Raw genomic sequence first — 576,716 nt, 5'->3', positions numbered from 1 at the left:
AATCAATGGTCCTTAAGTGTTGTGAGGTCAGGGATTTTCCCTAAGAATCTGTTCATACCTAGGCTAGACTCTTTCCCAGAAAAATGCACACAAAAGTTTGCGTATAATACATGGGGTTCATTGAATCATCCTTGTTAAGTCAGTGTGTATGTGTGTGTGTGTGTGTCTGTTAGAGATGGAGGTCGGGGTGGCTGAAACATTATTTCCTTGGCAGAAAATAAGGAAGTGTTCAATGAATGATGAAGACTTGTCAAAAGGAACCAGCTTGAAGGGACTCCCATGGTCAAAAGAGGAACAATTTGAACATCAAAAATAAATAGTGGCTGAGGGCTAGGTATGGTGACTCATGCCTGTAATCCTAGCACTTTTGGAGGCCAAGGCAGGAGGATAACTTGAGGGCAGGAGTTCAAGACCAGCCTGGCCAACATGGCAAAACCCCATCTCTACGAAAAATTTAAAAATTAGCCAGGTGTGTTTGACACGTCTATGGTACCAGCTACTCAGGAGGCTGTGGTGCAGATCACTTGAGCCCAGGAGGTCGAGGCTTCAGTGAGCTGAGACTGTGCTACTGCACTCCAGGCTGGGCAGCAGAGAAGGATCCTGTCTCAGCCAATCAATCAATCAATCAACCAATGCCAAAGCAGGAGGATCACTTGAGGCCAGGAGTTCAAGACCTGTGTGGGCAACATAGTGAGTATCCATCTATACAAAAACTTTAAAAATTAGCCAGAAACAGTGGCACATGCGTATAGTCCCTTGAGAGGCTGAGATAGGAGGATCACTTGAGCCCAGGAGTTCAAGGCTACAGCCGTGAGCTAGGATAGGGCCACTGAACTCCAACCTGGGTAACAGAGTAAGACCCTATCTCAAAAAATAAATATTAATCAAGTACAATTCACTAAATGAGTTCATGCTGGTGTGAATAAATGAATCAATGAGAGGGTAGGAAAAGTTCTTCCTTACAAGAGAATGCCAATCAATAAATATGGAGGAACTCACAGAAATAGAGAATCAACACTGGACAACCACTATGGAGGTGACTGATTCATGTGGGAACTGTCGATGAATACTAAGCTAGTTGATGAAAGTGTGACAAAGAACAGGATATTGGCATAATATTGGAATACCTCTCCTGACCACCAATACTAATCAATTACAAAGGTGAAATTAAGGTAGATAAACCCAACAGTCACCAACATGACTAGATGATTAAGGTCAACATCACCAATGGTAGAACAAGCCCATTCCTGGTGTGAAGCACTGAGAGGAGCACAGTGCCATCTCTGTGATGTTCCTGCCATGAGTAAGCGAACATCAGATGGACCTGAGTTGAGGGTTGTCCTACAGAATGTAAGGCCCGCATGCTTAAAACCATCAAGGAAATGAAATACAGGGAAAGGGTGATGACAAACTGTTTCAGATTGAAGAAGTTTGAAAACACATGACAGGCTGGGCCCAGTGGCTCACACATGTAATCCCAGCACTTTGGGAGGACGAGGCGGGAGGATCACTTGAGGCCAGGAGTTCAAGACCAGTCTGGGCAACATGGTTAAAGCCCGTCTCTATTAAAAATACAAAAATTAGCAAGGCATGGTGGTGCTCGCCTATAATCCCAGCTATCGGGAGGCTGAGACACAAAAATTGCTTGAACCTGGGAGATGGAGGCTGCAGTGACCTGAGATCGCACCACTGGACTGCTCCCTGGACAACAGAGTGAGACTGTATCTCAAAAAATAAAAGTAAATAAATAAAAATTCAGAAACAGGCCAAGGGTGGTGGCTCACGCCTATAATCCCAGCACTTTGGGAGGCCAGGAGTTTGAGAGTAGTCTGGGCAATATAGTGAGACTCTCTGTCTCTAATATTTTATTATAATTTTAAAAAAAGATAAAAATTCCCAAGCAACTTATGATAATTAGTACTTATTTACAGAGAGAGGGCAAAGGAGAAAAGAAGTAAAATGAACAATTAGGGAATGTGGGTAAACGCGAGATAGTTCTCTGTACTGTTCTGGCAACTTTAGTGTAAGTTTGAAATTATTTAAAAATATATGATTTTGAAACGAAGAATGACACCTCACACACAAAGGACTTACAGTAGATCATTTGCCAATGGGGCCACAATTTCTCCCATTTTGGATGCTTCTTTGCAATGTTACTTTGTGGCCTTTCCCATGAAGAGGAAAAGCCTATTGTCCTGCCTTTTGAATTTAGGTAGCTTTGTCACTTGCTTTGACCAAAAGAAGGCAGACATTATGTGACTCCTGAGCCTTGGTCTTTTTTTGTTGTTTTTTGTTTTTTTTTTGAGATGGAGTCTCACACTGTCGCCCAGGCTGGAGTGCAGTGACGTGATATTGGCTCACTGCAAGCTCCACCTCCAGGGTTCATGCCATTCTCCTGCCTCAGTCTCCCAAGTAGTTGAGACTATAGGCACCCGTCACCATGCCCAGCTAATTTTTTGTATTTTAGTAGAGATGGGGTTTCACCATGTTAGCCAGGATGGTCTCGATCTCCTGACCTCATGATCCACCCACCTCAGCCTCCCAAAGTGCTGGGATTACAGGCGTGAGCCACCACGCCCGGCCAAGCCTTGGTCTTTAAAGGCCTTGCAGCCTTCCTTCTTGCCCTCCTGCTACTCTAAGATCATTGTGGAAAGAAGTCCAGACCTCCTTGAGGAGGAATGACCACATATAGAGAGAGGGCCAACCGTGAGCCATGTAAGATAGACCATCTTGGACCATGCAGCCATTCCAGCTGTATTCTGTCACTGGAGACATGAGCCCGGGGGACACAAGCCAATGGACCACTAGTTAACACACAGACTTGGGAGGAAACATAAATCATTGTTGTAAATTTTGGGGTAGGTTGTTACACAACATTAAATAATCTTCTATGTTACTATAATTAAAGATTTAATCAACATATTAAATATATTGCTTCGAATTTTTCTACATACCTGGACTATAGTTGTATTTTCTCTGCAAAGCTATCTCAAACTTCCATTAGAGAATTTGTTTGCACATGGGTTCATAGTGATAACAGCTCTTTATAGAGCTCTTCTATTTATGTAACCTAATTTCACTTTTACCACAACCCTATGAGACAGAATGGGTGTTCTACTTAACCTGACAAATGAGGAAATAGGTTCAGAGAGGTCATGTCACTTGCCAAGGAAACACAGCCCTTAAGGGGGTAATATCAGGACTGGAACCCAGGTCCTTTCTACTTTGTCAAGGTTTATCTATAGTCATGAGCTTTCTGGAGAGAACACTTTGCCCTCCCTTCAGATGTCAAACCAGAAATATATCAGGAAATGTTCTGAATCAACCTCAGTTGCTGTGAATATGAATGGGGGTGAATGAGAATTCCCCAATCAACCAGGACCCCAAATGCACTTTATTCCACCTGTCCCTCATTTTATTGTGTGGATACTGAGCTGTATAACAACTATAGGTCTCAAACAAGAAGAGCTCACGGGGAGACTTCATGTCAATCTTAAAATATGCTTGATTATGACTGAAGGTTGTCTAGTCATTTGAATGTGGTCGGCACTGAGCCTCAGAGCAGAGACAGGAAACAGATGTTGGGATGAAAAGTAATTAAAAGTCATTGAACAACAAAAATTCTCTATTTTTCTTTTTAGCCATTATCCTTAAGCTTCCTATAAGCAATCAGTAACTATTTGCTGATAGATGAATGGACAGACAGATGGAGGAAGCCCAAATGAATGACATAATGGAGGCTTAGAGCACAGGTTTTGCAACAAGATGTGGTTTACTACCATTTACCTGTGTGATGCTTCTCAGTTTCCTCAACTCAGTAAGCCTCAGTTTCCTCAACTTTAAAATGGAAGTGAAATATAATACATGGCCTGTAGGATGGTTGTGAAGATCAGATGGGAATAGTATTTACAAGGACTAGGCTTGGTGCAGTGGCTCATGCCCATAATCCTAGCACTTTGAAAACCCGAGGTGGGAGGATCACTTGAGCTTGGGAACTCGAGACCAGCCTAGACAACACAGTGAGACCTTGTCTCTACAAAAAAAAAAAAAAAGAAATCTTAAAAATTAGCCGGACATGGTGGTGCATGCCTGTGGTCCCAGCTACTCAGGAAGCTGAGGTGGAGGATCACTTAAGCCCAGGAGGTGGAGGCCGCAGTGAGCTGTGACCGTGCCACCTGCACTACAGCCTGAGTAACAGAGTGAGAGACCCTGTTTCAAACAAAAGTTCGGGGGAATGGGGCACAGTGGCTCACACCTGTAATCCCAACACTTTGGGAAGCCGTGATGGGAAGATCACTTGAGCCCAGGAGTTCAGGCCCAGGAGTTTGAGACCAGCCTGGGCAACATAACAAGACCCTACAAAAAAATTTTAAAAAATTCACCAGGCATGGTGGCATGCACCTGTAGTCCCAGCTACTTGGGAGGCTGAGGTGGGAGAAGTGCTTGAGCCTGGGAAATTAAAGCTGCAGTGAGCATGACTGCAGCACTGAACTCCAGCCTGAGCAACAGAAAAAGACCCTGTCTCAAAAATAAAAACAAAATAGTAATTAAAAAAATAAAGGACTAGCCTGCCTTATAATAGGCCCTCAGGAAATGTTACCTGGGAGAGAATATTTAATATTTAATACTTAATATTTAAATGGGAGAATCTGTGTTTGGTGGTCTTTTAAGAAAGAACAGATAGGCTTCCGTCCTGCACAGTTTAACCCTTATGTCTCTAAAATTCCCAGGATCAGATGAGGCCATTTCCCAAGGCCCGCTCTAGTCCTATGACTCTGAGATAGGATTCCTCCTTCAGAGACTTTTTCTCATGGTCAGGGAAATGAGAAACAACTTCAGGAATGGCCCCCTCAAGGCCCGCTCTGTGGGCAGAAACCGGTTTGGAGAGTTTTCTCATCCGGACACACTTCCCTCTGCAGCATCTGAGGTTTCATTTCGGCCACGGTTCATGACAGTGAGTAACCCAACATGAAAAGGCCCCTGACAGTTCTTCACCAAAGGACGCAGCTAAAAAGCTAGGAAAGGATTAAAAAAAAAACAATCTCACCACCCAGAGAGCCTGTGAGTAAAACACACATACACAACTTAGCAACAATAATCAAAGAGCTGGAGACAGTGCTATGGTTTCATGGTCCAATAAAGAAAATATAAAGCCCCTTCCGTCCGTCTGCCCTCTCCCAGCAGCCTGTCTGTCTTGAGGTGGAGATGAAAGAGCTGGCAATGGTTGACAGAAGGGTCAAAAGAGCTCGCCTAGGGGAACAGTCTGCCTTTATAGTGATCACTGTGAGAAGGATTCTGCGGGTCAACATTGCTATCAAAAGTTTCTTTCCTAGGGTGAAAAATTGGATTGTTAACCATTTTTGGAGATGATGACGATAACTTTGAAAGCTTTGAAGAAAACCTTTGTCTAGACAGAAACAGCTCAGAAAGCTTCTGGCGTGCACACCCATCTGAAACCTCTTGACTGGTTATAGCTGGAGAATGCTGACACAGCCTAGAGATGTTTTCCCCAGCCTGATTCAACTTGGCCCTCAAGTTCAGTTTAAGGCTTTGTGACAGTCCCTTTGGACTGCTATAGCAAAGTACTGTAGACTGGGCAGCTTAAACAACCATTTATTTCTCACAGTTCTGGAGGCTGGAAGTCCAAGATTAGGATGCCAAGATGATGGCTGGATTCTGGTGAGGGGCCTCCTCTGGGTTGCAGACTGCTGACATTTTGTTGTATCCTTAGATGTCACAAAGAGGATGAGAGAACTCTCTAGGGGTCCCTTTTAAGGGCACTAATCCTACTCATGAGGGCTCCAGCCCCATGACCTCATGACCCAATCGCCTCCCAAAGGCCCCATCACATTGGGGGTCAGGATTTCAACATATGAATTTGCAGTGGAGGAGGAACATACAGTCCATTGCAGGCTTATAGCACCTGGAGTCAGGAGGACAGGAATTAAGTCCCAAGGTCCAAGATTGAAGTTCTGTTGTCCACAGATCCAAAATTGCTCTGTGAAAGGCACAGACCCCATATCTTCAGATCTAGATGACTGAAGGGCATCTCAATTCGACTCTCCTCCAAACCCTATTCTTCTTTGAAAGGTTTTTATTCTTCTTCCCCTGTTCCCAGAAATTCCACAAAGGAAAGAAAGAAAGGTACTATTTATTTCTCTCTAGCCCTTACTCTATTGCATTACTCTGTATTGGCTTCTTTGTTGATGTTTTTGTACATAAGCAGTGTATTTTTTTACCCCAGAAGCCACAGACAAAAGGAAATGAATGAATTATTGAGCACTTATTATTTGCTGCCAGATTCTTGCACAATGTATGTGGCATGAATTATCATTGTCTCATATAATAAACACTAGGCCAGGCGCGGTGGCTCACACCTGTAATCCCAGCACATTGGAAGGCCGAAGCAGGCGGATCACTAGAGATCAAGAGTTGGAGACCAGCCTGGCTAACAAAGCGAAACCCCCATCTCTATCAAAATACAAAAATTAGCTCAGTGTAGTGGTGGGCGCCTGTAGTCCCAGCTACTCAGGAGGCTGAAGTGGGAGAATTGCTGGAATCCAGGAGGTGGAGGTTGCAGTGAGCCGAGATCGCGCCACTGCACTCCAGCCTGGGTGACAGAGTGAGACTCCATCTCGAAAATAAATAAATGAATAAATAAATAAACACTGCAGAACTTTCTGGAGATATTTATGGTTACAAAACCTTATACTATTAAATAAATATGAATATCATTTAAAATGTGCCATTACAGAGAAGATCTGTGTCATTTTTTTTAACCAAGTCATTAAAAACTGATAACTCAATGCTTTTGAAACTAGTTACCACCAAGGAACAATATTAAACCCACGCAGGTGTACTTTTCATACAACCCTCATCTCATTTTCATCTCCACTGTCTGCAAATGGCAGAACCAGCTCCATCTTCTTCAATGACTTAAAAACCTACCTTAGTTTTAGTGCATTACCTTCCAACCCTCTGCCCTCCCAGTTATTTAATCTCTCCAATTCCTAGGACCTTCACCTCCACCTGATTTCAGACTCCTTGAAGCCTTGTCACCTCTGAGCCTCTGAATCAGCTAGACCTGTTTACCTGTAAGACCTCAGGCTCAGAACTATCTTTGGTATCCCATCCTTTCCTCCACTTGGGTCACACCAGCCCAGCTCTCTTTCTCCCTTTACTGTGAAGTATCTAGAAAGGGCAGTCTTCAAGTTGACTTCTACTTCTCATTTCGTCAATCCACTGTGCTATTTCTGCTCTTACAGAGGTCTCTAGCAATAGAGAGTGCTGAAGTCAGGACAGCAATCTAGGCCCTGCCTCACGCAGCACATTGCAGAGAAACTGGGGCCAGAGTGAAGGGCTCAACCCAGTGAGTTCCCCTCATACTTAAACCACCTGACCCCTCTGATTCATAGGATGCTGTCACCCACTCCCTCTTTCTTATATAATTATATCCTCATTTAATTGCCACAATTTCATACCAGCTTGATTCTTTTTCCAACTTCTCTGGCTCCTATTTCTCAGCTCTCTTCAAAGACATTTCTTCTTCTGAATGCAGGCCTCTCCCTGCTTTCTTCTCTTTATTTATTTATTTATATATATTTTTTGAGACACAGTGCCACTCTGTTGCCCAGGCTGGAATGTAGTGGTGCGATCATGGCTATTGCAGCCTCAACCTCCTGGGCTCAGGTGATCCTCCCACCTCAGCCTCCCGAGTAGCTAGGACCACAGGCATGCACCACCACGCCTGGCTAATTTTTAATTTTTTCTGTAGACATGGGGGAGTCGCCCTGTGTTTCACAGGCTGGTCTTGAACTCCTGGCTCAAGCGATCCTCCTACCTCGGCCTCCCAAAGTGCTGGGATTCCCAGTGTGAGCCACCATGCCCAACTCTTCTCCTTTTCTCATCAACATTCCCCTGTGGAGATCACACCTACTTCTACTACTCCCCATAAGTGTGTGGCTCTTAAAGAAACAGCTATGCTTGACTTTTCTCTTGACTTCAACATCAGCATTTTCAGTTGCTTGTGGGCAGGAGTAGCCTACCAGTATTTTACATTCAGCATCTCCAAAACAAGACTCTTAGATTTTAAATCCACTTCTCTTTCTGTGCTCTCAATTTCAACCACAGTTGTCTTTAACTTCGCCCTCTTCCTCATCCCATCCCCCTCCTCTGAGTTGCCAAGACCTATCAGTTCCACTTGCCAATCCATCCCTCCCTTCCCATTCCCAATGACACTGCCAGAGTTCAGGCCCCCACCTCATTTCCTCTCCCTTAATTATGGCAATACCCTATTGGTCCGCTGCTTCCTACCAATGGGGTACCATGATCCTCAACCACATACCTTCTCCAAAACCATCCCTCAATTTTTTTTTCGATAGTTCCCCATTGGTTAAAAAAACAACTCCAAGCTGTTTTAGCTTGGCTGTCAATGTCCCTAGAGTCTTGCCTCAGCCACCGTGTGTAGTCTCCTATTACTCAGCCTCTCTGGGCTCTCCAAACAGTTCCTGTCTTTTCAGCAACTTTGTTCCTCTTGTTCCCTCTACCTGGAGTTCTCATTCCATTCTTACCTACTAAACGCTGCATCCACCAAAGCCTTTCCTTCTTGTTCCCTACTCACTTGAGGCTGGACCAAATCCCTCTTTTCTTTGGCTCCTCGTAGCATATCTTCCATTTTGGATATCAGTTATACCATGTATACCTTTTTCCTCATATTGAGGTAAAATGGGTCTATTTCCCCACCAGCTTGTAAAGAGTCTTCAAGTTCCATTCCATAAAAAAATTATAAAGCTTTCGGTGATTTTTTTGTGTTGTTTTGTTTTAATTGGGAATGGTAACAGCAACTAGGAGTCCAAAAAAAAAAAAAAAAAAAAGGTAGGCCACAGCCTCAGGGCTGGATCTTTCTACTGGGAAGAGGGAAATATAGGAACAGAAAGCACCATGCTGTGTGGCAGGAAGTGGGCATGCCTTATTACATTCGCTTCCCCCAGCTGGGATTTGCACAGGTTGGATGCATGACGTTTTCCAGCTGGAAGAGTCTAAAAGATAATGTGATCCACTCTTCATGTGTCCTAGCATAGGAAACTGAGAACACAACAGTTAGGGACTTGCTCAAAGTCACGAAGTCAATGAGTGGCAAGAGCTGGATCCAGTCTCAGGGCCAGGGCACGCTCTGCCACATCCCAACACAGCCCCTCCCACTTTGCACGCTCCGGGTAGGGCAGGGTGGGGTGTCCCAGTGCAATCAAGTGCAATCAAGGGATATGTCTGGGCTGAGTTGGAAAAATTAAAAAAAGGAAGATGTTGAAGGACATGAAAATCTTTCTCCTTTTATGAAAGCTTCATTGCCATAAAACTCCCCTCCACTCTTGCTTCCACAAAATTCACTGGAAATTTATTGTGTTCTTTTTGAAAGTCAAATTGTTCTAGGGTTAATGAAATGATCACTCACAGAAAAAGAGGTCAAACCTTTTTAAAGGCTTCATTCCCCGATTGGTGCTCCTCCTGTAAGTTACGAGAAAGGTCCCAGAAAAACTGCATGATTTTTTCTTTTAAAAAGTTACATGATTGCAAAAGGCTTTCATTTAATTATTATTATTATTTTAAATAGGAGTCTTACTCTGTGGCCCAGGCTGGAGCGCGGGCAGACACACGGTCATGGCTCACTGCGGCCTGGAACACCTGAGTGCAAGCAAACCTCCAACCTCGGCCTCCTGAGTAGTTGGGACTATAGAGGCACGTCACCAACCCTAGATACATTTTTTTAATTTTTGTAGTGACAAGGTTTATATATGTTGCCAAGGGCTGGTCTCATGCTCCGGGCCTCAAGTGATCTTCCTGCCTTGGCCTCCCAAAGTGCCGGGACTACAGGCATGAGCCAGCACACCCAGCTGAGAGAGGGTTTTATTTTTATTTTTCCAAAAGGTTTCTCAAAATCATTGCCTTATTCTCAACAGGGCTTCAAATAAAACCACATTAAGGTTTCCAGTACCAGGGTTGGTCTCAAACTCCTGAGCTCAAGTGATCCGTCTACATTTGCCTCCCAATGTGCTGGGATTACAGGGTGAACCACTGCACCCAGCCAATGATATGTTTTAACATGGATTTAGCGTTCAAAGCATGTATCCCAGAACCTTACCAAAGGAGGTAAGAGAGTGTGGTCACTCTGTCCCTCTTGAAACACTGAAGAAATCACACCAACTCCACCTGGAGATTTTATTCTTAATCAGGCTTTACTCTCCATAAACTGAGAAATAGTATTTCCCCCCAAATAATAAAACTACTAATTTATCATTGGTTAGTGCCTTGCAGATTACCAAGGTCGTTCACATACACTTCCGTAAACATTTCTGTACAGGTAAGAAAACTGAGTTGCAGCAACATTTGCTCTGCTAGTAAATGACAGAGCAAGAGACAGCACAGTAAGGGAGAAAGAAATCCTCGGGCTTTGGGTTCAGGCTCAGGACTTGATCTCAGCTCAAGGAATCCTAGCAACACTAAACTGGTCAAGGTGTGTAACCTCTTTGAGCTTCATATTTCTTTTAATAACAAAATATTTGTCATACCCACCCCACAAATGTATGAAGCTAAATAGGACAAAATGTAAAAAGTCACAACAAAATTCCTAGCACATAAAAGATGTCCATTGAATATTTAGCCTGCCTTAGTTGCTACACCTGTAAAAGGGGATAATAAAATCTAAGTAAAATCCACCTGGAGGATGCACTGCCACTGTTAGTTCTCTTTGTCCATTTCCATCTCCCCTTCCTCTTCCCCCACAAACCAAAGCTGCCTCCATGGAAAGGACAATTCGGCATATTAGAAAACAACCTTAGGGATCTTTTCACACATCAGCAAGCATTTAACTTATCTACCAAACTCAAAATTGTTTCTCAGAAAAAAAAAATGACCCAAATTAAATATTTTAAAAAGGTTTTTAACATGGCCATATATCATTTCCATATACTGTACCTGGAAGCTCCCATGGTGATAAAAATATTTGAGAATGTACCAACTTCAATCCATCCCTTTTGTCCCACATCTTTCCCCCATCCGGCTCAACCCTCAAAAAGGACTTCCAAGTAGATCTCTTTTTTATTTTTAAAGTCACAGTGCCACTTTAGTTTATCCAAAACTTAGATGGAGAGCTATAGGTCGGCGGGCGGGGGGGCGGTGCGGAATGCAGAGAAAAGGAAAATGAAGAAAACAGTGAACAAAACAATTGAGAGGAAAAACAAGTTTTCATACAAATCTGGGCTCTCTTCCAAAGAGATCATTAATTCTAAGATATTTTACTATCTGCTCAATGCTACGAAGCTTCCACGTGGCCACTGGATGAAACAGTGTGTACCAAGCCATGGCTTCCCTGGTACCATCATTCACACAGTCAACAGCACATGCTGGCAAATTCGTTCTCAAGTAGCAGCTTACAGTCTCCTTCACCCAAAGCAGGAGGTCAACAATTGTTTTCAATTACATTTCGAATACAATTTCCAAAGGAAAGAATGCAAGAAAATGTTCCTCACTTTTAAGGTCTGTTTTTGGCTGTTTGGGGTTGTTTCTGTTTTGGTGGCAGTAAAGTTCTTCTTTGGTTAAGGTTTAATATTTATGTATACAATTTACCCACACCACGGAAGGTGGGAAATTCCAGTTGTTCTCGCCCTTTGAGTTTTTAGAATAATCGTATTTACAACGAGGCGCTCAGAATCTGGAACAGTTTGCATTTTAGAAGTATAGGAAAAGAGCCTCTTTAATAAGCACCTATAAGTTGCAGGCACGTAACCAATAAGGGCAGGGGAGAAATTCCCAAAGGTAAAAACACCTCCCCCATCCCCCAAACCCCAGTACGCATTTCTTTTTCCTAAGATTTAGGCCTGGAGAAGATACCAGATTAAGAATGTAAACCACCTTCGAAGAGGACCTTAGGCTGAGCGCCCAGCTGCGCGCTATGTGGCGGGCGCAGCGATCCTGGCCGGCCAGGCGCTCGCTAGCTGCCCCCCTCCTCGGGCTCGCTGCTGGGCGAAGGCGCCGAAGAGGCCTTGGACTCCCCGTCGCTGTTGCATTCCGCCCTGCGCCGGGGGACGGCGCCGGCCGCGCCCTCGGGACCCCGGGCCTGGCGCTCCAGCAGCTCCTGCAGGTGCTTGATGTAGCCGATGGCGGCGCGGAGCGTCTCCACTTTGCTGAGGCGCTTGTCAGCCAGCTCCCGGGGCAGGTGGTCTCGGAGGCGCGCATAGCCCTCGTTCACGTAGCGCACCCGCTGCCGCTCGCGCTCGTTGCGCTTGCGGAGGCAAGCGGGCTCGAAGGCGCCGTCCAGCGGCAGGGGCAGGTACTGCCGTTTCCGTGAGCAGCCGCTGCGCGCCCACTCCCAGCACGCGGCGTCCAGACGCAGGGCGACCCTTAGGGGTTCCCTCCGCGGGAGTCCGGCCAGGGTCCCCGGCACGCCCAGGGGCGCGGCGCGCATCGAGTATGGCAAGGCCAGCAGTCCCGCCGGTTTACGCGTCTCCATCATTTGCTGGAAAGCACACAAATCACCCAAGAGGTCAATCTCTCAATAGAAGAAGACGAAACAGAATCTTAGAAGCAGAGGTGCTGGTGCAGACTGCCTGGCTCAGCGGGTCTGTCTTTGGAGAAGTTTCTGGGTCCAGAAGTTAGGTTCCTGGACAGGCTTCAAGGAAGCGGTGCATGATTTCTGAAGTTCATTGCACTCCTCGATCTTTTTATGAAGATTTAGCAGAGGTGGTAGGCAAAGACGTAGGACCTCCTAATCCACACTTCAAACCCCGTCTTCCCCGCTGATCTTCTTTCAAAAGATAACAAGGGGGTTCCTCTGCCTGGTCCCCCAGCCTGGTAAGGTGAGCTCACACCAGAGTCATCTTCCAAAGCCACCAAAAGCTTTTCAATGCCTGTAATCCACCACTCTAGGTCTTCAAGAGATGAGTCGTTCGCCAAGAGCCTAGCAATCTTCAGGATTTGAGAAGAGCTCCTCCCAGGAACCTGCAGACCTCCTGGCGGCGGAGGGAAAGGGGACCAGAGGCTTTCTCCTTGAAAATCACTTGACTGTCCTTTGTGGTTTCCCGCGACCAGGTCTAATGGAAGGAGCTTTTAGAGTGTTTGCAAACTTACACTTGCTCTTTCATTTCTGGGGTCTTAGCCTCATCAAAGGAAAAACTGCTCTCTTGCGGTTATCAAATGTGTCAAGTCAAGGAAGACCCGGGGCGAGGCTTGAGGTTTTTCTCCTTCCAAGTGGAATCTTTTAAAAACCCAATGAGGCATGTTTGAAGGGTACAGGAAAAATACAGACTGTAGCAAAGAATATAAGGGTCTGCATATTATGTTCCAGCTTATGTTTGACTCAGAGTGTTTTACGGATATATGCGACTGTTTAAGAGCACATCAAAAGACTGAACAATAACAAACGCGCTTAGCCGGTAATTTCTCACAGTGCTTACTGTAAACACATCTTAAATACTGCTTCCCAACCTCCTCTTCTCATCTCACCCAGGATATAAGGACATCATCTTTCCATAGTGCAAAGAGTATTTTTCCATTGGATTCTTCTTCTTTTAAAAAATGCCATTTATTTTCTCGCTTGAGGGCAGGAAAGCAACATTTGAAAGGTGGAGACCCCCAATTCCAAGGAGAAAGGATGACATCTTTGAAGACTTGTCTTTTTAACACACAGCCCCCCAAAAATGAATAATTAATCCATCCGTGTTGGTAAATCCTTTGAAGATGAAAGTGTCATTAAAAATCCAACTGTACTGGTTAATGTCAAAGAATATGTTATCACACTGAAAATCAGATTTCCTCTTCTGCAAACCAGTACATTAAAGGCGCCTTCTACTTTAAAAGTCCGACTTAAAAACAAGAGAAGCAAAAACCCCCTACATTAATGATGAGACCTTCTGCCTACCTCAGCAGACAAGGTGCTGCCCTAACATGTTTTTCTTTTTAGTTCGGCAAGTCCTGTGCTTCCCTGTTTGTTCTAAATGATCTGCCTGAAGCAACTCAAAAAGCAAGGCAAATAAAATAGAAATAATTATTCCTTTCAGGTATAAGTCAGTCACATTTTAAAAGGTGTAGCTTGGCTGGGTGCAGTGGCTCAAGGTTGTAATCCCAGCACTTTGGGAGGCCAAGGCGGGAGGATTGCTTGAGGCCAAGAGTTCAAGACCAACCTGGCCAATGTAGCAAGACCCCCATCTTTTAAAAAGAAGAAAGAAAAATTAACAGTTGTAGCTCCCAATGAGGTTTGTACTGGCAAACAGCCTAATATATCATCACAATTTCTCAGTAGAATTGAGAAAGCCCTTTCTATTAGGAGAAAAGTCCACCACACAGGCAGGTAGGCTGTCATACCACAAGGTGCTTTTTGGCCATGTCAAATATTTTAACCTTTGAGAGTGACAGGAAGATAATGAAATATTTTAAGCAGGGAGGTGACATTTGAAGATCTGTGTTTCAAAAAAGATAACTATATCTGCAGATTGGGGACTAGACTGGAAGAGAGCAAAAGGAAGAACAGTTGAGGTGCCATTTCTCCTTCTTAGATTGGCAAAACTTTAAAAGATTGCTAACATTCAGGGCAGGCAAGGATTAGAGGAAAGGGTGGGAGCATAAATTGCTTCAAGAAACTATTAAAATTATTATTATTTTGAGACAGGTCTCACTCTGTCACCCAGGCTGGAGGGCAGTGATGCAATCTCTGCTCACTGCAACCTCCGCCTCCCAGGCTCAAGGGATCCTCCTCCCTCAACCTCCTGAGTAGCTGGGACTACAGGCTTGTGACTCCACATCCCAGCTGAAGAAACTGTTAAAATTAATAGTGCACATCACATCCTTTGATTTAGATATCTGTCCTGTTTTGTCCTACCAAAATAAATGTAGCAATACCTATTTATGTGTACAATAATCTTTATTGTAACATTTGTAGTGATTTTAAAAAAAGAAGAGTCCAGGTGAGGTGGCTCATGCCTATAATCCCAGCACTTTGGGAGGCCAAAATGGGTGGATCACTTGAGGTCAGGAGTTCAAGACCAGCCTCACCCCCAGGGTGAAACCCCATCTCTACTAAAAATCCTAAAAATTAGCCAGGAAGGTGGCATGTGCCTGTAGTCCCAGCTACTCAGGAGGCCGAGGCAAGAGAATTGCTTGAACTCGGCAGGTGGAGGTTGAAGTGAGCTGAGATAGGCTGAGCGACAAAGCAAGACTGTCAGAAGAAGAAGGAGGAGGAGGAGGAGGAGGAGGAGAAAAGGGGAACAGCCTGAACAGCCTGAATGTCCATCAATAGGAAAAGAGTTAAAAATCTTAGAATATTATGCTATTATTAAAAATAATGAGTAAAATCTATATGTAAGAACTTGCAGACATATCCACAATGTGTTAAGTGAAAAAAGCAAATTGCAGAGTAACATATGCAGCGGGAACATAAAAACAATTCTACATGATGTGTATGTCCTTTATATGTGTTTCTGTGAGCATAGAGAATGAAATAGAAAGACAGACACTAAATAGTTTTTTGCATTGGTTGCCTAAAAAGAAAGGGTGGCATTGGGGAGTAAGGGGGAATGTTCATTTTTCTTTATAAATCTTTCTACTGTTTAACTTGTTAATAACAGCACTATTACTTATTTTTATAACTCAGTGAAACTTAATAAGAGAAAATGTGTAGAAAGTTCAAACAACACACCCTGATCTGGCCCAAACCAACAGATTTATCATTAGAAATTAGAATTCTTGGATCAGGGTTTCTGGCTCCTTATAAATTCTGTCTCTAAGGAAGAAGTAGCTACAAGACTTTTTCTCTCTCTCTCTCTCCTAATACCACAATCAAAATTGGTCAAGGCCAGGCGTGGTGGCTCATGTCTTAATCCCAGCACTTTGGCAGGCAGATCGCCTGAGGTCAGTAGTTCGAGACCAGCCTGACCAACATGGAGAAATCCCATTTCTACTAAAAATATAAAATTAGCCAGGTGTGGTGCGCATGCCTGTAATCCCAGCTACTTGGGAGGCTGAGGCAGGAAAATCACTTGAATCCAGGAGGCGGAGGTTGTGGTGAGCTGAGATCGCGCCATTGCACTCCAGCCTGGGCAACAAGAGTGAAACTCCGTCTAAAAATCTAGTCAAATCCTGATCCTACAGTGGTCTTTTTATAGGATCCAAGTAATATAATGACCTAACTGCATGGTCACAAAGAATGCTGACAGAGCATTCTTTCCTAAAGGACAAAAGCATTGAAAATAAGTGACTTTTCCAGTAGCAACAGGACTGTTTTACTCACATGATGTGCAGGGTATGGGGGTGGGGGCTACCTTCTTTACGTAAGAGATCAAAAGAAGAAGTTTTGACTCCTGGTTACTCTCCAGTCAGTTTTGACCCAGATAAACATTCTCTCCAACCTAAAGCTGTCCTAAGGCTGGCTAGATCAAGTAACACATATGCTAACCTGCCAAGAGCAACTGAGGCTGGGCTTGTGTAGTCTTATTTAGGTCTGCTCATGAAAGGGGGCAGATGGGCAAGTATATCTTAATCCTTTCCTTCTAGCTTTCGTCTGTTCTTCCTTGTTTAAGGCTACCTTCTCCTACCGCAAATTTTACAGGGCCTCCTCTTGTCTATATAACACCCTGGTGTGAATTATGAAGAGGCACCAAACTCAAGGCTTGGAGAATGAATGGCGAATGGCTGACTCTAAAATTCATCTGGAAGAACTTTTGGGCAAGGATTGCCCAAATTCGGAAAAGAAGACCAAAAAACGCAACGTGCACTTTTAATATTGATGAGGAAAAAACCACCACTTGCGATTCTAATTGAGGCTGTGTTAAATAGAAAGATTAAATTGGGTCAGGTGCAGTGGCTCACACCTGCAATTCCAACACTTTGGGAAGCTTACACAGGCACATCACTTGAGCCCGGGAGTTTGAGGCCAGCCAGGGCAACATGGGGAGACCCCATCAATGCAAAAAAATGCAGAAAGTAGTCAGGCATGGTGGCATGCGCCTGAGGTCGCAGCTACTCAGGAGGCTAAGGTGGGTGGATTGATTGAGCCCAGGAGATCGAGGCTGCAGTGAGCTGTGATTATGCCACAGCACTGCAACCTGGGCAACAGAGCAAGACCCTGTCTCCATTAAAAAGATTAATTTGGAGAGAATCACCTTTTGTTTAAAAACGTTGCATTTCTCCATATATGCACATAATAGAACTCATTTCTTCAGGTCTTCTTTTTTGCTCATTAGTAAATTTTGGCCAGGTGCAGTGGCTCACGCCTGTAATCCCAGCACTTTGGGAGGCGAAGGCGGGCAGATCACGAGGTCAAGAGATCGAGACCATCCTGGCCAACATGGTGAAAGCCCGTCTCTACTAAAAATACAAAAATTAGCTGGGCGTAGTGGCACGTGCCTGTAGTCCCAGCTACTCGGGAGGCTGAGGCAGGAGAATCGCTTCAATCCAGGAGGCAAACGTTGCAGTGAGCCATGATTGCGCCGCTGCACTCCAGACTGGCCAGAGAGCAAGATTCCATCTCAAAAAATAAAAATAAATTAATTAATTTCAAAGGTTTTTACATGTAGGTCTTGAACATATTTTATTATGCTTATTTCAAGATGTTTTATAGGTTTTGTTGCTATAGCGAGTAAGTTTTTTTTTCTGTTATTCAAAGTTACTGATTACTTCATATTAATCTTTAATACAGTCATTTCACTAAACTCTCTTATTAGTTCTAATGGTTTTTAATCATGATAAGATCTACATACAATTAAATGCACGGATGTTAAATATACAATTTAATGAGCTTTGAATAAATTTATACACTTGTGAAATAACACCCACTCAAGATGGTTTTTTTTTTTTTTTTTTGAGAGATGGGGTCTCACTCTGTCACCCAGGCTGGAATGGACCGGCACAATCTCTGCTCACTGCACCGTCTGCCTCCCAGGCTCAAGCCATCCTCCCATCTCAGCCTCCCGAGTAGCTGGGACTACAGGCATGCACCACCACGCCCAGCTAATTTTTGTATTTTTAGTAGAGACAGGGTTTTAGCATGTTGGCCAGGAAGGTCTCAATCTCTTGACCTCGTGATTCACCCGCCTGGGCCTCCCAAGTGGGTGGCCCAAAGTGCTGGGATTACAGGTATGAGCCATCACGCCCAGCCCATCCTGGTATTTCAATAAGAAAGCTTCTGATGTTTCACTATCTAGTAGATATTCTTTACCTAGTTGAGGAAATTTGTTTGTTATTATCAGGAATGGCTATTAAATTTTATCAAATGCTTTTTAACATCTATAATCATGTATTTTCTTTTTTTATTTGTTATTTTAGTGAATTGCTATGATAGATTTTCCAACATTGAGCCATCTTACATTCTTAGAATAAAATCCTATGAAGGCATAATTCTTTTATACACTGCTGGATTCAATTTGTTAATATCTTATTTAGAAATTTTTTTCTTATAGTCCCAAGTTATATTGGCTCATAGTTTCATTTTCTTGTGCTCTCCTTTTTTGGTATCAGCATTATTTCAAACTCTTAAAAATAAGTTGAGTGGCTTTCCATCTGTTTCTAGGTGTTGGAACCATTTGTAAAATATGAAAATTATCTGTTCCTTGGAGAGTTGCTAAAACAAAAAACACATGTTTTTTTGTTTTGTTTTGTTTTTTGTTTTTTTTTTTTTTGTTTTGAGACAGAGTCTTGCTCTGTTGCCCAGGCTGGGGTGCAGTGGCACGATCCTGGCTCACCAAAGCCCCAACCTCCTGGGCTCAATCGACCAGCCTCCCGAGTAGCTGGGACCACCGCAATGTGCCATCACACCCAACTAATTTTTATATTTTTGTGTGGAGATATGGTTTCAACATGTTGCTCAGGCTAGTCTCGAATTCCTGAGCTCAGATGATCCACCTGCCACAGCCTCCCAAGTGTTGGGATAACAAGCATGAGCCACTGTGCCCGGCTATGGACCTTCTTTGGAGGTAAATTTTCAGTTACTTTTTCATTTACTTTATCATTGCTGTTGGAATTTTAGGAGGCCATTAACAAAGACAGTGATCTTGTCTTTCTCTCTTGAATTTCCAGCTTCCTTCAATGGCAACTACTGCTCCTTTGTTTATCATCTTAGATTCACGGACAGGCAGTTCAGTTTTTGCCCCTTAAACTTCTAAAATGAATCAGAACAGTACATCAGTTAAATTAACCCCAAAATATGGTGGACCCCAGGTCAAAAACTCATTCCTGATTTTATTTGCTATTTCTAATGAAGGCCATTCCAGTATAGCTGGCCAGAGGTTATGCAGTCAAATAAATTACCCACAGAATAATCCTTCAAATTTAAAAAAAATCCTCATTATCAAATTGCTAGGCATAAATTAAAACCCAAAGCTTAAATAAACCTTATCCTTTTAGGTTAAAATTCAGAGATATCAACATTAAAATTTCTTTGGCTAAACTCCTAAAATCATTTCCCCTCTGTGATATTATGATATATTGGGTTTTGTCCACAGTTCCTGGCTTATAACTCCCTAAACTCTTGTTATAGTCTTTTGTTATAATGTTAGGGCACTCAGAAGCAGGCCTCAGAAAACAGAATCTCTCTCTGAACTTGCCCTGCCCTTCTTTCACCAGCCCACAGCAGAACTCTTATCTTCCACCACCTTTATAATCGCAGGTCATGAGACCCTCAATTCAGGAGTCCTGCCCCATCCCCTGGAGGAAGGAACGCTGCACGGAGGAGACTAGGAAGAATGTGAACAGACAGGCCTTGCTGGGTTTCCCCACTCAGTCTACTAGTATTGGATCACACCCTTTTTGTCCAGTTACATTTCTGCATGGTAGTCACTCATGTCTATCCAATAATGTCTCCATTAAAGGCCCAAGAGGACAGGGTTTGGAGAGCTTCTGGATAGCTGAACCCCTGGGGGTTCCCGGAGGGTGGCACGCCCAGGGAGGGCATGGAAGCTCTGCACCCCCTCCCTGTGCCATGCTCTGTGCATCTCTTCATCTGTATCCTTTGTAATATCTTTTGTAATAAACCAGTAAACCTAAGTTAAGTGTCTTCTCGAGTTATGTAAGCCACTCTATCAAATTAATGGGACCCAAAGAGGGAGTCATGGAATCCCCAATTTGAAGCCGGTTGGTCAGAAGTTCCAGAGGCCCGGACTTGTGACTGGTGTCTGATGAGGAAGGGTCAGGGGGAAGTCTGATGGGACTGAGCCCTCAACCTGTGGGATCTGACGCTATCTCCAGGTAGATAATGTTGGAATTAAATTGGAGGGCACCCAGTTGGTGTGCGTTGCAGAATTGACTGCTTGCTTGGTGTGTGGGGAAAACCACCCCACATTTGGTCACAGAAGCCCTCTGTGTCGTGGTGTTGATGATGATGTGTTTTTTGTTTGCTTTTTTTTTTTTTTTTGCTCACTCTTTGATTCCTTATTCTGCTCAATCTAGTTAGAGGGGTGTTGTTTGAAAGACTGAGTAGAGTCTGGATTCATTCATCGTGCATAACCCTCACAGAAATTAGTACAGTTCATTCAGATCTGAGAAACTGAATTAGTTTGAAACCATATGTGTTCAGCCTTTAAAGTCCTAAGACTTGGCCGGGTATGGTTGTTCATGCCTGTAATACTAGCACTTTGGGAGGCCAAGGCAGAAGTATCACTCAAGACCAGCCTGGGCAACATGGTAAAACCCCGTCTCTACAAAACATACAAAAATTAGCTGGGTATGGTAGTGCATGCCTGTAATCCCTGCTGCTCGGGAGGCTGAGGTTGGAAGATTGCTTGAGCCCAGGAGACAGAGGTTGCAGTGAGCTGAAATCATGCGATCTGCACTCCAGCCTAGGTGACAGAGCAAGACTCTGTCTCAAAAAAAAAAAAAGAAAAAGAAAAAGAAATTCCTAAGAGTTAACAGAACACACAAGATTACCCCAGTTCTACTGCCACATATATTGCGTTTAGAAAACAAGTAATTCTATAGCTTTTAGAGGAGTTGAACAAGTACTGAGGACATTAATCTAAGAGAAATATTGTTCTAAGTACTAGCGCTTAATCCTCTATACCCATGTGTCAGTTTCCTAAGATCAGAGCAGAGACTCAGTGGTAGCCAAGATAAGGGGGACAGCCTCCTCAGAATGCTGTCAATAAAACACTAAGCACATATTTAGCTCTTGAGCCCGAGGATCAGTGATTTGGCCTGACCTCAGCTCAGTTCAAGCATATGTCCCACATGGCAAACTCAGAATCAAGGGGCAGAAAAATAGACTCCATTTTTAGCCGAGAGAAAAAAGGTTGGTTACCGAGAGGAGTAAAGAATTGGGGCTATTGACAAAAATCTCTCTATTTTACTCCCCACTCTAAAATAATTGCACAGTGTAAACTAGGCGCATGTCAGGGGCTCCATAGCCACAGGTGGGCAGCAGCTATCATGCTAGGCAGTACAGTTCTAGAGTCACTGGTGTCCTTGCAATTTCTCAAATCCACCGGGCAGTCTCCTGACTCAGAGCGTTTGCTCTTGACCTTCTTTCTGACTGAGACATTCTCCCTCTAGACGTCTGCATGGATCACTCTCTCCTCCCCTTTGGTTTAAATGTCACCTTTTGAGTGATGACTTCTCTGTCTACCCTATTAAAATCGCAGGCCCATCCCCAGGCATTTTCTGTCCATTTTCTCAGCCATTCTTTTTTTTATGTTATTTATTGCTATCTGGAATATTGTGTATTTTAATTATTTATTTCTTTATTACCTATCTTCTTCCATTATAATGTAAGCTCCAGAGGAACTGGTATTTTTTGCCTGTTTTGTTTACTACATACCCCCAGTTCCTAGAGCAATGCCTGGCACATAGTAGACACTCAACAAACATTTGTAGAATAAACTCTATGCCTCTCTGCAAATATTAAATAAATAAGGAGGTCAGTTATATTATAATTGTATCAAACTTATGGTAGGAATCCCAAGAATGCCAAAGAACAGGTTTACCCACATAAAAGGTCTTTATTTGTAGATCCTCCTTACCATAAGGAATAGGAAGCAAGATTTTAAACCTTAATTAGGGTCTGTTAAAAGTAAGATATCCTGATCAGCTAAATCTGGGGCCAAATTTACCCATTACTGTCCTTGTCTTTAGTGCTAGGAGATAATGTTTAAAGGTAATTTGCCCTCTGTGTCTATCTCTGATGTCCAGGAAAAATCTTAGTGGTTGTTATCTGGTTGTCTTCATTGATATTATCTCTAAGGTCTACCCTTGATTTTACTCTCCATCATTATTTCACAATCATGCTAATGCAGTCCTGTGCCACACAATGATGTTTTGGTCAACGACAGACTGGATATACAAGAGTGGTCCCATAAGATTATAATGAAACTGCCCCAGACAGGCATACCATTTTTTCATCTTTTGTCCATATTTTTACTGTACTTTTTCTATGCTTAGATATGTTTAGATACACAAACACCATGATGTTACAATTGTCTGGAGTATTCCGTACAGTAACATGCTATGCAGGTTTGTAACCTAGGAGCCATAGGCCATACCATCTAGCCTAGGGGTATAGTAGGTTAAACCATCTAGGTATGTGTAAGTGCACTCTATGATGTTTGCACAACCACAAAATTGCCTAAGGATGCATTCCTCAGAACGTATCCTCCTTGCTCTGCCACGCCAAAGCTCTTCATTTCTACTTGTGTGATTGGCCAGTTTCTCCCATTTTTGTTGTTGTTGTTTGAGGCAGTGTCTTGCCCTGTTGCCCAGGCCAGAGTGCAGTGGCAGTGGCCTGATCACAGCTTACTGCACTGTCAACCTCCCAGGCTCAAAGGATCCTCCTACCTCAGCCTCCCAAGTAGCTGGGACCACAGGCATGTACCATCACACCGGGCTAATTTTTGTAATTTTTGTAAAGACAGAGTTTCACCATGTTGCTCAGCTGATCCTGAACTTCTGGACTCAAGCAATCCACCAGCCTTGGCTGCCCAAAGTGCTAGGATTACAGGTATGAGCCACTGTATCTGGCCTTTCCATTGTTTTTATTGTCTTAACAACACCGTGGAGTCTCCTTAAAGGGGTAAGTCACCCCAAATCAGCAGTTAAGGCAATCTTTGAGCAACCATTTGCTGTACATCTCCAAGTAAATAGATATGTGAGTCAATATGTGTGGCTTCAAATTATGCCAGTTCGACTTTCCCTCATGCATCAGAAATTTATTGAATATCTAATATATGCCAGGTATAGTGCTATGTTGTATAGCATTAAATAAGATAGACATGAATCTTCTCCCCAAAATTTAAAATCTATTTGGCAAAATAGAAAATTAAACAATTAATTACAATAAACATCGGTAGTATGAGAGAGCATACAGTGGGCTTAGTCTGGGGAGTAGAGTCAGAACACTTCAATTTTTGACATAATTTTTTAATTGACTTTTTGAGGTATTTTTACATACAATAAAATTCACCAATGTCAAGCTTACTATTCAATTAATTTGGACAGATGTATACAGTTGTATAACCTCTACCACAATCAAGACCATTTTCGTCACTTCTAAAAGTTCTTTTATGCCCCCACTGTAGGCAATCTCATCCCCCAACCCATTCCCAACTTCTGACAATCACTTCTCTGCTTTCTATTACTACAATTTTGCCTTTTCTAGAATTTCATATACCTGGACTCATAATATGGAGTCTATTGTGTCTGATTTCTTTCACTTAGCATAATATGGCTTTGAGATCCATCCATGTATCAACAGCTTGTTCCTTTTTATTTCTGAGCAGAATTCCACTGTATAGATACTGTACACTGTCATTATTCATTTACCAGTTGATGGACATTTGGGTCATTTCCTGTTCTGGCCTATTATGATAAAGCAGCTATGGACATTGGTGTTCAAGTCTTTGTACATATGTTTTTATTTTTCTTTGGTAAATACCTAAGGAGTATGGAGAATTGTATGGTATAAGAAGTATAAGAAATTGCCGGCCAGGCATGGTGGCTCATGCCTGTAATCCCAGCACTTTGGGAGGCTAAGGCAGGTAGATCACTTGAGGTCAGGAGTTTGCAACGGGCTTGGCCAACATGGTGAAACCCCATCTTTACTAAAAATACAAAAATTCGCCAGGCATGCTGGTGAGCACCTGTAATTCCAGCTACTGGGGAAGCTGAGGCAGGAGAATCACTTGAACCCAGGAGGCAGAGACTGCAGTGAGCCAAGACCACAGCACAGCACTCCAGCCTGGGTGACAGTGAGACTCTGTCTAAAAAAAAAAAAAAAGAGAGACAGAGAGAAAAGAAATTGCCATTCTAAAATGGCTGTGACATTTTTTTTGCATTCCCACCAACAAAATGTGAGGGTACCAGTTGCTCCATATTTGCACCAACACTTGTTATAGTTGGTCTTTTTAATTTTAGCCATTCTAGTAAGTGTGCAATATGACTTCATTGTGCTTTGATTTGCATTTCTTTGATACCTAATGATGCTGCACATATTTTTGTGTGCTTAATCGCCATCTATATATCTTCTTTGGTGAAATGGCTGTTGAGATTTTTGCCTAAGTTTTTAAAATTTGTCTTCTTATTATTGTATTTAAAGGGTTCTTTATAATTCAAGATACAAATCATTTTTCAGATATTTGTTTTGAAAATATTTTCTCCCAGTCTCTCGCTTGACTCATTTTGTTGACAGTATCTTTTCAAGATCAACCATTTTAATTTTGATGAAGTTCAATTTGTCTTTTTTTTTTTTTTTTTTTTTGAGATAAGGTCTCTGTCACCTAAGCTGGAGTGCAGTGGCAAAATCTTAGCTCATTGCAACCTCACACTCCTGGGCACAGTAGCTGGGGCTACATGTGCATACCACCATGCTCAGCTAATTTTTTTATTTTTTGTAGAGACAGGGTCTCACTTTGTTGCCCAGGATTGTCTCAAACACCTGGGCTCAATCGATCCTCCTACCTCAGCTTCCTAAAGTGCTGAGGCGAGAGCCACTGCACCTGGTCCAATTTTTTAATAGTTTGTGATTTTTGTGTCCTATCAAGGTCACAAAGATTTTTGTCTCTATTTTCTTAAGTATTATGGTTTTAGTTCTTACATTATGTGACCTGATTTTTATGTTCACCTCTCAACTTAATAAAATTGTTCCAAAAGAATAGACATCCAAACCCAAACCTAGTGAAAGTATTTGGCTGTAATAAGATGCATCATCATTCTCTAGGCTCCAGATTTGAAGTCGCATTTCAAAGAATACTGACTCTCAGTTGGGATGATGGCCTTCTTGATTTAGACTTCTATTTGTTGTCAACAGAGAGCAAAACCAATGTGATCTGCCTGCCAATGTTCAGTGAGGTTTCCTCATCTGGAATGTGCTTTCTCCCCATGAGAAGTAAAGGAAGGGAAACATTTTGGGGGTTGACATCCCACCCAACTCTCGTCCAAAACGTTGCATGTGCCTCTACCTTTTCATATTAGATTGAATTTTCAAAATTCATCAGTCCCCACTAGACTGCAGGCAGGTGAAGTTCAGGGCTTGTGCCTTGCTGTGTATCCCTAGGTTTGAGATCTAATTTAACAAACGCTTTGTGAATGAGAGGAAGAATCCCTGGATCTGCTGTTTTGCTGGTGTAAGGGAGCCACCAGGCAGTGTGGTGTAGTTTCAAGGTCTACTGCTCAGGAGCTTGGGACCATTTTCCTTTAAAGCCATCTCGGTACTCCGAGCTTTAGGCACAGTGCCTGGCGCGCAGTAGAGAACTAAGGGCAGAGAAAAGGGGAAGGAAATTTGTTTAAAATCCCAAACCCCAGCATTTACGACGGGAAGCAGGCAAACTGGACAGCCTTCAGGCGTAGCAGACGGCGAAAAATATTCAGGATAGAATCTCAATTCCTCCTGGGCAGCAGAGGCAACTCTTGAGGCCAAATCCCGTACTTCGAATTTTGGGGACTTTGTGTGGACCCATGCTTCTCTAGTAGGGGAATGTCATGAAGACTGAAATCTTGAGTCTGCGGGATTCAGGGGATTCAAAACTCACTCCCTGCAGGTATAGCAACCCTGGTCGCCTAGCAACTATAGGTCGATCGCTCGGCGCTCGATTCTAGCCGGCCGGATGGAGACGCAGAGCTCACGGCGGAGCCTCTCGCGGCCAGCGCATCTGCCGCGCGCACGCGCGGAGAGGCCTGGGCTGGGAGAGGGGCGAGGCGGTGCGCGGGCGCCGCTTGCGGGCCGCGGTGGGGAGGGCGCACGCACGGGGGGCGGAGCGGCGGGTGCCGAGAGTGGCTGAGGAGCCGGAAACGCGCCGCGGAGGGTGCGGCCCTGAGGAAGCAGCGGGCTGGGAAGGGCCGGGCCGGGCGGGAAACGTTAGGGCAACGGCCCCCGGGGTGAGGGGGCCGAGGGGACGGGCAGGGCCCCGAGGCGAACTCTGCCCGGATGAGGAACAAAGCAGTGGGGCAGGCGCGCGCGCCCCCAGCGCAGCTGTCAGGTGGGCTGCGCGCGGGCCCAGCCGGAGCGGGGCGGGGAGAGGCGGCCCGGCCTGCGGGCTAATCCGCAGCCCTTGGGAGGCAGTGTCGGCAGCGCTTGGGGCTCTCAGGTGGCTAGAAGATGGGAGCTGCGACCTCGTTGTGGTTTTGGTGACCGCTCTTGTCCCACTCCCCCAGGTTGGGCAGCCCCCCTCCCGAAGCTTCTGGACGGAAGGCCCCGGGTGTTCCCCGACATGCCCCAACCCGTGACGGGGTGCACGGCCACCGGCCGTCGGGAGAAGTTGGGCGGCCCCGGGCGACCCCGGGGACGAGTGGCCGCGTCGGTGCAGCGGTTGTGAGCAAGATGCGGTAGCACGTGACCGTGGAACGCAAACCCTGATGCCTGTTCCCCACCACCCGAGCGCTCCTTTCTCTGACATTTGGCCCCAAGCTGATGCATCACAGGTGAGTAGGGAGGTGGGCTTCAGCACTGGTGACATCTTTGGAAACTATCTAGCAAGTGAGTGTCCAGGGTCAGTGCCGTTGTTTTTGGTGCCATTAAGAAGGTTACAGGTGTGATTTGCAAAGGGGACAAGAAATCCAGAAACAAGTATTGGATGGAATGTAATCTCGTGCATCCTAATTTACTCCACATGTGAAAAGTTGTTCCCAATAGTCACACGTTTATTGTTGGCTTGTTGACACCTTTTTCCTGTGTCTTTCAGTTATTTGAGCGTTTAATATATTTTTCTGGATTCCACCGTATATTATTATCTCATTATGCTTCACCTTGAGTTTTGCTGGTATGGCAGGGACGATAGAGTGAGGGAATTAAGTTCTTAATTCTGCAAGCTTCGTGCTGATGTTTAAAGTACTTTTAAGTACAGAAGCAGGCCAAAGAAATTGTTGTATTTGGCTGTTTTTTCAAGACCCTTTCAAAGGCCGTATGTTTAGAATGAGGAAGATAAGGCACAAATTCATTGAAATTATTGAAGCCCCACTTTGCAAAGTGGCTGCATTTCAGTTAGTTTCTTATATTTTATGCGAAGAGGTGTAAAATCAGCACCTGGCAGATGGTTGCATAGGTCAATTAGAAACACACACATAAAGTGCAGAACTGTGTAGGATAAAATTATTATCCTGTGTAATTATCCTGTGTAGGGTTAAAATTATTATCCTGTGTAGGGTAAAATTATTATCCTGTGTAGGGTAAAATTATTTTACCCTAAATGAGTAGGTAAGATAGAGCTTAGTATCTTGATTCTTGCCATCTTCCGGGATTGCTTCTTAGAATCTCATAGGAGAAAGAAAATGAGAATAGAATTGCATTTTAGAATGAGAAAGTCTTATGAGGATCATATTGTACATTCCCTTCATCTGCCTTCTCTCTGTGGGATACTCATTACCTTTGGTTTATGGCTGCTGAGGTCATCACGTTTTAGTGACTCACAACAAAGCAGAAATCTGCTGAGCCTCTCGCATTAAACTCTGGTTTGAGAAGGCCTAGGACTCAACCTAGAAACACCATGCTGATTTTTATCTTGAGATTAAATAAATATTCAGGAATTTTCAGAATGAGAGTTGAAGGTGCAGACCTGTAGTTGTACTTTTAAAAAATATTGTAACCAATTTGTTAAGTAGGCTGTTATGGCTGTAGTGATTGTAGTGTTTTAATTATGGTTGTAGCTATAAAGAGTTATGGGAAAAGTCTGTTTTAAATCAACTCAAGCCCAGCAGCTTTCAAAATTAAGGAGATATGTTTTCTTTAGGCTACAGGGATTGTTTGCTTTTTTTTTTTGTTTTTAAGACACAGTCTCACTCTGTCACCCAGGTTGGAGTGTAGAGGTGCAAGCGGAGCTCACTGCAACCCCGACCTCCCCACTTCAGTCTCCCCTGTAGCTGGAACCACAAGCACGAACCACCATGCCTGGCTAAGTTTAAAAAAAAAATGTTTAGTAGAGACAAGGGTCTCACTGTGTTGCCTAGGGAGGTCTCCAACTCCTGGACTCAAGCGATCCTTCTGTCTTGGCCTCCCAAAGTGCTGGGATTACAGGTGTAAATCACCACGCCTGGCCTGCTTTATAGTCTAATAAAAACTGTTATTAGCATGCTGTTCTTCATAAGGTGTACCTCATTTGCCAGGTGCTTCTAGCTGTCTTTCTGATAAGGATGATGAGTTAGCATTGCTCCATCCAATTAGAAAAAAAAATTCAGAATGTCTGTTCTATACAAGGTACTACGTTGGCCTTTTACATTTTATTGATGTCTTAGAGCTTAGTTTTATGGGATACATGGCCAGGGATAAGGGTGAAACTTATGGGTGTATCATAATGCAGGAAACAGGTCTATGTGGAACTTTAAATATACGCCACAATATAAGTAGATAGGCCCTAATGTATTGCAACTGTGTGAAAGGCAATATAGTTCCTTTGTTGTAATGTCTTTCTTACTATAGTTAAGAGCTTTGGTTTCTTAAATTAGATCTGAATTTAAATCCCAACTCTCCTTACTGGTTATGTGATTCTGGGTTAAGTTTCTTAGCATCACTGAATTTTAAGTTTCCTCATCTTTAAAGTGGGATTAAGAATAATACCGACCTCCAGCCTGGGCAACATAGGGAGACCCCATCTCTTCAAAATAAAAACAAATTAGCCAGGCATGGTGGCACATGCCTGTGGTTCCAGCTACTTGGGGGGCTGAAGTGGGAGGATCTCATGAGCCTAGAAGGTAGAGACTGCAGTCAGCTGTGATCATGCCACTGCATTCCAGCTTGCAGCGACTGAGCAAGACCCTGTCTCAAAAACGAAAACAAAAACAAAAGGATTAAGAGAGATAGTTACATGTAAATTACTTAGCCCAATACGTAGCACATGGTAAGGGAGCCATAAATTTTAGCTATTATTATTTTCAGGTTGATTGATAAAATGGCGTTGCCGTTTTTCAGAATTAAAAACCTATTTAGATTTGATTTCACTGCTGAGGAATATGTAACCTCATTTGATTCCTCTTCTCTGCTTCCCATACGCAGAGAATAATTCATTATTATGATGCTCAGTGTAAGGACTGGAGGTCATTAGAGAGCCCCTTTTGGATAACCTGTTGGCTAGCCTAGTGGTTCTATAATGTTTGTAATATGGCAGTCTCTGAATTCTGATAAAAGAACTAATACTTTTTGATAATAGCCTTCAGTGCTGTTTTATTCAAATCAGTATTACTCTTATTCGAAAGACATTTGTAATGGCAGTGCAAGATGGATTGCATAGAAAAGGTGATTCCTAGATTCTTCACCTTGCCAAAAATAGTCTGTAGTTAAAAAAAAGTTTGGTGCAATGAAAAACTTTTTGGCAGTGTTTTGCAGTTTAATCTGTGTTCTTTCACTTAACAGCTATGTGATTTGGGGCATATGACATGGCCTCTTTGAGCCGTAATTCCCTCATCTATCTTACGTTGCAGTATTGGTGTGAGGATTTGAAGTCATTTTAAATGAAGTGGTAGCAAAGCTTGCATAGTGACCCTCAATATATGGAGGACATTAATATTAGGACATTAAAAACTGATACAGAATCTTAGTAAACTGTTGCTGAATGGGGAAAATATGGTGCTTTTCACATCATTGATAATTTGAATCTTTAACTCCTATTGGAAATGATTAGTAAAATTTATTTGAGTAAGTTAAAATGCACTGCCTAAAAAACTACTGGTTTGAAATAATAAGCCATTTGGAGAAAAATAAATATTGTAAAAGACGAAGCTTGAGTGATGTAAAAAAAACAAACTGTCATTGCCATGTGCTCTAAGGATTGCAAACCTTGCTTTAGATGGTGTGCCTAGAGTTTCGAGCAAGGCGGAATTCAAATCCTATTTCTGCTATGTGACATTGAATTGAGTTTTTTTTTTTTTTTTTGAGACGGAGTCTCGCTCTGTCACCCAGGCTGGAGTACAGTGGCCGGATCTCAGCTCACTGCAAGCTCCGACTGCAAGCTCCGCCTCCCGGGTTTACGCCATTCTCCTGCCTCAGCCTCCCGAGTAGCTGGGACTACAGGCGCCCGCCACCGCGCCCGGCTAATTTTTTGTATTTTTAGTAGAGACGGGGTTTCACCGTGTTAGCCCGCACTTTGAATTGAGTTTTTTAATGTCTCAATCTCAGTTTTCTTATCAGTAGAAAGAATATGGCACTAGCTGTCTAAGAGAATTGTTGAGTGTAAAAGTGAATAGTTGGCTAAGTCCCATTTCCCCATCCCCACTCTTTCAGTTTCTTCAGTATCTTAATACAGAGTCATCAGAGTAAATTTTTGCATAACTAGTTGTGTGTGTTCTTTTCTAGAATGAATGAAATGAACCTGAGCCCAGTGGGGATGGAGCAGCTGACTTCATCCTCTGTGAGCAATGCCTTGCCAGTCTCAGGAAGTCACCTGGGATTGGCTGCCTCACCCACTCACAGTGCCATCCCTGCCCCAGGTGAGTGGTAAGGGAGACCTACTGCTTTCAACACTTAACTGTGTTATCAATTCTAAATGGAGTCTAGAAGAGATCAGAGCCCCTTTAAGGGTAGAAGGGAGAAGGTAAGCAGGCCTGAATGGTGGTTCGACATGTGATAGGTAATGGAAAAGAAGGTTTTTGTAGAGGTAGAATATTAGAGTTCTAGTGGATAGTAGTAGCAGTTTTTTTCTGATAGTCCTCTTCTAAGTTGGTAGCTTTTTGTCTAGAGCTGTAATTAACTTGGCATTTTATTTAGGGTTGCCCATTCATCTGGTTCACACTTTAGTACTCTGTCCCTGGGTTAATAGAAGAGAATCAGTTAAAGTTACTCTAATAACTCTTCCCAGAGAGCATGGGGAATTGGGCTTTATATTCCACTGGGTTTGAAATTAAATGGCAATAACTGCAGATGCACCAGGTCTAAAATTATGTGGAAAGCAGTATGATACTTTTACATGGGGCTTTTACATGGAACGCCTCATGAGCCTCCATACGCAAAATAGTATAGGAAAAATTCACTCTTCCTATCACTGTACTTTTTTTTTTCTTTTTTAAAACAGAATGTCGCTCTGTCATCCAGGCTGGAGTGCAGGGGCACGATCTCAGCTGACGGCAACCTTTGCTTCCCAGGTTCAAATGATTCTCCTGCTTTGGCCTCCGGAGTAGCTGGGATTATAGGCACGTGCCACTACACCTGGCTAATTTTCTTTCTTTCTTTCTTTTTTTTTTTTTTTTTTTTTTGAGATGGAGTTTCGCTCTTATTGCCCAAGCTGGAGTGCAGTGGTGCGATCTCGCCTCACTGCAACCTCCACCTCCCGGGTTGAAGCAATTCTCCTGCCTCAGCATCCCGAGTAGCTGGGACTATAGGCACGTGCCACCACGCTCGACTAATTTTTTGTATTTTTAGTAGAAACAGGGTTTCACCATATTAGCCAGGCTGGTCTTAAACTCCTGACCTCAGGCAATCTGCCCTCCTTGGCCTCCCAGAGTGCTGGGATTACAGGCGTGAGCTACCATGCCAGCCATCACTGTACTTTTAAAACCTTTTTTCTACCTAGCTTCATTTTCTTATTCCATTGAAATGGAATATAAATGGAATAAATATTCTATTGATTATTACAATGATAAGCTGTCAGTTCTTTAGGATCAATGACATTGTAATGTATTGGACTTTCTTTGTCAAAGTAGGAGTTAGTGTAAATAAATCTATATCTTGTTTAAATAGTTCTCTAAAGAGAATTACTTGCTTAATTAATAAAATGCAGCAGTTAAATAAGATTCATCGAAACTAGGGTCTCTTCACATTTAAGTGTCCACAAAAGAAATTTTTAAAAATTATTAGTGGTTAACCCATTTGATTGTTTTGTAGGCATTCCTTTTAGTGGGCACTCTTGTTAAGGAGGAAAACTTATTAAAAAATATTGCCAACCAGGCACAGTGGCTCACGCCTGTAATCCCTGCACTTCGAGAAGCCAAGACAGGAGGATCACTTGAGCCCAGGAGTTCAAGATCAGCCTGGGTAACATAAGGAGACCCCATCCCTGCAAAGAAAAAAATAAAAATTAGCTGGGCATGGTAGCACACGCCTGTAGTCCCAGCTATGTAGGAGCTACGTAGGAGGCTGAGATGGGAGGGCCACTTGAGCCCGGAAAGCTGAGGCTGCGTGACCCATGATCATGCTGCTGTGCTCCAGCCTGGGCAACAGAGCAAAACCTTGTCTCAAAAAAAAAAAAAATATTGCCCCTAGCAAAAATATGCCAATCAGCCCTGACCTAGTTGATGGGTATTTATTATGATACTTAAGCACAGTAAAAGTCACTTCACTTTGGAAGTACATATAACTCAAAGTAGATACAATCTCACATTTAAAGTTTTTTTTAATCACAAAGTATAGCATATATACAAAAGATTGTATGAAAATGTACATGTACAGTTTTACATCTAACTAAATTACGTTATTTTCCGAGTAGAAATGAAATATTCTCACCATATAAAATGGTAAATATAATAAAGTTTAAAAAATACCAAAACAATTTCATACTATCGCTACCTAGGGACCACTCCTGTGAATATTTTATGTTTCCATTTTTTTCTGTGTATAATTTGTTTTCTTGTGTTTAAACTCGGTTTTTAATTCTAAATTAAATATTTTAGCTGGGCACGGTGGCAGTCCCAGCACTCTGGGAGGCTGAGGTGGGTGGATCACTCGAGGCCAGAAGTTCGAGACCAGCCTGGCCAACATGGTGAAACCCTGTCTCTAGCAAAAATACAAAAATTAGCCGAGTGTGGTGATGTGTGCCTGTAATCCCAGCTACTCAGGAGGTTGAGGTAGGAGAATCGCTTGAACCCTACCTCAAGGCGGAGATTGCAGTGAGCCGAGATCACACCACTGCACTCCAGCCTGGGCAACAAAGCAAGACTCCGTCTCAAATCAATCGATAATTAATTAATTATTTTGGTATTTAAGCACAATACAGACAATTGGAGTATTAACTTGCCAGTTTAGAAGTAACTTAAAAACTATCTTTGGGACTACGACTACTTTGTTTAGGACTATTTGTGGATATTTGCACATCGTCTATCTAAGGATGAAAAGGGGTACTAGGTGAGATTTTTGCCCATATGTAAAAACCTTTCTAAGAATTTAGCCAGTGGTTGTCGTGAGAACTTTTAGTTACCTATTTTCTTTTAACTGAGAAAAAAAATTTTGTTTTGTAGGCCTCCCAGTGGCAATTCCAAACCTGGGTCCCTCCCTGAGCTCTCTGCCTTCTGCTCTGTCTCTAATGCTCCCAATGGGTATTGGAGATCGAGGGGTGATGTGTGGGTTACCTGAAAGAAACTACACCCTACCTCCACCACCTTACCCTCACCTGGAGAGCAGTTATTTCAGAACCATTCTACCTGGTAAGTGTTATAGTTATTTGGGATGTTAGAAAAAAAGAATGGCGCCAGCTTTTAAGCTTAGTTCCTGAAGATCTGAATAACACTTTTTTCTGTTTGTCACTATTAGATATTAATCTCTAGGCAGGAAAAATGTCTTTGTTTATATTTATGTACTTTTCCTCTTAAAGTGTGCGTATAACACATTATTAATACAGTTTGACTAAGCTGAATTTCTTAATTGCACTTAATTTTTCTTCTTTTTCTTCCAGTATCTCTTTCATTCAGTCTTTATAATTCTGCAGCTATAATTCCAGTCAAGCAGTACAGAGAGAGTCTCTCTCTCTCTCTCTCTCTCTCTTTCTCTCTTTCTCTCGGAGACGGGGTCTCACTATGTTGCCCAGGCTGGACTGGAACTCCTGAGCTCAAGTGATCCTCTCACCTCAGGCTCTTGAGTAGCTGGGACTACAGGCACATGCCTGCCTTGAGACCATACCATACTCTTTCTTTTTTATAAGTAACTCTTTTTAAAAAAAGAGATGGGGTTTTGGCATGTTGCCCAGGCTGGTCTCGAACTCCTGCACTGAAGCCATATGCCCACTACAGCATCCCAAAGTGCTGGGATTACAGGCATGAGCCACTGTGCCTGGCCCAAGACCATACTTTCTGTACAATTGTTTATCTTTACTTTTTTCACTTTATCTTTTTGTCTGCTGTTACGTGGGTATTTTCCTTTGCTGCTACGTGGTTTTCATAATTATCCTTTTTAATGATGCATTACTTTCTACTGAATGGGTATTTGATGGTTTATTATCTTTATTGTTGGACAGTTTGGTTTTTCCAGCTTTTATTACCATTGTAACGCTCTTATGAATGTCTTTATGTATAATATTTACAAAATGGATTTAGAGAAGATTACCATAAGTGGAATTTCTTGTACAAGAGGGTATTAACATTTTTGAGGTTCTTAATATATATACTTCACAAAGAAGTTTTAGCAGTTTACATTCCCACTGGCAGTTTAGTGTCATTTCACCACATCCTCCCAAGCACAAGTGTTAATTTGTTTTGTTTTAATAAAACAGGTACAATTGTGACTTGTATTAAATAGTTTGTGTTATGATAGTTTAATTATATTAAATTGTATTTAATTAAGTTTTATTTTTCACGTAGAAGATCTGTTCTTAAATCATTTTACCTTTTAATAATTAGTAGAGCAAATTTTACGCCTTAGGACTCAGGAATTGCAGCCATATGTATATTAAAGGTAGTGTTTTCGTTAGTGATTCCCAGTTAGCTTCAAAGGAACATAGTTAACTTTTTAAGGATTTTTGAGTTTTACAGAAAAAACTCAATTATGGTATATGTATGTTGCTATTTGTAAAATGATGTGTATCGATTAAATTAAAGAAGCAGGAGATTATTTGAACCTAGTAATATTTGTAAGGAAATAGCTTCTAGTGCTTGGAATTCTTCAATGATGTACTAAAAGTCTCTGATATCTTATCTTTTCCTTTTCTCAGGCATTTTATCTTATTTAGCTGACAGACCACCTCCTCAGTACATCCACCCCAACTCTATAAATGTTGATGGTAATACAGCATTATCTATCACCAATAACCCTTCAGCACTAGATCCCTATCAGTCCAATGGAAATGTTGGATTAGAACCAGGCATTGTTTCAATAGATTCTCGCTCTGTGAACACACATGGTGCCCAAAGTCTTCATCCCAGTGATGGCCATGAGGTGGCCTTGGACACGGCAATCACTATGGAGAACGTTTCTAGGGTTACCAGCCCAATTTCGACAGATGGAATGGCAGAGGAGCTTACAATGGACGGTGTTGCAGGCGACCATTCCCAAATCCCAAATGGCTCCAGAAGTCATGAACCTTTGTCTGTGGATTCTGTGAGCAACAACCTTGCAGCAGACGCTGTAGGACATGGTGGTGTGATACCCATGCATGGGAATGGCCTGGAGCTCCCTGTGGTCATGGAGACAGACCACATTGCAAGTCGGGTCAATGGCATGTCTGACAGTGCCCTCAGTGACTCCATCCACACTGTGGCCATGAGCACCAACTCTGTAAGCGTGGCACTCTCTACCTCACACAACCTTGCCTCCCTAGAATCTGTTTCCCTCCATGAAGTTGGCCTCAGCCTAGAACCTGTGGCTGTCTCCTCCATCACCCAGGAGGTTGCTATGGGGACAGGTCATGTAGATGTATCTTCAGACAGTCTTTCTTTTGTACCACCTTCACTGCAAATGGAAGACTCCAATTCAAACAAGGAAAACATGGCAACCTTGTTTACAATTTGTGAGTGTGCTTAGCCTTTCTTTTTTGGAAATATTTGTAAAAAGGGCCACCATCCCTAACCAGTTAAGTCACAGTTTGGCATTAAGGGAGTATAGAAAGTAACTAGACCTTGGAACTTTTCTTTGCCTTGGTATTGTCCTTTATATTAATGTGGTGCTTTTTCTTCAAGTAAGCCAAATGATATACATACATTTAGTTGGTTCTTACAGCATCCTCCTGAAGAAATTAAATGTGAAGTAGTCATTTTTGTATTTTGCAGATAAGCTTAGCACGTGCGGTAGTGTGTGCCTGTAGTCCCAGCTATTCTGGAGGCAGGGGCAGGAGGGTTGCTTGAGCCCAGGAGTTTCAGGCTATACTGTGCTACGATCACACCTGTGAATAGTCCCAGCTATTCTGGAGGCAGGGGCAGGGGGTTGCTTGAGCCCAGGAGTTTCAGGCTATAGTGGGCTATGATCACACCTGTGAATAGTACTGCACTCCATCCTGGGCAACAAAGTGAGACCCTGTCTCTGAAAAACAATCATAATGATAATACAGTATTTTTTTTTAAAAGGTCAGTTTAGCCCAGTAATAGTTAAGGTATTTCCCAAGATTTCACAAATAGAGAGTTATAGGGGTAAATTCAATAAAGTTGTTTGTGACATGCCTTATGAAAATTATTAGGTCACTTTTATAACCCTATGGAAAAATGTAGGTGAATGTAAATGCATTTTTTTCTTTGCTCAGAGTGCATATAAATTATTATTCTTGGGCATGTAAAAGTTTTTCTTACTGGGCAACAACAAAAAACAATATAAAAACAGTTGATTTACTGGTGTCACTACGTTTCATTCACGCAGGAAACATGTTGAGTGCTTATTTTATTTTATTGATAGGGTTTCTCTGTCGCCCAGGCTAGGGTGCAGTGGTGTGATCACGTCTCACTGCAGCCTCAACCTCCTGGGCTCAAGCAATCCTCTCACTTTAGCCTCCTGAGTAACTGGGACTGCAAGTGTGTACCACCACACCTGGCTACTTTTTAAATTTTTTGTAGAGATGGGGGTCTTACTTTGTTGCCTTGGCTGGTCTTGAACTTGACTCAAGTATTCCTCGTGCCTCAGCTTCCCAGAGTGCTAGGATTAGAGATGTGAGCCATCATGCCGGGCTCTTTAGTGCTTACTATGTGGCAGCCTCTGCTAGATGCTAGGGATAGAACGATCTACCAAGAGACGGTGTGTGTACATACCTTTAAGGAGCTTACAGTCTGGTAGGAAGCATAGGAGACTGTTACAGTACAGTGTAATAATAAGTGTGAAGATGGGATTAAGTGCGTGGTACTAAAGTAGCCTGAAGGGGAGCAACTAGCCAGGCCATGGAAGGGTCAGGGAAGACTTAACCAAGGGAAGTAACATACATGTTAGCACAGACCTTAAGGACAAGAAAGGTGTGGGCAGTTGAGAGTCAGGAAGATAGGAGTTGGCACCTGTAAGTGCCTAGAACCAAAAGAATCATGAGTGTTTCAGAATTGCTGAAGCATACAATGAGGGTGAAGAGAGGGGTCATGTGGTGAGAGAGAAGTAGGAGCCAGAACACAAAGGCTCTTTTAAGACCAGGTCAAGAGTTTTAGGGAGTAAGGGTTGGGGTAGGGCTTTTGCTGCAATGTGAGAATAAATTTGTTGAGAGGCAAGGAGGTGTGGAAGATACTGTAATTTATGGGAAAGGTGATGATCGTCTAATCTAGAGTAGAGGTAATTAGGATACAGAAGAGTAGAGGACATTTTCAGAGAGCCCAGTTGAGCTTATTGATTGGATAAAGTTGGAGGAGGGAAAGATTAAGGAGAAAACCCTGGTTTTTGGCTTTGGAAACTGGGTACGTAGAGAAGGCCATGCGTTGGCTCACACCTATAATCCCATCACTTGGGAGGCTGAGACAGAAAGATCATTTGAGACTAGGAGTTCAAGATCAGCCTGGGCAACATAGTAAGACCCTGTCTCTGGAAAAACAAACAGAAACTAAGTAGGTAGGGTAGTAGTAAAAGGCAGAGGAGAATTCGATTTTGATTTTTATTATTTTGGGAGGAGTGACGATTAGTCAAGTTTTAGACATGTTGATTTCAGTGTCTGTAAGACACCCAGTAGAGATGTCTAATGAAAAGTTGTGTGTGGAGCTGAGAGAGATCTGTCTGGAAATATTTAAGAATTATCAACATTAAGATGTTATTTGTGTCTGTAGAAGTGGAACGGAATTATCTAGTAAGCGTATGGAATGAGAAGAGGGCTAGGGATATCAAGATACAGCAGCAGAAGAGGAGCTTCCAAATCGACTCAACGGGAGCGCCAAAAATAGGAAGCCCAGAACCATTCAGTGCCACAAAATCCAGGCGATGGGGAGACTGGTTTTAACCTTTTAAAGTCTCAAATTTAGAATTTTAAAATGTTTTAATCGAAGAATGTAATGAATGTAAGGCTCATTAATTTAGCAGAAGGTAAGAGGTGGCCTAAATAAGCTTACTGATATTTTTCCTAAGGGGGCAAATGGAACCGCTTCTAAGTGTTTGTGTGTTACAATGAGATATAATTTATGTATACATTTTAAATGTGCAATTTAGTGGTTTTTTGGTATATTTACAAGGCTGTGCAACCACCACCACTGTCTCCTTCCAAAACATTTTGGTCAACCTATAAAGAAACTTCATAACCATTAGTCACTTCCCATTCCCTCCTTCTGCCTATTCTCAAGTTTTTGTATGAACATATGTTCTTGGATATTTAGGAGTGAAATTGCTGTGTGTTTAACTTTTTGAGGGACTGCCAGACTGTTTTCCAAAGTGGCTGTGCCATGTTACCATCTTAGCAGCAGTGGATGAGGGTTCTAATTTCTCTACATTTTTGCCAACAGTTAATTAATTTATTTTTATTTTTTTGAGACAGAGTCTGGCTCTGTCACCCAGGCTGGTGTGCAGTAGCGCAATTTCAGCTCACTGCAACCTCCACCTCCCGGGCTCAAGCCATCCTTCCACCTCAGCCTCCCCGGTAGCTGGGACTACAAGTGCTCGCCACCATGCCCGGCTGATTTTTTGTATTTTTGGTAGAGATAATTTGCCATGTTGTTATCTGGTCTCATGCATTCGAGACCAGCCTAGGCAACATGGCGAAACCCTGTCTCTACCAAAAGTATTAAAAAATCAGCCAGATGTGGTGGTGCATGCCTGTGGTCCCAGCTACTCAGGAGGCTGAAGCGGGAACGCCGCTGCACTCCATCCTGGGTGACAGATCGGGACCCCATCTTAGAAAAAAAAAAAAGAGAAAATAAGATAGATGACTGTGGTTCTAAGGTTTATGTATTCCAGCTATTTTGTGAGTGGTTTTGGAGTTTGAACGTAATGGTTGAATAATAGTATTGTAAATACTGTTCTTCAGCGGAGTGGAAAGTGTAAAGAATAGAGCAAAAATGGAGGAGGACACTCATAAACTTGTGAAAATGAAGTTGTAGTTAGAATAGAGAACAATATATAAAGGCAGCATCCTCTCTGCCAATGCAGAAAGAAAGACCATATGAAAAATAAGAAACTAAGAATTTTAAGCAAATAATGTCTGCAAGAATACAATTCTGTCTGCCCTTTGAAAGAGCAGGCTGCAGATTGTTTTTGTCTTAAGAGTGTGTCATCAAAACTTGGTTGACCATCTTATTTATAGTGAAGCTGTGCAGTGGTGCAGCTGCTCTGACCCCAGTGGCCTATGTTCATAGCACAGTCAGAGCATAGGCACTGAGGTCAGAGCCAGCTGTACCACTGTGGCCATATTTTGGCTCTGCATAACAGCATTTCAACTCAGTTTCCTCTTACAGTTCAAAATTGGAATCTTTTGGACTCTAGGGCATCATACCTAAATGTATTATCTACTTAATGTAAGGGATAATGTACTTGATTGTTGAAGTAATATAGTGCTATTTTTTCTTTTATTATTATTTTTAACTTTTTTTTAAACAGACGGAATTTCGCTATGTTACCCCAGACTGGTCTTGAACTCCTGGGCTCAAGTGGTCCTTCCGCCTCAGCCTCCAAACTGCTGGGTTTACTGGCGTGAACCACCATACCCAGCCAATATTTTGATCAATGTTTCTCTTATGCACTGAATAGGAAACTTGTCCTGTTGGATCAAAAGAAAAAAATCAGATCTTATTGAAGTCTGAAGAGTGGTCTAAGAGTGGATATATATGTTAGTGTAAGGAAGTGAGTCTTTGATCAGCATATCTCTGTTAGAACCATGCTTCTTACTGGATACATTTTAGTAATTAACATTTACATTAAAACCTGGGGCTGGGCACGGTGGCTTACACCTGTAATCCCAGCATTTTGGGAGGCTGAGGCGGGTGGATCATCTGAGGTCAGGAGTTCCAGACGAGCCTGGCCAACATGAGGAAAACCCGTCTCTATTAAAAATAGAAAAATTAGCCAGGTGTGGTAGCACATACCTGTAGTCACAGCTACATGGGAGGCTCAGACAGGAGAATCACCTGAACCTGGGAGGCAGAGGTTGCAGTGAGCCAAGATCGCGCCATTGCCCTCCAGCCTGGGTGACAGAGCAAGACTCCGTCTCAAAAAACAAAAAACAAGAAACAAAAAAAGCCTGGTGGTAATTTAGCCTCCTTGAACTAAACCCATTTGTATTGCTCAAATTTGCCATCTACAGGGTGCACTCTCTGTGACCGTGCCTATCCCTCAGACTGTCCCGAACATGGACCAGTGACTTTTGTTCCTGACACTCCAATAGAGAGCAGAGCAAGGCTTTCTCTCCCAAAGCAGCTTGTTCTCCGTCAGTCAATTGTGGGAGCAGAAGTTGGTAAGAACCTTGGAACTGTAAAACACTATTACATCTCTTCTTCCTTTGTAGGGTACAGTTGTAAAAGTGGATTTGTATAATTTAGTAATTATTTGGACCAGAAGTCAATTTATGGCTTAAGGTTTATGCTTTTATGGAATATTAGTCTTGTCCACTGATGATAGCAATAAATCAAGTCAAAAACTTTATTGGGAAACCTTTCCTTTGTTAGAATCAGTATTGAGTAAAGCAAAAAGTCCTAGACTGAGTCTTTGAAGATTTTTATTCTCAGCTGTCCCATCCACTAATAATTATTCTAACAACCCATTTCTTAAAACTTAGTTTCTTTTATAGAAACATGGAAAATTCACCACTGATAACCTTGACACAGATTTAGATCAAATGTTTGTAAATTGTATAATGCTCCTTAGAAAAAAGGAATAAAGAATGTAGATTGCCAGACTTTACCAATATTTGAATTTAGCATGGCTTCTGAGTACTGTGACATTTCTTTGGAAATATAAAATTAGGTTCATTATTCTTTTAGCTGCAGTTTGGGTGTGAGTCATTTGAAAGCATCAGACAGTTTAGGTAAAATACAGCAGTGCTTTAAGCACAAAAGATTTTAGAAGTTTGATTTATTTCTATAGTAATTGCTTTATATTTTTACAATAGAATAATGTTTTCTGTTATTTTTAATTAATTTATTTATTTTTAAGAGACGGGGTCTCACTCTGTTGCCCAGGCTGGAGTGTGTTGGCCTGACATCTGGAGTGCAGTAACTTGAGTGCAGCCTGGACCTCCTGGGCTCAAGCAATCTTCCTGCCTCAGCCTTCCAAGTAGCTGGGACTACAGGCATGTGCAGTCACGCCCAGCTAATTTAAAAAAAAATTTTTTTTATAGAGACAGCATCTCACTATGTTGCCGAGGCTGGTTTCGAACTCCTGGCCTCAAGCAGTCCTGCCTTGGCCTCCCAGAGTGTTGGCTCATTATACATATGAGCTATCATGCCCAAACTTTTTTATATTTAACTCCAAAATAATGTATTTGGAGAGACATGGTAAGATTCCCTGTGGATAAAACTAGGTTCAGGAATTTCTGATACTGCTTCTTACTCAGCATTTATTGTGAGCCCTGTGTTATCTGTTCATTACATTTTATATACTTACAGGCTGGGACCCACAAGGCTTAGCCACTTCTGAGGAGTGCTAGCATATTGGTGTTTTTTTTTTTTTTTTGAGATGGAGTCTTGCTTTGTTGCCCAGGTTAGAGTGCATTGGCCCGATCTCCACTCACTGCAGCCTCCGCCTCCCGGGTTCAAGCAATTCTCCAGCCTCAGCCTCCCAAGTAGCTGGGACTACAGGCGTGCACCACCATGCCTAGCTAATTTTTGTATTTTTAGTAGAGATGGGGTTTCACCCTGTTGGCAAAGCTGATCTCGAACTCCTGACCTCAGGTGATCCACCCACCTCGGCCTCCCAAAGTGCTGGGATTACAGGCATGAACCACCATGCCCAGCCTACATATTGGTTCTTAAGTTCACTGAAAATAAGATTCATTGCATGGGTGAAGCACCTCTGTCTTCTATATCCTGCTATTTAAATCCTTGATTGTGTAGTTGGTGTCCTTCCACTGATAGGTGTATGGACTGGAGAAACCATTCCTGTGCGAACTTGCTTTGGGCCTCTAATTGGCCAGCAGAGTCACTCCATGGAAGTAGCAGAATGGACAGACAAGGCAGTTAACCATATCTGGAAGGTCAGTCCTGATGAAACTTTTCTGTGGCTTCTGGCTGTTTTTCTTAGTAAGAGGTAGTTAAAAAGTTATGATAAAGTCAAAATCAGCCAGAACTGATACAGTGCCATTCACTGGTCATCATTTATTTAATGTACTTTTTTTTTTTTTTTTTTTTGAGACAGAGTCTTGCTCGTCGCCCAGGCTGGAGTACAGTGGTGCAATCTGGGCTCACTGCAAGCTCTGCATCCCGGGCTCACGCCATTCTCCTGCCTCAGCCTCCGGAGTAGCTGGGACTACAGGCACCTGCCACCACACCCGGCTAATTTTTTGTATTTTTAGTAGAGAGAGGGTTTCACCGTGTTAGCCAGGTTGGTCTTGATCTCCTGACCTTGTGATCTGCCCACCTCGGCCTCCCAAAGTGCATTCATCATTCTTGGTAGCCAAGTTATAATATACAGCAAAACACCAGCTACTGGAAAGAGAGGACAAACTGTTTTTGTCTCCATTTTGTGAGTTAATCCAATTATTTTAACCATTTAATGCATTTGAATTACTTGTGGCAGCTGAGACCATGGACTTTGTTTATATGATAAAAGTCTCATTTTATAATTAACTAAAACATTCCTCAAATATTTACCTTAGGAAATAATTCTGGAATAAGAAGCTAAGATTATTTTTCTAGTTTTCTTTTTTTTTTTTTTTTTCCTTGAGGCAGAGTCTTGCTCTGTTGCCCAGGCTGGAATGCAATGGTGCCATCTTGGCTCACTGCCACCTCTGCCTCCTGGGCTCAAGCGACTCTCCCACCTCAGCCTCCCAAGTAGCTGAGTTTACAGGCACCTGCCATCATGCCCAGCTAATTTTTGTATTTTTGTAGAGATAGAGTTTCCCCATGTTGGCCAGACTGGTCTTGAACTCCTGACTTCAAGTGATCCACCCTCCTCAACCTCCCAAAGTGCTGGGATTACAGGCGTGAGCCACTGCACCTGGCCTATTTTTCTAGTTTTCTAATGAAAGGGGTTAAAAATGCAAGATTTTCACATGGATATCTATTGGGAATGATGCTTGCAAATTTGAAGTAAGGGGAAAATGGGTCTTGTGATCATTGGAAAGGTAAGGTACCACTGTCATTGGGAACTTTAAATTTGGAATGCTAGGCCCATGTGGGAAAATCGTGAGAAGGGATGATCCTCTGCCCTTAATGGACATTCTGTCATTCAGTGCCTACTGTGTGATAGGTGATGAAGACAGGTGAACAGGTAGACTGGTTTTTTGTCTTTTCCAGGCAAAGTTTGAATAATCAAAAACAAAGTCTCTTCACTGAGCACTAACTGTAGGTCTCTGTTGGTCTTTACTGTATTGCTGGAAATAGGGAGAATGTTGAAATGATAGCATGTTGGAGAAGGTAGGAATATATTTTGACACCAAGAAAGCTGGGACCTACTGCAAATGAGTAAATGAGATGATTGCTGGCCTAAGTGTAATGTAGTACTTTATTGCATGTCAGTGCATTTGACATGTGTGCTTGCTTTCTGTTGGCAGATATACCACAATGGTGTCCTAGAATTCTGCATCATTACAACTGACGAAAATGAATGTAATTGGATGATGTTTGTACGCAAAGCCAGGTATGAGTAGTCTCAGATGAGAAAAATAGTTACAATTTAGATGTTTTTCGATAGGAAACTTTGCATAAAAGAGAAAAGAGTTATAATCCAAATTACACCAACACCTGGACATACTTAAAGCCCAAGGCAGCCTGGCATGGTGGCTCACACCTTTAATTCCAGCACTTGGGTTGGCTGAGGTGGGAGAATTGCTTTGGGCCAGGAGTTCGAGACCAGCCTGGGCAACATAGCAAGACCCTCATCTCTAAAACAATTTTTTTCAAATTAGCTGGGTGTTGTGGTATACACGTGTAGTCCCAGCTATTGGGAGGATCACTTGAGCTGAAGAGTTCGAGCTGTGATCATACTATGGTGGTGCTGTTGCATTCCAGTCTGGGTGACAAAGTGAGATCCTGTCTCAAAAAAAAAAAAAAAACTTACTAAAGAACAATATAGTTCTGATACACATGTTAGCTGCACTGAATTTGCAAGTGGGTGCCTTTTCTTTATATTGGCTGTTAGTCCACCCCTGAGTTACTGGAGTTAATCCTTGTTTAGCTAGCTATCTCCATGTCTTTATCATAATGTTTTTTAAGGATTTCATTTTATTTACTTTGTTTGCTTCCAATAAGAGACTCTAGTATTTTTGACTACAAAAGGTCATCAGCTAATATGCTGAAGTAAGAATTCCGTTTCTCTACAGCTGCTTCCTCATAGATAGGATGGGAAATTACAAAAACATTCCAGAGGAAATAGTTCTGCCTGAGCTTTCATATAGGATTTTGCAATGGGGGGAATGTTGTGCTTAGTATGCATTTCACAATTAATGTGCTTCATCTATTAAATGTGATAACTCAGGAACCGGGAAGAGCAGAATTTGGTGGCTTATCCTCATGATGGAAAAATCTTTTTCTGCACCTCACAAGATATCCCTCCTGAAAATGAACTGCTTTTTTATTATAGCCGAGATTATGCTCAGCAGATTGGTAAGTTAATATATGTTTATCATGAATCTAGCATAGTAAAAATACCAAAGACCAGGATTGAAGTTTTGGTAATGATATACATGTTAGCCGAAGCAAATCATATACCTTTGTTTGTATAAAAGCAAACTATTACTTCTGTATTTGAGGTGTTAAAATCTGTGAGGTTCTTCACAAGCCGAATGTTATTGACCAAGCAATAATTCATATGACATGGTCTTTCATGGTAGGACTTTGGTTTGGGGCATTGAAGTTCCTAAGGCTACTTTTCGAGCTAGCACCATTGAGATGTAAACTCACGAAGGACAGCAAAGCCCCTCGGTTTGATTTAACCTGCATAGGCTTTCTTTTTGCTGTGCTGTTTCATGATGACAAGTGGTGTTTAAGAGTTTGTGTATGCTACAAAATCTAAATATTTTGCTTATAAAAGAGACCTTATAATCCAATATTTACCAAGTACTTTCTTGGTGCCTGGTACACTATTTTATTTTATGTATGTATGTGTGTATTTAGAGATAAGGTCTCACTCTGCCAGGCTGGAGTGTAGTGGTGCAATCATAGCCAACTATAACCTTGAACTCCTGGGCTCAAGCAGTCTTCCTGCTTCAGCCTCCTGATTAACTAGGATTATGGGTGTGCACCACCATGCCCAGCCAATGATTTTTAAGTTTTTTTTTTTTTTATGGGGTCTTGGCTGTGTTGCCCAGGCTGGTCTTAAACTCCTGGCCTCAAGTGATCCTCCCACTTTTGGCTCTCAAAGCACTAAGATTGTAGGCATGAGCCACTGTGCCTGGCCGTAAGTACATTATTTTAGATGCTGGGGATAGAGCACTGAATAAGACATTTGAGTTTTATAGGAAGTGGGCAAATTGGAAATTTGGGGAGAAAGGAGAACTGCAAGTGATCATTGTTAATGTCAAGAACAAGTTTTAAGATTCAAGTATCAGGAGATAATGAGTAATTTTTTATTTTAAAAGGTGTTCCTGAACACCCAGATGTGCACCTCTGTAACTGTGGCAAGGAGTGCAATTCTTACACAGAGTTCAAAGCCCATCTGACCAGCCACATCCATAACCATCTTCCTACCCAGGGCCATAGCGGCAGCCATGGGCCAAGTCACAGCAAAGAAAGGAAGTGGAAGTGCTCAATGTGCCCCCAAGCTTTTATCTCTCCTTCCAAACTTCATGTCCACTTTATGGGTCACATGGGTATGAAGCCCCACAAGTGTGATTTCTGTAGCAAGGCTTTTAGTGATCCCAGCAATCTGCGGACCCACCTCAAGATACATACAGGTAAGTTGTGTTGGCCCATCACAATGGAATTTTTGCAACAATTACAAAATGTGATAGTAAAGGCTTTGTAGAGGGACATTAGGCGGAGTTGAGATTTGATGTCAGAGAAAGAATTCAGGGTGGAAACCTTTGTGGTTTAACTGAGATTCCTTGGAGGCTGTCACTTCCAGTTATTAGGATGTTCTGCTTTCCAGGTCTCCCCACCATAGTTGGAAGGTGCCTGGGAAAATGCACTTAATAATCAGGAAGTCGATCAATGTGTTTGGACTTAAATAGAAGCTTCTGAGTCTGAGCCTCTCATTAGAGCTCACCTCAGTCACCAGCCAGAGCTAGTTTCTCTCCTTTAATATTATTTTTTTTTTAATTTATTTTTAATATTATTGCTCAATAAATATTGCCACAATTTATTTTTTGAGCTTCCATTTTCTAAATTCCATTCAAACCAACACCTTTCTTTTAGTACTTTTTAAGAAAAAAGTTTTTTTTGAGATAGGGCCTCACTCTGTTGCCCAGGCTGGAGTATAGTGACACCATCTTGGTTCACTATAACTTCTATCTCCAGGGCTCAGGTGATCCTCCCACCTCAGCCTCCTGAGTAGCATGGACTGCAGATGAGCGCCAGCACACCTGACTAATTTTTGTATTTTTAATATAGATGGGGTTTTGCCATGTTGCCAAGGCTGGTCTTGAACTCCTGGACTCAAGCAATCTGCCTACCTCAGCCTCCCAAAATGCTGGGATTATAGGCCTGAGCCACTGTGCCTGGCCACTAACTTTTTTTAGTACATACTACAAAATAACTGATGGTTTTAGCTTTCTTGTTTGGGTCATCTTTTCTCCAAATCTTCAAAAGTTTCTTCCTCATCCTTTTGCAACAGAGATCTTACGGCCCACAAAGCCTAAAATTCTATCTAGCCTTTAAGAGAAGTTTTGCTGACCCCTGACTTAGAGGAATCTTATTTTTGCACTCTTGGAAGGATTTTGTTTCATCCCTGGTTTATAAGGCAATATTACATGTTTTAAAAAGATAGAAAACTATGAAGTCTAGCTTGTAAAAATATGTTTCCCTATAGACAAGTCCTAGAATTCATGAGGTTGTTTTTTTCTTTTGTTTTTTTTTTTTTTTTTGCTTAATGTTTGTGTTAGGCAGGGCATTAGGATTATAACTCATTTTTTTCAAGTTTTATGTATCACCTGTACATTTTTAACAATACATATTTAGATCAGAGGTCCTAAAGGAGATCAGATTAATTTACTAGCTTTAGTTGCAGAATATAAACTCGGGGGCTCTGAGTGGTCCTGCATAGATGACCCTAGAAAGTCAAGTGCCGCTTACCAGTCAACTCTGTTTCGTTACTACCTCTGCTGCATGCCTATATGTGTGCCTGTTTGTCTTGGGGATGCCAGCAGTTGTTTTCTTCACAGTGTGATACTTTGGGCTGATTTGCAGGTCAGAAGAACTACAGGTGTACTTTGTGTGACAAGTCTTTCACCCAGAAGGCTCACCTGGAGTCCCACATGGTTATCCACACTGGGGAGAAGAATCTTAAGTGTGATTACTGTGACAAGTTGTTTATGCGGAGGCAGGACCTCAAGCAGCATGTGCTCATCCACACTCAGTAAGTTATCCTGCAGCCAAGATGTTGTTCCTCAGGTGGGGAGCCTTTGTGTGGCTGCAGCCTGCCTGCTGATTGAAGGGCTGAGGAGTCCTGGCTCATCATCTGTTTCCTGCCTTGGTACCATGGTAGAAGCCTTCTGTGTTCCATGTAGCCAAGCCAAGGTTGGAACATTGTTTTTGGTGTTATCCTGGAAGATTTCAGTTGTTGGCTTCTTTTTCTTATTTTTCACATGTACTCTTTTTTCACACCTACGAAAACATAGGGGCAAAAAGGACTATTGACTACAAGTGGTTGCTTATAGTTGTACAATAGTGTGCACGTAAGAGAGTGATGGAGTGAAAAGAGTAAGAGTCAGCAGCCACACCATGAAGAGCCTTTGGTCCTATTAAGAAAATTCTATTTCATTTTAGAAAATGGCGACACTGAAGGATCTGCTAGTCCCTGCCATTTCAGAACTATTCTGTGTGTGTGTGTGTCTGAATTGCAGTAAAAAAAAAAATCATCTTAACGCCCAGTTCAATAGTGTTAGTTATATTCACATTGTTGTGCAAACATTATAGGATTTTAAGGAAAGGAGTGTCATAGTGACATACCCATTCTGTTAATACAAAGATTACTCAGGCAGCTGAACAGAGGATGATTGAGGGTGGAGAAGCCTAAATATTGGAAGACCAATTAGGAATTTATTGCATGAATCCAAGTGTAATTAAATGTCTAGACTGCATTAGTCACAGTGGTCATAGAAAGAAGGAATGGATTTTGTTGTCCTTAGCTTTTAACAAGTGTTAGAAGAGGAAGAAAACATTCTCAGCTTATATTATGCAGATTCTCTTTAGAAATCTATCTTCACTGAAAACGTTATATTCTTAATGTAGAATTTGGATAGACTTGGCTTTGATATCAGTTCTTCTGTCTGCTTCCTCATCACAATGCAGCCTGAGATGCTAAACAGCCAAGGAGCCTGGATCTACATTCATAACTCTCAGAAGGACATTCTAAAACAAAGACTTCTTTAGTTTCATTGCTGGTGTGAAATTTTGTAAAATGAGACAGAAATTATCAAATATTACATCAAATTGTGCAATATTGGAGCCAAAAGAGATCCCTGGATCATCTAGTCTAACAGCCTGTCTAGGCAGCTCAGGTTGCGGTAATAAAATACTACAGATTTTGTGACTCAAACAATAGGGGAGAGACACAGTGAGAGAAGGCAGTCATGAGCAATCCTGGAAGAGGGCCCCTTGACTGGCACCCGGATCTCTGACTTCCAGCCTCCAGGACTGTGAGAAAATACATTTCTGTTGAGAGAATGAAAGAAAGAATATGAGAGCTCTGATCTCTTCTCATAAGGACACTAATGCCACATCATGGAGGCCCCACCCTCATGACCTCATCTAACCCTAATTGCCTTTCAAAGGCTCCACCTCACACTGGGTGTTAGGGCCTCAACATGTGAATTTGAGGTGAGGGGGACAAATATTTGTCCAGAAGACTGCCCATTATAATTTCCTTGGAAAATGTGAAAAACAACATTTGGTGCTAGGACCCCACCCAGGAATTCTAATTTACTTGTTCAGAGTTAGAGCCCTGGCCTTGGTATTTTAAAAAGCCCCCCGAGTGATTCTCATGCCCAGCCAGGGTTAAGGACTACTGACTTCATCCATGTGCAAGACTGATTTCCACAGTGTCTCTGGCAAGTGGATGTATTGTTTCTTAAATATCACACAGTTATAATTTGAGGAAAAGTTTTGCTTGAATCAAGCTGATATCAGCCTCTATCCTTTCATTTTACATTTGCTTAACAAATGTGGATCTGGACTTTATCAGGATGAGAAAATATGGTAAGCCTCTTTTCCAGACTTTCATGGGATAGAAAGAAGGTTTTGGACAGTCAAAACTTAAAACTGGTATAAGTCATTCATATAAGAAGCACTGTTCCCTCAAACTGTTTTTGAATAAGGCTTTAGGCTTCCTATGGAGATCATTGGTAAAATTTTCAGATGCTTATATTTTTACTTTGGGACATTTCAAAGTGGATATAGTAGTATTGGCGTCTTTTTATTTATCTACTTAAAAAGAAAACAGCTACAACCCTAATGCCAAATGCAAGAGGAGTTCTGCCCCGGTGTTCCCCCGAGAGTTGGAAGGGTTGTGACAGAACCTGACTTTGCTCATCCTGTAAGAAAGAGGAAGTGAGAGGAAGAGCAGTGATGTTTACTCCCCAGGTCATCTTGTCTCATGGCTTTAGATACCATCTTATGATTTATGTCTCCACCCTTGTACACCTCACCGTAACTCAGCAGCTCTGATGCTGGATGTTCACTAGGCAACTTAAATCTAATGTGTCCCAAACTCAACCCAATATTACCCCACGAGCTTGATTTCCTCCAGTACTGAGCAGCTCATTGAATGGCACCACCATTATTCACCTCACTGGTCAAGCCAAACACCTTGAAGTAATTCTCAATTCAGTTTTTCCTTCCTTCAATTATCACCTTGTCCAGACCACCAGCTTCTCTTCTATGGATGGCTTCAATAGCCTCCCAGTTGATCTCTCTGCTACTACTTCTGTTTCTCCTTATCTACTCCGCAACACAGATGAACACACACACACAGTTTTCTGTACACAGTGCCAGAGCAATCCATTTCAAATATAAGTCAGATTGTGCCTGTCTCCTCTCATAAGTCTCTGGTGGCTTTCCATCGTATTTGTGTTAAAAGCTTTTTACCATAGTCAGGAGGCCCTTTAGGTTATGGTAATAGTACTTGGCTACCTCTCCCATTCACCTTTATTACTTTTCATATTCTGCTTTGGCCACTCTGACCCTCCCCTTGCTACTCCTTGAGCATACTACGCACATCCATTCTCTCAGGGCCTCTGCCTTAGAAACGTCTCCCTCCAGATACCTGCGTGTCTTCTTCCCCCCATTCGGGTTTCTGCTCAAATGTTATCTCCTCAGGAGGGCCTTCCTTGACTATCTTATCTAAAATAGGACCCCTTCACTTTTACCTGGCTTCATATGTTTTCATAGTCTTTATTGCTATCTGATATGTTACACATTTGTTTATGGTATAATCTGTCCACTAGAACGTAAGCTTCAGGAAGGCAGGGACTTAGCTTACCTACATCCTATAGCCCTAGCATCTAGAGCAGTGCCTGGCATATATTAGACACAGTAAATATGTGTTGAATAAACCTCTAAAAACCATAAGACTAGAAGATTAAAAGTCAGACTTTTGATTGGGGTTTTGTTGTGGCCTTGGGCAAGTTCCTTAGTAGTTTTTATGCACATAATGTTCCCCATCTGCAGAATTAAGAGGCTAGATTAGATTGGTGGTTGTAAAACTGCTCCGGGGAATTCCAAGGATTCTTCAGTGCCATCTGTTGCTAGAAGAGGATGGGAGAAATGCTAAGGAAGCCAGGCTTCAGAACGCCCGACTGCACCCTCTCAGTCCTTCCAGGATTTCATTAATCACTTGCTTTAACTGTTTCATATTGGGCTTTCATAAAGACATGGGGTTCAGCTACTCAAAAAAAAAAAAAAAAAAAAAGTTAAAAAATTCCTGGTCTGTGTGATCTCTGAGGTTCTTTTCAGCCCTAAAGTGTTTAGGCCAGGGTTGCTCAAACCTTGACGACATTGACATTTTGACCCAGTTAATTTTTTGTTGTGGGGCTGCCCTGTGCATTATAGAATGGTTAGCAGCATTCTTGGCCTTTTCCGACTAGGTGCTAATTGTACCGCCTCTCCCCAGTATAACAATCAGAAAGGCCTCCAGGCGTTGCCAAATGCCCCTATAGAGGCAGTTGCCCCTACTTGAGAACCACTAGTCTAAGAAAAGGACAGAAAAATGGCAATTCCATAAAAGTGGCATTCAGGGAATACAAATAACAGCGTAATGAGAGACCATTAAGTACTGGCTAATTGGCAGACATTATCAAATTTGAGTCTTCCAGTTGTTGAGAATATGGGACAACCAGAACTGTCAATGATGGAAGTGTGTATTGAAACAACTGCGTTGGAAAACCGTTTGTCATTATCTTGTAAAGTTGAAGATGTGCATATTCTTTGACTTAGCTATGTAGCTCTTGGGTGTATACCCTAGAGAAACATATGTATTGCAGAGCACCGTACAAGTATAAAAATATTCAAATGCCAGGTGCAGTGGCATGCACGTATAGAGCCAGATACTTGGGAAGCTGAAGTGGACAGGTCACTTGAGCCCAGGAGTTCAAGGCTGTAGTGCACGATGATCACACCAGTGAATAGCCATTGCACTCCAGCCTGGGCAACATAGCGGGACCCTGTCTCTAAAAAATAATAATAATAATTTTAAAAAATTTAAAAACATAGCACTCTTGCTTGTGATGATAAAAAACTGGAAACCACCAAAATATTCATTAGCTAGAGACAAATCCAGTACCATAGATAAGTTGTGGTATATTTGTAAATAGTATACAGCAGTGGAAGGGAACAAACAACTGATACAGCAACTTGAATGAATTTTATAAGCGTCATATTGAGAGAATGCAGCAAGACAAAAGAAATACAAAGAGAATTTACATAGTATTCTAAAACAGGCAAAATCAGCCTACACTGTTTTCAACTACACTCGTTTTATGAGTCTTCTATATATCGCCTATGCAAAAGCCTGATTTGGAAGGATAGGGCTGCTCTGACAAAAGGCCTGCAGTTATGAAGAATAAGTGTTGCCTCAGTTGTTATTTGTAACCCCAAATCAAATGTTTTTTCTTGTGTTCCTCTTAGAGAACGCCAGATCAAGTGTCCCAAGTGTGATAAGCTGTTCTTGAGAACAAATCACTTAAAGAAGCATCTCAATTCTCATGAAGGAAAACGGGATTATGTCTGTGAAAAATGTACAAAGGCTTATCTAACCAAATACCATCTCACCCGCCACCTGAAAACCTGCAAAGGGCCCACCTCCAGTTCATCAGCACCAGAGGAGGAAGAAGAGGATGACTCAGAGGAGGAAGATCTAGCAGACTCTGTGGGGACAGAAGACTGTAGGATTAACAGTGCTGTATATTCAGCGGATGAGTCTCTCTCTGCACATAAATAAAAGGAAAAGAAACAAGCTATTTTGGATGAAAATGCAACTGGAAAAACATGCATAACGAGTTATCTACTATAATGGTTTTTATATAAAATGGTTCCTGATTTATTTTCAGCCAATAATCACAACAGACTGGGAATGAATAAAGCACTTACAGAAGAATATCCTAATGAAAATACTTTAAAACAAATTGGGAAAATTGAGCATGTGTCCTATTTTAAGTGATGGACTGGGAGGGAAGTGTCGACTTCTGAGGTCTGTTCTTTATTTACATGATAATCTGGGAGATGCATTTATGCCTGAATCAAAGCTGCCTTTTGCTCAAACAAACCAGATTTATTTCACATTCTTCCATTATTCCATTTTCCTGCTGGTCCTGTGACTTGGTAACATTGTAAACTTGGTCCTTGCCCCATAGCCATCCTGATTGCTGATTGTGTTTTATGCAAACTCCTGTGACTTATATTCACCACAGAATGGATTGGGACACAGCGGCATAAGTGTGCTACTTGGCAGCTAGTAAGTTTAAAGCAGCACCTGCCATAACTGCTCCTGGCTACTTGGGAGTTTAGGGTAGATCTTGCTTTCCAAAGTTTCAGCGGGTGCCTGGAGGGCAAATAAAAAAGCAGCAGTCAGTCAGTCAGTAGTCCAACGATGGAGAGAACAAGAGGAGAGATGCCTGGCCTCTGCCAAAGAAATTAGCTTTGATGGAAGCCTGCGTGAGTCACCTGGTTATTGTGACATGGAGGTCTTTGTAGGTTTAGACATGACTCTGTCTCCGGTAAGCTTCCAGCCATTCAGACAAAGGGGGCCTAGAGATATAGAGAGCCCAAATAATGCCTGCTGGATTGTCTCCTGACGAGTACATGTGGACTCAACTGAGGAAGGGAAGGAAGGGAATAATCTTTTATGTTTCATTTACCTTATGAAAAGTATTAAAACTTTGCCAACTCAAAACAACAAATTATTTAATGCATGTGCAAAGTTAGGTCTTTCCAGTTGTCTTGGTGCTGAGGAACCTCATCAGAGAAGCATGGAAGATGCCAAAGGATTTTTGGAAGGTAAAGAAGGCTGAATGGTCACCACATGGGCGTGTTTTCAGGGTCCCAGCTTAGTTAAGTCACCTGTGCCCCTGGTCATTGTGTCTCCCACGCATATCCAGCGTTTTTCAGAAGCAGACCCATCCTTAAGTTGACAGGGTTGATGGAACATGCTCTCCTGCTCAAGGCACAACCTCTGGGTTGGAGTAGAGGACTCTGGTGGGAAGGATTTGCTGCTAATGTATTTATGGAATGAATGTATTTCATTCAGATCTGTATTCCTCTAGGAAGGATTAAAATTAAACTTTTTTAAAATACAGGATTCCTCTGGTAGTCTCGTTTTTATGGAGGAAGGAGATGAGTGAGTCTTCTAGGGAAAGTCAAGTACAATTTGAATCTTTCTGAGGTTAGAAGGAGAGAGAGCATTTTTAGAGTATTACAGCTTTTGAGTTCATATTCTTATTGTTTCTGCTATTAGTACTTAAACTGCTTCTTGTGCTTCCAGCCCTCTTCTGCCCTCTTCCTGCCTAAGGTATGCCTTTACTCTTGTAGTAATGTGACAGGTCTGCAGTGGAGAGTTGGGGGATGTGTTGTGGATGGTTAGGGGTGGCTGCTGACACTGGGTCGTGACGCCTCCCTCAGGGCAGGTTTATACTCAGCCTTTTGCCAAAGGCATCCAGCTGGCAGGTTCCCCCTTTCTCAGGAAACCACTGGTACTGGAACTCTAAGCTCTCTTTCTTCCTTTATCTCAGTAGCACACACTGGGTTAATTTCCTTCATTCCCAAGACTGAAATGATGCCCAAGATCGTTATGCGTAGTGTCACAGAAACACAAACAGCCGAGGAAGCTTGGAAACCTTTTTAGTGAAAATGTAGCTGTTAGTGCTTAGTATTTACAACTGTCTCTCCATTTTTTTACCTCTTAGTTTTAAATTCTAAGTCATTTTCACAAGATGAATAAATGAGTAAGCGCCCTTTGACATGAATGTATTCAGCTTTTTCTGCCCATTTTGGGTGGCCTTATTGCTGCTGTTTAGTAAATGGTCACGGTGAGAGGCAGGATATGTATGTAGGCTCTAGAGCCCTGCAGAATGTTCTCTAGTGTGGGCTTTGCTGTTTGATGAAGGTTTGTAACCTTAGTCGAATTATGTAAGCTCTCTATGCCTCTTCCCTTAACTGTAAATGGAGAGTATTAAGAGCGCCTCTTCATTATACTGTTTAGATGTTAAGTTCATACATGTCAGTGGCTCCCACAGTGTTCAATGTAGAGTAAACAGTAGCTGATATTCTTTAGTTTCCCATTAGTCTACATTTTTCATTTTAACATAGGTTTCTACACAAAAAAAATTGAGGTGTAGAATACCCAAGAAGCCCTAGATTTTAGTAATATAAATAAGACTGGAATAATTTGAGTTTTCAAGGCCAAAGCCTATAAACTAGTTCAGAGTATTCTTGTAGCTCACTGTATGCTTGGCATTTCCTTCTCAAAAAGGTGAGTTGCTCATAATCCTGGCATTTTTGTTGTGCTGAGATTCTCAGAGGGCAAAGAGGTAACAGGAACTACAGTCTTTGTCAGCCTTTTCACGCTTGACCTGTGTCCCTGCTTTCTAGTAAACACTCCTTTACCTGTGTCCCGAGAAGCATAAACATGCCAGAAGCTGTCAGCCCCTCATCAAGTATGTAAACTTGATCTAATCACCAAACTGCATCTTGGAGGCACACACAAAGGAACGACATATCTCCATATACATAAGTGATTATGGTCTGTTATGGGCTGAACACACCGCCCACCACCAGATTCATATGGTGAAGTCCTAACCTCCAGTAATCTCAAAATGTGACTGTAGTTGGAGATATGGTCTTTAAAGAAGGCATTAAGTTAAAATGAAGTCCTTAAGTTAGGACCTAACCCAATATGACTGGTGTTCTTAGAAAAAGAAAATTTGGACAAAGCCTTATACAGAGGGAAGATGATGTGAAAACAGAGGGAGAAGACATCTACAAGCCCAAGGAAAGAGGCTTGGAACAGGTCCTTCTCAGCTCTCCGAACAACCCTGTCCTTGCTCAGATCTCAGACTTCCAGCCTCTAGAACTGTGAGACAAATTTCTGTTTAGTCGACCCAGTCCATGGCAATTTGTTGTGGCAGCCCTGGCACACTAAACAGTCTAATCAAATATATGCTCTTGATAATGATTGCTTAAAGAGGAGCAGCTTCCAGTATAGTGACTTCAGTTTAACCCCAGCTTTACAGATGAGCATGAGCAATATAAAGGCAGTCACCATTTCTAGCGGTGTATATTGCCGCCAGCAGATTTCCCTACTACTGAAAGGGATGAAATCACTCCTTAACAGCTTTTTTGCTCCTTAGTTTTTCTTGCATATGCACTGTTGAGGATCATTAGGCACTCAGGCCTGTGTAGTCCTCAGACAAGGAGAGCGTTCTTTTCAAAAACCCATTTATTAAGTGCTGGCACACTTTAAGGCATTGTAGGGGGAACAGAAAAATGACTAGGGCTCTGCTCCTGCCTTTGGATACTCAAAGTTTTGCAGTAGCTCTAAGACCTGTCCTCACATCAGGATTATCTAAGGAAATAAGAGACGTTTAAGTGTCCAGGTGAGCCCCAGCCCTACTGATGAGCTTCCAAGGCTCCCTAGGTGATTGTGAAGCAGTCCACAGGAGTCTTATGCTGGGAACCATGCAAGGTATAGATGGCAGATATCTATACCTAATGCAAGCCAGACTGTGGTCAGCCTTATAATAAAGGAACAGAATTTCTTAAGATCTAGGGGCAGGAGTGAAAAGTCACTCCTAAGAAGAGAAGTCTAAGAAAACTGGTAAAGTTTTAATTAGATGCACTCATGTGAGACTTAGATTCAGAACTGAATTAGGCAGGGAGAGAAGCAGGGCCTGAGGTATCTACTGTGCAGGCTTGGATATTACCAGTGAGGTGTGGTTTTAGAGCTGGTGGTGATGGTAGATGGAGGCTTTCTGACGTGGTAGGTGGCTTCTTGACCATAGAAGCAGCAGATGCACCTTGTGAGTTCATGTCTGTGGTATGGGATTAGGAGTCATTCCTAGAACTCAGCTTAGATTCCATTTTGTCAGCCTTTTCAGTGAGTGATTCCAAGAGTGATCTATATTGCTCAGTAAATTCTTTTTGCTTAAACTAGAGGAGTTGTCTGAAAATATTGCAGATAACAGATCCTTAAGGAAATGACATCTTGAACTACTTATCTGACCTGGCTGGTTTCAAGGCAGTAAAGATCCAGTTACTGTTAGAGGAGGGGAGACAGAATTGTACCTGGCATGCATGGGTGGGACATGGGTTAGATTATCACCCATGATCACCTGCAATTAAATGTATCCGTATCAATAAACACAGTTTAAACTGTGTTTCTCCTTCCCTGGTCTAGAATCTTCAGAATCTTGCTGACACATATTCCTTAAGATTTTGCCAATACATTAGGAAATTCTTGCAATTCTGTTAATATGTAAACTTTCTTTTCCAAGGTTTGACTTCGGAATTATAGAGAATTTGAGGGCTTCACCTTGTCGTAGGTCAGAAACAATAAGAGGTGGTAGGAGTGGTAAATGTAGATAATGGGGACTATTTTAGAAGATAACTACCTGAGGTGTCGTCTTGGATCTTGTATCTTGAATACAAGATAATTCAAGAAAATCAGAACCATTCTCATTAGATAGGGCAGGAGCTACTTCTGTTGGTACATCTTTGGGGTTTTGGGTACTTGGTCATTGTAATGTCAGATATCACCATTCTACTTTTTGGGTTTGCATTCTTTCTTCCAAAGTAATCTAATTGTTATTTAAGAAACCTGCTGAAGCAGTGAATTCAACTTACCTTGCATATCAGTAACCTGCAGGATCAGACTCTTTACTGGTTTTTCACTGTATAACTCTATGGATACAGAGAGAAGAAATTATTTCAGGGCAGTCACTGCTTCTTTGACCTAGCTAAACATGTCTATTGTATATGAATAAGAAGCATGCTTCAATATTCAAATTTTCTATTTCTTCTAGTACCGGTTTTCATAAGTTATGTTTTTCTAGGAATTTGTCTATTTAATATACATCTTCAAATTTAATCACAAAAATTGTTCATATCTTCTTACTGTTTAGTGTCTGTAGTGTTTGTAGTGATGTCTTCCTTTTCAAGTCTGAAGTTAATAATTTGTGTTATGTTCACTATTGCTATAGGTTTATCAACTTTCTTAGTATTGTAAATCCATTTTTTCTTTGATAATTTTCTATATTGTATTTGTTGTGTATCACATTTCTACTCTGTTATTTCCTTCTGTCCACATTTTTGGGTTTAAATTGCCGGTCTTTTTCTAACTTTTCTTTTTGGAGGGGAGCGGGGACAGGGTCTCCCTTTGTCACCCAGGCTGGAGTGCAGTGGCATGATCTTGGCTCACTGCAACCTCTGCCTCCTGGGTTAAAGCAGTTCTCCTGCCTCAGCCTCCCGAGTAGCTAGGACTACAGGCACATGCTACCATGCCGAGCTCATATTTGTGTTTTTGGTAGAAATGGGGTTTCACTATGTTGGCCAGGCTGGTCTTGAACTCCTGACCTCAGGTGATTGACTCATCTCAGCCTCCCAAAGTGCTGGGATTACAAGCATGAGCCATTGTGCCTGGCCTCCTTGCTTCTTTTGAATTAATCAAGTATTGTTCGCTTTCTCCCCTTTTGGCTTTTTTCAGTACTCTTGTAGTTTACCTAGAGATTACAACATGCATCCTTGATTTATTAGAGTGTAATAGTGATACTTTTATCCCTTCCAAAACAATGCTGAGATCTTAGAATACCTTAACTCTATTTATCTCCTTCTAGCCTTTTGTCAGGCATTTTAATCTTCCAGGTATTTTAAGCCCTATACAACATTATTATTACTGTTTTCTGTGGTAATATTCACTTAAATTTACCCATGTTGACCATTATTCCTTCTTGCATTTCTGTATTCCCATCTGGGATTGTTTTCGTTGTGCCTAAGTTTAGCGTAACTTTACTATTATTGTTGTTTGAGACAGGGTCTTACTCTGTTGCCCAGGCTGGAGTGCAATGGTGTGATCTTGGCTCACTGCACCCTCCACTTCCCATGCTCAAGCAGTCCTCCCACCTCAGCTTCTGAAGTAACTGGGACTACAGGTGAGCGCCACTGCACCCAGGTAATTTTTGGATTTTTTATAGAGATTTTTTATAGAGATGGGGTTTTGCCCAGGCTGGTCTGGAACTCCCAGGCTCAAATAATCTGCTTACTTTGGCCTCCCAAAATGCTGGAATTATAGGTGTGAGCCATCATGCTCAGCCAAAGTGTCTTCATCTTTTTAAAGAAAGTATTTTACTTACCATAAAATTCACCCATTTAAAGTGTACAATCCATTGGTTTTTAGGATATTCAAAATAGTGCAACTAGTGCAACCATCACCATAATCCTATTTTAAATCACTTCCACCACCCAAAAAGATCATTTTTGTTCATTTGTAGTCACACCCTATTCTCACTCCCAATCCCAGGAAATGACAAGGTACTGTCTGTATGGATTTGCCTTTTCCTCTGAAATTTCATATAAATGGAATTATATAATATATGGCCTCATGTCCAACTTCTCTCGTTTAGCATGTCTTAAAGGTTCATCTATGTTGCAATATGTATTAGTGCATTCCTTTTTATCACAGAACAGAAGTCCACTTTATGGCTATCCCACAATTTGTTTATTCATTCACCCACTGATGAACATTTGGATTGTTTCCACTTTGGGGCTGTTAAGAATGACACTGCTGCTGAACGTCTGCATATAAGTCTCTGTAAGGACATGTTTTGTTTCTCTTGGATATATACCAAGGAGTAGTTTCAGGTTCATAAACTTGTGTTTAACTTTTGCCATAATCTTTTTGGATATTGTTCTCCCTCATCCTATTCTGATTCCAGTTACATGTATGTTAGACTTTTGTACCATGCCTGATATGCATCTTATACTTTTTTATACTTTTTACTCTTTGTATTTTAGTGTGGATATTTCCCATTGACCTATCCTCACACTCACTAATCCTTCTTCAACTGTAATGTTGTTAGGCTCATATATAAAATTCTCTTAAGTTCTAGAGTTCTCATTTAATTCTTTATAGATTCCAATTCCTTGATGATATATTCTATCTTGTTTTTTCTTACATTTACCAATCCTGCCTATTTCAAAGTTCATGTCCAACATAAGTCCAATGTGTGAATTTATTATAGGTCTATTTTTCTCGTGGTGCTATTTCTTAGTATGCTTAGAAATTTTTGCTGGAATGCCAGAGATTGTGTATGAAAAACTCTAGAAGCTGTGGACGAAATTATCCTCTTCCAGGGAGGATTCACCCTGTCCTCTGTCAAACTAGAGCAGGGACACCTCAATCCAGTCAAAAGCTGAGCTTACTCAAGGCTGGGCTTCAGATTCCTAAAGTTAGCTCTACTGGTTTATCTAAACCTTTGGGGTATAGCCTTTGAGGGGTCACAATGAGAGAGCTTGGAGTGTTTTTAGAGAACTTCCTTTTTGAAATCAAGTTCAATTTTTGTCTTTGCTCTGCTCCTTTTTTCAGTTTTCTTACCTTGTACAACATAAAAATTGGTAAATGCTTAAGAAAGTCAGCATAGGCACATGGGGTTAATTCTCTGTACATCCCTTCTCCCAGGATCTTTGCCCTCAAGTCCTGGCTGCCTTAGAAGCACTTCAGTGCCTTCAAATAGATGTTGCATGCCTCTTGTTCAGCTTTTGTTTCGTGGAAGCTATACTGTCACATCTAGAAATGGAAGTATGAAACAAGTTGTTTTTGAAACAAAATCTGGCTATTTGTTCTGATAGGATGTTTTAAAAGTACTTATTTTGAAAAGACCTCCCTTGGCCGGGCATGGTGGCTCATGCCTGTAATCCCAGCACTCTGGGAGGCAAGGCAGGCAGATCACCTGAGGTCAGGAGTTTGAGACCAGTCTGGCCAACATGGTGAAACCCCATCTCCACTAAAAATACAAAAATTAGCTGGGCATGGTGGCAAATGCCTGTAATCCCAGCTACTCAGGAGGCTGAGGCAAGAGAATTGTTCAAACCTGGGAGGCGGAGGTTGCAGTGAGCCAAGACCACGCTACTGCACTCCAGCCTGGGTAACCGAGCAACACTCCATCTTAAAACAAACAAACAAAAAAACCTCCCTCCACCTAAAAGAGTATTAAGAGTATAGTATACATTTCATACACCACCTTTACTGAAAAGAGCTTTATAAGATGTAGTTTGGGTTGTCCTGAAAAATTGAGGCCTTTAAGTTCTACCTGTATAATGCTCATACAATATAGTATCATAGAAGTTGGTATTTCTACTTTATAAAACAATTGGTTTTGCAGAATTTGAACTCCCAGATATAATTAGCTGGCACCTGCCTACATCTGGATAATTTTTTTTTTTTTTTTTTGAGACGGAGTTTTGCTCCTGTTGCCCAGGCTGGAGTGCAATGCCATAGTCTCAGCTCACTGCAATCTCCGCCTCCCAGGTTCAAGTGATCCTCCTGCCTCAGCCTCCCAAGTAGCTGGGATTAATAGGCACCCACCACCACGCCCAGCTAATTTTTGTATTTTTAGTAGAGACGGGGTTTCACCATGTTGGCCAGGATGGTCTTGGACTCCTGACCTTGGGTGACCTGCCCACCACGGCCTCCCAGAGTGCTGGGATTACAGGCATGAGCCACCTGGGATTACAGGCATGCCCAGCCATCTGGGTAAAATTGTTTAATAGTATTGAGTTTTCACTTTGACAAATATGATTGGCTCCATGGCATTTCCACGTGCTATGTAATGAAAACACCAGTCACCAACAAACTACCAGTGGTGAAAATGTTACATGTTGTTCCCCCACTTTTTATGCCAGACAGGAATTCTAAGCCACATATCTTTGGGCTCAGATCTACCCACACTTAGGTGCAAAATGTACCCACAGTAGGAAGTGATGTGGTTACTGTTTCTTCAGTCAGTATGACACAATGGAGCCTCCTTTTACGTTTGTAATCTGGGCTTGGATTTTAATCCCCACGTTACCCAGTTCCCACAGCTTGACTACCCCTATTGCTTGTCTACTCAGATGTCTTACCCACTGCCTGCACTGGCTTTTAGCGGTAACTGCAGGTCCCGGCCAGCACTCTTCTGGTCCCAGGTGCTCAGATCTGCTCCAACCAGCTGCTTCAGAGGCACATTCTTTTGGCTCAGAAAACACCCCATGCATAGCATTCATCACACTAGCACTTTCAAGTTGGAAACAGCTGTCAACCTCATTTACCATTTGAAAATCTGGTATTTATTAAATACAAATTCTTATTTTAGGCAGATCTATATGACTACATAAAGCGGTGGAAGTTATTTTTCATATATAACCGGGTCTTTTCCTGAGAACTGAAAGTCCTGGGAAGATGCCTATTTTAGAGTTATTATTTATAGAAGAAAACATCAAATTTGAGAGAGAATTAATTGAGTTTAAATCTATTAGAGGACTCCCTCTGTTATTAATTTTTAGTGATCTGGGCCTTATTTTGATACCTAAAAGCCAAATCAAAAGAAAGAAACAGAATACTCTATCCTTTAATCTCTTTAATTCACACATCTGTCCTTTGTATAAAGAGGTGTTTTGGTGAACCCCAAGTTGTTACACCAATGACATTCCACAGTATTAACACTAGAATGATTGTGAAGTCACATTCATGAATTATACAGGAAATATCAAAGGTTCATGAACTGATTATTCTTCTGGCAAGTTAGGGTTGGGTCTCCTATTATCAAACTAATTTTTAATGCCTACTAAAATTCATGCTTAAGACAATCTACAATTAAAATTGTCCCTTGTTAGGTGGAGAGCAAAAACTTATTCACACTGAATCTCCCATGCCTTGTATAGCACTAGGCACAGAATGGCATTCAGTGTTTTGAGAATGAATGAATGGTCTGACTTTCGTCTTTGATAACAGTGAATATCATGCTAGGAAAACAGGGGCATGTAACTTTTACTTACCAAACTCTACAAGTTGCATTGAGCATATTTCTCAATCACGAGCATTAATTTGAGAACAGTTAGGAAGGAAAGTGGAGTCTGTAGGGCACTTGCCTCTGTCTGTGGCCTCCTGTGCAATCTTAGCCAAATAACAGCCTTTCCAGGCCTAGGTTTACCTTAATATTACAGGATTTTACGCTTTAAAAATTCTATAAATTACTATTTATTTACAAACCTAGATTAACTGTGACAGATTACGGTATGTTTAAGGAATTACTTTTTAAAAATCCTTTTTATTACTCTTTTTTAAGAAATGCAACAAGAGCCTTACAAACCATCCATTTGAAGAGCAAGCACAAAGACCAGCTCTGTTTGTGGTGCCACCACAGTTGCAGAAAGGAATGTCAGGCAGTCAGAAATGAATTGTGTGTCAGTCACTCTGCATGGTTGCTGCCACACATGGAACATTTTTAGGCCAACTTTTCAAAATTTCCAGTTAAGGTAAAGAGGAAATTAGATGATCTTCATTAAGACTCCATGGGTGTGTCTGAGCTCCTGCTGCCAAAAGGGCCACTAATAGATGAATTTCTTGCACTCCCGAGAACAAGTCTCTCTCGTCTTCCAAATGCTTCATTTACTAAAATACAAACAAACAGTTAAACTAACAGATCAGGAAATTAAGTCAGAATATAAAAAGACACTAAAATGCAGACTTGAGCAATGAGGTTCTCTATTCTGGGGCAAAAATTTTATGAAAATATACTTAATACTTTATAAATGGTAAAGTGAGTAACCAACTCAGAAGTCCAAGTTAATGTTCTGAATGAAGTGAATTATTTTTTTAAATGGTCCAATTTATTTTTGTACTTTACTTTCTTTGCCATGTCCTGGATTTATCTGATCCGCCTTGGTAACAGATGTCCCATTCCTTGTAAGTGACTCTCTCCTAGCCTTATTCTACTTCTGATTGCTTCCTACTTTTTCTTTCACTTTTCTCTGATCATAACCAGGACAAAACTTTTTGGACTTAGGACTCACATCAGAGTAACCCAGAGAAAAATCTCAGGATCCTTGTTTTGCATGGGAGGGAGGATGCAGGAATCACATAGTGGGGATATATATATATTATCTCTGTGTTTACAGAATGCACCAGACTACCTCAAAGTAATAAATAAGCAGCCAGGATCCCCTGAAGGGAGAAGAGTGGCCTCTTCCGGGAAGTTGGTTTTGTAGAATTTTATAGTTGAGCAAACGGTGGATTAATTGACATTGGTAACTGTGGGGAAGAGGGCTATTTGTTGAGACCATGCTATATTTCTTTCCAGCTTTCCCCAAATATCTTTCAATTTTAAGATATGTATTTGTTAAATGATGTACACACAAAGTGTGAAGACAAACTTATTTGTGAACATGAACATTACCAATTACATCTGATCTTGTCTCTTCCCTAAGAAGACTACACTACTTTTGCTATCTTCCTGATGTAGTCAGGTCACATATTCTGCACTTGGTCTTAGCCAAAATGCTGAGAAACAATTCGAGTCACACATTCTGTGTCAGTCCTTATAGAACTCATTCAGAAAAAGGAGAGGCCAGCATGATGGCTCACACCTGTAATCCCAGCTACACAGAAGGCTGAGGACCAAGGATTGCTTGAGGTCAGGAGTTTGAGACCAGCCTGGGCAACATAGTGAGACCCTGTCCTTTTTTTTTTTTTTTTTTAAAGGGGCGGGGGGAGATGTGCAGAGAACTAAAAATCCTTACCTGAAGAGACTGTGCTTATATCCCAGACCCGAAGCCCTTCTTTTTGACCTCCAAAGGCATAAATAAATGGCAAATCAGGGCAACATGAAGAACAGAAGAGAACTCCCTAGAGAGAGAACAGGAAGATGGTGATTTTAATCTCTTCAGAGAGCCCTAATATCTAGATCTTCACTCTTGTCTCTAAGAACCTATGGTTACTCAAAACCAACTTATGAGTATCACTTTCAAGCCTACTGCACAGGTAGCTCAGAGTCAAGTCAGAAGGGCTATTACAATATGAAGCCAGACAAGCACAGCACGCTGGTTCTTCCACGATGGTATGTGCCTGTTCTGACTACCCAGGCTGCTCATCTTCATTATCACTCTGTCTCTTAGGGATTTCCTAATAAACCTAACGTGTCATGTATTTCCAGAAACTTTAGCTCTCCTTTTAAACAATGACAATGATGCCAGTTTAAATCATTTTTAAACTTTAATGTTTTCTTTTTTACATTTTTATTAATAGGTAATATATATTTGTTACAGAAAATATGAACAAGAAAAATATATGAAAATCTCTCAGGGAGATAACCAGTTTATGTTCTGGGATATAATCTACTAGAGTTAAATGGAAGCATTTAGGCAATTATGCATTTAAAAATAAGCATGAGATAGTACTACAAAAATTGCTTCTGTAACCTGTTTTTCCATTATATTTACATATATTTATTTACACAATTTTGAACAGCTGTGCAGCGTTATTATGTCTGCAGTCTAACTTATATAACTCAGTGGTTGGCATACAGTAGATGCTCAGTGTTTCTTGAGTGAATCTGGTTATTTCTAAATTTTTCCTACTATACAGTAATTCATTTCAGTGTAGTCAAAACTAGTTATGCAAAGAGATAAAGATACATAAACTGACCCTAATAAATACAGTGCCCTGAGGTTCAAGATTTCTTGGGAATTTCTTGGGATGGTTTTGATTTCAGGGTGAAAAAAAAGTGGCCATTTCACTTGTGTCCTAGAAAAGCCTCTCCCCAGAGTCCTTGGTCTTACCAAGCAACTGTTAATCATGTGAGTTGGAAAAGAACCAGTCACTGAATTCCCCACAAAGTGTTCTAAGTCATAAAATCCCACCAAATTTGACTAAACTCAAAATTCATTTCCCCAACACATCCATATTAGTTAATGCAATGGTTCCAACAGAAAAACATGCAACACAAGTTCCAAAGAAAGACAAGGTCAGAAACAGAATAAACAGATACCCAGGGAGATTCTTACCATTTTCATGTCCCTAGAATGAACTAGACTTGGCCTATCTCCTAAGATGTCCCAGATCTTCACGTATTTGTCAGCTGAAGCAGTCACGAGACAGCCCTTGATTTGACTGCTAAGATCAAGACCTAAGGGAAGATTAGTTCAGACACTCTCACTTTGAAATACAGATTTACTTCATCATAAGTTAATAAAAATGAAAGAAGCATTACTCTTGCTCACCAGAGATTTCATCATTGTGTGCATTAAGTGTAAAAATTGGCTTATCTGAACGTGCATCCAAATTATACACAAAGCCATCATCTGTACTGGCCTAGAAAGAGTAAAAGATGGGCAAGGTCATGCTATGTCACAAAATTTAACAATGGGTAAAAAGTCTAAGTCATAGTGAAAATCAGCTATATGACTTACTGGTGGAGCTTATGAAAAATTAACATGGACAGAAGTCATTTACTTTTGGACGACCTGAGTTTGCACTCACATGGGCTAATTCAGTTGACATGTCTACTGGATATGAGTATGAAGCTGTGGTGAGTGGTCTGGAATGGGGCTAGAGAGGCAGAAGCAAAGAGGCCATAGTTACGTCCATGTGAACAGAGAACTGGTGAGCATGGCTACTCAAGTTGTAGGCTGAGGAGACATCCACAGAAGTGGGTCAGAGAGGGAAGAAGGGACAGGGAAGAGTGTCAAGGAACCAAGGTGTGACCAACAGTCTAATCGACCAGTGTGGCAGCAGAGAAATTCAATCAGATAAGGAACTTAGGACTGAAAGGCAGATTAGAGTGGGTTGTTACACTGTCAAGAAAGGAAGAAGAAATAAAGGAATTAAGAGACAGACACAGGCCGGGCGCGGTGGCTCAAGCCTGTAATCCCAGCACTTTGGGAGGCCGAGACGGGTGGATCACGAGGTCAGGAGATCGAGACCATCCTGGCTAACATGGTGAAACCCCGTCTCTACTAAAAAAATACAAAAAACTAGCCGGGCGAGGTGGCGGGCGCCTGTAGTCCCAGCTACTCGGGAGGCTGAGGCAGGAGAATGGCGTGAACCCGGGAGGCGGAGCTTGCAGTGAGCTGAGATCTGGCCACTGCACTCCAGCCTGGGCGACAGAGCGAGACTCTGTCTCAAAAAAAAAAAAAAAAAAAGAGACAGACACAGAGTCAAAAATGGGAGACAGAAACCTGAGCCTGTATACAGGTCAAGGGCAACAGCCAGTACAAGAAAAATGGATAAAGGACGGCTGAGGCAGTCTGAAGGCTGGGCCAGGGAAGAGAAGGCTTGGCTCTTATTTGAGATAAGAGGGAAGCAGGTGAACCATTTCATCTACTTTAACCTCCCACTTCCCTAAATATTTGGGATTTTAGTATCTATGACCATTTGTTAGCAAATAATCTCTAAGTTTCTGTGCCTGAAGAGTGAGAGCCGAAGTACAATACAACATTCAAGTAGAACTGGAACTTCATTCCTGATCATTGTAAAATGAGTCTGGCTTCAGGCTGCCTGGCTAGGAACAGCATGCACCTCTACTAATGGTGCAGAATTGAGATTAAGTATCTCAGAATCATTACTTCAGGAACCTTATTAAAACTGTCCACATCTTTTGAGAAAGCTGTTTTTAAAAAACTTTTTCCCACCTTTGCAACACACTACATATTTACTTTAGGAAAACTGGGCAACAGATTTAACTAATCTTCCCTCTGGATGAAAGCTGGGCTCTTCTTTTTACATGTACTGAAATGTCAGTGGAATCTTTGGATGCTATGTGGAAAATCATCGTCCTCCCTAGATAATAAGGGTATTTAGAGAGAGGTCTTATACTTTTTTTCCTATTTGGGAGATAGTGCTATAAATTAAACAGGTTAGCATTCTCATCACTAGAGCTCCATTTAAGCATGAGGATTTAAATAAAAGAATATCTTTTTGGACTGATTTAGCCATTAAAAAAAACAAAAAATACTAACTATGCTTAGTATTTCAAACAACACTACAATAAAATGATCAAAATCATTGAATAAAATGTGGCACACTTTGGAATGGCCGGCAACCAGCGAAATCATTTACATGTTCACTACTTTTAAAATAAGAGCCATTCTCTTATTAAAAAAACAAAACAAAAACCTTATGCTTTCAACCCTAAACCCAAATACTTCATTCTGTTAAAACAGAAAAGGCTTTTCAGATAATTCTCTCTACTATGGAATTTAAAAAGTCATTAGTAACCTAGAAAAGCAAAACAATAACATGCGTACTCTTACCAAAAAATGACAAGGTGAAAAGTGATTCCAAGTCACTCTCTCTATCTGCCCACTGAATCGCCACATTCGATGGCTTTCATCTGGACTTCGGCAGTCATACAAAGCCACTGACCTAGACACATTCAGGCAAAGTTAGGGTTTTAAGAGTTCAATTCTCCTATGTTTTATTTGTAATGAAATAGTAATAAAATAGCACTGTGAAATCAAGATTCATTTAAAGCCTGTTTTAAGGTTCTAAATAAAGGTAGAAAAAAATGAGCTGAGTTTCAGTAATTGATGGATTCTGATCTTAACACTTGAAGGCACTGATGGCTTTAATGTTACAGTGGTTTTGACCTTCTCCAGGTCAAATCTTCCACTCGCAAGAAGAATCCTCTCTATGTCCAAAAGCCCAGGACGATTTCTAATTTCCCCTTCTCTGGTTGAGCTCAGAGCCGGGTTACTTATGTCTTAGGCACACTTACTCTCCACAAGCAGGTTATTGTGTTGGGGGAAGCAAGGGATGCACTTTTGTAATTCTGCATGAATCACAAGAAATGTAAACATACCATGCTTCAAAAGGGTAAGAAATGAAAATAAAGACTGCAAAGCTGGTTTTGGCTTCTGCTATCTGTTTCTCCCACCCATAGACCCAATCTGTAAAAAGGAGCACTGATATGAGGTAGAAACCCCATGGTTGACCAGTGGCCCCAATTCTTCACATCTCTGTATATCCATGGCCTCTGTCATGTGGAATTCTTTATGGGAATTCTTCCCATAAAGGCAAAGTACAGCCTCTAAAAGCCAAAGAAGTTCCTAGTTCCTACAGTTATATTATTATGACAGAACCATGTTCCCTTGTAGCCTGAAAGGACCAGAGTTAAAAGGAAAAATAAGTAGTGCAAATAATTTAAACACAAAGGTGGCCTCAGGGATACATTCTGCCTGGGTATCAAGTGATACTTTTAAAATGACTTCTAGAGGATAAAAACAGAGCAGCAATCATTCCTGCTGTGCTTTCTTACTTATCATATGAGCCAGAAATCAGAGTCTGTGCTTCAAATGGATGAAACTGCAGCGTCTGGACCTAAAGGGAGGAAACATAAATGCAGAGATCTCTGTTTGTTTGCTTTTCGTAAAATTACCTAACATGTGGTAAGAATCTATTTGACAGTATTTCTATAAATGCTTCCCTTTGAAATAAACAAAAGAAACATAAATGTACTGCATAATCAAAGGGCAAACCATGCTCCCAAATAAAGACTGGGCACTTAAAGAAAATGTAGTTTCCCCAAACTGTTTGGCAGAATACTTAGGTCCCTCAAATGTTAGAAGATACTCAGAAGAAAAAGGGAAGTAGTCAAACCCATCTGGTGAATTCCCCATGCTCCAGAAGTCCCAAAACAATGTGCATTAGATCCCTGGGGAATAATGCAGTAATGGGTGTTAATTCTTTAATATCATTGTGACTGACAGCCCTCATCCTTTTTTAGGAGCCTCTATAAATATGTTACAGGGCACTAATGTTCCTAGTAACTGTACCTTTCTGTACCCAATTTTTCATCTCTAAGATGGGCATTATACCTACCACACAGGGCTTTGTGAAAATCCTAAGAGATAACAGGTGAAAGCATGCTACAAGCCAGATAAAATTATTTTCAAAGCCATATATAAACGTTTGAGATTATTTTTAGCCAATATTTGTGTCCGATTTTTAAGAACCGCTGATCAACTAAATCACCATACCTTGTCTGTGTGTACAGCGAGGCTAGCTGCTGGTTTCCCCAAGGACATATCCCACAGAATTACAGTGTTGTCCGCTGATGCACTTGCTAAAACATTTCTGAGAAAGGGAAGAATCCAATCAGGTAATCTTTTAAAAGTCAGGAGCATTAAATATGAGAAAAAGATTGCATTTACAATAGCATCAGAAAGATAAAATACTTAGGAATAAATTTAACAAAAGACTTACATAATGAAAACTACTGAAGATTATGAAAAGAAACAAGAGTATCTAAAGAAGTGGAAAGACACCCCATGTTCATGTATTAGAAGACTTAATAGTGTTAATATGGAAATACTACATCTACAGATGGAGCTATAAACTGATCTACAGATTCAACCAATCTCTTTCAAAATCCCTGATGACTTTTTTCTTTCTTTTTGCAGAAAGTGACAAGCTGATTCACAGCCAGGCACAGTGGCTCACACCTGTAATCCCAGCACTTTGGGAGGCTGAGGCATGTGGATCACTTGAGGTCAGGAGTTCAAGACCAGCCTGGCCAACATGGTGAAACCCCTTCTCTAAAAATACAAAAAATTAGTGAGGCATGGTGGCGCACACCTGCAATCCCAGTTACTCAGGAGTCTGAGGTAGGAGAATAGCTTGAACCCAAAAAGCAGAGGTCGCAGTGAAACGAGATCATGTCACTGGACTCCAGCCTGAGCGACAGAGTGAGACTCTGTCTCAAAACAAAACAAGATGTACTACTATTAGTATTAGCCTAATAATAATAAAACAAAAGTGACAAGCTGATTCCTAAAATGCAAGGAACCTAGAATAGCTAAAATAGTACTGAAAAAAAGAACAAAGTTGGCAAGCTCATACTTTCTGGCATCAAAACTTACTGAAAATCTACAGCAATCACAATGTGCTACTGGCATAATGACATACAGATTAATGGACTAAAACTAACAGTCCAGAAATAAACATTTATAGTCACTGGTTTTTGACAAGGGTACTGAGGTAATTAAATGTTCAATGGGGAAAAAAGTCTTATCAACAAATGGGGCTGGGCACGGTGGCTCATGCCTATAATCCCAGCACTTTGAGAGGCAGAGGCAGGCAGATCACTTGAGGTCCGGAGTTTGAGACAAGCCTGGCCTACGTGGTGAAACCCTGTCCCTATAAAAATACAAAAAATAGACAGGCATGGTGGCATGCACGTGTAATCCCAGCTACTCAGAAGGCTGAGGCAGAATCACTTGAACCCTGGAGGTCGGGAGGGTGCAGTGGGCTGAGATCACACCACTGCACTCCAGCCTGGGTGACAGAGTAAGACACTGTCTCAAACAAAACAAAACAAAACAAAAACAAATGGTTCAGGGACAAATGAATCATCTTCACGAAAAAGAATGAAGTTGGACCCCTACCTCACACCATACACACAAAAAAACTCAAAATGGATCATGGACTTCAATGTAAAAGCTAATGCTATAAAACTCTCAGAAGGAAACATACATGTAAACCTTCATGACCCTGATTGAGGCAATGGTTTCTCAGACACAACATCAAAAGCATAAACAACAAAAGAAATACACACCATCACATGAAAAACCCGTGCTGCAAATGATAGCACCAAGAAAGTGAAAAAACAACCCACAGAAAAGAAAATATTTGCAAATCATGTATTTGGTAGGAGTTAGGATTCAGAATATATGAGAACTCCAAAAATTCAACATCAAACACAAACAGGCAAAGGGAGGCCAGGCTTGGTGGCTCATGCCCATTATCCCAGCACTTTGGGAGGTTGAGGTGGGAGGATCACCTGAGCCCCAGGAAGTCAAGACTACTGTGAGCAATGATTGTGCCACTGCACTCCAGCCTGGGTAACAGAGTGAGACCCCTGTCTCAAAAAAAGTAAGCAAACGACTTGGAAAAACATTTCTCCCGAAGAAGATACACAAATGGCCAATAAGCGCAAAACAAAGATGCTCAACATCACTAATCGTTAAGAAATGCAGATTAAGCCAGGTGTGGTGGCAGCCCCTGTACTCCCAGTGACTTGGGAGGATGAGGCGGGGGGATTGCTTGAGCCCAAGAGTTTGAGACCAGCCTTAGCAACGTAGTTAGACCCCCATCTTACTTTAAAAAAAGCGGGGGAATGCAAATTAAAACCACAGTGAGATACCACTTCATACCCATTAGGATGGCTATTACGAAAAACAGAAAATAACAAATGTTGGAGATGCTAGAGCCCTTGTGTGCACTGTTGGTGAAAATGTAAAATGGTGCGGCTACTATGGAAAATAGTATGGTAGCTCCTCAGAAAATTAAAAATAGAATCACCGTAAGATCCAGTAATAACACTTCTGGGTACATACCCAAAATAATTGAAAGCAAGGACTTGAATATTTGTACACCCACATTCATAGGAGCATTATTCACAGTATCCAAAAGGCAGAAGCAACAATCCAGGTGACCACACATAAATGAACGGGTACCATACCTTACATACAATGGAATGTTATTTAGCCTTAAAAAGGAAGGAAACTCTGACACTTATTAGAACATGACTGAACCTGAAGACATTAAGTCAAATAAGCCAGTTGCAAAGAAGTAAGTCTGTATGATTCCATTCATATGAGGTGCTTAGTCAAATTAATGGAGACAGAAAGTGGAGTGGTGGTTGCCGAGGCTGGGGGTTGGGGAAATGGGGAGTCAGTGTTTAAACAGCAGAGCTACAGTGTGGAAAGATGAAAATGTTCTGGAGATGCATTGTGGTGATGGTTGCACAACTCTGTGAATGTACTGAAAGCCACTGAACTGCACACTTAAAAATGGTAAAAGTGGTGATATGATTTGGCTATGTCCCCACCCAAATCTCATCTTGAGTTGTAGCTCCCATAATTCCCACGTGTTGTGGGAGGGAGCAGGTGGAAGGTAATTGAATCATGGGGACAGGTCTTTCCTGTGATGTTCTTGTGATAGTGAATGGGTCTCATGAGATCTGACGGTTTTATAAAGGAGTTCCTCTGCACATGCCCTTTCTCCTGCCTGCCACTACGTAAGACATGGCTTTGCTCCTCATTTGCTTTCCGCCATGACTGTGAGGCCTCCCCAGCCATATGGAACTGAGTCAGTTAAACCTCTTTCCTTTACAAATTACCCAGCCTCGAGTATGTCTATATTAGCAGCATGAAAAGATTAATACAAGTGTTAACTTCTGTATTTTGCCATAACTTAAAGAAAAAATAAAAGAGTATATGGTAAGATGTGAAAATAGAGAAAAATGTCTCCTAGGAAGAAACAAAATCCTGTTGCACCATGGGCACTGCCAAACACCCTGTTTTTTCCCAGTGGTAGTGGAGAGAGGGCACTTGGGGCACCAAACATGTAATGAGCACCCACAGTGATGAGCTGGCAGGTGACCTGGAGGATGCAAAGAAACAGATGGCAGAGCTCCTGCCTGCAAGCAAAGCATCCTACAAGAAAGGAAGATAGACACAAAAGTCCATGGCACAAATAAAGAGATGAGTGTAGGCATGAGGTAAGATCACAATGGCTACAGTCTTTTACAGTCATTCAAATGTTATTTCTTTTTACCTGATTAGCTTATTCCATGAAAGGTCAAGGACAGCATCGGTATGCCCTTCTGCTGAGGAACTCTGTAATAATTGTTTTAATTATTTTTTGTATTAAAGTCTCCCCATAATAAAACTGAATATATTAATTTGCAAGATTCTTTAAACCTTAAGATTGTTTTGTTTTGAGATAGAGTCTCGCTCTGTTGTCCTGGCTAGAGTGCAGTTACATGATCTCAGCTCACTGCAACCTCCACCTCCTGGGTTCAAGCAATTCTCCTGCCTTAGCCTCTTAAGTAGCTGGGATTACAGGCATACGCCCCCATGCCCAGCTAATTTTTGTATTTTTTGTGGAGATGGGGTTTTGCCACATTGGCCAGGGTGGTCTGGAACTCCTGACCTCATGATCCACTCTCGGCCTCCCAAAGTGTTGGGAGTGTGAGCTACTGCACCCGACCTATTGTTTTGATATTATATAAACTTTTGAAGACTAAAAGAAATAAAACCTTGTCTCCCTGTTAGAGACGCATGATAAATTTCATTACAGGGGCTTGGCGTGGCAGCCCACACTGTAATCCCAGGACCTTGGGAAGCTAATGTGGGAACATCACTTAAGGCCAGGAGTTCGAGACCAGCCCAGCCAACATAGCAAAACTCTGCCTTTACAAAAAAGTCAAAACTTAGCCAGTCATGGCAGCATGAGCCTATAGTCTCAGCTACTTGGGAAGCTGAGGTAGGAGAATAGGAGGATCTCTTGAGCCCAGGAGTTTGAGGCTGCAGCGAATTATAATCGTGCCACTGCACTCCAGTCTTGGGAGACAGAGCAAGACCTTACCTCTTAAAAAAAAAAAAAAGAAAGAAAAAAATTTCTTTACAGGGAACAAGGAAGAAACTATAGTAATCTATTTTTTTAAGAGACAAAATATCGCTTTGTCACCCAGGTTGGAGTGCAGTGGCACACGATCATGGCTCACTGCAGCCTCGACCTCCTGGGCTCAAGCACTCCTCCCACCTAGGCCTCCCAAAGTGCTAGGACTATAGGCATGAGCTACTATGACTGGCCTAGCAGTTCTTTGTTTTCCTTGAGACAGTCTCGCTCCGTCACCCAGGCTGGAGTGCAGTGGTGCGATCTAAGCTCACTGCAACCTCTGCCTCCCAGGTTCAAGTGATTCTCCTGCCTCAGCCTCCCCAGTAGCTGGGATTACAGGCACACACCACCACACCCAGCTAATTTTTGTATTTTTAGTAGAGACAGTTTCACCATGTTGTCCAGGCTGGTCTCAAACTCCTGACCTCAGGTGATCCACCCACCTCAGCCTCCTAAAGTGCTGGGATTACAGGTGTGAGCCATGTGCATGGCCCAGCCTAGCAGTTCTTAATCTAGGTACTGTAATTATACAAATATCATTATGGCTCCCAACCCTCATAAAACCTAACAGTTTTAAAAGTTGCAGGAGTTAATACATGGATAATTAGAATTCAACACAATAACAATTTTTTTTAAAAGATTAGTATATCTGTATAAATAGCTACTGTATTTGAAGGAGGCTCATAATCCGAGAGTCCTTCATCTATGGTAGCTATTCGTATTAATATACTAGCTTTGAACTAGTTTTCTGTAAGAAAGAACAACATGACAATGGAGGTTTTATGCAATCAGAAATACGTTTTCTTTGGATGGGCTTTTCAAAACTAAAAATTACAATAATTTCATAACTACCTATCCCATCTCACCAAGAATACCTGATTGAAAAAGTGTGATTCTTACCCTTCACCCCTACTCCTGAGTAAACTTATCTCTGACATTAGAGTTTAAGTATTTATTAACTTCTTTACCTTCTTTCCTTTCTTTTTCTTCTTTTTTGAAAGTTTACTTCCGAGTGTGAAGACTGGCTCTAAAGAGTCCACTATATCAAGGTCCCACACTTCAATAACAGGGGTCATGTTTCCTACAGCAATGTAATTTCCTATGGGAGGAAACAATGCATGTATGATTACACAAAAAAAGACATACAGAACTTCTAATCAAATACATTACACTGTAGATCAACTGAAAAATGCTTTAGAGCAGTGCTTCTCAAACTTATATGCATATGCGGCATCTGAATATTACAAATGCAGATTGTATTTCAGGTGGTTCTGGGTGGGCAGTTCTAACTAGTTCACAGGTGATAACCATGCTGTGCTGCTGCTGGTCTTTGGGCCACAATTTGAGTAAGAAAGGCTCAATCTCTTGGCCCCAGTGTTTTCACTTACATAATGAGAATAACCCTCCTCCCTTCCTCCTTCATGGGGTGCTGCGGGGATGAAGATCAGATCAGATCAGATCATGAATCGTGAACAAGGTTTGCAAACAAGATGTAAGAGTATAATCAGTGTTTATTAAGCACTGACAGTATAATCAGTGTTTACCTTTATTAAAAAGTACGGACAGGGGCAACTAATAGTGTGCAGATGTGGTTACAAAGACTAACATGAGAACCTAATTACTTGTGACAAGCCTCTTCATTTTGGTTTTACCTTATGTTTTCTAAAACAGGTTATGCCACTGAAATCTAGCTGGTAATATCTCACACATCAGGCCATTTATACAGAGTCTGTATGGGACCTTTACAGTTCTACAGTCCAAAAGGCTTCAGGCCCCGTCCTTCAGCCTGTAGTAGAGCAGCTACCTCCTTACCTGTCTAAAGTCTGGGGATTTATGGACCCCAAACAATAAAGTGATGGTGTGTTAAGAACTCTAACTCCATAAAACAACAGTAGCTTCAGAAAATGTCAGCAACAATTCTGAAAACATTCAAGAGAATACATAATTTTTGGAGCTAGGAGAAAATACATAAGACTGGAAATCACTGAACAACCTTAAGTTTTCTAATTACCGGTAGAATCATCTGGGCTAGGATCAAAATTCAGCCATTCCACACTCAGAGGATATGCAGACAAGAGTATATCATGGTGTACATAAAAAGAGTCTTCTTCTTGATTATAAACTGAAAAGATTGGGAAAAGAGACTTTAATGCATCAGAACAAGTCATCAAAAATCACATCCCACTCAAAAAACCAAATTCTATTAAATGTATGTGAGCCATGTGCTTTAAAGTGAGACATCTGATATTATAAAGAGATTCCAGGCTGGGCACGGTGGCTCACGCCTGTAATCTCAATACTTTGGGAGGCCAAGGTGGGCAGATCACTTGAGGTCAGGAGTTCAAGACCAGCCTGGCCAATATGATGAAACCCCGTCTCTACTTAAAATACGAAATTAGCAAAAATTAGCAAAATTAGCAAAAATTTAAGTCTACTGAAAATACAAAAATTAGCTGGGTGTGGTGGTGCGCACCTGTAGTCCCAGCTACTAGGGAGGCTGAGGCAGGAGAATAGCTTGAACCCAGGAGGTGGAGGTTGCAGTGAGCTGAGATCGCACCACTGCACTCCAGCCTGGGCAACAGAGAGAGAGAGACTCCATCTCAAAAAAAAAAAAAAAAAGATTCCAATATCATGACTAGGCAAAAATTCTGCTTGTCTAATACAATCCCATCTTGTGGCATACCCCACAGGAGAAAATGAACACTGACATCTGATACTCCACCTGCATCCTTGTCAGATAAATGGTCCTGTCTTCTAGGTCATTCACAGAAAACAAATGTTCATAAGGTCTCCACAAGAAGTACTTATTTTATCTTTTAATGGTCTAGCTGCTTATAAGCCAAAAAGAACAAACAAAAAATAGCACGGGAGAGAAATAACTCATATTTGGAAATGTAAATGTTTATCAAAAATTATTCTTCTTTAATATTTTTTAAAAAGGTTTATGAAGATGAACAATAGAAACAAAGCTCCCGAGAACATCCTTTTGGAATATGGCAACTAACAGCTCCTTAACATTCACAGCTGTAATGTTAAGCAGCAAAAACACTGTAAAATCAACGACTAAGAAGTCTTTTTAAAATTTGAAACACTGATAAAACAGAATCCACTAATCAGAACCCCTCCCCATATGCTTTTATTAAGAAAGAGGTAAATATATAATAAGTTAAGGATTTTATTTTTAATTCCTCAGATCGCTGCTTCTGGAATTGATCCTGGGATTAGCAGATTTGTGTAATGTTCTATCATATCCCTATGATGAGAATTCACGTTCAAAATCATTAGACTGTGGTCCTACAAAAACCTCAACCATGTTTGATATACTCAGCTTACATTTTACATAAAATTGGTAATAATACTTTAAAACATACTCTTAACCACGTGAGATCAATATTCGGATCAGTTTTAGAATATAAATTTGAAGTTATTCTTATACAGACATACTGGGAATTTGGAAATTCCTTCCAAACCCAAATAATAAAGTATATCTATAATAACCTAACTTAGAAGGAAATGGAAATACAACAGCTTTAACTTCTTTCTCAGCTCCTCTTTGATCCTGAGTTCAAAGGAATGACTCTAAGTTCTCAGGAATGCATAAAAAAATCAATGATGACCAAAAAAACTGTAATAGGGTCTCAATTTTTTGAAATTAGAATTGGTCTTAAAAGCAAAGTAAACAAATGGTTTTCATTTGAAATATGTAAAAGTTCAAAGATATCAAGAGTTAGAAAGAATAACTTCACATTAAATTGCCTGCTATGCATAAATAGATCACAATGAGCCATGGGATAAAGTGGGCCTAATCTACAGGCTTCCCACGGACAGCCTTAAAGATTCTGAAGAGTTATAGAAATCCAAGCTAAACAATGGGCACTGTGATGAAGCAACCTAGAAGATGCCGATAAACATTAAGCCTAAGGGTTTTATTTTTTCAAGCTGTGCAACTGTGTTTCCTGTAACAAAAGGACTTATCAGCCTCATAATCTCTTTGAATCTTCAAAGTTTCAAGACGATCTGAAGACTGCTGGGGGAGGACAGTATCAGGCAAGGATGGACTTGTCTGAAGATATGAATGAGCACAGTGGAAGGGGCATGAAAAACAAAAGGGAGAATCTGTAGTCAGAGTGCTCCAGACATTGTGGAAGTCTACTTTTAGCATATAAAAAACAGATTTTACATTAAAAATACCAAAGTGAGGCAAGCCATTCAATTAATATTAAATCAAAAACAGCAACATTTAAAAATATAATTTAAAAATTCCTATTTTCATGCCTACTTCTGATTACTGCAAAGCTTTGGCTTCTGGCTTTGGTACAAATATTCCTTGAAGTGGGAAAGGTGATCAAGATGTTTTGGTTCCAAAAAAGAAATGTGGCCCTTTGTGTTGAATTATTATGAAGAAAATAAAATGTTTTGCAAAGGGGAAATATCTGAAATAACTATTTAAAAAACATGAGAAAAACCTGTCTTATCCAGTATAATCCACATAAAGAAAAAATAGCCAGAAAATAAATTAGGAGTAAAAATCCAAGGTGGCAAGTTATTAACTCAGGGGAATAGGATTATGCATTTTTATCTCCCTAAGAGATGGGGTCTTTCTTTGTCACCCAGGCTGGAGTACAGTGGCGCAAACACAGAATCATAGCTCACTGTAGCCTAGAACTCATGGGCTCAAGCGATCCTCCCGCCTTAGCCTCCCAAAGTGCTGGGATTACAAGTGTGAGGCACCGCACCCAGCCTTCTATTTTCATATACAGTTTTACTTCCATGTTTTTTATAGTGGGAGTAGGAGATGAGTGAAAAACAGGCAATCCTATTTGAATAAAAGATTAAAAACCTCTATGAGGCCAGGTGTGGTGGCTCACACCTATAATACAGCACCTAGCACTTTGGGAGGTCAAAGCAGGATTGCTTGAGCCCAGTTCAGGACAGCCTGGGCAACACAGTGAGACCCTATTTATATATAAAAACAAAAAAAGACACCCCTATGAAAAATTTCCAGGGGACTTATTTCCACAGAAAATTCAGATACCAAAGTGATGTACTGGACTACACATGTCCAGAACAATAACCAAGAAATTGGCCACCTGTGTAAAAGTTAACTATGTAACCAACTTAAGCAAGATACAGTAGGATTTGGCACCTAAAAATGAAATGGTAACTAATTCACTTATTATTTTACCATCACTTAGAAAATCTTTTAGTTAGGAATTTGTCACTTACCATGCACCTCTAAATTGCACTGGTCCTGTTCAGCTCGGCCACAAACTATGAGATTATCACTGGGCTTAATCAAGAAATCTTCACGTTCATATTGTTCCTAAGTAAAAGGAAAAACATGTCATTGGCTAGAAGCACAGAGCTAGTAAGGTTTTTCAAACACTTAACAGCAGAGTTAGAAAAACGATGTAAATATTTACTGTATCTTTCAGAGTAACGTAAGGATCTTGATCATTACTCCCGTAGACCGTAAGACCCAAGAGAGATTCACCAAGAGTCTCAGCATCTGTAAGAAAAATTGACAAACTAAAATAATAAAATCGTCATCTTGACAAAAACATTTTTTCTATGACATCCATTCTTGGACTTACATGCAACCATCTATTTTATAACTAACTCTGGATCATCTAGAGTTGGGAACGGAAACTACGTAAGGAGCAGCAGGAATTTATAAGCCATTTGTATTTGACCTTTGGAATGGATTTCAGACAGTCTTGGAATTCAGGATCTTCCAATGAAAGAATTGTATTAGGGAATTAGACCCTTTTAGAAAATATGAGACCTCTCTTGAGATTCTCTACTAGCTCCCTGCATTCATGACTGAAGGTGCTACAGAGAGGCAGCCTTGAGGACCTGCAAATAAAATGACCCTAAAACACTGAAATCAACACAATAAATAAGGGTTGCCTGGTCAAATAAAATTGAGAAATGACTAGTTTCAAAAAATTAACCAGGTTACTCTACTGCACATGTTCTGATATGCTAATATGCCTTATAAGCATATGAAAAATGAAATACTGTATGCTTTTTCCACTAAACTTACTTGAAAATGAAATTGTTCTTTTATGGCACATCTACAATAGTAACAAAGGATAACTCAGGAAAGGAAGATACACTGAATTGTTAGAGGAAGCCACTTTGAGGAGGCAGGGCTGATAGGTCTTAAACATCTGATAAGCAACAGAGAAAGCAATTTCTGCTGCATGAGAAAGAGATGATTCTGAATGCCATCTCTCCAGGCTTGGTTAGCTCTTTGTTTCTCTGTATATCTATGGCACTCTGTCCCTAACAAGGTTGGAGCCCATAACCCAGAGTCCGGTGGAAAAAACTATCCTCTACTGGACTGTATCTACAGAAAAGATGCAGTGAAAAGAATGAAGGCTTTAGAGCCAGAGAGTGGTCAAAACTCAGCACCATCTTTAACCAGCTGTGTGCCACCGGTAAATGGAGGTAATGATTCCTTTCTAAGTACTGTGGATAATGAAAAATGAAGTTAATAGTAATCCATAGGACAGCTAGCCAAGGGAACAAGGAAAAAGGAGGAATGAACATCTAGATGGAAAAATGGATAAATGACAATTCAATTCAATTCAGATGGAGTGAAGAAATCAGGGTTACTGTAATCCCAGCACTTTGGGAGGCCGAGATGGGCGGATCACGAGGTCAGGAGATCGAGACCATCCTGGCTAACACGGTGAAACCCCGTCTCTACTAAGAAATACAAAAAATAGCCGGGCGAGGTGGCAGCGCCTGTAGTCCCAGCTACTCGGGAGGCTGAGGCCGGAGAATGGCGTGAACCCGGGAGGCGGAGCTTGCAGTGAGCTGAGATCCGGCCACTGCACTCCAGCCTGGGCGACAGCGCGAGACTCCGTCTCAAAAAAAAAAAAAAAAAGAAATCAGGGTTACTTCTTGTCTGAAGGAAAAGAGGTACACCACCAATAATAAGACAGAAACTAGAGAGATCAATTCTGGAAGGATGCTGCAAAACTCCCAGCTACCTCTGCAATCCCTTTCTTCCATGTCCTCTCCTCCTCATTCCTAGTGCTCCAAGCCAGGCCCTCATTGCTTCTGGCCTAATTTGTCTTAAGTTTCTGCTCCTCTAAGAGATTCACCCTATCTCCCAACCTGTTCTCCACTGCTGCCAGAGTTAACTTCCTAAAGTGCATGTTCAATTATCATGTGTTCCATGCTCAAAAACCTTTAATGATTTCCTCCCGCACTGAGAACACACAGACTGCTAAGCCTGGTATCCTAAGTTTACTGGGACCCAGTAATTCTTTTTCCCAGACTTCCCAGCAACTCCCCGTCCACCTTCTCTGTGCTTCACTCATGCAGATCAACCTGCCAAGCATTTCCCCTTCTTTGGGTCTTTTTCCAGGCTGTTACCATCACACACATCAGGTCAAGCTCAACACTGCTCTGGCACTAAAGGCTTCCTATAGTTTGTCACATTCCACTAAATTTTCCTCTTACTTGGCTCAGTTCTACCTCCACAATGTTATCTACAGGGCTCAAACATGCCCCGCCTGAGGCATTCAGGCCAAGACAGCTAATTGACTTTGGTCAATCCCATCTCCATCCAGAACCTACTTCCTCATTTCTCATTGCATGTCCGTTGTTTACTGATCTTCCTGTGCCCAACACAGACCATGTCTCATGTCCTATTCTGCACGCACTCCAACCACACTGCTCTTCCAGGTACCCCACAGATTGGGTATCTGGAAGTGCTCACCATCAACCCGTATGTGTCTGATTTTTTTAAAACGTTCTATTATAGAAATTTTGAAAAATGAACATTAGTAGAGAGGGCATCATGAACCTTGTATTACCTTGCTTTAACAATTAACACTATTTCCTCAATGTCATTTTCGACCCTTCCTCTCCCCATCTCTGGAGTTTTTCAGGCCAAGGCGGGCAGATCGTGAGGTCAGGAGATCAAGACCATCCTGGCCAACATGGTGAAACCCGTCTCTACTAAAAATACAAAAATTAGTTGGGTGTGGTGGCGTGTGCCTGTAATCTCAGCACTCAGGAGGGTGAGGCAGGAGAATCGCTTGAACTAGGGATTGGGAGGCTGCAGTGAGCCGAGATCACGCCACAGCACTCTAGCCTGGGCAACAGAGCAAGATTCTGTCTCATACACACAAAAAGTATATTATTTTACTCAGCATTTCAATGATACTCTAACACGGATATTTTTAATTGCCTGATTATAATTGCTGTAAGACTCTTTAAAACTTTTTAAATTATTTAGACATGGTGTCTCACTGTCGTCCAGGATGGAGTGCAGTGTGATCTTAGTTCACTGCAGCCTTGAACTCCTGGGCTTGAGCGATCCTGCTGCCTTAGCCTCCCAAGTAGCTGGGATTACAGACATGAGCCACCATGCTCAGCTCTGCTGTGACTTTCTTACGTAGTATTTTAACCACCAATTTAACAGGTAGTTGCGATTTAACAGGTAGTTGTGATTTTACTTTGTCACAGATAACATTTGTATTAAGAGTTAATTTTTGTTTCAGATCATCTATATTTTGATTTTATAACTTGGAAGTAGCTGATTCTAGTTATCAGGATTCCAGGAGTCCCTTCAGCTCCCAAATATGCAGACTGAGATTTACAAGTTAAATAAATAACTTATTTAACCTGCTCAGTGTGCCAAATGCCTATTTCTCAAACCACTTAGGGTAGCACATTCCAAAAGAAACAAAGCGAGCTTACCCAGCTTTTGTCAGACCGTTTTCCATTTATCTTTATACTTACTTCCCTCAGAAAAGCAATATACATAGTTGTCATCTCAGCTCACTTTATTCCCCCGCAAGGCTTTCTATACAAACTTCTAATTCTAATCTGTCTTCTGCTCTATTTCCTTTTTCTCTTCCCACCCATGATTTTCTTTTGCTTTTTGAGATGGAGTTTCACTGTGTTACCCAGGCTGGAGTGCAGTGGTGCGATCTTGGCTCACTGCAGCCTCCGCCTCCCAGGTTCAAGCAATTCTCCTGCCTCAGCCTCCTGAGTAGCTGGGATTACAGGGGCCTGCCACCATGCCTGGCTAATTTTTGTATTTTTAGTAGAGACGGGGTTTCGCCACGTTGGCCAGGCTGGTCTTGAACTCCTGACCTCAAGTGATCCACCCGTCTTGGCCTCCCAAAGTGCCGAGATTACAGGGGTGAGTCACCGCACCTGGTCTCCTTTTCTAATTATCTCCAACAACAGCATCTCAAAATGCACACAGTAGTCCCCCCTTATCCACAGGGGATACATTCCAAGACGCTTAGTGGTGGTCTAAAACCGCAGATAGTACACAAACCTTATATACATTGTTTTTCCTATACGTACCTAGGAATCAAATAATTGTAATAATATACTGTAATAAAAGTTATATGAAAGTCATCTCTCTCAAAAAACTGTACTTTACTCACCTATTTTCAGACTGCAGTTGACTGTGGCTAACTGAAAGCAAAACCGTGGATAAGGGGGCACTACTGTATTCTGAGAAAACCGACTGCAGTTGAGGAAAAGGTATATGGATATAAGTTCAAGCACACCATAGCATTGTAACTACATACAAAAACTCACAAGTGGGTTACAAATGATTAAACCTGATATATGCAATAAAATACACCGTACTTTTTTTTTTAGATCCTAGATTTGTATCTTACATTAGTGAGTTAAAGTTTATCTTCTAAACTAGTTTAGGAATCATGCTGTCTGCCCAAGTCTTCAACCAGATTATCTTACTGATATCAAGAATAATAAAATCTAAGAGTAAAGCTTTGGAACACCACAAACATGATCCAACATATTAAGCTTATAATTACAAACCAGTAGAAGTGGATACACTCTAACCTGGGTCATCTTCCTCATCATATTTATCTAAGTCGTACTCAGCCAGCTCATCCTCATCGAGCGTCCTGTCATCCTCTGGGTCACCATCCTCCAGGGGCTCTCTTGGGCGTGCCTGGGTGCGTGCACTCTGCATGCCATCTTCTGAAGGACTGCCTGTCTCCTCTTCATCACTGCCACCACCTTCTTCTCTATGAGCACAGAAAGAAAAAGAGAATCACCCAAATGGCACCTTCCAATAACAAGACCACACCTAGTCATCATTTAAGATGCAGATTTCATCTGGTCCTAAACTTAACTGCAATTTCTCCTTTGCCTCAGCAATGAGACGTTTTACTTCTTCTTTACTCAGCTCTACCTGTAAGAGAGCAAAGATTTCATTACAATATGTGTAAGGAAATCATCAGAATTCTTTGAATTAAAAAGTAGTTTGCAAACACATGTAAAATGTAACGCCAAGCAATGTCATCAAGATAAGAATCAAACATCCAGACTCTACATTAAAAAAATATAGATTTCATAGATCCTTACAATTAAGATCTCTCCCCACCTGCAACTTCAAAATTCATGCTCATTCTACTCTACCTCTCAGTCTTAAAACCCCAAAGACTGGTTTTGGTAAAGTGGCTCTGTGGTACTCCTCTGGTTTTCTTCCAACTATCTCTGACTCTACCTAGGGCACCTCCCTCTCTTCCCTGGGGGCATTCCTTAACAAACCACCCTTAAATTAGTCCTCTGTTTTCTGGTTTTTTGTTTTTTTTTTGAGACAGAGTGTCACTGTGTCACCCAGGCTGGAGTGCAATGGCGCTATCTCGGCTCACTGCAACCTCCACCTCCCAGGTTCAAGCGATTCTCCTGCCTCAGCCTCCTGAGTAGCTGGGATTACAGGCACGTGCCACCATGCCCGGATAATTTTTGTATTTTTAGTAGAGACAGGGGTCTCACCATGTTGGTCAGGCTGATCTCGAACCCCTCACCTCGTGATCCACCCGCCTCGGCCTTCCAAAGTGCTGGGATTACAGGCGTGACCCACTGCACCTGGCCTAGTCCTCTGTTCTTTTCCCTATTATCACTGCCACATGGTCACTCATCAGGCTCATGTCCTTGCAAAGCTCATTCATTCTCAAGACTGAAACCACCACCTCTGAACTGATTACTCCAAACTTTCTTCTCTCTAATCTTGTATTCCATTTTCCATTTCTCCAACTGCCTACAAGACTTCCCACCTGAATATCCTTTAGCCTAATATTACCAGGTTCAAAGCTGAATTCAATCTCTCTACTTCACAACTGACATTCCCTCACCTAATCAGTGCTTCAGTACCTTTTAAAAACACCCCTATCACGGCTGAGTGCAGTGGCTCACGCCTGTAATCCCAGCACTTTGGAAGGCTGAGGTGGGAGGATTCCTTGAGCCCAGGAGTTTGAGACCAGCCTGGGGAACACTGGGAGATCCCCATCTCTACAGAAAATTAAAAAATTAGTCAGGCATGGTGGTACACACCTGTAGTCACTTCAAGAGACTGAGGTGGTTGGATTACTTGGAACCCAGGAGGTTGAGGCTGCAGTGAGCCATGAATGCACCACTGCACTCCAGCCTGGGTTATAGAGCAAGACTGTATCAAACAGAAACAAAAACACCCCTATTACAACTAAACTGTAAGCTCTCTGAAGACAGAAACTGGCTTGCCATTGTATACCTCAGCACGTAGTTCAGTGCCTGGCCAACGGTGATTGATGCTTAATGACTGATGAATAAATCAATCACCTAGTTTCCACTACAATGCCTCTAGTAATATGGAAATCCTCTTGAGAATTCCATTGTGGGATAGCTCCGGAAATTAGTTGCTTGATTAAAAGATGCTTATTTGTCCGGTTTATTTTTATTTTTAATTTTTTTTTTTTTTTGGGAGGGAGTCTTGCTTTGTCGCCTAGGCTGGAGTGCAGTGGTGTGATCTCGGCTCACTGCAGCCTCCGCCTCCCGGGTTCAAGTGAATCTCCCACCTCAGCCTCCCCAGTAGCTGGGATTACAGGCGCGCACCACCACGCCCGGCTAATTTTTGTATTTTAGTAGAGACGGGGTTTCACCATGTTGGCCAGGCTGGTCTGGAACTCCTGACCTCAAGTGATCCACCTGCCTCACCCTCCCAAAGTGCTGGGATTACAGGCGTGAGCCACCGCGCCTGGCTTGAATTTTAATTTTTAAGAGATGTGGCACGGTCACAGCTCTCTGCAGCTGTGAACTCCTGGGCTCATGCGATCCTCCCACCTCAGCTTCCTGAATGACTGGGATTACGGGCACGAGACACTGCAACTGGCTTGTCCAATTTCTCTTATTTGGTCCAAGTTTTCCGTTCTGGGATTTCCTAAAATAAATTCAACCTCTTTTTCCTATAAACTCCTCAAATATTGGTTCCCAGACTTGTCTGTACATTAGAATCACCTAGGGAATCTTAAATAATTTAGGCTACACTCCAGGCTAATTACAACACAATACTTGGGAGTGGGACATAAACATCAGTATTTTTTTAACCTCCCCAAGTGTGAGATTTTCAATGCGTAGACTCTCTTGGAAATCACTGTCTTCAAGTATTTGAAAGGCTATGTCTCTTTTTTAATAACTGTTTCCTCCAACAATTTTTTGTGAGATAATTTTCTGTCCCTATTCTATAAATATACACCGAGTGCCTACCATCAACCAAACCCTGGAGAAACCGTGGTAAATAAAACAGTCTGTGCCCAGGTGGAATTTACAACTACTGGGACTACTCCCATCCCTCATTCCTGTTAACTCCATGTCCAAGCCAATCACATTCCTATCACCATCATTATCTTGGTCAATTACATTCAAATCAAGCCCTTTTACTGTTTGGTTGCACTTACTCCCACTGACATACTATATGTGCACATGTCGACTCCATAAACGCAGGGACTTTTTCTGTTTTGTTTATGCCTATCCCAGGACCCTGAACAATGCCTGGCCTACAGAAAGCTCTTAGTATCCAATGAGTGAATTAAGTAATCTTCACCTCTGCTACAGTCTTAGTCTTCAACTCCTGTAGGTTTTTCACGTGTTACATTTACCTCTCATCCTCACTGCCACCATCAACATCTCACCTGGATTACTGCAAGAAATTCCCAATTCATCCCCCAGCCTCACGACATCTTAGTCTCCACACCTGTTTTTCTACACCACACTCATCCTCATTCCTTCAGACACGGAGCACAGGAATGGAAAGTGGAGTTTTCATGCTCTCTTCCCACTTATGCTTGAAAATGCATTTGGGTGCTAGTGAAGCTGCGGTGTGGTCAAAAAGCCTTTGGGGGTATTACCAAAACAGCAGCTCACCCCTTTCCGGCCCGCTAAGTCCACGTGCTTGCCAATTTGGGGATGGGGATGGGGCTGGGCTTGAGGGTGGGAACAGTGAGGAGGTGCGGCCCCTGACTCCCCAGGCTCAGGCGAACCAGACTCTCTGAACCGCAGCTCTAATCGCGACAATAGGGGCAAAGCCGCCCTCACCCCAGCCAGTCGCACCAGCCAACTCCCCATGTTCTGGGTCCACGTTCCCCTAGCCGGGCGGACCCGCAGTGCCGTAAAGACGCTGCTCCCCTTGTCTCCCAGCGACCAGGCCTCACCTTGTCTGGTGTCTCTTTGGCCACGCCGCAGCGGACCCAGGCCACGCACGTCACCTGGCGGCTGCGGTTCATGATCCTTAGGTCAAGGGCGTGTCAGGCAGGCTAGAAACCCGGCCGCAGCGGGCGGGACCACAGCCTCGCTGCGGCCCCACGCTCTGGTCTCCGCACAGGCTAGCTGCCAGGGCAGAGCGCATGCGCGGGCTCCTACTCGTTCAGCGTTGGCGCTCGTTTTGACGTCATTTTGAGGCGCCGAATGGGAAATGGGAGGGGACAGAATGGAAGCGGAAGCAGCCGGGCGAGGAATCCACGTGGGCTGGGCTGGGCTGGGCTGTGTTGAGTATCGAGAAAAGGCTTTTCAGTACTGCATGTGACGATGCCTACGGGCTTTGTAAAGGCCAAGAAAATATTTGGGACTGTAGGGGTCAGTCAGAAGCAAAGTTCCACCAGTCTTTATTTTGCTTGCAGTTCCGTAGACTTCAAGCTGACCAATTGCAGAGGTTTGTGGTTTGCGTTTTTTAAGGCTTTCTCCAAAATGAATTTGTCGTTTCATGGAGATCTCACCATTCCATTCGTAAATGTTACTTTCTCACTTTAAAACATTGAGCACCAATTATATACTAAGTATGCGGTAGTGATTTAGTATTGGCAAATACAAAGTGCTTGCTTATGTTGAGGTCGCAGTTTTGAGTGCGGTATATTCACGTGATTACTTACCCCTTTGTGGGAGGTCCTATTTCCCTTTTACACCTGGGAAAACAGGGAAAACAGCGATCCTTCCCAAGGTCACACTGCTAGTAAGTGGTGCAGCTGGGATATGAACCCAGGCAGTGTGACTCCCTTGTATTTATGTCACGCTTCTCAGCTAAGATCAGTCATCAGTTAGAACTTGTGAGTGGCTGGACGACTGTAGAATGGAAAATCTCAAACTAGCATCCCAGAAAACGCTGGGTTTTGATCTCTTTTTCTTGGCTATGTGTCTCTGTACTGGTCATTTACCCTCAATGCATCTACCTCTGAGAGAGGCAAGCAAAAGAAACAGGAAGGTGGCTGCTATGGGGAAACAGTGGCAAGGATAAACTGGCAGTACACATGATCTTCCCCCGTCGCATTGTCAAACGGGGGGTGTCCACCTGTGGGCTCTATTCGGGGACCTTTTTGCAACACATTTATCTTTAAATACAATATTTTACTTGGTTCTCACAACACTTTGTTTTAAAGATGAAGTTACAATCCCCAGTAGTCAAATACTTTCCTACTCAGATCACACACTCAGGAGCTGATACAACTACGAGTTCTGTCACCAGCTCTACTCAGCCTAGTGTCCTTGGCAATCTCCCAGCCTGAGGAGAGACCCTCCCAGGAGTAAATTGCTCATTGTTTGTGTAGGCAGATTTGTTCATTAAGGCTTCTCCCCCTGCTCTGTTTCTGTAAGATGATTCTTCTGTGGTTTCTTTGCTTTTAATCCATTTTAGAAAGATCATATGGCAGATAATATTTTTCAAGGATGGCTGCAACAATATAGTCCTTCACACATGTTTACCTGCAATGTGATCTTGATATTCCTGCATCAAAGCACACCCCCACCCCCAACTTGAATCTGGGTAGTTGTAGGTCTGCTTTGGCCAATAAAGTATGACAGAAATGACAGTTCCAAGGTTAAGTCATAAATGGGATGCAGGTTTTGCTTCTGCACCTCCACACCCACTTCTCCACCTCTACACTCCCCTTCCCCGCCACTGCCCACTGGTAGAACACTAATGTTTGGAGCCCTGAGCCACCATATAAAGTTTGGCTACTGTATTAGTCTGTTCTCACACTGCTAATAAAGACATACCCAAGACTTGGTAATTTATAAAGAAAAAGAGGTTTAACGGACTCACAGTTTCAGTTGGCTGGGGAAGCCTCACAACTATTACAGAAGGCAAAAGAGAAGAAAGGCATGTCTTACATGGCAGCAGGCAAGAAGAGAGCATGTGCAGGAGAACTCCCCTTTATAAAACCATCAGATCTCGGCTGGGTGCAGTGGCTCACGCCTGTAATCCCAGCACTTTGGGAGGCCGAGGCAGGTGGATCACAAGGTCAGGAGTTCAAGACCAGCCTGGCCAATATAGTGAAACCCTGTCTCTACTGAAAATACAAAAATTAGCCAGGCATGGTGGTGCATGCCTGTAGTCCCAGCTACTTGAGAGGCTGAGGCAGGAGAATTGCTTGAACCCAGGAGGCGGAGGTTGAGGTGAGCCAAGATCACACCACTGCACTCCAGCCCAGGCAACAGAGCAAGACTCTGTCTCAAAAAAAAATACTAAATATAAATAAATAGTTAATAAAACCATCAGATCTCTTGAGACTCATTATCATGAGAAAAGCACAGGAAAACCCTGCCCCCATGATTCAGTTGCCTCCCACTGGGTCCCTCTTACCACACGTGGGGATTATTACAATTCAAGGTAAGATTTGGATGGGGACACACAGCCAAATCATATCAGCTACCCTGAGCCCACTATGCTGTGAGGAAGCCAAACCACGTGGACAGACCACATGTGGTACTCCAGTAGACAGTTCTGGTTTTTGAGTTAACCCAGACCTGTAAATGAGAGTGCCTTTAGATGAATCCAGCTACCAGACATTGATTCACTCCCAGCCTTTGAGTTTGCTCAGCTGAGACTCAGCCATCATGGAACAGAGACAAGCCATCCCCACTGACCCCTGCCCAAAGTTCTGACCCCCAGAATCTGTGAGTTTAGTAAAAGATTGTTTCTAACCACTAACTTTAAAAAAAAAAAAATCCTTCCACAATTTCTTTTTTATTCTGATAAAATATACATAACGCAAAATTTGCCATTTTTAAAAAAAGACAGATTTAGGGTGGGCTCAGTGGCTCGGCCTAAATCTACTTGGCCCTCCTTTGAGAGGCCAGCACTTTGGGAGGCCAAGGCAGGAGGATGACTTGAGCCCAGGAGTTTGAGACTGGTCTGAGAAACATAGCAAAACCTTGTCTCCACAAATAAAAAAATTAGCTGGGCATGGAGGTGTGCACTTGTGGTCCCAGTGATGGCAGCAGCTGCTGCCATCATGCCGGCTACAGCAAGGAGGCACAGCTGGGACTGCATGCTCCATGGAGCCGGTGGGAGCCCTGCCCCTTCTGAGTTGGGGCGGGAGCTCCCCGGGTACTGCTGCAGTCACCCAAACTGCAGCTGCAGACCCAGGCCTCCTGCTTTATGGAGCAGGCAGCAGCCACCCAAACTGCAGCTGTGGATCTGAGCCTCCCTGTGCTCTTGGTGGTGGTGGTGGCGGGAGCAGGCAGGATCTGCCCTCCCAGGTGCAGCTGCAGCCGCCTGACCAGTGACTGCAGACCTGGGCCTCCTGCTCCATAGAGTAGGCAGGAGCTAGGGACAGGTGGGATCCCAGCCCCTCCCGAGTTGACGGGGTGGGAGCTTACAGGGTGCAGCCGTGGCTGCCCTCCTGGGCGCAGGACCAGGCCATCTATATAGCCTGTGGTCTCAGGGGCCCGGGAAGGGCCCCCAACCCTGTCACTCAGGGCTGTCTGCTTCTACTGCCTGACTTCTCTCCTCTCTTGGAACCTGCTCAGATCTTGGAGCGGGCTTGGGCATGAGCCCCAGGGCCATGAATGGCATCAGGAGGCAGACAGATTCCTGGGCTGTGGTTCCCCAGTAAGGCCTGATCTTCAGGCCAGGGAGAGCCTGAAGGCTGGGGGCCAGCTCCCAGTTCCGACGCCAGGAGTGGGGACTCATGGTGCCTCTTCTGGGCCACCAGGGGCCACCCCTCGACCAATGGGCATGTACTTCCTCCCCTCTGAGGTCCATAAAAGCCCGGGCTCAGCCAGCGCACGAGAGAGGATGGCCAGAGCAGGGCAGAGGACGCAGACTATGGGAGGACCAGCTGCAGAGAGCAGCTCTCCTCTACTGATAGCTGGAGATGACAATATGACTTGCCGGCAGAGAGGAGCCACCCTCTCCAGGGCCTCCTCTCTGCTGAGAGCTGAACGCTCGACTGGCCGACCTGCCTACAGAGAGGAGCTGCCCACTGTGGGTCTTCTCTGAGCTGTTTTAACACTGAATAAAGCTCATCTTCAGCATGTTCACCCGTCACTAGTCTGTGTTCCCCATTCTTCCTGGACTCAGGGTAAGAACTCGGGCAAAGGTGCCACCTGCCACAGAGGTTTCTGGCCAGAAAATCGACACCTCAAAGATCCCATAAGACCAGCTATTCGGGAGGCTGAGGTGGGAGGATTGCTTGAGACCAGGAGGTTGAGGCTGCCGTAAGCCATGATTGCACCCACTGCCTAGGTGACAGAGTGAGATCCTGTCTCAAAAACTAAAAAATAAAAAGGAAAAAAACAAAAAACAAAAACAAACCCTGAGTTGCAGGTTTGGTGCTCCCTTCTTGCAGAGTCCAATAACAAGAATGAGGTCTGGTATAAAAAAAGTGACTTGGCCGGGCACGGTGGCTAACGTCTGTAATCCCAGCACTTTGGGAGGCCAAGGCCGGTGGATCACCTGAAGTCAGGAGTTTGAGAGCAGCCTGGTCAACATGGTGAAACCCTGTCTCTACTAAATATACAAATATTAGCCAGGTGTGCTGGCACATGCCTGTAATCCCAGCTACTTTGGGAGGCTGAGGCAGGAGAATTGCTTGAACCGGAGAGGCAGAGGTTGCAGCGAGCCAAGATGGCACCATTGCACTCCAGCCTGGGTGAAGAAGCGAGACTCTGTCTCAAAAAAAAAAAAAAAAAAAAGTGACTTTTAATTCCAAAGCTAGCTTAAGGGAAGAAGTATAGGCTTCCTGCCTTAAGGGTAGGAAGTATAGGCTTCACTTCTGGGGCAGAAAGCTGGGGCTTTTAAAGGAGGATGTGGCATGAATGGCATGCATGGGAAAGGGCAGGCAAATAGGGGCCTATGTGACTTGCTTCAGTGCCTTATCTACCAGATGGTTGAGCTGGTGCCTTCATGGGCAGAATTAAGTTGTCAAAATGGCCCTTGTCTCCAGATACTCTCCAGGTGAGGGAGTGTTTTGTAGGAGACACCCCGTGGTTGTAAATTGACTGTTGTCTCTCGAGGCAATCTCCTGGTGGGAGAAATTTCCACTCTGGAGCTTTTAAGCACATAGTTAGATAAGCTTGCCCTGTAGAGTGTCTGGTGAAGGGAAGGTAAAAGGTTATAATTGCATTTCTAAAGAGCTAAGTAGGAAGTGGGGAACAGGGGAAAAGGAGAAAAGAGAAAAGAATAATGAAATTTAAAAAAAACTCATTCTCTTAAAAAATGGGGGTGCTTGGTTACAACTCTGTCATCCAAGCTGGAGTGCAGTGGCATGATCATAACTCATTGCAGCCTCGAACTTAACCATTTTTAAGAGTAGTTTAGTGGTAGTAAGTACTAATTCACTAAGTTTTGAGGTCATCTTTTAATGCAGCCATAATAAAGCAGGTGAGAACTGTGCTGTATTTAGAATAAAGCGCATGAACTGATTTCTTAGCAGAGGCTGATGTATTAACCCCTGGCTAGGCTTACATGGGCTTACCTGGTATACGGGACTGGGCTTAGGCTAGAGTATTTGACTCTAGGTCTTTTGCCCCCGTGGATTGCCCTCTCATGAGCCAGCTTCTGCTCCATGATAGCCCAGTCCCTGTCAGCTTTGCTGTCACACCCAGCACAGTGCCTGGTGCAGGGTGGGCTCTTGATAAATATTAACAGTTGTTAAATGAGTGAATAAGTTAAATAATAGAAGGTAAGCTAAGACTCCAGTTATTTTGGGCCTGCTCAACTCAGCTTCTTTTGCAGGACTTATTTCTGACATTCTGCCACTTCAGCCCAAGCTGTGAATTCCTTTTAAAAATGAAAATCCCATGGCACCAGGTATGATTAGTTCCTTATAATGAGAATTGAAAGAGATTGAGCTTAAGTAGCTCTGTTTCTGAGCCTTATTATTGGGAACTGATGAACATATTTAACTCGGAAAAGTCTCTTTGCCAGAGGCCAGAAAAAATGTCGTTGGTGGCACGCTGGCTATTCTTAGTTAAGGGTCCTAGAGGATCGAACCCTGGGCCATGCCAGGCTCTTGTTACACCCTCTAGTTCAGTGTCATCTGTACTTTGGCTCATAAACAATTTTTTCTAAATGGCATTGAGTGCTGGGAAGGAAAAGAAGGCTGTGGTACCCTCCTCCCCCATTGTACATTTTGTATATTCTGTTTCTTGCTCCTCCTCTAGCTGACCCTACAATATTAGCTGATAAGGAGTGGGAGGAATGATAGCTACCAGTTACCAAGTGCTAGAGACTTAGACCACAAATAGATTTGACAGTGACAAAATCAGGTGTACAAAAATGAAACTTGATTTTTCTAGAACTGAAGTTAATTGGCATTTTCACAAGGACGAGCGCCATGAGGGTCTTGTTACCAACAGTATTGCCAACACCTGGCAGAGTGCCTGGCACAGCAAATTTCAGTAAATATTCGTTGAATAAATGAATAATATTAGAGTTCTAAACTGAAGTTCAAATACATTAGGAAGGCTAGGCGTGGTGGCTCAATCCTATAACCCCAGCACGTTGGGAAGTCGAGGTAGGTAGATCACCTGAGTTCGAGACCAGCCTGGCCAATGAAACTTCGTCTCTACTAAAAATAACAAAATTAGCTGGGCATGGTGGCACACGCTTGTAGTCCCAGCTACTTGGGAAGCTGAGGCAGGAGAATCGCTTGAACCTGGAAGGCAGAGGTTGCAGTGAGCAGAGATCGATCGTGCCACTGTACTCCAGTCTGGGTGACAGAGCAAGACTCTGTCTCAAAAAAAAAAAAATTTTTTTCAGGAAACTTGCCCAGTGTCACAGAGTTAGTAATCGCAAGATACTACCCCGACTCCTGAGATAGGATCCTGTCTGTCATGTGACACACGTTTTCTAGTAGAGTTGCTCATCAATTCATTCATTCGTTCCTTGGTCTGTCAGGACTCTATTGAATGCAATTGACAGCTAACCAACTCCAATTGCCTTGGGCAAGAAAGAGAATTTACATGCTTGGTAGCTCAAGAACCTACTGACGTAAATAGTTTCCGACATAGCTGGATCTAGGGGCTGAAGCCACTGTCATCAGGATTGGACCTCTCTCCCATATTTTGTCTCTGTCTTCCAATCTGTTCACTTAACTTTAAGCCATCAGCAGCTTCGGGCTTGCTGCATCTTTACTACTTGCAACCTCAGCAGAAAAAGCACTTGCATTTCTTTCTACTTCTCTCTTTCTCATTTGCCTCTTTGGTTCTGGAATGATCACTAGTCACTGTGGTCAGGAGGAGGTAATGATCTGCTTAGCAAAGCCTGAGCCTCATGCCCAGCCCTGGAGCCAGAGACAGAATTAGGTGTACAGGGAACACAGACTGTGGCAGCAAGAATTCTCTGGAGGAAACCTGGGGTGCTGCTGCGAGGAGGCAAGAACTGTCACCCATGCCATGCAACAGTTGTTTTCTTTGCCATCTTTATGCAGGACAGTTTGGGAGGCAGGGAGCTACAAAAATGAACATGACACAGCCTTTCCCTCCAAGGACTTTGTACTCCAATGTAGGATCAGAGGTTTATGGTCGAGGGAAAATTAAATAAGACGTGCAAGCAGATGTGGTTGTGACAGTCTGATTGGTGACTACTTCATTCTGTTCACCATCCAGTTGCTGGGTGGCAGCTGAGGTTTCTGACCATCTACCCTTTACCAGAAACTGCATTCCCTCAGTCCCCTCCCCCTGGATGCCACCACCATCACCACCTGTCAGAAAAACTCCTTTCCATGGACTTGAGTAGTTTTCTGCCACCTCTAGCTTCTGTGTAACAACTCAATGTTAAAGTGAAACTTCAACCCTATACGCTTTCCAACTCAAGTTCTACCTTGGTTTTCTGCTCCAGTCTGTCTCCAGATGACCAGCTGTGTGGTACCAGGGTCACAATCCCAGAAGTGAGGCTGGAGCAGTGTGAACAAGGAGACAGAGAAGAGGGGTGACAGGGAGCCAGATGATGCGGTCTTGCTGTGGGTGGATAGGGAGGCACAGGGCTGTGGGTCGGGGTGTAGGATGATGAATGACACCATTTGACTTAGGTTTCAGGTCATTCCAGCTCCCGCATGTGGAATGCAGGGGTGGGGGTGGTGGGGTGGGCAGAGTGAATGTGGGGAGAACTATGAGGAGGTCATTGCAGTAATCAAGGGGCAGATTCCGATGACTTGGACACGTGTTGCCTGGCTGTGGGATCGAGGGGAGTAGAGAAAGATGCCATCTCCTGATGGGAAAGTCTGTCAAGAATTTGTGGCTACATTTAATCTACCACAGCTGGGAAGACTAACGAGAAGAAGGAGGTGACTGACCTAAGACCACACATCATATAAGTGTCAAGATGGGGGACAGAGCCTGGGTTTTCCGACTTTAGTCCTGTGTGATTCCTTCCATACCCATGCCACCTTTTTTGGAAGGAAAGACAGAAATGTGTGCCCAGGGAAATGTGAAAGGCTCCACCAAAGCCCTGGATATAATGAAATCAATCACATCCTTGCCATCTCAAACCCCACCTGATATGGTGTGGCTGTGTCCCCACCCAAATCTCACCTTGAATTGTAGCTCCCATGATTCCCATGTGCTGTGGGAGGGACCTGGTGGGAGATAATTGAATCATGGGGGTGGTTTCCCCCATACTGTTCTCATCATAGTGAATAAGTCTCATGAGATCTGATGATTTTATAAGGGGAAACCCCTTTGTCTTCATTCTCATTTTTGCCCTTGCCTGCTGCCCTGTAAAACACGGCTTTCACCTTCCGCCATGATTGTGAGGTCTCCCCAGCCACGTGGAATTGTGAGTCCATTAAACCTCTTTTTCTTTATAAATTACCCAGTCTTGGGTATGTCTTTATCAGCAGCATGATACCCCACTTATGTGGCACTCACAGAGATTTCTGAGAGGACAGGGAAATGGACCAGACTGTTCATGAGAAGCAGAGGAAGGATGGGCTGGGCAAACGTTTTGATCTCTCCCTTTGTGATGCCAGAGGAGAAAAGAGGATCTGAGCATGGTTACTGGGCCCCCCCAGCCAGGCTTTGGCAGGTGTCAGTCACCATGTAGGTCAGGCTGAGTGGACACCGGTCATATGTTTGTCTTCTCCACTAGATGATCTTATCCATCTTAGCATGCCCAGGGACTGGGAGAGAGTACACGCCAAATAAATACTCAAGGAATAAGTGGAAGGTGACTTCTCAGACCTTGTTAAGGATAGGATGGTGTACTTGTTGCATGGCTGTGAGATTCATCACAGAAGCAAATAATTTGTTGCTGGAAGATAATTACAGCTCCTAAGTACTGCATTTAGTGTTGGATTCCCATGCCTGGCACAGAGTGGGTGCTGAGTAAATATTGAATGAATGAATGGATGAGTGAAACTTAATCCCTCAAGTATGAGCCACATTCATGCTCTTCAATAGAAAAAAAATAATAATTAAATTCTTGGGAACCCAAGAATGCAGAAGTGTGGCTCCACCTAGTGGACACTCCAGGATTATGCCTGAGTCCAGGCATTTTCCTTTCTTTCTTTTGAGAGTTTAGCTCTTGTTGCCCAGGCTGGAGTGCAATGGTGGGATCTCAGCTCACTGCAACGTCTGCCTCCCGGGTTCAAGCGATTCTCCTGCCTCAGCCTCCTGAGTAGCTGGGATTACAGCCATGCGCCACCACACCTGGCTAATTTTGTATTTTTAGTAGAGACAGGATTTCTCCATGTTGGTCAGGCTGGTCTTGAACTCCTGACTTCAGGTGATCTGCCCGCCTCGGCCTCCCAAAGTGCTGGGATTACAGGCTTGAGCCACCATGCCCAGCCTTTTATTTTTTTTTTTAAGACAGGGTCTCGCTCTGTCATCCAGGCTGGAGTGCAGTAGTGTGATCTGTGCTCACTGCAACCCCTGCCTCCTGGGCTCAAGGGCTCCTCCCACCTCAGCCTTCCCAGTAGCTGGGACTACAGGTGCGCACCACCATACCTGACTAATTTTTGTATATTTTGTAGAGACGGATTTCTAACATGTTGCCCAGGCTAATCTTGAACTCCTGAGCTCAAGAAAATCTCCTGCCTCTGCCTTCCAAAGTGCTGGGATTACAGGCATGAGCCGCCACACCTAGCCTATGCCTGGACCTTGAACATTTTTTTTACCACTTGTTTTGTTCTGTGTCTTCCCCAGTTGTTCCTGCTTTACCCACTTTGGCACAGACTACCGAGCATGGCAGTGTGGCCCTGCAGGTGGGCAGAAGCCTATCTGGAGCCCTGAAATGGGCAAGAAGTTGTAGGGGGCAGAGTGGACTAGATGAGTTGGCTTAGAGCTGCCGATGCTATGCACAGGACAGTGGACCAGGTGTGCTGAGGACTGTCACTAGTTTGCTATGTGGCCCTGGGCAGCCCACTTTCTCTCTCTCAGCCTCATTTTTATTATCTAGCAAGGCAGAGGCTGAGATCAGACACAGCTGTGATGACTGAGCCCTTACCTTGTGCCCCCGGGGCTAGTTCTCAGATTCCAACGCAGCCTCGCTTGACTGGTGGGGATGATTAGGCTTTAGATTAAAGTAAGGAGCCCAAGGCCTCACAGCTAATAAGGGTCAAAGCCTGGAGTTGAACTTGGATCTGCTTGACTCCAATGCCTGAACCACTCTTTATAGACTTTCTGAAGCCTTTCTATGATTCTACACATCTTCTTGAGTCTGCCTCTCTCCTTATGAGAGGATGTATATGAAAATGGCTAAGGGTGGTGGCCTCTGGAGCAGAACTTTCTCAGTTTGAATCCTGATTCAACTTACATACCTACTCCTGAGGTGCGTGACCTTGGGCAGGTCACTCAGTCACTCTCCGTTTCGGTTTCCCCATCTGTAAAATAGGAAGATGACAACAAAATGTTGCCATAAAAGTTTACACATGGCACACACCTGTAATCCCAGCACTCTGGGAGGCTGAGGTGGGTGGGTCACCTGAGGTTGGGAGTATGAGACCAGCCTGGCCAACATGGTGAAACCCTGTCTCTACTAAAAATATAAAAATTAGCTGGGCGGGATGACAGGCACCTGTAATTCCAGCTACTTGGGAGGCTGAAGCAGGAGAATCGCTCGAACCCAGGAGGCGGGGGTTGCAGTGAGCTGAGATTGCACCACTGCACTCCAGACTGGGTGACAGAGTGAGACTCCATCTCAATAAATAAATAAATAAATAAAAAATAAAAGTTTGTACACACGCACGTCACTTAGAATGCTACCCAACATATCCAGTTTTTATGTTTTAACTATACATAGTTATACATATATGTGTATAAACATGTAAGTACTTGTATGTTTTAACTATTATTTTCTGCCTCTGAACTTTTGTTGCTCCTTATGATAAAGCCTCAAAGAGCTGTAAATTTTTATCTTTAATATATTTCTAAGTAAGTATATTTATAGTTACGGAGACACACTGACAGGACTGAGGAAAAGAAAGCTTCCTTCAGGTTGTACCCTACTGTAAGGCAATCCTATCTCTAGGGCACTGTGAGTTAATATATAACTTGTATAAATATTGCAATTATATTGTGAATAGTACAAGTACATTGCATTCCATTAGTGGGGGGTAATGGGGTAATTTCTTACATGCAAATATTTATATTTCTTATGTGCAAATATTTAAAATAAATAGAAATTTTTATAATTTTATTTTGGCCTCTTTTTGTACTTTTGTACTTTTTTTTGAGTAGATTCCGGTTTCACCATTTTGGCCAGGCTGGTCGTGAACTCCTGACCTCAAGTAATCCTCCTGCCTCGGCCTCCCAGAGTGCCAGGATTACAGATGTGGGCCACCACACCCAACCTCTTTTTGCTTTTACAATTGGAGCCTCCGAGGCAGTTCCAAGATGGCCAAATAGGAACAGCTCTAGTCTACAGCTCCCAGCGTGAGCAACACAGAAGATGGGTGATTTCTGCATTTCCAACTGAGGTACCGGGTTCATCTCACTGGGGCTTATAGGACAGTGGGTACAGGACAGTGGGTGCAGCCCACTGAGCATGAGCCGAAGCAGGGTGAGGCATTGGGAAGCACAAGGGGTCAGGGAATTCCCTTTCCTAGCCAAGGGAATCTGTGACAGACAGCACCTGGAAAATCGGGTTGCTCCCACCCTAATACTGTGCTTTTTCAACAGTCTTAGCAAACGGCACACCAGGAGATTATATCACACGCCTGGCTTGGAGGGTCCCACACCCACGGAGCCTTGCTCATTTGCTAGCACAGCAGTCTGAGATCGAACTGCAAGGTGGCAGCGAGACTGGGGGAGGGGTGCCTGCCATTGCTGAGGCTTAAGTAGGTAAACAAAGCTGCCGGGAAGCTTGAACTGGAGGGAGCCCCCAGCAGCTCAAGGAGGCCTGCCTACCTCTGTAGACTCCACCTCTGGGGGCAGAGTGTAGCCAAACAAAAGGCAGAAGAAACCTCTGCAGACTTAAATGTCCCTGTCTGACAGCTTTGAAGAGGGTAGGGGTTCCAGCATGGAGTTTGAGGTCTGAGAACAGACAGACTGCCTCCTCAAGTGGGTCCCTGGCCCCCGAGTAGCCTAACTGGGAGGCACCTCCCAGTAGGGGCAGACTGACACCCCACACGGCCGGGTACCCCTCTGAGACAAAGCTTCCAGAGGAATGATCTGGCAGCAACCTTTGCTGTTCAACAATATTTGCTGTTCTGCAGCCTCCGCTGCTGATACCCAGGCAAACAGGGTCTGGAGTGGACCTCAAGCAATCTCCAACAGACCTGCAGCTGAGGGTCCTGACTGTCAGAAGGAAAACTGACAAACAGAAAGGACATCCACACCAAAACCCCATCTGTATGTCACCATCATCAAAGACCAAAGGTAGATAAAACCACAAAGATGGGGAAAAACAGCAGAAAAGCTGAAAATTCTAAAAATCAGAGTGCCTCTCCCCCTCCAAACGGAACGCAGCTCCTTGCCAGCAACAGAACAAAGCTGGACAGAGAATGACTTTGACGAGTTGAGAGAAGAGGCTTCAGACAATCAAACTTCTCCGAGCTAAAGGAGGAAGTTTGAACCCATTGCAGAGAAGCTAAAATCCTTGAAAAAAGATTAGATGAATGGCTAACTAGAATAACCAGTGCAGAGAAGTCCTTAAATGACCTGATGGAGCTGAAAACCATGGAACGAGAACTACGTGACGAATGCAAAAGCTTCACTAGCCGATTCAATCAACTGGAAGAAAGGGTATCAGTGACTGAAGATCAAATGAATGAAATGAAGCAAGAAGAGAAGTTTACAGAAAAAAGAGTAAAAAGAAATGAACAAAGCCTCCAAGAAATATGGGACTATGTGAAAAGACCAAATCTACGTCTGATTGGTGTAACTGAAAGTGACAGGGAGAATGGAACCAAGTTGGAAAACACTCTGCAGGATATTATCGAGGAGAACTTCCCCAACCTAGCAAGGCAGGTCAACATTCAAATTCAGGAAATACAGAGAACACCACAAAGATACTCCTTGAGAAGAGCAACTCCAAGACACCTAATTGTCAGATTCACCAAAGTTGAAATGAAGGAAAAAATCTTAAGGGCAGCCAGAAAGAAAGGTTGGGTTACCCATAAAGGGAAGCCCATCAGACTAACAGCAGATCTCTAGGCAGAAACTCTACAAGCCGGAAGAGAGTGGGGGCCAATATTCAACATTCTTAAAGAAAAGAATTTTCAACCCAGAATTTCATATCCAGCCAAACTAAGCTTCATAAGTGAAGGAGAAATAAAATCCTTTACAGACAAGCAAATGCTGAGAGATTTTGTCACCACCAGGCCTGCCCTACAAGAGCTCCTGAAGGAAGCACTAAACATGGAAAGGAACAACCGGTACCAGCCACTGCAAAAACATACCAAATTGTAAAGACCATCAATGCTAGGAAGAAACTGCATCAACTAACGAGCAAAATAACCAGCTAACGTCATAATGACAGGACCAAATTCACACATAACAATACTAACCTTAAATGTAAATGGGCTAAGTGCTCCAATTAAAAGACACAGACAGGCAAATTGGATAAAGAGTCAAGACCCATCAGTGTGCTGTATTCAGGAGACCCATATCACGTGCAGAGACACACATAGGCTCGAAATAAAGGGATAGAGGAAGATCTACCAAGCAAATGGAAAACAAAAAAAGGCAGGGGTTGCAACCCTAGTCTCTGATAAAACAGACTTTAAACCAACAAAGATCAAAAGAGACAAAGAAGGCCATTACATAACGGTAAAGGGATCAATTCAACAAGAAGAGCTAACTATCCTAAATAGATATGCACCCAATACAGGAGCACCCCGATTCATAAGCAAGTCCTTAGAGACCTAAAAAGAGACTTAGACTCCCACACGATAATGGGAGACTTTAACACCCCACTGTCAACATTAGACAGATCAATGAGACAGAAAGTTAAAAAGGATATCCAGGAATTGAACTTAGCTCTGCACCAAGTGGACCTAATAGACATCTACAGAATGCTCCACCCCAAATCAACAGAATATACATTCTTCTCAGCACCATATCACACGTATTCCAAAAATGACCACATAGTTGGAAGTAAAACACTCCTCAGCAAATGTAAAAGAACAGAAATTATAACAAACTGTCTCTCAGACCACAGTGCAATCAAACTAGAACTCAGGATTAAGAAACTCACTCAAAACTGCTCAACTACATGGAAACTGAACAACCTGCTCCTGAATGGCTACTGAGTACATAACAAAATGAAGGCAGAAATAAAGATATTCTTTGAAACCAATGAGAACAAAGACACAACATACCAGAATCTCTGAGACACATTTAAAGCAGCGTGTAGAGGGAAATTTGTAGCACTAAATGCCCACAAGAGAAAGCAGGAAAGATCTAAAACGGACACCCTAACATCACAATTAAAAGAACTAGAGAAGCAAGAGCAACACATTCAAAAGCTAGCAGAAGGCAAGAAATAACTAAGATCAGAGCATAACTGAAGGAGATAGAGACACAAAGAACCCTTCAAAAAATCAATGAATCCAGGAACTGGTTTTTTGAAAAGATCAACAAAATTGATAGACCACTAGCAAGACTAATAAAGAAGAAAAGAGAGAAGAATCAAGTAGACACAATAAAAAATGATAAAGGGGATATCACCACTGATCCCACAGAAATACGAACTACCATCAGAGAATACTATAAACACCTCTACGCAAATAAACTAGAAAATCTAGAAGAAACGGATAAATTCCTGGACACATATATCCTCCCCAGACTAAACCAGGAAGAAGTTGAATTCCTGAATAGACCAATAACAGGCTCTGAAATTGAGGCAATAATTAATAGCCTACCAGCCAAAAAAGTCCAGGACCAGACCGATTCACAGCTGAATTCTACCAGAGGTACAAGGAGGAGCTGGTACCATTCCTTCTGAAACTATTCCAATCAATAGAAAAAGAGGGAATCCTCCCTAACTCATTTTATGAGGCCAGCATCATCCTGATACCAAAGCCTGGCAGAGACACAACAAAAAAAGAGAATTTTAGACCAATATCCCTGATGAACATCAATGCAAAAATCCTCAATAAAATACTGGCAAACCGAATCCAGCAGCACATCAAAAAGCTTATCCACCATGATCAAGTAGGCTTCATCCCTGGGATGCAAGGCTGGCTCAACATACACAAATCAATAAATGTAATCCAGCATATAAACAGAATCAAAGACAAAAACCACATGATTATCTCAATAGATGCAGAAAAGGCCTTTGACAAAATTCAACAGCCCTTCATGCTAAAAACTCTCAATAAATTAGGTACTGATGGGACATATCTCAAAATAATAAGAGCTATTTATCACAGACCCACAGCCAATATCATACTGGATGGGCAAAAACTGGAAGCATTCCCTTTGAAAACTGGCACAAGACAGGGATGCCCTCTCTCACCACTCCTATTCAACATAGTGTTGGAAGTTCTGGCCAGGGCAATCAGGCAGGAGAAAGAAATAAAGGATATTCAATTAGGAAAAGAGGAAGTAAAATTGTCCCTGTTTGCAGATGACTTGATTGTATATTTAGAAAACCCCATCATCTCAGCCCAAAATCTCCTTAAGCTGATAAGCAACTTCAGCAAAGTCTCAGGATACAAAATCAATGTGCAAAAATCACAAGCATTCTTATAAACCAATAACAGACAAACAGAGAGCCAAATCATGAGTGAACTCCCATTCACAATTGCTTCAAAGAGAATAAAGTACCTAGGAATCCAGCTTACATGGGATGTAAAGGACCTCTTCAAGGAGAACTACAAATCACTGCTCAATGAAATAAAAGAGGACACAAACACATGGAAGAACATTCCATGCTCATGGATAGGAAGAATCAATATTGTGAAAATGGCCACGCTGCCCAAGGTAATTTATAGATTCAATACCATCCCCATCAAGCTACCAATGACTTTCTTCACAGAATTGGAAAAAACTGCTTTAAAGTTCATATGGAACCAAAAAAGAGGCCGCATTGCCAAGACAATCCTAAGCCAAAAGAACAAAGCTGGAGGCATCATGCTACCTGACTTCAAACTATACTACAAGGTTACAGTAATCAAAACAGCATGGTACTGGTACCAAAACAGAGATATAGACCAATGGAACAGAACAGAGCCCTCAGAAATAATACCACACATTTACAAACATCTGATCTTTGACAAACCTGACAAAAACAAGAAATGGGGAAAGGATTCCCTATTTAATAAATGGTGCTGGGAAAACTGGCTAGCCATACGTAGAAAGCTGAAACTGGATCCCTTCCTTACACCTTATACAAAAATTAACTCAATATGGATTAAAGACTTAAATGTTAGACCTAAAACCATAAAATCCCTAGAAGAAAACCTAGGCAATACCATTCAGGACATAGGCATAGGCAAGGACTTCATGTCTAAAACACCAAAAGCAATGGCAACAAAAGCCAAAATTGAGAAATGGGATCTAATTAAATTAAAGAGCTTCTGCACAGCAAAAGAAACTACCATCACAGTGAACAAGCAACCTACAGAATGGGAGAAAATTTTTGCAATCTACTCATCTGAGAAAGGGCTAATATTCAGAATCTACAAAGGATTCAAACAAATTTATGAGAAAAAAAAACAACCCCATCAAAAAGTGGGTGAAGGATATGAACAGACACTTCTCAAAAGAAGACATTTATGCAGCCAACAGACACATGAAAAAAAGTGCTCATCATCACTGGCCATCAGAGAAATGCAAATTGAAACCACAATGAGATACCATCTCACACCAGTTAGAATGGCAACCAGATGCTGGAGAGGATGTGGAGAAATAGGAACACTTTTACACTGTTGGTGGGACTGGAAACTAGTTCGACCATTGTGGAAGACAGTGTGGCAATTCCTCAAGGATCTAGAATTGGAAATACCATTTGACCCAGCCATCCCATTACTGGGTATATACTCAAAGGATTATAAATCATGCTGCTATAAAGACACATGCACACGTATGTTTATTGTGGTACTATTCACAATAGCAAAGACTTGGAACCAACCCAATGTCCCTCAGTGATAGACTGGATTAAGAAAATGTGGCACATATACACCATGGAATACTATGCAGCCATATAAAAGGATGAGTTCATGTCCTTTGTAGGGACATGGATGAAGCTAGAAACCATCATTCTCAGCAAACTATCTCAAGGACAAAAAACCAAACACCGCATGTTCTCACTCATAGGTGGGAATTGAACAATGAGAACACTTGGACACAGGGTGGGGAACATCACACACCAGGGCCTGTCATGGGGTAGGGGGAGGGGGGAGGGATAACATTAGGAGATATACCTAATGTAAATGACGAGTTAATGGGTGCAGCACACCAACGTGGCACATGTATACATATGTAACAAACTTGCATATTGTGCACATATACCCTAGAACTTAAAGTATATAAAAAAAATAGACTGGATGAAGAAAATGTGGTGCATATACACCATGGAATACTATACAGTCATAACAAACAATGAGATCATGTCTTTTTCGGGAACATGGATGGAGTTGGAGGCCATTATCCTTCTCAAGATAATGCAGGAACAGAAAAACAAATATCGCATATTCTCACTTATAAGTAGGAGCTAAGTGATGAGAACACATGGACATATAGAGGAGAGCAACACACACTGAGGCCTATGGGAGGGTGGAAGGTAGGAGGAGGGAGAGGATCAGAAAAAATGGCTAATAGGTACTAGGCTGAATACCTGGGTGACGAAATAATCTGTACAACAAATATTCACGACCACAAGTTTATGTAACCAACCCGCACTTGTAGCCCTGAACTTAAAAGTTTTTTAAAAGGCTGCAAAAAAAAAAAAAAAAAAAAAAAAAAAAAGGAAAAGACACTTGTACTGTATTTCCACCATATGGAGGACACAATGAGAAGGGGCTGTCTACAAGCCAGGAAGAGAACCCTCACCAGCAACCAAACCAACCATGCTGGCACTCTGCTCTCAGACTTCCAGCCTGCCTCCAGAACTGAGAGAAAATAAATTTCTGTTGTTTAAGCAATAATAATAATAATAATAATAATAATAATAATAATAATAGGAGCCTCCAAAATGTATGTGACCTGGGTTTCTCTTGACCTCCCAGAAGCCGTAATCTAGGTCAGAGGACCAGGATTAGAAGAAGCTAAAAACCCTAGAAATCCCTCTGAAGGGCCGAAGTGTCAATACCTGAGCTCTGATGTCATAAAGCGCCCTGGGGTGACAAAACCGAATGGGACTGGACTTGGCTCTGGAATGCAGCACAATCTAGCTCATCCCAGAGGCTGTTGATGTTGCTTTTCCTGTGGTTGGAGAAACCATGGAGGAAGTGCTGGCCCCTATTCCTTCAATATTACTGTGAATATTCCTGTGCTTTGCAGTGAATGGAGGCTCAACCCCATCTCCCAGAATAGAGCTTCTTAACCTCAGCACTACTGACATTGGGACTGGAGAATTCTGGGTTGTAGGGGACTGTCCTGCACCGTGTAGGATGTTCAGCAGCATCCCTGGCCTCTGCCCACTAGTAGCACCCCATTGCCAGCTGTGACAACCGAACACATCTCTAGACATTGCCAAATCTTCCCCAGTACAGAGCCACTGCCCCAGAAGAAATAGAAAGACTCATGAGGCAGGTGGTTTGCTAAACTTTTTCCAAGTAATGTGACTAGTCTCCCCTGGTCTGATACTTTAGTGAAAGCCGTGATGATGTTGTATATAGTGGTAGTGGTGTCGGGGGCGGGGGAGAGGTTGGCCTTTTATTATCTGGATAATTGATCAGTCCTTCTTCATGCCATGTTGTAGACAGGACCATGGTCTCCTTTGGATGAAAAGAAACACTTTTTTTGTACTACTGAAAAAGTCATGTTTCATTAATAGGATGACAGGGACATAACCTAAAGGCTGAAATCTTAGGAGTTTGGGGCATTCTGTAAAACTCGATTTCTTATTATTACTTTTATATTCTCAGAGGACATTTCTAAGGAAGACATTTCAAATTGTGACTTTTGCCCCCTAGATGTACCATTCAGAAGTCCCCCTTTAAGCTGTCTTCATCCATCTGGGCTGCTCTCACAAAAATGCCATAGACGGAGTGGCTTAAACAACAATTTATTTGTCACGGTTCTGGAGCTGGGAAGTCCAACATCAAGGCACCAGCAGATGAAGTATCTGGGGAGAGCCTGCTTCCTGGTTCATAGACTGCTGTCTTCTCACTGTGTCCTTCCATGGCAGAAGGGGCGAGGGAGTTCTCTGGGGTCTCTTTTATAGGGGCACTAATCTAATTCTTGTGGACTCCACTCTCATGACCTAAGCATCTCCCAAACACCCCATCTCCTAATACCATCAAATTGATGATTATGAATTTTGGGGGGACACAGACAGTCTATAGCATAAGCCATACAAAAACTTCCTTCTCTTTAATCCCTTTCTCTGCTGTTTCCCCTTCGTGGCCCATCTGTCCTACTTTGGGCACAAGCTGGTTTTGGCAAACCTCACACATGTGTATGTGCTTTTAGAAAAAGCCCTTAACCTTCTGTGTCATCATTCTCCAGAATGGAATGGTTTTTGTCTAATGATTGGTAAAGAAGCTATTCATAAAGTTGTCAGCAGAAGCAGGTGGCTGGAAAGGGTGATTGCTTGCACAGTGCTCTAAAGCTTTTTCACAGCGTTCCCCTGGTGAGAGACAGCAGGGGAAAAAAACATCTAATGGGTAAGGTAATTTAACAGACATTCATAGTGGGCTTGAAAAACATCTCATACCTCTAGTCAGAGGGGAAATCATTGGCAATAGGTGGGTGCACAAATGACTTTCAGAAAATGCCTCAGAGAACATGGAGTTCTTAAAATGACTTATTACAGATAAATACAAAAACATTAAGGATCTTACCTGAGTCCTGACCATATATATAGATGATCTCTTTTTTTTTTTTTTTTTTTTTTTGAGAGTCTCGCTGTGTCATCCAGGCTGGGGTGCAGTGGTACGATCATGGCTCACTGCAGCCTCAACCTTCCAGGCCTAAGCAATCCCCCCACTTCTCCCACATCAGCTTCCCAAGTAGCTGGGACTACAGGTGTGCACCACCACACCCAGCTAATTTTTTATTCTTTTGTAGAGATGGGGTCTTACTATGTTATCCAGGCTTGTCCCAAACTCCTGGGTTCAAGCAATCTGCCTGCCTTGGTCTCTCAAAGTGCTAGGATTACAAGCATGAGGCACCACGCCTGTCCTAGATGGTCTTTTTTTTTTTTTTAGGTATTGTTTCAAGTATCCTCTGAGAGAGAGGAGCAGAAGAACCCGATACCATCGCAGTGACCTGGGAGAACAGAGCAGTCCTCCTCAGACCTCAGTGTGCTCAGCACTCGGCCTCTAGTTAAAATGCAGATTCCATGGTAGTAGGTCTGGAATCGAGGCTGAGATTCTGCATTCCCAACAAACTCGCAGTGATGCGGAAGCGACTGTCCGGCTCCACTTTGGAAAGCGAGGAAGTCGAGTACTTATTTGGGGAAAAGCCACAAATGCTCACAGGGATGGAGAAGCAGTGACCCAGCAGAGAAGTTACTTACCTTGCCCAAAGTTGCAAACAACAGTGAGAGTGAGCGAGATCTGTGGCTGGCGCTCCTGGTTCCTGAGCCCGTGTTCAAGTCTAGTTGATGCTGTTTCCCTCATTCCAAGTACAAGGAGTAGCTGCTGCACGGTAACCTCCCCATCGGACAATGAAAGGATTTTACGCCCCACTTCAAGCTGCATCCTACCCAAAACTACCTAAGGAGCCATTACCCTTCTTTAAAGGCAACTGCGTGACCACTTAGGAGTGAAATAACTCCACACAATGAGCCAGAACCATCCAACTCAAGGCTGGCATTCCTGAAGGCTTGCACTGGGAGGAGCCCACTCTGCCGCTCAGCCCTGAGTCCACAACCCCAGCTGCAAGTTGCTCAATGTCCTGACCTCCTGCTGCCTCGACATCAGAGCTATTTACCGATTTCCTCTCTTTACTGAAACAGCCACCACCACAACAACAAACTTCTGATGATCTGGGGTTTCCCAATCTGCCCTCGCACTTTTGCTCCCCAAGAATCCAGTGCTGTATGAACAGTGGGAAATGGAAACAATGGAAGCATGTTTCAGCTGAAACTGGCACAATTAGGAAAAAACCACCAACCACAAAAAAAACTAGAATGCCTACATTAGCTTGGGGATTTTTTGGTGCTTTATTCTTAAGACGCTTTTGAAAGGTTGCAGCTAAAAGTAAAATTTGTTTTGGTGGCATTCTCAGCAACAGAAAGCAAAGGAATGTCTTGTCCTCCCCACGGAAGTAAAAAGAAGGAGCCCAGTTGCTGCTCTGCAGAAAGTGGCCAGAGAATTTGCCTTCTCTGTCCTTAGAATGAAGAGCGTCAAGGCAGCCTTCATTTGCAGGCTTTGCAGGACTTTGCTGATATAAAAAGCCTTAGAAGCCGTTGAGTCTTTGAAGTCTTTCTTGACTCTAACAGGAGGCTAAAAGCCAAGTCTCTCGAATTCAGATTGTTCCCCGGGCCTGGAAAGAGACTGAAATCCAGCTTGGTGGTCACCCAACCACACGTGCTCCACCACACCCTGCGGGAACAGAGTGAGACCCGGAGGCCAGCAGACGGCCTTTTGGGGGTGTGTCCCTGGCAAGTGAGGTGCCTCACTGAGTGACTGTTTGGGGTGAAATCAGCCTTTAGGGAACATTTCTCAGATACTTTTCTTGCTTTACCAAATGAGGCTGAGCACCCAGATTGGTGGGACCTTGGCCCAATGAAAGCCAAAAGTCCGAGTTAGTGTATTAGTACAGAGAGAAACAAAGTAAGTATGAAGAAAAAAGTATTTTAAAAATCTGAGTTAGGAAAGGTGCAGACTCAGATAAAAGAAGCAAAATGGGTCAGTCACATCTCCTGTTGAACCCAGTGCCCAGCTGAGCTTGACCATGACAATCAGTAACCGTGGACCCACCTGCCAGAGGTGCCTGGCCATCCTGGGTGGTGGGTCCTCAGTGGCCGTCTGTCCCCACTCCTGCCCCCTCACTTCACATCAAAAGAGTTGGCTTGGCAGCAACTAAGCCCCCCAGGCTGTGTCTGTGTGTCAAGGAGCAGCTCGAGGGACCCCATCTTCCACACCTCTGTGTCCCCTCTGTGTCCTCAGTCCCATTAAACATTGATGTATCTACATTGAATCCTCATGCCACCTACTATCTCTTTCTCCCCCAAACAATAATCACCAAAAAAATGACATCCAGAACAAGTAGACCGGTCATTACAGTTCATCACAGATACACATGACTAACATTTGTCTTAGCCCAGAAAGCTCTTTCTTCCTCCTTCTCCTTTTTTCTTTTTTTTCTTAAAGACAGGGTCTCACTATGTTGCCCAGGCTGGCCTCGAACTCCTGGGCTGAAGTGAGTCTCTTACTTCAGCCTCCCAGTATGTTGGACTACAGGCACATGCCCCCACACCCAGCTGATCATATTTTTTATTATTATTGTTTTTTGAGACAGGGTCTCATTCTGTCACTCACCCTGGAGTGATCTTGGCTCACTGCAACCTCTACCTCCTGGGCTCAAGCCTCCTGAGTAGCTGGGCCTATAGGTACCCGCCACCATGCCCGGCCAATTTTTTTTTTTTAATTTTTTGGTAGAGATGGGGTGTCACTTTATTGCCTAGGTTGGTCTCAAGCTCTGGGCTCGAGCAATCTGCCTGCCTTGGCTTCCCAAAGTGCTGGGATTACAGATGTGAGTACTGTGCCTGCCTTGATCATATTTTTCAAAGCAGTGGAGAGGGGAGGCGCATCTTATTCACTCCCCTCTCTCTTTAGAGCAGGCATTGTAACTGAAGAGGCACCGCAAAGAGTTGGGCTTAGAGGTCAGGTCAGCCTAGGTCCACATTCCCTCTCGGCCACTTTTTAGCCTTGTTGCCTGCACCTCAGTTTCCCTATCTGTAAAAATGGGAATCAAAATTCTTACCATATAGGATTTATTATGAGAAGTAAGATAAAGGCATAAAGAGGAGCACAAAATATAAAGGAATGGAAAACAGCAGCCTCCCATGTACTGAAAATCGCCCATGATGTTTCAGCCACGTAGAGGCGTCTCCGACGCAGCACACAGAGGCACGGTGTTCAGGCATCGTTTCCATTGCCTCTGGGATGAAATGTGACAACTGGCTGACAGTCACATAGTCACATTCCCTCCCGAAGAGCTCAGAGCAGGAGATGAACAAAATGCTGGGGTCCTAGGGGACTCTGGGGAATGAGGCTGTCAAGAGAGTGCCGCGAATCAAACTGGAGCCTGGTGGATGAATCCTCATACTCCACAGTGGAGTAAGAGTACAGCCAGTAGGCTACCTCAGGCTGATGGCTTACAGAGCCACTGCTGGCCTTTGGGGACCTGAGGCTGCTGGGGAGGTGGAATTAACCAATCCATGATAAAATTGGAGGCGGCCATGTCCAGGGCACAGAAAATCCCTCTCTTGCCTCTTGCTTCTCCCTTCATTTTGACAGAGTTCTCCCTTCCACCATTGCTGCACAAGTGTCTCTCTGTCACCTGTCGTGTTAATGCAATGACATTCCCATTCTGCAGGAGGGGAGACTGAGGCTGACAGGAGACCTCACTCACCAGCCACTTGTGCCAAACTGATGCATGACTCATGGGTTTTCTTTGTTGAGTCTGGTTTAAAAAAATGCATATCAGACATGGTGGACGTGTGCAAATTCACATACCTGAATTTCATCCTACTCTCAAAAATGGCCTTTCCCCAACTTGACCATTTTACTGAAATGCATTTTTTTCTTTATAAAAAGAAGTCCTACTTTTCAGTGACCAAATTGCTTCTAGCTACTTTTTCTCTTCCCAGCTGGTAAGGTTTTGTGGACAATTTTTCTTGCTTCTGTATTAGATAAGTAAGAATAATGAATTGATCTGTTGCCTCACAACCTGATGAAGATAAATAGGGTGGTGTGCTGTAATAAAATGCAGCAGTGGCCAACAAATGAAGACTGGGAGGTCATTACAAATTCTACATAAGCTATATCAAGATTGATATCCATTTTCTGAGGCCAAATAGATGATGTGTATCAGAAGGAGGGAACTAATAATGACAACGCCCCTGAGTTGTAAGGAACCTGTAAATTCTACCCTCCCTTTATTGCTTGAATGTCTATCGAGGGGTTGGCTAGCATTTTCTGGAATGGCTCCTGTCATGGAGAACTCACTACTACCTCTTCATTCCATCTTTGGAAGGCATTGCTCTGACTGTTAAAAGTTCTTATTTATACTTAGGTGAAATCTAAATCCTTCAAGGGTCTGTCACTGGGACAGCTCTTATCTTTGTTATCATACTGAACAAGGTAGTTCCTTTTTCTTTTCTTTTCTTTTCGGTGGGGATCTCGCTCTATTGCCCAGGCTGGGGTGCAGTGGCATGATTGCTGCTGACTGCAGCCTCTACCTCCCAGGCTCAAGTGATCCTCCCACCTCAGCCTCCAGGGTAGCTGGGACTACAGGATGAACCGCTGCACCTGGCTAATGTTTTTAAAATTTTTTGTAGAGATGGGGTCATACTATGTTGTCCAGGCCAGTCTTGAACTCCTAGAAACAAGCAAACTTCCTGCCTCAGCCTCCCAAAGTGTTGGTATTACGGGCAGAAGCCACCACACTCAGCCTGATTCCTCTTATCTATAAGGCCTCTTCTGCTGTTTGAAGACAACTAAAATTAAGATGGTCACCCAAGTCTTTTCTCCTACAGGCCAAATATCCCAGTTCCTTTGGCTGTTCTTTTTTTTTTTTTTTTTTTTCTTTTTGAGTCTCGCTCTGTTACTCAGGCTGGAGTGCAGCAGCATGATCTTGGCTCACTGCGACCTCCGCCTCCTGGGTTCAAACGATTCTCATGCCTCAGCCTCCAAGTAGCTGGGATTCCAGGTGCCTGCCACCATACCTGGCTAATTTTTGTATTAGTATTTTGTATTTTTGTATTAGTAGAGATGAGGTTTCATCATGTTGGCCAGGCTGGTCTCAAACTCCTGGCCTCAAGTGATCCACCCACCTCGGCCTCCCAAAGTGCTGGGATTACAGGCATGAGCCACCATGTTCGGCCTCTTTGGCTGTTCTTTCACCTTTGGTTACTTCCTTCTGATGAGGCTGCAATTTCTCTGTGACTTTCATCAAGCACAGGGGACATTTGTCATGTTCATGGCTACCCATCATCTTTCTATATTTGTAGAAATCACACAGTACGTTTCCTATCTCCCTAACGTAGCGGCGAGAACTGAAACTGCCAGCCTCCCCGGCAGCTAAGGTGCAGGCATGTGACCTAGGTTCTGCCTGTCAGATGTGGATGTACCCAGTGAAATTTTGATACTAAAGGGCCAACATGAGGAGATGGGAGCTTCCATTATGTAGTGCAAGTGGAGGCAGAAGCACTGAGCTTTTTGGGGTAGGCCGAGTTCCTGATGTAGGAACGACATTGGTGCTTGTGGAAAGAGCAGTGACTGAAGCCAGGTTTCTGGGAACTACAGAAATACTGTTAGTGATTTCTGCTTCCATATCATTTGGTGGAAGCAGTGGCAGCAATGACCTCATCAGGCCAGTTCAGTGTCATGGTTTATAAGCTATTACAAAAGGTTCTGCCTTTAATGGTTTCTCCAGCCTTCCCGACAACTGTGTACATCTTCTAATAGTTTTGAATAAACCCTCTTTCTTGTTAAATGAACCAGAGTTGCTTGCTGCTAGAAACCTTGACTCATGCAGGATATGATCTGAGTGCATAATTCCAGCAGAAAGCCCTCCAGTGCACAGTGGAGCACCATCACCTCCATCATTCTAGCAATCTTGCTTCTATTAATGTAGCCCATAGCTAAATGAACTCTTCTAAGCAGCCACATTACACAGCTGACTTACATTAAACTCACTGGTCAACTGAAACCCTCACATTTTAGGGGCAAGGAATCATTCCTTGGCTCAAGGAATTTCTAGAAGAAACAGACTTCATTTACTTTCTCATGACTTATTCAACAGAAAACACCATCTGAGCTTTTCCCTTCCCCAAACAAAATATTTAATGTATGACAGCGAGTCCCTTCAAGTGCCGAAAATGCAGTCGTTCCTTTCACAAGTAAAGAAAATAATGAGTAATTATGGATAAGATCCTACCAGCTTTTCTTCCCCACCCCCTCATTCCCTATAGCATACAACTGAGAAGTGTCAGGGTCACCCAGCAGCCATTTTGAACCACATACTCCAGCGTCCCTCTCCACTATCAAAGTGTTGTGAAGTGGACAGGGAGGGGCAGCGTCTTTGATTCTTCCCTTGTTGATTCTCCTGGGTGTCCCTGCCACCCCAGGGGGGCTCTGTGAGTGCAGAGAGAAGCCTCAAAACATAGTCTGAAAATAAACAAGAGTCTTTTCTTTTCCTTCTGCCGCCAACCCCGAAGGAAACAGGACAAAGAAAAGGGGTGAGGTCACCTTTGGTTACCTTTGCTTAATGCCATTGCACAGAGGTGGGTCTCTTATATTAGGGCATCAGTAAATACCCGTGAAATAAATAAACTTGATTTAGATCAACAACAGACCAGGGAAAAGTAAGGCAGAGTGAGGTTATGAGTAATTCCTTTGCTTAATTCAGAATGTTAGAGCCCTCGACCTAGGAAGACAGAATTACATTTATTGATCTTTATAATTATACTTTAAGTTCTAGGGTACATGTGCAGAATGTGCAGGTTTGTTACATAGGTATACATGTGCCATGGTGGTTTGCTGCACCCATCAACCTGTCATCTAGGTTTTAAGCCCCGAATGCATTAGGTATTTATCCTAATGCTTTCCGTCCCCTTGCCCCCACCCCCCAACAGGCCCCGGTGTGTGATGTTCCCTTCGCTGTGTCCGTGTATTCTCATTGTTCAGCTGTCACTTATGAGTGAGAACATGTGGTGTTTGGTTTTGAAAGACAGAATTTCAATGATTTTTTTCGGATGTATTGTGAAAATATCTCCCCTGGGTCAGAAAGAAAGGCTCGAAATAACTCTCAAGGTTGAGACTCCAGAAAGGCCAGGTGACAGAACAGGTGTCACAGGTTGGTCTGGCAGCAGAAAGGGCTTGAGATGAATCTCTGACTTCCAGACTCCACACCTTTGCTACTCAAAGTGAGGCTCCTGGACCACCAGCAGCAGCAGCAGTGCTGGGATGCTTGTTAGAAACAATGAATTTCAAGCCCCACCCCAACCCCATAGAGTCACTTTAACAAATTTGGGAAGCACTGCCCTACACCATTAGTGAGATGTCTAGAAGTCATCAATTACAGAAAGACCTAGTTTGGGAGCAGCCTGGACAACATAGTATAACCTCATCTCTACAAAAAATGAAAAAATTAGCCAGGCGTGGAGACTCCCACCCGTGGCTACTCTGGAGGCTGAGGTTGGAGGATTGCTTGAGCCTGGGGAGGCTGAGGTTGCAGTGAGCCGTGACCACGCCACTGTACTCCAGCCTGGGTGACAGAGAAAGCCCCTGTCTCTCTCTCTGGTTAAAAGGTGATGGGATGCTGGGGAATGCTACTCAGCAATGAAAAGGAACAAACATTCCATATGTGCAGCCTCCTTGGATGGGTCTCTGAGGCATTCTGCTGAGTGCAAAAAGCCAGCCTCGCCGTTTGAGGTGCTAACACCTGTAATCCCAGAACTTTAGGAGGCTGAGGCAGACAGATTGCTTGAGCTCAGGAGTTTGAGAGCAGTCCTGGCAACGTGGCGAGACCCTGTCTCTAATAGAAAATTTTTGAAAAAGTGATCTGGTAGTGGTGTGCATGCCTGTGGTCCCACTACTCAGGATACTGAGGTGGGAGGATTGCTTGAGCCCAGAAATTCGACACCAGCCTGGGCAACATGGTAAAATCCCCATCTCTACCTAAATAAATAAATAAATCAATAAAAATTGGCTGGGCATGGTGGCTCATGTCTTTGGTTCCAGTTACTTGGGAGACTGAGTCAGGAGGATTCTTGAGCCTGGGAGGCAGAGGTTGCAGTAAGCTGAAATCGCACCACTGCACTCCAGCCTGCGTGACAGAACGAGACCCTGTGTCAATAATAATAATAATAAAAACACCAATCTCCAAAGGCCACTTACTATATGGTCTCATTGACATAACATTCTTGAAATAACAAAACTATAGAGATGGAAAACAGATTAGTGGTTGTCAGGGGTTTGGGATGAAGTTGGTGGAGGAAGGGCCAGAGTGATTCCAAAGGGGTAGCATGAGGGAGATCTTCGTAGTGAGAGAAGAGTGACCTTGGTGGTGGTTACATGAATCCACACCTGACAAGATGTCACAGAATGATACACACACATTGTAGCGATGTCAACTTCCTGGTTTGGATATTGTACTAGATTTATCTAAGATGTCACCATTTGGTTACTCTATATTATCTTTGCAACTTCCTGCGAATCTGTAATTGTTTCAAAATAAAAAGTGAAAAAAACAAAACAAAACCCAAAACCAAAAAGGAGATGGTAGTCATGTAGCAATGATCTAGAGAGATGCCATCTTCATGATAAGATAGCTGAAGCCTCATTCTAACGCTTTATCTGGTTTCCTGCTGGGAGCCTGTTTTACTAAAGGCATCATTGTGAAATGATGAAAAAGGTCCCTTTTGCTAAATCCTCCTGGTTGCAATCTAGAATGTTCTATTACACAAAATGATGTTCTCACAAGGCTCTAATATAGGAGCGTGGTAAGGAGAGTGTGACAGGTTCCGGTCTAGGCTCACAGGACATCAAGTTAGAAGGAGTTGAGGAAAGAGGTCCAGATGGAGAAGAGGCCTGAACAAGGTCACCCAGGTAGCAGATGACAGATTCAGGGTCAGGGGTGAGATGTGGTGCCCAGCACAGAGCCCCTCCATTGTACCAATCAGCCTCTTCCCTTTGTAGCTCTTCATCCCAGAGGTTTTCCACAGCATTAAAATTCAAAACTCATCTGAAGGTTAACTCTGAAAAGCAACATCCAGAGAACGCATCAGTGACATCAGGGCATCTCTTCTAATTGCCTATTCACACAGACAGATTGTCTTTTCAGATTCAGGGCTAAACTTGGAGATGTGTCCTTTCACAGGGCACTCGTTATCTGCCTGCCTCATCAGTGATGGGAACTAAAGCACGATGTGATTGCTGAGTATGAGTTCTATTTTTTTTCTGCCAAGCAGGAAGTTCAAAATCTGTTGAGTTATTTTTAAAGAGGGTGGAAAAAATAGGCATCATAGCAGCTTCTGCAGTGGCCCCAGCCAAAGGCACGTGCTGCTTTATTCAAGGCATTGGCCAGGCTGGAAGGAACGGAGGTGACGTGAAGTTCCACCAGGGAGGTTTCTTGGTGGAGTGGGGGCAGGGATGAGTGTCCACACACTCAAGTGGCAGCACAGGGCATATGGGCTTGCCTGCTAACTTGAGGAGGACAGCAGTCCCAGATTTTTCTGGAGGGATATCTAGCAGTTTGTTTCATTTGGGGTTTGTGGCTACCCTCTCCCTCTCGACAGAGTCGTGGTCCTCAAACCCTGGACTGAGAGTTGGCTCTGGTGGGTGTGGGCCCTGCTCAGCCATTTGTGGGGTCTTGGACCTTAGACACACACCATGGGAGTCTTGTGTCATCCAAGTCACACATGTGAATCTCACATTCCTGTGTATTCTCTTCCAAGGAATTTGGAAGAGTGAATCCCTGCAACTCTAATCTTTTGAAAATATCATGTTTATATGAAAGGAAATCCAGGTGTACTTGGCTTCTATTTGCAAACATTTCTTGATTACTTTGTGTGAAGCACTGTGCTAGGAACTAGAATCACAAAAGAGCTCAGTTGTGGGGGAATTCTCCTATACTCCTCAGAATAAGTAGCAAAACCCTAGAGAATCACAAATCACCATGGGAACCGCTCCTGTAGAAAGTTCTAGAAATGAAGGCATAGTCATTAGCCTTCCTTTCCTTGTATGAATCATCAATTTCCCCTTCCTTCTGCTCAGTCTTAGAAGTTTAGAAAAGCCTTTTGCCTGCTATTAACAGTGTGAGACTCATACAAACTATCTCCTTTAATCCTCCCAACAACACTATTCACTAGTTATAGTGGTTTTATTTTTTTTCTTTTTGAGACGGAGTCTCGCTCTGTTGCCCAGGCTGGAGTGCAGTGGCACAATCTTGATTCACTGCAACCTCTGCCTCCCAGGTTCAAGCGATTCTCCTGCCTCAGCCTCCCTGAGTAGCTGGGATTGCAGGTGCCCGCCACCAAGCCCCATTAATTTTTGTATTTTTAGTAGAGATGGGGTTGTGCCATGTTGGCCAGGCTGGTCTCGAACTCCTGATCTCAAGTGATCTGCCCACCTTGGCCTCCCAAAGTGTTGAGATTACAGGCGTGAGCCACAGCGGCCGGCCACTAGTTATAGTTAAACCCTTTTTTTTTTTTGAAAGAGGAAGGTGAATACTAGATAGAGTAAGCAACTTGTCCAAAGTCTCAAAGCTAGTCAGGGGTTGAATCCAGTCGGAACAGGGTTTTCAGGTCTGTGCTGGAGTCCAGGGCTCAGCAATCAGTGCTGCCAACAGAAGGTGCTCAATAGATGTCTCCCTGAGTGGAGAAACCCAGGAAACTGCTGGCCATGGAGGCTGTGTAGGGGCCAGGCAGAAAGAACTATAAGTGGGAGAATGTGAGCCCTTCTGTGACTATTCATTCATCTCTGACGCAAGGTGGGGGTGGAGGGAGGTGGACAGCGAATTCTGAAGCCAGAGGACTCAAGACTGGTGAAATAGATTTTCTCAAAGAACCCTTTATCCACACAGCCCGATGCTAGCAAAACACTGTGTGATAAAAGTCTTGGTATGACAACATGCAGTCGAATAGCACTTTTTGCCTGGGGCTTTACAGGAAGAAACAATGTGAGATCCAAAAGCAGAATCGCAGAATGGGGAACACAGAACAAAAGCAGAATCGCAGAATCTCAGGGTGGGGGAGGTCCCAGAGCTCCTCCTTCAACCCCGCCCCCATGCCTGACTGCATCGTCTTCCGGTTTCTGCCTGGGCATCTCCCTGATGGGAGTTCACATCCTGATCTTCATTTTCAGTGGATTCTCCTTCTTTTGAGGAGAATGAATGATATCCAGGTATGGTATATGTAAGACCAATGGCCATGGGGGTGGGCACAGAAACTAAGTCGGGTCCTTGTGTTTCTTGGGGGCGCCTGCACGAACACACTCCTTCCAGTGCCCCATTGCAAATGGAAGGGGCGGAGGGAACCTGTGGCAGGCAGCGCCCCCCCACCCCGCCCCGCCCCACGCTTTCCTCCACACCCTAAGATGCTAATGGGCCCCTGCATGGGCTTTGCTGAGGCCTGAATGTCAAAGCCACCTGTCAGACAAGTACAAGGCGAATGGGGTAGCATGCACTTTAGCATCCTAAAAGCAATAAGTCAAAAATGCCTACTCACCCTGAGGCCACACCGAGGGCGACACACAGTCAAAAATAAACCGACCTTCTGCTTTCCTGGCCTGACTCACAGTTCTGGCCCTGGCACTGGGTTGCTTCCTAGAGAAGGAACAGACCTGGATTGCTAAGCGGGCTTGAGCAGTCATTTCCGGGAGGTGGGGCGCTGTGAGCTCTCTACCGGGCCTCACTGGCCCAGGTCTCCCAGGGCTGGCTGGGCCTCTCCCCAGACCTGCTTGTAGGCTTTTGTGGATTGGCCAGGGCGATTCATCTGCCCACATGCCTGGGTTGGGCCCAGGCTGGGTCAGGAGACACAGCAGAGCCCCTGGGGACTTGTTTTGACCTCAGCAATGATGACACCCAGGAAGAGAGCTGCCTGTCCCTCTGTGACCCCCACCCCCATCCCATAATGCTGCCACCATACCCTAGCATCAGCTCATGCTGGCCCTTGGTGGGGACCCACCACGTGGAGATAACTTGTCTTTCTCATCCCCCCAGCCTCAAAAAGTGTCATCCAGGCACACGAGTGACAGCCAGAACTCTACCCTCTGCAGGCGAGTTCTCTGCCTTAGGCAGTGCTATGGCGGTGGCCCAGGTGGTGGCACCTGTAGCTTCTCTGCCTGATGTAAAAAAGATCACTAGGGCTTGGCTGCCACACCGCCAGCAACAGGAACATTTGTCTTTTATCTAGCGTCTTCATTTCCCTTGACTTTTTCTGCGGGACCACATTGTCCAATCTCTTCACCGAGTGAAGTTCTGAGGCTTGAACTGTTGGGATAAAGAGCTCACTCAAACCACACACATGGTGCACGGCCTGGGAAAATCATTTCTTTTAATGACAGAGAAAGCACACAAATGATAACAGAAGCCCCATTGGGAGTTGCCACTGTACAAATCAATGCCTGGAGGCCCTGAACTAGCATTAAGACATTCACAGGGAAGTCAGCTGAGGTTAAGGAAACATCCACGCAGCATCTCTGAGGATACAGAAGAGGGAGGAGGAAGGTGACAGCCGCGATGCACACGCTGTGTATCTGTAGCTTGGACTCTTCTTCAGGCAGTTCTTGTTTTCCTTCCACATTGGATGGTAGGGGCTGGGGGAGGTTTGCAAATGACCATGTGGAAGAGAGGCCTTGTGTATCAGCCTCGCAGAAGAGCCAATACTGTAGACAGATGTCACCCAGATGCTCCATGGGCCATGCCCATGAAGCGATGTTACGTTGGTCCTCTGAACAATGGTTCAGGGAGCTCGTACAACAGAAGAACAGTGGCTCCTTCACAATCTAGGGTCTGGCGCAACTTCCTGAAGGCATGCTAGGAAATAGGTTTATCAACAAAACTTGGCCGTCCCCAAGGGTAAAAGTCATTCTCCTAGTTTTTACTGCATGTATCTAGGTTTCAAATTAAAGAACGAGAAGAAAGGCCGCAACTGAAAAGTTATCTGGAATACTGTGGCACTTTACCAATCTCTTTTGCTTATAATATATGGCAGAGCCAACGAAACCCTGTTGATATAAACTTTCATTATAATAATCCTATACTGTACACTCTCAGAATACAGAAAGAATCCATCCTATCATACATGTTTCTTCTTTAAAAATAATCTAACATAGTCATACTCTCTGGCTAGTAACAAACTATTAACATCTTCTGAGAATACAGAGAAAACTCTGGGATTAATAGTAAATTCTCTGACGTGCTGCCCCCCTCCCCCCCATTCAGCATCATCTATGAACACATTTCTGCAAAAGCATCCCCAAATCATCCATAACTAGGAAAAGAAATGGATATGTTAGTTTCACCAAATGGAGTTTTAGCTAGAAATGATGGAACATTTTTACGTTGGCAAAAATGAAGCACAAACGTAACATTTCACAGGTTCGGACCCATGCAAATGCATGTTATGTGGGGTGTTTTCTTCTCACCCCGAAACCACGATTAGCATGCAGGTTGTTTTCAACTATTGAATTAGAGATACTTATTGGCAGTGCACCTCTTTTGTGTAATCATGATCACTAAGGCAAGATTATTTCGACTTGTTTAGAATATCAGCAGTATCTTATCAGATGCATGTTTACACAGTGTGGACCTGTGACTTACTATTTAAAAAAAAAAAAGAAAGAAAAATCTCAAAACACAGATCCCTAAACACAATTTAGTTGAAAACGAACTGTTAAGCTTTTAGAAATATATTTTAAACTACAAGACTGCCCTGTTTTTGTTTTTGTTTTTGTTTTTTTTAAATGAACATTTTAAAAAGTTCCCACCCCTAAAAATTTGCCAAATTATTTCCTCATTATGGGTCACAGCCTCACCAATTTGCTACCATGGTTGACGTTTGCTGAAGCACAGCTACCAAGGTCCTCAATGTGTAATACAATCTCTTCAGGATCGGTACGGTGAAGTCCTCCAACTGTCAACCTGGAACCTGAGTGACCTTTGAAAGGCCTCAATCCATTCATTCGACAGTGGTCCCCGGCAGTGGGTGTTCAAAGGTCCTAGGGGTGCTTTCGGTTGGGGTTAACTTGGTTGTCCAGTTGCCCATTAAGCTCTGGACCCAGCTGATCTGATCTGCAGACCGGTGGAAAGTCCTTTGTTTTTCAACAGGAACACGTGGGAGCAGTAGAGGCAGCTCCTTGGCCCAGCCAAAAACAGGTGCCAGGTGGAATTTGTCTGTGTTTGTGTAAAGCCAATGCGGCAGGAGAACTGGAAGGTTCCCGGGAAGCATTCGCTGCACTGGGCATTTCAAACCACGGAACCTTTGGAAGATGACAAGTGAATGGACTGAATTCTGATGGCCAACGTCCTCTGTAAGTCCTGGAGCACATCCTGGCCGGTCCCTTCACCATTTTTGTCATACAGGAGCTGCTTGAATGCTTCGTTTTCAATGAGGACCATCATGTTTTTGAGAAAGTAGCCTTCGCAATATGCTGAGAGCTCCGTGACGCCAAGAAACTGTGGAGAATGGAGAGGAAATGGGAGATGGTTATGCTTCTGAAAAGCACCTTTCAGATTATGCCTTCAGAGCTAATAATGGCGCACACCTGCTAAGGAAGACTGGCTGCAGAATGTCTCTGATTCCCCAGCACACACCCATGGGGTGTGACTTTGCAGCTCATCCTGTCAAAGGGCTGGAGTCCATTCCTCCATTCCTTGGCCTCGTGCCAATCAAATCACTTCTCTGGGCCTCAGTTTTCCAAGTTACAAAAGCAAGGGGTGGACTACAGGGGTATTGTGCTCTGCTGTGCCATTTAGGACAGGGATGCATGTAGTAATTCTGTGGTCTCCAAGAGGCTTATAAAGCTTGATGAAGTTTATCAGTGAGTGGACTAGTTATCCCACAAATGTCCATATAGATGCACAAATCCTGGAACTCTGGAACTGAGAGAGATCTTAGCAATCCTTTCATTCTTATTTTTTTGAGACAGAGTTTTACTCTGTTGCCCAGGCTGGAGTGCAGTGGCATGATCTTGGCTCACTGCAACCTCCACCTCCAGGGTTCAAGTGATTCTTCTGCCTCAGCCTCCAAGGCGGGCCTCCCAAAGTGTTGGGATTACAGGTGTGAGCCACTGCACCTGGCTTAGAAATCTTTTCATTCTTTCAACATGAATCCTGCTCTTAGAATCACAGAGTACAAGGCTTCCTGGTACAGGTGAGGGAACTGAGGCTCAGAGTTGCCAATCTGATTCTGAGGACACAGTGAGCACCCCCCACCAGCACACCGGGCACTTGCTTTGTAGATTAGTGTCATTCAGCACATGTTAGTGGAAAATAAAAGCATAATATATACCTATATTGATAATATTTGATAGTATTTATTGAATGGTGACTGTACATCAACCTCTGGACTATCTCCACACAACTAATTACTAACAGAACTGGGATTGGAGCTCTCATTCCCAAGACCAGTGGTTGGCAAACTATAGGCCTGAAGGCCAAATATGGCCCACCACCTGTTTTTATAAATAAAGTTTTATTGGAACACAGCCATACCATACTATTCATTTACATATTCTTTGGCTGCTTTTTGCAAAATTGAGTAGGTACAAAGCCAACTGTGTGGTCTGGAAAGTTGAAAATATTATCTGGCCCTTGTCCTAGACTCTAATTTTTTCAAGGGCAGAGACCATGTCTAATTTTTTTTTTTTTTTTTGTATGACTCAATTCCTGTGGCTCAGGCTGGAGTATGGTGGCGTGATCTCTGCTTACTGCAGCCTTGACCTCCAGGGCTCAGGTGATCCTCCTGCCTTCTGAGTAGCTGGGACTAGAGGTGCGCGCCAGCATGCCCAGCAATTTTTTTTTTGTATTTCTTTTTATAGAGATGGGGTTTCACTATGTTGCTCGGGCTGGTCTCAAACTCCTGGCCTTAAGTGATCCTCTCACCTCAGCCTTTCAAAGTGCTGGGATTACAGGCGTGAGCCACTGCGCCCGGCTCCTCTAATTTCATATTATATTCTGAATATTATATTATATTCAGAATATTGTATTATATTCTGATGAATACAGCTCCTAGGAAATACTGGCTACTCAATAAACACTAGCGAAAAAATCCTTTGGTTTCCAAACCTGTGTTCTTTCCATCATGATGCACTGTTGAGCTTAACCACAACAGCTGAAATTCAGTCTGATGAACCAGCTTGTTCTTTTTCTCAAGAGACACGCTGAAAGGGCCACAAGAAGCTCCAGGGCCTCTTTTCATAACTGAATAGTTTGGTACAGGTTTACTAGGAAAAAACAGATGGCTAAGCCATGCATTTGTGGAATGGGTTTCTCCTCTGTATAAAATTCTGCAGCTGTCTCAAGCGGTTAGATGTAATACAGAGGTAACGTTGTGGAGGTCGTCGTCGACATTTGGAACGTGGCTCTTAGCATCTAAACGCCTGTATTGCCTGGAGTTACAAATGCTAAGTGTTGGTTTCTCTCTTTATCACTCTTTTTCCTAAACTAGCCTCTATTTGCAGCACAATCTGCCAGTCATCGAATCCACATGGTGTGTGGCCGTAGCGGACTGCAGCATACACAGCACAGGGGAAGCAGTGCACAGAAAGGGCAGGGGGCGGCTGGCATTGCACTGCCCTCCAGGTGACTATCACGAAGGGCAGATATTTCTCTTGGAAACACTCCAGGTAGTGGCCTGGACGTCTGAGGCAGAGCTGGTGTCCGTAAAAGCCAAAGCCCTGTCTGCAAAGCATGTCTGTAGGTATATATATATATGTATATATGTATGTATGAAAGAGGCAGTTTCTCTGCCATAGGTGTTCTAAGCCTGTATTCCCAGCCGGGGCTCATATTGCATCAGGCGACATTATTAAATCACAAGATATGCTACAGAAGCTGCCTGCCAACAAACTTGAAAAGATTAAAATGGGATTGTGAAACAGGCCTCGCTGCCAAGGTGGTAGGCCACAGAAAAGCCACCGTGGATGTCAAGTTCATGGGGCAATTTGAGTGACCATGGTCAAGGAGGAGGGCAGAGGAGGGCAGAGGAGCACAAGGCTAATCAGGCTCTCTGCCTTGGTGCAGAGAAAGAGACCTCTCTTCTGCAAAGTAATCAGTTTAAGATTGAAAAAAAAAAGCTTGTGTCCTGAGAAACCAGATTTTGGTATAATCCTCATTTAACTAGAACCCAAGTGTGTGTGTGTGTGTACAATGTAGACTGACTGTACTTTTTGATTTACTGATAGCCAATCAGAAAATCTTGAGTATCAAGGATTATTGAAAATATTTCCAACATTTATTAAGCCAGACAGTAAACACAGGGTTAAGAACCTATGCTTTGGAGTGAGACAAATCTGGGTTCAAAAGTCTCAGTACTACACTTCTGGGGATATACCCCAAATAACTGAAAGCACAAATTTGAGGCCAGGCGCGGTGGCTCACGTCTGTAATCCCAGCACTTTGGGAGGCTGAGGCTGGTGGATCACCTGAGGTCAGGAGTTCAAGACCAGCTTGGCTAACATGGCAAGCATCTGTCCCTAATAAAAATACAAAAATTAGCCAGGCATGGTGGCGCATGCTTGTGGTCCCAGCTACTCAGGAGGCTGAGGCAGGAGAATCGCTTGAACCTGGGAGGCAAAGGTTACAGTGAGCCGAGATCATGTCACTGTACTCCAACCTGAGTGACAGAGTGAGACTCTGTGTCAAAAAAAAAAAAAAAAAAAGGCAGGGATTTGAACAGATATTTGTACACCCATGTTCACAGCAACACAATATTGTTCACAATAACCAAAAAGTGGAAGCAACCAAAGTGTCTATTGATAGATGAATAAACAAAATATGGCATGTACATACAGTGAAATATTATTCATCCTTAAAGAAGAAATTCTGACGCATGCTACAATATGGATGAACCTTGAGGACATTATGCTAAGTGAAATAAATCAGTCACAAAAAGACACATATTGTATGATTCCACTTATGTGACATCCCTTGAGTAGTCAAATTCATAGAGACAGGAAGTAGAATGGTGAATACCAGGGCCTGGGGGAGGGGAGGAATGAGGAATTGGCGTTGAAAGGGTATAGTATCAGTTTGGAAACATGAAAAAATTCTATAGATGAATGGTAGTGATGGTTGCACAACAATCAAATGTACCTAATACCACTGAACTGTATACTTAAAAATGGTTAAAGTGGCAAATTCTATGTTATGTACATTTTACCATAATACAGAAATCTCATGACTAGCTGTGTGACCTTAAGCAAGCTACTTCACCTCTCTGTGCTTCAGTCTCCTTATGATGACATGGGACTAGTGTAGCATTTACCTAAAAGGGTTGTAGTGAAGATTAAAAAACAAGATGCAACAAGGCTCTTAGCACAGGTGCCTGCACATTAAAAGGGCTCACTGAATGCTGTCTTAAGCAAGTAGCATCTCACATGCAATCTGATTTTTCGCAACAAGCAATAGGAGCGTCATTCACGTGCACTGTTACTGTCCAGAGCTGTGTGTGATATGGGAGTCATGTGTACTGGGCTCCAGTTACATAAAACAGGAAAATTTTGTTGTAAAGTCCTAAAATAACTCTTCATGGCTGGGTGCGGTGGCTAATGCCTGTAATCCCAGCTATTTGGGAGGCTGAGGCAGGAGAATTGCTTGAACCCAGGAGGAGGTTGCAGTGAGCCTAGATTGCACCATTGCACTTCAGCCTGGGCAACAAGAGTGAAACTCCATCTCATCAATCAATCAATCAATCAACCTAACTCCTCATCTTAACGGGTTTTATTGTTTCTTGCTGGAACTGTTAATGCCCCCTGTGCTCAGCACGTGGAACAAAATGCAGTGGTACCCGGACAAAGTATTTTACTTCTCTTGGGCCCAGTCTCCCCACTGATGAAGTGAATTGGATGAAATCAGTGGTTCCTGAAAACTGGAGTGAAGACTGGTTTGAGGGCTGATGTCACTCTAGCAGCTTGTTAAAAATAGAGATTTCTGGGGTCCCTGAGGGGATACTGCGGAGGTCGTCGGGGATGGGGGACTACACTGGCATTCCGAAAGCTCCCCCAGGTGATTCTAATTCATAGCCAGGTGTTGGGTCCGCCTGATTAAGCAGACGCCAAAGACTTCAGCAGTGCTTACAGCCTGTTCTCAATCTTGGCCACATCTGAGCATCACCTGGGAAGCTTTGAAAGCTGCCTTTCTCCAGGTTCCACTCCCAGAGGCTGACTGATTAGTCTGTGATGGGTCCCAGGCATAGGAAGTTTAAGTAGTCCCCAGGTGATTCTAACATGCAGCTGGCATTGAGAACAATTCTGGAAGGGCGGTTCTCACCCCTGAGCACGCATTAGAATCAGCTGGAGGGCATGCAAAGCCACAGGTGGCTGGGTCCCCCTCAAATTTCTGACTCAGTAGGTCTGGGGTATGGCCTGAAAATGTACCTTTCCGACAAGTTCCCTGGTGCTGCTGGATTGGAGAACCACTGTTCTAGAACCTTAGAAGGTGTCCCTTAGATCATCAGCAGAGACATCACCTGGGAGCTTGTCAGAAAAGCTGAACAGGCCCATCCCAGTCTATGGAACCGGAGTCTGTGACACGAGTCATGTGCACGCGAGAGTTTGCGAAGCACTGTTTAAGAACTCTGCCTTTGAAACTTCTGGGCTCCTCCCTTCCTTGTTCTGGGTGGGGAGGTGGAAGGCATCTTTTCTAGAGCAGGAAGCAGATCTTGGCAGAAGCCAGCGGCTTAGCCTTCAGAGAACTGGCCCAGCACCCGCTCTCTGCCCTGCCTCTGTGTTTGCCAAGGAAAAGCCTCCGCGGCTTCAGCGCTCCTGTGTGTGCACTGCGCAAGAATGAGATTGATTACCTTGGCATGGTTGTAAATATCCACACAGTTGTCGGTATTGATGCTTTTCGCACAGATGATCTCACAGTGTCGCTGCAAAGCCTCCAGCTGGAAAAACTTAGCAGCAGACAGAAGCTAAAAACAACAAAAAGAGTCTGTTAGAGGCTGGGAGGTGGATGGAAAGGCGGTAACAGTAAGGAACCGCAGTGGTAAGACAGTCTTATCCTCATCTTCCACAGCAGCGTCAAGGGTGGGGGACAGAAAATGATGCACAAAAACATTAGAGGAAGAGGACAAAGATAGGATTCCGTCGTGGGGGAAGATGGGGGAGGAGGGGAGGACTAAACAAACTCAATTCATACCCATCACAGCAGGAGGTCAACCCAAAATGCCCAAAATTGTTATGTCCAGAAACAAGGGTGAAAATCAGGGTATTATCAGCAAGCTGGATATCGAGGTGGCTCACTCCCTCTGTTGGCCGGGTCTCCACTCAGATGTCGCCTCCTCAGAGGAGCCTCCCTCTACCCCATCTATCCTCTTTTCCTCCTTGCCCTGTCTCACTCCTCACAGTCACAGCACACCAGGTGTGACGTCATGGCTGCCTCCCTCACTAGAGTCCAGGAGGGCAGGGATCTGTGTCAGTTTTCATCACTGCTGTAACCTGGCCCAGAGTACAGTGCCAGCCTAGGAGATGCTCAACAGATGTGTGTTGAGAGAATGACAGGCTTTGGGGAGGGGATGGAAGAGCTAAGAGCAAGAGTTCAAAGGACTGGTTTTGGGAACGGGGACTGGAGGGAGGGCAGGGTGGGCCCGGGCAGCTGCTTTGTATTCAAAACCCTTCTGTATGATTGAAATGATTTAAATGTATATTCCTTATTTTTAGTTAAAATTATTTTTATTCTTATTTTTGTTAAGGCTAGACAAATGAAGCAGTGGGAGTGGAGAAGGAACACAGAAATTCATAACTGGTTGTGATCAATTTGTTGTAAACAGCCGGGTGCAGTGGCTCACGCCTGTAATCCCAACACTTTGGGAGGCTGAGGTCAGGAGTTCGAGACCATCTGGCCAACATGGTGAAACCCCGTCTCTACTAAAAACACAAAAAATTATCTGGGCATGGTGGCAGGTGCCTGTAATCCCAGCTACTCGGGAGGCTGAGGCAGGAGAATGGCGTGAATCCAGGAGGCGGAGGTTGCAGTGAGCCAAAATTGCACCACTGCACTCCAGCCTGGGGGCAGAGTGAGACTCTGTTTAAAAAAAAAAAAATTAGTTGTAAACACCACCGCACTTTTGTTTACAAACGAGTCCATATCCTTGAGACTAAAACCATCAGAGGAGTAGTCCAGGGAGACAAGAGAGTCACTGTGTGTCCATGTGTGTCTGCATTTGTGCATGTTTGGGTGGGGAGAGAGTTACCACAGAAGGTTTCACAGAGTAAGAAGAAAGGACAAGTGGGCCTGCAGTGAATACATAGTCCTAATCACAATCACTATGTGCCAGGCATTGTTCTAAGCACCTTAACAATTTTTTAAGATCCTCTGAAAAACCCAATGAGGTAGATAGTTATCCCCATTTTACAGGCGAGGAAGCTGAGGATTTGAGGTTAAATAACTTGTCCACAGTCACACAGCTCAGAAGCTCTAAAGCCTGGATTTAGACAAGTCTGGCACAGCATCCGTGTTGTAACCACTGTGTGAGGTCTGCTCTTGAACAGTTGATTGTGTCCTGACATCTCTCGTCAGCCAGGCACCTGGATGTCAGCCAGGCACCCTGGACCTCAGACAACTGACCGTGATCCTGGCTCTTTTGCTGGGGATTAATTGGGGGTGATTTTTGGCTTCTGGTTCAAAGTTCCCAGTTTCGATTAGGAAAATGAACAAGATTTCCACTTTTGGCAAGGAACAGGAGAAAATCTTGGCTTTGGACAAAATCAGGCAGAAACAAGCCTCCTGGATAGGCGGGGCTAGAGCTGGTCGAATTACAAGAGGTGGACAGGGGGCGGGGGAGAGTGAAGGAAGCAGGTGTGAGCTGCCTGACTGTGGGATGCTCAGTCTGAGGAAAGCCCGGAGGAGACTGTAATCTGCCCTCCACTTCTGCATCTTGGAAGACAGTGTTGTGATGAGGGATGTTTTTAGGGGATATAATATTTTTATAAGTGACAAGGGAGAAGAAGTCATCTAGGATATTTCCTGATGATATCACTATTAGAGCCTCAGCTGTAGCCTCAGACTTTTCAGTCAAATTCCTTCCCTTCCCTGCCCCGCTACCACCAATGCCAGTTAAAATTGGGTTTCACTCAGTGGCTACTGAAAGCAGTCGGGCAAGCAAGTGCACTAGCACCCCAGCCTGCCAGGGAAGGTCTCTGATGAGAAGCCCTTCCTGTCTGGGAGGACTGAGGAGTCAGGACGGAACAAGAGCCCCAAGTCTTCATCCAAATGAAAACCCAACACGGGTCCTTCCAGACACTTCCTTGCACGCTGGCGACCTCTGGTGGTGCCACTCACCCAAGGGACTTGTGACAGCCACCACCACGATGGATCCCTTACCTCCATGATCTCATTGTTCTTAATGAGCAGTGACTCTGGGCCACCGTAGTAGAGATACTGCATAACCAGCTGGAAGAAAGCACAGAGAACAGTGTCAAGGGCAAAGACACATCATCTTAAAACCATTCGGTGGATGTCCCAGCTCAGGCTTAGTTCCTGAGACCTCTAGGACATCCATTCCAAATGGTTGCCCATTTCCATGTCACCAGTGACCAACAGCTCACTACTTTAAGGGGGAGAAGACTGTCCGTTTTGAACAGTTTCATCAGTCAGATAGTTTGATACCATGTTGAAACTTGCCTCCATATGGTTTCCTACCCCCAGTTCCATGCCCACCCCCAAGACCAAACTAAACAACCCTAAGCTACTGCCCCTCATGACAGTTTTTTCATGTATGCATGATAATCACGGGTTCCTCTCCCATCTCCCACCCCAGTTATGCTGCGCGGAACTGCTGCACACGTGGTGTGGCTTGAAGAGCCTGCACCAGAGGGTTGTTCCCTGCTAACATGGCCCAGTTTGACTCAAAGCCACCTGTTGAAGTCCCAGAAGGTGACTCTGGGATGCCACAGGGCCATCTGCTCCTTATTACAATGTGCCGAGCCCCAAGGCGAAGCCATGAGGGGTCCAGGGTTTCTGTGTATCACTGACGATGTCAATGACCCTAGCCCGGATGTTCTTTATTCATGTGACTCACGATACCCAAACAGCAGGCAAAGTTTCCAGAGCTTTGCAAACTGGTGTCCCTTGAATGGAATGGGGCCCATGGATGTATCTGACTTTGCTATCTTATCTCCTACGACAACTGGGTGTTAATTTTTTAGGTGGTTTGTCCCAGTCCCAGTCTCCTTCACTTCCTATTGTCTTTGCGTGTGTATGTTGGGGGTGGGGGGAGATGGAGTCTTGTTCTGTTGCCCAGGCTGGAGTGCAGTGGCGCAATCTTGGCTCACTGCAACCTCCAACTCCTGAGTTCAAGCAATTCTCCTGCCTCAGCCTCCCAAGTAGCTAGGACTACAGGCGCACGCCACCACGCCCGGCTAGTTTTCTGTATTTTAGTAGAGACCGGGTTTCACTCTGTTGCCCAGGCTGGTCTTGAACTACTGAGCTCAGGCAATCCACTCACCTCGGCCTCCCAAAGTGCTAGAATTACAGGTGTGAGCCACCACGCCTGGCCCCTATTGTCTTCTACCTGCATGCCTGACAAACTCACTTTACCTCCCTGGCTCTCAGGCAGCTGTGTGGGTGAAATCTAGACTGGTTTCCTCCCTTTTTGGGGTACTTGTAAAATGAGCCTAGACTAGGCTGTCCTCGATGGTCCCTTCAGGCTGACAGTCTGTGACCAATATAGGACACCGACTAAGTGCAATGAGCCTGGAGTTGGGCTGCCTCAGTTTCTGATCTGGCTCTGCCACTTAAAAGCTGCGGGACCTGAATTAAGTTAGGCTCTGTGTGTCTCAGTTTCCTATCTGTGGAGTGGGGATAATGTTACCTTCCTCATGGAATTGTGATGAAGACTAAACGAGTCACTGCACAGTACAGGCCTAGCAGGGGCCTGGCACACAGCAAGCCCTCTGCAAATGTCAGCTCTTTAATCTTCTCTGAGACTGAAACATCTTGTCCTTTGTTTCTGCTACATGCTGCCTTGTTCTCACCCAGGCCATCTGAAAGCCTTTGCGACTGGCCTCAGACTGCTTTTTGCATGTGTGTTTCAGTTATTTTTAAAATACTGTTTACAGCTTTATTGAAATTCTTATTTATCATTATTTTAGACAGAGTCTCATTCTGTTACTCAGGCTGGAGTGCAGAGGTGTGGTCACAGCTCACTGTAAGCTCAAACTTCTGCGCTCAAGCAATCCCCCCACCTCAGCCTCCCAAGTAGCTAGGACGACAGGCATGCACCACCGTGCCTGGCTAATATTTTAATTAATTTATTTTTAATTTGAGACAGGGTCTCACTCTGTCACCCAGGCTGGAGTGCAGTGGTGCGATCATAGCTCACTGCAACCTCTGCCTCCCAGGCTCAAGCGATCCTTCCACTTCAGCCTCCTGAGTAGCTGGGGCTACAGGTGTGCACCACCACACATGGCTAATTTTTGTATTTTTTGTAGAGACGGGATTTTGCTGTGTTGCCCAGGCTAGTCTTGAACTCTTGAGCTCAAGTGATCAACCTGCCTTGGGCCTTCCAAAGCACTGGGATTACATGTGTGAGTCACCATGCCCAGCCAAAAGTTGCCTTTTATGCTCGGACCACTCAACTGCTTGCCTGCATCAGAACCTCCCACCCTCTCTTCTAGTCCCGTGCTTTTGGCCACAGTGTTCCCTCTGCTAGGATGCCCTCCCCTTCTTCTGCCCACTGAGCTCTGCCCGCTCCTTCTGGATCTAGTCAGTGGTCATCTGCAGTGGAGCGGCTCCTCAGATCTCCACCCCACCGCAGGTCACATCAGGCAATCATGCATCATCCTCGATTGCAGTGTTGTTTCCCACTACAGTCTGAGGGCACAACCAGGTCTTGCCCATCGCTGTATCCTAGGGCCTGGCACACAGCAAGCAAACAGCCTGCAGTGTGCACACCCTGCCCATAAACACGAATCCTCGCCTCTCTGTGTTTGACTCTCCCACCTACCAACTTTGGGCTCTTGGGACCATCTGCTTGTCGCAGAGACGGTGGTGGCACCTGAGGATTTGTGAAATAACACAGCATTGTTTACTCTCCCCTCTCCCACCCTGATGGGTCATAAGCATTTAAAATACCAAGTCAGCAAATGTTGGAATTGGGCCTTATTAAAATCAATTTATTCACCTAGCAGTTTCCATTTATAAAGGCTAAACGAATAACAATAAGAGCCATAATAATGACCGCCCTGAACATTTACAGAGCATTTCTCTAGCACGCGGTCTCATGTAGTCCAGGTGGGGCTGCTGACTTGAAATACTGCTCCTTAGTGGACGGAGATCCCGGGGCCAATGCCATTTAAATTGGGCTGGCCCGGGCTCCTTCAAACTCTGCCGGCACAAGCCTTTCTGCAAGGGGGTGAAACGAACGCTTATTAGGCCGGCGGGCCTGTTCGTGGAGTTATTTTTCTTGGCAGTTGCCAACCTGCATGAAGCAGGGATTCAAATGGCACCCACAGCCTCGCGGAGGCCCCCACTTCCAGGTGCAGCCTCAGCTGCGTCCGGCCCCTGCCGCCGGCGTGTGATGTTAAACAGACTTGGGGGAGGAGACCCGAAGCAGGCTCATTTACTCAAATTCTTCTGTCAGCATGGACTGAAATGAGCCGGCCCCCTGGGAGCCTCCTGCTGGGTCGTATTCAGCCCTCCTTGGCCTATTTCAAGCCACAAATGAGGCTTTTCTTCTTTTATGGGGAAAGGGTGGGAACATGGAAAAGTCCCCGGGGCCTGTTAAATCTTCCCTTCCCATTACAGTAACGTGAGTCTAATGTGGCCAGGAAACCTTCCCCGGTCAAAAGCAATTACAGGCCCAGGGATTCCTCCAGGGACTGCCTTTTCCCATGGAGGTCTCGTTCGGTGAGGCTGCTTGGCAAACATTTATTGAGTGCCTACTATGAGCCAAATTCTTATTACAGGAACCTCCCCATTTAGTCCCAGGCTTCACAGTGTAAGCTCCCCCTTCATGAGCACTGGGGGAGCACACATTTTCCAGCTTCCAGCTCATGCTCCAGACGAATGGGCTGGAAGATTCTTTCCTCAGGGCTGGGTGAGTTTAGCGGGGGCCCCAGGTGCCCATAGAAGGGAGGAAGTTAAGAGAACAGGTCTGGGAGTCAGCCAGGCCTGGGTTTGAACCTCAGCTCTGCTAGAAGCAGCAGTGGGAACCTGGGCCGCTTACTCCGCCTCTCTGAGTGCGTGCCCTCATCTGTAAGGTGGGGATTATGGCTACCTCGCAGGGCAGCTGGAAGGATGAAATGAATGAGGGGCAGCAGTGGTTCTCAGAGACAGGTCCCAGAGCAGCAGCAGAAGCACTTGGGTTCATGTTAGAAATGTGAATTCTGGGCTGGGCGCAGTGGCTCACGCCTGTAATCCCAGCACTTTGGGAGGCTGAGGCGGGCGGATCACCTGAGGTCAGGAGTTCGAGACCAGCCTGGCCAACATGGAGAAACCCCATCTCTCCTAAAAATACAAAAAAGAATTAGTCAGGCGTGGTGGCAGGCGCTTGTTATCCTAGCTACTCAGGAGGCTGAGGCAGGAGAATCGCCTGAACCCGGGAGGTGGAGGTTGCAGTGAGCTGAGATCACGCCATTGCACTCCAGCCTGGGCAATAAGAGCAAAACTCTTCTCAAAAAAAAAAAAAAAAAAAAGTGAATCCTGACGTGGTGCATATGCACCATGGAATATTATGCAGCCATAAAGAATGAGATCATGTCCTTGGTGACAACATGGATGGAGCTGGAGACCTGAACTTATCCATCTCATGCCTGTAATCCAGCTTCATCCATGTACTGCATCCATGTTCTCACTTATAAGTGAGGGCCAAACATTGAGCACACATGGACACAAAGAAGGGAACAATAGCCACCCACCAGGGCCTGCTCAAAGGTAGAGGGTGGGAGGAAGGTGCTATACTTACTACCTGGGTGACAAAATGATCGGAACACCAAACCCCCATGACACACAATTTATCTAACGAACTTGCGCATGTGCCCCCGCAACTAAAGGTTAAAATGTGAATTTTCACGCCTGCAGAATCAGAAACTTTGTTTGGGGGTGGGGTCCAGGAATCTGCATTTTAAGACATTCTCTGTGTTTTAACAAGCACCCCACCCTTCTCCAGGTATTCTGAGAGCTGCTAATGTGTAAGAAATGCTGTAACCGAGAGCACAGGTTCTCCAACTTGGTTGCACTTTGGGATACTGGGAGGAGGTGAGGGAGACCTCAAAATGCTGATGCCTGAGCCCCACCCCTAGATTCTGATTTAATTGGTCTGATGTATGGCCTGGGCATTGGGAATTGTCAAAGCTCCCAGGGGATTCTAGTGTGCCTCTGAGGTTCAGAACCACTGGCTTCGAGACTTACACACAGTGCTCAAGACCTGAGAACTGTTCTTACTCTCAGCACATTCCCATTTAGAATGGGTATTCTAGAACAATGTCCCCATGCTTTGCTACCAGGCAGGCTGGGTTCAAATCCTGGCTCTATCTCTAACTAGAACTAAGACTTTGGGCACATCATTTAGCTTCTCTGGGCCTCAGTTTCTTCATCTATAAAAATGGGGATAATGCCACGCGCAGTAGCTCATGCTTGTAATCCTAGCACTTTGGGAGGCCAACCAAGGTGGGGGAATTGGTTGAGCTCAGGAGTTCGAGACCAGCCTGGGCAACATGGTAAAACCTCATCTCTATAAAAAGTACAAAAATTAGCTGGGTGTGATGAAATACTTCTGTAGTCCCAGCTACTCAGGAGGCTGAGGTGGGAGGATGGCTTGAACCCAGGAGGTAGAGGTTGCCATGAGCCAAGATTGTGCCACTACACACCAGCCTGGGCCACAGAGCCAGACCCTCTCTCTCCCTCTCAAAAAAAAAAAAAAAAAAAAAAAGATAACACATGTAAGCACAGATCAGTGCTTCAGTACTCATGGTTCCACAAACATTTCCTCATCACCCTCCAAAGCAAAGCCATGGCTGCATCGAACCCAGCTTTCCAACCCAACAGCTGCCATTCAGGAAAGGGCTGTGACCACTTTGCTCTCAGTAGAAAATGGTGCGGAGGGCCTAGGGTGAGGGGACATGGGCACTTGGATGTCTGGAGTATGCCAACTCCTCAGGCCCACCTTGGGGCTCCAGCCTCCTCACTACTCTCCTGACCTCAGAAGGACAGCTCACCCAGGCTTATCTTATCTTTGGAAACTTTTTTTTTTTTTTTTTTAGATAGGGTCTTGTTCTGTTGCTCAGGCTGGAGTGCAGTGGCACGATTATGGCTCTCTGTGCCTTGACCTCTCAGGCTCAAGTGATTCTCCAGCCTCAGCCTCCTGAGTAACTGGGAATACAGGTGTGTGTGTGACCACCCCCAGCTAATTTTTGTATTTTTAATAGACAGGGTTTTGCCATGTTGATCAGGCTGGTCTCGAACTCCTGGGCTTAAGTGATCCTCCCACCTCAGCCCACACTGGCCTCCCAAAATGCTTGGATTACAGGCATGAGCCACCGCACCTGGCCTGGAAATTTCTTTCATCCTTTCTCCAACTCCTAGTCCAAAGGAACCTATTCTATAGAGTCTTATGCTTAGTGGGGAAGTGGTTTATCGGTTATGGCTTAGAACTACAACGACCCACTTAAAAATTGCCATGATGCAGCAGATGTGAAGTTGAAGGTTTTCTCATGTTGTCCTACTTGGTCTCTGCAAGAACCTGGGACATGGAGGTGATAATGAATGGCATGAATTGTCTCATCGACCCTCTTAGAACTCAATGGCCAGCCTGAGTCTTACCCACTTGGTACTCTTTCCAGGGCTGTCCTTCCTGAATTGAACTGGAGGAGAAACAACTGCCTGTCAGCATTCTATAAACTCTATCCCCAGGTCACCCACATTGTCTTACAAACCCTGGAAGGTGGGAAGACAGCCTGGTGGGACCCAGGGGCCTACACAGCCTTCATGTGCCTGGAGGGTCTCGGAGCTGTAGAAATACAGCTGCAAAGCTGGCTGGGGAGTGAGTGAATTTCTCTTAGCTGCAAGAACATTGTTGCAGAGCAGGATTTATGAATCAGGCATAACTGAAGGAAGGTGGAAAAGAGGAAAAAGCTGCGGTGCCCCTCAGAAAAACCACATAAACCAAAACTCATTGTTCATGGCACGAACTCCCCCCAAACAGAAGGAGACATGCTCATGTCATCTGGCCTTGGACGAAGAAGCCTTCCTTTCCTAATTGGGGTAGATTTAGACTGATGCTAAAATGATACAAATTCCCTAAAAGCACAGCAGCTCCTGATGACGCTGGGCTCAACCAAAGTTTTGGGACTTTGCACATGCTGTTCTCTTTGCCTGGAATGTTCTAACCAGCTTTCTTGAGCCCTATCCTTCCTGTGGCTCACCAACTTCTCAGCCTTGGATGTTTTGACTCATAAGACCTCATCCAGAAGGTTGTCTTTATTTCCCTTGGTCTGAGTTGCTGCAGCACATTGTCTCACTTCTCTAGAGTACCCTACTGTATACTGTAATCGACGAATTACTCAGTCACTGCCCCCCCTCCCCAGACTCTGAGTCCCCAGGAGAGGACATCCTTTATCCTTGTGTCCCCAGCCCTTCGCACAGTGTCAGGCATAGCAGGCAGTTAATGCTGTGAAGATGAATGGATGGAAACGGAAGGGGCACTGTGAGGAGGGGCCAGGAGTTCAGGAGACTGACAGCTCATTCTAAGGACTTCTCCAAGTGGCCAATCCTCAGGCTGAGGATCTGAAGCAACCACCTGTGCCCCATGCCCACCAGCACAGAGTCCAGGCTGCACCAGGGCTCACCTGAAAGATGGAGTATTTCACATAACCGATCTCTATGCAGGTGCTGTCATTTGTTGGCTTGCTGGAGAGGAGCGCTTTGAACCTGAACAAGGACATAAAAAAGAGATAAAAAGGACTCACACACAAATCCATGGCTCGCACAAATAAAAAACAAAAACAAAAAACAAACAAACAAACAAAAAACTCAGCTCTCCTGACAATAGAAAGACTTTGTTTCTTCCCCTGCAACTCTGAAATATAGCAGTGTTATATCCTTACATTTCTTAATTTAAACCCTCCTATTATACCGTAATCTAATCTGAAGTTAAAACTCTAAAGTTAAAAAACAGTGTTTTGAACAATTACATTCATTCTCCAACTGGTGATGGGAAAAGAATGAGTGCCTGTTAAACCCCGTCCATCTTTCAGGGCCTGTCACGTGGCCGCCACCTTCATGGCATCTCTCCTAAGCCTAGGGCTATGGCTTCACTCCCCCCTCTCTGCTGCCCATGGAACACGCTGTGCTCCACGAGGGCAGGGACTTCAGTGGTTTCTGTCTCTGCTACATCCCCACATCCTGTCCCAGTATGAACCTGACACATCATAGATAATTAATCAATGTTTGTTGACTACCTAGTCATCCCCCTTATGGGTGACTTTCTGTCTTGGATTTTCAATGCACTTTCCTGCCCATCAACTAAACTAAAAGCTCTTTGTGGGTAGAGATCTTATCAATGGAACACACAGATAATATGTTTAATAATAAGCTGATACGTAACTGTTTTTTTAAACTCATTTTTGAAATTATAGATTTACAGAAGAGTTGCAAAGATAATATAGAGAGTCCCTGTTTACCCCTCACCCAGCTTTCCCTAATGTTAACAGCTTACACAGCCATGGTACCTTTGTCAAAACTAAGAATCTAACATTGGTACAATATTGATCTGGTTTGTCTACGGTGTCATGACTGAAAACTATGTAAGGGAAAACATATTTTTCTTGCGGTGGCAAAGCAGACATCTGGGGTTTGTGTTTGGTTTTGGTGGGCGGACTGGAGATTCCTGGATGCTTTTAGAAATGCAGGGAGTGCTAGTCACACACATTCTCTTAGCAAACTTCCTGGAAGGGAGTTCCATTTCTGGGTTCCCAGTGTCCTTACCCAACTCAGGTACCCCCTGCTCACCACCCAGCTGGGACTCTTGCTATTCTTCATTTTGGCATCATTCTCTCCTGCCGCCTCCTCATTTCAGCATCAATCTCTCCTCTGCCCCAGCCTCACTCCTCCCTGTTCAGGTCTCTGGACAATATGGTTCTAAACTGTCAACCCAATCTCTACTCAAAAGGAGAAGAAAGGCAGTTGCAGAGCTAGCAGAGAGGGTGAGCAGTTCTTCCTATTGCTACATGATACTACTGTCTGTTAACTCCACAGTTAGGGAAAAGTAAAGTCAGGACCTGTGTATTTCAGTGACTTATGCCAAAGTCTGTTCCCTGACATTTGGAGAGTGGCAGCCTCAAGGCTCCTGTGTGTGGGGTCTCAGGTTGTTCACTGCTCAAGGCCGCCTAGCCGAGGGAGCCAAAATCTAAATCCATGCTCTGCTCCCAAACTCGGCTCCCTCTGCCTCCTTTATTTGCCCAGAAGAGAAGGCACCTTGTTCTAGGCTGTTTATGCTAGCAGCTTCCCTGTACTCTTGAATTCTTTATTTTGTTAACATGATCTGCCAGTTTGGTGAAGAGACCACCAAAAATGACTTCAAAAAATAGTGATAGCAACAGCCAAAGTCATAATGCAGCTGCTTTCAAAACCGATGATACATACCTTGGAGAGGCTGTAAATAACAGCACTTTGTGAGCATAAAATGGTCTTCCTTCTACCAGAAAGGTAACATCAGACATTTCTTTATTGTTAAGAAAATGAGGATCTGGAATTGGAAAGGAAAAAAAGGTAGCTTTAGTGGAAAAAAGGATGAAGTTTAGATTTATCTTGTAGAAGGTGCAAATAAGAGTGAGCAAGGAAATCTTGGTGATAAAATACTCATTGACAAGACAGCAACCAAACAGCAGACAGGACTAATTAGAGGAACAGTCAAGCCACTGAAATTTAGTTTTTCATAGGAAATCCTTATAGCTTATTTGTGATTAAAAGTAGCATTTCCCCAGAGAAGATTCACCTATAGCTAGAGTGAACTTTTCAGGTGTGAAAGGTAATCACCCACCTACCCTGTCTCTAAGAATATGCCGCTCATCCCCACCTCTGCTGCTCTCTCTCAGGGCTCAGCACCCTCCCTGCCCAAAGGAAGTGGTTTAGAAGAGCTGTCCCCTGGCCACTGCATTCCAGGTGATTTAAGTCCAAGCCTTTCTCTCCCGGGGTCAGTGGCAAATGAGCCAGTCCCCTGCCCTCATTTTCTAGAATAAAGATTTGGCTTCTACTTACTGAGCACTTATGATATGCAACCTGGTTGCACATTATCCCCACTGTGCAGTTGAAGAAACTGAGGCACACAGAATTTACAGTGACTTGTTCAAGCTAGTGACTGGTGGAGAAGCTATGATTCGAACTCGGACATTCTGATTGGATGGCCTGCTTGGTTAAACACTAGGATCCTCCAATTTGCCTGTCATTTCAGCCCTTGAGACCCGAGGCTCCTGAAGGTGCCAGTCTGTCCTCAGCTCAGCACTTCTGTCTTGTTGAGAATATCCATCAACACCCCCTGTCCTACGTTTCTTGAATCTTCCATTTCCCTCCATTCCCTTTGATATTACCCTAGTTTGGGCCACATCCTCTATTCCTGGGAACTCACAGGAGCCTCTGTTGGTCTCTCCGCCTCCACTCTTGGCCCCCTCAATCTGACGGCCCACCTCACTGCAGGCGCCATCCTTCCTAAAGCTAGCTCTGATCATGCCACTCCCCTCCTCTGCTACAGATCATTCAATAACTCCCAAGTGCTCCCAGGATAGAGTCTAAACGTCTTAATGAGGTTACTTGTGACTGGGTTTCACTGCCTTCTCTGGCTTCTCCCTGTCAAACTGTGTGTGTGCTTGACCTATGGGTGGCTCTCAGTTCCCCATGGGTGCTATGTGCTCTCTCCCCTCTGGGGCTCTGCACTCATTGTTCCTTTACCTAAAACACCCTTCCAGCCCCTTCCAAACCTGGCTCATCCCTAGGTGGTCTTCAAGTTTCAGACATACTGATCAGATGCCCTTGGTCAGTAAGCCTTGCCAGATTCCCCCACTTTCCCCAGACCCAGTAGCCCCAGCTGAGTTCCCACAGCATATGCACCCCTGCTGTAGCCTCATCATGCTATGATGTATCCACGTCTGTCCATTTCAAACCCTTTCATCTGTGTCTAGTACAGAAAGGTGGTGAAGTGTAATAACAGTATGGATTCTGAGGCTAGAAATCTCAGCTGTGTAACCTTGGCAAGTTATTTATCCAACCCATGCCTCAGTTTCTCCTTCTGTAAAATGGAAATTGCAGTACCCATTATACTCCATCACAGAGTAGTGAGGAATAAACGAATGAGTGAATTTATGGAGAGCACTTAGCAAAGTGGCTGACAAATGAGTATCCCTCAATAGACATGACCATAATACTATTTGTAGAGGTTCAGTGGATGTTTTTTGAGTGAATGAAATAATGCCTTGACTCCTGTTGCAGAAACTTGTTCTAGGAGGCTGCCGAGGACCCGGGGGCCCTTCTTAGCCTGTAGGCCCCTTTGTTGTTGATGGGCCCTTCCCCAGGGTTGCAGGGGCTGTGCTGAAATGAAACCCCACTGCGTCCTCTGGCTGGATTTATGGGTTGTCCTAAACTATTGAGGGCAGGACCAAGCTCCTGTCTTCCTGGGGGATGTGAACACTCAGCTGTTGGACTCACCCTGTCTGTCTATACCTTGGGGCCCTGGCCTGGCTGCATTTTCCCCAGACTGCTGTAACTTGGACCCAGAATTTGCCTTCCAGATTGATTCTCTTCACTCAGACCCTGAACCCTGTGCTGCCCCAGATGGTGATCCTGGTGGTCCTCCACTCACCTTTCTCTGTCGGTACAGAGCTGCCTCACTTCTCATTTTTTTTTTTTAAAGGCTCTTACTTTAAAAATATCAGAAAAGCATAAACAGTAAAAATCACCTGTGTAATCCCACTTTCTTTAAACATTTTAATTAAAAAACTCCCCCCAGAACTTCTGAAATGATCCAGATAAAGGGAAAAGAGGCTGCAAGGGAAGGCCTGAGAGTTGATGAAAACTCATTTCTTTTTTTTTTTTTTTTTTTTTTGAGACGGAGTCTCCCTCTGTGGCCCAGGCTGGAGTGCAGTGGCCGGATCTCAGCTCACTGCAAGCTCCGCCTCCCGGGTTTACGCCATTCTCCTGCCTCAGCCTCCCGAGTAGCTGGGACTACAGGCGCCCGCCATCTCGCCCGGCTAGTTTTTTGTATTTTTTTTAGTAGAGACGGGGTTTCACCGGGTTAGCCAGGATGGTCTTGATCTCCTGACCTCGTGATCCACCCGTCTCGGCCTCCCAAAGTGCTGGGATTACAGGCTTGAGCCACCGCGCCCGGCCGAAAACTCATTTCTTCACTTGACTTTCTCTCTGCTCAGTAACCTGCCTCCCTCTGCTCACCTATCACACCCACTGTTCATCTCCAGCCAGTTCCCCATTCCTGCTTCCCAGACTATTAATATCCTCTACTTTCACTTTTAACACTCTCTCCCAGAATTCACTGGGAGGGCAAGAGGACACCATAACACACACACACACACACACCCCCACCAGTGCTCTCCGATTTGCCACAGTCCCCACTACTCCCTATTGTCTAGCGCTGAACCCATTTCACTCATTTATATCACCTGCCTAGTCCCACAGAGATGCTGGTTTGAGATCCTTGTCACTAATCATTCTTGTCTTTTCTTTAAAGCAGGTCCCTAAAGAACCACTATTTGGCAACCTTTAGTTATGCTAGCTTGAGCTGCTGGACTGAAGACACAAAATGTACCTGCTCTATATTCCATTCATTAATAATTACATGATGCTTTTTCTTTCATATCATGAGCTTTGAGCCTCTTAGGTCTGCCTTTTCTTTTCTTTTTGGTGCTAACCCTTGGAATTCTAATGCTTGGGCTGAAAACCAGGAACTTAAATTTTTTTAAAAAAATTTTTTGAGATGGAGTCTCACTCTGTTGCCCAGGCTGGAGTGCAGTGGCATAATCTTGGCTCACTGCAACTTCCACCTCCCAGGTTCAAGTGATTCTCCTGCCTCAGCCCCCTGAGTAGCTGGGACTATAGGCATGTGCCACTGCGCCCCGGTAATTTTTTGTATTTTTAGTAGAGACATGGTTTCACCATGTTGGCAAGGCTGGTCTTGAACTCCTGACCTTAAGAGTAGTGAGGAATAAATGAATGAATTTATGGAGCACACTTAGCAAAATGGCTGACACATGAGTATCCCTCAATAAACATGACCATTATAGTAGATGCTCAATGGATGTTGATGGTATTTGATCTGCCTGCCTTGGCCTCCCAAAGTACTGGGATTACAGGCATGAGCCACCATGTCCGGCCCCAAATCAGAAACTTTTAACTGCCAGTGAAAGAAACTTCAGCAAATTCAGGAGGAGAAAATGTTCCCTCCCAACCTGTAGCTAAGGGAAAGCAGATTTTATGCCACTGAAACTGACCTGGCAAAAGTTTGCTCTAAGGATGGTGTCTTACGAGGCACCGAGACATCAGAGATTGTTGCTGTGTCCTGGGAATGTACCCCTCACTCTCTAACGTTTGCTACACTCTCTAACGTTTGCTAACTTGACTGGTCTTTATAATGTATTGTCCTGATAACATTTTAATTAATACCTATTTCCTATAAGGGAGAAGTACTTGTGACTTGGGCACATCCCAGTTTTCCCCCACATGTGGTCAGAAAGATAGACAGCCTTTGACTCAGCTGCTAAAATTTTCCATTTCAGCAAAAAGTTGTGTCTCATTTAAATTAACAAGTTATTCAAGATGGGAACAAAAATAACTTTAAAATAGTCCCATGAATTCAGCCTTTTAATTAATCTAAACTGGCTCATCCCTTTCAAATTTTGCTAAAGAGTAGAAATTTCAGTCTTCTATTACTCAGATGTCCTTCAACTTTATTAGGAAAGGGAAACAGGAAGTAGGAAAGGTCCCCAACCTATCTAAGGAAAAGGAATCCTTTATCTTTAATATTTTATAACTCTCCAGGCAGCAGGCAGAGAGGCTCTTCCAACAGAAGGCTCATGTTTCAGGCCTCAAAGCAGCCTGATATTCCTTCTCCTTTCTGTAGGTTGATCAACCCGGTTGCAACAGCCCCAGGATCCTCTGAAAGAACCTCGTGCCTGATGGAAAGGTTTCTTCTGAAAAATCTCAGAAGCTGGGACTGCAGAATGACAAAATTACGGCTTCTGGGCACACCTGGGTTCAAGTTCCAGCTTCACCCCGTACTGATATTGCAGCCATAATGTAGGATCAGTCACAGTGCCTGCCTCTTGGGGTGGCCTGAAGATGACTTGAGATAGGGTAGGTCAAGTGCGTGGCTGGAGCCGGCACAGTGAGCGCCTCCCAGAAGAAGAGGTTATTGATACTGTCATGGGACTTCTGAGCATCCAGCCTCTGCAGCTCAGGTATGTCCCCTCATATTTTTATGGGTGTGTGTGTGTCGGGGGGCTTTGTTCTCCTTTTCTCTTATTTCCCTGTAGAAGGATCTCCACTAGAGGAACAGCCCTGGCTCCTCCTCACTGTCTCCCGCTCATTCCTTCTGAGTGAGGAAGAAGGACTTTTAGAGGGGGGAGTTTGGGGGACAGAGCTGCCATGTGCAGTGTGGCCTTCTTTCAGGAGCCACCTGTGCAGGGGTTGTGTATGGAATCAGGAGGTCTTCCGCAGCCCCTACTGTCTGTGTCTAGGGGAGAAAGTCCCTTTAATTGGCAAATCTCCTTGTCCACATTCCCAAGGTATGTTCTCCAGTGTCATCACACAATAAAGGAGAAATTCTGATTTCCCCTGGCCTGAATCCTGAACCGACCTTGTTTGCCCTTGAACCCCCTCCCTCCTTTTTTATGGCATTCTTTGGCTCCCCATCCTTAAATCACAAAGCAGCAGCCAACACAGGCCCGGGGGAATCACTCACCCAAGCGTGAGGTCTGTTTCCGTTTGATCTCCGTGAGCTTGGGGATGGGGTAGGGCCCGTAGCAGTGTGTGAAGATGACGCACAGCTGCTGGCTGATCACTTCGTTCTGCAGAAAAGAAAGAGGAGGTCATGATACCGGGGGCTGTGGCCAGCCTCAGCCAAGCTGTGCCCCAGGAATGCATCCCTCCAGGTGATTAGAGCTCACACATTTACTGCAGGCCACAGGAGAAATCCTCTGGGGTAGCACACAAGCCGTTTGCACCCACGAGTCCTGGATCTACTTGCTCTGTTTTGTCCACTGTCTATTTCTAGTGGGTTCACTGGTGAAGCTTAAGAAATTTGCAATTAAATTCTTCTCTCTGGCCCTCATGATTCGCTACCCACTGGAAAGCAGGTTTTTGTAGTTCATAGAGAAAGGAAAGTAAGGTTTTACCCCAAACCCACCTTTACCAGTACTCTAAAATTCTGGAAGCAATGAATTCTCCTGAAATTAGCAGGATTTCAGGAGAATTATCCTGAAATTAGCCCTTTTGATCCTGTGGCTGTGCTCTCCAGTAACGAGACAAATTCTCCTGATTCAGCTTTCGTGTGAACTTGATTCTGGTGCTGAGGCATTTCCGGACCCAGAAGTGCTCAACTGAATCATTGGCTCCAAACAAAAGGTGGGAAGGAGCTGGTTCCGCAACCCCAAACTACAGCTGCCCTTCACTGCTGGGGACATGGGAGCCTGCTTCTCCTTGACCCTCATCGTGCATTGATCTCTTCCCACTTTGCAGCCATTTCCTTTCATTAATCTCCCTCCAGTTGCAGGTGTATAGGAGGAAAAATGAAACACAGCATTTTGTTTCTATTTATTGGAGAAAGGGTGTTGAAACTAGGGGCTCAAAGGGGTCACATTGAAAAATATTTACAATAGATTAAGGAAGAAAAGTAGGTTACAACACAGTTTGTACCAGGTCTTTTGGAAATAAAACCCTCTACAAATATATTTGGATTGACAGATATGTATAGAAAAAGATCTTAAAAAAATAGAGTAGTTACCTTTGGGTGAGATGAGGATGTCTTTTCTTTTATTTATATTTTCTACAACAAACAAGCATTGCTTTTGTAATAAAAACAATAAATATTCTTTTGAATTTTAAAAGATGGGTTTGGGGCCACTAGTGATGTGAGTGGTTCAAGCTGTTCTTAAATCTACCCACTTCATTGTGTTCCCAAGGCAGAAGCATACAGCTTGGCATATAAAAGATAATCCAAACCCTTCAATTAAAGCGGGTAGATCACAGAAGGAACAGTGTCACCTCAGATGTGATTCACAGAGGCATAATCATAGTTGAAGGACAAAGAGACTCAACTTTCAAAGATGAGGCTTTATAACCAGAGGGCATTCAGTGCTCCCCTCACTTAATACTCCTAAAAATAACTGGCTACCAATGGGCTTAATGCAGTTCTTCTCGAAGTGTGGTCCCTGGACCAGCATCACCTGGGAGCTTATTAGAAATGCAAATTCTTGGGCCTTGCCCCAGACCTTCTGACTTAAAAACCCTGGGAGTGAGGCCCAGGAATCCACATATTAACAAATTTTCTGGTGATACTGACATTCTCTTAAGTTTGAGAACCACAGGTTCCATGCACTGAAATTCTCTCATGGGTCTGACCTGGGCTGTGGGCTATAAATTTGTTTCCTCTGGCCTAAAGCCCTGCCACCCAAAACGTACTCCATAGACCACGAGCAGCAGCATCCTCTGGGATCCTGTAGGAAACAGACACTCTCATTCAGGCCCACTGAATCAGAATGTGCATTTTTAACACACTCTGCAGCTGACTCCCATGCACATTCATGCTTGAGAAGCACTGTGTGGTAAGAAGAATTATGGCTTTCTAGAAGATTGCATGCCCTGATAACCCCTGGGACTGGGATTGTGAACACGTTACTTTACATGGCAAAAGCAACTTTGCAGGAGTAATCAAGGTTAGTGCTTTAGTCCGTTAGGGCTGCTAACAAAATACTCTAAACTGGGTGGCTTATAAAGTGCAGAAATTTATTTCTCACAGTTCTGGAGGCTGGGAAGTCTAAGATCAAGGTGCCAGAAGACTCGGTGTTTGGTGAGGGCCCACTTTCTCATAGATGGTGCCTTCTAGCTATGTCCTCACATGGTAGAAGGGGTGCTGAGGCCCCTCCGGGGTCTCTTTTGTGGACCTACTCACCTCCCAAATACACCACTTCCTAATATCATCACCTTGGGGGTTAGGACTTCAACATTTAAATTCTGGGGGGACAAACATTCAAGAGCATAGCAGTTCCTCATGAGTCAACCTTCAAATAGATTATCCTGGATTATCTGGGTGAGCTCAAAGTAATCACGTGAGCCCTTAAAAGTAGAGGCAGAGAAGGACTTCAGAAGGGAGAGGGGAGAACAAGATGACAGAGATCCCAGTCTGAGAAGGACTTGATGCTCTGTTGCTGGCTTGAAGATGGAGGGGCCACATGGCAAGCTTGTGAGGGGACTTAGGTAACCACACTAGGAGTTAAGTGTGACACCAACAGTCAGCAAGGAAGTGGGATCTCAGTCCTACAGCCACAAGGAACTGAATTCCACCCAAAACATCTGAATGAGCTTGGAAGCAATTCTTCCCCAAAGCCCCCAGAAAGGAACACAATCCTGCTGACTCCTTGATTTTGCCCTTGAGATCCTAGGCAGAGAACTGAGCTGGGTCACACTGCATCCAGATTTCCAACCCAGAGAAACTATGAAATAATAAATAGGTGTTGCCTTACGCCTCTAAATTATGGTCATTTGTTACTGCAGCAATAGAAAACTAACACATCTCATCTAAAGTTTACATCTATTGAACTATATTTCATCACCTCTGTAACCCAGAGTGCCAGACACATGGTGGACATTTGATAAGTACTGGCTGATCATAAAAAAGATAAGACTTGTTATCTGCAAAAATGCTTTGCACAGACTGTATTATGAATGTTAGGGATAAGTCTCACTCGTCTACACCAGGGTGTGTCTCATGATCTTGCTGGTGAATCAGCTCCCATCTAATTAACTCTGAGTAAAGTAATAAAAACCTGTTTCCTGGACTCTTGTGCCCTTCAGAGAGGCCTGTACAGTCTGTAGACTCTTTTGCACGTTTTTCTTTTTTGGCAGACAGTGGTGGTGGTTTGATTCGATTCAGGAGGTACTGATTAAACATGGAAGAGGTGTCCTGCAGTGTGAAAGGCACTCTTTTGGGGCCACAGAAGCAGGCAAGGCAAGACCCCTCCTCCGCTGGAACTCACAGTTGACCTCTCTTTCTAACTTTAATGTGTACTGTATCACCTGAGAACGGAAATATAAGGGCTGGCCGTACTTGTTCGGAATGGACAATCTTCAAATACGTAACAATGGTCAGGGGGAGGTGCAACTCCCTACTTTTTAGTTGAGGGCATTGCATGCTCACTGCATTCCAAAGAGGACAGTATGGAAAGAGGGGAAGAGAGGAAGATTACAGTAGAGAAACTTGACAAACACTGCCTCAGCCAGGTGGCCCAGGTCAACAATAGTGATAACTCACCTTGATGGAATGTGCCCTTGATAAGATGTCTTTCTCTCTGGGGTTTCCTTCTGAAAAATCCATAACCCCAGTCTAATCATGAGAAAAACGTCAGGCATATTCCACTAGAGGGGCAGCCTACACAATGCTTGACCAGTACTCCTCAAAACTTTCAAGGTCACCCCAAACAAGGAAAGTCCGAGGAACCGCCTCCATCAAGTGGAGCCTAAGAGAAATGACGATGAAGTGTAATGTGGTATTCTGGATGGGATCCAGTAGCAGAATAAGACACCAGGTACAAAGTAAGGAACTCTGGCTATTTCTCAAAGAACTACAAATAGAGCTACCATTCGACCCAGTAATCCCATTACTGGGCATATACCCAAAGGAAAATAAATCATTCTACCCAAAAGACACCTGCACTCACATGTTCATTGCAGCACTATTCATAATAGCAAAGACATGGAATCAACAAAAGTGCCCATCAATGGTGCACTGGATAAAGAAAACGTGCTATGTATACACCATGGACTACTATGCAGCCATGAAAATGAATGAAATCATGTCCTTTGCTGTAACATGGATGCAGCTGGAGGCTATTATCCTAAGTGAATGAAAGTAGAAACAGAAAACCAAATACCCCATGTTCTCACGTGTAAGTGGGAGCTAATCACTGCGTACACATGGATATAAAGTTGGGAACAAGAGACACTGGGGACTCCAAAAGAGTGGGGAGAGAGAGAGGGAAGGAGGCAAGGGCTGAAAAGCTACCCATTGGGCCCTATGTTCACTATTTGGGTGACGGATTCAATTGAAGCCCAAACCTCAGCATCATGTGGTATATCCATGTAACAAGCCCACACATAAACCCCGTGAATCTAAAACAAAAACAAAAACAAAACCCTAAGGAACTCTGAATAAGGTATGGATTTTAGCTCATAATAATGTATCAATATTGGTTCATTATTTATAACAAAGTACCTAGTAATATAGCCTATTAATCATAGGGAAAAGTGAGTGAAGGCGTATATGGGAACTCTCTGTACTATCTTCTCAATTTTTCTGTAGATCTAAAACTGGGCCTAAAAAAATAAAATCTATTTAAAAAGTGTGGTGGTGCATGCCTATAGTCCCAGCTGCTTGGGAGGCCAAGGATTGCTTGAGCCCAGGAGCTCCAGGCCAGCCTAGGCAACACTGCGAGACCCTGTCTTTAAATTATTTTTTTAAAAAATTGGCTGGGCGTGGTGGTGCATGACTGTGGTCCCAGCTATTCGGGAGGTTGAGGTGGGAGGATGGCTTGAGACCAGGAGTTTGAGGCCAGCCTAGGCAACATGGCAAAACCCCACCTCTAAAAATAAATTTTAAAAAACTTCCCACCATGGAAATATGATTATAATGAAAGCACTAGAAGTTCAGGAGAGCAAAGGAAAGAGGGAGAGTGGAAGCTTAAACTGGACATCAGGGGGCTCCCTACACTTTATCCAGTCATTCCCCAGAGGTTTAGGGAATGTTTCCCCATGCATTAAGCTATACATTCATTCATTCATTCATTCATTCATTCATTCATTCATTCTCCAAATATTTATTGAGCGTCTACTAAATACCATGCACTGGCTGGTCCCCGGGAGTTGGACATTGTGCAGAGGATTAGGGGGCTATGCCAAGTGTTGGCACCAAAGATGCTACCTTTTGCGAGGCTTTCTCGCTGCTTTCTAGCCACTTCTTTTTCAAGGAACAGAATCCTAAGAGAAAACTCCCTGCTGCATCCTTGAATCTGTTCATGTTTGTGGAGGTGTCTGCCCTGTGCCCTTCCCAGTGCTCCTCCTCCAGGCAGTGGAGCACCAGTGTCATTTGTCCTGATTACCTGGGACCCAAAACGATTGTGAACTCCAGGAGGACCCTCTGAGGGTGAGGGGTGGCGTCATTCCTATCAGGTGACTGCTGTCAGGGGGTGAGATCCATGGGTCAGGGGGGTCAGACTGGGATGAAAAGCTGGGTTATCCTATGGGTTTGGTAAGTCCTGGACCAAAACCCAAAGACAATAGAATGGAAGCAACCAAACTTGAGGCTCATTCCATTCTGGAGGTGGGAATGGGTGGTGGTTGTGCTGGGACAGATGCCTGAATTCTCTGAGCAGCACATTTAAGCACAGTGCTTTAGGCCAAAGGGATGACTGGCTGCAGTCTCAGGGCAGCAGGCCAGTTGGTCTTCACGTGCCGAGTCTGACCTGGGAGGCCGGGACGAGTCCAGGAGGATGGGTGGGTGGGGGTGGGGCCAGGCCTGAGGACACAGTCCCTGGTTAGTGCATGTTATTGGCATGCCGCTGGGTATACCTGCCATTCAAGTCTCTCACGGAAAATTCTAGATGTGCAGATGGAGTAAATTCAGGTCCTCTGGACTCAGAACTGTGTGGCCATATAAAAGAACTAAAGGGGAGTGAAGCAAAATTCTTTTTTTTTTTTTTTTTTTTTTTGAGACAGGGTCTCTCCCTGTTGTCCAGGCTGGAGTGCAGTGGTGCAACCGCAGCTCATTGCAACCTTGACCTCCTGGACTCAAGTGATCTTCCCACCTCAGCCTCCCAGGGAGCTGAGACTACAAGTGTGCGCCACTATGCCCAGATAATTGTGTGTGTGTTAGTGTGTGTGTGTAGACGAGGTCTCAGTATGTTGCCAGGCTGGTCTTGAACTCCTGGGCTCAAGAGATCCTCCTGCCTCAGTCTCTCAAAGTGCTGAGATTACAGACATGAGCCACCATGACCGACCTTGCAAAATTCCTAATAGCATGGTTGCCAGGAAACTCTCCTGAGATGGAGTCCTGTGGATTTGGGGGCTGACATCTTTCCTCTTCTCCTTTGACTCCATTCTTCTCCTAAAAAGATGTGGAAATACTTTCTTTTCTTCGGAAAGGAGTACTAAGATTAATCCCAAAGGTCCTTTATAGGTGGCTCAGGCTGGAATTCTATGTGTTGGTAAAAATATAAACAATGGGATGAGATGGCGTGGGTCCCAGTCCTGACCCTTCACTCACTAGCTCTGTGACCTTGGGAAAGTTACTCAGCTTCTCTGGGCCTTGGTGTTCTTTTCCAAAGAGGATTAAAAATACTTGCTTGATGAGGTTTCTATGAGGGCTAAAAGATAACGTATCACCATATGCTGTTAGGTTGAACCAAAATAAAGTGCCGCTATTTGATCATTTTTAATCCCTAAACAGCAATTTACCATAGTTGAACCTCATTCCTTTTTTTAAGATGTCATAAAATTCATGGCAGATTTTAAGAAAAGAAAAAAAAAAGCCCTCCTTATTAAACGTACACATCCATCTTTTTTTTTTTTTTTTTTTTTTTTTTTTTTTTTGAGACGGAGTCTCGCTCAGTCACCCAGGCTGGAGTGCAGTGGCGCGATCTCGGCTCACTGCAAGCTCCACCTCCCGGGTTCACGCCATTCTCCTGCCTCAGCCTCCCGAGTAGCTGGGACTACAGGCGCCCGCTGCCACGCCCAGCTAATTTTTTGCATTTTTAGTAGAGATGGGGTTTCACCGTGTTAGCCAGGATGGTCTCGATCTCCTGACCTCATGATCCGCCCGCCTCGGCCTCCCAAAGTGCTGGGATTACAGGCGTGAGCCACTGCGCCCAGCCATCCATCTTAAAACCTGTTTCAAATGGAGAAATGCTCAATTGTGAAAAAAGCTGTGTCTCAGAATCAAGAGAAAGTAGAATTACTGTTACTTCTGGGGACACTGACAGCAAGCTCTCTGTCTCAATCCACATCAAGGAACTCACTTTGGCTGGGTGCGGTGGCTTGCGCCTATAATCTCAGCACTTGAGGAGGCTGAGGCGGGTGGATCACCTGAGGTCAGGAGTTCAAGACCAGCCTGACCAACATGGTGAGACCCCGTCTCTGCTAAAAATACAAAAAATTATCCAGGCATCGTGGCAGGCGCCTGTTAATCTCAGCTACTCGGGAGGCTGAGACATGAGAATCTCTTGAACCTGGAAGGCAGAGGTTGTAGTGAGTCGAGATTGCCCCACTGCACTCCAGCCTGAGTGACAAGAGCAAAACTCCGTCTCCCCCCGCCCCTCCCCCCCAAAAAAAAGACCTACCTCTACAGACAGCTCCCTTGTAGAGCAGGCTAGGCTGCATTGTGAGGGGTGAGCACACCTGGAAAGGTGGAGGCAGGTGGAGAGTGGGCTACCAGCCCCAGAAGGATCCCAGCAAGATCCTCAGGCCCTGAGTGCAGCGCTCATCTTACTGCTATTGTGCAGTCACACATCTACTTTGATATGTCCCTTCCACTCATGGCAAGTGATGTGTAGAGTATCTACTTATGGTAGTAATATGTTTCAAACACATTTAAGAAAAAGATCAAGTAAATAATAAATTGCATCGATGGTATGCATGCTTCATGCTTTCTTTAAGTAGCACTTTTTCCAGGTCTGGAAAAGATTCTGACAGCAGGATTCAGATGACTGGGCTGGGAAAATCACTGGGCTAGATGATTTCCAAGGTTCCTCCCAATGCAGATGCTAGGGGCCCATGACTGCACCTGACTTGGGACCATCTTCCCACCAAAAGAAGTCACCATGGCTGCAGGCCATGTCTGCTTCTGCCCTTAAAGGGGATGAAGCTGTCATTCCACAGTGAGATGTGCACTGCAGGGAAAACCCTGAAAGGGAGCCGAGTGATAGGGTGACCTCACAGTTAAAAGCATGGGTTTTGTGTCTGGGTCAGGATCCTGGCTCTGCAGGGTGACCCACTCTTGGGCCATCATCACTAACATAGGAATAAAAATACAACTACCTGCTTCCCAGGAGCTGATGAGTAGAAAATGCCTAGAATGGCACCTGGTACAGTGATCAATTCCATTAGATCCGTGTCCAGGCTTGAGTGCCTGGGGCTGGCCACTTCCTAAGCACAGGTCCTGACCATAGAGAAAAGGGAGGCCAGAGGGATGGTGAAGAACTGAGTGAGGAGAGGGGAGGGAGTGAAGAAATGAAACAAGGAGGTGAGAAAGACAGGCCCAATCAGTTGCTAAACACAAACTTGTCCCTGGGGTCAACAAATTAAGAATTTTTAGCAAACTGTTTTACTAAATCTTATTTTAAAAGGTTTTGAGTACACACTGTGACTTTCCTCTCTTAGATGGTTGGACTGTAGTTTTGTGTAGAACTGGGAATGTCTCAGTTGACTTTCTTTTTTATAATTAATTTTTGTTTATTTGTTTGTTTTTGAGACGGAGTCTCGCTGTGTCACCCAGGCTGGAGTGCAGTGGCGCGATCTTGGCTCACTGCAAGTTCCACCTCCCAGGTTCACACCATTCTCCTCCCTCAGCCTCCCGAGTAGCTGGGACTACAGGTGCCCACCACCACGCCTGGCTTTTTTTTTTTTTTTTTTTGTATTTTTTAGTAGAGATGGGGTTTCACCATGTTAGCCAGGATGGTCTTGATCTCCTGACCTCGTGATCCACCTGCCTCTGCCTCCCAAAGTGCTGGGATTACAGGAGTGAGCCACTGTGCCTGGCCTTTTTTGAGATGGGGTCTTGTGATGTTGCCCAGGCTTTTCTCAAACTCCTGGACTCAAGTGATCCACCTGTCTTGGCCTCCCAAATCAGATGACTTCTTGAGCTGTTTGATACTTTTGGGATCTGATCCTATGTCTATTTGGTAGTTGTCATTTTGTTCATGGTTAATTATTAGAGAGGTAGAGGCACAAAGAGATTGGACCATTCCTTAGAGGCTTTATGGATCCCCTTTACTATTATTTTTTCTGCTTACATGGATGTTTTTGCTTTTGGTGACATGGACAGTCACTGTCCCACTGGGGGCTTTGCAAACAGACTCACTTCTTTGAGGGTGCCTGAGATCCCAGATGGGTTAAGAAGATGACAATAAAACCCAGCACTTTGGGAGGCCAAGGCAGGCAGATCACAAGATCAGGAGATCAAGACCATCCTGGCTAACACAGTGAAACCCCATCTCTACTAAAAATACAACAAAAAATCAGCCGGGCATGGTGGCGGGGACCTGTAGTCCCTGCTACTTAGGAGGCTGAGGCAGGAGAATGGTGTGAACTTGGGAGGCAGAGCTTGCAGTGAGCCGAGATCATGCCACTGCACTCCAGCCTGGGCGACAGAGGGAGACTCCGTCTCAAAAAAAAAAAAAAAAAGATGATGACAATAGTACACAGCAGTCAGATTGATCTTTTAAAAACACATGATTACTTCTCTTCAGGAAGATGTAATAGACCTACTTTTCCCTAATCCTTTTGCAAAGTGCAACTAAAAACCCTGGACATTATATATAAAAGAAACATAAGAAGACTTTAAAAGGTAGAGAGAAGATGGCAGACAACCTAGGGAGCTTAGGACTGGAGGAGCAGCACAGTGGTGGTTTCACTGGACTTCCTTTTTGCCTTATCATTCCATACTTGACATTGAAGAAGCTGCAACTGATGGCATAGACGGGGAAAAAACCACAACAAAAGCCTGTTCTCTGTAGCCAAAGGACCACTAAAGGGATAGCCTAGAAGGCAGAAAACTTTTAGACAATAGCTGCTCTACTCCAGCCAAACAGCACAGAAAACTTGTGGACTCACCTTGCCAGCAAAAGTCAAGTGGGAAGCCTAGACTTCTACCCTTGCCAGGCTGCAACAGAGCACCCCTGAAACTCCACCGAGATGGTGTCATTGAAGGTCAAGCAGGGAGCCAGGACCTTTATCCCCACCAGCCAGTAAAGAGATTTGGCCCAACCCCCTGACACCCAGGTGTCAGTGGAGACCCAGGGAGCCTGTGTTCCCCTCTCACCCAGCAGTAATGAGGCATCTCTCCCACTCCCTGCTGGGGTGGTGTCACAGGACACCACTGGAGAGTCAGACTCTCACCACTGCCCAGTAGTCATGGGGCCACCCCCACCACATGTCAGAGAAGACCACATGGGGGCCAGAACACTTACCTGCTCCCACCTACCCTGAATAACTAGCTCCTAACTTGGCGTACCAACAGAGGCCAAGTAGGGGAACCTGGATTTCTACATCCACCTGGCAATAATGAAGTGACAACCACTCTTCCCCTGTCAGAACAGTGTCAGAGAAGGTCAACTAAAGCAGAAGGTCTAAATAAGATCAAGAACCTCAGAAAACATCCAGATTTCAATCAAAGACCACTCATAATACCATGGACCAAGAAGATCTCCAAGTGAATGAATAAAAACAAATCAATGCCAGCATCAAGATAGCAGGATGAAAAGACAAGCTACAGAGTTGGAGAAAATATTTGCAAACCGCATATCTGACAAAGGACTAGTATCTACTATACATAAAGAACAATCAAAATTCAACAGTAGAAATGCAAACATTTAGAACACAAGCTTAAGCTTAAGACACAAAGAGACATTTCACTTGAAGAGAATATACAGATGGTGGACAAGCACATGAAAATATTAGACATTTAGGGAAATGCAAATTAAAACTACAATGAGATATCACTACATACCTATCGGAATGGCTAAAATAAAAAATAGTGACAACACCAAACAGTGAGGATATGGAGAAACTGAATTACTCAGTCTTTTCCAGTGGGAATGTAAAAGGGTACAGTCACTTTGAAAACAGTCTGGCAGTTTATTTAAAAACCAAACATGCAACTACCGTAAAACCAAGCAGTTGTACTCCTAGGCATTTATACCAGAGAAATGAAGATAGATTCACACAAAAACCTGTGCATAAATGTTTGTAACAGCTTTACTTGTGATAGCCTAAAACTGGAAACAACTCAGATGTCCTTCAACAGTTGTGTGCTTAAGCAAACTGGGGTACATCTATTCCATGGAATACTACGCAGAAATGAAAAGGAACAAGCTGTGGATACATGCAACATCCTGGATGATCTTCAGAGAATTATGATAAGTGCCAAAAGTCCAATCTCCAAAATTACATACTGTATGATTCCATTTAAATCACATTCTTTAAATGACAAAATTAGAGAAATGGAGGCTAGGTAGGGGCTGACGGGTGGAGGCAGGATGGAAGTGGGTGTGGTTCTAAAAGGGCAACATGAGGAATCCTTGTGGTGATGGGAATTTTCTGCTTGTTGACAATCATGTCACTATGTTGGTTGTGATATTTTACCATAGTTTTATATTGCTGTTGGGAGAAACTGAGATCCCCCTGTGTAAATGGTACACAGGAATCTCTCTGTATCACTTTTTACAACTGCATGAATCTATAATTATCTTAAAATAAAAAGTTTAAAAACAGAAACATTTTAAGTTCTGAGTTTTTCATCACAAAATGAAAATCTTAAAAACTTAAAAAAAAATTTTTAAAAACCCCCACAGATCACACTTTGCCCCAGTCTAAAACCTCTCTTGTCGTGTCCCATTCATTACACATAGAAGAAAACCCAAACTTTCCCTGGCCCAGTGCAATCTGATTTTTATCTCCTACACTTTTTCCTTTGAGCACACAAACATGTTCCTACTAGGAGCCTAATCACCTGCAGTTCTCTTATGCTTTTGCCCCAGATCTCTGCACGGCTGGAAGCTTTTCCTCACTTAGGTGGTTGTTCAAATGCCACTTTCTCAGGGAAAACTTCCTGACCATTTTGTCTAAGTTAGACCTCACCAGCCCCACCCCCAGAGACCATAATGGTCCAATTTCATTTGGTAAACACTGATCATGCTCTGACTCTGTTTTGTTGATTTATTTTCTTGCTCCCTATCAGTAAGCTCCAGGAGGATAAAGAACATGTCTGTCCCATCACCACAGTAGTGCCTGGAACCAAGTGGGCACTCCTGATTATCTCTTGATTATGCCTAGAGGAATTTTGTGTTAGAAAAACAAGTTAGAGGCCAGATGTGGTGGCTCATGCCTGTAATCCCAGCACTTTGGGAGGCCGAGGCAGGTAGGTCACCTGAGGTCAGGAGTTCGAGACCAGCCTGGTCAAAATGGTGAAACTCTGTCTCTACCAAAAATACAAAAAGTAGCCAGGCATGGTGGTGGGTGCCTGTAATCCCAGCTACTTAGGAGGCTGAGACACAAGAATAGCTTGAACCTGAGAGGCAGAGGTTGCAAGGTTGCAGTGAGCTGAGATCATACCACTACTCTCCAGCCTGGGCAACAGAGTGAGACTTTGTCTCAAAAAAAAAAAAAAAAAAAAAAAAGGCCAGACACAGTGGCTCACACCTGAAATCCAGCACTTTGGGAGGCCAAGGCAGGCAGATCAGGAGGTCAAGAGATTGAGGCCATCCTGGCCAATGTGGTAAAACCCCGTCTCTACTAAAAATACAAAAATTAGCTGGGAGTGGTGGCGTACACCTGTAGTTCCAGCATACTTGAGAGGCTGAGGCAGGAGAATTGCCTGAACCCAGGAGGCAGAGGTTGCAGTGAGCTGAGATTGTACCACCGCACTCCAACCTGGGCAACAGAGCAAGACTCCATCTTAAAAAAAAAAAAGAAAAAGAAGTTGGGAACTCTTTTTAAACAGATGTATTTTAAAAAATGCATATATTGTTCTGCTCCTGGGGAAGTCTGGAGATGCTGAATTCATTTGAAGTTCAAATTTAGAAGCAAGAACATAGAAGCAGATGTGCGGTCAGATTTCAAGTATGGTTTGAGTGAGCACAAACCAAGAATGGTGGCAGGAATATGCCTCACTTTACAGGACAGCTGTTTCTATAAATTGACCATAAAGTGGATTTATTGGCAATAATCTATTCACTACTCTGATAAAACAAGATGTTTGGCCAGAAGCAGTGGCTCACACCTGTAATCCCGCACTTGGGGAGGCTGAGATGGGAGGATTGCTTGAGATCAGGAGTTCGAGATCACCCTGGCCAACATGGTGAAACCCTGTTTCTACTAAGAATACAAAAATTAGCCAGGAATGGTGGTGCATGCCTGTAATCCCAGCCACTTGGGAGGCTGAGACACAAGAATGGCTTGAACCTGTGAGGCGGAGGTTGTAGTGAACCAAGATCATACTGCTGCACTCCAGTCTGGGCGACAGAGCGAGATTTTGTCTTTAAAAAAAAAAAAAGATATTTGTTTGGACAAACATTTGAACAGGAATCCTAGAGTGCAGGGAAAAGGAACAATGCCGGCTGGCTATGTGATGGATGGCCGCCCTATCGTCCAACAGGAGACTGTCTTCTCAACTTGGAATTTCTCTGCCATCATCTCTCTCCAGTTTTTCTTTTGACCATAAGAATGTCCGCTGTGCTTGGGGAATGGGTGACTTCACTCTGCAGGCTCGGGGAAACTGATTTCCTCTTTAACCTCCCCCCGGGCCCGTGGTCAGTTCATGTGATGTGTAAAGCCACATTTCACCAGTAGGGGATGCCATTGAACCCCCTGTAAAAGCAAAACACCCTTCACTGCCTCCCTCCTCTTGAGACACCACGATGCCCAGTTAATTTTTGTATTTTTTGTAGAGATGGAGTTTCATCATGTTGTCCAGGCTAATCTCGAACTCCTGGGCTGAAGCGATCCTCCCACCTCGACCTCCCAAAGTGCTGGGATTATGGGCATGAGTCCCCGTACCCAGTCAACCTGATTTTCAAATGACTGACTATTAAACGATGGGAGCACCCACCACTTCTGTGAATGGAGGGTAGTTTGTACGCTGCAGCCTGTAGATTCTTATAATCATGGGTTCAGGTTCTGAGAACTATTTCCTATCTAATGAGCTGTCCAAGTCAAACACACTGTGGCTCCAGGCAAAACAAAGTGTGGTGTTAGACATCGGGAGAGTGGCGGCCCTTTGGGGGATAGCAGCAGAGCAGGGCGTGAGGGGACCACTCGGGTACTAGTCATGTTCCATTTCTTGGTCTGGATGCGGATTGAACAGTTTGTCTATCTTATGAAAATTCATTTGGCTTTGTAGTTATGAGCTGGTTACTTTTCTGTACATATGCCATATTTCAAAGTAAAGTTTTAGAACTCACAGTTTAGGTTTACTTAATAAACAGAATGTCTCAATAAATTCTGGAATTCCCAGTATAGCCTGAAGAAAAGTTGAAAACAACAAACAGACAAAGAAAACCTCAAAAATGATTGAACACCAGACCCTGGGAACAGACCCAGCCATGTTTCTCATTAAGACAGTTTCTTAGGTGATTTCAGGTGAAAGCCTCTTTATTCATTTACCTATTTTTAAGTCGGGCAGGGAGTTTGGTTTTGAAATGCTTCCAGCAGGTTTTACTCCTCATGGACTCGCTGAAGCTTGTTATCCTAGGCCTGATGCACCTGCTCCCATTTGGGGTCCTGGTGGGTCTTGACCTTAAGCACAAATCCAGCCTGCAGATGGCCCTGGGACACCAGGCTAAGGACAGGCGCTAATGAGAACACCTAATGGGACTTGCTTTCCACCCAAGGCCCAGAGCTCCGAAATCAGAGATGCTGTGTTGCTGCCTCCTTACGGAAGGGCTGTCCCTGCTGTGTGGAGGAAGCAGCCCTATGTCCCCTCTAACGCCCCATGGACAGTCACGCAGCCCAGTTTGGCAGGGGGACCCACACTGCCCTTTGGTTCAGAGGCCAATTTCCACTGAGACTTCCCAGGCTCCGTGGTAGACCCGAGTTCCACAAAGGCTGTTCTGGGGCAAAGAGGTGAGAGGGCTGGTGCTGGGGTCCTGTGGGGACTGGAGTGTCTAGAGAGCATCACCAAACAACCCCAAAGAGATTTTTAAGAATTAATGTTGTAATAGTTGAAAGGCTGGACTGCTGTTAGGAAGAGGCTGCATTTCCCTGTTGCTGGGGATATAGGCGTCAGCAGGGGTAAATCCCAAGAGGTCAGAGCTAGGTTCATTTGACCCTCTCGACCTGAAAAGCCTTCTCCCAGGGCCTGGCTTTCCAGAAACCTCAGCAGGGTCTGTGTTCTATTTATCCAGAAAGCTGCACCCATTTCCCTCATCCTACCGATTTCTATCGTCCATCCTGACATGGTTTAGTCTCAGCACCTCAGGGGGGCCCACCCTCCCATTACTCCCTCCTGAACTCCCACACCTGTCCTAGCCTGCACCCCCACATTTAATACTGTCTTATCAACTGTCTCATAATGCTGTTGGGGCACACATGTTGGTATCATCTTTCTAGCTCTTCTGCAAGTTCCTTGAGTTAGAAGGTATCTAAGCTGTCCATGTGCCCATGTGCCCAAGTGCCTCAGCTCATGCAGATGCTCAGCAAGACAGCCGCCCCACAAATGAGTGCACAGGTAGCTTTCGTCTGCTGGGGTACATTCGCCACTGGGTGCTATGACCATAGTGATCCCACTCAAAGGGGAACACCAGGCTAAAATACCGTTCAGATCTGGGAACCTCCGGCTTTGTTCTCTGCCGATGACCACAACAGCCTCAAACCCCACATACCTTGCTGGCTTTCAGGATCTCAAACATCAGGGGCAGGCCTTGGGTCACGAGCTCCTCCGTGTACTCCTCCTCCTGAATGGTCTTAAACTCCTTTAACAAGCACTGGATGAGAGGCCTGCGGTGCTGCTGGAAGGCGATCCGCAAAGACTCCAGCCAGGTGTGTAGAGTCCACGGGACGCCTGGAGCGGGAAGAGGAGCCAGGGAAGGTGGCAGGGGAGGGGGAGAGAGAGGGGAAAGGCAGAAAACAACCAGAGGAGTAGGCGAGTTTTTATCTGGAAGTTGGCTTTTCCCCAGGACATTACTAAATGATGAGACCAAGGGATTGACTTTCAACGAATAGAACAAGTGTAGACTTTTCCCCAAAGACCTGCAAAAGTTGAAATTAAAGGTCATAATCCCTCAACTATGGGTGTCCATCTCTGCATGCTACTCATATGATTAGGGGCTGCATTTCACAAGATATAATCATCGTGTAGTATATTGGAATTATTATGCATGCTACTTATGCATATTCCATACTTCTGGATTCTGAGTGCATAGGCTCCGTCCCCTCTACTTACTGGGGAAAGAAGCTCAGTGGGGAGAAGAGTCTTGCCCAGGATTAAAGAGTGGATGTGCCCAAGGATCTGGAACACATCCATGCCCAGATAAGAGCTTAGAGCTGGTGAAACCCGTTGGTGGACTTCACCATTTACAGCTCTGGCTAAGACAGATATTCACACCCGAATAAGAAGACATGGGAGGATATTCCTGCCGCTCCTCTGTGCAAAACAAGATTTCCATCTGCAGGTACTTCATCAGGTCTTCCTCCTTTAACAGGAGCCTCTTCGGCAGCTGATTGCTGTAATTTGCCTCTCCCCTCTCATGCAGAGGCACAGACGGACGAGGAGTCTCGCTACTGTTTATAACAAGTAGCCCATTCAGAATCTCGAGCTTCACAATCATGCAAAATGGGCTCCCAGGGCAATAGCACAAATGTTTCACATACTAACCCCTCCCCACCTTCCCTGGAGAGGTCGGTCGTTTCCAGAACAGCATTAGGAGTCTTTCCTCAGCCCTCAGCCTGCCTTAATCTGCCACACCTTGTGTTTAGGGACCCATGGCTAGGTCCGGCTGTTTCCAAGCCAGAGCGAAAGCCACTAGGCTGGTGAAGGCTAGGCTAGCCTTGTTCCCCAGACACACGGAGGAGATGGCTCTGGGCTAGCTCACCCAAGGAAGAGCCAGCTCAACCTTCCTGAGAGTGGATTTGCCCTCAGAAGCTCAAGAGGAGTTGTAGTAAGAAAGGGGCGCCCTCACCCTAACAACTGCCCAGTGCTGCTTCGTGGACTTGGCTGCTCTAAAGGCAGTGATTCCTCAACCACTGGGAACCACCTGGGATGATTGTTAAATATAAAGATTTCCAGCCTTTATCCATCCAGACCCTCGACAGCAGAGCCTCTGGGTGTAGGGCCTGGCAATCGGTATTCAGACCAGTTCCCCAGGTGATTTGAATTCCTGCCCCAGGGTCCAGTGTTTGGGAATCATGGAAAGATGGTCTGAGGATGGGTCTTTGGGGCAGGCAGGACGCTGCTATCTATGGGGACGGTGTGGGTATCTTGGCCTGGAAGTGTTTCAACTGGTAAACGGGAGGCTCCCTGGGCCCCCTTGTGTGTGTGTGCATGTGCGTGTTTTGCATGTGTGTGTGTGCATGCATGCGTGCTCATGTGCATGTGGACCTAAAGCTGGCGGCACCATAGTGCCCGTGGTGGAGGGTGCCCAGACTGACCTATGCTCCTGATATCAATTGTGACATCCACGTAGCCATGCTCAGCGCTGTGATACATGGCCTCCCTCAGGGCCCTCAGTTTGGCCTTGCTGTTGCGGCTGGCGCACAGGGGGGACGGGGCTGTCTCTGCCAGGTCAGTCCCCTCAGCCAGAATCTCCTCCAGGGACAGGATATCACTCTTCTCCTTCTCTGGCTGGGCGAGCAGTTTGCGGAACACATTCCTGTCAATCATAAACCCAGAGAGGATGACACTCAGAGATGGAAGTGGCTTTGCCGGGGCAGGGCAAGGGCAGGCTGGGGAAGCAGGGGGCCACTAACTTGGGTGGGAGGATGACGAGAACAACGGGTGGCACTTTCAGAGGCCTAACAGTGGGTGTCACGTTTTGAGGATGGAGGAGATGATGGGGCATGACTGGCCTTGTTTCCTTGAGGCAACTTGGAGCTAAGTGATTTCCTCAAAAATCTAGAAGGCTCTAGAACTCTGCACTTGTCACCGTCAGCCTGCCCTCCCTCCACAGTGAATGTGCTTTGCTCGGGGTTATGTGTAATGAAAGCTGATGATCAGGGGGGAGATTCTGAAGGAGATGTAGAAGGGAAGTCACCAAACACAAAAGGTTTTATTATTTTTAAAATGGATTCTTATACTTCACAGCAGCTGACATGACGTGCTTGAGCAAAATCAACCAAGAGTGACGTCTCTCCGTGAGTTTAAAGCTGGCCAGGGGTGGGTAAAATAAGGCATTCTGAGTGGATGTGCACTGCATGGAGCTGGCTGTCAGCTGGCAGGCAGGGTCGCTCTGGCCAGGCCCGGGGCCTGGACCACCTCACACTGCCTCTGGGCCCCACATCCAGAGAGACAATGGGTCTGGGGTAGGCCTGGGAATCTGCATTTTTAACAAGCACCACTCGAGATCTCTGGCTCTGGCCCATCCTAGCCTACCTGTGTCCGTGGGCTGCAGCCTGGCTGAAAGAGTTCATATCACCCTGGGGGGTTGTAGAAATTCCATTCCTGTACATGGTTCCTATCAGGGGATCGGCACCACGCTCCAACAGCAAACTAACCAGCTCAAAATTTCCTGCAAGCCCAGAGAAGGGGGTTTTATAAGAGAATAAAGCAAAAATATAGTCACAGGCACTTCAAGGGCCAGGGTGTGCTGGAGCTCCCTGGCCAGGGTGAGAACTGGCAGCTCTTACCTACAGCAGCTGCCAGCTGGAGGGGCGTTTCCGAGTAGTTCTCCTCGCCGTGCTCCACCGAGCCTTCCACCTTGGCCCCAGCATCCAGAAGGAGCTGCGGAGGAAGAGCGGCCATCGAGACGGTGAGAGGAGATACACTGTGCACAGGCGTCAGGAAAGACTGCTGGGATCGGTGAGATGCCAGCGCTCCTTCCCTCCCTCTGGGTCGGTGACCGCGTGCACAGGCTGAAGGGCAACTGTACCTCAGAGGATGAATTGAGAGCCTCTCACTGCTGCTAGAACCCCAGACTACTCAGAGTGTGTTCCATGCACAACAGCATCAGCACCACCTGGGAGCTTGTGGGAAATGCTAACTCTCAGGCCCACCCAGGTCTACTGAATGAGAGTCTGCATTTTAACAAGATCTCCAGGGGATGTGTACATACATTAACATTTCTGGAAGCACTGGGCTAAAGGTCCTTGGCACACGAATGCTGGAAGATTCCCCTCTTGGGCTGGTTACACAAAGCCTCAGAGGGCACTAGGGTAGCCTCGTAGAACCACAGACTCTCAAGAGTTCTGAAGGACTTTGGGGGGCCCCCAGGGTCCCACCTGGATGGCCCTGAGGACAGTTTAGCAAATGCTAGGGATTCTGTTCATGCTGGATCTCATTCACAGTGAATGTGCTGTCAGCACTGCTGATGGCAGGAGATTCTGCTTCATGCTGGATCTCATTCACAGTGAATGTGCTGTCAGCACTGCTGATGGAAAATGGGGGAAAAATCTGCTATCTTTACTGCCTACTTAGGGCTCCCTGAGGGCACGGCCATGGGGGAGCCACCTACTTGGCACTCCGTGATCGCTGGCCCTGCGGCAGGGAGGTGGCCTGACTTCTGTGTGACTTTGCTTGGCTGCTCACTGTTCCCATTCCTGATTTAAAGGTCGAGAATGTCCTTGCATGTTAAAGAATGACATCTGTGTCCACCAGACCACCATCCGACCCCTTCTTTCTTAGTTTCCTCTACCAGGAGTGGACTGGGCATACTGTTCTATAGGCAGAAGCCAGCTCTCAGTGTGACACGTCACACTCTCAGCCTCCTGAAACATGACTTGGGATCTGTTCTAAGGATTCTCATGACCCAGGAAACAACAAAGGATTCCCATAAAATTCCAGCATTGCAGAGCTGTCCCTGCTCTGCATGGAATCAAGAGGCATAGACCACACAAAAGGAGGTGAGTTCCTGATGTGCCCAAAGCTCAGCACTCACTACGGGACCAGGTGTGGTCATGAACTCGGATGCTGATCTCTCTTTTCTGATGAAGTAAAGATCACGCTTATGATTTAGAATGTACTGTATGGCTGTTCACTGAACAGCAACTACAACAGCCAGAAAAAGTGCAAGCAATACACATTTATATGCCCAAAGGACCTCCAATGAGGACACGTCACTGTGCTTGGAGCTGTTTCAGAAGACACATAGCCAAGGCCCTACTCTAGACCTCCTGGATCTGATTCTCAAGAAGTGGGATCCAAGCAAGTGTCTTTTGGAAACACTCCCTTGGTGTCTTGGATGCTTCCTCCCACTGGCTGGAAACCACTGGATTCTACACAAACACCAGGGGTCACACCTAAGGGAAGGTTCTAAGGTATCAGTAGCAACCATGTTCATGTTGCAACAAGCAAAATGAACAAATCCATGAAAACAGCTGAAGCCCCACCCCAGAGCAACCAGGAAGAACTTCATGGGTCTGTCACTCTGTGTGTGAGGCTGTGTGTGGATACGTGATCATTTCATATTGGTTAAAGCCTGGCCATATAGATCACTACATCTAATATTTTTATTCACATGATATGAATATGCTATATTGAATTGCAGTTAACCAATATGAATGTCTTAGAGAATATGCATGCTGGGAGAGGTATAGATGTGTGTTATGGAAGAGGTAAAATCAAAGGTCAGATGTGGATAGGGAAATACGTTAATACCTGAACTACAGGAATATGTCCATGCAACACAGCAAAAGTCAGAGCCGTCCAATGGCGGGTCTCGGGGTGGACGGATGGATATTTATGAGGAGTACTGACAACCTATAAACAAATTGAAGTTATTTTCAAAATGTGACCTTCACAATACTTAGGCTAGCAAATTTGACCTATCTGTGGCTGGGCATATGGGCTAGAGATGGACAAAAAGACATCCTGGAGGATGCCTTGGGCAGAGCTGGCAATACAGGGCAGGGATTTTCCACTGCTGGATGCTCCAAACACCTCTCACCAAAGCCGTGGATCTGTCCTGTTTGTGTTTGTAAGAACAAAGACCAAAGCAATTCCCCAAAGCCAGGACACTGGAAGTCCGTGTTTTGGAGATTTTACCCTTGAAGGCAGTGAGAAAATGTCTCAGTGACTTTACGTCCTCTGTGCATAAGAAGGACTCCTTTGCTTCTTCTCTGAGAGGAAATAATGGATGATTCTGATCACCTCTAAGGTGCTTTGGAGAAGCTGTAATGGCGATTACAATGAGCCAGCTTTCTGGCCTGTCTCCTTCCTCTTTCTACCTAACAGAGGGTGGTGGTTCTGGGAGCTACAGGATGTCAGAGAGCATGAGATGCCACTACCATGCCATCCATACTTTTAAGAGAGATTCTCAGTGGTGGCAAACCCCAGGCAAGGGACGGTCTGCTTTCAGCTTTCAAGCCAGGGAAGTCCATCACTCGTCTGATGGAGGAACTTCACCGTCTGATCACAACTGGCCCTACCCTGTTCTCATTTCACTCTTCTGCTGGCTTCCTGGTTGACAAGGACCCTCTGGTGCTACCGCAATATGGGCATGAAGCTTTTCTAGGACACATCACGAATGAACAATCTGAGACTGGGCTTTCAGGATGGGGGCCTCAAAACACTGCAGGCCAAGAGAGAAGAGACAGGGCAGCTGAAGGCTAGGCTCTTGCAAGAGCAGCACCCACATGGAGCTTTTCTCCCAAACACTCCTGGGGTCATGTAACCTCAATGCCTGCTTCACTCAGAGCAGTTTGGTTCACTAAGCATCCACCGGAGGAAGGCCTGAGCTGAGATCCGTGGGATGGGCTAGAGAGGACCCGAGAATGCCCTAGAACCCAACGCTGAGGACCCCTTGCGCGGGTCTGCATGGTGCTTAAGGATTCACAGCAGGAGGGAAAATCCCCACAGATTCCAAAGTTATAGGATCCAAAATGATTCTGGATCCAAAACTATGTCTATTGTCTGCTTTTCTCAGATAAATATAAAACTCACATTTAAAAAAACACACACACTCAGTACTGAGACTGCAAGGGCATCTAATTTTGAACTGAAAAGGTTTCCCAGGGTTGCTGAATGATGATTTCAGCCCATCAATCTCTTTGCTGTCTGATACTGCCAATATCTTGCCGCCAGGGAGAGCAGGTCTTCAGGCAGCACAGAACATGGTAAAAAGGTGGTATTTCACCTATGACGAGGTTGGGGTGTGGGTGGAGGGACCAATATTAACTGAGTTCCAAACTTACTCTCTATATCCCTTCTGACAACTACATGAGATGGGTGCGATTATTCTCCCATTCTGCAGATTGGGAGAAAAAAGGTTAAGGTACTTGCCCAAGCACAAAAGCAAGTCACCAGGGCAGTGGTGGCATCCGAACTTGAACCCAAATCTGTCAGATTCTAAGGCCAGTGTTGCACGGGGGAAGGGAGGGCAGGGTTTTTGGGGGGACATGCTTTCCACCAGACCACATTGTCTCAGGGAAGCTCTGAGATTAGCTTTAAGATCTGTCAACTCAGCCAACAAGGTGAGCCAAACAGGGTTTGGAGGGGGAGCATGGAGGATCTGCAGGAGGGAGACTTCAGTGTAGGGATTGAGTCAGTGCCTCCTCTGCTGTGTGTTCAGTGGAAAGAGAGGGCTGATGGCTCAGGAGTGCTCTTTCTGCCCCATCCTAGAAGAAATGGATCAGCCGTGGGAATCGGGAACTCTGGAAATCGGGACGGCCGAGTCAAGGAAAAGCCAGCGCTCCTTGTGGTTATGTTGGTTGTTTTTAAACATAACATACATGCAGGCAGCTCCTTGGGGTTTGGTTGAGCTGGGGCCTCAGGATGGTGGTCTCACCAGGGCCACAGCAACTAAAAGGACACAGGAAGGATCTATGTGTTGCACTGTGCACCCTCAGCGGCAGCTCTTGGGAGAAATAGCCTCCCTTTCTTGCTCGCCTTCCCCTGGGGACTGCCGGCCGAGGGGCCCTGCAGGCCTCTGCACCCTCACCTCCACATTCAGGTCAGCTCCGGCATCCAGCAGCATCTGAACCATCGCCTCGTCCCCACGGACGCAGGCATACATCAGGGGAGTCATGCCCTGCGGTGAGTTAAAAACCAGAGAACAGAGAACGTTTACAAGGTGGCCGTGGTCAGTCGACGATAACAAATGAAAAATCTTACTTGTGTTTCGGAGACCATGCTTGTGCTCTGGCATGACAAAAATAAACGTGCAGCGCTGCGACTCGTAAGGTCACAACCCTCCATATGTGGAAACCAAATTAGAGGCGATGAGGTAGCCTCCACGGCCTTTTCAGCATTTATCTTTCCTTGCCTTGGAGGATTTTCGTTCCTTTGCCTGTCTCAGGGTGCAACAGACCTAAGGGTGTTTGTTAAACCCTTAAAGCTCTTAGGAACTTTCTAGATTGATTCTGCATTATCAGCCCTAAGCTACCTCATTGGTAAACACTGTTTATCTGACATTTTCTCTTTCACAATATAACAAGTGTCATCTTTGCTCTATAAAAGCTGCTGGTCAGCATCAAGGGAAATTGAGTGCCTCTGAGCATGTGGCGTTGCCCATCACTGCATCTGGTTTGACATGGTCATTTGCAAGCAAAAGGCAAGTGAATGAGGAATGGCCTTCAGGAATACCAGATTCACCAATGACCCTTGTTTCTGTAAACGAAGCATCACAACCAACAGAAGGAAAGGATGGATTTTCAACAAACAGTGTCATGAAGTTGGTTATTTGGGAAAACATCCAAATTAGAGACTTTTCTCACGCCACACATCAAAATCATTTCTAGTTTGATTAGAGATATACAGCAAAAATTAAAACCATAAAAGATACCTAACTGGTTTGTGGATCTCTTTCTAGGCACAAAAGGAATGGAAGAAATCACAAACGAAAATCATTACAGCATTGAGGACGTGTAATTGAAAACATTATAAGCAAAATCAAAAGGTAAACAAAGAATTGAGGCATATTTATCACATTATAACAAAGGAGTATGTCCCTAATACGTAAACAGCACTCCTGAATAAAGAAGAAAAACAGTAAAGCTCTAATGAAAAACAGGCGAAAGATAAGCAGAACAGTAATAGTGAACACACATATAGCTGGAGGGTGTGTAAAAGGAAACAAAAGTTCTGGGAAAGTAATTTAAGATTGAGAACCTTAAGAAAAGCGGTGCGTTTGAGCCACTATTTGCATTTTAAAAATTTTCCTAATGAAATAATCACAGATTTGAACAAAGACTTGTGTAAATATATTTAGCTTAGCATTATTAATAAAAATAATTTGAAACGACCTAAATTTCCAACAATTGAGGCCTGGTCAATGAATAAATAATAATGACCATTTTGTGTAGCCATTAAAAGTGATTTTAAAAAAAAGACACTGGGCCCAGTGGCTCATGCCTGTAATCCCAGCATTTTGGGAGGCCAAGGTGGGAGGATCCCTTGAGGCCAAGAGTTCGAGACCAGCCTGGGCAGTGTAGCGAGACCCTGTGTCTATAAAAAATATAAAAATAAGCTGGATGTGGTGGTGCACACCTGTAGTCCCAGCTTCTCAGGAGGCTGAGGCAGGAGGATCTCTTGAGCCTAAGAGTTCAAGGCCAGCCTGGACAACATAGTGGGATCTCATCTCTTAAAAAAAAAAAAGAATATTCAACAATATTGCAAAGGAACTTTAATATAAAATATTGAAAAAGGCAAAATGTAATAAATCACTGGGGTTTTAAAAAGAATATAAATATACATGTATGTCTGCGTTTGTGTTTGTGTGTATTAGAGCTCCTTGGTGTTGCTCAATAAAATTACTATAGCTCTAGTTAAATAAATAGTCCCTGTCATTCCCTCTCTGGAACTCACTGCATGAGCTGCCATGTGAGAAGCGGCCCCATCTGTCTCTTGTGACTTTCCATGTGAGACTTGCATTTATAACTGCTGTTTGTTTTCTCTGTCCATGACAGTTCACCACACAAGGTATCTCCCTGACTGGTGGGCCCACGTATCTCTCACTGTACCTCAGTTTCAGGAGTTAGGGGGGATAGCTGCCTATCTCTGAGGCACCTCCTAGGGTCCCCAGAATGACTTTTGTGCATCTTAAACATACTCTAAAAGTTTGATGAAATCTGTCTGGGCTTGTCCTGTGCAGGAACAGACAGACAAGCAGAGAACTAATTTTAACCACCCTGGAAGAAGGACTTGAAGGACAGATACTAAATATAAATGATGGTTACATGGTGATGGCATTATTTCCTTTCTGGAATGGGCCTATTTTTCCTCCCTTTTCCATTTCAGCTGCAATGATCATGTGCTACTTCTATAAAGATGAACCACAGTATTTTTCTAAGATATTTTAAAAACTGAAGAAAAACACAAGCAAGCAAGCAATCTAAACCGTCAGCAGGGGGAGCCTCTGCCCAACGCCTGCGGTGGGGATTCACCAGCTGTCTCTGTCTTGCCAGGGCTGGTGCACATGGAGGAGGTGGGGAGCGTTCAGACCCTTGGCCCCTGTACCTGTTCACTCATGGTATTGATCCCATCAGGCCCCAGCAGAGACACCGCCTGCTTCACCAAGTCTGTTCGTCCACAGTTCAGCATCCGGAAACCCAGGTCTTGCTTAAACTTGGCTTCGATGGCCACTGCATCCAGCTTCCGAGATGCACAAAAGCAGTCGTCAGCCCTAAGGAAGGGAAGAGACATCATGCGGGTGCAGCGGCTTCCCAGAGGGGCACAGGGACAAACTCTGCAGGAAGTACCCTGGAACACTGCATTTGTGTTTCATGTAAATTGCCTGTTCCTAGACTCCAATTAAAATGATTGCCTCCGGATGTCTCTTGATCCTTTGTCCTTTATGACTGCTGTGAATCTGTCTAGTCTCTTGTGTGCTCCCGTAGCATACTGAGCTAAGTCACATAACGACTAATACGTATTGAATATTTACTATGGACTAGGCACTCTTGCTAAGCTCTTTGCATGAATTAATTCATTGAATCCCCACATAGCCCAAGAGGTAAATCCTGTGACCTCTCTTTTACCCATGGGGAAATAGACGCAGATAAGGGCCCTGTCCAAGACTACACAGTGTGAAAGCAGTGGAGCTAGGATTTGAACCCAGGTGGTCTGTGTGGAGAGCTGGCCTGTTCATCTACCGTCCCCCTGTCCTGCAATCACAGGACCTAACTATTTGCCTGTTTATTTGTCTGACTGCCTGCTCTAGGCTGGGGACTTCTGAGATCAAGGGCCTTGTCTGGTGAGCCTCTCCATCCCAGGGCCCGAGAGGGCAAAGGACACAGAGGTTAATGGGAGCTGAATGAACACATACTGGGTGGATTCTCTGCATTCAAAACAGTCGCAAGACAGAGAACTGGCAAGATCAAACGGGAATGTAAATGGCAAGGTGCATGGGAAGTTGTCATCCAGCCAGCCCGGAGCATTGAGAAAGAGGTTAGGGAAGGGTGGGGAGGAGAATCAATGGAATCAAGAAGGTGCTACAAATTCTGCTTATAAAGGATGTTACTTCCTTCTCACAATGAACTGATCAATCAATTAATTATTAAATCAAATCACTAAGCATTTATTGAATACCTGTTTGTGCTAAGCTCTGTTCTAGGTGCTGAAAACACAAAGGTCAACATGTCACCATCCCTGCCCTTGGGGCCCCACTGCCTGGAAAAGGAGAGGACACAGGAATGGGTTGTTATAATTCAATGTGGCAAATGCAAGAATTGAGGGGTAAGAGGCATGCACTGTTACAGAACACATGTGCTGCGGGAGTGCAAGGAAGTGGCCAGGCAGAGACTAGGGGATCCAGCAAGGCTTCCTGAGGGAGATGACCATTGGGCTATCTGTGTCTTTTTATTTTATTTTATTTTTATTTTATTTTATTTATTTTAATTTTTGAGGCAGGGTCTTGCTCTGTTGCCCAGGCTAGAATGCAGTGGTGCGATCATAGTTCACTGCAGCCTCAGACCTCTGGGCTCAAGTGATCTTCCTGTCTTAGTTACTCCGGTAGCTGAGACTATGGGGATGCACCACCACACCCAGCTCATCAAAAATTTGTTTTTGTAAAGACAGGGTCTTGTTATGTTGCCCAGGCTGCTCTCGAACTCCTGGCCTCAAGCAATTCTCCTGCCTTGGCCTTTCAAAGTGCTGGAATTACAAGCATGAGCAACTGCATCTGGCTTGTGTCTTAACTCAGGAGATAGGAGAAGAGAGAGCAGAAAAGCTGTGAGCAGGACCAGTATGAGCAAAAGTATGGTGCCGAGACATGCAGGCTGTGTGAGGGTAACCACGGAGGTTTCAGTGTTTCTGGGGCATAAACTTCTAGGCAGAAGCTGAGGTAAGCAGGGCCTAGACCACAGAGGACATGTGACGTAGTCCTTAAGGCTTCAGACTTTATCCTTAAAAGCCGTGAGGGGAGTGATATGGTTGGATGGCCAACACTAGGAGAGGATGGAGGGTGGGCCTGAGCCAACCCTAGAGGCCGGGAGACGTGCTAGAGCCAACTGAACCAGCTGAGTGGACAGAAGCCACTGCCAAAGTGTGAAGTGATGAGGGGCTGAGTTGAGATGGTGGCTACTGGGATGGGGCAGAGGGCGTGGACTCTGTCTTCTCCATGTGTGCCTGCCCGCTTCTCAGATATGCACTGCCCCTACCCAGAGGCAGGTGTGTCAGCTGGAGTCAGAGCTGTCCCAGACCCCCTCACGCTCCCCCTGCTTGCTGACTCAGGGGGTGGAAACTAAGGGGAGGAGCCTGGTGTTTGAGATTCCTGGTTCTGTTCCTGCCTCTAATGAACCCACTTTGTGGTGGAAGTAAGGGCGAAGTTTGTGAGGAATGAGAGGGGGCCATTGTCCCAGGTTTATGGCGCTGAGACTCCTGAGCACCTGAGGAGTGAATGACCACAAGAGTCCCAATAAGTGAATGTGATGTGTGTGGCCCTGGCCTGTCCCTGGTTTCCTGACACATCACTCATCTCTGCGGAGGAGCCTTGGTCTGAAAACTATCCCGGAATGGGAACCCAGGGGTAGGAGATGCTTTGGCTCTAGATGCTAGACATGAAGCGTTTGCTTCTGGCCACCAGGGGGACCTGCTGGGATGCAGATGGACTCCAAGGACTGGAGCCAGAAGCCTGGTGTTGAGCTGGGGGGTCTGCTCTGCACACCTGTCTCAGGACCTAAGCGTCAGGCCAGGCCTCCAAGGGCCTATTTGTAGGAGAGTCCTGGGAGGGACAATGAAAGGTACTTAGGGGCCCGGAGTTGATCAGAATCTGGACTCCAGGATTAAGGGCTTTTCATGGCAGGTAGGAAAGTCAAGAACACCCAAACGCTGTTGAAAGGCTATCCAGGGAAGACAGAGGGTTACCCTGGTAGTGGCGGAGGACTGGCTGGAGGACCGGGGCCTGGCTTCAGTCTATGGCATCAGCATCCGAGACCTGAGCTTCTAGGGAACAGAACGTGGCTGAGCCATAGAACTTCTTGGCCCAGCTCATGGGGGCCTTGAACGTGGCTCTCCTACAGCTAGGGTTACCAGATTTAGCAAATAAAAATACTTGAGAAATATTTCATGGGACACACTTATACTTAAAACATTATTCATTGTTTATCTGAAACTGAAATATAACTGGGTGTCTTGACTTTTATCTGGGAGAGGGCAGAGACTAGGGGCCCAGAAAGAACACAAGGAGAAACCATGGATCCTTCCAGAATGTAAACACAGCATCTATCTCCAGGGGAGGAGGGGGGACCCTTGCTGCGACTGTGGGCTTCATCCAAGGGACCAACAATCCCTGAAAAATGGGTAAGGAAGGAGCTTCAGACAAAATGAACATGACAGAGGGAGGCAGGCCAGAGTAAGAGAGCAAGGTCCCAGAGCACACATCACAGAGGCTTCCGGGAGAGGTGTGCACAGGCCTGGATGTGCTGTACTGAAAATTCTGGACCCTCAATTGGGGTTGTGTGTGTGCAAATCCCAGGGAGGTATCAGATTTGACTCACTATAGAGAAAACCTTTCTCACAGACCACTATCCAATTCTAGAAGAGGCTCCTTTCTGAAAGCAAGAGCTCCATTCTTGGGAGCAAAGATGCTGTAAATTATTGTCACAGAAAGACACCCATTGGAGTTTCTTCTTTTTTGTCTAAGTTCCTTCTGATATCCTTCATGCTTGATGGATTCAATCAAATATGCATTTTTGCATGAAAAATATACATTCTTCATTCCATATGACTGGATAAACATTACTGGGCACCTACAGTGTGCTGGGCCCCACACTACGGGACTACAAAGGTGGGAGACACAGACCCGGTGTTCTCAGAGCTCACAGACTCGTAAATGAATAATTCGAAGAACATCAGGAGAAGTGTTTACCAGCTATCAAGGTACTTGATTCTAATTAGAAAGAGACAAATGGCAAGAAAATTACTGTAGCTAAGATGATGATAATTGTTATTACAGGAAGCTGACATTTACTGAATTCTCACTATTGAAATGTAAGCTCTTTCTGTGTACGAACTCAAACCATCACAACAAATCCTGATGTAGGTAGGAGCTGCCAGAAGCCCCACTCCACAGAGGAGGAAACTTTAAGAAAACTGTCAAAGTCACAGAGCTGGTAAGTGGTGGGCCAGATTTTGACCTGACCCCTCATCCTGCCCTCTTCAGTGGGACCTGGCCCTCTCCCTCCACCATGCCTATGACTCCACACATATAGCTGTCTCCTTGAGCTCAGCTCTGGGTGGCTCTCAGACCCTTAAATTTAGCAGGTCCCAAATGGAACTTTTCATTAACTCTCCTATCCCCTTCCTCCAAACTTGTCCCTCAGTCATCCCATCTCAGTAAACAGCACCACTGTCCACCCAGGTACTAAGGCCAGAACCTTTTCTCATGCCCATATCCATTCCATTAGCTGTTGGTTTTGCTAATGAAATCCCAAATCCATCCACTTCTCTCCACCTCGGCTGCCCTACCTGGGTCTCAAAGAACAGCCTCCATCTCTGAGGTATCCAGTTACTGCCACAGCCTCCTAGCTGGTCTTCCTGCTTTCATTCTCCCCATCCAAACCAGTCTCTTACACAAGGTCAGAGTGAGCTTAAAACATCAGTAGAACCATGCTATGCCCCTGCTTAAAACCTTCCACTGCCTTCCAGTGTACTGAGGATAAAGTCCAGCTCTCCAGGCAGGGTCTGCTGAGCTCTACAGGCTCTGGGCCCCACCCCCTTCCCGGCTTGTCTCCCTCCTTCACTCTGCAACAGCGACTCTCCTCTTTCTTCTGACCCTTCAGCAGGCAGTGGCCTTCCTGCCTAGAGGACTCAGCTCCTGCGGTTCCCTCTCCCTGGAAGGTCCTTCCCCTGGCTCTCTGCAGGACATTTCTGACACGTCCATCCAAGCCAGGGCTCTCCAGGCCAATTTTGTTTGTCTCCTTGTTAGCATTTTTCACAGTTTGTGACTATTTTATTTACTTTAAAAATATTTGTTTTTTCCAATAGCATGCCAGTCTCCAGGGGGCAGGACCACATCTACCTTGTTGTCTATTGTATACTCATCAGTGCCTGACACACACTGCACCAATGGATAGGTGAGACATGCATGATCTACCATTCATTCTTAAAAAAATCAATTACGTTTTAATTAACCATTAAGCATGGTATGTATTTATGATGCACCACATGAATACACTGTGGTATGGCCAAATCAGGCTAATTACCAAATGCATTACTTACTGCACATATTTATTTATGGCGAGATCATGTGGTGTTTGTCCTTTTGTGCCTGGCTTATTTCACTTAACATAACGTTCTCCAGGTTTATCGACTTTGTCACAAATGACAGGATTTCCTTCTTTTTTTTTTTAAGACTGAATAGTAATTCCACTGTGCATATATACCACATTTTCTTTATCCATTCATCTGTTGATAGGCAGGTTGATTCCATATTTTGGCAATTGTGAACAGTGCTGCAATAAACATAGGAGTGCGGAGATCTCTCTGATATACTGATTTCATTTCCTTTGGATATACAGCCAGTGATGGGATTCCTGGATCATATAGTAGTTCTATTTTTAATTTTTTGAGGAACTTCCACACCATTTTCCATAATGGCTGTAATAATTTACATTCCCACCAACAGTGTACAAGGGTTCCTTTTCTTGACACCCTTGCCAACACTTTTATATTTCATCTTTTGGGTAACCGCCATTCTAACAGGTGTGAAGCGATATCTCATTGTAGTTTTAATTTGCATTCCTTGATGATTAGCAATATTGAGCATTTTTTCATATACCTGTTGGCCATTTGTATGTCTTCTTTTGAGAAATGACATGTTTAGGACCTTTGCTCATTATTTTTATTCTCTCTGTTGTCCAGGTTGGAGTGCAGTAGTGCAATCTTAGCTCACTGCAGCCTCTGCCTCCTGGGTTCAAGCGACTCTCATGCCTCAGCCACCTGAGTAGCTGGGATTACAGGCATACACCAGCAAGCCCAGCTAACTTTTATATTTTTAGTAGAGACAGAAATTTCTCTATGTTGGCCAGGCTGATCTCGAACTCGAGCTCAAGTGATCTGCCTGCTTTGGCCTCCCAAAGTGCTAGGATTACAGGCGTGAGTCACTGTGCCCGGCCTTCACTCATTTTTTTGGAGACGGAGTCTCACTCTATCACCCAGGCTGGAGGGCAGTGGCGTGATCTCGGCTCACTGCAAGTTCCGTCTTCCTGGTTTACGCCATTCTCCTGCCTCAGCCTCCCAAGTAGCTGGGACTACAGGCGCCTGCCACCACACCTGGCTAATTTTTTGTATTTTTAGTAGAGATGGGGTTTCACTGTGTTAGCCAGGATGGTCTCGATCTCCTGACCTCATGATCCTCCTGCCTCAGCCTCCCAAAGCGCTGGGATTACAGACGTGAGCAACCGCACCTGGCCCTCACTCATGTTTTTAATCGGATAATTTCCTTGCTATTGAGTTGAGTTCCTGATATATTTTGGATATTAACCCCATATCAGATGTATGATTTGCAAGTATTTTCTCCCATTCCATAAGTTGTCTCTTCACCCTGTTGATTGTTTCCTTTGCTGTGCAGAAGCTCTTTAATGTGATGCAATCCCATTTGTCTATTTTTGCTGTTGTTGCCTGTGCTTTTGGAGTCATCACCAAAAAAATAATTGCCCAGGCCAATGTTATGGAAATTTCCACCTGTGTTTTCTAGTGGTTTTACAGTTTCAGGTCTTACATTTTGAGCTGATTTGTGTATAGGGATGACATAAGGGTTCAATTTCATTCTTCTGCATGTGGATATCCAGTGTCCCCAAAACCTTTTACTGAAGAGAGTGTCCTTTGACATTGTGTGGTCTTCATTCTTGAAAGGAGGCCCCAGAAGGCATCTGTTTATCAATAATCCCTTGGTCATCCAAAATAAATAATAAATAATGGCTGTGGTTACTGAATTTTACCAGGTAAGTCAGGCAAGTGAACTAGAGCAGGTAAGAAACATTTTCCATAAAAATCTATGACAACTGTGACTTTCTGTTCAACCCGATTTGTTGGAAATATTTAAGTCTGCAAAAAAAAAAAAAAAAAAAAGTTCCTGTAGCATGTCTGTAAATGTGGCTGAGAGCCCCATACAGTCTTTCCAGAAAGTTCCTGAAGGATCTCCACCACTGTAAACCAACATGTCCCTCCGCGGCCTGGACAAATAAGTGTGCCCTCCTGAGTGCCTGACTTATTTATGCAGAAATCTATTCAGCTGGTCACCTGGGGCATCACTAGAAGGCAACCAGCTTTATGGTTTTCCCTTCAAGAGGCTTTCAATGATGCAGTATAAAACCTGATCAATTTAAGTGAGAGGGCAACTACCGAGGTGGTCAATTTCTCTAATTTTCAAGTGCCCCAGCCCCGAGAGATAGGCTCAATATCTTCCACCACTTCAGGGACATAACTTTAGAAAGATGTTTTCCAGGAGGCTTGCAGGCCTGAGGACAGCAAGTGATGGTGTTGCTTTCTCTCTCTTGGGAAGGAGGTGGCACCGAGGCAGGGAGTTAATGCATTCTGCTGATCTCTGGGTGCTTTCTGAGTGCCAAATGCAAGCTGGTGAGGTCCTGGACATCTTTATGCATTTATTACGTTTTAAAGCTAGTATAGCAATTATGAGCATAAACTCTGGTATCTCAAATCCCAAATCTGCTACTTGGCAGTTGTGTGATCTCAGGGCCAGTTACATAACCACTTTGTTGCTCTGTTTTCTCACCTGTACAGTGAACTTAGTCATACCTTCTTTACAGGATTTTGGATATGAATGAAATAAGATAATTTGTGTATAGTGCTTAGCAGAGTACCACGCTCAGCACACAGCTCTCATTAAGTGTCAGAAATCTCCTGTGATAATCATTAAACAAATTACAAAGCAAAGTGCAGACTTTGGAAAGAATATACTGTATTTGGAAAAAGCAAATACAGAGACACAGAGACTACAGTCCAAGTGTGTTTTAAGGTCTCAAATTAGATATCATGTCTAACAAACACCACCAGAATCACAGTAGACCTTACCCAGTGGGGAAACCCTGGCCCCCGGGAAGGCTGCCAACCCTGTCCCGCATGGTTTTGTAAGTGATAGTAGAGGGTGGGGAGGGAGTCAGTGCTAGATGAACGCAGTTTCTGGAATAGTTCAGAGCCCCTTAGGGTGCTGTGGGCCTACCCTACCAGGCTCGTGGCCCTCCTTTTTCTCTCTGATTCCAAGGACCAATCCTGGCCTCACTATCTCTAGAAGGTAACCGGCTGCTCCCAGGTTCCCTGAGAGTTTTACTCCAGTGTAACTCTGTTAAGGCCACCCCCGAGGATCTGGGCTCAGAGGCCAGGCTGCCCCGGTTCATCCCTTGGCTGTACCCTCACTCACCAGGCAACCTGGCACGGCTTTAATTTCATTTTGTTTTCTCATATGTAAAATGGGAACACTAATCTTACTTAACATGCTTTATTAACAAATACACAGCACTTACTATTTGCCAGGCATAGTATAAACTTTTTATAAATACGAACTTGTTGAATCCTCATAATAACCCTATGATGAAGGCACTATTATTTTAAATTTATTTCACAGATAAGGAAAATGGGCACAGAGGGGTTAATCAACCTGCTCATTGTCACACAGCTGAGTAGGAGTCAGGATTTGAACCCAGCAGTCTGGCTCCATAGTCCATCCTGCTGATCACTCTGCATGGCCCAGTTCTTAGTGAGGTGCTGCCCAGCACTGGGCTGCTGTGGCTTGGAAGCGCAGGCTTCCAAAGGGATTCCTTATACTATGACTCTGAGATCCTGTAACGCGAAAGGCCCAAGCAGCCCCAATAACCATGATCACGCATACAAACACCACCCTTTATTACATGCTTATTGTGTTTCACACAGTGTGCTAAACAGCCAATTTTCACCACTTCAGTGGATCCTCTCTTGGGAGGAGATCATCATCATTATTCACATTCTATCAGCAAGGAAACTGAGGCGAAGGTCTGGTGTCTGAATCCAAAGCTTTGCCCTCACAGAGGCAGGAGAGGCTGGTGCCTAAGACCAAAATTCACATCCTAGCACCTACTTGCTAAGGCATCTTGGGCAGGTGAAAAAAACTCTCTAAGCCTCAGTCTCCCCCTCTGCAAAACAGGGACGATGGTAACAGTCCTCACTGTCTACATCTGCAATGAGGTTTAAAAGAGATAATACTTTTGAACCACTTAGCACGGTGTGTGATGATAATAATTGCCTAATACATGGAATGGGTAATTCATTGCTATGATTTTATAATTGCAGGTCCTCTCTCCAGGGATTTAATCAGGCCATCTGGACACTCCCCACCACCATCCTTCAGCCACACAGTCCTCCAATCCCAGGGCAGGTCCTTCCTTGCTGCCAAGGCCTTTTCCAATTGTTCTAGGGCCTGGACCCTCTGAGCCCAGCCCTCCTTGTGGCCTGTCACGTGCAGGGCCTCGTGAGAGCTCTGCCGTGTCTCTGGTGGCTTCTCGCTTCCCTGTCCATGTGTTTCTGTTCTCATTCATCTGGGTCTCACCAGCAGTTGGCAATCTGCAACAGAGCAACTTCCAAGGCTCCTCTCCAAGGCAGCAGCCATCTGCCTGGGGAGCTGCGTGAGAGGAAAAGTCACTTTTCCTTGCTCACATGGAAGATTCCTGAAGCCCACCACTGGACGGTGCAGGCTGAGGTGTTTGGCTGTTGTGGGGATAAATATGAGAGGATGCAGCCCCGTTCTGCTGCTTGGGCCCCTGGGAATTGTGGTTTGGGTTACACTATGGCTCCATCCAGCAGTCAGATTAGTTGTCTTGAAAGACAGCAAAGATAGTAACAATAACCAAAGGCACAGTAAACATTTACAAACAGCTTTCCTAACGCACTCTAGTTAATATCATAATGATGACTGGCATTTATAGACAGCTTTTCATTTGTTAAGTATTTCACATATAATAGCTCACTTAAATCTTCAAAATGACCTCATAAACTGTGGACTGCTCTGCTCGTCTTACAGAAGAAAAATTGTGGCATCGAGGTTGCATATCGGTTGCTCAAGGTCGCACAGCTTGTAGCTGATGGAGCTGGCACTCAACCCAGGCCTCCTGACTCCTCAGCCCACACCTGAATCTTGCTTAAACCCTCAGGAACCCCAAAAGGTAAGCTTTCATGTCCCCCTTTTACAGATGAGGAAACAGAGACTCAGAGGAGTTACATATCTGGCCCTAAAGTCACTCAGCTTCTTAGACTTCAATTTCAACCCAGATCTGTCTCATTCCAAAGTCCAGGCTCAAGTACGACCTGTGTTTGTGGGTGAATGCCCATACTCCATCCCAGCCTACTCCACAAAATTCAACATTACTGAATACCTACTCTGTGCCACACACTGGGGATCCACAGAGGCCAATAGGATGTGATTTCTGCTCTGGAGAACCTCAGAGTCTGAGGGAAATACCATCACTCATTCATTCATGCAGACTTTTTTTTTGGCCTTTATAATTATTTTTAATTGGCACATAATAATTCACACATGCATATTTATTGGGCTCCAGTACTGGCCAGGCACTGGATTAGGTGCTGTGATGAAGCAGCAAATGAGTCAGACGCGGCTCCAGCCTCACAAGGCTGTCGTGGAAAAGGAAGTTAAGTGAGCTGTTCGGTATGCAGGTAATGACATAAGTGAAAATGAAGGTAGCTGGTGGGGGGAGGGGAAATGAGAGTACAACACTAACTCAAAATAGTAATTAAGGACCAAGTCGCCAGCCTTTCATATGCCTCTGTGGGCATAACAGAGATGGATGGTATCCAGTAGACAATAATGCTGATTTCACTTGTCTGGATACTCAGGACATCATTGAAGGGCGGCAGGAAACTGCTGGAGTTGAAATGCATGCGGACACAGCACATGTCCTTGCTGTGTTACCTTCAGCAAACTATGCCATCTGTGGCTATGCTTCCACTTTCTCATCTATTAAATGGGGAGAACAGTCCATATGTGTTAAGATTTTGGTGAGGATGAAGTGAGATCATACACACGAATCTGTTTTTGTTAGGCTGGGGCGCTGTTTATGGACAGGCACCGAGAAAAGTGGGATGTGTAATACTCATATAGACTAGAAACATCTAGATGACCTGGACCTAGGCAGCCACCTGAAATGCAGCAGAAACACTCCAGGCAGTCAACACTCCAACACCTGTTCAGGATCTCTGGGGAATCTCATGGTGGCCTTGAAAGAACACCTAAACCAAGGATGGCAGACAGGGTTCAACTTGTGCATCAACTCTGATTCACTGCTATTGTTGACTGGAGGATGGTGTCAAGGGAGATTCTGAAGCCGTGTCCAGACTTAGCCAGGAAGGAGGAACACCCAAGCCCTTGAGAAAAGTTCTGAAAGCAACGGGTAATGCAGGAGCAGAGACACCATAAGGGCCCAGATGAATGTGGTTATATCATGACTGTATCACCCATTAGCTGTGTGACTTTGGACAAATCACATTTCTTCTAACAACTTTAGTTTCCTTGTCTGTAAAATGGGGATGTTAGGCTAGTCAAGCTCTTGGGTACCTCCCAGCATGGACATTCCCTGAGTTTATTACATGTCTTCTGGTACTCATGAACCATTCTTTACTGCATAATAGCTTTTCTCCTTTACTCTATCCCAGCATATTAGCTTCTCTGTTTTTGGTCTTATCTCATGCAAACATTTATTCCTGTGGCCAAGAAGATCACCTGGGAAAGAAATGTGTGGCAATGAGTTTTAACCATCCCCACCATTGTTCTCCACTTCTTCTTCATAGTAATATGGAATCACCTGTGTCACTGAGTTTTGGCTGGGTGCAGGGTCACTTAGTTAGGGAATACATTTTCCAGACTCTGTGGCTGGCTACAGCCATGTGATTAAGTTCTCACCAACAAAACGTGAGTAGAAGTGGCATGGGTAACATTTGTGTCCAGTGGTGAGCTGAAGCCAGATCTTGCTGGCTTGTGAAAGCCAACTGTGTGCATCTTCCCCATCCTGTGTTCAGTAACAACTCATTGCTAACTTGAAATCAGCCATACTGGGGGTATTTACACCATGGAAATTGGCAAACACTGCAAATCATGGCTCTCACCACCCTCCTGGGACAGAAGATTGTTAAACATTTACCAGCATGACACAATGTCATTTGATTAAATGGAAGCTCCTAGCTCTGACTTTCCCTTTGTCCCTTTCCCCAGCTGATAAGCAGACTTGCCAGTGTCCTAGCTTTGACTATGCAGGTAAGCCTAATGCTCCAGGGCCGACTTCTTCTTAAAAGGCAACACAGTCAATAATTTAGGCTTGTAGGCCGTATGGTCTCTGTTGTAATTAGTCAATTCTGCTGTTAGAGCTTGAAAACAGTAAACAAATAGGTGTGGCTGTGTTCCAATAAAACTTTATTTAAACAGAAGGCTGACCCAGGGGCCATAGTTTGCTGACTCATGCTTTCAAGGAACTGCAAAGCAACAAGATGAAAGGAACTTGGGTCCTCTAAATATCTTGTGGAGAAGTCACCCCACCAACCTGCAATGGCTGATATATTACATGACAGAGAAATATCATCTCTCTTAGTCAAGCCACTGTACTCTGGAATCACTCTGTTATGGAAGCTGGCCATCTATCTAATACATGAACTCAGAAAATACCTGCCTGCTGTAGTTTGAATGTCCCCACCAAAACTAATTGAAATGTAATTGCTATTGTGGTAGTGTTTTGAGGTGGGATCTTTGGAAGGTGATTGGGTGATGAGAGCTCTGCCCTCAAGAATGGGTTAGTGCTATTATCATGGGAGTGGGCTAGTTATTGCAGAGGTGAGGTCAGCTGCCATTCTCTCCGTATCGTGCATGCTCACTTGCCCTTCTGCCATGGGATGACTCTCACCAGATGCTGGTGCCACACTCTTGGACTTTCCAGACTCTAGAACTGTGAGCCAAATAAAGCTCCTTTCTTTATAAATGCCCATTCTGTGGTATTCTGTTATAGCAACAGAAAATGGACTAAGACAATGCCCATTATGGCTACTGTCTTAATAGGTAAGAATGGAAACATGTCTTTCCTGGAATTTACTGGGCCAGATCTGGCTGCTTTCTCCAATTTCCTAATTTCTGGAGCTGAAGATACGAATGTTGGAGTCTGCAGACTCAGAATATCTAGGAGAGTAGGGGTTTCATTTATGAGAGTCTGGTGATGCATTTATGGCCCACAGGGCTTTAAAAAAGCACAACAATGTGCCGTTGAGTTTGTCTGTGGTTACACTCCAGGCTGTCTGGTAGGACTCTAAGGGATGCACCAGGGTTGCAGGTGTCTGCTGTGTCCAGCTCTAGTTTCTAAGTTTACTGGACACCTGAATAAAGTCAGCCTGAGATGGGACAAGAGCAAGATTTGCTGTTTTATGCTTTTATTTAAAAGCAACACCAGCGATTCTCAAAGAGCCACAAGGAAAGCCACATTCTGTTCTTATTGTGAGGCAGGGAGGTGTGAGTGGAACAGAACTTAAGGAAGGGGGAAGGAAGGTGGAGGGGTAAGGCGAGTAGGGAGGGAAGGAGGGAGAGGCTCTTGGCCTGGATGCAGAGGGGGAAAACTCTAGGGCTTGTGGCCAGTGCAATCCTAAGACTCATGCTGTGTGCCAATACCGTGTTTGAAGACTATTTTGTTGTTGTTGTTTGAGATGGAGTCTTGCTCTGTCACCCAGGCTAGAGTACAGTAGTGTGATCTCAGCTCACTGAAACCTCCACCTGCCAAGTTCAAGTCATTCTCCTGCCTCAGCCTCCTGATTACAGCTGGGATTACAGTCATCCACCACCATGCCTGGCTAATTTTTGTATTTTTAGAAGAAACGGGGTTTCACCATGTTGGCCAGGCTGGTCTTGAACTCCTGACCTCAAGTGATCCACCCGCCTGGAACTCCCAAAGTGCTGGGATTACAGGCGTGAGCCACTGCACCAGGCCAAATTTGAAAACTTTTATATGGGACACACACTTGCTCAGTTCCCCCTGTTGCCCCACATTCAACTGGATCCACCCGTGTGTTTCCTGCCTGGCCCTGGTGGCATTTGCAATTGGACCCTTGACTGGAATAGGGTGCAATGTGATATGTTCTAGTATTACAGATGAATATTAAGGAACTAATATTTTAAGATATCTTCATTAATTCATTCTTGTCACCTGTTAAATGTCAAACAGTGTGCTAGGCATTCTTGAGTGCTTCCATACCTAGTATTTTACGATTCTCAAATAATACTTATAGTAAACACATAGCATTTATTATGTGCCAGGAACTATTCTAATTATATATACACACACAATATTTATAAATATATAAGTGAATATATGTATATATACACATATGCTTATATATATAAATATTACCTATCTATATGTGAATATAAATATGTGAAATAATATATGTGAATGCATATATATGTGTATAAATAAACATGCATACATATATACTCATTCACATATATCATCTTATCTAATCCTTACTTGAATCCCACAAAATTCATCTTAATTTTTTGGAAGAGAAAATGACAGCACAGAGAGGCTAAGAAACTTTCCCAAGGTCACACAGCTAGTCAGTGGTAGAACTGAGATTTGAAACCAGGAAGGCTATTGCTGGAGCCTATTCTTCCCGCCCAACTCCACTGCCCCTCTGTGCTATCAAAGGCCTTCCACATTCGCTTAGATTCTCTTCCAATGCTGCTGTCTGGGCAACTAACTACTAGATGCCAGGTACTGGATGAGGTGCCAAAGAAATATATATTCCCAATCATAGGCTTCAAGTTTAAGGTTGTGTTGCCATTGCTCCTCTGAGAAGTTCCCCACCTCTCAAGCATTTCTTTTTCCTCCCATTGCAGCCAACAAGGCCTGCTTCCCACTCTGAACACACATTTCCCTACTGCTTTCTTGCCTGTATGCATGGGGTGCTCCTCAGGTCAAATCTGCTCCCCTGTGGCTTGCTTTCCTTCAAATCATATTCTAGAAACAGATCCCATATACCAGCTTCTGACTTGCCGGGTTCCAGAATGTCAGTGCTGAAAGAGATTGCACAGCCCAACTCCTCACCTTCTTACGATCAGGAAACTGGGAACACCAGAAGGGCTGACTACTTTGTCTGAGTCACAGTCATATGTAGGAAAAAAATCCATCTTTTTTCCAAAGTCATTCAGCAAGTCTCTCCATGAACACATTTAGGTTTGCATAGGTTAGTGATTCTCAACCAGGGTCGATTTTTGTCACCCAGGGGACATTTGGAGACATTTTTGACTGTCACACAAGAGGTGCTGCTGGTATCTAGTAGGTAGAGTCGAGGGTGCTCTTAAACATCCCGCAATACACAGAGTGCCCCCCACCAACAATAGCCCCCAGCAACAAAGAATTATCCAGCCCTAAATGTCGTAGTGCTGAGGTTAAAAGACCCTGGTGTAGGGTAATACAATTTTTTTGCATCATCTTTTATATATCAAGCAGTTCCCATTACAGGATTTTGTAGATGTGACAATAAAACGGTGCCTTCAGAAATGAGTCGTGAAATGGCAAATCAGAGGACTACATGTCTGACTCGGATACTGGCCCCCTCCTCAACACACTTTCCCAAGAATGCTGTAGTCAAACTCCCTTTCATAGGCTTCCAGTCTCCTGGTTGATGATTTTTTCCCTTTTCTTTTGGGTAGCAAAAAGATGAACAAATTGAGAGTGCTTTGTGCTGAGGTAAGTCACACCAAGGTCTCTGAGCACCTTTCTAAGAAAGAAAGAAAAAAATTATATTATCTCAGCAAATGGAACATGTAATGCTTGCAAAAGTTCCTAGGAGGAATCTTTGTCCAAAAATCATGCCCACTTGCTATTTAATGCTGCTACTAAAGTACAGAAAATAACCAGCTCATTAAACCTGCATAGATAAGGTAAAGCAAGTGATTCCAAGTCCTCCTCCCTACCAATTCTTTCTGACTTGGGAGAGATACCAAAAGATAGAAATTCTGGGTCTGTCTGAATATGTTTAAAAATATTTATTTCAAAAGCAAGGGCTACAAACGCCCAGGAGAATGAAACTATGGTGCCCATGTCTGTATGTGTTGCCATGTGATTTTGAGTAGAAAATGATGAGGCAGCATTATCTTGCTTCAGCATCATGGCTTATATTCAAAGAGTCAAAAATGAGGGCCGCCTCCAGAGGAGTCACCTCTAATTAAGGATGTAAGCCCTTAATGCATCTTCTTTGGCAGAGACTGTTTGCTGTCTTTCAGACCTTACCTTTTTTATTTATTGCTGCAGGTCTTGAATTTTTAGCTGGACACATGGCTGCTCAAATAAAGACTACATTTCCCAGAGTCTCTTGCCGCTATATATGGGCATATGACCAAGTGCTGGTCAATAGAAAGTGAGGGGAAGTGACATGTGCAATCTCTAGGGGCATGCCTTGCCCTTCTATTTTCTCTTTTCCCACTGGATAGATGTAGTCCTGCTGGGTGGGGCCATGCAGAGGGAGGTATCACCCAAGGGATGGCAGAGCAACAAGAGGGAAAGTGGCTAGGTCCCCAACCTTGTGGAGTTGCCCAGGGTTGCTTATGTCTGGACTGTTATATGACGGAGATTTTAAAACTCTTATCTTATCCAAGCCACAGGTATTTTGAATGTCCATTATAACTAATGAATCTATATCCTAATTAATCCATTCCACAAATGGTTTTCAAGTTTAGATCAATTCAGTGAAGTACTTCAGGGAAGTGCTAAGTATATGCTAGCTAGTGGGCTCGGTGCTGGAGATTCAAGATGAAAGCACACACGCCATCCACCCTCCAAGGAATTCTAGAAAGAACTGACTGCCTTCTTCATAACAGTTTTCACCAATAAACAAACCAAATTCCTAAAGTGTTAGGGCAAATTTCTAGTTTTCCAATCCCCAAATGCACTCCTAGTAACACCAGTCCCACAAGATGCTCTATGATGGGTCCGCAATTTTTTTCTGCAAAGGGCCAGATAGTATGTTAGGTTTGAGGACCACATGTTCTCTATCATAACTACTCAACTCTGCCACTGTAGTGGGAAAGCAGCTGCAGAATACTAAATGAGTGGGAGGGGCTGTTTTCCTACACAACTTTACTTATAAAAATAGGTAGCAAACAGCTATAGTTTGCTCACCCCGCTCTATGGTAAAATATTTACACAGAATAACCTTCTTTTTGAGAGTTACAGGAAACATAGGATGTTAAAGCACTGAGAATTTTTTAAAGCTTATTTAATTTTAAGCTACTGTTCCTCAAATTTATTGAATCACTTAACGCTTCTTTATAATGCATATTCATATCCCAGAACTTGCTTTCTCAATGTGTTATTGCAAATACTGGCTAGGTAGATAACTTTCATTGTTAATGAATTATTTTCAGCACACATAAAATATAAAGTAACATAATGACCACCTACATGCTGACCATCCAACACAATTGAAATAATAAAGCCTTACAAGCACAAAGGCCCCTGCACCCTGCCTCTTGACTCCATCATCTTGTCTACCTTTCTGAGTACCCTATCTTCTGAATTTGACATTTGTCATTCCTATGCATGCTTTACTCTTTTTACTACATATATAAATTCCTAAAAATATACAGGATGTTTTGCATGTTGGTGAACTTTATAGAAGTGTTAGCATACTGCATAAATCCTTCTTCAACTTGCTTTTTTTGTATAATATTTGAGAGTTGGTCATGTAATAACAGGCTGATCTAGTTCATTTCTTTTCATCATTACTTGGTTTTCCATCGAATGAACACAACACAATATAATTTATGTATCCATTCTCTCTAGGCAGCTTGTTTTTTCCTCTCTTTTGCTATTACAAAATGCATTTATGAATATCCATGTACATGTCTCCTTATTTCTATATGGGAAGACTTTCTCTAGGGTATAGACCTAGAGTAGAATTGTATCTTTTCAAGTTTACTTTAAAGTAGATCCAGAGTCCCCTCCAGTGGTGTTTAAGAGTTTTCACTATTCTACATCTTTGCCTGAATTTGTTATTGTCTGATTTTATTTATTTATGTACTTTGGCCAATCTAACTGGTATGAAATACATACCTGAGTGTGAGCTTGAATTGCATTTCCAGGATTACTAGTGAGGTTGGGGGCTTTTCACATATTTCTTGGCTCTCTGATAGAGTATTTCAACGCTAAGGCTTCACAGGGAGTTCTGGCATTGGAAATGCTGATGACGCTAGATTGATGTAGTGCATCTGACTTCCTAAGAGGAACTGAGGCTGGAGGCTGAGCCTTTCAAGATGAACCCAAAGGCCTGGTGCAAAAGTGACTTTCACATTTCCCATTTATTCTTTGATTAGGGCTGCCTTTCTAGTGGAGAGAACGTAGCCTTTGGAATAAGACAGACCTGACTCAAATTCCATATGGGTCACATTCTCCATATAACCATGGGCAGGTTTCTTAACCCCTTGGAGTTCCAAGTTCCTCAGGTGTGGAGAAGAAAAGGAAGCTCCTTGTAGGGCTGAAGGAAACTGAATGGAGGTGGGCATGAGAAATGCCCAGAACTGGGTCTGGTCCATGCAGGCTCTTGATTGTTCCTGCCATCTTGTGGAGATATAAGAGAGGACATGAGCTGCAGTTATTCTTATTTCCTTTGCCCATGACATGCCTCAGTTTCCCCCACAGGTAACAGTGTCCCTGATGATGTGGTCTGGATATGTGTCCCTGCCCAAATTTTAATTCCCTGTGTTGGAGGAGGGGCCTGGTGAGAGGTGATTGGATATGGGGGTGGACTTCCCCCTTGCTGTTCTCATGATAGTGAGTGAGTTCTCATAAGATCTGGTTGTTTAAAAGTGTTTAACTCCTTCCTGTTTGCCCTTTTCCTCCTGCTTCAGCCATGTAAGACTGGCCTACTTCCCCTTCCACCATGATTGTAAGTTTCCTGAGGCTTCCCCAGCCATGCTTCCTGTACAGACTGTGGAACACTGAGTCAATTAAACCTCTTTTCTTCATAAATTACCCAGTCTCAGGTATTAATAGTTCTTTATAGCAATGTGAAAACAGACTATTTCCATGCCATTTTGCATATCTAACATCTGACCACAAAACTGAATAATTTTCAGAGCTAGAAAGCACTTTGGAGATCATTCAATCTGGTGGTTCTTAACCTTTTGCAGGGTGATTTAATGAAATGGCATGTATGCACTGAACGTTGTGATGTCTACAAGCTTTTTAAAGTATGGGACTGGTTCCTTGTTACCAAAAATACTTTTGTCCTGGTTTTGTGCTAAGCACTTTGTACTAAGCACGTGACTTTGTAGTAAGTACTGCTGGCCTGACTAATTGCTAAGGAAAGATAATGTCCTCATGTAATTAATATTTTAAACTAGAGTTTGGGAGCTTTGCTGGCCTGAGGAAATAAGCATCTTGGTTAGAAATTTAATAGACTCAAGAGTAGGCCAAAAATAAATAAATATATAATCAATAAATCCCTGTTTCCCAAGAAGCCAAATCCCACATGGCTAACTACATACCCTCAATACTGCCAGCCGGAATCTGAAGGCTTACTTTGGAAGCAAGCCTCAAATGCCATTTAAGATGCAGTTCCCTGTGTTGCTATAAGTACCAAATGTGTTTCTGTTTTGCTTTTAACACTTTGGAAGCTCAGAACTAATTCCAAGTGTTGGCAAACTGTCTGCTGCCTGCAGTCTGGTTTCCACCCACACCAGCCTGTTGGAACTGCTGTTGTAAAGGGCACTAATGAATTCCTCACTGCCAGCCCAGTGGCCTCCCTTCTCTGCTGATGTTGCAACCTTGGATTCTGGTGACCTCTTTCCATCTCAGTTTCCCTGGTCCCTGCTACTTCATTCTCTCTAGGCTCTTCTATGACTGCACCACTCTTCCTTGTCTCAGTGACTCCTCTTCATCAGTTGCTTCCAGAGGCAACGTCCTCCACACCCACAGCTTCAACATTCACCTATTTGCCAAGTGCCCACAAAGGCTTCCTTAGTTAAGGCCTCTCTTCTGAGTTCTACACCGAGTTCTCACCTGTCTATTAGTGTGTTTATGTAGAAGCCTTTTTGCATCTAAATTAATAAAGGAGGCTGGGCGCAGTGGCTCATGCCTGTAATCCCAGCACTCTGTGAGGCTGAGGCAGGCGGATCACTTGAGGTCAGGAGTTCCTGACCAGTCTGGCCAACATGGCGAAACCCTGTCTCTACTAAAAAAAAAAAAAAATACAAAAATTAGCCAGGCATGGTGGTGGGCGCCCATAATCCCAGCTACTTGGGAGGCTGAGGCAGGAGAATTGCTTGAACCCAGGAGGTGGAGGTTGCAGTGAGCTGAGATCACACCACTGTACTTCAGCCTGGGTGATAGAGTGAGACTCCATCTCAAAAAGAAAAAAAAATTAGTCCAGGAAAAGTCTCGGTCTTCTCACTTATAGCACCACGAACACACTTCCTATCAGCTCTGCATCCTTCATTCATTCAACAATTATTGATTGGGCCCCAACTATGTGCCAGGCCCCACAATCAAGGCAACTTATTTCTGCCCCAGCCCTAAAGAGAGGAGGAGGCCAGCTGTGAATACAAGTCCAGGCTGTGAACCTTTCTTCTGTAATAGTCCATGCTCCCTTGTGTCTCTCCTAGTCTCTGCTCATTCTGCTCACTTGGGACAAGGCCCAGCCAACCAGGGGCCATGTTTCCCATCTGCACAGATCCTCCTTCCCTTCTGCTATCTTTTCCCATTAGTGAGCCCCTCTCTGATTACAAATGCTAGATACAAATGATGGATGTTCAACTGCTTTGATTATGGTTTTGGATGCCAGCCAGTGATGGCTTTCCAAATCTCATATTTCAGAGGCAACAGAAAACCTGAGTCACACAGAGGAACACTGGAGTCACAGGTGGGGACAGTGACTCCCAAGCCAGACAGTCCCAGCTGATTTTCTTCCAGCAGTGGCAGAAGGTCCAAGACACACCAGACCTCAGTGAGAGTTACCAACCATATCCCAAATGATATACTGCCACATCTCTTCAAGGTATTTATTTCCCCTTCTTTTCAGAGGGCAATGAGGCTATTGTTTTTCACAACCAGAAAGAACTGACCTTCTTGGTCGAGAGGGGAGAAAATAAGCTAATATTTCATGTGCGTTTACTACGACACAAGTATTGTGCTAAATGGTTTGTATACATTATTTCATCTAATCCTCTCACAACCTTATGAGGTGGGTATAATTATTGTCCTCATTTTACAGATACAGAAATTGAGGCCCAGAGAGGTGAGTAACTTGCCTAAGGTCACACAGAGTAAGTGGTGCAGCCAGGATTTGAACCCAGGCAGTCAGGCTGCAAGTCCTGTGGTTCTAACCACAGTGCTCTGCTTTCTTTCTGAGCAGATGCTGGAGTGTGGACCTAATTCCCTGGTAAACTTGCTCCAATAAAGAGGCCTGATAAGGACTCTCTCACTTGGATGGACAACCAACATTTAAAAAATGGAACCCGGCTGGGTGGGGTGGCTCACGCCTGTAATCCCAGCACTTTGGGAGGCTGAGGCATGTGGATCACCCAAAGTCAGGAGTTCCAGACCAGCCTGGCTAACATGGCAAAATCCTGTCTCTACTAAAAATACAAAAATTAGCCGGGCATGGTGGCACATGCCTGTAATCCCAACTACTCAGAAGGCTGAGGCTAGAGAATCACTCGAACCTGGGAGGCGGAGGTTGAGGTTAGCTGAGATCATGCCACTGCACTCCAGCTTGGGGGATAGAACAAGAGTCCGTCTCAAACAAACAAACAAACACCACACACACACAAAATGGAACCCATTAGTACTTCTCCCACATTGTCCTGTGCCGCATTTGTTAAAACCTTCCCTAGCTACACACTCTCCCATGCCAGAAACTTCAGAGTCAACTTTTAATGTAAACATTTGGTGAGGGACCTACTAGGCAACACAGGCACATGCCACAAAACCCAAGATTCCAAGTCTGTTTCCCTCCTACCACTGCCTCCCAGTGTTACGGGTTGACCTGTGTTCCCCAAAAAGATACATTAAGTCCTGACTCCTTTTCCATGTGGGTATGACCTTATTTGGAAATAGGGTCTTTGCAGATATAATCAAGTTAAGATGAGGCTATTACAATGGGCCTTAATCTATTTTGACTACTGTCCTTACAACAAGATGGAAATTTGGACACAGACACAGAGGGAAGAGGGCCATGTGAAAATGGAAGCAAAGATTGGAGTGATGCTGCCACAAGCCAAGGAACGCCTGCAGCCACCAGAGGCTGAAAAAGTCAAGGAAGGATCCTTGACTTTAGAGGGAGGCTTTTGAAGGAGTATGGCCCGGCAGCACCTTGGTTTTGGATTTTTAGCCTCTAGAAAGGTGAGACAATAAATGTCTGTTGTTTGAAGCCAGCCAGTGTGTGGTACTTTGTAACTGCAGCCCTAGGAAACTGATACTCCCAGCTTCCCAATTCCCCTCTTTGGAGACATCTCTGGTTATCCGTTTCTTATCCATCCTTCCAGAGGCAGCCTAAGCATGTACAGCAAATACACGTGTGTGTATTTCACACAAGGCCAGTGCTGACACTGTATACCCTGCTATGTATAGATTATTTTTTATTTGAGAACACTCCAGGACCATTTTTTATATTGTGATAAAATAGACATAACATCAAATTTATCGCTTTAACCATCTTTAAGTGTACAGATCTGTGCATTAAGTATATTCACATTGTTTTGCAACCATCTATCTCCATCTGAAACTCTGAACGCATTAAACACTCACTCCCCCATTCCTGCTCCCCCTGCCACCAGGGCCACTTAGAATATTTATCACTCCCTCTTCTTGACATTCATCACCAAGTCCTGCTGCTTCTGTCTTCTCTGTTTCTGTTGCATCCTTCCCTGTTTCTCCATCCTCACTGCTCCTGCCTTCCTCCGGCTGTCAGCCTCTCACGTGGATCACTGACTCCAGACTCCCCTGCCTCTGCCCGCCTCAGCCCACTGTCTACAATGCCAACAGCCCGTCTTTCTAAAATATAGATCTGTTGTCATTTCCTTGTTTACAAATCTGCAACAGCTCCTGCCCCCTGCAGATACTGCCACAGTTCTTTTGCACAGCATAAAAGACCTTCCACGGTGAGTTTGGTCCTGCCTTCAGCTCTGTAACCAATGCCTGGTGCAGGGCCCATCCCACAGTGGGTGCTCCCTGTTTGTTGAGCCCTATGCTCTCTCTGTCTGAATTCCTTGTGTTTCTTCCAACAGTTTCCCACCTTGAGGCCTTTGCATATGTGGTTCCCTCTGTGTGGACTTATTTCTCTAATGCCTTCTCCCCTTCTTCCCCGTTTTCACCTTCTCCACCTGATACATTTCTTTATTCTTCAGGATTTCAATCACATGGCACCTCAGCAAGGAGGCCATTTCTTGCTTCCTCAAACCTAGATCTCTACTGACCTCCCTAGAGCAGTCACCACATTCTTCTGTAATTACGTCTGGGCCTCTCTGCCCACCTCCCACCCAGCCAAGCACAGAGCAGGCCAGCACACCGCAGGTGCTCCATACATGTTTGCTGAGTGCAAGGTACTAGCCTGGCTCCTCAGGCAGGTTCCAAGGCCTGTCCCTGACTCTGTTAAGCGAGGACAGCTGAACCCCAAAGCAACTCCCCAGGGATCAGGCAGAGGGCAGTTTTTCTGCTTTCTGGGAGGCGCTAATGCATTGACATCAGTTCGGGGGAGGCAGTGGCTCCAAATGGGTCACCACGGGGCCGTGGCGTGGAGTGTGATGTCTGCTGGAGGTGAAGAAGGGGTTGGCAGCCCAGCCGGAGAGTCTGTGGGGAGTTGCAGGATTTGTTCAGGGCCAGCTAAGGACAGGGCATTCAAGGAGAGAGGAGAGAGAAGTTTCTGACTCTGTGAGAGGCTGGGGAGTTTTCCAAGGCCTCACAGAGCCACGCGCTGGGCCCAGGTGCTCAGCCTCTGCAGGTGACCCGTGGAGGGAAAGATTGGGGAGGTCCGAGGTCTGAATTCAGGGGTCAACGTGTGGACATGACTGGGGGAAATGGCTGGTGCGGATGCAGCTCTAGATGGCTTTTGGAAAGCCATAAGCCCCTTGCCCCATAAGATACCAAGCCTTTCTTTAAAGCAGGAGCATGACCCTGCCCCTGCCCCTGCAAGGTCCTTAGGAGCTGTCCAAACCCCTGATGGATGTGTCCCTCCCTCCTCACTTCCTCTCTACCCCTCACCCTGTTTCGCTTTCTTTGTGGCACTCAGGCTCTATGAAATAATCTTGCTCATTGGTTCGCTATTGTTTACCATCCGTATCACCCCAGTGACATTTAAGTCCTGGGGACTCCATGTCTCCTGACCCCAGAAAAAGATCAGGTACCATACAGATCTCAGGAGGGAATGGATGGTAACTTTTGACACCAACGGTTGGAATTCCCCTTATCTGGATGATCTTCTTCTCAAAGGGCCACAGAGGTTGTCCTGTGTGGGCTGGGCAGGCCTCAGCACCCCATTCATCTTTGGTAAATGAACCTGAACTTCCAGCTGTCATTATAGAGTTGTATTTTAGGAAAAGTGCTGTTGAGGCCCAGCCTTCACCTTATAATCCAATCTGGCCCACACCAGACAAATAACAAAACCTGTCAGCCTCAAAAGGTGCCCAGGGGACCTGGGAAGGGTTGAAAGTAGCAGGTCATAGAGTGGTGCAATTCGTTAAATTCATCCCTGACCCCCGCCAAGTTTCCCCAGCTCACAAGGCAGCTGTTACTACCAGCTTTACAGAGGATGAACCAAGTCCTGTGAGATGGGGGAGGGGACTTGCCCAAGGTCACCTGCTGGAAAGCAGCAGACCTAGATGAGAGCATCTGTGTGGGGATTGGCACTTAGTAGGTGCTCAATAAATAGAGCAAAGTCAAGAATGTAATGACTCAGGTTTCCTGAGTCCCATTCTAATACTCTTTGCAGCTTACCACCCCTAAACTTTCCCATTCTGGAACAGCTCAAAATCTGGGTTACATGGCAGAAACACTCGCAAAATGAGTAACCATTTTCTGAAATAAACTCATGGTTCAAACAGCCCCCAAATCCTGTTGATAGGTACCATTTATCAGCTAAGAGAGGACTTAAGAACACCCCTGACTACCTTTATTTTAACACGGCCTTCACTCCAGAGCAGAAAAATGGCCTCTTACATGAGGAAAATGACAGTATTTACTCTGTATATTTCCGACAGTATTTACTCTGTATTTTTCAAAACCAGTAATTAAGAAAACATAAGAAACCCTGTCAAATGTATTAATTGCTCTTTTCTTCCCTTCCACTGCCCTCCCCACTCCTTCACCTTCCAAAGAACAAGAAAAAAGGCGGGGGTGGGGTGGCGGGAAGAATTCACAGGTTTGTATTATCTGATACTTTAATTAAGGAAGAATAAATGGGACACCACTGTGAGCTTAGAAACGCAGCCTCGTGGAATGGAATTCCTTTTTGAATAAACCTGATCACCATGGTGAGACTTTCCCTTAGCTGCATAAAGACAAAAGCAGAGCTCTGGCAGCTTTTGATCAAGGTCACTCTGCAAATCAATGGCAGTGCCAGCATCAGACCTGGGAATCCTTGACTCTGGTCTCTCTGTCCAGGCTGGTATCCAGGCTGCCTCCCACCAGGAAACCTCGGCCAGCTGGTAGGTAATTATATGTGCTAATAGTCACTGACACTCCAGTCGCCAATACCACGTCCCAAGTTCCCGCATTGTTAGAACACCAAACTGCCTTCCCCTTTCTAGGGCTGTTTATTTAGAAAGAAGGAGCTCAGCTCTGACTGACTCAGAACTAGAAGCCCACCCGGCAACTTCTAAAATGAATGTCTGGGAGGGGAGAGAGGCAAGGAGACTGTAGTTTTACATTATTTGCCAAGTCCTCCATTCTAGCCCTGCTCTGCCTCAGAGCAGCTGTGTGACCTTGGACAAGTCCCATAACCTCAGTGGGCCTCAGCCTTCTCATCTGTAAAATGGGATAATAAAGGCTGTCTTGCACAGTTGTTGGGGACAGCTATGTACACGCCACATGGACTGTAAGTGTAAGAAACAGGGTGGGTCCCTGGTATCTATCTGTTGGGTGTCTTGAAAGAACAAAACTTCTTTGATCCTGTTACCTGCAAAATGGAGACAGTAATTCCTACTTCATGTCACATTAAATGAGATTAGAAAATATACGTGTAGATATATCTGTATGTTGATTAGTCTGAAAAATGTGTGTTCTTTTTGAAAGAAATGGTTTATCCTTTCATGTCCTGAATTTTTTGTAGCTAATAGAACTTGTAAGTCCTTCACTTACTATTTAGGTAAGCTAACTCAATATTTTAGTTCTCTCTTTGAAGATGATTTCCAAATCAAATGAAAATTTAGCTCGAACAATCAATCAGTATATTTTCTGTACACAAATCATCATTCAGGAGACAAATGAGTCAAGAATGAAGACATAAATGATTAAAAAGAGCCCAGGGACTCAGAGGAACCAACTTCCTCTGTTCCTCTGTGCATTCTGGCCTGTGTGCACATCACATTCACATCCTGAAAGCCAGGGCTGAGGCTTCCAACTGGACAGATGCTGAAATTGAAATCCTTGGTGTGACTGTCAGAATGACACACAATTGGTTGCTGGACCATGCAGAAAGAACTCTGTGCTGGGGGAGGGGTGCAGAGATGGACAGTGGCCCCTGAGGCTCATGTTCAGTCTGCAAAATTGTGAAAAGGGACAGAGCTATCCAGAAGATAGCATCCTCCGAGAGGGCTTGTCTAGGTCTAGAGTGATGGAGCAGAAAAATGACACATAGTTGTATCAGTGGGTCTCTGGGTGTGATATATGGCTCCCAACTCTGTCACTTACCATCTGTGTGATGTTGGCAGAGTTACCTAATGTCACTAAGCCTTGATTCCCTCCTCTGCAAAATGGGGCAGCACTGCTTTTTTCTGGATACCAATGTTTGTTTTGAGGCTCTTATGAGAAAGTATTAAAGGTCTTCAAAAATTATAGAATAATACCTAAGTAGGAGCCGCCTCATTATTTCAGTGGTAGCAGAGGCTCGGGGAATTTAGTTAAAAATGACCGCTTTATAGGCACTTACTTCCTTTCAGGCATTGTTTGAGTGAATAATGCACATTCATTATCCCACTTCGTGCTCACACCAACCTCTAAGCAGAGCTGCTATTCACATTTCCACATTACTCATGGGAAAACTAAGGTCCAGAGAGGTTAACGAGCTTGCCCAGGTTTGCACAGTTGATTAACTCTGGTGGTGAGATCTGGACCCAGGCAATGGCATCCTGGAGCCCAGGCTCCTAACTTTTAAGTTGTGGGGTCTCCTGAAGGTATGACAAACAAGGAACGCTTTGTCAGTTAGCACTAAGAAAACATCTAACCTTTCCTGTCACCCAGCAGTCCCAGGCTTCCTGCAAGAGGAAAGCAGGAGCTGCAAAGACATCCAGGTTGGAGATCAGGGCAATGGGCAGGAGTGGTGGGAGTGAGAATGTCCCCCCCACCCCTGAAAACAGGAGGCAGGACAGTCTGGTGGCAGAGGCTGGACTTAGAATAGGACCACAAGAATTTCTTCCTTGGTACCTCTACCTACAAGCTGCTCTACCAATGGTTCCTAATCTGTAAAATGGGAAGATTATGCCAACCTCATGATGCCCCTTCAGGGATTAAAGGAAATAAATCTTTTGTTGCAATTGATAACTAGCACATAGTAGGTACTCAGTGAATGACCTCACCTCTCCCTGAGATGGGCTGTTATTGTAGGTGGCAAGGTACAAGGCATGGTGGCACAACCAGAAAATGCCTGGACAAAAATCTGAAGGCACGAAAGCTCAGTGGTTAGAACTATGATCCCAGGGCTCTGGGTTGCCTGAATTCATATCCTGACTCTATTATTTACTACTCTTGTGACTTTGAGCATGGTATTTAACCTATCTGTGCCTCAGTTTCCTTACCTTTGAAGTGAGCATAATCACAGTACCTACTTTACAGCGTTTGGGAAATATTCATCTGGGTAAAGCACTTTGAACAGTGCTCGGCATGTGGTAAACATCCAATAAATGCTAGCAATGATGACTTTGACTAGCTCTCTGCATGTTCTTGGGCTGAGGGACAGCTCTGGGCCTTCAGGGGGCTGTTTCATACCGCAGACCCACTATTTCCTTGCAGAACCCCAATCAGATCTGAAAGGGCAGAACTCTCCGCCCTTGGCCCAGTTGGATGAGCTGTGGAGGACAGGCAGTCTCCCATCAGTGGGTAGGAGGGGACTTGAAAATGATGACAATGACACTTGGGAAACAGCTGGGAGTGGGGGGAGTAAGGAAAGTGCATGCTCTTAGGTTTGTGCGTGTGCGTGCGCGTGAGCGTGCACACACACACACACGCCCCACTGGATTTATGTGCTTTTTGCATTTAAAGCCAGATTATGACTCACCTGAGTGAGTTCTTTTATTTCTCTTGCTTTGGCTCAAAATGAGCAGCCACGCAAGAGGCCCCTGAGTGACCCAGGAGTAATTCCCACCTTGATGGAGGAGAGCCCTGGATACAGGCCTGAGGAATGCAGAGAGGACCACTCCATCCTCACGCAAGTGAAAACGCAGAGGCGCTCTCTGACCCAGCCAGAAATTTCACTCTGCAAGGTTTGGTTAGAAAACTACAGGAAGACCGGATTTTACCGGGAGAGGAGAGAGAGAGGGAGAAGCTAGGCGCAGAGAGAATAGCCAGAGAGAAGCCACACCGACATCTGTAATCTAAGAATCGGGCCTCGCCGCGTTCTTTAATCCCGCAACTCCAGGGACCTGCTTATTGTTCAGCCCCCGCCTGCCACTTCAACCAGGGAGCCTCCACCCCAGCGCCGCCGAGGTGTGCGGGGCTCTAATTGGAGGGGTGGAGGTTGCGAGCCCGGAGCCCTCCCTCCCCTGCCGCCCCACGCCGGCCCCCGCGCCTACCTGAGCTGGCGCGGTTCGCAGTCCACACCGGGCAGCAGCAGCCGGGCCGCCTGGCGGACGTCGTCGCTGTCCATGGAGAAGCTGCGGCGGTGGCCGGCGTGCGCCACGGCCACCCGGATCCACTCCATCAGCGGCGGCAGCACGAGGAAGGGCCTGCGGCGGGAGGAGGGACCCAGAGATGCGCGTTAGGGCCTCCCTGGAGGCAGGGGCTGCCGGCTCGGCCCCACCCCCTGCTCGGGGGATTCCCCCCCCATCTCCCGACTCCCCAGCCCACTCCCCGCTTTCCCTGGAGACCCTGCCTCTGAATTCCAGAGTAGTGGGAGAGCCTTTGGAGACATCCGGACCGCACCGGTGACCCCGGGGCAGGCTCTCTGGAATCCTTGGGCCTCAGTTTCCTCATCTGTAACCTGGGGATAATGTGACTAGGAAAGGCTAGGAGGTAACTGATCTGGGAATATTATCCCTTTCGGCGATCATGTGAACATAAGGATGAGTCACTTGAAGCACCAAGCGCAGGGTCTGGAGCGGCGGAAAACCAATCAGCGCCCGGTGTTATTTCTATTTGGGGCTCCCTGATTGTGGGTCCAAGCCTAAGGTGTCCGCTAGCGCTTCCTTCCCATCTGCAGCCTGGTCCCTGTTGTCTTTCTGGAGCTCTTTCAGGCTTCAGCTCTGCCCAGGCAACATGCTGCCAAAAGGCTTTAGCACCTGGAAAAGGCTCTCTAAAGAGAGCCAGGTTAACAGGCAGCCTTCCCCCAGACCCAGCCAGGCTGGGCAGCCGCCCAGTGGCGCCAACAGTTTGAGGCCCCTTGGACGTTGGTCACACCCCTGAAACTCTGAGAGCCTCAAGTTCCCTGCCTGCTAATTGGATCATGGTAGGCTGTTGCAAGCTTGTTGCAAGCATTAACTGAGACAATGCCTACCACTGAAGGACAACTTTCTAAGTGCAATGCATTTGTGCCATCTTCCTATTTCTTCCAATGATGATAAACTCTGTCCTCACATTAGGATTACTGGAGAAGATTTTGAAAAAGTAATGACACTTGAGTCCTGTCCCAGGCATTCTGATTTAATTGGTATAGGGTGCAGATGGACACAGGTAGTTTTTAAAACCTCCCCATGTGAATTTAATGTGCATCAGAATTATCTGGAGAGTTTGTTAAAATACAGACTGCTGGGTCTCATTCCCAGAGTTTCTGATTCGATAGATCAGGAGAGGTACCCAGGAAATGCATTCCTAACTGGTTCCTGATACGGATGCTGCTGGTCTGAGGACCACATTCTCAAAGAACCCCTGCTCTAAAGTCATCGTGAGAGGGCCTGGGAATCATCTGGCTCTATATCCAGCGATGGTGATTGTGTTAGAGTCCAAGAACTTAATTTTAACAGGCAGCCCCTGCGATTCTGATTTAGGTGGCCCAAGGACCACACTTTGAGAAACGCACTATGTAGATCCAAAAGGTTTCCTGCCATTCAGCAAGGGTCAGACGAGCATGAAGCCAGTGGGGTTCCCCAGGTGCAAAACTGAAGGAGGCCAGGTTGTGCAAATATATTCTGGGCATGTTTCTTGCCGCCCCCCGCCCTGGGGCTGCCATTCAGTCCAGCATGACCACCATGGCATTGAGAAGAGGATGACAGGTAGATGGGGTTACAAGTCAGCCAGCCCCCTTGAGAAATGCAGATGTCATGAGCTTCCCAGAAAGTTTTTGGTGGCAGGTGCCAGTTTTCCTAACGTCAGATCTATTTATCCGATGTTAATAATATTCAGCAGCTCAGCCATTTACAGTCATTCATGGTCTCATCTGAATGCCTAGGACCAACCTCTGTGCTAGTTATGATTATGCCCATTTCATTGATCAGGAGCATGATGTTGATTCAGGTTAAGTATCATGCCCTGGACCACAAGACGAGCAAGAGCTGGGAGTCAGACCCAAGTTATTTGACTGCATATCCTGTGTGCAGAAACCCCATGTGATATCGACATTCTGTTGTCCAACTTGGTAGCATGCACTCTGTTACTCAGCATGCACCTGTCACCCCAGGGGATCTGATCAGGTCATGGACTCTTGCTGGTATGCAATGGGCTAATTCCTGTTCATGCAGCTCAGCCTCCTGTCTGTAAGGCTTGAAGCCCTTTAACCTTCAAACCACAGGCTAAATCCCATTTCTCCCTAGATGTTCCTCCTGACTTTATCCCACTTGAATCCCTCGCATTGTGGGCCTCACCCCAGAGGACTCCTCTGGCCTTACCCGCTGCTTCTGCAAATGCCCCATTAGAATGTAAACTCCACCAGGGCAGGGAATGGGGACTTCTTGGATCACCACTCCTGCTGCAGCCCCAGGACGCTGCCCGGCACACTGTAGGCATTTAATAAATATTTGCTCATGTCACAGACTAAGATTTACCAATTTCTTACTCGGTGAAACCAATAAAATTGCGTTTCTGGACCTGTGGACCTATCTGTGGGGCAGAGTCCCAAGGATTTTCTGCCTGAATCGGCCTGCTTCTTAGGCTGTCTCCCTCATTCTCCCATTCTCTCCATCACCTAAACTGAATCAGGCACTCAATAAACACACATTGACTTGAAATTGAATTGGATTCTACTGTCTCAGGTGAGCAGAACTTATTTTTGTCACAGTGTTTCCATCACTGTTGGAAACCAGCCCCAAGTGCTCAGAGAACTCCTCTCTGGATTAGGTTTCAGAGGCACCTCCCACCATCATTCTTTTGCTCAGTGGCCCCAAAGCACAGCCCACAACCCTGAGTCCCTGGGGGACTGTATCTCCATCACAGAACTGCCCTTGGGCTGCTGTCTTTCATGTTAGATGCCAAGCGAGGCCCAGGGCACACAGCCAATGCCTGGTGAATGCCAAAGAATAGGAAAAAAAAAAAAAAAGGCTCTGCTGCCTTCAAAATAACACCTTTACCAAGACAGCTCGCAAGCCCCAGAATAAGACACCTTGAACCGCAGGATTCCAGCCTCTCCTGGAATTTTCTATGTACCTATTCTCTCCTTTCAACATTGCCTTCTTTTTGTCACTCTGACCTTAATAGTTTATAAGCTCATGAATTCTTTGCCAGTAACTCATTTAAAAATCTTCTTATCTTGTCTACTCAGAGGGGAAAAATAGCATTATTTGTGATGTTTTCTTTGGAGGAATTGGAGATGGGAAAGAATTCGAGGGCCCTGAGTTGAGGAGAGGGTGGAGAATGCTGAAGAAAAAATCTTGCATTCTCTTTATACATTTTTTTTAAGAGAACAATGTTCCACTGGTTGTCTCTTTTATTCTGAAGTTGTTTGCAGTGACTAAAACCCAAAAGAAGCTTGAGGAGCTCATGGTTTAGTGAAGTGGTTCTTAGACTTCGTTGAACATCAGAATCACACGAAGAGCTTGTTAAAATGGCAACGGCCATGATTTTAAATCCAGAGTTTGGCTCCAATAGGTCTTGGGGTAGGGCCTGGGCATCTGCATTCTAAATAAGCTCCCCTGGAAATTCTGGAGCAAGGCAGGTTTGTTAATCCCTGACCGGGTGGCCTGAGATGAGCAGAGGAGGGAGATGGTCCACCCAAACAGGACAGTGGCCATCTACATCTTCACTGTGGTGTTAGGAGAGGTATATAGGGTGCAACTGGAGGCTCTGGAAGGAAAGAGAAAGCCGTGATAGGCTTCCTTGCAGGGTCAAGCCAGCACGTCAGCTCAGGATGGTTGTTGAGCCCAGATTCAAGTAGGAGATGGAGAACATACACGGACACAGCCTTTCTCTGAAATGGTGAAGAGAGAGCTGGTGATGAGGCTGACCATCCAGGATGGAAAAGGAGTTTGGCTGGGGAGTCTGGGTACTAGAAAGAATGTTACAGGATGTGGGGAAGGCCTGGTTTGGGATTCCGCAGAACTGAATCCCAGCCCTGGATCTGCCAGGAACTCACTGGAGGGCTCCTCTGGCCCATCAACGTTTTGGCTTTCAGTGTCTTCACCTATAAAATGGGGTGAGTTTGGATCAGATGGTCTATTTCAGGGCTCAGCAAACCTTTTCTGTAAAAAGCTAGCTAGTAAGTATGTTAGGCTTTATGGGCCATATGGTCAGTCTCTGTTGCTACTACTCAACTCTGCCATTGCAGCGAGAACAGCCACAGATGATACACAAATGAAGGAGCTTGGCTGTGTTCCAATAAAACTTTACTTACAAATGCAGATGGTAGGTCAGAGGTGGCTACCATTAGCCTGTTCACTTCTTTCCAATGCTAATATTCTTTGATTCTATTGGAAAAACCAGTTGCTGGGGCTTTAGGAAGTACCTAGTGTGTGGACTTGGGAAGATGGAGAGAAAACCATGGAAGTCCTAATGACAGACAGAAAGTTTTGGGGAGATCAGAAGATAGGACCCTCCCACAAAGAGGTCATGGTTGGATATGGGGAATATTGAGCCACAGGCATATCCAGAGGTAGTATATTAAAAGGTATTGAAAGGGTTGCTGAGGGTGAGGTTGGAGACGTGGTAAAGAATGTGGAGTAGACATGTAACCTAGGAGTGAGAACATCCATGGGGTCTGGAATTCATCGCACATGCTAAACTGCCTTGTTCTGGGGTTCAGAGAAAATACCTATTATTATGGGCTGAACTGTGTTCCCCCAAATTCCTATGTTACAGCCCTAGCCCCCAGTACTCAGAATGTGCCTGTATTTGGAGAGAGAGCCTTTGAAGAGGTAATAAAGTTAAAATGAGGCCAATAGAGTGGCCCTAATCTGGTCTGACTGGTGTCCTTAGAAGGAGAGGAGATTAGGACACGAGAGACACCAGGGTTGTGTGTGCACAGTGGGGCAAGAGGGTGGCCATGCACACCAAGGAGAGTGGCCTCAGAGGAAGACAACCCTGCCAGCAGCTTGATCTGGGGCTTCCAGCCCCTCCAGAGTGGGGAAGAAATCAATTTCTGTTGTTTAAGCCACCTGGTCCATGGCATTTTGTTATGGCAGCCCCAGCAAACCAATATACTTGAGGTTGGACATTTTGAAGAAAACTTGAGCAAAGGGTCCCCAAACCAAGAAATCCTATTTTGAGGTTTCAGTCTGCAGTAGAGGGGCTTCAACTGGAAGCTCAAACTCCTTAGAAAGCTGATGGTGTTTGGTTTGTTTCCTTTGACCTAGTGCAGTAGGGGATGGGGTCAAAGCATTTGAGGATTGTACAGTGCTGTGGTTAGGGGCACGGGCTCTGGAGAAAGACTGATTGGAACGGGATTCCAGCTCTACCTTCTAGCAGTGGGAACCTTGAACAAGATATTTCAATTGTCATGCCTCAGTTCTCTCACTGGGAAAATGGGGATAATAACAGCACCCACTTCAGAGGGTATGGTTGGCTGAAGAATGCCCCCACCCCTAACCCAAGATGTCCACATCCTAATCCCTATAACCTGTGAAAGCTGCCTTATCTGGCTAAATGGACTTTGCACGTGTGATTAAGTTCAGGATCCTCCAAGTGGGCCCTAAATGCAATGACAAGGGTCTTTATCAAAGGCAGGCAAGAAGGTCAAAGGAGAAAGGAAAAGAAGCAGTGGAAGAGGTTGGAGTAATGAGAGGAGGAGCCATGAGCCAGGTAATGCAGGCGGCCTCTAGAAGTTGGAGAAGGCAAGGAAATAGATTCTCTTCCAGAGCCTCCAGGAGGAACCAACCCTTCCTACACCTTGACTTTAGCCCAGTGAGGGTGATTTTAGACTTCTAGCTGCCAGAACTGTTAAGAGAAGAATTTTGTGTTGTTTTAAGCATCCATGTGTGTGGTAATTTTTTACAGCAGTCACAGGGAACAAATAAACAGGGTTATTGGAAGAATTGAATGGGATGATGTATGTAGCGTGGCGCCCAGTACCGAGAAAGTGCTCAATAAATGGGGGCTGTTATTATCATCACCACCAACATTGTTTTTAGCATCACTCACCTTCTCCCTGTCAGGTGCAGGAAAAGGCCTTGCTACACAGAGCGACATAGAGGGATGTTCCTGCCTTTTCTTTACAAATAGATGCAAACCTCTGCAGTTGCTATAGCCTTCCCTTTGTAAACTATGCGGCCCTGACTTTTCATCTTTGTTATTTGTTGAGTGTTTCTTAGACTGGAGAGGAATTTAGATATTTGTGGTTTAGGAAGCTCATAACTCCAGAGACACAGAGAGTGAAGGAAAAGCAGCTACATTGATAGTAGACCATATCCGGTGCTGGTTTCTATAGCAATACTCATTGTAACATCACTGCATCTGTGGGCACCAAAGTCAGGAAGATGGTAGAGGTAAGAGGTGGCCACGGCTGGTTACTATAGTGATAGCCCTACTGTGCGAGGCACGGTCCAACTGCCCACGAGGGTGGTTTCTGCAGATGTCCTGGAGTGGGGGAAGCCAAGGTAGTGTTCTAGGTCAGTGCTTCTTAAATGTTTCTGTGCCTTTGAGTCACTTGGGATCTTGTTAAAATGCAGATTCCGATTCAGAGGGTCTGGGGCAGAGCCTGAAATTCTGCATTTCTTTCATTTCTTTCTCTCTTTTTTTTTTAGATGGAGTCCTGCTGTGTCACGCAGTGATCTCGGCTCACTGCAACCTCTGCCTCCTGGGTTCAAGCAATTCTCATGCCTCAGCCTCCTAAGTAGCTGGGATCACAGGCATGCGCCACCACGCCCAGCTAATTTTGTATTTTTAGTAGAGACAGGGTTTCACTATGTTGGCCAGGCTGGTCTTGAACTCCTGACCTCAGGTGATCCACCTACCTTGGCCTCCCAAAGTGCTGGGATCAGAGGCATGAGCCACCGCACCCAGCTGAGACTCTGCATTTCTAATGAACTCGAGGTAATGATGCAGCTGCTGGTCTATGGAACATATTTTGAGTAACCATGACCCACAGAGAATCATGACTCAAGCCAGAAACCAGGGAAGATGAATTCTGTTATTAAGTGGGGGAGAAAAAGGGGTCACAGGTCTAGGAGACAATGGAATAGAAGGAGTTGAGCTGGTGCATCAGATTGACAGAGCCTGGTTCATGAGCCTTTGTCAAGCTGCAAGTGAGGTTGGGAAAAGTTAGTGCCTGGTGGCTTCAGTTTTTATCATAAAGGTGGATTCTGTCTCCACCTGGATTCTCATTTAGTCTTCCAACAACCCTATGAAGCACTTCAGTCTTGGGGAGTTTGTTCTGAACCAAGCATTGTCTGCAGACGATTTTGTATTCATAGCAGTATTTAGTATCATCCTGGGAATATAAGCACTTGAGAAAGACACCTTGTGATGTTAATTTTATGTGTCTACTTGGCTAGGTCACAGTATCCAGATATTTACTCAAACACTAGTCTGGACATTACTCTGAATTTTTAGATGAGATTAACATTTAAATCAGTAGGCTTTGAGTAAAGCAGATTATCTTCCATAATGTGGATGGGCCTCATCCAAACAGTTGGAGGCATTAAGAGAAAAAAAAGACTGATTTTTCCCCAAAGAGGGAATTCTGCCAGTCGACTTGAGCTGCAACCTCAACTCTTTTCTGGGTCTCCAGCCTGCTGACCTACCCTGCAGATTTTGAACTTGCCAGTATCCACAATCTTGTGAGCCAATTCCTTAAATCTGTGTGTATATATAAAGCATATTAGCCAGGGCTCTCCAGAGAAACAAAACCAGTAGGATATGTGTGTGTTGATCAATCTGTCTCTCTATCTGTCCACTCACCATCTATTCCTTCCATCTATCCATCCATCCATCCATCCATCCATCCATCCATCCATCCATCCATCCACCCACCCACCTACTCATCCATTCCATCCACACATCCATCCATTCATCCACCCAGCCACCCAGCCATCAATTTATCCAACCAGCCACCCATCCATTCATTCATCCACCTACACATCCACCCATACATCCAACCATCCATCCGTCCAATCTCCTTTCCACCAACATGTACACACATCCTGTGAGTTCTGTTCCTCTGGAGAAACCTGACACACTTCTGCAATGGGATTTAGTTGCCTGCAGGGACATAGCCTTCTCTTTCTACTGCTGATTCTGCCTTCCTCACCATCATACACAATTGGCTGAGGCAGGGAGGAAGCTCAGTGTGCTAGATCCCATGGAGGATGACTTCCCCACATCCTGACTATGCACAATACACCACTTGGCAACCATGAAACAGAGGCCTCGTGGAGAGAGTCAGTGCTTTTAGGGAAAAGTAAGCCATTTTGTACCAAAGTACAAGTCTTCTGCAGTGTGAAGGTCAGTGCCACTTATGAGTGATTACATAAATTGCCTGAAATGGGGCAAGTGGGCAAAGGGCACAGGTGAGGAGGTGATTTCTACGGATGCTGCCCAGACACATGCGACTGACCAAGGAAGCATCTCTGGCTTTCCAGCTGCACATCCTAAGAAAGGTGATTTAGAGGGCTGAGGGCTGCAAACAGCGCTGAGGACAGGCAGGTCTAGGCAGAGCGAGCAAAAATGATACATGAATAACAACAACCTCCACCCCCCCTGCAAACAGCTACACATCCCCTAGGCTTCATTTCCCTTCCCATCCCAGAGAAGGATTCCTTTTCTCTTCCCTGCTTCTGCTTCCCTGGGGACTTGGCTCAATCACTTATCTCCCTGCAGTCCCATGACTTCAACCTCCATCTCCTCTCTGTATGTTTCCCATCGGTATTTAGGCATTCAACATGCTCCAGGCTCTCACAATTTAAATAGGATGTGAGCAAAACTGTAAGAATTCATGGTCCTCCTGGAGCATTAGCCTGGATGCTCCATCTAGTTCTCCATCTTCAGGGAGTCTCCAGATCACCTGGGGAGTTGGTGAAAATGGATATTCCTGGGTCTGTACCCTTTTGCTTGGTGTGTTAGTTTCCTATGACTGCTGTAGCAAAATACCACAAACTTGGTGGCTTGAAACAACAATCTGGTGGCCATATGTTGGACTTCTGGCCTCTCACAGCTCTGGAGGCCAGAAGTCCAAAATCAAGGTGTTTGCAGGGCCTCCCCTCCCTCGTGGAGATCTAGGAGAGGGTCCATTCCTTGCCCCTGTCAGCTTTTGGTGGTAGCTAGCATTCCTTGGCTTGTGGCTAGTCACTCCAGTCTCTATCTGTGTCTTACATCACTTTCTCCTTCTTTGTGTCAAGCATCCCTCTCTCTTATAAGGATACTTGTGATGAGATGTAGGGCCCACTCAGATAATCTAGGAGAATCTCATGTCAACATTAACAGAATCACATTGGTAAAGACTGTGTTTCTTTATAAAGTAGCATTTTCTAGTTCTGTGCATTAGGACTTGATCATTTTGGAGCTATTTGTGATTTACCCTGCTGCACTTGGCATCTGCATCTTATCTCTTATTCTCTGTAGGTATTTTCTGATGCCGACCAAAGGCTGAGACCCTCAGGTCTAGAGAGTGCTAGCTGTGAACTGCAGGATGCTCAGCAAGCTCAGTGTCCATCACATACCACGTGGGGACCAGCCAGCCAGACTGTGCCTCTCTCCGCTAGGGGCTGCCTGTGCCACAGACCGGCCTGGTTTAGGAAGGCAGAGGCCTCTGGGGAGGAACCTGATCTCAAATGGGGTGGGATGATGATGGGGTCCAGGATATAAATGGCCCTGGGAGGGGAGCCACAGCCTCAGAAGTGGAGAAGCCACAGGCTCCGTGTGAGGCTGCCGCAGAACGCTCCTTGCAGGCTTGGGCACAAAAAATAAACATCCAGGAGGCAGCAGAGGCTGTACAGCTTCATATCCTGAGAGAGGTGGCTCTAGAAGCCTAAAAGGGCAGGGCCTGGCCTGGTCAGGGCCAAGAGGCAAAAGCCAGGGTGGGCTCCTAGGGGCCATGTGGGCCTGCTTCTGCCTCCAAAAAAAAAAAAAACAACCATAAAAATTAGCAAAAGGCAGCACACAGCCTTACAGATTACAGAGGAAACCCACTACACTTTCACATCTGGTGCTAATGTGGTAGAAAAGGTATGTACTCTGATGATGTTTGTGCCAGGCTTTATCATTTGCTAGCTGTGGGACCTTGGGCAAACTACTCACCATCTCTGTGCCTCAGTTTCCTCATATGTGAAACAGGGGAACTGTAAGGCCATACCTCAGGATTATTGTGAAGATTAAGGGAGAGAATGTCAGTAAGGTGCTTAGCACATAGTAAATGCTCAACAAACTTAGCTACTATTGAGGGCTTGTTGTATGTGAAGCAAGGCTCTGAGCATTTTTCTGATGTTGGCTCATTTGATAATGACAAGAGCCCTAAAGTAAGTGCTATTATTAGATAACAAAGTAGAGGCACAGAGAGATTACCTAACTTACCTAAGGACACACAGTTATAAGCAGCAGTGCCAGGATATACCACAGGCAGCTGGGCTCAGAGCCAGGCCTATTCGCCATGCATTATATCATTTCCAGGCAGAGGCGAACAGCATGTGTACAAAGGCCCAGAGGCAGCCTGGAGCCTGGTGCTTTGGGCCTCAGCTTGTTGTGACTGGGGCTGAGACACAGAGGGCAACGGAAGGAGAGGGACTGGTGGGAGGCAATGTTGGAGAGGGAGGCAGGGGGAGGGGCAGACAGGTAGGGCCTGCAACTTCTGGAATAAAACTGTACATTCCTAATATTTTTATTCTTCCTCAGATAGGATTGCAGTTGAAAAATACAAAATCAGAAATGTATTTGAAAAAAAAACCATCAAGAATGGATTGACATCCAATCCCACTGGAAACAAGAAAAAAAAAAAAAAAAAAAAAAGAATGGACTGACAAAAACCCCTCTAAGAAGGTAAAACTATAGATTAGCCATAACCCTTTATATAGAAAGTTAAAAAGAAGGGCCGGGCATGGTGGCGCATCCCTGAAATCCCAGCACTTTGGGAGGCCGAGGTGGGTGGGTCACCTGAGGTTAGGAGTTTGAGACCAGCCTAGCCAACATGGAGAAACCCCGACTCTACTAAAAATATAAAAAATTAGCTGGGTGTGGTGGCGCGTGCCTGCAGTCCCAGTACTTGGGAGGCTGAGGCACGAGAATCGCTTGAACCCGGGAGGTGGAGGTTGCAGTGAGCCGAGATCGTGCCACTGCACTCCAGCCTGGGCAACAGAGTGAGACTGTCCTGAAAAGAAAAAAATACAAGAAAGGTAACAACGAATATATTTACACTGGGGCAGAGGCTGCTGGTTTTCCCTCTATACGTGTTCTCCTCTTCTTCCTTAATAATGAAACTCAGAATCTTTAGTTGGGCTTATGACCATCCAGCATGAAGATTATATTTTTTAGCCTCCTTTGCACCTAGGAGACAAGTTCTTACAATGACGTCTAAGCAGTGGTTCCTTGTGAGACTTCCAGGAAGGGCCCTAAAGGGAAGAGGCCCAACCTTCTCTAGTCTTCCTTCTATAAGCAAGACTGTGGACATGATGGCTGGTGCACAAGCAGCCAAACTGGACCATGCGGTGGAAGCCACTTATTGATAAAGGCAGAGCAACAAGATAGAAGCAGCGCCTGGACTTCTGACCATTGCTTAAGTGGCCATACCTGCCCTGGATTTTTTACCTCCAGGCTTTGTTTGTATGATAAACTTCTATCTTGTTTAAACACCAGCTATTTGCGTTTTCTGACACTGGTGGCTGAATCTAAGTGACACGTATCAATTCCTATAACACTGAAGTTATATCTCTGTTTCTCCTATTGTGTCAACATGGATTCATGTTTCTTTCTGTTTAAAAAAAAGGACAAAGACCTTTCCTTTTAACAGATATCGTCTAAACACTATGAACTTGTTGTAAACTTGAGACTCTCTATTTGTTCTCAGAAACCACAGTTGTGAAAATATTTGTTGCAATGAATTGTTTTTGTTCATTTAAAGGTGTGAGCTATGTCACAGGAAGCTGAATTTGTTCAACCTTGTGAAAATTTACCAACCATGGCTTTGAACTTATCATGTTAACCCAATCAAGAAAAATAACAATATAGACAATCTAAGAGTCAGAAACACATCTCAAAGTCTTTATCCTTGCAAACATTGTCTTGCCAGTGAACATTTTAAATTTAAAATTAACAGATCAATTCTAAACACCAAGCAGAATTTCTTCCACAACCCAAACCAGAAAGGAATGTAAGGGAGAGGCTGAGCAGTCCAGATCTTCCCCCATGTCATCTTTGGTGTCCTTGCCACTGGGTGGTGGCTTTGAGAAGATGATATTCTAGTTCCCTTGTAATAAACTGCTTGGACTCACATCACCCTGCATGTGGCAGTATGACAGAATGGGTTAAATGTGTGCTTAAGCCCTAATCAATCAGAACCCTACTTAGGAAACCACAGGCTTAGCTGATTCCCTGGGTCTCCTGTGTCACTACAGAATAATTCGTGCACTGAGTCAGAAGCACGTTTGGACCAGCTCTGGTATTAACTAGCTGTGTGACTTGTGTATCTATCTGTTCCATCCCCTGGGCTTCAGTGTCTTCACAGGTAGAGTTAGGAGACCACAGAACCTTCTCTTCTAGCTTAAAATGACAGTACCATATTTTGAGAGAAAGAAATAACAAAAATATTAATATAAGGAAGCTAGGGGAAAAAGCCTGTGAGGGTAGCTTCCAATAGAACTTTCTGTCCAATAAAATTTTCTGCTCTGATGAAAAATGTTCTATGTCTGTGCTGTCCATTTTGGTAGCTACAAACCTCAGTGGCTGCTCAAGACTTCAAATGTGACTAGTGTGATTGAAAAACTAAAATTTTAACTAATTTAACTTTAAATAGCCACATGTGTCAGTGGCTATCCTCCTGGACAATGCAGCTCTAAGAGATGTCTTTTGGGTCAGTACAATTTCAGACCAGAATCCCAGCCAAGTAGGGTAGTGGAAAGGGGGCTATGGTAGATATTAGGCAACCTGGATTTTTGACTTTGTCTTTCCATTATCATGATCTACACACATCATCATCACTTTTACCATGATTTTATAGCCCCCACCATTTCTTAAGTGCCTATAATATTCCAGGCCCTGTGCAGAATGCTTAAATATATATAATATTCCTATCTTACAATGATGAACAAACTGTTACAAGGCTTGGCAAGATTCAGTAACCTGCACAGAATATCACAGTTATTGGGGGAGAGCTAGGGTTTAACCTCAAGTCTGCTAGAATCCAAAGTCCATATGTTTAGTCATTATTTTATTGCTTCTCCAAAGACCAGTGTGACATTGAGTCACTGAGCACTAAGATATAGTCACGTGTCACTTAGCAACCAGGATACATTCTGAGAAATCCTCTGTTAGGTGATTTCATCATTGTGTGGGCATCAGCACATCAATACATCAAGAATGTACATCAAGAGTCCACTTATACAAACCAAGATGATATAGCCCAACGGTCCCCAATCTTTTTGGCACCAGGGACTGGTTTCATGGAAGATAGTTTTTCCATGGACTGGGGGAAGAGGGGAATGGTTTCGGGATGAAACTGTTGCACTTCAGATCATCAGGCATTAGATTCTCATAAGGAGCACAACCTAAATCCTTTGCATGTGTAGTTCACAATAGGGTTTGTTCTCCTGTGAGAATCGAACGTGGCCTGTGATCTGACAGAAGGCAGAGTAATGTTCATTTGCCTGCTGCTCACCTCCTGCTGTGCGGCCTGGTTCCTAACAGGCCATGGAATGGTACTGGTCTGCGGGCCCGGGGTTGGGGATCCCTGGTGTAGCCTACTACACACCTAGACTCTAAAGGATAGGCTGTTGCTCCTAGACTGCAAGCCTGAATAGCATGTGACTGTACTGAATACCATAGGCAGCTGTAACACAGTGGGAAGTATTTGTGTAACTAAACATATTTAAATGTGGAAAAGGCACAGTAAAAATACGGTACCATAATCTCATGGGACCACCCTTATGTATGTGGTCCATTGTTGACTGAAACATTGTCCCATGGCACAGGACTGTACTTCAGTTCTTCATCTGTGAAGTGAGGAGACTGGGCCATATGAATCTAAGTTCCACTTGTAGAAAGGTCATGATTCCTATACCCACAAGGGCGACACTTTTGCATAATGAATGCTGTGGTTTACACTTGTCACCATGTTACTCAGAAAGACCCTGACTACTCTGAGCACAGGCCAATGATTTCCCTTCCCCTTGACTTGATTATGGATTTAATTGATTGATTGAGTCAGGGTCTTGGTCTGTCACTCAGGCTGAAGTGCAGTGGTGCAATCTCTCAGCTCACTGCAGCCTTGAACTCCTGGGCTCAGATGATCCTCCCACCTCAGCTTCCTGAGTAGCTGGGACCACAGGCAGTTGCCACCATGCCAAGCTAATTTTTTAAACCTTTGTAGAGATGAGAGCAGTCTCCCTCTGTTACCCAGGCTGGTCTCGAACTCCCGGGCTCAAGTGATCCTCCTGCCTTGGCCCCACACAGTGTTGGAATTACAGATGTGCTAGAATTACAGGTGTGAGTCACTGCCCCTGGCCTATAGAATGTTTTTAAAAGCTTCTGAGGTGATTCAGATCTCCAGAAAAGGCCTAAGAGTATCAGCCCTGGATTGAACCTGCTGCAGTCAGAGAAGATCTTTCATGAAGTGTGTTTTGGTAAAGATGGTGTGTGTGTGTGTGTGTGTGTGTGTGTGTGTGTGTTTAAATTAGATGATGAAAGCTACATCATACCTGTTTCCTGTTTTGCCTTGGTGGCTAAGAAACTCAATGCTAAATTTTGTGTTAAATTGCAGTAACAAACCTTCGGAGAGATTTTCTGCTACAGCAGTCTTCCTTACTCTTAGTGACATGTTTTTTACATTGCTATCTTTGTTTAGTAATTCTGTTATAACCAACTCATACTGTGAATCTGGCTCAAGTCCCTTTCAGAGTTAAATTGGTTATAAATGATGAATAAATAAACATCATTTGTCTCAGGTTGCACCAAAGCCCCAAGAATAACTGGGATAATAAGAATAAGAAATTAGAATGACACCATGTAGAAAGAGACGGTTCCTTCGAGGAGGTAGGGGATGGGAATGGGATAGAATTTTCTGGTAAAAAGAAAAATAAAAAAGGAACACAGAGAAAGGAAGGAAAGAAAAGAGAAATCTCTAGAAGAATTAAAAATCAAGGAAAAGATAAGAGCAGGAAAAGAGGTAATTTTTGGTGCCTGCACAAAACCACTATTTGGCCATTTAGCAGATTGATGGGATCTCTATGTGTGCAAGAAGAAAACATACATGCAATTTACTTCCCAGTCTAAATGTTACCCATTTTACATTTTGCTGAATCTGGAGGTGAGGGATGATAGAAACCAGGAAGGAAGCTTGTGATTTTAATAAAAGGAAAATCAAAAGGGCTACTTATTAAGCCGGACATTGGTGCTATATAGGGAAGGACTCTGAAAAGGTCAGGACTTCAGGGCCTCTCATTCCATGGACACTGGCAAAATATTCAGGGCTGAGTATCTGGTGAGATGGAAAGGGGACCACATGTGCCCCTGCCTGCCTACCTGTCTAATTCCTTCTCAGGAGAATCCTGAAGTCCCTCCCTCCAAGGAAAGGGGTTGATTTCTGGGGCCAGCTGTAAGGTGGCAGAGCAACTACCAACCAGGGGGTGAGTGTAAAGCCCACAACTGAGGAAGAACCAAAGCAGATCTCATCAAGAGATGGAGGCCCTGTGAGGTCAGGAGATGGAGGGGTGCAGGCTGGAAAGCGGGGGAGTGTTTGGATGTGGCTGGGGTACGGCAGCTGGCTCTGAATGGGAAATGGTGCAAGGTGCGTGGAGGAGGCACAGATGTCTCCTAACCCTTTGGTGCTTCTCTCCCCTAAAGAGTGAGAATAACAGAGGGGAAATGAAATAGGGGTGGAAGTGCAATTATATGGAAGATTTACATTCAGGCATCTTCATCTGCGTCCGGCATGCAGCACATATAGTCGGAATTGTCACAAATTTAAACATTAGATGAAGACAAACACAACATTAGATTCAGGGGGAAAAAAAAAAGTCAGAGAACAAAGATGCCAACAATGTCAGGGTTGGACCCATTTCCTTCAAGTCCTCCAGCCATAACTGTAGCATAGCAATACCACAAAGTGCCTAATGGGGGAGCTCCTGCATACGTGCTCAGTGCACAGGCTTGGTTCTGAAGGCTTTCCCATCAGTTCTTTACACCTGTTCTCCTGTTTCCAGCTTCCCAGCCTCTCTCGGTCTTGCTATATATTCCTCTTTGCTCATCACTGGGATGGGTCCAGGTTGAAGCTTTGCTTTGCTCAAATCTGGTTATATACACCAGTCACATGCTTTGCACCTTTCCAGGTACATCCCCCTCCTGTATCCTTCTAGCATACAGATCATTTTTCCTGGGTATGGACTCTGTGGAGATGGCTCCTGCATTGGGCTTGCCCCAGTGTAACAAGTAGGAAACCAGGCCTGTGCAATGGGCTAAACAGAAATCACTTTCGTCTTCCGGAATAGTGCAGGCCGCAAGCAAAGCCAAATAGACATTATTATAATGCTTGAGTGTGAACTCCACTGTCCAAATCTCCAGAGTGGGGATCCCTGGAATACGGTAACCATGCTTGCTCCTCACTGGCTTCACCCTGTTCTTTGATGCCCAGGACAGGAGATTTCACATCAGTCAGTGCTAAAGAAACGTTTGTTGAGTTAAACTGATAGTTGCTTCCAAGAGTGCAGGCTCTGGAGCTAGAGAGCTTTGGGTTTTAATCCTAGTGCTGCCAAATAATTGAGTCAATGACCAAATTTCAGCAAGTCACATGGCCAATGAGCCCAAGGTTCCAATCTGGAAATGGGGTGATACGTGCCCTGCAGGCATGCCTAGCGCACAGAGATGCTCAGGAAATTTCAGCTACTTTTAAATAATGCAAAGCTGCACCGAATTAGGGATTAGACTGGGTTTTTAAGCCTCAAGGAGCAAAAGTAGTACTGGTGGTAGCCCCAGGGAGCACATTTCTGTTCCACATGAGTGAGTCTTGGCTCTCTGAAGCTGGGATGGGAAGTCTCAAAGACTGGTGTCTTGGTTGGTTGATCCTTTGGGAAGGCTGTTGGAAAGGAGAGTCGAACATACAATGGGTGGCAGGACTAGATAACTTTCAGAGCCCCTCCCAACCCTAAGAGTCTAACACTCTCAATTTAACTGATTGGCCAAACACAGACACACACACACACACACACACACAGAGTGAGAGAGAGAGAGAGAGAGAGAGACTCATTTTAAGATCAGACCATTGTGTTATTTTCATAATAATTTCCTGATTCTAGTTTCTCTCTTCAATCCTTCACATTGCTGCCAGGATGAAAGCACTAACATGGAAATCTGGTCGTCCAATTATAGCACAGATTTTTCAGCCTGGCCGTTTATTAATTGGCCTCAACCTACATTCGCACCTGTCATGCTCCCATTCCATGCCTATCTAGCACCAATGTGCTGTGGTCACAGCAAATGACCAGGCATTTTGGGAATACACTGTGTTTGTTCATCTCTCCCTGTCTTGGCCCCTGCTCTTGTTTCCTTTCTCTTTCTACCCTTTCCATCCAGTACAGTCCTACTTATTTTTCAAGATGCTGATCCAATGTCACCTCTTCAAGTGTTCTCCAAGGGCCCCCCATAACCACAGTAGTAATTTGTTTCTCTCTTCCTCCATAGCACTCTGTGCACAATGCCCAATAACACATATTATACTTTTGTTATAACTTATGTCTTCACTGCCACCCCAACCACAGTGTAGGGGCATGAATTGTTCATCTTTGTATCCTCCAAACTTGCACATAGTAGCACTTGTCACTGCTCAAGATGACATTGTAGATGAGTTTCCTGGTTTGTTCAGTCTCCTCTGCTAGACTCTCCGCTTCCTGAGAGCAGGAGCTTACCATGTGTTCTGCTACCTCCCCAGAACTTCGAACAGTGCTGGTACTTTGTAGGTCCTCAATCACCTTTCTTTGAGTGAATAAATGATTGTTAAATGAATTAATGAATGTAAAATTGAGTTCTGTGAATTTGCTTAGCTTAAATTCTGGTGGTTTTCCCACTTTACTCCAGGGAATGGTTCACTGGAATGGTTTATAAAGACTAAGAAAAAAGATAAAAATAGCAAAGTGTGCCTTATTTTCAGTTGCATTAAGGGTAGGAATTTCACATAATTAAGATTTAATGAGAACCAGGTTTGGATAAAAACTATATTAAAAGCGGGCCCAGGATCCTGCCAAGGGCCCAGAATAAATCCCAGTGACCCTCAAAGACTTCAGAGTCTGGGAAAGACAGAAATGGAACAGAAATGTCAGACTGGCGTTAGGACCATACTCCTCTTGCGTTCAGATGTTCCCTGGTCCAGATCTGCCAACACAATGAAACTGGTCCACATAGGAAAGGCTGGCAAAAGTGTCACTGGCCAAAAGGCTTTGGGAACAATCACAAGGCTGTGCTAATTCCAGAACAGGCAAACTCACACAAGAATAGGTTTTCGAATTGCTAAATGGTACTGTTCCTAATGCTTTTGTGTTTGTAGGCAAGGAGAGCAGACTTAGGATACTGCGGGGTTCAAACAATGATTTAGAGCCTATACTACGACAATGCCCAATTTGTTTTAGTTCAACTCATCTCAAATAATTCAATCTGACAAAAATTTACTGAGCTTCTCGTCACATATGGAATAGAAATCAGATCCCTTTGCAGGCCCAAGAGGCCCTGTAGGATCTGACCCTGCCCGCCTTGGACTCGTCTCTGATTACACTCCCCATTCACTCACTCTGTTCCAGCCTCCTTGCTGGTCCTGGCACGTGCCAAGAATGTTTCTGCCCCAGGGCCTTTGCACTTACTGTTCTCTCTGTCTGGCAAGATCTTTCCTTAGTGGCTTGCTGCTTCACTTTCTTTAGCTCTCTGCTCCAATGCTATCTCCTTAGATAAAACTTCTCTGACCACTCTACCTAAAATAGCACTTTTTGGAAGTTGTCCTTGGTTTAAGTACCCAGTTTGATTTCTCTCTATGCCACTTCTCTGTGCCTGATGTTTGTATTATTTATGCATTTGTTCCTTTTCTGTCTCCTTTGGTAGAATGGAAGCTCCACAAAGGCAGACATTTTGCCTGCTGTATGGTAAATGCTCTATAAATATATGTTGAATGGATGAAAGAATAAGTAAGTACCTTCTGTGTACCTGGTTCTACACCTGGTGATACTGCAGAGGTCCCAGTACCCAATGAACTCAAGGTCTAATGTGAAAAGCATGAGAAAAGAAGCTATTATATCACTTTCCAAAAAGCTTCATGATAAAGGAATGCACAAAGTCTAATGAGAGAAGGAAATAGGAGCATCTAAATCAGCCACAGTTGAAGGGAGTGAGTGTGCTGGGAAATGTCGCCCGGAGCCTGGACCAGGGAGGCAGAAGTGTTTGGGAAAAGAATCCAGGCAGAGGGAATGAGGTGAAAAGATGTAGGGCAGTTTCAGGGGATTCTGTATGAATTGGAGTAGCTGAAGGAGTAAGTGGGTGAAGAAGTAAGATGAACCTGATAAATTAATAAATACATGAACGAATGGAAGAGCAGTTTATGGAGCAGACTGAGCACTTAACTGGTTCCCGATTTATTGACTGCCTCCTTGGAGCAAGGGTCTGTGCTGAGTTTTACGGAGGACACAAGGATTTAAAACCTGGTCTCTGTTGTTCAATGTAGCAAGGAGGTTTACTGTGACTATACATTCCTGACTTTCCAGGGCAGTCCCAATTGCATAAAGTCTGTTTGACTTTTAAAATTATAATTATACTCCTTAATTATACTTGTGTATCTGTTAGATCAGGACTTTTGACTGGTGGACGGGGGCATTAAGTGGCTATCAAGGAAAGAAAAGTAGATCACTCTCATGCAAGGCAGACCATGAGAAGTGCCTTGTGGGATGTTGCTGTGAAGTGCTCTGGAGTCTGAAGAGGGACAGTACTTCCAGGGAAGGATTTTAGAGGCAGTGGATGCTCAGTGTTTTCAACAAGTTAGTCCTTAGTTTCCTTTTACTAGTTTCCTTTCCTAATCACAAAAATATGCTTTCCCCACCTTGCTGCCCCAGGGTCTGGGGTGTGGCTGTGCAAGGAGAGGGTGGGATTCTATGTAAGGGACTAATACAGAGCAATGGGACAAAAGACTGCAAAAAGAGCTTGCTCCAGGAAGGGAGTTTGAACCTACCAGTGAGAAGAGAATGGAAGCCTGGGAACACATCCACCTTCTTCTGCCAGCACACTTGGCTTAAATTCCTGAGCAGGTCTGAACTTGACTGGCTAACACTTGACCGAATTCCTCACTCTAGTTTGAAAGAACTGAGAAAGCCATCACAGGTGATGCTTCTTATACACACAGAAAACATAAGATACAGCCACGTTTTAAAATCCAGAATTAGACACAAACAAACACAGCCACCAAACAAACATAAACCTCCTGGAACTGTGGCATCCTCCTCAACTATAGACTTGACCAAGTGTGCGTTCTATGAACTTTGTCCACAGAACAAGCTCAAAACTTGCTTTCTGATGAGGCTGCCGTGCTTCTTTCCATTCTAGAAGCAATCCAGAAAGAGCAGGAGGAGATTCCCAGGGATCCCCAGAGCAGCCCTCTGGTTTCGGTTTGGCCACTCACTGCATAACTTGGGGCAAATCTCATGACTTTTTTATAGTCAGTCTCTGGAGATGTGAAAAGCGATCTTTCCCGCTCCCAGTTTTGTTGTGAGAATAGAGGGAGCTCCTGAGTGTGGAAGTGCTCACTCCAAGAGATTCTGATCATTACTGTTGCTCTAGAAAGCTCGCAGGCCAGGTAGACGCCATTGTTCCCTACACTTCCCATAAGGCCTTGCTTCCTGGAAGAAAAGCAACAGCTGGGATTGGGCTGGGTGAGGCTCCCTCCCAGGGTTCTCCTTTTGCAGTTTCTTCCTCCTACAGGCCACTAGAGGTCCCGTGAATTAACCCCTCAGTTGCTCTACTCCAAGCTGACTACTCTTTTCATAACCATTTCCTCTCCATTGATGTTTTAGTCACACCACTGTGGGTAGTTTTAAAAGAACAGCAATTCGCACACTGGAAACAATTCAAATGGCCACGAACCCTAGAGCCATTAGGCAAATTACGGTACAGTCACACGATGGAATATTCTGCAGTCATTAAGAATGTTTATGCATGTTCTATAGTACAACCAGGAATATGCTGATGGTATGCTATTAAGTGAAATAAAAATAAGACATAAAATTATATATACACAGTGTAACTATGTTCAAAACCCTCCCTATTTGTGTTAAAAAAAGACAAGACAATAAACTAAATAATAATTTTGGCTACCTCAGGGTAGCAGAATTGTAAATAATTTTAATTTTCTTCCTTATATTTTCCTGTAGTTTCCAAAATTTAAAAAACAAGCATATATACCTTTTCAGTAAGAAATAATAATAATAATTGAATTTATAGCACCTTTTATTGTAGGTATAAAAAGATGTAGTCTGTGAGGAGAGCAAAATGGAGGGATGGGGAAAATGTAATTAAATCAATAAAAATCCAGGGAACTGTATACCTGTAGAGGATTTGTTTATGAAGTCAGACTTTGAAGAATGCACATTCAACTCAGATGCCATGTCTACTGGGCAAATGACCAAATTTACTGCCGGGGCTATTTCCCATAACATGTGAAAACCAGTTGTGTGCTAGCAGCTGTCAATATCACTATTTCTGAAAGGATAAAAAAAGAGTGGAAACTTGGAGCAGGGGCAGATGGTTCAAAAGTGGGATGAGCTCAGAGAGCGCTTTCTCTCTGCAGGCCCCTCTGCTCTCAGGCATTTGGGCTCCAGGCTTCCATTGGTTCCTGCCATGCTGGGCCAGCCCTCAGTTTGCACTGGGCAGTTTCAAGGGCTAATATTCGCTAATGTTGTTTTTTCCCCCTGAGTGTTGGCCCCAGACACACAGCATGCACGGGGCTGTCAGTTCCAGGCAAATGAGAGCAACCTGGGGAGGCCAATGTGGCTTGCCTTGGGACCACTCAGGAGAAAGGAGGAGGCCAACTGGTGATCTCTCTCTGGGAGACACTGAGGAGGGCACTCACTCAGCTACGGACTTGTCATCTCTCTTTGGGGCTCTTGCAGGAAGCATCCAGCTGGTCCTTACATCTCTCTCTGCTCCAGTCCCCTGGGGCCAGGTCCTAACTGATCCTTCTCTTCCCCACCCACTCTGTGCCAGTCCTTGTCTGGCTGTCAGAAAGTGAGACAAATGATCAAAGCCCCATCCCTGCTTGTGCAGAGCTCAAAGCCTGGCAGTGGAGACAGACATGGAAGCAAATAATGCCAGAGCAGTCATGGGGACCCACGGTGGGTGGGCAAGAGGATGCACGCTCTGGAACCACAGTGCTGGGGCCCAACCTCCAGCCCCGCCACATCCTAACTTAGCTGTGTGACCTTGGGCAAGCCCCAGAACGTCTGCTCACTCTTCTCATCTGTTAAATAGGCAAAATAACAGTAGCTGAGAGGGTGACTGTGAAATTTAAGTGGAATGCTCTGGAAAAGCTCTCATCACACGGCCTGGCATGAGCTGGCACTCAAGGACTGTTAAAATTATTCACTGAAGGGGTTGTGAACAGAGAAGACCTTCTGCCAAGGGCACAGGTCAGCAAAGCTTTCACGGGAGAGGTGGGGATGCAGCTGAGTCCTGAAGCATGAGCAGAGGCATTTGGATTTTGCTTATGTTTCTCCCCTGATCCAAACCTTCAACCCTAACCCTGCTGTCAAAGGAACAAAGCCACCCATGACACCTGCAGGACAAAACCCTCTCCCTGACACTTTCAACTCAGGATGATATTCTAAATATTTAACTACTGTGAAGGCTCAGGCACCGATCAACTCCTACAGCCTTAGTGCAGACAGGGCCTCCTGGAGCACCTGCAGGGCCAGATGCCAAGCTGTTGTTGCTGGATGGCAGGGACATCGTGGGGTTGGGAGCACTTGGGGCAGTGGCTTTTTGCCAACCCATAGAGAGAAGCATTTTAATAACTGGTTAAACAGCTGCACCTCTGCAAACCAGCTGATGGGCAGTAGAGCCCCTGTGCTAGTCTGTCTCAGTTGGTCTATGCGTCCCCCACTATCTCCGGATTTCCAGCCTGGAGCCTTTGACAGCTGCTCCTCTTGCCTAGAACACCTTCCCCACTTCCAATCATCAAATGGCTGGTTTTTTTCATCTTTCAAAGTCCGACTCAAATACCGCCTTGCCTGATCTGTCCCACTTCCAGTAGTTCCCTTCTGACACTACACTCTTTCTCCATTCTGGCTGTGCTGGACATGAGCCACGTGAGGCCTCCCGGAGTCCCCACTCCCTAGCAAAGGGCTGGACACACAGCAGCAAAGGTATGGTGGTAAAGGGAGCGGGTTCTGGAGCCAGCCTGCTGGGCCTGAATCCCTGTGCTACCACTTCCAGGCCCTGTGATCTTGGGCAAATTAGCTATCCTCAGCCTCACTTTGTCCATCTGTAAAACGGGGATGACAATAATAATACCTACCTCATGGAGTTATAATGGGGGATAAATGAGTTAATTCACGTAAAGTACTTAGAATGGTGCCTGGCACATACAGAATTCGATGAATATTATCTCTTACTATTATTGTGCTTATAGCTGGCACTTAATGCATGTTTATGGATTGACTAAATGAACGACTGACTGATAAAAGCTTAATAATATATAGAATCAACAATGAAAAACATTAAAATAAAATGAAAAATGAAAGCTCAAGTAATATTGAAGTAAAGATTTAAGAGGCAGCTTCTGAGTTTATTTATATATAATCACGTACTGCATGATAATGACATTCTGGTCAGTAACAAACCTCATATATGATCGTGGTCCCATAAGATTATAATACTGTATTTTTACTGAAGCTTTTCTAGGTTTAGATATGTTTAGATGCACAAATGCCACTATGTTACAATTTCCTACAGTATTCAGTAGAGTAACATGCTATACAGGTTTGTAGCCTGGGAGCCATAGGCTCCACCGTGTAGCTTAGGTGTGGAGGTGAGGCTACACTAGCTGGGTTCATGTAAGTACACTCTGCAATGTTCCCACAATGACAAAATCACCTAATGATGCATTTCTCAGAGTGTATCCTTATTGTTAAGCAACATATCACTGTATACAGCAATTTGTGTCAGAAGATTAACATGTTTCTCAAAGGCTGTCCAATCAAATGGAGTGATTTGATTATCATTATACCACTTTTTGTTTGTTTGTTTCTTTGAAACAGAGTTTTGCTCTGTTGCCCAGACTGAAGTGCAATGGCACAGTCTCGGCTCACTGCAACCTCAAACTCCCGGGTTCAAGTGATTCTTCTGCCTCAGCCTCCCAAGTACCTGGGTTTACAGGCACGTGTCACCATGCCCAGCTAATTATTGTATTTTTAGTAGAGATGGGGGTTTCACCATCTTGGTCAGACTGGTCTCAAACTCCTGACCTCAGGTGATCCACCCGCCTTGGACTCCCAAAGTGCTGAGATTACAGGCGTGAACCACCATGCCCGGCCCATTATTCCACTTTTATTAGCAATATTTGTTGTGCCTAAGCCAGGGACAAAACTAAAAGGAAAAAGGGAAGATGGAGGGCGATGTATATTAAGGCAAGAATGTTCTTGGCCTTAGATTTTCAGGCATTTCACCTTCACGTGGACTCCTCTGCCCTCTTTCTATACCCTGCATCCTTCTCATCTCATCCCACAGTGGGATGCAGTTGCGAGGGTGAACTCTGCACTCAAGCCTCCTGCCTTTGCATCCCAGTTCTGCTTGGTGATAGCTGTATGACCTGGGTAAGCTACGTAACCTCTCTGAGCCTGAAGTTCCTCATCATCAAGACAGATAGGGCAATCGTGTGGTGGCTCACGCCTGTAATCCCAGCACTTTGGGAGGCCGAGGTGGGTGGATCACCTGAGGTCGGGAGTTCGAGTCCAGCCTGACTAACATGGAAAAACCCCGTCTCTACTAAAAATATAAAAAATTAGCTGGGTGTGGTGGTGCATGCCCGTAATCCCAGCTACTCAGGAGACTAAGGTAGGAGAATTGCTTGAACCTGGGAGGCGGAGGTTGCGGGGAAGCGGAGGTTGCGGCGAGTCGAGATCGCACCATTGCACTCCAGCCTGGCAACAAGAGCGAAACTCTGGCTCAAAAAAAAAAAAAAAAAATTTGATGCTGACAGGCTCATAAGAGTCTTGTGAGAAATCAATGAGCTCATGCACTTAGAAGACAGCCTGACACACCATAAACACCTGGCAAAATGAGATGGTGATGATGATGATGGCTGCTTTAAGAAACTCAGCTCTAAGAGGATCAAAACACAGTCATGTGGCATACGTTTCAGTAGGTGAGTTGGTCCCTGGTCTCTACAATGAATCCTTCTCTGTCGCTCTGAGAGTGAGATTTTCAGTCTGTTTTTCTAGAAGGGGGATACTACCTGCATTAAGTCTCTAGTTCAGGGCTGTCCCATAGACGTTTCTGTGATGATGGGAATGTCCTATGCTGTGCAATATGGGAGCCACTGAGCCACATGTAGCTGTCAAGCATCTGAAATGAGGCACATGGTATTTTATTTAATTTGAATCCATTTAAATGTAAATAGCCACACATGGTTAGTGGTGACCATGCTGGCCAGTGCAGCTCTGGTTCCTTAGTCTTTGTGTCATAGAAGTCAGATTTTTTTTTCCCTTTTCCCATGAAATAAAGAGAAGCTGGTATTAGACTAAACTAGATTAATGTAGCAGCCAGTTTAGCGGGATTCCAAAAAGACCTGGACATTGAAATGAACAAGTGCAGCCTATCCATCTGATCAGACTAAACATGCATGTTCCCAGAGAGAGCTGTTTCTTAAACTTGAACCTCGCAGCTTGTCACCTATGGTCAGAAACAATTTCTCCCCCTCGGCTGAGAACTCCTGGGCAACCAAGTGGAAGCTGTTTGACAAGCCCTGAAGGCCGGAGGTGTTTAACAGGCCTGAAGCGGGTGAAGTTTAGGATTTGCCCTGGTGCTGTCCCCAGGGAGGACATCTGTCAAATCCTGCCTCGCCTTTCCCTGGTAAAGCTTGTCACTCATTTGCCATTCCTGAGCCACGTTAGAGGAGCTGGCTGCCTTGTTAGGCTGAGGATGACCGTTAAATTGGGATGCTAGAAGCTATCACTTGGCAGCTACTGCTCCAAAGCCTGAGAGTTCTGCAGGCTGGCCATGTCTGACCTTGGGGACCCATTCATGTCAGCAAACTGCAGAGGGATCCAGCCTCGCATGAGGGAAGGGGAGTCGAGGCCCTGCAAGGCTCACTCCAGTCCCCAAAGTCTGAGGAATATTTATAAGCACCTATGACAGGCTAAGCTCTACCAGGGAGACAAAAGTCACTACAAAAGCTGATTTCTTGCCTTTAGGTAACTTGTAAATGGAGGTTGGTTTCGGGTAAGGAACAGAGATAAGACACACGCACAAAAAATGACTATACCTTGTTATTCACAGTGTTGTCCCTGAGCCAGCAGCAACAGCCTCACCTGGGAGCTTGTTAGAAATGGAGAATCTCATGCCCCACCCCAGTCCTAATGAATAGGATCTCCATTTTAAGAAGATCCTAGGTGATTCAAATCATGAATGCTTGAAAGACTCTGCTGGAATATATATCCAAGCCGTAAACACCATGATGGTGAGAATAATAATGACCATTATCTATAAAAAGGCTAATGTGTGCTGAGTTTTAAGTGCTTAAAATATATTAACACAAAATTGCTTAATAACGGCCCTCTGAAGTAGATTCTATGATTATCTTCCATTTTACAGATAAGGAAACTGAGGCTCAGAGTGGCTAAGTAACTTATTTAAGGCCACACAGCTCATGAGTATTAGAGCTCTGATATTCACCTAGGTGTTCTGGCTCTAGAATTACAAAAAAAATCTAGAACCATTCTTCCTAAATGATGTACACATGTATTGAAATATCACACTGTACCCCATAAGCATATCAAATATTATTTATTAATTAAAAATAAAAAATGTTCTATGAAGATCCTTAGGTTTCAAATAACATTTTCCTACGAAGCAGCAATTTAGGATCAAAGACTTAATTTTATCATCTGCAGGTGAGGCATAACCTACTTCACAAGGCTGATGTGGGGGTTAAATTAAACTCTGTATGTAAAGTGTCTCACACAGTACATGACACATAGTAGACGCTCACCAAATGTTCAGTACTCTCCATTACCATCCCTTATGCTTCTATTGGGGTTTCAGACACAGTTCTGATCTCTTCCCTCCCTGCTCAGCATCCCTCTCTGAGCTCTTCTGAATTCCTCTTCTCTCTCTCTCTCTCTCTTTCTGTCTCACTCTCTCAAGACAGAGCCCTGCTCTGTCACCCAGGTTGGACTGCAGTGGCACAATCTTGGCTCACCGCTACCTCCACCTCCCGGGTTCAAGTGATTCTTGTGCCTCAGCCTCCCGAGTAGCTGGGACTACAGGCATGTGCCACCATGTCTAGTTAATTTTTTGTATTTTTAGTAGAGATGGGGTTTTGCCATGTTGGCCAGGATGGTCTCGCATTCCTGCCCTCAGGTGATCTCCCTGCTTTGGCCTCCCAAAGTGCTGGGATTACAGGTTTGAGCCACCACACCCAGTCTCTTCTGCATTCTTCACTGCCTAGAGGAGAACATCCTGCCGCCTTATCCAGTTTCTCAAACTTCCTTCCAGCTTGGTCTGGGGCTGCATCCGAAGCCTCTTCTGGACAAGGTCTCACTCTCTGTCCACTCACCTTCCTCCCCTGATGGTGCATATTCTGTTCCCTTAGCATGTAGCTCCTGTCCCTATAGTGACCCAGCACTCATTTGACATTTGTGATACTTACAGACTTTCCCCAATGTGCATGACTTTGGGCAAGTTACGCAACCGTGTTGCATCTCAGTTTCCTCATCCGTAAAATGGAAAGACGTAAGGCTATCTGCTCCTGACTCAAGGAGTATTGGGAGGACTGAATGAGTTAATACACATAAAGTATTTAGAGCAGGGCCTGCCACATTTGTAAGTGTTCATCAAAATCTCTTGCGATATCAAAGAAGAGATCAATCTGGATTAAGGGAGTAGAGAATAATCCCCACCATTTAAGGATCACCCGCCATGGTGTCAATGATCATGCGTGACACTTATGTAAGTTAGTTCATTTGTCACTGAAACAGCCCCATGAAGTAGAAATTATTATTTCTTGTTCACAGCTGAAGAAACTGAAGCCTTGAGGTCAGACAGCACTTGAATGCAAGAACCAGTACCAAACTGAGGACTGCCTGAGTTGATTCGGCAACATGGCTCTCTGGGCTGGAAGCAGGAATACCTAGGTTTCAGGCACAGCTCTGTTCAGTTCTGCAAGCATTTATTGAGCACTTACTATATGCTATGCACTGATCATTTAGTACAATCTGAAGTGGTAGGGAAGGGTTTCTGGAGGAGGTGATGCCTAAATTGGATCTTGAAGGATGAACTTGAGGTAGCTAGAGGATGGCACAGAGGGTAGGAAGCATTTCAAGAGGGCAAAATATAAGTAAAGGCATGGAGGCACTGCCTTGCAAAGCCTCTGGAAATGTGCTCGTGACTCCAGCCAAGTCCCTCATCACTCTGGGCTTCAGTTTCATTAACTTCGACATGAAAGAAGCGAATTTTCTCTGTTCTAAGATCTCCTTTGACTAAATTTCATGTCCAATGACAGAACAGCCCAATGAAAAGTCATCCTTTCAAAGGCTATCCAATGGAACAAATCAATAAAAGTAGGTGTAGTATCTGGATCCTATATTGTGAAACAAACAAAAACTTTTGTGTGTACGCAGAAAACTACACTAGAAGGAAATGCCTTATAGAGTCACAGTGCTTATCCCTGGATACAAAGACTAGGAGTCATTCAAAGTTCCTTCTTTATATTTTTTGGACTTTGTCACATTTTATTTAATAAGTGTATTCATTTTATACCCTGAAAATACTAATGAAGATTATGAAAAAAATTCTAGGGACTGGGGATGAGACTTTCAAACTTTGTTTCTTTAAAACCACTGCCCATGGAAGCAAAACAGGCTAACGGATAAGAACCCAGACCAGGGCTTAACTCCAAAGGTTCAAGTATTCCTTCTCCAACTTCAGATGTGACCTTGGGCAATAAATCAACTTCAGTTAGGTTAATAAAACCGGGGTAAAAACTACTCTGATTTTAAAAATTTAATTCTCTCTGATTTTTCTGAAAATGAAGATTATGGCCGGGCATGGTGGCTCACGCCTATAATCCTAGCACTTTGGGAAAATGAGGTGGGCGGATCACCTGATGTCAGGAGTTTGAGACCAGCCTGACTAACATGGCGAAACCATATCTCTACTAAAAATACAACATTAGCCGGGCACGGCGGTGCATGCCTGTAATCCCAGCTACTCGGGAGGCTGAGGCATGAGAATCGCTTGAACCTGGGAGGCAGAGGTCACAGTGAGCAGAGATTGTGCCATTGCACTCCAGCCTGGGCAATAAGAGCGAAACTCCGTCTCAAAAAAACAAAAAACAAAAAACAAAAAAACAGAAAAAAAAGAAGATTGCAACCCATATTAGAGGTCAGCAAACTTCTTCTGGGAACGGTCAAATAGTATTCTCAGCTTTCTGGACCCTAAAGTCTCTGTCATAACTAAGCAACTCTGTCACAGTGCAAAAGCAGCCACAAATAATATGTAAACAAATGAGTGTGGCTGTATTCCAATAAAACTTTATTTGTAAAAACAGACAGTGGGCCAGATTTACCAGCAGGGTGTTGTTAGCTAACCTCTAGCACATTGATGTAATGGCCCACTCATGGGCTGTAACCTGCAGTTTGAAACATAGTGGAACTACAGCAGTTTTTACCATGGACAGAGGAAATAAATTGCCACAATGCTCAAGTTACAAATGGATCATGTTTCAAAACTTTGCTTTTTGAGTCAATAATTTAGAATTCAACATGTATTTTTTTTTCTCCTTAAGAATCATTTATATGGTGGTTGAGATTCCAGGTCTACAGAAAACAGATCTAATATCTCCTGTTCTCGCTCTAGCACGTCCCCATTCATCCAGCAACTCTGAATTTCTCCAGAGCCATTAGCCCTGGGCTGGGCATTGTAGGGGACTGTAAAATGAGCCAGACATGATTGCTCCCTCAGGAAGATGAGGAAGTAGCATTCTTCCTCTGAGAATAGACCTTCTGAATCCCTGCTCAGGATACCAGGAATGGCTCTCCTCTCCTCCTTCTTGCTATTGAGGCTTCCAGGGTGTTAGACCAAGGAGTCCTTATATTGGGGTGGTATTTTGGTTCTCAACTGTGATGTGTAAGCCAGTCAGTTGTGACTTGTGTGGCTAATAATAGTAATAAGTGCTGGCCTGTGCAAATGATTCACTTGTGTGTTATTATTATTATTTTTTTAAAGTAAATTAGCAGAGACTGGGCACAATGGCTCACATCTGTAATCCCAGCACTTTGGGAGGCCGAGGCAGGCGGATCAGTTGAGGTCAGGAGTTTGAGACCAGTCCAGCCAAAATGGTGAAACCCTGTCTCTTCTAAAAATACAAAAAATATTAGTTGGGTGTGATAGCACACACCTGTAGTCCCAGCTATTTGGGAAGCTGAGGCGGGAGAATCGCTTGAACCTGGAAGGTGGAGGTTGCAGTGAGCCAAAATTAGAAGAATATAGTGGACTTTGTCAGTTTTTGTTGTTGTTGTTTTTCTTTTCTTTTTTTTTCTTTTAGCTTCCCAGAACCACTGATGATGTTACTTGGTGTTTGGAGAATTTTCCATATTATGAATCCATGGTTCTACCAGGTAGAAATTCACCTTCCCAGACTCCCTTGTTAGGGTCTAGGCAGGTCCTGTGACATGTAGGGTACGTGGAGCTGATGTGGGTGATGACAGAGACACTCAGCCTTTAGAGGCAACAATGACAGAGGTCCTGTTGGAGTGTTCAATGGCCAGCATCAGTAGTGTAAGGTCCAGTGTCTGTGCCTAGTACCAGTGGCTGTGAGATCTCTGCTAGAGCAGTCCTGGGGTACAATCCCAGGTTATGTAGCCTCAAAGCCTGGATCTCTGGCTTCAATGCCCACCAGAAGTCTTATTAAGATCCAGTAAACATTTAGATTCATGGGACTATTATAGGCCACCCTGGGCCCAGCAGGACAGTATCAGATATTCTTTCAGTGGGAGTCCTTGCAGCACTTTGCCCAGTCATCAGGAGCTTATCTCCTGTCCAGGTGACATGCAGGTGCAAGGAGCTGAGATCCACATGGGTGATTGTGGGAGCTGCCCTGCCCTGGTTTGCAAACCCCAATATCTCTTGTAACAACTCCATAGCAATAGCTTCCAAGGTCTCTTCAAAGGACACAGCTAGTTACAAGAGTCAATAAATTAAGGGAAGTCCAAAGCTCTGGGTCTTTATCAAATATTTCTGGTACCTCCAGGCCAGATGTAATTTGTCAATCTTGGATCATTCTGACCATAAGCAATGTTTCCCAGAAACATAGTTAACACTGCAATTTTTATAAGGTTTCCTCCAGGGGAACAGAGCTAGACAGTTAATTCAAGGTCAAATTTTCATGCAGAAGGGGAAAAGATTTGTTAATCTTCTACCCATACTGGGCCTCCCAGAGGTTTTCTTCCTGCTTTAGGTGTCATGAGAGGTTCAGCTTTTGCAACTAAGTATCCTGACTGGTAGTGCTGTTTGCATCAAGGATACCTCTACTCACTTGCATTCTGATTTACATTCCTTAGTGGAAAAGAACAGAGTAGAGCTATAACTAACACACTGGACTTATTGCGTAACTGCAGGTATGTCCATAGGAGTAAGTTGAAGTTTGAATCTCACTTGTCACATACATCACAGAGATAAAAAATGTTAAGATGCAATGTGTTGGGGTGAGCTTTTGGTAGCATGAGTATCATGGAGCATGTATTTGGTTGTCATTCACTGCTAATGTCTGCTATGTCTGCTTTATTAACTCTGTTTCTTCAAGTGTAAATTCTTCCATTTGCTAAGATTATTTTGTTTCACATTATTAGTTTTCCTCAAACAGTTGGTGATTGGTGATTGTATACTCATGTTTGTAGTTGAAAATAACCTGGCAGACATTTCCCTGATATAAATGTCTGTACATTCTGTTTGCAAAAGGAACAAGAGCTACCACTACCTAGAAATAAATTCTGGTTTGTTTTCAGTGAGACTGGAAGAAGGCAGAACTACTTAATTGTCTATTCTTCCAAGTGAAGCTGTGCACAGTTACCCCAGGCATTACCAGATAGCTACCTGAGGCAACAAAATACTCTCATTTATCCTACTATTTTTTTTTTATCTTGTGGTAATAAATTACTAAAATCATCCATGGCCAAAGACATCTAGGAATCACTGATATTTCCAGTAATGATACAGCTGAGGGAAACCTTAGTCTAGATTGAGGACGATTCTTTTTGAAAACAGTACCCTCACATGGCTCCTCCTATCAAAATTAAGGTGTTTTCACTTATCATTACTATTTGGAAAATAAATATCACCTAATTGTAAATATTACAAAATTTGTCTGAGTTTTTTAAAATAAAAATATCTGAGGTATCTGAATGATTTTAGAAGCTCAAGAAATAGGAGCCAAAGTTCTGGAAAAACTTAGACTACAGAAATCTCACACTGGCACTGAGCTTCTTCAAAATTCCACAATGAAAAACGAAACTATCCAAAACAAATGGAGCAACTCCAAAGCTGTGCCCACATGAAATGGCAAAATGGCGCATGCAGGCCTACTTCCAAATACTTCAGCCAAGAAAGGCTGTTCTCACAAGAAGGGATGGTTTGAGGCACAAAATAATCCATATTTCGCCAATATTTCCCAGGCTGTCTGTTGGGCACAGATGAAAACAAATAATATTCAGCCCCTGTTCTTGAAGAGCTTATAGTCTAGAGGAAAATCATATAAGCATCATGGCCCTACCTGACTTTGTCAGAATAAAGATAGTCAAGGAGATGATACTGTTTGATAGATTTGCAGAATAAAAAGGACGCACACACAGAGAAAGAGAGAGAGAGAGGAGAGAAAAATAACTCCAAATTAGAGTTCTAACTTCTACTGGAAATTCTCATTTGGAGGCTTTGGTACAGAGCTGGTGTAAATAAACACTTGACTGAAAACAGAGGGCCCCTCGCCTCTGAAGTTCTTCCGCTTGTGTTTTCTGGTGCTAAACACTAAAACCTATTCCATCAGGGAGCAGGAAGAAATAACGATCCCTCTGGAAAGAATCACAGGCAGGTTTTCTTTAAGGACAATGAAAACAGCATTTTAGAGCCCCCAAAATATAATATAAGTGACTGTTTTAGGGAGGAAGGGGGTTCCCCTCATGCCAGGCATGGCACCGGATGGATGTCTTAGCTACAATGTCTAATTCATTGCTTACATCAGTCTCATGAGGATGGCTGTGTTCTCACTTTACGAAGGACAAATGGAGTTTCAAAGAGGTGAAATAACAGAGCTACAAGAAGCTGAGCTGGGATCCAAATTTAAAGGACTATATGACTTCCAATCCACATGCTTCCCAGAGGATCACACTGAACAGAACATGGAAAATGCTAAGTTCCACTTTGTCTTTTGTGCTGACTCCTGAAAATTCAACCAAAGAGGCATGGAAAGAACGAGATAAATGGCTCTAACAAATTCTGGGACATGTTCTCATTGCTCTCCTTCCCTGCTTATGCCTCTTTAAAGCTTGTCCCAGAAGGTTTGGAAGCGTTAGAGGGTCCTTTTTGACTGCCAGCCACTCCAACTACACTCTCAGTCCAGAAGGAGATTCAAGAGGGAAAATGGACACTGTGTAATAGAAAGTATAATGGGAGCTGGGCAACTGTGCTGAGCAGGAGTGGGAGGATGTCACATCGTGAGACTTCCATTTTAGAAGTTTCGCTGTGAGGAAGATGGAGCTCGTCAGAGGGTGGTGGTGGTAGTTGTTGTTGTTGCTCTTCTTCTCTTTCTTTTTCTCCTCCTCCTCCTCCTCCTCGTGGTGGTGGTTGTTGTTGCTCTTCTTCTCTTTCTCCTCCTCCTCCTCCTTCTTCTTCTTCTTGCTGTTCTTCTCGTTGCTGTTCTTCTTCTTGTTGCTCTTCTTTTTCTTCTTCTTCTTCTTCTTCTTCTTCTTCTTCTTCTTCTTCTTCCTCTTCCTCTTCCTCTTCCTCTTCTTCTTCTTCTTCCTCCCCCTCCCCCTTCCCCCCTCCCCTCCCTTTCCCCCCTCCCCCTCCCTCTCCTTCTCCTTCTTATTCTTCTTCGAGACAAGGTCTTACTTTGTGACCCACGGTGGAGTACAGTAGCGCAATCTCAGCTCACTGCAGCCTTGACCTCCCAGGCTCAAGCAATCCTCCTGCTTCAGCCCCTTAAGTAGCTGGGACTACAGACAAGCACCACCACACCCAGCTAATTTTTATATTTTTCGTAGAGATAGGGTCTTGCTATGTTGCCCAGGCTGGTCGGTCTGGAACTCCTGATCTCAAGTCATCCACGTGCCTCAGCCTACCAAAGCGCTGGTGTTACAAGTGTGAGCCACTGTGCCCAGTCTTGGTCAGAGGATTTTAAAATTTAATTTAAATTTATTTTGGATGGAATCTCACTCTGTCACCCAGGCTGGAGTGCAGTAGCATGATCTTGGCTGACTGCTACCTCCACCTCCTGGGTTCAAATGATTCTCCTGCCTCAGCATCCTAAGTAGCTAAGACTACAGGTGTGTGCCACCATGTCCAGCTAATTTTTTGTATTTTTAGTAGAGACGGGGTTTCACCAAGTTGGCCAGGCTGGTCTCAAACTCCTGACCTCAGGTGATCCACCCACCTCAGCCTCCCAAGGTCAGAGGACTATTAAAGCTTACACGCAGGGAGACCATGTAGACATCAAAAGTAGAAACTGAAGTAGAAAAGATGGGGTCCTGAGCATACAGTGGCAGTGGTCTAGCGGGGAAGGAATAAAGAAATCTCACTGATGCAGCCTCAATAAGACCTGCTGACCAGCTGGAGATGGTGAGGGAGAGGAAGGAGTGCCAGTCAAGTCTCAGTTTTCTGACCAGGGCGATGAGGCCAATGGTGGTACCATTCTTAGAGCCTGGGGAGAAAGGAGGAATAGTGGGTTTTGGGGGAGAGATGAAGGCTGTAGTTTTGAAGTAGTCTGAGCTCTCCAGATGGAAATGTCCCATGGGCACTTAGATCAATAGGTTTGCTCATTCTTTGATTCTACAAATATTTGTGGACTTCCCATTCTGCTCCAGATGTTGAGTTTGGCATCAACTGAGGAGTGATGGCCAAAACAGATGTGTTCTCTGCCTTCATGAAGCTTTACAGGCAATAAATAAACACAGAAATACACACGTAGTTACAAATTACAGTAAGTGTGAGACAGAAAAGAATAAGGTGCTAGGAGAAGAAGAATCAGCCTGCAACTATGAGACCTGACAGTGGAAACTGGAAGTCGGCCGAGTGGGATGAGAAGGTTCTGGAGCTCAGAGGAGGCAGTGTCTAGCCGCAGCAGGGAGAGGGGCTCATCTGCATGGAGGTGGGAGCAGGAGATGACATGAGAGAGCTGAGCTGCTGGACAGCTGCACTACTGGACAGGCTGTCGGGGCTGGGGGTGAAGAGCTAGACACCCCATAGCTGAGGCCAATGGTTTCCATTCTCTCAACTCTTAGCATTTATACCCAGAGACAGCAAAGTTTCGGTGTGTCTGAACGATTATTTTTTGGCTATGGGCATCTTACCACTTCTCCATTTTGGGCATGTTTGCACGTGAAAATATGCACAAGGTACTGACTGATTTGTTGTGGATGGCGGGAGACCTGAGTAATTTAAGGAGTTAATTTCCTGATTAAGTTAACTCCAGACTGGATTGAAATATTGGTGTTAAATTGGGATTCTTAAAGAAAAAGAAGAAGTAGCCTGGCATGGTTGCTCACTCCTATCCCAGCACTTTGGGAGGCTGAGGCAGGAGGATTACTAGAGCCCAGGGTTTGGAACCAGCCTGGGCAACATGGTGAAACCCTGTCTCTACAAAAAAAATGCAAATATTAGCTGAGTGTGATGGGGCGTGACTGTAGTCCCAGCTACTTGGGGGGCTGAGGAATGAGAATCACTTGAGCCGGGAGGCAGAGGTTGCAGTGAGCAGAGATCATGCCACTGCACTCTATCTAGCCTGGGTGACAGAGTGAGACTCTGTCTCAGAAAAAAAAAAAAAGAAAAGAAAAAAAGAAACAGCAATCTCCATGTAGCCTATGTTCCATCCTTTTCCCTTAACTGAAAGCCAAGAGACATGGTTTTGTAAGAGAGCCCAATTCAGCCCCAATGCATCTGGCAGAAACAGAGCATCCAACGAGCTTTTCAAAACCACTTGGCACCAAGTAACAGAAAGGAAAACTGTAGGAGCCCAAGTTGGGAGTTGTTCAGCTACATGCAGAGCATATCTACAACAACAATAATAAAATTTAACATTTATTGAGCACCTACCATGTACTGGGCACTGTTCAATTTATTTAATTTTCAAACAACCCTATGTAGGATTTACTCTTTGTATCCTTATTTTGCAGATGCCTTTCCCAAGGATCCCCAGCTTTTAATTAGAAGAGCCTAGATTTGAACCTAGGCAGTCGGGATCACAGAGCCTGCTCTCTTAACCACTCTTTCTGATAAATGAGTCACACCTACAGTACTTAGAGTAAATGGGTCTATATGGAGGAGGGGCCTGATTCATCAGGCACTGTGGGGAGAGGATCTATGAACCCGTTGCTAAAGGAAGTGGGGAGGCAGAGAGGAGGCCACCAGGCAGTCTCCGGGTCCTCTCCCAGTTCCTTCCTTCCGCATGAGGATTCGGCTTCAAAGAACAGTCACACTGCCTCCCCCTGGGCAATCAAGCCCCTTGCACACCCGAGAGGCCCACTTCTGGCTGAATAGGTGCTTCTGGTTCTCCCGGGTCCCAGGGCAGCCAGGATGAAGGAAGATGAAGATAACTCCCATGCGAGGCGGTGGCGTCCTCCAAGACTGCCTTCATGAGGAAGCCACTTTCACTGCAGAGGCCCTTACCCCTCTGGAATTTGCAGACCCACTTATCTGACAGGCCAGTTTTATCCTAAACAGAACCAGCCCTGTAAAAACCCATTTCAAGGACCCCCACACAGGTCTAAGATACCCACTCAGGGTGCAAAGTTCCCACCGGACCACTCTGGCAAGTTTTAGGAAGTGAGTCCTTTCTACCCCCATCATCCTCCCCATTTGGACACTTGCCCCACCCTGGAGGCAGTACCCACCCACCACAAGGCAAGGCATTTCTTACCTTTCCACCTGGAGGTTGACTTTGGAAGGCTCCACATTGGGGTTTTCCCATTCCATTTGCGGGCAGTGCATGAAATAGCAAAGGGTGTACAGGGCCTCCGGCTCCCAGTACAGCGCCCCCTGCTTGTGGTGCAGGGGGGTGCCATTGCCGTGGTGCTTGGCATTGAGGGGCTGCAGGTGATGCATTGCACGGGACACCAGGTCACCTGTGGACAGAAGGAAGATTTCAGATTTCCAGGCAGCCAACACTGGCAGAGAAACTGTACCTGAAGATCTCTGTAGAGACTCTGGTCCTTGCAGTCCCTTACTTAAATGAAATAGTCCATGAGACCTTGAAGTTACATACCAAGCAGAGAGGAATGGATTCATTTATTTGGCATAGGAGGGTTTACTGAATCTGGGGTGCTGTTTCAAGCACAGAGGGCTGCTAAGATCATTTTAACCCTGCCTTTCTGGAACCCAATGTTTCTAACAAGGCGCAGGAAGCTCTTTGAGTCCCATTCCTGAGTACTGCCTCCCTCGCCTTGTGACACACCCTCTATGTTGTGGCCAACACTGCTTTAATGGTAGTCATAAGAATGGGCTATGCTCTCTCTTGCCCCTGAGCCTTGTGCATATGCTATTCCCTCTGCCCAGAACATTCTCTCCCTCTTCTTCTCCAGGCTAACTCCTACTGATCATCCAGGTATCTGCTTATAAATTAATTCCTCTAGGAAACCCCCTCTGGAGTCACCCCTGCCTTGACTTGGTTATCACACTGTACTTTTCTTTTTTTTTCCCTTTTTTTTTTTTTTTTTTTGAGATGGAGTCTCTGTTGCCCAGGCTGGAGTGCAGTGGCATGATCTCCACTCACTGTAACTTCTGCCTCCCGGGTTCAATCGATTCTCCTGCCACAGCCTCTTGAGTAGCTGGGACTACAGGTGCCTGCCACCACAACTGGTTCATTTTCGTAATTTTAGTAGAGATGGTGTTTCACCATGTTGGCCAGGCTGCTCTCGAACTCTTAACCTCAGGTGATCTGCTTGCCTCTGCCTCCCAAAGTGCTGGGATTACAGGCATGAGCCACCATGCTTGGCCCTATAAAAGTAAATTTGATGACAACAAAACAGTGTACAGTTCACCCTTGAACAACGCAGGCTGGAACTCCGTGGATCCACTTATATATGGATTTTCTTCCACCTCGGCCACCCATGATACAACAAGACCAACCCCTCCTCTTCCTTCTCCTCCTGGGCCTACTCAACATGAAGACGACAAGGATGATGACCTTTATGATGATCCACTTCCACTTCATTAATAGCAAATATATTTTCTCTTCCTTACGGTTTCCTTAATAATTTTTTCTTTTCTCAAGCTTACATATTGTAAGAATATCATATATAAGAATATAACATAAAATATATGTTAGTGGGCTGTTTATGTTATCAGTAAGGCTTCTGGTCAACAGTAGGATATTAGTAGTAAGTTTTTGGGGAGTCAAAAGTCACACAGAGAGTTTTGACTTCACGAGGGTTCAGTGCCCTTAAGTCCCACATTGTTCAAGGATCAAATGTAATTAATTTCTAGCTGAATTCTGGCCCTGTTTTCCTTTTTATAAATAACAGGTGTTAGAGAAGTGTTAAGGGCTCATATCAAATGGAGCCTTTCTTTTTAAAGTAATTAATATTCAAATGAATTTAAAATAATCACTCTATAATCAATATTATTTAATGCACTGGCCCTGTCCCACTTATAATCCTCTCATGCACATCAGAATCTGTTGCATACCTCAGGAGACAGTTGACTAAGATATCTGTGATGTTTAATTTTTTTTTTTTTTGAGACAGAGTCTCGCTCTGTTGCCCAGACTGGGGTGCAGTGGCGCGATCTCGGCTCACTGCAACCCCTGTCTCCTGAGTTCAAGCGATTCTCCTGCCTCAGTCTCCTGAGTAGCTGGAATTACAGGCATGCAACACCACTCCCGGCTAATTTTTTTGTATTTTTAGTAGAGATGAGGTTTCACCATGTTGGCCAGGCTGGCCTCGAACTCCAGACCTCAGGTGATCCACCTGCCTTGGCCTCCCAAAGTACTGGCATTACAGGCGTGAGCCACCAGCGCCTGGCCGGTGATGGTAAATTTTATGTGTCAACTTGGCCAGGTCATGGTACCCAGTTCTTTGATCAAACACTAGTCTAGATGTTGCTCTAAAGAAGCTTTTTTTCTCCTTTCCAACTTTTATTTTAGGTTCGGGGGTACACACGTAGGTTTGTAACATGAGTAAACTGCATGTCACAGGGGTGTGCAGATTATTTTGTCACCAGGTAAACAGCATAGTACCAGACAGGTAGTTTTTCAATTTTCATGCCCCCTCATCCCCTACCCTCAGGTAGGCCCTAGAGTCTATTGTTCCCTTATGAAGGTATTTTTTAGATGTGGTTAACATTTAAATCAATAGACTTTGAGAAAAGCAGATTACCTTCCACAATGTGGGTGGGCCTCATCCAACTAATTGAAGGCCTTAAGAGAAAAGACTGAAGTTCCCCGAAGGGGAAAGCATTCTGCCTCCAGACTGCAACATCTTCTACTAGAATCTCCAGCCTGCTGGCCTGCACTGCAAAATTTTGGACTTGCCAGCTCCCATAATCACATAAGCCAATTCCTTAAAATAAATGACTTTCTCAGTCTTTCTACAGAGAAAGAGAGAGAGAGAGAAATCCTGTTGGTTCTGTTTCTCTGGAGAATGCTGACTAATACAATATCTGACATGATGCTAGCCCCTGTTGGGGGGATGTGTCTTCCCCATCCCCTCTCATTGTTCAGCTGAAACCAGGCCTTTTTATCTCACCCCTTCTCCACCATCCTGCTGTACATTTCAACGTGACACATTTACCTAACATCCAAACTCGAGTAAGGGAGGCAAAGTGAGAGGCAGGAGTTGCTCTTCCAAAGGCTTAGGACTCATCTCCTGGCTTCCTGTTTCCTGCCTGAGGGAGGGGCCACTACTTCAAAAGATGACTGACAAGAGGACTGTTCACCAGCTTTAGGGGGGTTGACTATGGGAATGAGGTTCACAGAGCTCTTGATTGATTGACTACAGATGCAGCCTTAAAGTCCTTCTCAAGACAAGATTCCAAGCAGCTACTATTTTTTTCTCTTTTTTTTTAAGAGACAATCTGTTACCCAGGCTGGAGTACAGCAGGGTGACCATAGCTCACTGCAGCCTGAGCTCAAGTGATCCTCCCACCGAAGCCTCCCAAGTAGCTGGAACTACAGTCACAAGCCACCATGTCTGGCTATTTTTTAATTTTTAATTTTTAATTTTTTGTAGTGGAGATGGAGTCTTGCTTTTGTACCCAGCCTAGTCTTGAACTTCTGGCCTCAAGTGATCCTCCTGCCTCAGCCTCCCGAAGTACTGGGATTATAGGAGTGAGCCACAAGCAGCCCCTATTTCTAATAGGAGTTGTCGAAACAATGGAAAGCTCTATGTTATCTAAGTCCTAAGGCTTTGTTAGGACAGCCTAACTAGACTATAATCCACTGAGCTCAGTGCCTGGCCAACAGATCAGGGCCTTGAGCAGATGGCAGCAGAGGGTATGATGGTTAATTTTAGGAGTCAACTTGACTGGATTAAGGGATACCTAGATAGCTGGTAATACATTATTTCTGGGTGTGTCTGTGAGAGTGTTTTCAGAAGAAACTGGCATTTGAATCAGCGGGCTGAGTGAGGAAGACCTGGCCTCACCCAATGTGGGCAGGCACCATCCAAGTGGCCAAGACCTGGATAGAACAAAAAGGCACAGGAAAAGTAAATTTTTTTTTTTTTTCTCTCTCTCTCTCCTGGAGCTGGAACACTCTTCTCTTGCCCTTCCACCTCCTGCCATATGAGGACATGGCAACAAGCCACCGTCTTGGAGGCAAAGAGAGCCAGACCACTTGACCTTGACCTGGCTGGCATCTTGATCTTGAACTTCCCAGCCTCCAGAACTATAAGAAAATACATTTCTGTTCTTTATAAATCTTCCAGTCTCAGAAGTTTTGTTAGAGCAGCACGAATAGACTAACGCAGGGGGTTACATCCTTACATCTGTCTGCATCTTCACATACCCAGGCCTGAGCCTGCCTCTCCACTCTCCATTTCCCACAGCTGGAAAATTCATCCAAGAAAAATTTTAAAAGCATCAAGGAAGCACATTCTTTTTTAGAGGCAGATCACAGGGAAGACACAAGGGCAGCTGCAGATGGAAAACGTGGGGAACTACTGCTGAAAGTTAGGTAGGGGTCAGAGAAAAGAGTTCAAATCTCAGCTCTAGCCTGTGTAAACACAGGTGAGTCACTTAACCTCTCAGGTGAGGAATAATCTTCACCTCTCAGGTGGTTATGAGGGTTAAGTGCAAAATGTGCAAATGCCTGGCACACTTGGCATTGAATAAGCAGTTCTCCTGGGCTCATGGCCTGCCTGCTCTTCCTCCTTTCTGAGTGGTGAGACCAGGATGCTGGGTACATGGGACAGAGAGGGGCAGTCCTGCCAGCACCCTGAATCCTGAGCACCTGATATGCTGCTTCATGCTGGGATTGACTTTTTAGGACTCTACACTGCAAAGCTGCTCACCCCTGGGGGCCCTTTGGGCACTGAGATCCCAAGCTGCTACTGCTTCCTTTTTCTCTCCATTCTCATCTTTTAGAGATTGTACTCCCTGGGAGGAAGAGAAAAAAGGAAGTTAAGCTGGGTTGTAGACTAGTAAGGGGAAGCTCCAACCACTGGTCAGAATAAGAGCTGCCAATCAGTGAAAGTTGGGAAGGAATCTAGAAGAAAACTCATAGACAGAGGCCTGGGGTAGGATCAGGCACTGTGACAATGTTTTTGATTTTCCGATGAGGACAGTGACCTAGAGTAGAGGAAAAGGAGACAGCAGAGGTAGAAGCCCCAATAGGCTGAGCACCCACCACGTCTCCGGGCATTTAGACACGTTTTCTGATTTGATTTATGTAAGAGCCACACGAGGGGGGAATTATTATATCAATTTCAGAGATGGGAAAATTGAGGGGGGAGGCAACTAGCCCAGGCGTCACTCAGCAAGTGGCAGACTGTGACTCCAACCTGGAGTTGCACATACAATGTTGGCTTGTGTTGTCACTACAACACAGTGCCTCCAAAAAGCTACAAATCTAGAACCCACTTTTGGGTGGGGCCCTTAAAAATTCTGATGAAGAGTCTGAGGCTTAAATCCCAAAATTCTCCCAAAGTCGGTGCCATCACACACTCCAGAGTGGGGCCCACTTGGTGGAGTGGGGGCTCCGGAGATTGGTCGGCCTCTGCTGATGGAGCAGAGCTTCCAGCTTGGGGTTCTCAGAGTCTGTCCCATTGGTGTCTGTCTGGAGGACAGCGGGGTGGCAGATGGGTCAACCTGCATAAGTGACCAAGGAGGCTGTGAGAAATCACCGAGCAGGAAGAGCCTGGAGGGGTGGAAGAAGCAACTCAACAATGAGGGAGGCCCGGAAGGAAGCTGGTGCCGAAATCAACAGAAGCCTGGCTTCTCTGATCAGACTTCCTGCCTGGCCCCTGGCAGAGCTGAAAGAGCTGCTCCCTGAAAGCTGTGAAAAGGAGGAGGAGCTCAGGCAGCTGAGCTCTGGGGTCACCTGAGGAGGCTAAGGTGGATGACAGCAAACCAGCAGCTAGTGCTTCCTGTGTGCAGGATAATTCTCAGCACTGTATAACTGTTATACCGATTTAAGTGCCACATGATCCAATGGGGCAGGTCCTGCTAGCATATTCATCTCACAAATGAGGAGAGTGAGGCACAGAGAACTAATAAAAGTACACTGCCACTGAGTCCAAGAACTGGCCTGGAAGCTGCTGCCATCTGGCTCTCCCCTACACCACACTGCCCCGTGAAGGCAGAGGTCTTCATGCCCTGGGGGCAGCGCTGACACAGTGAGGCCTCCGGAGATCCCAAGCTGCTTCTGCATCCCCAGGGTTTTGGCAGAACAGCTCAGCATCCCTTCCACTGGTGTCTGTTGGTGGTGGCATTCTTGGTGGGCATAGAGTGGGGAAGAGCTGCATAGACCATGGAGGCAGGGTTGATGCCAGTAGCTTTGGAGAGGCCTGGAGACTTCCCAGTCCTGCCCTTGGCTGGGAGGTCAGGGTCCTCCAAGGCAGCCCCAGCCATAGGCTCATGCAGGTTCACAGGAGGCCAAGGCTGCAGGCTGTGGGCAGCCCCAAGCTGGGCCACAGCCTGGCAGGAAGAAGTGGTGGTTACACATCAGATGCCACCTGGGGACTCTGAAAAACTGCGGGGCGCAGAGGCTGGAATTCCTGTGAATCTGCATTTAGAGGGCAGAGTCTGAGAAGCTCTGAGGCTGGCCAGATCTGAGGTGGACCTGGCCTCCACTGCCCCCGGAGAGAAGCAGTTTGAAGGGTGTGGGCTGCCTGGTAGCTGAGCCATGTTGACACTCACTGTTCTCTGGGAGGAAGTTCTGTGCTGCAGACAGCCTGGAGTGAGCAAAGGAGGGCGGAGGGAAAGCCAAGGGGGAAGGCTGCCATCAGGAAGATGTGAGAAACAATTCTATTTCTTTTTCTTCCTTTTTAGTTGACACATAAGAATTGCACATATTTATGGAGTACACAGTGATATTTTGATACATATACATAATGTATGATGATCAAATCAGGGTAATTACCATACCCATCACCTCAAACATTTATCATGTCTTTGTGCTTGGAACATTCAAAATCCTCTCTTCTAGTTTTCTGAACATATACAATACATTATTGTTAACTATATTCACCCTACAGTGGCATAGAACATTAGAACTTGGTTCTTGATCTAGCTGTAATTTTGTATCTATAACCAACCTCTTCCTATCCTCTTATCCCAGCTACTCTTCCCGGCTTCTAATAACTATAATGTTAGTCTCTACTTCCATAGGCTCAATTTTTTTATGATTCCATATACGAAGAAGATCATGTGGCATTTATCTTTCTGTGCCTGACTTATTTTATTTAATATATCGTTCTCCAGTTTCATCCACGTCACCATGAAGGACAGGATTTCATTTTTAATGGTTGAGCGGTATTCCATTATGTATATATACACATTTTCTTTATCCATTCATCTGTTGATGAACTCATCATAGGTTGCTCCATATCTTGGTTTTATAAATAGTGTTACAATAAACATGAGGGTGCAGACGTATCTTGGATATACTAATTTTTGTTCCTTTGGATAAATGCCCAGTAGTGGAATTGTTGGATCATATGGCAGTTCTATTTTTAGTTTTTTGAGGCTCCTCCACACTGTTCTCCATAATGGCTGTATTAATTTACATTCCCACTAATAGTGTGTGAGGATTCCCTTTGCTCTACATCCTTGCCAGTATTCGTTATTTTTTCTTTTTGATAACAGCCATTCTAACTGGGGTGAGATATCTCAGTGTGGTTTTGATTTGCATTTCCTTGATGATTATTGATGTTAAGCATTTAAAAATATACTTGTTGGCTGTTTGTATGTCTTCTTTTGAGAAATGTCTATTTAGATCTTTTGCACATTTTAAAATCATATTTTTTTTTTTTTTTTTTTTTGCGGTTCAGTTCCTTGTCTATTCTGGACATTAGTCCTTTGTCAGGTGAATAGTTTGCAACTATTTTCTCCCACTCAAAAGGCTGTCTCTTCAATTTGTTAATTGTTTCCTTTGATGCACAGAAGCTTTTTCATTTGATATAGGCTCATTTATCTATTTTTGGTTCTGTTGCCTGTACTTTTGAAGTCTTACCTCTAAAATGTTTGCCTAGACCAATGTCCTGAAGCATCTCCCCTATGTTTTCTTCTAGGAGTTTTACATTTCAGGCCTTGCATTTAAGTCTTTATCCATTTTGAGTTGATTTTCATATATGGTGAGAGATAGGGATCTGGTTTCATTCTTCTGGATATGGATATCCAGTTTCCCCAGCACCATTTATTGAAAAGAGTGTCCTTTCCCTAATATACATTCTTGGTCCCTTTGTTGAAAAATCAGTTGGCTGGAAATACAGATTTATTTCTGGGTTCTCTATTCTGTTCCATTGGTCTATGTGTCTGTTTTTATACCAACACCATGCTGTTTTGGTTACTATTGCTTAGTATACTTTGAAGTCAAGTAGTATGACGCCTCCTCTTTTTGCTTAGGATTGCTTTGGCTGTTTAGGTTTTTTTGTGTTTCCATATAAACCTTAAGGTGTCTTTTTTCTATTTCTTTGAAGAATGTCATTGGTGTTTTGATAAGGATTGCACTGACTGTAGATTTCTTTGGGTAGGATGGTAATTTTCCAATATTAATTATTCCAAACCATAAGCATGGAATGTCTTTCCATTTTCCGTGTTCAATTCTTTCATCAGTGTTTTGTAGTTTTTATTGTAGAGATCTTTCACCTCCTTGGTTAAATTTATCCCTAGGTATTTTTTTTTTGTAGCTATTGTAAATGGGATTGCTTACTTGGTTTGTTTTTCAACTAGTTTGTTATTGGCATATAGAAACACTACTGATTTTTGTATGTTTTTTTTGTATGTTTTTTTTGTATCCTGCAACTTTACTGAATTTGTTACTCAGTTCTAACAGTTTTTTGGTGGAGTCTTTAGATTTTTCTAAATATAAGATCATGCCATTTGCAAAGAGGGGCCATTTTACTTCCTCTTTTTTGATGTGGATGCCATTTCTTTCTCTTGCCTAATTGCTTGTTAGGGCTTCCAGTACAATTCGAGTAAGAGTGGTGAAAGTGGGCATCATTGTTCCATTTCTTAGGGCAAAGCCTTTCAGATTTTTCCCCATTAAATATAATGTTATTTGTGGGTGTGTCATATATGGCCTTCACTGTGTTGAGGTTTGTTCCTTCTATGCCTAATTTGTTGACAGTTTAGGGATGTTGAATTTTGTCACATGCATTTTCTGCCTCTATTGAGATACTCACATGGCTTTTATTCTTTATTCTGCTGATGTGATGTGTGTGTTTATTGATTTGCATATGCTGAACTATCCTTGTATTTCTAGGATTCATCCAACTAGATTATGATGTATTATTTTGCCAATGTGCTGCTGAATTTGCTTTGCTAGTATTTTGTTGGGATTTTTGCATTTATGTTCACCGAGGATATTGATCTATAATTTTCTTTTTTGTTGTGATTTTGTGTGGTTTTAGTATTAGGATAATATTGGCATTGTAGAATGGGTTAGGAATAATTCACTTCTCTTCAAGTTTTTTTGGAATAGTTCGAGAAAAATTAGTGTTAATTCTTCTTTAAAAGTTTGGTAGAATTCAGCAGTAAAGCCATCCAGTCCTGGGCTTTTCTTTGTTAGGAGAATGTTTATTACTGAGTCAATCTCATTACTTGTTATTGTTATGTTCAGGTTTTCTATTTATTCATGGTCCAATCTTGGTAGGTGGTACGTGTCCAGGAATTTATCCATTTCCTCTAAGCTTTCCAATCTGTTGGTGTATAGTTGTTCATAATTGTCTCTAATGATCCTTCGTATTTCTGTCATATCAGTTGTAATGCCTCCTTTTTGTCCCTAATTTTATTTATTTGGGACTTCTCTGTTTATTTCTTAGTCTAGCTAAAGGTTTGTCAATTTTGTTTATCTTTTCAAAAAACTTTTAATTTTGTTGATCTTTTGTATTGTTTTTTAGTCTCTATTTCATTTATTTCTGCTCTGATCTTTATTATTATTTTTTCCTTCCACTAATTTTGGGTTTGCTTTCTTCTTGCTTTTCTAGTTCCTTAAAGCACATTGTTAGGCAGTTTATTAAAAATCTTTCTACTTATTTTGATGTAGGTGTTTATTGCTATAAACTTTTCTCTTGGCACTGATTTTGTGTATACTATAGATCTTGGTATGTTGTGTTTCCATTTTTATTTGTGTCAAGGAATTTCTTAATTTTTTTTTTTTTTTTTTTTTTGAGAGACAGGGTATTGCTATGTTGCCCAGGCTGGAATGAAGTGGCTATTCACAGTTGTGACCATAGAACACTATAGCCTCAAACCCCTTGGCTCTGGTGATCTTCCTGCCTCAGCCTCCTGAGTAGCTGGAGCTACAGATGCATGTCACTGTGGGTGGCTCTTTAATTTCTTTTTAAATTTCTTCATTGACCCATTGGTCATTTAGAAGCATGTTGTTTAATGTCCACGTATTTCCAAAGTTCCTCGTTATTTCTTTGTCATTCTAGTGTTATTCCTCTGTGGTCTGAAAAGATACTTGATATGATTTCAGTTTTTAAAAATTTGTCAAGACTTGTTTTGTGACCTAACATATGGTCTAAACTGGAGAATATTCCATGTGTTGTTGCGAAAAATGCGTATTCTATGGCTGTTGGGTAAAAAGTTGTATAATGTCTGTTAAATCCATTTGGCTTAAAGTGCAGTTTAACTCTGATGTTTCTTTGTTGATTTTTCTGTCTGTATTATCTGTCCATTACTGAAAGTGGGGTGTTGAAGTCCTCTACTATTATTGTATTTCAGTAAATCTCTCCCTTTACCTAATAATGTTTGTTTTATATATCTGGGTGCTCTGGTGTTGGGTACATATATATTTAAAACTGTTATATTCTCTTGCTGAAAGGATTCCTTTATCATTGTATAATGACCTTCTTTGTCTCTTTTTATGTTTTTTTTTTTTGACTTAAAGTCTATTTTTGTCTGAAATAAATACAGCTACTGTTGTAAGCTTTTGGTTTCTGTTTGTGTAGAACATCTTTTTCCATCCCTTCACTTTCAGTCTATGTGTGTCTCTACAGGTGAAGTGAGTTTCCTGTGGGCAGCACACAGCTGGGTCTTGCTTTTTTATTCTTTCAGCCAGTCTATACCTTTTAATTGGAGAATGTAAACTATTTACATTCAAGGTTGTTAATGATAGGTGAAAACTTACTCCTGTCATTTTGTTAATTGTTTTCTGATTGTTTTTTATACTGTATATTATATTGTATATATTTCTTCTTCTCTTATTGCTTAACTTTGCAGTTTGGTGGTTTTCTGTAGTAGTAATATTTGATCCTTTTCTGTTTCTCATTTGTGTATTTGCTTTATCAGTGAGTTTTATACATTCACGTATTTTTATGAGGGTAGATATTGTCCTTTTACTTTCAGATGTAGGGCTCCCTTGAGCATTTCTTGTAGGGCAGGCATAGAGGTGGTAAATTCCCTCAGTTTGTTGTTGTCCTGGGAAGACTATTTCTCCTTCATTTCTAAAGGATAGCGTTGCTGGATATAGTCTTCTTGGCTGGCAGGATGTTTTTTTTTTTTCCTTTTAGCACTTTGAGTATATCATCCCATTCTTTCCTGGCCTGTAAGGTTTCTGCTGAGAAATCTGTTGCTAGTTTGATGGGAATTCCCTTATATGTAGCTGGATCTGGATGCTTTTCTCTTGCTCTTTTAAATTTTTTCTGTGTCTTTGACATTTGACAGTTTGACTATAATGTTCCCCAGAGGGGATCTTTTTGGGTTTAATCTATTTGGAGATCTTTGAGCTACCTTATCTGAATGTCACCTATATCACTCACAGGACTTTTGAAGTTTTCAGCTATTATTTTATTAAATAGGCTTCCTATGCAGTTGCTTTTTCTAATTTTATGGAGTAGCTTTTGCAAGGAAAGACTTTTTGCTGTAGATGTATCTATAGTGTTAGTTGGGTAGGATTCTTTGGCTTTGATTCTGGGTGGGTCCAGCAGTGTAGCCTTTGTATGATTTCTTCCGCTGTAGTCAATGTCAGCAGTGTCTGCATGTTCCTCACTAGCTTAGACTGTAGTTGTTCGTGATGGATGTGGTATGGTTTTGCTGGGGACAAGGATGCTGGATGGGCCAGACCTTGGGCTCCTGGATAGCGCACAAAGGTGCATGGTGGTCCCACCACTGAAGAGGCAGGTTCACTGGACAGCAGTGGCAGTGGGCCCTGGTTGGGCCTGTCCTGGGGCCCTTGAATGGCACACACGGGTACTGGTGATGGCAGACCCTGGGTGAGTTGATCCTCAGACTCTTGGGTGCTGTGTTTGGGTACTGATGCTGGTAGTCTTGTCTTTAGGTCCCTGAGTGATGTGTGGGACCACTGGAGGGGGCAAATTTGCTATTGGTGGTGGCCCTGGGGCAGGAAGCTCTCAAGTACTGGGGAGTGTGTGCTTTGGCTTCCTATGTCCTGGAGGCAGCCTCCCTGATGTGCAAGACCACCTGTTCCCCATGGCGTAGGGCACTGACTGGGCTTAGGTGCTGAGGATGTGGCTGCACTGCTGGGTCCAGCTGGTGTTGCAATGCTGCAGACTTCTGAGTGGATGTGGGAGATGTTAGCTGAGTCCCAAGAGTATGGAGATGCAGGGGCTACTGGGTTCCAGGGCAGGATGTAGTCTAGTAATGACTACTCTCAAACTGGTGCTATGCTGCAGTGGCTTGGTTTTGCAGGAGTGGGGAGCAGGGAGGGACTATCCAAGAGTGAATCTCCTCTCCAGAATAATGCAGTTTCCTGGACTCTAGGCATCTCCCTATGCTAGGCTTGGGTCCTGTGAGGGCTGAGGGGTTTTCCTGTAACTAGCATTGCAGGTGTTCTAAATAGCAGGCCACTCTCTGACCTCTGGATTGAGAGGAACGGAGACATCGCTGGATGATTGGCCAAAGAATCAAAGAACCAGAGGCTCCTGGAGTTGGGACTGGCCTTTGAGCTAATCCAGTCTGTCCTCTCCAGAGTCCTTTCTGTAGCATCCAGCAGTGACAAACTATTATTACCACTATTACTAGTAACAATAGTAAAAGCTGTATCACGTGTTGTGAAAAGTATTTAATATACATTGTTTTTAATTCTAACAGTGCTCCATAAGGTATGTATTAATATCATCTCAATTTCACAGTAGTAATCCTCAAATGGGTTGCTTTTGCCTCCCAGGGAACATTTGGCAGTGTTTGGAGACATTTCGATGGTCACATCCAGGGGTTTGCTACTGGCATCTAGAGGTTAGAGATACTGCTAAACATACTACAATGCACAGGACAGTTCTCACAACAAATAATTTGGTCCAAAATGACAACAGTGCCAAAGTTAAGGAACAATGTTTTGCAGACAAGAAAACAGGCCCAAGGTTACAAGGTTAATAAGAGGCAGACAAGATTTCAACCCAGGTCTGTCTGACTCTAAGGTCTGTGCTCTTCACTCCAAATAATCGGAGTCCCTCTTTCAAAGGCAGCCCAATGAAGCCTTGGCCAGCTCTCGGTCCATCTTGAAGCAATTTAGCATTATGTGGCAAAGGTACTAACAACTACTCATAACTCCTGACTCAGTAATTCCATTTCTGGGAATCTGTCCCAATATTTGAATTCAAAATGTAGCAAAATCTTCATGCACAAGGATTTGCACCCAAATCTTACTTATGGGATCCAAATTTTGACAAACAAGTGTTTAAAAATAAAAAACATGATTAAATAAACTCTAGTACATCCACATGATAAAATAGTAAACTTATGCAGCCATTAGAAATGATTTTATAGAACTGCAATACCAAAAAAAGAATCCTCATATTAAAATGTGAAGTAGAAAAGAGCAAAATTCAAAATTGCATACAGTATAATCAGGATTATGTTATTAAAAACTATGTACTAAGTAAACACCAGGGAGAAAAAACCCCAAAGTGTTGACCAAGGACTTTTCTCCCTAGTGGGATTATCAGTGACATTCTGTCCAATTTTTCTGTAGTTTCTGAACTTTGAATTATGGCATGTGCTACTTGTATTACCAGAATAATAAGCTTACTGAGGTGGCATTTACTTTCTTGCACCTTCCATCTCGGTTGAGGGTGGAAGACACTTATCTTTCCCTCTGTCTCTCTCAAAAACTTCCATTAAAAAAGCTCAAAACAAGAAGATTCAAAAGGAAGTGGAGAAGAGAAGAGAATCATTTTCAGCCCCTACTCCACTCATTCACTTCCCCAAGGCACTGGGAAGCCTGATGGTCAGGTGCCTTTTGCCTTGGTTGAGCTAACCGTCTCACCATCTCCTCAGAGCACCTTTCAGCTTGCCCTGCATTTTCAGGCTCCCTTCTTCTGTTCTTGTTTTCCCACCTTTAATTGCCCTTTCCTGCATTCTCCTAACAATTGAAGACCTTCAAGGCTATGACCAAATACGACTTCTTCCATGAAGCCCCCCAGGATGTCCCTGATCAGAATCAAGTCCCTCTTTTCTCTATATACCTGCAAATCCTGCTTATAAAGTCTAACACATTACGTGTTTAATTCTGTTGCATTTCACAGTTAATTATCCACACATCTGCTTTCCCTACTGAGTCTCAAAAGCAGAGATCATGCCTCATCCATTGTCCTGTTCCGGGAAGGGGAGGCAGTGTGGCATGTGGTTAGGAACATGCTCTTGATACTCAGACTGAGAGCCTCCCACCTGCTACTAAATAGCTGAGCGACCTTAGGTGAGTTATTTAATGTCTCTGTAAGTGAGAATGATTATGACCTAATGAATTTGTTTTGTGAATTAAACAAACAATATACATAAACTACCTAACCTTCATTTCATCTGCAAAATTAGGGCAATAATAGTACCTACCTCATAGTATTAAATGAAGAAATGCATATAAAGCATTTAAAGCACTTGGAACAGAGTCTGGTACATTGTAAGCACTTAATAAGTATTCAGTACTATTATTCTTTGTATCACTACCATCATCATCTTCATCTTCACCTTCATCACCATCCCCACTACCATCATCATTACCATCATGTACATCATCATGATTATCATCTCAGTCATCATTACCATCACTGTCACATCATCACCATCGCCATCATGACCACCATCATCTCCATTATTATTGTCATCACCATCATCTCCATCATCGTCACCATCATCATCACCATCATTATCATCACCATCATCATCCTCCATCATCGTCCCTGCATCACCATCATCCATACCATCTCATCATCATCACCATCACCATCTCCGTACATCCACTATCACCATCCATCATCCCTCCATCATCATCACTCCACCATCATCATCCCTCATCTACATCATCATGTCCATCCACCATCATCATCACCATCACCATCACCATCACCACCATCTCCAATACATCACTATCCACCATCATCATCTCCATCATCATCATCACCATCATCATCACCATCACCACCATCTCCATTACATCATTATCACCACCATCATCTCAGACATCACCATCATTCATCACCAAAGTCATCTCTATCATCATCACCATCACTACCATCATCATCTCCATCATCATCACTATCACCATAATCATCATCATGACTATAACCATGATCATCACCATGACCGCCGTCATCATCTCATCACTGTCACCATCACTGCCGCCATCATCACCATCAGCGGCAGCAGTGGCAACAGCAGCAGCCTAGTCCCAAGGTCAGAGGTCCCAAAGATTTCTCTGAGGAGGGCTGGCCATGGGAGATGGAGTTGGCACAGGGATCCCTGAAGTCACTAGCTTCCTTTCAAACCCTGCTCTATAATATATGCTATCTGCTGCTTTCCTTGTCAGTGTCATGATCGCAAAACAACAAATCCAATAGTTACTAACTGAACTGAGTTTGGATAGTTGGAGTTTGATTTTAGAAGCCTACCTGAGAATCAGTCCACTAATAACTATGTTTCCCAAATATCAGCCATTTGGGAATCACCATCATGATGTGTCTCATATCTGTGTGCTGCTGATACAATTTATTTACTTAATATTTTTCTTTAAATTGGCTAATTATTTCACACATATAAATTCATTTTAAGAGAAAATTTCATATCAGTGCCATAAATGGAAAACTAATATTGTCCTAGTACTCATAAAAATATATTGCAATTTAAATTAGAAGGTGTTTTGTGCATCACCTACTATCATTTCCAGTGCCACCCTTGGGGAAATGCTACTCTAACCTACCTGACTCAGGATCATCTGTGGAGCCCCCAAGAAACCATTGTTCCTGCATGCCAGGTGTGACCATTCTAGGACAAAGAGTCACAGATTCCAATGGTGGGCTCCTTCTGCCCAAACCCATGCTGCTACAGCACCTTCACTGCCTTCCCTACTCTTCCTTCTGTCCATGCCAGCTACCACTTACTCTAGTACATTTCCCAAACCTCTGACAACCCTGGGAGAGGAGGTATTGTCACCCTTTTCTCACAGACAATAAAACCGGAAATCAGAGTGATCAAGTCACTTGCCCTAAGTCACACAGCACAGATGAGGAAACCAAGTCACTCCGCAGTATCATAAACTGCTGTTTAACTCGTCTGACTGAAACCCTTCTCCTTGAGGAAAAAATAAAGAAACAAGAAAAGAAAAAAAACCACATATAATCCAGGTCATTAGGTACAGAGTAATGAAAGATTTATTCTTATGGAGAAGGAGAGATGAAGGAACAGAGATGCAGCAAGAGAAGGCTGACCTCTGGATTCAGCTGGAAGCTTGCCATTCATTAACTCATTCAGCAAATATTATTGTGTCCTACTGTGTGCTGAACATTGTTTTAGGCATTGGGGATGCAGTGATATTAAAAAAAAAAAAAGTCTTGGCCACATGCAGTGGCTCACACCTGTAATCTCAGCACTTTGGGAGGCTGAGGCAGGCAGATTGCTTGAGCTCAAGAGTTCGAGATCAGCCTGGCCAACATGGTGAAACCCTGTCTCTACTAAAAATACAAAAATTAGCCGGGCGAGGTAGTGCATGCCTGTAATCCCAGCTACTCGGGAGGCTGAGGCACAAGAATTGCTTGCATCCAGGAGGCGGAGGCTGAAGTGAGCTGAGATAGCGCCATTGCCCTCCAGCCTGGGAGACAACAGTGAGACTCCGTCTCAAAAAAACAGTCTCAACTCTTATGGGATTTACAGTCTTGGTGGGGGAGACAGAAAAGAAACAAATATATACCATGTCAGGTGGTAACAAGTGCAAGAAGAAAATTAAGGCAGAAGAGGAAATAGGGAGTGATGTGGGGAGGGGTCAGTGGGTGGGGCAGTCATGGAGGGCATCTCTGAGGAGGTGACATTTTAGAAGAGGCTTGAATGAAGTGAGGGAGCTTTGAGAATATTAGGGGAAGAGATTTCAGGCACAAGGAGCAGCAGGTGCAAAGGCCTTGTGGTAGGGGCGTGGGTGGAATATTCAAGAAATATCAGTAGGCCAGTGGCCACTTTGCCACATGAGAAGATTACAGTTATACCCTAGGGGCTGGAGGTGGGGGACTCTCAGAAAAGAGCCCACTTACGTTTCAAACAAGGGGAAAGACAACTTTGTCCAAGCAAAAGGCGCTTTTTTTGTGGGGTTGCTTTTTCTTCTGGTGACACTGAGGAGAGACAGCCCAGAAAAGCTTTTTATGCGGTGGAAAGTAATTGCCCTGTTTTGATTGCCTAATTGCCTGGGGACAGCAAGTTCACAGTCTAGTGTGAAAAGACAACAGGAAGAGACATTTTGTGAAGAAGTCCTCATTTTTTTTTCTTTTAACAGAAAGCAAACATTATAATTAACGACTGTCAGCTGGGGGTTTAACTGGGAGCTTGGGGGCAAGGCTGAGTGACAGGCAGAAGAGCCAAGACAAGGTCTCAGAGGACACAAATACGGACTTAGATGGGACCAAAAGCAAATTGGTCCTAAAGGGAGAGAAGCCAGGGCCTCTGCTTCCCCACAGCCCTGTGGGGATTGGGTGGACCTACTTCCCCGAGCCCTACTCACTGGTTCGGGGAAGAAGACCTGGACCGCCCACCGGACTCTAAGTCGACTGTGATGTCCATCGCCCGGCAAATTTCCCAGAGCTCAGGATCAAAGACTTGCCAGCTGGTGTCAGTTTGGTGATTTTTGTGGCCTCTTGATTTAGCTTACCAAATATTTTAGAACCTGCATAGGTTCAGCTCTACATCCCTGAGTTCAAAATTCAGCTCAATAGAAAATTTATTGTCTGACTGGGTTTCATTAACAGTCCCACTCGCAGCATTTTCTTCTGTTTTTGTTTCTCAGACAAGTTCACTTTAGGTCATTCATTTATTCATTCGACATTCAAGGGACATTTCCTGAGCTGTGGGTGATGGTGTTAGGTGCTCACAATACAAAGCTGATTTGCACACAGCACAGCAGAGGGAAAAAGAAAAAATGGTTTTAATTATGACTGCCACTTACTAGATGAGTGGCCTTGGGCAAGACATTTATCCTTCCTAAGTCTCAGTTTGCTTATCTGCGAAAGGAGAAGAATACCTTAAAGGTATTCAAAGCAGCTGGTACACAGTAGGTGCTCCAGAAAGAGGGGATGTGTTTCTACCTCAAGCCATAACAGGCTGGACAAAGATAAGTGCTTTGGACATTTCGGGTGGTCAAGACAGTTCTAGATTTTAATATGAGGCCCCAAGGAAACAGGCAAGGGCTACCAGGAGGAGTCCCAGTCCGCAGAGGTGGTCCCCTGTCTAAATACAGCCCAGCATTGATTCACAACAGGGACAGGTTCTGAGAAATATGTCCTTAGACGATTTCATTGTTGGATGAACACCGTAGACTGCACTTACACAAACCCAGGGGTACAGCCTACTGCACACCTAGGCTGTAGCGTGTAGCCTATCACTCTCAGGCTACACACCTGTACAGTATGTGTCTGTCCTGATACTGTGGGCAATCGTAACACAATGGGAAGTACTTGTGTATCTAAACATACCTAAACATAAAAAAGGTACAGTAAAAAATGCAGCCATCTTTTTTCTTTTCTTTTCTTTCTCTCTCTCTCTCTCTCTCCCCTCTCTTTCTCTCTTTCTTTCTTTTCTTGAGACAGGATCTTGCTCTGTCGCCCAGGCTGGAGTGCAGAGGCGTGATCATGACTCACTGCAGTCTTGACCTCCAGTGCTCAAGGAATCCTCCCACTTCAGCCTTCCGAGTAGCTGGGACTACAGGTGCGTGCCACCATACCTGGCTAATTTTGTTTTGTTTTTTGTAGAGACAAAGTCTCACTATGTTGCCCAAGATGGTCTCAAACTCCTGGGCTCAAGCAATCCCCTCGCATCAGCCTCCCAAAGTGCTGGGATTACAGGTGTGAGTCACTGCACCTGGCCAGTATTATGATCTTATGGGACCACCATCATATATGTAGTCTGTCATTGACTGAAATGTCATCATGCAGCGCCTGCTGTATTTGGGGAGGTATTGTAAGCTTTGTGAATGTTCGCACCTCCAGTTTAGTTTACAGGAGAGTATCCACAGTGCACCCTACAGAGCAAATTGCAAATCTTCAGAGTGATTTGCAGGGAACGCAGACCCAACTGACACCCTGATGGTACAGAGGTGGAGAATCTCAGGTCTGAGTGGAAATATCTTCTGGACTTCCCTTGAGGGAGTGTAGTTTCGTGGTTAAGTATAAAAGCTTTGCCTTGAGAAGCCTGGATTCAATTTTGAGCCATTCAATTCACAGGTGTGGTTGATCTTGAACAAATTGTTTAACCTCCTCTTGCTTCCATTCCCGTATCATCGAATGAGGACAATAATAACATGTTGGAAGTAATTCCTGTAAACACTTAGCATAGTTCCCTGGCTCATTAAACATCAGCTGCTGCCATTATTATTGTTATTAGCTATTAAAATAGGGCTCCCCTCTTGACCCTAGCCAGACGTGTCCCTGTTTCAACAAGAGCAGGGATGACTGAGAACAAACTCTCCATCTCACCTCTGCTGCAAAAACAGTGGTTTCTACCATCCACATTGGCAGAGCAACCTTTGAATATGAAGAACAGCTCTCTATGTACACAGAGAGCAAGGCTGTATTGATTCAGACCACAGAGCAAGCCAGTCTAAATGACAGTCAGATCAGAAAAAAAGGCAATTTTATTCCTTTCAGCCGCTGACGTGACTTATCAAAGTGTTTCCTTGTGTGCACATTCTATGGGGCTGACTTAGTTAATGTACAAAACCCATTCGCAATTAGCAACACCCATTTGTGTGCCAACAACTCATATGCAAAAGTCAACATTCAATGAGGACAGCATTTAATTTACAGAGCAAATTGTCCTTAAAAACAATTTATGCGGCAAGCAGCTCCTGCAGGCTGCCTGTTAGGCAAAGAGCAGATTTGTTTAGCAAATCCTTTCTTGGAAGAGAGCGCTGGAATTATGCATAGCCCAATCCAGGTGCTGGAGGCCGCGGGAGGACTTTGAGACATCCCAGGACAAAGCTTTCAGACCCTAGGGACAGTGCGTGTGAGCCACATGGTATGAGGGCCTCTTCTGGGGTTGTCCCACAAAGCTATGTCCCAACTCGGTAGCCAGATCCTACATTTCTAGGGTCATGAGCATGTCCTGGAAAATACTGAAGTCCCAAATGTGTAGCACTTCTTCTTAGAGCAATGTTTCTCCAAGAATGCTGCTTGGACCTTCTGCCTCTGAATGCCCTAAGTACGTATTAAAATGCAGATATTTCCTTACCCCATTCCACTTGTAGCAGACATCTCAAAACAGCATTCACACATATTACCCCCAAATCATGGGGACATCTGACCTGCTGCTAGATCTTGTTATGTCACATGCTAATTAAAAAAAAAACAACAGAGAACTACTATACCACAATTGAGATTAAAAATATTATGATGATTGGATTTTAATGTAATCAGTTTCCTTTGTAATCATTTGCACATTATGCATTTAAAAATATTATTCTGAGACAGGGTCCACAGGTTTCGCCAGATTGCCAAAGGTGTTGTGGCACCCAAAAGTCTCAGAAGAATCACAGGACTGACCAGTAGCTAGGAGGCCCTGTGACAGGAGGCGTTTTGTAACTTCAGAGGTTTGAAGGGAATGGGAAGCTCAATTTCCAAATTCAGATGCCAGGAAAGTAGCTCTCTAGTGGCCATAAGCACCCCCTATAGCTTTGATCAGCTACTGACTCCCTTTCCAGGGTGCAGGCCGTAAGCTTAATGGAGGGTGCCTATCTGGGTGTCCAGGGAATTCCTCTGGGAAGAAGTGGAAGTTGCATTTTGGGTCTTAAATCCCTTCATAGTTTAGGATTTGCTGGAATTTCAATACCAACTCCCACTTTAACACATTCTAGCATTTCTGTGATCAATGCTTCAATTCCATCAGTAACTAATACTCAGCTAAATTTTTTGATAATCAATTGGATCATAAGTAAATACAGGATTATTTTCCTGTGGTTGGTCAGACTCAGAGAGCACAGTCCTGAATTTGGGGGTATATAAGCATGGTAAATTATTACTTAAACTTGGGATACCTCAACCTTGATTATCCCTTCCTTCTTTGCATCTTTCTACCTCTTTTCCCTCCCTCCCTCCTTCCTTTCCCTTCCCTTCCCTTCCCTTTCCCTTCCCTTCCCTTCTTTCCCTCCTTTTCCCATTTCCCAACCACTCTCTCTTTCTCTTCCTTCCTTCATGTTTCCTGAGGGCCTACTATATGCCAAGCAGTATTCCTGGTGCTAGGGTTACATCAGTGAGCAAATAAAATGTTTCTACTATGTTCTATATACTAGGGGGATAGAGAAATAATTAAAAAAAAAATACAGAGTGTGAGTGGGAGGGGAGGGGAGTAGTTGATGATGGGTACTGGGTTTCTCGTTGCGGTAATACAAATGTTCTAAAATTGATTATAGTCATGGTTGCATATCCTGGTAAATATACTAAAAACTGCTGAACTGTATGCTCTACAAAGGTAAATTGTATACGAACTATATCTCAATAAACCTATTATTAAAAAACAAAAATATAGAGTATATCTTAGGATGGTAACTTCTGGGGATAAAAGTAAAGCAATGAAGGGGAGAAGAGTTGCCATAGTCTGAAAGTTCATCACCCCAAATCCATATGTTGAAGCCCTGCCCTTCAATGTGATAGTATTTGGAGATAGAGCCTTTGGCAAATGATTAGGGTTAGGTGAGTCCATGAGGGTGGAACCTCATGATAGGGTTGGAGGACTTATAAGAAGAGGAATCCCTTCCCCCACCCCACCACCCTATGAGAACACAGGGAGAAGGTACCCATCTGCAAGCTAGGAAGTGAGACCTCACCAGGAACTGAATTGTCCTGCACCTCTATCTTGGACTTCCCAGCCCCCAGAACCATGAGGAATAAATGTCTGTGTTTTAAGTCACGCTGTCTATGGTATTTCATTATAGTGACCCAAGTTGACTAAGACAAGGGTCCTCAGAGTATTATGATTTTAAATACAATGGTCACGGAAAGCTTCATTGAGAAGGTAATATTTGGGTGAAATGTGAAGGTAGTGAGGGAGTGAGCCATGGGGATACCTGGAGGAAGAGCAGTTCAGGCAGAGGGAAAAGTAAGTGCAAAGGTCCTGTGCTATGCCTGCTGTGTTCAAGGAACAAGTAGGGGACAGAGGGAAGATGGAGGAGGGTGTCTGGGGAGGGTAGGGGATGGGGGGAGCTGGAAGTAATTCTGGGGCTTTGGCTTTTCCTGTGGGTCAGATGGGGAACCACTGAACCAGAGCCAGTGGAGGACTCTGAACAGAGGAAAGATGTGACCTGATATATGATTTAAGTGGATCTCACTGTGGAAATCAACAGTAGCCAGCCATTTATAGAGTATTTACCATGTGCCAGGCACCTTGGCAAACCCTCTTGTGAAAGCTGTCAGAATTAAAATGGAATCATTTGTGTTAAAATCCCTGATGAAGAGAGTCAGGGAAGGCCATGAAGGGAAGATTCTCATGCACAAATGCCTGATAACAAGAACTATCACAGAAAACCTCTGCAAAAATCACAGCCTTGCACAAAGGCCATGGTATCCTTATACACACACACACACACACACACACACACACTCTACTTATATGAAGACATGTGACCAGCAACTGCCAGTCCAATCTCAGACTGGTGCCACCCTTGTTATTTATTGATCCTTGTAGCCAAGGATAATTATCTCAAAAACAATTTTGTAATCCTCCTCCTCACTTTTCCATTAAGGACCATTGTCTTCCTTTAGCCCCCAAATACACACATAGTATTTCTCTGAGAATATACTCTGGCATGCATATTCTCATTGCAAGGCCTATTCCCAGATAAACATGATTTTCTTTTAGAGAATCTCCTTCTCTGCTTGTTATTTATGTTGACACCTTTATGGATGTGAGCTCATTGAATCACTGCAGCTACACTCTGGGTAGGCATTGGTATTTTCTCTATTTAATAGAAAAGGAAACTGAGGTTCAGAAAAGCTTAGGAACCTGACCCGATTTATGGTGGAACCAGGAAATGTACCAGCTTCAGAGCTCTTACCTTCCCCATGCTACTGGCATTGTTTAGTGTACACAGCAGGCACTCAATAAAAGGTGTCACCCCACTGATTACAAAGTAGTGCCCTGAGGGATTGGCATGAGGACACTGTGTCACTTCGGGCACAGACAGGATACGTCTTGAGGCATGAGAGCTGGAGAACCAACATCTACTTACTCAGTTCTGCGATGCTGCCTACGCGCGTGGCCAGCAAGGACTGCTCGATGGTCCTCAGCTCCGACTGGCTGAACATGGGCAGTTCTCCCGGCTTGTTTGACCGCTGTGGGTCTCTGTGAAGATTCAGGCTGTCTGGTAGGCACAGCACCCCTGCAGTCAGAAGGGAGACAGAGAATGAAAGGAAAACATATTGTTATTTTTCAGTTAACCGAGGCAGGGGTGCAACATTTCGCATAATCTCAAACCACACCAGAGCTGGTACTGCAAAGAAAGCCAGTGTAGGAACCAGTGCTCTGGACTCTTTTTAGAAATGGATGCCCAGCTATTTGCAAAGGTCTCTTAGAAGTCCTGACTACTGCTTTTAGCAAGCATGTGGGCATTCATCTGGACACACGCATTTCCAAAGGACACAAAACAGAATCCTCTCCTCATGCCTGGAAGGGTTGCTATCCACTCCTAGACGTGACTTCTTGTGACTCTGGTGGTCGCTCCCCTTGTTCTCCCCACAAAGGCAGTTGTGGTCCCTCAGTGCCCTGGGGGAACAGTCTTTGCCTAAAATTGCTTCTGAGGGCTCACTTTGTTTGCTCAACAACTCTAGCTCTGGATGGTCGGGCTGTTACCTGTTTGACAAGGCTTCCGGCTTTCTCTGTAGAGCTGTATGTCAGGAGGCAGAAGAGTCCCCATGGGCTTTTGTAACCTGTATGGTCAATACCCACGGGAAATCCCTGCAATCCAATTATTCTCTTCCCTTCCTTTCCATTCCATAAACATTCAGTGAGAAGCTGGGAACTTACTTGGGTGGATGATTCGGAAATATTCACTCTTTCCTTTGCCACCCCAAACTCCCTAAGTCGAGTGCATTTCCTTTCCTCTTGACTTTGGGCTTGACTACTTGATTTACTTCGGTCAAAGCTATGTTAACAAACACGATGGAGTCAAAAGCCTGAAGACTACTTGTAAAATCGAACTTGCTCTCTTGCGCCTCCTGCCTTGGTCATAAGAAAAACATGCCCTAGGCCTGGCATGGTGGCTCACGCCCATAATCCCAGCAATTTGGGAAGCCAAGGAAGGCAGATCACCTGAGGTCAGGAGTTCGAGACCAGCCTGGCCAACATGGTAAAACCCCGTCTCTATTAAAACTATAAAAATTAGCTGGGTGTGGGTGGCATGTATCTGTAGTCCCAGCTACTAGGGAGGCTGAGGCAGGAGAATTGCTTGAACCCGGGAGGTGGAGGCTGTGATGAACCAAGATCATGCCACTGCACTCCAGCCTAGGCAACAGAGCAAGACTGTCAAAAAAAAAAAAAAGAAAGAAAAAGAAAGAAAGAAAAAGAAAAAAGAAAAACATGCATTGTCTGCAAAACTGCAGATCTGAAGGTGGGAAAAGAGAAGAAAAACATGCTCTGGCTAGCCTGGCATGAGAGACACACAGAGCAGATCCAGAACTGGCCTGCAGCTTAGAGCTGCCCCGGCTGCCCGCAAAGACATATGCTTATTTGGTATGCCACTGAGATAGTGGGGATGTTAGTTACTCACCGTTACTGTGGTGAAAACTAACAGATACACCTACCAAGTATCCTACTGAGGATACAAGGAACAAGGCAGACATTGTGCTGTGTTTGGGGTTGAGGATATAGTGATGGAGAGAATACACATAATCCCATGCTCAGTGAACTCCCAGTGTAAGTGAAGAAGACAGGTTGTTACACACATAGCTGCAAAACCATTTCTTAAATGCTCTATGGTAGGAGAAGGTTAGGAATGAAGGGATGTCTTATCAGAGACCTAAAGAACAAGTATCTGTCAATACAGTGGAAGCACTTACTGAATACCTGCTGTGTTTCCAACCCTGCTCGGCATTTTGGAGATGCAAAAGAAGAGGACACATTCAAATCATTTAAAACTGAAGAGATGATACTGGCATGGACAAAATAGTCTGGAAATAAAATAGTACCAATAGACAAGTGCTAAATAATTTAAACCAACTAGCAGGTGAGGGGAGACAGAATGCCAAAGCCAGTAGTTAAAGTCCACTCCTCACCCTGCCTGAACCACATAGTCTCAGCAAAGGTGCCTCCTTTGAAGACGGGCACCTTCATACGGTGGGCCTGTCACACTCCTGCTTTCGTCCTCACTGCCTGATTGGTGGCTCCAGACACACGGAGCTACTCACTTTCTCCTAAATGTTTTACCTTCACATCTAACAGGGGGTGAGACAACAGGGTAGGGAACTCAAGTAGATGACTTTTTGGATAAATAAATAGTGAATAACGAATAACGGGGCCAGGGGTGGTGTCTCATGCCTGTAATCCCAGCACTTTGGGAGGTCGAGGTGGGTGGATCACCTGAGGTCAGGAATTCAAGACCAGCCTGGATAACATGGTGGAACCCTGCCTCTACTAACAATACAAAAAATTAGCCGGCTGTGGTGGCAGATGCCTGTAATCCCAGCTACTTGGGAGGCTGAGGCAGGAGAAACTCAGGAGGTGGAGGTTGCAGCGAGCTGAGATCATGCCACTGCACTCCAGCCTGGGTGACAGAGTGAGACTGTGTCTCCAAAAAAATAAAAAATAATGAATAATGGATGAATGATACAGATGACCATTACAGTTTAATGTTTCTATAATCAGGAAATTAGTCAAGGGATATTTTTCTAAGATTCTAATCCAATCTTGTTTTTTTCAAATATTTTTGACTGTGACTCAGAGTAAGAATATATTTTATATCACAGCTTGGTGTGCGCACACACCCACACCCACACGCACACTCTTCATGATTTCCATTAAAAAAATTAATGGGGAATAACAGTGACCCTTACTACAAGTGAGGCCTTCTCATTTGTTTTCCTTTTCACTTCTCTTCCATCTTAGTAATAAAAAATGCCGAAACAGCAGCAACAAAAGTGACATCATGATCCACTAATGGGTCGACACGGGCAGTTTGAAAACACTGTGGGCTGTGACACAGATTCACCATTTCCTGGGCACTACCTAGTGCTATACTTCAGAAATCCTCAGCTTTCAGGGAAGACAAGACCTTCCCAGAAATGCTCGCCATCCAAGCCCAGCCTCCTCCCTCTCCCTTGACAGCCATGTCATTCTCCTGTTCAGCCCAGGCAGGAACACACTGAGTCATCCTTGCTCCCTCTGGTTTGCCCACCTGCCAAGACATTAAGTCAGAGGCTAAGTCAAGTAGCTGTGCCATGGCAATGAATCGTGGGCCAATTCCTCATCTGATGCTCCTGGTGTCTCTGACTCTAATTCAGGAACTTACTACCCCTTAAAAAGTTCACTGCAAAAAGTACCAGATAATCATGACCCACTCCAACATGTGACCCAGTTTTCAGGGTAATGAGACCCTCTGCTTAGGGAAAGGGGATGATGGTCAGAGGGGACTTCACAGCAAAGGAGACTCGAGACCTGGGTCTTGAATGTTGGGGAGAAGGTTGCCTAATTAACAGTACAGATGACTCACATGTTCTCAACGGGATTGCTTTCTTGGTATTTGCATTATTTGCGGCAAGTCAACAACCCAGATCTGTGTTTTAAAACGTTGCCTCACATATTGGTTGAGGCCTGAGCAAATGGGACTTGGAGACTGGACCCCAGAGCTTCAGTCTTAGCTCTGCCACATCTCACTGTTTGACTTTGGGCAGGTCACAGAACCTCTCTGGACCTCAGTTTCCTCTGCTGTGAAATGAGGGTGATAGTAATGACTTTGTTTTCCACATTGGACTTCTGGGGATGGGAGTGAGGTGTAAGAGCGAAATGAGATCATGTGTATCAAAGTATTCTGCATGTGCTAAGCAAACAATAGGTTCTCAATGTATGTTAACTGAGAGCAAAGTCAGTTAATGTGCACTAACCCAGCTTTAGACTACTTTGTCCTTTATCATAAGAATCAACAATTTCCCTTGGAATTATTTCTCCTTCTTTTAGGGGTTATGAAATTTAAATATGGAAAGAAAATTATTCAAAGAAGCGTCGAGAGTTAGACTATAGAGATTAGAGAAATCTATAATTGATCTATTACACAAAGATTATATACCAGGGTTTAATTTTCTTTTTCCTCGTTGGAGACTATGTGGGGTATACACATAAACTGAAGTTATTTATTTATTTTTTGTGTAAAAATCTGCTTGGTCAGGGAGAAGGTGCGAGCATCATGTTTTAGTGTCAGATGCAGGCCTGAGTTTTGGACTACTTGTCTATTTCCAGGACAGCCATGGCCTGGTGATGAAGACCCAAGTTTAGAAACAGAGGGAACTGAGGTTCAAATATGAGTTTGAGTGGACCTAAAGGAAATAATTTCCCTGGAGAGCAAGTGAACATAAGCCAGGATCCACAGTGGGCTGGAGGGGTCACGGTCTCCCTGAAATTCTGTTACTTTGAGTGTGTTGTGCATTTGTCTAAGGGGAGAGTTCATCCAAGTTCTCCAAAGAGTTTATGGGTCCTAAAAGAGGGCAAACCAATGCCTTTGATTGTCCACATTCCCATTTATTCAAGGTTTCTCTTCTCTGGGAGTGGCCTGGTGGCAAGGTGGGGTAGAGCAAGGGAAACAAGATATCAGCACTGCCAGAGCTTGATACCATCCTGCAGCTGCCCTCTGTGCAACTGGGACAAAGAACTTCCTGCTCTCCAGCCAGCTTCTGCATCAGTGAAGAGGGGTTAAACTATCTATTTCATAGGTTTATTGCAGTGATTAAACAAGATAATATGCTTAAAGCCTCTGGCCTATAGAAAGTGCCTGATAAATACCCTGTTCCAGATGTGCTGTTCCATTTAGTTAATGTCTGGATTCAAATGGCCTTGCAGATCATCTTCTCACAATCTTGTGCAACTGGAGACAGACAACCATTTGGTGAGGTCATTTTGAACAAAAAATATGAGAGCTGCTGCTCTGGGCAAAACCCTGGGCCAACCATGTCTGGCACTGTGTCTCTGATAGAGGCCATCAGGGTACACTGCTGCCTCCCAATGTGCCTACCTTTCTAGATGTATAGGATGGCCCCTTGGCAAATATGATGCCCTGACATCCTTTCACTCTCCTCTGGGCTTTTCTCTGTGTCTATGTTTTTTTTTTTTTAATTGAACGCAGGGGACAGGGATGCTATATTAGTCCATTCTCACACTGCTATGAAGAAATACCCGAGACTGGGTAATTTAGAAAGGGAAGAGGTTTAATTGTCTCACAGTTCCACGTTGCTGGGGAGGCCTCAGGAAACTTACAATCATGGCAGAAGGCAAAGGAGAAGCAGGCACCTTCTTCACAGAGTGGCAGGAAGGAGTGACTGCAAGCAGGGGAAATGCCAGGCATTTACAAAACTATCAGATCTCGTGAGGACTCACTTACTTTCAGGATAACAGCATGGGGGAAACTGCCCCCATGATCCAATTATCTCCACCTGCTTCCACCCTTGACATGAGAGGATTATGGGGATTACAATTCAAGGTGAGATTTGGGTGGGGACACAGAGCCAAACCATATCAGATGCTACTTATCTACAAAGAGAAAACCAAGTAAGAGAACCATCAGCATTGATCCATCCAACCTTCAATGATAATGATGGTGGTGGTGATGAAGGAGGAGAAGGAGGAGAACAGCCAACTTTTATGGAGTACAAACTATGGGCCAAGCACTCTGCTTAGCATTTTACATGTTTAAATTCAGATTTATTTTAATCCTCTCAGCCACACTATATGGTAGGAAATCCAACATTTATTAGGAGACAGTATAAGGTAACTGTTAAGAGCAAAGACTCTGGGTTCACATTGCCTGGGTTTGAACCCTGATTGCTTTACTTACCACTTGTGTAGCTTTAGGCAAGTAAGTATAATCATTCTGTGCCTTGATTTTCCTATCTGTAAAACGGTAATATTAATAGTGACTACCTCACAGGGTTGTAGGAAGATTTTAAAAAGTTAATATGTATAAAACATTTAGAAAAGTACCTGGCATGGAGGAAGTGTTATAAAATATTTGCCATTATTATCTCTACTTTATAGGGAATGCAATAGAACTTAGAGACGTTTGGTAATTTGCCTAAGGTCACATAGATCCTAAAAATGGGGCTAGGAATTGAATACCAAGTCTTCTGATTCCAGAGCTCAATCTGTCACCCACTCAGCATACTGCTTCTTGTACTCAACACCTACTCTCTGGCAGGCACAACTAGGGAACATGGTCGTACACAGACAGCTGGATCCCTGCCCTCCTGGAGCTTACAGTATAACCATATGTGAGATGTTTTCCCTGGCATTATTACCCAGGAACTGACAGGCAAGTATACAGACTTCGTGGGTGCTGAAATACCATTAACTTCAAATGGAAAACCTTTACAATTTGTCCCCATGGGACAAAAGACAAAGTCTAGAGATACATAGCGTAGATGTGTTTCCTACTTTCAGTTCCTACTAGGAAGCTCACAGCCAAATTTGCAGCCCGTGTGTACATAAGGAAATGCATTTTTAATATTTTTGCCTTTTGTTGTCTATGGTACAATGTTGTACATATTTTTACAAGCTGCCTCAAAATCTGTTGGAAATAACAAATTAAGCACAAACAGTGAAATAACTCATTAGCTCTGTTTCTTTTGCTTCCTGGGGTTTCCATATATTTTGTAGTCATTTCTGGGGAGACTTAGGGGATCAAGGCTGGTGGATGAACAGAACCATGTAGATTTATTAAGTATGGAGTTAATTTTTCTTTACCAGTAGTTATTAAGTGAAAACCTCTGGGCTTGACGCAGGGTAATTTCTGGTCTTCAGGGCCCTCAAAGTCCTCTTGAACTTAATGGACATCCTTAAAACTCCGAGGCTGACGAGAGCTTAAAAAAGCTTTGTTGATGGGGCTTCCATCAGAATAGGTAAAATATTCCAGACTCCCCACTAAAACCTGGGGGCCAGAAGTTATAGTTCCTTGCTCCAGAATTAAGCAGTGTTATGCTTTCCAGTCTCTGATTCCTTATCTGTTCAGGTAGACTGACTGCAAAAATGGTCTCCATTTTTCACCCCTGTCCATATGCATGCATGATGATTTTGAAGTTCCTTCCATCAAGGGTCTATTTGCCCATCTGTTAAATCTTGGCCAGCCTGTGACTTGCTTTGGCCACCAGAATGTGATGGGAATATTAGGGTGCCAGTTCCAAGTGTAGGCTTCAAACGGTCTTGCCTGCTTCTTCTCTCTTAGAACCCTGCCACCACCAAGAGAAGAAGCCTGGCTAGCATGCTGGAGGATAAGAAGGACACATGGAGAAGAGCCAAGGCTCTCCTAGACTAATGGACAGTCAGCCAAATCCTAAAAATGCAAGAGAGTCTGGCCAAGATTAGCAGAGCTGCCTGTTCAACCTGTAACTGACCAGACTCATAAGTGAGCCTGGCCAAGATCACAGAACCACCCTGCTGACCCACAGAGAACTGAGCAATAGAAAATGGTTGATGTTTTAAGCCACTGAATTTAGAGGTAGTTTGTTATGGTGCATATGCACAATATCTAACTGGTACTTATCAGTTATGAAACTGAGAGTTGGTTAACTTACTGTCGTAAAATGCTTTTCACTTTTCCCCATGTTGCTGTGTAGAATCTATTTGTTCTAGGCAATTCCCAACTGCCAATTTCTTTTGCGCCTGGCCTTTGGAAGAATCTTCCTGTGCATAGGAAGGCAGGGATGGCACAGATGATAAAATGACTCTCTTGGGGGTTTCAGGCATAGCAAATACATTTTCATCTCAGGGCCCTTTCATTTGCTCTGCTCTCTTCTCGAACTCTCTTTTCTCGGGTAGATGCACAGCCTACTCCCTTACTCATTAGGGCTCTATTTGCTCAAATGTCACCTCCTCAAAAAGACTGTTCTTTTTCTTTTTCTTTGTTTGGAGACAACATTTGGCTGTATTGCCCAGGCTGGCGTGCAGTGGCCCGATGTTGGCTCACTGCAACCTCCACCTCCCAGGCTCAAGCCATCCTCCCACGTCAGCCTCTCAAGTAGCTGGGACTACAGGTGCACACCACCACGTCCAGCTAATTTTTGTATTTTTTGTAGAGAGGGGGTTTTGCCATGCTAGCCAGGCTGGTCTCAAACTCCTGAGCTCTAGTGATCCGCCCTCATCAGCCTCCCAAAGTGCTGGGATTACGTCCTTTCACAGGTGTGAGCCACTGTGCCCAGCCATCAGAGAAATCTTTCTGAGTACTTTACTAAAAAATAACACCCTGCATCGCTCTCCCATCCCCTCACTCTGTTTTATTTCTTCTTTATAGCACCTACTACTGTGTTATACTATATTATATATTATCAGTTAATGTGTTGTCTGTCTCCAGCATTAGAGTGTGAGCAACCAAAGGTTTACTTCCCAGTGTGGGGAGGGTTATGGAGTAGCACTGAGGAAGGAGCTACAAGCCCGAGATAATTGTATAAGGCTGTGCTGGGGAGGGGCTGACTGTGTAAGCCTTGGTACTCTGGACACAGGCTTGGGTGCTGCCTTGTCTGTCTCTGCAGTCAGCTGCAGGAGGAGAGCTGACTCTGCTAAGTCCTGCCTGACAAGCTAGGTTTGGTCTTCTGTTAAATGACCCCCAGAATGTAAAGGGGAGTGTCCTGGCGCCAGGTCTCAGCTTTAACAAAGGGGAAGGAAGCAGCTGGGGTGCAGCAGTGCGCCAGCCCTTGAACGGGCATCAGACGGACCTGGCCAGGTTCAGATTCCCACCTTACCGGCTTCCAGCTATGTGGCCAGGGCTCTTGACTTGGCTTCTCTGAGCGTATTTCTCCCTCTATAAAGTGTTTGATACTATCTACCCTCTAGCATGGCTGGGAGGCTGTAATGGGATAATAGACAGAGACAACCTGGCAGAGAGAAGGGGGTCGATAAATGTTTGCTAATAATCTAAGTGAAGGTCTCTGAAACTAAAGATTTAGGAATCCAATAACACAGACAATGCCAGAAGGCTTTCTTTTACTGTTAAATTTATTAGGAAACAAGACAGGAAATTATCAGATTAAGAAAAAATGTTTGTACACTAGCCTGGAAACCCCTTTTAAGAGACTTGGCAGTGGGAAACAGATTCAGGCTTGGTTTGTTGAAACCATTGCTTTGCGAGAGGCATGCCCCACTCCAATTCGGAAAAGCATCTGCATCTGCAGGTCCCGGCCCCAGTGATGAGCTCCTTTGGGAAGTGTCCCGAAGCTCCCAGGCTGACTTGGGGTCACCCTGCTGTGCTGCACAGTGGGACCCCATTCCTGCTATGAGCTGCTGTTTTTCTCACAGTATACTAGTGGGTAGGGGGTCTGTCTCCCCAGCCAACCTGAAGCCTGTGAGGGCAGGAACACATCCTATTGTCTTTGTGGTAGTCAGTGTTCATGGTTGAATTAATAAATGATCCACAAATCACAAATATCTTCGTGTTCTTTTCAGAAGGTCACCACCTTATTCTCCACGTGTACTTTACGCTCCGTTCTTGAACTCAATTCTGAAAATTCTCCATCTTTGTTTTCTACATCTTATTTCTTTTGGTGGTTTGGCTTCAGACTGCCTAAGAACCTTCCCTTTCAACGTAATCCAAACAAGATTGTTAGTTACCTCCTTTGCCATCCCTCCTTCTCTCCCAGAGGTCAGCCTTTCTTGCATTATCATTGCAACTTTCCCAAGAGTCCTGGGTGACATCCACCTCATAGGGGCTTAAGAGGAAACAGACTCATTCTCCCTGTTTCCTCATCTCTGTATCAAGAGCTCCTGGGGCCTGGCAGGACTTGAGAATACCTGCTTCAGTCCCCAACTCCTCCTAAAAGATCTAGGGCTCCATTTCAGAACTTCCAGGCATGGAATGGTATTTTAGACCTCCAGCTAAGTCTTGGGTAGCTATGGAAATGTCACAGGTCAGTCAGATTTTGGAGATCAACTGGCCCCCAGGAGCATGAACTGTGGCCTTTGAAAGTTCTCTGAAAAGCCTTTCCCTTGTCCCCTACACAGTAGTGACACTCATGGGCATAACGTCATGTGGTGTGACAAAACTCAGCTCTGGAGCATAACTGACAGGGAAATTGTGTGCTGGAGTTGTCTGAGTAAAGAAATGATAGGCGGGGCGCGGTGGCTCACACTTGTAATCCCAGCACTTTGGGAGGCCGAGGAGGGCGGATCATGAGGTCAGGAGATCGAGACCACGGTGAAACTCTGTCTCTACTAAAAATACAAAAAAAAAAAAAAAAAAATTAGCCGGGTGCGGTGGTGGGCGCCTGTAGTCCCAGCTACTCAGGAGGCTGAGGCAGGAGAATGGCGTGAACCCGGGAGGTGGAGCTTGCAGTGAGCCGAGGTCAAGATTGCGCCACTGCACTCCAGCCTGGGCTACAGAGCGAGACTCTGTCTCAAAAAAAAAAAAAAAAAAAAAAAAAGAAATGATCTTGGCTGGGTGTGGTGGCTCACACCTGTAATCCCAGCACTTTGGGAGGCTGATGGATCAAAAGGTCAGGAGATCAAGACCATCCTGGCTAACATGGTGAAACTCTGTATCTACTAAAAATGCAAAAAATTAGACAGGCGTGGTGGCACATGCCTGTAGTCCCAGCTACTCGGGATGCTGAAGCAGAAGAATTGCTTGAACCCCAGAGGTGGAGGTTGCAGTGAGCTGAGATTGTGCCATTGCACTCCAGCCTGGGTGACAGAGCGAGACTCTGTCTCAAAAGAAAAAAAAAAAAGATCTTTGAGATTTTAATTAACATCGTGGCAATGGACCAGGGTAAAATAATGAGGAGGCAGCTTTTTGGACAATGTCTACCTTGCTCTTCATCAAGGTGGCCATGCATACTTGCAATCAAAATTCATCCACCCATCCATCCACCCATCCATCCATCCATCCATCCATCCATCCATCCATCCATCCATCCGTCCATCCATCCAAACTTCTGTCCATATGTCTGATCATCCTTCAATTAACTAAACAATTTTTAAAGCATCTCCTATGTGCTGCTCATTGTGCTAAGCAATAGGAGATACAGGAGAAAACAAAGGAGCTTCTCTCTTGGAGCTTAACTTCCATTCATCTATCTATTCATCTATACATCTACTCATCCATCTATCTATCCATCCATTCATCTTTCTACCCTTCCGTCAATCTACTCAATATAATGTGCCAGATTAGGACTACAATGAAAATTAAGACATAGATCTTGCCCTTGAGAAACTCTCAATATAGTGGAATACATACACATGTTCATGAGTGTTACAGGTACTCTTAGAGAAGTCCATCCATGCTACACTGACGGCATAAACAGAAATTGGATATTCTGCCTGGGTGGCATGTCAGGAAAGCCTTCATTGATGAGCTGACCTAGGATGATTGAAAGATGAGCTGATGGTCATTAGGTGACCTGGCTAGGGGGTGGGGAAGAGGAGGGCATAGGGAAGCCCAAATTGGAGGAAGCAGCAAAAGCCAAGGCACAGAGGCAAGAAAACTCATAGTGCATTGTGGAGATTGTAAGAAGTTGGCCATGGCTGGCACACTGAGTTGAAGGGAATTCCCATGAGGTGGGCAGGGACCAGATCATGGAGGGGAGCATCGAGGGGCTCAAGTGCTTTGCTGAGGGGCCTGTATATCATTGGGAGGAGGCAGCTGAATCCCTTGGGAACCAGTTCTGGTACCTCTGTGAGGTCAGGATTCATTGCTGGTATTCTGGCCAGAATAACCATCAGAGGGAGGGAGTCAATGGGAGGGATGACAGAGGCAGAGAACGGCACTTTCTGCTCAGGTTGCCAGCAGACCCAGACCAGCGCATCTCCCCATATCATTCCTGGCCTCTCAGATCTCCTGGACTCAGAATGGTGCTTGTGGATCTTTTCTGGCTTGGCAGACATCTCAAACTTGACTTCTCCTGCTTCCCTGGACTCTCAACACCCACTTGTTTCTTCCTTATCTCTCCCTGTGCCTCTAGAGCTCAACCAGCTCCTTAGGGGTGGCTGAGCAGGACACTTGGCTGTATCCTCCTCTCCCCTCAGCACTCTCCTAAGAGCTTCCATTCCAGACTGACCCTCTGCTTCCCTATCAACATGTTGAGATAATGTGGTACATCAGAAGTTGGCCTCTTTACACCCTCCTTCACTGCCATCTTGAACATTCGTTTAAAAAATGTAAGCTAGTTTCAAAATATGAATCACAAAGTTATCTATGCCTATTTTTAAAACTTCAATAATAAGAAAGGGATAAAACAATAAACTGAAAGCAACCTCTTTTCCTCTCCTTGGACTTAATCCTACTCTCCAGAGGTAACCCCTATTATTAGTTTCTTGTGTAAGATTCCAGAACTTTCTATGTATTCTCATGCATCAATTCATTCATTCACTCAACAAATATTTATTAAGTCCAAACAATGTGCACGTTCTACAGGGGATAAAGGTACGAGAAAAACACCATACAAGCCCTAGCCTCACAGAGCTTAAAGTAGAGCTTGGAGGACAAACACACATCAAATAATCCCACAAAGAAATGTACAAACACAGCTGTGTAAACTGCCTTGAGAAAAGCACCTGTACATACACCATTCCCTAACCAATGTCAAAGTTGGAAAATGGTATCTAATTTAATTTGATTTCATGTAACTGTAAGAAAGACCTTTTTTTTTTTTTCATGGTTATTAACATCTGTTTTCCTTTGTGAATGGCTTTTGTATATCATTTGCCTAGTTTTCTATAGAAATATCAAATTCTTCTTATCAGTTTGTAAAAGTTCTTTTTATATTAAGGAAATAATCCCTTTGCCTGATGTGTGTCTTGCCCACATATTTTCCCAGTTTTTCATCTTCCTTTTGAGTGTGCTTATGGTATTTTTCTAAGTAGAAGTATTTTCATTCAAGGCAGGTAAAGTTATTGGTCTTTCTCTTTATGGGTTCTGAGTTTGGGTTTACATTCAGAAAGCCCTTCACCTATTCAAGATTATTAAAAACTTAACCATGGTTTCTTCTGGTAATTTTAGTTACACTTTTACTATTAAAACTTTGGGCTGCAGAATGCATATACACTATTGGTGGGAATGTAAATTAGTTCAATCATTGTGGAAGACAGTGTGGCGATTTCTCAAAGACCTAAAAATAGAAATACCATTCAACCCAGCAATCCCACTACTGTGTATACCCAAGGAATAGAAATCATTCTATTATAAAGACACATGCATGCATATGTCCATTGCAACACTATTCACAATAGCAAACACATGGAATCAACCTAAATGCCCATCAGTGGTAGAGCAGATAAAGAAAATGTGCTATATATGCACCATGGAATACTATGCAGCCATAAAAAGGAATGAGATCATGTCCTTTGCAGGAACATGGATGGAGCTGGAGGCCATTCTCCTTAACTAACACAGAAACAGAAAATTAAATATTACATTTTCTCACTTTATAAGTGGGGGCTAAGTGATGAGAACACATGGACACATAGAGGGCAACAACACACATTGGGGCCTACTGGAGAGTGGACAGTAGGAGGAAGGAGAGGATCAGGAAGAAGAACTAATGAATGCTAGGCTTAATACCTGGGTGATGAAATCATCTGTACTACAAAACACCAATTAAAAAAAAAAAAAACTTTGATCTGTCTAGCATGAGGTAGGAATCCAGTTTTTGTTTTTGTTTTCCCCAAGTAACTAACCAACAGAGCCAATATTTGCTGAATAATCCACCTTTTCCTCACTGATTTAACATAATTCCACTTCATCATGTGCTTTATCTCCAGATGTTATGAAGAACACTCAATATTTCCTATTTTATCCCACTGATCTAGTTTTTCTCAGTGTCAGAACCACATTGCTTAATTATTGTAGTTTCATAAATGCTTTAAAATTAGGTAGAGCTGGTCCTGATTCATTACGTCTTCTTTTTGAAAGATATTTTGAGGCTATGTTTTAGCTATTTATTTCCCAGATTAATTTTAATTCTGATCCATTAAATATCTGACTATGGTTCCAATGGTGAAGGTAGTCACATTAGAAAGGGAAGAGGAAGGTGATGGGCAGTTAGGGGTGAATGGAGGTATACATCCATTTAAGAAAACTTTTGGATTTTCTATTTGAGTATGCATTATGTTCCCTGAAATAAATTTAGCTGTACCTCTTCCTGTTACTAACTCTCCACTTCTGTGTCTCACTGACATTTGTTTAATAAACACAAGTTGAGTTAATGAATGAGTCCTGGGTAGAGATCTTGGTAAAAAATAAAGATTACTAAGTGTTAAAGAAAGGTGTTAATACCAAGTGAGCACCCCACTGAGGATTTCTCCCTGTTATAGAAATCAAAGGGGGCTGAAAGAAATGGAGAGATGTCCCACCAGCTGTCAGAAGCATTTTACGCCAAGGACAAACATTCACATTTGTCTTGTCCCAGGGATGTCTCGAAACCATTTCCAGGTAATAGCAAGGATACCCTCTATAGTGGAAGCTGGTGTACCTGGCACACTTCCAACTGAAAATCCCTTTCCAATGGAACTTCTGCAGAGTACCAGGATCATTTATATTCATAATGAAAGTCCCTAGGGCCTGGAAGATTCTGAGTCACCCAAGAAAGGAAAGATTAAATCATGTTCAACTAAGCCTTCGTGTTAAGTATATTTAATTGTATTCTAGGTCTTCAAAGACTGATTATCTTTAATTAAACAGCCTGGTGACTATAGACTTCTTATTTATTTGATATGATATAGTGAGGAACTATTCACTGGAATGTTTAATAAGTGGAAACACCCTGTGGCTGACCATATGCAATGACAGAGAGGGGTGTGTGTGTGTGTGTGTGTGTGTGTGTGTGTGTGTTTACGGGCACAGAAGAGATTAGGCCAAGGTTTTGAGAGCTGACTAAATGCTGCTGTTAACATAGTGTAGATGTTAATGGCACATAAAAGCATAAATCTGCCATTTGCAGCCATGCATGTGCATGCTGATACAAAGAACTAATAGGCCTTTCACAATCCATCGAAAATACAAAGATTACTAAATTGGCTTTTAAAAACATTAGAATCCCATTAGGCCAAATTCAGGAGCTGATTACAGAGTAAAATAAACCACAGGAGGACTCTAAATTCTCGTTTGTCATTGCTGTTAAAAGGTACTGCATTTTCCCCAGGCCAGGAGCCCTTGGGGAAGGGAGCACGCAGCACTTGCTGGGGAAGCGAGACCTATCCAGCCAAGGAGAAAGATGATAAGGATGCTTCTGGGGAGAGGCTTTCTCCTAGCCTAGTTCTGGGAGTTGCATCAAAAACTACATGAAAGTAGCCCAGATATAACTCAATGTTTCTCGACTTTTTATTATCGCCCCTTCCACCCCAAGAAGCCTTTTTGGACATTTTCTTCCCTACCCCTCCACTGCCACCCCACTGTATTAGCCAGGTCTCTTTTTCTCCTCCTTCTCCTTCTTCTTCTTCCTCTTCCTCTTTTTCCTCTTCTTCTTCTTCTTCTTCTTCTTTGAGATAGGGTCTTGCTCTGTCACCCAGGCTTGAGTGCCGTGGCGTAATCACAGCTCACTGCAGCCTCAACTTCCTGGGCTCAAGTGAGCCTCCCACCTCAGCCTCCTGAGTAGCTGGGACTGCAGGTGTGAACCACCACACCTGGCTAATGTTTGATTTTTTGTATAGACGAGGTCTCATCATGTTGTCCAGGCTGTTCTCAAACTCCTGGATCCTCCTACCTTGGCCTCCCAAAATGCTGGGATTACAGGTGTTAGCCACCTTGCCTGGCCTTATCCATGTCTTTTATTGTCTGTATTCTGATGCTTTGATATCTGGGGCTTTGCTGACCCTGGAAGGCAGTACCCAGGGTTGGCCCCACTGAAGGTTAGCCAATTCCTAGGGACAGTAAACAACCTGCCAGCAAGCACACTCTTCAAATGCAAACCAATCCATCCAAAGCCCACACCCCAGCCACCACATCTATGGGCCTGTCATACTCTAGGCCACTATCCAACTGCTCTAATCTCTCCAGGGCCAGGCATCAGGTAACTAGGGGCAGTCCCTATGCCTCAGAGCCTGCCGAAATTATTCTAATCAGCTAATCCTAAACCTGGATTCTCTGCCTCAGCCATTCCTTCCCTTGGAAATGATGATAAACGCTCTTGCCCAGGGTTTCCTTCTGCCCCCTGACCAACCCTGGTGCTTCCCTATGTGACCCTATAAGGCCTGGCATGTCCCCTCCACTTGGGAACTGTAAGTAACAAACTCTCTTTTCAATAGTAATTGTCTCCTGATCCATTGGCCTCACTGCACTTCAAATTTTCTATCAAGACACTATAATTTAAAACAGCGGTCCCCAACCTTTTTAGAACCAGGGACCAGTTTTGTGGAAGACAGTTTTTCTACTGACTGGTGGGTTGTGGGGCCAGGGCTGGTTTTGGGATGAAACTGTTCCACCTCAAATCATCAGGCATTAGATTCTCATAAGGATCATGCAAGCTAGATCCCTTGCGTGCACACTTCACAGTAGGTTTGTGCTTCTATGAGAATCTAATGCTGCCGCTGATCAGACAGGAGGCGGAGCCCAGGTGGTAACGCTCACCTTCTCCTATGTGGCTCAGTTTCTAACAGGCCACAGAACTGTACCAGTCCGTGGGCTGGGGTCTGGGGACCCCTGATTTAAAACATTCCACTTCATGACATTTTAATATTATAAATACACTGTATATATGTTTATGCACTGTGGCCCTTTTGAGGGTCACAAATCATTCTAACACCCACATTTTGTGGGGGTCTTAAGAACCAACTCTCACACTGGTGGTGCTATATTGCCTCACATCCCATTAAGGATGCATGAGAATAACGCGGGGAGTTTTAAAAAGTACCAATGCTGCAGGGCATGGTGGCTCACACCTTTAATCCTAGCACTTTGGGAGGCTGAGGTAGGCAGATCACTTTAGGTCAGGAGTTTGAGACCAGCCTGGCTAGCATGATGAAAACCCATCTCTACTAAAAAAATATACAAAAATCAGCCAGGCATGGTGGCACGCACCTGTAATCCCAGCTGTTCCAGAGTCTGAGGCACAAGAATCACTTGAACCCAGGAGGCGAAGGTTGCAGTAAGCTGAGATCGTGCCACTGCACTCCAGCCTGGGTGACAGAGCAAGACTCCATCTCCAAAAAAAGAAAGAAAGAAAGAAAGAAAGAAAGTACGAATGCCCAGTCCCACCGCAGACCAATTAAATGAGAATCTCTGGGGACATCACCTAGGCAGTGGCATTTTTTCAATGATCTCCACGGTAATTCCAGTGTACATCCAGGTTGAGCAGCTCTGAGTTGACTCAAATCACAGTTTCTGCCCCATCGCTGCCCCTCAGCAAGCCTGGCCCCAACCCACCACATTCGCATTACAGACCAGAAAAACCACAAGATAAAAACCAAATGATTCAGGGCTCCGTGGTGTTTCCCCACTTAAGGATGCTCCATCTCATTCGAGCCCAGACATGTGCCTGGACATTTTTTTTCCCCCCAGAACAGGCAAACTCACACTTGAACAGGTTGTCTTCCTTTTTTTTCATTTTTGAGATGGAGTCTCACTCTGTCACCCAGGCTGGAGTGCAGTGGTGTGATCTCAGCTCACTGCAATCTCCACCTCCCAGGTTCAAGTGATTCTCCCACTTCAGCCTCCCAAGTAGCTGGGACTACAGGCGCACATCACCACACTGGGCTAATTTTTCTATTTTTTTGTAGAGATGGAGTTTCACTATGTTAGCCAGGCAGGTTTTGAACTCCTGCCTCAAGCAATCCACTCGCCTTGGCCTCCCAAAGTGCTGGGATTACAAACGTGAGTCACTGCGCCCAGCCATCCTCCCTTGTGTTTTTTTTTTGGTTTTGTTTTTTTTTTTTTTTTTTTTTTTTTACTGGGAGCATCTCTACCTGTTCTTCAAGGTACAACTTGAATGTCACTTCCTCCGACAAGCTGCCACAAATGGCTGGGATCCCTACCTCTTCTCCCATAGCAGGTTGTCTTACGGAATGTCCACATCCATCCAGGGTTGCAGCAAGATAATAATAATACTGATGAAAAACCAGAGTTAAGAGCTTATATGGCATTTACTATGAGCCAAGTGCTATTCAATGTTAATGCTTTACATGCACTGAGTATTCTAATCCTTACAACATCCCTCTGCAGTTGCTGTTATTATTATTATTATTATTATCATTTTACAGATGATGAAACTGAGGCACAGAGAGGTTAGGTTACTCTCCTGAGGTCACTGGCAATAGGTAGAGCTGGGACTAGAACCTAGTCTGGCTTCAGAATTGTGCTGCAGAGAAAGGCGGGGACCAAGGCAGGAAAGGGCTCATAAGACGTGTTAAAAAGTCTAGATTTTATTCTAAGATTAATGAAGAGCCACTTAAAGGCTCTAACAGAGGCAAGAGAAATAATCTGGGCAGAGACTGAACAAGGCTGGGCTGGAGTCCTCTGTGTGGCAAAAGACGGTAGCTGGGCCGGGTGGGAGCACAGCTTCTAGGAGTGGGGTCTGCTTGTTGTCTGCAGTAGAATCATTATTGGGTGCTTGTTTTTAAAAAAAGGTGGATTCTCATGTGCAGCCATGAGATGGAGGACCCCTGGTTTACACAGCTGTGGCCTGAGCAGGGCAGGGAGGCAACTCTGGTATAAGGCAGGGGTGCAGAGTGGGGGGTAACTGGCTCAGAGCCGTTAGTGACTTGTCCAAGGTCACACTGCTGATACATGTGTCAGCTAGGGCTTGAACAGACTTTGTAACCCAAGTGAGGCACAGAGTTAATAATGAGCAGCAGTCAGGCTAATGGAGAGACTGCTCAGGAGAGAACCAAAGGACAGCAGCCTATCTTGGTTGCCTGGAAGCACCCTGGAGACTAGATGGTTGAAAGCGGATGAGGGCAACCTGGGGGTGTGCATGGGGAAGCACAATCCAGACAACGAAGAGGTCATGAGGGGCCAGGGAGAGGGCAGCAGGGTATCTGCCACCCCAGTCCTGGGGAGTGGGAGCAGGCTCCTCCCTCACCGGTGGTCACTCTCAGCAGAGGAGCCAGGCCTCAGCAGCGGCAGGATCCACAACAAATAAATAGCCCTTGTCCTACCAAGGTGATATGGTTTGGCTCCGTGTCCCCAACAAATCTCATCTCAAATTGTAATCGCCGCATGTCAGGGGAGGGACCTGGTGGGAAGTGATTTCCCTCATGGCTGTTTCCCCCATGCTGTTCTCATGATAGTGAGTGGGCTCTCATGAAATCCGATGGTTTAAAAGTGTTTGGCAGCCTGGCACAGTGGTCCATGTCTGTAATCCTAGCACTTTGGGAGGACAAGGCAGGTAGATCACTTGAGGACAAGAGTTCGAGACCAGCCTGCCAACATAGCGAAATGCTGTCTCTATTAAAAATATAAAAATTAGCTGAGCATGGTGGTGCGTGCCTGTAGTCCCAGCTACTTGGGAGGCTGAGGCAGGAGAATCGCTTGAACCTGGGAGATGGAGGTTGTAGTGAGCAAGATCATGCCACTGCACTCCAGCCTGGGCGACAGAGTAGGATTCTATCTCAAAAAAAAAGAAAAAAAGAAAAAAAAGAAAAAGTGTATGGCTATCCCCCTGCCCGCTCTTGCTGCCATGTGAAGGCCTTCACCTTCCAGCATGATTGCACTGAGACCCAGGGCCTGGGTGCTTGTGTAAGGCACAATGAGAAGCTGCCAGGAACGAGGTGGACCTCACCATACCCCAAGAGGCTATACCAGCTGTAGATACAGATTTCCCTGAAGTTCAGGGGGTATTCATAGAGGGCAGGCCCTGAGAGGTGGTTGTAGGGTTTGGCTGTGACTTGGAGGTGGGCATGGAAGCGGCAGCTAGTCCTAGCCTCTCTTATGCCCCTCTGGCCCCTGTCAGAGATGGAGTCTGAGGATGGCTATACTGGTTCTAATCATACCCAATCCAGGGCCTATCAACAGCACACAGTGGCAGCTAGGAGCCCCCTCTGCAGGCCTCCCTCCAGCTGGGACTGGCCTGCCGGGCCATCCCCCCCTGGAGTATGGGGGACAATCTGGCTCGAGCCCTACTGCTGCCTGCCTCAAGTCTGTTCTGCCTGCAGAGCACACGAACGCGGGAACACCAGAGCGTGGCTGAGCCCATGCAGGTAGGCCTGGCTTCCCCCAACAGGCTGGACACTGGCTAAGTGGCCTGGCAGGAGGCAATGCCTAAGGCCAAATGTAACGACTCCAACTGCATGTCATGTCTTCTTTCTACTCCCCGTTCCCCACGACCAAGGGAGAGGGCATGGCGTTCCTGAGGATACTGTGGGGGCGGATGAGCCTCAGTCTGCAAGCACTGGAGAGGACTCCTTGAGCGCTGGGCGTCCTGGCCACCCCCTACCTTCCCCTGGTTCCTGAGAAGCAACAGCCACTTCTCCCTATCCCTGCATTTCCCTGGTTCTGTTAGCGACAGCTCCCCTGCGTCCCCTGCAGTCCCGTGGTAGGAAATAGAGCTTAAAAGCCTGTTTTGCAGGCTCCAGGGGAACTGCAATGCCATCTTGCTGTGCTTTGATTAAGAATGATCCTCGGGGCCCTGTGGTAAGAGGATGAGCTCCCCTAACAGTGTGGAAACAGGGGAGGGAGAACAGGTGGCTGCAGGGCAGAGCCCTCAGTAGGAAAGGGAGGTGTCGCCTGGGGAAACTGCTGAGGCCCAAGGGAGGTGGTGAGGGCTACAGAAGGTCTGTTGGGAATAATCTGGTATTCCAGAGCAGTGGAGGAGATGCCCAGGCTCCGAAAGTTCCCTGAAGAAGAACATTAAAGAGAGCCAGAGGCAGGATTGCTCGGCTTTTATAGAAACTCCAGTGACCTTTTGGCTCCTGGCACCTGTGAGGCTGAGTCTTATCGGTGGGCCACTTGGCTCCCTGGCCATACCCGGTCCAGGCTGGGAGAGGCCTTCTACCCCGGGCCATATGCAAAACAGCCCTGGTCTTTGGTCAGCTCATGAAGGGAGTCCCTTTGATTCCTGACCAGCTCCTACCTCCTTGTTCCTGCCTTCCCAGATCCCTGACCAGCAGACTCAGCCCAGGATCATCTGGGAAGGTCCCAGCTCTTCTGTCGGAGCCCATTTTACCATGGGAGGGGTGAGGGTCTCGGCAGGCTCATTTCATAGGCCCAAATCCCAGCTTGCCAACTGCTAACCTCAGAGCACCACAGTGCTTCTCAGATCTCCTTGACTTCAAACCGACTCAGGATCCAATGCTCATGTGATTTCTTCACTCTCCATGAGCCTGGAGAGCTGAACAAAGCTGGGCTCTTACCCATGTTCTTTTCTCACTTGCCATCTCTGAGCTCAATTCCTATTTTTGTAAAGTGAGGATCCTAATACCTCCCCGTGTAGTGCTGTTAGGTCTAAGAAGGTAATATGCTGCATTAGCTTCCAAGCACTGTCATAACAAAGTTCCACACTTACTGGCTTAAACAAGAGACATTTCTTGTCTCCTAGTTCTGGAAGCCAGACACCACACTCAAGGTGCTGCAGAGTTGGCTCCTCCTAGGGACTGTGAGAAGGAATCTGCTCCAGGCTTCTCTGCCAGTTCCTAGGGGTCTGCTGGCAATGCTTGGCATTCCCTGGTTGTATTGTAGAAGGATCCTCCCCATCTCCGCTTTCATGTTCATGGTATTCTTGAGTGTGTTTCGGTGTCCAGATTTTACCTTTTCCATGAGGACATCAGTCCGGTTGGATTAGGGGCCCACACTATCCGAGATGACCTCTTCTTCGCTAGTTGTATCCACTATGAACCTAGCTCCAAACAAGGTCACTTTCTTGGGTACTGGGGGTTAGGACCTCACCATATGAATTTTGGCAGGTACACAATTCAAACAATAGCACCTACATAAAGATACCAAGTACAAAATGAATCCTCCATAAATGCCAGGCCCCTTTCTTTCCCATGAAAGAGGAGTTGGCCTCAGAGGCTGAGAGAAGGTTCTAGCACATGGGGCTGCTTTGTGGACGGATGCAAGCTCTGCTTGCTGGGAAAACATTGCCTGCAAGTGCTATCAGAGGGTCTGTCTTCATGCTTGGGCCTGACTTTCGCAGAAGGGATGTCCTGCACCTCCACATTGCACATCAAAGCGGTCCTCTGCTGCTCCTCTGGCCCATGACAGTGAAAGGACAGGGGCAGAGCTTGCTTGGCAGAAAGAAGCTTACCTACCCTTGGCTTTTCTTGCCCATGCTTCCCTGCAAGGACCCTGAGTGGGGAGGCCCCCCAAGTGCTCCCTCGGTCCCCAGGTGATACCTTTGGGCTTTCATTTGGTCTTCTGCCCTCTATTTTCTATCAAGGAAGAGACTTTTTTTTTCTCTCTCTCTCTCTGTGGCTTGGCCCTGGGGAAGCTTCGTTCTGCTCTTCTGCACCGGAGGTTAATGCGCTTCCTGTTTTCCTAGTGTCATTCTGGTCCTAACAGCAGCACCAATACCTACTAAACACTGAGGCTGGTGGCACTGCTAATACAAAGTTCTTCCCTGCCCTCAGCTCATCCGGCACCAGCAGCTGCAGGGCAAGTCAGTTTATCTCTGGGAAGGTTAGTGGCTGCCCAAGGGCACAAAGCTCAAACAGGCAGAGAAGTCAGCACTAGGTTTTTCCCTGCGGCTGTCCCCAAAACATGTCGGCTTTTACTGAGACACTGTTTTCTTTGGTTGGGTTAAATGTGGTTGATTTGGCCTCCTCTGGAAGGACAGGGCAGACCTCCCACAGCGGCTGTTAACTCATTCTGCAGGGGAGACAGAAGTGTCTATGAAGGAGGCTGCAGAGATGACAATGAGGTGAAGGGGACACAGAAGCAGAAGTGGGAGGGACTGGGGGTGTGGCCAAAGTGACTTTAGGATTGTGGGAAAAGGTGCCTTTGCCACTGGCATTATGAGAAGCCCATGAGTATGACAGGAAAGGTGCTAGCTTTGGAGCCCAGAAATGCCAAGTGCACATTCTGCCATCTTCTCTGCCTTCCTGAGGGGCCTTGGGCAAGAACGCAGGTCTCTCTGATCCATCTGCAAGATGGAGAGAGGAACACTGCCTAGCACAGAGGAGTGTGGCAAACCCCTGGTGAATAGCATCACTCCCAATATTTCAGATGTGAAAATGGTGCATGGTCAAGACATGATCATTATTAGGGGGTTCCAGTCAGTGGAGGTGAACACAAAGCCTGACAGGCTTGGGGCCAGGTGGGCGGGGATTCCTTCCACTCTCATCTAAGTTCTCATTCGAGGCCAACGGACTTCAGAAACATCATTCTATAAAGTCTCCTCAGAGGAAACGAAGCAGCGTGAGGATGCAGTTTCTTCACGTCCCTCTCCCATGACTTCCCCCTGCACTCTTCAGCCAATCAACATGATCTCCAGACTTCGGCCAACTCCAAAACCCTTAAAAGCCTCAGCCCTCTCCTCGGGGAGATGGACTAGAGGTTTCCTCTCCTCTCCTCGCTCAGCAGCCCTATGACTAAACCTCTTTCTCTACGGAAAACAAAGTCCCAGAGAATCACTCCCTTTTATAGTCTTCTCCTCAAAGTTCCTGGATCCCAACAGGCTGACCCTGGGCTCAATCGGGTTGTTTTTTGAGACAGAGTCTCACTCTGTTGCCCAGGCTGGAGTGCAGTGGTGTGATCTGGGCTCACTGCAACCTCTGCCTACCAAGTTCAAGCAAATTTTGTGCCTCAACCTCCTGAGTAGCTGGGACTATAGGCGCATGCCAAAATGTCCAGTTAATGTTTGTATTTTTAGTAGAGACAGGGTTTCACCATGTTGGCCAGGCCGGTCTCAAATTCCTGGCCTCCAGTGATCTGCCTGTCTCACACCCCCAAAGTGCTTGGATTACAGGCATGAGCCATCCAGTTCTTGAATGAAAATGGCTCATGGTTGTTTACCCCCTCCTTCCTTCACTTTCTGCCAGGGCTAGCTCTGCATTTCCTTCCCTTGCAGCCCCAGTTTTTAGCACAAGACCTGGAATGAAGGGAAGGGCTGGCTATGTCTGTTGAATAAATAAATGAATGACTTCCCAGTGGAAGAATGAATGCATTTAAAAGGAAATGACACACTTATGGTACCATGTTCCCTCTTGTCTACTGATGGTGTGAGCAGGCCTGGGGAACAGGGTATGAAGGCTGGGGGTTTGGGGGCTGCCATCACATCAACAGGACAACTGAGGTGCCAGGGCTCAGGGCGAAGGAGCCATTCACTTGGCTGATGGAAGAACAAATGAAGAGATGAATGAATGGATCTTGGAGAGCTGGTCTCTTTATCCTTGGTCTTGGAGACAGGCTGATTCCTCAGCCACAGAGGCCCACCTACTGGGATACATGGTCATTATTATGCACACCATCACTCCTGGGAAGGCGTGGCCCCTGCATGGCTTTGGAGTCTGGCAGATGTGAGTTCCAGTCCAGCTCTGCCCCTCATAAGCTGTGTGGTCCTGGCTAACAATTCAACCTCTCCGAGCCTCTTTTCTCATCTACAGAAGGGGCTCTCAATGGCTTAGGATGGTTGTGAAGACTGAATTAAGTGAGGCAATCATTTAGAAGCTCCGAGCCAGGCCTGGAAGCACTGCATGTGGCTAACACATCCAGCACCCTTTCTCCTGTGATCCTCTGTTGTAGATGGGGAAGCAAATTGCTCTGTCCCACTATGACTTGGTTTCTCCTTCTGTGAAGCAAGACCAACACTACCTGCCTGGCCTGTCACAGGACTGCGGTAATGAGATGAAGAAAATAAAAATGCTTTATACATTTAAATGCACCAGGAGACAGGGTTGTTTTTATTTTGCAGTTAACTCCTATAAACATTTGTTCCAATCGGATTCCTAGGGGCATTAGAGACAGCTTCCTGGGTTGGCTCTCACCTGGTAAACATCCACATCCCTCTCTCCCCACCACTATCATTTCTGATCCTACAGCCTAAGAAGTCCAGAGGCAGTACTATGCCACCACCTGTTTCAACTCCCCCAGTCCAGGTGCAATAATATTCGTATTAAAGTGCATAGAAGATGCCCTCTCCAATCCCTTGCAGGGGCTATTTCCAGTCACAATGATGGCAGTCGAGCTGTTGACCAGGACCGGATTGTTACCATCCGCTCCTTGCCCATGATATGTGCCCTACGGACTGTAGGGACCAGGACTATGTGCAAGTACAAACCCACAGTCTCCTCAAGCAGCCTCGCCTTCAGGAACCCGGGTGGTGGAGCGGAACTAAAGCACAGCCAGCGCACATTCCTTTGAACTGGGGGTTGCTCTCTTAGTCATGTCAAGGCACCTGGAACAGGATATAATTAGTCTGTGGACAGAGATCCACCTATGAGTGGAGCTCACTTTCGTAATGGGCCTATTATTCCCTAATTGTTGCATAAAAATATATATTTTTTCTAACTATATTTTAAATCCCTCAGGGCACCTCCCTATGTAAAGGAGTCTTGTAACACATCTTTACATTTTTTTTGGTTGTTTGTTTGTTGGGCCATGCACGGTGGCTCATGCCTGTAATCCCAACCACTTTGGGAGGCTGAGGATTGCTTGAGCCCAGGAGTTCGAGGCTGCAGTCAGCCATAATGGTACCACTGCACTTCAGCCTGAGTGACAGAGCAAGACCCCGTCTCTAAAAAGATAAAAAAGACAATGTTTAAAGGTTCATTTAGTAGAAATGTCACGTTTTTATCAAACTATTTCATTCACTGGGGACATTTAGGTTGCTTCCACTTTGGGGCTATTATAAAAACACCTGAGGTTCAGGGATATCAACACATACATGGCTTCTGTGAATTCTGTTTTATTCTGATACCAGATCCTTGAAAATTGAAGCACGGGATCAGAGTAAGAATCATTTTTTTGTTTGTTTGCTTTTTGTTTGTTTTTGTGAGACGGAGTTTTGCTCTTGTCACCCAGGCTGGAGAGCAATGGTGCGATCCTGGCTCACTGTAACCTCCGCCTCCCAGGTTCGAGTGATTGTCCTGCCTCAGTCTCCCAAGTATCTGGGATTACAGGCATGCACCACCATGCCCAGCTGGCTTTGTATTTTTAGTAGAGATGGGGTTTCACGATGTTGGTCAGGCTGGTTTCAAACTCCTAACCTCAAGTGATCCACCTGCCTTGGCCTCCCAAAGTCCTGAGATTACAGGTGTGAGCCACCATGCCCGGCCAAGATTCATTTTTTAAATGGCCTTTGACACATATTGCTATATTAGTTTTCTAAAGGTTGTGTCCACAGTAACATACATAAGTGCCAATCTCACCACACCTTCGTCAGCACTATTATCAATATGAATGTTTTTGTTTTACAGGACTGCCAGAACCTTAAGCCAAATAACATGTGAAGAAAATTATTAATATTAAAAAGAGAGCTTGAGATGCCTTTGCACTTCTTTTTAGTCATCTTCGTGACTTCTTTCTTTCTTACTCATAATTAAATTTCAATCAATTGCCAACGCTGATGGTTGCTTCTTTCCTAAGTTCTCTTGTATATTTCTTCAATTCCTGTAAATTCATCCTAATTCAGGCCTTCAACATCTGCACGCACTGTTCTAAATAGCATTCCAACAGTCTTTTTTGAGCTTTTCTCTCCTCTTGGTTATCCTGCCCAATTCCTCTCTTAAGAACAAAGTTTTAGATGGTGGCGATGGTTGCACAACAATATTATGCACCAAATGCCACTAAACTGTACTTAAAAATTGTTAAAATGGTAAATTTTATAATATATAATATTTATTTTATATATATATATAATTGCAGTTAAAACAAAGTTTTGATTGCTTCCTTGCTCAGAAATTTTCAATGGCTCCCTGGGCCTATTAGACAAAAGTTCAAAGTGTTTAGCGATGGCTTATGAGGTTCTACGCAACATAACACAACAATATAATCATAACTTATAATGAGCCAAGTATTGGGTTAAGCACTTTATAAGCATTTCTTGGTCACTCCTCACACCTTTCCAATGAGGTAGATATTATTCTTCTGCCATTCAGATGAAGAAATCTGGGCACACATTTTTTTTTTCTTTTGAAAGTAACTTTACTGAGATATAATTCACATAAAATAAAACATCCATTTAAAGTATACTGCTTGAGGAGTTTTGACAAATGAACAACCTTTGTAACTATGACCCCAACCAAGTCACAGAACATTTTCACCACCCACCAGGCACGAAGAGATTTAGGTTGCCAGCTAACGGTATACAGCTAGCAAAGTGGATGGTTGAAAACTGAGCCCAGGTCTGACTCTGGGACCCAGACTCTTGACTGCTCCATCCCCGCTGAATCTCCTACCCACTTTCTAGCTGTACCATCTCAGGCATCCCACCTTGAAGGTACCCTTGTACCTGAACCACACTTTCCACCCTCCCACCTGTGTACCTTTGTAAACACTGTTTCCCACGCTGAGAGCCCACCCCTCCCCCATAGCTTTCATCTTATTTCCCCCAAAAGTCTTTCTGCCCCGACCCAGTCAACCTGAAAGCAGGCCCCCTTTCCTTTGAAGACTATCACGTCACCCTTGTTGCCAATGTCACCCCTTGGATGCTGCTCAAATACTCAGTTGATGGTGAACAAATGCCATTCGTATTTTGCTAGCTTTTTTCCAATGTCCTTTCTTTCTAATGGACCAGTTGACTCCCAACGGTCTTTCTGGTAATGATTCTTAATGGTCCCTGTTTGTGTCTGCAAAAATGTAGTTGGGGTCTTTGTTGATAAATAAGTTTCCTTGAAGATCAACCCCACCGGAGTAGAAGGGGGTAAAATTCCATGTGCTGAAATATTTCCTGGTGCTGGCAGAATTTGTGCTGATTTACTCCTTAAGGGGAATCATGGAAGCTTTTGAAAAGGCAGCCAAGTCACATTAAACACCAGTGAGCGTAGCAGGTAATGTCCTTTCCTTCCCCAAGAAACACCTCCCAGCCAAAGTAAACAGACTCTGGCACTGAGGTTTGGCTGACCTTTTCCTAATGAGAGCCCAGCAGACAGAGACCTTGTGTCTCAGCAGCCAGTACAATGTAGAAAGGAACTAGAGCTTCAACCCCATAAGCTTAGAAAGAAGGAAGGGCACAGGCAAGCCGAAAATGGAGGGCTTCCTATTTTCAGAACACTTCCTCCCTTCTTGACCCACTTGCTCAGCCCAACTTCTTTGAGGCAGGAACAGGGCTGGGCACTGGGGACCCAGTGATGAACGGATGACCTCTCTGGTCTCTAAAAGCTCATGGTCAAGAAGGTGAACCCCTCTCTGTGTACCTGAGCATCTCTATGCATTGGGCACTAGGGTATGGGGAGAGGAAGGGTACCTCTGTTCTCCAGGAAAAACTGAGACAGACATGGATTGTCTTAGAATACAATAGAATACATGCTGTGTGGTCTGTTTCCCATCTGTATAATGGGGATAATGACAGCGACTGTGGCAGCCAAATGGTGAAAGGACTGCCAGACTACCTGGGTTCAAACCCCAGCTCACTTATTTACCAGTTGTGTGACCGTAAGAGTTACATAATCTCTCCGCCTTGATCTCCTCATGTGTAAAATGGTAATGATAAAAGTACCTACCACTTAGGGTTGCTATGATGGTTAAATTAGCTAATCTCTATGACACGCTTAAAAAACAGTGTCTAGAACACGGTATTCTATGAACATCAGTGATTTTTTTTGCTATTAAAAGCCACTTGGACGTCCAGAGGAGGATGTGGTTAGCTTTGCCTTGGGCTTGGGTAGCTACTAGAAGGTCTCTCAGGAGAAAGAATACTCTAGTGTACAGCCACATTGCCCTGAACATGCCCGATATTGTCTGATTTCGGAAGCTAAGCAGGGTCGGGCCTGGTTAATACTTGGATGGGAGAAAGAGTACTCTAGTTAGGCCTCGTAGCTGCCTAGGAGTTTGCCAGATAGAATCTGTGTGTGTGGTATGTGTGAACAACAACAGTTACCAAACTTTTTCTAGAAAGGGCCAGATAATAATTATTTTCAGTTTTGTGGGTCATATACTCTTTGCAGCAACTACTCAATTCTGCTGGTGAATAGGTGTGGCTGTGTTCCAACAAAACTTTATTTACAAAAAAGGCACTCAGGCTAATGATTGCCAACCTGTGAGTTAGAAGGTTAAGGGAACACAAATATAGGTTTACCACAGAACAAGGTCTGAACATGTTTCTCAAGATTAATGGGGCTTCTTGCAGAACTGATCCTCAGTCAGGTCTCTTTTCTATAGCAGAGTTGTACACATCAACTAGAGGGGAAGTTAGTGTCCAGTGAGAGAGACAGAGAGAGAGAGAGAGAACATAACATCCCAATGTCTTCCCTTCCTGTCAGTCCTGAGAGCTATGGAGTTTTAAAAAGTAATGGCTTTGGATGGCATAAAGGCCATGTCTGCCAGCATCATGACCACTTACTGTCCCCTGCCCCCAGAGCTTGGTAGAATTTTCAAATGTCGGTCAGGCATGGTGGCTCACACCTGTAATCCCAGCACTTTGGGAGGCTGAGGCAGGCAGATCACGAGGTCAGGAGTTTGAGACCAGTCTGGCTAACATAGTGAAACCTTGTCTCTACTAAAAATACAAAAAATTAGCCAGGTATGGTGGTGTGTGCCTGTAATCCTAGCTATTTAGGAGGCTAAGGCAGGAGAATCACGTAAACCCGGGAGGTGGAGGTTGCAGTGAGCCAAGATTGCACCATTGCACTCCAGCCTGGGTGACAGTGTGAGACTCTGTCTCAAAAAAAAAAAAAAAAAAAAGAATTTTCAAATGTCATCCACAGAGCCTGGATGGGATTTCTAAACATCTGTAGTGGGGAAAACATGTGCTTTGGAGTCAGCTCTTGTCATTTACTAAATGAGTTATCTGGAGCTACTCTCTCTGCCTCAGTTCCTTACCTGTAAAATGAACTGTTATGAGAATTTAGTGAGGTAATGGATACTAAATGTCTTAATCCATTTTGTGTTGCTATGACAGAATACCTGAGACTGGGTAGTTTATAAAGAAAAGAGGTTTATTTGGCTTATGATTCTGGTGGCTGGAAAATTCAAGATTGGGCAGCTGCCTCTGGTGAGGGACTCGAGCTTCTTCAACTCATGGTGGAAAGTGGAAGGGGAACACAGATGTGCAAAGAGATCATACAGCTAGAGAGGCAGCAAGAGAAAGAAACTAAGGGAACCAGATTCTTTTTAACAACCCACTCTCAAAGAAACTAATCTAATCCCAAGACGGTAAGAACTCCCTTACCCCTGCAGAACAGCATTAGTTTATTCATGAGGGATCTGCCCCCATGACCCCAACACTTCCCACTAGTCCTCAGCTCCCAACACTGTCACACTGGGGACCAAATTTCACCATGAGTTTTCACCATCCAAACCATAGCACCAAATAATAAGGTCAAGTACATTATTGGGAATCCAAGAATCTTGTTTATCTTTATCTGTACAGCTCTCCTAACCAGTTTCTTTTGCGTGCACTAGGCTCAGATATCTCTGCTCTCTACAGTTAATGTATTTTGTGAGCAGGAACTTGGAATCAGAAAAATCTTTGCCACTTCAACATGACTTGGAGAAACATTTAAGAGAGTAAAATAGATATATGAAGTCATTTCTTTAGATGACCCTAAGACATTATTTTCTTTCACTAAAATAATTTCAACTATAGTTTGTTGCAATCTTAGAACATTGCTTTCAAAAGAGAAAGTTAGGTTGCGTGTCAGGAGAATATAAAAAAGAAGAAATCAAAAAACAATGATCCCATTTATTGCCCTACAGGTATTATCTTTTTCGGTCTGGTAGAGTGGTTGATTTATTTACAAGGTTGGGGTTATTCATTTCAGAAGGTCAAGCTTTCCACTATTTTCATTGCTTAAGCCTTCAATGTGTAAAAACACACAGAGACACACACAGACAGACCCAGAGTCACAAAAAAAGCTTCCATCTCAAGAAGCAAAGGGCCAAGAGCCAGAAGAAGGAGGAATTAAAGTAAGAACACCTGCATGAGGTAGTACCCATGTGATTGTCACTTACAACCCAAACTGCCTAGGACACAGCAGGAACAAGGGAAGGATGGGGGTCTTGAGGTGCGGGCAGGGGTTCTATTTTCTTAGCTCAGGAGGACAAGGATGACATTCACTAGTTAACAATTTTTTCATTAGTATTTTTAATCACCTGAAAAACTGAGGAAGCAGCAAGATGGAGAGGAAAGAAGCAATGAATTTGGAATCATAGGGGTTGGGGTTTGAGTTCTGTTTTGTCACATATACATCCCGTGAGCTTTGGCCCATTATTTACCCCTAAGATGCTCAGTTTCCTCATCTCTAAAATGGGTAGATAATGTAATCTATCAGCTTATGGTTCTTATATACATGGAAGGATAGAACATATGTGAAGGTCTCTTTCCTTCCATAGTCTTCTCCATCTCGGTGGACATCTACTGGATATCATCACTTACTGTCCAATGGGCATTGCAGACGTAGCACATCCCACACTGACCTGCTGGTCTCTGCCCTGTCCCCAAACCTGTTCCTTTAGCATCTTCCCTATCTCAGTAAATAACACCTTCTTCCTTCCAGGGCTCAGGCCAAAAACCTTGGAGTCAGCCTTTACATCCCACATCTAATCTATCAGCAAATCCTGTTGCCTCTTTCTCCAGAATAAGCGCAGAGCCCAAATGCTTCTCAATACCCACAGAGGTAGCACCTGGTCCTGACAACTTCATCTGCTACCTTCATTGCTGACTGAGATTACTGACACAGTCTTGAGTGGCTTCCCTGCTCTGGTCCTTGCCCCACCCTCACCAGGGTCTATTCTCACTGCAACAACTAGAGTGATTCTATTAAAAAAAAAAAAAAAAAAAAAAAAAAAGTCGGATCAGATCCCTCCTCTGCTCAAAACCCTCCAATGCCCCATCCCACTAGGAATAAAGTATAAAGTCCTTAAAATGCCTGCAAGGGACCCATTCACCCCTGGGACTCACTTTCTCTTTTCCTCCTGGCTTACTCTGCCTGAGGCATCCCGGTCACTTTATTATTCTTTGAACTTGTTCTTTGAACTCCTACTTTAACTTGCCCTTGGGCAGTTACACTTACTCATCCTTCTGCCTGGAGCCATCTCTCCAGACACCACAGGCTCACTCACTCGCCTCCTTCCGTGTGTGCAAATGCCACCTTTTCAGAGGCTTTGGGACACCCTGTTTGAAGCTGCAGCTTTGGCCCCGGGTTCTCCCAATACCCAGACCTGCTTTGCTTTTCTCCACCTAGCTTTCCCCAGCTGGTAGACTATCTACTCGACTTAATGTATGTTCATGGTCAGCTCTACAAAGACAGGGATGTTTGTCCCTGTGTTTCCTTCTCCATCCCCAGCATCTAGGATGGCACTCAACTGACAGCCACCCAAGGACTTACAGACACTTCTTTATGAGGTACAGGCACATTTGATTCGTGGTTTGGAATGGATTAAAAATAAACAGCCTGGCCGGGCATGATGGCTCCTGCCTGTAATCTCAGCACTTTGTGAGGCCAAGGTGGGAGGAATGCTTGAGGCCAAGAGTTCACGATCAGTGTGGGCAACATAGTGAGATCCCATCTCTGCAATTTTTTTTTTTTTTAAATTAGCCAAGCATACTGGCACATGCTTGTGGTCCCAGCCATGGGAGGCTAAGGTGAAAGGACTGCTTGAGCCCAGGAGTTTGAGGCTGTAGTGAGCTATGATTGTGTCACTGCACTCCAGCCTGGGTGACAGAGTGAGAACTGTCTCTAGAAAAATAAGTAGATAAACAGCATGGACAACCTAGCTAATGTCATCTCCTCTACATCTGGAAAGTGCTTCAGGCAAGCATTTGGGAATCAGATCAACCAAGTTAATTCTCCCTCTAGCTGATGCCACTCAGGGAGCTGCACATGACCTGGTGGGGAAGGGGAGGGGACTGAAGGGAGAAAGGCTGGGGGACTGGCATCTGGCAGGGTGCTTTGCCACGGGCAGGGAGCATCTGCAATGCCAGAGGGTTTAAGTACCCATCAGTCCCCAGGGAAGAGCAGGGCCAAGGAAATCATGCTGGTGGGACCCACGCCCTCAATATTCCCCACAGGAAAAATAGGATAAAAATAAGCATCAAAGCGCTGGGCACGGTGGCTCGTGCCTGGCAATCCCAGCACTTTGGGAGGCTGAGGAAGGCAGATCACTTGAGTCCAGAATTTGAGACCAGCCTGGGCAACATGGCAAAACCCCATCTCTCCAAAACCTCCTCCCAGCATCCCCTCCAAAATTAGTTGGGAGTGATGGTGCATGCCTATAGTCCCAGCTGCTCCAGAGACTGAGATGGGAGGATCACACAAGCCCAGGAGGTTAAGGGTGCAGTGAGCTAAGCCATGATCACATCACTGCACTCCTGCCTGGTGACAGAGTGAGATTGTGTCTTTAGGAAGAAAGAAAGAAGAAAGAAAGAGAGAGAAAGAGAGAGAGAGAGAGAAAGAAAGAAGAGAGGGAGGGAACGGGGGAGGGAGGGAGGGAACGGGGGAGGGAGGAAGGGAGGGAAGGAAAGCAAACATCAAAGTAAGCTCTGAATGGAGCCAGGAATAGGAGAGATCCTACACCTGCCCCTTGGCTTGGAGTGGACAGTGAGGAGGTGGCATGTCAGGAGAGGCTGCCAGTGCTGCAGGAAGGGGATCATGGACAGACTAGAGTGGGCACTTCATGCATATTTACTAGAAGGAAGGCGAAAAGACAGGACGGGTAGGAAGAAGACAATAAATGGCTTTTAAGTCATTTCCCAGGTCCTAGATCAGGGCTCTTCTTGTCCTCTCTCCCCTGAGTCACTGTCCAAATCCAAGTCACCTGCTCCTACTCCCTTCCTGCACTCCAAGCCAGTGCCCCAAATCCCCGCCATGAAGAGAGCAAAGTGAGATCTTGAACTCCACTGGGGTGGCTGGTTCCCAAGTCTTGGGTCTTAGCCCTGGACTATCCTCTCCCCGTCTCCTTCACCTCTTGTTCTCCAGGCCAAGAGTCAAAACCATGGGTAGGTCCTTTGGAGTTAGCTGTTCCGCCTTAGGGGGACTGTGTTGGAGCTGAAGGAACAGCCTAGATATCAGGACACCTGTGCTGAGCCCAGCCACTCATCGGCTGGAGGGGTGATGTGTTATTTTGGCCCATCCAGTGTCTACTCCCCCTTCTTCTGGTAACAGCATCCCCAATTTTCTCTGAAGGACCACCCCTCTCCACTCCCTGCACAGGCATTGTGGACCCTCCTTTCTGCTTTGGGCTGGTCATTCAGGGCATCACTTCCTCAGAACAACAGGGGCTGGATCAGGGATGGATATATTCCCTAACTCACAGCCCATAGGTGCATTCGCGGGGACCACTGAGAGAGAGAAAGAGAGAGAGAGACAGAAACAGAGAGAGACTCTTGATTTCTCCCTTGATTAAAGCTGTGAAGTTGAAACCTGACAGTCCAACCATCATCTCGCTTCCAAGACAGCTCAGAATGTCCCAGGGAGAGAACAGAGCCAAGAAGTGGCCAAAGACCCAATGACATCAACCGAGACCCTGGATCCAGCTGTGTCAAAGGTGGAACCTGGGTGTTTTAGTTACTGAGTGAAAACAGTTGGCTTAATCTAGTTGGAGTAGGATTTTCTGCCACTTGCTGGAAGAGTCCTCATGGATACACAGTCACAGTCATGGGCAAGTCATTTCACCTCCCTGGGCTTCCATGCCTTCTTCTCTAAATATGGGGGTGAGATATAGGTAGGGAGGGGACAAGATGGCCTCTCAGTTCCCTCCAGCTCTGTGCCATTGGTTTGTACAGTGGACCACAACCAGTGACCTGAGTCCTGAATTCCAGATAAGTAGGGGGAGATGCAACCTGGTGTTCAGAGGGAACCAGGTCAAATGAGCCCCTGGGCAGGGCCTCCGGGGTCAGGCCTATATCCATTCCTGAGGGTTAATGGAAATCATAAAGACTTCTGCTCACCATACATAGGCCTGTTACTCCATAGGAGGCTAACTAGCCCTCAGCCTCTTCTGGAAGCTGAGCACTGAAGATACAAGGCCAGTGGTTTTGTTCAGCTCTGTGCTAGAAGTCAAGACTTCTTCTTCCTCCAAAGCAGGGTTTCTCCACCTTGTTACTATGGATATTATGAGTCCGATAATTATTTATTGTCAATAGCACCATTCCTGTCCCCAGTTGTGACAACCAGAAATGTCTCTAGACATTGCCACTTGTCCCCTGGGGAGCAAAATCACTAGTCATCGAGAACCACTGCTTTAAAGAAGGCTGACTGCCCAGAAGACACTTGGTTCTTAAGCCTCAAGTGTTCATTTAACTTCTACCCTTCCTTCTTCCCACTGAAATCAATCAATCTGTCTCTTTTCTTCTTTTACTGTTGGTTTTGTAATGCAGGCAGAGTTCCTAAAGAATTCTGGGCTTCACATTTTGGTGTGACTCCTGAGGTTTCACAGTGGTGTGTCACTGTGTTTGCGGACACTAAAACGTGGATGCATGTGCCATCTCCCATGACCGATCCCATTTGTGCACATGCTCACAGGACACACACACACACACACACACACACCCCGTTCTGCATATAATGTTGATGAGTCCTCAGACCCCTTGTAACTAGAGCCATGCCCCTTTAGAGTTCATGAGACTGAATTCTTTCAGATCTTCTAACGGGATCAGCTATATCTTTGCTTGGTATAGCAGAAAGAATACAGAATTTAAAGTCAGAAGATCTAACTAGAGTTTGGGCTCTACTTTTCACTAGCTGTGTGACTTCAGACACATCATCTTCCTCACCAAGTCTTGCTTCTGGAACACTGGGAATATCTCATTAGTTTAGGCATCACCAAATCCAGTGATCTCCTAATGTCCCATCTCTCCACCTGATATTCCTCTGCCAGGCTAATCTTTCTAGATCACAGCTGTGGGCATGCTCTTCTCTGCTCAAAAGCATTCTACAGCTCCCTGTTTCCTATAGGATAATTTTTTTTTTTTTTTGGTCGTGCAATGCCCTCTACACTCAGGTGCTATGTTAGCCTTCCACCTACCTATACTTTAGCTAATGCTAACTACTTCTGTGCTTAAACATTCTCTGGGGTTTTAGCTTTTATATCTTTGTTCATGCCATTCCTTCTACCTGGAATGCCTTTCCCCATCCTACTCTCCATACTTTTTAAGGCCTGGCTCAAAGTCCACCTCCTTCAGTAGTCTGTAACGCAAACCCTATAGCATGTGCCACTATATGTTCTGTCTGTTCCGTCTGTATGCCATACCAGGAGTTTTTTATTTAGCTGTGTTATTTCTCAATCTCTAAGTAGTGGTTGAGAGCATGGGATCTGAGGCTGGCTATCCTGGATCAAGTCCTAGATACCATTTGCTTTCTCAGTTCCTCCCAAGTCTTCTTTTCCTTAGCTGAAAGTGGGGCTAATCATAGTGCCTACATCAAAGAATCATTGTATGCACTAAACTCTGAGTCAGAAATTGAGCCAAGCTATAGGCTCTCCTACAGGCTATAATGTCAAGTGGTTTTCACAGTGTCTGGCACAGAGAAGGGGCTCAATGCATTTCAGCGTGATCATCACCATCATTATTAGGCTCTGGGGAGACATTATGATAAAAATGGTCACATAGGGCTAAGGTGAAATAATAATGACCAATTAAGGGACAGGGACCAACTTCTAATTCCATAGCGATCTCCAGAGAAGAAGGAAACTAGGAATAATAACAGATACTACTTGGTGCTTAGTATCTGCCAGGCCCCGTCCTAAACATTTTATAAGCATTAGCTCTGTAATCCTTCACAACAGCCCTATAAAGTGGAGACCATTCGCTTTCTTTTACAGATGTGGACACTGAGATGCAGAGAGGGCAGATAATTCGCCTGAGAGCACAGAGCTGAGCTAGGATTCAGTCCCTGGGCACCTCTTCACTGTACCAAAGACCCTCGTGCCCTAGCAGGGGGTGTGTTAGTGATGTCTCTTAGAACAGAGACACCAAGTAGCTCAAGGGGCATCCCAGGTGGAAAAAAGACAGTGGCAAAAGCCAGAGGAATCTGAAAGGTGCCTTTATGCATGGCTGTGTGCACCTTTGTGTTTAGTCTGAGCTCTGCTTACAACCACCTGAAATTCGCTACCACTCTGCAGGACTGAAAAACATCTGGAGCCCAGATGTGTCATTCATTCCCTGGGCAAAGTAAATGCATGCAGCACAATTTTCAAAACCTGTTCCTTCTCAAAGCATTGTGAAATACCTTATGGGAAGGAGGGAAAAGGAGGTGGGAGGGCAGGGTTAGGACATCTCTGGGAAGAACCTCAAGCAAGTCCTATTTCCCCCATTAGTTCCACAGTTCTGAAGGTTCAGGCAAATCAAAGGTTGCTCCTGATTCGGTGTGTGTTGGGACAAATCTAGAAGCTAGTGGGGCCTGAGGGCCATTTTGAGGGGTCAGTGGCTGAGATGGTGAGAATCCTTCTCAGTCAGGGCAAGGAAGCAACTCTTGGATTCTAGATAATGATGAGACCAGGGTCCTCTCTCTAAGGGGTGAGATGAGAGGGGTTTCAAGCTCCCTGCATGCCAAATATACTAGTTGCATATTAAAATGAGGATGGCGGAGGATAAACTGGACTATTACCTAAGATCCAGTTCTTTCTGAATGCAAGACATTGCCTCATCATTTAAACTCTTCATAAGATGGAAAAAGTTCAGCAGGTGTCCACTATGACTATCTTAATGCACCTGGATTAATTGTTTTCTTTAATTAGTTATTAATTTGTTTATCAAACTACTATTCAATCCATATCCCTAGCCCTTCATTCAACAAACAACTACCATGAGCACCTACTGTGTGCCAGATGCAAGACTAGGCGTGGGAGGCATCGCAGTACACTAGACCCATGTAGCTCTTCACTTTATGGGCCTGACCATCTTACCTAGTTTGAGCCCTTTCCAATCCCTCTCCATCCAACAGTCAGAGCTTTCAAAACTCAAATAAGACCATCTCCTTAAAAATTTAAAGTGTAAGACATGTATGACATAATTAACACCAGTTTTAAAATAACTGCATGTAGTTTCAGCCCTGACACAAAAATCCCTGTGCTAAACGGACTGACACAATTGTAGGAGTGATAGATCCGGGCATCTGAGCCATAACCTGTCTCTCTGAATTGTGTGTTGAGGAAGGCCCATGCTGAATATTCGCTCAGTGGACAGAACCATTTGATGCAATGTTGGACTTTCTGTAAGGATTTTTTCTAGGGAGCTTGTTCTTTACCACACTCGGTCTTCTTCCCAAAGGGCTTAGAGGAAATTCCCCTCAGGTCTCAGTATCAGCCATGGTTTGCTTGTCCTGATCAATAGGTTTGTTTGATGATAACTGGAACAGTACAACTGACTAGGTTTTCCTTATCCTAATGCCTTCCCGGAAGCTCAGAGTCTTGTTTATAGTTCACCAGAGTAAGCATCTGTATAGAATGGTATATCATTTATTTAAAGATGCATCTTGTTTCTGGCTTATTTTTGTGTCTTCACTCTCATTTTTCTTTTATCTCTGTCATTGAGTTCACATTTAGTTTATCTTGCATAAGTAAACTTTAATCCTTTTTAGAACTATTTTGTGCATATTGGTGCATAAAATAGAATGGAATCAAATCAATACAATAGAATAAACTAGCATAAAATAAAACAATGGTTTTGAGCTTAAGTTTTTGAAAAATTCCAGGTCTACCTATATAGCAGGATAACATACCCATAGCATTCACTCTAAAGCACACACAAGGATGAACTTCATGGCAACACCCTAGCACCTTCTTTCCAAAGGCCCATCGGTACTGATAGATTAAAATTCCCATCTCAAAAGATGTATCTGGCAGGGGCAAGTCTTAGTGTCAGTGCCTGCGAACCCACATGGCCTCCCACCCTGAGAAATACAGCTTTCTTTGTCATTTTCACACTAACAAGGAGGTAGTCTGCCTTTTGTTTGTTTGTTTTTCATAGTGATGTCTCTTGACCTGCCCATTGAACTCTGTATCACAGACACATGCTACAGGCAACAGCAGGAGGGGGGCCACAGACCCCTTTGACCTTACTTCAGTCACAGGGTCAGACGTGAGAGGTGGAACTGGCCTTCTGTGATCCTCCAATGCATGCACACCAATGCCTTGACTTTAAGTGCAGAGGCCCAGTATTTTCAGACACGGGGCACAGACCTATTTTAATGTCCCCGAGGAGCCAGCACAGAGCACCAGTAGTCCTGTGGACATACCTGATGTAGATTTCTTCCAAAAGCTGGACCCCCTTCCACCAGCTAGAAAACAGAGTTGCTTTTCTTCAGCACAATTCAACAAATATTTATTGAGCACCTACTATATGAATATCATACCGGCTACATGCATATAGATATGAAATGAATAAGGAGCATATATGTGTGTTTATGTACACATGAGTTGGCATACAAGTAAATCCACACACACACACATACACACACACTTCATGCATTCCCTCAGACACACACATTCCCTGCCTTCAAGGAGCTCATGGTCCGCTTGGGGATGGGAGTGAGAGCAGACACTTGCCTGCAATCCTGGCTCTCTGTGGTCCACTAATTTCCATGGAGACTACAGAATGTAGCCCCAGCATTGCCTCTTTTGAAAGCCTATCTTGATCATCTTCACTTCCTGACCCTCCCCTTCCCTGCAGGGTCAGGTGTCCCATAGGTCTAGTGACAGAACTGATATTATGGATATACCTGACACTCAAGTTGCACTTACTACATTTCTGCCTTATTATCTCTATTTTTGGAGATGGAAAAACTGAGACCCTTGGAGACTGTATGACACATCCAGGTTTCACCTCCAGGCAAACAAGGAGGTGGAACTAAATCCAGGTGAAGGTGAGGATTAGATGATTAAATGCCTCTGAGATGCTCACCTTCGGCTTTGACAACTTTAAGTTCTGGTTTTTCAGGAAACCAAAGTCTCCAGATCACAATTTAGAAGGAGGTGCTAGGGTGGTAGAGACCCAGCTTGGTAGCTCCCAGCTCATCTGACATTTCACTGTGCCCCAGGAAGCCTCAGCAGGAGGGGCAGGCAAGGGGCCGAACGGCCTAGACAGCCGGGGGCCAGGCTAGCCAGCCCCACATTGCCCTCCCTCAAACCTCTCCCCAGCCTACCAAAGGAAGTGGTGGTTTCAAGCTGCAAAATAAGCAAATCAGGGCCCCAGCTGCCAGGGGGCGGATGTTTGTATCTTGCTGCATTGTGACCCGCAGCTTTAATCACAGTACCAACAACCCCAGTATTTCAGATGCAACATGATGGGCTCCAGAAGCCTCAAGAGATGTGAAAATGTTCTCTGGCCAGGCCAGGAGGTTCTAACCTGAAGCACTGTTCAACCTTCAGCTGGCAGGACATGCTCTGTTGTCAAAAATGCATCCACAGTGGCCAGGGGCACATAGGAGAGGGCCAGAGAACAGATAAGGGCTTTCGTGTCAGCCTTGGGTATAAGGTCCAACTTTATTCTTGAGCTCTTAGTGCCTCAGTTTCCTCATTAAAAAAAAAAAAAAGAAAAGAAAAGAACAATACCATCTGCATAAGTTTGTTGTAACCAGGAAACAAAATAACCCATGTAAAGTCCCGACCTTTTGGTTGAGCCCAGAGAAGCTGTGGATTCACACCTAGCTCCTGTGCTCCTGGGGTTCCAGTGCACAAAGGGTCTGGGTCAGATCTGAGTTCTACAAGGGCCCCTCTGTGAGCTGTGTGGAAAAGGACTTGAGGGGACAAGACTGGAGGCAGGGCCACCAGGCAGGAGGCTGCTGTGACATGCCCCAGGTGATGGAAATGGTTTATACTCCCCCTTGGATACTGTTTCTGGCTACTCTGGATAGCTGACTGGTCAGGTGAGCTGTGTGCAGCATCTCATGCCTGCTACATCTTTGGTAATCCTGAGAACTTGATGACCTAGGTGTCATTATTCCCACTCCACAGGTGCAGCACCTAAGGCTGAGAAAGGTCAAAGTCAAGTCAGATCTCCACTACGAACCCATGAGCACACACAGACTGCTTCCTTACCTCGGGTCCAAGGAGATACTGTCCCTTAAAACATACCAGAGGGAGGTCAAAGTGAAGTGGGGTTATTTAAAAGCAGCCAGAGGCAGCTGGGACAGGATGGAGGTTCACTGCTGAGTTGAGTTAATGCTGCAGCCAGACAGGATGCATGGTTAAAAAATCACCCTGAGAGTGAAGGACAGACTCAGTGCTGGGAGAGCCAAAGAAACCAGGAGGAGAGTCAGGGCCCTGGGAGTCAGGAGAGCTCAGTCCCTTTTTGATGGGACCTAGGGTGGGCTGATGGCCCTGGTCCCTTAAAACAGTTGTTTTCTAGACTTGGCTGGAAATCAGAATCACTGCTGGGGCTTGCACTATCTGCTTCTCAAGCCCCAACCTGAAGAATATGACTCAGTGGGAGGGGGTAGACCAGTTGTCTGTGTTAAACTCACTCCGCAGGGCATCTGCTGCCTTAAGAAGCTGGAACCAAGCACTGTGCTAAAGGTTGGTAAAATGTAATAACAAGTGAAGGCTCTTTCTGTTGTTCTCTTTCATTCCATGTATGTTTGGCCATTTCCTCCCTACCTGTCCTTCCAGGGGCATTCTCATCTCCAGTCTTTCTGGATTTCCCTCCAATGCCGCCCCTTCCCTTTGTGGCCAGCCACTCCCCTTCCCAGCATCCATGGTCCAGCCTGCTTTCCCCAGAGTTGAGCCCATTCAGAAGAGCACAGGGTTTGATTTCTTAATCTTTGCTCAAGCATCCCTGCTTCCCATGGCTTTTAATCATTCGGAAACAGCCTGCTGTTTGGAGCAGTACTCCCTTAAATGTGTCGATATCGTGTTATAAATCTTTCATGCTGCTCTGTCCCAGGGGCCTGACTCAGGGTCACACCCTCATTAGAGAAACAGTGAGCCGAGGTGGCTCTCGGCGGTGGCAGACAGCTGGGAGCCCTGCGCAGGGTCTGGCTGGGAATCTATGCTCAATAAATGTGGGCTGGTGGCTCCTCTCCAGCCCCATGCTGGATGTCAAGTACAGAGGACTCAGCCATTCCGCTCCCAGATATACAGCCCCCAGGACTGGGTGCAGTCACGAAAAACATGCCCTAGGATGTCCACACCAGCACGGTACATAGCAGCCCCAAACTGGAAATGGCCTTGGCTGTGTGCGGTGGCTCACACCTGTAATCCCAGCACTTTGAGAAGCCGAGGTGGGTAGCTTACCTGAGGTCAGGAGTTTGAGACCAGTCTGGCCAACATGGTAAAACCCTATCTCTACTAAAAATACAAAAAATTAGCCAAGCATGGTGGTGCACACCTGTAGTGAGGCAGGAGAATCAATCTGGGAGACGGAGGTTGCAGTGAGCTGAGATCATGCCACTGCACTCCAGCCTGAGCAACGGAGCAAGACTCCGTCTCAAAAAAAAAGAAAAAAGAAATGGCCTCATGCCCAGCCACTTGTAGAATGTATGGTTTCTTCACCAAATACAATAAAATATAGCCACCACATAACATGGATGAATCAAACAAATACGTTGAGCAAAAGAAGCCAGACACAGAAGACAGTATACTGTATCAGTCCATTTAGGGGAAGTTCAAAAGCTGGTGAAACTATTTGGGAGGCCAAGGTGGGCAGATCACCTGAGGTCGGGAGTTCGAGACCAGCCTGGCCCACATGGTGAAACCCTGTCTCTATTAAAAATACAAAAATTAGTTGGGCAAGGTGGCAGATGCCTGTAGTCACAGCTACTCCAGCCACTGTACTCCAGCCTGAGCAACAGAGCAAGACTGGTCTCAAAAGAAAAAAAAAAAAAGTAGGTGAAATGAATTCGTGCTGTGGGAGTCAGGACAGCATTGCACGTGGGAAGTGGTAGTGACTGGAGGGAGGATGGGGGATTGGCCATGCTCGAATTCTTAATCCGAGGCCTGGTTCACAGGTGTGTGTTCAGGCGGTACAAAGGCACTGAGCTGTACACATTTGAGGTGTGCACTTTCTGTATGTATATTACACTCAATTAAAAAAATAATCTTGCCCCAGAGAAGTTCACAAATGTAAAGAGAAAAAGGTGCAAAGGACCCACAAAGCTGCCACATGGGACCTCTCTGTCCTCACTCGGCCCCTTGCCTACTGTGGCCTCGCCTGTTCCCTGGGCCACCTGGGGCCTTCATATTATCCTTCCTCTATAAAGCAAGGACACAGGAATGGTACAGCTTCTGTCGCCTGGTGGAGCTGTCTCTGATGACAGTGCTAAGGGAGGTCAAAAGGCCAAGGTCACACTCTAGATATCTCTGACTTCCTCTAATGATCCCACTGAACATCCCTGGAGTTGGCTAAACCTTACGGTACCCTCAGTGCTGAAATCTGTCATTATGTCTTGTCCCCACCAGCCTGTGAGCTCCTCCAGTGACCATTCATCTTTCCACCATGAGGCCTCCATCAGATAATACACATCTGGGGAACTGAATGGCGGACATTCCCACTTGGTGTGGTACTGATAACAGTAGCAGCCGACGCTCGTACATCACTCACTATGTTTGTACAAGACACTCTTCTAAGCCTTTCTCAGGTAGTATTTCATTTGCTCATCAGAGCATCCCTGTGAGGGAAGTTCTGTTTCCTAGCTCCATTTCACAGATGTAAACTGAAGAACAGAGAGACCAACCGAATTGCCTAAGGTCACACAGCTAATCAATGGCACAGCAGGGCTTCAAACCAAGGGAGTCTGGCCCCAGAGTCCATGTTTTTGGGGCTCCCTATAGCTTGTTGGGCTTTGACTTTTCCTGGCTCCTGGAGAGGCCAGGGTGCCTTGGTCCTGTGTTTGCTCTGTCCTTTCCCTGGTTCCGTTTGTCATTTTATAAGCTCCCATGGTAGCTCCCTTTGGCCCTTATCTTCCTAGATCCAAGAGGCCTTTAAGGTTCATGTGTACACATACATGCCAGCTGCTCCGAGCTCTTCATCACTGTGACTGCCTTGCTCTGGAACTTCTCCAGCCTGAACCTGCCTCTGCTGCAGAAATAATGGGGATGGATGGAGAGGCTGTGTTCTGGGCTCTGTCACCCCAGACATGTGCAAGAGCCCCTCGGTGTGTTGTCCCCAGTATCCTCCCTGATGGTAGCCAGCTCTTTCCTTTTTTAGGTTTAAGAGGTATCAGGAGCCCCAGAGACTGCATTGGGCTGGGGCCCTAGGTTCCAGTCACCCCTTCCTTGGGTTTCACTTTCTGCATCTGAAAAGTAAGGAGATTATGCCTCTTGATGGGGGTTCTAACCAGATCCGAGGGGGAAGAAGGGAGCCTCATGGTCTGGGGTCAATTTGCAGTCATGTAGAAAGCTTCAGAGCAAGGGAGCCCATAATCTGAACTCTAGGCATGGGGGCAGAGTTAACGCCCCCTCTGCCCCTGAGCCTCACCATGGCTCTGTGAGGGGCGTTCTTCCTCCTGTTTCATAGAGAGGACACTGAGGCACAGAGAGCTCACCCTGCTGTGGGCATCAGCATGGGCAGCCCAGGGAGTCCCAGTGTTCCACCTTAAAGCCTGACCTGGGGGGTCGTGGAGGGGAAGCTGCTGCTGTGTCTCCTGCCAGGGATGCCAGGATCATTTTGCAATGTGCCTCATTTGTAAAAGTTACAGATTGCAGGCAAAGCTCACGCCAACCTCAAAGTACGGCTACTCTAAGGATTAAATAGAATGAAACAGGGAAAGGGCTGGGTACAGAACCCAGCACACAGTAAGGGCTCAATATCTACAAGCTGTTATTTTTACTGCGACTACCTCCTCTCTTCTCCTCTCTCTTTTTTTCTTCTTGACCTGCAATGGGAGCCTCTACTTCTGTACCCAATCCTAAAATTCCAGGAAGACGAAAAACCAATTCTGGAAGATTAGGTTCACCCACATAATCCCTTATGTTCCTAAATCTTGTGACCTCTCTTATCTCCACCACTTGCTAGTTATGTAGCGTTGTGACGGTTACTTCACTTCTTTGTGCCTTGGTTTCCTCATCTATAAATTGGGGAAATAACATGTTTTATAGAGTCCTGGTGAGAACCATTGAATGAATATATTTAAATGCTAAGAATAACACCTGACTCAAAGCACGACAGAGGGGTCCCTTATTCTGAAAATGTATGAGGAAAATGCTGAGCACCGACTATGCACTTGCAGCCCCATCCATCAAGCCACGCGGCAATTTATTATTTATCAAAAGCCCCCTTCGTGCCTGGCATGCTCAGTACATTACATCTGTTCTCTCTGACAGCGACAACTGTTCTAAGGGGCTGGGGATACAGTTGGGAGTAAGTCGTCTGCATCTCACCCTCCCTTTCTTGTCACCCCCAGATTGGCCCAAGATCTCATTTCTCCCAGCTGGCCGGTGAGGTGTCGGGCTGGCCCCAGCTTTCCAGATGGCTTGGCACCTTCTCCGTTCTGGGTGGGAGTCCACCCCCTTTGCTCTGGCCACCGTCCCAAGTATCAGGGGCAGCGCTTCCCCACTGAGGCCCAGCCAGCCAGAGCCAGGCGTTGGGAGAGGTGCCACCAGGCCAGGGTCAGTTAATTTTGTCTTTAATTAGCAGTCATGATAAGGGACGAGGCCCAGTGGTGACCCTGCAGATGGCAGTGTGCTCTGCTCCGAGTGACAAGTTGGGAGCATCCCGGTCTATGAAGGGTCCATGCTGCTTCCTGTGGCTGCACTGCCCACACCGCGGCACTGGGGGTGGGGGTGGCTTGGCCAGCCAGGCCCTCCTCGGGGCAAAGGACACTGGGCCTGAGTGAGGGTGGGGAGGGTAGGCTCTCAGTGTTCCCTGGGACCCCAGACGGGCTCATCCCAACCAGATCATTTGAGAGGAAGGAACTAAATATTTATTGAGCCCCTACCATAAGTACCTTGCTAAGAAATAACAAGGATCCACCAGGTGCAGTGGCTCATGCCTATAACCCCGGTACTTTGAGAGGGCAAGGCAGGTGGATCACTTGTGGTCAGGAGTTTGAGATCAGCCTGGCCAATGTGCTGAAACCCTGTCTCTACTAAAAGTACAAAAATTAGCCAAGTATGGTTGTGCACACCTGTAATCCCAGCTACTCGGGAGGCTGAGGCATGAGAATCGCTTGAGCCCGGGAGGTGGAGGTTGCAGTGAGCCAAGATTACGCCACTGCACTCCAGCCTGGGTTACAGAGCAAGACTCTGTGTCAGGAACGGAAGAGGAGGGGAGGGGAGGGGAGGGGAGGGTTATGTTTACCATTTGAAGTTGCCATTTTTGTAGATAAAGAATAATGGAATATTGACACTTCTTCAAATGATTCAAGCTATTATTACCTAATAAGTGCTCGTGTGTACCAGGCACTATTCTTATGTTAACCAGTCGAATCTTCACAACCACCCTATAAGGTGGGCGCTGCCTGCTGCTGGGGGGACCTCAACTCCATGGCTTTGTGCTTTAGAGCTGAGGGCTTCTTTAAGAACGAGCCAGTCTGATGCCTCACCCTCTCCGCCCCCGTACGTGCCAGGCACTGCCCTGAGTAACCAAGATGCGTCACCTAACTTACTCCTTACAGGAATCCCATCAGATGGGTGTCAGTGCTGTTCCCATTTTAGGGATGAGAAAATCAAGTCTCAGAAAGGCCGGACAGTTTGTTCAAGGTCTTGCACCTAGCAGAGGGCAAAGCCAGATCAAGATTTGAACCCCGGGCTGCCTGGTGCCGCATTCACGCCTCTATTGGTGAGTTGGCAGACCAAGAAGGGTGAGAGGAAGCTCAATTCAGCCCCGTCCTTCCGCCTCTATTTTCTGGTTTTGGGAGCCAACCACCAACAGAAAACACACATTCTGCTTCTGGGGTCCCATCAGAAGCAGTTGTCTGCAGGGGAGGCCTGTGGCCGTCCAGAGCTGCCAGTGGCCGGGGTGGGGTAATTTGCGGTGTCTCATGCCAGGGTCTGTGTTCGGAAACTTGCTTCAGGCCCCACAGGTAGCCACATCCCTCAACCCAGCCCTCACCCATCAACAAAGGGATGTTGTTAATCTTCGTCTGCCTGCCTGCTTTTGCAGGTATAGGAAGACAGGTGTTATTTATCGAACCTCTGAAATCCCTGCAGTGATCATCCCCCTTTCACAGGTGAGAAAGCTAAGGCACAGAATGGGTGTGTGACCCGGACGTGAGCCTTCAAGGTCACACAGCCCGGCTCGTGTCTGCTGCAACACATCACAGGTTAAGATTCCCAGAAAATGGGTTGCATTTCTGCCCCTATATCCTGCTCCACTTTTTTTCATAGCACTCAACATCATCAGAAGTTATAGTATTTATGTCTTTATTCACTTATTTTTTCCTATCTTGTTCGTCTTTATATCTCCTTTGCCAAAAACACTGCCTAACACATAGTAGGTGCTCAATAAATACTTGTGGACTATTAAGAAATAGGCGCTCCCTTCCACTGAGTACGGAATGCCTCTCAGCTCATAATGCGCAGTCCATCTTTATAGATGGTTCTCTCTCACCCAGCCTCATCCACAGTGGATCTCTGAAGCAGCATTGTTGGTTTTCAAGGTCATCCTCAAAGTCTCCCACGCCCAGCTGGCAGCTCCCAGCAGCAAGCTACTCACACGCAGGTCTCTGGCTATCTGCAACTTCCTGTGGTCCTGGTGGTCCCCTGCTAGAAGCTGGAGCCCCTTTAAACTCTTCATACTTACAAGGCCACTGACTGGCCAGCTTCCCTCTCTCCCAGCATAAGAGGGAAAAGAGTGCCTACCTCCTACCAGGCCCACAGAAGCGGAAAATAAACACCCCAGCCGGCTGGCTCCAGCTCACCTTGCCAGGCAGTGCTTGGTCTTCAGATTTTCCCCTTTTTTGCTTGATTAATACAACACCAGTTCCCTGCTGCCCAGCCTTCTGGGAGGCACATTTTGCTCTTGATTCAGCTGACCTCAGCTCAGGAAGGGCTCATGAGCTAAAATCAGGGAGCAGAGGATGACTGTGGCGTTTCTTGGTTGTGAAAACCGTGGATGAGTTTCAGCAAAGTCTAAGAATCTTTCAAGCCAAGGCAATGATGAGGGGTCTCTGCAGGCCCCTGCTTTTCTTCTTCCTGCACATAGGGAGAGGGGGGCCTCTTCTGGTCTCCTGGTGGAGGCGGGTCACATCTGGCGGCATCAGTTGGTGGCCACATCTTGAGCCCTCTGAAGCCAGCCAAGCCTCTGCTGTTTGTTTAATAGCGGTCAGGGAAACAGTCCTTAGTAAACAAAAGGAGCGACCTTTGATGTAAACAGAAGCATTTTCTCCTGATCTTTGCCCAAAAGTCCGTGTCTCTGACAGAGAAAGGCAGGAAAAAATGAACTTTGCTTCAAGAAGCTGGTTTCTCTGGATCCCTGAGTGCATCATGATATAGCTGGGTCTTGATGTGTTGGTATATGTGTGTGAATGTGTGTGTGAATGTCTGTGTGTGTGTGAATGTCTGTGTGTGAATATGTGTGTGAATGTGTGTGAGTGTGTGTGTGAGTGTGTGTGAATGTCTGTGTGTGTGTGAATGTGTGTGAATGTGTATGTAATGGAATGGAATGGAATGGAATGGAATGGAATGGAATGGAATGGAATGGAATGGAAGGAATGGAATGGAAGGAATGGAATCAGAATGCATGTGTGTATGAGTGCCTGCACATACATGTGTCAGTGGCTGGGGAGTAACGCAGAATCTAGGTGTTTCCAAAGCAGGTCTTGAAGTGTCTTCTGCCTAGAGTCAACAGGTGAGATTCAACTCAGAACAATTACCAAGCACTCCAGCTGGTGCTGAGGACAAGAAGGTGCCAAGGCGGCCCAGGCTGTCAGGAGTTTACAGGCCATCTATACCACGCCAGGCCACACCAGGCTTTTGGGGGACAAGGGATGCCTGCTGGGAGCACTGGCCAGAGGTAGGCACGGCTGCTGCTTGTTGGAATAGCACACTCTACAATAACAAAATACAAAGGCCCATTTTCTTGCAGGCCCCAGCTAAGCCGAAAACAGACCGCTGTGCGAATGGCTTGCCCAGCTCAGCTAGGTGGTCAGGGCACCTCGACTCTGCAGACAGCAAACCTGAGCCCACACTTTCACACCAAGGGGTTTCAGAGTTTGAGAGCTCATTATAGCAACAACATTGACAGCTCCCATTTACTGAGGTTTCACCACGTGTTGGCTGGACAGTTCTGAGTCCTTCACTTGAATACCCTGATTTTTATCCTCCTCAACAACACTGTGAGTTAGATACTACAACAGACAATCACATTTCCAATGCCCTTGGGGCCAGAGGTGTTTCAGATTCAGAATTCTTTGACTTTCAGAAAGATGATATGGTGAACGTGCTGTATATTACATAACACTTGTGGAGAATCTGGGAGGGCAGCGGTAATCAAGCACCTGGACACTTCCGCAGCCACATAGAGGGCTATCTGTGTTTGGAATAACAAGACCATAGAGAGCCAGCCTCGGGTCCTGTGGGCCAGGTTTAGCTGCCAAATGTATTTTTGCCAAGCTTATTTGAAAAACAACAACAACAACAAAAAACAACCCTTCCGGTTTCCAGATCCTTGGAATTGGTTTTGGAATTGCAGATAAAGGAGCATAAAGCCCTGTTTTGCAGAGTAGAGAGTGAAACAGACATGAAGCTGGTCAGTGGGAGACCTAAGCTTCACACACAGGCAGACGGGCTCTGCACCTGGCTGCTCAGCCCCCATGCACTGCGCACCTCGCTTACGTTTATGTGGGCTACCTTCACAGAGGCAAGGGCTTGCAGGTTCTGCTCCCAACATCCCTCCCAGGCCTGTCGCTTTGCTTGTACTCCAATTCCTACCCTAGGAGCCAACCATCCAGCTTGGGAACACACCTGGTCTTTTGCTCCTCTTGGCTTTTGCAAATTCTGTTCCTACTGCCTTGAATGCCCCCAACTTCTCTCACTGTCCAGCCAACTCCTATCCATCCTTCAAAGGCCACTCAAATGCTTCTTCCTCGGCAAGGCATTTGCTGACCCTCATCAGCCCATAATGAATGGCTGTGTCCTCCTTGGCCCTGCTCAAAGCAGCACAGTTCCTAATTAAACTCTCCAGAAACACCTTCAGCTAAGCCTTAACCAGATGCCAGAGGCCCTGCATGCTCTTTGGGATCTGAACTAGCCCAGCATCTACCCCTTGCAGAAGTCCAAATTCAAGTCTGCAGACCCCCAGGGCAGGTCTCATTTGCAGTCCCTGTGCCTGCAGGCTCCTCTCCCTCCAAGCTATTTCTTTCACATGATAACCAGGCCCCTTTTGACACCCACTGAGAAGCCACCTGACGACGCACATGTGAGAACACCTGCCTCTGCCGGACATGTGTGGTTGGGGAGGGTGGCACAGCAGGGATATTGACCCTGGAGTTACACAACCCATCTCACAGTGAAGGTGGTCCTGTTCTTAAATGTCCTCTTCTGGACAGCCTGGTCCCCTACCCCATGGTGTCCCAAGCCCCCCACCTTCTCACTGGCCCTTGCTTTTCCCCTCTCTTCCCTCTGCCCTCTTCTAGCCTCTGCTCTGTCCTCTTAGGTAAACCCAACAGCTGTTTCCTCCTTGCAGAGGAAACTGACCCGCTCCTTCCCTTGCTTGGGTCCCTCCTGACACCTTCTCACCCAAGCCCTAAGCCTAAGGCTCCCAAATACCACCACAAGCAGCTCACTAAGACTTTCACCCAAAGCAAGCAGCATCCACCCCCGGGGATACTGAAGGCAGCAGCTAAAATGATAAAAACAGTTTGGCTTATGACAGTTGTTTACCTGCCTGTCTTGCTCGCGCTGTTTGTCTCTTTTGCTCTGCTCACTGTCCTCAGCCTCTAGCACGACGCTGGATGCATAGTAGGGCTTCGGTAAGTGATTACAAAATGAATGCATGCATGATAAATGAAGACTACTCCCGAGAAGCAGTATGAAGCGCAGAGATTTATTTTCTACAAGTGCATGAAAGACGTAACAGGAGAGAGAGCGTGCGACTGTGTGTGTGGATGTGTGTTTTCCGGGAGGGAAGTCAGGGATGTTAGGCCTGGAAATGTGTAAAGGGAGAAAGGGACAAGATGAGCCAGGCCCCTGAGGTCAGGTGGGCAAGCCTGGAGGCCTGAGGCTGGAGACAACCGAGCAGCCTAGCGCTGAAGGGCAGCAGCTGTGAACTTGACCTTCCTGGTATGTAAATGAGGACAGAGCATCACAGGGGAGGTCTGCCCCCAGCAACCCCTGCCCCTAAGCAGGATGCACACACTGTTCAAATGATGGGACTGCATCTGCTGTTACATTGAAAATGCCTGCTTGCATCCAATAAACCATCACTGAGTCCCTACCGTATGCCAAACCCTATGTTAGGTGCTGGGGATATAAAGGTAGGAAGGGGCTCACAGCATAGGGGAGGAACACAGTTGTAAAGCAGATGATCCTAACATAGATAGCAGAGCTAGGGGCCCTGAGCTTGCACCCTGGAGCTGGTCTGCCTAGGAAGGCACTGGGCAACACCACCTTAACGTGTTGAGGAAAGTTGTTTGACCTTGGTACCTTCCTCGCTGTGTTGTTGTGGGCTGTAAACAAGTTAATATGCATCAAGTCCTCGGGGCACGGGAGGGCAGACAGCATGCTCTGCCTGAGTTTGATATACTACTCCTACTAATGATAATGGTAATTATTATTACGCTGTGACAAATGCTATGGCAGTCCCTGCCATGGCACCCAAGGCCCTCCATGGTCTAGCCCTTCTCTGACCTCAATTCTTAACACTCTCCCCATAGACCAGCGTTTCTCAACCTAAGCATGGTTGGCATGTGGGATCCAAGATAATTCCTTGGTGCGTGTGTGTGTGTGTGTGTGTGTAAGGTAGGGAGGCTGTCCTGTGGGCTGTAGGATGTTTAGCAGCACCCTTGGCCTTCACTCACTAGATGCTGGTAACATCACCTCCCTCCCCAGCTATGCCATCCAGAAATGTTTGCAGACATTGCCCAACATCCCCTGGGTGTAAGGGAGAGGGTGTAAAACTGCCTCTGATAGAGAACCACTGCTCCATACACACCCATCTCCTTGCTCAAATGCATAAGCTTACTTAGACCTCAGGGTCTTAGCACCTGCTGCTCCCTCTACCTGAGTGCTCTTTCTCTGGTTAACCAGATGGCTCAGTCCCTCACTATTTTCAGGTCTCTGGTCAAATGTCATCATTGGCCAGTCCCAGTGACTGACACCTGTAATCCCAACACTTTTGGAGGCCAAGGCAGAAGAATTGCTTGAGGCCAGGAGTTTGAGACCAGCCTGGGCAACATAGTGAGACCTCAGCTTTACAAAACTTTAAAACACTAGCTAGGCATGGTGGCATGTGCTTGTAGCCCTAGCTAGTTGGGAGGTTGAGGCAGGAGGATCACTTGAGCCCAGGAGTTTGCAGCTGCAGTGAGCTATGATTGTACCACTATACTCCAGCCCAGGTGACAGAGTGAAACCCTGCCTCAAAACAAAAACAAAAACAAAAACAGTCACCACCTCCTCACAGAGGCCTTCTCTGACCACTGTGTAAATACACACACACACACACACACACACACAATTCACATGTTTCATGTCTCAAACTCCCTTTCTCAACCCACCCTGTAGCCAATCCACATCTGACTGGAGTCAAAAGTGGCCTGATTTAGAAGGCAGTGGACCCAATCAAGGCAAGACAAGTGCCAGGTTGCATCTGCCCCTAAACCTGGCTCATCTGGACTGTGCCTCCCGCTCCTCCCTGGGCTGACCAGGCTGAGCCTTGGAGAGCATCTGTATCTCCCTGTTGGTTTTGGATGAAATGACAGAGGCCCAGAAATGAGGGCAGATTCCCCCACAGTCCCACAGAGAGCTGGTGGCAGTGTACGAACCATCTTTTCTGATCCCAGGCAGGAATGATGTTCTCTAAAAGCGAAGATTGAAAGGGAGGCTGGTTGAGGCTTCCTAATACAGCATTAGGCAAAGTTGTTTATCTGCAGAATGAGGGTAGAAGTCCCCTGTGCGGGTGCTGAGGAGATTAAATGAGCACCCAGCACATGCCTGGTGCGAAAGAGATGCATAGTTAGTGTTTGCTATTGCTGATGTTTATCATTATTGCAAGCGCTTGTCTCATACTGAGTTTATGTGGCGTAGGGACAAACTTTGGAGTCTGACTATCTTAGTTCAAAGCCCAGCTCTGTTGTTTACAGGCTGTGGGACTCCGGTCAAATTACTTAACCCCACTGTGCCTTGGTTATCTTATGTGTAAAATGGGAGTAATCACAGAACCTACCTGATAGGGAGTTTGTAAGGGTGAAATGAGATAATGTGTATAAAGTGCTAATCCAGGTGGCCAGGTACATTGTCAGTGTTCATCAGGTCACTACTGGCATCATCATCAATATCATCATTGTCATCATCACCACCATCATCATCAACCACCATCACCCTCACTACCACCATCATCACTACCACCACCATCACCATCATTGTCACTACATCATCACCATCACCATCATCACCATCACTTCCACCATCATCACTATCACCACCATCATCACTACTTTATTTTTATTTACGATTATTTATTACTATTTACTTATTATTTATTATTATTTTATCAATTTACGACATTACTTTCGACGATATTTATTTATTATTATTTATGACGCATTACTTTATTTATTAATGATTATTTATTTACCATTTATTATTTTTACGATGATTATTACCGACATTACGATTTACTTTATTGATGATGACGATTATTATTATTTACCATTACGACATTTATTTACGACATTATTTTATTTTATATTGACATTATGACATTTACTTTACATTATTATCATTTTATTTATATTTACTTTATTATTACGACATTACGACAAGATGATGACATTACGATTATTTAATTTTATTATTTATTTAATTACGATATTTACGACGACATTACGACATTTATTTATTATTTATTATGATACTTTATTATTACGAGACATATTTTACTTTATTATTACATTACATACGACATTACTTATTTACTTATTACGACATGACATTAATTTATTACGATACGATGACATTACTTGTTACTTTATTATTTTAATGACATTACGACATTTACTATACTTTATATGATTACCACGATTATTACTTGTTAAGACATACTACTACTTTACTAAGCACATTATTGTGCCATTATTTATTTACTACCTACTACTTCATTTATTATTATTACTTAGATTATATTTTCATTATTACTTACTTAATTTATAATTATTCTACATTACTTGTTAGCTTATTTATATTACTTACTAATTTATTAATGAGACATATTTACGACATGACAGTGACATTATTTATGACACATTATTACGACATTAGGACGAAAGCATGCATGAGACATGAGCATTTTACGACATTACCATTTACTTTATTATTACGACATTTACGACATTACGACATTTTGCGACATTATTTACGACAGGACGATTATTACGTCACCATTCCCATTGCAAACTTACTATGAAGTCTAGCACAATGTGGCCCACAGAAGCGTTCCACAAATCTACTTACTGACTTTCAAATCCCCAGTCCTTGGTTTCCAGAGAAGCTTTTACTTCCCCCCAGACACTGGGTTAGAGGACTTCTCTGCTCTCAGAAACTGTTCTGAATACAAGAGAAATTACAGGAAAGCCAAAAACTATACTCAAGATAGTTTCATTCATTGAGTATTAAACTAATATTAAAATCCCATCCCTTTTTAAAGGCATTAATGAAAAGACTTTACATTTTCTGCAAATAAAACAAAAACGAGGAGGATTTCCAGGATCTGCAAAACCCCACTTCCTTTTCTACTAACAAACTTCTAAACTGAGGCTGATTGAAGTCTCAAAATTCTCCCCAGGGACCCCAAAGAAAAACAACCCATCAGGAAGGGCTCAGACCTTCTCCCACTGCAGACCACCTCCTCCTGGGCCACCCTCTTCTTTGCCCCAACCCACAATGCAAAATCAGATGGAACTCTCCAGAGAAACCCTGGCTCCCTCCTTATCTATTCATCAGCATATTTGAATTCCAGCTGTCTCTGGAACCATGCCAGCAGGGGAGCATTTGATTATGCCGAGTGCCAGGCTCAAGATCCCCAGCCCCAGGCCTGGCTTATTTTCTTTCTCTGGAGGCTTTGGGACTGACGTGAATCTCTGAGGTTTGGCTTTCTGACTCGAGGCTTATTCACATCCTCTACCTCCCCAGCTTCCCCATCCTCAAAACTTTATTTTTCAAGGCAAATCTGCAATACAACTCTTAAGCAGAAAGTTGATTATTCAGAAACCACAAGAGCCGAGGATTTATAAAACAAGGGGTTGCAGGTAGATTCATTTCCTGGGGCTGCTGTAACAAATTCCCAAAAACAGCCTGGCTTGAAACAGCACAAATATAGTTTGGAGGCTACAAGTCCAAAATCAAGGTGCCAGCAAGGCCAGTTCCTTCCGGAGGCTCTGAGGGACAACCTGTGCCCCTCTCCTGGCTTCTGGAGGCTCCCAGAAACCTTGGCATTCCTTGGCTTGTGGCTGTCTCCCTCTAATCTCTGCCTCTGTCATCACGTGGACTTCTTCCATCTGTGTCTGTGTCTCTGTGTGTCCTCTCTTCTCTTAAGGAGGCCAGTCATACTGGATTTAGGGTCCACCCTAATCCAGCATGTATGGTTTAGCTGTGTCCCCACCCAAATCTCACCTCGAATTGTAATAATCCCCATGTGTCAAGGGCAGGGCCAGGTGGAGGTAATTGAATCATGGGGGCGGATTCCCCCATACTGTTCTCGTGGTAGTGAACAAGTCTCACAAGATCTGATGGTTACCTAAATGTGAGTTCCCCTGCATAAGCTCTCTTGCCTGCTGCCATGTAGGACGTGATTTTGCTTCTCCTTTGCCTTCTGCCATGATTGTGAGGCCTCCCCAGTCCTGAGGAACTGTGAGCCCATTACATCTCTCTCCTTTATAAATTACCCAGTCTTGGGTATGTCTTTATTAGCAGCATGAGAACAGACTAAAACAACCTTATTTTAACTAATTACATCTGCACAGCCCCTATTTCCAAATAAAATCATATTCCGCGGTTCCAGGGGGATATGCTATTCTATCCAGTACAGGGGCAGGGGTTTAAAAAAATTATTTAATATGTTTCCCCACTGGGACCCTCTCTGAGTGCCTTACATCACACAGCCCCCAGTCCCCTGATGTGGGATGGAAAAGAGAGTTGTTGAGTCAGCAAGAGGAGCAACACCGCGGCCCCTCTGAGGGAGAGCTAGAGTTTTCCTTTTTCTTTTTTCTCTCTTTTTTTTTTCTTCAGATGGAGTCTCACTCTGTAGCTCAAGCTGGAATGCAGTGGTGGGATCTCAGCTCACTGCCACTTCCGCCTCTGGGGCTCAAGCGATTATCGTGTCTCAGCCTCCTGAGAAGCTCGGACTACACGGGCGTGCCACCACACCCAGCTCTTTTTTTTTTTTTTTTTTTTTTTTTTTTTTTTTTTTTGTATTTTAGTAGAGACGTGGTTTCATCATGTTGCCCAGGGTGGTCTCGAACTCCTGTGCTCAGGTGATCCAGCTGCCTTGGCCTCCCAAAGTGCTGGGATTACAGGCATGAGCCACCACGCCCAGCCAGAACTAGAGTTTTCAAACCATTTTCCCAGCCAGAATCTCGGTATAATCTCACAATGGCCACAGATGGAGAGTGAGCTTTCCCATCTTCCAGTGAGTAAACAGCTCAGAGAGGTTAGGCCACTTGCCTAAAGCCACACAGCTGCTGAATGCAGAGCTGGTCTAGAATCCAGGCCTTTTCCCCCAAGACCAAGGCTGTTTCTCTTTCTGTCTTTTCTTTCCAGGGAAAGAACACTGGTGAGTTTGTAACAGAAAACAGGTGGCTTGGTACCCTGTTAAGGGTTTGGGGAGAAGTTGCCCCTTGAGAAAACAGCCATCCCCACAACACTGATGTAGCAGGGCACCAGGAGGGTACAGGGAGCCAGCCTGTTTTCCCAGGTTCCTGCTGCAGGCTCCTTTTCTTACCGCCCCCCACCCCCACCCCGGCCCCCCTGGCTGCTTTAGAGTTACTGAGAGATGAATGCTAGGGGTTCTGTCTGCAGGGCGGGAGGGCCAGGCTGTAGGGGACACTCTGGAGGGCCGGGCCATGGCCCCTGCGACCCACAGCATACAGGGCTGCCCCACAGAGGGCCTGTGCATGGCTGTGTGTGCCACCCGGCAAGCCCTGGCTTCACTCAGAAGAAACGCAGCCACAATGCAGGTCACTTAATAAATGGCTGAGGAGCTAGAGTCTGATAACTGGCCTCTTTGCCTGCACCCCCACTGGGTTGTTGCATCTGCTGCTCCCTCTGCCCGGAATATTCTTCCCCCAGAAGGGCACTAGGCACTTCCTCACTTGCATCAGGGCTCTACTCAAAATCACCTCCTCTTCGAGGCCATTTCTGATCAGCCTTCTTAAAACTGTGTCTGCAGCACTCCCTGCTCCATTTTTTTCCATCTAAGCTCCTATAGGTTTGAATTTTGTTTACGGCCTGTCTCTGTAGATGCTAAGGTCAGCAAGAGCAGGGAGTTTTCTCTGTTTTGCTCACTGTTGGATCCCTAGTGTCTACCATAATAGCTGGCACTCAGTAAATATTTGTTGAATTAATCACAAATGAATGGATTTACCATGGGGTTCAGTGTGGCAATGTGAGAAGGCTCTGAATTCAGATTTCCTGGGATGGATTCTAATCCCTCACTGCCTAGCATGTGGCTTTGAGCAAATTATGTAATGGCCCTGGGCCTCAGTTTCCTCATCTGGAAAATGGGCATAATAACAGTGCCTACTCCATAGGGTTATGGGGATCAACTGAGATGAGTCTGTGGTGCCGGATACACTGCCAACCCTGCATGTCTATGTCAGCTATTATTATTGGATTTTTTAAATTATTTGCAGCATGAGAATAGACTAATAGAGAACACTGCGAAGTTCTGCCTGGGAGTAGGTGAAGGAGGCAGGCCCCCTGTTCTCAAAGGCCTTAGAGTTTCAAGGCATCTGCCAAGCTCCCAACACCTATTCCCACGCCTGGCATAGAGGGGACCCGCAGGGGGTGGCAGATGAATAAAGGAGAAGGGCCTCATTCTCCAGAGTCCCTGACACAGGAAGCTTCAGTGTTTCATGGCTTCATCCGTGGGAAGCAGCAGGTAAGTTGGTGGTGAGGAGAGCTGGGGACAGGACATCTAGAGGAGCTCAGCCTGTTGGATTTCCCTTGCCCTGTGAGGCCCTTCTGCCCACAGGGACTCCCCAGGCTTCTAGAGTTCAAGTCCTGGCTCTCCTCTACCTGGATGTGTATCTCCCAGCAAGACACTTGGCCATTCTGGATCTCGTTTTCCCATCAGTAATGTGAGGGGGTGGACCCCCCTTCCAGGTGTAATACTTTAGGGTCCTTGGTGGTCCCCATTGGCCCCACCATGCCAAGTCTCCACCTTGAAGACTTTCAAAAGGAGGCCTATCCCCCTAGATTCTGTCTTGTCCCATGTAACAAGGATTGATAGGGCTGCTGTTCTGGCTCCAGTCCTCTTGGCAACTGCCCAGAGGTGTGGACCTTGGCATTGGTCCTGACTGGGCTCCAATCCCAGGTCTGCCTTTGCTTGCTGAGTGACCTTATGCAAGTCACTTAACTTCTCTGACCCCATTCTGTCCACCTGTCAAATCACAATAAAACTGCTTTATTCCCCCGGGAGTGGGGACAATGAAATAACAAAGCCCATTTAAGATACCTGGCACACAGTAGGCACTCAGTACAAACTATTTCCCTTTGCGTCAGGCTGGGAAGAAGGGGGACATTAGACAGGGCTTGACACAGTCTCAGCAATGATGATGAGGATGAGGAGAAAGAACAAAGATAGCAGCGGTGAACATTTACTGGGTACTCACACCCAACCTTGTGTAAAGTTAAATGAATCACCCATTTAAGATTTAATTTAAATCTTCACAATGTCATTATTCCTATTTTACAGAGGAAGAAACTGAGGCTCAGCAAAGTCAAAGGTCAAGCAAGCTATCCGAGGTCACACAGCTACTAAGGGACAAAGCAGGGACTTGAACCCATTTCTTTCTGTTGCCGAAGTCTCCACTCTTGCTGTAATGTCCTGATTGCCTCCTACAGCGTGAACATTTGCGCCGCTGGCTCTCTTTGCCCGTTCTGCCAAGTGGGAAGGTACAGATGGAAGAACAGGACATAAGCCTTGGCATGCAACAGGCAGCCGAGGCCATGCCTCCAGGGCCCTGGGTGACAGTGCTGCTTTTTATCGAGCTGAGGACAGCCATGTTATTGCTGTCTGCCCAGAAGGACTGTGTCCCTGGATTGGGAATTGGGACAGCTCTGAGCTTGCAGCATTTTTTTCTGCTCTAACAAGATTGAACGCTATGAATCTGTACCCAGAGACCCCATCCATTAGTTGATTAAAAGCCGTAGATCAGCCTGCCTGGGACCCGCCAGCACCATTATGAATAAGAAGTGTCAGGAAATCTTTCGGCATAACCAATGTCTTCGAAATTGCCATGGTGACAGTTAATAAAACTTCGGAGTCTATCTTTCGGCAAGCCAGCTCTGCTGCCAGGCAATAAAATTTGGGATAGCCGTTGAAGCAGTTTGTATTTAAATGAGCCGTGGGTGCCATATCTCAAAAGTTCCACACCCTTGGATTAAAAACAACCATTACCATCAAAGACAAACTTGTCAGACCATTATTCCAGGCTAACACAGGCAGCTGTGAACAATGTTCAGGTTTGCCCAGGATTATCAAGGGAAAGAAAGACTACCGTAGGGCTGAGTGTGGTGGCTTATGCCTGTAATCCCAGCATTTTGGGGAGGCCAAGGCGGATGGATTACCTGAGATCAGGAGTTCAAGACCAGCCTGACCAACATGGTGAAACCCCATCTCTCTCTACTAGAAAAATACAAAAATTAGTTGGGTGTGGTGGTGGGTGCCTGTAGTCCCAACTACTTGGGAGGCTGAGGCAGGAGAATCGCTTGAACCCAGGAGGTGGAGGTTGCAGTGAGCTGAGATCATGCCATTGCACTCCAGCCTGGGCAATAAGCAAAATTCCATCTCAAAAAGAAAAAAAAAAAAAAAAAGAAAAGAAAGACTACTGTAGTGGCCACACGCACCATCACTAGAGTCAAACTGTCCAACTTCAAATCCAGGTTCTATCACCTCTTAGCTGTGTGACCTCGAGCAAGTTACATCAGTGGTCCCTGATCTTTTTGGTACCAGGGACTGGTTTCATGAAAGATAATTCTTCCATGGACCTGGGGGCAGGGGGATGGTTTTGGGATAATTCAAGTGCATTACATTTATTGTGCATTTTATTTCTATTATTATTACATGATAATATATAATGAAATAATTATACAACTCATCATAATGTAGAATCAGTGGGAGCCCAGAGTTTGTTTCCCTGAAACTCCATGGTCTCATCTGGGGGTGATGGGAGACAGTGACAGATCATCAGGCATTACATTTTCATAAGGAGCACAAGACATAGATCCATCACATGCACAGTTCACAATAGGGTTCGTGTCACTATGAGAATCTAATGCTGCCGCTTAGACAGAGCTTAGGTGGTAATGCGAGCAATGGGGATTGACTATAAATATAGATGAAGCTTTGCTTGCTTGCCTGCCACTCACTTCCTGCTATGTGGCCCAGTTCCTAACAGGCCATGGACCAGTACAAGTCCATGGCCCAGGGGTTGGGGACCCCTGAGTTACATAACCTTTCTGTGCTTCTGTTTCCTCATCTGTGAAATGGGGATAAAACCGTAACTCCTTCAGCGGGTAGCTGTCAGGATCAAATGTGTTAATATGGAAAAAGCTTACAGTAGTTATTGGCACATGTTAAATGCACATTTATTTAATTAATAAACATTTATGATGCATTTGTATTCCATTTCTCATGCCTCTGTTGTCCACAGTCTTTGCAAGTGCCCTTGCACATTGACTCTGAGCTGGACTTTGTGACTTCCTTTGGCCAAGAGAGTGCAGTGGATGTGACGGTGCTACCAGATTGAATGCTATGTCCAGACCTAAAGAAACCTTGTTCAATTCTGCTCCCTCTCTGGGTGCCCTAGCATGGCCATGTGAATAGGCCTGGGCTAGCCTGCTATAGGGACAATGGAGGAAAGCCCATCTGTACCATCAGAGGCCATCCTAGACCAGCCTGCAGCCAGTTGACCCTAAACCTGTGAGACAGCCCAGCCCAGAAAATAGAGCTGACTCCCCAACCTATAGCTGACCTAGGAGATACATGCAAAAGCCCCAGCTGAGGCCAGAAGAACCATAGAGCTATCCCCTGGACTTGTGAATTCTACTAATAAATGCTTATTGTCTATGTCATTTTGAGTTTTGAGGTGGTTTGTTACGCAGCAATAGCTAACTGACACAGGACCTACTCTCTACTGAGAACTGGAATAGGCATGGAGGAAACAGTGGTGAATGAGACACTGCTCACAACCTTCAGGAGCTTACTACCTGTAGGGGAAACAACACACACAAAAAAATTCCATCACAACCAGATCTTGTAGGATCCCCCACTGAGAGGCAGAAAGGGCACACCAGGCAAAAAGACCAGCATGGGCGACAGCACAGAGGTATGAAAGAACCATGGACCTGAACCCTCTTTGGGCTTGGAGACAAATGCAGATGTTAAAGTATTTCTTTAGAAAACTTGCCTAAGATCATACAGTTAAGTGGTGCAGATTTATCCCCACCAAGGTGGCATCATGCCACAGCTCTAGAATCAAAGAGACAGGGATTCAAATCCTCTGCCTCTCATTAGCTGTGTGACCTCAGGCCACATACGTAGGCTCTCTGACCCCACTGTCCTCTTCCATAAACTGAAAGTACTAATCTAGAATTTGAGATAATGTGTAGCAGCTGCTAAATCCATAAAAGCAATGTCTCTTCTCTTTGGACAAGTGACTTGATTGATCTTGCTAAGCCTCAGTTTTCTTCTCTCTTAAATGGGAATGGAGAATACTGCTTAACCTCAAGGGTTGTTGTGAAGGTTAAATATGACTGTGATAATAAGGTATTCAGCACAGTCCTTGACACATACCAAAGGCTGAGTAATTAGCACCATTTGTTATTATTATTTTCTATAATTTAAAGTAACCTGATTTAACAGAGGTACAAATATGAGGGGGAAAAAGGGAATAAAGGAAAGGAATGGAATGCACCATGCAGCTCCCCCAGCATGCAGCCCTGGGGTCTGCAGTTTAGAGCAGGGACCTCCTGCTGCTGCCCAGGAAGGACCCCATCCACTCAAGGGCCTGCCTTCCCACCTCCAATCTGGCCAATGCCCATTGCACCTGGGCGTGCCCGACGAGGTGGCAAGGATGCATCATCAAGGAGAGATGCACAGCTGAATTGCTCCCCAAGACACACAAGCTGCACGCAGCCTGTCCCTGCTGGGCTCCTGGAACATCTGCGCCCCTTCTGCTATTCTATGGAAAGTTCTGCATCAGGCTTTATCTCAGAAACCCTGGATGAACCCCTGCTAACCCTTAATAGGTCAGCTTCCTACTTAGGAGAAAAACCAGCTTCATGGCCATGCAAGCTGTGCAGTGTAGAGCACCTGTGGTTGGTTTAATGATTTGCTGTCACCACTTTACATTCCTTAATGATTTTTAACAAGGGGCCTCACCTTCTCATTTTGCACTGGGCCCTGTAAATAATGGACACCTGCTTGGGGCCTATTCAAGTGTGGATCTTCTGGGCATCCCCAGATAAGATCTGCATTAGCAGGGACTAACACTGCATCCCCATTGATCAGGTAGATGTAGGTATGTACTCATTCAACAAGCACTTATTGAGCACCTACTGTGTGCCAGGCACAGGGTAAGTGCTGGGAGTATATGTAATGAATAAGACAAGATCTCTACCTTCAGACGTTTGCAGACCCTAACTGCATTCTTGATTTCCCCTTAAACCAGTCCTCTCCTTCTCACTCCTGGATTTCCACCCCTCAGTAAACAGTGCCCCATCCTCTCAATCTCTCTAGCAGGAAACCAAGGAGTCATCCAATTCCTCCCCCTCCTCACCCCTATCTGCAGAATAGTACCAAATTCCCAGGGTTTTACTGTCAAAATTTCGCCCCAATCTGTGCATTTTTCTTATCTTCTCATTGGTACCCTTACCCTTCATTTTTCTTATCTTCTCATTGGTACCCTTGCCCTTCCAGGCCACCATCCCTTCTTGTCTGGGGGCTGCAACAACCTCTTCACTGCTCTTCCCACATCCATTCTTGCCTTATCCCATTTTCTGGTTTACCAGAGGAATTAAAATGTAAATGTGATCATATTACTCCCTTGTTTAAAGCCCTCTTAGTCCATTCAGGCTCATATGACAAAATACTATAGACTGGGTGGCTTATAAACAGCAGACATTTATTTCTCACCGTTCTGGAGGCTGGCAAGTTCAAAACCAATGCACCAGCAGATTTGGTGTCTGGCAAGGGCCCATTTCCTGGCCCATAGATGGCACTTTCTTTCTGTGTTCTCACGTGGTAGAAGGGGCTAGCTGGGTCTCTGGGGTCTCTTTTACAGGGGAATGAATCCCAGTCATGAGGTCTCCACCCTCATGACTTCATCACCCCCCAAAGGCCCCCAAAGGCCCCACCTTTTAATACCATCACCTTGGGGGTTAGAATTTCAACATTCGAATTCAGGGTTTGGGAAAGACAAACATTCAATCTGTAGCACCCTCCCATCATCTCCTGTTGCTCTTAGGATAAAACCCCAGCTCCTCACCTTGGCTTCCAACCTCAGGACTGGTCCCTGGCCTCACCTTATGCTGCTCTCCCCCAACTCCTGATTATCCAGCCAGCCTGGCCTTCTCTTGGTTCCTTAAGTACAGTAAGTTCATTCCTGCCTGAGGGTCCTCACACATGCGATTTCCTAGACCTTTTTCTCTGCTGTTCCATAGCTGACCCTTTCTCTACCTTTGGTCCTTACCAGAAACGCTACAACTTCAGAGAGGCCTTCCCTGACCACCCTGTCAAAAGGTGTCTCAGCCGCACCCCATTATTCTCTATCGCATCTTGTTTTGGTTTTGCCCATCACTTGTTACAACTTGTAATTGTTTTAGTGATGTGGTTTTCTAAATTTTTGTTGTTGTTTATTTGTTTTTGTTTTTGAGACAGAGTTTCGCTCTTGTTGCCCAGGCTGGAGTGCAGTGGCGTGATCTTGGCTCACTGCAACCTCTACCTCCCGGGTTCGAGAGATTCTCCTGCCTCAGCCTCCCGAGTAGCTGGGATTACAGGTGCCCGTCACCATGCCGACTAATTTTTTTGTATTTTCAGTAGCGGCAGGGTTTCATCATGTTGGCCAGGCTGATCACCAACTCCTGGCCTCAGGTGATCTACCCGCCTTGACCTGGGGTTACAGGTGTGAGCCACTGGGTCTGGCCTGGTTTTCTAAATTTTTAAGACTCTCCCCTCCGTGGCTTACCCGCTAGATACTGTAAGTTTCATGTGGGCAGAGATCTTTTCATCTGTCTGGGTCACTCTTATCCCTACCATTAAACATAGTGTCTGGCACATAGTCAGTGCTCAGTAATTGCTGACCAAATGAATGAATGAACGAGCTCACAGTTTAGTGCAAGAGGCAGAGAAGTAAATCAACAATTATGGTCCAGTCTATACATGCTCCAGAAGCTCAAAAGAGGCACATCTTTAGCAAAATGGGGAAGGAAGGATGGGATTAATAATAACAGTGCTTCCCTCTCAGCTTGGCTGTGACTATCGCACAGGTGTGAGTATACATAATGGGCTTAGCTCACTGGTTGGCAGTAAACAATACTCAACACCTGTTAGCTATTGTTATAGTATTATTATGGTTATATTCTCCAATGTGTCTTGAAGGGCAAATGGGAGTTAAACAGAAAGGGGAGAAGCATCCTAGCAGAGGGACTGTGTAAAACAGGGAGGTAGGGAAGAGCCTGTGTGTTCAGCTGTCCGTTCAGGAGAACTGGGGGAAGGAAAGGTGGGGGTGGAGAGAGCCGTGAGGGACACAGGTGGGGAACCAGGCAGGGGTAAGATTCCAATGGCCTTGCCTGCAATGCTAAGGAGCTCAGACTTTACCATGAGGTCAGTGGGAAACCTCCAGAGAATTTTAAGTGAGACATGGTCTGCTTTTGATGGCGTGTTCTGGCACTTGTGCACAGGATGAATTAGAGGGGACCAGGCGAACAGAGTTATTTATTCACTCCAGGGAGCACATCCATCCATTACACGCAGCCCTCTGGAGGGCTCAGTACTGCGTAACGCAGCAGAGTGTGGCGGGGTGGCTCAGACAACCCTGCCTTCAACATTCTCCATACAGATTCACCTTTGGAGTTGCAGCATCTAGCCAAGAGAGAAATGAGGTTTCCACCTTGCCTTTTGCAAAGAAGAGGGTGAAAAGAGCTATCAAAGTGAACCAGTCTCATCTCAGATTAAGTCATGAGTGAGAGGAAGAAAATCCATCCTCTATGGTGCCATATTCTTCGCTCTTTAATGTCACTTCTTTCAAACCAATCAAAGCCAAACGTCCTGTACATGGCGGTTGCATAATATCACAGGGGCCGCCGTACGGAATCCGTATGTGCTGCAAAAGGGCACCATTTCTAATGCTGAATTCCTTGACTTGAGAATCTTTAGAAATACTTCACATGCATTTCTTTTTAAATACATATTGAAGGAGCACAGAGAACTTCATCCCAAAATATGGCTCCCTGCTATAATGAGTATGTTTAATTAAAGGCCCTTAGAGATCAACATATGCCAGAAGAGACATTCCCCCTAACTACACAAAGACCAGAGAGACCTGCAAAGGAGAACAATTGTTTTTCCTCCCCACCCCCTCTCAGTCCTCCATCTCTCCCAAAACAGGGGCTGAAGTTGCCTTATTTGCCTAATGTCCAGACCAACCAGAGAAACCAATGACCTCTAGTTCCCTCCCTGGGCTTTCATGAACTGAAAGCATATCACAGGAAGGAGGACTGGAGTCTGTCGACAAACGTGGACAACAGACAGACCTTGTCCTAGACCACTGAATGTCCTTCAAGTCCACTAAATCCTCCCTAATAATCATGTATTGCCCTGAATCAAATTTCTCTTCTCCCCGCTCCCATAACCTGTGTTGCCAGGACCCAAGCCCCCATTCTTTCTGCAACCCCAAGATGGTATACAAGCTTCTGTACTCCATCGAGGGATTGAGTCTTCATTCTGAAGGCTCCCGTGTCATCTAAAACTATGATCAAATATATTTGTACATCTTTTCTCCAGTTAGTTTGCCTTTTGTGAGCTGATCTTTTAGTGGACCTTCCAAGGGTGAAGGGGAAGCTTTCCGTTGTCCCTACAATATCAACCCAGAGGCATAGTTAGAATTTCCCTTCATCCTGTTAAGGGAAGAGAAGAAAATGATTATTAGTTTTTTTCTTTTTTAAAAAAAAGGGAGAAAAAAGTCATAAGAAAGAACAAGACAAGTAACCACCAAGAAATGCCTCCAATCATTTCCAACCAGTCTCTGTGAGCTGTTCATGACTCGGAGTTCCAGCTACCACACATTAATCATTGGGACAGCAAAGATTTATTAAAGGAAGAGCATTGGCATTCCTTGAGCACCTTGTGCATACCAGGCACTGTGCTAAACTCGTTATCTCAGTTAAGCCTCATGTCCTTCCATCAGAAGTGGGTACATCAGCCAGGCACAATGGCTCATGCCTGTAATCCCAGCACTTTGGGAGGCTGAGGCAGGAGGATTGCTTGAAGCCAGGAGTTCCAGACGAGCGATGAAACAAATTGAGACTCCTTCTCTATGAAAAAAAAATTAGCTAGTGTAGTGGTGTACTCCTGTGGTCCAAGCTACTTGGGAGGCTGAGGTGGGAGGTTTGAGCCCAGGAATTCAAGGTTACAGTAAGCTATGATCACACCACTGCACTTCAGCCTGAACCAAAGAGTGAGACCCCATCTCTTAAAAAAAAAGTGGGTATTTCATTACCCATTTCTAAATGCAAGAACAGAGGTCTGAAAACTTAAGCGATATGGCTAAGGGTACACAGACAGTCTGTAATTGTTGATGCTATTATGCTCGGTGGTCAACACAGTATGATACTTGGAGGGATTCCAAAACAGCTGAAGATGGGGGCGGGGAAAACTTCCTCCTGAAGCTCAGAGCCTCCCGAGTCAGGAAGAAAAATTTAGGGAGTAAACGGAGAAGCAAGAGTCTTAGAGTTCTAAATTTTGGGGCGTCCATTTGTCACTTATCCCATGTGCTATCTGAGGACATGATGTTGACATAGCCAGTTTAGATGCTGGGAGGTCTGCTTCATCAGAGCATGCCCAGCCTGTTCACACACATATGAAATAGACCAGCATGAAGAACAGCGATCCTATCTGCAGAGAGGAGAAGTCCCAATAGCAGCCTCTGATGCTACCTGGGCTTCCTGGAGCCCAGCTGGGTCTAGGCTCTGTAGTGTATCCTGCCCTAGTGCTGCAGTTTTACAAGCGGGAAACCGAAGGGCACAGATACATGGCTGCCTCACCTAAGGCCACATGATTAACAAGTGGCCACATAAGAGTGGCCCCAGGTCACGTGGTTCCAGCCAAGCCTTTCTTTTATGCTTCCTCCTGCCCCTTACTTGTCAGTACTGCACCTGCATTCATGATGGCCTCCCTCATGCTTTTGCAGATGCTGCTTGGGTTCGTTCATTCATTCATTCATTCAAGAACTCATCACCAAGCACCACTCTGTGCGGTCCTGAGCCCCACAGTGAACAAACAGAGGCTCTGGGGCCGGGCGTGGTGACTCACACCTATAATCCCAGCACTTTGGGAGGCCGAGGCGGGCGGACCACCTGAGGCCAGGTATGGCGGGTGCCTGTAGTCCCAGCTACTTGGGAGGCTGAGGCAGGAGAATTGCTTGAACCTGGGAGGTGGAGTTTGCAGTGAGCTGAGATTGTGCCACTGCACTCCAGCCTGGGTGACAGAGTGAGACTCCACCTCAAAAAAAAAAAAAAAAAAAAAAAAAAAAAAGAAAGAAAGAAAGAAAGAAAAGAAAATGCAGGTTCTGCCCTGGCTTAAATGCTCTTCCTGAATGTAGCTGATGCTGGGTGCTTTGCACACCATGCCTTGGGCTTGATTTAGAGTTTTATTTTAAGTTTAAATTATTTTTATTCTTGTCTCTTCTTATTTATTTGGGAACTGCCTTCCATTCTTCCTGGACTTCATTTTCAGGGACAGGGGTCAGTGTTAGAGCTCAGGCTCTGAGTGGGGCCCCCCTGTGGGCAGAGCATGGAATTAGCGGTCAAAGACAAAGGCTTCCAACCCTGGAAGCGAAGACTCAGGCAACTCAAGCAACACAGCTCGACACAGCTGCCGCTCTGGGAGTGGGCACCATAATTACACACCTTAACTTACTCCTCCCAGCATCCTTTAAAGTCCTTGAAAGATCCTCAATTTTTGCAGGTGAATAAACCAAAGCTGAGAGGAACAGTATTTTGTGCAATCCTGTCTTAAATGATGGAGCCCAGTTTGGGAGATGATCAACTGATCATCTGATCAACTCAGATCAGTCTAATTCCCATTTCCATCTGGGCCTCAGTCTTCTAATCTCTAAAATGGGGATTACAGAACTTACTTTCACAAGGTTGCTCTGACATTCACTTAAGACAATTATGGAAAAGTCTTTAGCCCATGCTTAGCCCAGCTTAGCATCTTGGCCCATGCAACTCCTTCGTAAATATTTGGAAGGAGAGTAAAACACCCTGAGTCGCAAGGGCTCCTGGGACCTCCCAGGTCCAATACTGCAGGGCCTCCCCAGAGGGGGCTCAGAGGTTGAAGCTCAAGTTCTTTCTTAGCGATTTCAAAAGTATATATTTAGCTTGCAGGAGGTCTTCATGAAGAGGCTGTTCTTGGCACCTCTGATTTCTCTCTTAGCAAAGTAGGGGAGGGTGGGCTCCCATAATTCATGTGGAGAAAACTATTACATGGGTTGACCTGTGCGTTCTGTTGTAGGTTGTTCTACCTGGTAATTGCAAAAACTAATACAGCGCCGGGAAGCACTGCAGCTATTTGAATTTCAAATGTGGCAAAGCTGCTTGAAACATCCCAGTTGCAGGCAAGAACACGTTTCACTTTCTCACTGTCCGTACCTCCCAACCACCAGCTTGGGGTGTGGGTTTGGCGGATCTGGATTCTCAGGTAACCACCAACATGAAAAACCAGGCAGGGCTGGGAGGGGGACAGGAGGTTTAAAAAGTCAATTGGCTGGGCACAGTAGCTCCAGCCTGTAATTCCAGCACTTTGGGAGGTCGAGGTGTGTGGATCACCTGAGGTCAGGAGTTCGAGGCTAGCCTGACCAACATGGTGAAACCCCGTCTCTACTAAATACAAAAAATTAGCCTGGCATGGTGGTGCATGCCTATAATCCCAGCTACTTGGGAGGCTGAGGCAGGAAAATTGCTTGAACCCAGGAGGCGGAGGTTGTATTGAGCCGAGATTGCTCCATTGCACTCCAGCCTGGGCAACAAGAGTGAAAACTCCATCTAAAAAAAAAAAAAGTCAACCTCATGGCCTCTGCCTGTTCTATTTCACCAGCAAACAGATGCCTGGAACTGCACCCTCTGGTCCCCCACAGTGTTCTGGAACCAACTGCTCTGGAAAAGTGTCCTGGTTAACTGAGAGGGGCTATGAGATCCTAAGTGGGTGACCAGTTTTCAAAGAATGAGAATATCCTTCTTAAAATCCCACCCTTTTAAAATGATAACATTCTTACTTGGAAAGCATCATTCAATCTTTCCACTAGCCCCCTAGAGTAGAAATTATTATTCACACTTTCCAGATGAGAAAACTGAAGCTCAGAGAGGTTAAGTGACTTGCCCAGAGTCACTTGCCACAAGCATGCCACAGGCACTTGCCACACAGCATACCAGCAAGACAGCTGGGATCTGAAAATCTTCAGAATTTGAGTCCCTCCTCTTCGTGTCAACCTGTGTCTACCACATACTCCACAGTGATGATTCTTTTCTCTGGGATTAAGGACTTTGCTGGCAGGAGTCACTCTGGGGATGGATGCAGAGGCAGCTAGACCCTGGGGTGAAGCTCTACTGACCCCAGGACATATCCAAGAGCTGCTCCGAGCTCCTTTTGGTCACCTAGGGCTCGCTTCCTTGCCCCACAGGAGGGATACAGGGGAGAAAGTGACCTTGGTCCTTAAGTGTGTTGGTGTTTCACTTCCCAACACTGCAGGGCACACTGAATTTTCAATCTCTGTAATTTATAAAACCTGACCCAAAATGTGCCTGGTCCCCCTTTCCATCTGCATGGAGTTAGGCCCTCCCAGTCTCTAAACCATCACCCCCTTCAACAAGCCACCACAAATAAACATGCCACATAAGTAAAGACAGCATGACTGTTACCTGACATGGTAGCTTTGGAATAAGCCGCTGGCCTTGTTCTACCCAGACTAGCTCCCAGCCCCTCCTCTCTAGAAGCTGCCCACATCATCTAGGAGATCTGGAAGGCTCCGGCTGTTTCCCGTGCACTCAGTGCCGTGTTTACTATGCCTTCACTGAAGCAGTTTCCCCTGCCTGAGTGCCTTCCCACTGTGGTAGACAGAGTAAGGCCCCCCCAAAGATGCTACACTCGAATTCCCAGAACCTGTGAATGTGTGACCTTACAGGGCAAAAGGGGGTTGCAGATGTGACTAGGTTGAGAACATTGAGATGCGGAGATGATTCTGGATCTTCTAGATGGGCCAATGTAATTACAAGGGTCCCTATAAAAGGGAGACAAGAGGGTCAGAAACAGAGGAGAAGGGAAGACAGGGGGAGGGGATAGGGGAAGGGGAGAGGGAGAGGGATAGGGAGATTTGGAGATGTTTGCTCCTGGCCTTAAAGATGGAGGAAGAGGCCATAAGCCAAGGAATCTAAGTGGCCTCTGAAAAGAAAAGGAATTTCTTCTGGATTCTACTCTAAGCCTCCAGAAGAAGTGCAGCTGACTTTCTACTGACACCTTGATTTTAGGGCTTCTGACCTCTAGAACTATAAAATAATAAACTTGTGATAATTGTTACAGCAGCAACAGAAAGCCTATAAACCATCCGTCTCTCTTTGCTGAAACTTTCAGTGTTTTCTCTGAGATGCCCTGAGCTCTCCTTCTTCTGTCAGTGCTGCTTGTATTAATACATTAGAGGCGTCTCTGGGCACCCACTCCTTGGCATGGCTCACAGGAGGTGCTCAATAGCTGTTTAATAAGTGAATAAATCAGTGAATAAATGCTAATGTATGAGTTTCTTGCTGGCGCTATTTCTGCATTACTCATTTTCATATCTTTAATGGCTCATGCGGTATGCGTGGCATACGGTAGGTGTGCAATAAATGCCTATTAAGTGAATGAATTTAGACTGTAAACTGCTTGAGGCCAAGGAACTGTCTTATTTATATCCTTGAATTCTCAGGGCCTAGCTCAGTGCCTTGGGATGGAGGTTTTGCTAAGTGCTTGCAGGTTGACGGCCAGAGCGAGTAGGACTAGACTTAACACATGATGACAATCAATGCCTGTCCACTGAAAGATCTGCGTAGAGACCTGAGCTTCAGCCGTGCAATTATCAGCAGCAGCAGAGCTAATTTAAGGAAGATGGGGTTCCAGGCTGAGGGGAGAGCTGTGATCAGAGGCATGGCGGTCAGCAATGCTGATTTCTAGGGCTGCAGCCCTGCCTCAGCCAGCTCCGCGTGGAGCTCTCCTGACCGGCCCCGCACATCACAGGCCTGTCCGTCTTCCTTTTCTCTGGAGCACTCTGTGGTACTCCTCCCCTCCCAGCCTCTGAGGGGGCTTTGCTCCCACTCACTCCCACTAGTAGCACCTCCCTAGGCCTCACAGGAGGCCCGACCTTAACTGCCCCGTTAGAAACAAATCCCATTTCCACACTAGCGATAAAACCTTCCTTTTCCCCAAAAGGTTGAATGCGTATTTCTGAAGTTTATTCAAATGAATAAACATTTGGGGCACATCAGTGAGTATGGATGTTGAAGACATGGTTAATTTCATCTCGAGCAGACCTGGGTTTGGGACTCCACCTCCCTTATGACTACTCATGTGTGGTTTCTACAGCAAATTACCAGCTTCCCTTGATCTCAGTTTACTCAGACATAAAACAGGACTAATAACAGGTCTACCTTGGAGAGCATTCTGTTCATTTGTTTATTTATTTATTATTTATTCATAAATTCAACAATCTTTTTTCAGCATCTAGTCTATGCTAATAGCCACTGGGCTGGCCACTGGGCACAGTTAGATGCTGGTCATAGGGTTAAAACAGGTCAGAGTCCCTAACAGGCCTAGCCAGGCCTGCCATACAGTGGGTGGTCAATGGACTGTGGCTTTTTTCACTGTCCCTTCTCTGTGTAGCCTGGGTTCTAATTTATATCCCAATGTACAGCTTAGAAAGCTAAGCGCCTCAGCTATGCTGTAGAAAGTGAAGATAAACCCTGGGTAGGGGACTGGCAGCACACCTCATCGCCATGCTCTACTGTTCCAGCTTCTCTCTGCAGGACCCTGACCTTCGCCAGCTTTCTTATCCCAACTCCTAGGTTTCCTGAGCCAATCAGGCTGTGGCTGGCCATTCCACCCACTCTCTAGTGACCAGAACTGCATGGTGGGGGAGCTTCCATTCCTTTCCAGGTCTGGAGACTCAAGGCTGAGGCTCTGTGTTCATCTCTGTGTTTCCACCTGATCCCCATCCCCATCTGGGTGGCCCTGTCTGTGAGGCAAGGGTTCACAGGGCCTTTGGTCTTGAGTCTGTCTCAGCACCTAGTGGAGCACCTACATTTCACAGGGACATGAAGAGTCAGTCTTTTCCAAGGGCAGGAGACTGGATCCAGCCATCCAGGGTCCCCACCAGGCTCCCCACGCTGTGCTCTCTGCCCTGTTGGGGTCTCCACCACCTCCTCTCAGACCTATTGGCACAGACTATAGCTTGGATTATGAACGTGGGCCTTAGATGCTGAGCATCTATTCCAAACACAATGCTCAGAGAGAAAAGCCAAAGTTTTTTCAAGGCACTACAGACTCTTTGTATTCCAGACTTTAATACTTCTCTGACTGTATCTCCTACTCCCCTCCCCACATTTGCTCTGCCATACTGCTGTCCCTGCTGTTCTTTAAACTACTGCCACATGCCTACCTCAGGGCCTTTGCACTGCTGTTCTCTCTGCTTAGAATATTCTTCCTTCAGAAGTCCACCTGGCTTGCTCTCCTCCCCTTTCAGGTCTGGTGGACAAGGTCATGTGCTACCAAGGTTGCCTTCAAAACAATGGAGGTACTTATCCAGCAGCTGGCTGTGCTGCCTCAGCTGTCAGCCTCCCTCAGGGACCGCCCCAAAGCGCTGGGATTATAGGCGTGAGCCACCACTCCTGGTCTCTTTGCTCTTAAAAAAGCTAGAAAAACAGGCCATGCCGTTTCATTATCTGCAATTCCTTCTGAGCAAATGCATCCCGCTCCCTTATAGATTTTTAATAGAACGTGGCTGCTGCTAGCCTATAAATGTCGTGTCCCGCCCCCACCCCCAGATTCCCATGTTGAAATCCTAACCCCAAAATGATGGTGTTAGGAGATGGGGCCCTTTGGGAGGTGATTAGGTCATGAGGATGGAGCCCTCGTGAATGGGATTAGTGCTGTTATAAAATAGGACTGAAAGAGACCCCATTGCCCTTTCCACCACAGGAGGCACAGCAAAACGGTGCCCTCTGTGGACCAGGAAGCCGGCCCTCACCAGACACTGAATCTGCTGGTGCCTTGATCCTGGACGTCAGAATTGTGAGACATAAACATTGTTTCTAAGCCACCCAGTTTACGCTATTTTGTTACAGCAGTCTGAGTGGACTAAGACAGCTGTCCTGGAAATGGAGCAGGACAAGTCTAGGAAAGAAGATTCTAGGAGGGCAAGCAGGCCAAGTCTCCCCACATGCCCCTTTCCTCCTCAAAGCTCCTTATTCAAGAGTCCTCCTGGGCCTCCAGGAAGCACAATTATCTAACAGGATTTTCATGCTTTAAGCTTTTCAGGAGTCCCTTACTGCTAATCCTGGAACCATTATAACTGGAAGGGAAAGAAAGAAAGGGAAAATGGAGGAAAGAAAAAAGTCCCACAAGCCTCTTTATTTACATCTCTGTTTCCTAACATTTTGGATCCTGGTGAGGAAAAGCCATCCGATGTCAAGATATTCAGTCAAATAAATGTTATCCAGAGACATCAATCTTCCACATTTTGCAGTACACAATTAAACAAACAAAAAAATGTTCAGCTTCCAACAGGCAAAAAAAGGAAATGAAATCTACAATCTTCTCTACTTTTCAGACACAAATTAGGTTACATCCTTGAAAGGAGGAAAGTTATTTGAGCCTATACTCTATTAAAAATTCTAACAGGACCCGAATTACTCTGAAAACTTCTTGCTTAATTGAAAAAAAGATTCAAAGTAAAAACATTCATCCACTCACTCACTCATCTATGCATTTAGCTCATGTTTACTGAGTACCAGCTACACACCCTGTGCTAGGCCCCAGAAATGCAGAGACTCGTCACTGCCCTCGAGAATAAGAAAAGGAAAGTGTTTCTCACAGTGTAGACCTAGGGTGTTTAAAAAACATTGATTCCAGGGCTGCATGCCAGACTTCCTAAAATCACATCTCTGGGGATGAAATCAGAATTCTGCATTCTAAGCACATACCCCAGATCCCAGATGACACTTTTTTTTTTTTTTTTTTTCTCTGAGACAGGGTGTAACTCTGTCTCTTAGGCTGGAGTATAGTGGTGTAATCATGGCTCACTGCAGCCTCAACCTCCCGGGCTCAAGCAATCCTCCCACTTCAGCCTCCCAAGTAGCTGAGACTATAGATGTGTACCCCCACACCCTGCAATTTTTTTTTTTTTTTTTTTTTTGTAGAGACAAATTCTCCCTATATTGCCCAGGCTGCTCTTGAACTGCTGGGCTCAAGTGATCCTTCTACCTTGGTCTCCCAAAGTGCTAGGATTTTAGGTGTGAGTCACTGTGTCTGGACCCCCCACGTAACTCTTTTTTTTTTAAGTTTTAATTTTTATTTTAAGATCTGGGGTACATATGCAGGATGTGCAGGTTTGTTCCATAGGTAAACGTGTGGCATGGTGGTTTGCTACACCTATCAACCCATCACCTAGGTATTAAGCCCATCATGCATCAGCTATTTTTCCTGATGCTCTCCTCCCCACACCACATCCCCCAATAGGCCTCAGTGTGTGTTGATCCCCTCCTTGTGTCCATGTGTTCTCATTCTTCAGCTTCCACTTATAAGTGAGGATATGCAGTGTTTGGTTTTCTGTTCCTGTGTTAGTTTGCTGAGGATAATGGCTTCCAGCTCCTTCCATGTCCCTGCAAAGGACATGATCTCATTCCTTTTTGTGGCTGCATAGTATTCCATGGTGTATATGTACCACATTTTCTTTATCCAGTCAATCATTGATGGGCATTTGGGTTGATTCCATGTCTTTGCTATCGTGAATAGCGCTGCAATGAATATCCGTGAGCGTGTGGCCATGTGATCCCCAGGTAATTCTCAGGCACTCTAAGATTTCAAGAATCACTAGCCTACCATCCCCACCGAAGCTGAGGCTGGGTCTGCCTCCTCCAGCACCGGGCTCAGGCATTTCAACTAGTCGGCTACGTTAAGGACTGAACCCTAGCCTCAACTCTGCCTACCTGTGTGATCTGAGCAAGTCACTTCCAATTGGAGCCTCATATTGCTCATCTGTAAAATGGGAGAAACGCTAAGCTTATTGTGAGAATGTAAAGATTATATATTTCATGCCCTTGGCTCAGGCAGTCATTCATGCAGCTGCCTTTATTGTCACATGGTGGGGCCTCACCCCTTCCACTCACTTTCACTTTTTCTTCTTCTCTTTCCTTTCCCTGCCTCCCTTCTTTCCTTCTTCCATCCCAGAATAATTATCATATGACACATAGGTTCCTGGTACTGGTCCAAGGCTGGGCTAACTTCTTTGAAGGAAATAAAGAAGGAGCCGAGAGAGAGAATAAGGGAGGGGCCCTAGCGAAGAGGCAGGGTAAGGCTTCTTTGAGGAGGTAGGCGCCCTTCTGGAGTGGGAAGGACGAGAAGGGTCAGCCCTGAGAAGAGCTTGGAGGTTAGAACCTTCCAGGCAGAAGCAGCAGCATGGTCAGATGCCCTGAGAAGTCGGCGCGAGCTTGGGGTGTCTGGGGAACTGAAAGAAGGTCCCTGTGGCTGCATGGAGGGCACAAAGGTGTGAACCTGGAGAGGGAAGCAGATAACACCGAACCCACAGAACCTTGTAAGCCTTACAAGCCAGGCAGTCTATGTCATGGACCCACACAGGCTCAGGGTGGATGATGACTGCAGTGATGAAGTGGGCTTCAGGCCCATGTGTGTCAGTGGTGAACCCTTCGCTGCTGGATTGTAAGGAGCGGTGGGGGGAGGTATTCCCAGGTGATAAACCAGACAAGACTTCTAATAACCAGTGTAGCCTTGCTAATGAATACCAGCTAAATATCAGGCCATCCAACAAGTCACATGAAGACATTTATATTTTATTCTAGGCACAACGGGAAGCCACTGATGAGTAAAGCAGCAGGGAATTAATACCAGCAGGTTGACATTTTAAAAGCTCACTCTGTTAGCAAATTTTAAGTATGCAACAAAACAAAACAAAACCCAATAGAAATAATAATAAAGGAAGTGGGAAGAAACTTTGAGAGGGGATGGATATGTTTGTAGCCTTGATGGTGGTAATGATTTCACAGGTACATTCTTATCCCCAAACTCATTGAGATATATATGTTAAATACATGCAGTTTTTCATATGTCAATCACTAAAAGAAAAAGCCCGTTCTGGTTACTGTGTGCAGATGAGCCATAGAGGTCAGAGTGAAAGGGGAGACAGGAAGGAGGTCTCTGTGCTGGGCCGGGAGAAAAGAGGGAAGCTGGGGAGGGCAGTGGGGAAGGAGAGGTGGGGTCATTAGGTGGAGCCTCAGCCCTATCTATGTGGTTCCCAAGATGCACTGGAGCTCTGCCCTACAGATGGGCTGGGTATCCACATGGGTTCACTGTAAGGAAATGGGTGGCCTGCGAATTCTAGGCAGCAACCAAGCCAGGTAGAGGTAAGATTCCTGACCTGTAGATGCCTGCCCTGGAGCAAGAGGCCTGAGTCAAGAAGTGAGGGGCTAATTGATTGGTCTGAGTGCTTCCTTCCTATTCCAAACACTCCCACAGCTAAAGTTCAGACCCAGCTCCCGTCAAACCGAACGGCCAACCTTATCATTAAGCCAGGCATGTCTGGCTAAGGTTAAATTCCAGAAGAAGAAAAAAAACAGACAACCGAAGTGCTGTTATCTACAAATTACAGCACTATTAAAGACGCGTGATTATTAGCACTTCATGTGTGTGGGTGACTGTCTTTATGCTCAGACAACAAACAAACTGTTTGTTCTTCAAGAGACAAATGGTAGCCACACTTCCATGGCTGTTAACAACCACAATAATAAAATAAAAGGGGTGAAGTCTTATGTTTGCAGAACACGTTACCATTTGCTAATTGCCTAATATTGGCACAAGCGGAGTGTTTTCTTCAGCTAAAGAGATATTAAATAATAATTTTTTGAATGGTCGTGTAATTGCTTGGCATTCAAATTTATTGCACCTGGAGCAACTGCCCCCCCCAGGAGACAAGCAGCTGTAGCCTTCTGAAACGAGAATTTATTTTTCAATCAGCATAATTGCTAAGAAGGATCTGGTGCTAATGCGTCCTTGCATCACATCTTCAGTGCAAACTTTGGGGATGTTAAATTGAATGGCTCCAAGAACTCGAGGTGGGGGGGTAGTGAGGGCAAGAACAGCAATTTATTGGTTAAGAAGAGAAAGGGAGACGTTTTCAGACAGCTGATGCCTTTTATCTGCCAGAAGATGTGTTTCCAGAAAGCACAGATATTTGCATTTCCTGAGGATAAGGTATCGAACATGTAAAGAATATTCTAACGCCTCTCAAGGCTGCAGCACACAGGTTTCTGGTAGGCTCAGACAGCAGCAAAGCAGGTAACCAGTTGTACTCACACACAGCTCCACCGGAGTTAAACACCACACGCCACCTGAAAGAATCCATCCTGCAAGCTTCTGCAAGGGGATGGAAGACCATTTTTGAAAGGCAAACTTGTTTCTGTGGCCTGAAAAGGCATGACTTGCAACTATCCATTCTCAGTAGAATGGCTTATAGGTGATCTCTCCTACTATCTGTCAATGCATGAAAAAAGGGTGCAGTGTGAAACCCCCTCCCCACTCAGTCCTTCTCGTTTCCCGGAAAAGAACATCACATGGAGTGTTCCCAGTGACTGTAACCCAGGGCAGGATCAGAGATACAGGGGTGACTCGATGCCTCGGGCCCTGGTTGTATCATCTTAGAGCTGATCTGGGCCCAGCTCAGGGTCTCTGGGTCACCTTCAACTGGTCTCCCCGTTAGAGAATATCTTCAGGAGAGACCGACTGAGACCAGAGAAAAACAGGCAAAATGCAAATCAGTCTCTCTTGTTGAGACTTAGCAGCTTTGATCAAGAGCTGTTTGAAGGTGACTCAAGGTCAAGAAATGGCAAACAACCCCCGCCCCCAATACCTATAGGTTGAAGGGTGGCCTCGCAAAAAGATATGTCCACATCCTAATTCCCAGAACGTGTGAATGTGACCTTATTCTGGGAGAGGGTCTTTGTGCATATAATTAATTAAATTAAAGATTTTGAGATTACCCAGGTGGGGCTCAAATCCAATGGCAAGTATCTTTGTAAAAGAAAAGCAGACTGGGCATGATGGCTCCACCCAGGTGTGGTGGCTCACACCTGTGATTCCGGCACTTTGGGAGGCTGAGGCAGGTGGAGCACCTGAGGTCAAGAGTTCGAGACCAGTCTGGCCAACAGGGTGAAACCCCATCTTTACTAAAAAACAAATACAAAAATTAGCTAGGTGTGGTGGCGCACACCTGTAATCCCAGCTACTAGGGAGGCTGAAGTAGGATAATCTCTTGAACTCAGGAGGCGGAGGTTGCAGTGAGCCGAGATCACGCCACTGCACTCCAGCCTAGGCAACAGAGTGAGACTCCATCTCAAAACAAAAAAGAAAAGAAAGAAAAAGAAAAGCAGAGGGAGATTTGAGAGACAAGAGAGGAGGCAGTGTGACCGTGGAGGCAGAAAGTGGACCAATGCCAGTGGCCCCAGAAGCTGGAAGAGGCAAAGCTGGAAGAGACCCACCCACAGCCCAGGCTTTCTCAAGAAGAACCCATGGGCCCCTAGGAGTTCAAGGATGACTCTTCTACTCCTGAAATCCGAGGCAAAATTCTGCATGACTGGGCACTCAAGCATTTTGGAGGGGCGGGGGTGAAGGGTGGGGGAGAAAGTGTCCATAGCTTTCATCAGGCTCTCAAATGAGACCAGGACCCCCACAAAATATCAAACACCGTAGACCTTCTCCACATTTTTTTTCTTACTGATCTATAATAGTTGCACATACTTTGGGGGTATGTGTTCCACAAAGATTTATAAAGTATCTATGACACGGTAGGTGCTCGGCTGTGTGGCACAAAGGTGTGAACCTGGAGAGGTTGAAGCAGAGCTGGCAGAAGTCCCACTACGCGCTGGGAAAATATACACAGAGAAACTCGCTCAGCCTCTGGATACTGTGCCCTTGAGGGCCACATTCCTTTAAGCCCTGAATGTGTTGGATCTGGCAGGGTATAGCAGGCAGGATAACCATTCTGGATGCTGAGTCACTCACAGGCTTGCATATGTTGCCATGTGAAATCCTCACATCCTTAGAACGTTCCAGAAATTCCAAAATGGCAACCATACCCCTGACTGCCTGCCTCCCACAGAAGTGGCTCCAAATCCTCCTTTGACCACATGACTACATTAGTGGTGTGGAAAACACAGCCCCAGAGTTCATTGCGCTCACACACAGATCCCTAAGCCCAGCTTGTCACTCCCAGCATGGGCTGATTAGGCCTCTTAGGCATCTGTCACCTGATTCCCAGAAGGAACACAGAGACCAGTCAATAAGCTGCATGCAACCGGGATGGAGGATCATTCCTGAATTCTCCCTCCTAGCACACCTGACCCTTGGAGACCCTTGGAGAGTCTTCAGTAGGTGCCTCCAGAATGCAGGAATGTGACAATGTCCCCATCTCTTCTGTCATGGCTTAGGAAGAATCATAAAAACTCCTTGTTGGCAGATGTAGGGAACTGGGTACATGTGGGCCGTGCTGGTGGCACAGCTAGTGGGTTCTATTTTTGAGGAGGGTGCCCTGGAAATGCAGAGCAAGGGTTTAAAATGGTGTATAGCTGCAGTGTGCAATATGACGCCCACTGATCAGGTGTGGCTACTTAAATTATCCAAAATTTTAAAAAATTAAAAATTCAATTTGTCAGGCACACTTGCCCCATTTCAAGTACTTAATAGCTACATGTGGCTAGTAGCTGCTGTGCTGGACAGCACAGATAAGAACATTTCCATCAGTGCAGAAAGTTCTACTGGATAAAACAGAGATAGGCCCTCTGGCCCTGTAATTCCACTTCAGGAATTACATCCCAAGGAAGTAATAAGGAAGAACAAAATATCCTGTACAGAGAGCACCATTTAAGCAAGGAAAGTTGGAAACATGCCAAATGCTTCTGCGTAGGAGACTAGCTAAGCAAGGGATATCAGCTAAGGGAAAAAATAACGACCCTCTTATATCTTATATGTGTACTCATTCATTCATTCATTCAACAGATAGTTACCTAGCACCTACTATGTGCCAGGCCCTGCACCAACTGTATGAGGCAGATGCCAAACAAGGCAGAGAAGTCCTCTGTCCTTACAGTACCTTCATTCCAGAGCGGAGAAGCAAGATTATCAACAGGTAGGTGAATGAATAAAGATCATTTCAAAATATGTTAAGTATGGTCAAAGCAACAAAAACCTTGAAGCCACAGAGAGTGACAGGCGTGGAGAGAGTGCTGTGTACAAGGTGTTCTCAGTGCCCTGCTTCCCTAGCCCTCTGAATGCCTCTGAAGGGCTCCTCCTACAGCGTGTGGATTAAAGTCAGGGCTGGGAATGTGCGTACTCAGTGTCAGTGTAAGCTGCAAGAGAAATGGTGGGTGCGCACTGATTCTATTTCCATAAACACATGTGCCCACGGAGCAGCAACAATTGGAGGAGAACTCAGAGGCATGTATGTTTAATTAATGTTCTGCAAGGCTGGTTTTGGTTTGTTTTTGTAGCACTGATGCAGTTCAGTTTCAAAAAAGAAACCTCAGCTAAGCATAAACTGCTCCAAAATTAAAGCCAGGACAATGAGTGCATGAGGGACAAGATGACTGCCTAGGGATGGTGCTGTCCATCCATACCCACAAGGCAACTGGCCACCTCCTATGCTACCCTCCCTTGGAAGAATTAATTATTGTCTCCTCCGTGTGCCTATCGACCTTTAATCTTTTTTTTTTTTTTTTTTTTTTTTTTGAGACAGGGTCTTGCTCTGTCACCCAGGCTGAAGTACAGTGGTGCGATCTTGGCTCACTGCAACCTCCACTTCCTGAGTTCAAGTGATCCTCCCACCTCAGCCTCTCAAGTACCTGAGGCCACAGGTGAACACCACCATGACCTGCTAATTTTTAAAAATTTTTTTGTAGAGATGGGGTCTCACTTCATTGCCCAGGCTGGTCTCAAAGTCTTGGACTCAAGCAATCCTCCTGCCTCAGCCTCCCAAAGTGCTGGGATTACAGGCTGTGAGCCACTGCGCTGCGCCCAGCCCAGCCTTTATTCTTAATGCAGATATAGTTCTTGGACATTGAATTATAGTTAGCCTCTAGCTCCTGGATTTGCTTTCACTATTTCAGTGGAGCATCTGAGTATGCGATGAGTGCTATGAATGCAAAGAACAAGACAAAAGTCCTCCCTCAAGGGGTCACAGAAAAAGGCTGTAGCAGATGCTGTGGGTGTCTCACCCACATGTCCTTGACTTACCACTTCAGTGCATGCCAGCTGACCTCCCACTGCCAGCACCTGCATTTCTTTACCTACCAGCCTTCTTAGGCCACCAGAGCCCACTTTGTGTGGCAGGTTGGAAGTGCCTGCTGGGGGCAGCTCCCAACCACAGACTGATGGAAGCTGGTGTATACATATCCCAACTGTCTTGCCCTTCAGGTGGGATAACTCTGAGACATGTGTTCTACACTGGCTACCAGTTTCTCTCGTGAGAATAAGCTCCCATGGTGGTCAGTGATGTTAAGGACCAAATGCCTGTGTCCTGCAAATTCCACACGTTGAAATTCAAACCCCCAATGTGGTGGTGTGAGGAGATGGAGCCTTTGGGAGGTGACTAGGTCATGAGGATGGAGCCCTCATGAATGAGATGAGTGTACTCACACTTTTATGAGTGTACTCTTAAAAGACCCCAAAGAGCTCTTTAGCTCTTCCACCATGTGAGAACAGGACAAGAAGTTGGCAGGCGGAAACCTAGAAGAGGGCCCTGGCTAGAACCCGACCAGTCCCTGATCTTGGACTTCCAGCCTCCATGACTGTGTAATATAGATTTCTGTTGTTTATAAGCCACCAAGTCTATGGTACTTTGTTATAGTGGCCAGAACAGACTAAGAGAGCTGACTTGCTAGCACCCCTTTATTGGCTATCTTAGTTTTCTTGATTCACTTCCCCACTCCTCTACTATCACCTCCCACATAATTCTAGAGCTGACATCTTTGCTTAGGGTCTGCTTCTGGGGCAAAACTAACCTAAGACAATGGCCTACCCTTCTGAAGGTTGTTGTGAGGATGCAGAGAGGAGAACATACATACATGACACACGCACAGTGGCACTCAGCAAATCCACTTACCTTCCTATAGGGGCTGCTCCTCCCTCAGTGGTTCTTCTGTTCCCAGGGCCATCTTGCTTGTCAAGCTCTGCAAGCTCTGGATTGCCCATGTCATGCTCTACTCTTTCCCCAATAGCTGCTTGGGTAATTACAATTCCAAATTATAACTCATCTTTATGGTTTGAATAAAGCCACCTCCGACGAACCCCCTTGCCTCCTCCCTCTGCGCTTCTTGTCTTGAAAGTGTTAATCCTGCTCTGCCACGAAGAAGAGGCAGGCAAATAGGTGTGTGCTTGTTAATGAGTGGGCTGTGGAGAAGGAAGCTTTTCACAATACAGTCTCATTAAGAATGATCACCCAGAGCATAGGTCTCAAATTGAAATGTGCCTTAGAACCTCGGGGGGAGCTTGTTATAAAATGCCTATAACTGGGTCTCTCCTATAGAGATTCTGACACTGGAAGTCTGTACGGAGCCCAGGAATTTGCACTTTTAGCAACTTCCCCATAGTACACACTTAGAGAAACACATTCCTCTTGTTCTTCTTGACCTGCACTGTTGTTCACTGGCCCACTGCCTGAAGCAGAGTAAACTCCCATCCACGCATCCTTTCAACATCTCTTATTAGACACCTCCTCTGTCCCAAGCCATGAAGCTAGGCACTGGCACCACCATAGATATTTGCCAAATGAGAAAATGGCCCATATCTGCTACCTTCAGCACACTTGGAACCAGCTCTAAACACTTACAAGGTCCTCAAAGAAGACTTCAGGCAAACCAGGGCATCCCTAAGGTAAAGAAGGGAGGCTGATTTCTTCGAAGGAGCTGACAGGCCTGTCTCACTGAGGACTCAAAAACTTTATGGTGACTTGGAGAGGTAAAAACGTACCAGAGTGTCTTTACACAGAATCAGCTCATAACCCATTTCCCTCTTTCCTTCTCTCCCAATTCCATCAGTGCCCTCAGGCCTCAAAGTAATCTTCGACCTTTGGGGCTTTCCACCCTCAGTATCACCTGGCTACACTAGGAAGGAAGAAGTGGGTGGAGGCAGGTCATACGTGCTCTGTGTTGTGCCGAACCCCTATTAACCTCAATAGGGTTGGACAGGAAAACCTCCTTATACACAGAAATGGCCCCGTGGTGGTGGGCTGGACAACATAACCACATAGCCAAACAGCAGTTGACTGGGCAGGAAAACTGCAACCTCTTGCAAACAGCATGCAGTAAATATAGCATTTTCACTTAACACCCTCCCCTTAATGACCTCCACCTGCAAACTTCATTTAACCCCAAACTCAGGGCCTCAATTCCCTGGACTGCTCATGTTCCACGGACCAGGCCGGGGACCCAGATGTTCCTTATAGACGAGGAAGAAATCTCTGAGTTGGCCAATCCCGGATTCCCTAGCTGGGAACACACATTCAGGTGCGTCTCCCATACAGTGTCATCCTCAGGGTATGTTAAAGTTACTGCTATCAGGTACATTTACCTTATGCTAGGGATGTGTTTGGCCGCATGGACCTGACTTACATACATGCTGCCCCCACCCCACAGAATTCACAGTTTGCAGTTCTTTGGATTAACTTCTTTTTTTTTTTTTTTTTTTTGGCAGGGGGCAGGGGGTAGTGGGGACAGAGTCTTGCTCTTGTTGCCCAGGCTGGAGTGTAATGGTGCGATCTCAGTTCACTGCAACCTCCGCCTCCCAGGTTTAAGCAATTCTCCTGCCTCAGTCTCCCAAGTAGCTGGGATTACAGACACGTGCCACCACGCCCGGCTAATTTTTGTATTTTTGGTAGAGACAGGGTTTCACCATGTTGGCCAGGCTGGTCTTGAACTCCTGACCTCATGATCTTCCCGCCTCAGCCTCCCAGTGCTGGGATTACAGGTGTGAGGCACCGCGCCCGGCCTGGATTGACTTTTTTTAAGTACCTACTATGTACCAGACCTCCTGGGAGTGCAGAGGTGGCTAGGCCAAGCCTGCTCGTGGAATGGAATGAGTGTTTTCGTCTGTATTTTGCCACTGACTGGTAAGCATTTAACAGGAGCAGAAATCAAAATGAACGAGACCTTTTTTCAGCACGAATCACAACCCCCACCTGGATCTAACAGGCTTCACCTTCGATTCATCTAGGTCACATAAGACCCTGATGCATTTACTCGAAATACTTGGAAAAAGCACAACCATGTGCCTGTTCACATGTTTCTGATGAGTATTTCTGTGAATGGAGAGCCAGGAAGATTTCCATTTATTTTATAAAGTAAACATAGTCTTTAAATCATATGCAGTGGTGTGTTTTAAAAATTGTTAAGTGTTGACTAAGAAGAGTTTGTTCTAATAATAAAAAGTGGTTAATATTAGGAAATTAATACGATAGTTCAATCATACGGATCAAAGGAGATGAGAAATTATCTTTGAATATGACAGAAGGTATTTCATAATCTGCTTTAATATTTGAAAAATGAAGAGCACAACACATTCATATTATGCGAAACATCTCTCTAATAATCAACATCATCCTTAATGGTGAAACACTAGAGATATTTCCACTGAGGTCAGGCACAAGAAAAAGTGACCTATCACCATTATTTTTTAACATTATTCTGGAAGGTACGGCCAATACATTGAGAAAGGAACGAACGGACGGACAGACGGAGGGACAGACGGATGGATGGATGGATGGATGGATGGATGGATGGGCGGATAAATGAAAGACAACTATTAGAAAGAAGGGTCCAAAATCATGATTATATGTAGGTGTGGTGATAGTCAACCTTGAAAGCCAAGAGTGTGGGAAAATGAGTATTCTTAAACACTGATTATTAGGGTATAAATTGTACAGAATTTTCAAGAGTAAGACTGAAACAACAAACCCCAAAAGCAAAAGTGTTTTTCACACATTTTAATCCAGCAGTTGCACACCTAGAAATGTCTTCAGAAAGTAATCTGAGATGCTTGGATAAATGTCATGTGCAAAAATATTCAACATTATGCTATTTATAAAAGCACAAAAGTGGTAACAGTCTAAATGTCCAATGAAAGGGGACTGGGTAAATACACTATGATTTCTCTAGGAGAGAGATAGAATATAAAGCAGTATTTTAAAATCATATTTTAGGTGAACAATACTTATTGCAAGAAAGAGGTCATGATATACTATCAACTGAAAAAAGAACAATAAATATAGTATGCACAGCATAATAGGAGTTTGTAAATTATAGCTTTAAGCATAGAAAACAGACCAGAAATGCTCCCACACAAATGCAAAAGGTGATTATCTTGGTGTTCGTGGTATCTGTTCTTCATGCTTATTAGTAAATAATTAGAACCTAAAACATGCTATTTAAAAATAAGTTGATGCAATGTTTACAAGAGGTAAGGCTGCCAAGTCTGTCTAAAGTGCTGCCTGCTATGCTTGTTACAGCCACTCTTGTATCTCAAAAGGTCACATCTGCAATGGATACCAATGTCAGACATTGCAAAGCCTATCCACAGACCACTGACAGGTTAACATTGTTTTTTCTGTATTATGGCTGATTTGGACCATGCATATTGGTGAATTAAAACCCGAGCCACACATTCATAAAGGAGACTATCTTGTGTGGAGAGCCCTGGAGAAAACGAATCCATTGAGTCAAACCTCTCATAACCCACCATTCACCCACTGGCAGCTAGTGGAGTTTCAAGAAATCAGCAGCTTCTGGGCAGCTGATGTTGCAATTCGAACCTGGCAGGTGAGGACAAACGCCCTGAGAGCCCAGCCCATAGTAGGAGGAACCATTTGGCTCAGGTGAGCAAATGTGACAGCTGTGACTCACTGCACACTCGATTTCCCTACATCCCAGTGAAGAGAGCTGAGCAGGAAAGAAAACGAAAATTTAAAACTGACATGGGTGGAGAAGTGTGGTCGACCAGTTGTCCAGGCTGATGGCAATGTGGCTTTTCATTTCAAGCCCAGAGGCAAAAGATATAGTGGGCTACCCATACGCAAGCCCTGGGACAGGTCTAGCCAAGGGTCAGCTTGGCAGTTGGTCCTGCCCATTTCTCAGGCTCTGCCCAGGCTGGAACAGAACTGACTCAACTCAGAAGCAGAGCAGACAAGGAGAGAATGGATGCCTGCCAGCTGCTTTTAACAAGCCCAGCACTTTCTGTGCGTTAAGCCAGAGAAGCCCCAACCTTCACACTCACCTCACAGAACAAGTCCTCCTAATTTAAGGATGCTTCCTTTCCTCTCTCCCTTTCTTTCCCCTGGACTTTCCTCCTCTACCTACCCTAGATGCTTAGAGTGGTGGCTTGGTGTGCCAGACACTGCAGGAGATGCTGCGAGAGTTGAAGAGCAAGGATCTGGGTTTTGGGAGGCGGCTAGTGGCTTGGCAGGGCTGGACCTGGGACGCATGAAGAGATGAGGTGGAAACAAGGAGGGCAAGGGGTTTAAGGCTGTTCTGGGGAATTCTGACTTGTGTGCAAAGGTGCTAACACGCCGGGAATATGCCGGGCTGAGCCCTGAAATGGATCCCAGATTTTGACATGGTCAGCATCCAGGGAACACACGAGCTAATACCACTGGGACCCATGGTCACGGATGCACGTGGCAAACGCTCAATCCATTTTGACTGTCAGCATTAGACTTTGATCTATAAGCCACTGAGAGCCATCATAGATTTCTAATGAGAGAAGTAGCGAGTATTTTGGAAAATGGCTGTGACAGGCTGAGTAATGGCACCCCAAGGATGTACTAATCTCCAGAACTTGTGTCACCTTACATGGCAGAAGAGACTCTGCAGATGTGATCAATTCAGGATCTTGAGATGGGGAGATTATCCTGTATTATCTGAGTAGGCCCAAGGTAATCACAAGCGTCCTTGTAAGCGGGACACGGGGCCAGGCACCGTGGCTCATGCCTATGATCTCAGTACTTTGGGAGGTGGGAGAATCACTTCAGAACAGCCTGGGCAACATAGCAAGACCCCATATCTAAAAAAAATAAAAAAATTAGCCAGGTATGTTGCACACATCTGTTGTCCCAACTACTCGGGAGCTTGAGGTGGGAGGGTGGTTTGTGCCCAGGAATTCAGGACTGCAGTGAGCCATGATTATACCACTACACTCCAGCCTGAGCAACAGAGCAAGATCCTGTTTCTAAAAAATAAAAATAAAAAAAAAAACTAAGGACACAGGAGTATCAGAAGTCAGAGAGACGGCAACGTGATGATGGAAGAAGAGAATGGAGTGGTGCACCCACAAGCCAAGGAACACCAGCAACCTCTAGAAGCTGGAAGAGGCAAGGAAGGGTCTCCCCTGGAGCCTCCAAAAGGAGCCAGCTCTGCTGCCACTTTGACTTTAGCCCCAGAAGCCTCATTTCGGTCTTCCGACCTCCATGACCGTAGGAGGAGACATCTGTGTTGCTTTGAGCCACAAAGTTTGTGGTAATTTGCTACAGCAGCAACAGGACAACTAATACAATGGCTCTGAGGGCAGTGGAGGTGAAAATGGATAAAACTGAAAAAAGAGGAGGATAAGGGGGCTACTGCCGGGTCACAGGTGATGGTGACTCAAGGGAAGGCAACAGCAGTGGGCATGGGGAAGGTGGATGAAATAGAGAGGACTTAAGAGGACAGAACCCCCAGGACTTGGCAGAGGTGGGAGAGGAGGGGAGGGGAAGGGAGAGGCAGAGATACAGCTTGGGTGTCTGGGCAGATAGCAGCAGAGGGGAGAAGGCCAGACTGAAGTGCAAGACCTTTGCTGGCTGGTGCCAAGGCAGTGCTGACCTTCACCCTCCATAAAGGCTACCTTTCTTCACAGCCTGACTCTCAGCAAGGCCAGTGCATGCCAATGAGCCAATCAGTAAACCCAACCTGGTCAAGATGTGCAAGAGACCCAGGTGGGGCGCTGCAGAGGACGACATCTGGATGTTGCTGGGGTGACTCCAGAAAGGAAGGGGAGGGGAGTCGGGTTGAGTGGGCAGGAAGAGAGGCCAACAGCACCCTTGATTGTGACCCTGCCACAGCAGGCTGGGAGCCCACTCCAGGTCCCAGGCTAGAACTATCCATGCACAGATACCTGGGCTGTGTCCCATCAGGGATGCAGAGGTCAGCCCAATGGGCTGGGCTCTGCACTGACTCACAGCAGGCTCACAGCCACTGTTGCAGGCTTGCGGTCCACCCCTCCTCTCCTTGTCCCCATCGATCTACCTTGGACCTGCCTAGACACAATGGGGCCAGCGGGCCACTACTTGTCCTTAATCATTCTAAACTGTTCCAAAAAGAGGGACATGGCACTGCTGTGAAGTGCTGATGGCACAAAATTGGAAAGAATAGTAAATAAAAAGGAAACACCCAGGAGAGGAGTCGAAAAGGAGATGCCAGCATTTATGCAACTAGGCCAGAGCTCTGTGAATCCCCCTTGCTGGGGGTGTGAGGGAGGGAGGCCGGGAAGCCCATGCTAGAAATGCAAATGCCTTCTGCAGCCACTGAACAGATCCAGATCTGCAGAAGGCTGAACTCCAAACAACTCAGAAGGCTGTGATGGATGGTCGAACCCAACTGGGCAGAGGGTTTCCCCCTTCTCCAGAACGTGAGGACTTGAAAGGTTACAACCTCCCAGAAAGACAAAGGTAGGGGAGGATTGGCACCAGCTGAGCATCACCACATGCCTGGCCCTGTGCTAGCAGCAGAAGATGGGGCTTAAGGAGTTCATAGGCCGCTGGAGTTACAGGCATGGAAATAAATGAGTGTAGTGAAGTTCTGGGAGTGGTCTGATAAGATCTGGATGAAATATGGTAGGCATGGGGTGCCACCATTAAAAAAGGGGTCTGTTTTCACCCAGGAGGTCCATGAAAGTCTTTACAAAAGGAGAAATTCTTTGAGTTTGTTTATTTGAGGCAAAATTCATATAGTACAAAATTAACCCTTTTAAGGTGAGCAGTCCAGTGGCATTTAGTACATTCACAGTTTTGTGCAATCATCACCTTATCTAATTCCAAAACATTTTCCTCACCCCACAAGGAAATCTGTTCCAATTAAGTCATTGCCTAATTCATCCACATGCTAGGTATCAGGACTTCATTCCTTTTAATGTTTAGGTAATACAGGAGGTGATTCTTCAGCTAATTTTGAAAAATGAGGAAGTATTACATGTGCAATCCAGGAGACAAAGGGAAAATGACACTCCGGTGGTGGGGGTGGCATTGGCAAACTCATGGAAGCATGAACCATGAGGTCAGCATGGCAGGGTCGTGGAGGGTCGAGAGATAAAGCCGGGAAGGCAGACAGGGTCTGGCCTGCTAACGGGTTTGGGGCATTATGCTTAGGTAATGGGAGCCATGGCAGGCAATCGAGGGTGTGAGATGGCCGGGTCTGGATTTTAGAAAACATGTTGTATCCGCAGCATGGACCACTGGAGCGGGGAGACCAGTTAGGCAGCTACTGGGAGGGACAGGGCCAAGGCAGGAGCTGAGGAACACAGAGGGAGACTGGCCATAAATACATTAATCAGGCAAACCTAACAGCTTGGCCATTCACCCTGCATGTGAAAGTGGCAGATATGCTGGAGTGCAGGTGAGGAGCTGGGAGGAGCTGGCTTGGTGTGTGGCAATGCGGGGAGATGCGGCGTTCTGCTGTGGGACTGCTAGGTTTTAGGGTTCTGAGGGTCATCTAGGTGGACCCTTCTGGCAACAGCTGGGTGGTATACAGGTCTGGGTCAGGACAGGAGTCTGGGCTGAAAAGAGTTTCAAATCTTGCTTCCTTTATTCCTTACAGTGCCTCAAAAAGTGTATGTTATTCCCATTCGACAGCTGGGAAAATGGAAACTCAGAGAGATGAAGCCACACTCTCAGTCACACCACTAACAAGTAGCAGAGCCAGGGCTCAAACCCATCCTTGACTGATTCCAATGCCTCAGGGCTTTACATTAAACCAAGCAGCCTTTTAAATTCTCTCACTGCATCTTCCTTTCTACTCTCAATCCTAAATCCACTCAGCATCTCCAGGGGAAAAGGAATATGGGCCTGAATGGACCACAGAGCAGTAATTCTGCCATCTTGATATTTACCTGCAGTGGGTAAGGGGTAGAGAAAGGAAAAAAAGGCAGGAGACACTGTTTTCCCAGTAAACACTTCGAATTTCCAAGGATGCACTGGAGAAGCACTGAACCTGAATTAGACCCCAGGGTCTCCGGTATGAAGCCGCCACTGATAAGGTAACCAGGGAGATGACCCCAAGGTGGAGAATCTGAACTGTTGTTTTTTTTTGTTTTTTGTTTTTTTTTTTTTAAACACCACTTAAGTGCCTGCTCTGGCATCTCAAGGTAATGGCATTAGCTGAGTCCTCCCACATCACGTGGCCCAGCTTATGGTGCCGTGGTGGGTAGGAAGATGCAAATTAACAATTTTATGGGCAAATTTGGGGCTTTTGGAATCTTCTTAACTGGTAAGAATAAATCAGGCCCAGAGGCAAACAAAACTCAGGCCGAGCACAAAACTACCCAAAGAAAACAACTCAGGGAAGTGAGCAGATGTCACTGAAAGCAAGAGAAGCAATGGAGGAACTGTTATTTGAATGAAGCAAAAGCAGCGTCTTCTCAGTGTTTCTTTAAAAGAGTCCGGCTTGCATTCTCAAGGCCTAACAGCCCGCACTGCTGAGGGACAGGCCTGGAGTGGTATCAGGTTGTTGCTGAACTTTGGTCTGAATTATTCAATGTGACTCTGCTATCCTTTTTAGCAGAAAGCCTGATGTCCAGGGTCATTTGGCATCACAGGCTCCAAATTGGGACCTCTGTGCGATGTCCCCTGCTTTTTATCTTCACCAACCTCTCTCCTCCCGGCCCCACACACCACACCAGCCCGCACCATCAATGTCCCACTTCTCCATTCTCCTTACACAATAGCTGGATACAGTGTGCTCTCCTGTCTGAATGGGAGAAATACTGTACGGCTTTCTGCTCTCTCTGTGCTCATCGGGTGGTTAGAGAACATGTGACTGTCAGCTTTTCAGGTTCAAGTTCCTTTACTTGGCATGGAGATATGGTGTTCTGCAGCTGGATAATGTGTGGCGAAGCACTCTGAAAACTGGTATCAAGCATATTGTAGTTCTCTTTGCTACAATTACATTTTATGTCTCCATGAAAGCAGACTTCGTGACACAAGAAAAATGAGAAGGCAGAATTCTCACTTATTGAAAAAATTCTTATTATCCTCAGGTAGTATAAATCGATTATTTTTGCCTACATAGTATTCGTTTTTCCCCCTCCTAGTAATGCACAACTTTAGGGGAGGAAGGGATACTTCTCTGCCACCAGTCCCGATTCCAAATTGGGCACACAACAAGGCTTGGTCATGCTGTGTATTCTATTTTCTTGGACAGAGGGATTGTGTCAGAAAAGGGCAGGTGACATAAGGTAGATGAACCATCAATTCTGTTGAAACTATAGAGGAAGAAATATTCTTTCCCCATGGCAATCGCTATCCATAAGCTTTGTGTCAGCTTAGAGCTGCTGGGGGCTACATGTGAGAAATGGAACCAAGATAAGAGAGAAGGCTAAATTCTGAAGATATAATTTGCAATCCTGGAACCAATTATGCCTGAAACCCATCTACGGGTTGACTGTTCTGTTACAGGAGCCAGTGTGAGTTGGGTTTCTGCTCTTACAGGCAAGAGTCCTAATTAATACAACCTAGTACAGTGCTTTGCACCAAAGAGGCATAAGAAGTTATCTCCTCACTCAATCTATTAGCAAATCTGATAGTGGATCAGATTAGTGGATCTGTCTGCAAAACAGATCCCAAATCCTGCCAACTTCTCATCACCTCCACTGCTGCCATCAAAGTCCAAGCCACCAGGATCTCTCACCTAAACAACTGTGAAAGTCTCCTGCTTGGTCTCACTGTTTCCCTCTTATCTTTCTACAGCCTATTCTCCACTTAGCGGGCTGGCAGAATTATTTCTTTAACGCCTAATTCAGACCGTGTCACTCTTCTGCTTGGAACCATTCAATCAAAGTGGGCTCCCATTCCACTTTGGATAAAACCCAAACACTTTCCGCAACCTGTAGGGCCCCATCATGGCCTGTGAGGCCTCGCAGATCTGGCCCAGCTCCCTCTCTGACCCACCTTCCATCACTTTTGTCCTTGCTCACTCAGCCCTGGCCATGCTGGCCTTGCTTATATCATGTCCATTCTCACGTTAGGAACTTCGCACTTGTTCCTTCCTCCATCTAGAGTCTTCTTCCCCCAGTATCTTCCTGGATCCCTCTCTTTGTTCAAATTTTATCTCCTTGAGGCCCCTCCTTGACTATCGCATTGAAAGCACCTCTTCAAACCTATCTACCTCCCAGCCTTACTTTTCTCTGTAGCACTCTCTATTACCTGACATTACATTATATATATTTTTTCTTTGTACTTTGTCTTCCACACTAGAGTATAAGTTCCATAAGGCCAAGGACTCTGTCTCTTGTTCACTGCTGTAGCTCAGTGTCCGGAAGAGTGCCTGGCACATCATAGGTGCTCAGTAAGTATTTGTCGAGAGCCTGAGTAAATGCTAACTATGTAATTAATGGCCTTGGGCAAATGGAGGCCTCTCTGGTCCATCAGTTTCTCTATCTGCACAATGAAGAGATTGGATGAGATCCATGGTCTTCAAAAATCAGCTCCCCTCTAGGCTGAAGTGGAAGGTACAGGGGGTACTTGGAGCCTACTTCCCTGCTTTGACTGAGCAGCTCAACTTTTATTTCTGTATAGTGGGGTTCCAGAGAAGAAATAAAGTGGATCCCTGTCAAAGGTGGCTTATATCGTTTTCCGAACAATTCAGTGGTAGGCCTAGAAATGCATGATTTCCTTTTCTGTGAAGCATTTCAGCACTTTTTATATTTTCTCTTAGCAGAAGAGCTTTGCAGGCTTTTTCTTTTTGCCTTAAATTCTAAGAAAGTCTAAGCAGATTCTCTTTCTCGTCATTAAAGAGGCACAAAGTGGGTGCTCCCTTCTGGTACCAATATATTATCTGGTCAGTATGTGCCATCCCTCTCAGCTGTGGAAGGTCCCGGCAGAGAAGTCCAGGTGCTGTGGGTATTTAAAGGAAATCCCTTCTGTCTACTTCACTTAGTAACAGATCTCTCCTTTTTCTTTACCTCATGCAATTTGGAGAAAGTGGCAACTCGCTCTAAAACTACAGAGATGTTAAGTTTAAACAGGAAGAGAAAATACAATCCATGTATGAGGCTAATTAAAAAGCCTCTCAGTAGGACTGTGTTTTTTGCCTATTCTTGCACCTTCTCGTGGAGACAAAATTTTTCTCGATAGACTCAGCACATTGAGAAATGTACGTGGAAAAAGAAAAGCCTTAGACAATAATCCTTCAGTAGACTTCCTCTCTACTGAAACCTCTCTACTCTTTTACAACAGCTTAGAAAGTTGGTAGAAGAGATAGGAAAACTTGGAACCAAGGCTTGTGTCAGCTGAATAGTAATGATTCAGGCAGCTCCCTTGGAAAATATCTACATTTAGGGGCAGGAAGCAAAACAGAAAGCAGGAGACAGAAGGAAGCAGTGGGATGGGGAAGTGTCCTCTACAAACTTAAAGTCAATACTCAGCTGGGTTTTTTAATCCCCAGGATGTAGAAAAGCTTCTGAAAGTGAGAGTCGGGTAACCTGCCTGAGTCCCACAACTAAGGCAGTGATGAGCTGTGATTCTAATCCAGGCCTGAAGTCAGGGTTCTTTCCAGCACAATGTGCTGCCTCCCAGGAGATCTAGTAACATATCAAAGAAGCCAAATGATACGGTTTGGCTGTGTCCCCACCCAAATCTCATCTTGAATTGTAGCTCCCATAATCCCTACATGTCATGGGAGGGACCTGGTGGGAGGTAACTGAATCATGGGGGGTGGGTTTTACCCACGCATGATAGTGAATAAGTCTCGTGTGATCTGATGGTTTTATAAAGGGCAGTTCTCCTGCACATGCTCTCTTGCCTGCTGCCATGTAAGACGTACCTTTGCTCTTCCTTCACTTTCCGCCATGATTGTGAGGCCTCCCCAGCCATGTGGAACTGTGAGTCCATTAAACCTCATTTTCTTTATAAATTACCCAGTCTCAGGTATTTCTTCATAGCAGTATGAAAATGGACTAATACACCAAGAATGCAGAAAGGTTTACGAGAGATGGTGTGGTCAACTCTCAAGTGGATCAGAAAGATCAAGAAGGACATCATCAGAAATCCCCCCACTGGATGTATAAACTGAGGTCCCTGAGAGAGCAGTTTCAGTGGAGGAATGAGGACCCTCACCTTGGGTTTGACTCTCATGTTGGGGAAAAAGGTGCCGGGCCATCTTTCCAATGCGCACATCTGCTGAAAACCCTCCACTGGTTCCCCACTGCCAACCTCTCAACTTGGCCTACAAGGTCTTCTAGTGACTCTTCCACCACCATTTCCTTTTTCATTCCTCAAACATCACATTTGATCCATATCACTCACCTGGGCTTTCCCAGGTCACAATGCTGTGTCTGGCATTGGTTCATGCTGCTCCCTCTGCTAGGCATGCTCTTCACCTAACTCTGGTTCTTGTGGCATGTGTGTAAGAAAGCTGTCTGAAGCTTCGAATCAAGGTTAGCAAGTCTGGGCTGAAATTAATGATGAGGGCTATCATGTAAATAACTAACATTCATTGAATACTTCCTATGTGCTAGAGCCAGGTCTAAGTATTCTTCCTGTATTAACTCATTCCATCCTAATAACCATCCTATGTGGTACGGTGCCATTATTTTATAGGTGAGAAGCCAAGGCACAGAGGGGTTAAGCAGCTGGGGGTAACAGGAGACAGAGAGCGATCGTAGATAAAGTGCTCCAAGCAGTTGTCTCAGAGGAGGTAGCATTTACCCTGAAGACCTGAATGAGGAAAGTGAAGTGGTCATGGGAATATTAGGGGTTGGAAAGAACGATCCAAGCAGATCAAACAGCAACTGCAAACATCCAGAGACCGGAATCAATTGACTGGTCCTGGGAGGATCCGGAGAGGCACGTAGATGCCAGATCATGGAAGGCTTCTCAGGCCATGAAAAGGAGTCTGGACTTATTCTAAGTGTTTCCACTTGCATAGACCAAGCAGATCAATGCCTGGAGGGGTAGGATGCAAGAGGGGAAGGTCACAGAACAAACGTGTCTCCCTCATAGGCCATAGGCACTGCGCACAGCCATGTGGGCCTCATTCCACCCAGCTGGCTCCCCTGGGCTCTGCTGTGAATGGGCCCCCTGGCCCATCGTGTGATCGTGTGAGTTGATACTACTTAATAAACTCTCCTGGGGGTATGCAACCTCATGACCCTGATCACCAGATCTCAAGTCTATTTCTGAGAGCAAGCATTCTCAAAGTGTTTGTTTCTTAATTAAATTCCAGCAACCTGCTCCTTTGAATTGCATTAAATTATCAGGCCATCTGCTACCTGGGCAAGCAGGAATACTTGAAAAAAATCCTAGGGAAGCTACTGGACTTTCATGGGGGTAGGACTGAGGACAGGGAGCCCTCAGCAGATTTTGAGTTACACAAGATGGGATTTGGGGAAAGATTTTAAAGCAAGTCTTACTGTTTTGTTTTTTAAGTTGGAAAACTGCTCTAAATCAACCCCATCAAACTGTAACTGAATATCTGAGTCTTAGAGAACCATAGGGTCTTGCTCAAGGTCACCTAAGAGAACTGCAAAGAAGGGACAGGCACTCCTGCCAGCTGTCAGACCAGCTCCCTTATCGGATGCCCAGTTTCTGGGCTGCAACATGCTGCTGTTCTCACAATGCTCACAGCCCTGCCGTCTGTGGAACACCTACTGTGTGGTGGATAAGAAGTGTCCTTGTCAATTCCAAATGCTGAGAAAAGACCACAGTGGCTAGGCTGGGTGGGCTGGGGCTGGGGTGAGGACAGGATGCAGGTCTAGCTTGACTTCTAAGAGCCAGTTTGTATTAGTCAGGGTTCTCTAGAGGAACAGAACTAATAGGATAGATGTATACATAAAGGGGAGTTTATTAAGTAGTATCAACTCACACAATCACAAGGTCTCACAATAAGCCATCTGTAAGCTGTGGAGCAAGGAAGCCACTCAGAGTCCTAAAGCTGAAGAACTTAGATTCCGATATTCAAGGGCAGGAGGCATTCAGCACAGGAGAAAGATATAGGCTGGGAGGCTAAGCCAGTCTAACCTTTTCAGGGTTTCTGCCTGCTTTATATTCTGGCCACACTGGCAGCTGATTAGATGGTGCCCACCCAGATTAAGAGTGGGTCTGCCTTTCCCAGCCCACTGACTCAAATGTTAATCTTTGGCAACACCCTCACAGACACACCCAGGATCATTACTTTGCATCCTTCAATCCAATCAAGTTGATACTCGGTATTAACCATCACACAGCTGTCAGTTTCCTCTGTCCCCAAAATCCAGGAAGATATCTTGGAATAAGCTGAGAAACTTTCTAGAATTGCCTCCAAACTTTTCCCTACTGGTGGGGCTATGGGTCATTCTCTATCTGTGGGAAAACTGGGCTTTGCAGAGTTGCTGGGCACTCCCATCACTGAGTAGACCTCAGATGTACACAGGAATTAAACACAGGTCCTGCAGACTATATTGGAGGGGGCGTGGGACTTAGCTCATCAGGGGATGCAGTGTGAGCTGAGCACGATGTCTAAGCACAGGGCGGACACTGAGTAAATGAGAGTATCTGCTGTTGATGGTGCACACGCTACGCATGGACACTGAGTCTTCTACTTATTCTCCCTACAGGATACATAGTAGAGGCATCTCCATTTTACAGCAAAAACCACCAAAGCACAGAGAGGTTGAATACCTTGCCTAAGGTTGTTTGATGGGCTAAATGGTGGCCAAAGTCCCATTTAAGGGACTTGGGAGATGTAGTCAAGGATCTTGAGATGAGATCACCCTGGATTACTCAGGGGAATTATAAGGATACCGTCCAATGACAAGTGTCCTTCTAAGAGACAGAAGAGGAGAAGGCAGATGAGAAACAGAGACAGAGACTGGGGTGATGAGGCCATAAGTCAAGCTGGAAGAGGTGAGGAAAGATCCACAGCCTTCAGAGAAGTTTCTGCTATGCTGAGCCACCCAGTTTGTGGTATTTTGTTATGGCAGCTCTAGGATACTAACACAGGTCCCAAGGCCAGCTGGTGGCAGACTTGGTTCTGTTTGACTCCAAAGGTTGTACTTTTAACCAATGAATGAGTGGACCCATGCTTGGATGAATGAATGAGGAAACCTCGTTTCAACACAACACCATCAATATTGTTTCGATAACAGGATATGAAAGAGGAAGATCCAGGCAGGGAAAATTCAATTGCTAATTTCCTTGCCTTCAGTTGTCAAATGTGATCCTCTTTATTTTGCCTGTTGATTTGTCACTAGGGATGCTGTGCTCAACAGAAAGGGAAGAAGGGAGCAACTCCCCACCTTGCATTAAGAGGACATGGGGTGGCTCAGGCCTATAATCCTATTGCTTTGGGAGGCCGAAGTAGAAGGATTACTTGAGGCCAGGAGCTTGAGACCAGCCTGGACAACATAGTGAGACCCTATGTCTACAAAACATTTTTTAAAAATTATCTGTAGTCACAGCTATTTGGGAGGCTGAGGCAGTAGGACCACTTGATTGTGCCACTGCACTCTAGCCTGGGTGACAGCCTGTCTCTTAAAAACAAAACAAAACAAAACACAGAGGACATGGTGTGAAAATAGGATGGAAAACCGCCAGGGCCAGGCAACCAACTGCTTTCTAGTTCAACTGTAAGTGGGTTACTCCTGGAAAGAGAAGAAATAAGACAGGGAGGTGATGGGGGTTCTTAACAAACATACCTAACTAGGCATCCAAATAGTTGAACCATTTATTCTTCAAAGGTCACAGGGCTTCAAGGGTTCATCCTCCTTTCTGCTTTCCCCCCACCCCCTCAGAGTAAAGGAGTGGGTGCAGGACCTTCTGGGCAGAGGAAGGACCAGCTAGCTGGATTTCCAGAAACTGCTAACAGAAATAATTTGAGTTCAGTTCCTGGCAGGTGCTCAATAATAGGAACGAAGACTGTACGTGTTCAATACCTCTCTATCTAGATGCCAGGTCATGATGCTTCAAAATTGCACAAGAAATGGAAGGAAATATGGAAGAGCCTCCTTTCTCCTTCAACAAACACATCTGGCCCCTTTCCTCAGATTCTGGGCTCCATCGTGACATGTGGGCAAGCATTTCTCCAGGCTGCGTTCACCTTCTGAGGTTCCTGACCACAGACTTCTCTCATTTGCAGCTGCGCCTGCCTGAATTATTTCAGACTCCAGAATTTTCCCAACCTCCCATTACTGGCTGGCTGTGAAACAGAGCGTAAAATGCCAGTCACTTTTTTTTTCTTTCAAATTCCATAGTCATCTGACAACGTAACAGATTTCAGACTCAAACTGTCAGAGTGTGGGCTCAAACCACTCTCACCAGCCCCTGAAGAATGAGGCGGCATGGCATGATGCAAAGAACCTTGAACTCAGAGTCATATAGGTGGGGGGGATCAAATTCTAGCTTTACCATTAACTGACAGTCAGGCCTAGACAAGTGTTCTCATCCCTCTGAATCTCAGTATGTGCTTTTGTTTTTGGGGTTTTTTTTTTTGGGGGGGGTTGAGACAGAGTCTCGCTCTGTCGCCCAGGCTGGAGTGCAGTGGCCATCTTGGCTCACTGCAAACTCTGCCTCCTGGGTTCACGCCATTCTCCTGCCTCAGCCTCCTGAGTAGCTGGGACTACAGGCACCCGCCACCACGCCCGGCTAATTTTTTTTTTTTTTTGTAGAGACGGGGTTTCACTGTGTTAGCCAGGATGGTCTCGATCTCCTGACCTCGTGATCCGCCCACCTCGACCTCCCAAAGTGCTGGGATTACAGGCGTGAGCCACCGCGCCCGACCCAGTTTGTGTTTTTATCCAAAAAATAGTTAACACAGCTCTTCCTCTATAGTGGGCACTGTTCTTCTCTGCTGGAGGAGACAGACCATGAACAAATCAACAAGAGAAATATCAGACGGCGGTAAGCGCTACTCAGATAATTAAAATGGGTGATGTCTGAGTCAGTGGGTGTGAGTCAGTGGCAATGTCTGATCTCAGCTTTCACGTGGAGTGGCCATGGAAGGTCCTTCTGAAGAGGCAACAGTGAAAATAAGACCAGCGTGACCAGGAGAAGCCAGCAATGCAAAAACAGGATGAGCAGCATTCTAAGTGGAGGAAACAGCTTGTGCGTGTCCCAAAGTCTGGGCTGCACTTGGAAGTTAAGATGGAAGCTGTGATGTGGGAGTGTAGTCTGCGTGGGATAAGGTGGTGATCAGGTCCTGCACGGTGGCTCACGCCTATAATCCCAGCACTTTGGGAGGCCAAGGCAGGTGCATCACTTGAGGTCAGGAGTTTGAGATCAGCCTGGCCAACATGGCAAAAACCCATGTCTACTAAAAACACAAAAATTAGCCAGGCATGGTGGTTTGTGCCTGTAATCCCAGCTACTTGGGAGGCTGAGGCATGAGAATCGCTTTAACCCAGGAGGTGGAAGTTACAGTGAGCTGAGATTGCGCCACTGTACTCCAGACTGGGTGATAGAATGAGACTCTGTCTCAAAAAAAAAAAAGGGTAGGGCAGGGGATGGCGAAAAAAAGATGATGCTGGAGAAAGGCAGAGACCGGATGCAGTGTGGCCTCAAACTGGGGTGCAAATGATGATCGACTGCATGCAGGAAATAAATATCCAAATGTCTCACCACCTTTATTTCTGACTCTGAATGTTTAAGAAGGAAATTAAACTCAATTAATGTTACTATGTTATTTTCAGTAATATGTCTTTAATTTCCAAATGATTATGCTTATCATGAAGGTGCTCAGGTTTTCTGGGTAGGGGTAAAAGTTTAGACATCAGTAATGCAGGGCTTTGTAAGAAAGTGAGGAATGGGAGGTGAAGCCTTCAGACAGTTTTAAGTAGGGGAATGACAGGAGCTGACTGATATTTTTAAAGCATCACTTTTTGTAGAATGGCACTAACATCCCCAGTCCATATGATCCACACAGTGTATTAGGAGCCCCTCCTAGGATAATACAATTGATGCTGTTTTTATTGCATACAGAAATGCTGTGTGACCAAAAAAGTATTGGAACCATTACCAATTAGCAAATTATCCCTGAGATTCTAATCAGTCTAAAAATAAATTCATGTTCATTTGCAGTAAAAAATTAGATGAGTCTCTAAATTTCACATCACCTGTCCTCACCTCGTCTTACTGAAACATACTCTCTCCATATTTCGTATGACCTTCCTTTCCTAGCTATGCCTTCTTTTCTCTTGTGTGCCCCAGATGCCCGGGCTGAGAAAATAAACTATTTCTCCTTTTAGGAATCCACCATGTACATTTCATTGTGTATTGAAAGCCCTGAGAAGTTCTGCAATTAAAAAAGCCAGTTTAGCTTTGTCTAACCTAGTGCCTTTCAACATCGCCACACATTAGAATTACCTGGGGAGTTTTACAAATGACTTATTCCTGAGTCCTGCCCCTAAGAGGGACTCAGCATTGCCTGGGCAGGAGTTGTCAAAGCTTCTCAGGTGATGCTAATGTGAAGCCACCATGGGAATCACTCCTTTAACTCAACAGTTCCCAAACTTATAAAACAACCTTCAACAATCTCTGTTAAAAATGTTCCAAACAGTTTTTTTTTTCTTTTTTTTTACATAACACCTCCTCATGCCCTCATGGAACTCAGCTGGGGTTCTACGGAACAACGTTCATCACTTTTTTCATAAACAGCATTGCCATTTGGTGGATGTTACACACAAATGTTCCCCTTTGCTGCCTCTTTCAATCTTGCAGGACTAGAGTGTCCTGCTTGAATGAATAATATCCACCAGTAAGCACAAAGGTGCAGGCGTCTGAACTTAGCTCAGGCGGTTAGCTGTGTGGCCTTGGGCAAGCTACTTAACTTGCCAAACTTCAGCTTCCTCATCTGCGTCTTAGCCCTCGTGGACTAAGGTGGCAGTCCCCAAATTTCAGTGCATATTAAAATCAGTTGGGGATTTTAAGGAAGTGCCATTTCCCAGTTGCAACCCCAGACATGCTGCATGTTGTGACCTGGGAGCTCCAGGGTTGTGACCTGGGAAATCGGAAGTTTTAGCAGGTCCTTCCCATGATTCTGATGATCCTGTGAGTTTGGGGACTATCAAATGAGGTAATCCAGACACTAGATGGGTAGGGTGGAAGGTAAGGGGCAACCAACTGGAAGTGAGATCTTTCAATTCAAAGTTCCTTTAATTCAGTGGTTTCTTACCTTCCTGCCACCTCACCCCACTGCCCACAGTAAGAGCACCCTAATTAGGCAGGGTGCACTAGGCAGGCACTAGGCTTCGAGTTGACTGGGTGGTCAGGGAAGGGCGTGTCTTCATTGATCTTTGTGTCACCTGGCACAGCCCTTATCTCCTGGGGCCCCAGTGTTCTGATCTGTGAAATAAGAAAATGATCTCTAAGGCCCACACTCAAACCTCTTATGTTTCTGTGTTCCTCCGTTAGTGCAATTTCATGAACAGCATTGCCATTTGGTGGACGTTATGCAGAAATGGCTCCCCTTCACTGCCTCTTTCAATCTTGCAGGACTAACGTGTCCTGCTTGGATGAATAATATCCAACAGTAAGCGTGAAGGCTCAGGCGTCTGAGCTTGGCTCAGGCTGTGAGCTGTGGGGCCTTGGGCAAGCTACTTGAACTTGCCAAACTTGAGAATCCTCATCTGCAAGATGAGAAGAATTGTATTATGTTCACCACATGGGTTGTTGCAGGAATAAAATGAAGGGTTGTATATACAGTATTAGCACAGTCTCTGGTACTCGTTAAGAGCTCAATAAATGTCTGTTGTTGATAGCAGCATTAAAGTAGAGTAATAGAGGGCCACCCTATAAACACTGTCAATTGCTGTAATAAGATCCACAATTCCTAAACAACACTGCAGTTGCTCATCCTTCAGGGTGAGTCAGGGTATGCTGGGGGCCCTGGCATCCTTGAAGCAGGAATAAACATTCTTGGCTCAAAATGAGTCACTGTTCTATGGCTCTGGTGCCAAAGGCCACAAAAGGACTTGCTCTCAGTCCCCAGAACCACCGGTCTGAGTATGGCTAGATGTGGCTCAGCAAATCATAAACCATGACATCCACTAATCAGAGAGATAGATCAAGCCGCAGATGGAATTTGGAGAGCTCCCAGGGCATAGACGGAGAGCTCAAGGTAAAACTTACCCCACTGGGCACAGGTATTCAGTCCTGCAAGGCAAGGGAAATGGTGAGGAGAAGCCACTTGGCATAAACCTGTATAGCTCATGAGGCCCTTGGGCTCGCAGGCCACAAAATCAGACATGGCAGCGCAGAGGGTTCACAGTCCTCCTGCTATGAGGGAACGGAGAGTCAGAGAAATAGTGAGGGACCTCGCGAAGGTGCCACACCCTGCCAGTTGAAGATGATGAAGGAAAAAAGAGGGGGACACTAATATTTATTGAGAACTACAGAATATCCCACATTCATTCTGGCAATGTTTAAGAGTGCCAGACACCGCACTTATAGGTGCCTTACATAAATTACAGCATTTGATTCACATAATACCCAAACAAGGTAAATATGAATGTCTACACATAGGAGACAATCAATGCTTGAGCAGGCAGCCAAGGAATTGAATTGTAAGTTGTATTCCATTTCAATTAATTAATTAATTTTTTTTTTTTTTTGGAGCGGGGAGACAGAGTCTCGCTCTGTCGCCAGGCTGGGGTGCAATGGCGTAATTTCAACTCACTGCAACCTCTGCCTCCCGGGTTCAAGTGATTCTTGTGCCTCAGCCTCTCAAGTAGCTGGAATTACAGGCACACGCCACCATGCCCAGATACTTTTTGTATTTTTAGTAGCGATGGGGTTTTGCCATGTTGGCCAGGGTGGTCTCAAACTCCTGACCTCAAGTGATCTGCCCACCTTAGGCTCCCAAAGTGTTGGGCTTACAGGCATAAGCTACCAAGCCTGACCTCAATTAATGTAAATATTAGTAACTACATGTGGCTAGTGGCTGTTGTACTGGATAGCACAGCTCTAGATGTTTTCTGCAGGTAATTTCATCCATGCTCAGAGCTTCATTCTCCGTCTACAACTTGAGAGCTCCCCAAATTCCACCTGCAGCTTGATTTATCCAACTATTTGATTGGCATCTCTTTTAGCAAAAGCACCTTAAATTCAGCTAGCCTAGTATGAAACCCATGACATGCTTCCTTAAACCCCATTCTCCTCCACTCTCCCCCTTTCCCAGCAAGGGCACTTCCATTCACCCAGCGCCTCAGTAACCCTTGTCCCTTCTCTTTCTCCTTCCAGTCCTTCACTACGTCTTATTGAATTCAATCTTCAAAATCTGTCCAAGTCCTCCCCATCTCCACTGTCACTGCCTTGGTCCAGTCCACGGCTATTCCCTCCCCTTACACAGCCTCTTAACTCGCCTACACATTTCACTGCAGAAACTCTATTTCCTTCACCAAGTCAGAATCCTGCAGCCTACTGTTTTTACAAATGCAAACCACCACGGTGAGTCCTTCCCTTCCTGTAGCCCCCGCCTTCCTCTGCTCTCAGGACAAGACTGGAATGCTTGGATTCTTCTCTCCCTCTCCAGCCACTGTCCCCTCAACTCTGCTCCCTCCTACCGCAACCCACTTCAGCTCCTAAACACACCACACAGCCATCTGACCCAGCAGGTTGTACTTTTTCCTCTGCCTAGAACCCACTCTGCTCCCCCTCTTTAGCATAGCTGATTTTTTTTTTTTTAACAACTCTGGTCATTTGTTTACTTGCTTACAGTTTGTGTGCTGGACGTGTCTGCAGGTGCCCTGAGTGGCTCTCATTCAGGATCTCTCATACAGTTGCAATCACATAGTGGCTGGGCCGATGTCCTCTGGAAGGCATCCTCACTCTTACTGCTGGCAGGTGATGCTGCAACCTCAGCTGGGCCAGGGCTGCATGGGTATGCAACGTGTTCAGTTGCTGAAGGCACTATGTTTAAAAAGGCTCTATGGTTGATTTAATGCTCTGTTGTCACCATTTTGAGAATCTTAATAATTATTTTTAAACAAGAGGCCCTATATTTTCTTTTCTTTTTTTTTTTTTTATATAGTATGCTTTCTGTCTTTTTAAAAAATTTTATTTTATTTTAAGTTCTGGGATACATGTACAGAACGTGCAGGTTTGTTACGTAGGTAAACATGCGCCATGGTGCTTGGCTGCACCCATCAACCCATCACCTAAGTATTAAGTCCTGAATGCATCACCTCTTTATCCTGATGCTCTCCCTCCCCGCAGACCCCTGACAAGCCCCAGTGTGTGTTGTTCCCCTCCCTGTGTCCATGTGTTCTCATTGTTCAGCTCCACTTATAAGTGAGAACATATGGTGTTTGGTTTTCTGTTCCTGTGTTAGTTTGCTGAGGATAATGGCTTCCAGCTCCATCCATGTCCCCGCAAAGGACATGATCTCATTCCTTTTTGTGGTTGCATAGTATTCCATGGTGTATATATTCACTATTCGCTAGTGTGAACAGTGCTGCAATGCACATACATGTGCGTGTATCTTTCTATTCCTTTGGGTATATAACCAGTAATGGGGCTGCTGGGTCAAATGGTATTTCTCGTTCTAGATCTTTGAGAAATAGCCACACTGTCTTCCACAATGGTTGAACTAATTCACATTCCCACCAACTGTGTAAAAGCGTTCCTATTTCTCCACCGGAGAGGCCCTATATTTTCATTGTGCACTGGAGCCTGCAAACTACACAGCTGGTCCTGACTGGGGCTGTTGGCCACAACACCTACACATGGCCTTCCACGGGGCCTGCACTCTCTCACAGTGTGACAGCTGGGTTCCAGGTGCAAGAGCTTCCAGAAAGAGAGAGGGAGAGAAGCAGAGAGACAGAGAGACAGAAGAGAGGGAAGGAGAGGGGGAAGGAGAGAGAGAAATATAGCTTAGCTGACTCTTCTTTAGAGATATACTCAGAAGTCCCTTGCTGGGGGAAGCCTTCCCAGGACCCACAGTTTCCCTAGTCATATGCCCTTAAGGCATTATATTCCTTTCTAGCAGCTCTGTACTTTTTCGGGGGGTGGGCTACAAAGCCCATGAGGAAGAACCCTGGTTCTTGCTCACCACTGTGCCCCTGGCACCCAGCACAGCATCTGGTGCAGGATTCAATCTCAGTTAACATTTGCTGAATAGATGGATGAATAAAAAGTCACTGAGTCCGGAGTAAATAGGACTTGAACCCCAGACCGCCTGACTCTGAGCCTCATGCTCTTTCCCCAAGGCAGGGAAGCCAGGGGTGGTCTCAAGATACCAAAGTCCAGTGCCAGGTTCCAAGGCTGGCTTTGCTGCTTAGGAGCCTCCAGACCCTCATTACACTCATCTGTACAATGGAAATCACAGATTTATGTAAGACAAAAGAAAATATATGTGTAAAACACTTAGAAGAGTATCTGATAGTAAGCGCTTAGTAAATGTTAGTTCTTCCTAACTCTCCCTAAATCTAGCCCAGCTCCCCTCCCCTGCCCCTACTGTCTTCCCAGAGGTGAGCCAACTCTTGACACCCACAGTCAAAAAGCTCCCCAATCACACTGAGTGTTTAAACCATTTCCTGACAATCTTTAAATTTGCAAATTGGAAATGTCAACGCTCATCTTGAATGAGCCCGATAAGGATGGGACAGCAGCCCACAGGGCTGTGGATTTTAATAAAAAAAATAACCAACAATATCAATTTTTTAAAAAGCACCTGATGTACATTTTCCAAATTACTTCTCTTTGCCTTTCTCTCCTTTATGTGCATTGCAGTTAAATTACCTTTCTCAGAAAATCTCGGCCACACAGAGCATGCCTGTCTCCTCACAAAGCCGCACACATTTTTAGCATCCGCTTGGGGTTTTATTGTAGAGAATACAATACACGGCAAGAGACCGTTTATCATATTTGGTTGGCTTGCCCCTCATTTTTCCAGCTGTCAGTTTTATTTATTTTGTTGCAAGGACAGGTTTGACGTGGAGGTCGGGGGTTGGGGGGAAGCATTCCAGGACTTCGCAGCCCAGCCTTCCTGCACTGCTTCCTCCATCACTGTACAACATTCCTGGGAGCAAAATCCCATACTATATCACCAGGCATAGAAGGGAGAAATCTGGAACAGCAATCCTAGGAGAGCTGGTAGAGCTGAAAATACAGAGGACCTCCCTGAATCACTGCCATCACCAGCTGCTTATAGTGATCTTCTGGGGGTTCTCAGGAGGCCCAGAAGATCCTATTAGTGTCCCGAACTCTTCAGCCCTGCCTTCACTCACGTCTCTTGCCGTGTGACTTTGCAGTCTTTCCACTAAAGGGGAACTATTTCTCTACCCTTTGACTTTGAGTTTGACCATGTGATTGCTTTTCTGATTACCAACAGAATGAGGCAGAAATGATGGCACGTGCCCCAGCTCAAGCCTGACGAGCCGCTACATGTTCACCATCTCGCACTTCTGCAGCACCATGAGCAGCGTGTCCCCTGGTAGCTGCTGGACACATGTGGAGCAGATCTGAGCCCAAACCTCAGCAAGGGGCCAAGCCTTGTTGGATCTGTAGCTTGAAACACAGTGGCCCAGCTGAGCCTAGAATATTTCAGCTGTCTCACCTGACCCACAGATATGTAAGCAATTATAAATAGTGCTTTTAGCCACTGAGTTTCAGAGTGATCTGTCATGCAGCCAGAATACAGGAGAGGAGAAGCAGCATCCACTGTGTGCTAAGCACTGTGCCAGGTATTTTATATGCATTATCACATTGAAGCCTGCCAAACCTGGTGAGTTGGAGACTATTTTATGCCCATTTTACAGATAAGCAAACTGAGGCTCAGAGTGACTTGCCTGAGGTCATACAGGGGCAAGCACTGTTGTAAGTGCTTTACATGTATTAACTCACTGAATCCTCATGACAGCCCTGGGATGGGGGCAATGGTATTTTTAAAGATGAGGAAATAGGAAGGGAAAGATTAAGTGGCTTCCCCAAGGTCAAAAGCAGCCAGGTTGCAGGGGTAGAGTTGGGTCTCAAAGCCCAGGCTTCTCTGGCTCCAGAGCCCAAACTCAGGGGACACCTAGAGGAACAGTAGGAGCCGAGGCTGGGGGAGTTTAGATTTTATACACCAGTGAGTCACAACTAGCGATAAGGATGGTAAGAATCAGAAAATCTCCTTTGTTTTTTTTTTCAAAGCAACATCTGGAGATCCATGTTTATATTTTCCATTTTATTTATTTAATGTCTGGCTTCTCCCTGCTAGATTGTAAGCTCCATAAAGACAGGGATTTCTGCCTGTTTTGGTCACTGCCTTATCCCCAGAGCCTACAACAGTACCTGAGCAGGTGCTCATTAAGTAGAAGAGTGAATGAAGAAATGCTCCGTGAATATTGGCTGTGGGTTGGTTGAGACCATCTCATGCTCTGAGCTCACTTGAGGAGCGTGCGTGGTGAGGTTCCTGGCCTCAACAGCAACCAGACTCCGAGACCCGGAACGGTGAGATTAACTCTTTAAGTAGAAAAAGTAGAGCATCATTGGTTTTTCCTTGTTTTGTTATTTATTTGTTTTAAGAGAGACAGGGTTTCACTCTGTGGCACAGGCTGGAGTATAGTGGTGTGATCATAGCTCACTACAGTCTCAAACTCCTAGGCTCAAGCGATCCTCCCATCTCAGCCTCCCAAGTAGCTGGGACCACAGGCACATGCTGTCATACCTGGCTGACTGGGACATCTTTAAGGAGCAGCCTAGTAAGTAGCCAGCTCCATTTATGGTGCTTCTGGAGCCAGGCACTGTTCTAAGCACTTTGTATATGAAGTCATAATCTTTGCAACAACCCCATGGGACAGGTACTATCATAACCCTGGGCCCAACCTGTTTTACAGATGAGGAAAGTGATACCCAGACAGGTTAAGTGACTTATGCCCCAGCTAAGAGAAGTGGCAAAGCCAGAATTAGAACTCAGGAGTACGACTCAGCTCCACATCACCACAACCCTACACTACCCCTCAAACAAACTAGAGGGGAGAAAGTACAGACTTTCCAAGGTAATCTGGTACAATGCCTTCATTTACAGATGGGAAAACTGAGGACACAGAGTAGAAGCATGATACCCAAGATGGAGCTGGTGAGGAGCAGAGTGGGGACCTACACTCAGGTCTGCAATCGCCTGACTCAATCCCTCTTTCATGCAGACGATGGGCCCTGGGGGGACAGGAAAGAGAAGAGGCCAATTGCACCAATCCTGGGTGGGAAGGCTTCCTTGGCTGGTGGCCATGCCAGGCCATGTGTCTGTTTTCAGCACAGCCCCCCCAGGGACTGGCTTCCCTTCCCAGCGTAAGCTGGCAGATCAGATGCCTGCTGCCAGGGCTCCAGCCCAGACTTGAGGATTTCCAAGTGTCTTCCATTTGATGCTTGGCAGGCAGGACAACCCCAGACAGCTGTGCCAGCACTGATCCCTTGCCTGCCCCACCACTCGGAGGGCGGTGCCTTCAGTAAGGATGAAGCTACAGAAAGGAGAAATGGCTATTGATCTAAAGTAAAATATAAGTCAATAAAAACAGTGATCATTTGACCATTTAATGACGGATTCTTGGATCCTTACCATGACCCTGATAGGTTGCTGTTACCATTATCCCTATTTAACGGATATGGGAACTCAATTGAAAAGCCAAGGTAACACTGCTCTAAGTGATAATCATAACCATTAACAGCACTCACAGTGGCCCGGCCACCATTTTGGTTGTGCAGTTTATGCACTGCTTACTTCTAGAGGGCGCCATTCACATAGACTTCACAATGACTAGTGCCCTCTAGAGTTAAGCAGTGTACAACCTGGTCTACTGTATGCCATGGTCCAGACAGGGGTGCCTCCCAAGGCTGGTGAATCAAACCATGCCTTGTCTACTTTACCCTAAGATCTGCTCACCAAAGCAGAGTGTTGCAGAAAGACAGCAGGGCCTTGGGTCTGCACCAACCTGGGTTTGTATCCTGGATCTGCTACCTCACACTGATGTGAGGCCTCTGGGGAGTCTTTAAACTTTGTCTCACTATGTTCATCTGCAAAACAGACAACATTAATAGTGCCTTCCCTGTAGCAGGCTATGAGGTTTCCACAAGTCAATACACATGAACAGTGTCTCAACACAGCTGGCATTTGGGACATAGTACCTACTATGATGAGTAAGGCCTGGAGTGGGGAGAGAGAGCCCTGACTGGGGCTGCTTCAGCCAGGGAAGAGGCTGTGCCATCCATCAGGGCAGGCTGTGGCAGTGAAAAAGCACCTGCCTCGAACAAGCAGCAGAGCACCATTAATCATTGCTCCCCAAACCGGTAGAAAACCCGGGTATGCATCATTCCTGGAAGCCAGAGGAAGTCCCGGGAGAGCCAAATCCAGCAAGTCATTCGCAGATACTCCATTTTGGGGTGCTACATTTTTCAGAGTTGCTTTCAAAGGCAGTCTTGGACACACCCATCTCTAGTATGCATTTTAGAGACAGGCTGCAGTGCCAAGGAGGGGCTCCCAAGAGGTAATGCAGAGATGGCCCAGCCACCACACTCTCTTGAGGAGAGATTGAGTCTTTGTGGGGCCAGTTCCCCAAACTACAAGTTTTTCTGGCCCCTCTCCCCTTGCTCAAGAGAATATGCAGAGATTTTGCTGTGGAAGCAAGTTCTTTCCAGCAGATGGGACAAGGATCATTAGAATAAAATCTGGTTGCTGTCGATTCTGGCTTCTTCATAAGTTCTAAAGACTGCCAGGCATTTCACTGAGTCTCCTTTGTTTGTGTCATTTACTTCATCATCTTCTTTTTCTTTCTTTCTTTTTTTTTTTTTTTTTTTTTTTTTAGTTGGAGTCTCGCTGTGTTACCCAGGCTAGAGTGCAGTGGCGTGATCTCAGCTCACTACAACCTCTGCCTCCCGGGTTCAAGCGATTCTCCTGCCTCAGCCTCCCAAGTAGCTGGGGTTACAGGTGCCTGCCACCACGTCCAGCTAATTTTTGTATTTTTAGTAGAGATGGGGTTTCACCATGTTGACCAGGCTGTTCTCGAGCTCCTGACTTCAGGTGATCCACCTGCCTCTGCCTCCCAAAGTGCTGGGATTATAGGCGTGAGCCACCACACCCGGCCATGTGCCATTTACTTCTGATTTGGGTAGGGGGCCAGGAAAGGAGGGTCTCTTCCTGGCATTTTTAGAGTTCCCTAGGAAATATGTGGTCCTTTGGAGAGGTGGACCCTCCAAACTTCATTGCCTGAAGTATTCCTCTGCCCTCTGGGATCTGCGACTTTCAGCCAAGCCTGACTGCAGACTGCTCCCTGACTATTTGGTCTGTGCTCCCAGACAGCTGTAAGTTTCTAAAAACAAAAATAGTGTATTGGTGGAAGCTTTTGTCAAGGATAAGGTGAATAACATTTATGAAGTGTACTGTCGACGCACAGTTTACAGACATGATCTCATTTTATTCTCCCTACAGCCCTAGGAAGTATCACTATGCATCTGTAGGCCCATTGTAGGAAGAGTAAACTGAGGCTCACAGGAGTGGTGAAGGCACTCCCTGGGCTGAGGTAGCTGATAGGGAGGTGTAGTACCTGGTAGGAAGCTGTAGCACCCATCTGCCAAGCTTCCTATGGATTCTGGAAATAGAGCCCAGTGAAACAACCCACTACATTTTCAGTCTGTGTCATTCCAGGCATAGGGATATTAGAATGAAGAAGGCCTTATGCAAGTTCAGGTCTGCCACTAATGGGCCATGGGCGATGTGCACATTTCTCTGCCCTTACCAAGCCTTGGTTTGTTCATCTGTCAAATGCAAGTAAATAGGGCCCACCTCACAGGCAGCCAGGAGGATTCACTGATATGCGTGATCTCTATCTAGACCATGCCTGGATATTACAGGTCCCTCGTTAAAGGGTATTCACACAATCGGAATACATGACTTGGGTCCGAGGCCTGTGGGAGCCTTCACCACAACCTGGAGCAGATGGAGGAGAAGAAGGAGCAAGATCCATGTCTAAGACATGTTGTGGCTGGTGTCTACTCTGCCCCTGTCCCACCTCCCAATAGCACAGCCTGGGGGTGGGTCGGGGGGGGACAAGCCAGCAGCAGGACAGACTCAAAAGCCACTGTCACTATCCTGGAAATAGTTGGTTCACAGGTATCCAATTGACTGGGCCAGCCATAGAGATGCAAATCTAGAAAGAGGATGAATTTAGGAAGTAGCAGAAGGGGCAAGGATGTCATTAGTTAGGAATTCTGTCTGTAAGGCCTGGTGTGGGGTGAGGAGAGCTGGCAGGCCCGCTACCTCCCACAAATCAGAATCCTGGGGGCAGAGGCAATGGCTTGAGAGAGGTAATAAAGCAATGTTTAGGGAGCAAGGGGAGCTGCAGCTTGGTTTTGGCACTAGGGGGAGCGAGGTGCAAGACCAAATGACAGCAAAAAGCCCTAGGAAGCCATTTGCAGGCCAGTAGCCGTGGCTGGAATATGGCTTTCCATCCAGGTGAGGAAGGAGATGGGGTACCAAATCCCAAGAGCCCTCCATTACTTCACTTTATCCTCAAAACAACCCTAGGAGGCAGCTGTCAGGAGGACCACTTTACAGATGAGACAGCAGAGGCTCAGAGAGGTTAAGACTCAGCCTCTTAGGCAGTCAAGCCAGATTTGGAATCTGGGTCTGCCTTTCTTCTGGGTCATCCTTTGCCCACATGAGAAGTGGTACCGTTAAGCATATAAACTGCAGGGTCAGGCTGCCTGGATTCTCATTCCAGCTCTGCCACTCAAAATTGTATGGCTTTGAGTAAGTGATTTAACCTCTCTGAGCCTCAGTTTTCCCATCTGTAAAATAGGGATGGTACTACTACTAATAGAGTCCACTTTCCATTGTTGCTATACTTTGTTCACTTTATTGAATAAGGTAACTAGCACATAGCAAAGATGAAGTAAAGCAGCAAATGGTTGCTGTTATCATAATTACTTTTTTACACCCACCTCCATCAAGACCAGCTTAGGAGTCGAGATAGAACCGGGCTAACAGGCAGGGAGGCTTCTGAGGAGGGCAGAGGGTAGGGAAGCAAGACAGGAGAAGGCAGCAAGAAAAGAAAAACGCTAAGCGGTTGTTATCCACTATATAAAGAGAAGAGGCTGAGGGTAAAAAAATGCTACATACATGAGATTTTAAAATGAAAAAGATTCCTTTTATTTCTTATTATTTTGCTTATTATATTGTTTTCTTATGTATAAAACAGTGATGCTCAGACTCTAAGATTTCATCAATCAGGAATTTCTCCCCCACACGGAGATTAACATTAGAGGCCAAATTTGTGTTATGTCAAAACGACAGAGGCAACCACTGATAATCATCTTCATCATTTTGGATTTTTTAAAGGACATTTTAACCCCAGGGCATCCACTCAAGATCAAGCACCAGCCTTTAAATTTAATACATTTGCATCATGGGAGCACTCACTACTGTGCCGTTATTTCTGTCTCTTTTTGCCAGACTACTGAAACCTTGGGCTGTGACTGACCCCCTGTGATGGGGCGTTCCTGGTATTGAATATCCCCCATCCTGCCACTTGGGAATGCTGGTGACTGGAGAGGTGTCCATTTCCTATAATTACTGAGTGTTAATATAATCACCAAAGCGGAGAGCCAGCTGGAAAGGATGGAGTCTGACATCCAAAAAGACAGACAGCTAAATAAGTCATATGGCTTGCAGACAGCCTGGCTGCTGGGGTTACGTAATCACCTCCCCTTGGCTCCCTTTGGGTTGGTCTAGTTCTTGGTTTGGCCTTTTTGTGCTTTTGCTTTCTGAGGCTGAGCCTGTACAATAGGCAGAGAAAATATTGCACATGAAAAGGAACGCATTGAGGAACATGGTACAGACAGCCACCTCATTTGTCTCCAGGCTCAGAACCAAACCCCAGGTTTCCATGAGAGCTGGGATGCGGCCAGGAGACAAGTCTTGGCACTACGTGGTCCTGCATGTGAATGTGGACATGGTCATCAGCCTGGCACATGTGGGTAGGAGGCAGGGATCGGCCCTTCCCAGATGGCTGGTCGCTCCTCGACGAACTCAATTAATGCATTTTAATTTGACCAAGGCCTTTCGAAACCAGGCTGCGTAGGGAGGCAGGAAGTAGTCGATTCTCCGCCAGTCCATTTTCCTCTGGGCACCGGATCTACTTGTACAAACCAGCGAAGGGAGATTAGCTTGAGCACAGCTCAGCAGTGAACTGGGGAAAGGTCACTTCACTCAGGTAGCACTCTTGCAGGGGTGTGTGAGTCTCTCTCTGTGTGCTTTGCGTGTCCCTAAATAACAGTCACAACCAATAACAATGGTAACACTGACCACTTACCACAGCCCAGACACCACGTTCTGAGTACTTCATCTCACTGAATGTTCACACGTGGCAGGAAGTGGATCCTATTACAATTCCCATTTTACAGGTAAGGAGACTCAGAGTAGAAAAGGCAAAATTCAAGCTAATGGCCCCATGCATGCAAACAGACACAAACGTCACTGTACCTGCTCAGCAAACATAAACAAGAACAGAGAAATCATGACTCAGTGTTTCTCAGACCCACCTGTATATAAGGGTTACCTGAGTACTTGTGAAAAACACAGATTCCTGGGTCCCCACTTAGAGCTACTCAGTCAGAAATCCCAGTGGAAGGGCCTGGCAACCTGGGTTGGTCATGAATGCCCCCCAAGCATCTCATCATCGGCCCATTTGAGTGTTGATGACATACACATCATCGAGTAAGTTAAAATATGTAAAGCAGAAATACCATTTGACCCAGCAATCCCATTACTCGGTATATACCCAAAGGACTATAAATCATTCTACTATAAAGACACATGCACTTGTATATTTATTGCAGCACTATTTACAATAGCAAAGACTTGGAACCAACCTAAATGTCCATCAATGATTGATTGGATAAAGAAAATCTGGCACATATACACCATAGAATACTATACAGCCATAAAAAAGAATGAGTTCATATCCTTTGCACGGACATGGATGAAGCTGGGAACCATCATCATCGGCAAACTAACACAGGAACAGAAAACCAAACACCGCATGTTCTCACTCGTAAGTGGGAGTTGAACAATGAGATCACCTGGACACAGGGAGGGAAACATCACACACCGGGGCCTGTCGGGGTGTTGGGGGCAAGGGGAGGGAAAGCATTAGGACAAATACCTAATGCATGTGGGGCTTAAAACCTAGATGACAGGATGATAGGTGCAGCAAACTCGCACATTCTGCACATTGTAGCCAGAACTTAAAGTAAAATAAAATAAAATTTTAAAAAATATGTAAAGCATATGGGTCAGTACTTGACACAGAGTTGTATCTGCTATCAAGGTAGTAATAATTGTTATCATCATTTTCTGGCAGGTGATTCCACTCATTCTTCCAGTCAATGAGCTCACACCCAAAATGAGGGGGAGACGGGTGCCTAGACTCTTCTGCTTCCTTGGGTCCCCTTGTTACCAAGTGTTCTCCACTCCCAGCCCTGAGTATGAGTCTGGTGTTCAAAGACAGAGGCAGAGCCAGGTTCAAACAATGGAGGGAACAGGTTTTGGGGGTGGGGTGTTCTGCCCCTGCTCGGGGAGCTTCTGGAGATCCTGTTTCCACACTGTTCCCTGACATCCTTTGTTCATGATCCTAGCAACCATCATGGCACTGTGTTACTTAAATATCTTCAAAAAAGAATCACTCTTGGAGAATGTGCTCAGTGGGTACCGCTGCATTCCTCTTCTCCAGCCAGCTGGGCTTCTGTTTAAAGAAAACCGGTTTTCAAATGCATCCCTTAAACACACAAGCCACCTACTTCATCTGGTGCTCAAAGACATGGTGGTCCGCTCCAGTGATGGAGGAATAACCAGCTGTGGTGGACCTGCTTTGAGAATGTCTGTACATTATACTTCATAGGCATATGAAGTATATGTGAGGGATTTTTCTAGGGTAGTTTTCACTCTCAGTGCACTGGTGTGAGACTCAACTCCCCCTATCCCAACCCCACGCAAGATAGGATGTCAGTATAGCTTGTCTAGGATCATACAGAACTCAATCCTGCGTCTGTGGTCTCCAGAGTCCAGTACTCTTATTGGTTTACTGATTGTTCTGATTCTTAGAAGGTATTGCTAAGTCAAACCATGTTTTGTAAATGGCACACAGCAATTTACTCCATAACCTTCCTGTTAAATAAGTCCTGTGTGGTGTGAGTTTGGACTCCTGTATAAGATGTAACAGTCTTCTGTCCCCAGCCCCAATTTTGCAGGCTCCTAAATTGCTGCTTCATGTGCTGGATTTTAAAGTGAGGTTAACAGTATGAGAGCCAAGTGCCCATGCAGTGCCCTGGAATTCAAGAGCCACAACGGGAAATAAAGAGACATATCCGAATGCCCTAGAGCACTCACAAATGCTGCTCCAGGGATATAGCAATGTGAAAATGCTACTTCTCAAAGTGGCCCCAGCAACCGGCATGCCTGTTACCTCTAGCCTCCTCTTTCAGCTGAAAGACGCCTGCTCTGCCAATGAGCTTGGAGACTTGAAATATTTCTGGGAACCAACTTGCACTGTTGTGTGTCTGTGTTATCTAATCTCTGTGGGGACAGGCCCACGGCCATGGTTAAATTGCTCTGAAAAATGACTCTATCGCAGTGAGGACAGGCATGCATAAACACTAGGCTTTAGGAAACAAATGTGGGCCTCACGTGCATGCTGCCTCCCAGAGTGGTGTGGCATCTGTCCCCGCTCGATGCATCAGGCTTTCTTTTCCCAGTGGGAGCCCACCCCAGCCCCAACCCAATGCCAGAGCTGTGCAAGGTGGCCAGGCTGTGTAACGGGAAGGTCTGTAATTCACACAAAAGCTAAGAAAGAAACAAAACAGAGCAAAGGAATGAAGGGCCTTCTAAATCCCCCGGCTGTGTGCTCTCATAGCAGCCTGGGCTTTTCTTTTATGGCATTTCCCACAATTATGATTAAGGAATTATTCCTATCCAGGTAAAGAGAAGAAAACAGCTTGGAAAAGACCCACATAAATATCATATGTCAACGCAGCACAGAACAGAGGTGTCATTACACAACACCGTGGAAACGATGGGCTATTCAAACCATTGGCACCAATGACTTTCCTTAGAGAAGAAAAAAATTAGATTAGACCCCCATCTCACACTACACACAAAAATAAGTTCCAAATGGATGAATGATCTAAACATGAAACTGAAACACAAACTTCAACATTATTCGAAGAAAAGAGAGGAGAGCATCTTTACATTGTCAGGTCCTAATCAAGGCAAGACAATCGTAATCATAAAAGAAAAGATCAGTTTGACCATAACAAAATTTTAAACTGTACAACAAAATGCCCAAGAAATAATACCCCATGATAAGCAATATACCCATTTGCAACTTATATAACAGGTAAAGAATTGGTCCAAAAATGTATCAGGAACACACACACGCTCACACACAGAGAGAAAGACACACAGACACACACAGACAAGCAATCTAATAGAAAAAATAACGGGTAAAGAATTTTAACAGGTCTTTTGCTGAATAGGAGACCCAAATATTCAGAAAACATGGTGTAATGTTCAACGCCTTCCTGATCAGAGATACACAAAGACAGGTTTGAGCTCCATTCCACACCCATCTGTTTGGCAAAAACTAAAACATCTAATAATACAAAGCGCTGGTGGGAATGTGGAGAAACAAGAACTCTCAGATGTTGCTAATATAAATCCGTGCAAACACTTTGGAAAACAGGCCAACGCTAGCCAGTCAAGTTGCAAACGTTCACGCCCTGTGATTCAGCAATTCTACTTCTAGGAATACCTCCCACTGGGGCCCCAAGGGAGGCACAGAAGACGGATCCCCACATGTTGCCTGTGAGAGCAAAGGTTGGGGGTGATACAAGAGCACATAGTGATGAAAATGAATGAACCAACTCAATGCTTTCACATGGATGGATTTGAAAAACAATATTGGGTGAGTTGCAGAATATCACCTATAGTTTGCTGTTTTATAGGTAAATGAAACACACAAAAAATCATCTATGATTTATGAACACACAGTGACAGCACAACGTAAAGACAGACTGGAAGACTACCACCCAAATTCAAGATCAAGGCTGCCTGGAGGGAAGGAGGAAGGTCCACGGTGAGTGGCTACCAAGAGGGATTTTGGCTGCAGCTAAAATGTTTTACTTCTTTTATGTGAGAGAATCATGCAAATATGAGAAATTATCAACCTCTGTTAATTCAGGTGGATGGTTTTATATTCTCTGCATTTTTAATTATTGAAAAGGGCATGAGTCCCAAAGCAAATAAAATTAAAATTCACCATCCAAAAAAAAAAAAAAAAATCATCTTTGTCACTATTTCTTTTGGACCCACCTTCCCTGAGGGCAGGGATTGGGTTTACCTTGTCTTTTGTCACACATCCAGAGATCAGCACAGGCTGCTGGATGAATGGATCTTTTTAATGCATTGCCTCATTCAGTCTTCACAACTCCAAGAAGTGTCTCCATTGTACAGTTGAGAAAACTGTGGCTGGGCAAGATTAAATCAGTTGCCAGAGCTTTTAAGGCTAGCAGATCTTGAACTTGCGCCTAACTCTACAGACATGGATAGGGAAAGTTCAGCGCAGGCAGGGAAGAAGGTGGGGGCAGAAGCTGTGAGTGGCAGGCATTGTTCTCAAGGTTTCGTATGCATTCACTTACAGTACAACCACCATGTGAGGAAATATTATTAATGGACAGAGGACAATGTGGAGAGGGAGAGGAAGGCTAGGCTGGGTTCTAAAGGTTTTGAAATACAAGGGCTGGGCAAGGCACATTCTCTATTTCCTGTGGGTCCTGCACTTGGGCAAAGGTCTTCCCAGGCTTAGGCCAGGAGGCAGTCTCGCTGGAGTCAAGACTAACAGGAAATGTGTACTTGGCTCAGCCCGGTCTGTACCTTCAGCGCTCCCTCCCTGCTGTGGGCAAGGACACAGGGTTCCCATCCAGCCTCCTGTGCTCATCACACTGTACTCTGAGTATCTCTGGTCACCACCTCTTTGCCCCATACTGGGTTGCTGTGTTGCCTTCTGCCAATTATTCATTTTCTCTGTGCCTCGGCTCCCTCCTGTGCAAAAATGGGAACTTTAGGGACAGAGTGTGGGAAAAGGGAGGCAGCTGAGAATGGACAAGACTAGATAGAGGGAAGTGACCAGAGCTGGCCCCCACTGCGGGTGGATGGCACTCTTACAGCACCTGGGGAGCATGGCCAACTTGGGAGGCCATGGACACCACAGAAAGACCCTCTCACTGGGTGGGTGGGTGGGAGCACTCACCTGAGCAGGGGGTACATGTGATTGGGAAAATGCTTGGACACGGTTGGAACAGATGGTGCACCTCAAACCCTGCATAGAAAAGATGTTCAATAAACACGTTTAACAAAACTAGTGTGAAGCTACTGGCTGGGGGTGCACACAGCACAGGGGAGTACCCAGGGGGACTCATGGGGGCAATAAGTTGTGTGTCAGGGCCATAGGCAATTCATCTACATTCATTTCCTCATCTGAGCCTCAGGTGGTCTTAAAGCAGTGAGGCCGCAACCACTGTTACCAGGGAGGCCAAGACCAGCATGGACAGAGATTTTGGTGCCAGGAGGAAGTACTAATGAAAGCGCCTAGCCTAGACCCTTTGACAATGTTAGCAGAGGACCTAAAAACCAAACCAGGAAACCGAGGCAGAAACACCAGTGTGAGAAACAGGTCAACTCAATGGCAGTGGGGCAGAGAATAAAGCTCAGTATACACGCAGGTGGGTGCTTGGGGCTTCAATCAGGTGAGGACAAAAGGAGCACATCCTGAGGCCACTTGGTGATGAGGTCACCCTCATCAGAGACAGGACTCCGGCAGGACTCTAAGGCAGACCAGGGCCTTTATCAGTGCTTCTGTAGCCACCGCTGAACAAGCCGGTGATTTATACGTAGGGGACTCAGGAAAAGCTTCCTTGAGGGGCCTTGGGGGTGATCAGTCAGAGATGGGAACTCTGCTCTGCAAGAGTTCTGCTCTGACCTCTGCAGGCTGCCTTGGTCAGAGACAGGACTAGGCCAGGTCTGCAGGTGGGCCATGCTCAGGGCTCCATGGAGAGACCAGAAGAGAGGGAGAAAAATACCAGTGAGAACAAGGACCCTGGGGAAACCCAAGACCTCTGTACAATGCAGCCACGGCAGGGCTGCCGCTGGCTCTGCTGGTAGTCACGGGCCACCCTAAGGGAAGCCCCTGGCCTGCTTCTATTTGCAGAGAGAATAATGTTTTTTGGTGATGATGATCATGATGATGAGGAGGAGGAAAACAACTATCATTTACTGAGAGCTTGCTCTGTGCTAGGCATTGTTCTAAATGCTTCATAGCATCTACTTATTTAAATAGCACAACAACCTTATGAGGAAAATATTATTATCTTGCAGAGGAAGAAACTGAGGCACAAAGAGGTTAAGTAACACAGCTAGTAACTGTTAGAGCTGGGATATGAACCCCTGTCATTTGGCTCTAAAACCCATACTCCTAAGAGTCAGGTTGTAAAAACAGCTCACATTTGAACAGCACTTTAATGTTTACAAAAGTCCATCTGCATTCATTTCCCATTTGAGCCTCAAGTGGTCTTAAAGCAGGGATGCCATACCCACTGTCACCAGAGAGGCCAAGATCGGAATGGACAGAGATTTTGGTGCCAGGAGGAAGTACTAATGGAAGTACCTTTCACTAGGAAGGTTTGCTAAAGGGAATCAAACCTTCCTAATGAAAAAGCCATGTCTTCATAGGTCTTAGTTTGACTCAGGAACTCTCTCATCTATTACTCTGTGACACTGGGTAAGCTGATTATTTTCTCGAAGCCTGTTTTCCCCTCTGTCAAATGGGCCAACAAGGGCAATCTCCAAGAACAACTGGAAGAATCATGCAAGATGATGTGTGCACGTTACCTGGGGAAACCTGTTTGGGCGATGATTGGTGGGGCTTCAGGGAACATCCATGTTGAAATTCTTTGCAGGAGGGTTTGATGGAGCAGTCGGTTAAGGACCCTGGCTTTGGAGTTAGTGGTCATGGGTGGGAATCCAGGCACTGCTGGCTGTGCCATCTTAAGGAAGTCAATTCACCTCTCTGTGCCTTGTTTTTATCATTCATTCTACAAACATTTACTGAGAGCCGACTGTGACACAGGCACCATGACAGGTGTGCTTCTGTAAAGTGGGGTGGACTGTGGTGAGGATTGAGTGACATCATCCCCGAGGAGGCCATCACACAGTGCCTGACCATGGTCAGTGCCACTGGGCAGCTGGTATAAGTTTTAGAACTCAGTGCCCATCAGTTACCAGGAGCTCTTTGTCTCCCGGTTGCTGTGCAGTGCAGTAGTTGAAGGGAGGCTTTGCATTCCTACGGATTTTCATTTCCCTGGCTCTCCCTGGCACACCCCACCCCCACCCCAAAGTGCCTCTGCTTGATACATGAAACCAGATCCAGAGATCACCTTCCTGCCCAGCTCAGCCTTCCTACTAGAAAGCACAGGGCGATTCTTCCCGTGACCTCATTAGAAAACTACAAAAGATTTATTTTTAAGACACGAGGTGATGATTGTAGTTTGCAGAGCAGAGTTCCCATCTCTGACTGATCACCCCCAAGGCCCCTCAAGGAAGCGTTTCCTGAGTCACCTACGCATAAATCACTGGCTTGTTCAGCGGTGGCTACAGAAGCACTGATAGAGGCCCTGCACCAGGTATGGCCTGCACACCTGCCTCCTCCCTCCACTTCACCAGTGGTGGTTCTGCTCCAAGACTCACCCTGAAGGAGCCAGCCTGCCTCACACCTTCCCATCCTTCACCTTCCGCAGCCTTCAGCATGTGCCCACTGTGAGTCTGCAAGGGGAGCTTCCACAGGACGGGAGAGCTCCCCCAGGTCAGAGAAACTCTTTACAAAATCCCCAGAAAAGTTTAATGCAGCCTACTGTTTTACTTCATTTTAGTAAACATGTATTAAGTGCCAACTGTGTACACAACACCAGGCTTAGTTCAGCAATGAATGATATTTCCCACCTCACAGAGCCTACAGTTGTGTACACGAGATGGGCTTTCACTGCAAATTAACTGATTGCTACGGAAACATGGAGTCCTATAGAAGGGGAGAACAGAGATGGAATTTGGTCAAAGACAGCTCTTCTGAGGGAGTGAGGCTGACACTGAGAGATTAGTTAAGGCTAGGCTGGCAAAGAGAGGGTCCCACTCTGAAAGACGAGAACAAACAAAAGCTCGGTGATGAGAACAATCTGGGCCCAGACACAGAACAGAATGACCTGCATGGCTGGAGAAGGTGAATGAGAAGCAGAGGCAGGGAGGGAGAGGCAGGGAGGGAGAGGCAGGGCTGGATCACACAGTGTCTAGTGGGCCATGGCAAGGAGGCTGGGTTCTAGCTACCTCCCTCTAAGAAGCCTGGGTCAGATCCCCAGGAACAGTTAGGAGACGGTCCTTGCGAAGGAAGGAGATAAAAACACAAAAGCACTGGGCTCTACTTCCAGGAAAACAGCTTGACAGGCTGGGAGAGCAGGGAAGCCCAAAGAAGCTAGCTCATGGGAAGGACCCCGGCCTGCCACGACGCCCAGGAAGGAAGGGATGCCCAGAGAGAGGGGTCTTCTCCTTGTCATGGTGGGCATTTGTTAAGCACTTACTGTGTGCTCTTCACAGGGCTGGACAGCATCCATTCACTCATGAATAGCCCACAGGGTTGGTATTGCCAGTCTGTTTACAGGTGAGAAAACTGGAGCTCAGAGACAGTAACTTGCCTTTGATCGCACAGCTAACAAGCAGCAGAACCCAGATCTGAAGTTAGAAGATCCAGTTCCAGAAACTGAGCACCGTTTGTTGGTCCCAAGTGTTCCTGAGAAACTATTGAATGCTATGCACCTTCTCCCTAGAAAATGCACATGCACGCGCGCACACACGCGCGCACACGCGCACACACACCCATCACACACAGGTGCAGGAGCCTCAGAGGCCTCTATGAAGCAGAGCCCTTAACCTTGGGCTAAGAATGCCTGGCTAAGGAGCCACTACCAACATGCACACTGGGATTCACGAGACTAACACTCAGGACCTCTGCAGTTGAAACCGTCAAAGGGGCCGGGCACGGTGGCTCAAGCCTGTAATCCCAGCACTTTGGGAGGCCGAGACAGGTGGATCACGAGGTCAGGAGATCGAGACCATCCTGGCTAACACGGTGAAACCCCATCTCTACTAAAAAAATACAAAAAACTAGCCGGGTGAGGTGGCAGGCGCCTGTAGTCCCAGCCACTCGGGAGGCTGAGGCAGGAGAATGGTGTAAAACCGGGAGGCGGAGCTTGCAGTGAGCTGAGGTCCAGCCACTGCACTCCAGCCTGGGCGACAGAGCGAGACTCCGTCTCCAAAAAAAAAAAAGAAACCGTCAAAGGTTATTTTCTCATTATATGAAAGGAAGACAATGGCTTAAATAGAGAAGACCTAGGTTAAAGTCTGGGGTCCACATGTGTGCTCTTAGGGAATTCATTTTGTCTCTCTAAGTCTTGAGGTCTCCACCTGTAGAACTCAGATGATCATTCCCTTACAGGGGAGTGGGCAGGTGGAAGGATCAAATGTGTTTAAGTGTTAGTCACTGTTATGCTCATTCCCTCTACAAGTGCTCTGTGTTTTGGCCAAGCTGGTTTACCCACTCTCTTCCCAAAAAGACCCCCTTCTAAATCAGCCTCCCTTACAAAAGGTGGTCCAGCCTGATAATTAGGATCCCGATTGTGGTGCCAGAATGCACATAATTGGAATTCAAATCCAGCTCCACCACTTTACACACTGTGTGAACTCAGACAACTGACCTAACCCCTCTGTGCCCCAGCTTCCTCATCTATAAAGCAGCAATAATGATGGCACCCAATTCACTGGATTGCCTGAGGGTTCAATAAATTATTTCATTTTATTTTTATTTTTGAGACGGAGTCTCACTCTGTTGCCCAGGTTAGAGTGCAGCAGTGCGATCTTGGCTCACTGCAACCTCCATCTCCCAGGTTCAAGTGATTCTCCTGCCTCAGCCTCCCGAGTAGCTGGGATTACAGGCACATGCCACCACACCCAGCTAATTTTTGCCTTTTTAATAGAGATGGGGTTTAGCCATGTTGGCCAGGCTGGTCTCAAACTCCTGACCTCAGGTGATCCCCCCACTTTGGCCTCCCAAAGTGCTGAGATTACAGGTGTGAGCCACTGTGCCTGGCCAAGTTCAATAAATTAATTCGTGGAAAGTGCTTGTAGCCCTGTGAAGCCCATGGTATGTGTTATTAAGTTAAACTATTACCACTCCTCAGACCTTTTTCCAAATTCCAATCTATTTTTTTCCAATCATTTTTTTAAATTCCACTTTCTCTGAGGAACAGCCTCCAAGATCATCAGTCTGTGTCCTCTCCCTCCACCCTCGGTAGTACCATGTCAGCACTAACCAGTATTGTTGGTTTTATCTTTTCCTGTTTACCTATCTTGTCCCTGCAATCAAGTTCTCTGAGGGCAGAAACCAGTACTGACACTGCCTCCCACCACTTCTTAGAACCTGGTACATCCTAATAATTCAGTGAATATTTGTTGGCTTGTTTAATAAGATTTGATTGAAAGTGGCAAGCAGACACAAATGTGTACCACCTTCCCGGAAGAGAGGATGTCATAGAGGAAACAGCATAGGCTTTGGAATCAGGCTAATCTGTCAGAATCCAGGCTCCCTCACTCAAGGCTTGCCACCTAGCCTTGGACAAGTTATTAAGCATCTAAGGCTATTCTCTCATCCATAAAAGGAAGATAATAATGTTCACCTCCTAGGATAGGTGGGAGCATTAAATACAATAAGATACTCTATAGGTAAACCACACAGTAGGTACTTTTTAAAGTCACATAGGTTCATTGCCCATGAGCTGTGTGACTTCTCCATGAAGGAGAAGTCTCACTGTGGTAGCTGATCTCCAAAGGGGGTCCCAAATGGACCACCCCTCTCAGTGCCATGCCCTTGTTTAGTCTCCTCCCACACTGAAATCTAGACAGAATTTTGACCAGAGAATCAGGCATGGCAGCTTCTGCTTTTGAGCTTTTGGAGGCCCTGAATACCATGTAAGAAATCCAATTATTGTGCTGAAAGACCATGCAGAGAGAACACATGGAAAGACATCATGGAAAGGCTTTGGGAAGAGGAAGTGGTTCTCTATCAGGGACACACACACACACACACACACACACACACACACACACACACGCCCCAGCATCCCACCTGACCTCACACTTGCAACCATCTTCCACAAAGGCACCAGACACGTCAGGGAGTCATCCTAGATGTCCCAGTCCAGTAGAGCCCCCCAGCTATCGGCAGCCCCCGCTGACATTGTTGTAGCAGAAGAACCACCCAGCTGAACTCAGTCAACACTCGGAATTTGTGGGATAAGATGGTTGTTGTTTTAAGTTACTATGTTTGGGTTGGTTTGTTTCACAGAAATTAATAACCAATATAGTCACTCTGGACAGGAGTGTTGGAGGAGGCCATCCAGAAAGTTGAGTTGCCATGCCAGTTTCAGAACCTGCAATCTAAACAGATTCTTATTAGGGGGCAGAATGTCACTGTGGGGAAACATGTAGGCTCAGATGTCAGACTGTCTGGTTCTATCATTTATAAGCTCTATCGTTTATGATCCTTGGGGAGTATTCCTGCTTATACCTCAGTTTTCCTACCTGTAAACTAAGACGATAGTGAGCTTAAATGAGATAAAGCATGCAATATGCCTAGTACATAAGCATTAAAAATGTTTAGCTATTATGGGGGAGAGACTAGAGGAAGTAGGTAGTTACAGCTTGAGTCACATTGCTTCTTTAAACAGTTTTTGTTTAAATTTCTAAAATTTCTCAAACATTGTTGCAAATTTGTTGAGGTGAATCCCATAGCCCCTGGTTCCATTTTCCAACCTCAAGTATTCAAAATAAGCTTGTGATCTTTGAAGTACAGAGGTGCAGTCCCAATTACCACAGGTTAACACCCACCTGCAGCTCATATCTGTTTATTTGAAAAAGGAAATTAAAAAGTTGAACTCTGATTTTTAATGTTCATTCACTCCAAGAGGAAAAATGTAAACTCGATGCTTTTCCTCTGAGGAACAAAGAACACAAAATCTGAGCAAACTCACTTGATCTTTGTTAATGTATCCATGGAAGAGCTGAAGAAAAAACCCTGGCTCCTGATAACCATCACCATCATTACCAACTTAACAACGTTCATTATTTATCTTTGAGCATTTCCTATGTGCCAGGCACTGTGCAAACCCTTTACATCTATTAGTAGAACCCTAGGTCAATTCAGAATACAAAGGGCAGGGAAGCAAGGAATATCCAACAGAGACTTGCTGGTGCTATGCAGATGCCACTTGCCAGGCCCCTGCATGGGCCTTCAAGGGCTCCAGGATGGCTGGCCCAGGCCTCCAGCAGGAGGGGAAGAGGGGAGAGGAGACAGGAAGAGGGAAGAGGGAAGAAGAAAGGGTGGGAGTAGGAGGGGAATGAGGAGGAAAAGAAGATGAAGAGGAGGAAGGAAAGAAGGAGGAGGAAGAGGGGAAAAGAAGATGAGGAGAACGGGAGGAAAAGGAGGGGAAGAGGAGGAGAAAATGGTAGAAAGAGAAAGAGAAGGAAGAGGGGAGAAAGAGAGGAGAGAAAAAGAAGGAGGAGGCACATAATAAAAAGTAGGAGGAAGAATTAGGAGGAGGAGGAGGAAAAAGAAAAAGAGAAGGAAGGAGGAGAAAGAGAAGGCAGAGAAGGGAGAAAGAAAGAAGAAGGGCCAGGTGCAGTGGCTCACGCCTGTAATCCCAGCACTTTGGGAGGCCGAGGTGGGCAGATCACCTGAGGTCAGGAGTTTGAGGCCAGCCTGGGCAACATGTTGAAACCTCGTCTCTACTAAAAATACAAAAATTAGCAGGCGTGGTAGTGGGAGCCTATGATCCCAGCTACTCGAGAGGCTAAGGCAGGAGAATCACTTGAACCTGAGAGGCAGAGGTTGCAGTGAGCCAAGATCACACCGCTGCACTCCAGCCTGGGCAACAAAACGAGACTCTGTCTCAAAAAAAAGAAAAAGGAAGAAGAAAGAAGAAGAAAGAAGAAGGAGAAGGAGAAGGAGAAGAAGAAGAAGAAGGAGGAGGAGGAGGAGGAGGAGGAGGAGAGAAGAAGAGAAAAGGCAAGGAAGAGAAGGAGAGGAGTAGGAGGAGGGGAAGGAGGAAGATGAGGGAGGAGGAGTCTTAACTATTTGGGGGAATAAGGACCAATCCCACGAAAAAGTCAACAAAGCTCCTGTGTGAGACGTGCATTTATATTGGTGCTAAATTTGAATTAATTGCACAAGTCAAAAACTATCAAGTCCCAGATGGCAGGGGCAGGTGTCCTGACTGTTCTGAGGAAGGAGTCACTGCTATGGCCTGGTGGTCTAGGAAGGTCCCAGGGACAAGACGTACTTAACCTAGCATGCTGCCTGGCACAGAGCAGTTGCTTTAAGATACTGTTCAACCAATGAATGAATAAACTCAAAAATGAGACACCTACTCTGCCCCTCTTCTTTGAAGTACCTGGAACACTTGTTACCATATCAATATTACAGCTGGTGATTTGTTTAACATCTGTCTTCCCCACTGAACAGTCATCTACAAGCTGGCAAAGACTTTGCCTGGATTGCCACTGCTGAGCCCTCACCACCTAGCCCAGTACTTGACACATAGCAGTCCCTCAACAAAAATTCACTAACTTAGGTATAGGCTGATCAAGAACACAGACTGCCTACTACCAAGAGGGGCAAAGGAGACTTACCCACAGGAGCAGGCTCAAGGTGGGGGAGAACGTTTAAAGTGGATTTAGAATGCAGCTGACTTGGCCAGGCACAGTGGCTCATGCCTGTAACCCCAGCACTTTGAGAGGCTGAGGTGGGCAGATCACCTGAGGTCAGGAGTTTGAGAACAGCCTGGGCAACATGGTGAAACCCCGTCTCTACTAAAAATACAAAAATTAGCTGGGTGTGGTGGCATGCACCTGTAATCCCAGCTACTCAAGAGGCTGAGGCAGGAGAATCACTTGAACCCAGGAGGTAGAGGTTGCAGTGAGCCGAGATCACACCACTGCACTCCAGCCTGGGCAACGAGAGCGAAACTCTGTCTCCAAAAAAAAAAAAAAAAAAAAAAATGCAGCTGTCTGATCCACACCATCTTCTTGCAAGTGTGTACATACACACACACACACACACACACACTCTTTCCATTTCCTTCAACTTCTCGGCCTCCCACCCAGGGAAGCCCAGGGCGCTGTGACATATCAAGGACATCACCACGACATGACATAATTAGAAAGTTGTGTGTGGCAGCTGCGGGAAAAGGATGTAACACAGAAAGGCTGAGCAAGACCAAGCAGCCGGCCACTCAGGGACACCCACCCTGGTCTGCTCTATAACAAAGGCCAAGGGAATGATCAGTCAGGGCTGTGGGCTCACTAGGCACAGGCTGACTCAGGACAGAATGGGGGGCAGATGCTCTTTTAGCTTTAGAAATGTCACCCAAAATCCCTGCAGATCCTGAGATGCTTCCCCCAGGCCAACGTCATTATCCCACTGATAATAGAACACCTCCCTTCTGCTGATTGCTTTACATTTATAAGGGGCCTTTATCTATATAATCTCATTTGAAGAGTCATTCCATAACAAACATTTATTGAGCATATACTACACGCCAAGCTCTGTGCTATGCACTGGGGATACAGCTACAGACAAGACAGCAAGATGCCTGCCCTCATGGGGCATGTAAGGATGGTTACTGGTCAAGAATCCTACAAGCAAATATCAACTGATTCATGACAAGGGAGAGGAATATAGTCTTCTGTAGTCCTATCAGAGTGGATAACTGTGAACTAGCCTTGTTAGGCAGGTAGGACGATTGGTTGAGGCCTGAAGGAGGAATGGAGTCTACTAGATAAAAGGTAGAGAGGTGGGAAGAGTATTCCAGCAGAGGTAAGTGCCAGTGCAAAGGCCCTGAGGCAGGAGAGAACAGCTGTGAGAGATGGAAATAAGGTAAGTCTAGTAAGGCCTCATTTTTACGGATGAGGAACTAAAACCCAGAGAACACTGGGTCAAGGTCACACAACAGGAGCTGGACCAGAACTCAGACTTCTCACTCAAACCCTGGTTTTGTGAAACTCCACAGAATCCTCAAAGTTCCAGGGTCCCCTTTCCCAGGCCTGCTGTGGTCCTGGCTCAGGCCAGGCTGGGCATGTCGGTAAGGATGGCAGGAGGGTGGGGGCAGGGCTGTTCTCACAAGGTCTTCCAGGCCAGCGAGGAGCAGGAAATGCCAGAGAACACCCATTCTCACAAGATTACCCAAGTTGACTCAGGGCTTGGGGAGGGTGCACGTAGCTGTTGGGCCCCATGAGCCATCATACTGGCAGAGCAGCTGTGATTGACAGCTCCGGGGGGCCTGGGCAAGGACCTAGGTGGGAGCTTTTCCAAGGAACATCTCAGCCCTGCCAGGCAGAGCACTGCTGAGTCAGCAAGCACCACACCTCGGGAAGGTTTCTCGGAACCTCACCCCAGCCGGCAGGAAGGAAGGACAGGCCGCCCCCAAACCTGATGATGCCAGTTAAGTCAGCCTGTCATCAATTATAATCAAATAACTAATATTTGTCATGTAATGGGAGACCACACCAGGCACTGCTCTCAGCAGGCAATGCAAAGGTGTGTAAGTCAACAGTCTGTCACCCTTGGGTGTGTTGACTCACACACCTTTGCATTGCCTGCTTAGAGCAGTTCCCAATACCTTGCTTTATTTTCATCACAGCATTTACCACTGCTGGAAAGTATTCCATGAGTTGACTTGTCTATGTCCAGCCCACAAGAAGGCAAACTCCATGAGGACAGAGCCTGTTCATGTCCGTCTTCTCACTGCTGCATCCCCAGCACCTGTCACTTACTCAATACCTAAATGTGGGATGAGGAGACAATAAAAAGAATGAATGAATGGCTGCCTTTGAGGAAAGAAGAAGCTAGATCAGGCTTATTTTCACTGCTCAGTGAGTAGGCATCAGAGTCTAAATCCAGTCCAGGGAGAAGTACTGAACTAAGCCCTAGTATGAGGACGGGCAGAAGTGCAAGCAATCAACAGATACACAGAAGAAAAAGCTACATGACATGGTGTGGAGGGGCTGAGAATGCCAGAAAGTCCAAGCTACCACCTTGGTTTCAGGTTATAACCCCTGATTCCAGGGTGATTTTTATAAAATTGCTCCGTGAGCAATGCCTCCTGCAGTGGAGGCTGTAGGCTTTCCTTGCAAGCTCTGCTGGCAGGTTCAGGGCCGTTCTGCTGAGTCTCTTCCCAGGAACTGCTCGGCCTAAGGAAGGCCTATCTCAAGGTCACACCTGCTCCTGGGGCAGCTGTATCCAATGACTAGTTGGTGTGGGGGCACAAAGACCTGGCCCCCTTGTCTGGACTGGGGACAACTCTGGAGAGCTACTCCCAGGGGATGGACTGAGGCCTATGGTGTGAGTCTATCATAGCTCAATTTCTCTCTCTGACCAGTTCTGCATCCCTGAGTTAACCCCAGGGGCAATCCCCAATAAGTTTCCTTCCGGCACCTCTTAAGAGTCTCTTTTCCAGGAAACTCAACCTAAGACACCTGCCAAGAGGCACTTAGGGAACAAAGACACCCAACCAGGGTCTCCATCCTGGGCCAGTGCCACTGGCTCTCTCAGCTAACCTATTTTTCCTTCTGCTGACATTTGGGGAGGCGTCTTGTTCCTCATTAGAAATGGTCACATGCTCGTTAAGGAAATTGTTGGCTGTGGAGCCAGCCTGCTTGAGTCGAAACCCCAGCCACACCCCTCCTAGCTACATGGCCCTAAGTAGGTCTTTTCTGCTTCCTTATTTGTAAAATCGGTTTCTACCTCCCTGGATGTTGAGAATCACACACATCAATACATAGGAAATCTTTGGAACATGACTTGGTGCTCAGCAAATGTCCCAGACAAGTGAGCTCTCAGCTACTGCCATTTTTGTCAGGAGCACACTTGTTTCCTCACTCCCATAGAGACTGCAGCTGTGTGGGTCTGGAGCGCAGCATGCTCAGCACACCTAGCTCTGATGCTCATTACTGGGTGGATGGATAGGTGGATGCCTGCACACCTGGACACTTGGAGCCATGCTTGGATGGGTGCTGTCTTGCTGTTCTATCTTACACAGCCCCCTGGAAGCTTTCACAATGAAAGGCCCTGAGCAGATGGAAGACCCTGTGATTATCTGAACTGTCTGAAATTTCCTTATCACTAATTCAGTTCACCTGGGGACACACCATTTCCATAAATCAGTCAACCACAATAGGCTCACCCAGGCAAAGCATAAAGATGACAATAATAATCACCTGTATTCATGCAGTGCCTTTGTTCTGCAAAGCTCCAAACAGTCGACAATCATTATCTCATTAATCCTGCAGCCATCTCTGAAAGGTAGGCAGAGAACAGGTGCCTGTCCCCTTGAATAGGCAGGAACGCAACACTGATAACTGCAAACACTTATTGACCACTTACTAAGTGCTGGGCTCTCACTCAGAACTCTGTAAGGTAGTTGCTGTGGTTATCCTCATTTTACAGAAGAGAAAACCAGAATCTAGAGAGGTTAAGGAATTTACCCAAGGTCACTTGGCTGGCAAGGAGTGGAAGCAGGATTCCACCCCAGGCAGCCTGTCTCTGGGACCTTCTGGCTTCACCTCTACACCAGGTTGCCTCTCAAAATGTGGCACACACAGAGGCAACAGAGGCAAATGCTAAAGTCAAGGCTGTGGGTGGAAGGCACCAAGTGGTCTCTGGCCAGCTGTACATGCAGGGCAAATGCGGAGGGCCTATAGGCCTGCCTTCTGGAATGGGTCTGCACCCTAAGCGTGGCACTCACTGGCTGGCCAATCTGGCACCCAAACGAAGAGCTGCAAAGTAAACCGCTGCAGTCATTTGGCTCTTAGCTGGAATGATCCTCAGAGTGGGCCTTGACGTGGGGTCAGGGAGAACATAAGCGAACTGGAAGCAATGAAGGGCAAAGGTGACATTGAGGAGGTGAGGGGACGCAGCAGGGGCACTGGCAAGCCCATTTTCTTCTTCATGTCAAGGACCCTCCTACCCTGCAATGAGTCCAGGCAGCAGTTACGAGGATTATTTTTTTAATTATTACTATACTTTAAGTGCTGGGATACATGTACAGAACATGCAGGTTTGTTACATAGGTATACACGTGCCATGCTGGTTTGCTGCACCCATCAACCCATCATCTACATTAGGTATTTCTCCTAATGCTATCCCTCCCCTAGCCCCCCTACCCCCCAACAGGCCCCGGTGTGTGATGTTCCTCTCCCTGTGTCTATGTGTTCTCATTGTTCAACTCCCACTTATGAGTGAGGACATGCAGTGTTTGGTTTTCTGTTCTTTTGTTACTTTGCTGGGAATGATGGTTTCCAGCTTCATCCATGTCCCTGCAAAGAACATGAACTCATCCTTTTTTATAGCTGAACTCCATCATCTCAGCCCAAAATCTCCTCAAGCTGATAAGCAAGTTCAGCAAAGTCTCAGGATACAAAATCAATGTGCAAAAATCACAAGCATTCCTATACACCAATAATAGACAAACAGAGAGGCAAATCAAGAGTGAACTCCCATTCACAATTACTACAGAGAGGATCTTTTAAAAAGTAGTCAAATCCCACCACACATAGAAACCTCGAGTGGCTTTGCATCCAAACTCCTTCCCTTGACAGACAAGCCCTGTGTGGCCAGGTCCCCGCCCATCTCTCCTAAAGCCTCCCTCCCCTGGGCCCACTATATGGCAAACACACTCATTCTTGCAGGCCTTCAAAAGCAACCAAACTCATTCCAAGTAAGTCACCTCCTCCAGGGGGTCCTTATGGAATGCCCAACCTGAGGGAGTCCCATCACCTTTATACATCTCCACTGTAATTCTCTTCTTGGTCTTATGCTGGCTGATTTGTTCTTGTTAACTTATTTTTCATTTATTGTTTTTTTCTGCCCTAATTAGAATGCAAGCTGCACGGTTTAGGTGTGATTTGGTCACGACTGCATCTCCAGCCTGGAGACCATAGGGGGCTCAATAAACATTTGTGGAATGAATTATAATAAATTGCACATATAGAGTAGTTATTACATGCCAAGAGCTATCTCTGCGATTTACATAAATTAGCTCATTTAATCCTCCCAATGCCCTGCTGAGGCTGATTCTATTATCATCCCCATTTTACAGCTGAGGGAGCTGAGGCAGGAGAGGTTAAATAACTGCAAATCACAGAGCTGACAAATGACAGGACCAGGATGCAAATCCAGAGGTCTGGCTCTTACTCCATGCTCCACACACCACACCACGCTGCAGTCAGAATGGTTCCCCCTGCCCTTAGGATACAGCCCCAACTCCTGAAGACAATGTGGAAGCGTTTGATGAACAGATCTAATCTCCTTTCTAGCCTCATCCGTTGCCATTAATTCCCTGACACTGCCCAGCCCTGAGGAAGACGCTGCCCTCTCTAGTCTCTTGCCATCTGCCCTTGCTGTTCCCACCTGGAGCTCTCCTCTTTCTTGGCCAACTCCTTGGGTGCCAGTGTAGGCAGCCCTTTATTAGGAAGCCCCTTTGCATACCTTAGGCTGAATCAGATGCCTGCTTGGCATCCCCAGATTACTCTGTACTTTCCCTAAGCCTGTACACAGCCCACTCTGGTGGGGCATGTGTGTTCACCTGTCTGCAGAGACTGCACACCCATTCATTTGTTTCAGCAAGTACTTAGCACATGCCCCTGAGTGTCCAGCCTACACTTCTAGGTGCTGGGGAGACAACAGTAGGCAAATCCAAGTCTCCACCTATGCAGAGCTACCTTTCTAGTAGAGGAAACAGACCATAAACAAAAATGCAATGAAATATCAGGGAGAATGATTAAGACACAGGCAGAATAGAGGAAAAGAGAATAATGAAGAGGGGTGGGTAGTGTAGACAGAATGGTCAGGAACAGCTATACATTCATTAAACCAGTGGTCTCCAAACAGTTTTGATCACACATCCCTATCATTCTTATGTATACCTCCCTGATATGCGACTATATATTTAATTATAGATTATACCAAACCTATAACTGAATATATAGTATAATATTGGAGACACGTACATAGCATATATAACACTGTATATAATATACTGCTGTACTACCATATCATATAGCTTATTATAAAATATACACAAAGTATATACATACTAAAAGGATAAGAAAAAATGTTCTAGAACATTCTTCTTGCCCTTTCGTGCACATTCATGCATGTACCCTGTTTTGGAGACTATTGTGACAGAATGGCAGCTCAGCTCAGGGTTAAAAAGAAAAATGCAGGCAAAGAAACAAAGCCACTCCCTGATCCTTGCTAATTACACTCAGCAGGCACCCCAAAATAATTTATCAAATGACTCGGCATGGGGTTCAGTAGATGCTAGGTAAATCAGCCTTAGACAGGTCATTTCCTAATTCTTGGTGTCAGTTTCCCCACCTGAAATACAGGGTGTGGTCCTCCTTGAGACCACACAGAAACAAAAACCTAGGTTCAGGTTCACTCAGCCTGTTCCCTGACCAAGAAGGGGCCAACTCAGTCATGTTGGGACACGCAGCCAAGTTCTGGCGTGGGCAGGGCTTTCATCTGCTGGCTTTTTATTGATTTTTACTGGTTTACATGGAAGGAAAAGAATGCAAACAAAGAAACAAAGGCACTCCATCCCTAATCCCAGCAAATTATGCAGAGATTCAGGAGAGTAATGAAAACCATAAAGCATGCTCTGAAATAAGAACTCCCAATCTTCCATAATCTTTGGTGATAAAACGCAAAGCAGCAGGCCAGTGACACCCATTCATAAACACTGGGTCTGTTTACCAGCGCTCGGTTCAGAACACATTTGCTGGTCCTGAGAACCTATACTGCTGTACCGCACCCTGGGACTTAAGGACAGGTCTTTCAAGGGTCACAGATGAATCACAGCATCGTGCAATACCAGGGCTGCAAGGGGCCTGGGAATCTGTTCTGCTGGAAGGTGGATAGATGGCTGCAGGTCTGCTTTCCTTCTGAACTGCAGCCAGACACAACACTGTGAGGAGTTAGGGTGAATATAAGCTCATTGTTCAGTTAAGGAACTTGAGCCCAGATAAATCAACCTGTTTCAGAGACATGGAGCAAGGAGTGGAGCCGAGAGTGAAAGCGAAGGCTTCCTGGCAGCTTGTCCGACTGACCCTTGTTCTTCTGGAGGGCTCTGTAAGCTCCTCAGGGCTGAGTCAGTCTTTGTCATCTCTCTGTTTCCAACTGTCCCAGCACTAGGCTTTGCTGGTAGTGGGTAATGATTAAAATTGAGGAAGGAAGAAAAGGAATGAGAAAGGATAGGATGTGGGGGATATTCAATTTGTGGCTGGTGTATTGGTCCATTTTCATACTGCTATGAAGAAATACCCAAGACTACGTAATTTATAAAGAAAAGGAGGTTTAATGGATTCACAGTTCCACATGGCTAGGGAGGCCTCACAATCATGGCAGAAGGTGAAGGAGGAGCAAGGCATGTCTTACATGGTGGCAGACAAGAGAGTGTGTGCAGGGGAACTGCCCTTTATAAAACCATTCAGATCTCATGAGACTTCTTCTCTATCACAAGAACAGCACAAGAAAAACCCACCCCCATGATTCAATTACCTCCCACTAGTTCCCTCCCATGACATGTGGGGATTATGGGAGCTACAATTCAAGATGAGATTTGGGTGGGGACACAGACAAACCATATCAACTGGTCTACTAACACCAAGAGCAATGCCAACAACCATGACCATTTATGGAGCCCTTACTCTGTACCAGGTGGAGCAATGAGGGCTTTAAATGCAATGTCTCACCTACTTTTCCAGCAACTCTATGGGAGTTCACTATTATCCCAATTATATAGAAGGGCAAAGGGAGGCTCAGAGAGGTTCAGTAAATTGCGTAAGGTCATTCAGCAGGTACATGGTAAGTCCAGGATGTCAACTTTGATGGCTCTGGTGCTTAACCACTACCCCACACTGCCTGCTGTTGTGACCAAAAATCAAGCTTCTTAAATCCTTCTGGCATCATCTGCTACTCTGTGCTACAAAAGCAGGAGCAGCTCTCACATCAGATGCAGGTAGAATCCCAGTGACTCCTATTTTACAGTCTCCTGGGGAACCCCAATGCTTGTCCGCAGGGCATGGCATGCAGCCAAAGACCCATCAGGGGACGTTTTCACAAGTGACAGGAGATCCATTCTTATTCCCAAAGACAGAGGGAGCCAGCACAGTTGTAGGTTTGGGTATGAACAGTCAGGACGGGCTGTGATAAGGGAAAAAGGGAAGGCAAGCCAATGTGTAGAGGCAGAACCAGACAGCTCAAGGGAAATGAGGGCCTGTAAGGGAACAAGGTGGGAACCAAAAATATGAACAGGTGGGCTTCTCTAGGTGGAGGGGGACTAAGAGGAGGGGGCGCATTGTTGGACAGCCCTAGCTCCCCTACTTACTTGCTACAAGACTTTGGACAAATTATCTATGCTCCCAGAGCCTCAGATCCTCATCTATAAAATAGGACAGTATCTGCCTTATAGAGTTGTTATAAGGATGAAATACCATAGTGTGCACATACACAAATTGCTTTAAGTGCAGGTCCTGGCATATGGTGAGTGCTCAACAATTAATAGCAATTTGTGGTGGCAGTGATGCAGTCATTGCCAAATGATGTGCAAAGTAAGGGGATGAGAAGGAAGATGCCAAGAGGAAGCAAACCCATCGTCCCCCAATATTTAAGTGACTTGAGGTTAAGAGACCATGTCTGTCTATAGCCAAGCCAAAGAAAGTGGTTAAGGGACATACCCAAGGTTGAGTCACAAGTGTTTTCTGGACAGGGACCCATGGCTGAATCATCTAATATCCCAGCCCTTGGCATTGGCTTTGCACAAAGGGAGCACTCCACTGGTGTTTGTGAAATTTACACATGGCTTAGTCTCCTGAAGTCTATGATGAGATTATGTTTCCCACTTTTTCCCTTTGCTTGGTTCCCTTTTACTTCCCTACCTGCTGATTCATTTATCTTCTTCCCACACTTCTTGAGCATCAAGTGTGTGTTGTGGTTCTTCTGGAAACTACAAGGGGATTAAAACAAGTCCGGAATGGAGCTGTCATTGACTTAAACACGATTTGGCCACATCCTACTGCCTTTATTACATTTGGCCACATCCCACTGCCTTCCCAAAACAAGGTCTTCCTCTTGGCTGTGTGGCCTGTGTGCAATGGTAATCCCATTTCTGCCTTTCTCATTCCCAAAGCATCCGTCTTCAACAGGCATTTGCCAAAAATGACCATGGTGTGTGTTTACAGTAGCTCAGCAAAGAGTTATTCGTCTAACCAGAAAACATCACAACTCAGAACCACAATGAGGAGCTAGATTGACAGTCACCTCCAAGCACATGGTCACCTCCAGCACATGGGGTCCTCTAAGTCCTAAGACAAGTCCACAGGTATCCAGGGGAGACATCCCTGAGGCAAGCTGGGTTCCCCAAGAAGCAAATGAGGAGACATAAATGAGCACTCTCTCTCTCAAGGAAGTGTTCTTGGGCTCAACCCCAGTGGCAGGGAAGGGTGAGAAGCAAAACTGGACAGAGGGAGAAGTTAGACTGTGATGCAGTCTCAACAGAGGCCTCAGCCCATTCTAGTGGTTGTTAGCAAGCTAGGATGATGCTTCAATCAGTCCCTGGACAGGGGCTGCCTAGGGAGAGGGGTGAGGCTTTGGCCCAGAAGCTCTCTCAAACAAGGTCAACTTCCAAAGGGGACTGAAAGCTGACAGCTGTACCAGCAGCACTCCCCTCAGCTGTGGGGGGAGGCCCTTCAGTCCTGAAGGGGTATCTGAGCAGTGCATCTCCATATCCAAGACAGTCCAGGTAGTAGCCACTGACTCTTTTTCTTTGTTGAAGAGCAGAAAAACACACAGCAGTGGTGAGATGTCAGACTCTGGACTCAGACAGGCCTGGCTCAAATGGAGAATCTGCCCCTTATATCTCTGGGCCCCTGACCTGAACAACAGGGCTGCTGAGAGTACCTTGCACATTCAACACAAGGGTTGTAGGGTTGAATAAAATGACAAGTGAACCTGGCATATAGTAATCACTCAATAAAAGGCAGCTCTGATCATCATTACATAACTCAGAATGAAGGAGAAAACTGTTTGCTCTGGGCCACAGCAGTAGTATTTGTTTCTCACTGCTGAGAACCTATACTGCTGTACTGCACTCCGGGAGTTAAGGGCAGGTCTTTCAAGGGTCACAGATGAATCACAGCATCATGCAATGCCAGGGCTGCAAGGGGCCTGAGAATCTGTTCTGCTGGAAGGTGGATAGATGGCTGCAGGTCTGCTTTCCTTCTAAACTGCAGCCAGACACAACACTGTGAGGTGTTAGAGTGAATATAAGCCCATTGTTCAGTTAAGAAACTTGAGTCCAGAGAAATCAACCTGTTTCAGACTCATGGAGTAGGGAGTTTGCAGCATAAATGCAAATTCATTTATTCATCCATTCATCAAATATATACTCAAGGCCTACAATTATGTGCTGGGAACAGTTCTGGGGACCAGAGATGCAGTGGTGACAAAATAGAGAGAGCCTGGCCCTCCTGGAGTTGAGTGAAACAAAAGAACCAAATATGTAACACACACCCTGTGAAGGAAAATATGGCCAGAAGAGAGGACAGAAGGGGGATGGCTGGGTCGCAGGGTGGTGAGGGAGGGAGAGGAGGGCGTCTTCCAGGAGGTGAGCAAACACCAGACAGAAGTGAGGATGGGGGCCATGGGGCTGTCTGGGGGACACCATCCCGGTAGAAGGAACCGCAAGGGCAAAGGCTGAAGCTGAGAGTTGCTGGTCTTATCCAAGGGATAGCAAAAAGGTCCCTGGGCCTGGAGAGTGACAAACAAGAGATGGGGCATGGGTAAGTGGGCTGGAAAAGCAGCCCAGCCCAGGCAGGATGGTACAGAGCCTCAGCCAAGGCAGGAACTCTGGATTCAACTCCCAAGGTGAGGGGAGGGAAGCCTCTGCAGGTTTGAATAGGAGACACTGCTTAAGGGTATAGGATTCCAAGGGCAGGAAGAGAAGTCCATAAAGAACAATTGTCCAGCTGGGAAGATGGCACTGGAGGTGGAAGGGAGTGGATCACAGAAACGAAGCGGTAAGGAACCTCAGAGACCATCTGGCCCAGGTCTGGCCTCCAGCAGCTAAGTAACGAACATCACTGTGCTACATACCAGGAACCTGAGCCCAGAGACTTCGAGCCACCTGCTAAAGGTTCCACAGCCAGTGAGAGGTAGAAGGACACCAGAGCCCTTGTCTTCTCCCCTGGAGGTGCCCCACTGGCCCAAGGGAAGGACACCGCCCTGGTTTTGTTGCTGTTGTTTCTGCTGTCATTTTATTTATTTTTATTTATGATGATGATGATTTCTGAGACCAGGTCTCACTCTGGTCCTTCAAGTTAAAGTGCAATGGCACAATCTTGGCTCACTGCAGCCTTGATCTCCTGGGCTAAGGCGCTCCTTTTGTGTCCAGAATTGGTGGGTTCTTGGTCTCACTGACCTCAAGAATGAAGCCGCGGATCCTTGCGGTTAGCAGTGAGCATTAGAGTTCTTAAAGATGGTGTGTCAGGAGTTTGCTCCTTCAGACATTCAGATGTTTCCGGAGCTGCTTCCTTCTGGTCAGTTTGTGGTCTCGCCAATGGGAGTGAAGGGGGAGATCGTTGCACTGAGTGTTACAGCTCTTAAAGGTGGCCCATCTGGAATTATTTGTCCCTCCCGGTCGTGGGGGTTGTGGTCTGGCAGACTTCAGGAGCGAAGTTGCAGACCTTCATGGTGAGTGTTACAGCTCATAAACGCAGTGTGGACCCAAACAGTGAGCAGCACTAAGATTTATTGCAAACAGCAAAAACACAAGACTTCTACCAATGTTAAAGGCCACCCAAGCAGGTTGCCCTTTTATTCCCTTATCTGGCCCCACCCACATCCTGCTGATTGGTCCATTTTACAGAAAGCTGATTGGTCCACTTTACAGAGAGCTGATTGGACCATTTTGACAGGGTGCTGATTGGTGCATTTACAATCCTCTAGCTAGACATAAAATTTCTCCAAGTCCCCACTAGGTTAGCTAGACACAGAGTACTGATTGGTGTATTTACAAATCCTGAGCTAGACACAGAGTGCTGATTGGTGTATTTACAATCCCTCAGCTAGACACAAACGTTCTCCAAGTCCCCACTAGACTCAGGAGCCCAGCTGGCTTCACCTAGTGGATCGCGCACCAGGGCTGCGGGCCCAGCTGCTTGCCAGTCCCATGCGGTGCACGCGCACTCCTCAGTCCTCGGTTGGTTGATGGGACAGAGCGCCGCCGAGCAGGGGGCAGTGCTCGTGGGGGAGGCTCCAGCCGCACGGGAGCCCACCACGGCAGAGTTTTGGGCATGGGGGGCTGCAGGTCCTGAGCCCTGCCTCGCGGTGAGGCAGCTGAGGCCCGGCCAGAACTCGAGCACAGCGCCAGCAGGCCGGCAATGCTCAGGGACCCGGCGCACCCACTGCAGCTGCTGGCCCGGGTGCTAAGCCCTTCACTGCCCTGGGCTGGTGGCACCTGCCAGCTGCTCTGAGTGCCAGGCCCAGCGAGCCCGCATCCGCACCCGCCGGAACTCACGCTGGACTGTGAGTGCGGCGCGCAGCCCCAGTTCCCGCTCGCTTCTCTCCTTCCACACCTCCCGGCAAGCAGAGGGAGCGGCTCCAGCCTCGGACAGCCCAGAGAGGGGCTCCCAAAGTGCCATGGCAGGCTGCAGGGCTCCTCAAAGCACTGCCAGAGTGGAGGCCGAGGCCAAGGAGGTGTCCATAGTGAGGGCTGCTAGCATGTTGTCACCTCTGTCACCTCAGCCTCCTGGGTAGCCAGGATCACAGGCACATGTCACCATACTCAGCTAATTTTTTGTATTTTTAGTAGAGACAAGGTCTCACCATGTTGCCCAGGCTGGTCTCAAACTTACGGGCTCAAGTGATCCTCCTACCTCAGCCTCCCAAAGTGCTGGGATTACAGATGTGAGCCACAGCACACAGCCACTACTGTTATTTTAAAGGGAACCCCTAACACTTAACGGCTTAGTGTTCCCATTTCAGGGAGGTTCCTCAGTCCAGGAATCTGCTTGTTAAATGGGGTCTCTGTGTGTCACGTGACCAGAGGAAGCCAAAAAGACTTAACCTTTCTCCAAAGCCAGCTACTTCCTCCATCCGAAAGCATTCATTCAGGGCCCAAGAGAGAAAACAGTCAAAGATCTCAGGTGAGTTTGGGTACCAGAGCATGAGGAAAGATCAAATTATTCACTGTAGAGGAAAGCTACTCCTAAATGGTTTTTTGATTAGCTTTTTTCCTTCAGCGCCGTTGGCATTCATCAACACTCTCAGATGTCCCTACCAACACAGGCTTCCTCAAAGGCTGTTCCTAAATGTTTCAGCTGGGTGGTGCCTGTAGGAAAAAATATGAGAAGATTCAGGGCCCATAAGCAGAGAAGCCACTAGCTTGAAGCCATCTTCCTCTGCCCGAGCCCAGAAAGCAAACGCTCCCCTGGGGTTCACTTTATGTATATAAAGCATGACTTTCAGCAGGGCAGCCACGAATCCTGGTCCCAGCGGGTTGGGTGGCGCTACGGAGCTCACTTTGAAAAGGCCAGGAAGGATGAAAGCACTCAGGAAAAGGGCCTCCCCTGGCCCCAAAGTGCAAAGATTTGAAAAGCCAACTTTGAACTTGGTGTGGGAGGGTCCCAGCCTGGGAGGGGGCCACGGGGAGACAGGAGTGAGCCGGCCTCAAACCCAGCCTCGAAGGGCAGGTGAGAGATCCTGCCCAGCAGGAAATGGGAAATGTAGGTTAGACAACTAGGGCAGTTCTGAAGCCGGAACTGTGTCTGTTGCGAAGTCAGGTAGGGGCTGTAAGATGTAGGAAGTAGAAAAAGGAAAGGACCCAGCAGACCTCAAAGCCTCCGATTTGGAAAACAGAGCAGAGGGGAGAACAAAGAAGTGCTCTGACCAGGCAGGAGGAGGGTACAGGGCAACAAGGCAGACAGAGGGGAGGCTGCAGCTACCCCCAGCCCCCTTCCCTGCCCACTCCCTCTGCAGGTACAGAACTGAAGATTCCAGAGCCCTCCCACCATGGAGACTTGGTGGGCTCACCCTGGGAGGGCTCACCCAGGCCTCTGCCCAGGAGACACGCTAACAATTCCGCTGGAAAGTCCTCTCCACCTCCCACGTGTCCTGAACTGTCTGCACGGAATCCACTCCAGCACTGATCCTGTCTGACTTTTATTTGCTGGGCTCTGCATTCAGTTCCCCTACAAGTATTTACTAAGCATGAATGGAAGGTGCCAGACTGGGGAAAATGCAGGATGCTGAGTTACAGGGCCATCCCTCTCTCCAGGGAAGAGAAAGTGCAGGGTCCCACAGCCCAGACACCTGGGCTCCAGGGTCCGGCTCCATCACTTCCTGACTGTGTGACATTGGGCACATTCCTCCAACTGACTCAATTTCAGTTGCTTTATCTATAAGATAGAGGAGCTTGGAGATGGGAATGTGGGATGAATACACTGGAAAGGCAAGCAGGGGTCAGGTTAAGGCCTCTGCATAGTATCACAGCTGCCATTTATTAAGCATCTACTACTGTGTGTCTGAAACTGTTTTAGATGCTTTATGGATATTATCTCTAAACCTCACAATCACCCCACTTCCTCAAAGGAAAGTGATGCTTTATATACATAAAGTGAACCCCAAGGGAGTGTCTGCTTTCTGGGTCAAGGCAGAGGAAGACGGGTTCAAGCTAATGGCTTCTCTGCTTATGGGCCCTGAATCTTCTCATATATTTTCCTACAGGCACTACCCAGCTGAAACATTTAGGAACAGCCTTTGAGGAAGTGTAGATGGGAATTGCTCCATCTATGCACACGGATGCAACAGTAAGTGGGAGAAAACCTGTGCTCAGCACACAGTAGGAGCACCATCAACCAATGCGGAGTTCATTCATTCTCCCAACACACATCTGTGTTTGCTAGGTGCCAATGTTGTTCTAGGCCAGTGGTTCTCAACCAGAGGCGATTTTGCCTCTCCCCCAGGGGACATTTAGCAATGTCTGGAGGCATTCTTTTTGAGAAGAGGGGGTGTTACCGGCTACTACTGGGTAGAGGCCAGGGATGCTGCTTAACATCTTACCATGCACAGGACAGCCCCTCACAACAAAGAATTGTCTGGGCCAAAATGCCAATGGTGCTGAGGTTGATAAACCCTGCTCCTGGCACTGGGGAGACAGCAATGTGCCAAAGAGGCAATGTCCCTGCAGCTCACATCCCAAGACAGGAGACAGATGATGAACAAAGACTATAATAAGTCAATGTCTACAGGTCCACTGGTTAAAGTGCTACAAAAAATAAAGTAAGAAAAGGAGGAAAGAGAACGATGGGGTCATCAGGGACATAGGGGACATTTGAGAAGAGCCCGGAGGGAAGCAAGGGGGTGAAACTGTGGCTGCCAACCATGATAGACAGAGGCCCTGGGGTGTGTGTATCCTCAACTGTGGCAGGAAGTCCACGCGGCTGAGCTCAGTGAACACTGAGGCAAATGGTTGTAGAGGATGTCAGGGGGTTATTATGCTGATTTGGTCATGTGGACACCTATGGCCCTCTTGGTAATACACTCCTTGAGGATGCAGGCTCTATCCTACCTCTCAGTGCCACACACTTGCTGGAACTAAGCTGAGAAAGACGCCAAGTTGAATTGAATTTTGGCTCAGGGGAGGCAGTTTCCTGTATTATGAAATTTACATGAGATGAACTATCCCCGCTTTGCTCTGGTTTGGGGCAGGAAATGGGCTTAAATGTACTGTCAGCTTATGTTCTTGTATTCTGTAATTGTTGCTTGGCTTTCCTTCATGTGTCTCTGGGGAAGGAGGTGCAAGACCTAACGCTGGTTCTGCGTACAATTTCAACACTGTCCTCTTAGCCTTAATGAGAAGATGTATTCATTCATTGATCCAACAAATAGGTATTAAAGATGACAACAGGGCAGAATTGGGATGATGCAAAAGTAAATCAAACACAGATTCTTCTCTGAAGCAACTTACAGAAAATATATCTTCACTTTTTCATATATAGGTCTTCACTATATCTTATATTACAAAGTGAAGATACTTTGTCATATAAGGTACAAAGTACCAAAAAGAATGAATAAAGAACTATGAAGAAGACCGGATGAGTACCTACAGGGCAGGAGAGCAAACAGCTTACATCTCACATGCTGATTCTCATGAGTAGCAGCTGTCTAGAACTGTGTTGAGAAGGATCCTGAAGTCCCATCTGAGCTCAGTCAGAAAAAGTGCTGTGCTCAATTACTTATGTCTGCCATGATCACAGAACCCCAGTGGCAGAAGTACCCAGTATTTTTGCCATCCAAGCTGAAATGGAGATCAAATAAGTGGAAATGGAGCTTGAAGAGTAAATTATGGCCTTCCTCTTAACGTTTAACACAAAAATATAGCAAGTATACTGCACTATTAAGATGGAAATGGAGGAGGAGTAAAAAACTCAATTTCATAATCTATCTTGAGCGTACATTTGTTTACCTCCTTAACTCCAGGAGTATTTAAGAAATGAGAGAGAAAAGCAAGGTATCCTCTGCTAGTAAAGGAATAACTACAAAAGACTAGGCCAGACTTTACTGCTTAAAATTGGAGGGCAACTGGCTCTGAAACGGGGCCCAGCTCTGGGCATCTGGACTGAGAGCCCCTCCCCAACCCATCTCCATACTTCTCCCCTAAAGCTTTGTAGGAGCCTGGCAGGACAGCAGCTTAGTCTCATCCTAGAATGAGATTTGCCAGTCAAATCCTTCCATTCCAGGGACTAGACAGACAGTGTGAGGCTGTTTAGCAACAGGTTTGGGGCAGATTTCCTAAATCTCCTTTCTCTCCAATCCGTCAGCCTGGCAGAAGCAACATAGAGATGGGATTTAGTCTCATTCTGACACAGCACAGTTGCAGAGTGATCTCCCTGCTTGCCACTCAAGCTGGAATCAAGCCAGAGCCTACACACAGGTTCCAGGATCCAGAGAGGAATGAAATCGCTTTATTAATATCATAAGGTTGGGGGGAAGGGAAGAGTGTTCTGATCGGCTATGCCAGCAGTAGTTCAAAACACAATCCAAAGGGAGGAGGAGAAGTGGGGTGGGTCAGGCCAATGCCCGCTGAGATAAATGCCCTCTGAGGGCTGCTATATAGGAGGAGGTGGTCACCCTTCTTGGAAGGTGATAGCCTTTCTTGGCCAGTGTGCTGGGTCGAAAAGAACTTTTGGATCCTCCTGCCTAGCCTGACAGCCCTTCAAGGCTCAGCAAAGGTATCAGCACAGAGCCACAACCAAGGGATCAAAAGCTTAAGTCACAAAAGTGTAAAAAAAAAAAATCCCTTTTTTGAAAGGCAGCCAAAGAAGCACCTTCACAGAGCTGGCTTTGCATGGCCTTTCAACCAAACTATTTCCAGCAGCACACGCTCAGCAGCTCCCCCAGGCCACCCAGCCCAGAGCATGGCTGCAACACTTCCCATGCTTCCCTCAAGCCTGTGACCCAGAGACCATGCTTTGTCTTGATTTTATCTCTATTTTTTCAGGGGAAAGGGCTGAGAGAGGTAGGGGAGCCAGGCAGAAATACTGTGTTCCTAAAGCCCATGTGAAGAAATGCCCAGGCAAGAGCTGCACTCTGAGGACTTGCCCAACATTCCTGGCTAAGCATCTACATATACCTTTGTCTCCAAGCTTGTAGGGCTGATTGGCTGACTTTGGAAGAGGAGAAAGTGTGTCTCCCTGGAGACCTCTGCAGTGCCAATAAAAGTGTGCCCATTGGTGGGAAGGCCAATGGGAAACTTCCATGAGCCCACATGGGCCACCATGGGGATACACAGAAAGAACTGAGGAGAAGTCATCCAGGTGAGAACAAGAAGCAGTGACATTTGGGGGATCAGGAATAATGTGTTCCCAATTTATACCTATCTTGGTAAGGCCTGGGGAAAACCACTTACTGTTAGAGTTATTATTGTCTGGTGACAATGATCAAAGGGAAAATAACGTTTACTGAAAGCTATGCTTTTACATATATTCTAGCATTTAACTCTCACAGAATTCCTAGGAGATACATATCATCATCCCTGTTGAATAGATGTAGAAACGGAGGCTCAGGGAGGTTGAGGAAGTCATTCAAGTTCACGTGGCTATAAGTGGTGGAGCCAGGACCAAGCCTGGGTTCCTCTGACCCCAAGTTTCACGTTAGTTTCATTATGCCTCACCACCTCCCAGCATTACAGGAAATCATCAAGGCTCCCCTACTCAGAACACACCAAATTCTGCCAAACAAAACTCATTCTGTTTTATTTCTTGAACAATAAGGTGCAGAGAGCTCAGAAGAGAATAAAAGCTCGGGGGTGGGGGTTGGGGGCGGAAAAAACAAACCATGTTTGGGCTGGGTACGGTGGCTCATGCCTATCATGCCTATAATCCCAGCACTTCGGGAGGCCAAGGCGGGTGGATCGCCTGGGGTCAGGAGTTCGAGACCAGCCTGACCAACATGGTGAAACCCCATCTCTATTAAAAATACAAAAAAGTAGCTGGGTGTGGTGGCGGGTGCCTGTAATCCCAGCTACCTGGGAGGGTGGGGCAGAAGAATCGCTTGAACCCGGGGGGTGGAGGTTGCAGTGAGCTGAGATCACGCTATTCACTCCAGCCTGGGTGACAAGAGCAAGACTCTGTCTCAAAAAGAAAAAAAAAAAAATGTTTGAACCTGATTTATAATAAAGGTTGCATCTCATCTCAATGGGGAAAGGAATGGTTCTACAATGTCAAAAAACTGGCTCACTAAATGAATTTGGATCCCTCTCAAACACATTATATAAAAGTAGACTCTAAGTGGATGAAAAACCTAAATGTGAAAGGAAAGTTACAAAGCTAACAGAAGAAAGTGAAACAATACCTTTGTGAACTTAGGGCATGGAAGGTCCTCTTAAATAAAATCCTCAAGGCACAAACCAAAAAGAAAAAAGAAAAAAAAGTTGGTAGATTTGATTACATCAAAATTAGGGCTTCTGTTCAACAAAAGATACTGTGGAGAAAGTTAACAGAGAGGTGGCAGAGTAGAAAGTGATATTTACAATGTCTAAACACAACAAAGAATTGACATCTAACTACATATGTAACCCCTATAAATCAATGGGAAAAGAAAGGAAATGCAATAGAAAAATGGTCTGTAGATATGAATAGGCAGATCACAGAGGTGGAAACCAGAATAGTCAACAGGCAGATGAAAAGATGCTCAAATTCATTAGTAATAAGATAAATGAAAATGAAAGCAATGAGATTCCACATTATACTCAACAGATTTGCAAAATTACAATGTTGAGTAATATTGATTGTTAAACAGGATATGGGTAAATGGGAACCCGTCCGCACCGCTGGTGGGAGTCTAGACTGGCATAGTAGTTCCAGAGACTCACGTGGTACTGATTATCGAAACCAAGTTCGTATGAACCTTGTGACCCAATCAACCCACTCCTGAGTATAGATACTTGCACGGGGTCCATATGGGAACAAGTGAAAGGAGATTCATGACAACATTATTGTTCAGGGTAGTAGGAAATTGGAAGCAACTAGTTGCCCATCACTAAAGAATGGATAAACACAAAATATGATGGGTGCCTACTATGTGATAGTCATTATACAGTTCGCCAAATATTTCCAGTGTTTCCGCCTCTTAGACTCATAGTAGGCTTGCAGTTCCCACGGCTTTTAAAGTGGAGAATAGCCATGTGACTTGTTTTGGCCACTTCTGGGCAGGCTTTAAAAATCAGTGTGCTATTTGTCACCTTCTGGACAGAACCTTTAAGAGCCAGTGTGTGATTTGCCACTTGCTCTTCTCTCTGCCATGTTGAATGGCAGAGGCTCCATCAGCCTAAGTCTCCAAAGCAAAACTCTTATTAACGGGATGGATATGTAATATGGCTAAGCAGTAAACCTGCGTAATTTTAAGCTGCTAAGATTTTCATGCTATTACTGCTGCATAACTCAACCTATCTTGATTGAACCAACTGTGCAGCTATTAGAAACAATAAGCTAGATGTACAACCAACATGGATAGATCTTGAGAACATAGGTGAAAATGGAAAGATCCGAACAAGCTCCTTCGTGCAATATGATTTCTATAAATCAATAACACACACACACACAAAGCAATTTTACATGTTTTACAAAGACATGTACCTGTCCAAGAGCATATATTAAACACCTTGGATGAGTACCTACAAGGGAGTGGAGATATAGACAAAGAGAAAAAAGTGAAGATCTCAAATGAGAGAGAGAGGCCGGGAGCGGTGGCTTACCCCTGTAATCCCAGCACTTTGGAAGGCCAAGGCAGGCAGATTGCCTGAGCTCAGGAGTTCGAGACCACCCTGGCAACATGGTAAAATCCTGTCTCTACTAAAATACAAAAAATTGGCCGAGCGTGGTGGTGCTTGTCTGTAGTCCCAGCTACTCTGAGGCTGAGGCACGAGAATTGTTTGAGCCGGGAGGAGGCAGAGGTTGCAGGGAGCCGAGATTGCACCACTGCACTCCAGCTTGGGCTACAGAGTGAGACTCTGTCTTAAATAAATAAATAAATAAATAAATAAATAAATAAATAAATAAAAAATATTAATAAAATGAGAGAGAGAGAGAGCCCTTGCATGATGATAAAATGTCTGTGAACTTCTGAGTATGGATAATTCAACTCTCTATTGTATCCAAGATCCAAAACAAAAAGGAAAGAAGAAAAGGTGTAAATCATTTTCTTGGTTGACTTCAGTATACGTTTTAAACTCTCCATGCCAATCAGTCGTCTACAAGCACAGAGTTTCCTTTTCCTCACCAAATTTTAATCAACTTGGATGGGTTTTCACTTCACAGCCTCTATGGTTACCACCCCCTTGGTATGAGGTACAGGTGCATACCATTCACAGAAGCTACTGCCAATCTTCCACTTCACTGTGATCTGAGGGAAGGCACCGTCCAACAAAGGACAAAGCTGCAAGCAGTCTGGAGAGACAAGAACCGGGCTGTACCAACTGCGACAAAATCTAAGCAAATCACCTGTGTCCCAACTATTTGGCGAATGGTTGGGGGCTGTGCTCCAGCTGCCTGACAGGATCTCGGCAGAGAACAAATGGTCAACTGGCACGGCCAAGTGGGGAACCCTACAAGTTCTGCTTGAGCCTCACCTGCAGGAAGTGATGCAAGGCTCTCAGTGGAGTGCTTCTGGCAGCCTGAGTTTGCAATGTCCTTCCTTCCTGTCCCCAGGATACCGTGGGATCCCTTCCAGAAAGAATAAGCAGTAATTCAGATGAAAGGAGTCACTTTCCTTCTCATGCATTAAATATATATATATTTTCTGTTGATAGGGTACCAATATAAACTCAATGTGGATTATAAAATTGTATATTTTCCACCCCATTTTCATTTTAATAGTAAACCATATTTGCTAAATATCCCCATTAGAGGCTGAAGAAAAACCATGCTTCACTCTTAAAGCTGGATTTTCACTAATTTGGTCGCTAGTCAAGGGTTGAAGAGAGATGGCAGCTCTCAAGCCTACATGCTGCCCTCCTCCTAGCCCACTCCCCAGCAGACATGACTAATCAATCTTTTCTCCTAAGTCTGAACTTTTCCTGCAGCCTCAAATGGTGTTCTCCAGAGTTGTTTCCTGGTGTTAGGTTTTTTTCTTTTTTACTCTCTTCTTCCCCCCCCTTTTCTTTTTTTCCTTTTAAAGGCTTTAGAAGAGGAGGAAAATGTTCACTCTTCTATTCTCAGGAGAATAATTATATCCAGAGACCTTATGTATGATGCTTTCTCTGGAAAATAGTTGTTTTCAAGGTCCCTGACTTCATCTCTTAATTACTCAATCAACAGTCATCTGTGAACTGCCTACTCTGTGCTGGTGCTTAGGGTGCCAAGCACTGAAAGACACTGATAAAAGGTTCAAAGAGGCACAAAACAAAAAGGGGCCAACCAGCTGGGAAGGCAGGGTGTGCCAGGGTGGGGAAGGCTTCCAAGAGAAGGTGGCACATTCTCAGCAGCTTTCTAGAACAGTGACTGTGGCCTGAAAGGTGCTCATGGCAGTGATGCTATCAGGGATGTGTGGTGTGTTCTCAGGATATGTTATCCCTTATCTGGGCTTCATCAGCTCCCAGTGGGTGCCCCCCATCGAAGCCAACTGTTGGTGGATCCCAGTGTGAGGTGGTTTCTGGCAACTAGCATTCCTTTAGGGGCTGTCAAATTCCATGAATGCTACCCAGCTGTGAATAAAGTCTAACTTTTCACTTTCTAGTGGGTCAGTTGCCTCAGGTGGCATCACTCACTGCAGCAGGTGGGGTCATTCGCTGCATTGCAGTTGTCTGTTCAGATCTGTGCAGTGCCAAGCTGGACCTACCCGATGTCACAGCACATCTCCTCCCTGGCCCCTAAAATTCCATCCCATCATGAAAATGGCACTTTAGGGAGGAAAGAACATGGTGGGACAGGTTGGGGGTCATAGCGAATGACATTTACTGCACAGCCCCTACATACCCACATTGGTAGGTGCTTGTCTCAGCTCATTCAACCCTCCACAACTTGGGAGGCAGGGAGGAGCTGAAGAAGGTACCCAAATAATCTAGTACAGCTGGGTTGGGATTAAAATCTGATATCATTATGAAGTTGGTAGAGAAAAAAGGAAAACACCTATTTTTTTGTGTCTACTGTGTGTATTGTGTCCATATATGTGATTTCCCTCATACCCCCAAAAACTCTAAAAAGTAACTATTATTCATTTTACAGATGATCAAGTTGAGGGCTCAGAAAAGTTTGCTCATCATCATCATCATAACACAAATAACAGTAACTATCCATGAATGCTCAACTTTGTATCAGGTTCTACAAACACTCTCTATCTATTATCTTATTTAATTATCACAGCAACCCTGTGATGTGGGCACTGCTACAACCTCTTTAACTGTGAAGTCACTGAGTCTAAGAAAGGTTAAATAACCTGGTTAAGGCTATACATTCAGTAGGTGTTAGCTCTGGAATTCAAACTCAAGGCTGTCTGACTCTAAGTCCATATTCTCAAACACTGCCAATGCTACCTCCCAAATGTGTGCTATGTACTATGTACAGAGTACTGGAGCAACCCCTGTGACAGAGTGTAACACCTACTACCTCCCAGGGGACCCCATTTGGCCTCTTTGTTTGTGTGGAAGTTATTCCTTAGATCAAATCTTCAAAGGAAGAATAACCAGCTTTAATAAAATTTAAAATAATATTTTGGCAGTGCCAGCATTCGGCAACAATAGCTTACACTTACACGTACTGCGTGCTATGCAGTATTTCAAATAAGCACTAGACATATGGTGACAGACATACTGCTGCTCACCAATATTCCTAGTATCCCTCTGCTTCTGGGCCCTTTCCATCAACACAAATTCATGCACCACAACCTGCTTTGGCCAATGAAGTACAAACAGTGATTTGTGGTTTGTGATTTGTATCACTGTCTTCAGAAGTCTTTGAGAGCCAAGGCCAGGAGTGGTGGCCCACACCTGTAATCCCAGCACTTTGGGAGGCTGAGGCGGGTGGATCACCTGAGGTCAGGAGTCCAAGACCAACCTGACCAATATGGTAAAACCCCGTCTCTACTAAAAACATAAAAATTAGCCAGGCGTGGTGGTATGTGCCCTGTAGTCCTAGCTACTCAGGAGGCTGAGGCAAGAGAATCGCTTGAACAAGGGAGGCAGAGGTTGCAGTGAGCTGAGATCACACCACTGCACTCTAGCCTGGGCAACAGACTGAGGCACCATCTCATTAAAAAAAAAAAAAAAAAAGTCTCTGAGAGCCAGTAAATAATTCTCCATAATCTATCTTCCCTTTTGCAGCAAGAATGGAAGCATGTTGATATGAAGGGGCTGTTAAATTGATGCAGCAGGGAGTATGTCAAGTCAATACATGGAGGGTAACTGCTCTGGGGTCACTAGTCCTTCAAAGGAATCTGCATGAGTGACAAATACACATTAGTTGCATTAAACCTCTGAGATTTGGGATTTGTCTATTACTGCAGCATAACCCAGCTTATCCTGACAAAATCCTCACAATAACTCTATGCTGGATGTGCTGTTGTTATCCCCACTTCGCAGAAAAGAAACTAGAGCAAAGAAGAGTTGAGTAACTTGCCTAAGATCATATAGCTAGAGGGTACAGTCAACTGTGAGTCTCAAGAGTTAGGACTCCAGAATCCACAAACTTAATCAGTATTCTATATTTCCTCACCCACCTTTTTACCAATCAGATATACTAATGCATAAATATGTAGATCTACCAATTTCTTAGTATACCTTAGCCAGTTTTTAAATAATAAGAAAATTATCACAACATGTAATTTTTAAAATACCAAAATTTCTTGCTTTAAACAAAAAAGGAAAAAAACAGCCTAGTTTCAGCTTATATGGCAATTAAAACTAAAAATGGGTTACAACAGAGGTGGCTGCTCTTTGGGGAATTGCCTAGAACAATGGAAAAATGCTTAAAGAAAAACTCAGTTTCTCTTTCTTTACTCAATTTCTTAGTTTACACACTAAAGGGCAACAGACACAATTAAAAGTTTAATTAGTGTTCTCATCCTCCCCTCCCAAATTATATGTTTTCTTTCTAATCAAAAATTATTTCTTTAACAGATTCATTGTTTTCTCCCTAAATTAAATTTGATCCTTAATGAGGCACTGCAATCCTTAAGTCAAAATGGAATCATCAGAAACCTCACTTTGTGAACTCAAGTGTGTCTCTCTTAGTTCTCTAAGAAGCAAGGACACTTGTCAAAGTCCTCTCTGTTGTGTGCAGTCCATCATAATTGCTGCTCATGGTAATTTAGAACACATGGTGAAGTGGTTCTTTCAAAAGCAATTGATGAATTTCATGGGAACAAGGCTGGGTAGAAGGCCTGCCCCAACGCGGTGAGGGGCATGCCATTTCAACCTGGGGACAATGACAAGCTGGCAGTCTGGCCTTTCAGCTGGATCTTCCTCTGAGTTTAAGGGTTATCACCCTTTCAAAAGTGTGGTGATGCTGATGCAGGGGGGCAGCTTTATAATGTCTGAGTGATCTCTGGAGTCAGGCTGCCTGGATTCAAATCCCAGGTCCTCCACGTACTAGTGAGGTGAATTAGGACAGGATCCTCATCTACAAAATGGAAATGGACAGAATATCCATCTCATTGTTAGAAGAATCAAAAGAAAAGATGCATGAAAAATGACTAGCATAGTGCTTAGTACAAATTAGCTTTTTTTTTTTTTTTTTTTTTAGACAGGGTTTGTTCTGTTACCCAGGCTAGAGAGCAGTGGCATGATCACAGTTCACTGTAGCCTCAAACTCCTGGGCTCCAGCAATCCTCCCACCTCAGACTCCCAAGTAGCTGTGACTACAGGCATGTGCCAACATGCCAGACTAATTTTTAAATATTTTTTAAAGACTGAGTCTCACTATGTTGCCCAGGCTGGTCTCAAACTCCTGGCCTCAAGCAGTCCCCTGACCTTGGCCTTCCAAAGTGCTGGGATTACAGGTGTGAGCCACTACACCGGGTCTATCATTTTTGTTGTTATTATTAGAGAACAGTATTCCCCTCTCCTGATGTTTCCTGCCACGTGGAGGGACATCCATTTGTATGATATTCCTGGCATTACCCCCTTATGTCTTCCCTGGGGAGGTGGAAGGCCTCATCTGGTTAATGAGTTTGGGAAGAGAAGCTGGCAGGCATAGCTGAGCTCATCCACTCATCCTCCTTGGGAGCCAGCTACCAGCAGGAAGCAAGCATTCTGCTGAACTCCAGCATGACCATAGTTCCAGGTTGAGGTCTACTGTTCCCTAGCACAGCCCATGAGTAGGTACTTACACCTGCTTCATTGCAGGGTTCAGTATCAGGAAACCAACTGTGGCTACACCACTAAGCCACTCTTAGTCTGTTTGGGTTGCTGTAACAAAATATGATAGACTGAGTAGCTCAAACAACAAACATTTCTTTTTCACAGTTCTGGAGGCTGGGATTGTCCAAGATCAAGGTGCCAGCAGAGTCAATGTCTAATGAGGGCTGCTCTTCTGATTCACAGACGGTGGTATTCTCATTATGTCCTAACATGTTGGAAGGGGCAAGTGAGCTCTCTGGAGTCTCTTTTTTTTATAAGGGCACTAATCCCATTCATGAGGATGCCACCCTCATGACCTAATCACCTCCCAAAGGCCGCACCTCCTGATACTCTCACATGGGGGGAAATTCAACATACGAGTTGAGGTGGTGGGGTGGGACACAAACCTTTGATTGACAGCAGCCATGTTCTACAAAGCAGCCTGTATTAGTAATAAAAGCAACATTTCCATCTCTAACTCCCTGACCTGCCCCCAGTCTACATCAGCTATATCAAAACTAGTATAGAAAAAGGAGGTATTATTTATTAGGTCCTCTCAAACCTCAATGGTTGTCACTGCAACCTTTCTGGAGGACAATCAAAGTCTTTTATGAACTGGCTGATCAAATCCAGCAATTCCACATTTAGGAATGTATCCTCAGGATATCATGAATCGTATACAAAAAGTTACGTTGCAGAATAATTTACCCCAGACTGTTTATAGAACTGAACAGTGAGAAACAACTAAATGTCCAGTATTACAGAATTGACCACAAAACATCATGCAACCATTTTAAATGATGCTGTCAAAGAGTGTGCCATGACATGTAAGGACATTCATAATCTGACAAATGAAAAAAGCAGACACAGATCGTTATGTACAATGTGATTCTATTTTGTAAGGAAAAAACGTAAATGCATGAGAACACTGGGAAAGGCTATAATACATCAAGTTGTTGGTAGTGTTTAGCTCTAGATGGTGGGAGGATGGGTCAGTTATATCTTCCTTTCATCGCTTATGTGAATGCTCTAATTTTCTCTGATGTACATGTAGTCAGAAATATGAAAAGAAGGTATTTTTTATTTTTCAAAAATCCAGGTGAGGCCAGGTACAGTGGCTCACACCTGTAATCCCAGGTGTTACTCCTAAAGTGCTGCTTTGGGAGGCCAAGGCAAGAGGATCTTTTGAGCCCAGGGGTTTGACGCCAGCCTGAGCAACACAGTGAAATCCTGTTTCTACAAAAAAAAAAAAAAAAAAAAAAATTAAAATAGCTGGGCATGGTGGTGCATGTCTGTAGTCCCAGTTACTCAGGAGGCTGAGGAGGGAGGATTGCTTGAACCTGAGAGGTGGAAGCTATAGTGAGCCAGGATCATGCCACTGCATTCTAGCCTGGGCAACAGAGTGAGACCTTGTTTCAGAAAAATACAAAAAGCCATGTGCCCAGTGACTAATGGAGAGAACTCCTTTGGTGAGCACAACCTCTGCTTTTTGCCTTCCAATAGGCCTGGGTCCCCTTTGGAAACAAAGCCATTAGGTAAATAGCACTGTGCATCTTCCCTGACTTTGCCAGTTAAGAGGCTGGTAGCTCAGACTCTGCTCTGAAACAAGTCAGGGTAGGGTTGTGTTGGAGCTTGGGGCACTTGTGGAACAGTCCTTGCTGGCTGAGGTGGTGACCAAAGCAAGGAGCTTAGAATAGCCTAGAGACAACATTCAGGAAATGGGAGCCTGGGATTTTGGGGTCTTCACTGCCTACAGGTGAAAGTCCCAACTGCTCAACATCTTACATCTTACCCCACTGGCTGGGCTCCAGTCCAGCAAAACTCTTGCTGTTCCCCAAATGGTGCATACCCTAATCCCTCAAAGCCCCTGATGAGCTGTTTCTTCTCCACACCCTTCTCCAACCACTTCCCATCTCTTTCTGATGGACTCCTATTCATCCTGCAAAGCCCAGCTCAGCTATCACCTCCCCTGGGAAGCCTTTCATTACCTTCATTCCCATTGCATGTTGTTCAGACACTGATTATATCAGTGAACATAATATGTGACAACTATTTAGTTATGTGACTTATTCTTACCAGCCTGGGGGTTCTCTGAGAGCAGTAACTATCTCTTATCACTGGACTTTATAACCCAGCATAAGTCTGGCATGTGGTAGGCACCTGATAAAGTTTTGAGGTAGGAAGAAAAGAAGAAAGGGATGATGACCGGAAGAGAGAGAAGGAGAGAGGGAGGGAAAATAGGAAAGGAAGGAAAGAGATAAAATTGGCAAAAACCTGGTGCCAAACTGGTGCCCAAACCATAGGCTGGTAGCTGACGATGAAAGGAGCAGAGGCAAGTGGAAAGGTCCTCAGCTTTGGTTCAGACTGAGAGGGGATCAAACCCCAGTCTTGGGCAAGTTACTTAAAGTTTCTGAGGCTTGTTTTGTCTGTAAAATGGGAATTTTACAGACAAAGTTTAGAAATGAGGTCTGCACAGTGCCCAGTACATGGGATGGGGTCAAAACCTGAGAGCTATCATTTGGTGACTCATGGCTGCACTGAGTACAGTCCATCAAGACAAAAACAAAGTCCTAAATAACACTCGGGGCTGCCTGGTGACAGGCTGCAGTGCTCATCTCCCTAAACCTTTCATTTTAAAATGACATCATGTCCGAGGCGGCTGTAATCTCTGCTATCCAGTTTCTGCTCCCTTTGGAGCCAGCACACCACCGGCATCCCCTGAATTTACCCAGCAGCAGTGTTGTTGGAGCACCTGGAACCCTGAGCCTGGAGCAAGGCTGGAAAGGGAGTAGGTGCCTAGAAGCCCAGAGGACGCACGGCAATCTCATCTGTATCTAATTAGCAGTCAGTTCTCCTTTCTAGGCCTCAGTCTTCTCATCTGTGAGATAAGAGGCCTGGACCAGATGTCCTAAGGGTCTCTCCACCCGGACAGTCAATGATCCCATCTCTTGGGCATCAGCCCCACTTCCCTGCCTCCTACCTTTTGTCCTCACAGTTGCCCAGCCCTCAATTTGAGCACAGGCACCACCTCTGACTTGTTTTTAATTAGTATGAATGTCAACTTCCAGATGCTGAGATGATGGCATTTCTTAGGATTAGGAGGTCAGGTCAACAGTGACACCCCTTCTGTCCCATGCCACACCTGCTGCTGCCCGCGACCTGCCAGGAATACAGGATGGGACAGCAGACTCTTCGGGGGGAGTCACGCCTGGCCTGGATGCTACAGAGAGATGACTCCCACATTTTAGTGGGTTTCAGAATCCTAGGAGACATCCTTAAAATAGATGGTGGAGGCCAAGCGCAGTGGCTCATGCCTGTTATTCCAACACATTGGGAAGGCGAGGAGGGTGAATCACCCGAGGGTGGATCAAGACCAGCCCAGTCAACATGGTGAAACTCCGTCTCTATTAAAAATACAAAACTTAGCTGGGTGTGGTGGCACGCACCTGTAATCCCAGCTATTCGGGAGGCTGAGGCAGGAGAATCACTTGAACCTGGGAGGCAGAGGTTGTGGTGAGCTAAGATGGTGCCACTGCACTCCAGCCTGGGCGACAGAGTAAAACTCTGTCTTGAAAAACAAAACAAAACAAAAAATAGATGGTGGACTCCACCCCAGAGTTTCTGATTCACTGGGTTTGGGGTGGTTTAGGGACCACAGTTTGAGAATCATTATTTGAGACAGGATTTTAAACCCCACCCCATTACCTGCCTGAACTTATATCCTCGACTTTCCCCTCCGCAGTGCACTCCAGCAGGCCTCCTCGCTCTTCTCCAAACACACCAGACACATTCCTACCTCAGTGCCTTTGCACGTGCTGTCCCTGCTGCTCAGAAAGCCCTTCTCCAGGTATCTGTAGAGCTCATTCCCTCGCTACTTTGAAGGTCTACTAACATGCCACTTTCTCCTGCCACCCCGGCAAAAATCACACTCTCCCAACACATATATCCTCGTTCCCCAGTTTATTTTTCTCTGTAGCACTTATCCCCACCTAACAGGCTATATATTTTATATTACAGATTGCATTTATTTGTGTCTCTCCCCCTCCACCACTAGAATGTGGATTCCATTGAGGGCAGAAGATTTTCTCTGTGCTGTTTACTGCTGGACCCCAGAATACTGTCTGGTTCATTGTAGGCAATTTAATATTTGCAGGAGAAAGAGAGAGAAGAACAGAAGGAAAAAGGAAAGGGAAGGAGGGAGAGAAAGTAGGAGGAAGGAAGGAAGGAAAGAAGGAATTTCGCAGACATGTAATTTTTTTAATAGTTGTAAGGGATCGACAACATGGGTGCCGACTGTGTTATTTTGCCAAATAAGGACTTTAAAAGCCCAGAAATACCAACTGCCATCTCTCATCCTATTAGGGCCTCACAGGGCAGACCAGAGGCTGCTGAGCACATGTAGTCTGAGTGAACGGTACCCCTGGAGTTGGGTGCTATGCAGCCCACGTGGTGCCACGCACGCTCTGAGCACCATCATTTCATGAAAGAAAGGATATTTTAGCCCCAGTAAAATATAACAGAGTGACAGAGAAGGGTCAGTAAGCAGATTTCACTTGTTTTAATTTTTTAATTTTTATTTTTTTAGAGATAGAATCTTGCTCTGTGGCCCAGGCTAGAGTACAGTGGTATGATCATAGCTCACAGCAGCCTCAAACTCTGAAGCTCAAGCAATCCTCCCACCCCAGCCTCCAGAGTAGCTGAGACTACAGGTGCATGCTACCACAAGCAGCTAATTTTTAAAAATGTTTTGTAGAGATGGGATCTCCCTGTGTTGCTCAGGCTGGTCTCAAACTCCTGGCCTCAAGCCATCCTTCTGTCTTGGCTTCCTCAGTCTCTGAGATTACAGATTTCACTTTAAATACCAGCTCTGAAAGCCTGGGGCATTGGGTGGAGAAGGATGCCGAGGCCATCTCTGGGATGCCCACAATGGAGCAGTTGGTGGAGGTGGGAGCACAGGTGTGCTATACACTTGCCATTCTTGCAAAATATGCCCCATAAATGCTGGGCAAACAGATAAGTGGCATTTGCCTGCTGAATATCTCCATAATATGCTGGCTGTCTAAGAGAACAAGTACAGTGACATTTCAAGACATTACCCAATGCACAAGCAACTTCTCAAGCTGTAATTCACAAGATTCCTCAGGGTCCTCTAAGCTCCTTGAGGGCAGAAACTTATCTTTGTATTACAGCTAGCCTTCAGTCAGTAGGTGTTGAGCTGATATTTTTTTTTCCTTTTTAAACTCAGAAGTTAAGTTCCAGCTTCAGTGGCTATGCCCAGATGGTCTGATTCTGAAGGACAAGAGAATTCAGTGGCATAAGCCCAGGGCTTGGCATGTAGTAGGTTCTCAGTAAACTTTGGCTGGTGGGATCACTGACAGATCTTCCGACTCAGACAAATACTAACCACAGCTCTGTGGTGTTGACTGTTGCTCAGTCTTTGCTGCTGCATTTGCTTCTAAAGGAGATAGTGCAGAATTTGTCTAGAGTATTGCTGGGATTTATGAGAAAGCTGGAGAAGAAGGAAAACAGCAAGTGGCACTCAGGATGTATCCCTTTTAGCTAAAGAAACAGCCTGATGAGTGAGGGTTAATTTTTCCATCAGGGATCAAAGTGATGGGAAGGGCTGTATTAAGATGACGACGTTCACAGTCCTACAAATCAAGCGCTTGAGACACCTGGAAGGGCTTCACACGGAGAATGGCAGGCTCCCAACCTCTCCACAGTGGTCACAGCATCATAGCTCCTAAGTACTCTGCTCCCGCAGTGCCGGGCCCCAGCTCCCAGCCAGCCTCCTCATCTTATCAAAGAGGATTCCTTCTGATCTTCTCCATAAGGAAGGGGAAGTGCCACTCATTCTTCATCTTCCCCTTGATAACTCCATTCATTCTGTCATCCATTCATTCATCATTTACCAGTGCCCATAATGGATCTCTATGGTACCTGGTGTAAGGATGCTAAGATGAATAAAACACAGACAGAGCCCACCTATGACGAACCCATAAGCAAATCCCCATATATCACGCCATTTCCTACCCCTAAGTGTGGACCACCTATCGTTGGGCAAAGTTGGTCTTAGGTGGTATATGGATGAACATTTTTATTGTGAGTTATGTGTTTATTTATTTGAATGTGTATTACAAAAAAATAAAACTAGCACATCAAACCCTCTGTGTTACAGGCTTTTTAAAATGGGACATGTTTTTGCTGAACAAGAAATATTAAAGATGATTTTAATTAAAAAATTAGCTAAATAATAGCACAAGAGTAGAAGCAACTTATAAAGGTGTTACACAAATAACAGGTTTAGGACGCACTGGTAGTAGATGAAAGTACAGACGGCGGGTTCAAAGTTACACTTGGTTAAATAATTTGTTTACTCAACAGCAATGTAGTTCAACAGGGCTGCTGCATACCAGCAGTACAACTAAACAAATGATTTAACCACCTGTGACCTTGATTTCTTCTTGCATAAGTTATTATGTCTATTTCATGGGTTCTGATGTATATGATAAACCTGGTAGGTACAATTTCATTATTATTTTATATCTTTACATCATACTCTCCCTGAGCCTGTAATAGAAAGTTGGAAAATTGGAGCATTCAAGGTAGGGACAGTGGGGGATGTGGGTGGCAGTGCTCAAAGCCCCAAGCTGCAAGCCTGCCATGAAAAGATGAAAAGAGATAAGGGAATAAGAAAATGGCTTTATTTATCTGTCCAAGGAGTTTCTGGGGCTCCCTGATGAGACAGGAGACAGCTGGACACTGAAGGCTCAGGGCTCCCAGACACCAGCTGTTCCACGTGGTCCAGTCCCCACCTGCCTTACTGGGCTGGGGCCCACACACACCGCTTCCCAAGAATGACATGTCAGAGCCACGGCACAGAGAAATTCTAATCCCAGGTGGGTCGCCACCCCAGGAAGGCTCCAACTCATAGATGGTGAGCCCAGCTCTGCAGCTCAGAGGGACCTACAAGAGGAACAGGAGTCTCCTGTGAGGCTGGCGGCCTAGGGAGACATGGGAAAGATCTCTCAAACTATAAAAAGCCCCTGGCCAGGGGAGAGAACTTCGTCTCTGATTCATTTGGGCGAGGGACCCTTCAAACTTTACTGGCTATAAAAGCAGGCACTCCCGGGGTAGCACATGCATGCAATGGAATGCAACTCAACAACAAAAAAGAATGTAATCACATGGATGAATCTCAAAGACACAATGCTATAGAGAGGAAACAGAGTCAAAAAGCCACATAATATATGATTACAGCCATCATATTCATCACAAGCAAATCTACAGGGCCAGAGAATAAACTAGTGAACTGCCAGGGGTTAAGGGTATGTACAGGGAGACTACACTGAGACACCACTTCACACCCACTAGCATGGCTATAATCAAAAATACAAATAATAACAAGTGTTCGGCAAGCATGTGGAGAAGCTGGAACTCTCGTATGCTGCTCAGAGGACTGTAAAGGGTGCAACCACTTCATAATAGCCAAAAAGCAGAAACAACCCAAATGTCCAGCAATTGATGGATAAACAAAATGTGGTATATCCATGCAGTTGAACATTACTTAGCAATAAAAAAGGAATAAGGTACCTATATCTGCTAGAAATGGATGAATCTTGAAAACATTATGATCCGTGAAAGAAGCCAGACACAAAAGACCAGCTATTATATGATTCCATTTCTATGAAATGTCCAGAATAGATAAATACATAGAGACAAAAAATACATTTGTGGTTGCCAGGGGTAGGGCAGGGGAGAAGAAGATAGACAAAAGGAATTGGGGGAGTATGACTGCTAAAGATTATAGGGGTTTCTTTTTAGGGCAAAGTGTCTTAAGATGGAGTGTGGTGATGGTTGTACAACTCTCTGAATATACTGAAAACCATTGATTTGCACACCTTAAATAGGTGGATTGTATGGTATGTGAATTATATCTCAAGAAAGCTATTACAAAACTAAGAGATAACAAATTATCACAAGGAAGAAAAGAATGTAAGAGGGTTTAGCTCTCAAAGAGGCAGGAGACAAGAGAATTGGGGGAAGGTTGTGGAACTATTCTGTATCATATTTGTGGTGTTGGTTTCATGGCTCTATTACTTGTCAAAACTCGGAACTGTACAACAAAGATACAAAAAAAAAAAAAAACACACACCAAAAACTGGCCTATCCTAAACAATATTAAAAATGGCTACCTTCTACTGGTCTACTAGAGCAGTGATCTCCAACCTTTTTGGCACCAGGGACCGGTTTTGTGGAAGACAATTTTCCATGGATGAGGGGAGGGAATGGTTTCAGGATGAAACTGCTCCACCTCAGATCATCAGGCATTAGATTCTCATAGGGAATGCACAACCTAGATCCCTCGCATGCACAGTTCACAGTAGGGCTTACTCTCCTGTGAGAATCCAATGCTGCCACTGATCCAATAGGAGGCAGAGCTCAGGCGGTGATGCTCGCTTGTACACTGCTCACCTCCTGCTGTGTGGCTCAGTTCGGACAGGCCGTGGACCCCTACTGGTCCACAGCCCAGGGGTTGAGGACCCCTCTACTAGAGTAAACATCATACTAAGCACTTTATATGCCTTGAATTACGTAATCCTTTAAGCAAACGATTTAAGTATAACCATCCCCATTTCATAGGAGGGCAAACTGAGGTTCAGAGATGTTAAGTGATTTGCATGGGCTCACAGCTAGGAAATGTTTTCAAAGCCAGAATTTGAACCCAGGTCTGTCTAACCCCAGATCCCATGTCAATATCCACTGTGCTCTGTCTCCCTACACAGCTGATAATCTGAAACATTCCTTAAGCATCTCTCAGTCTTTGATCATTAACCGTCCACTTATTACCACCCCACTAGTGAGTTCCTTTAGGGCCCAGATGGTGTCGTATGGTTCTATATCTCCCCTGAACATGCTGGGCTCAGAGCCAGGCACTTAGTGGGTACTCGCTACATGTTTGAGCATCAGGGTATCATGAAAGACAGGCAGGGAGAATGCTGCTCAGAAACTCCAAAGAGCTGTCTACCATGAGCTGACAAGACAAGCCAGGGTCTCCTGACTCTTGGCCTTGAGTGTGGCCACTAAGCCACATGACCATCATCTGATGGGTCTCCTACAGTTGGATCAAGAGTCTGAGTGAGAGTTGGAGAGCTGGCAATCAAACCTAACTCTGGCTCTCTTGGTAGCCCAGGGACAAAACACTTACCCTCTCCACCGTGTTCTTTCTCCACTTAAGATTTCTGCTTTCAAAAGAACTTTCTCACCTCACCCACTCACAGGAAGTAATGAGATCCAGGTGGTTCATACAGGCCAGTGGCATCCTCAGTACTCAAACCCACTCATTCTCTCCAACCCCACTGCCTCCCCAGGTCCCCCCTATCTCTTCTCTGCCCACAGCCCTGACTCTACATCCCCTCCTACTCCTTCCTTCAACAAACCCAGCAGCCAGAGAACAGGCGGAAAAACACAGATACGATCACATCATTCTCCTGATATCAAGGATAGCACCAGCTCTTAAGCCTCCCTGGTAAGAATTAGAAAAAGGCACCCTCTCCCAGGTAGCTCCAGGCCCTGCACTGGGGCCCATGGCTTGGTATACAGAAGGGCCCCCTTAGTTGGACACTCTTGTGCAAGACACAATCTGGGTAACAGCTAGCACAGCCCTGCCCTTTGATGCCTGCCCACTGCCCTGAGAACAAACATCAGTTTCCTTCCAGGGGTCTCTGAGGTCTTGCACAATGTGGTTCCTGTTTATTTCTACATCCTCTTTTCCCTCCAGACTATTCCCTCCCCACTGCACTCTAGCCTCCATCCAGACAGTTGGCACAGCGCTAAATTCCCCAAGTGTTCTGTGTGTGCCCTCCCTTTACACAAACTGTTCCCTCTAAGTCTGGACAACTCCTCAACATCATTTGGCTCTTACCTTGGATGTCCCTCCCTTCACCAGAGCCTCGCCTGACCCCACAAAGTCCTAGACAAGGTACCCACAGTACCCTGAACCTGTCTCCTAACAGCCCTCTTCACCTAGTGTCATAACAGCCTGTTGACTTGAGTATCTCTCCCCTAGACTCCAAGCTCTGAAAGGGCAGGAACTGTCTGCTTAGTCACCAATATCTGGAGCACATACTTGACACAACATAGGTGTTTATTAAGTGAATTAATTAATTAGTAAGTAAAGAAGTGAGTGAATGAAACAGAATGGCATGCCATTGGTAGACACACAGGATTCCATATCAGTTAAAGACTCCTGCTACCTCAGCCTGACTCATCATTTTACTGAGGAGAATGATGCCTTAAAGAAGTCCCATGATTTGCCTCAGGTCACACACAAACAGATATGAATTGGGAGAGGGAGTGTCTTAGTCTGTTTTGTGTTGCTATAACAGAATATCTAAGACTGTTTCATTTATAATGAACAGAAATTTATTTGGCTCATTGTTCTTGAGGCTGGGAAGTCCAAGATCAAGGGGCTGCATCTGGTGAGGGCCCTCTTGCTGCATCATAACATCAGGAGAGACACTGCAAGAGAGAGAAGGGACCAAACTCATCCTTTTATCAGGAACCCACTCCCAAGATAACAGATTCGTGAGAGCAGAGTCCTTGCGTGCTAATCATCTCTTAAAGGTCTCACCTCTCAACACTGGTGCACTGGGGACTAAGTTTCCAATACATGAACTTTGGGAGATGCATTCAAACCATAGTAGGGCATTGGAAGCCAGGCCATTCCTCCAACCACCACAGCAGGCAGAAGGAGCAGAAATTCTTGTAGCCAATGGGGACACTCCCTCAGGAGAAAGTCTGATGGCAAAGTGCGGTGGAACACAATGGTAAGGCTCAAGCGCTTTGCAATCAGAAGACCTGGGGCTACTCATAAGCCATGTGGCTTCAGCAAATAACTCAAACCCTCAGGGTCTACAATATGTAAAATGGCCATCCAGATACCTATTGCATGAGATAGGAATGAGGATCAAAACACCCTGAAAAGGTATGAAAAGCCCCTTGGCAGAGTGCCTGGCACTAACTAATCAATTAAAATTTGCGGCAAATCCTGTTAATTGGATAAATGCCTTTAATAACCTTGTAGGACACCTTTCGTCCTCCCTTTCAGCCCCAGGCTCAGTTTTTTCCCCTTTTCCAATCTTATTAGCACAGGCCTTAGTGCTGACTCCTTCCCATCCATCACTGTGGCACAATGGAAAACTCAAACTCACTGGGGAGTTGGTTTCTCGAAGTGGCTAAAAGCAACCAAGAGGACTCCAGGACAGACTTTAGGCTTTCGGGCTTTTTAAAACAACCCTCTCCATCTAAAATATTCCCTTGCCCTCTCTGGGAAAGAAGAGAGAACATTCAGTAATGCTGATAGACCATGTTCAATACCAGGCCACTCATTTACAAGAGAAGTCAAGAATGTGTCCAGCAGATATCACCTTTTTAAAAATGTCCCCAATCTGCTCCAGCATTTTGATGCTTGGAGCTTTACCCAAAGAGATGCTTTGGGAATTTTTTAGTGTGAAGCCAGAGATGCCAATTGTGTGCCTCCTATTAGATCCCTAGGTGGCACATGGTAAATTTGCCCCTAGGTCCCTGAGGAAGCAGAATAATGATTTTTTTTTTTTTTTTTTTTTTTTTTTTTTTGAGACAGACTCTCGCTCTGTCATCCAGGCTGGAGTGCAGTGGCGCGATCTGAGCTCACTGCAAGCTCTGCCTCCTGGGTTCATGCCATTCTCCTGCCTCAGTCCCCAGTAGTTGGGACTACAGGCGCCCACCACCACACCCGGCTAATTTCTTTTTGTATTTTTAGTAGAGACGGGGTTTCACCGTGTTAGCCAGGATGGTCGTGATCTCCTGACCTCGTGATCTGCCGGCCTCAGCTTCCCAAAGTACTGGGATTACAGGCGTGAGCCGCCGCGCCCGGTCAGAATAATGAATTCTTACCATTTTAATTGAGAAATGCACATTCCACAAAGTCAGGAACAATATGATTTTTCCCCCTCAATTAGTTTCATTTTATTTTTAAATAGCTTACAGAAAATTAGAAATAATGAATTGTCTGTTTCCTGTACAGCAAAGGTCATCCTTTGCCTTGAGAGGGAAGGAGACAGAGTTCATCCTCCCAGATTACTCAGTGGAAAAGCAAACTTGAACCATCTGTATTACTTAATGTGCTAGCATTTTGTGCTCTCATAGCGTCAATCCCGCAGTTACCGGGGTATTTGACAAGCCTGCTAGAAATCAGCAGGCATGGGTCTGGATTCTTATGAGCTCAAATGGAGATGTCCATATTTCCACAGCACTCTGTCTGTGCCTCTGCCATCAGTCAAATTGCCCTTCAATGTATGATTAGCCTGTGCTCCTCCAAGAAAGGCATTTTTTTAAATCAATCCTTATCCCTGGGTAGAGTTGCAGTTAAAATATAGGATGCACAGTTAAAGTTGAATATCAGATAAACATGCAATACTTGGGACATACTAAAAACAAAAATTCCTCATTTATCTGACATTCAAATTTAATTGCTGTCCCATCTTTATTTGCTAAATCTGGCAATCCTATCTCCATGACTTCTCACCAGATCCTCACAACTCTGAAAAATAGAGATTATACCCATTTTACAGCAGAAGAAACAAAGACTCAGAGAGGTTAAATAACCTGCTGAGATTACACAGTTAGTACATGGCAGAGCTGAATTTGAACCTCTGCCTTTCCATCTGCATGCTTAATGTTTGGGGAATGAATGAATAAGTGAATGAACCAATTCAGAAGATGAGCAGCCGGAGAACCTGTTATGCACCTTACTCTGAGTCATCATTCCCCGTCTGGAATCCCAGCACACTTCCTTATTAGTGAAATTGCTCACTGTGATGATGCCGCCCCACATTCCTCCTCTTGGGAAAGGGCCAGCTTCCAGAGAACAATGATGTTGTAGATGAGGCCAGGCTCTCCCTAAGTGAAAACAAATCTCCCAGTGCCAGGAACAGCAGGGGCTGAGGCGTCAGGACAGAATAGGCTGCTCACCCTGAGAAGCCACCTCCCCAGAGCTCAAGGCATGGAGGCTGACCAGTCACCACCTGCAGCTGCCCTATTCTGTGGCTACGAGTGAGTAGAAGGCACTGAACTCTAGCTGTGTGACCTCAGAAAGCCTTCAGGGTGACAAGGCAGGTTTACAAGTACAGAGAGAACCACAGTGCAAGATGGAAGCTAAGTGCCAAGACAGTTCAAATATGCTCATGCCCAGGGTCTTCTCACAAGCTGTTCCCTTTGCCTGGAACTCTGCCTAGGGTCCCCTAGGACACTGCTACTCAAGTGTCACCTCCCAAGGGAGGCCTTCCCAGGTGCCCTGTCTAAAATAGCTAAAATAACTAAACCCTACCTTATCGCTTAGTATTCTGAAATCGCATTCCATATTTCAATGTTTATTACTGTTCTCCATCACAGAACATAGGACTATGAATAGGTCTCTCTTTTTTATGAGACAGGGTCTCATTCTGTCACCCAGGCTGGAGTGCAGTGGCACAATCAAGGCTCACTGCAATCTCAGCCTCGCAGTCTCAAGCAATCTTCCCACCTCAGCCTCTCAAGTAGCTGGGACTACAGGGGCACACCATCACACTGGCATAATTTTTAAATTTTCTTTGTAGAGACAGGGTCTCACTATGTTGCCCAGTCTGGTCTCAAACTCCTGGGCTCAAGCACTCCTCTGCCTCGGCCTGGGATTGGAGGCATGAGCCACTGCACCAGGCATGAACAGGTCTCTTCTGACTGCTTCTGTTTTCTTCACCACCATATCCTCAGCACCTAGAATACTGTCTGGCATATTCTTTAGGTGGTCAGGACACATTTACTGAATGAAAGACTGAATGGGAATCTCTGTTAAAATACGTGTGTGTGTGTGTGTGTGTAGATATGTATATACATATATGTACGTGTGTGTATATATATATTTCTATATACATATGTAAATACATACATATGCATAGATACCCACATCCATATATACACACACACATGCACACATTAGTACATATAAATAAAAGTAGTGAAGTATTCAGAGACATTCTCAGTAAAGCCTTCATGAGGACCCCACCACCATGCTTTCCCAACTGTAGTTCTCTCTCCCTAAAGTGCACAAACTATTCATCTTTCAAAACCAATCTTTCAAACTCTGGTTGCTCTTTCTTTTGAAGCCTTCTGTACCTTCTCCCCAACCTAGCCCACTGGCAAACCTGTTCCTCCATCTCTGGGCTCCTCTTTCAGCTCACTGGTGCTTCATTGTTGTGGTTACCACCCTGCATTATACTTTACCAAACTGCACATCTGGATATCCTTTGTGGCCAACTGCATTTTCCAAAGAAGTAAACAATTAATCCCTTTGCACATGCTTTTTGGCAGGGTGACCTTGTTACTCTCCCATCAAGGGGTGGGATTCTTCCCACTTTTTAAAAAGTGGGCAGCCCTGTGACTGCCTTGGCCAATGGTGAAAGTGACACTGTCAGTTTTGAACGTAGCCCTTAACTGATCTGGGAGTTTATAACTCCTGACTCTTGGAAGCTAGCCATCATATAAAAACAACCATTACCCTAATACCTCCATGCTGTAAGAAGCCCAGGCCCTGTGGAGAGGCCTTAGAAGACAAGATGCAATGTAGAAAGAGAGGGGTCGAAACGCATCAAGGCAACGAGTGTATGAGTAAGAAGCCATCTTGGGAGCCACATGCATCACAGATGAACTGCCTGGCTGAGCCCTTCCTGGGTTCCTGATGCACAAAATTAAATGGTTTTTTGAAGCCAATACATTTTGGGGTAGTTGTTATGCAGCAATAGTTAACAGAAAGATCCTTGAAGGCAGGAACTCGCCCTATCATATTTAACTTTGTATCTCCTAGCCTAGAACAGTGTGAGGCTCATAGTTGGCTCAATAAAATTTGGCTGAATGGAGTTGGTTTGCACTGAATGAAATATTCCCCAAGTTAGGAGGACTGCTTCAGTAAATAAAGTCAAAATGTAATCAGCTAAAGCTACTCCCTGGCCCATGTGAAAAATGGATGACTAGCATTTATATGGAGATTTGCAGAATAATATATGCTGCTCCAAATGGAAGACTTTTACAGGGATGAAATAAAACTATGATTACCTCCAGTAAGTTTTAAGAATACTATTGGTTATGACAGTCACTGTAAAAACATCACATAAAAATACCCCAGTTTTGTGCCTAGTACTAGGAAGCCCTGCCCTGTTTCTTCATTCCCTGCAGGACCAGAATGGAGATGTGATACTTTGGCCTCCACTATTTACCCCCAAGCATTCAGAGACTGAGTCTGGCAAGCCAAGGTCTCTGTCTCGAGTAAAAATTATACTTTTTACCGGCAAAAAATTAAGAGCAGACTAGCCGGGCATGGTGGCTCACGCCTGTAATCGCGGCACTTTGGGAGGTTGAGATGGGTGGATCACAAGGTCAGGAGATCAAGATCATCCTGGCTAACACAGTGAAAACCCATCTCTACTAAAAATACAAAAAGTTAGCCAGGCATGGTACCACACACCTGTAGTCCCAGCTACTTGGGAGGCTGAGGCAGGAGAACTGCTTGAATCCAGGAGGCAGAGATTGCAGTGAGCCGAGATCACACCACTACACTCCAGCCTGGGTAACAGAGAAAGACTGCATCTCAAAAAAAAAAAAAAAAAAAAAAAAAAAAATTAAAAGCAGAATCAATCTGAAGTGCTTCCTGTTATGTGATGATATTTCTTGTAATGAAGACATCTAGCTAGAGGATGCCTTCTTTGGACCATCACAGAGGGCCATTTCCTGGCCCTGGATGCTTCTCCTCCTAGACACCCCCTAACTTCCCTCAATGGGGGTGCTTCCAGAAAGTATTCTCAGTTTAGCCCCCATCCTAGGCTAGACTTTCCATCTTCCCCCACATCATAAACTCAGAAGCAAAAGGAACTTGAGGACCATCTATTTCAGCAGCCCCCAGTTGAATCTCTCATCAGGAGCATGGGGTTTTCACTACCAGACTCCTTGCGGTATGCAGGGCAGCTGGATGGGAATGAGCACAAGCTCTGCTCTCAGCCGCCCCAGGTGTGAGCCCTGATTGTGCCATTTAATGACAAAGAGACCTTGGACAAATCCATGGACCTTCCTGGGTCCGCTTGCTCATTGGTGCACCAAGGCCAAAAGGAGTTCATACCTCATGAGATCATCATGAAGATTAATTGAGATGTCTTATAAAACGTTTGGAATCCAGTAACTATTGAATGAAAAGAGCAGTCATCTCTTTACGTCCAAGTAGCTTCTCTAGCTCGTCATGCATTTCCTTCTATCCACTGTTTCCTCTTAAGCTCCCTAGGCTTTGTCCCACCTCCCCACCCACCAAGCCCTACTGCCAACACCTGCCCACACTCAGTTCAAATTTGGGGGAAAAAATACAACTGCAATGGGCTTTTTTTTTTTTTCCCCCCTCCCTAGGTTTATTTGTTTTCCTTTGGGGAACTCAGCCCCTCCTCCACTCTAATGTGGTCTGGGAGCAGCTGATCCAGCCCCAGCTCCAGGGTTGTGGGGGTCCCATCTGGACCAAGCCAGTCAGTGTGGGCAGCCCCTGATGCCAACCCTGCCCCTGGGCTTCTCTTGTACCTGAACCAATAATCCCCCCTTCTGCTTAAGTGAGTTTGGGTTGGATTTTTTTTTTTTTTTTAATCACTTGCAACTGAAAAGAATCCAAAGATACCACAACCATTTTGTCCAAAGACAAAACAAACCTCCTTCCAATTCTCTTTGCTGGGCAAATCCTATAAAACTCTCCCTTCATAGAGAGCTCCAAAGCCAGAGAAAGGATCATCCACTTGCCTCATGAATAGCCTTGGAGATTCATTTTTCAGGCCCATCAAGGTGTCTACTTATTTGTAAAGAGTCTTCTGCCTTTATCACTCTTTATTTTGCCCATCTATTCAACCCAGAGGTAGTCCATGATCTCATACTTCATGTTTATCTCTATGCACTGAATACCCTGAAAAGAGAACTTTCAGGTGGGTGAAAAGGGACTCTCCTTCCAGGTAGAAAGAACCTCCTGAGCAACAGGAAAAGGAAGGGTGGTGTCCAGCTCCGTATCTCACAGGCCTGGTTGAAGGACCAGGCTGGAAAATGGTTATCTTGCACTGGAAATAAACAAGGTCTGGCCATAAAGTTATGAGGCTGAGTGCTTTCTAATCCAAGGCTAATTTCTTTTAGAGCCCTTTTACCCACCAGGGTGATTTTAAAAGCAAATCAATCATTTTTAAAAATCAGAATTCACTCTTATTAATCAAGGTGCTATATTAAAATCTACAGAAATATTAAATTAAGTCTGTGTTAAAGCTCAAAGTTGCATGGACTCAAGATTATGTTTATTACCATGCACTAGGGACAATGAATTTAATACAGAGGCTGTTCTGGCTCTACCTCTACTTTAACAAATCTTTAACGTGATATGGAAAATGCCGAGAACATTCCTCAGTAGGAGGAGATGAGCTGGCCATGACAAAGGTGTCAGCCATCATCCTTCCATGAGGTCAATTGTAGTTCAGTGATTTGAGGGGCTCAAGGTGAATCATTCAACAAACACTTGTCTGGGGATGAGGTCTTGGAGAAACCTGACCTCCAATGTCCTGGGATTCACTGGCAGAAAACTGCAAAGCTGGAGCTGGAAATATCCATTGCCTTCTCTGACAGTCACTTACTCTGCCTGAAACACAATAGGTCAATTAACCAGCTACAATAAGCACTATTGATTGGCAACCCAACTAATTTCCCTTCTCTCCCTCTTTTTCACTAATGTGATTGGGTGGTAGTGGTGGGAACACTGTATCTGGCTAAAGAACTAAACTTCTTAGCCTCCCTTGGGGATATGGATGCTGGGGGACTAAGCGCTGGCCAAAGAGATAGAAAAAGAATTATTAGGTGAACATCATGACATTGCTTAAAAGAAAGACTGACTCCACTGGTAGGTACCCCTTTTCCCACCCTTTGTCACTCTTCATTCTGCTTAAAATGCACATGTGATGATTGACACTGTAGCAGCCATCTTGGGACCATGAGGCTACCTTGAGACTGGAAACCATGTGCTAAGGCTGGCAGGGCAGAAAGACAGAAGGAGTCTGAGTTGATGCAGAACTACGGATAAGGTTTGGTTCTCTGTCCCCACCCAAATCTCTCTTGAATTGTAATCCAAATTGTAATGCCCAGGAGTCAAGGGAGGGACCCGGTGGGAGGTGATTGGATCGTGGTTTCCCCCATGCTATTCTCATGATAGTGAGTGAATTCTCACAAGATCTGATGGTTTTAAAAGTGGCAGTTTTTCCTGCGCTCACACTTCTCTCTCCTTCCTGCTGCCTGTGAAGACGGTGCCTGCTTCCCCTCTGTCTTCCGCCATGACTATAAGTTCCTAAGGCCTCCCAAGCCATGCAGAACTAGAAGTCAATTAAACCTCTTTCCTCTATAAGTGACTCAGTCTCAGGCATTTCTTTATAGCAGTGTGAAAATGAACTAATATAATAACCATCCCAGCTTTGGACTGCCTACCTGCCTTGGACTGTTGTAAAAGAGAAAACCAACTCACTACCTTGTTTAAACCCCTGTTAGTTTGGTCTATGACACTAGCAGCCAAACACATTGTGGCATCAGATTGGCCAATACTTTCAAATCAAATGTTATTATTGGTCAAATATGGCACATTCACCTCCAGCCACCTTTAGCAATCAGAACACTCTAAGTGAATACATGTGTTTGTGCTCTAACTGAGGGAGTATTGACCAAGAGTCATCTTCACTGAGTAGAGAGCAGGAAAGAGATACAAAAGAACTGGAAGAGGTCGGGTGTGGTGGCTCATGTCTGTAATCCCAACACTTTGGGAGGCCAAGACAGGAGGATTGCTTGAGCCCAGGAGTTTGAGACTGGCCTGGGCAACATAGGGAGACCCTATTTCTATAAAAATTTAAAAAGCCAGCCAGGTGTGGTGGTGTGCACTTGTGGTCCCAGTTACTTGGGAGGCTGAGATGGGTGGATCCCTTAGGCCTAGGGGGTCGAGGCTGCAGTGAGCTGTGATCATGCCCCTGCACTCCAGCCTGGGTGACAGAGTGAGACCCTGTCTCTAAAAATAAACATTTTTAAACTGGAAGATTCAAGCCCTGCCCTAGAAGAGCTTACAGTCCAATGGAGGGGCAGGTCATAGCCATAGCAAAACACTTCCAACAGCAAAAGGACATATATGACCCATTGCCCAAGCTGTATTACACACAGCAAGCAAAGCCTACAGGGGTTCAAAGGAAGAAAAATTTGCTTGGATGGGAACAACCTCAAGAAAGATGTAGGGCTTGATTTGCAGCAGTGAAGCCGACAGCAGGGGAACAGAGGAGTTATTCCAGGTGGGCAAATGACTTGAGCAGAAGCTTGGGATTAGGAATGACAGGGTTCATGGGGAGACTGGATGCTTTGCCTAGGAGGAGCAGAGGTTCCACCGAGGCAGAATTAGGGGGTGCCAGAGTGAGGAGCTCAGACTTGATCCTGCAGTCAATAGGGCAATAATAATATCAGAGCAGGGCTGATCTGGGGTGTTCAGGAGGGATGAACTTGGATGAGAATCAGGCAAGGCTCCAGTAAGAAGGTTGACCATGGTCCCTAGGTTCCTGAGACGTTCTGAGTGGGGATGAAGCAGGGCAGCTCTGGCCAGTGTGGGAGATGAGATAACAGTGACAAGAGCACCACCATGGTCCTTCCAGCTAGCAGCTACACTGGACAGACAGAGGGATAGAGCAAGCCAACTATACCTCAGCTCTCTTCTCCCTTTCCTTCTTCCCATCCTCTAGGGAGCTGCTTGGATGGAAGCTTCAGCATTCATGCACCTCCCCCCACCAAAAAAAATGAGGAATATGAGGAATATGAATCTGGCATCCATTTGCAAAGAAGGATGGTAGCCCTGGACCCAACTGAGACTCAGGATTCCAGACACAGGATCATAGTGACTTAGAAAGGAAGGCACCTGTCACCAAGAAGTCACCAAATTCTAGGACAGCTTAATCTCCTGGAGGTCTCCCGTGTTAGGCTGTTCTTGCACTGCTATTAATAAATACCTGAGACTGGCCAATTTATAAAGAAAAGAGGTTTAATTGGCTCATGGTTCTGCAGGATGTAGAGGAAGCGTGATGCTGGCATTTCTTGACTTCTTGGGAGGCCTCAGGAAGCTTCCAATCATAGCAGAAGGTGAAGGGGGATCAGGCATGTCACATGGCAAAGCAGAAGCAAGCAAGATGGGGGAGGGAGGAGGGAGGTGCCACACCCGTTTAAAAGGCCAGATCTCATGAGAACTCACTGTGGTGAAGACAGTGCCAAACCAACAGAGATCTAAACACCTCCCACCAGGCCCACCTCCAACACTGAAGATTATAGTTCAACATGAGATTTGGGCAGGGACAAATGTTCAAACTATATCAGCTCCTCAGGGATCATTTCACCCACTGGTTTTCAAACTGGGTTCCACTGGGCAGTGGCGTCCACTGATGCTGATTATACCCAAACAATTCTGCTTTTCAATGTTTCATATATTGAGGTTCCCAGAAAGATTGCACACCAAACAAAGGGGTCACTATTAAGTCTGATAACCACTGACAGCCCAACTCCTCCCTCACTTAACAGCTGAAGAAACCGAGGCCCATGGAACCCTGCACTCCCTTTCTTCTTACCCCCTTCCATCTTGCCCTGACATGGTCAATGTCTACATTTCCTGGGCAGCCTCACAGGGCTGGGGCAGTGGCATTCTCATTCACTGCTAGACTCCCTGACTCCAGGTTGACCCTCAGCTCCTGGGACAAAGCCTGCCACAAGGTAGGTGCTTCCCAAGTCCCTGCTACAGTGCTATGGAAGAATGGGGATGGAGGCAGCACAGCGTGTCAGGAGCAAAGCCATGATTACTCAATCCCAGTCTGCGCCTGCAGCTTGGCGTAGCCCAGCTACTGCAGGTGACGGCACTCAGGGGTGTGCTAACAGTGCATCCTTGGCTTTTCTGCTCATAGAGCTCCCAGCAACCTGTGACAGGGCTTGGAGTCTGTGCCCAGCCCTTCCCACGGCCCACTGTCCGCAGCCTGCATTATAGTTCACATCATCCTAGATTTGAGTAATGGTGTGCGCTTCTCAAGGGCACCAACTGCATTGTATTCATCTTTGTCTCTCCAGCACCAGCCTGAACAAGAATGGGCACTCAGCACCACCCTTCTGTTTCTCTTCAACAAATTCCTAATTTTTGTAAGCATTTGGCAAATTTTGGAAAACATACCTGGGGATATGCAGATGGTAAAGTGACTTAGCTAGAAAAGGGCTCCACCCTGGGAGATCTCTGGTGATTTTCCCAGGAGGGTTTGTTTGTTTGTTTGTGTGTTTGTTTGTTTGTTCCTGCCTGGAGCTTATTTTTTTCTTCTCTCTAAAATGGGATGGTTGGCCACTTAATCAACTCCCGAAGGGTTGCATGAATGCTTCATGTAGCTGTAGGAAAAGGGACCAGTGAACTGAAAAAAATGAGGAGTCACATCACAGGTACCAACTGTTTCTCCCTCCCCCACCTCAGATTCTGAACCCAAACTTCTTCCTGTTCAGATTTGTAGACAACACACAGCACCATCCACAGGGAAGGGGGAAGAGGCAGGAGAGGGCTTACTGTTTAGTTTTGTTTAAATTTTGCACTAGATTCTATTTATTATTAACAACTGCATAGCCCTGCACAGTGTGAGTGTGTACGGATTCGAGTATGTGTGCGATGCCTCAATCAGAGAATGAAACTCTCAGAGTGACCTTTCTGAGGCCAGTCTCAGCTGGGTTTCTTTATGTCAAAAGCACAAGACCATTTTTCTCCACTAAGCAACTCAGTTCTTGGGCCTTCTTGAGCCCAAGAAAATATCCAACACTTTAAAAATTATCAACTCCAACACATGAAAAGAAAACTGCAAAGCCATGATTAATAACTATGTAATTAAGTGGCTAACATGCTTAATGTGAAATCAACATCGTTAATTGTTGACTTCAATATTCACAACGATTTCGTTGGGGGGTAAAAAAAAGACTGGTTACACGTTTCTCATTTTGCAAGAATTCCTGAGGATATAAGATAATAGCAGAGAAATCAGAGCCCTCATAAAATAAGTATGATATCAACACAGCAAAAACCATTCCACAAAAGCAAAATCATTACAAATTTTTTCTAGCCAGGAATATAAAGGTAGTGGTTTGTGTTTGAGGGTGACATGGGATAGGGCCTCCATAGATAAGAAGGCTGGAGTCTATGAAGATGTTAGAATTAGATACATGACAGTCTGCAAATATTAGCTATCAAAACTCAACCCAAACTCAGAAGCTATGGCAAGCATCCAATTTCTGATAATTCTGCTGAGTTGATACAGGCACGTGCACATGCAACATACACACACACACGTGCATGCACACACACAAGCTCCCTGTTTCTCGGGCACTACTGCAACAAACACTTCCCATCGCTTAACCCAAATGAAAACATACTGAAGCTTCCTTTGATACACGATGTACAATCAATAACCTCCCACTTCTCCTTTCATAGAAAACTCATTTTAAGGAAAACATGATAACTGATTAAGATCCATAACAGAGGCCCTGTGAGCAGAATACATAAAGAGTTTGATTCCACAATCCTTTCAGTGGAAATCTTTTAGCAGAGTAAAACACAAAAGGAAGGAAATCTGTCTAGAGGTATGTCTCTCACCGGGCAGGCCTCATCTTTTCAAGAACCTGGCACAACACAGAATGACCTCTTTTGGGTGGGAGCAGAATAGATTGACAGCTGAGCAGAGGCATGCGGGGCTTCAGCCTCTGCAATTGTGTTTTCCTTCAGAAAGAGCTTGATTGGGCTGGGCCACAGGTTCCTCCAGAAAGGCCCACTGTGGGGAAGGTGCAAGGAGCCCAGGACCTTGGCCCATTCTTTCTGGGCCTGTAGGATATTGACCAAGGGGTTATCTGACCTGCAGAACTGGCAAGAGTGCAGATAATCCAGAAGTTACGTCCTCCTCTCCTTTTGAGTGGACATTCCATGAACTTCCTAAACTTCAAGTAGCAGCATCTGAGGTCCAAATCAAAAGGCTCTGATAAGCTGAGTGCAGTGGCATGCCCCTGTAGTCCCAGCTACCCTGGAGGCTGAGGCAAGAGGAGGGCTTGAGCCCAGGAGTCCAAGGCTATAGAGCACTATGATTATACCCGTGAATAGCCACTGCACTCCAGCCTGGACAATAAAGAGAGACTCTGTCTCTTAAAAATTAATTAGTTAATTAATTAAAATGCTCTGGTTGGCTCTTGAGGAGCCTCATCCCCTCTGATGACTGCTTATAGGAGGGTAGGGGCCAGGGTCAGCCACAAGGCTTCATAATGGCCTTAGAGGCTACAGGGGACAGAACAACTTCATATGTCCAAGAGTTGGGGGATTATGTCCCCCAACATAACATATTCCTTGGGTTGGTTGGATTATGTCCAAGGCTGAGTCAACCTCCATGTCCTCATTAGTCTTCAGATGAGATCCCCAACCCTGGAATATTCAATCCAGGTCCTCAAGGCATTTGAGCACTAACCATGTGCCCAGAAAGAGCACTGGGTGGAATCAAATATTTGCCCAGACTGCCGCTTATTTGGTAACCTAGGGCAAGACACTTCACCTCCCACACCCTCAGCTTCCTCTTGTGTGAATTAGGATACAAACACCTACCCACTCTACAACACAGGGCTGTTGTGAATTTTAATAGAAGTAACTAACAGGACTCTGTAAATTATGGAAGTCTAAAGAATTAAAAATAATAAGGTGTTGTTGGGCTCAAAATTATAGTCAGTATAGCCTGATCAATATTAAACATATCCTCCCGTCTTCCTGTTGCCCGTTTTCAGTTACATTCAACTGGCAGGTAAGTTTGGTCCCTGGGGAAGTGGGAAGAAGATAAAGATTTGAGTTAGTCAGGAGGAACATTAGGTTAAACTGGCTCAGATAAAGTATTTGAATTAATTAGTATCACACTGTCTGGGAAAAAAAAATGGTTCTGGTCTTTCCAATAACAAAACCAGGTTAGAAACTGACAGTGGCACATCCCTTTCCCATTACACCAGTGCCTGTCACTCCTAGGCACTGAACTATTTCCTGAATGAAGAATTAAAAGAGAGGAGAGAGAACAGCAAGACCACAAACAGCGACTCATAAGAGGATAGACAAGTGGTTGCTTTATCTTTACAATTTTATATTGCCAATTTGATTAAATCAACAATTATTCATCTAATGGTTTTTGCCCCCATGGAATTGACCAGCTGCCTTACCACCATCTAGTCACAGTTTTGGTGTCATCAGAGCATTGAAGGAACTTTCAATGTGTCACACTGTGCCCACCATATGTGGCCAACACAGTCAATGGGAGGGTCTGGTGATGATGAGCCAGGTGGCTGGGTGGGAATCTCAGCCCCTATATCCCTACTGCATGGCCTTGAGTATCTCTTAGCCTCTCTGAGTCAGTTCCTCAGTTGTGTGGTGGAACTAGTAACACCGACATCATCGGTGGTGATGGAGCAATTGAATGAGATACTATTGTGAACGTGTTCAGCAGAATCTGGTACATGGGAACCAGCCACATTAATAAGTGGGAAGTGGTGTGAATCACAACTAAAGAAAGAGAACAAAGCCTTGTTTCCTTTTCCCTGGGGCAGCATGGCATCGTGGAGGCACCAACCTGGGAATTCAGAGGGCTGAGATCCCGATCCAGCTGAGAAGGAAGGACTTTCCACCTTTAAAACAGGACTTCTATCACCCACTAGACTCACTCGCCTGCCGGCAGCTGTGCAACCCCATACAAGTCTATTAATCCCCCTGGTTCTCAGGTGTCTAGCTTGCAAAATCCATCTGATATCCAGACTGAAGACAGCGGGGCTGCGCCCGGAGAATTGTGAAGCTTCTCTCAGCAATAAGATCCAAAAGTCTACGCAGACACAGCTTTCAACTTTGGATTAGAACGAGGTGCCATCTCATGGGCAGAAACTGGGTACAAAGGGATAATGGGCAATCATTTCCTTTCTGTTCTTCAAAGAGAAGCAAGCTTTGAAAAGGAGCGTTGTTCAAGGCTGAGAATTCAGAAATATGCAGGAAGACTCCCAGTCAGTTAACCAATGGTTAGCAACAAGCTCTGGATTTGCCTGTTAGTGAAGCTCCATTAATTCACAGTTCACTTCACAGGCTGCAAATATTTATTCAGGATGTACTATACTCTGGCAGTCTTCTAGGTGTTGGGGGGATAGCAATGAATAAAAGAGACAAATATCTGTGCTCGCATGGAGTTTACATTCTATGGTGTCATCCGTTCATTGAACAAGTATGTTGAAGTGCCTACTATGTGCCAGATGCTGTGCTAGAGACACAAGATGATCTGTAAAGACTGATAGGTTAGTGGGCCATTCAGTACAATCTGATGAGTGTTACAATAGAGGTTTTCTATGACTAGGGAATGACAGTCTCAACAATAACAGCCAACATGTATCAAGCACTCACTGCCACATATTAAGTGCTTATAGATATCACGTCATTCTGTTTCATCCCCAAACACTCCTATGAGGTGACCATGCTTACAAGGGAGCAAACTGAGGCTCAGAGAGAACTGGACCAAGGTGGCTCAGCTAGTAAGGGATGACACTGGGATTTGCAGCCAGACTGTCTTCGGACCCTTGATGTAACTACCATGTGATCCCTCCCCTTAAAATCAACCAGATTAGAAGATTTAGTGGGTAAGAAACTTACACTGTACAAGTCACAATATCCCAAAGTCATCATTTGCTCACATCAGGGTTTGGGAATGCAGGACTGATCCTTTCTGTTTTCAACCTCAGACCTTTGACAGCCGTCAGGTGGATATGCCAACTTTGACAAATGAGAACAAGCACTTTGGCATGGGAAGTTGGGAAGTGTCTGGTTGCAGAGGCTATTTTTGGTTCAGAGATGGCTTTGATGACTTCTACCTCTGCTCCCGCCAATCAGCAATGCCACCTGGGAGGTGAGGATGCAGCAATGAAGGAGGAACACAAAAGAGCTTTGCATTGGGCGGGGCTGGAGGGTAGGAGCAGAATTGCAAATAATTGTCGGGGGCGTGAGGAGGAAGGGAGTCATCTTCAACTGTGAAGCATCCAATTGTTGGACCCTGAATTCTGCCAGTTCAGTTTATTTCCAATATTGGTTCTCCTCATGCCCTGTCTTCTCTCTTCCATCCCTATTGGGTCCTGGAGCTGCAAAGATTCCAAGCACAGTACTCCTCTTTCCCTCTCCTCTTGGCCCTACCTCACTCGCCTAGCCTCATTCAGCTGCTTCTCTGAGCCTCAGCAGGACACAATTTCTAAGCTTGTCTCATTGGCCAAAGCCAAAGCACACATCCACTGTGGGATTCCCAGTTCCATGGGTAGTCAGAGCCTCCCAGGAAGCCAGAGGAGGAAGGACTTGCTCATTACCCTGGCTAGTGCTCTTCAAACTCTACAGCTTATTCAAAATCCCAGTATATATAAAACAGATACAAGAGGAACAACTGCTGATGTGTGTGTACAGGGTGGAAGTGAGAAGCCTCCCTGCCTTACTCCATGAGAACCCAGATCAAAATCACTGATTTGGCCTAATCCCCCTGGTTGATGGTTTATAGATGATATACTGAGGGCATTTCCCCTCTATCCCCTTAGGAAAACATCACAAATATCCTCAGAATCATTATGGTTAGTGTGATTCTCAATAAGTACATCTATGCTGCTGCTTTTTTCTTTCTCTCTCTTCTCTCTCTTCTCTCTCTTCTCTCTCTCTCTCTCTCTCTCTCAACAAGGTCTTGCTCTGTCACCCAGGCTGGAGTGTAGTGGCATGATCATAGCTCACTGCAGCCTCAAACTCCTGGGTTTCAATGATCCTCCCACCTCCCGAGTAGGTGGGGCTACAGGTGCATGCCACCACTCTCAGCTGACTCTTTACATTTTGTATAGAGATGGGGTCTTGCTATATTGTCCAGGTTGTCTCGAACTCCTGGCCTCAAGCAATCCTCCCACCTTGGCCCCCAAAGCACTGGGATGAGAAGCATAGGTCACTGCATCTGGTCTCAATGCTGCTTCTTCATGGGGCCTGAAACAATCCCCAAGGGTTGCAGACAGAAATACTCACAGAGTTTGGGGGTACAGTGGGAGTAACTACCTCAAATACCACCTGATTCAGGGGACCACTTCCTCCTTGGGGGCACACTATCTTCTGTTCTAGGACATTCCCAGTTCTCCTCCTCACTTGGCTGCTCCTTCTCAGCCTCCTCTGCTGGTTCCTCCTCTTCTGTCTGGCCCAAGGAAGGGCTCTGTCTTTGGTTGTCTTGTCCTTTCTATACTCACTCCCTCTGTGACCTTGCCCACCTCATGGTTTGAAATACCATCCACATGCTCTCAACTCCCAAATGTATATCTCCAAACAATCCTCTCTCCTGAATTCGAGATACTCCTGAGTGAGTATCCAATAGCCTGGTTAACATCTCCTCCTGGACACCTAAAAGACAACTCGAACTTTGCATGTCCCAAGCTGGGGTCCTGATCTTCCTGCCATCTCCAAACCTGCTCTTTCCACGGTCTTTCCCATCTCAGTTTAAGGCAACTCCATCCTCCTCATTGTTCAAACCAAAAACCCTTCAGAGTCTTCCTTGATCCCCCTTATTCCCTCACACCCCACACCCAATGTATCAACATGAGCTTGTTAACTCCACCTTTTAGTTACAGCCAGAAGCTTCTTCCTAGCCCACCTCCACTGCTACCACCCTGGCTAGGCCACCCTCCTCTCCTGCCCGGGTTATCGGAAGAGCCTCCACACACTCGTCTCCCCTGCCTGCACTCTTGTTCCTCTGGAGTCCATCTTCAACCAGATCTGCCAATCCTTGTTCAAAACCCTGCCATGGCTTCCCAGCTCACTAAGAATAAAAGTCAAAGTCTGTGATGACCTATGTGGCCCTACCTAACCTGGCTTATGATGACCCTGTGCTTTCACCTCTCATTCCTCTTGGCTCACTCATGCTTCTCCACCACAATGGGTTCTTAGCTATTCCTGCCTCAGTGCCTTTACACTGGCTGTTCCCTCTGCCTGAAACAGTTTTCTCCCAGATACCAACATGATCAATTCCCTCACCTCCTTCATCTTTCTACACCAATGTCATCTTTGGAGTGAGGCCACCCTGACCATGCTATCATTGCAACCATCCCCTACTCTCCCGATTCTCCCTACTCTGATTTAATTTTTCCATGGCAGGTGTCACCTTCTAACACTTTTACTTATACAGTGTGTTTATTATCTAGTAGGGTCTCCCCAACTAGAATGTAAGTTCTGTAAAGGCAATGACTTTTTTCTATGGACTGATGGATGCTAAGTATCTAGAGCCATACCTGGTATATGGTAGCCTCTCGATAAGTATCTATTGAATAAATGATTGAATGAATGGTTATTTTACAGTTTACAGAGCACTTTTATATCTGAGGACTCCTTTGATCCTCAAAACAATTCTGGGAACCTGGTATATTTCTTATCTCCATTTTTCTGATGAGGAAACAAGTCCAAAGAGGTTAAGTCACTTGCCTGAGATCAACACAGCTTATCTAGAGTAGGCCTCATGTCCTCTTCTGGCACTAAACCCTCAAGCGCTGTCTCATCTGACCATACCGATGAAATCTCTCCAAAGCCCAGGTCTCATCCAGCTCTCTCCTGCCTCCCTAAACTTGCACCCCAGCTTGCTGATGACTCTATATTTGCAGGTGCAATGTGTGGTCTGCTTATTTTGTCTCAGAGGAGCATATGAACTCACTCTGCTTCTCTACAGACCATCTGACTTAGACATACACTTCCAGGGCACCTTCTGACCCTAAGACCCTCCTCCAGAATATAGGAGGAAGCGTCATATGCTGCCCCAACCCCTGCCTTCTGTTTATACACAAAGGACAACAAGTGGACATACCATAAGGAATGAGCGAGGGGGTGAAGGCAGCAGGGACGGGTGGGAGAGACCCTTCGCAGATCAGGAAGCAGCTCCCCTTGTTCTTCCTTAACAACCATGGGCTGAAATGTGAGGTCGCTAAATGCAACTTAATAATGGCTTCCAATCTCCTACTGAGAAATTTCTTTCTGGCCTAAGCAACAGGCACAGCTATAGCAACTGGTTTATTGCTGTCTCATCCACCATACAAAGAATTGTGAGTCGGCTCATGATTGCTCCTTTTGCACAGGCTTCTGGGAAGCTCAGCAGTGGCAAATCTGTAGCCCAACCCTAGCAAGGCCAGTAGGAGAACAGGGCCTTGCCACGGGTCACAACATTGTATGGCATGGCCTGGGGAGACTCACACCTTTTCCCCTCCTCCCTTCACATGTGCTCAGGCCTTGAGGCAGGATGGCCTAGGTTCAACCCCGAACTCTGCTGCTACTATCCACGCAGTCTCAAGCCGACTGCCTCACTTCTCTGCCCCTGACAGGGGTGATATTACTCACCCCAGGTGTCTGGGTAATTTCTCCTCAGTCATCTTCCATGATTTCTGAGTCAGATCTCTCTTACATCCCATATTTCCTTCTCAAGGCATGGTGGTTAGGAACAGGAACCGAGAAACAGGGACGGAGTCCCCACCCTGCATCTTACTAACTGTAGGACTTTGAGCAAGTCTCTCCATCTCTCCCAGGTGTCCTCATCTGTGAAACAGAGATGATAACTGTGCCTGTCTCATAGAGCAGCTAATGCTCTCCATTACTTAAAATGGTGCAAGGAGTGTGGCAAATGCTCAGAACGTGTCAGCTTTTACCAAGATGATGAGCTGGGCTTCCTGGTTTTCCAAAGCATCGCCTCATTAGACACTTCCAACCCTATCAACACCAGAACCTGGTGTGATCATTATTTCCAACTCCCATGTGAGGGCAATGAGGCTCAGAGAGGTCAGGAGCGTGAGGTCACACAGCACGAGCCCACCTTCCTGGGCCTGAGCCAAGCGAGGCCTTCCCATGCACTGTGGGGCTCAGGCAAATTCCTACCCCAGCACAGGCTCCCGGCTGCCCCTCGAGGCTCCACATTATGGGGCCATCAGAGGTTGTGAAGGTGCCAGCTCACTCTTGGTCTGTTTCCTTGATCCATAGCTCTCATGCTTGGAGAGAGAAAACTTAGAGCAGCAGCCGAATCAGCAAGAGCAGCCAGCGGATCCAGGTGGGGAGAGGGGGGGAAGGGGGCGGGGGCGGGGGGGGAGGGGGGAGGCCCCTGCCCCTGCCCTCCATCCACCATGGCTGCCGCAGCAAGCTGAACAAGAGGCCTATCATCTGGCCCCAACAGTAGCAGCTGCAGAATGGCAGGAGCAGGAGGAGGGTGGGGAGGGCTTCCAAAGGGAAGGAGATTGAGCAGAATCAGAGGCGCTGACATGGGGATGAGATTCCCTGCTCTCTGCCCTCTGCCTGCCCTGGTGGTGCAGACTTCCGGGTGGGAAGGAGGAGCTCCAATCACCTGTGCACAGATCACACCCTTACCACCCCATCCCTGCAGGCTTCGCCACCGCCTGTGTCACCACCAGCACCAGGTGGAGGAGGCTGACAAGGAGCCTTCCACCTCTGAATGCCTGGTGTCCCCGGTCCCCACCCCGGAAGCACAAGGGAGGGGCAGCTCCCCTCGCAGGCACTGCCCTGGACCTCACCCCGCAGTCTAAGGAGGCTTTGTCCCCATCAAATACTCCTGGCCCTGTGAATCTCTCCCGCTGAGCAACTGTCATGGGTGCAGTTTGACATCTGTGTGACTATCTGTGAACAAACTAAACCCGCCTCAAGCCCGCAAGCTCCATGAGGGCAGGAAGCACCTATGGCTTTGCTCACGCGAGTGAGCCCAGCCCCTAAACGTCAAAGTCAGTATAGAGAAGACTGAAAGGGGCTGAGGAAGGAGGCGGAGAGAGAAAAAGGCTGTGCCACCTCCCCAGTACTTGAAATGCTCAAAGCATCCAGAGAAAGAAAAGAGGTAATTTAAGTCTGGCGTGCTTCTTGGGCACATCATGACTCCCTGGGTGGTACCCTGAGCTGGGATTAGGAAGGAACAATGACACATACCACCCAAAGAAAATCAGTTAATCCATGCAGCCTCAACCTCAGAGGCAGGCACTGTAAGATTTCACTTACCCCTCCTCAAAGCTGCCTCTCTGATTTGCTTTTAGATATGAATGCACAGGGGAACTGTTAATTTGATTCTGCATTTAGCACACCTGATCTTCACAGTAATTGCTTTCATTGGTTCAGCCACGATCTAATGGGGACCTCCACATGCTTCTAGACTAGCATTTATTTTACTGTGAGATGTATAGTAAAACCAGAGATATTACAGCCGGATCGTAAACTAATCTCCAAACTGCTAATCGATGATGCAGGCTCTCATCCCACTGTGCTTCCCATGGGTGATCTGGTTTACAGGAGCTGATACATCACTGCAGATGGGAGATGGGCTCTGAAAATCCAGAAACCTGGTATACCGGTTCCAGCTCTGCTGTGTGATCTTGGACAAGACAGTATCCCACTCTGCGCCTCAGTTTCCACATCTGTAAAATATGAGAGTTAAACCAGATGCTCCCTTGGAATGAGGCATGGTATGGTGAGAGGAAGGTCGAATTTGAAGTCCCTCAGACTTAAATTCTATGTTTTTAAATTGAGTTCTTTACTTATTGTCTTAGCAACTTTGGGCAAGTGACTTTATGTATCACAGTCTCAGATTCTTCTTGGGTAAGATGGGGACGATGACAATACCTAACCAGCCTTTCCACATTCACCCTTCCAGTGTGCTCTCTGAACTACTGCCAACATGATCTTTTTAGAACACAAATCTGATCACTGTATCTCCCTCCTTAAAAGCTTTCAAGGGCTCTCCAGTGCCCTCTGTAAAAGCCTGCTTAATCTGGCAGATGCTTAGTCTAACCTCTACCAGACTCCCCTCCCTACCCACTCCCATTCCAGCTGCACTGGCCATTCTACCTTCCCCCCATGCTCTCCTCTGCCACAGGCCCTTTGCACATGCAGTTCGCATTCACCAAGTATTCTTCCTACCTTTTCCATCAACTTGGCCATGCTTCAGCCTCATTCCAGCCTCACTCAAGCCTCATTTCCCCATTTCCTTAGTGAAGCCTTACTCCCAGCCACATCAAGAGCCGTAGTAAAGACTCTAATAGCCTGTATGTCTCTCCTTTGTTGCACATGTCACCAGTTGTAAATTTACATCTGCAAATTCTTTGATGAATAAATTAAACCCAGCACAGGCCCACAAGCTCCATGAGCACAGTTAAATGTTGCTCAACATTTAACACAGTGCCTATAGAAAGTCATAATGAATATAATGAAACCCCACAATGGCCAATATGTATGAAGCAATTTCTGCATGTCAGGCACTTCCCAACAGCCTTCAGAATTAGGTTTCACTATTACTCTCATGTAACAAAGGGAAAAAGTGAGTCACAGAGAGGTTAGGTAACTTGCCTGACATCACACAGCTAATAAGTGGTCAAAGTCCAGAACTCTGGTTACTGACAAACTATAGAAAGCTTTTCAGTCACTCAGTAAATGAGGCAGCGACCGGGGGCAGTTCTTTAAGCAAGGAGGCTGGCACCTGCTTAAGCACTTAATAATAATGACGATGATTGTTAACAGATATTGAGTACTTACGATGTGTCCAATATTATTCTAAGGACTTTTATATGAATTAACTCATTTTATCCTCTCGATGACATTTTCTTTATGAGGGAGTGCTACCACTATGAAGCAGACAAGAAAATTGAGGCTGGGAAAGATGAACTGACTTGCCCAAGATCACCTGGCTTGTAGGCAATAGAGCCAGAATTTGAACCCTGGTCCACCTAACTCCAGAGTCTAGCAAAAACCCAGCTCTGTGATTCTCAGGGAGGACGAGGCTCAGTCTCCTCTGCAGTAAAAATGGAATCAATTCTCCCCTATGCCACAGTTTTCTGAATTCAGTTCTACCTGTGAGAGGGCCTGTGCTTCTTATGGCACTGAGCCCACCCAGCTAGGCAGGGTATGGAGGGAGCTGTCCCTGGAGATGATAAAGCCAGCTATTTCCCCAGGGCCTCAGCTGAGGAGGCTATGCTGTGATCTGATGGACAGCTGGGAAGTGACTCATGGGGCAGCCAGGGAGAGGGGAAGCCGGCGGGGACTAAAAAAAGAGCTGTGACCACATATTATGCACAAGGACAATCATCAACCGTAACCACCACCACCAAGGCAAGCCCCGCCCTCTACCCCACACGCCCCTCAGGCTGCACTGGAGTCCTTCTGGGATCCTCCTGGAGGCCCCTGTGATCCGGATTTCACCACCGGGCTGTGGCAGTTCAGAGCACAGGCTCTTGAGCCCAAATCCCAACTCAACCACTGTGTAGCCGTGGCATCCTGAACTAGTTGCTGAACTTTTCTGAGCCTCAGTTTCTTCCTCAGCACATTGAGGATAAGAAACAGTCATTTCGCAAGAAGAGTGTGGAGATTAAATAAAGTCTTGTGTGTGGAAATTCTGGAATAGTCCCTGGTTCAGCAACTGGTAGTTCTCCCTGTGGATAAAACGCAGGAGATGGCAAAGGGGAAAAGACAGACACGTGATACAATTTTCCTGGAGCACCCACTCGTTCAGATTGACATTTTACCTTCACATCCATTCACTGTTAATCCACTCCACTTTCAGTATAGAATGATACTATCGATAATAATAAAGATAACAGTTATTAAGTACATATGAGATGCTACGATCAACGTTTCACATTCATTATGTCATTTTAATCCTCACAAGCATTCTATAAGGCAGACTGCCAACTGCCTAATTCAAATCTGGCTGGCCACTTGCAAGCCATGTCACCTTAAGCAAATTCATTAAACCTTCTGTTCCTCAACTTCTTAATCTGTAAAATGGGGATAATAATAGCGCCTGCTTCATAAGGTTGTTGAGATGGCTAGCTCTCTATTAAATACTTATGCCCCTCTGATACTGTAGACTTGTGGCTGTGGGTGGCTGCCCTGCCAGAGACCATAATTTCCAGCCCCCTTACATCCAGTGGAGGCCATGCGACCGAGTGCCGGTCATTGGAATATGGAAGGAATTGACACACCCACATCCAGGACTGTATTACAATCCTCCACATTCTCTATCATCCTCGATCAGAGACATCTCTGGGAGTTATGTGTTCAAGATGGTAGAGCTTCCATCAACTTCCACAGACAGAGCACCTCTCTCCCCTGCCATCAGGTGGACTCTACATGAATGAGAAAGCAGCTTTTATTATGTTCAGCCACTAAGATGTTAGGATTTATCTGATGCATCGGCTAGCATTACCCTAACTAATACAGAACTTAGTTCCAGAAGTGGACTGCTTAAAACATGAGACATTGGCTTAGAAGTCAGGTAGCAGGTTACACTAGAGCCTGGAAAACTGGAAACCCATGTGATACAGAAGAAAAATGTCTCATTAAACTGTCATCTATGATAACTTGGCAGTCAGAGCTCACGCCTACTAAACCTGTATGCTCTATAGAAAGAGCATAAAAAATAATGGTAATAGAGTTTGCTAACAGTTCCTGGCTAAGTAAGGTACTAGGTAAAGAGAAGAACTCAGGCATAAATTAACTAGTTTGAAAGTAATTTTAGACAGGAATAGTGGAGAGGTAAAAACAGACAACTATGTCTAAACCCCAAACAATAAAAGAAAAGAGTGAGAAGACATTTAAGTGAAATAAGTATCATGTGACGAATATAAGCTTCCCACCTAAGCCTGATGGCCTCAAGGTAGCTGCCATTAAATTTAGAGAGAAAGAGAGGTATGGGGGAAAGGAAGTAATAATCCAGGCTTCAGAATTAAGTCTAGGAAATAACTTTGGGTGTGGCTACTGGCATATTAGACATCATAGATCAAAGTCTTACTAAGTTGAGGGAATTGCATTGCAAAATCTATAAACCTTGACTTTAATAGTCTTTTACTGTTATAGCATTAAAACAATCCTTGGGCCCCCAGAGGTTCAAGGGAAAGAACTAGGTCACAAAAGATTTAGAGCCCCCAAGAAGGCCATACTGCCCACGACCAACTTCAGGTGTGGTTGTAGAAAATAACAAAGAAAATCCTCCCACCAGCACAGCTGAGAGTGTGGAGAACAATGAACCAGTAAATTCCTATCAGGAGAAGAGTCAGGACCTAATCCAGGAACTTCACCCACTGCTAGGATATAATCCCACAATGCTTGTTTGGCAAGATTTCATCACTACTGAGGACCAGTGACTGCTGTGTATATACTGTCCATGATTATCCTTTCCAAATGGGAGTTTTGTGATGGTTATCCCACGCTGCTCAGATGTGGGATATGAATGCAGAGTGGCAGATAATAAGTTTGTTTTGCCTCATGAGTCCCTGGACCATGGTGAGGTGCCACACTCAGCTTCATGGATAGGACTGAGCAACATCCAATGACTCTGAACTTGAAGTTGGAAGCAGGGATCAGATAAAATGTGGGTTCCTCCCTTAGGGAAAAGAGAATGTGTTTTGAGCATAGGAAGAAGGAGGCACACACATATTGGTGGTCAGAGAGCCAATGATACATCTGGTCAATGATATGTGGACACAAGCAATGTAAGTCCCTCCAGGCTTAGCCTATACCACCTTTCTTAAGCTCCTCCACACTCACTGTCTCCCTCTACCTACTGGCTGGATGAATGTCCAAGGAAGGCACTGAAGGCCACATGTAGAAAATAAAAAAGGCAAACTCTCCATTAGTCAAGCTTGGTACCTAAATGACCCTCCTGCTTCCTCCAACCCCACTCCTCTCTCAATCAGAGTTTAAGTGTATAAGAAATGAATTTCTATTGTGTTAAGCTACTGAGATTTCTGAACTGTCTTTAATAATAACTGATAAGGCCAGGCATGGTGGCTCATACCTATAATCCCAGCACTTTGGGAGGTGGAGATGAGTGGGTCACCTGAGGTCAGAAGTTTGAAACCAGCCTGGTCAGCATGGTGAAACCTTGTCTCTACTAAAAATACAAAATTAGCCAGGCGTGATGGCGCATGCCTATAATCCCAGTTACTCAGGAGGCAGAGGCAGGAGAATCACTTGAACCTGGGAGTCAGAGGTTGCAGTGAGCTGAGATTGCACCATTGCACTCCAGCCTGGGCAACAAAAGCAAAACTCCATCTCAATAATAATAATAATAATAATAATAATAGCTGATGTAACTATAATGATTATACTACATAAAGCTCTTAAAATAGTGCCTGGCATATCATAAGCTATACAAGTAGAGCTGTTTATTACAATACCCATTTTACAGATAGGGAAACTGCAGCTTACAGGTGTGCCTGAGTCCAGAGTCAATTACTATTTTGTATTTACCTTTCAGTGGATAATAAGTTTGGTAATAATGAGTTTGGTGCCTGGCTCAAGGTCACAAATACTAACAGACTCAGAATTAGAGGCCTTCCTTCTAGACAAAGTTCATCAACTCTGCCCCGACCCCAGGTCTTCAGGTTAGTCCTTCATTGTTTTGTTAGTTTTATTTTATGTTTCAAGAAACACCCAACTTGCAAATGCCCCAGCACTGAACTAGCAGGTCTGCACAGAAAGCCCAATCACCCTTTACTGACCCAAATTCCAGTTTTAATTTACATCAAGCCAGTTAATTGAAAAGGTGCTCTGTGAGCACAGGCACTGCTACAGCTGGCTCTTGAGATAGCGTTTGCTCTTCCTCTTAAGAACTTGGGTTTCTTCTGTGACATTTTTGGTCCAACACAGCAACACTTTTCCACAGAACAGGATGACCAGTTTAGGGACAAGAAAACAGCTGAGCAAGCATTTTGTGCAGAGGCAATAGAAAAGCAAAAGACCTGAAAACCAACCTACCCCCAAAGCCCGTGCTGACAGGTGAGGGCTCGTGTTAATTAATGTTTATCAAATGACTGGGGATCCCTGAAATGAAAGAGACTATTCAAAATCCCCCAAGTATTATTATTTTCTCCAGCCTGAATAATCTGTTTTTTAAGGAAGCCATTATTATCGAGTGCCTACTATGTGGCAGGTGCTTTTATAAACTGTATCTGAATTAATCCTTGTAATTGCCCTTTGTGTTTGGTTTGGGTTTTCTTCCTTTTTAAAATACACCTTCTTTTGTTTTCTAATCCTCACTGTACAGATGAGAAAACTAAGTTTAGCAAAATTAAGTCACTTGCTAGAGAACGGTAGAGTGAAAATTTAGGGTTAGATCTAAGTGTAAGGTCTTTCTCCCTTCCTTTTCACACCATTCCATACCACCTCTTCCAGTCTGCCCTTCAAATTGTACATTTAAAACAAACTCTAATTCAAGAATACCTATGGCTTTTTTTTTTTTTTTTTTTTGGTGTGTCTTTTTTTTTTAACTGAAGCATATTTCACAATACAGTAAAATGCTCAAATACTAGGTTTACCGTTAGATACCAGCCTGGCAGGCATGGTGAAAACCCGTTTGACAAATGCATACACCTCTGAACCCACATTCCAATCAACATAAGGAACTATTTCCAGAAAGTTTCCTGGTGCCCCTTCACTAAAGATAGACATCATTTAAGTTTAAAATACAGCAAATAAAATAAGCTACCTTAATGTTATTTTATTTTACTTTAATTTATTTATATATATATATTTTTTTTTTCCTGTAGAGATGAGATCTCACTATGTTGCTTCAGCTGGTCTCAAACTCCTGGCCTCAAGCAATCTTCCTGCCTCAGCCTCCCCAAAATAAGCTACTTTCCTTTGACCAAAACAATCCTTTTGTGACCCTGGCCACGGGGCTGTGCCCATGGCATCAATCTTGAGGCAGGTGTACTGAGTTACTTGGTGTTATATTAAAAAGGGGGATCCAGTTAAAATTCTGTGCCTTGTTGGTTCCATCCACCCTGAGCATGTGGGAATGAATTAATCTGGATGTGATAGAGATGAGATACCATTGTGCCTAGATTATCACAACTATCATCATCATTTTAGCACCTACCATGTGTCAGCACCAGATTATAATAGCCTTAGACACATAATCTCATTTAATCCTTGTAATTATTACCTCTATTTTACAGCTGAGGAAACTGGAGGACAGAGAGGTTGAGTCACATACCTAAGAACAAACAACTAGAAAATGGCAGCCTTGAAATTCAAATCCTAGAGGTCCAACACCAGAGGCCATTCTCTTAACAACTGCCTTTACAGCTGAGAGGCAAATTTTAAATGCGTAAAATTGAATCAGCTGGTTATATTCATTTAACAAGCAGTAGAGAGCATCTATTATACAAAGTGCCAGGCACTGTGCTGAGTGATACGGAAGGAGACACAGAGATGAATAAGAACGGAGAAGAGGTTGTGTCAAGGAAGCCCTCACAAGGAAGCCGGGAAGACCAACTCATTCTTGAAGCCAAGTCTTCAAGGATGAGTAGGAACTGGCCAGCTCTAAAGGAGTTTAAGGCACAATGACTAGCACATACAAAGGCACAGTGAAGTACTTCTGCCCACTCCTTATTTAGCTCAATCAAGTCAAATTTTTAAAACTCCACAGTGGGGTCCCTTAGCTGTTGCCCCGGCTCTTCAAAACAGCTGAAAATCAACACAAAACTCCAGTTCTGAAAAGTTTTTACATAACTGCAAAGTTCATGCCCACAGCAAGCCCATGGATGTGATTTTTGAGAGCCCCTAGGCCTTCTTTCACTTCAGAGCCAACTATATTTTGTTTTCTGAATCCAGTCCCACATGACTAGTTTCACAATTCCTTAGCCTGGGCAGTTTAGCAGCAGCAAATTAGAAAGGTGGACAGGTACAGAAACAGCAGTAAGAAGGGGCAACCAAGGAAGAAGAACTTGGAGCCAGTGCCAGCCTGTAGTCCCGGCTACTCGGCTGAGGTGGAAGGATTGCTTGAGCTCAGGAGTTCAAAGACAGCCTGGGCAACATAGCGAGACCCCTTCTTTAGAACAACAATAACAACAAAGTAGAAAAACTTGCAAAGATGATTCAAGAAACTCAAAAAGCAATAGTTTTTTCAGGACATCATTGTATAATGCAGTACAATAGCTTGCTCAACTCAAACAGGTATCTAATAAGCTCCAACTGTGGACTAGGGCCTCTTTTTTTTTTTTTTTTTTTGAAACAGAGTCTTGCTCTATCGCCCAGGTTGGAGTGCAATGGCATGATCTCGGCTCACTGCAAGCTCTGCCTTCCTGGTTCACGCCATTCTCCTGCCTCAGCCTCCTGAGTAGCTGGGACTACAGGCACCCGCCACCACGCCCAGCTAATTTTTTGTATTTTTAGCAGAGACGGGGTTTCACCGTGTTAACCAGGATGGCCTCGATCTCCTGACCTCGCAATCCGCCCGCCTCGGCCTCACAAAGTGCTGGGATTACAGGAGTGAGCCACCATACCCGGCCTACTAGGGCCTCTCTTAGGCTTAGCAGGAGATATAAAAACATGCAAAATCCAGTTCTGCCCAGTTCCATTTGAGAGGAACAAAAAGTATACAATTCAGGAATTGTATGACAGGAAGGGTCTCTGTTCACCCGGTAGGTAATAAAGGGCAGGTGGGATGTCTGAAGGCAGGGAACTCATCTGTCACTAAAGAATCATATAGACAGGGATTATGAGTACGGACTCTGGAGCCAGGCTATCTGCATTTAAATAAGCAAGATACTTAAATTCCCTGTGCCTCAGTTTCTTCCTGTAAATAATGGGGATAATGGCGTACCTTTTCAAGAGGTACTGAGGATCAAATGGGTCAATATATAGAGCCCTGCTGGATACATGTTAGCTGTTACTACCTCTCACCCGGCGCTTGCTCAGACCCTAGCATTTAGCAACTGCAGTAAGTACCGACGAACAAATGAATTCACAAATGAATAAATAAATGATACTGCCAAATTAAAGGAGGGAAAATCTATTATGTAAGGTATGTTGTCCTTAATAAGGCTTGCAGATCAGAAAGACTCCGTACAAAATAGTTTAAGAAATAGGTTTGATATTTAATGTATGATTCCGATACCTAAGGAATTAATCACTCATTCTTTAACTCTTCTGCATAAATGACCTGCCATTTTAAACAAGCCCAAAGAAAAGACATGAAGAGATCACAATGAACTTACAGTGTATCTCATACCCAGAGGAGACTGAAGGGGCCCTGAAACCCAAGAGTTAAGCGCTGTGGTGTGGGAGAGGTTGTGATGGCAGCAAACCCCAACCGACATTCACTCACCCTGCCCAAAACCAACTCTGTGGTCTTCTCCTTCCTTAAATTATACTTCCTCCAAAAAGGGTAAACACAAAAACTGTTTTTAAAAGTTGTTAAGGTTCATAAAAGTAAAACCGATTTGAAAAAATATAGAAGCTACTAACACAGAGCTACAAGAGGACCTGGGGGTGTATTACATATCTAGCCCCCTATTTTACAGAGGAGGCAACTGAGGCCCAAAGATGTAAAGTGACTTGCCCAAACTCACAACTTCAGGATAATGGCAAAGACAGAGGTAGGGCAGGGTGCCCAGATTTCCACACTAGAGCCTCCCAAAGGAAATAATGAGGGAGAAAAAAGAAGAGGTTCCAGGCCCAGAAGGTGGGTAAGGAGTTGGGAGTCGGGGGCAGCAAAGAGTAAGATGATTGTCATGGGAGCCACTAGGAAGGAAATTAAGCCCCTCTGTGCATTTTGGTGGGGGTAGGGTTTCAAACAAAGAGCAATCCAGTCCAAAGCTCCCAGGTTTTGCAGGTGAATCCCCGCATTCTCAAGAAGCACATACAAAGCCCAATGGCTTCTCCCCAGATGTTTCCATCTTAGTCGAGATTTCAAGGTGTGTGTGTGTATGTGTGTGTGTATGTGTGTGTGTGTGTGTGTGTGGCCTCGAAGATATCCTCTCTTTGAGGGTTGTGCCCTGGCTGGCAGCAGACGGGGAAGGGCTCTGGCAAAGAGATCCCGAAGAGTCTCAGAGATCAGCGCGGATTCCCCTCCCCAACACACACAAACACACACCCGCTTTGCTCCTTCCTTCCCCTCCCCCACTGATGATCAAATCCAGGTGAAGGGACCGAGGGCTGCAGGGTCGGTTTCCAAAGGCTTCCGCTGGAGCCGGGCGCCCAGCGCGCCCGCTCGTTCCTGCGCACACTCACAAGCACTTACACACGCACAGACGCGCGCGCACTCAGACTCTCACACGCACATGCACACCCTTGGCACCGCCCACCGCAGTGCTCCTCCAGCCCCCGGGAAACAGACAGGCAGCAACATGAATGAAATCTGCCCAGAAAGACTGCATTTCAGCTCCAACCTCGCAACCTCTGACCAAACCGCCGAATATGTAACAAAGTTTTATTTCGCCTTTAGAGTCTCCAGTTACGCTTCTACCATTTCCTGTGGAAAAATGAAGCTTTGAAGTGTCTAGCTCCGGCTTTCGCAGACGGGCAGCACCGCCAGCGCGAGCTCTCGAAAACAAGCGCCCCGGCCCCACCCCCTTCAAGGACAGAACTGCGGGTTCAAACCCACCCAGGACAGGCCTTCAAAACAGTGGGGCGTGAAGAGAGGATGATAGAACCTACTGGAAACGACGCTGTAAACTGACAACCCCCTCTAGAACTGCCCCCGCCAGCTCCATCCTGCCCAGATCCCCAGAGGCGCTCCTTCAGCCAAGTGGTGAGAGCTGCAGCTCCCTGCCAGAGGGAATGGAGAGGCCAAGAGCTGGGAGGCTGGAATTGGGGGCTTTGTCCATCCCGCAGCCCCCACCAGCTGTGTGCTCTAGCCCTCAAAAACTGCTCTGGAAAAACTTGGCACCGAAAGTCTTCCCGCACCCCAGTCTCACCACACACACCTCTACGACTGTCTAGGCCGAGCAAGCTCTCAACCATTCAGCCGGTACAGCCGTCAGGCCCCTCCTTCCCCTGTGTACTGAGTGCCCCCCGAGGGCGTGGGGGAAGTGGGAGCATTGGGTTGCTGAGAGCGGAACGCGCCTTCTCCCAAGTCCTAGGGAGCCAAATTCATGCGCCCAGGGAAGTGGCATCTTCAAGGTCAAAACAAACAGTGCTGGGGTGGAGTATATGTACTAAGCGCAAATGATCTCAACCCTGCCCCAAAAAATGGTGCTGGGTTTCGCTCACTGCTTGCTGGAGGCAGCTGTCGCCCGGCTCCGCACCGGGGGCGGAACCTAGCGCTCGCGGACCTGGGACAGCACCAGCGGCGTAAAATACGCGCACCCGAGTGCAGGAGGGAACAGGCAACCTCCTGTTCTGGCTACCTCCAGCCCGGCCGCCTCCTCAGCGGCTTGGGACAGCAGCGCGTGGCTGGGAAGACGCGGGAGGGGGACTCGAGGCAAACTTGCGCCAAGAGTTGGCCAGGTTGGGTGGGAGGGAGTGGCACCCGCGCAGCCACTTACCGCTGGCGTTCTTCCCGCAGATGAGGTGCTGGTAGGGCTGCAGGAGACCCCAGATCTCCGAGTCGTTGTTGACCGTGTGCTCCAGGGTCTCCACGGTGAACTTGGGCGACTCGTGGAGCGCATGGTGGTGGTGATGGTGGTGGTTGGCGGCGGCTGCCGGCGGGACTGCGGCGGCCGCGGCGGCCGGCGGGGCGCAACAGCTGCTGCCCCCGCTGGCGCTGCTGGCTGCGCTGCAGGCGCCGCCGCTCGCCGCTCCTCCCCCGGGCGCCTCCCGCTCTTTATCCGCCGCAGGGGCCGCACCGGGGCCCGAGCTCGGGCCTGGGCCGGAGCCAGAGCCTGACCCAGGGCCACTGCAGCTCCGGGGCACACCGGAGGCCACGACCCGCGAGTAGATGTCCCGGAAGAGGCTCTCCATGCAGGCTGTCAGGTAGATGGCGGCGTGCTCGTGGATGCGCAGCGCCACGCGGCTGTCCACCATCCAGCGATACACGCGGCCCACGGAGAAGGTGAGGCCGCAGCGTGCCGACTTGCCGCGGCCCAGGCGGTCGCCGCCGGCGCTGCTCATGTTGTAGAGGGACAGTGCGGCCAGCGCAGCCGCCGTGCAGTGTGCGGCCAGGCCCCAGGACAGCACGATCTCCATGGCGCTCTGGATCTCGTACTTGGTGCACTTGGCGAAGCGCAGACTCAGGCGCTGCGCCTCTTTGGCGATGCGCACCAGCGCCCGGCTCACCAGCGTCGACAGCTTGGCCAGCGCGTCCTTGGGCAGGCCGCCGGGGACCGCCGGGCCTGCCCGGGGATCCCGCGAACGCAGCAGCAGCGCCTCCAGCTCCTGGAGAGTCCAGGGGACCTCGTCTAGGTCCGGCAGCAGCCGCGAGCAGTGCTGGCCGGCGCAGTCCAGCCCCTCGGAGTCTTCCACCAGGGCAGTGTTGACGGTGTCAAAGCTGTTGTGCCGGCTGTGCATGGAGTCAGCTAGAGGCGGCCAGCAGCTCCCGCCATACGGGGACGCCGGGTGCGAGTCGGAACAGCACAAAGACAAGTTGGAGGAGCGCACCGAGTCCGCCGCGCCACCATAACCCGAGTCCAACGTCAGATCCTCCAGCGTTCTCACCACGGGCTTCTTACCTCTCCTGGCCATCGCTGCGCCACTTCATGCTGCAGCCGCCTGGGAGCCAAGGAAAAGGAGCGGCGAGGAGCAGCGAGTGTCGCGGGGCGCGGGGAGAGCGGAGTCCGCGCCGCCTCGGCTCACTTTTCCACCAGCCGCTGCTACCAACTGTTACTACTTTCGGCTGCCTCCCGGAACCGCCGCCGCTGGAATATACAGAGCAGACCCTGGAGTCATCTTCCAGAGTCCGGGCCGGAGCTGGGCGCACTGGGGAGCGAGCCAGGCCGGGAAGGAAGCTCTCCCCGGGGCTTGCCCCTTTCTTCCAAAATAAAAAGTGTCTAGACCGTTCCTCCCTGAGCCCCGCTGGGCGCAGAAGCCACAGGGCGCCGGCCACGGTGTTCGTGGAACTGAGACCACCCCAAATGCCGCCGCCGCCGCAGCTCTGCGGGCAGCTGGCTCCCAGCTCCCGGCTCCCGGCTCCCGGCTCCCGGCTCCTGGCCCTGGTTCGCTCGGCGCCAGCCTGCCCTGCACCGGAGCGCAGCAGCTGCCGTGGCGGCTGCAAACCTTGCCGAACCCCAGCAAACCCCGGGCAGCTAGTGGGACGGGCGTATGCAAAGCAGGGCCGGCGGAGAGCCAGTGGAATCGGAGAATGCTAATTACCTCGCTTTTTTTTTTTTTAATCCCTCCTCTCCATGCGGCCCCGCCCCTCACACACGCCCCCGGAGGAGACCGAGGCTGCAGGAAGTGGGGAGCAGTGGCCAGGAACTTGGGGAACCCTTGCAAGCGTAGAGACGTGGATGCCGCCCCCTGCTGCTGTCCCTGCCCTCAGTCTCCCGGAGGGTGGTGGGTTGGACCGGTGACCTCCCCACCTAGGTGTGCTCTCCACCGCGGTTCACAAGGTGTCTGCCTGACAGTCGCTGTCTCCCCTGCGTTTGGGATTTCACTTTTTTCCCCACTGTAACGCCTGACACACGGTTTTCCTCCCTCTATTCCCACTTCGGGTACGCAAACCAATTAGTGGGTCCCTTTTTCAGCCCGGGTTTGCTCCAGCATGGAGAGAAATAAGCCCGGCGAGCGGAAGCCCGGGGCGTGGACTCCACTGGGAGGCCGGATCTCCGGCCGTTCGCCACCTGCCAGTAGGGCTCATTAACTCAATTCGTTTCAGCAGCCAGGAGGACCCTGCTCCCCGCTTCAAAGTCCTGGGCGTGTGCTGCAGGGAGGGCTCACGCACCACTTTGCCATCCTGGTGGGCATCGTTCCAAATAGCTCGGCCTTTTTAAAAGCAGTGAATTTGCTCAAAGAAGAATCTTCTTTTCTGACTAAAGATATAATATATATATGCATGACTTAGCTGCATTCCTGTGTCAAATAGCATCGTGTCGTCTACTTGTCTGTCCCCACCCACCCGGGCAGAAGCCATATCTTACACACATGGGGATTCCTAGCTCCGCACACTGTGTCTCTCAGCTTCGAATCCCTTCCTATAGGAAGCCGGCCCAGATCTTTCAGGACTGGCTTCGGTGCTTCCACTGCCTCCGTCCCCTTCTGCGGTTGCTGATTTCTGTGCCCTTGCAACAGTAGGTTGCAAAAGTCTAGTTACTTGTCTGGATTCCACGCTGGGCCAGGGCTTCCCATGCAGAGTCCTGGCACAGTAGAGGTGCTCAGTAAATACTTGTTGTAAATTGATGAAGGACCTAAGGATATGCTTTTAAACTGTTGCTTTGAATGTTCGACAATGGCCAACAGGTATATGCAAATATGCTCAACATCACTAATCATTAGGGAGATGAAAATCAAAACCACAATGAGATATCACTTCAGACCTGTAAGGATGGCTATTATTAAAAAGTCAAAAGACAACAAATGTTGGCACGGATGTGGAAAAAAAGGAACCTTTATACACTGGTGGTGGGGTGTAAATGAGTACAGCCATTGTGGAAAACAGCATGGAGGTTCCCAAAAATAAAAATAGAACTACCATGTGATTCAGCAATCCCACTTCTGAGTATACACCCAAAGAAAATAAAATCTCTGCTGAGAGCGGTGGCTCACACCTGTAATGCCAGCACTTTGGGAGGCCAAGACAGGCAGATCACTTGAGGTCAGGAGTTGGAGACCAGCCTGGCCAACATGGTGAAACCCCGTCTCTACTAAAAATACAAAAATCAGCTGGGCATGGTGGTGCACACCTGTAATCCCAGCTACTCGGAAGGCTGAGGCACAAGAATTGCTTGAACCCAGGAGGCGGAGGTTGCAGTGAGCCAAGATTGCGCCACTGCACCTCTGCCCGGGTGACAGAGTGAGACTCCATCTCAAAAAAAGGAAAGAAAAAGAAAAGGAAAAGAACATCTCTCTCTTGAAGGGAGAAATGCACTTCCATGTTCATTGCAGTTTATTCACAATAGCCAAGATGTGGAAACATACCCAAGTGTCCATCCACAGATAAATGGGTAAAGAAAATATGGTGTGTATATATCTGCAATGGAATATTATTCAGCTCTAAAAAAGAAGGAAATCCTGTCATTTGCAATAACATCATGAACTTGGAGAATATCCTAAGTGAAATAAACCAGACACAGAAAGACAAGTACAGCATGATCTCATTTATATGTGGACTCCTAAAAAAAAAAAAAAAAAAAAAAAAAGAAAAAAGAAAAAAGAAAAAAAAAAGTTTAACTTACAACAACAGAAAGTAGAATGGTGGCTACCAGGGGCTGGAGAGTGGGCAAAAAGGGGACAATATTGGTCAAAGGCCACAAACTTTCAGTTGTAAGAGAAATATGTTCTGGATAACTAATGTATAGCATATATCAGCAAACTATATCGCTTGCTGATATAGTTAATAATAACGTATTATATACTTGAAATTTGTTAAAAGAGTAGATCTCGTGTGCTCTCATCATACACAGAAGGTAACTATATGAGGTGAAGGATCTGTTAATTAGCTTGATTGTGGTCATCATTCACAATGTACATGTATGTCAGAACATCACATTGTCTACCCTAAATATAGATAATTTTTATTTTTCAATCATACCTCAGTAAAGCTGGGAGGGGGTGGGAGTCAATAGACTTTCTCAGGTAACCTCATGAATTGTCTCATGTTTCTCATACCGGTGAGCCTCAAATCCGCTATCACCCTATAGCTGCCATCCTAATATACACGCTGATCACCTCCCACTTTCACTATTATAGTATCCTACCAACTGGTCTCCTATTCTCCTGCCCCTACCTTCTTCAAACCATCCAGTCCAAGAATCTTCTGAAAGCCTGGTTTTCATTTTATTATTTTTTGTAATTATCAGAAAAGAAATTCAAAGGTTCTCCATTACTTTCCAGCTAAAGTTTCTACTGATTAACTGGATTTCAGGGATCTGTTTCCAGATCTCACGGTGTTTCCAGACTCTTTCCATAATATCATAAATCTTTTATAAGGGATGGATGGCAAGGATGTGGAGAAAAGGGAACCCTTGTACATTGATGGATGGTAAGAATGTAAATTGGTACAGACATTGCAGAAAGCAGTATGGAAGTTCCCCTCACCCAAAGAAAAAGAATAAAAAATGGAACTACCGTATGATCCAGTAATGCCACTTCTGAGTATATTTCTAAATGAAATAAAATCTCTCTCTTGAAGAGATATTTGTACTTCCTCTCTAGGGTCTCATCACCCTAGCCTTCTGTACACACACTCACACTCATGTAGACACATGAACAGACTAATACAGTAACTATTCAAAACTACCAGTAATATATGTTATCCTCTAAGAAATGCTACTAGATAATAAACATATACTAAAGATTAAAAATATATTTAAAAAACAGAAATTAAATTACTAGGATTATTTTGCCTACCAGATTGGCAAAGGTTTATAAAACCAGTGATGATTAATGTATGTCATATAGACACATGATATACACAGATACATTCACACACCTTCACACAGATACACAGAAACATGCATGCACTCATAGGCAGGCATACTCACATATGCATGCATCCTATGCTGTAGCCATCCTGAAATCGCTTGCTGATTTTCCAAGGTAACATGTTGTCTCTTGCATCTGATATGTCTTTGCAAATGCTATTCCCTTTGCTTGTGGCACTCTTCTCCCACCTCCACTTCTCCATCCTTTCTTCTCAACCAGTAATGTTCAGATCCAAGCTTAGCTCCACTGTGTTTTCCCTGATGCTGCCTCCTCTCCTCCAGCCCTGATATGGGAAGGTGTCCCATTTCTGAGCTTAGGGCTTGTTCCCAAGGCCTTTCTCTCTTCTCTGCATGTTTCCCTGGTGATCTCACCTACCCCATGCCTTCAGTTACCATCATCTATCTAAAGTGATGAACATCAGTAGAATGCAGGGAGCAAGAGAATCCTCGTTTTCTCCATGAGGGAAAAGCCTCATGGAGAGGAAAAAAGAGACTGAAAGCAATGGGCTGTATGTTGACTCTTTCTTTTACAGCACCAGGTTGACTTGGGTTCCAGTACTATCTCTGCTGCTTTTCCAATCACGTATCCTGAAGTTGCTCATTCAATCCCTTTGCACATCTATCTCCTTGCCTTTGAAATGAACAAAGTAATCGCATTCACTTTATAGAGTTTCTGGAAGCGGGGAAGGGGGATTAAATGAGATTTTTAAAATATACTCTGTAGGATTTGGCACAGTGTTCCACCTTGATAATAACCCTATAAAGGTCTGTTAATAGCTCCCACATTTTTCTGTTTTCTGTAATAAGCACTTATTTCTTATAGAGTCAGAAGAAAAATAAAACAAATGTTTCATTAAAAATTCAACTTATCCTTCAAGGCTGGGCTGAAATGCCACCTCCTCTAGGAGACTTTGCCATTTCTCAGCAGACATGCTCTTTCCTCTTCTTATGCTATAAATGTCTTCTCTCCCCTTTCAGATGGCACAGTTCTTAAATGCAGGGATCTTGCCCACAACATAGTGCTAGTACGAATGAATGTGATCCTTAGAATTATGAATAAACCAAAGCACACGTCCATTTGGTTGACGAAAGTAAATCATTCATGATACTGTTAAGCAACTGCAAGTGAGTGACCCCACACACTGATAACAATACACAAGTCAATCAAATGGTAAATATTAGCCCCATACTATTTGAAAATTCAGTGTCTGCAAGCACAAAAAATTAAGAATCTTTAAGTCACCCGAAATCCCATCCCATAGAGGTAACCAACATTAACAACTTCTTGCAGTATTTCCTTCTAGCCTTTTTAATTTTTTCCCCATCCTTTTTGTTTAAACACATATATTTTAACACAGTTGGGATTATCTGCAAATTATTTCACATTGTGGTTTTTCCTCAAAAATTTTCTCAAACTTTATAGTATAATAATTTCCTCATGCCATCAAATATTCATCCAAAATATTCTCTCTCTCTCTCTCTCTCTCTCTGTGTGTGTGTGTGTGTGTGTACAAGATATTCTTCCGTTGTATGTTTATACTTTCATTGGTGTTCAGATTCCCCCTTTGGTTCTTCCTGCTTACTAACTGGTGTAAGTGATGCTGGGAGGAAACTTGTTGTACCTAAGTAACTGATATGATTCAGCTGTGTCTCCACCCAAATCTCACCTTGAATTGTAATAATCCCCACATGTCAAGGGCAGGGCCAGGTGGAGATAATTGAATCATGGGGGCAGTTTCTCCCATACTGTTCTCCTGGTAAGCAAATAAGTCTCACGAGATCTGATGGTTTTATAAAGGGGAGTTTCCCGGTACAAGTTCTCCTGCCTGCTGCCATGTAAGACGTGAGTTTGCTCCTCATGTGCCATCCACCATGATTGTGACGCCTCCCTAGCCATGCGAAACTGTGAGTCCATTAAACCTCTTTCCCTTGTAAATTACCCAGTCTCAGTTATGTCTTTATTGGCAGAGTGAGAACAGACTAATACAGTAACTATTCAAAACTACCAGTAATATATGTTATCCTCTAAGAAATGCTACTAGATAATAAACATATACTAAAGTTTAAAAATATATTAAAAATTAAATTACTAGGATTATTTTGCCTACCAGATTGGCAAAGCTTTATAAAACCAGTGATGATGAATGTATGTCATGACAGGGCATATATTTGGGGAGGGTAGTTTACTGATATATATCAAAATGTCAATGGGTATTCCTTGTGACTTCCCAGAAATCATATCCTCTGATATTATCCAAGGTGGTCTTTATACTTTTTTTTAAAAATATAAAGGAAGCCCTTGGTCATGTTGTCGCATAGGACTTTGAGAAACAATCTAAAGCAGTTGCAAAGAATAATCATGGTGATCTGTATTTCTACAACATACTGGTGCATGAAGAAATGCTTTTAAAAATAGGTTTGGAAGAGTACATGTACTATGATCCTGTTTATGTACCATGCCTTATGTAGAGCTAAATATGTGTATAAGTGTGTCAATTTGCCTGAAAGGATAGAAACAATAGCTATAATTAGTTTGTTGGATTTCTGGTGATTTTTAATAAATGGGGTCTCACTCTGTTGTCCAGGCTGGAGTGCAGTGGCAGGAGTGCTCACTGTAGCCTCTAACTCCTGAGCTCAAGGGATCCTCTTGCTTCAGCCTCCCGAGTAGCTGGGACTATAGGTGCATGCCACCATGCCCGGCTAATTGAATTTTGTTTATTCTAGTTTTATTTTGATGTTTTCTTCTTTTTCTTTTTTTTTTAACTTCTGAACATTTTATAATAAACAGATATTATTTTTATCAGAGCCACAAAATTATTTTAAAAGACAACAAAGTTATTTTCACCCACTATTTTGAATCCTTCCTGTCAATCAGAGTACTAATATAATACTTTGCCTTTCAGCATTTTAGAACCCAAAGAGTAAGCACAACAACTAATCCAACACCATAATACAAAGTAGCCTCACGACATACTGAGTTCTGAACTCATACATGTTGGTGTTTTCTGAGCATCTACCGTGTATGATTGTACCAAGAAACACCACTTGGATTGAAGCCTATCTCTACTACTTAACTATTAAGTTGGTGCAAAATTATGGTTTTGCAATAAAAAGTAATGGCCTCTGCTCTTCATCTTCAGTTGGGGATAATACTGCATTCCTCAGAGGCTAAGCTGTGAGGTTTAAATGAGATAACTAGAAGAGTGTCTGGCTAGCACTGTAAATGCTTGATAGTACTGGTTACTTTTATTATAGGTCAGGTAAGTACTGGTTGTAGGAGGCTATGGAGACTCAGCTTCCCTTCTGAAGCCTGCCTTTGCTGAGCTTTTAGTTGATAAAAGGACTTTAATAAGAGCGGCAAGTGCAATGAATTTCAGAAAAGGGGAAGTTTGAGAATTACACACATGAATGATCAACTTCTATATGTTTCACTGCATCATTTCTGAGCACACCCCATGCAAATATCAGCTGTTTCCTAAATGCATAGACAGTATGTGTAAATCTCCACAATGATCCTTGTGCTAAGGCTAATGTCTGTGTTGTGAATGGAAGACTCTCCTACTGGGTAGATGATTATAAGTGAACCCACCCAATTTCAGTCTGCTTCAAATCAGAAAGAGATGTATTTTTCCACTTCTGAACTCTCTCCTGAAACAGAATTGCAAAGCTGACATAATGGCTCGCTCATTTGCAGAGCAGATAGGTCACATAACTCAAAGAGCTTTACTTATTTTATTTTTTTGAGGTGGAGTCTCGCTCTGTCTCCCAGATTTGAGTGTAGTGACCCAGGCTCAGCTCACTGCAACCTCTGCCTCCTGGATTCAAGCGATTCTCCTGCTTCAGCCTCACGAATAGTTGGGATTCCAGGTGCCTGCCACCATGCCTGGCTAATTTTTGTATTTTTAGTAGAGATGGGGTTTCACTGTGTTGGCCAGGCTGGTCTCCAACTCTTGACCTCAGGTGATCCACCCGCCTTGGCCTCCCAAAGTGCTGGGATTAGAGGCGTGAACCACCATGTCTGCCCTCAAAGAGCTTTAAAAAGGCAACTTTTAAAACAAGGGGTATAGTTGTACCTGTTAACTTTGGGGGTTGTCCGAACATATCCCAATGTGAGCATGGCCCTCCTAGCAGTGATCCTTTATGTCTTGGGCATCAGGCACCCTTTGTCATAGTGGTAAAGCCATCATCTCTCTCCCTGGAAGCACCCTCAACACACGCTTCTAAAACTGATGAGGCAGAAAAAGGGGTGGAAGCCTTAAGAATAACACTGACATTTCAAGGTTTTCACCTGGAAGTTACACACCCACATCGCTTCTGTTTGTTTTTCATCTGCTAAAGCCAGGCACATGGCCACATCTAACCCCAAAGGAGCAGGAAACTACAATCTTAACACCCACCTGTAAAGGGAACTGCAATGTTTGTGGACAATCATTATAGCTACCACAAACGCAGTGTTGTGCTCCACCAGGAATGTTATTCTATAGGAGGTCAGTTGAATTGACAGACTCTGGAGGAAATGCTAACCTTTCCAAGTTCATTATCTTCAGGCAATCTGGTCTGTTAAAATCTGAGAATGTTGGTGACAAGAACTCAGAGAGCAGTAAGAAAATAGGATAGGCGTTTCCTGGGTCTTACTTCCTTGGGGAGACTTGACCTGACCATTGAAAACCCAAGCTAGGTCATGTTCTCCTACTATCAACTCTCATAGGATATTTACTTCTCTTTCAGTGTATGTGTTCTGATTTTTATTATAGATTTATCTCATTATTTGCTTAATATCTGTCACCTCAACTAGACTGTATGAGGCATGAAGATGTTGACCTATTTGTCTCATTCACTACTGTAAACCCCATCAACTAGCACATACTAGGTACTCAAGAAATGCTTATTGGAGTGAATGGATAGGTGTGTCAGCACAGAGTCTGCCTCCAAAATGATACTACTATTGTTGTTTTTACCCAAAAAGTCTCTGTTTCCTAAGCAGATCCTCTCTAGTCAGTGACTCTGGGAAAAGTGGACCAGCCTCATCTCCCTAATGCGCTTTCGGTGCACCAAAGTTCCCTAGTAATAGGTGAGCTCCACAAGGAAAGGCTCATTCTATATCCCCAGCATTTACTAGACTTGGGTCTAGTAAATTTACTCAATACATGTTTGTTGATTGAAGGAATGAATGAATGAATGAAAGGAAACTACTCCACAACCCAAGCAAAGCCCCTGGAAGGAGAATTAAGAACTCCTTCCTCTTTCCCTCATATCTTCTCTTTGCAGACCCCACACAGGAGAGCCGATGAGAACCACCAATGGGATCTGAGACCAGGAAATCAAACAGATAATTCTTGAGTAACCACTATGTCCCTCCTGTGGAATTCTAAAAATGGAGAGAGAGTCTCTGTCCATTAGGAACTTCTGCTGTAGGCAGGGAATGTGTCAGAGTCCAGCCAGGGAATAGAAGCCACTCTAGGTGTTTTAATCTGAAAGAATCTAATACAAAGAATAATTTACAGCAGGCATGGGAGAGCTGAGGAGTTAAAAGGACAGGGAGGGCTGGGTGCAGTGGCTCACGCCTGTAATCCCAGCTCTTTGGGAGGCCGAGGTGGGTGGATCACTTGAGGTCAGGAGTTCAAGACCAGCCTGGCCAAAATGGTGAAACCCCATCTCTACTAAAAATACAAAAATTAGCCAGGTGTGGTGGTGGGCGCCTGTAATCCCAGCTACTCAGGAGGTTGAGGCAGGAGAATCGCTTGAACCTGGGAGGCAGAGATTGCAGTGAGCCAAGATTATGCCACTGCACTGTAGCCTGGGTGACAAAGTGAGACTCTGTTTAAAAAAATAAAAGAACAGGGAGGAGGCAGCTGGGAAATTTGCACCAGCAGGCAGCCTCAGCCACCCCCAAGGCTAAAGGGACAAGGAAGGAAATGATATTACCAGAAGCCAAGCCAACCGACAGGAGCTAGAACCACAATAGAGACTGAGCAGCAAGAGGCCTATGTTGGGAGGGGCTGCCTGGCAGGATCTGGACTCAAAGGTAAGACAACCTGAAGCAGACAGACAGGGACACAAAAGCCCAGGGATGTCCTCTCCACCTACTTCCCATCTTCTGCCAGGGCCACCCGCTGGCTAAACCTACCAAGCCGCTGGAGGGCGAGAGAGTCTGGGAAGGGGAGTTCCCCATGATACAAAGTTGGCAAGGCAAGGCAGGGCAGGAGAATGCCGGGCATGGTTAGGAGTACAGACAAGCAAAGGACCCATCAAGGAGATAAGACACACATGTAGGTAGTTTATCATATTGCAAGACAAGTATTTATTAGGGAGGGTATCCAAGTAATGCCTTCCCACTGTCCTTATCCCAGTAAAATCACTCATCACCTTCTGTTGGGATTGTTACCAAGAGGCCCTCACTTGATGTCCCCAGGGCCAGACTTACTGTCCATGCAAACTTACCTCTACTCTGCTGCCTAGATCATTCTTCTACACTAGCTCCCATTCCATCAGAAGGTAGTAGTGCTGGTCTCTGTCCAACCTCATTAGCTACCACTCTGCTCTGATAACCAACCCCCACACTCTTTAAAAACAAATGATAGTCCTTATAGTTTCTTAAATACAGTGTGTGTCTTTACTCATGCTGTTCTGCTGTTTCCTCTGTATTGAATACTGTTACTTTTTTTTTTTTTTTTTTTTCTTTTTTTCCTCTTTTTTAATTTTTTTTCCTTTTTTTTTTTTTTTTTTTTCCTGTTGTACTCCTATGCATCCTTCAAAGCCCAGCTCAAATGTTACCACTTTGGTAAAAACTACCACACTACTCCTGTCCTGCCCTACAGAACTGGTCCCTCCCTTTGCTATGCTTCTTTAAAGCATTGAACATGTACCTCCATTACCACCCTTATCAATAATTATGAAGTGCAATCAATATAATTTCAGCAGCTGTGGCAGCCTCCTGCTCTTTGTGCAAAAGAGTAGTATTAATAGTTAAGAGTGTGGGCTTAAGGTCATAAAGACCCATGTTTAAGTACCAGTGGCTGGATATGTGGTTTTTAGATAAGGTTTTAACCTCTGAATTTTCATCTGCTGTTTGTTTACGTGGGAAAAATTGTAATGCCTCCTAAACCTGATGGGGGGTTATAATGACATGAGACAATGCCTGTAAGTGCTTTGCACAGTATATGGTACATAGAAAGGCTCCCACAAAAATACCAGCTACTGTTATCTAACCCTAATCTTTTAACAAAAAGTGGGATCATACTGATTTATATATACTGACTTATAGACCTTTTTTTATTGAAATATATCATTTTTTTTCTGGGTCTTCAAATGTTTGCTTATATTTTTCCAGGTTTTTAGTTTGAAAAATTTTCAACAGAAAAGTTGATAAACACCCCATCCATCCTTCGCCCAGATTCACCATTACTAACATTTGCTTTCTCTCACTCTCTGATATTTTATGTATATCAGAAATAACATATATATATATATATGTTTTTTCCCTGAACCACTTGAAAGTATGCTGCAGACATAACACTTCAGTATTATCCTATATTCTCCTGCAAGGAAATATAAGATCATTATCACACCAAGAAACAGCATTGACATAATAGTATTATCTAATAATATATACTTCATATTCGAATTCTTCCCAAAATGCCTTTTATAGTGGTTTTGCTTACATCATCTATTACAGATGATATAGTCTACTGAATGGATGTTCAATAATTTGCTTACTGAATCTGTTATTATTGGGCATTTGTGTCCTTTCCAGTATTGCATAAATGTACACAGCTCTGAAAAGAAACCACTTACAGCTATTTCTTCATATGTTTGACTTCTTATTTTCTTGGGAAAGAGTCTTGCAATGGAATTTGGTCCAGGGCAATGTAGCATTCTAAGAGTTTGATGCGTGATGCTAAATTGCCCTCCAAGAAGACTGGACTAATTTATATCCCTCTAGCAGCATGCAGCCTGTGTCTCTACTACATCAGCACCACTTGCCATGATCATTTTTTTCTATGTATCACTTTAAGAGAAATAATAACTAACACTTATATACCATTCCCAATGTGTCAGGTACTATTCCAAGTGCATGAAATGTATCGGCTTGCCTAACCCTTACAACAACCCTATAATGCTCATTTTATGGATGAGGAAACAGAGGTTCAGAGATTTAACAGCTTGCCCAAGACCATACAAGTAGGAAGCAACACCCCGTTGGCCCTGAGATGTCTTTTTCTTATTGGTTTATATGAACTACTTATAGAATTAAAATACTAAGTCTTTCTCTGTCATATATATTGCAGGTAATTCTCCATGGCTTGTCATCTTCCCCCTTAAATTTATTTATTTACTTTGCTTTCAGAAGATTTTAATTTTCTCATGGTTAAATTTGTCCGTTCTTCTCTTTAAGGTTCATAAGTTAAAAATGTCTGCCCTATTTTAAAGGGATAAAGATTATCTTATCTTTTACCTTATTTTATATCTGTACATTTTACTTTTGAATTGTCAGTCCATCCTGCTTCTTCTTTACCAACACCAGCACTGCCTTATTTCTATAAATCCAGACGTCAGATGCCTTCCAGGGATAAAAATGGGATATCGTTAGCTGATAGGTTGATCCCAGCACATTTACTACCTCATTAAATCTGGGAATGTCACGTGAATTCCTCAGGAGCAGTGCACCAAAGACAAAATAAGATTGCCATTTCAGTCTGTTTCATAAACGAGGTGTCCCTTTCTCCCCGCTTTCTACCCCAAATATGAAACACTTGATACACATTAGACATCAAGACAAAAGCCTGGCTTCTGCCTACTGCTTCTCTGATGCTGGCTATTGTGGGGAAGACTTTAGTCGTTGAGGGAAAAGCACGCCAAGAATTCATTTCAATTTGAAAGACCTTTTCAGGGCTTTATTTGTTCCAAGCATTCTTTAAACACTTTAAATACAGTACAATAAAGTGTTTCAGGCACTATTTCAATACGGATTGTGTCTTCTCTCCTTGAGGACAATTCTCTGCTTTAATACACATTACTGTTTTCAGTGAGGCTTTGATTTTAACATTAGCCAATTCCATTCTTTCTCTCCTTTGCTCTTTGCCCAAATATTGTGACTGAAACCGTTACTCCCAAAATGAAACAATTAGCTAATTTCCAAATAGACTTAGGGAGAAACACAACAGCACCATTGCCCAAGCAACAATCCAGTGCTTGCCGTGCTTGCAACATAGCAAATAATCAGTCAATGTTTGCTAAATAAATTAGTGCAAGTGTGCCTGTGGTCCAGGAAAAGAAGAATCCCTATTAAGCTCATAATGAACAAAGGGGGGCATACTCTGAAATTTTTGCAGGGGAGTTTAAGCCTTTAAAATTACAAGTTTAATTCATTAACTCATTTAGCTAATAGAAAATTTTCTAATTAGCACTATAAAATGCCAAGCAAAAAAAAAATGTTTAAAGTTTGGGATCCACCAAACACTTTCTACCCGTTTTAGAGATTCATGATTAATATTTACATATTAAAGCCTCTATTTATTCCTGTAGGATAGAAACAGGTTTAAATTAATTAACTCCATAAGAGCCGAACTCAGTTCTATTGTGATCACTAAAACGTCCCAAGAGACTTGTATCATGCGCTTTGATATTTATCGAATGAATGAAAGAATATACTAGTTATGTATTGCTGTGTAAAGAATTATTCTGAAGCTTGGCACTTTAAAACAACATTTTAAAACATTATTTCATAGACTCCATGGGTCAAGAATCCAAGCACAGCTTAACTGGATTCTGTGCTTCAGAATCACATAGGCTGAGATTAAGGTGTCATCCTGGCTGCCATTATCTCAAGCCTCATTTGGGGAGGATCCACTTGCAAGATCATTCACATGACTGTTCATGGGCCTCTGGTCCTTCCTGGCTCTTGGTTGGAGGCTGCACTTCTTTGTCATATAGGCAGCTCTCAGCAGGACAGCTGGCTTCCCCCAAAGCAAAAGAGCAAGAGAGACAACCCAAGATGGAAGCCATACTCTTTCTATAATCTAATCTCAGAATTGACATCCCTTCCCTTCTATTGTAGTGTATTTGTTAGAAGTGAGTCAATAAAATCAGCCCACACTCAGGGAGAGAGTATGAGACAAGAGTATGAATAACAGGAGATGCAGATCATTGACCAGCTTAGAGGTTGCCTATCACAAAGAATGACTAAATGAATCCAGCATTTTCCACAATTATTTGACCCCCAACTTTTTTTCAATAGCTTTTAATCTAGAAAAATACTTCAGAAACATGTAGGACTAATACGTATTGAATGCTGAGTCCTAGGGCATAAGAATAAATAAGACATATTCCTTTATTAACGTGTTCCTTTTCAGAAACCAAAAATGATTTGAATACCTAGCACTATCTCTTCAAAGAATGCAAAGGTTAGCCCACATCTAGAGATCCTTTTTAGAATGCATCACCCTGGTAGAAACAGGCTTAACTGACCAGCAGTGCAAATTCCAACTAACAAAGAAGAGGAAAAAATCAGTCATATTTGTGGTGTTAGGGCTGACCAGCATGTGGCTTCTCTCATGTGTCTTTTTGATGGGGCAATGTGCCAGTGAGACACTCTTGCCAGAATTTTAAATTTTAAATGAGTAACACAAATTGCAGAGCTAGTAAGCAAACATTCATGGTGGAGGTAGTATTGGAGTTTGCGAAGTCATCAAAGCTGATCACAAATATAAAAATTCTCCTTGGGGATACTTAATAGATTTGTACTTTCCCACCCCTTATTAAATTAGGCATGGCTATATGCCTTGCCTTCATTAATGAAATGTGAGAGGAAGGTAGCGTGTGGTACATCAGAAAGAAGCTTCAAGAGCTGATGTACAAATGGCCTCATGCTCTTCATTTTTCCAGCCTCTGGGATCACAAACACCTGAGTTGAGCTGGAGTTTCTATCAGCCTGGGATCTCGAACAACTCTGATTATCAGAGTCATCCTTCCCACTGTGGGAGACAGATAATGGAAGTAAAAACTTAACTTTTGTCATTTAAGACATTAACATAGGGCTGTTTGTTACTGCAGCATAACCTAGCTGATACAGTATTCCAGCAGTGAACTGGATATAGAATTCAGCATTCTATATCCAGCAATGACAGCCTGAGTGTCTAGTAGAGGTAGTGTCAGTGGTGGCAGCTTAACCAGCCATGACTTTGGTTGTATTCTTGCCATGTAACCTCTTTTAGCTCCTGTCAACATTATAAAACTGATTCTGCAGGCTATGTCACTCTAATAATCCCTTGCCTGCTTAAATCACTCAGGACAGGTTTCTGTTGCTTGCAGCCAAGAACCCAGTCTCATACCAATTCTGTTTCATCCAACAGGAATCTATTGAGCTCAGTGTGTCCATTACTGTCTTAACTGCAGGCAATGCAGGCAAGTTTAGGATTGGAACTCAACAATGGATAAGACATATTCTCTAATCTCAAGTAATTTACAATCTCATTTAACAAATTAAAATGCACATAAATGATGCTAGTTGAGAAATTTAAAATAAGCATGTGACAATGAAGGTACATGGGTGTGTTCTTTACCTGGAAACTTTCAGAAGAAAACATACAGATAAAAACATATTGGACATTTATATTTTAATTTCTTTGTCTTAAAATTTAAGTATTTTGATTTGAGAAATATTTTCTAAATGACAGTGCCTGGCACACAGTAAGCACCAAGTATACATTTGTTAAATAACTAAATGAATGATTTTGATCATGGGTACATAGGCTTTAGAGTCAGTGGCCTAGGGCTTTGAGTCTTATCTCTACCACTTATTAGTTCCTGCAAAGCTTCCTTAAGGTTACTGAGCCTTGAAATGGAGACTTTTATAATTCTCACCACAAAATGGGGTGCCACTCTTGGCTTCACAGGGTTATTGGCAGAATTGAATAGACGTTATATGACTAGCATAAAGGAAGCATGCAATAAATGGAACATAGGCATTTAGACACCCATATATAAGTACCTATGTGTGTATGTACATACTCCCCAGAATGAAATTTTCACTTATTTATTATAAGAATAGTTCCTGATCATCTACTACAGGCTACATGCACTGCTAAGGACTGAGAATCAATGGTAAACATGAGAATCAATGGTAAGCCCGATGACAGAGGAAGGTCATGAGCAGTTATGAGACTACACTGCAGAGGAAGTTTGGGCTGACCTTGGAAAATTAGCATTTCTGCTTTTTGTGCTTTTCTGGAGTCCTAGGAGTTCTCCAAGTTCTACCCTCTAAATACTTATCCCAGTTGAGAACAAAATCAAAGGCCAGATGTGGCTGATGGTATAAGTCACTTATTTGATATCTATTTCCCCTTTCACCTTACTACCAGAATCTTGATTTCCTTTAGGGTGTTAATGCATCCTTCTATGGGACTGTAATTCCTATTCTCCCCCATAGCTTGGGGTGACTCATTTCTGGCTAAAGAGATACATATAGAAATGTGCTATGCATTTCTAGAAAGTTTTGCTTTCCTGATGTAGGTGGAACCTCTTCCTCCCAGTCACTTCCTTCTTTATAACCTGGAGCATGAAGGGGAGCCCAGGGGTGAGGCGAACATCCTCATACTCATGAGAACACCATGGGGAGAAAGAAAGCCACCTACCAAAGATGGCAGAGAGGAAAGCTGGACAGCCAGGCCCCCTGATGGCCTTGTGCAGCCACCCTACTGGCCTGAACAGGCCCCTGTTGTTTGAGTTTTCTGTTGTGCAGCAAAATTATAAACCTGTAATGTTATATTCATTCATCGGACATACATTTATTGAGCACCTACTATAGGCAAGGCAATAATCGAGACCTTGGGGATATAGCAAAGAGCAAAACAGACAAAGATACATGTATTCAAGATGCTTACTTTGGGGTGGAGGAGTAGAGACAAGATAAGTAACTAAAACATACATTATGTTAGTGAAAAATCCCTCAGCAAAACACAAATCATGGAAGCAGGATAAAGGCTGTCAAGGATGGGTTATAATTTAAATAGAGTGACCAGGGAAGTCCTTGGGGAGAAGGCAAGTATCAAATGAAGCCCCAAGGGAAGGAAAGGAGCAAGTCATGAGGATACCTGGGGAAAAACATTCCCAGCAGAAGGACTAGCCAAGCCCAAGGCCAAGATGGAAGGGTGTATGATGCTTTAGGGAAGGGGTGTCCAATTTTTGGCTTCCCTAGGCCACGTTGGAAAAAGAAGACTTGTTTTGGGTCATACATAAAATACACTAACACTAATGATAGCTGATGAGCAAAAAAAAAAAAAAAAAAAAAAAGAAAGAAAGAAAAATCTCATAATGTTTTAAGAAAGTTTACGTTTACATACTTGTGTTGGGCCACATTTGAAGCTATCCTGGACCACATGTGGCCTGTGCACCCTGGGTTGGACAAGTTGCTTTTAGAAGAATAGCAGAGAGCCTAGTGTGGATGCAGCAAAGTAAGCAAGGATGAGGTAGGGTCTGAGAGGCGACAGTAGGGAGTGGAGATAGGGCATGATGTAAAGGGCTAATAGCAAATACTTTAGGCTTTGCAGGATGCAATGGTCTCTGCTGTAATGGCTCAACTCTGCAGCTGTGGCAAGAAAGCAGCCCTAGACAGTAAATAAACAAATGGGCATGGCTGTGTTCCATTTAAAAAGACTTTATTTTTTAAATGGACAGCAGGCAGCCAGATTTGGAGCATGGTTGGGAGACCCCTGATGCAGGGCCTTGTAGATAAGTGTAAGGACTTTGGGTTTTACTGGGAGTAATTGGTTAGGTGTTGGAAGGATTTGAGCGTACTGACATGATCTGAATTGCATCTTAACAGGATCACTCTGGATGTTGGGTAGAGAATAGAAAACAGGAGGAGACAAAGGTGAAAGTAGGGAGGCCAGTTAGGAGGCTACTGTAATAATCCAGGCTGATGTCACATAAAATATTTCCTTGGTTTCCAAATCCTGGGAAAGAGTGTGACGGTGTTACCAGAGTGATTTATTGAGCCCCACACAGCTCTTGTATAATTAACAATACCTGCCTCCCCTCCAAATCAGGAGGACCCCAAGTGCTTTGCAACCTGATTTGCCAAGCAGAACATGAAGAACACTTCATCTAATTGAAACAGTGGGGGGAGATTTTAAATAGGCAACATGCAATTAACCAAATGAGGACAGACACAGGACACCAAGACTCACACCCCAACTGAAATAAAAAACAAAAGCAGTCCCGCCCCAAGCTCAGGAGATTGGCAGAGAATGAGACCTGGAATCAAGCAATTATTGGTATCATGGCAGAACAGGTTCATCAAGAATATTGAGACTGGGACAGCAATAATGGAGCTATTTTCTTCTCTTCTACCGCAGACATGGTGCTGGCCCTGGGATCAGGGAAGGCTCCTATTTAGAGAGCAGCCATGTCTGCGTGAATTCGGGCTGAGATGGACTTGCTCGAGGGCCACCTGTTGGGGCAAGAGCTTTCTTGAGGGGTGAGCGTTCTTGAGGCAGTGGGACTGACTTGGCCTGTGGGCCACTGTTTGATGACCCCTGTGCTATGTTACCACACACTTGCTTCTCCTATTAGTACTCCATGGATTCTACCACACCTGCTACTGCTGTGCCCATTTCCAGTGAAACAGAGTCCGGATGACTCTAGTTCAGTGTGACGGCAGAGGCTGATTACCTACCATGAAGCTATTGAAGCTTTAGCTCTACAGGCTCACTTGAACAAGCTCCTGCTAAGGCCCTGGGTGGGTCCCCAACAATGGGATTGCATGGTTTTATTTTATATATATATAAAATTTATATATATTTTATATTATATATTATATATATTATATTATAAATATATATTATATATATTTATATATATATATATAATTTTTAAAATTTGCATAGGGAAGGTATTTTAACAATATCTCCTCTCCTCCTTCTTGTTCTCATGTTGGTGGCACTGAAATGGTCAAGGGTATTTTGGGGGATGTGGTGGAAGAGAAACTTGAGTCTGGAGAAGCATCTAGTTGAGGTCTAGTGAGATGTTTGTGGGATCACAGTCAGTTGTGTGTATCGTTAGGCTACTGCTTGCTGCCCTAGTGTGGGAATGACTTCCAGGATGTTCTTACCACCCGCTGTCACACGCACACACTCTCTCTAACCATGAAGGTGCAGGGTAGAGATCCCAAGGTGCTATGACAGTGTCCTACAATGGCTGGCACTGGGGGGAGGGAGGAAGAGGAGAAAGAAGGCTTGAAATATGGGAAGGCAGAACTCCAACTGTGGCAAATTCCTTTAATCATCAGACATGTAAAACTCTAAAGGGAGGATTGGGTTCTCATCCATGCCCAATCAAAATAGTTTCTCTCTTTTCAGGCCAATACTTAATAATGCAGTATCTGCTATTGTGAACACACTACAGATTTTTTATGGGTATTGCACAAGGCAGTAAGGTGCTTAATGAATATTAGCTATTTTATTCCATTTTGCTCTCACTGTTCTATAAAAATGAATGGAAAATAGAAAACTGACAATGTTGATATGAGCACTAAGAAATGCAGGTCTCAGAAATGTAACACTATTAAGAAACAAGAGAAAGTACATTGAGCAGATGAAATCGGTGAATTGTTAGCTTCAATTTGATCCTTACTGATGTAAGCTGAACAACCCATAGTCATTCAAGAAGGAAAAGAACAAAATGAAAGATCATGTATAAAACATACGAGGCATGTCATTGAAGATGATACATAAATAGGAATTCCACAGCATTTTTGTAACTGGGAAGCAGTCTTCCTTCCTTAGTCTCTTATGACATTTGACACACACACATTTTGAGTAGCTCATTTATATAAAAATCAGGCACTGACTAAAGACACTTCATCTCCCTGAGCCTCAGTTTCTTGATCTGTAACATGGCGTTTGATAACATGACTATTGCGAGACTTCCACTAGGAAATGTTCGTGAAACTGCCGAACAGAGGGTGGGGCCCCCTGTGGGTGCTCAATACATTTAATTCTCTTCCCCATACCATGTTGTTGAACGTGGAATGAAGAGTTGGGAAGCTTTGAAGGCCTTGTTTGCCAGTGTCCACATCATTTCTTAGTCCAACACTTGGCTTAGGCATGATGCTGAGTAACATCCTGCACTTGTTCGGAAATGATATAATCCTCTGCAGCCGATGCAGACCCCTGGTCTGAAACAAGAATGTCTGGCAAACCTGTGCTGCTAGGAGTAGGCTCAGGGCAATGAACACTTGAGAGGAGGTGCGAGGAGGAAGAGAAACACCTGTAAACTATTTGGGAAAGAGGAGAGAATGGAATTCCAGCCTTTATAAAACTGCCCCTGCACTTGATCCTATGAGAGACGCACTGAGCCGTGTGCATTTCACCCTCACATCTATCCTAAGCTGGGGATTATGACCTTCATTTTACAGATGAGGAAACTGAGGCACAGAAATTCCAAGGGGCTTGCCCAAGGACACATGGCAGGACAGGGCTGGGGCTCCAATTTCCTGAACCCATCTCTAGCGCTCTGTGGCACTTGCCTCTCCCCCTGTCATAGATTCCGTGGCTCTCCTACCTGCTCATGGTGAAGGCTTTGGGATGGCTTCTCTGGTCCTGCTCCTCACCTTCCCATCAAACAAGAAGACAGACACCATGTAATTTTGCTTTGGTGAAATTGCTCTCACTGATAAGCCAAATTTTGTCTACAAATTCTGTCTAAGGTCATAGGAGTTTCTCCGAGGATGCAGGACATTGAATCCCAAGTCCAGAGAGGTTGATCTCTATCTTTAAGAGTTTATCTGAGGCTGGGTGTGGTGGCTCACGCCTGTAATCCCAGCACTTTGGGAGGCTGATGTGTGTGGATCACGAGGTCAGGAGTTCAAGACCAGTCTGGCCAACATAGTGAAACCCCATCTTTACTAAAAATACAAAAAATTAGCCGGGTGTGGTGGTGTGTGCCCATAATCCTAGCTATGTGGGAGGCTGAGGCAGGAGAATTGCATGAACCCAGGAGGCAGAGGTTGCAGTGAGCTGAGATCGTGCCATCGCACTCCAGCCCAGGCAACAGTGTGAGACTGTGTCTCAAAAAAAAAAGTTTATCTGGAAGAAAACACTCTATCCCAGATCTTCACTCACTCACTCACTCATTCATTTACTCATATGTGTATTGAGTGCCTACTCTCCCGTTAAGTGCTATGCTGGGCACAGGCACACAATGATGGACATGACCGATGATGTTCCTGTCCTACTGGACCTGCACCCCAGCAGGGAAGATAGACCAAAAGATAGAAAAACAAGTAAAAAGTACTACTGCAAATGGTGATAAGAGTTAAATAAGAATGCAAACAGGAAGCTGAGGTAGAGGCTGCCACTTTGGGTCAGGTGGTACAAGAAGGTGACATTTAAGCCTCACCCAAAGGGATGAGAGGAAGGCAGCCAGATGAAGGGTGAGGGTGGGGTTGGGATGCTTTGCAGGTAAAGGGAATGTGTGCCAAGCCCTGACCTGGGAAAATTGTAGCCAGTGTGGCTGGAGCACAGGGAGAAATGGAGAGAATGGCCAGAATTGAGTTTGGAGAAGTCATCAGGGACCCGCTAATGGTAAGCTTTGTAGTGACAGTAAGGAACCAGTGTTTTACTCTGGTTGCCATAGGAAGCCACTGAACTTCAAAAGCATTGCTGTCTAACTGTACTTTAGTGGAGCAGAAAATGGATAGAAATAAGAAGGTTTTGATTTGGACGTTCACCTTGAGGTAGGCTGATTGCATTAATAGCTCCCAGTCTTCACCCTGTCTATATCCATTTGCCATGTGACTTTCCAATTCCTGCCAGTAAAGATTCACCTAGAATCTAGGCGTGACGTGTGACTCACTTTGGCCAAAGGACTGTAGGCAAATGTGATGCAAGCAAAGATTGAACAAGCACTTGCACGTTTCTATTTGTTCTGCCAGCACCATCAAACATCCAGCCTAGATGGAAGAAGAAAGACATGGACAAGAGCTGGGACCTAGTCATCTCATTCGATAAATAGGTGACCAGTCAGCTCTCACACCAGTGAGTGAGCCTGGCCAGGTCAGCAGAGCTGACTAGCCGAGATGCAACTGACTGCAGGCACATGAGTGAGCCCAGCCACGCCCAGAACAGCTGAACCATGCAGACTTGTGAGCTAGTTGAATGTTTATTGTTATATGCCATTGAAGTTTTGTGGTTGGTTATTACATAGCACTGTAGTGGCGATGGATAACCACTTCATGCCTCAACCTCAAACCGCTTATATCTAAACCCCTGAAACTTAAAAATCAAAGAGTTCAGGTGGACTGTTTGGATGCTTTAGCTCCTTCTAGCATGAGCTCTGGAGTCATGGGGACTGCTCTGCTGTTTATTCCTGGTCAACACTTGAGCAAGGTATTTTACTTCTCTGAATCTTAGCTTCTTTATCCATAAGATGCATTTAATGACCATACCTACCCAGTGAGGTTATTGGAGGAGTTAAAGGAGAAAACACTTTGTAAATGTTAAATTCTGTCCTTGCATCTTCAAGTTACGATCATCGACATCTTCATGTACAGAGAACAGGGAATCAAAGTGAAAAGGAAATAAAAGCAGCTATGGAAAGTGTGGCACAGAGAAGAGATATAAAAACTTGTGCAGAGTTGTGTGTTGAGTATGCACCCTGGTTAGTAAGAGGACTTCTTAGAGCAGGATTCATCTTTTTTTCGTGGTTTGTTTTTGTTTTTGTTTTTTCTTTTTTTTTTGATTGTTGTTTAGTTGGCTGGTTCCTTGGTTGGTTGGTTGGTTTTTTTGAGACAGGGTCTTGCTCTGTCGCCCAGGCTGGAGTGCAATGGCACAATCCTGGTTTACTACAACCCCTGCCTCCTGGGTTCAAGTGATTCTCCTGCCTCAGTGTCCTGAGTAGCTGGGACTACAGGTACATGCCACCATGCCCAGCTAATTTTTATATTTTTTGTAGAGATGGGGTTTCGTCATGTTGCCCAGGCTGGTCTCAAACTCCTGAACTCAGGTGATCCACCCACCTCGGCCTCCCAAAGTGCTGAGATTAAAGGTGTGAGTCGCAGCACCTGGCCAGGATTCATCTTTGTATCACCACAATACTTAGCACAGTACAATGCACATAGCAGCTATCCAATTACCATTTCCTGAACAATAAACAAATACATTTCAAATTATTGGCAGAAAGATGGTTGCTATAAGTCATAATCCTAAACTATTTTGCCATATGGTAAAGTCATGTTTATCATACCAGTTAATCTAAGGGTTGTCAACCCAGATGATGACAGGGGCCAGGCAAGTAATATAAATGGTAAAATAGCTGAGTAGGTCCTGTGGCTAATGTTATAGTCCCTGCCACATACAACAGGAGCAGCAGCTACTTAGTACCAGCCAATTGTCACCATTTGGAGATGTGGGTCCAACATTACCAGGTCATTTGATTATTAGAGATGCAAGAAATCTGAATATTATGTGAAATTGTTCTGTTTTTAAAAGTTGGCAACTAGCTCAATTTTTAACAATTGGGCTGCCAATTTGCAAGTACTGGGCTAGAGAATGCTGCATTCTGTTTAAATGCTACTTAATTGACTTACCAGATAAAATATAACCAGGCAAAGATGGTTGACTCTCAGAGAATCAGAGCATCCTGTAATGCAGTTAATGCTGGCTCCATGGTTGATTCAGAAGCCACTTTGTGGCTTTGCCATGTCTTGGCTTCTCATTTCCAACATCAGTCATCATCAGGGAGAACAGAGAAGAGCTTTCTGGGAACTGGAACTCTCTGCTGTCTGTATTCCGGAGACAACTGCACTGCTTTCTTCCAACTGCATCTATTTCTGAGACTGCTCTCATTTTCCCTGTCTTCCGCACTGAGCAACCACTTTGTGGGCCTCTTGGCAGGTGTATTAGGGTTCTCTACAGGGACAGAATGAATAGGACAGATGAATATATGAAGGGGAGTTTATTAAGGAATATTGACTCACATGATCACAAGGTGAAGTCCCACAATAGGCTGTCTGCAAGCTGAGGAGCAAGAAAGCCAGTTCAAGTCCCGAAAACCTCAAAAGTAGGGAAGCCGCTAGTGCAGCCTTCAGTCTGTGGCCAAAAACCCGAGAGCACCTGGCAAACCACTGGTGTAAGTCCAAGAGCCCAAAAGCTGAAGAACTTGGAATCTGATGTTTGAGGGCAGGAAGCATCCAGCATGGGGGACAGATGAAGGCCAGAAGACTCAGCAAGTCTGCTCTCTCCACCTTCTTCTGCCTGCTTTATTCTGGCCATGCTGGCTGCTGATTGGATGGTGCCCACCCAGCTTGAGGGTGGGTCTGCCTCTCCCAGTCCACTGACTCCAATGTTAATCTCCTTTGGCAACACCCTCACAGACACACCCAGAAACAACACTTTGCATCCTTCAATCCAATTAAGTTGAAACTCAATATTAACCATCACAGCAGGTATCAGAGAACTCCAAGTTCAGGTCTCTGATCCTCTCCGACTCCAACTCCATGTGATCTCAGTGGCTGGCAGGGCCCAGACTCAAGGAACTGGGAGTTGCACAGGAAACAGCCTGCTCCCCCACCCCTGAAGCCCCAGATCATTTTTTTAGCACCATTCCTATAGGACTTACTTATATATATATATATATATATATATATTTTTTGAGACGGAGTCTCGCTCTGTCACCCAGGCTGGAGTACAGTGGCCGGATCTCAGCTCACTGCAAGCTCCGCCTCCCAGGTTCACGCCATTCTCCTGCCTCAGCCTCCCGAGTAGCTGGGACTACAGGCGCCTGCCACCTCGCCCGGCTAGTTTTTTTTGTATTTTTAGTAGAGACGGGGTTTCACCGTGTTAGCCAGGATGGTCTCGATCTTCTGACCTCGTGATCCGCCCGTCTCGGCCTCCCAAAGTGCTGGGATTACAGGCTTGAGCCACCGCGCCCGGCAGGACTTACTTATATTTTTTATGTCACAGTGACCATATATTGAGTACCTAAGCTAGGCATTTCCCCAAGTGTGTTGAATTCTCATGATACTGCAAAGTAGATAATTGCATTAACCAGGATAAGTTAATGCCTATAACAAGACCACCCCAAAATTTCAGCAACTGGATGCAATCCCACATGATTTGTGTTAGGAGGGAGAGCTCTGCTCCATGCAGCCATTCAGGGACTCAGGATCCTTTTGCCTTATGGCAAGAGCTTCCTATAGGATCTCAGGAGTCTCTCTCTCTCTCCAGGTGGCAGATGGGGAAAGAAAACAAGGATTGCATAAGGGAGACTTTTATTGATCACACCTGGAAGGGGCTCACATCACTTCTGCCCACATCGTGTGGACCAGAACTTTATCATGTGGCCATACTTAACTGCAAATATAGTCAGGCTGTATGCCAGGGCCAGGAAGAACAGGGGAACAAGATATTGGTGAGCTCTAGTAACCTCTGCCATAGTGGTCATTCCCATTTCCCACATAAGGAAATGAATTTCAAAGAAGTTACTTCATTGACTGAGGTCACATATCACTAAGTGAAGAACTGGGCCTAAAACCTAAGCTCGTCTGGCACTGACATCCACCTTTTCCCACTGCTCGCTCCACTTGGTCCCTTTGGCATCTCCCATTGTACACTTCCGGCATTAATAAACATGATGTGCCCACTCCCAGAAGAACACTTGCTTCAAGGGAGTGTTTTACTGGCATAATCTCCATAGGACTTTGCCTAAAGATGCTCTCAATCTTTGACCTTTCCTAAAGAGGTACACATTACCTTCTTCTGGTAGAGGAGGAGAACAGAAGCAGGCCACAGTGATGTACACCTCACTTGCTCATCAAGGCCACTCTCAGACTGACAGTGTGCCACTTCATATCGTTGATTAGCTTGTATTGTGTTTGTATATTGCTTCCCCCACCCCCAGTAGCTTGAGAACGTGTTGAGTCTCAGGCTTCCAGAATGTTCCATAGCCCCACCATGGATCTGTGTACATCATAAATACCTATTAATACATTTTGGTTGATTAGTTTCTTAGAGTTAAGGTGGCTTACAAGGTCCATACTAATGCAACAGCATTAACTATGTGAGAGAATTTGGGAGTATAATTAGCTGCAGATAATTATAGATAAATTAAAGATAAACTTGGCTGGGTGCTTCTGTTCCACACTCTGCCAGCACTCTAGATTCGTATAGACTTCCTTCATGACTACTGATCACAATTACATTTTTGAAAATTGTCTATATAATTATTGATTTAATGTCTGCCTAACCCCCTCAGGCTATAAACTCCATGAGGGCAAAGATCATGTCTTTCTCACTCGCCACTACTTGAATTGGTCAGTCGATGTTGCATGATAAACAATCCCTAAACTCAGTAACATAACAATTATGTATTCTCACTTGCATATCCACAGGTTCGCTGGAATTTCACTGATCTAGGCTTGTTTCCACCAAACCTAACTCCAAGCTAACAGTGTTCTTATCCTTCAGAGATCTGCTGTCATTTTTTCTTATGGCAATGACAGAAGTGCAAGAGGCAATGAAAGCAGTCTTTTACAGCCTAGTCTAGGAACTGGCATACAGTCACACCTGCCCACACTCTGTAGGCTAAAGTGAGCCGCATGGCCAAGCCCAACCTCAGTGGCCTGGGACAATATACTCTGCCTCTTGTAGGAGCAACTGCAAAGTCCTACAACATAGGACACAGATGTAGATAGGAGTGAATGATTTTAAGCAATAATGCAAGGTATTACATGGCTGTATCTCCATTAGCCAGCACACTACATTGTATATCACAGCTGTGAAATAAATATTTGAATAAACATATAGGATATTCTAAGAAAATTAATCTCTCTGGGTTGAAAAAAAAAAAACCCCAACCACTGGTTGGTAAGGATTAACTAATGTGACAGTATAATGTATTAAGAAATTAATTAATTGTATGTTTAAATTGCACTTTGTATATTAATTATATTACGAGATTAATTCCCTCCTTCTGTTTCAAGCAGGAAGCCAGGTGGAGTCTGTGTGCCTGCTCACAGGGCAGGAGAGCAGAAGCAACCTTGGGCCAAGAGCCCCTCTGATGTTTTGTTCAGGTCTCAGTAGATGCAGAGAGAATGTTGGTCTCCCTGAAAGAGAAGGTAGAGACACTATTGAGAGAGGAAGACTTGCCCAGCTAGGAAGGGGGGAGCTGACCATGGATTTGTCATGCAGCAGACACACACACACACACACTGCTCTGTGCCCTTCTTCAGAACTTTGAGAGGCTGAGGTGGAAGGATACCTTGAGGCCAGGAGTTTGAGACCAGCCTGGCAAAGAAAGCAAGATCCCATCTCTACAAAAATATTTTTTTAAACGAGCCAAGCATGCTGGTGCATACCTAAAGTCCCAGCTACCGGGGAGACTAAGGCAGGATACCTTGAGCCCGAGTTTGAGGTTACAGTGAAATGACTGGGACACTGTCATCAAACTGGGTGACAGAGCAACATTTTGTCACCAAAAAAGAAAAGGAAAGTGACTATTGTGTCAGCGGAACAAAATTACTCAGACACACACACACGACTCTGTGCCCTTCTTCTGGGAAAATGCCTCATAAGAAAGGCAATGAGGAATCTTCAACAAGGACAGCTGGTGGGTGTGCCTGAGGCAAGGGAGACCCTGAGCCCATCTGGAAAAATTCCCAAACCCTATGAATGGCCCAGAAGCAAAGACCTGCAGACATCGAGGGCCCCATTGGGCTTATACGGTGAGAACACCCAACCACTTAAGCCTCCCAGATCCTGTTAAGCCCCTGGGACATGAAGGAGTCCCCAGTATGGTTTGAGATTAAATTTCCCACATCCCAGTGGCATAAGGGTACAGTGTCATAATTAAGCTGATTTAAAGAAAGGAATGAGGCCAGGTACAGTGGCTCATGCCTGTAATCCCAGCACTTTGGGAGGCCAAAGCAAGCGGATCACTTGAGGTCAGGAGTTTGAGACCAGCCTGGCCAACATGGTGAAACCCTGTCCCTACTAAAAATACAACAATTAGCCCAGCGTGGTGGCAGATGCCTGTAATCCCAGATATTAGGGAGGCTGAGGTGCGAGAATTATTTGAGCCCGGGAGGTGGAGGTTGCAATGAGCGGAGATCCCACCACTGCATTCCAGCCTGGGCAACAGAGTTAAACTCTGCCAAAAAAATAAAAGAAAGAAAGAAAGAGAGGGAGGGAGGGAGGAAGGAAACGAAAGAAAGAGAGAGAGAAAAAAAAGAATGTTATTTCCTATATATACACCTGAGTTACAGGATAGTCATCAACACCTATTAAACTATAAACATTATAGCTGGGAATCAGAAAACTAAGGCCTTTTGAGAACTTATAATAGTATTTAAATGTTTTGGGGACATTTCACATTTTCATAGGAAACCTTATAAATCCACATAAAGGCCTGCACAGTGCACCAGGGGAGAGGTGCCCCGGTAATAAAACAAAGACCTTTCCCCTGTCTTCCAGGTTTTGAGTACTCTCTTATAAAGCCCACATAATCCCAGATTGTTAAATTGAATTATCAATAGTGTTTAAATTATGTGGGTTCCCAACTGTGCTGTGATGTTTGCACACTTTATAGGAAGTGACTAATTATGATTAGTGCTTCAATATAAAAGAGCTGCTGTCATTAAAAGAAAAGGAGAAAAATTCATCTTATGTATTTAGATCTCAGTCTCCCAGCACAGGCTGCTTGCTTTCCCTTAGGCTGGGGTTGCCGGCTGAAGGACAGGCAGGAAATGAATGCTGGTTTCCACACGATGTGTGAGAAGATGGATTTAGATATCCATGGGTCAAGTGAGGATGCCAGACACAGAACAACTTGTAACACTGAGAATCTGATGTCAGCGAGCCACCTCATCAGAAAGGCAGTAAGGAGTGGAAACCAGCAGCAGGTCGTCAGCATCGCTGGTTCTTGTTCTGGCTCTGTTCCTCATTATTTGCAGAAGGTCATTTAAATTCTCTGGGTCTCAGTTTCCTCAGTTGCAAAGTGGAGCCAACAATGCCTGCTCTACATCTTTGATAGGGTTTTTTTTGTTGTTTCTTCCCCGACACAATACACAATAGCCACTATTTTTCTTTCTTTTTTTTTTTTTTTGCAACAGAGTGTCACTTTGTCACCCAGTTTGGTGACAGTGGCCCAGTCATCTCACCGTAACCTCAAACTCTTGGGCTCAAGGGCTCCTGCCTTAACCTCCCCAGTAGCTGGGACTTTAGGCATACACCAGCATGCTTGGCTCATTTTTAAAAATATTTTTGTAGTGATTGGAGGAGGCGGGGTGGTCTCGCTTTCTTGGCCAGGCTGGTCTCCAACTCCTGGCCTCAAACTCCTCAGCCTCCCAAACTGCTGAGATTACAGGCATGAACCATGGGCGACTATTTTGTGAGTGTTTGCAAGGTCCCAGGACCTGGGCTGGATCCTGTGGGGTTGGGGGTAAAGAGTAAACACAGAACCTTCCCTCCTATGCTCTCCAGACTTCCTGACTAATCATTATCATGGTAGTTTTCTCAATTGATCTCCCTCACTTGCCCTTGACCATGAAGGACGGGGTCCAGGTCTTATTCATTGTTTACTGTTGCATCCCCAGCACCTCCCATAGTGTCTGCACATTGTTGACATTTGAGAAACATTATTTGGAAGAAGGAAAGGAGATGCCTTGTCTTATATTAACAGAAAATGATTTAAATGTATTAGTCTTGCCTCATTTGCACCACAAACTCTTTGAAAACAAGGAGTGTGTCTGACATTCCTTCTGGTATTTACTACAGTACTCAGCAATTCTGAGCTCCCCTTTCAAAGAGGAAGACTCTTTGGTAGGTGTTGAGGGCACAGCGTGGAACAACACAGCCACACATCCTGCCTCATGGGAGTTATATTGGAAAGGAGAGTCAGATCTTAATGAATCATCAAACCAACAAATACTCAACCACAAATTGTGAATAGTACTGCAGTAAACACTGCAAACTGCCAAACACCATCACTCCCACTTCTTTCTTTTGCTAACAGAACCCTGATTTGATTTGTGAGGTCATATCGCCAGTACCAAATGATTCATCACGATTTAGTTGACTTGGACTAAGCAGTCATGATACTGCTGTTTCTCTTTGCTAGCCATTGATCTGGATGGACAAGTGACTCAGCCTGGCCAATTAGACAGTAATGGCTGTGCCCGGTGGGGGGAGCATTCTGCTAAGTGGCTTCTGGGGAATATTTCCCTCCTTGATAAAAGAGAAAAGCACCTTTGCCTTCCGGTCCTTCCAGCTTGGATGTGTCATGTGATAATGTGATATTTGCTGCTGTGGCAGCCATCTTGCGATGCTAAGGGGACACATCTCCCAGGCACAGCAGGCAAATTGAAGGTATCTGGGCTCTTGATGGTGTCTGTTGGAGTCTCTAAAGAAGCCTAATGAGTAGCTTCTCTCCATTCTGAGTTCTGAGCAAATTGAGAACTCAGGCTTCCAGGTCATAGGTAGATTCAAAGATTTTCTTTCCTGGCCAGGTGTGGTGACTCACACCTGTAATCCTAGCACGTTGGGAGGCTGAGGTGGGTGGCTCACTTGAGGTCAGGGTTTCGACATCAGCCGGGCCAGCGTGGCAAAACCCTGTCTCTACTAAAAATACAAAACTTAGCCGGGTGTGATGGCACATGTCTGTAATCCCAGCTACTCGGGAGGCTGAGCCAGGAGAATCACTTGAACCCAGGAGGCAGAGGTTGCAGTGAGCTGAGATCATGCCACTGCACTCCACCCTGGGTGACAGAGTGAGACTCTGTCTCAAAAAAAAGATTTTCTGATTGGCAGTTGGTTTAAGAGTTAAGTTATTGTCTAAAGACCTAGAATCAATAGAAAGGAATGTCTGGGTTAATATAGAGGTTGTGGAAACCAAGGTTCCCATTGTGCAAAGGAAGCCTTTGGGTAGCAGACTTCAGAGAGAATAGATTGTAAACATTTCTTATCGAGTTGATTTTCTCCTGGATCAGGAGAAAGGCCTATAGCAGGAGGGGAATTCTCTTCACAATGTAGATTTTCCCCCAGGAGACAGACTTGCAGGACCATGTCAAGATATGGCAAAGAAGCATAATTTGGGGTAAAATACTTTGATTTCCTTCAGGGGCTGCTGTCTGTTGGGTGATGCTATCCTAGAGTGAGGTTGGAATTTGGTATCTTATTGCTACAAAGTGTCTGCTTTGTCATTCTTAAGATCTGTTTTAGTGTTAATGCTGCACAGCTGGTCCTGAATTCCAAAAGGGAGAAGGGTATAATGATGCATGTCTGACCCCCCTTCCCATCACGGCCCGGACTAGTTTTTCAGGTTAACTTTGGAATGGCCTTGGGTGAGAGGAGGGGTCCGTTCAGATAGTTGGGGAGCTTAGAATACCATTTTTATTTACAAGACCAAGCACATATTCTCTGAGTCTGAATTAACATACATTGTGCCAACTTCTGTTCCTGCAAAGAATGAGCCATCCACCAGATTTTTCTTTTCTGAACCATTGCCTCTGTGACAGGATGAAGCTCTCAGAATCGTAAGAAATGCTTGAGAGTACAGACATTTAGACACTGGAGGCCGGGTTCTGTAGCTGGCATCTCACGGGGATATTTGGGTCTCCATAGCTCTCTCCTTCAAATAATAACTGTTCCTGCCATCTCTTAGGGAGCCACTCCTTGGTGGAAGCTACAGGTCCTGTTCTATCCTCTGGTCTCTGGGTTGCCACTGTCACACAAGATGGACCAATAAGAGGGCCAAATTCTCTGATCTTATTGATTGGTTCAATGATAGGCATGTGACCTCAGCTGAACCAATCACCGTTCAGCTCTTCTTTCTTTCTGGGCGCAAAGTTGGACCGCCCAGGGGTTGCAGATATCAGCTACCCTGCCAGAGGGAGAATAGAGCTCACACAGAGAAATAGCAGAACAAGAGACAGGGAGTCATAACAGCATTTGAGACCTCCTGTGGCAGAAGTTTTAGAGGCCAGCCCATCTATCTCCTTGATTATGCAGGGCTAAAAATTCTATGTCACTCCACTCTCAACATCTTTTAATTTTTTTTTCTTATACTAGTTTGATTTGGGTTTCTGTTTCTCAAAGGGAAAAATTCCTGACCAATACAGATTAAGTCACAATGCCGTATCTATAGCAGTATGGGATATTAGGACAGAAAGGGATAGTTTTATTCACTTACTCATGTGATCACTCAACAAATATCTACCTGTCTACTGTTTCAAGACAGTCTAATAGTAGTTAAGGGGGTAGCTTAGGAGTCAGAACTTTGGGTTCAAATCCTGACTTCATCTCTCTGTGACACTGGGCAAGTAAACTGGCTGAGCCCTAATATCCTCATCTCTTCATATCTTCAAACAGAGGTTAAAAGTATCTATATCAGGTTGTTGTGCAATTTAAATAACCTATTTAAACATGTTCAGCATTGAGCCTAGCATTTTCTAGGTTCTTATAGAATAACAGTACTAAATGTAGATAACATGTCCTGCAGAAAAATCAGGGAATTTCCCAAAGTCACCCAGCTATCCAAGGACTCAATTTATCCCTATTTTACTCAGACTTACCAAATTCCCTTAAAGAACCAAATAATTTAGATCTAATTCGCCATCCATTACTTTTAAGGGGTTGTCATTAACTTAAACTTAGTCAAGTAAAAGGTGAGGTTAAGAAGGCTTCTGAACCCTCCAATACCCTGATATCAATCAGTTTGTATCAGCATACACTGATGCAAACTCCAAATTGCAGTAGCATAAGCACATAGGGATTTATTTTTCTCACATAATCAAATATAGGAGAAAGGCAGTTCAGGCCTGAATTGCTCCATAATTCCGTTCAGACTCTGCAATGCCATCAAGGATCCCAGATCCTCCTGTCTGTCTTCTGTGTCATCCATGCATTGTGGCTTTCATCCTCATGGTCATACCATGGCTGCTGCATGTCAAGGCATCACTTCTACATTCTAGCCAGGGCAAAGAAGAAGGAAGCAGGAAGAAGTGGTACCTATATCAGAAAAATACAAACTTTCCCAATAAAAGCTTGCCCGTCCAATGTCCAAATATAGCCACAGGAAGTGTAGGGAAGTGACTATTTTTTTCTGGGTACCTTGCCCCCGTAAAGAAAACCAGGCTTCTTTAGAAAGGAGACAGAAAATAAATGTTAAGTAGAAAACTTGCAGTGTTCACTGTATTCCTATCTTCCACTTGGCAGCTAGGTCCACCTAAGCCCCAAAGGACCTCACCTTTTATATCCTATCAAACTTTTAGTTACAGACAAATAGGAATTAATTACATTGTTTATTCATTTATTTATTCAGCACATTGTCAGATACTAAGTTAAGTGATGTGATGTGACAAATAATAAGAGACGGTTCTTACATCAAAGGAGCTCTCAGGCTAATGGGGAAGATAAATAAAAACAAATGATTACAATATAAATATGATAAATAGGGTATTAGAGGTAGGTTCACAGAGAAACTGGAGCACACTCCAGGGAGTGGCATCTGACTCTGTCTATACAGGCAAGTAAGGGGAAGCTTCACCTTTGGCCTGGGCCTTGAAAAGTGAGTGAGTATGTTAGTTAGGATAGGTGGTGCTTTACTATGGTAACAAGTAAATCTCCAAATCTCAGAGGACTAACAGTAAAATTGTATTTTATACTCATACAAAGTTGAATGCAGACACAAATTATCAGGAGGCTCTCTTGGCTACCTCTATACTAACTGGTGACTCGAGGGATGCAGGCTCTTCAACTAGGGGCTCCACTGTCACCTGGGGGGCCTCGGAGTCCTCTCCAGATACTCTAAATCCAGCTGGCCATTCAGTGAAGAGAGACTGTGTGAGGAGGATTGTGAACCCCAAACTGAACGACATTACCTGCAAGTGTCACGTGCCAATTCTGCTCACATTCTATTAGTAGGTGCTGGTCACATGGTCCCACCTACATGCAATGGATGCTGGGAAGTGTGATCCCTGACTGAGCAACAACTCTGCAATATGGAAGGGTTATACTGCTTTTGTTGGCCAGCTAGCCATCTCTGCTACTGTAGAGTTTGGTAGGCAGAGAAGGGAGATAAAAGGCATTATTTGAGAAAGAAAGAGAGGCTTATGCAAAATCTTGGAAGTATGGTTAAATTAGAGACACCTAGAGTAAGTTTCTGTGACTGAGTTTCAGGTTACGAGGAAGGTAGGAGTAGCGTCTAAGGAAGAGACTGAGAAAGTAGATATAATGGGGAAGGTCCTTGAAGGAGCTGTAACTACATGCTAAGAATTTGGCCTTGTCTTGTAGGCAGTGGGGAGACATTAGAGGTCTTTGGTATGTGAGCAGGACTTTGGTGGCTACTTGAAGGATGAATTAGAGGATGCAGAGAACATAGGCAGGGGCCACATTTAAGAGACAAAAGCAAAAGCCCAAGTGAGAAATGATGAAAGTCAGACCTATGCCAATGGCTGGGAAGTGGAGAGGAGAAAGCTTTGGGAAACACTGTGTAGTAGAGTTGCTTGGACATACCCATAATGGAACAAGGAAAAGGGAAGCTCCAATTTAGTACAAGATGCACCACTCAAATACTATTCCGTTCTGTGCTCCCATATTATTTCCTACTATGGTGATCTACATAGGGTCTAAAGGAAAACAAATAACTCCTTTCTCTCTCTTCTCAATTTGGAACATATCCCTGCAGCCTGGGCATCACCCTGTCCCCCTGTCCTCAGAGTAAGCTACCCTATCCCAGTGCTCTTTTTGCTCCATAATTCAATAACAACACAAAACACCACAGGGGCAGTGATATGGTTTGGCTGTGTCCCCACTCAAAATCTCATCTTGAATTGTAATCCTCATAATCCCTACTTGTCTTGTCAAGGACAGGACCAGGTGGAGGTGATTGGATCATGGGGGAGGTTTCCTCCCATGCTGTTCTCATGATCGTAAGTAAGACTCGTAAGATGTGATGGTTTTATAAGCATCTGGCATTTCCCCTACTTGCACTCACTCCATCCTGTCACCCTGTGAAGAGGGTGCCTTCTTCTTTTCCTGCTTCTCCTTTGCCTTCCACCATCATTGTAAGCTTCCTGAGTCCTTCACAGCAATGTGGAACTGTGAGTCAATTAAACCTTTTTTCTTTATAAATTACCCAGTCTCAGGTATTTCTTCATAAGTGTGAAAATGGACTAATACAGTAAATTGTTACCGAGCTAGTTAGGCACTGCTATAAGAATACACACAAATGTGGAAGCGACTTTGTAATTGGGCAACAGGCAGAGGTTGGAACAGTTTGGAGGGCTCAGAGGAAGACAGGAAAATGTGAGAAAGTTTGGAACTTTCCGGAGACTTGGAGGGCTCAGAAGACAGGAAGATGTGGGAAAGTCTTGAACTTCCTAGAGACTTTTAAATGACTTTGACTGAGATGCTGATAGTGATATGGACAGTGAAGTCCAGGCTGAGGTGGTCTCAGATAGAGATGAGGAACTTGTTGGGAACTGGAGTAAAGGTCACTCTTGCTATGCATTAACAAAGAGACTGGCAACATTTTACCCCTGCCCTAGAGACCTGTGGGACTTTGAACTTGAGAGAGATGATTTAAGGTATCTGGCAGAAGAAATTTCTAAGCAGCAAAGCATTAAAGAGGAAGCAGAGCATAAAAGTTTGGAAAATTTGCAGCCCAACAATGCAATAGAAAAGAAAAACCCATTTTCTAGGGAGAAATTCAAGTCGGCCTTGAGAAGAGAGTTACCATCCTCCAGACCCTAGAATGGTAGATCCACTGACAGCTTGCTCCATGCACCTGGAAAAGCCTCAAACACTCACCACCAGCCTGCGAAAGCAGCCAGGAGGGGGGCTATACCCTGCAAAGCCACAGAGGTGAAGTGGCTCAAGGCCTTGGGAGCCCAGCTATTGTGTCACTGTGACCTGGAAGTGAGACATGGAGTCAAAGGAGATCATTTTGGAACTTTAAGGTTTAATGACTGCCCTATTGGATTTCAGACTTTCACAGGGCCTGTAGCCCCTTTTTTAGGCCAATTTCTCCCATTTGGAATGAGCGCATTTACCCAATGCCTGTACCTCCATTGTACCTAGAAAGTAACTAACTTGCTGTTGATTTTACAGACTCGTAGGTGGAAGAGACTTACCTTGTCTCAGATGAGACTTTGGACTTGGACTTTTGGGTTAATACTGGAATGAGTTAAGATTTTGGGGGACTGTTGGAAAAGCATGACTGTGTTTTAAAATATGAGGACATGAGATTTTGGAGGGACCATGGGTGGGATGATATGGTTTGGCTGTGTCGCCACCCAAAATCTCATCTTGAATTGTAATCCTCATAATCCCTATGTATCAAGGGAGGGCCCAGGTGGAGGTAATTGGATCATGAGGGCAGTTTCCCCCCATGCTGTTCTCATGATAGTGAGTGAGTCTCATGAGATCTCATGATAGTGAGTCTCATGAACTTTGCATACCATAGACGCTAAAAATGAAGGTAACAGAATTGCCGGGCGTGGTGGCTCATGCCTGTAATCCGAGCACTTTGGGAGGCTGAGGAGGGCAGGTCACTTGAGGTCACGAGTTCGAAATCAGCCTGGTCAACAAGGTGAAACTCTGTCTCTGTTAAAAATACAAAAATTAGCTGGGTGTGGTGGTGTGCGCCTGTGATCCCAGCCACTTGGGAGGCTGAGACACGAGAATCACTTGAACCCAGGAGGCAGAGGTTGCAGTAAGCTGAGATTGCACCACTGCAGTCCAGCCTGGGTGACAGAGCAAGAGTCTATCTCAAATAAATAAATAAATAAATAAATGTAACAAAATAAACAGATAAATAATAAAATAAATACATAAAAATTGAATTGAAGAATACATAGTCACTTAGGATCTGACATTTAGCTCTGGTACAGCACAAATGACAACCCTAAACATTCACTCTATTATCAACACGTTAAGACTCTGGAGAGATGCTTCTCTACATTTTCTTACAAAAGGTAACTGTGTTCAAATGCCATGAGGGTTTGTAAGCTGTTGTGGCAGGTGATGTCAGAGATGGACAGAGATGGAGTGTGGAAAGAACAGAAAGGATGGAAGTGTTTAGGTAGGAAAAAAGAAAAATGAAATAATTTATCAAATCTTTCCTCTCAGAAAACAATGCAATACATTCTTATATAACGAAGTTTTGTTTCCTAATAGTGTCAAATGTCTGGTTGCTGCCTCTCTTCTTGCTCCAATTTGAAGTTACAGGAATACTCATGATTCAAAGTGGCCCTCACAATAGCTGCATGTGGAGGGTGAGGGACATTTTACATTAATTCATATTACTCTTACAATTGCATGAAATTTATGAAGTGAGATGCCAGTTATTTCCATTGGCAGCTGTGTAGATATTGAACAAATAAAATTTAATTTCTCTCTCTTTCTTTCTGTCTTTCTGTCTGTCTTTCTTTCTTTCTTTCTTTCTTTCTTTCTTTCTTTCTTTCTTTCTTTCTCCTTCCTTCCTTCCTTCCTTCTTTCCTTCCTTCCTTCCTTCCTTCCTTCCTTCCTTCCTTCCTTCCTTCCTTCTCTCTCTCTCTCCCTCCCTCCCTCCCTCCCTCTCTCTTTTCTTCTTTTTGACAGAGTTTTGCTCTTGTTGCCCAAGCTGGAGTGCAATGGCATGACCTCGGCTCACTGCAACTTCTGTCTCCCAGGTTCAAGTGATTCTCCTGTCTCAGCCTCCGAAGTAGCTAGGATTACAGGCATGTGCCACCACATCCAGCTAATTTTTGTATTTTTAGTAGAGGTGGGGTTTCACCATGTTGGCCAGGCTGGTCTCAAACTCCTGACCTCAGGTGATCCACCCACCTTGGCCTCCCAAAGTGCTGGGATTACAGGTGTGAGCCACCACACCCAGCAGACTAATTTTCTTAAATATTGTTTTCTCCTTGTTATTCCCTTATTTAAGAACTTAACCGTGAATTAGTTCCTATGACCAAGTGTCTGTTTGTGGCATTCGGGTGCCTCCATAAATTGGCCTCAACCTTTCTTTTTATATTTATTTTCCACCAGACCTTACAAACACCCTTTCTGCCACCCAGATGTTCCATGTACTTTCTCCTCTGGACTATTATTTATGTTATTCTTCCTGGCCCTCCCCTGAACTAAATCTACTTCAAGGACTAACTCAAATGTCACTTTTTAGGAAGTCTGATGGCTTCGTTTCCAAATTTCTATTGCACTTATGGCTCTTCCATGGTTTCATCTGTGTAGTTACGTTTCCCTAGCTCGATTGAGTCACTATGAGCAAATGCCAAGATTGTTATACTGAAAACTAGTATTCCAGAAAAGGAAGTGCTGCTCACAGCCTGTCAGCGTGAGTTCACTATGATTAAACTTAATGTCGTTTCCTCTTTTGAAGGGTTTGCTAGAAAGACTAAGGGAAGGAAGGAAGAATACTAATATTTCTGTATCTTTATGTATCAGGAATTTTTTAGCTCATATTTTTCAAGTGTTTATTCCAGGCACTCCGCTAAACTCTCTGTGAGTACTGTTTAAGCTTCTGCTTACAACAGCGCTGTGAAGTGGATATTAGTACTATTCCCATATTCTAGATGAGGCAACTATTGTTCTGAGAACTTCAGTGACTTGTCCATAGTCACAGATTAAGTTAGCCGTAGAACTGGAATTTGAACCCAAGTCGTCTGTCTCTGCAAAGGGTAATTGTAAGCACTACATTCTGCTAACCTCATGAATTATATACGTATTCCATTTAATGCTCACAATAATCCTAAGAGGGAGGAAATATTTGTATCTTCAATCCACAAATGAGAAATCAGAGACTGAAAGGCACTAAGACATTCATGTGAGGTCACAACAGAAAACAAGTGGTTGTATTAGAATCCAAACCCAGATTATTTGATTTCCATCTCTACTGTAATTATGATGTGGATGGATTATCAGGGTCTCCTTGAATATGACATATTAGATAGAGATGTAAGGTCTGGATTAGGTGGATGTATAACTGGCTAAATGGCCATGTGTGAAAGATATTGGGCATGCAGTCCTTCCTTTGAGGAAGATTTCTAATGTGGTATCATAGTGCTCTGGCTGTAACACTTTCCTAACTAAGGAGCCTGCACAGTCCACATCTAGTCTGGTTTCTATGTGGATCTCCAGGGGGTTGTATTTGGACAGAAGGGCTGGGCTCAGAAGATGCACTCTTGTGTTGAATTTCTCAGCATCTGAGGAATGTCAAAGCCATAAACCAGTGTGGTCTGCTGGAGAGATGAGAAGAATGTCAGAACCAGCCTACCATGTATGTCTCTAGCTCTGTAACTAAGACCAATCATGAGAATTACAAAGAGGCCACTGATATTCAAAGTCAGGAAGAACCTTCCTAAAGTCAGGACGGTTTGTTGATAGAATGGGTGATTGTGGATCCACATAAACCCAATGTCAGGAGATTTGCAGGGAGAGTGTTTTTCCCTCAATATTCCAAAATAATGTCTGAATATCCCAGAAGGAAAAAAAATCATAAAAATTGGAAATGTCATAGACCTGACAAAAGAACAGGAAAGCAAAAAAGTAAAGTATTAAAGCAGAGGTCTATTTGTTCCACAGTCATATCGAATTGCAAAATTTTCAGCAAAATGGAAAGTAAAAACAAAGAGTATAAGCATCAGGTTATAGAGAGCACTGCCCCATCTAGATTAGCATCAGCCATTTGCTGTGCTGTGCTGTGCTGTGCTATGAGGGCTAGTGAGTTTCTTGTCAATGACACATCCAAGCAGAGGACAATGGCCATTTTGCAGGGAGAAGATGCTGAAGCTATTCTCAAGCACAGGTAGAGAAGCAGATTCAATGGGTTTCTTTCAGCCCTAACATTCTAGAGTTCTACAAAAGGAGGCAAGAAATTTTCAAGGAAATGCTAAAATAGAAGGTAGGGAAAGAAGAGGTGCCTTTTAAAGGTTCTTAATGTCAACACCTGCTTAATAGTGCCACCTTGCCCATCCTCTTTCCCTAAGAGAACTTCCCCCAGCAGCAGGTATGTTCCCTGCCATTACGGGCTGTGACAGGATTGTATTTGTGTTCTCACCTCAATAACAACCATTGTGAGGAGGGGCAGATGGTCATATTGTTTTAGTCAGAATAAACATTATGCCAAAGAGGCCTTTCTGATGAAAGAACAGTGTCTGGGTGATATTAGAAGTGAGACTCTCTCTGAGGAGTTCTGGGTACACACAATGCTGTTTCTAAAAATTCTTCATGTTAAGAGCTCTGTCGTTTTCTCGTGAACAGCAAGCACTGGGTACAAAGGGCTCCCATGTCTTTTTACCTACTCTGTTAGAGAATCTTCCCAGCCTAATTCTGATTCTGTCTGGTTCCAGTTTGTGGAACCAGGGCCTTCTGCATGGCAGTGTGCAGTAGGTGCTCAGTAAGTGGTGGATTTGTATTAGGTAGGAACTTCCTTCCCCTCTTGCTTCATGTTCCAAGTGGAGGGACCGCCATTAGAGTAACACTTCTGCCCTCTCTCCCCAGAGGAGGAGTGATTTATCTGCTTGGTAAATGTAAGATAAGGAGGTGAGCTGGCTCAGCTCTCTCTCTCCCCCACCCTACCCCGCTCCCCACTCTCAGGGCCAGATGCTTGTAAAGCATTATCATCAGCTCTAAACCTATCAGCCCTTGTAGGAGAGGCCTGCATTTTGGGAATTAAGTTCAGTACTGGGAAGTGTTAGCAAGCAATTTGGCTAAATCTAAGCCATGCTTATTGTTTTATCAGTAGTAAAGCTGACATTTTAACCTCCATCTGCCTGACTCCTTGGGGTTCCTCTCAATTAAGAACTCAGGCAGGGAATGCGGTGTCATTTATTAGCTCCCTAAATCCCAACAGTTCAAGTTCCCAACTCGAAGACAAGGCCTTCCCAATGTGGTTCACCCATCTCTCCAGGCTTAGCCCATACTACTGCCTGCCTTTTTATCCTTGAAAAACATCAGGGTCATTCTTTTGTACCCCTTGCTATTTTATGTTTTTATGCCTTTATGTTATTTTTTTTTCTGTCTGCATCCTCATTGACCTCTACTCTACTACCCCATCTGCTAATGCATATCCACTGATCTGTCCTAATGCCTCATTTCAGGGAACACATCCAGGAAGTCTTCCCTGATTGTCACCTTCCCACCATTCCTTACTCAGTTTTGGTCTCCCATAGGAATAAAGCTCTGAGATGAACACGCTTACCATATTGTTTTAAAAATCTCTCTCTCACCACTAGATTGTGAGCATATTAAATAGAGACTAAGTGTTCTTCATTCAGAAACTTTCACAGAAGACATACACAGTAAATGTGTGTTAAATCAATGCATGAATTAGTCAAGAGTAGGCGATACCCAGTGCTGAGACCAGGCTGAACTGGGAAAAGTATTTACACCAAGAGATGAGGAGCAGAATCAAGGTGATAGCCAAGGAGTTAGGGCCAACTGTATAGTCCACAGAGCAAGGACAAAGTGAGCAGAGGTAAATACAAATGGACAGGAGAAAGAAGAAGCTGAAAAGGAAAATAGTGCACAGAATGATTAAGGACAAATGATATAGAGCTAAAATCGTGAGGGACAAATGAACCCTAATGTCAGGTGCATGGTCTAGGGAGGAATGGAAGCTTAAAGCAAGAATTTGGTGACAGTGGAGTGCAGAAAATAATCACAGGAGTGAGAAGAAGGAGGTGTGGATCCTAGTCCCAGCTTTACCACTAAAAACTTGGGTGATCTTGGATAAATCTTTTCTTTTTCCTGGGAGAAAGTTTTCTCATCTGCAAACTTAAACTGCGTGTCTTATGTCACTTCTAAGTTCCCTTCCAGCTTGAACGTATCATGATCCTCCAACAACCATTCCACGGTATGATGGGGGAGAATTCTTCTGTTACACAAATAATATATAATTTTTATAAATATATAAACATATATTTTACATGTAAATATATTATAATATTGAATCTCCATTTTATTCTTTCTATTTCATCAACCAAGGGTGTTTCTTCTATATTGACCTCAGTTCTTCTTCTGAAATCAAGGAGATGAAACTTCATTATTTTTTGAGATCCTTTCTAGATATAAAATGCTTATTGTTCTGTAATTTTCTTTGTTCATTGAACACTTACTCTTTGTTCCTCTTTGTGTGTGGCACTGTGGCACTCTCTGTTCTGAATAAATCTATAATCCAGTTGAAACAACAACATCTTCAAAGTGATTGAGAGAAAGTTAGATAACTTAGTGCTAAATTGTGTGTTATAGACTCTAACAAATTGACAGAAATAAGGAGGATGAAGGGCAGCTGAAGATATTAAGGATATAAGGAAGATTTCCTGGAGGAAGAGGGCCTGCCAGGGTAGGAAAAAGATAGAGATGAAAGGATGGATGGATGGATGGATGGATGGATGGATGGATGGAATAGGAAATAGGATATTATTTTCTTTCTTTTGTTCTTTTTTTATTTTATTTTATATATATTTTTTGAGACAGGGTCTTGCTCTGACACACAGTCTGGAGTGCAGTGGCACCATCTCAGCTCACTGCAACCTTTGTTTCCTGGGCTCAGGCAATTCTCCCATCTCAGCCTCCTGAGTAGCCACCATGTTGGCTAATTTTTGTATGTTTAGTAGAGATGGGGTTTCTCCATGTTGTCCATGCTGGTGCTTGGACTCCTGTGCTCAAGTGATGTGCCTGCCCTGGCCTCCCAAAGTGCTGGGATTACAAGCGTGAGCCACCGCAGCTGGCCATAACAGGATATTCTTTTTTCTTTTTCCAAAAAAACAAAATCTTTATGTTTCTTTACTAGAGCAAGATTCCTGATCAGTATACAGTGATGTGTTTACTAAACAGAGACCTGTGCAGAAATTACATACTATCTATCTAGATAGGTTGTTACATTTTTGCCTATTGATGGAATAGTTCCGTTTATCAAGTTTTATACATCAAAAAGCTTTTGAATTTCACCAGACTGTCCATTAATTCACCTCTGAAAAAGTGGCATTTAATTTCAGCTACTATATTTACAGCATTAAAAAGCTTATGCACTAAGGTGCTTCTCTGCACAATGGCATTGAGCAGACAAAGCTGAGTCCTTTATCCCACCCAGATTCGTGTAGTCACATTTGAGAGCTTTATACCAGAGAGCAGGGACAGTTACTGCTAACCATCGCAGACTTCTTACTCTGAGAGCCTATCTTCTTGGCCACATTCTATATAGCCAATGAAGACATGCCAGCAACCGTCCCATGTATAACTTGGCATTAGAGCACCAGGTCTGTTGGATGGTGGTGGCAGGCACTATTATTTTATATCCAGGTAAAACGCCAATTTTAAAAACTTACACTTGGAAATAAAAATCAAAGGCAGAATATACTCAGAAAGTATTCAGCAATCTGGTATCTTAAATGATGTGAATACTTTCAGAAACCAATGGCAAATTTTACCCACGTTTCCCAGCTATGGAGATATTAATACATTGATTCAAATCCCGTTACTCAATTCACATAACCCTGAGGTCATCCTCCAAAGTGCGTATCAAAAAATAGGAAGTTAGAGTGACAGAGTTTGAAAGTGATGTTATACAAGTCAAACTTGGAAGGTCATAGTAAGCATACCTATGCTGAGAGAAAAGCATCAAATCCTTTGTGTACACATTTAGTTTTATTGTAACAAAGCAACTTGTACACTTTTAACGTTTAAAACTGAGCATCATCCTTCCTTTCCAGTGAAATAAAAAGAAAATTTAAAAATAAACAGGAACAACATTTCAATAGAGAATGTCAATTCCAAATAAGATTCCACAGGTTCTGCTGATTCTCCCACTGAGTGGCAGGGCTCAAGTCATCATCAGGAGATAATTTATTTTAAAAGTGTCATCTTAAACTGCAAGGATGTCTGTCAAATATCACAATTAAACATGCCAAAGGAGAAGCCATGTTGTCAAAATGCCCACTTAACTCACCCAAACATCTCAAACCCACCCTTTGCTGACCTTCTATAACCCCATGTTTTAAAATTTCTTTTTCTTTTTTTAAACAAGAGAAAGTAGACAGATACAGGTTGGTAAATGCTAACTGTCCATGTTCACATAGAGACACAGTGTATTCTCTGAGCCCAACAGAGAATGGAGGAAAAAAGCTAGAATTATACGCACCACTACACAGGGGCCTAGCACCCTCCAGCTTCCAGCAGAGCGAAGGGAGCGGGGTTTTCTTTTTTCCCGCAGAGCTCGGTGGTGTTGATTCCATACAGTTTTTATTCAGATAGTAAGCAATAAAAATGAATTTCGAGCAGAAAGGGGTAGAGACTTCCCACTGTATTCCGCTCAAGGTATTTCCCCCAAAATAAGTTGAGGAAAGAGACCTCAAGAACAGGGTGACTGAGAGAGAAAACAACAACAACAACAACAACAAAACTGCAACTTGCTCCCAGGGACTGGAGAAAATTTTTAAAAAAGGAAAGTTAGAATCTCTCAGTGTTCTATTAGTCATCTTCTCCTTCATCCCCCTCTCCTTCCTTTCCTTCATCATCATCTTCTTCACCTTCATCCTCACTCCCTTCTTCATCAATATCTTCTAATCCTTCCTCATCTTCTTCATCATCACCATCTTCTGCTCCTTCTTCTTCGTTGTCCATATCAGGAACCAAGTAGTACGGTAATGGTTTTGGCCAAATGTCATCTTCAATGACCTCTCCTAACTCATCAGCACCTGCATCAGAATGGTCAATAAACCAGGTAAAGAAGCTCTCTGGTTCTTCATGCTGCCTCTTTCTGCTGTCTTTCTTCTGCATTTGACTTGAACATTTCGTCAAATCCTTTCCAGATTTCCATTTTATTTCAGTGGAATTTGAAGATAGATCACCATTCTCATTCAGATGAAATTCTTTGGAGAGAACTTTATTTTCAAAGTAAGGATTTTCATCCACCCTGAATGTGCCCGATCAAGTTTGATCTCGGAAGCTAAGCAGGGTCAGGCCTGGTTAGTACTTGGGTGGAATTAGGATATTCTTAATAAGAGGTATAGCCCAAGCAAAGGTAAAAATATAGAACAATCATGCTTGTGTATGGGCTCCTCATGGAAACCTGCTCTGCTAGAATTAGGAGAGTGGGGAGGGATGGAAGCTAATATTTTTTGTGCTCCTACTTGTGCTAGGTGCTTGTAGCTCATATGTTTTGGGGTGTTTGCTCTCCTGCAGGCCCTCTCTCTAGGAATCATCCCCATACAGGGCTGAAAGGGTAGGCCTGGAGCCATGTTTGTGCCATTTGTCCAGTCTCACATCCTGATCACGAATCACTGGACCATGGGTGAACACTGGATCTAAGCTCAGTTGATCCAGTTCTTCTCCCAGAAACATGGCACTAGGATACAGAAAAACTAACCCAGTGGACTTCCTATGGAAAGCTGGAGTGTAGAAAAGTCCAGAGTGGGAAATAGTGAGAGGTAGAAGGGAACTGAAGAAAGCTGAGATCAGTCTGCACAGTGTAGAGAAGGGAAAATGTACACAGAGAAATACACAGGATGTTGTAAGAAAGATTCAGTAGCTCCTGGGAGACGGCACATGTGCCTAGATTCCAACAATTTGGTTCCTGGTTTCTCTCCTGTGGATGCTGTATTTCATTTCTTATTCCTTGATTTCAGTTGAATTAGTTTAAGTGCTTTCCTGTTCCTTACGATAAAAATAGCCTTGGCCAAGACAGTTTGTTCACATTTTTTCAGATTATCCTCTTAACAATTCATTGAAATAGATATCACTTCCACATTATTAATATGGATATCAAGGCTTAGAGCGGCAATGTGACCTGCCTATATGCATTTGGTTGATAATGGTTGAGCTAAGAGTGAAACCCAGGCCTGCCTGGCTCTAAACACCTTACACTTCTCCCTAAGGGACCTTGGCCAGTGTTTGAATCAACAGTTGATCCCAAAACACTTTGTCTGTAACTGCACAAGACACCTTCACTTCTGATGCTGTGTCTATTCAGGGCCAATTTGTTAACTTTTAGTCATTCTGAGATTCTCCTGTGGAGGTTCAAGCCCAGAAAGCTTATTTAATACATGAATTCAGAATTTGTAAGAAGTCAGATGCTGTATTTATGGCTCTTACTGAGTCAAATTCAATGCAATCCTATCCTTAAAAAATATCCAGATTCTAGTGAATAAAGAGAAACTGGTCAAGATTAGTAGAATTTTTCCAAATCAAGAAAATTAAGAATGTCTTTAATTTGGGGGCCAGCTAAGTAATTTATTCATCCTAAACAATACTCACTGAATGGTTGATATGCCTCTTATATTTTAATAACTCATTACAAATATACCTTCTTTGCACAATCTATATTCTAGTCATAGTCAACTCTTACAGTTCTTTCAAATACCATGCTACTAGAACCTCTATGCCATAATATGTGTGAAAATTAATTTTCCTTCCCCTATCCGTCTGGAAAACTTCCACTCTTTAGGATTCAGCTGAAGGTGTCGCCTCCTCCACAAAACCGTCCACTAACTCTTAGCCTCATGAGGTTAGTAGATCTTTCCACTATGGCCCCAGGAAACCCCGACCTTAACTCTCATCACTGCATTGTAATTGTCTCTTTGCAGTTGAAGTGACATGTTCTTCTCACTCTCATGCCAGGCCACTCTCTTTCCTTTCTAATTTCTACTTCCTCCTCATCTCTTATCTAATAGGAGATGAATTGCTAATCTAATGAACTTGAGATATTGATTGGACTACATTTCATTAGTGAGTAAGGTTGCCATGGTCAAGACCACTCTATCCTTCCTGTAGAAACTCAGGACTTTCCTACCCTTCCCCTACCATCAAAGAAGGTCTGGGATGTGACTCAGGCAACCTCCTTTTCCTTCTATTTCTCTCCTGTACAGTTGGTAAAGTAAGAGATCATGTAGCCATGTGTGTGATGGAGGTGAGGCAGCTCTACCCCACAGGCCCAGCCATTCTCCCCACATCTTTGTGCCAGCATCTTCACCTGTGCATGCCTAGGTAAGCCAGGTGGGTTACATACTACCAGCTATGCTATCTTTGTGGAGGGAAAGAAATAGGAAACCCTACTTCAGTTTCCGAGCTGAAGTCAAGTGGTCCAGCTCTGGGTACCAGGAATGAGGGCATGAGTGGTGATGAGGTCATTGAGTACCTGCCCATACACTAACAAAGTGGAACTTGCTTTTCATTTAGATCTGTTTCCTTGTAAACTCTAGACTGTTGTAGTCAGCATTCTGGGCTAGGAGACTCAGAGCAGAGTTTGGCACTCAAACTCCATCCCACAACCCCCATTACACACTTTTTAGTGAAATATTCTAACCCAGTGGGTTTTGACCCTGGCTACACATTAAAATCACCTTCTATACCAGAAATCCAGATGACTCTAACACGTGGCTAAATTTGAGAGCCCTTGCAAAGGAGAGCTTCACAGTCTCCCCCATCCCGCCCTAACCGAGGGCATGAGTTCTGCTATAAGGTGGTGGAAGGAAGCTTCAGGCAACAGTAGATTTGAATAGAGCTCAGAGTGAATTGAGTTCACCTCTCTGTGCCATAGACCCATCATCTATAAAACAAGAGGATTCACTGAGAACTCTTGACATTTTGGGAGTCATAGACACCTTTGAAATTTTCATGAAAGCTATGTGCATCTCCTCAAAAAAATGAACATTTGCCCTTATTCAGACATTCGCATTCAGCTTCTGGGGTGCTTGGATGCTCTGACACCCTGGCCTACAGGATCACTGAGATTCTGTCCAGCTTTCAGCTCCAAAGGCCAATCTCTGTAATGTGCTAGAGAGGACCATTGGGTGGGCCAGGCTTCATTCCTTTTTCAATATTGTTCAAAATACATGTGCTTTGAACACCAGCACCAGCAAGATGCACATGCTGTGAGAAGCAGGGGGCATCTGATAACTGAGGGAACAGTTATCAGGAAGTGATTTATTAGTAAAATATTTATTGAGATTTTTAAGGCACCAGGCTCTAGGGATACCATTGTGAGAAAAAACACACACACACAAACCCCACATTCATGATAAGGATATATTCTGATGGAGGTTTTTAGCTTTCATATCACACTTAGTACAGGACATATGTTCACTGAGTGGAATTCACCCGTTCTACTTAAAAATCTCTCTTTGTCTCCCTCTGTCTCTTTTTCTAATGGCCGAAAGGGCATCGTTGATTTTTTAAAAGACAATACAGAATTTCCTTTGAAATTGGGCAAAAGACCCTGCCCCTTGGTCTGCTCTGACTCTCCGTTTCCTGTGTCCTTCCACCCAGAGCAAGGACTCCTTGAGGCTAAGGACATGTCCACTTGGGGCCTGCACTCCACCCTTTCACACCATGCTCTTGTCATCCGTGACCCCGTACTCCCTGCCCAAATGTCCCTGAATCTGTTCCGAGAGCTTGTGCAGGCTGCTGCTTCAGATGTCTCTTCCCCAGGCTGGGTCACACTGCTGGTTTATGTGTCCCTGGACCCAAGGGGTGGCCACAGGGCAGCAGTTTGCTGGGGATGTGAAGGAGCTTGCATGTGCAGGATGGCATATCCACAGAAATGCAAGTGAGGCCCATTGCAGAGAGCCAAAACTGGGAAGAGAGGGCCATGGGCTGGGGCTGGGGAACTGCCTCTGTCCAGGCCATCATTTTACAGCTCTGAAACTGAGAATTCTAAATTCAAACCTGGCCTTCCAGGGTATTATAAAAGTATATTTGTCTAAGTAGGTGGATAAAGACATATTTTATTGAACAGTCTCTTAGCCTGAATGATAACTTTAAAGTATTTTTATAGATGGTATTTGGGCCTCCGTTTGTACACTTGTTCCAGGCTCCACAAATAATTGCGAGAGAGTCTAAGGAAGTAGGATTATGGTATGGACCCACCCAAGTTGCTTTGGCTCCTGACAGCTTTCCTTCATAGTTTCTTATAACAACCAAAGTAATAATAGCTAATTTTTTAAAAATAAAACTCTTATTGAAGTATAATATACATATATTAAAATGCATAATCATAGAATAAATACATCCATGTAACAGCCAACTGGATCAAAACAGAACATTGCCAGCATCTCTCACACACCCTTACAATAACCACTCCCTCCATCCTTCTCAAAGGTGACCAGTATCCCATATTACTTTGCCTATTTTTGAACTTTACATAAATGTAGTCATATCATACATATTCTTTTGCATCTGGCTTCTTTCCCTCAATATTATGTTTATGATTATCCATTTTATTGCATGTAGAAATAGTTCATTCACTTTCATTGCTATATAGTGTTCTATTGAATCAATTTACCATTTTTCATTTACTTATTCGGTTGCTGATATATGTTTGGATTGTTCTCATTTGCTACTAAGAATGATGCTGCTATGTTTATTCTTGTACCTGTCTTTTGGTGTCCATATACTTTCCTTTATGCTGAGTATATATTCCTAGAAGTGAGACTGCAGGATTTTAGGGTGTGTGAATACATTCAGCTTTACAGTTCTGCAAAAAGTTTTCCCAAGAGGTTGTATAGAAAGACTTTTAAATTTTCTTTTATAGATAGAATGCTTTTCTGATTTCTCATTCTCTCATGTGTCAGTTTTGTTAAGATTTGATTTCCTAGGGATTTATTCATTTTCTTTAAATTTCCAAATTTAAAAATAGACTTATGTTGTTTCTAACAGTCTCTAATTTATTCTTAATACCCATAGGACCTATAATAATATTTCCTTTTTATTTCTAAAATCTGTGTCTTTTTTTATTTTCCTGTTTTTATTCTTGTTTTGCAAGTGATTTATTGATGTTATGAGTCATTTCAAAAAATAACTTTTGGTTTTGTTGATTTTCTTTATTGTACATTTGTTTTCAATGTTATTAATTTCTACTTTTATATATATTATCTTTTTCCTTCTACCTTCTATAGGTTTTACTTGCTGGATATTTTTCTAACTTCCTAAGAGATACTTAAATAATTGAGTTGCAGCCTTTCTTCTTTTCCAACATATGCATTTTAAGCTATACATATTCTTTAAGCACTGCTTTAGCTGTAACCACAGGTTTTGATATGTCATATTTTCATAACCATTCCATTCTAAAAACTTTCTGATTTCCAATGTGATTTTATTGTTGATTATTTGGAAGTATATTGCTTAATTTCCAAAAATTTAGAGACATTGTAGTGGCCCATCGTTATTTATTTCAAGCTCGATTCCACTGTGGTCAGAAAACATGTTTATTGCAATCCCTTAAAATGTGTTGAGATTTGCTTTAAGGCCCAGTACATGGTCAATTTTGGTAAATGTCCATGTGCACTTGGAAACAGTCTGTATTCTGCAGTTGTCAGGTGTAGTGCTCTATATATATCAACTAGGCCATGTTTTATAATCATGCTGACTTTTTTGCCTGCTTGTTCTATCAGTTGCTGAGAAAGATATGTTAAAATCTCCAACTATGCTTCTGGATTTGTCTGTTTCTCTTTTTAACTCTGTATTTATTGCTTCATATATTTTGAGGTGTTGTTAATAGGTTCATATAAACTTAGAATATTTCCACTTTCCTGTGGATTGACCTTTTAATCATCTTAAAACACTTCTCTTTATCTCTTACAATTCTTCTTGCCTTAAAGTCTGCTTTATCTGATGTTAATATAACTATACAGCTTTCTTTTGGTTGGCATTACATGATATACTTTCTTTTATCCTATTACTTTCAATTTTCTGTATCTTAGTATTTAAAGTGTATGTTGTAAAAAGAATATGGTTTTATTTCATTTTTTATCCAGTTTGACAATCTTTGACTTTAAATTGGAGTATTAAGTCTTCTTTCAAATCATGGAATTATCTGCATATTTGGGTTAATTTTGTTATTTTGCTAATTGTTTTCTCTTTATTTCATCTGTTCTATGTTCCCTTTTGTACATTTTTTGCCTTATTTTGGGTTCATTATGTATTTTAATAATTCCATCTACCATGAACAAGGTTTTACCTATTGTTACTATTCTTTTCAATGATTGCCCTGAAGATAACTGCACAGATAGACTCAGCCAAGCCTAATATCAGTGAATAAAATTTGCCAATTCCTGGACAATTCAAGGAACATGAATACTTCATACCCTCACATGTTTTAATTCTAAAAATATTTTAAACCACATATATATTAATATAGCTGTTTTATAAATATTCAATATTAATGTGGATATACCCACATATTTATGCTTTCCATTAATCTTTGTTCTTTCCTGTATTTCCATGCTTTCACAGTGTATCGTTTACTTTCAGCCTCAAGAACTCCCTTTAGTATTTTTTTAGGAAGCTTCTGCTGATTATGAATTCTCTCATATTTTACTTGTCTGTAAATGTCTTCATTTTACTTTTATTTTAAAGGTTATTGTCAGTGGGTACAGAAGTGTGAGTCATAACTACTACCTTTCATCACTTTAAAGATATCACTCACTTATCTTCTTCCTTTCTTTGTGTGTGTGTGTGACAGAGTCCCGTTCCATCATCCAGGCTGGAGTGCAGTGGCACGCTCTTAGCTCGCTGCAACCTCTGCCTCCCAGGTTCAAGAGATTATCCTGCCTCACCCTCCCGAGTAGCTGGGATTACAGGCACCCGCCACCACACCTGGCTAATCTTTGTATTTTCAGTAGAGACAGGATTTCACCATGTTGACCAGGCTGGTCTCAAACTCCTGGCATCAGATGATCCACTCACCTCGCCCTCCCAAAGTGATAGGATTACAGCCGTAAGCAACCCCACACGGCTGCCTAGCTATAGTTAAACCCCCATTTTTTTAAATCATATCAAATTAGTATTTCTTCTTTAAAGGTAATATGTATTGTTTTCAGTTGACTTTAAGATGATATGTTCTTCTTTGATTTTTGAGTAGTTTCACTACCATGTACCTATGTGTGATTTCTGTTCATTAATTCTCTTTGGAGTTCATAAAACTTCTTGAATCTATAATGCAGATCAGTTTTGGAAATTTTTCCACCTCTATCTCTTCATACATCATTTCTCCCCCATTCTATTGATCTGTTTTGGAAAAACAGATCAGTTTGGGAAAATTTTCAGCCTCTATCTCTTCATACATTGTTTCTCCCCCATTCTATTCCTCTTGTTCTTCTGGGGCTCTAACTACTTATTTGTTCAAACTTTCACTCTGTCCCACATGTTTCTTAGGTTCTTGTCCATATTTTCCATTCTTTTGTCACTCCATGCTTTAGTCCAGATGTTTTCTTCTGACAAATTATTCAGTTCACTAATCCTATCTCAGCTCTTTCTAATCTAATGATAACTTCGTATGTCAAGTTTTTTATTTTGGATATTGTATTTTTCAGTTCTGGAAGTTTCATATGATCATTTTCAATAGTTCTATATTCCATGCTGAAAATTACCATACCACCATCTAATTTCTTTAATACACTTATGACAGTTATTTTAAAGTCTATTTTAACTCCAGTATCTTTATTTTCTATTGGTTTCTTTATACTGTCTGGCTTTCTCTTCCTCATGGTTGTTGGACATTTTGTCTTATCTGCAGGTGAATCTGGTAATTTTAGATTTAATATGAGATATTATACATCAGGCTGTTGATTATGTTATCTTCCTCCAAAGATTATTAACTGTTGCTTCTGGCAAGTAACTAGGTAAAGGCAGATTGACTCACCTTAATTAAGTCAATGAATGAACAGATTCAAAACTGGGCATTAGTCTTTATGAGGGTTGTTGCATTTCTAGTTAATCCACATTTCTAGATTATAACCCTTGAAAGTTCCACCTGAAAACACTGAGTAAATGTCATGGTTCCTTTTTCTTGACCCTAAACTCCAATTTTTGTCTCCTTTAGCTCCATAAGTGTGCCAATAGAGATGCTCAACTCTTCACCTTTCAATCTTTTCTGTCCAGATTCTGGGTATCTAAGGTAATCCTTGTCAATTAGCAGATGCCTTGTGGGGGAAAGCAACACAGAACGTCAGGTTCACAGCTCTTTTCTTCCCTTCTCTCTGTGATCTTAGGCTCTTAAGTCCTCCCAGCCTTGGCAGTTCTCCAATGTCTTTAAAATTATTTTTATTTTTTTATTTTTTGTTTTTGGGATGGAGTCTTGCTCTGTCACCCAGGTTGGAGTGCAGTGGCATGATCTTGGCTCACTGCATACTCCATCTCCCGAGTTCAAGTGATTCTCCTGCCTCAGCCTCCCTAGTAGCTGGGATTACAGGTGTGCACCACCACACCCAGCTAATTTTTATATTTATAGTAGATACGGGGTTTCACCATTTTGGTCAGACTGGTCTTGAACTACTGACCTCAAGTGATCCATCTGCCTCGGCCTCCCAAAGTGCTGGGATTACAGGCTTGAGCCACTGAGCCTGGCCTAAAATTAATTTTTAAAATTTCATACAGCTTTTCTATTTGTCCTTAGTGGGAAAGTTAGTCTGAAGTAAGATAGCTGTTATGAAAGTTTTGATAGCTGACATTTATGAAGAGATTAATATGTTTCAGGCACATTTTGCACACTTTACGTATATATACACACTTTACAACAATTCTAAGATGTAAGTTCTCTTATTTTCCCTGCTTTACAGAGAGAAGAAATGGATCACAGAGTGATGAGTAGTTTGTCCAAGATCATATAGTATAAGTGATACATCCAGAATTTGAAGCCAGGCAACCAGGGTTTAGGACCCTACACTTAGCCATAGAGATCGAAACCTCTTAATCTCAGCTGTCCTGTATGCATTTGGGATCATAAGGTATACCTAATGCCTCATATTAAATACGCATTTTGGTTGAATGAATCTGAGTGGGTTTCTGTTACCTGCTCTCAGATGATTTCTGACCAAGCTCTTTGGACAAGTTGCCTCTTGCACCAAAATGTTTCTTTAGAACAAAAGTACATATTACTAATATCCTTTCCCCAAATGGGTCTTATTTATCTTCCCAGAGCTTCTCATTTGTTATTATCCTCATGATCTCATTTACTTTCCTTGTTTTTAAAAGGGCACTCACTGGGTAATTCCCTCACACCCATGGTTCCAGCAAACCCGTCTATGAGAAGTAAAGGATATATTCAAGCTAAAAGTAGGCAGCCTCAGTGAAGGAACAAAATCCTCCAGCAAGGTTAAAATTCCACCAGGCTTGTGTTTCAAGACCCAAAGCACAGCTTGAACAGGAGAGGTAATTGAGCCAGCTGCTGAGAGGCAGCAGCCACGTCCCCCCAACTCATTAATCTGCCTCCCTCTGCTATGAAAGGGACCCAGGGCTTCGATTTTAGCAGCATGAGGAAACACACCATTTTCATGCATGGTTCCTTAAAAATCGCCTCCTGGAGCTCTTATCTAAAAAAATAAAGAAAAATACTCACAAGAACAGTCTTTGCAGCTTCACATCATTTTTTATTTAGCAATCTTACTTTATAAAATTCAACCAGCTATTTATTTTTTCCACTACTGGCCAAACATGGTACCCAGTGGTGGTTTATTTGGGGTCCATTTTGGCCCACACCACGGTCTAAAGTTGGGGGAAGTTCAAAGGAGGGTGTTTGTCTTGGGGGGAATTGGAAGTAAGAAAAAACAGTCTTTTCAGGGAAAATGGCCCTTCAATCATGATGGAAACATTTCCTCTTTATCATGACAGAATGGGGGAAAGGATAATAGAAATTCATCTTATCTAGTGGATATGCTGTTACCTGGCATTCAGAGAGAAATCTAAAAACTTAGTAAGAGCACCGAAAAGGGGTTAGGTTGCTCATCTCAGAGGATTCCAACAGGAATTCCCACCTCCTACGTTAAGATAATGATGATGATCATGATCATGGTCATAATTATGATCATGATGATGGTTCATTTTATTGGCTATCATGTGTGAGATGAATTATATACCTTATCTCTGAGCAACATGAAAGGCAGTTATTTGCATCCTATTTTACAGATAGGAAAATGAGGTTAGAAAAGTTATATAATTTGCCCACAGTTTCTCCACAAATGGTGAAGTTGGGATTCTACCCTAAAGCCCATGCTCTCCTCAAAACACCACCTTATCTTCTGACTTCTCTGTATTGTCACACCAAAGTGAAAATGAATTTTTTTTTTTTTTTTTTTTTTGAGACAGAGTCTTGCTCTGTCACCCAGGCTGGAGTGCAGTGGCATGATCTCGGCTCACTGCAACCTCTGCCTCCCAGGTTCAAGCGATTCTCGTGCCTCAGCCTCCCAAGTAGCTAGAACTACAGTGCCACCATGCCTGGCTAACTTTTTGTATTTTTTAATACAGACGGGGTTTCACCATGTTAGCCAAGATGGTCTCCATCTCCTGACCTTGCGATCTGCCTGCCTCAGCCTCCCAAAGTGCTGGGATTACAGGTGTGAGCCACCACGCCCGGCCAGTCATGAATATTTTAAAATAAGGTCAAATCAATGTTGTGACAGAATAACTACTCTACCACAAAGAAATAAAAAATACTGCAAAACCATTAAAGATTATTTTACAGTAATGAGTGGGAAAGTTCCCAGCTCCAGGAAAAGATAACTAACACTGAACAAAGGTTCCAAATATCCAACCTTCTAAATAGACCCACAAACAACTGAGTCAGACATCACCCAGGACTTCTTAAAAGCTGCAGAACTGGTTCTTTATCAAGAGGAAAGAGGTTGTGGGAAGTCTGGGTAATTAGTCACAGGCCTAGTGGGTCCTGCCGTATTTGGGGTCTGACCCTTTTCCTTCTACAGTGGATGGGAGGGGTGCTTCTCCACCTCCTAGCACAACAGTTCTCAAATATTTTAGTCACAAGACCCTTTTACATGTTTAAAAATTACTGACAGCTCTAGGGAGTTTTGTTTACAGCACCTGTGAACATTCACAATATTAGAAATTAAAACTAGAACTTTAAAAATATTTACTTACTAACTTATTTAAAAATAATAAAAATAAACTCATTGCATGTTAACATAAATAAGATTTTAATGTAAATAACTGTATTTTCCAAACAAAAAATTAATGAGAATAGCAGCATTGTTTTACAGTGTTAAAAACCTCTTTACTGGTGAAACCCCGTCTCTACTCAAAATACAAAACTTAGCCGGACATGTTGGCGTGCACCTGTAATCCCAGCTAGTTGGGAGGCTGAGGCAGGAGAATCACTTGAACTCAGGAAGCAGAGGTTGCAGTGAGCCAAGATGGCACCATTGTACTCCAGCCTGGGCAGCAAGAGTTAAACTCCATCTCAAAAACAAAAACAAAAACAAAACAAAAGACAAAAACAAAAAAACCCTACTGTCCACTTTCATCCAAAATTGCTAGATTCTTATATCTGCTTCTTCATTTTATCTGTTGTATTTACTTTGATTGAAGAATATGAAAAACACTGACCTTGCACAAATGTGTAATTGGAAAAAAATGAATATTTTAATAGCTGTTAATGTAGCTGTGGATATTCTTCCTTGATATTACACAAAAACTTAACAAATAGTTATTTCTTAAGCATTACAATGTAGAATCTGAAACCATGTTAATCATTTCTGGTCTTTGCTATTCATATATTGAAATCCATTGGTCTTTCTTGTACTCAGAATGGATCTTTTTATCCATTTTTTTTTAACATCATCCATTGGTAATTGGAAATATTAGTTATTTGAGTTATGCAGATTTTCTAAATTGATACATTTCATTACACTAGTCAGAAACCATACTCTTTGTCACCTGTGATGTCATTAGAAAAGTGTTAAGTATGGGAAGCTATCAAGCTTATGGTTGCAGATGCAAATTTTGAAAACTTCTAACTTCTGCTTGAAAACCCATTGTTTTTTCAAGTGACAACAATACTGTCAGTTACTTTTTTGGAAGTGACAGGCTCTCTTTGTACACTTTCAAGGAAATAGCTGCCAAATTCTCAAGTTGATAGAGCAATAATTTGTTTTTTTGATATTGTTTCAAGTAAAAATGGTGTTCCATGAAAGAAGGGGCCAGTTCAGCTTACAACTCAGTTGCAAAACGTTTTTTTCTTAGGACAGCCATCATACTTTTGCATGCAGTAGAAGTACCTTATGTATATTTCCCATTCCATCACAAGGAATATTGTTATTAAGATGTATACATCCAGGCACAGTGACTCACACCTGTAATCCCAGCACTTTAGGAGGCCAAGGTGGACAGATCATGAGGTCAAGAGATCAAGACCATCCTGGCCAACATGGTGAAACCCATCTCTATTAAAAATTAAAAAATTAGCTGGGCATGGTGATGCACGCTGTAGTCCCAGCTACTCAGGAGGCTGAGGCAGGAGAATTGCTTGAACCCGGGAGGTGGAGGTTGTAGTGAGCTGGGATTGCGCCACCGCACTCCAGCCTGGCGACAGAGTGATACTCCGTCAAAATATATGTATGTGTGTATACAGATATATATCTCTCGGAGGGTTGAGATTTACAAAATTTAATAATTTTTACTGCTTCATCAAAGCATTTTTTTTTTTTGAGACGGACTCTTTGTCACCCAGGCTGGAGTGCAGTGGCACAATCTTGGCTCATTGCAACCTCCACCTCCTGGGTTCAAGTGATTCTCCTGCCTCAGCCTTTCTAGTAGCTGGGATTATAGACACCTGCCACCACACCCAGCTAATTTTTGTTTTTTAATAGAGGTGGGTGGGGTTTCTGCCATGTTGACCAGGCTGGTCTCGAACTCCTGACCTCAGGTGATCTGCCCACCTTAGCCTCCCAAAGTTCTGGGATTACAGCCATGAGCATTCTTAATGGAAACTGGAATTCTTTTTTCCTACTGGTGAGTGTGCGGTGGTGAAGAACCTAATGGCTGCTAGTATATTTGGGTACCACTGCCTTCATTCATGCTGAGCTGCTAGCAGTTTCATCTACCATTATTGTACCATTAGTGCAAAAGTCAACACAGTCAGAAAGGCAAATGTCTTACTATGAAAATGATTTTAACCTTGTGAATCCCCTGAAAGTGTCTTGAAGACCCCCAGGAGTCCATGACCACACTATAAGAACAGCTGTCCCACCAAATTGAAGGAAGATGAAGCTTCAAGAAAATCACTGAGGGGGTTGCTTGCAAGAAGTGGAGATTGGCACCCTCCCTGGATGCTTGTGGAACTTCCGAGTCAGTAGGCAAATCCTGGGCTGCCGTCACAGGTGAAGGGATTCTTGGGAGAACTTGGCATGCATATCCTGGAATCTGGAGGGGACCACAACATAGGATTGTGCATTTTTATCATTCATTAAGAAGGCTGGCTGAGGGCAAGAATAGGGGCTGAGGGAAAAGGGTAATTTGTCCATTCAGATGAGGTGCTCTTTTACAGCCTGCACAAGGCATAATGTGTATCAGTGGCAGCTCCAGGTTGGAAGCATGCATGCACCCAAGGACTTCCTACCTGGAGATTTCTAAAATCATGAGGCTAGCTGGAGTAGCCCCCAATAGTATGGAGAGATGGGATGGGACTGTGCATAATGTGTGTCTTGGTCCTCTGAGACTGCCATAACAAAAATACCATAGACTGGGTGGTTTATAAACAACAGAAATCTATTCCTCATGGTTCTAGAGGCTGGGAAGTCCAAGATCACGGCAGATTTGGTGTCTTGTGTGGGTCTGCTTCCTGGATCATAGATGGCTGTCTTCTCACTGGGTCCTCATGTGGTGGAAGGGGCAAGACAGTTCTGTGGGGCCTCTTTTATAAGGGTACAAATTCTATTCATAATCACTTAGTAAAGGCCCCACCTCATTATACCACCATATTGGGGATTAGGACTTCAACAAAGGATTTTTGGGGGACGCAAGCATTCCATCTATTGCCTTGTGCCTAGGAAGAAAATGAGGCATCTTCTACCCAGCCTAGTTCCCCACAGCCATTTGAGAATGTTAAAGAGGATGTCAGAGGTTCTCAGGGCTTCATGCAAGGTAGCAGAATGCTAAAGGAAGGGGCAGGGGACAGAAAGATGTCCAAAGCTGATAAGAGGATGGATGTCCCACAAGGTAAAGGATCATTGAGAGAGATTAGAGGGGTCAGGAATATCTGGGGCAGCAGGCGCCAGGATGAGGCTCAATATTACCTCTAGAAAACCATGCATGTCATCAACACAGAGAGGACCACATCAAACAGAGCAGACCAAGGGCATCTCCTCACCCTCTGCCAGCAGATAACTCATCTCTTCTTCCTAACTCTCAATTGCCTGCAAGGATAGACCCAGGTAGGGGAGGGGAAGGGAAGTGTGCTAGTACTGCTTATGTCCTCCCCTGTTTTCCCCATTCCTACCATACAATGCTTTTCCCCATTCCCACCATACAATGCTCAGAGACAGAAGAAGGAAGAGCAGCAGTTCACAATCCCCTTATTCGAGTTGGGACAGCCTGGGAGTTTGAAATGGACATTCAGAACCATAGTCTTAAACTAGACGGAATTGAGTTTCAATTGCCTGGTGTGTCAAGAAAATAATTGGATCAGTTTATGTTCTTGATAAGGTATCTGCTACACTGTGAGGAAGATTTAATACAATATAACTAGAGGTAGTGAATGAAATAAATGGAATTGTTATGTGTTTATTCCCCCAAAGAGCTGAGGCCACAAATCAATCATGTTTAAACAACTAAAACTGGCTGTGAAGCACAATGACCAAGATTCCTTTCAGCCACCTCCCTAAAGTATCCATGGAAGTAAAATAAGTGTTGTCTCTTTTTCTGCCCATCATTGGCTAGAAAACTCCATGGAGTAATGAAGGGAGCATTGGGTAGAGTGAAGATACACAGCTTCTATCTTCCCAGAAACCTCTATCCATTGTCACTGTACCTCCACATCCCATCTGACACCAGTGGACTGCTAATTGCATTACTTTGCTTGTCCTCCAGCCACAAAGGTGGACATGTAGTTAAGGTTTGGCCAAACATGACTCCCCATCTCCTTGCTTACAACAATTAGTGTATTGGGCAGACTAAGACCAAAGCAGGCCAATCAGAGTGCCATCAAGTGAACTAATCTATGGTTGCTAGGGCAAGAAGTTGTTTTCTGTTTTTTTCTAAAACCATGGTGCTGTAAGGATGAACTAAGCCTGTTGCTGGTAAGGACCCTCTTTAGTGGATAAAGGTGAAGAGCTGAGAAGAAAATAGGGCTGAGGGGTAGAGAGAGAGACCGCTGGTGATGTTGTCATTGGACCCCCTGGGTCCACCTTGGACTGAAACTCTGAAAGACGCCCCTTGGACTTCCAAGTTCTGGGCCTATTGCTCTTTTGTAAAATTTTTTTCTGAGACAGGGTCTTGCTCTGTCATCCAGGCTGGAGTGCAGTGGCATGATCATGGCTTACTGCAGCTTTGACCTCCTGAGCTCAAGTGACCGTCCCTCCTCAGCCTCCCAGGTAGCTGGGACTACAGCTTCATGCCACTACACCTGGCTAATTAAAAAAAAAAATTTATAGAGATGGGGTCTCCCTATGTTGCTCAGGCTGATCGCAAACTCCTGGGCTGAAGCAATCCTTTTGCCTTGGCCTCCAGCAGTCTTCCTGCCTTGCCCGCCCAAAGTGCTGGGATTACAGGCATGAGCCACTATGCCTGACCTTTTGATTAAGATAAGAAAACTTGGGGTTTTACTGTTCTTTATGATCAAAACCAGTGTGAATACGCTGGATTCTAGATTCAGCTATTTCAGTTACATAGGAGTGTGGGCAACTTATTAAACTTTATTAATTTTTAAATTTATTTATTCACTTATCCAATAAACATTTATTGAATATATACTAAGTAAACTCAGCACCAAAGACGACAGATGAAACTATTTGATTCCTGTCTTTAGGAGCTCACAGTCTTTGGAGAGAAAAAAAATGACCACAAAACAAGGAAATATTGTTTTAAAATTCAAGGTGAGTACAGAGAAAGCATATAAACATAAGTCTGTCTGGAAATTTCAGGCAAGGCTTTGAGTTTGAGACTTGCTGCCAGAGAGACAAGGGCATTCCAGATAGAGAAAAGCACCTGCAAGGCATGGAGGCAGGAGAGGGGTGGGCATACGATAGCTCTAGCATAATGTGGGAGACAGGGAGAGGCGGACCGTAAGTCAAGAGAGGTGGACAGGGTCAGATCAGAAACTATATTATGCAAAAAGGTTTTGCCTAAGTCATGGAGGACCACTGAAGGATTTGCAGTAGGAGAGAAATATTGGATAGGATTTGAAAGATTAAAAAACCCAAATAAACAACGCAATTCCAGATGACTGAAACAGGGCAAGACTGGAGACAAAGAGAACTAAGAGATCAAATGGTGGTAAGAGTAGGAGGTTGAAGAAGGTGGCTGTTGAAATCATTTGTGTGAGATGGTGCATGGTCGGGCTAGGTCATAGATCTAAGTGGTGAGTCGATATTCTAATTGAGTAGCCAGAACATGTTGGCTCTTTGGATGTGGATAAGCAGGGAGAGGATTATATGTTACTTAACGGGTTTATGATAAGAATAGTTCTTACATTTCTGAGATTCTTAACCTTTTGGGAGTCATAGATCCCTTTGAGAATTTTATGAAAGCATAAAATTGTCTTCTCATAATATGTCTTCCCATAAATATAAACATATATAAATATATGTCTTCTCATAAATATAAACATGCATAATAATAATAGCTACCATTTGCTAAACAGTATGTTCCAATCACTGTTCTAGATACTTTATTTATTTAATTGTCACAGCAAACCTATGATTTGGTACTATTTTTTTATCCCCATTTTATGGTTAATAAATTTGAAGAGGTGAAATAATTTGCCCAAGTCACACAGTAAACAGCAGACCAGAAGTTGAACCAGGTTGTCCAACTCAAGCTCTGTGATTTAATGACTATGTTTCACCAGCCCTCATACACAGGTACCTGTATTAGTCCATTTTCACACTGCTGGTAAAGACATACCCGAGATAAAGACATATCCAAGAGTGGGCAATTTACAAAAGAAAGAGGTTTAATGGGCTTACAGTTCCATGTAGCTGGGGAGGTCTCACAATCACAGCAGAAGGCAAGGAGGAGCAAGTCTTGTCTTACATGGATGACAGCAGGCAGAGAAGGCTTGTGCGGGGAAACTCCGTTTTTAAAACCATCAGATCTCATGAGACTCATTCACTATCATGAGAACAGCACAGGAAAGACCTGCCCCCATAATTCAATCACCTCCCACTGGGTTCCTCCCACTACACGTGGGAATTATGGGAGTTAAAATTCAAGATGAGATTTGAGTCAGAACACAGCCAAACCGTATCAGTACCTATGCTGTGCCTACAGTTCAGGAAGTCAGAGATTCCTCCACCCAAAGTCCATCCACTGCCCCTTAAAAGTCCAGATCTGGCAGTAGGAACACCTGCTATAAATGAAAGCCATTGGTCAACTCTAGGGAGTGAGATCAGTGTAAGGGATTCCCATCAATGATTTTGGGTACCCTCAAACCTACCTTCCATCACTGTGGTTGAAAGAAACCAGCTTTATGGCCTAACCCAGTGATATTATGTCTCTCCCTAAAGGAGCATTTGAAAACATTTTTTTGTTAGATTCCTCATGAAATGTTAATAACAGATATACTGTTTATCAGTTTATGTTCTCTCTCTCTCTGTGTGTGTGTGTGTGTGTGTGTGTGTGTGTGTGTATGCTTTATACATAAAAAATAAGATTTTTTCAGTCTCTCCTCCCACTTAGAGTCAACTTTTCCCCGGTTAGCGGTGTCATGTTACCATTGAGATACACACTCTAACCCTAACCATCTACCTATTAAAACTGTTTTCAATAACTCTCTGTGTTAGCCTACTAGAAAGAGACTTACCTCCCTTGATGGCTTGAAGAAGCTGCTCTGCTGTGAGAGGACTTATGAAGACTGCCTTTTGGTAAGAAAAATCTGCAGGCAGTCTCAGAACTGACAGTAATTCCCAGCCAATGGCCAGCAAGAGAACAGGACCTCAGTTCTACAATCCCAGGGAAATGGATTCTGCCACCAACCTGAGGGAAGAAAGGAGGAAAGGGTGGGGAAGAGGGAGAAGGGAAGGAAGGGAAGGAGAAAAGGAGGAAGAAAAGAGAAGGAAAAAAAGAAAGAAGTAAAATTGAAGGGGAAACTAGATTGGATGTTAACTAATATGTATTGTAGGACAAAGAGAAATAGAAAATTGCCATTTTGCAACAAACTTTGAGGAGATGCCAAAACCACTGAGTGAAAAGTTATTGAGAAACTGGTTATTTATACCATCTCAAAGGATAACTCCATGAATTATTTAGTAATTACAAAAGGTTAAAAGGAACCTCTACAATGGGAAAATCTGGCACTATCACCTTAATCAAGTGATCAGAATTACCATCACTAATAATGAAAAAAACAGATATTCTGTGTCTACAGAAGTGATGCTCTGGAGACATCATCGTTTATGCAGTATTCCTGTCTTTTACACCAGAATCTAATCATAAGGAAACAATCAGACCATTCTGCAGAACAACTGTCCTGGGCTACAAAACATCTCAATGTCATGAAAGACCAAATAAGAAGGAGAAATAAAATGTAGCACTTTTCTCGATTAAAGGAGACACAATGGACATACAAACACAGCAACTAAAAGCAATAAAACAATGGGTGATCATGGTTTGAATCCTGGATCAATTAAAAAAAAACTATTAAAGACATTTTGGGGCATCTTCAGGAAATTTGAATGTTTGTTACTATGCAACATCATTGCAGCAATATTAATGGCTCAAGTGTGATACCTGCGGGAGAATGTCCTCATTCTTAGGAGATTCATGCTGAGTAGTTAGAAGCAAAGGGTTGTGGTATTTGCAACTTCTTTTCAAATGATTCCATCAAAAGAATATGTCTCTGTGTGTGTGTGTGTGTGTACACATATGGAAAAAAGCAAATGTAGCAACAATTGATAGGTGTGATGGTTAGTATTAAGTGTCAGCTTGATTGGATTGAAGGATGCAAAGTATTGTTTCTGGTGTATCTGTGAGGGTGTTGCCAGAGGAGATTAACATTTGAGTCAGTGGACTGGGAAAGGAAGACCTACCCTTAATGTGGGTGGGCACCATCCAATCGGCTGCCAGCAAGGCTAAAAAAGGCAGACAGAAGAAGGTGGAGTAAGCTGGCCTGCTGAGCCTTCAGATTTTCATCTTCCTCCCATGCTGGATGCTTCCTGCCCTTGGACATCAGACTCCACGTTCTTCGGCCTTTGGACCCTTAGACTCAAACCAGTGGTTCGCCTTTAGCCACAGATTGAAGGCTGCACTGTTGGCTTCCCTACTTTTGAGGCTTTGGGACTCGTATTGAGCCACTACTGACTTCCTTGCTCCTCGGCTTACAGAAGTTGTGGGACTTTGCCTTGTGGTCATGTGACCCAATTCTCCCTAATAAAGTCTCTTTGATAAATACATCTCTCCTATTAGTTCTGTCCCTCTGGAGAGCCCTGACTAATACAATAGTTTAGGTGAAGGGCGAAGTTCGTTGTACTGTTCTTTAAATTTTCTATAGTTTTGAATTTTTTCAAAATAAAATTTGGATACAAACAAAATGGTTTCCAAATTACACGACCGCTCATATTTGTGAATCCCAGAGGCTTCCAGTGATAAGCATGTCACTTCACACACATTATCTCAGCTAATGCTTACCAAATTTAAAAGTTGTTGAATGAATGAATTCATCATTTATCAGGTACTTGCATGAATGATGAATGAATTATTATGCTAATTTTCTAGCTGTAGAAAACTGAGGCTCAGTGATACCAACATTTCTAAGGTCTCACTGTTAAAAAGTGGCAGAGCCAAACCTCCCCCAACATGGCCCCATGACTCCTCCGCAACAGACAAACTTCCCACATAGACCAGACTCCACCAGCTGGTCATGGGTGCATATGAGATGCCATGTCCAGAAGTTGGTGCTCCTGGAAGTTTCTAGAAATCAACAGGGAGTAGCATTTACAGGCTGCTTTTGAAACATGTTGACTGCCTGGGAAGCCCTGTAATCCATTCTTTGGGCTTATTTGCACCTTCCGGTTACTGTTAACATCTTTTGCCCCTTTGCAGTAATTGAGATTGTAAATTTTAAGAAGCATAGCCTTTTGTACATGTAATAAAGGATTTTGTTGCCGGTTACTGCTACCCAAAGTAGTCCAGAAATTTTCTCCAGTGGACTGTAGCAAGGGCATACCTGCACTACTCTGTAGGCTGCCAAAGGTATCCTTTAAACATTTTAATCTCACTGGATGTTTGAATAAACTAAGGCCAAGTAGGTAAAGTGACTTGGCCAAGTTGATGTAATAAACTTGGGAACAAATACCATTTCCCAGAACTGTGGGTCATAGTTCCATTAGACTCTTGCTTCTCAACTGGTAGACAGAAGGAACACCAAGGAGGCTTGTTAAAAATACAGACTCCCAGTCCCCCTTCTTGGAAATTGTGATTCAGTAGCGCTTGACAAGGTCTGGGAATCTGCATTTTGAAAAATGCCCCAGGTGAATGTAATGTTGGAACTTACCAGACTCCACTTTGAGAAACATCACTCTAAACTCTTCACTCCATGCTGACAAGGAGCAGGTCTTCTCATATCTGTTTCTCCAGTGACTCATAGAATGCCTGGCACATGGCAAGTGCCTATGGCATTTCAACAAATATTTGTCGAGTTCCTGTGAGATGGCAGGTTCTATTCCAGGTATTTGGGATATGTCAGTGGAGAGACAAAGATAGAAAAACCCTTGCCCTCAAGGAGCTTGAATTCCAGCAAAGTGTAGAGAACAACAAACCAAAAATGTTTAAATAAATAAATAATATGTTATGTTAGCAAATGATAAGAATGTTGGGGAAAAGAATAGCAGGGGAAGGATCAGGAGTTTGGATCAGTACTGTTTACAGTTTCGTTTGGTGGTTTTGGTGAAGGTGGGGTTCATAGAGAAGATGACCTTTAAGCAGTGGCCTGAGGGAAAGGCAGAATGGACCATGCAGGCTTCCAAGGGGAAAGTATTCTAAGCAGAGGGATCAATGAGTGCAAAGACCCTAAGAATGGAGCGTGCCTCATGTGTTCAAAACAGCGAGGAGGCCTGTGTGGCTGGAACGGAAAGAGGCAGGAAGGAGGTAATTGGAGGTGAGGTCAGAGAGGTTGTTAGCTGGGGGTGAGAGGGTGAGGAGTGTTGGTGATGGGGAGCGGAGAGGTTGTGAAATACCTTTAGGTTTCTATGATGACTTTGGCTTTTACTCCAAATGAAATAGGAGCCATTGCAAGGTTTCAAGTAGAAAAGTGATGTAATCAGATTTACATTTTAGAAGGATGCTTCTAGCTCTAGCATTAGTGGGGCAAGGGAGTAAGCCTGCAAAGCAATGAGGAAGATATTTTAATATTCAGGCCAGAGACGATCATGGCATGAACCATGATAACAGTAAAAGAGTGGTAAAGGCTTGGAGGGTTCTGGGCTTATTTTGGAGAGGAAGCAGCAGGGTTTCCTGGTGGACTCGATGTGGAGTAGAGAGGGAAGTCAAGGATGACTTCACGTTTTCTGGCCTGAGCAACTGGAAGGACTGAGTTTTCATTCACTGAGATGGAGAAAAATGCAGGTGGGGTGGGTGTGGGGGAGACCCACAAGTCAGCTTAGGAGATATGAAGATTAGGGTATCTATTGAACATCCAAGTGTAGGTAGTTGGCTATATGAGCGGGTACCAGAGAGAGCTCTAAGCTGGAGATATGTACTTGGGAGTCATTGGCATAGAGTTGGTCTTTAAAGCCATGAGACAGGACAAGGTCACTTCAGAAGCAAAGGTAGAGAGAGAAGAGGACCAACGGCTGAGGCCTTCCTTATGTCAAATAAAAAAGAAGGAACCAATAAAGGAGACTGAAAGGACAGAAGGGAAACCAGAAGAGCATGGCATCTGAGAAGCCAAGGGAAGAAATTCTTTCAAGGGGAAGAGAGACTGGAATGCAATGTCAACTGTGTCAGATGCTGCATTCTAGTCAAGTAAGATAGACTTTGCACTGAGAATGGACCATTGGCTTTAGGAACGTGGAGGTCACTGGTAACCTTGAGAAGAGCAGTTCGGCGGCAGAGTAAGGCCAAAGGCCGACCAGAGTAGAGAGTGACACAGGTTACTACAGCAAATATAAACAGCTCTTTGCGGGGGTCTATTAGTTTTCTATTGCTGTGTAACAAGTTAGCACAAACTTAGTGGCTTAAAATACATGCAGTTATCATCCTACATTTTCCATGGGTTAGGAGTCTGGACAGGGGTTAGCTGGGTCCTCTGCTTGGGGTGTCACCAGGTGAAATCAATGTGTCTGCTAGGGTGGATTCTCATCTGAGGCTCAGAGTTCTCTTCCAAGCCCACTCAGTTGTTGGCACAGTTAAGGTCCTTGCAGCAGTTATTTTTTTGCAGACTGGCAGCCAGCGGTCACTTTCAGCTCCTAGAGGTGACCCTCAGGCCTTTGCCATATACCCCCCTTCATAGACCCTCTCACAGACTAGCAGTTTGCTTGGTATTGGCCAAAAAGAGAGCATCTCTGACATTTCATCTTCTCATAAAGGGCTCATCTGATTAGGTCAGGCCCACCCAGGATTATCTCCCTTTTGATAAACTCAAAGTTAGCTGATTAGTAACCCAATCAGAAGTGTAGTATTTCTTCTTATTCACTGGCCCCTCCCATACTCAAGGAGAGAGGACTATACAAGGTGTGTACATGGCAAGTGGGAGAAATCCTGGGGCTTAGAATTCTGCCTGCCACAAGAGGTTTTGGGGCTAGGAAAATGGGGTGATAGAGTCTGGGAGTGGCGCCTCACATCTGTAATCCCAGCACTTTGGGAAGCCGAGATGGGTGGATCACCTGCGGTCAGGAGTTCGAGACCAGCCTGGTTAACATGGTAAAACCTCATCTCTACTAAAAATACAAAAATTAACCGAGTGTGGTGGCAAATGCCTGTAATCCCAGCTGCTTGGAAGACTGAGGCAAGAGAATCACTTGAACCCAGGAGGTGGAGGCTGCAGTGAGTGGAGATCATGCCGCTGCACTCCAGCCTGGGAGACACAACGAAACTCTATCTCAAAATAAACAGGAAAAGGAAAAAAAAGAAAATGGGGTAGTAAGGGCAAATGGGTGTGGTAGGTATCTCCAAGATGCCCCAATGATCCCTGCCTCCTGCTGCTATTCATGCTTTCCCTTGAGTGTAAGTTCACTAATTTTTTTTTTGCTATAATTTTTAAAAAATGATAAAATATACTTAACAAAAAATTTACCATTTTAACAAGTTTTAAGTGTGCAGTTCGGTTATATTAACTACATTTGCCTTGTTATGCAACCATCACCACTATGCATCCCTTAAACTTTTTCATTTTCCCAAGCTGAAACTCTGTTGCTATTAAACAATAACTCCCCATTTCTCCCTCCAGCCCCTGGGAACCACCCTTCTACTTTTTTTCTGTCTCTGAATTTATTCCAGATGGCTACAAGTAGAATCATACAATATTTCTCCTTTTGTGCCTGGTTTATTTCACTTAGTATAATGTCTTCAAGGGTCATCCATGTTGTAGCATATGTCAGAATTTCATTCCTTTTTATGGCTGAATAATATTCCAGTGTATCTATATACTATATTTTGTTTATCCATTCATCTTTCAATGAACACTTCAGTTGTTTGTACCTGTTGGCTATTGTGGATGCTATTATGAACATGAGTATACAGATATCTGTTCGAGTTCCTGCTTTCAGTTTTTTTGTGTGTATACTCAGAAGTGGAATTGCTGGGATATGTGGTAATGTTTTGAAGACCCACAGTACTATTTTCCACTGTACCATTTTACACTCCCAGCAGCAGTGCACAAGGGTTCCAATTTCTCCTAGCCTGACTTACTTCTAACAAATAGAATGAGACAGAAGTGATGAGATCGGCCAGGTTGTCAAAAAGCTTGTCTTGGGTACTCTCTTGGTTTGCTGGCTCTGAAGGAAGCAAACTGCCAGGTTGTGAACTGCCCAGTGGAGAAGCTCAAGTGGCAAGGAACTAATGTTTCTAGCCAATAGCCACCAAGCACCTGAGCCCTCCCCACAGCTCTGTGTGTGTGTGTGCGTGTGCTTAGAAGTGAATCATCTCCCCATCAAGCCTTGAGATGACTGCAGCCCTAGTTGACATCCTTGTGAGAGACGTTGAATCAGGGCTTGAGCTGCTAAATTTTGGGTATACATAGCATAGATAACTAATGCAGTGGGGCTGGATAAAAACTTATTAAGAAGAAAGAAAAAAAACAGGTTTGTATGCTGCTGTCAATGATCTTGTAGAGGAAAAATTCCAGGAGAGAGAGGAGAGAATTGCTGAGGGGATACCCTTTGGTAGACAAGAGGGGATAAGATCTGGCAAATGAGAAGAAGAGGGATTGACTTTAGATAGAAGCAGAAGCTTATCTACACAGTGAGAGAGTGGATTCACTGGAGAAATCCATATGAATTGAAGTCTGTGGTCAGGAATTTAAAGTAACACCAGCAGGAAGTGGTGTGATTTTTCTCTAGCCGCTTTCAGCTGCACAGGTTTGAGTATAGAGTAGGTAGGACTGCATTTAACCAGGGCTTTGTTTTGCCAAGAGAGGATGGCAAAGCCAGAGGGGGACAAAGGAGTTGGAGACAATTCACAAGGTAGTTATTTTAATGGTTGGCCATGAATAGCGACATGGTAGGATTGAGCAACTGGGGGTCCCAGTTACGACAAAAGATTGTCGGAGTTGGGTTACTTGAGACCATAGTGTTTAGCAGGTGGACACAAGAAATCAAGATTAGTGATGGGGTGAAGTTATAGGGTGTGGCGATGGGACAGAGTGACTGAGAGAAGGTAGAGGGAGAAGGTCGTTAGACGAAAGAAGTTCAAGGAACCGAAACACCAGTGTGTCAGGTGCTGTGGAGGGATCATCTTTAATATCATCACTATAGAGATCACCTATATTGAAATTACAACATTGAGGGTTAGTAGGAATAAATGTATACATTAATAAGTAAAGAGGCTATTGAACATGCGTGTCATATCTGTGAAGCCATTTTTTAAAATCTAGGACCAAAATAGCAAAAAATAAATCTTGATCATGGCAAACATGTGTTTACTCCTTATTTTCTGCTAGGCACTATTTTAAGTGCTCTATGTGCATCAACTTGTTTGTTTAATCCTCAACAAACCTGTGAGGTAGGTACTGTCATCATTCCCATTTTATAGATGAGCCAACTGGCGCAGAGAGGCTTAAGTAATTTTCCCCAAATCACATTGCTGATAAGCGGAAGAGCTGGGATTTGAGTACTAGAGTCTAGGTCTGGTGTCCTTACTTTTAATCACTAAACTCTCCTGCTTCCCTTTTGTCCCTTCATCAATTTGCTCTTCTCTAGAAAGTTCTTAAGGCACTAGGGTCAGGGCCATGTAACTTGTCACTTAATCATATTTCATGTTGAATTAATCATCATGCTTTCTTATGTCAGTCTTCCTTTCACAACTAAGAGCAAACAAACATCTGTAATGCTCACTCTCTTCCTCCCCTGATCCCAGTTCTTGCACACACACACTCACAAATATGCATGTGCGCGCACGCACACACACACACTTGCACCTCCCTCTGCCAAGCACAGAGCTGGACACACAGTTGAGTGTCTTTCCAGTTAGGGTAGAATAGGGCCGTGATTATGAATGAGCTCTGGGGCAATTTCCTGGTCCCTAGGTCCTGGCTCTGAAGCCCCATATTGGTTATGTGACCTTGGGCAAGCTCCTTTGCTTTGATGGGTCTTAATTTCTCAGTTGTAAAATGGGAACTTTGATTGCCCCTTCCTTGTAGAGCCTGTGAAGAGAGTGAGTGGGAATTACCTAACCCTAAACAAGTGCTCAATAGAAGTTATTGTTGTCATCATTATTACCCTCCCTAATCTCCCATCACTCTCCTACTTCCAGCTCATTGTCTTTCTGGTAATTCCTTGAATATATTAAGCGATTCCTTGCCTCCTGGCCTTTACATTTGTTATGTCCTCTGCCTGAATCATTCTTACTCTATATTTGCATAAGATAAGCTTCTTTGATTCAGATCTCTGTTCAAATGTCACCTCCTCAAGAGACAGCCTCATCTCATGGTTTTATCTAAAGCTCACATGTGCACATGCATGCACACACACACACACACACACACACACACATATTTTACTCTTTTATTATCTGCACAGCACTCACCACTATCTGGAATTATTACAAATATTAATTGCTTATTGTCTGTCTCCCTCCCTAAAATATAAACTCCAGGAGGACAAGAACTTTGTATTCCTTGTTCATGGCCATAATCCAGTGCCAGGCATTAAACAAACACTCAATAAATCTTTTTGAATGAATGTTGAATGAGAAGCCATGACTGCTTATAATCAAGATCACTATTAACTGAGTGTTTACTCTGTGCAAGGCGTTGCATTAAGTCCTGGATATGAATTGCTTCATTTAACCTTCACCAATAGCCTAAGAAATACCTACGATGGTTCTCAAATTTACAGAAGACACACTTGAGGAACAGAGCAGGTAAGTCACATATTGAAGATCACACTGTAGGTATATGCAAGAGTTGGGCTTCAAATCCATGTTTCTTGGGCAAAGCCTGCAGTCTTGACCACTGTGCATTTCAGGTAAAAGACTTCTCCTCTCTTCCGGCCATAACTTTTTCCTCTCATATTCCAACCCAGCTGCTGTATCTGGCACTCAGACAGGCTGCATTCAGGTCCACCAGGGAATATTCTGGAAAAGACCCAACTCAGCTCCTTGGAAAGGAGCCCCAGCTGGGCTGGGAGCATCAGGTCTGTGAGGCCCCTGCTGGCTCACCTGCTGCCTGCTGGCAAATCCACATGTCCATGATTGGTTCTGAGGGGAAGCCACCAGGTGTGGGAGTTGCTGAGCCAAGATCTCAACAGGCTCCTCACCCTTCATAGCCTACCCCTGCTGGCCCCCTACCTTCTAGCTGTAATAGAATATGTGGTATTTCCACAAGAGTCCAACCTGTCTCAGAATATTCTGCTCTCCTACTGTCATACCCTTCCTGCCTCCTTGTCCTCAAGCAAACTCCTGCTTATGCTTCAAGACCCAGCTCAATAGTCACCTCCCGCATGAAGCCTTCTCTGATCTTCCCCAGGCTGACTGGACTACCCTCCACTGTTTCCTGCCTCTGCACTGTACTGCAGAGCAACTAAGCAGGTGGGCTTGGAGCCAGGTCATTACATTCACACATTTTCTCCTTTGCTAGTAAGCTGTGTGACCTCAGCAAATTAAAGTCCCCAAGCCGAAGTTTTCCCATCTGTAAAATAAGGACAATAATAGCACTTACCTCATAGTATTGGTGTGAGGCTTAAATGAGATAACCCATGGAAAGTGCATGTGCCTGGTACATAGTGAACCTGCAAAAATATTAGCAATGATCATTATTAACTCTACCTTTCTTAGAGAACCTGTGTACCACTTTAGACTAATCTTGGGACGTTATCTTGTACTCATGAGCTTTGTGCTGTGACTGGAACATACTAGTTGCTCCATAAAGGTTTGTGGAATGGATCTGGCAACTTTTTAGGAAGCATGAATTAAGGGAAGAGAGGAGAATGCATTTCTCTCTGTGTCTCTGTCTCTCTCTGTCTCTCTCTCTCTCTCTCTCTGTCTCTTTGTCTCTCTCTGTCTGTCTCTCTCTGTCTCTTTCTCTCTCTCTCTCAACAGGGTCAGAGTCTTGTTGGGGTCAAATAGTAAGGATGAGGATGAGGTGGCAAACAGCCCAACCAAACCCTGTGGCTTCTGTGCTTACTCTCAGCTTGTAGCCTCAGTTTCCTTCATCCTCTTAATCATTGTATTTACAGTGGGAAAATCTTTTTGGAAGACAGTTGCTGCAGGCATCTCAAAAAACCTAGGACCCAGAGAAAATTCTTGGCCCCTTTTCACCAGGCTTATATGCTCAGATTATTTCCTGAGGACTTCCTGAGGATTTATGTAACTAGATCTTTTATTGCCCTAGTGCTGGGAGAAAGCAACAACATAACCTTATAGGCTAATGCTGGGGAGGTCAGGTTTCTTCTCAACTTCCTGTGCATTTGGTGGGCATGGCCTTACCGAGTGATGAATGATTCCATGACTCAAAGTGCCACATTACAGAGGGGTTCCTTGGGTGTAGAAAGGTGATCCCTCTGCCATACCCCTCTCCTCATCTTTCGTTCTATAAGGGTCTAGTGCCCTGACTACAAGGGCGTACCTCCTTCCTACCATTTCCTCCCATTTCATCTCTCCATTTTCCCTGCCTGTCCTCATATTTACTTCTACTTGATAAGAGTCATGCTTTCAAGAGAATTTCTTATAATAAATATCCTACATTAACATAGCACATTATTGCATCTCTATTCTTTTAAAAATAGTCATTTTATTAAATAAGTAATGCATGATCATTATAAAAGATGTCGAAAATGCAGGGGCATTTAAGAATATTTAAATCAACTGTAATCTCATAGCCCCGAGAAAAACTGCAAAAAAAAGTTTGCACATTTCCTTCTTGACTGCATGTGTGCTTATGTATACATTTGTACATACTTAACACCACCCTACATATTCAACACAGATGCACACCATACACTTTGCATTTACTTAGATCTTGTGACTTTCCATGACATGTTCCCGTGATTTCTTTTTTTCCTGGCCACCATCATGAAAAGGAAAGCAGATGTTATTGTCTTGGGATTCTGGATACAGGAAAACTAAGACCCAAAAAAGGAACACCCTTTCTCAAGGTCTTGCAGCTTGCTGGCACAGTTGGGATTGGAGCCCAGGTCTCTTGGGTCACAGCCAAGTCTTCTTTCCAACGGCCTGAAAGAAAAAACAATCTACCCCGGCAGTACCAAGAAGAAGAATCTTAAGTACCAGTGCCAAATTGGTAAAATCTAGAATCGGAGTTCTTAGGTTGTTGACACTTTACCCAAAGTCCAAAGCTAGCAAATGCTGAAATGCTTCCATGAAGCAAATTGGAAATGTCCTGTGATCACTGAGGGAGGTGAGAGATACCTTATGTGGCCTTGATTTTGATACTCTCCCATCCCTGGTGACCCTCTCTTAGCCAGGGTTTCAAGTTGCAAACCAAAACATGAGTTACCCCTAATATATGCAGAAAGTTAATTTATTCAAGGATATCAGGTATATCACAGAATCTCCAGAAAGGCTAGAGAATCAGATATGGTAGCCACATTGCCAGAAACAACCAAACCTAAGGACAACTGTCAAATATTTGACAACTTCACGACACAGGCTCCAAGTAATCAGAGGAGTGGAAGGTGGTAGATAACCTCTGCAACTGTTCTGGAACATACTCACTGAACATCAGCCCTGCCCAAATATACCTCAGAAACATGCCAGTAGGAAATGGTATTAGTCAGGTTTCTTTGGCAGTAGTGCCACATAGCAAATTATTCTCCAATCTCAACAACGAGCATTTTATTCTCTGTTCATGGATCTGTTGTGGCTTGGCTAATCTCTGCTGGGCTCAGCTGAGCAAACTGGAGTTTGGTTTAGAGTTCAGGTCAGTTTCAGGTCTGTTTCAGGTTTCTTCCTTCTAAGACCCAGATGGAAGGAGCAATGGTTATATGGAACATAGTCTTCTCATGGTGAGGAAGGAGGCTCAAGTGGGCTGATGGAAACTCACCATGCTTCTTAAGGCCTCTCTGAAATGCTGTCCCTTTTGTCTACTGTCCATGGCTCAAAACAAGTCACACAACCAAGCCCTCAGTCAATGGTCCAGAATGTAGACTCTGTCTTCTGCCATGGGAGGAACTGCAGAGTCACATGGTTAAAAGCTTGGATTCTAATACAGGGAGAAAATGAAGAGTAGAGACAATTATTCAATCTACCATAGCCCTACAGATGCCACCCTTGGGCATAGCTTCTTCAGTTTACACCACCAACACTGAGCCCTGCTACCACTGGAACCTCTGTTCCTACTGCCTCTTATAAATGGAGGTGTTTACCACCATTTTCATTAGAATGGATTCTACCCAGCAGCTGCTTTTCTGGTTCACTGGTTTCTAGTTCATTATCTAGAGCAGATACAGCCTCTTGACTGTGTCCTGGCTACCAAAGAGGCTCAAAAATCAAGTTTCTGGCTTCTATCTAGGTGGGGATGGGCAAGTTCATTTATTAAGGGGGGAATTGGTTAATTTAGTGAGAAATCTCTCCGACATAGGAAGTGTGGTCAGGGTATCGGGTGACCAGAAAGGATGGCAGATGCCCACTGCACCCACCTTCACAGCAGACTTCTGGGAACAGGGAGATCTATCACAGCCCATAACTCAGCCATGTGTCTACCACTGTCCTCTTGCTGTCTCCATGCTCTCACCTCCCTGACTCCTCTGCTCCCTGAATTTATTTTCTCCCACTCATAACATCTGCCCTGCCTCCTTTACTCTGATGACTGTCACAGAGATTGCTGGATGCACCCAATACCCGTTCTCTCCTTCTTCCTTTAAGTAAGGGACCCTTAAGCTTTAGCTGGGTGTAAGGACAACCACCTGAAGACTACACTTTCCACTTTCCATGCAGTGAGGTGTGGCTCTGTGCCTATCTTGGGGCCAGTGGATGTGAGTGGAAGGGAGGTGTGAACAAAGGCAGGACCATATTCTTAAAAGGAAGTTGCTTGCCTTTCATTTTCTACTTTTCCAATCCCACAGATTGGAATGTAGATGGGGTGAACTGCATCGATCCTGCAGGAAGGGCAGCAGCCATGGAGATTGTGAAACCGCAAGATAGAAGGACCCAGGTGTCTCAAAGACACTGGGGAGCAGACCCGCCTCCCCTGCTGGACTGTCAACTCTGATTTATATTAGTACATAAGAGAGAAATGAACTTCTATCCATTGATACCACTAAAATTTTGGTCACTATAAAAAATAAAACCAGCTGAACCAATATTCTAGCAAAAACAGAGACCCACCCAGTCTTTCTTTGGTGTGAGAGTAGATAAGGTTAACTTACTAGCTTTGGAGATAGGCATATCTAAAGTTCGAATCCTGACCCTGACAATTCTTAGCTTTGTGACTTCGGGCATATTATCCCAACCTCTGAATCCTCATCTGTTTTCATCTGTGAAATGGGATTATCCTATCTACTCATAAGATAGTAGTATGGTTTACTTTTTTAGATTGGATATAAAGCCCTTAGTACAGTGGCTGCCATTTAACTGTTCAAATAAAAGGCATGGATTACTATTATTTGGGAGTAGAGTTTGGACTTTGGTTGCAAACATACATCTCATATATGTGACAGCCAAAGGCTTAGGTTTAATGAAATTTTCATTCACTAACTAGAATAGTTATTAATTCCTACTGTGTATAGGACATTCTCCTAGATGATGAGGAGGAGATAAAAAGATAAGATAAAAATATAAAGATAAATAAGGAACAATTCTGCATTCAGGTATCTTACAATTTAGTGAGAAAGGAGAAAATAGAAACAACCCACTACTCCACGGCTAAATAAAATAAATGTGAAAAATAAAGTGCAGGCAAAATGTCAGGAGCAAGAAGAGGTTATACCTAAACCCAACTAGGGTTGGATTACCAGATTAAAATGTGGGACATCCAGTTAAATTTTATAAGTAACAGGTATAATTTTATAATTTTTCAGTATAAGTATGCTCTATGAAATATTTAGGACATACTTATAGAAAAGATTATTCATTGTGCATCTGAAATTCAAATTTAACTGGGCATTCTTTATTTCATTTGCTAAATCTGGCAACTCAAAACTTGGAAGGATTAAGGGAGACTTCAGGGACGAATTGGCATATGAACTGTGCCTTAAGGATAATGAACAGCATTTCAGTAGCTGGATTATTTAAGGCTATTCCAGGCTGAGAAGACAACAAGAATAAAGGATGAAAGGTTGAAAATGCCTGGCATATCTTGGTAACTATGCGTTACAGTCTGGTGATTCATCTAACTTGGCCATCATCTTGGTGGATCTAGCTAATGCCGAGCCTAGAGACAGTTACAAAAAAACATGCCGCCATGTTGCAAAATTCAAAAACTAGGATCTGGGATCCTTAGCACTGTGTCTATCTAACAGTACATGTCCCAAATTCTGAAAGCACAATTAAGCCAGAAAGTGGAGAATTTAAAAGAGTACGTAGTGTAATAGGGACATTCGATTCTAGGAAAAATAGGAATCACTGCTCAGGTCTTCTTTCTCTGCAAGACAACTATAAGACACACTACTTATAGGTTCTGGCAGCTTACAAGGACCCTAGTCTGTCCCCTCACCCAGGGATTGGCCCCAGGCAGCCATGTATGTTCTATGAGGCCCAAGTCACCTTACCCAAAGATGATTGGGCCAACTGTGAGTATGTGACTCAGACTGAGCTAGCCGGACTCCATTTCCTGGGTGTTTGGAGTTAAGACTAGAAAATTCTAGTTCATTCTGAATCAATTGCTTGCATGGAGGAGTTGCAGTTATTAATAATTGCTGACAGGTAGAGCAAAGTCTTGTCCCTGCATTGGCTCAGGAACTCCGCTTGCTGAGGGCGATGAGACAGGAAGCCTGGAGACCCTTCTCTTCTGAGTTTGCTGATCAAAAGTTGGAAAAGTTCTTTGCCAGGTTCTAGAAACTGATATGGTTTTTATCATATCAGTTACTGTAAAATTACAGATACTGTAAAATGTGCAAACAGGCCAATAATTGAGCTTTAAGTGGGTGCGTGGACAACCACCCAGCTAAACCATTTCTTTTTGTTCTTCAGTCATTATCCTTTAGCCAGTGTCAGGGTTGGCCTGGGCACCAAGGGCCCAAGGCGAGGGCCTGGCTGCCACCTGCTCTCTGGATTCCATGCTGGCCCCTTCTCCATATGTATTCTCTGGAACCACAGTAAGGATGTATCCTGATCTCTAGGATTTTTCTGCTTTGTGCCCGCTCTAAACTCTGAGGGCTGCTGTTTGCATTATCGATAAGGAGGCAGCGAATCTGAAAGGTCAGCACCGTGTGCCTGCCTCTAATACCTCGTTCAAGCATGGGCTTGCAAGCCACGCCCGGTCTCATGATTCAAGCTTGGTGAGCTTGGGATTTAATGAGACTCATCTTGGGTTTGAACTGGTTTTGCTTTGGTCCTTGGGAATTCCCACAGAAAAGGATTCATCAGACCTATCAGGTGAGCTCTCTCTGAATAAAATGAAAATTAATTGCTTATGGTGTCTTGCACTCATGAATCAGGAAATGAGTCGGGGGGAAAATGCTAAGGAGTTAAAGCTGAAGAATGGTTTGTCTAACCTTATTGCCTAGATGTGGCTTTGAGCCCTATCAGCTTCAATGCTAACTGTGGAAGGAGGATGCTTTGAGTGGAGAAACAGGAAAAGACTTGTTTCCTGGGGCAGGGGACAGGGGTATAAGGTGCAGGGGATGTGGTATCTTTCCCCTCACACTCTCAGGCATCCCATTGAAACTGGATCCCATTTCAAAAGTCCTCATTAAAGACCTCATTCCAGTATTGTTTACAGTAGAAATACCAAAGTGGGGAGGATGTAACCAATCTTCAAATAACCCGAGGTGCTGGACAGAGATGATTTTCACAGCTGGAGGATAGGAAGATGCAATCACACAAAAGCAAAAAGTAGTAAGCCTGTTACATTTCCAGCTCAACCAGACTTGCCAAGGTTACCCAGGTTCCAGGGAAGTCCTCAATGATTAGCTCACCTCAAAATTTTTTTTTTTTAGAAACTGATGTTTATTTTTCATCAACCATTTTTCCATGTTGCTTAAGAGCCCGTGAAAGAACGGCTTAAGACCATTCAGTGGTTGCTTCTACACATTCAGTGGCCTGAGCAGTGGGAGCTGCAGACCAGTCTTCTGTGGCAGGCTGAGCACTCCAGTCTTCAGTAGGGAACTGCTGAATAGACGCAGAGGGCACCTGCACACCTTCAGACCAGTCTGCAACCTCAGGCTGAGTAGCAGTGAACTCAGGAGCTGGAGCAGTCCATTCACCCTGAAATTCCTCCTTGGTCGTCACCTTTTCAGCAGCAGCCTGCTCTTCTTTTTCAATCTCTTCAGGATCTCTGTAGAAGTAGAGATCAGGCATGACCTCCCACGGGTGTTCATGGGAAATGGTGCCACGGATGCGCAGAACTTCCCGAGCCAGCATCCACCACATCAAACCCACTGAGTTTGTTGTTGCATGGGATGGCAATGTCCACATAGTGCAGAGGAGAATCTGTGTTACACAGAGCAATGGTAGGTAGGTTAACATAAGATGCCTCCGTGAGAGGCTAGTGGTCAGCCCTGGGGTCAGTAACCACAAGCCGTGTCTCCCGGTAAGGCTGCCTGGATCTGGTTAATGAAGGTTCCAGGAGTGAAGCAGCCAGCAATTGGAGTGGCTCCAGTGGCAGCAGCAAACTTCAGAACAGCCCTCTGGCCAGTATTCCTGAAGGGTATAACACTGACATCAGCAGGGTTTTCAATGGCAACAATGGCACGAGCTGCCAGCAGAAGCTTCTCCCAGGTCCTCTTCAGATTTATGATGTAGATGCCATCACTTTTCCTTTTATAGATGTACTGTTCCATGTGGAAGTCAAGATTGGTGCCACTTAAGTGGGTTCCTGCTGCAAGGAACTTAAGGACATCCTCCTCCTTTTAATTTGCAGGACATCAAGGGCTCCGGACATTGTGAAAGTTTCCCTTTAAGTTAGGATGCAAATCCAGAACAACGCCGTATGGACCCCTCTGTAGGTAGCGCGGGAAGGGAGCTCACCTCTAATTTAGTCCTTGCCTAACTGGCAAAACCTGAGAGAAGATTTGTGATTAAAAGGGGTAAAGTTTCTTCTTGCCAATAATAATGATCTCTGTTATGAGGAAAAAGCCCCAGTTCTCTGAACCAATGTAATCTTTCATCAACGCTCATGTTTAATATCTTTCTGGAATGACAGTAATTGTTAATATACTTCTTACTTTGTGTGTGAGATTAATCTGATGTTTCATTCCTCACACCAGCCTCAGGGGAACCATAGTAATTTTCCACTTTGTAAAGCTTTCCTTCATGTTTTGTCCCACTCAAAGGCAGCTGTTCTCAATTTTGAGTACCTTTTGAATGACACGGGCATTCCTTGGACTCTTATGGATGGCTTTGTAGAAAAAGGTATCAGCAATTGACTCTAGCTACACCAGCGAAACAATGTTATCATGTGAGGTTGCATTTCTTTCTTCCCAGGGCCCATACTCAGCGTTTTATAGACATGACCACTAGCCCCGCTCTTAATCAACTACCCATGATCTGCCCATACATTAGACAGTAAAGCCTCTAAATTATCAATAAATCACCAAAACAGAGCAACGCAGAAATGAACCACATGTATTTTATTCATTCATGAGTTTTCACAAGAGCTTTATGAGAAAATGGCCTGGACAGACTCCCAGAAAGAGAAAACCGCTGGATATCAAGAGACACCCCTCCCCAACTTTGGTAGTGCCTTAAAGAGTAAAAAGAGGCTTCTAAAAGCTCAGCAAGTAAGTAGATAGCTATTTTACCTGATTGTGCACATCAGGAACTAGACTGAAGACAGATTTGGGTTCATATTCTGGCTCCACCACTTTGTGATTTGAGACAAGTTACTTAATCTTCCACTGCTCAGTTTCCCCATCTACAAAAGGACAATAATAAGGGCACCCACCTGATAGAGCTGTTATACAGTTCAATGAGATACTAATACTAATATTAGCAGCTAATTGTTTTGAGGAGGACAAGGTCTATCTCTGTTGCCCAGGCTGAAGTGCAGTGGTGTGATCACAGATTACTGCAGCCTCAACTTCCTGGTCTCAAGCAATCCTCTCACCTCAGCCTCCTGAGTAGCTGGGACTACAGGAATTCACCACTATTCCTGGCTAATTTTTTATTTTTTATACAGATGGGGGGGTCTCACTTTGTTGCCCAGGCTAGTCTCGAACTTCTGAGCTCAAGTGATCCACCTGCCTTGGCCTCCCAAAGTGCTGGGATTATAGGCGTGCCCAGCCTGTAGCTAAGTCTTTCAACAAGAAATATGAACCACTTTAAGTGTTTCAATCCAGGGAAATTTAATACAGGAAATAACTGATTCAAGAGACAATAGAGATGAGAAAGCAAACTGATGCTCATAAGGCAGCTTTGAGATTAGAAGTAGTGGGACACAGTTCCTAGGGCTGGAGGAAAACAGGAAGCTGCCCTGTGGGAGCTGAAACCACATCAGGATCTGAGCTGGAGCCATGGAGGAGATGGCACAGGATGCAGAGAGAAGGGGGAGAATATTCTGCCTCTATCCAAATTCTGTCTTCTGGTCTTCCACTGGTCTTCCTCCAAATGGCTGACCCTTCCTGAAAGTTACAGGGAGCCCAGGGAATGTAGTTTCCTGAAATACAGAGCAGAGCAAGGGAAGGTCCAGGACGGATCTGAGGGCAAACAGGCAGTTAACCAGCAAAGCTGACACTCATTGAGCCCTTACCATAAGCCAGGTACTGGGCTGAGTTTTACATGGGTTAATTCATTTAAACCTGTTAGGAAGTGGTAGAACCAGGGTTTGAAGTGCCCAATATATGTTATATCAATTACTGAAGTAATCAGTGTGCAACCTAAAGGAAACAATGGCTTGTGGGTGCACCCCCCAAATTAAAAATAAATTGAAGGGAGGAAGCATGTCTTATTCATCTTTAAATCTCCAGCACATGGCATGGTACCCTGCCCTTAATGGTCACTCAATTCATGTGTGTTAAGCTAAGTGAAATTGACAGCAGTAAAGTCAGTGAAGTGAGTCCAAGTAAAGGACTGTCTCCCACCCTTGCTACTGACTTCCAAGGCGAGTTCATAAAAGACTCCTGCCTGGCTCTTTATCTTAAGATAGCTTTAGAGTCTTGAGCCACCATGTAGAGCCCATCATGTCCCCCTTGAAGCCCATGCTGAAAGATCACATGGCCAGACTACACAGAGAGAGAAAGATGCCCTAGGAATACCCAAACCCAGGCACCAGACTTGTGAATGCAGCAGCCTTTGAGAGGAACCCAGAGCTGGCCACAGCCCCAGCCTAACCACAGCTACACAAACTAGCTGGAGCCAGGGGTCCCAACTGGCTGCTTCTGAATTGATGACCCACAGGTAAGAGATGTGTGTATTGCCACTTTCAGGCACCAAATTTTGGTGTGATTTGTTATGCAACAATAAATAATTAACATACAACTATAATACAGCAATATAAAATGGGAAAGATCCATTAAAAAGACAGGAATAATATGTCCCAAAATATTAACAGTGAGTCTCTGATAGGATTGTGTGTGTGTGTGCATGTGTGCGTTTCTTCCTTCTCCTTTCCAAATTTTTTTGAATGATCAACTATTTCCTTGAAAAACTGAAAAAATACATTTTGTATTGAAAAACACTTAACTGTGACTTTTATTGGCATCCAGGCTCCTTCAGCCAAGCTCAAGGCTTCCCACCAGGGATTCCTGAGGATCACAGGCAGGTGTATGAAAATGAATACAGCTGAAGCCTTAAGGGGAACCATAGCCTATCTGGCCCAGCCCCCAGCTGCTCTAAACCCATATGCACACCCATGAGATGGTTGTCCAGCCTTTCTGTGAATTAAACCTCTCCATAACAGGGGATTTATCCCATCCAGAGCCAGTTCTTTCCATCTTCAGGCTTCACTGACAGAAAGTCTTTCCTCCTAATGAACTGAAAAGTGTCTCCCTGGAGCTTCCACTCACTGGTCTTGCTCATGAAAGATTCATGAAGTCTTCATCGAATGCCTACTATGAGCCATTGTTCTAGGCCCTGGATACAACCGAGAACAAGATAGGTCAAGTGCTTATGCCCAAGGAGCTTAGATTCCAAAAGGGAAGATACAGAATATTTTAAAAACTATATAATTTAAAGACATAGTACTAACTACTATAAAGAAAACAAGGTGAGATGATTTAATTTTTTTTACTTTTCACTTTTTTTTAAATAGAGATTAGTCACATTATGTTGCCCAGGCTGAAGTGCAGTGGCTATTCACAAGCATGATCATGGCACACTACAGCTTTGAATTCCTGGGATCAAGCAATCCTCCTGCTTCAGCCTCCTGAGCAGCTGGGACTATAGCCATGCCTCACTGCATCTGGCTACAGCAAGAGGATTGATAAGAGCATGATTTTAACATGTGTGGTCAGGGAAGGACACCCTAGGGAGGTGACTTTGAGTAGAGATCTGACTGAGCAAGAGAGGGCACCTTGTGAATATCTGGGGAACAGAACATTTTGGATAGAGGGGCGGCTTTTTCATTCTTCCCTGACTTCATTTTCCTTCCTTTCTCACCCGTCTCCACCATTCTCCAGCTATCATGGCCTTCACACTCTTTCTCGGATTTGCCAGCTTCCAGACTCCATCCTTGACGCCCCCTAGAGGGCCATGTTAAGAACTTCAGATTTTATTCCAAGCGTGATGGGGAACCACTGGAGGGTTTTGCGCACTGGGGTGACAGGAGCCGATTGATGTTTTCAAAGCATCACGCTGGCTGCTGTGTGAGAACAGAAGGAGGGTGGGGAACAGAGCGGGTAGGGAGACCCGCAGTTGTTGTCCAGGCAGAAAATGGGTAAATGGGTGAGAAGTGGTTGGATTCTGGATATATTTTAAAGGCAGAACCGGCAGCACGTGTTGGATTAGATAGATGTGCATGTGAAAATGAAAGGGGAGTCAGAGATAAGCCTAAGTTTCTTTTTAAATTAGCAATTTTACATTAACAAATATTTGTGTAATAAGATGGTAGGGACACACCTCTGAATAAGACAGCTGGTTGGTAGCCAGATGTGGTGCACATCTGTGCTACTCGGGAGGCTGAGGCACAAGAATCGCTTGAACCCGGGAGGCAGAGGTTAAAGTGAGCCGAGATCGTACCACTGCACTCCAGCCTGGGTGACAGAGTGAGACTTTCTGTAAAACAAACAACAACAACAACAACAAACAGCTGGTTGATACGTGTTTTCAAAAGAGAGAGACAAACATATTTAACACATTAGTGTTTAATACATTAAATACACTGTAGTTAGGCTATGTTAAAATGTACATCCTTGGGAACCCAGAGGAGGGGCAGTAAGGGCTTCTGAGAGGAGAAATCCCTCCATGAGTTGTGGGTGAGAAAGGCAGGCAAACATCTTCCCAGCAGGTGGCCCAGCCTGGCTGAGGCCCAGAGGCAGGAAACTAAGGAAGGTGTTGAGGAAAACACTAAATGCTTGGGTATTACTGAGCTAGTGTGCAAGATGGAAAGGAAATGAATATAGGAAAACCCACAGAGACCAAGCTCCGGGGAGGCGTGGTCATTCTAAGGAGCGTGGGTTTTACCCTGAAGACAGTGAGAGCCATGACTGGGCATGGAACCGAGGAGCTCTGTGATGCTGTGGTCCTCAGAAAGATCATTCTGGCCGCCAAAGTGTGGAGAAAGAAATGAGATTGCAGTCTGGTGTGAAAATTGTAATAGTAATCCAGGTTTAAAAAATGCTAAAAGATTGAACTAACACAAGAGAGACAAAGACAGAAGATGCGCCCAGAAATAAGAGGTCAAGCGGACAGGTCTTCATGACTGATTGGATGTAGGGATGACCAAGTGCGATCTAGGATGGTTCCAGCTTCTGTGAGATGGAAAATAGGGGGAAAGGCAATGGGTGCTTCTGCACATGTGGAGTTTGCGCTGCTGATGGACACGCCAAGTGGGCTAGTCCTGCAGGCAGTTAGATATAGAAGTCTGAAGCTCAAGGGAAAGGTCGGGGCTGGAAAGAAAGATATATCCATGTCATTCTGTCCCTGGGGGTTCTATAAGTCAAGTCTGATTTGCTTTCTACATGGAGGCCCTTTAAATATTTGAGGACAGCCATGACGTTCTTCAACTCCACCCTACTGAGCTGCCTTGAGGTGAAAACCCTTGGTTCCTCCCATCACTGCTCGTATTATGGGTAGTGAAGCAGAGTGACTGGAAGTCTCACTGCTCAGTGTGGTCTGTGGTTCTGCAGCATCACCTAGGAGCTGTAAGAAGTACAGTCTCGGCCCCACCCTGGATCTACTGAATCGGAGTCTACGTTCTAACAGAACCCCTCAGTGATGTGTGCGAAACGCTGGTTTAAAGTAGACTGGACTTACACTGCAGGGTTTGCACCCTGGTCCTGATGCTTATTAGCTGTGTGGAGGCAGATCATTTAACTGCTCCATGCCTCAGCTTCTTTCTTTATCAAATGGCAATAATTTTAGGATTTACTCCATGAGGATGTTATAAAGGCTTAAATGAAACAAGCTAGGCAGGTAAAGCACTTCCGTCAGGCATTTGATAAGCATGAGGATTACGGATGACAAGGCTCCAGCCCCCTTCCTAACTAACCAGCTTCCTCTAGATAGGCTCCAATTTGTCTACACCCCTTTTAAAGCAGAGCTCCCAGAACTGAGCACCTCTGCTGGGTGTGATCCGGCCAGCCCTGGGTAAGTTGAACTAGTTCATTCCAGATGTTCCATTTTTATAGCTGCCGCCTTCAGGTCCCATAGAATAGAGTCAATAGCATATAATGACAAAAAAAGAAAAAGAAAAAAGAAAAAAAATTGAGCTAGATACCTAGACTGCCTGTGCTTACACCCTATCCCTACAATATATGCTGGGCGGCCTTGCACAAGTCACTTAACCCCTCTGTGCCTATTTCCTCTTCTGTAAAATGAGGATAAAACTAGTACCTACCTTACAGGGTTATTGTGAAATTTAGATGATTTAAGGCACTTAGAATAGGACCTGGGGCATATAAAGTATTTATTAACTGTGATAATCAGTAAAATCCCCATGTAATGCATCTTGCAAAATAATGGCATTTTAAAGGTTCAGAAAGGTTAAGATGCAACCAAGCCACAACATCTGGAAAGGTATATACTTAAGACTGGTTCAGAAACCAGGCCCCTTGCCCCACATCTGTGTCCTCTCCTCATGCAGGTATATTGTGGGCTGTGGGAATGGTGTCCCCACTGTGAGGTTGAACCACTCGGCCTACACAGCTGTACACAGCAGATCTGCCCTCTGTGTGTTCAGAGCATCAGGGTCCTGCTGCCTTCATGCAGGCTATGGAGGGAGAGGGAGCCTTGCCGTCTACACTCACAGGATCTTAACATCTTTGGATTTTGCTTCAGGTCACTAGCGAGTTCTGTAATTATGACTTAAATGTGGAGTTAATTTCAGCGAGAAATAATTTTGATTTTTCCTCCACCCTCACTGCCTTAAGTCTTTAAAAACTGTTGATGGCAGGGATTTTTGTCCAGGAACCTGATGCTGAATGTATTAACTTCTTTACCTTTTCCTGTCAATGTTGGCAGAATGGCGAAGAAATAATCACCTTTTTCTGGTCTGGTATGGGCTGAGGTTTTATTTGTTTTTGATTTGCTGAGTGGCCACCAGGAGCAGGGGGTTATGCTAGGGCAGTGGGACCACCAGGGCTGAAACTGACAACGGGATCATAAATATCAAACTCTAGTGAGCATCACAGCTGTCATTCCTAACCCTCCCCAGAAAGCTGATTCAGTATAGGCTCCAGGAGCTGGCATTTGAATGCGTACCCCAAAGTCTTCTCATGAAGAACATTCACTCTGAGAAACACTGCCGTATAATGTAGATTAAGGTAATAGTCATTGGAGTTAGATAAGGGCCAGGTTTCCTTGTGAGATCATAACTTTGCTAAGCTTTGGATCCCCTTAGCAGGGGCTAATAATTGGATCCAGCTCACCATGTTGCTGTGAGGATTAAATGAGACAAAGCATATAAAACATTTAAACACTGTGCCTCCATAGTCTGTGAACTCAATGAAAGAAAACTCACTGTTCTCGAAGAGCAGTACAGTCTTTTGGTTTGAGTGCAGATACTGGAACCAAACGGATCTAGTCTCCCATCCTGTTCTACCATTTACAAAATGTGTGACCTTGGTTTCCCATACTATTAAAAAAAAAAATGAGACTAATCTAGTTCCTCCCTCATGGAGTTGTAAAGGCAAAGATATGGATCGAATGCTCAACACAGTGCCTGGTGTAATGATTAGTACTGTTCCCCCAATATTTTTGGCTCTCCTTCTGGGTACATGATGGAATTGTACCTTTCCAATTTAAAGTTAGGTATGACTATGTGACTTGCTTTGGCCCATGAAATGTGAACAGAAACGTGTGTCACTTCTGAGCAGAAGCTTTAAGAGACAGTGTACAATTGGCCACATGCCCCTTGCTCTACTGGGGGAGAGTGTGGAGCACAAGTCCTATTGGACTCTCTGTTTATCTGGATCCTGAGAGTCTATGTGGGGCAGAGGCTGCCTGGCGACTCCAATGGACATGTAGAATTAGCAGGCAAAGAAAAGAACATTTGTTATGTTAAGCCATAGGGATGTTGAGGTCATTTGTGACCGTAGCATAACCTAGTCCATCCTACCTAATACACCTGCTGCACAGGAGCTTCCCAAGTCCTTATCAACTATGAATGTTATAATCTTTGTCCTTGAGCGACTTACAACTGAGGTGGAGCACAAGCAAGACTACGACAAATGAATACTAAAGAATAACCCTTCACTGCCTATGAGAGTGCTAAATAAGTGGACATTTTCAATATAGTATATATTCTAGAAGGAAGTGAAGAGAAAGAGACTGTGGCCTGCAATAATTAGAAAAGGTCTAGTTTTATATTAAACCCAAATTTACTGAGACTTTTAATTTTTATTCTATCTAAAGTAAAAAGAAATTTAATTCCTGATGTGTCTTGTCCTATAACCTAGACCTTGAGTTCTTGGGAAGAATCTTCCATTGAATATTTAAGCAATTATAGCAACCAGGACCTCCCAAAGTGTTCCCTGTTTTCATTAAATCTCAATTTCCAAGACATATGTCTTCTCTTTTAGCTTTTCATTAAAGAAAAAAGAAAAGAAAGGAGAGAGGGAGGGAAGAAAGTACAGTGAAAGGCTATGGGATAAATTGGTGTTTTGTTCTTTCTTACAAAAGGCATTCCTCCTCTTTCTTCCTTCCTGGCTTGAAGCATTCTTGGCTCTCATCTGCTGTCCAAGTCACTAGACTCCAAGAAGGTCTAGGCAGTGGGGTTGAGATGAGAAGGCTGCAGTGGGGAAAGCTGTGACAGGGACCACAGCTTCAGCAGCAGGTACCAGCCCAGGGCACCAAGAGACCACGTGAGAGCAGCCAGAGACCAGAGCCTCAGAACAGAGCCAGGTCTGTGAACCTAGTGGGGTGAGCAGTACCCAATGTGGGAGGCCACTGAGCATGTGCAAAGACCTCTCCCCTGCCGCCACGAGGCTACCTCAGCTCTTCCTTGCGCACAAATGCCTTCTTAGGATAGAGGTGTAGGAGGAGGAAAAACAGCCCCATAGAAGTTTGAACTTTGAATGGATGAAGTAAACAGGCTTTCCCCGGGGACTCCAGAGGAAGACGAAATCAGTTTTAGAAAACTAAAGTACTATTTTTGTTTACCTGAATAAAATGTACCACTACCGCCACATATTGAATTATAACCACATGCAATGAAATTGCAATGATTGTACTATTCACATTTGAACAAGTATGAAAAAAAAATGAACCCACAGACAGTGAGGCCCCTTCTTTGCAAGGCATTAAAACAGCATTCATTAATTTAGTGGTTCTCAAAATTTACGTGTGCATCAGAAATACCTGGAAAGCTTGTTCTCTAGTGAGAACAAATCTTCCCTAGTGAGAAATTACATCACTGTTTGTGAGCAGAATACCAATTACTGAACCCACACTCAGAGTTTCCGACTCAGTGGATCTGGATCTGGGTTCGGGCTTAGAATCTACATTTCCTTTTTTTTTTTTTTTTTTTTTTTTTTTTTTTTTGGACATGGTCTTACACTATCACCAAGGTTGAAGTGCAGTGGCATGATCTCAAGTAATCCTCCTGCCTCAGCCTCCCAAGTAGCTGGGACCACAGGCATGCACTACCACATCTGGTTAATTTTTGTATTTTTAGTAGAGATGGAGTTTCACCATGTTCCCAGGCTGGTCTCAAACTCCCAGAACCTGCATTTCTAACCAGCTCTCAGGTGATGCTGATGCTGCTGGTCCAGGGGCTTCGCTTTGAGAACCACTGCACTAATTCATCCAAGTCCAGTGTTCAGCTAGCTCTTCTTTTCTATGGTTTCTCCAGTTGTTATTAAATACTAGCTGATGAAACTATAGAACACAGCTGTAGCTATTTCATTATTGTTATCATCATCATCATTTCTTCTTCACCTTCATCCCCACTGACATTTACTAAGCAGTTACTATGAGTCAAGCACTGTACTAAGTACCTTATACAGCTGATCTCATTTCATTTTCACAAACACTATTCTCATTTTCCAGGTAAAGGAACTGAAGCTTCCAGAAGTCAGAGAACTCACTATTCAAAGTGATAGAGCCCCCAAGTGGCACAGCTGGATCTCACTGGGCAGTCAGACCCAGAGCACAATTCCTAAACCATTGGTACTTCAATCTTTCACTTGAACAATGCTCTTCAGAATGGGGTAATTGAGGGGTATGGAGTCTCAGAACTGATAAAAACAAACATACACAAAACCCCACTGAATATGTAAAAACTGTGTTAGTAGTCCTTAAGCCATCTCAGATGGGGGAACATTTCTGGCCCTGTTTCTCCATAACTTCAACACCTGCCACTGTGTCACTGACTTTTAATTTTTTCTTTTTTTATAGAGTCTCACTCTGTTGCCCTGGTGGGAGAACAGTGGTGGGATCACAGCTCACTGCAGCCTCCAACTCCTAGGTTCAAGCAATCCTTCCACCTCAGACTCTTGAGTAGCTGAGACTACAGATGCCCACCACCACACACCTGGCTAATTTTTTTAACTTTTGTAGAGACGTGGTCTTGCTATGTTGCCCAGGTTGGTCTTGAACTTCTGGTCTCAAACGATCTTCCCACCTTGGCCTCCCTAAGTGCTTGGATTATAGGCATAAGGCACCATGCCCAGCCTCCATTTCACTGATTTTTAAAACGCTCTTCCCTTTTCTGAACCAAAAAGTTTCTATTTATTTCCTATCAGAGTTTAGCTCTGTTTTCTGGTCACTTTCTCAACTATCCCCCTGGTGGGGGTGGTGGGCAAAGGGAGGGGTTCTTGCCCAAGCACCTAATTAAATTGAATTTTGCTAAACAAAAAAAAAAAATCTTCTCTAGTGAGAAATTATATCACTGTTTGTGAGCAGAAGCAGCTGTCAGCAATTATGTTTTAAATAGTAGGGCTTATTTTTCTATTCGATATGTGTGGTTTATAAAAACTCGCCTGTATGGAGAAGCAAGGCCTGTGATCATCTTGAACAGGAACAGTCCATGTCCAAGTCCACCTTTTGCAATCTGTGTTAGATCCAAAGAGTATTTTCATAGTCTCCCCTGATTCCAGCCCTCTGGTGTGCCAGATTTGGGGGCTAGTAGCAACCACTTATTAGGTGGCCCCAGCAGTATGAGCAAACCTCAGATCCAAACTTTCAAAGAATGAATTGGGTCCATGAATCCCATTAGTCAGCTGCCAGGAACATGCTCTCTATGTTTTCTCCACAAGAATTTCCAATCTAGGTGTCACATGGAGCAGGGCAAGGTCGTCTTCAGGGTCCGTCTGTGCAGGAGAGCATTGTTCTTGTTCTCCTGGAGGCCTGGCTCAGCTCTGCTTCTTGGGGACACGACGGGGGTATCCTGGATGGAAACCCCACTACTTCCTCCTCTCCCTGCTCCTTCTCCTCCTCCCGCCCCCTCCTCCTGCCGGGATGGGGGATGGGTGGTTGGGAATGGCACATCCTAGTGGGCCCAACTCTTTACAGGGTGAGGAGGCATCTTCCCAAGGATCAGCTGGATCACGGCTCACTACAGCCTCCAATGCCTGGGCTCAGGCCATCCTTCCACCTCAGCCTCAAGAGTAGCTGGGACTACAGATGCACACCACCACGTTTGGCTAATTTGTTTTGTTTGTTTTGTTTTATTTTTTGAGATGGAATCTTGCTCTGTCGCCCAGGCTGGAGTGTAGTGCCGCAATCTTGGCTCACTGCAACCTCCGCCTCCTGGGTTCAAGCAATTCTCCTGCCTCAGACTCCTGAGTAGCTGGGATTACACGCACGCGCCACCACACCCAGCTAATTTTTTGTGTTTTCAGTAGAGACGGGGTTTCACCATGTTAGCCAGGATGGTCCTGACCTCCTGACCTTGTGATCCGCACGCCTCAGCCTCCCAAAGTGCTGGGATTACAGGCATGAGCCACTGCACCTGGCCATTTTGTTGTTGTTGTTTTTGAGACTGAGTCTTGCTCTGTCACCAGGCTGGAGTGCGGTGGCGCGATCTTGGCTCACTGCAACCTCTGCCTCCTGGGTTCAAGCAATTCTGTCTTAGCCTCCCAAGTAGCTGGGATTACAGGCGTGCACCACCACGCCCGGCTAATTTTTTGTATTTTAGTAGAGACCAGGTTTCACCATGTTAGGCTGGTCTTGATCTCCAGTGGTGTCAAGGCTGTAGGAATTTCAGATGTACTGAGGTCCCAGCACAAGGAGCTTATAAGGAGATGGAGAGATTCAGGAGAAAAACGTAACAGCCCCAACACAGAGGGGAAAGTGAAAACCAGTAACAGCTGTGGGGAGACCGGGCACGTGGCTTCCACCTGTAATCCCGGCACTTTGGGAGGCCGAGGTGGGTGTTTTACTTGAGATCGGGAGTTTGACACCAGCCTGACTAACATGATGAAACCCCATCTCTACTAAAAATACAAAAAATTAGCTGGGCGTGGTGGGAGGCACCTGTAATCCCAGCTACTTGGGAGGCTGAGGCAGGAGTATTGCTTGTAACGTGGAAAGCGGAGGTTGCAGTGAGCTGAGATTGCACCACTGCACTCCAGCCTGGCAGCAGTGAGGCTCTGTCTCAAAATAAATAAATAAACAAACAAACAAAGATCCCACCATCCCCAAATAACCACTGTTATTTTATGTATGTGTAGTTACATATTTTTATATGTCTTTTAATATTTCATAAATATCAGATATGTATGTGTATCACCCAGATTTTTCCTATATTTAAATATATGATATTCAAAATACGATTGCATCATACTGTGGGTACTGTTTCACGATCTCCTTTTTTCCCTGCTTCATAATAAATTGTGAATCTATTTCCAAGTCAATCAGTAGACATCTATGTCATTCCTGGTGGTACATTATAGGGCAGACTATTATAATTTAATGGGTTTCCTCTTGTGGAACTCCTGAGTTCAGCAAGAACTGGACTAGTCCACTTCAACTGGACTACAGTTCTCTTCCCTCTCTACTACTCACCCCCAAAGACTAACATATAGCAATTTTTCTCCCCACAGCTGTTACTGGTTTTCACTCCCCGCCACCCCGCCACTGTGTTGGGGCTCTTAAGTTTTTCTCCTGAATCTCTCCATCTCCTTATAAGCTCCTTGTGCTGGGACGGTGACCTCCATACATCTGAAATTCCTACAGCCTTGACACCACTGCTTGCTTGCCCACTGACTGATTGATGGACAGGTGGGCAGCTGCCCAGGATAAAGGAAGATTTGCTCCTTTATTTTTTTCTTTTTCTTTTGAGACAGAGTTTCATTATTGCCGCCAGGCTGGAGCCTCTCAAGTAGCTGGGAATAGAGGCGTGCACCACCACGCCCAGCTAAATTTTGTACCTTTTAGTAGAAACAGGGTTTCACCATGTTGGCCAGGCTGGTCTCAAACCCCTGACCTCAGGTGATCCTCCCGCCTCGGCCTCCCAAAGTGCTGGGATTACAGGTGTGAGCCATCGCGCCCAGTCGAGATTTGCTCCAAATCACTCTTCTCCGCAGCAAGCGTTCTCCCACCTGTGCTTATCCTCCTTCTTTCCCTCGCACACATTCTAATATTCTCTTTCTCACTTTCACGCCGTCTTGTATTTTCCTTAAGCTTGCTTCGTTAGCCAACACACATTCTATAAATCTTCCTCTTTTTCTTTATCCTCTTAATCTTTTCTTCTTTCCTTCCCTTCCCAACATACAGTTCACACCCACATATCACACCCCTCAAACTCTCCATATCCCTATCCCCTTGTGCTTACACCCTCTACACAGACACCCCCCTATAACTGGATATCCATCCCACATACACTAGGACACTTTGTATCTCTCCCTCCCTCTTCATTGAGGAAACCCAGCCTTTGTAAAATCAGGCTGAGCAGGCCAGCTGAAGACTGCCCATCTGATTGCAATGCTATTGAGGGGCGAATTTGTCCAGGCCCTAGAGCTCATGGAATTCCTTCATCCCCTCAAGCAGCATTGAATTTGAACTGCACAAAGAAGAAAGAAAAAGAGAAAAAGCAAGGTGTATGTTATCCTAGATTCTCATGGTGCTAACAGGACCAGGAATTTCAGATGCATTAACACTTTACATCAATTAAAAGAGACAAAATGGAGGGGTATCTTCAGGGTGTCAGGGAGATTCATAGGAAGCCTGGAAATGACTAGGAGGTCTTTTGGGAGAGCTTCTTTCAGTTTTCAAATGAGCATCACTGTGCTTTATCTAAGGTGGAAGGATTTGTTGAGGTTTTGATTCATTTCACTGTCAACAATTTTCCTCCTGGCATGGTGGCTCATGCCTGTAATCCTAGCACTTTGGGAGGTTGAGGCCAGTGGATCACTTGAGGTCAGGAGTTCAAGACCAGCCTGGGCAACATGGTGAAACTCCAACTCTACTAAAAATACAAAAATTAACCGGGTGTGGGCCGGGCGCGGTGGCTCAAGCCTGTAATCCCAGCACTTTGGGAGGCCGAGACGGGCGGATCACGAGGTCAGGAGATCGAGACCATCCTGGTGAACACAGTGAAACCCCGTCTCTAGTAAAACTACAAAAAACAAGCCGGGCGAGGTGGCGGGCGCCTGTAGTCCCAGCTACTCGGGAGGCTGAGGCAGGAGAATGGCGTGAACCCGGGAGGCGGAGCTTGCAGTGAGCTGAGATCCGGCCACTGCACTCCAGCCTGGGCGACAGAGCAAGACTCCGTCTCAAAAAAAAAAAAAAAAAAAAAATTAACCGGGTGTGGTGGTGCATGCTTGTAATCCCTGCTACTAGTGAGGCTGAGGCAGCAGAATCACTTGAACGCAGGAGGTGGAGGTTGCAGTGAGCTGAGATGGCACGACTGCACTCCAGCCTGGATGACAGAGCGGAGACTCCATCTCAAACAACAACAACAACAATTTTCCAAGGGCAACTTAGGAGCTTCCATTTCCAGATGTGTTGTTCATTTTGTTGCCATTGCCCTCAACTGGGAAAATGGCAAAAAAAAAAAAAAAAAAAAAAAAGACTTAAGGTGGGAAGGTGGACTTACATCTATGTGGCGGGGTAAAACCAAGACACACAGGTCCGACCTCTGCTGCTAGCTACTTGTGTGACCCTGGACAAGTCACTTGCTCTGAATCTGTTTCCTCACCAGTAAAATCACAAAGCCTTTTCTAGCTCCTGATTTCTATGTGAATAATGGCTTTGCTTTAGGAAGCAGAGAGAAAACATGAAAAGGAAGAGAACTTGGAAAAAGCGAGAGATAACAATCTGTTTCTCAGTCTGACCACTGCTGGGTGAATACTGATTCAAAATAAAACTCAGAATTGTTAAGAACAGAACTGTTCCTAGGGAGATTATGATGCAGCCTGTTAACCACTCTTCAGAGATGATTTGCCCATTTTCCTTTAATGAATACAGAGTTACCCTGATCCAAATAACACATCAATATTAATTACTTGCTAACATCAGCACAATGGGATATGAACAGTAGTGACATGTGCAACTTCAGCATTATTTTCTTTTCTCTTTTATTCTTTTTTTTTTTTTTTTTTTTGACATAGAGTCTTGTTCTGTCGCCCAGGCTGGAGTAGAATGACGTGATCTTGGCTCACTGCAACCTCCTCCCCCCGGGTTCAATTGATTGTCCTGCCTCAGCCTCCCAGGTAGCTGGGATTACAGGCACGTGCCACCACCCTGGCTAATTTTTGTATTTTTAGTAGAGATGGGATTTTTCCATGTTAGCCAGACTGGTCTCAAACTCCCAACTTCAAGTGATCCGCCCCCCCACCCCACGCCCCCCGGCCTCCCAAAGTGCTGGGAATATAGCTGTGCCCCCACCCCTGGCCCTACCCCACACCCAGCCTCTTTACCATTATTTTCTTAAATATGCCTGTCCTTGACTCTTTCTCCCACTTTTCACCAACTGATCGCCGGTGACAAGTGGAGTTCCCTAGCAAGCCACATCATTAGTGGCAGAGCCTTCCTGCAGGCCTGGACCACTCAGCCATGGACTTTCACATGAGAGAGAAAAACAATCCTCCACAGTTTAAGCAGCTGGGTTTTGAGTCTTTCTGTAAGAGCAGATTAACCTTTAGTCTAATTAAATGGAAATCTTCAGATAAGAATCTAAGACGTTCAAAAGTAATTAATACTATCATCAGGAAAAAAAGTTAGAAACAGCAATGGGATTGTATTGAAAGAAGACAGGCTAAGGAAGCTGGCAGACCTGGATTTGAATCCCGGCTCTGTTGCTTACCAGTTCTGTAATTATTTATTTATTTATTTATTTATTTATTTATTTAGAGACAGTGTTTCCCTCTGTCACCCAGGCTGGAGTGCAGTGGAGCAATCTCGGCTCATGGCAACCTCTGGGTTCAAGTGATTCTCCCATCTCAGCCTCCCAAGTAGCTGGGACTACAGGTGTACACCACCATGCCTGGCTAATTTTTTGTATTAACAGATCATTTACCCTGTGTCTGTTTGCTCATTTATAAAATAGCAAAATGCTATCTGGTTTAGTTGTGAAGAAGAGATCAAGATGGAAAAGTGCCTGACTGCTCAGTAGATGGCAGTTGTGGTTATTATTCACAATGCATCATTGAAAGAATCAATTCAAGGAGGACTTAAGCAGTAGGACTCAAGAAGGGTGGCATTTTTATTATTTTCATGTGTGGGGCAATAGCTCTCAACTTCAGAGCCTCCAGCCTTCCCAAGTTCCAACCAATGTGAGAGAGAAGGTAGTTAGCAAAATGACTAAAAGCCCAAAGGGGAACCAAAAACAGAAATACCTTAACATAAAGCAGTGACTTTCGTAGGACTGGGATCAGGAGACATTTCTTTCTGGTCCTAGAATCAAGAAGAATTGTGCCTAATGGACACTGTAAATTGCATACCTGAGCAAGTCTCCCTCTTGGCCTTGACTGCTGAAAAACTCAAAGCCAAATTTGACTGCTGGAAAACTCAAACGTGTTACACCTAGCTGGTAAGACAGGCTCTTTTCTGTTTGCTTAACTCCTGCCTTCATCTTACATCTCTAACCTGAAAGATTTTTTTCTTGCTTCTTCCAATTTGTGTTCTCTTCTGGTATATTATGAATTCCTATAAGACTCTTAAATGTTTTCTTGGAGCAAAGAATGAATGAATGGATGGATGGGTAAATGAGAATAACATCCTCACAGATGGTCAGTCCAATTGCCTAATCTTGATATTTGTAGTGATTAGAAGCTCCCCATCTGATAAAATAGTTCATTTCAGCTTTATTATTAGAATATTCTGGCTCACACAGTTGATATCTGCTTCCTTATAGGAAATAATACTATTATTCATAACAAGAGGAATTTTTTGTTTTTTTGTTTCTGTTTGCTTGTTTTTCAGAGGCAGGGTCTCACTCTCACCCAGGTTGCAATGCAGGGGCACAATCACAGCTCACTGCAGCCTCAAATTTCTTGGGGACTACTCAAGCAATCCTCCTGTCTCACCCTCCCAAGTAGCTGGGACTACAGGTGCAGCCACTTTGAAAAACAGTCTACCTTTTGCTCAAAAGGTTAAACATGGAGTTATTGTATAATCCATCAATTCTACTCCTAGGTGTATACCCAAGATAAATGAAAACATATGTCCACAAAAAAACCCACTTTGTACACAAATGTTTATAGCAACATTATTCACAATAGTAAAACAACCCAAATGCTCAACTGAAGAATGGATAATGAAATGAGGAATATTCATACAACGGAATATTTTTCAGCAATAAAAAGAAATTAAATATGATACATACTACAAAACGGATGAAACTTGAAAACTTGAGGTTAAGTGAAAGAATCCAGTCACAAAAGACTCTATTATTCTATCTGTATGAAATACCAAGAATAGACAAATAGACACAGAAAGTAGTTTAGTGGTTACCTACGGCTGGGGTTGGAATGGGGTGCCAGATGTTGGGGGGAAAATATAGAGTAACTGTTAATGGATATGGAGGTTCTTTTAGGGATGATGAAATTGCAAAATTTATTGGGGTGATGGTTGCACAATTTTGTGACTATACTAAAAACAATTGATTTGTATATTTTAATTAGGTCAGTTGTGTGCTATATGAATCATATCTCAACAAAGATGTTATTTTTAAAATGAGGTGCAGGTGTTGTATCAATCATTGTTCTTAATTACAAACAAAGGAATCTATGGTTAATAGCTGTGAACAGAAGTTCTCAGAAAAGGAATATGGAGGAAAGAAACTTTGTATCAGTGAACAGTTTGCAAACCAGGGAGCAAACTGTTTAAAATGAAGATGCATTTCAGAGAACAAAGGGAGGATCGGCGTTTTATAGTGAAAGTTCCCACCCAGGTTCCCAATCAAGTCTGTTTTATGTATTTGAAGAAGTCAAGCTAACTTAGTTCTGATTGGTCAATATAGCTCAGTCCTGATTGGTTGATATAGCTGAGACCTGATTGGTTGATTCAGTTGAGCTCTGATTAGTTGGTTCAGATGAGCTCTGAAAGTCCCACAGTTAAATAGAGGTGTCGGTTTTTGTTACAGAGTATGTGTGTGACTTCTAGTCAGCAAATGACTGCTTGGTTCTATTTAAAATTTAGGCCCAGTTAGCCACTTGGGGATCCATTGGAAGGATTTACTCTTTAGGGTTCACACTTGTTTACGTAGCTTAAGCAGAAAAGAGAATTTGTTAAGGATATTAGGAATCTCATAGACTCTCCCAGTGGGTTAGGGTGTCAGTCCTCAGATGCCACCCTTGGGGACTCCTCCAGTGCAGCCACTACTCACTCATACTCTATAGCTCTCTCCAAACAGTCTTGAGTATCCCCTTACTGCTACTTGCCAAGACTTGATTATCCTCATCACCTCAGCTCAAATGAAGCTTCCTCAGGATGCCCTCTCCCGAATAGAAATCCCGAGGGAAGCCGTCTGATTGACTGGCTGACCTTTTGTCACATGCCTGCAACTACCCTGCTAAGGAAGCTGGAAAAGTGATATCTGGCTTCTGCATTAGTGGGGTAGGTTGCATTTGAGAAATACTCCAATCAAGAGAAGGATGTTTCTTTTATTTTCTTTTCCTCCTTTCCATTGGATAAGGTGAGTTTCCATTTGAGTTTTCATCTGCTGGTTTAAAGGTTAGATATTCCATTTTTGTTCTTATGATAGTTGCCATTAACTTAAGACCCATTTGTAGGTCTCTTAATACAATAGTGCGCTATAGACAACTTGTGCACATCTTACTCAGCATTCATTGTATTCTGTGTTTCTTAGTAGCTGGAATTCTGTCATAGCAGGAGAATATTTACACTATAGAAATTGTCTAGTGCTATCCCTGTGTCTGGAATTGGTTCCTTCCCATGAGTTCTTGGTCTCGCTGACTTCAAGAATGAAGCCACGGACACTCGTGGTGTTACAGTGCTTAAAGATGGTGTGTCTGGAGTTTCTTCCTTCAGATGTTCAGATGTGTTCGGAGTTTCTTCCTTCCTGTGGGTTTGTGGTCTTGCTGACTTCAGGAATGAAGCCACAGACCCTCACGGTGAGTGTTACAGTTCTTAAAGATGGTGTGTCTGGAATTTTTTCCTTCAGATGTTCAGATGTGTCTGGAGTTTCTTCCTTCCAGTGGGTTCATGGTCTCGCTGACTTCAGGAATGAAGTGCAGACCCTCATGGTGAGTGTTACAGCTCATAAAGGTAGTGTGGACACAAAGAGTGAGCAGCAGCAAGATTTATTGTGAAGAGCGAAAGAACAAAGCTTCCACAGAGTGGAAAGGCACCCAACCAGGTTGCCACTGCTGGCTCGGGTGGCCAGCTTTTATTCCCTTATTTGGCCCCACCCACGTCCTGCTGATTGGTCCATTTTATAGAGCGCTGATTGGTCCATTTTACAGAATGCTGATTGGTCCATTTTTACAGAGTGCTGATTGGTGCATTTACAAGCCCTTAGCTAGACACAGAGCACTGATTGGTGCATTTTTACAGAGTGCTGATTGGTGTGTTTACAAACCTTAAACTAGACAGAAAAGTTCTCCAAGTCCCCACTTGGCCCAGGAAGTCTAGCTGGCTTCACCTCTCAATCCTCCCTCTAAACAGGACACCCCAACTGCTGTTGGGAATTGGGCGATGACCACTCTAGCTACTCCCTGCTGGATAGGGGTGAGGAAGGGGCCCTGAAGTTGTAATGTCCTCCAGAGAGGAATTCTTTAGGACAGTGAAAGGGCCAGTGGGTCAGTCCAGGGATCCTTGATAGAAGTTGTTAGTTGAGCTCATTGGAGGCTCCATTTGTAAGACCATCTGTAGCTTGATGACCTCAATTCTAGAGGAAACAATTTGACAAGGAGGTTAAAAATACAGGGCCTGAAGGTGAGTAACAGCAAGATGGCTGCCCCAGGACCTAGAAAGGGGAGAAGCCATGTTGCCCAACTCCAGAGGTTGGTATAAGAGTTTGAAAGGCGTTGTCTGATTTCGGAAGGCTTTTCCTGTAAATGCTGGGAGGCATCTTATTACTATCCCTGTCTGGTTAGTGTAAAAACAACACTCTTTCCCTAAGAAGGTGCAGAGTCCTCCTTTCTCAGCAGTGAGGAGGTCTAGGCCTCAGCAGTTTTGGAGAGTCACTGCTGCCAAAGAGTCTATTTGGGATTGTAGAGTAAGAATAGATTTCGTTATTTCTTGTAAACTGTCTAAGAAATCCTTTGAGAGCATGTGGTAGTAGGATAATGAAGTAGATAAACTGGCTATTCCAGTTCTTATAGCAGTAGCCATTCCTAACCCTATAAGTAGAGGTATTTGTTGTATGGCTCTGCACTGATGGACTTGAGCTTTGAGCAGTACTGATAGGGTCTGATTTCCTGGGACAATGTTAAGGTTGGGACTTAGAAAGACTAAGGTACAAGTGCCTGTTCAGTTAGTGGGGAGACAGACATAGGTCAATGTTCCACGTAAGAAGAATATACCTTGGCTGGGTAGAGAGAACTGGTTGTGTGTGTTAAAAAACGGTGTGTGAGTTTGTTGTTTTGATTTTCTCACACTCCTAGAGTACTTGCCAAGGTAGCTCTGGTGAGTGACTGGAAGTGGGTGTTGGGAGCAAACTGAGTGGCTCCCTGTGTTCTATTCTCCCACTGGAGAAAAAATCGTTTTGTATCTACTAGGAACCATTCAAGAGAGTGATTGAAAAAGGGGATGAGAAGGCATTCACTAGTGGTCGGGGCACTGCTGCAAGGAGTCCAGGGGTGAATGGTCATGTAGGGAGTATGTTTGCCATTACAAAACCTGACTGTTTGTTAAACAGGAAGGAGGTGATGATTTTTGGGGGCCCTGAAAAGTGGATAAGCCATCTGAATGAAGCTGTTTGGGTGAGTCGGAAGTTACTATGATCAGTTGGTGCTTGAAGCTGTAGGGTGTAATTACACTGATGGGGTAGTAGGTGCCCCAGAGGCAGGCCTGATAACGGGTTGCATTGGATGCATAAAGGGGCTTGGAAAGTTAAGATGGTATTCATAGTTACAGGGCCATACATGGGCTTTTCTTTGCTTGTGTAATAGGTGAAGTTGGAAATGTAAGAATGTAAAAGTTGGATTGTACGTCCTGTTAGGGTATTCTTGGTCCTATCAGAGATGGGGGAGTCAGCTAATGATTGCATATTTAGAAGTCAGAAAGGGTCTTTTCCTTCATAACAAGGGTCATAGGTTAAGTTGGTAAAGACCCAATTTTTTGCTGGAATGGGAGGGGCAACATACGCAGAGGTTGATATAGAGATACAAAGTCAACAGTCATTTGCCAGGGAAGGATTGGACTGCTTTCACAGAGAGTTGGTTAAGTTGAGAGTCTTGTAGAGGTAATAGGGAGCTAGTGGAAGGGGAGGGGTGATTGTATAAGGTATCCAAAGAAGTAGGAGGGATAGATAGGCAAAGAGTAAATAGGAAGGTAAAGAGGGCACTCTGGAAGACAAGATCATTTTATCCAGTCTGACTTAAAGGTAGGAGTAAATTTCTATCAGAAGGAAGGAAGATAGAAAGAAGGCTGATGTGATTAGGATTTTCATCCTGGCAGGAGCTACAGTATATAGTCCTATCACAAAGAGTATGGTTAGTATGCTGCTTAATAATACGATGAAATAGTAAAAGGATTCCATCAAAGGGGCAAGGAGAGGTGTTAAAGATAAAGATTATGTAGGTTTTCACTTATCTTTTTTAAGGAGGAAGGAGTTTTTCCTCAGGATCGTGGTAGAAGCCTTTTTAGTCTGGGATGTTTCCTTCCAAAATAGGAGATGCAAGTCCTCCAATGGTTCACAGGTGTATCGAGGCTGGTCTGGTTGATCTTGGGACTCCTGAGCTGACAGTCCCACAGGTTCCTCAGGGGGTGTCCAAAATTTAACTCAGGTGTGGTGAATCCAAGATTCCACTCCTGCCACCTTAATATCTGTAGCAAAGTCTCCCAATTACAACTGAGGAGGTGGGAGAAATATCTGGTTACAGGCTGTCCCAGGATTCCTCGGATGGTAACGGACCTTGAGGACAGCTGTCTGGGACAGGAGGTTAACACTGAGAAAGCCATGCCAGTGTCCAGGAGGAAGTCAATTTCCTGGCCCTCAATGGTTAAATGCACCCAGGGATCAGTGAGGGTGATGACATGAGCTGGCGCTTGCCCCAGGCACCCTCAGTCCTGTTGTTGGATCATCTGGTTGGGGGCTTCTGGCCCAGAGAACCTTTGCCCTTGGGGGCAGTGTGCCTTCCAGGGAGTGCCTTGGCATAGTGGACATGGATGAGGGGGCGGCTTGTTTCTTAATGGACAATCTTTTTTAAAGTGTCCTTGTAAACCACACTGATAACAAGCCCTACCAGGTGATTGGCCTACTCCATTTTCTGTCCTCTCTGAACCACCAAGGTGTGTTTGTCTGAGGGCCATGACTAAGGCTGCAGCCTTTCTCTGATCTCGCTTTTCCTTTTGGGCCTGTTCCTCTTGGTCCCTGTTATAGAACACCGAGGTTGCCAGGTTTAATAATGCCTCCAGATTTTGTTCAGGGCCCAGGGCTCACCTTCGGAGCTTTCTTCTGATTGGGTAATAAACGTATCTTTTTATTTTATTATTATCATTATTATTATTATTATTATTATTATTATTATACTTTAAGTTCTAGGGTACATGTGCACAACATGAAGGTTTGTTACATATGTATACATGTGCCATGTTGATGTGCTGCACCCATTAACTCATCATTTACCTTAAGTATATCTCCTAATGCTATCCCTCCCTCCTCCCCCCACCCCACAACAGGCTCTGGTGTGTAATGTTCCCCATCCCATGTCCGAGTGTTTTCATTGTTCAATTCCCACCTATGAGTGAGAACATGCGATGTTTGGTTTTCTGTTCTTGTGATAGTTTGCTCAGAATGATGGTTTCCAGCTTCATCCATGCCCCTGCAAAAGACATGAACTCATTCTTTTTTATGGCTGCATAGTATTCCATGGTGTATATGTGCCACATTTTCTTAATCCAGTCTCTCGCTGATGGACATTTGGGTTGGTTCTAAGTCTTTAGTATTGTGAATAGTGCAGCAATAAACATATGTGTGCATGTACCTTTATAGCAGCATGATTTATAATCCTTTGGGTATATACCCAGTAATGGGAAGGCTGGGTCAAATGGTATTTCTAGTTCTAGATCCTTGAGGAATCACCACACTATCTTCCACCATGGTCGAACCACCAAAAGCATAAAAGTGTTCCTATTTCTCCACATCCTCTCCAGCACCTGTTGTTTCCTGACTTTTTAATGATTGCCATTCTAACTGGTGTGAGATGGTATCTCATTGTGGTTTTGATTTGCATTTCTCTGGTGGCCAGTGATGATGAACATTTTTCCATGTGTCTGTTGGCTGCATAAATGTCTTCTTTTGAGAAGTGTCTGTTCATATCCTTCACCCACTTTTTGATGGGGTTGTTTGATTTTTTCTTGTAAATTTGTTTAAATTCTTTGTAAATTCTGGATATTAGCCCTTTGTCAGATGGGTAGATTGTAAAAATTTTCTCCCATTCTGTAGGTTGCCTGTTCACTCTGATGGTAGTTTCTTTTGCTGTGCAGAATTTCTTTAGTTTAATTAGATCCCATTTGTCAATTTTGGCTTTTGTTGCCATGGCTTTTGGTGTTTTAGACATGAAGTCCTTGCCCATGCCTATGTCCTGAATGGTGTTGCCTAGTTTTTATTCTAGAGTTTTTATAGTTTTAGGTCTAACGTTTAAGTCTTGAATTAATTTTTGTATAAGGTGTAAGGAAGGTATCCAGTTTCAGTTTTCTACATATGGCTAGCCGGTTTTCCCAGCACCATTTATTAAATAGGGGATCCTTTCCCCATTTCTTCTTTTTGTCAGGTTTGTCAAAGATCAGATGGTTGTAGATGTGTGGTATTATTTCTGAGGGCTCTGTTCTGTCCCATTGGTCTATATCTCTGTTTTGGTACCAGTACCATGTTGTTTTGGTTACTGTAGCCTTGTAGTATAGTTTGAAGTAGGTAGCATGACGCCTCCAGCTTTATTCTTTTGGCTTAGGATTATCTTGGCAATGTGGGCTCTTTTTTTGGTTCCATATGAACTTTAAAGTAGTTTTTTCCAATTCTGTGAAGAAAGTCATTGGTAGCTTGATGGGAATGGCATTGAATCTATAAATTACCTTGGCAATATGGTCATTTTCATGATATTGATTCAATAAACTTATCTTTTAGAATCAATTGACCCTCGAGTGAGTCAGGTGACAGGGGAGTATATTTTCTTCAGGCCTCCTATAGCCGATCGAGGAAGGCAGATGGATCTTCCTTTCCCTAAGTTATGGTGGACATCATTAAATAATTCATGGGCTTTTTCCTAATTTGCCTTAGTCATTCTAGAACACAGGTCAACAGATGTTTATGACTCCAGTCCCCATGATCTGAGTTGAGGTCCCAGTGGGGATCCATACTGGGGATGGCTTGCTGACCGGTAGGGAATTTATCCCTTTCTTTGGCTGTCATTCTATCATTTACTTGACTAAGATACCAGGTATCCCCAAATTCTCGGGCTACAGCTAAAGCCACATTCTTTTCATTAAAGACCAGGGTTTGATCTAACAATAGCATGACATCTCTCCAAGTGAGATAGAAGGTTTGCCCTAGACCCTGTAGGACATCTCTATGTACCTATCAGGATCATCTGAAAACTTCCCCAGGTCTGCCTTGATCTGCTTTATATCAAAGAGGGAGAAGCGAACATGTACCTGGGTTGGGCCAAATTACCCTCCCCCTACAGCTTGAAGGGGACATAACTGATAGCCCAGGGAGTTTTGTGATCCTTTGGAGATTTCTTTGCTTATTTCCTTCTGGGCTGGGGAGATTACAGGAGGCTTATCATTAATAGGAAGGGGAGCTATAGGGAGGGTAGGATAACCTGAGAGGTCCTCCTGTGGGGTGTAAATTGCAAGCTTTGCATAGTTGTGGATTCTCCTTCAATGAAAAGAAGGCTTGGACATAAGGTATTTCACTCCATTTACCTTCCATCTTACAGAAAAGATCAAGCTGCGGGATAGTATTGTAATTTATACTTCCCTCAGGTAGCCATTTTTCCCCATCAGAGAGAGAATATTGGGGCCAGGATGTAGTGCAGAAAAAACGAGCCACCTCTTTTTCAGGGTTTGCAGGTCAAATTGGGCCCAATGGCTTAGGATGCGTTTCAAGGGTGAGCCTATTGATGCCTAAGTGTTTCCCATCTGAAAGAAAAAAACCATCCATGGTTTTGGTTTGTTTGGTTTCTCCCCCTGCCCAAGAACCTGCAATGGTCCCTGGATCCTGATAATCAGAATAGTTGTGCTCACCAACGCAGCAGCAGAAACACCTCTCACCTAGGAACCCACAATGGTCCCTGGACCCTGCTGATCAGAATAGTTGTGCTCACCAACGCAGCAGCAGAAACACCTCTTACCCAAGAACCCACCACGGTCCCTGGACCCTGCTGATCGGAATAGTTTCACTCACCAACACAGCAGCAGAAACACTAGTTTTCCTTCTAGACCACAAGGAGGACTAAGGAAGGTCAGATTTAGTGGCCCCTACTGACGCATTCTCAAAAACCTGTTAGAGTCCTAAGCATTCTCCTGTTAGTATTGGGAACTTACCCCTGTCTAATAAAGATGTTATGCACCAAAAATGAAGTGAAGGGCCATATACTGAGGGAGGAAAGGGATCTCCAGAGTTGGAAGAGTGATGCCTTTTGTCCTCACTTATCTGAATAGGAAAGATACCATTTCTGAAGCTCCCCATATCCTAGCTTCAGGAATAGCTTTTGTTAGGCCTGCTACTCTGAGGAGGGATCCTAAAATTCCAGATAGTCCCCTGCCCCAATGGAGCTTTGGGCAAAAATTATGTTTTTCTGATTAACGAGTCCAGGTGCCTAAAGAAGGTAACAGAGTCCTGAGGTTTACACTAGAAATCATTCTTATAGGAGAAACTAGAAAAGCACCAGAGACAGGGAGTGGTTTTTAGAAGCGGAACTAGCCTCAGAGAAGAGAGGCAAGAGGAAGTTTGTCTGACAGGCATTAGGACCCAGGAGGCAAGTGTCAGGATAGATAGGATAGATGGGCGAGTCTCGCTTAGGTGACATGATTTTGAGAGTTCCACTCATGGCTGCAGGGTCAACCGACTTGCTGTCACGACCCCGGAGCTGAGTGGCTTTCCTCTCTGTTGACCCTCGGCTCAGCCCAGAAGTACAAGAAAAGTGGAAACTGGTTCCAGGCAAACCAATGCTCCCAACTCCGAAGAGTCAGGGATTGTTAGCCCTTTCCCAGAAAGCCTGACACCCGTGTCTTTAGTCCAGCGGCTGTGCTAGTCACTTTTAACTGGCCGACAGATGCCCAGTATTCAGCCCCCAAATTCTGAGGAAAAATAGGACAGAATAGCAAGCAAAAGGGGTCCAGTGGTGCTCACTGCTCGGCATTAGTCGATAGTCCCTTCATGTTTGCCAAAATGTGTCCGGAATTGGTTCCTTCTGGTGGGTTCTTGGTCTTGCTGACTTCAAGAATGAAGCCGTGGACCTTCATGGTGAGTGTTACAGTTCTTAAAGATGGTGTGTCCAGAGTTTGTTCCCTCAGATGTTCAGATGTTTCTGGAGTTTCTTCCTTCTGGTGGGTTTGTGGTCTCACTGACTTCAGGAATGAAGCTGCAGACCCTCGTGGTGAGTGTTACAGCTCATAAAGGTAGTGCAGACACAAAGAGTGAGCAGCAGCAAGATTTATTGTGAAGAGCGAAAGAACAAAGTTTCCACAGTGTGGAAAGGGACTCGAGTGGGTTGCTGCTGCTAGCTCAGGTGCCCAGTTTTTATTCCCTTATTTGGCCCCCCCCCACATCCTACTGATTAATCCCTTTTACAGAATGCCGACTGGTCCATTTTTACAGAGAGCTGATTGTACATTTACAAAACTTTCGCTAGACACAGAGTGCTGATTGGTGCGTTTACAAACCTTTAGCTAGACAGAAAAGTTCTCCAAGTCCCTGTTCCACCCAGGAAGCCCAGCTGGCTTCACCTCTCATCCCCACTTCAGAGAACCAATTGTTAAACATTGACCAGCATATTACTGTCTTAATCTCTATTGATAACTAATTTGTCCCTGAAACAAGACAAGTATTTTAGTACAGCCCTACCCAATATGGGATCCATGGGCCTATGGTGACTTACAAGCATTTACTATAAGTCTGCAATAAGTACAGAAATTTAGAGTAGTTTACAGCAATTTGAAATTACAGTGATACCCAAATGCGTGGTTTTATATTTCACAAAAGCATCAGTCCAGGATGGGTTGGAAATTTGAAACTCATCCATCACCACTGGTTGTTTGAGAAGTACTGCTTTAGCACACTGTCATGATTCTTTGTTCACTTCCCACCTCCTAAGACAGATGGTAACATTGCCTTTTCAGATATTATAATAAAAGTCCTGTTACCTGGTTGTGGATGGATTCCTCATCAGCTTCTTACCTTGTGGGCTTTAAAAATTGATTCTGATATCTTCACTCAGGTTCCACTGTTCTGACTTCTCCTTGGCAGCCTCCTCTTCCAATTGAAGTAGCATCAAAAGGCTTAGAAGAAGTGCAAGAGTTTAAAAACAAAGACTCACATAGATTATAAAATATCTCTTCCTCTTTTTATCTTTCCCATGTTTAAAACCAAGAAGGCTATCCACAGAGTTATATCAGGGGTTATCTTTGGGTGGTAAGAAAATGAGTAGAATTTGTGTTCTTCTGCATATATGAATTTTGTATGTTTTCTACAATCAATTATGTATTATGTTATCAAGAGAAAAACAAGTCCATGCCTTCATATCCTGGGTTTTATGGACTTGCAATGGATTTTCCTTCTTAGATCCTGGTTCCCTTCAGAGGAAATGCTGAATTTTATATATAATTCCTGGAAAGTCTCAGGAAACTGTCATAAAACTGTTGTCTTGACATTCTCAGATATTTAAAACCATATTAGAATTTATCCACAAACACTGAGCTGTTACATAGAGTTGTGGTTTGTCTCCTCTCCACCAATTTTCCTTTAAATCCTGCAGTTCCTACATTTATTGAGAAATTATTTTAATCTTGAAGATTGGTTTGCTGGAACATCATCACTGGTATTCCCTACAGGAGGATATGATACATGTATTCAACTCTGAGTTCTCCATATGTAAAGTAGAGCTCTTTCTGGACTTATCCTAAGTATCTCAAACATGAGAACTATTTTGGCTTGTGGTCAAAATCTAAGTATTGCAAGACAGTAATTCATGCCTTGCATTTCTATAGAAAAATTTTATATCCAGGGGAAGTTTAACACATATAACATCATCTCATCCTATTCTTAAGTAAGATCCTTAAAGTAATTGTAATTAGAGAAATTGAAATTAAATCCACAATGTAATACTTTTTTTTACCTATAAATTACAATATATTCATTTAATGCTATTATCCAATCCTGGAAAATGTATAGGGAAACTGGAGCTCTCATATACTACTGATAGGAGCATAAATTGGCATAATGTTTCTGGAAAGCAATTTATCTATCTGTATCAAAACTATCAAAAATGCATGTACCAGGCCAGGTGCAGTGGCTCACACCTGTAATCCCAGCATGTTGTGATGCCGAGGTGGGCAGATCATTTGAGGTCAGGAGTTTGAGACCAGCCTGACCAACATGGTGAAACCTCACCTCTACTTTAAAAAAAAAAAAAAAAAAAAAAGATACAAAAAAATTGGCCAGGCATGGTGGTGCATGTCTGTAGTCCCAGCTACTTGGGAGGCTGAGGCAGAAGAATAGCTTGAACCTGGGAGGTGGAGGTTGCAGTGAGCTGAGATTGTGCCACTGCACTCCAGCCTGGGTGATCAAGTGAGACTCTGTCTCAAAAAATATAAAAATAAAATAAAAATGCATGCACAGAGAGAGCATCTGAGTAGAGCACAAAGATGAGGAAGGCAAATCTCTCCCCTTTCTCCCAACCACCAGCAATAACAAAACTGGACAAAGTTATTCAAAAATAAGTATTTCAGGGCTCTAGAAGTTAACCAAAGGCAAACAGAAAATTTAAAAATATATATTCATGAAAAGCTGCTGAACTTTGGGTAAAAACATAAGGAGTCTACTATATTATTGTCTGGAACTATTCCCATCCTGCCAGCTAACTTGTGACCCGGTAGTGCTGTCAGTGTGGGGCAACCTGTGCATATCAGTAGCTTTGATGCTAGAAAGGATTTGATTTGGGATAGAAGGAGGAATGTCTGTGTCCAGGAGTATTGTCAGTAAAAGTAGCGAACAAATAGGGAACAGTACTGATAGTTTGAAGTTGCATTGCTAGTTGGGCTGAGTGACAGAATGGGGAACTATCCAGAAATTTGACAAGAAGATCCTGGAAATGATAGAATTATAGAAACTTGGCATAGAAGCTCTCCACACATCCCTAGCTAACTGGGACACTGCATGCATTGATCTGTAGATCCAAGAAGTTCAATAATGCCTAACTAGGATAAGTGCAAATAGACTCTCACCTAGACACATAACAATCAAACTATTAAAAGCCAAAAACAAAGACAAAATCAAAAACAGCAAGCGGAAAAATGACTTACCACCTACAGGGAAACAGCAGTATGATTAGTAACTGACTTCTCATCAGAAACAACAGAGGGCAGAAGGCAGTGGAACAACATGTTGGAAGTGCTGAAAGAATTCTGTCAAAAAAGAATTCTAGCTGGGCTCAGTGGCTCATGCCTATAGTCCTAGCTACTAGGAAGGCTGATGCAAGAGGACTGCTTGAGCCCGTGAGTTTGAGATTGTAGCAAGCTATCATCATGCCACTGCACTCCAACGTGGGCAACAGAGCAAGACTCTATCTTAAAAAAAATTATATATCCAACAGAACTATTCTTCAAAAACAAAGGCAAAATAACGTTATATGCATTTGAACAAAAATTGAGGCAGTGTTGCTAAGAGACTTGCCTTATAGTAAATACCAAAACAAGTTCTTCAGGCTGAAATAAAATGACATCAGATGATAACCAGGATGGACAGAAAGAGGCAAATGGTAAATATGTGTCCAAATATAAAAGACTGTATAAATGTTTTGTCTCTTCTCATCCTTTAGTGTCTTTTAAAAGATATAATATTGTCTAAAGAAACAATTACTACACTGTGTTACTTGGTTTCCAATACATATGGATGTAATACATATGACAATAATAGCACAAAATGGAGTGAATAAAATTGAAACATATTGGAGCAAAGTTGCCATATTTTACTCAAATGAAGTCAGGAATAGCCTCAAGTAAAATGTGAAAAGCAAATGGAGATACATATTGTAATTCCTAAAGCAACCACCAGGAAAATAACTCAAAATATATAGACTTTACAAAATATAATCCCATTAGGTAAATACAAATCAAAACCACAATGAAATACTCCCTCATACCCCATAGAGGGGTTATAATTTATAGAAAACAGAAAGTAGGCAGGGTGCAGTGGCTCACTCCTATAATCCCAGCACTTTGGGAGGCTGAAACAGGCAGATCACCTGAGGTCAAGAGTTTGAGACCAGCCTGACTAACATAGTGAAACCTCATCTCTACTAAAAATACAAAATTAGGCCAGGCATGATGGCACGTGTCTGTAATCCCAGCTACTTAGGAGGCTGAGGCAGGAGAATTGCTTGAACCCAGAAGGCAGAGGTTGCAGTGAGCCGAGATCGCGCCATTGCACTCTAGACAGAGCAACAGGAGTGAACCTCTGTCTCAAAAAAAAAAAAAAAAAAAAGCAGAAAATAATAAGTTTTGGCAAAGATGTCAAGTTTTTGGAATCTTCATGAATTGCTGGTGAGAATGTAAAATGGTACACACACTATGGAAAGCAATTTGGTGGTTTCTCAAACATGGAATTACAATATAACATGGCAATTCCACTCTTCTGCCTACACTGAAAAGAAATCAAAACAGAGACTCAAAGATGTACTTGGGCATGAATGCTCGTAGCAGCACTATTCACAATAGCCAAAAGATGGAAACAACCCAAATGTCCATTAACAGATGAAAGAATAAGCAAAATGTGATATAGACATACAATGGTACATTATAAAAAGGAAGAACCGATACATACTACAATATGTAGTAACCTCTAAAACATCATACTAAGTGAAAGAAGTCACACACAAAAGGTTGCATGTTGTATGATTCCAGGTAGATGAAACATACAGAATAGGTAAACCCATAGAGACAGAAAGCAGATGGATGCAAGGAGCTGGGGGTTGGATGTAGGAAATGAAGGGTGTCTGCTTAATTGGTATGGGGTTTTCGTTTGGAGTGTTAGGTTTTGGAAGTAGATGGGCTGGTGGCTACACAACCATGTGAATGTACTAAATGCCATTGAATTGTATATTTTAAGACAATTACTTTTATGTTATGTGAATTTCATCTTAATTTTAAAAACCTTGATCGTATACACTGAAAATCCTAAAGAATCTACCAAATTTAAAAAACCCTACTAAAACTAATAAAACTATATAATTTTAGCAGGGTGCAGGAAATAAAATCAATATGCAGAAATCAATTGAAAAACAAGAAGTCAATTACATTTCTATATACTAACAACAAACAATTTGTACATGAAATTAAGAAAACAACTCCATTCTCAGTAGCATCAAAAAGAAAAAACTACCTGGGATTATGAAAAGATAAGCTATAGGATGAAATAAAATATTTTCAAATCATATATAATAAAGGATATGTATTTAGAATATATAAAGAACACTTACCACTAACTCTGAAAAACAAAAAATCCAACTTAAAAATTGGTGAAATAGGCCAGGCGCGGTGGCACACCCCTGTAATCCCAGTACCTTGGGAGGCCAAGGCAGGAGGATCATGAGGTCAAGAGATGAAGACCATCCTGGCCAACATGGTGAAACCCTATCTCTACTAAAAATACCAAAATTAGCTGGGCATGGTGTTGCGCGCCTGTAATCCCAGCTACTCAGGAGACTGGGGCAGGAGAATTACTTGAACCCAGGAGGCGGAGGTTGCAGTGAGCCAAGATCGCATCACTGCACTCCAGCTGGGCGACAGAGGGAGACTCCGTCTAAAAAAAAAAAAAAAGGTGAAATATTTGAATAGACATTTTACTAAAGAAGGTATACAAATAGCTAATATGCATATGTATCAGTGCTCGACATCATTAATCATTATGAAAATCCAAATTAAAACTATAGTGAAATACCACTACACATCTACTAGAATGACTATAATCCAAAATATTGATAATATCAAGTCTTTGCAAGGATGTAGAGAAACTGGCACCTGAACACATTGTACCCAGAATGTGGAATGGCACAGCCACTTTGGGAAGTAGTATGCATATTTTTATGCAGTTGAAAATAAATTTACCATACAGCCCAGTAGTTCCATTATTAAGTATTTACCCAAGAGAAGTGAAACACATGTCCATGTCCATACAAAGACTTTTATGTGAATACTCACAGTAGCATTATTTAAAATAGCCAAAGGTAGAAACAACCCAAATGTCGTCAACTCATGAATGAAGAAACAAAATGTGGTCTATCCATTCACTGAAATACTCTGGGCAGTATAAAGAAACAAATTGCTAATATGTGCTGCTAGATGAATAACCTCAAAAATGTTATTTAAGGGAAAGCAGTTGGACACAAAAGAGTACCTTTTGTATAATTCCACTTATATAAAATTTCCAGAAAAGACAGTCTGTAGAGCGGACCAGCGGTTGCCTGGAGTTAGGCACATTAGCATGAAGAAACTTTTAGGACTGATGAAGACATTCTCAAACTGAATTGTGGTGATGGTTACACAACTCTATAAATGTACTAAGAATTATCGAATTGTACCCTTTTGGTAAATTATAATTCAATAAACTGTTAAAAAGGTTTGTACTTTTTTGAACCAGTAATTCCACTTCTATTTATTTTAACACTCATAACCATTGATATGATCAGTTTTAGCTCTAAGGATGTTTACCACAGCCTCATTTATAAATAGAAAACAATTTGAAATAAATGGTTCAACATTGCATAATGATTAAACTGTGGTATAGCTTTACATAGGAATATTTTTACATGGGAATATTTACCAAATTATAATATTATATACAATATTATATATTCTAAAATGATATAAAATAATTAACAATGAAAGATGTTCAAGACATTCTGTTAAGCTAAAAAAGTAAAGCTACAAAATAGTACACAGGGCCAGGTGTGGTGGCTAACACCTGTAATCCCAGAACTTTAGGAAGCTGAGGCGGGTGGATCACAAGGTCAGGAGATCGAGATCATCCTGGCTAATACGGTGAAACCCTGTCTCTACCAAAAATACAAAAAAAACTGGTCAGGCGTGGTGGCGCATGCCTGTAATCCCAGTTACTCAGGAGACTGAGTCAGGAGAATCGCTTGAACCCGGGAGGCGGAGGTTGCAGTGAGCCAAGACTGCGCCATCACACTCCAGCCTGGGCAACAAAGCAAGACTCCATCGCAAAAAAATAAAATAAAATAGTACACAGAGTGATCTCATTTTAGAAATACACATACACAAGTACATGCATAGAAATAAGTCTGGAAGGGTATACAACAAAATTATATCTGGGTGATGGGATTGTGAGTGATATTTCTAGTTCTTTTGTATCTTTGTTTGCCTGCATCTTATGTTTTTACACAATATGAATATTTATGAAGTAAGAAAAAAATAACATGGGAGGCCAAGGCAGGAGGATTACTTGAGCTCAGAAGTTTGAAGCCAGCCTGGGCAATATAGTGAGACCTCGTATTTACAAAATGCTTAAAATTAAAAAGAAAAAAAAAGTTAAAAGAAAAGTCTGTGAGGTAGGCATGGCTGATCAGTATGACAAGTAAATGGAGTAATTTGCCCACCTGATTTATCACCTCTGATTTATCACCTCAGCAAGTGAATTTCTGCATAAAAATCCCTTCCCCTTTCCTTTATGCCATATTTCGTTAATCATTACACTTCATACTTGTCACAGTAATTTGTGCATATTTATACTATGTGTTATATATAGTATATAGCATGATGTATATTTTTTACATATACATATATATATTCCTCATTTAGCTTTCACAACAAATCTGAAGTAGTTATTATCCTTATTGTATAAATTGGAAGAAAACCTGAGTCACAGGTTAAGGAATTCGCAAAATTACTTTATTATCCCCATTTTAGAGATTGGAAAACAAGGACTTAGCCTCAGAAAGGCTGAAGTATGGCAAAATCACACAGCTAGAAAGATGCAGAATCGGCACTTAAACTTCCTATGAGAATGACTCATTATTACAATGGCCTATCCAGAATCTTCCCTATTGTTTGAATGCTGACTTTCTTTGGAGGTGGAGAAATAATGAGTGTTGACACAAATGGATTTATTTCAGGGGGTAGCAAGTAACAAAAGTTGAAAGAAATGATGGATCCCTTGCAGTGGTTTGTCCAGGAGGTGCTTGGCCTACTCTCTCTCCCTGTGGAGTTTGGTTCTTGGAAAAAGGTGATTTTCTTTCTTTGGATTTGGACCTTAATTTGGATTTGAGTAAGCGCAAGCCACAGTGCTCTGCCCATGTAAAGGGCCTAATACAATTTGTTCAAGTCCGTTTGTTCCTGGATTTCAGGCAAAACCTGCGATGTTACACATAAAAATATAAAAGCATAAAGTTCTCCTTTTGGAATCCAAATGCTCCAAACATTGAAACACATGTTTGAGTGTATGGAACATTGTATCATGCCTTTTAGGAACCAGGCACTGCAGATAAGTTTATGTATATTGTGAGCAGCTAGTGGAAGTTACAACAGCGATTGTTGATGCCAAGTGCTAGCCGTATGACCTTGAAAACATTATTACTGTAGCTAGGCTTCAGTTTCCTCATCTGTTAAAAAAAAAAAAAAAAGGCACAAAAATGGTACCTTCCTCACAGGGTTGTTGAAAGGAGGATTTCATAAAATCCCATATACAATGCACTAAGCTCTATGCATAGCACACAGTAAGCACTCAATAAAAGTAGATATTATTACTGCTTAGTTCTGGGTTTGACAGCTGTAAAACAACCCTAGCACTTAGCATAGGCAGAATTCAAACTCAGATCTGTTGGACTCAGAAGTTGAACTGAGTTTCAACTTCAACCTTTGTGTGAAGGTGCTACCTACTTGCTGAAGTTGGAAGAGTTAACCAGTTGGTAAGGATCAGAACCACAGTTTGTTAAAATCAATGAATTCATTTCACTCAGATTCCCAACATGGCTATGGGGGTGCTAGGCCTTTTATAATATTATATTTGTGTTTATAATATGTACAATATAACATGTGTAACATATGTTACATGTGTTACAGTGACAGCAGGGTGATGTCTAACATTTTCAACCTCTGATATGGCACTGGCACTGACCCACCAAGTGGAGTAGACCCTAACTGTAAACGACTGGTATGACTGTGCATTCCTAGTAGTGAATGTCAGCTCTGCAGAGTCATATCTACAAGAGCAGAGAAGCTTCAAAGCAAGGTAGTATTTTATGTTTCAAATTGAAAAGCGAATTGCATTTCCCTAGGCAAAGAGCCAAAAGAGCTTTCTAGGAAAGAACAGCATGAACAAAAGAAGAGCAAGGAAAGGGCCAGGCATGGGGGCTCAAGCCTGTTATCCTAGCACTTTGGGAGGCTGAAGTGCAGGAGGATGGCTTGAGGCCAAGAGTTCAAGACCAACCTGGCCAATAAAGCAAGACCTTGTCTCTAGAAAAATAAAATTTTATTTTTAAAAAAATAGAAAGGCAAAGAGGGAAGAAGCTACATGATCAATGGACCAGTTCAGCTTGGAAATGGCTCCCTAATGGGGACAGCAGGAGATAACCTGGGGAAGACAGATCAGAGCAACATTCTGGAGAGCCTTGAGTATCACAGTGAATGCTGTGATACTAATAAAGGAATACTGTGATTCCTTTCTATTCTTGGCAATGTGAAGACTTAGGGTATTTTTGAATAGGAAAATGATGTGATTACAAACTGATGAGAATCATTAGACATTTTGTAGCCTCTCATCCTTAAAAATGCAAGTGGTAATCCCTGCAAATTGGTCAGCCAATTTTTCCCTGAATACATTCAATAATAAGCAGCTCATTATTCTTAGTCTAATTCTCTGCTAGAGAAAATACTTTCTCAACTGCCTTGCTAAGAAGGATACACTTTGTTTATGGTATTTTGTGACTGACTGACTGATGAATGAAGAAATTCATTTCCATATACTAGTTCTTCAAAATGACATAGAAGATAACTCCCTGTTTCCAACACTGAGCCTTCAAAAATTTGAAGTTAGCTACATTCTCTCAAAAATCCCCTCCATAGGCTGGGCGCGGTGGTTCACACCTGTAATCCCAGCACTTTGGGAGGCCGAGGTGGGTGGATCACGAGGTCAGGAGATGGAGACTACGGTGAAACCCCATCTCTACTAAAATACAAAAAAAAAAAAATTAGCCAGGTGCAGTGGTGGGCGCCTATAGTCCAGGTTACTCGGGAGGCTGAGGCAGGAGAATGGCTTGAACCCAGGAGGCAGAACTTGCAGTGAGCCGAGATCATGCCACTGCACTCCAGCCTGGGCGGCAGAGCAAGAGTCTGTCTCAAAAAAAAAAAAAAAAAAAATACCCTCCACATAACCAATGTTTGTAAGGAACCTAAGCGTCCATCAACAGACAAATAGATAAAGAAAATGTGGTACATATACACAATGGAGTACTATTCAGCCATTTAAAAAAATGAGATCCTGTCATGTGCAATGACATGAACGGAACTGGAGGTCATTACATTAAGTGATAAACCAGGCACAGAAAGGCAAGCTTCACATGTTCTCACTTATTTGTGGGAGCTAAAACTTAAAACGATTGAACTCACAGAGATAGAGAATAGAGTGATGGTTACCAGAAGCTGGGAAGGGTAGTGAGGGTTTGGGGAATGGAGGGTGGGGATGGTTACTGGGTACAAAAAATAGAAAGAATGAGGAAGATCTAGTATTTGATAGCACAACAGGGGGACTACAGTCAATAATTTAACTATATGTTTAAAAATAGCTAAAAGAGTATAACTGAATTGTTTGTAACACAAAAGGTAAATGCTTGAGGTGATGGATACCCCATTTACCCTGATGTAATTATTACACATTGCATGCCTGTGTCAAGGTATCTCATGTAGCCCATAAATATCATAAATATACACACCTACTATGAACCCACAAAAATTAAACATTTAAGAAAATCCCCTCCATGACCTAATTCTTAGCACCATTCACTGTCTTGATTTCTCTCCTCCTGAATACAGTACTTTAGCTTATTGATATCCTTTTTACGCTCAAGGCTACACAATAGACATTCCCTGCAGTCTGTCTAGCACATGGGACTATTCCCGTTCTTCATCTGAACATCTTTCTTTATCCTCAGTTTTTGTTAATTACTATATTTTTAACTTTTTAAGATTTGCTTATTAGAAAATTAATAAAATGCTCATTGTAAAAGAAGTAATACAATATGTATAAAGTAAAACATATAGCCCTTTCTTCCTCCTAGTTCCACTGCCCAAAGATCACTACCATGAATTCTGTGAGTCCTTCCAGACTATATCCAAACACTAACACAATGTGATTGCACCATTATTAGAATTTAATTAAGTTCTTAAGCATCTGGCTGGCCACTGTCTCTGCAGACTCATACAGAGATTGCAGTCAGCTAAACCTCCTCCCCTGCCTCACAGCCTCGAGTTATTAGAGAGTTTTGCTGGTTCTGTAGCTAGAAGCAGTGCTTTATTATTTCTCTTTGTTGAACTTCCACGTGTTGGTTTGAGCATTTTATCCCAACCTCTAGCAGTCTCTCCAACTCTTTGCTTTGTATCACCCATAGATTTAACCATGGAATTGAACAGGAGAGGCTTCCGGAGAGCCCCGTTGGCCCATCCGTGTTTAAAATCCCCACAGTGCCTCTGAGCTTTCCTTTCCTCACCTGTAAAGTTAAGAGGTATGATTTAGTGGTCTTTGAGCTCCCTGTCTCATTTAAAAGTCTTGGAAACCATGTGCAGAATGGCATGCCCTGAAAAGCCTGCTTCTAACAGTAGCTATAATGCTTTACAACCCCGGGAAAGCCCATATTTCCAAGACACGTTGCAGAAGATAGAGGTGATTATTCTGAGAAACCGATCAAGGGCAAAGCAAACAGCTTTGTCTTTTGTTTTGAAAGACGGGCTGTGAAAACACTTGCAGCAATTCTAGAGAGGGGCCTAGCTTAGTACTGTTTTCAAGTTTCAAGTCCTGGATACATTTTTTCCTAGAGGGGGAGTTTGATCTTTTAGAAAAAAAAATCAAACTCAGCCGGGCATGGTGGCTCACGCCTGTAATCCCAGCACTTCGGGAGTCCAAGGCGGGCAGATCACGAGGTCAGGAGTTCGAGACCATCCTGGCCAACATGGTGAAACCCCATCTCTACTAAAAATATAAAAGTTAGCTGGGCATGGTGGCGCATGCCTGTAATCCCAGGTACTTGGGAGGCTGAGGCAGGAGAATCACTTGAACCAGGGAGTCAGAGATTGCAGTGAGCTGAGATTGTGTTGGCAACAGTGCCTGGCAACAGAGCGAGACTCTGTCTCAATAA

The 576,716-nt window shown here is 44.6% G+C and overlaps 5 protein-coding genes, 1 long non-coding RNA gene, 1 other non-coding gene and 1 pseudogene across 12 annotated transcripts; 1 reads left to right on the top strand and 7 right to left on the bottom strand.

The window, feature by feature from the left end:
* Positions 1–9,618: 9,618 nt before the first annotated feature.
* Positions 9,619–15,009, bottom strand: ASCL4 (achaete-scute family bHLH transcription factor 4). Its single transcript, XM_003907101.4, has one exon. It carries the CDS (start codon positions 12,506–12,508, stop codon positions 11,987–11,989), a length of 522 nt encoding a protein of 173 aa, XP_003907150.2. The 5' UTR covers positions 12,509–15,009; the 3' UTR covers positions 9,619–11,986.
* An 11,248-nt stretch (positions 15,010–26,257) lies between these two features.
* PRDM4 (PR/SET domain 4) lies at positions 26,258–54,562 on the top strand. Of its 2 annotated transcripts, XM_003907100.5 has the most exons (12): positions 26,258–26,438; positions 26,614–26,880; positions 30,740–30,873; positions 33,613–33,798; positions 35,298–36,092; positions 40,764–40,913; positions 42,532–42,650; positions 44,169–44,254; positions 45,092–45,219; positions 46,194–46,508; positions 47,959–48,127; positions 52,894–54,562. In XM_003907100.5, exons 2-12 carry the CDS (start codon positions 26,870–26,872, stop codon positions 53,204–53,206), a joined length of 2,406 nt encoding a protein of 801 aa, XP_003907149.1. In that variant the 5' UTR covers positions 26,258–26,438; positions 26,614–26,869; the 3' UTR covers positions 53,207–54,562. The 2 variants fall into 2 exon arrangements, with proteins under 2 accessions (XP_003907149.1, XP_021778556.1); XM_021922864.2 differs by lacking the exon at positions 26,258–26,438 and having other exon boundaries at positions 26,637–26,880; positions 42,511–42,650.
* An 8,290-nt stretch (positions 54,563–62,852) lies between these two features.
* Positions 62,853–88,406, bottom strand: PWP1 (PWP1 homolog, endonuclein). Of its 2 annotated transcripts, XM_021922863.2 has the most exons (15): positions 88,171–88,406; positions 84,835–84,893; positions 84,539–84,726; positions 80,113–80,198; positions 79,916–80,012; positions 76,701–76,811; positions 75,658–75,788; positions 73,844–73,905; positions 70,264–70,360; positions 69,543–69,604; positions 68,539–68,650; positions 66,508–66,598; positions 66,292–66,413; positions 65,029–65,134; positions 62,853–63,901 (listed from the first exon to the last, which is right to left on the bottom strand). In XM_021922863.2, the coding sequence occupies exons 1-15, from the start codon at positions 88,240–88,242 to the stop codon at positions 63,792–63,794; spliced, it is 1,506 nt and encodes a 501-aa protein (XP_021778555.2). In that variant the 5' UTR covers positions 88,243–88,406; the 3' UTR covers positions 62,853–63,791. The 2 variants fall into 2 exon arrangements, with proteins under 2 accessions (XP_021778555.2, XP_031506581.1); XM_031650721.1 differs by lacking the exons at positions 84,835–84,893; positions 88,171–88,406 and adding an exon at positions 84,112–84,194 and having other exon boundaries at positions 84,539–84,656.
* Positions 88,407–120,987: 32,581 nt separating this feature from the next.
* Positions 120,988–458,953, bottom strand: BTBD11 (BTB domain containing 11). 4 transcript variants are annotated; one of them, XM_031650719.1, is made up of 18 exons: positions 457,298–457,532; positions 410,147–410,240; positions 260,838–260,987; positions 237,447–237,651; positions 200,164–200,316; positions 171,207–171,372; positions 168,691–168,780; positions 166,410–166,511; positions 164,444–164,537; positions 164,190–164,325; positions 163,250–163,470; positions 161,485–161,663; positions 145,584–145,689; positions 140,264–140,366; positions 138,469–138,550; positions 131,006–131,074; positions 128,481–128,594; positions 120,988–123,136 (listed from the first exon to the last, which is right to left on the bottom strand). In XM_031650719.1, the coding sequence occupies exons 1-18, from the start codon at positions 457,418–457,420 to the stop codon at positions 122,927–122,929; spliced, it is 2,397 nt and encodes a 798-aa protein (XP_031506579.1). In that variant the 5' UTR covers positions 457,421–457,532; the 3' UTR covers positions 120,988–122,926. The 4 variants fall into 4 exon arrangements, with proteins under 4 accessions (XP_031506579.1, XP_017801661.3, XP_031506578.1 ...); XM_017946172.3 differs by lacking the exon at positions 410,147–410,240 and having other exon boundaries at positions 457,298–458,953; XM_031650718.1 differs by lacking the exons at positions 166,410–166,511; positions 410,147–410,240 and having other exon boundaries at positions 457,298–458,487.
* LOC108581114 lies at positions 296,710–302,987 on the bottom strand. Its single transcript, XR_001892966.3, has 2 exons — positions 300,649–302,987; positions 296,710–300,025 (listed from the first exon to the last, which is right to left on the bottom strand). It is a non-coding gene; the product is annotated as an uncharacterized LOC108581114 (long non-coding RNA).
* On the bottom strand, positions 402,248–402,330 carry LOC116269049. Its single transcript, XR_004176369.1, has one exon. It is a non-coding gene; the product is annotated as a small nucleolar RNA SNORD74 (small nucleolar RNA).
* A 42,994-nt stretch (positions 458,954–501,947) lies between the features above and the next one.
* Positions 501,948–503,247, bottom strand: LOC101002969 (protein SET-like; the record flags this gene model as incomplete). The annotated part of the gene is made up of 1 exon (XM_021923361.2): positions 501,948–503,247. A coding segment is annotated over one exon (459 nt), but the record flags the coding sequence as incomplete, so codon positions are not given.
* Positions 503,248–526,846: 23,599 nt separating this feature from the next.
* On the bottom strand, positions 526,847–539,025 carry LOC116268926 (annotated as a pseudogene).
* Between the last annotated feature and the right edge of the window lie 37,691 nt (positions 539,026–576,716).

Source organism: Papio anubis, chromosome 9 (genome assembly GCF_008728515.1).
Source record: "Papio anubis isolate 15944 chromosome 9, Panubis1.0, whole genome shotgun sequence".
In the NCBI taxonomy this organism is placed as follows: Eukaryota; Metazoa; Chordata; class Mammalia; order Primates; family Cercopithecidae; genus Papio; species Papio anubis.
Note: the sequence above shows the minus strand (reverse complement) of the source record. Positions and strands in the feature narration are given on the sequence as shown.

Bases quoted from the DNA above. Each gene is read 5' to 3' on its own strand.
- PRDM4 (XM_021922864.2), top strand. The intron at 42,651-44,168 runs GTCAGTCCTGAT...TTCTGTTGGCAG, and splicing joins CAGTTAACCATATCTGGAAG to ATATACCACAATGGTGTCCT. The intron at 45,220-46,193 runs GTAAGTTAATAT...TTATTTTAAAAG, and splicing joins AGATTATGCTCAGCAGATTG to GTGTTCCTGAACACCCAGAT.
- BTBD11 (XM_017946172.3), bottom strand. From the start codon at position 458,432: ATGGCCAGGAGAGGTAAGAAGCCCGTGGTGAGAACGCTGGAGGATCTG. The intron at 260,988-457,297 runs GTAAGTGGCTGC...TTCTGACTGCAG, and splicing joins CTGCGGGAAGAACGCCAGCG to GGGTGCTGTGCCTACCAGAC. The intron at 140,367-145,583 runs GTGAGTGATTCC...TTCCAATTCCAG, and splicing joins GAAACAGACCTCACGCTTGG to ATCCTCATTTTCTTAACAAT.
- PWP1 (XM_021922863.2), bottom strand. From the start codon at position 88,242: ATGAACCGCAGCCGCCAGGTGACGTGCGTGGCCTGGGTCCGCTGCGGC. The intron at 84,727-84,834 runs GTTAAGTTTAGG...CTGTGCTCATAG, and splicing joins GAGGCAAAGGAGAAATTGCA to AGAAGAAGGTGGTGGCAGTG. The intron at 65,135-66,291 runs GTAAGAATCTCC...TTCTCTCTCTAG, and splicing joins ATTCTAGGGACATGAAAATG to GGAGTTCTCTTCTGTTCTTC.
- ASCL4 (XM_003907101.4), bottom strand. From the start codon at position 12,508: ATGATGGAGACGCGTAAACCGGCGGGACTGCTGGCCTTGCCATACTCG.